The sequence below is a fragment of the Drosophila hydei genome, unplaced genomic scaffold (assembly GCF_003285905.1).
Source record: "Drosophila hydei strain 15085-1641.00,03,60 unplaced genomic scaffold, DhydRS2 tig00000001-arrow-pilon, whole genome shotgun sequence".
Lineage (NCBI taxonomy): Eukaryota > Metazoa > Arthropoda > Insecta > Diptera > Drosophilidae > Drosophila > Drosophila hydei.
Genome location: NW_022045643.1, coordinates 14,594,662 through 15,158,971, shown reverse-complemented (window position 1 = coordinate 15,158,971; position 564,310 = coordinate 14,594,662). Strand labels below are relative to the sequence as shown.

General features: G+C 40.5%; 44 protein-coding genes, 3 long non-coding RNA genes and 1 other non-coding gene across 97 annotated transcripts; 31 read left to right on the top strand and 17 right to left on the bottom strand.

Moving 5' to 3' along the window:
- Positions 1-913: 913 nt before the first annotated feature.
- LOC111604283 (probable helicase with zinc finger domain) lies at positions 914-9,529 on the bottom strand. The gene is made up of 6 exons (XM_023322298.2): positions 9,396-9,529; positions 7,839-8,379; positions 7,176-7,767; positions 3,628-7,121; positions 2,229-3,378; positions 914-2,163 (listed from the first exon to the last, which is right to left on the bottom strand). Exons 2-6 carry the CDS (start codon positions 8,175-8,177, stop codon positions 1,586-1,588), a joined length of 6,153 nt encoding a protein of 2,050 aa, XP_023178066.2. The 5' UTR covers positions 8,178-8,379; positions 9,396-9,529; the 3' UTR covers positions 914-1,585.
- A 633-nt stretch (positions 9,530-10,162) lies between these two features.
- On the bottom strand, positions 10,163-11,055 carry LOC111604324. Of its 2 annotated transcripts, none has more exons than XM_023322380.2 (2): positions 10,911-11,055; positions 10,163-10,779 (listed from the first exon to the last, which is right to left on the bottom strand). In XM_023322380.2, the coding sequence occupies exons 1-2, from the start codon at positions 10,936-10,938 to the stop codon at positions 10,280-10,282; spliced, it is 528 nt and encodes a 175-aa protein (XP_023178148.1). In that variant the 5' UTR covers positions 10,939-11,055; the 3' UTR covers positions 10,163-10,279. The 2 variants fall into 2 exon arrangements, with proteins under 2 accessions (XP_023178148.1, XP_023178146.1); XM_023322378.2 differs by having other exon boundaries at positions 10,163-10,854; positions 10,911-11,053.
- Positions 11,056-13,719: 2,664 nt separating this feature from the next.
- Positions 13,720-58,071, top strand: LOC111604288 (Ig-like and fibronectin type-III domain-containing protein 2). The gene is made up of 17 exons (XM_023322304.2): positions 13,720-14,202; positions 45,598-45,688; positions 45,762-45,932; positions 45,996-46,133; positions 46,185-47,310; positions 47,378-47,591; positions 47,649-47,922; positions 48,786-49,043; positions 49,241-49,569; positions 54,403-54,550; positions 54,742-54,877; positions 54,951-55,143; positions 55,203-55,449; positions 55,510-56,179; positions 56,703-57,022; positions 57,086-57,330; positions 57,504-58,071. Exons 2-17 carry the CDS (start codon positions 45,613-45,615, stop codon positions 57,873-57,875), a joined length of 4,917 nt encoding a protein of 1,638 aa, XP_023178072.2. The 5' UTR covers positions 13,720-14,202; positions 45,598-45,612; the 3' UTR covers positions 57,876-58,071.
- A 2,193-nt stretch (positions 58,072-60,264) lies between these two features.
- Positions 60,265-65,655, top strand: LOC111604331. Its single transcript, XR_003944357.1, has 3 exons — positions 60,265-60,332; positions 64,686-64,711; positions 65,460-65,655. It is a non-coding gene; the product is annotated as an uncharacterized LOC111604331 (long non-coding RNA).
- A 4,945-nt stretch (positions 65,656-70,600) lies between these two features.
- LOC111604329 lies at positions 70,601-71,212 on the bottom strand. The gene is made up of 2 exons (XM_023322391.2): positions 70,959-71,212; positions 70,601-70,904 (listed from the first exon to the last, which is right to left on the bottom strand). The coding sequence occupies exons 1-2, from the start codon at positions 71,174-71,176 to the stop codon at positions 70,727-70,729; spliced, it is 396 nt and encodes a 131-aa protein (XP_023178159.2). The 5' UTR covers positions 71,177-71,212; the 3' UTR covers positions 70,601-70,726.
- A 1,710-nt stretch (positions 71,213-72,922) lies between these two features.
- On the top strand, positions 72,923-116,015 carry LOC111604292 (echinoderm microtubule-associated protein-like CG42247). 5 transcript variants are annotated; one of them, XM_023322315.2, is made up of 12 exons: positions 77,086-78,047; positions 78,779-80,083; positions 103,898-104,092; positions 112,361-112,477; positions 112,619-113,007; positions 113,083-113,232; positions 113,285-113,456; positions 113,521-113,616; positions 113,688-114,086; positions 114,150-114,570; positions 114,633-115,029; positions 115,090-116,015. In XM_023322315.2, the coding sequence occupies exons 2-12, from the start codon at positions 79,109-79,111 to the stop codon at positions 115,241-115,243; spliced, it is 3,465 nt and encodes a 1,154-aa protein (XP_023178083.2). In that variant the 5' UTR covers positions 77,086-78,047; positions 78,779-79,108; the 3' UTR covers positions 115,244-116,015. The 5 variants fall into 5 exon arrangements, with proteins under 5 accessions (XP_023178086.1, XP_023178083.2, XP_023178082.2 ...); XM_023322314.2 differs by having other exon boundaries at positions 113,688-114,570; XM_023322317.2 differs by lacking the exons at positions 77,086-78,047; positions 78,779-80,083 and adding an exon at positions 98,549-99,171.
- Positions 116,016-121,019: 5,004 nt separating this feature from the next.
- LOC115483473 lies at positions 121,020-121,446 on the bottom strand. The gene has a single exon (XM_030225583.1). It carries the CDS (start codon positions 121,390-121,392, stop codon positions 121,156-121,158), a length of 237 nt encoding a protein of 78 aa, XP_030081443.1. The 5' UTR covers positions 121,393-121,446; the 3' UTR covers positions 121,020-121,155.
- Positions 121,447-139,428: 17,982 nt separating this feature from the next.
- On the top strand, positions 139,429-139,962 carry LOC111604316 (enhancer of split malpha protein). The gene has a single exon (XM_023322369.2). It carries the CDS (start codon positions 139,465-139,467, stop codon positions 139,960-139,962), a length of 498 nt encoding a protein of 165 aa, XP_023178137.2. The 5' UTR covers positions 139,429-139,464.
- Positions 139,963-143,812: 3,850 nt separating this feature from the next.
- LOC111604317 (enhancer of split malpha protein) lies at positions 143,813-144,293 on the top strand. The gene has a single exon (XM_023322370.1). It carries the CDS (start codon positions 143,813-143,815, stop codon positions 144,290-144,292), a length of 480 nt encoding a protein of 159 aa, XP_023178138.1. The 3' UTR covers position 144,293.
- Positions 144,294-146,623: 2,330 nt separating this feature from the next.
- LOC111604314 lies at positions 146,624-149,021 on the top strand. Its single transcript, XM_023322366.2, has 2 exons — positions 146,624-146,657; positions 146,720-149,021. The coding sequence occupies exons 1-2, from the start codon at positions 146,655-146,657 to the stop codon at positions 148,991-148,993; spliced, it is 2,277 nt and encodes a 758-aa protein (XP_023178134.2). The 5' UTR covers positions 146,624-146,654; the 3' UTR covers positions 148,994-149,021.
- A 237-nt stretch (positions 149,022-149,258) lies between these two features.
- Positions 149,259-150,963, top strand: LOC111604298 (angio-associated migratory cell protein). Its single transcript, XM_023322327.2, has 3 exons — positions 149,259-150,289; positions 150,363-150,570; positions 150,624-150,963. The coding sequence occupies exons 1-3, from the start codon at positions 149,425-149,427 to the stop codon at positions 150,835-150,837; spliced, it is 1,287 nt and encodes a 428-aa protein (XP_023178095.1). The 5' UTR covers positions 149,259-149,424; the 3' UTR covers positions 150,838-150,963.
- A 4,475-nt stretch (positions 150,964-155,438) lies between these two features.
- On the top strand, positions 155,439-160,462 carry LOC111604297 (Y+L amino acid transporter 2). The gene is made up of 4 exons (XM_023322326.2): positions 155,439-156,663; positions 158,988-159,206; positions 159,269-159,864; positions 159,931-160,462. The coding sequence occupies exons 1-4, from the start codon at positions 156,342-156,344 to the stop codon at positions 160,315-160,317; spliced, it is 1,524 nt and encodes a 507-aa protein (XP_023178094.1). The 5' UTR covers positions 155,439-156,341; the 3' UTR covers positions 160,318-160,462.
- Positions 160,463-161,008: 546 nt separating this feature from the next.
- Positions 161,009-169,605, top strand: LOC111604308 (zinc transporter foi). The gene is made up of 5 exons (XM_023322345.2): positions 161,009-161,322; positions 165,504-165,786; positions 167,563-167,862; positions 167,923-167,961; positions 168,022-169,605. The coding sequence occupies exons 1-5, from the start codon at positions 161,185-161,187 to the stop codon at positions 168,987-168,989; spliced, it is 1,728 nt and encodes a 575-aa protein (XP_023178113.2). The 5' UTR covers positions 161,009-161,184; the 3' UTR covers positions 168,990-169,605.
- Positions 169,606-169,683: 78 nt separating this feature from the next.
- Positions 169,684-171,264, bottom strand: LOC111604309 (39S ribosomal protein L39, mitochondrial). The gene is made up of 5 exons (XM_023322346.2): positions 171,089-171,264; positions 170,571-170,892; positions 170,412-170,512; positions 169,914-170,356; positions 169,684-169,847 (listed from the first exon to the last, which is right to left on the bottom strand). Exons 1-5 carry the CDS (start codon positions 171,159-171,161, stop codon positions 169,788-169,790), a joined length of 999 nt encoding a protein of 332 aa, XP_023178114.2. The 5' UTR covers positions 171,162-171,264; the 3' UTR covers positions 169,684-169,787.
- A 288-nt stretch (positions 171,265-171,552) lies between these two features.
- On the top strand, positions 171,553-172,717 carry LOC111604303 (proteasome subunit beta type-7). Its single transcript, XM_023322334.2, has 3 exons — positions 171,553-171,712; positions 171,774-171,953; positions 172,032-172,717. The coding sequence occupies exons 1-3, from the start codon at positions 171,651-171,653 to the stop codon at positions 172,606-172,608; spliced, it is 819 nt and encodes a 272-aa protein (XP_023178102.1). The 5' UTR covers positions 171,553-171,650; the 3' UTR covers positions 172,609-172,717.
- A 25-nt stretch (positions 172,718-172,742) lies between these two features.
- On the bottom strand, positions 172,743-185,774 carry LOC111604304 (reversion-inducing cysteine-rich protein with Kazal motifs). Of its 4 annotated transcripts, none has more exons than XM_023322335.2 (8): positions 185,505-185,774; positions 183,849-184,513; positions 179,676-179,731; positions 176,680-176,797; positions 176,417-176,628; positions 175,575-175,728; positions 173,889-175,487; positions 172,743-173,828 (listed from the first exon to the last, which is right to left on the bottom strand). In XM_023322335.2, exons 2-8 carry the CDS (start codon positions 184,192-184,194, stop codon positions 173,035-173,037), a joined length of 3,279 nt encoding a protein of 1,092 aa, XP_023178103.2. In that variant the 5' UTR covers positions 184,195-184,513; positions 185,505-185,774; the 3' UTR covers positions 172,743-173,034. The 4 variants fall into 4 exon arrangements, with proteins under 4 accessions (XP_023178103.2, XP_023178104.2, XP_023178105.2 ...); XM_023322336.2 differs by having other exon boundaries at positions 185,575-185,774; XM_023322337.2 differs by having other exon boundaries at positions 185,624-185,774.
- A 1,688-nt stretch (positions 185,775-187,462) lies between these two features.
- LOC111604330 lies at positions 187,463-191,134 on the top strand. The gene is made up of 4 exons (XM_023322392.2): positions 187,463-187,646; positions 187,712-189,684; positions 189,748-190,561; positions 190,624-191,134. Exons 1-4 carry the CDS (start codon positions 187,613-187,615, stop codon positions 190,809-190,811), a joined length of 3,009 nt encoding a protein of 1,002 aa, XP_023178160.2. The 5' UTR covers positions 187,463-187,612; the 3' UTR covers positions 190,812-191,134.
- A 681-nt stretch (positions 191,135-191,815) lies between these two features.
- Positions 191,816-202,841, bottom strand: LOC111604284 (centrosomal protein of 135 kDa). Of its 3 annotated transcripts, none has more exons than XM_023322299.2 (13): positions 200,282-200,439; positions 199,724-200,225; positions 199,532-199,658; positions 199,332-199,481; positions 197,885-199,274; positions 197,613-197,823; positions 197,439-197,554; positions 193,312-193,437; positions 192,984-193,137; positions 192,799-192,923; positions 192,480-192,735; positions 192,093-192,278; positions 191,816-192,025 (listed from the first exon to the last, which is right to left on the bottom strand). In XM_023322299.2, the coding sequence occupies exons 2-13, from the start codon at positions 199,889-199,891 to the stop codon at positions 191,864-191,866; spliced, it is 3,171 nt and encodes a 1,056-aa protein (XP_023178067.2). In that variant the 5' UTR covers positions 199,892-200,225; positions 200,282-200,439; the 3' UTR covers positions 191,816-191,863. The 3 variants fall into 3 exon arrangements, 2 of the variants coding, with proteins under 2 accessions (XP_023178067.2, XP_030078735.1); XM_030222875.1 differs by having other exon boundaries at positions 192,799-192,905; positions 200,282-200,438; XR_003944133.1 differs by lacking the exons at positions 191,816-192,025; positions 192,093-192,278; positions 192,480-192,735; ... (6 more) ...; positions 199,332-199,481; positions 199,532-199,658 and adding exons at positions 201,043-201,149; positions 201,209-201,482; positions 201,546-202,098; positions 202,155-202,309; positions 202,418-202,841 and having other exon boundaries at positions 200,194-200,225; positions 200,282-200,836.
- Positions 194,029-197,406, top strand: LOC111604286. Of its 2 annotated transcripts, XM_023322302.2 has the most exons (4): positions 194,029-194,336; positions 195,400-195,830; positions 195,885-196,222; positions 196,283-197,406. In XM_023322302.2, the coding sequence occupies exons 2-4, from the start codon at positions 195,409-195,411 to the stop codon at positions 197,047-197,049; spliced, it is 1,527 nt and encodes a 508-aa protein (XP_023178070.2). In that variant the 5' UTR covers positions 194,029-194,336; positions 195,400-195,408; the 3' UTR covers positions 197,050-197,406. The 2 variants fall into 2 exon arrangements, with proteins under 2 accessions (XP_023178070.2, XP_030078736.1); XM_030222876.1 differs by lacking the exon at positions 194,029-194,336 and having other exon boundaries at positions 195,366-195,830.
- A 2,057-nt stretch (positions 202,842-204,898) lies between the features above and the next one.
- Positions 204,899-217,948, bottom strand: LOC111604313 (CTP synthase). 4 transcript variants are annotated; one of them, XM_023322363.2, is made up of 4 exons: positions 217,515-217,948; positions 206,619-206,789; positions 206,062-206,563; positions 204,899-206,000 (listed from the first exon to the last, which is right to left on the bottom strand). In XM_023322363.2, exons 1-4 carry the CDS (start codon positions 217,678-217,680, stop codon positions 204,914-204,916), a joined length of 1,926 nt encoding a protein of 641 aa, XP_023178131.1. In that variant the 5' UTR covers positions 217,681-217,948; the 3' UTR covers positions 204,899-204,913. The 4 variants fall into 4 exon arrangements, with proteins under 4 accessions (XP_023178131.1, XP_023178133.1, XP_030079927.1 ...); XM_023322365.2 differs by lacking the exon at positions 217,515-217,948 and adding an exon at positions 208,869-209,064; XM_030224067.1 differs by lacking the exons at positions 204,899-206,000; positions 206,062-206,563; positions 206,619-206,789; positions 217,515-217,948 and adding exons at positions 207,183-208,406; positions 208,474-208,623; positions 208,869-209,092; positions 211,627-211,980.
- A 763-nt stretch (positions 217,949-218,711) lies between these two features.
- LOC111604287 (glycine--tRNA ligase) lies at positions 218,712-221,039 on the bottom strand. The gene has a single exon (XM_023322303.2). It carries the CDS (start codon positions 220,800-220,802, stop codon positions 218,763-218,765), a length of 2,040 nt encoding a protein of 679 aa, XP_023178071.2. The 5' UTR covers positions 220,803-221,039; the 3' UTR covers positions 218,712-218,762.
- A 419-nt stretch (positions 221,040-221,458) lies between these two features.
- On the top strand, positions 221,459-225,002 carry LOC111604311 (dual specificity protein kinase splA). Of its 2 annotated transcripts, none has more exons than XM_023322358.2 (3): positions 221,459-221,690; positions 221,764-221,821; positions 222,355-225,002. In XM_023322358.2, the coding sequence occupies exon 3, from the start codon at positions 222,480-222,482 to the stop codon at positions 224,589-224,591; it is 2,112 nt and encodes a 703-aa protein (XP_023178126.2). In that variant the 5' UTR covers positions 221,459-221,690; positions 221,764-221,821; positions 222,355-222,479; the 3' UTR covers positions 224,592-225,002. The 2 variants fall into 2 exon arrangements, with proteins under 2 accessions (XP_023178126.2, XP_023178125.2); XM_023322357.2 differs by having other exon boundaries at positions 221,760-221,821.
- Positions 225,003-226,542: 1,540 nt separating this feature from the next.
- LOC111604310 (pericentrin) lies at positions 226,543-248,235 on the top strand. 9 transcript variants are annotated; one of them, XM_023322347.2, is made up of 14 exons: positions 226,544-226,993; positions 230,027-232,081; positions 232,143-233,003; positions 233,067-233,207; positions 233,397-233,636; positions 239,045-239,170; positions 239,225-240,400; positions 240,565-240,732; positions 241,374-241,397; positions 241,536-242,213; positions 243,798-244,490; positions 244,545-246,763; positions 246,834-246,944; positions 247,344-248,235. In XM_023322347.2, exons 1-14 carry the CDS (start codon positions 226,967-226,969, stop codon positions 247,681-247,683), a joined length of 8,859 nt encoding a protein of 2,952 aa, XP_023178115.2. In that variant the 5' UTR covers positions 226,544-226,966; the 3' UTR covers positions 247,684-248,235. The 9 variants fall into 9 exon arrangements, with proteins under 9 accessions (XP_023178118.2, XP_023178115.2, XP_023178121.2 ...); XM_023322348.2 differs by lacking the exon at positions 226,544-226,993 and adding an exon at positions 228,736-228,798 and having other exon boundaries at positions 247,344-247,683; XM_023322350.2 differs by lacking the exon at positions 241,374-241,397 and having other exon boundaries at positions 226,543-226,993; positions 247,344-247,683.
- LOC111604282 (putative odorant receptor 71a) lies at positions 236,624-237,986 on the top strand. Its single transcript, XM_023322297.2, has 3 exons — positions 236,624-237,537; positions 237,608-237,874; positions 237,930-237,986. The coding sequence occupies exons 1-3, from the start codon at positions 236,677-236,679 to the stop codon at positions 237,984-237,986; spliced, it is 1,185 nt and encodes a 394-aa protein (XP_023178065.2). The 5' UTR covers positions 236,624-236,676.
- A 457-nt stretch (positions 248,236-248,692) lies between the features above and the next one.
- Positions 248,693-278,729, top strand: LOC111604299 (synaptotagmin-5). Of its 2 annotated transcripts, XM_023322330.2 has the most exons (9): positions 248,693-249,040; positions 254,920-255,090; positions 255,156-255,215; positions 275,598-275,828; positions 275,950-276,481; positions 276,546-276,826; positions 276,885-277,034; positions 277,100-277,240; positions 277,303-278,729. In XM_023322330.2, the coding sequence occupies exons 2-9, from the start codon at positions 254,977-254,979 to the stop codon at positions 277,447-277,449; spliced, it is 1,656 nt and encodes a 551-aa protein (XP_023178098.2). In that variant the 5' UTR covers positions 248,693-249,040; positions 254,920-254,976; the 3' UTR covers positions 277,450-278,729. The 2 variants fall into 2 exon arrangements, with proteins under 2 accessions (XP_023178098.2, XP_023178097.2); XM_023322329.2 differs by lacking the exons at positions 248,693-249,040; positions 254,920-255,090; positions 255,156-255,215 and adding an exon at positions 275,129-275,530.
- Positions 260,735-261,658, top strand: LOC111604315 (homeobox protein Hox-B7-B). Its single transcript, XM_023322367.2, has one exon. The coding sequence runs from the start codon at positions 260,735-260,737 to the stop codon at positions 261,656-261,658; it is 924 nt and encodes a 307-aa protein (XP_023178135.1).
- LOC111604300 (26S proteasome non-ATPase regulatory subunit 8) lies at positions 262,255-263,248 on the top strand. Its single transcript, XM_023322331.2, has one exon. It carries the CDS (start codon positions 262,349-262,351, stop codon positions 263,135-263,137), a length of 789 nt encoding a protein of 262 aa, XP_023178099.1. The 5' UTR covers positions 262,255-262,348; the 3' UTR covers positions 263,138-263,248.
- Positions 278,730-280,478: 1,749 nt separating the features above from the next.
- LOC111604294 lies at positions 280,479-287,094 on the top strand. Of its 2 annotated transcripts, none has more exons than XM_023322323.2 (2): positions 280,479-280,665; positions 284,474-287,094. In XM_023322323.2, the coding sequence occupies exon 2, from the start codon at positions 284,482-284,484 to the stop codon at positions 286,903-286,905; it is 2,424 nt and encodes an 807-aa protein (XP_023178091.2). In that variant the 5' UTR covers positions 280,479-280,665; positions 284,474-284,481; the 3' UTR covers positions 286,906-287,094. The 2 variants fall into 2 exon arrangements, with proteins under 2 accessions (XP_023178091.2, XP_023178089.2); XM_023322321.2 differs by lacking the exon at positions 280,479-280,665 and adding an exon at positions 283,727-284,010.
- A 108-nt stretch (positions 287,095-287,202) lies between these two features.
- LOC111604295 (liprin-beta-2) lies at positions 287,203-290,373 on the bottom strand. Its single transcript, XM_023322324.2, has 3 exons — positions 289,884-290,373; positions 288,815-289,824; positions 287,203-288,572 (listed from the first exon to the last, which is right to left on the bottom strand). The coding sequence occupies exons 1-3, from the start codon at positions 290,100-290,102 to the stop codon at positions 287,672-287,674; spliced, it is 2,130 nt and encodes a 709-aa protein (XP_023178092.2). The 5' UTR covers positions 290,103-290,373; the 3' UTR covers positions 287,203-287,671.
- Positions 290,374-290,610: 237 nt separating this feature from the next.
- Positions 290,611-292,142, top strand: LOC111604301 (vacuolar protein-sorting-associated protein 36). Its single transcript, XM_023322332.2, has 3 exons — positions 290,611-290,804; positions 290,863-291,579; positions 291,643-292,142. Exons 1-3 carry the CDS (start codon positions 290,709-290,711, stop codon positions 292,024-292,026), a joined length of 1,197 nt encoding a protein of 398 aa, XP_023178100.1. The 5' UTR covers positions 290,611-290,708; the 3' UTR covers positions 292,027-292,142.
- A 1,758-nt stretch (positions 292,143-293,900) lies between these two features.
- LOC111604291 lies at positions 293,901-301,382 on the bottom strand. Of its 2 annotated transcripts, XM_023322312.2 has the most exons (7): positions 300,691-301,382; positions 299,518-300,624; positions 297,255-299,453; positions 296,692-296,947; positions 294,993-296,618; positions 294,311-294,538; positions 293,901-294,249 (listed from the first exon to the last, which is right to left on the bottom strand). In XM_023322312.2, the coding sequence occupies exons 1-7, from the start codon at positions 300,724-300,726 to the stop codon at positions 293,927-293,929; spliced, it is 5,775 nt and encodes a 1,924-aa protein (XP_023178080.2). In that variant the 5' UTR covers positions 300,727-301,382; the 3' UTR covers positions 293,901-293,926. The 2 variants fall into 2 exon arrangements, with proteins under 2 accessions (XP_023178080.2, XP_023178081.2); XM_023322313.2 differs by lacking the exons at positions 293,901-294,249; positions 294,311-294,538 and adding an exon at positions 294,552-294,680.
- A 691-nt stretch (positions 301,383-302,073) lies between these two features.
- LOC111604312 (extensin) lies at positions 302,074-317,172 on the bottom strand. Of its 3 annotated transcripts, none has more exons than XM_023322361.2 (4): positions 316,982-317,172; positions 316,344-316,517; positions 302,992-303,360; positions 302,079-302,921 (listed from the first exon to the last, which is right to left on the bottom strand). In XM_023322361.2, the coding sequence occupies exons 2-4, from the start codon at positions 316,402-316,404 to the stop codon at positions 302,188-302,190; spliced, it is 1,164 nt and encodes a 387-aa protein (XP_023178129.2). In that variant the 5' UTR covers positions 316,405-316,517; positions 316,982-317,172; the 3' UTR covers positions 302,079-302,187. The 3 variants fall into 3 exon arrangements, with proteins under 3 accessions (XP_023178128.2, XP_023178129.2, XP_023178130.2); XM_023322362.2 differs by lacking the exon at positions 316,982-317,172 and adding an exon at positions 316,577-316,649; XM_023322360.2 differs by lacking the exons at positions 316,344-316,517; positions 316,982-317,172 and adding an exon at positions 307,334-307,916 and having other exon boundaries at positions 302,074-302,921.
- Positions 317,173-318,401: 1,229 nt separating this feature from the next.
- Positions 318,402-324,842, bottom strand: LOC111604318 (adenylyl cyclase X E-like). The gene is made up of 12 exons (XM_030225123.1): positions 324,697-324,842; positions 324,499-324,639; positions 324,271-324,430; positions 321,830-322,481; positions 321,663-321,763; positions 321,261-321,573; positions 320,748-321,198; positions 320,328-320,689; positions 320,179-320,273; positions 319,959-320,110; positions 319,763-319,904; positions 318,402-319,708 (listed from the first exon to the last, which is right to left on the bottom strand). The coding sequence occupies exons 1-12, from the start codon at positions 324,808-324,810 to the stop codon at positions 319,203-319,205; spliced, it is 3,189 nt and encodes a 1,062-aa protein (XP_030080983.1). The 5' UTR covers positions 324,811-324,842; the 3' UTR covers positions 318,402-319,202.
- A 1,041-nt stretch (positions 324,843-325,883) lies between these two features.
- Positions 325,884-330,201, top strand: LOC111604321 (adenylyl cyclase X E-like). Of its 2 annotated transcripts, XM_023322375.2 has the most exons (12): positions 325,899-326,172; positions 326,230-326,370; positions 326,433-326,592; positions 326,648-327,425; positions 327,492-327,592; positions 327,675-327,990; positions 328,049-328,508; positions 328,568-328,929; positions 328,987-329,081; positions 329,144-329,295; positions 329,349-329,490; positions 329,548-330,201. In XM_023322375.2, the coding sequence occupies exons 1-12, from the start codon at positions 326,116-326,118 to the stop codon at positions 330,042-330,044; spliced, it is 3,261 nt and encodes a 1,086-aa protein (XP_023178143.2). In that variant the 5' UTR covers positions 325,899-326,115; the 3' UTR covers positions 330,045-330,201. The 2 variants fall into 2 exon arrangements, with proteins under 2 accessions (XP_023178144.2, XP_023178143.2); XM_023322376.2 differs by lacking the exons at positions 329,349-329,490; positions 329,548-330,201 and having other exon boundaries at positions 325,884-326,172; positions 328,987-329,077; positions 329,144-329,227.
- A 691-nt stretch (positions 330,202-330,892) lies between these two features.
- On the top strand, positions 330,893-331,002 carry LOC111604333. The gene has a single exon (XR_002751741.1). It is a non-coding gene; the product is annotated as a U5 spliceosomal RNA (small nuclear RNA).
- Positions 331,003-331,962: 960 nt separating this feature from the next.
- LOC111604290 (drebrin-like protein) lies at positions 331,963-334,465 on the top strand. The gene is made up of 5 exons (XM_023322308.2): positions 331,963-332,492; positions 332,561-333,012; positions 333,075-333,251; positions 333,320-333,783; positions 333,855-334,465. The coding sequence occupies exons 1-5, from the start codon at positions 332,238-332,240 to the stop codon at positions 334,085-334,087; spliced, it is 1,581 nt and encodes a 526-aa protein (XP_023178076.1). The 5' UTR covers positions 331,963-332,237; the 3' UTR covers positions 334,088-334,465.
- Positions 334,466-334,996: 531 nt separating this feature from the next.
- On the bottom strand, positions 334,997-341,080 carry LOC111604306 (BAG domain-containing protein Samui). 5 transcript variants are annotated; one of them, XM_023322342.2, is made up of 4 exons: positions 339,982-341,080; positions 336,801-336,909; positions 335,543-336,698; positions 334,998-335,486 (listed from the first exon to the last, which is right to left on the bottom strand). In XM_023322342.2, exons 1-4 carry the CDS (start codon positions 340,282-340,284, stop codon positions 335,162-335,164), a joined length of 1,893 nt encoding a protein of 630 aa, XP_023178110.2. In that variant the 5' UTR covers positions 340,285-341,080; the 3' UTR covers positions 334,998-335,161. The 5 variants fall into 5 exon arrangements, with proteins under 5 accessions (XP_023178107.2, XP_023178108.2, XP_023178111.2 ...); XM_023322339.2 differs by having other exon boundaries at positions 334,997-335,486; positions 335,543-336,909; XM_023322340.2 differs by having other exon boundaries at positions 334,997-335,486; positions 335,543-336,906.
- Positions 341,081-342,946: 1,866 nt separating this feature from the next.
- Positions 342,947-352,822, top strand: LOC111604328 (protein phosphatase Slingshot). 3 transcript variants are annotated; one of them, XM_023322388.2, is made up of 7 exons: positions 342,947-343,356; positions 349,181-349,248; positions 350,638-350,754; positions 350,815-351,265; positions 351,838-352,419; positions 352,477-352,672; positions 352,732-352,819. In XM_023322388.2, the coding sequence occupies exons 2-7, from the start codon at positions 349,228-349,230 to the stop codon at positions 352,760-352,762; spliced, it is 1,398 nt and encodes a 465-aa protein (XP_023178156.1). In that variant the 5' UTR covers positions 342,947-343,356; positions 349,181-349,227; the 3' UTR covers positions 352,763-352,819. The 3 variants fall into 3 exon arrangements, with proteins under 3 accessions (XP_023178156.1, XP_023178158.1, XP_023178155.1); XM_023322390.2 differs by lacking the exons at positions 342,947-343,356; positions 349,181-349,248 and adding an exon at positions 350,271-350,574 and having other exon boundaries at positions 352,732-352,822; XM_023322387.2 differs by lacking the exons at positions 342,947-343,356; positions 349,181-349,248; positions 351,838-352,419; positions 352,477-352,672; positions 352,732-352,819 and adding an exon at positions 350,362-350,574 and having other exon boundaries at positions 350,815-351,805.
- Positions 352,823-354,575: 1,753 nt separating this feature from the next.
- On the bottom strand, positions 354,576-375,564 carry LOC111597460 (guanylate cyclase 32E). 2 transcript variants are annotated; one of them, XM_030224305.1, is made up of 16 exons: positions 375,528-375,564; positions 364,356-365,015; positions 363,967-364,276; positions 363,660-363,910; positions 363,494-363,565; positions 363,279-363,424; positions 363,057-363,216; positions 362,801-362,891; positions 362,554-362,741; positions 356,993-357,172; positions 356,828-356,932; positions 356,701-356,772; positions 356,426-356,600; positions 355,696-356,366; positions 354,987-355,636; positions 354,576-354,923 (listed from the first exon to the last, which is right to left on the bottom strand). In XM_030224305.1, the coding sequence occupies exons 2-16, from the start codon at positions 364,770-364,772 to the stop codon at positions 354,719-354,721; spliced, it is 3,693 nt and encodes a 1,230-aa protein (XP_030080165.1). In that variant the 5' UTR covers positions 364,773-365,015; positions 375,528-375,564; the 3' UTR covers positions 354,576-354,718. The 2 variants fall into 2 exon arrangements, with proteins under 2 accessions (XP_030080165.1, XP_030080171.1); XM_030224311.1 differs by having other exon boundaries at positions 363,279-363,352.
- Positions 368,802-369,866, top strand: LOC111597589 (vitellogenin-2). Its single transcript, XM_023312387.2, has 3 exons — positions 368,802-368,880; positions 368,941-369,058; positions 369,124-369,866. The coding sequence occupies exons 1-3, from the start codon at positions 368,835-368,837 to the stop codon at positions 369,827-369,829; spliced, it is 870 nt and encodes a 289-aa protein (XP_023168155.2). The 5' UTR covers positions 368,802-368,834; the 3' UTR covers positions 369,830-369,866.
- Positions 375,565-375,946: 382 nt separating the features above from the next.
- LOC111597468 (dnaJ homolog subfamily C member 5 homolog) lies at positions 375,947-381,615 on the top strand. Of its 2 annotated transcripts, XM_023312216.2 has the most exons (7): positions 375,947-376,250; positions 377,721-377,859; positions 377,926-378,078; positions 378,157-378,288; positions 379,567-379,629; positions 380,194-380,401; positions 381,489-381,615. In XM_023312216.2, exons 1-7 carry the CDS (start codon positions 376,216-376,218, stop codon positions 381,509-381,511), a joined length of 753 nt encoding a protein of 250 aa, XP_023167984.1. In that variant the 5' UTR covers positions 375,947-376,215; the 3' UTR covers positions 381,512-381,615. The 2 variants fall into 2 exon arrangements, with proteins under 2 accessions (XP_023167984.1, XP_023167985.1); XM_023312217.2 differs by lacking the exon at positions 379,567-379,629.
- Positions 381,616-383,305: 1,690 nt separating this feature from the next.
- LOC111597631 (SRSF protein kinase 3) lies at positions 383,306-394,237 on the top strand. 8 transcript variants are annotated; one of them, XM_023312436.2, is made up of 8 exons: positions 383,306-385,031; positions 388,665-388,886; positions 388,949-389,400; positions 389,465-389,802; positions 390,084-390,212; positions 393,404-393,499; positions 393,577-393,847; positions 393,916-394,237. In XM_023312436.2, the coding sequence occupies exons 1-8, from the start codon at positions 384,091-384,093 to the stop codon at positions 394,110-394,112; spliced, it is 2,646 nt and encodes an 881-aa protein (XP_023168204.2). In that variant the 5' UTR covers positions 383,306-384,090; the 3' UTR covers positions 394,113-394,237. The 8 variants fall into 8 exon arrangements, with proteins under 8 accessions (XP_023168204.2, XP_023168205.2, XP_023168201.2 ...); XM_023312432.2 differs by having other exon boundaries at positions 383,379-385,031; positions 392,879-393,499; positions 393,916-394,236; XM_023312435.2 differs by having other exon boundaries at positions 383,380-385,031; positions 393,392-393,499; positions 393,916-394,236.
- A 1,214-nt stretch (positions 394,238-395,451) lies between these two features.
- LOC111597630 (membrane-associated protein Hem) lies at positions 395,452-399,347 on the bottom strand. Its single transcript, XM_023312431.2, has 2 exons — positions 397,970-399,347; positions 395,452-397,913 (listed from the first exon to the last, which is right to left on the bottom strand). Exons 1-2 carry the CDS (start codon positions 399,147-399,149, stop codon positions 395,713-395,715), a joined length of 3,381 nt encoding a protein of 1,126 aa, XP_023168199.1. The 5' UTR covers positions 399,150-399,347; the 3' UTR covers positions 395,452-395,712.
- A 427-nt stretch (positions 399,348-399,774) lies between these two features.
- On the top strand, positions 399,775-403,980 carry LOC111597552 (isoleucine--tRNA ligase, cytoplasmic). Its single transcript, XM_023312348.2, has 7 exons — positions 399,775-399,854; positions 399,917-400,067; positions 400,124-400,742; positions 400,797-401,429; positions 401,493-402,343; positions 402,401-402,893; positions 402,957-403,980. The coding sequence occupies exons 2-7, from the start codon at positions 399,919-399,921 to the stop codon at positions 403,902-403,904; spliced, it is 3,693 nt and encodes a 1,230-aa protein (XP_023168116.2). The 5' UTR covers positions 399,775-399,854; positions 399,917-399,918; the 3' UTR covers positions 403,905-403,980.
- Positions 403,981-404,351: 371 nt separating this feature from the next.
- Positions 404,352-536,055, bottom strand: LOC111597625 (teneurin-m). Of its 5 annotated transcripts, XM_023312427.2 has the most exons (10): positions 534,939-536,055; positions 454,802-454,999; positions 419,342-419,983; positions 416,582-418,225; positions 415,828-416,111; positions 415,261-415,672; positions 414,619-415,164; positions 414,349-414,556; positions 413,326-413,352; positions 404,352-412,707 (listed from the first exon to the last, which is right to left on the bottom strand). In XM_023312427.2, exons 1-10 carry the CDS (start codon positions 535,240-535,242, stop codon positions 407,088-407,090), a joined length of 9,885 nt encoding a protein of 3,294 aa, XP_023168195.2. In that variant the 5' UTR covers positions 535,243-536,055; the 3' UTR covers positions 404,352-407,087. The 5 variants fall into 5 exon arrangements, with proteins under 5 accessions (XP_023168195.2, XP_023168192.2, XP_023168193.2 ...); XM_023312424.2 differs by lacking the exon at positions 416,582-418,225 and having other exon boundaries at positions 534,939-536,051; XM_023312425.2 differs by lacking the exons at positions 413,326-413,352; positions 416,582-418,225 and having other exon boundaries at positions 534,939-536,051.
- Positions 418,767-442,213, top strand: LOC111597628. The gene is made up of 3 exons (XR_002751338.2): positions 418,767-418,844; positions 432,625-432,959; positions 441,695-442,213. It is a non-coding gene; the product is annotated as an uncharacterized LOC111597628 (long non-coding RNA).
- LOC111597626 lies at positions 442,703-443,572 on the top strand. Of its 2 annotated transcripts, none has more exons than XM_023312429.2 (3): positions 442,703-442,826; positions 442,934-443,128; positions 443,184-443,572. In XM_023312429.2, exons 2-3 carry the CDS (start codon positions 442,997-442,999, stop codon positions 443,532-443,534), a joined length of 483 nt encoding a protein of 160 aa, XP_023168197.1. In that variant the 5' UTR covers positions 442,703-442,826; positions 442,934-442,996; the 3' UTR covers positions 443,535-443,572. The 2 variants fall into 2 exon arrangements, with proteins under 2 accessions (XP_023168197.1, XP_023168196.1); XM_023312428.2 differs by having other exon boundaries at positions 442,711-442,826; positions 442,882-443,128.
- LOC111597629 lies at positions 473,576-474,513 on the top strand. The gene is made up of 3 exons (XR_002751339.2): positions 473,576-473,707; positions 473,766-474,047; positions 474,107-474,513. It is a non-coding gene; the product is annotated as an uncharacterized LOC111597629 (long non-coding RNA).
- Positions 536,056-564,310: the final 28,255 nt, after the last annotated feature.

The window sequence follows — 564,310 nt, the reverse complement described above, 5'->3', positions numbered from 1 at the left end:
TTCCATAATCTATAAAGTTGTGATAGCCATATATTTGCATCAAAGTCACTCGTTCGCTTCCTTTTGACTATTAGCCTGAATCAGAAATTTATATTAAAGTTTAATATAAGGTAGCTAAGATAGGTTTTTTTTCAAAATCGATTATTTGAGTCCAATAGAATTCAATAATATATATAAAATAAAATATTTGATTTAAGATAAACAGAAATAGTTTTGACGCCGTCTTGGAATCTGCAATGTATGTAATTATAATTAGATTAACGAATAAATGCTGTTTTTGGTGTCCCTTAGGGATTTTAAAAATTTTCTCTTTATATATATGTTTTGTATTTTTATAAATGGTTTTACACAGTTTTTCAGTGTAGCTTGGATGTGTTTAGTGTTTTAAATCAGTATTCAAAGTATTGTTTGTGCTTAATAAAATGTGACATAGAACTATATTTTTTATATTTTGCTTTTACTGTTATTTAGTATTAAATATATATATATATACATGTATATATATATATATGTATGTATGTATGTATGTATTTCCTAGTTTTTTATTTATTATATAAATGATTAGATTATATAATTTAATTACATTCATACGCCCATTCATAAGCATTCAAGTCGCTGGCTAAATACATACATATTACCAAAAATCGAACCGGACAAACATTATAAGAATAATTAAATCAATTCGTTTCCAATACGATACTTGAATTCACATTTCCGGGCGGGCAGCGTTTTATACTTATCCAGTTTTACATCCAGACAATGAGAGGGAATGTGTTCATACATAAGTGCTGTATAGGTATGTATGTACATACAATAGTGTCCCATATATGTAGTAGCCAATATATATTAAAAATACAATAATAAAGCATTATATTTGTACGATATAAGTACGTAAATAAATTAAAGATTTGAATAAAGACAGTTAATAATGTATTTGAGTACATGATAAATTTTCAGTTTCTAATTTTTCGAATGGTCAACTGCTGTACAATACTCAAGGTACAATATATATTTATATGTATTTATAACTCAAGCGCACTTAGGCCAAACTGAACATTATTCTCGTAGCATGTAATCTACGACTAATAGAATGATTATAAAATACAAACTTGGTTGAATTACCTTAAGAACTATCTAATTGTTTTTTTTTTGTATTTTTTTATTTCTGTAGTTTTTTTCTGCTTTTTTTTTATTAAGATTATTTTTGTTTTTATTTTTTAGTTTCAAGGGCTGGGTGCTCAGAGCGACCCTGCGACATACGAAATGACAGCGCCAAGGGCGTGCATAGGGCGGAACGGCCTGCTGCGGCATTTGTAACTTCTAATTATATGCATATAATATATAATAATTGTAATAATAATTAAATCTACATATTTAAATTAATTGCGATTAAAAAAGCAAATGGGAGAGCTAAAATTAACAAGCAATTCATTATGTTTTTGAGTTTTTCTAATTTTTCCATTTTTTTTGTTGGTTTTTTTGGTTTTTTTTTTGTTTGTTTCTTCAAGACTCTAAAGTCTTTAAATTATGACGTTGATGCCACATGCAGCAGGCGGCGGCATTCAACGACGTCCATTACACGTGATCACTGAAAGTAGTTGTAAAAGCCAGAAGTAGCCTGTCCCAATTCTCGTATGGCCGCAAATGGATCCTTTTCCATGTCATTCGCTGGTAGGGAGGATTTCGATGGATGCAGAGGCCGTGCCGAGTTCATTGTTGGTTGCTGGTGTGCTGAAGCCGCTTGCGGTCCTTGACTTAGCACAGCCGCATATGTGGTAGCTGAGGACTGCTGATGATTGACGGGGTCGGTAGAGGACTGAGCAGTCTGCTGTGGCACGCTGGAGAACAAGTCTAAGTCATGTCCGCTCTTAATTGCATTGTAGTTATTGTAGAGCAGGCCATGACCGTGATCAGACTTGTTCGAGTGCTCGGTCCCCGCATTATTAGCTTGGAACAAGACCTCAATCAGGTTAGCGCTCGTGTCTAAACCGGCAAAAAGACCGGGCATGTTGTTGTAATTGTTGCCCCCATTGCCCGTCATTGCCTGTCGGCGGTAGAGCGGGACAGAACTGCCATTATTATGAAGACCATTGCTGTTGTGTCCACCATTGTTATGATTATTGAAATTGTTAAACGGCTTGTCATTCAGCAAAGAGTTTCCGGCTAGAGAAAAATAAATAAAAAATGATGCTATTTAACAATAAATAAATAAACTAGATGGAACTTACCATTGTTCATAAAGTTAGAGACTCCAGGGTTGCTGTTAGAGCCTGGGTGGATACCTGCTCCCTGCATCGGTCCAGTCATGTGGTTGGCATACATAGCTAACGGCTGCATTTGACCAGGATTTGGTCCATGTTTTCCCATAGTCAGAGGTGCTTGTTGTGTCTGTTGTTGCCCCTGCATCATATTGAAGAGCCGACTCTGTTGCTGCTGTTGTTGTTGTTGTTGCTGCTGATGCTGTTGCTGCTGTAAGTCTCCGCCATTCATCATACCATTTGACAGCGGCATGACCCCTGTACCCGCTGTCGTTGTTGTTACGCCCACCATGCCAAGTACATCACGTAAAATTGGTTGCGCAATGTCATTGGCTCCATTCATAATCGAATTGAAGACAAGATCTATTTGCTGATTAAAATTGTCCAAGGGAGGCGAAGACTCCACTGACTGTTGATTGAGGTTCTGCGCTTGTGTGGGGTACATCACCGGATACTGTCCTCTCTGGGGCTGTGGTCCCATAACAGCATGCGGATTAGATATCATCGGCGGTCCTGGTACTACCGGTGGCTGGGGCTTGTGTCCCTGCGGATGATGCTGCGGTTGGTGACCCTGTTGCTGCAACGTGGTCATCACTTGGCGAAGCATATCGCCGAACTTGTTGGCTGCCTCTTGACCCGCAGATTCAAGTAGCTTAAGATACCACTTATATTGTTCTTCCTTTGAACTGAACGCCATTTCGTATATGCTCATATTGGGAGGCAGTAGCTCGTGCGCAGACGGAAAGCGCAAGCTGCTGGGCGACGGCTGTTTGCCAGCCGTGTACATATAAGGGGCAGGTGGGGGTTGCTGTGGCGGACCCGCGGACTTTTCGTAGCTGGCATAACCCGCCGCAGTGCCATTATGACGCAGATAAGGTGGTGGGCCATTTTCCATCGGACTCATCGGTCCGTTGGGCACGCTACCCCCACGTTGAATTGGTATTGGTGGCTGTCCATACAGATGATGTTGTGGTGGCAGGGACTGTTGAGGTGGTGGCGCCTGGCCGTGGTTGTAAAGCGTCTTTTTAGCTAAGTAACCCAGTTCGCTTGGATTCCTTAGCAGTTGCGCAGCAGTGGTTGCGTTTGCTGCAGCTGGTGGAACGCTGCCTCCTCGAAGGGCCTTTTAATAAAAATTATTCAAACAATGTTAAGTCTTCTTCCACACATATAACATGCAAACTATTGTAAAAGTTGATCTGTCGATAGTATAAATAGGTCTAATAACTATTCTATGCAATTTGTTCACTTTTATATGGAGCTTCTCGAATATGACGAATTTGATTAATCCCACTCCCCTTAAGAATCTATTTAATTTTTGGCCTAAGTATATTTCGATTCAGTTTAAGTCTTAATTAATATTTTAACTTACTGGTGGAGGTACAGGTCCAGGACCGCGACCAGGAGCATTTGACTGCTGAGGCGGCGGCTGCTTATTCGGCGGTAATACGCTCCAGGGATTTGTTTGCGGTGGTGGACCCCAGAGACTGGCATTGGGATTCTGCTGCTGCTGTTGCGGCTGCTGTGGGGCAACGGGTGGCCGCCAATGTTGCATAGCTGTGTACTGGCCATAAGGCGGGGGCGGAGGTCCTCCACTTCCTGGCTGAGACTGTCGCAAATGTGGCGGTACAGGCGGCGGACCATTAGCCGGCGGCCCGCGCATTCCCATATGACCACGTATATGACCGGCAGGTCCCGGACCTGGTCCTGGCGACGGTCCATTGGAAGACTTACCGCCAGCGGCCACTGCTGCTGCCATCATCGCAGCCATATGAGTGGAATACATATGGTTGGCAGCCATTGCTGCGGCCATTTGATTCATCTGATGCGCGGACGGCCCGGGACCCATGCCAGCGGAGGCAGCATAATGAGGTGGCTGACTGCCAGATGGCGCGTGTGCTGGAGCATTTAGGTACAGAGCTGCTTGCTCGCGTAAGTATGCCTCTGGCTGTAGAGCACGAGGAACAAATTCGGGAGCTAACGGATTGAGGACGTAGCCGCGTTTCATTTCGACGCCATCAAGCTGGGATCGCAAGTTAGACCAAGTCAACCCAAACAGTGACTTGTGCTCATCGCATATTTCAATGAAACGCTCCCAGACCTTGCGACAGCGGCCTATTGAGCAGAGAGCAACCGGATCGCCGACGACAGCAACCAAGGACTGAGCTCGCGTGATCGCAGTATTTAGAAGCTTTGAGTTGCTTAAAAAACCATAATCTGTATCAGCATCACCTATACTGTCTGCAGCAATGGTAGCACCGCCAACACCGGGGCTGCTTCCTTGTGGCAAACATGTGCGTCTTGTTCGCACAGTAGACAGAAAAACAGCACGGAACTGCTTGCCCTGCACATTGAGAACGCGTTCCACGGAGATTCCGCCCATTCGACGTTTCCTCAACTCTGATCTAATGCGAAAAACTTGATCTGCATAAGGCGTCATAATGCCGATGCTTGTATCATTCAGCTTGCCCCAAGCGCTTGGCCAACGTTTACGCAGCTCTGAAACACGTTCAACTACTTCATAGACCTCAGCATTGTTATAGAACGCTGTCGAGTTTTTATCTTGTACATCCTCGCCCCTCGTTGTAAAAAATGTTAGAGGATAAAAACGTTCATGACGTGGCTGCTTGCCAGAGGCAACAAGCTTCTGCTCATAAAATAACTCCGAGGTGAATCGTATAATGGCTTCATGCGCACGATAGTTCTCGCAGAGCAAAATTTTACAGGGAAAGTTTGAAGGGTAGTGGTCGTATAGTCGTTCAAGCAGTGAAATATGCAATTTGCGTTCCTTTGCAAACGCGGAGAAGAGCTCGGGACTCATCTGCATATGGTCTCCAGCCAATACAATTCGAGTGGCATCGTTTGCTAGAGCCAGCGGCATAATCGCCTCACATTCCATTGCCTGCGCTGCCTCATCCAAAAATATATGAGTGAATAAACCTTTGGGCAACCCAAGCGAAGCCAACTCCATGCTGATGCTCAGTGTGACGACTATGATGCGATGACGCATTATGTCTTCAACACTAGGCCGTCGAAAGTTTCCTACACCATCAGTAATGCAATATTTTTGCACCACACTATTCACTGTCGCGGACCAACGCTTATGGTAGTAAACTCGCAGTGGTGTCGCTTCCTCGAGACCTTCTTCTATCCACGGATGCAGGTACTCTTTAATATAAAGGTCTGCCGCTGAATTGGAATGCGTGCAGATGAGTATTTTTGCTTCTGGCTGGGCTAAGAGCTGTTTAATTGCCTGTGCCAGGGTATATGTTTTGCCCGTGCCAAACGGTCCAATAAGTAAAATAGGTGGCAGCTTAATACTTAAAGCTGTTGTGATGGCGTTGACAGCCTCCCTCTGTTTTGCATTCAGTTTGGGCTCGCAGGCATCAGCCCATTGCTTTTTAGGAGTCCATGGTATGGCTGGCTCCAGCTCAGTTGCTGGAAATATCAAACGAAAGTCGGTTATCTTGTCCACAGCATTGTGCCACTCACAGTAGGGCATACGATTAAGTTGGAACTGTATATCTACGTCGAGCTCTGTGTCCGCTTGCAGGCCCATTGCTTCGACGCATTTTGATGACAACTTCAAATATATTACATTCTTGCCCTTGTCCTCAATAAGTGCTTCATACACAGCGCGCTGTTCAGATTTATCGGATTTAGCTGTTGTTTCCTCCGGCGCTGAAATATAGACGCTGATGCAGTTGGATAAAATCAGGCGACCCGGCGAAGTATCCTCTGAAATGTCTTTGCCTAGGCGCATCAATGCGAAAAGTTCACCAGCCAGTGAATACTTGGCCGTACTAGTTGCCATGCCCGCCGGCGTCAATATATAATTGGAGGCTACTGTCAGCCGGGTACGCACGTTATAACGCGCGATTTGCTCGTAGCGAGCAATCTCTTCAACATAAAGTAACTCGTGTATACGTGAACGGTAGTTGTTTTGTGTTAGTCGTTTCTCCACAATAGTCGACTGTGTTAGCGTAAAGGTGGCAGCACGGGGACAAGGGTATCTCTCTAAAAGCTCGCGTTCGTGCTGCAAGTCACTGAGATAGGCTTCTGTTTTCAGATGCGTCCCAATAGTGGTTTCAAAACGAGTCAGCTTGGTGTTAGAAATATCCCACCGTGTAGCCGAGCTATTTATAATGTCACGCTTGATTTCTTCAATTTTTTCGGCATCACTAACAGGTAACACATCAACGCAAAGATGACGTACCAGCAAAGGCTCCTGGCCGATGTCGAAACAGATCGACTGCCGAAACGTGCCGTAAATTTCTGTATGAAATTCAACAGTAATTTCGTGTGCGCTAACGAGTTTAGATGGTGTTGAACCTTCCTGACTTTCAGGCAATGTAGAAGACACCCACTCCTGATCAGACTTTAATTCTACGTTGACCTCCGATTCGGATGTAGATTGGCTCAGCTTAATAGCCTTAATCGCAAAATGATTGCGATGCGCGTCCTGTAGCAGAGCAACCGCTTTCAGTGGTCGCAATGTTTCCAGCTGGAACAGCCACTCACGCTTAGAAGTCTTTGAGCTGATACTGGTAACCAATTGCTGCTCGCATTTCGCTTCCATGTCTGGCACTTTTTCGCACATTATGCGCTCCGGGGCGGTAGCCTGAATCCATCGTTCGAGCACTTGTTCCGTGTATGACTTTCCATACAGTTCCTTCTCACAAGCCTTTTGTACACGCATTCGCCGATACTCGAATCGTTCCTTCCACTCGTTCAGTTCGTCCAACCCATGCGCCTCCACACATTGAGCTCCGTAATGGCATGTCTGCGCTTCCGCGAATGTCTCGCAGACGCTGTAAGTGTCCAGCGTGTAACCCCGAGGTGGGGGGCGCCATTTCCAGTCGCGACCTGCGAAATAAAATACTTAACAGACAAGCAAATAAATCAAAATATTGTACGTACCCTCATCGCTCATTATCACTTTCTGGTGGCTTTCAGTCTGGCAATGTTGCCTCAACTCGTTCCGTGTTTGGAAGTTGATGGCACAATAACTGCATGTTATTGTAGATGTTGAGTGCGCTGCTTGATCTGAGTCAGCTCCCGCATCCACTGATGAATGCTTAACACCAGTTAGTTTGATCGCCGATAGCAATTCAATGTTCTTGGTGTTCAAGCTGGAACTGGACATCGTGCTGCTACTACCAGTACTGCTGCTGCTACTGCTGAAGCTGCCACTACCATTCTGTTGCTGTTGCTGCTGATGTTGCTGTTGCTGTTGCTCGCGTTTCTTTAATCCTTTGTTGCTAAGTAGTTTGCTATACTTGTCCAACGGCAAATTGTTCGTGGCCCAATGATCGAGCTTAGTGTCCAGTATTGCCATCTCATCCTCAAGGCGTGCATGCGGAATTTTTTGCGATTGCGTCTGTAGTTTGTTCTGCCCATTCATAATCATCTGAATGATGGATTTGTATCGCTCTAGAGTCTTCGATATGTCCGAAAAAATTTGCTGGCCACTTAATTCATTTATCCACTTACTCAGAAAGTGTTCTGCATCCTACATATTATTCAAATATACACAACGGTTTGGTAAATAATGAGAAACTGACTTTTAGTCAAGCGACTCACCGAGTACTTGTGCAGCTTAAATAGGGCGTGAACCAGCCAACGACGCGCTCGCGAGACGCTTGCCAAGCACTCCGTCTGCTCTGAAAGCAGTGTCAGCACTTTGTATGCATCTTGCAGACAGCCTTCGTATCTACCTAACTCCAGTAGACACTCGCAGCGACCCAGCAGGCACGCGATTTGCTGATCCTTCTGCGCTCGTGTCGTTCCATTTGACTGCCCTTGTGGTTGTGGCTGCGGAGCTGCACTGGCTGAGAGTATTTGATCGTAGAGTGCCACAGCACGCGCCCAGCTCCGCCTTCGAACCATGTCATGCGCCTGCATCTCCTTTTCAGCGGCCATTGAAGGCAGCTCTTAATTGGCTAAACAACAAGTTGGTACAATTTCGATCAATGCTGTGAGCTGAAAAGAAGTCCTGCTGCCTTTCTTTCTAGCTCTGCCTTAGCACTGTCCTCTTATTTGAAAGTATTCCCAGTATATGTGTATGTGTATACGGGTACTTGCTTAAGCTAACAATTTACACTTATACAACAGTTTCTGCTTACTGAAAAAGAAAATTTAAAAAAGGCATAAGAACTTATTAAATTAATAAGAAATATATAACTATATAAAATAGCACATAGCTATAAGTTCAATTATTGCAAATGTCGTTCGTGGCATTTTTTTCGGGTAAAAAAACGACATTACAGAAATATTATGGTTTTGTATAGTATTTCTCGGCATCTTAGCTTTAGGTATTAATATGAAGGCATTAAAGGATGTGGAATGGAACTTAAAGGCAGCAGATGTAATCAGTCAATTTAACTATGTATCCAATTCAATATTTGTTTTGTAGTTTATTAAGACAGGACATAAGCTGTGTATGTAGTATGTACAACTAGTGCATATGAAATTGTAATGTAGATTTGATATTCTTATCACCCAAATAAATTATTTTTTTTGCAATTTTTGTGTTTTGTATATTCCACATATCAAGGCAGCTTTTATATACAAGAGAGAACGTGTTTCTCATGCAAATATGATATACTACAATTCAAACATTATTTCTACAAAGTGCTCTTTTAATTTACAATTGCATTTGTTTTCGCACAATAAATTCACTTTTCCTGTTAATTTTCGCTTATATGTAGGTTCTGCAACAGTAGACGGTGTTCAACACAAAACGAAATGTCAAATTAGCAGCCTGTGCCTTTTGATACGGCCATACGCAATGATGTTGCCATATAAATGTACATGTACATATGTGCAAATACACATATATAAAAATATATATACATACATGCATATATACATATATATGTATATAAATATATATATAAATCTATATATGCATATATATTAATCAATCGAATATTTTTTTTGAACTACATGCAAGTATATGCATGCATATAAATGCTCTTTGATTTTCGCAATATACTAAAACATTTTCTGTGAACGAAAATATTTGTACTTCTACTAACAGAAAAATGCAAAAGGCGCAGCAGCTGTCATTTGCCAAGCGAAGGTGTTGGTATAAATATTCGGCGGTATTAGAATAATTCACAAGCACATTTTAGTTACCTTTGCACTAACTGTTAATAATGCTACACTAATGTCTAATTTAATTTTACATGGTTAAGCACAAACTTTGATAGAAAATGCACATCTCACGTCGAAAAATGTTAAAAATAAGCTATGTATGTACTAGTGTTGGATCGCTCATGAGTGACTTTTAACAAGTTTATCAACACTAAAACGTGGTGGCCAGCTGATTGTAAATAAAAAAAATTCCGATAGCCTGATTATCGAATTGATATAGGTTTATACGAAATATATTGAAATGTACTATGAGGTTATCATCAATTATTTAATTATTATTCAAAATTGAATCGCACTTTTAAAACTATATACAAAAAAAACTTGGGCTATAAGGGCACAGTTGACAATTTGAAATTAAATCTATAGGAAATGAATATCGGTAATCGAGTTTTGCACTTCTGTATAATTCATTCTATGTATTTGAATTTTCACGTATTATTATATTCATGTATAATTCCAATTTGCCCGTCCATATCTATTTAAGTTATCGATACTTCTCTTGAAATCTTGCTCCGCAAGTGTATGCATATTCAAATATACCAAACAATGGGAATGATAATGAAAATGAATCCATAAAATTACGATTAACACTATTAAGGTATTTATTTAATATAATAATATTAAATATATGAAATTGGATATATATATATATATTCAATCAGTTTTCCAAGGTATAGTATATATATATATATTTACTTTTAATTATGTAATTAATTAATTATATATTAGAATAAAAAATATACATATGATTAAATTTTTGTTTTTTTTATTGTTTCATATATTTAATTAGACAATTTTAAAACGACATACATAGGACAAATATAAAACAGCGTACAATATTGAAAACATTCTAATTGACGACACAATTAAATGAACTTTTTAGCAAATTTGATTAAATCGATAGCCAATTTTAATTCCCGGACGCCACGAACTCCAAGGGATTCCAGTTCCTCGAGTGTCATCTGAACGAGGACTGCCAAGTCGATTTCCTGACGTTTGAACAAATCGATCAGGTGATTGTTACCTGTGCGATTGAGCAGCGAACTAACCCGTGGACTAAGTGCAGGCTGGTTTACTGGCGAGCTTCGCTTGAAATGGCGTTTTTGTGGGGTTCGTTTAGAGACGTCGTCCGTGAGCTGAGTTGATCGGGTATCGCCTTTTGGTTTCGCAAAATTACTTTGATTTGCTGTGCCATGAGCACATGGCGAAAAGACCGATCTAATGCTCATAAAATCCTGCGAGAAATGTCTAGGTGCACGTGAACTGATCAAGCGTCGTGCAGATCCAGCTGCTTGATGAGGTACAGCAAGACTGCTGGGCCTAAGCCCTCGAAAGTTGCGATTCTGCGAGCTGCATGGGGAAGGCGCTGGCGGCGGAATATCATCAAAATTAAATGACCGCGTTGTAAGTGGTGTTATAGGTGTTAGTGGAGATTTGGGATCTGTGCATACATTTTTTTATTAAGAATTTTTTATTTAATTATTTAATTTAGTTTACCTCTCCAAGCACGGTTGTAGCGATCCATCAAACCTTTTTAAAATAATTTTCTTCAAATGTTAATAAGCCTAAGCTGCGAAGAGCTCTTTACAATTCGAACTGTAAATTACATGCATAAGTATATGTATTTACACCTATGTGAGCACATGTATTTGACACACATGCACATATACATAATTACATACATTTATATCCGCGAAGTCATTCAGTCTAGAACCTTTTTTTTGATAGCTGACAACTCTGCACTAGTGTCGAATATAGAGGTGGGTGCTTGTGCAAGCTTTTTAAACTCACTGTACAGTTTCGAAGTCTTGAGCTATTTATAACGGAAGTTTTAATGATTTTATAGAATATAAAACCCGTCCAAATTGACTTGTAAGAAAAGTACAGCAGTTCCAAGTGGTATATGAATGCTTGAAAGTTTTTTCATCAACTTGATCGTAAAATTGTATCGATCTAATAAACCAAAAAGAGTAAATTTAAAGTTCGTTTTAAATAAATTGCTCTTAAATTTCAAAATCGAAGTTCTAAATTTAAAGAGCTCTTTAAGCTTACTAAAGCTTTCAAGAAAAGCGTTTTCGCTCCCTCTTTTGAAAGAAATACGTTCTAAGGCCTATAAAAAGATCAAATCGTTTATAATTGAACAACAGATGGCGCGGTATAGAGTGTACGTGAATTTGTCTGTGGGCTAAGTGCTTATAAGTTTTATGCAGTTGATCACATTACAATATCAAACCTGTTTCTCTAAGTAAATATTATTTAGTACATATATATATAGTATAGGTACATATACGTATATAGAATATTATAGGCAGATAATACTATACTATAATAAAATTGAAAATCAATCGTATTTTGAACCTATTTTTTATAATTGTCAATTAGTGATTACTAAAAGTTGCAAATTAAAGTTCAATAAACTCGAAACAAAACCAAAATTTTAAAATTGTAAATAAAAAGACTTGGCTTTTAAGATCAGGACTTGTGAATATTTAGTATCTAATTAAAGCGAGTTTGACGAGTTTCTTTATTTTTATTTGTTTAATGTCAGTTTAGATACTGCGCATAAAGCTGTTGCGAAAACTGCTCTTACAGATGCTTGACTGCTCAGACAGAAAAAATATATATAAGTGTGTGCATATATAGAATGATGCAGACACATATTTTTCTTGATATGGAAATTAAAGAACAAATCTTCGAATTATTAATGGAACAAGATTTGACTGAGGTTAACCTAGTTTTCGAAGAACTTGGTGAAGGCTTTTGGCTTTTGGCCCCACACGTATCTCAGAGTCTAAATTATGAATTATATGATAATTCAAATGTTGCTCGAGAAATGGCAAAAACCACTATAAATAGTAAACTCTAGAAGATAGTTTGTATCACGCTCGAAACCTGTTCTCCAACATTTTTTTCTGATAAGAACTTTTATTTGGGAACCACGCAAGAAGTCGCCAGATTTACTAGCTCCAAAATGTTCAAATGTTTTAAGAATAATTATTGATTTTTCTTACACATTTCAAATCAAAAGCCAACGAAAATCTCGTTGCAACATTTGCTCCTAAGTTCTGAGGTGATTGTCTGACAATTTTTTGGTTCGGAATATATATTTTACTAAGCACATCAATTATTCACATTTTATTTTTAGACGTTCTTATATGAAGTGACAAGAGACTATAAGTTTTGTGCCTGAAATTTGGAACATATAACAACTATAAATCCACAGAGTTCCATAGGTTTCCAGTTTAAATCACATCTGCTTCGAAATCCGAAAACACTTATTTTAATACATTTAATGAAAAAAATAAATTTATAAATAAAGACGTTTGCTTGATTAATTGATTGTTTTGGGAAATCGACAAAGATTAATTTTATTATTATTTTAGTTTTAGTATATAATATGTCTTATAAGTTACAATTTACATTTTATAAGTTGTAAAATTATTCTATCATTGTATTATTTTGCTCGTGATCGTCGAAGACCTCCATACTTCCATACAAATAAATTAAAATCTAATAACAATATGAATATTGCATTTATTTAAGCTTTTAACACTCTTGTTAGTCTTTTTGTCGCAAGATGCAGCTGGACTTCATTTGAAAAATAAATAATTTTTTAAAAGTTGAATTTTACTTAATTAAAAAGTTCGTTGTCATTTGTCATAAAATTGTTCTTACTCCAAAACTTCGAAAGACATATACAACTTATTAAAAACTGCAAATATATTAAATTAAATTCATAGTTAATTTAGTTAATTTACTCGTTTTATGTATGTCCGTTTATATCTATAAAATATTATTTATATAATGAAGTTTATTTCACCTTTTCGTATTCGCATTCGAATACTAAAACCTTTCTCCGTGAAAGAAATAAATTAAATGAGTTTTGTTCTTCATTCGATTTTTTATTTATGAAGTTTCATGTCAAACCTCAACAAAAGTAAGATATTCAATTTCTTTTTGCAGTTATTTAGTGATTATGTAAACACAAGTTAAACTATGGCTTTATAGTTGTGCTTCAATATTTGCTATGCTCAGCGGACTGGTTGTCCGCCCAACCCATCAGCTATTGAGTTGAGCGTGCAAGTTTCTGCGCTTGTTGTTGCCGGCTTTTTGCTTTTGGCTAACGAAACAGCTGAGAGATCAGAAGCAGCTGCTTTGTGTTTATATTTGTTATTGAGAACACATGCAGCACATGCGCAATGGATGGGACACGAAGCTGAGCTTCGGGTTTGCCATCGGCTGGCCCCCCCACAGGGCGGCTATAAAATTGTGGCTTGGCGCTTTGGCCACTCAGTCGTCTAACGGAGTTCAAACCAGCTGGGCAGAAAAGTTCTGGGGAGCTTTTTGGCAGCAGAGCTGCAGCCGTTTCATTCAGAAAACTTGTAGTTGAAGTGATTGTTTTTAGCGAAATTCGGTCGAGCTAACTCAAAAGATAAACAAGTCCGCTTGTTGTTTCCAAGCCTCTGTTCAAATCCAAATGACGAATATTTCGTGCAGTTATGTTATGCTGAAGTGCACAAAGCGCCATAAATTATAAAATTATTATAGTTCAAGCAAAAAGTAAAATAATAAAAACTATTTCTATATCAGCAGTCAATTGCCATTGATTAACCATTCTAAAAGTTTTCTAAGCCTCTAACAAAAAGAGAAAAAAATCAGTGAAGTGTTAAAAAGCAACAATAAATATTGTAAACACATACATATACATGTGCATGTATGTTTGTACATATATACATACATACAAAGCACTTGCGAAATAAATTAGCTACGCCTGAACAAAAGAACTGAGGTAATTTTTTTCTATTTTTTGTTTGCTTCATTTTATTTATTTGCTCATGCAAATTGAATTAAGCAATTAACCAAAACACAAGCAAAAATATAGTAAGAATACTATTTTTTTTATTTTTGTTAGGTTCGATTTTTCGACATTCATTTTGTCGATTACAAAAAAGAAAAAATCACTTTAACCAATTCTCATTCGCCTAATAATTGTCATTAAACAAACGAACAACTAAGAGAGAATATTAAACTCGGGAGCAAGCGACTGCGTAATACTCCTACTGAATATATATATTCTTATTTTGACATAATTTATAGCACTATCTGTAGATGAAGTTAACAGTGATCTATCTGTGACACCAGCTATGAAACAGTGACTGATACAGGTGTTTCCAATTTCTAGGGATTTGCTATATTTAGATAGAATATTTTTTATTTGGGAGTTATAGCTGTGTTTACAATTCATTTCAAGTATTCAAATAATCTTTACTCTTATAGGCACGACTTTTAAAATAATGGACGTTAAACAAAAGAGACATAAATTGTTCTAAGCAAATATGAAAATTGTTAAGTTTTCTAAAAATTCTATACTAAAGTATATGTGGCAACTTGTAGATGTCTATATATTTCTGAGAGTTAGACACACAATTCCCTATGTCATAAATGTAATTGAATAACAAAAAAAAAGAAAAAAACCCGCGGCAACAATCACAGTTCTATTTTATTTAGGCCTTCAAACGATATACAATGGAGCGTAGATGTAGTTGTAGCTACAGCTATTGCTGTTACTGCAGTCCGGTCTTAGTTCAAGGAAAAATATTAGTGAAATCTCAAAAAAAGCAGACAGATAGAGAGGCAAGTGTGACCACTATTTTGCTTGTACATAGTTGTGTGTACTTCGAAATTGTTTTGTGTATGTTAATTGTTGTGGGCGCACCGACAATTAGATACTCTCGCGAATTAGTTAAGCCAATTGCTGAGGCTGCTGAAATGTGAATCCAAGTGTAGTTAAAATGATATCATACCAAATGTGTTTAGCGCCCTTTGAAAACCTATACATTTTTATTCAATGCATCGGTATAAAAAATTCACAAATGCAAATTCGCCTTAGATCTCTTAAATCTTTTTTAAATAAGCGTGATATGTGTTGGGAAAGCGAAAAGATTCGATTGATTATATTTAATATGCGCTTAACGCCTTTTCTACTATAATCTTTCTACTATATACCATATTTCTAAATACTAAACTTTATATATATATATATATATATATATATATATATATATATATATATATATATATATATATATATATATATATATATATATATATATATATACATATATATATAAAATAAATAAATAGTATTCTGAACTTATGAGATGCTTTATGCAATTTTCATAGCCTGAACCCATTGAAAATGGGAGTGCAGAGTTTAATAGTTTTGTAAAAATATATGCAACAGGCAGAAGGAGGCGTGGCAGACATCATACAGTATACCTATTCTTAATCTGGAGAAGGAGCTGAGTCGTCCGTCTCTCTGTATTAACGCACCGATGTCGTGCACCACAAAAGCTGGAGACTTGAAATTTTAAATATATATTCCAGAATACGCGGTATGAGCAAAATCGCAATAAAACGTATTTGGCAAATACACACATATGAATGCCATTACCAATTTGATTAGGAGAGTTCTCATAGCGAAGCCCACACTGCAGCCTAAGCACTGTCGCTGGGTTAACTGCGCAGTAAGCGGAACGCACGCTTTTGTGAGCGTGTGATGTTTGCTATGTATGCATAAAGGAAAGGAAAGATTAAGATTTTTGATTGAAACGATGCTTTATTAAATAAATATTTAAACGGCATACACAATCTTTCATAATACCCAAAATAAGTTAAAATAAAAAAAAAAGAATTATGTAATGCTTAAATCATTAGTTTCGTATTCAAAAAAATTTGTTTCCGACTTATCTAAAGGGCGGTATTCTGTCTACATGCTGATACAATTATTCGAGCTTTCTTAAAAAATAAATTAAGTATATTTATTTTTAATTTTAGCTCAGAGAGAGTTAACGCTAATTTCATTTTTATTCACAATTATTCACATGGACACAGAACTGATAACTAAATGTGTTAGGATTCGGTTCTGATTGTGAATTGTCACAACCAAAGCAAAAAAGTTGACACAGTCGGGGGTAATTGACTAAAGCTATCTAGCTTAACTACTATTAAGAGTATCTCAAGTTTTTTCTGTAGAGAATTGTTAAGTCGTGGCTGTTGTAAGTTCATCTCTACCTAGTTACTTTTAGGCTGAAATTCTTTAGCCTTGAACCGTCCAACGCCAAAGCAAACCTTGATTGCAGCAATAGCTGAAAATTGTTTGAATCGAAATTTTTGATTAAAGCAACGTGAGATAGCAGTTGATTGGGTCCATGGCTCGGAAATGCACTAAATTTGCAGGAAACATAAAGGATATGACAAATTTAGAATGATGTTTGATTCAGCGAGGCTCGGTCAGTTACACAGAAACTAGAATTCTTTAAGAGAATTGTGAGTATATAGATAACGTCAATGATTTTAATTGAAAGCAAACTCCCATCGTAATGGAATACAAATATGTAGCTATTACGTAAATTTCAAATTTAAAGTCAAGAGGTTTTTAGCTTTAAATTGGACACATACATTAAAGAGTTGCATGCGAAAAACGTTTAAGTGTCTGTTTCTCTGTCACAAATTTAAAATCTCTGCTGTTATTTATGGCAAGCATATTTTCATAGCTGATTACCTTTTGCCTTCTCTCTGCTTTATATAAATTTTGACATTTTTTTGCAAAACTCTGTTCATTTTTCTTTAGACTAAAGGAGTAAAAATATATAACATAATACATATACTATTTTATTGTTAAGAATAGAAAGAGACCAACTTGAAGATGCGGCACCTAATTATTCATCTTTCAAACACATAGCAAATCGATAAATATCGATTTGCGCAGACGGAAATGATAACAATTTTTGTTAATGCTAGCAAGAAGAACCAACAAGACCTAGTTTCAAGAATTTGATTTGGGTTTAATTTAGTTACTGTCTTTTATATCAAGAAATGTATATAGCACCGTTTGTTCTGGAGATCATGATCATAGATAAGTTGAATAGATAAGTCTATTTGAAATAGACTGGCAGTAAAACTCTGTTTTTGTTAAATAGTTCATAAAATTTCATTTCAATGTGTATTTCAAACACAAATTTATCTAATCAGTTCTGGTTCTTAGCATGTAGAGATAGACTTTTTGAATTTAAGCTAATCTATATAGCTATAAAAAATGTGGGACTTTGCTATTTATTGATTGGTGATTGAGCTAGTCACCTGTGATTTATTAATTGATCACTATAAGCCAACTGTTGATTTAATATTTACTATTTCAAAATTATACTCGGTCACGAAGAGAACTCTGTTTAGGACCTTGAAATTTTGAATATAAATTACTGCTTTTAGTCGGTCGCGCTTTCTTTGTCCTTCTGAACACTATTGAAGCCAGATGCTACAAATTTGAAATATGGTCGTGTGCTCCTTTCGAAAGTAACTCGGCAAAAACTATATCCTGCAACATGCTGTCTTGCATGGCACTGCTCCGTGTGCTCTCACATAGGATTTGGTTTGATAAATGTAAATTCTCTCGCGGATCATTAAAAACAATGGGTCATTTCGCGGGGGGAGCAGAAATTAATGGCACGGCCTGAAATGTGGGCTAACAAGTCGGCTTTTGGGGCGTTGAAGTGTTTGCCACAAATGATATTTTTTCGAGCTGCGCTCATCTAATGCATTCTTTGCAGTTACAGTTGCAACTCTTGCCCTGGGGAGTCAGTACCATGTTGCAATTATTATTTCCGGCTCGCAGCGAAACATAAAATGAGCAGGAAGCAACGCGCGCCATGTAAAAAATGAGGCTCGCTAAGGCTCAGCCGAGCCCAACTCTACCAAACCCAACCCAACCTCAACTGAAACCCGGAGCCATCATCTGCACCAAAAAGTGTTTCAGTGCAGCCGGCAGCAGCGTTTCCGCTTTTGTTTGTGCGCGACGCATAATTTGCGGGACAAACATGTAAAAATGCCTGCAGTCAAAGCACACATGTACACATGTACACATGCATGCATGCATACATGCACACATGCATACATTCACACATGCACTGCACATTTATGTAGACACATTGGCGCACAGTCCCTATCCCCTTCAGCAAATGCTGAAGTGTAAAGTGGAGCTGCGGCCAGGAAGGACTCCTATGCGCTTCAAGATGTACAGTTTATCTTGCGCCTGGGCGTCCGGCGTACCCATTGCAACGGAAGAGCAACTACACCGGGACTTTGGGATGGGATTGCACATTGCACATTTGTGTGTTGTCGGTGTGACTGTTTTTTAGGCGTTGCTCCGGCTTGTTTATGATTATAAGTTTATGCTCGAAATGAAATTTTGCAAAAAGCAGTCGCACGACTTTTGGCCACGAATATTTGCATGTAAGTGCAAAAAGCAATGTTGTAGTCCACATCTTCCACACAAGCAGATGATAGTCGGCATTGTAGTGAGAGCACAAAAAGGGAACACCTGTAGTTCTAATCAAAATATGTATTTATTTTAAGGAGTAAAGCTTCTACGCGTTGCATACATAAAGTTTCCATTGGTTTAAATCATATACAGCTGTATGTCGCCTACTACTTCGCAGTTCTAACTTATAAATTCTGGGAATATGGGCCAAATTAATTTGTTTAATGTCATAGGCAGAAATAGGTATGACCAGAAAAATCTATACTCCTGTTGCCAAAACGCAGTAACAGCTTATAATTTTTCCGATAACATATTTCCTGTTTATCGATAAGAATTCGTGTTTTAAGTGCAGCTTAAATTCCGTAAATGCTTCCGTAATGAATACAAAGATTTTGAATATCTCTCTTCAATTACTAGTTATTACTTCAGCAAATATACACATACAAATGTCATTATTACGCTTTGAAAATTTGAGTAATATAGTCTAGATAGACCATCATCAATTGTTTTCTTCTAGTAAGGGCCATGCAGTCTACATCTCAAGCACAACATTAATATCATACATGTATATATAAAATAAATAAATAAAATATAAAATAATATATAAAATAAGTGTGGAATGAATAGCTGGTGATACCAGCTCGCATGGTTCAGGGTATCTCCCAGTCGAGTAGTCTCGACTGGAGCACCCTTACTTGTTTTAAATGAGATATACATGACAACCAATGATTCAATTTCTTGTATATTGCTTGCCATTTTAGACAAATTAACAAAATATCATAAGCAGTGCCAGCTTATCATTTAATTTCCAAACATCGATAATTATATTTAGTTTTTAACCATAACTTAAGCTATCTTATGCATTAGTCTTAAAACTAACGAAAAATATATAAAATAGCTGAAACTTTTGATTTTATCTATTATACACATGGGGATGTCATTATTAATATTTGAAAAATTTCATTTATATGCCACTGCCCCTAGTACCAGGTGTGTTAATACATTTATATGGGTGTATGTGTGAGTATATGCTTTTGTTTAGAAAGTTCATTACACAACAAAGAAGAAGCGTTTCATATGCACAAAATAAAATTTGGTTTGCGTATATTATGTGGATCGAAAAAGCCGTCAGTATTCCGCTTTTCCTCAACAAGCAATAAGAATTGTTTTTATTTTTGTTTTTCATAGTAAATAAATATTATTAATTAAAAATGTTGTATACTGTTTCGGTTTTATGTTGCAGTCATTTACACTTGCCATAACTGATAATTGCAGCAATGTTTAAAATTTGTAGAAAAATACTTAGCGTAAATCATTCAGCTTAGTTTGGAAGCACTAAGTGCTGAAAATTACCATTTGTCACAGATATTGTTAAAATAATTAAGAACGTTGCAATCGTACTCAACCTAATGCGAAATAGTTGAATTTAATGTGAACTTTATTGCATTTTCATTCAAATATCGCTTTTAACAACTTGCAGACGCGCTCGGCAGTCACATATTTGCTCTAACTTTAATGCTGTGGTCGATAGTGCTTTATAATATTTAAATATTTAAAGTAATTATAGTCAATAATTAATAATATTTTAGATACGCTTAAAAAGGAATCGACTTTTATCGATACTAAGGAAATGGATAACGGACGTAGAGATAGACGTGGCTAGATTGACTCAGCTCGTCGTCCTGATCAACAATATATATACATACATTTTCACAAAATTATTACACACTAAATTCTAAATCTAAAGAAATGCACATGACCCTAGATACATGGACAGCCTTACATTGTACATAACTAAATATATAAACCTAAAAACACATAAACATGCATTTAGTTATTTCTATGCTCTTTGGTTTCTATGTGTAAGCGTAACTTGAATACCACAACAGATGAAGCCAGCCAATTTACTGTGGGGTTTCATGTAATGAATACACAAATTTCGCATATTTCGAATTTTGGATACCTCCCCCTTCATCCTCCCCCTCAAATTCTCAAAAAACTTATTTCAAGTACTCAACTTTGCTTTGACAAATACATATACCTGAATTCCATTATTTTGTCCAGAAAGTTTAATTAGGAAAGCACATTTGAAACAAAAGTTATTCAACGATTCATTTCCCCATAGTAAAACCCATAAGCCAGGCCAAGGGCAGACCAAACGCAGCCTCTGCGTAATTTGCGCAGTAAGCAGAGCGAGTGCGTGTGTGTGCATTTAATTATAACAAATCGTAAACAAATAAAAGTCACCACATTTTCATAAATTATTTCCAACCACAGAAAGATTTCACATTGTGGCTCAAATTGAAATCAATAAAAAGGAATGATTCTTAAAGATTGTTTCAAAAGTTAAGTCAGCATCCTTATTATTCCTCTTTATAAGTATATATGTATTAAATATACGATATATATATATATATATATATATATATATGTATATATATATATATATATATAAGTATATAAAAACATTTTAATTAAACCGTGAACTTTTATTAAAAGTTTCAAAGCATTCTAAGCATTACAAAAACGTGAATAGAAAAAATTGAATTTTTACGCTCTATTAAATTTAATTAATTTTCATTTGAGATAAATTTTGCCATTTTTTAAGCTCGTTAAAATTAGTTGGGCGGGTAGAGTTTTAAAGTATTACTATAAGTACTTCAATACGATTTTTGATTTAAATATACATCAAGTTACCAGCATACAACTGTGTTCTTAAAATTAATGTAACAAGTAGAACAAGTTGTGGCAGACCACTTTCAGTATATATATTCTTGATCAGAACGACGAGCAGTCAATTTAGGCATGTCTATCTGTCTATCTAGATCTCTAGAGACTCGAGATATGAATTTTATACGTGCTTAAACCATATATAGTTCGAGCTTTTCATTTATTTTTGCCATTAACTTGCCGATAACTTATCCCATTCCCTCATTATCGATTATCGTAAGAACTGGAGAATTCAGACTTACTCAGTAAGTCCCAGTAAGCTTTAACAGATTTTAGATATCTCTCCCTTTCCCCAAAGTTGCATAAAAACTATTCAAATTCAAACGACTTGTTCTTTGGTAATACACACATTTAGATGCTATCATTTTGCCCATTTCATTAAGAAACTGCATGTAGAACAAAAGTTATTCAACAATTAATTTTCCCTAGTAAAGCTCATAAGCGCAGCCGAAGCGCAGTCGCTGCGTAAAAGAGTGCTCATAAGTGTGTTCGTATGTGTGTGTGCATTAGTTGTTTGTTTTGTAGAAAGCATAGAACTATTGAGTCGGGCAGGTCCGACTGGAACGCTCTTACTTTGTTTTGATATGATATGGGCATATTCTATGCTCAGCCGAAATTATATCAATTCGATCATTTTCGATTTACTGTCATGCAATTTTCCACGAAAGTTTTTCAAGAGGTAACACGGAATATGTGTATTAATAATATTTTATCAATTAAATTCCGTCCATTGCATGTTTAAAATTCAACTAGTATTAGAGGCATAACATGTGTATAAACTCGAGAATATTGAATATATTACTATATTATTGAATATATTACTCACAGCACAGGATATGTTGTACTTAACTAGAGCAGCTTGCCCCAGCTCAAAGGGGCTGGAGGCAATGTAGCTGAGGATAATAAAAGCGCGAGAAACAGCACTGAAAGGGCTTTAGCGTGAGTGCCCTTAGAAAATGAAAGTTAAATAAAGAATTAGGAACTACTTATATCCGTATATAAATTTTATATCCATTTTGCCATTGAAATGTGAAAGGTATCCTCGCTATTAGCTTAATCAATTTATGAGTTCATTTCAATCTATCCATCGTTTCCGCGCGACGGAATTTGAATCGACTTGCAATTTTGTAATTTTGCACTTCATATAAATATTCAGGAAATTAAAAAAATTATTTGCACTGATTATGCTGAGTGTCTGTTGCCTTTTGGCGTTCTTCTCTGATTTTCACTGCTCTTTGATATAATAATAATTTGTTATAATGTTTTAAAAAAATAAAGGACATGAGACACCATGAATAAATTGAGACTAGTTACTTCTCACTAGTTGCTCAGTATTCTTATATAGTAGAGACGAGAGCATGTTTAGTATTGTGTAATAATTTTATTTATACTAGTCGGCATACGTACTTTGAGGAAAATAAATCTTGTTTATTTTTTGTCTAACTTTGAAGTCTCTTTATAAAGAAATATTGTCCATTTTGCAGTGGTGGTTAGTTATATATAAAAATGAACAATTAAGCAATAATTTTTCTTTTCTCAAAGCTTATAACAATAATATAGATGCCATTGCCAACCCGTCAAACGCAACTAATTGTCTTAATTATATTTATAGACTGCAGATTTAAAAATTATAGTTGGATCAATTTTTGCTTTTCCAGAGTATTTTGTAGTTAGTTAAAATCTATTAAAAGATTTTAGCTTGTTAAGACTTGTTGAAATGAATAGCATTCATTTTTGTACTTCTACTTTTTGTGAAATATGTGATGAAGAGATTTTGCATTTAATATATTGGACCACGCTTTTCTTTTGACTAGACAATTTTATTATTTCTAATTACTGTTTTTTTGTATTTCGTCTAAAAAATAAAGTAATAAAGCATTGTTAGCTTTTCTTAAAACTGTAACTTTCACAAAAGGCAGAACAATCAAAATACCTGCTTTTGGCGAATTTAAACCAACATGATGCCCAGTCGATATTCTATTTCACGATGCACAAGAAATGAGCCACTCGACTAAAATGATGCCCCGAAGCGAATTGCATAGGCGTCTCGCTCCTACTTCTCTTCGGTCCCGCTTAGTCAAAGCTTTATCGTGGAGTGAACGAGGCCGTAAACTCCTGGCAACAACGAACAATTTATAGACAAAGTTTAGCCTGTATACAGAGCAGGCTGCTTTGCGAAAACCGTCCTTGAATACACAAATATAATATTCATAAATTTAATACGAGCAAACACTTTTCGCATATTTCGTTCCTCTTAGTTTTCCTATGGCTCGGTTGTTTTTCTCTACTCTGCTGCTATCACGTTTATCGCGGAGGTGACGTCAAGTACGACTCTTGGAAAAAGGTTTGGATTTTTCTTTGGTTTCAGTTTGCATTCTGTTTTCGTTTGTGGTGGCAGAAAGAATAGTAGAATAAATAATACATAATGCAAATAGGCCATAAACAGCGGAATACTAAAGCTAAGGCAACCAGGAAATATTCGTAAACTTTGGCAAACGTAGAACAAGAATAGTAATATCATGAATACACTATATACATATATATTGCAGTTGCTTTTCCTTTGTTTTGTTTGAAAACTGAACAAGTCTGTTCTATCCTATATCAAATGATCAAATTAACTTCTAACTATTACCAAAGAATGCAGGAGAATGATGTCCAGAATAACGGGCTTAAAAAAGCATTAATTAAACTAAGAATATTTATTGCTTAAATCGATAAGCGATGTAAGAGAAAATATTACAAGTTAAATAAATATTTCAACCGACTTAGCTATACAATTGTCATATCATTTTGACCGATTTCTCTCTCATGCTTCAAGTAGGCCTATGTATAAATTTCGTCCATGGCACCAAAACAGCTTCGGTTTCACTTCGTGAAGGAGGAATAAGCGTCTGACTTAATGGACATTTATAGAATACCATAGCGTAATCAGATTATACAATCATATGCATTAAATTTAAACTTTTTAATATATAAATATATGGCATTTATATTATATATTATCTTGTATATGTATATTATTAATTAATGCGAAACCACAGAGTACATTTTGATTGAATTATTATTGGTGTATTACGGTACTCCTATCGCCATACCCATTACGTATGAGTAACTATTAATTAAATCTATATATAACACTTTCATACAAAGGCTTATCTGGTTAACATATTTATCCAGTTTAATGGAGAGGTCTAACCAGACAAGAAGTCGAATGTTTGAATTTATCTTAAAATTATAGCATATATAGAAAATACACGTATTTGACATTATACCCATTTGAAACAGTCAGTTTTAGGGTATTAAAATGGTAAGCTGTTAGTGTGTGGGTCGAAAATAAAATAATCAAAAGTAGTAAAGGAAAGTAGTGGGAAGGGGAATAAGCGTAATCGCTGAACAGCACACAACATGGAAAAAATGCAACCAAATCGGATTAAGAGAGCTCAGGGGTAAAGCAACTGGGCAAAGCGTAAAGCCAACCGCTGAATTGTTCTTCTTTGCACTGTTAAAAGAGATACACATTGCAATAAGACGGTATTTTATAGTTCAACGATGGATTTACGATGTAGCACGACTTTGAACTACATTTGTCGAGGTTGAGTCGACGTCGACCAAAACCCCTGCCTTCGGTTAACTTCCCAGCGCTATATAGCGGCACTCAAAAAAGTATACTTTGTTAACAGCTGTTGTGGGACATGGCATGGGGTGAGGGTGGTTGGTTGGTTGGTTGGTTGGAGCGTTGTTTGCCAGGATGCTGCAGTTGCTTGTGCAATAGACCAATGCGGATACGTCGATAAAGTGTGAATGCAAAGCTGCAATTTGGGCAAGAGTAAGAGGCGAAAACAAAGATGAACTACGGAGTTCCAACGACAGCTTCGGCTGCTGTGCCATCTGCGAGTACTATCAAAAGAGAGCGGCCGTAAAAGAAATGCCGTAACTGCAACAAAATTGCAGCATTCTAAACCGTCCGGCCAAGAAAATTACGGATTCAAATTAGCGGCACTCAATCTCCATCTAAGTCCTACCAACTGTCAGTTTATGCATTTAATGGCAGCCCACTAGACAATTAGGCCCACTTTTATGCAATTTATTCAACTGTTGGCGGGTGAAATGACCAAGGGCTCTTAGACGTTCCTCGATAAAGTGGCCAGCCCCTTCAATATAGAAGCATTACTTAAATTAAATGGATTACTTTTTGCCTGGACTGCATAATATCCTAAATAGTCTTTTTTAATAGGCGGGGCAGTAAAATTTTTTGAAATTTACTTACCTTACCTTACCCTACTTTTTTAAGTATTTCTGACATGATGAATTCCAATCAGAAAATCGTTCACATATCAAATCAGATGTCGATATGTATATTTTAATTAAACTATAAAATTCCTGAATTTCCAAAAATATTTTTTGAGATAAGGAAATGAACTTAAGCTTGTTGTAAATTATTCCTGGGCTTAAAATGTATTGTCAAACAAGTTTTGTATATTCATCTATTATATACACTCGATTAATTGGTTCAAAAAATGCATTTGCACACAACCCATATACAAATATAAACGCACCTATATATGTGTATATATATGTTTATATACACGTAAGTCGGGCATTAAACCGGTTTCCGTCAAGGTTATTACACATTTCTTTCAAGTACACTCAAGTTAGTTTACACCCTTTGCTGCTCAAACCAATATTAGTTGAAAACAAGTTTAAAACTGGCTTGACAGCCAATTGCATATAATTGAATAGAAATAAGTAAGAAAGCTCTAGTCGCGGTGGCCGACTAGGAGATACCCTGTACCCCGTTCAATCTGCATTTTTCCATAGCTTAACAATAAATTTACATAAAGAGAAACCGTCGTGGATGTCGTGTAGAACTTACAACTCCTAGGAGTCACACCAACAATTATTGGCGAATATAAACTAAAGTAGCAACTGACAATTCAAACACACTTGAATCGCAACTGCGATAGAGAAGAATTCATACCTAATACTTAAATTTGGAGAATTTTGGTGTTTGTTCCCTCAATTTAATAAAAAATAAATAATATGAGATATAAGTGCATTTCGATAATGATTTTAAACGATAACAATAAGCCGGAAATAGTTATCGGTTACTTAAAATAAACTTGAATTCTCTAGCTCTTATAGGTGCTGAGATTGACGTGGTCGTACATACGGACAGACGAACATGGCTAAATCAACTAAGTAGTTCGTAGTCCTAATTAAAAATATATATAATTAATACATACATTTTGACAAAACCATTATACCCCGATTTTCAATGAATACTGGGTATAAAAAGTACAGAACAATCACAGCTGTGTAGTATGTACATTGAATTTGCAAGGCGCATCATTTTTCACACCTCACCGAAAATGACCAATGGCTTGACTATAATCAGCTGCCGTAACTCCCTTCCGTCGATCGTACCCCTTGCACGTGGTGTAGAGCTTTAAACAGATACAAGGTCAAGCTCATACAAAGCTATAACAAACCAGTTGGTGAGTGATCCCAGGTACATATGTTAGGTAATGCTATTCGAATGAGTCGAGATAAAAATAATACTCAATCTAGCCGTGCACGACACTTCATAATTCCCATCCGAACAGCTGAACAGCTGTTTGCTATAGACAGATCGACGCGTCGCGACAGTTGAGTGAACCAGCAGCGCCTCAGGCCACAAAATGATTGCAATAGAGCCGCCAAGTGTTCATACAGTCGTATCGGACTTATTTGTTTGAAAACAACAAATTTCGGGAATTTACTAAAATCGACTTGAACGAATGAGATTGAAGTCGATTGCGACAGCCACTGGATGCGATTGTGATTGTCAATTCAAGGCTGCGCTACCTGGGTTCTTGAAGAATGCTGCGTATTTGCTTTGGTTATAGTTTATTACTATTTATATATTTTGTTGATTAAATTGAGAGTTTGAGATCTGTCTAGCGTGTAGAGTGTGTATAATGCAGTCCAAGAAAACTCTGATTATAGAAGTTATTGATTATATTAGATATACCTATATAAGTTTTTGACATTGTTCTTTAGGTCAAAAAGAGTTGATTCTAGTTCGAAAACTATGGAAGATACAATATATTTAAATTTATAAATGATGCATCTGCCCCGTACAAAACTCAGTACAAATCTCTGGCAACAATAGCGCCTTAAATAAGAGCGATTATGTTTTGGTAGAGCTATAATGGTATTTCTCATTATCCCCGCCCCTCGCCAGGTAGCAGCTCGAACATCACACGAGCCTTGTCTTTTCTTTTCAGCAAAGTCTACGACGCAGTCGAAAATATTTATATATGCACAATTATCATAATTGCAATACTTATAAATAAAATTAATGAACTAGAAATCTAGAAGGGTATTTAATATTTTCAGCCTTCAATTGGGCAGTTCTTTCTTTTTTTGTCGTGGAAGGCAAGTTGAACGGTTCGGATTCATAAAGGCCAACATATGCGTGTGAGTGTGTTAGTTATACCAATACATACATATGTATATGCAAACAAGTGGAGCCCACGCTACTTACAAATGTTGCCCATGTGCGTGTACGTGTACGTGTATGCGTTTATGTACTTAGGTGTTTGTGTGGACGTGTGGGGATAGCTGATGTGGACAACGTGTGTATTAGTAATTTATATGCTTCGGCCATGTCGTTGGCAGCATTTAGCTCAAAGCTGTTTATCTCCAAATGACAGTTTAGCTTCATTTTGCAACGGCAGCTAGAATGTACTACACTTCTTAATACATACACCCATACGCACATATATACATGCCATGCATATGTATAAGCTCATGCATGTTCATACTTTTCGTATACAGTGAAAGCTTGGGACGGACATCTCCTTTCAATGGAATGTTCCTTAGACTTAATATATTTCCTTAGTGTCGCCATTTTGACAGGCATTCGATTTTATAGTTGTTGTAGTCGATTTTTAATATTTGTGCATTACTATTTTAGGGAGTGGACAAATACCCGTCTTCAAGCATCCATTTATGTGTTTGTTATAATTCTGAATACGAACGTCTCTCAGTGCGTTCACTGTAAATGCTGTAACTCACAAGGGAATTATTTAGATTTCTCATCCTTAATGCTGTTAATAGCTTACAATCAAGCGCATATTTGTAGTTATAGTTGTTCTCAACAAGTGATATGTTAATGCAATTTGCAAGCGACTGCGGTCCGTTGACACCCTGTTCAGGACAATTACGGCTTATTTCCCCACTGTAGACCAATGGCTTTGCTGTTTGGGTGCTTAAATTCTGCATGCAAAGCCTGTGAATACGAATATGTAGTGCTGATTTGCTATAAAATAGTAAGCTGGCGAGTTACACTAATATGTGGTCTGAATGTTGGCACATAGAGACGAGTGTGGCTGACTAATGTAGAAGGGTCTACCAGTTTACTGCAGAAACTTTTCTAGACGGTTAAGATGATGTTGAATAGGCGATGATGAATAGGACTATGTGAGTTAGCAAAACTATGAGTAAAATATAGGGACAAACTTGGCCATGTTTTCTTTTCTCTTCATTTGTTCATATTTCAATGTGGCCTTCTAAGTCTAGCTAACTTAATCACTTTGAAATTTAAATTAAAAATCTGGGCTCGATCGCCATAGCAGCAAGTACCTTAAAACTGCGTTAAGCCTGATTGTGAATAATTTATCGCATAAAAATAATGATAATATTTATGAAAATAATAATATCAGCAATAATTAAATATATATATATATATATATATATATATATATATATATATATATATATATATATATATATATATATATATATACAACAAACAAATAAATAAATAATCAATAATTTTATTTGTAGCTGAAGCAGAAATTTTTTACATATTTGTTTTTGATTTTACATCTGTCTGAAACGTAAGCGTCTTATTTAAATATCATTGATGTCAATTGCATGCACAAAATAATTAATTTATCGCGAGCAATGCCGGGTAATTTCTTTTCCAGTATTATTTTTACAGATATCCAATCAGAAATATTCACACGATTTATTGTAAAATATGTATTTTAATCGCATAACTTTATATAATATTTTCCCAATTAGTTTTTGTGCTTTGTTAAATAAGACTTCGGCTTTATAATAACAAAATAAAAAACTTTATATTTTGTATGGGATTTTCTAATTAGTTTTGTTAGACGAGCAACTAATGCCTGGAAGTCTAATTGCATCTGCTACTAATTATACGCTTGTTCACTAATTTTGTATATCTGATTGTGTATTCGTCTTGAGTTCATAGAAATCGCAACCGGTTTAAAATACGCCTCTGATCGACCTACAGTGTGACGTAGTGCTTATATATATAAGTAATATAAGTATATAAATATACATGTATAAGTCTCGACTTCTCCCTCAGATTGTATTTTTCTTTGTGCTGAAGCATTAGCTCGTCATTGAAGCAGTATATGTGTACTCATCCAATTAACTTTAAAAGATCTGCTTCTTATACTCGTTCACGAAGAGTTTATTAAATTGCTTTACTGCTGATCTGCCCACATATTCAGCTATTGCAAATATTTACCTTTTATTTCCATTGGATTGGGTATTATTACGAAGAAATAAAGTATTTGAATATGAATATCAATCGTTGGCTCAACTACAGTGGTTATTTAAGTAAGCTAAGTAAGCTGGAGAGTGACCTTGACAGATTTGACCCTGTCACCATGAACCTGGAAGACGAGATACTGTCTACGATAGAGGATTTTGCGGATTTGATTTCGAGCAAGGATTTGAAGTGTCCTAGGCTCTCTGTTCATGATACAGATGAAGCAGTCCATCCGCTCACTGCACACAGTTTGGACGGCCGAAAAGATGTTGAAAGCGGTTGAAATAAGTTCGATATCTTTGCTAACTGTCGACCCTGATGCAGCTCACAGCAGTCTTGGCTGTCCGTAGGAGGTGTTCAACTAAAGCAGTGTCATCTTTACATCTTTACATCTTTACACCAGTGTCATCTTTACATAACAGATACGATTCCTTATAGATTCAGGAGTACTCCAACTCATGCCAATAGTCGATTATTTCCAGTTGGTTTCAGCTAGCCAAACGCCTATCCGGACTTTTGATACCCACAGTCTTCTTTTCATTGTCAGAGAAAATACCGATGTCGGACTCTAGGTTTAATCAAATTCTCATAGATATAGTGACGATGCCGCAGGTAAACGGCTAACGATTATCGACCGGTCTTGTCGATGGCCTGAGGCAGTGCCATTAAAAACTTTGTTGGTACAAGCCGTTTTTGAAGCATTTTACTCCAAGTGGAGAACATGTTTTGGCTGCAACAAAACTATTACTATCGAGTTTGAGTCAGTTTTATTCAACAGCTTAATGATGCTGATTGCCTGCAATGGATGATGATGTGGTAGATCGGCCAATACATCAGGATCGCAGAAGCATTAGTCGCCGTCTCCGTAGGACAGACAACGAAGATGACAATGACCGAAGCGGCTCATCATCGCAACCTCGAAAGTACCAGAAGAGGGTCTCATTCGTGCACCACTTTCAATGTACCCAAAGTTCATTATCTCTTCACACACAAAGTTACTTGATATTCAAACGCAATAGCTATTGTCATGAAGTGGCATCGATAGCGTAGGAAGAGATGTCATTCAATCTTTTTTGTTTGTTTCTCGACTGTCAAATAATATTTAAATAGTAATATTTAATTAGCAATAGCTAAATATAGTAGTTATCAACGTCAATTGGCGCGGTGACAGGTCGGTAATTTTTATATTTTATATTCTAGGCTTTTAAAATTTAAAATTTATATTTTCATAGACAATTCCAATTATAAATGGCAAATTTATATAGTTACTCTAAAAAATACTTTTAATTTTTTTATAATTTTGGCGTTTCCTATCAGATTGACTGAAAATATAAAGTAAAAATTATAAATAACATATAAAATCAATATATGTACTAATTTTCTGGTAGACCATTTCTGATCACACTGAACCCCGAGTGGAATAGCGAATATATTTGGTTTAGAATATATGTTTTATATATGTTATATATATGAATTCAGGGTATATGTCAGATCACATAAAGTATATATATTGTTAATCAGGATGATGAGTTACGTCGAGCCAGTCATGTCCATCTGTCCGATCTCGTAAGCCACAAAAGAGATTGACTTGACTTTAGATGCATATTCGTGAATACTATACTCAATTCGATAACTCATTCCATTTCCCTATTATCAAAAATGTATAATTTGGCCTCGTTTTTTCGGCATAGAATGAATAACGACTTCAGATTTACTGTGTAGGTTCCTGTATTGAAAATAGAGTTTTTGTATATTTTGGACTTCCCCAAATTTGCAAAAATTAATTTCAAATACCAGAGATTGGTGCTTTGTCAAATACTAGCATCTGGGTGCCATAATTATACCTTAAAAATTAAATTAGAAAATCCATCTAAAACAAAGGAAATATCCACACTGCAGTCGGCAGCCCAAGCGCAGCCGCTGCATAAACTGCGCAATAAGCAAAGCTTTGCCATACGTGTATGTATATGTGCATGTGTGGTTTGCAATGTATGTATCTACGCCCATCGGGGTGTGCATATTCTATAGTTTGAGACCTAGAACTTCCAAGTTAATGCTAGGATCCCCCCTTATATTTTGAGCCATTTGGGGCTAGAATCACGAAATTAGGAACAAACCCGCATCTACGTCTATATATTCTCCACTCCAACATGAAAATACCTCTTGGAGCCTAAGCCCAAACATTTTATATTTACGTTGCTGAAGACTCCTACTAAGGATTAGAAAATTGTATGTGCACGTCAGTTGGGTGCGGGGCAAATCGGTAAACAGCGTTTAGACCGTGAATGGGTATTTTACAGTCAAGTGGAGAAACTGCAACATTCTTACTTGCTAATTATATGTTTTTCCATACACAGACACACGCATACTTACATGTGTAGCAATGGATGTACAATAAGCATTATGGTATTTAGACAGGTTCAAACAGAGCGTAACAGACGGGCAGTCAACAAAGTTAACAAATAGTAAACCAATTTAACTTCTCGGCTTTTCGTCTGCTTCACAGCCAGCATCAGGGCTCTGTTGTTGTTGGGCATACGCTCTTACGCCGGCTGCGGCGAAACTGAACATTGAATCCTTTTTCAGTGGTTGGGTTCAGCTGTTTTTTGTGTACTCATTAGAGCGACTTAACATTAACATAAAGTACAAACAATTTCAAACTCTATCTACATTCATCATCTCATTCAAATATATATATATATATATATATATATATATATATATATATATATATATATATGTATATATATATATATATATATATATATATATATATATATGTATATGTGTGTATTTTTTTGTAGGTTATAGCACGAGCATATTAAGTTTGTTTCAAAAATCGATAACTATTCCCGTTTTCTTCTTATCGATTAAAAACATGATCAAAATGCACTTTTTAAATAATATTTCATACGGCTTAAGAGTTAGAAACTCCAAATTTTGTTTATATATAACTATATTTTATACAATTTTGATATTTTTGTTATACCTTGGATCAAAATTTTCACAAATTTTTTAAATTTAAGCTCAGTTGGAGATAAAGCCAACACGTAAAAGAGATTGTATTTTACTAAGCTCCAGTAGAATATGTAGATCATATGCTGAAAATTCATTCATATCCATTAAGTAAAACAAAATAATTACCAAACAAAATAATTACGGTGTCGGTGTTGGTAGAGTTAATTCACATTGTGTAGGCAACGTTGGTTCGAATCTAGGTATCGTAATGTCGGCTTTTTTTTTTTAATTTCTTTCTTACTTGTTTTAAATATATATTTATAGAAATATCACTTTTTCTAGAGAAAAAATATATAACTGTATATAAGTGCCTTGTGTATTATATGTGAACTCAATTTATTTGTTGTTATTATTATTGTTGTATATTATACTCAATAAGTATTTGCCAAATGCAAAGGGAGCTAGTTCGGATATATGGCAGGTGTGTTACTGAAGATTGGATCTATGTTGTCTTACGTAAAGCTAATTAGGTCTTAGAAGGTAGTCGACTACGAACGAATTGAAAGAAAGAAAGCAACGACAAAAACTAAGAATATAGTTTTTTTTTTTATCAAATGGAAAGCATATCTATTATGTATTTAATTTTCTTCAATGAAGTATTTGATTACACCATACTTGATGTTAAAATATAGCTAAGAGATGAAATGCAATTTTAGTTTTTAAATTCAAAGGGCATTCGGAATATGCCATACAGCGATATTGAGAGGGTATCGTCAAGCTTAACACTTCCGTCTCATTTTGGCATATTTTTGGGTTGGTTTTTGCTATTGTGGTACACATGGTGATGTCCGTCCGTTGATTGTTTACAACAAAAACTGCGCAAAATCAAATAAGCAACACCATGCCGACAACTTTTATGCAGTGGAAAAAAGTTAAAGTTGAGCAAAGGAGTTGAGCAAACCGGCAGCCAACAAATACATATTGCTAGCACAAACTGCAAGCCATCAAAAGCCGGAAACTAAATTTTGTGGCAGAAGTTAAGCCAACGCAAAACTTGTCGATTGTGCGTTGGCTGCTGCGGCGGCATCAAAACTTTTTATTTCTTAGATTTTTTATTGCGAAATTTCTGCCAACAACTGATTTGACTGAGGACTTATAGCCCGCCCCGCCACACCTTCCCCCCGATGTCTATGCAGTATTAAAAGGTACAGCAGCCAAAATATATTCCCTGCTTGAGCCAGAATATTGTTTACGGTATGATTATGTTCTTCTTTGCAGAAATTTAGCTTAAGGAAAACATTTTAAATACAATACTGACCGAGACACTGCTTTTGGTTGATATATTGCTTAAATGAGCCTTTTAACGATAATCGGCTTTGAGCTCCAAATATGATTCAACATAAAATTCTATAGTGCTTAAAGTAAAGATCTTGAAAACAAGCTTATTCTATATATTATATATACTTCTATCGATCTAACCTTAATAATAAATTACATATAAGCGAAATAATGTATCTTGAGATTTTTAGTTAATATATCTAGTATCACTATAGGTACCTTGCTATTTTCCAGTTAAATATTTAATAAGAATTGCATACTGGCTCATTTAGTAAGATCTGTACGCTAATCCATTCACGTAATGCGTTTCTGGCTGTTTAAAGTACTTCTGACTTATGTTGGACATTTCGTAAGCGAGCTGCTCTGCCCCGTTTGTTGACGGTAGTTAACAATTTCGTGTTTCAGAAGTTTGCTTATAAATCAACTTTGTGGTACCACAAGCGAACTTTTCCTTTTGAGACACAGAGTGCATATATTTTACCATTATGCTCCGCAGTCCAGTGAGTGTGTCCGAAGCTATTTTCACTGCTGAATAGACAAAGTCCTCTACTATTTACATTCGTGTTCACATTATTGGAATAACAGATTAGACCTCTGGGAGGTGGGAATCGTGGCATTGATGAATTGGTTGCAACTTGTTTTTTGTGACTAATTTTTGGTAATTATTATAGTTTATTTTCACTTTTATGGGAAAATAATGTAGTCATATTATATTTCAATCTTTATGTTAAACAAACACTTTTTTAGTTTTTCAGAAATTAATCAATGAGACTATTTGTTGTGCGCTAAATCCATTGTAAGCTACAAAAGCTAAAGACTTGAAACTTGAAATATATATGTATACCACGTGCAGTACAAGCTTATTGCTATAAGTCGATATTTCGATTTCTTTTTTTTTTAGAGTAGCTTGAAGATCACTAGAGACGAAACGTAGAATTGACTATGTGGGTTTCCGTATGGATAGTTACCTAAGCCTTCCCTGAATTTCGAAAAAATCATATTTCTAATATCTATTATTGTGATGTGATACAGCTGATATGTGTTTATTATATTCAAAAACTTAAATTGGCTTATACAAATTGGGTATATAAAGCAATACGATTTTCCGTAAAAATGAATGAACAATATCATTTTATTTTATAATTGCCATAATAATGGTAACATCAAGGAAAGTGGTATTTCGAGGCATAAAGCTTTTATGCAAATATTCGTAACAGGCAAAAATATTGGTAAGCTTACACAGAAGACGAGCTACTCAATCTACTTATATTCAGGCGGTCGGTATATTCAGTCAGCTGACAGACAAAAACTTGAGACACAACAAAGATAGACATATCAAATAATATCTTTCGTTACTTGTAGAGAATAAATAGATATTGTGTATTTTCTTACAGTTCCCATTTACATATAAATTTAATATTTCTTATAAATTAGATAATCTGACTTTATCCGATAGCTAATTTCTCATAGCGTTGATCAATGAGAAATCAATGTAAGTTTTGTGTTGTAAAAATTTAAATATCTTAAATAATACCTAAAATGCATCAAAAACACGTATTTAAAGATGCTAAAAATTATGGACACAGAAAGTGAAAAATTTGAAGGTTTGTCAGATTTCTCCCTAATTATCGTATGACCTACACATGAATTGAATGGTATAAAGTTTTTCAATGAAATCAAAAAGAGCTCGTTAGTTCGGTGATTTTCCGTCAAGTTTTTTTTCCGACTGGAATTTACCTGAAAGACCACTAAGTTTGGAGTTTATTTGTTTAAAAAATATATATTTAGCTAGTAAGGTACAGTGATTAATCATTTATAATAGTCAACACTTTATTAACTGACGGAAGTTTTAATTCCAAGCCTACGCCAATCAAAATTTATTTGGTTTTTAGCATTTTTATTACGAAGCTTGCGCGGCTCATATGCTTGTATCATATCAGAGCTAATATATAAATAAAGAGAGAACAGTAAATAAATAGATAAGCAGATGTACCGTGCCTGACATGATTGTATAATAATCTACAGCATATGCCAAATGTTTATTATGATATAAGCAAGTTTCCTCAATGAAAATAACTTAGATAATGATTGATTCACACATGTCTTGAATACATATAATGGCTTCAGAATTAATCATTTTAAACACGAAAATTACAACCAACTATGATTAAAGATCATCAAAATTAATTTGATAACGATACTATCAATGTTACGGAAGTGTATAAAAGATCAATCCATCTGATCGTTAAGTTCCAGTTTCGGCCATTTCAATGTCTATTGCTTGCAAATCGGTATATGTTTTATGTTGAAGCGTAAGTCTTAGGTATGTAAATTACCAAGATAAATTTTTTCATAAACAGCAAAAGTAGACGAATTATGATGTAGAACAATGTTAATTACTGTTCAAAATATTTGTATTGCCATCGTTTGTGAGGTGTGTGGAGTGTGCCAAAAATTGGAAGCTGTCTGAGTGTTGCGGTAAAGGGATACTTTTTGGTTTCGAAGACGATAAAACAGCCATTGCTTGCGTGGCAATGTTTGCACCCACGCAGTGACCAACTTTAAAAATCGTTGACATGTGAAATTTTAATTAAAACTCAAAAGAAAATAATGCAAAATTGCCTTTCAGTAGCAGTTAACTTACCCAAAGTGCAGCCAACCTGTTATAGCACCAGCAACAGCAATGGCAGTAGTAGTAGTAGTAGCAGCAGCAGCAGCAGCAGCAACGGAAACAAAAATGTCAAACGAACACGTCAAAAATATCAAGAGCATAAGCGAAGGCTGGCAACGCGTTGGCAGTTTGGCAAAGCATGTGCATGGCACAAAGCCTTTAAGTGCTGCCAACAAGCTGCAAGCGACAGCACAGCATCAGCATCAGCATCAGCATCGAGTGTACAAGCTAGAGTAAAAAGTTGCCAACTGTGTAAAATAGTTGCCAACTTCCATGTGCACCAGCTTCCTGCTCACCCGCATCTGCAACTGTAGCTCATTAGCGCCCACCTACACACTGTGTTTACTTGACTTTACCCCACGTTGCTAGGCGAACTTGCCGCCAATCCTTGTCTATTGATGCGACATTTTGTTGAAATTGAGTTAACCGCAATCCGAAGTTTCCCGTGCCAAGATGCGAATGGCGAATAGCGCATCGCGAATTAAAACAGCAGTTGCTATTCGCGCAAAGTACGATTGCTGCACACTAGAGTATTCAACTTGACATGTTAAGTGGGTGTCAGCTTGTAGCCATTCTTAGATGATCACAGGACTAGTAATGATTTTGGCTCAGGTGCAAACTACCTTAATCTAACCTACCCTAACCCATTTTGAACAACTTTAAACTTTTGACTTGTGCTGTGAAAATGGCCTTCATAAATGTTTTGCAACTTTTAGTGCAGACCTTGTCAAGGGATTAAGTTGTTGTAAAAAAATATGTGCTGAAAAGTAAATACTCTATTGATTACCTCTTGGCGCAGACCTTTGCCCAATTTACCCAATTTGTCCAAAGACCAACAAAACAGTTGCACTTCTTGTCTTCTACCTTTCCGTGCGTCCCGTGAGGACATGTAATAGTACTACTGGGCATACGAGCATAGAGCATAGCGCTCTAGCTAACGGCGTTTGTTTTACTTTTGTAAAAGTTGTTGCCACTTTTTAGGGCTTTCAATGGCTCTTTGCCGCTATGCCGGGAGACTTGTAAATCTAATTTCTAACCGCACAAACTGAGCCCGCGTCAACGGGCTGCTGCATCTGCGGCCATGTAACATCAACTTCTACAACTTCGTCAGCCCGTTAACTGTAGAGTTTTGACGTCGACAGACGTCAGACATCAGACATCAGACATCCGACATCGGGCTTCAGATGTCAGACGTCAGTTGTTGCCACTTTTGAGTTGACTGGCTTTTAAGTTGTTGCCACTGCGCGTACGAGCTGCAGTTAACACATGAATCTACACACATATCTACATGCATATGTGACGTGAGTGTGTGCTTATCAGGATGTGTGTGCGTAAGCCGTAAGTCACTTTAGGGTTGGGCGTGTGTTCGTGTGGGCGTGTCTTGCATGCTTTAGACTGCTTAGAGATATTTTTATATATGTACGTGTACCTACAGCGCAATCATACACACGCACACACGCATGCAGTGTATGTATGGCTGCTGGAAATGCGTGCCACAAATGGGATATGCAACAAAAATGATGCCCCACAAACTGTTCTTGGCATTGGGAAGCATGGAAACGACGGAAGTCAGCAAGCAAAGCGGCGGAAATGTAAAGTCAATGCCGTTGTTTTTGTATTCTTTTCTTTTTTTTTCAATGATTATAACGTTGACTATTGCGTCGGCACTGTATGATAATTCATACTGACTACCCATGGAAAATGAGCAACGAAAAGTGAAAAAGCGTTTTGTGTAAATGCAACATATGTAACTGTTCCGGACCGGCATCGTAGACAGTAGACAGATCGGATCATATCAGAAGAACTAAGCTCTATAAATATATATTTGAAAAGTGTTAATCATATCTGCAACAGAAAAAAACAGAAACATTTGGAACATATACTTGCGTTCGCAGCCCAAGATAAACAAGTAAAAACGTTTCCTAATAATGATATATATGTGTATGGATATGCCTCTTAAGGGAGTGGGAAATCAGAAAAAACCAATCCTTTAGACCTTGAAAGAGTATCATGTAGTCGGTAGCGCTGACTGCAACATTCTTACATTTTATCAATACGTATGTCCATATATACATTGTCTGGCATAAATATGAAACAGCAGCTCGACATGAGCTACGGAATTCTTACTTGTTAGTTAAGCGACTGTTTGAAGATTATAATAAAAAGTTTCGCAGGAAAACAGCTTGGCATACATATGATATAGTCGGTAGTCTTTCGGCATAGACGCATGTATAAAATACATTTAATTGATTACACCTTATTTTTTTATCTCTAAATGTAATGTCTTAAAAGATTTCTCAAGTTATATACTTTGAATGTATATAAGCATGTTGATGTCTTAAATAATATATATGTAAATAATACCAATCATTCTGGATAGATTGACTTGTGCCTGGAAGTGACGGAAGAAGAATTATTGCAGAGATTGCTTAAATGAAAAGAAATAAATATTTTTTTTTAATTTAAATTTTAGAGCCAGAGTATCAAACAGTCTGTCATTCTCCGCTAGACATATAAATATTTTTTGTTATTTTCCATCTGTGGGGCGAATTGGAAGGCATTGTTGTAGGGCATTGTCTGGCGTCTTGGATTCGTGCTCACATATTATCGTTTGCCGGATTTGTGCATCTTTGTTTGCATTATTGTTGTTGCTTTTCTTGTTGTTGCATTGTGCATTTGTGCTTGAACCAAGTTATGAAAAGTGCACAAAAGTTTTGCTGCTTGCCTAGTAAAATGAGCACATGAGCTCAGCACACTCTCAAAATTATATTTATATTTATTTAAACTGCCATATATTCATATGCAATTATGTCGGATTAACTATTGCTTCTGCATTGCAATTGTAAGTAATTTTTATACCCTGAAAACCATTGAAAATGGGAATGCAGTTTATGACGGCTGTGTGAAAGTGTATGTAACAGGCAGAAGGAGGCAGCGCAGACCCGTGAAGGAAATATATTTACGAGACCTCCACAAAAGCTAGGGAATTGAAATTCGAAATGTATACTCATATATACCATACGCAGTACAAGTTTATCTCTTGTTCGGTAACTTATCACATTTCCGCCTTAGCGACAAAAATCGATAATTTGGCCTCGTTTTATAGGCTTAGTCTGAATGCCATAAAAGTTGGTGGCTTCAGATTTACTGTGTAGGTTCCTGTAATGAATACGGAGATCTCATATATATTTTGGATAATTAGGACAATGACCCTGTGCATAAGTAGTTACAGGATAAAATGTACTCTATTTACTCTGTTCAGAATATGAATTACTTGACATCTATTGGCCGTTGCTGGAAGCCTGAAATTCGAGCCTAGATCCTCTTTTCCACCTAAATAACAGAAGTATTTCGACAAATAATCTGCTTAACTTATAAGTTTGTTGAGACGTTTGTGAACTGGTCTAAGGTCAATATGAAAATATCTAAATTAAATTTGAAGTATCTTACCTGAATGAAATCATCCTAGGTCATGGAAGCACGTTGTTCAGACTTTATCAGATTTGATGTAATATATTTCATACCTGATTGATTAAAAGACCTGCACAAAGATTAACTAAAAATTAAATATTTTACTGGGGTGTGACAAATTGGAAAAGTAATATATTTTGCCCAGGTTGAGAGCCAATGTTTGCAAGTGCCTCTGTGTTGACTTCGTCACAGATTTACCTATAAATTGAAAGAATTTATTTCTTTTAATCTTAATGTGCAAGAACTGCATCATAAAAAAGATGACCATTGTCGAATTATTGTTAATATTACTTATCCTTTATTCGGACAACATGATTTAATTGGCTTTAGTTGTTGTCTACTCTCATTTAGTTTAACATTTTTGAATTAATTACCAACTAGTTGTTACTTTTTCGGTACGACTAGAAACGAAAGGAATTAAGTTTAAGTAAATATTTTATTTTTTAATCTTATTCATAGAGCTGCTGGTCGAGTATGGCAGCGACTACTTAATTCCTGAATTCTCCTGTCTTATCTTATCTATCTGTCATAATTGTGAATTCACTCGAAATTCTGGTTTCGCTTATTGGCAGAAATGCCGTCTACACAACGCTATTATCACGGCTTATCATAAAATGTTTAATAAACAACACATTTTGTACACACATCTACCGAAAACTATCGTTTGCAAGGCGCTGACAAAAAGTTTTTAGAGCTTAAGCAGCAAGTTTTCATCTAGATGGTTCTGTACACCATGGCTTAGGGGCTAAGCGGACTGCTTATCGGCTCTGAAAAGTTTCTTAGTCCAATAACTTTGTGGTTCCGGCGTTGTCCAAAAAGTTGTCACGCAATTTTTTATCATTACATTTATTTAAGCAACATATATGAAACAAAGGCCTAAGTATACCCTCACCCGTCTCACATGGGCTGTGCGAATGCTCCGTTGAGGTCGCATACGTGTGTTACAAATGTACGAAGGGCCCTCAGAGTTGGTAAAACACTGTTGCTTACCTTGCACTAAGCTGTAAAAATTTGCTTTGGTTTTTGGCTTAGTGTCGCCAGGTGTTTAGCTACACTCAAACACACAAACACACACGTATTGGCAAGAGCATACGAGTGTTGTCACCGCTGTTAAGTATGCCATACCTTTACTTGCCACACTTTGGTGTGTGTCTGTGTGGAAGGCACAGCCCCACAGATCACAGAAAAGCTGCTTAAAAGCATAAACAAAAACATTCGCAAAAAGTAAAATGCTGTTGTTTTTTTCTGTGCCGTGTCGAAAAATATTTTACACCTTTACACAAGGGTACAATTTACGGAGACTTTTAACTACCGCCCTGACGCAGTTCTTATCAGGGCGCCCAAAAGGGCAAACTCCAACACACAAGCTACAAGGTAAACATTTTAGGTAATTAAGCAAAATTACCTCTTTAAAAAAGGAGAAATATTTTAAATAAAAAACCAAGCAAAAACAAAGGGACAATAGAAGCCATAAAGTAGCTTTAGCCAAATACAGACAAGTCAAAGGACGTTTAAAAGGACGGACACGTCCTGCTAGACCGGCCAAACAGCCATGGCAACAATGTTGTGAATTGACTGCGGGGCTGTGCTGTGCTGTGCCGTGCCGTGCCGTGCTGGGCTTTGCCCACCCAAACTGAGCTCATGGCTAACCGTCTCACACCACTTTCTTGTGGCGAGGCGTTTAAACTTTGAGTTAGCCGGAAAGTGGAAAGCGTTGTCGGTTTGCTTTTAAAATGTTTGCGGTGTATTCCATTTATCAAAAAAGATATCTTGAAGTGCACACCTTATCCAACAACTGTCATTTGTCAGTCCCTCTTCGTCCTAATAGTCCTCGGACCCTGCATGAACATAGCCAAAATATAATAAAGCGTTCTTCAGCTTAGTCCTTTTATTCCTTGATTAACTGTGCCGTTAACTCCTTGCGCTTAGTAAGGTATTGGATCACTATTTGAATAAATACAAAGTTACCCCGATAGTTGCTAGTATAGCAAATAATCAGCGTTCAATAGTCTCAATGCAGCCGACTCAGGGCGATAAATTCGAACTCAAATGAGCTAATCTGATATAAGAATACGATAGAAGCAAGCTTTCGCCACATTTGTATTATTGAAAGTAGTTCAATTATTTTAATGTCACTTAATTTGAAGTAAAGTTATTTAAATACCGTCATGATTACGAACTAATTTATATTTTTTCATTGGGAGTCTTAATCTTTCCTTGGCTTTATTTCCTATTTTGAGCCTCGAGTTTGCTTGGCTGAACTTAACTTGTATAGGAAATAGTTTTTGTTATGCTGGGACTAATTAAATAAAATTTCCAATTATGAAAACCAGATTATGATCTTAGCTAACGAATTTTAACCTAGTTAACAATTACTGAGACTGTAATTTGTTAAACTTATTCTAATGCAATGACTACAAGGCCCGAAGGACAGAGGCGTACAAGATGCCAGAAATCAGCCAGTGCCCCGCACATGTCACGCTCATGAAGCAGAGGAGACAAGACGTTTACCGCTCTTTTGACGCTGTGCTCTTGTGCTAATAAAATCAAAACTGATTACCACATCTTCTTCAGCGGGCATGTCGTTCCATACGACATGCGGAATCGAAGCATGCATATCATATTACTCATACGCCACGTTATACAATTTACTTAGAACGAGCGGAATGAGCTGAAATGTTGACTGCCCCGACATGGGAACGGGCAGATGAAGACAAGTAGATGTCATCCGTGTAAAGCACGTATACGTATAAGAGGGTAGGAGTGTATGAGTGATGGGTTGGGTTGGGTAGGGTTGGGTAGGGTTGCTGTGCATGTCTGTACCTATGTCTGTATGTGTGCTTTTATGGGTGCGCACAATGGCTGTAAAGGCGAAATAACAAGGAAGGCAAAGCAACAGCAGAACAACTAATTGAGTGGCTCTTCGTACGTGTCGCACTATGTCGGAGTGCAACTGCGCCAGCCAGCGAAAGCGAAAGATAAAACGTTTTGCAATAGCGCTATAATTTAATCAAATTTGTCACGCTTGCAATTGAGCGCCTCCCAGGAGCCACAGATACAGGCACGGATATATATACAGACACTGCCACAGGCAGAGTCATCGCCAGCATCGTTCTATTGTGCGGCACGAGAACAGTGCGAGTATACGAGGTAGTTGTCGCAAAGCTTTCGCCTGAACAATTTATGAATGGGCGCTTTGAGTCAAAGATCCAACTACTGCGGCGTCTGAGGTGTGTCAGTCTAGTAAGCAGAAAACGTTCGCGTTCTCCCATGCAAATCAAATTTAAAATGCGTTTAAGGTTCGTAAACTAACTCTGACAATGAGTGAATCAGCCAGCCTGCCTCGGTCAAATCCCCTTCTATCTTGATATTACAACAAAATATGCAAGGCTATTGTTATACTCATCCACGAAGTGAAAGAATATATTAGTTTTGTGAAATGTCCCATAATTCTGATGTCAGAAACTCTATTAGTTAAGTGCTAGAGTTCAAGATCGAAAAGATGTGATGAATATATATATATATGCGCCCAATGGGGCGTGGTAATTCGGATAGAGCTTTATTTTCTACAGTTTTGAACGAGTGTTATGCAGTCGGTAGAGCCTGACTGCAATATTCCTACGTGTGCTTGCATTGTAGTTGTCGACATTGTCATTGGTCAGTGGGCATGAATCGCTATAGACCTTTGATACCCTATAAGTGCCACGAGCAACGTCCACGGACAAACAAACAATGTTCTAGCAGACATCCCCAGTCGAGGCTAAGGGGTGACAATGACGGCGTCATGACTGGGTGGCATGGCCGAGCGTAGTGCCAATAACTAGATGGGGATGATGAAAGTGCTGGTAGCTTAAATGACATTACCGCTTACTGGGCCTGGCTAAGTACATTTTATTAAGGCATAAAAAATTGAAATCGCTTTAATGACCTCTTTAACCACATCATTAATTTAGCCTTCACAATTTTATAAATTATTTCTGTATTTTTATTGTCAGTCCGACATACATAGTTATTTGCCCTGAGCCCATTGAAAATGGGAGCTTCAATATTTTTGGACAAAACATGGAGAACATTTTACTTTTATATCGATTTACATATTATTTCACATATACGACATACAATGCTTCATACTGAGGTATTCAAAATTCACTTCAGCGGATCGTCTACTTTCCTCCATTCGAAAAAGTAAAATATAAGTCCAATCTTATAAGATCTTGTGGAATTGGTTGAAAATATTGATTTATGGAAAGCATGAATGAAAATTCATACAGACTCTTAGAAAAATGTTTCTAATGCTTAATAAATTTTACATACAATAGACTTCGAGAATTTATTACATTTTATAAATTCTCGAAATCTATTTATTTATGCATTGGACCCAGTAAATGTGTGTGACTAATTTTTATACTCGTTCACAATCTGAAGGGGGTATATAAGCTTTATGTAATGTGTGTCTTGCTGTCCGTCCTTCCGTTTTTTTGCGTATTTTGGAAAGTTAATTAGTGGGTAACTGTACCTTTCATAGTTTTCGAGGCAGTTTTTAGCATGTTAGTTATAGATTGTCAACAGATAAAGAAACTCGAATCGGCACTGTATTAGTCCTAGAGACTCGTGCAATTTTGAATATATTAATGAATGTATAGACAGCCCCATATTTCTTTCACAGTATTATAAGTTGAAATATTGGTAATTGAGTTGTGTGTTGATCTTCTCTATATTTTTCACAAGCAAATTTTGTGAACCCATCTTTAGACTGATCAAAAATTATAAAATCACTCTCACTGGATGCGTGGCAAATTGGAACTGTATCTTAGAACTGTATCTTAAAAAGTTTTTATCTAGAAGCTTAAAATTGAACAACTGAGCTACTGTTGACATTTGTAAGTCAGGCAATCCTCACTGCTGTCTATATCAACCATATACTCCATTGGGCAGAGCAGATTGCTTGGTTTGCTTGGAGCAAACCATTAGGAATCTTATTTAATGAGCATATTCACTCTGAATATAAAGAACAATTCTTTTCCAAATTGGTACTATTTGGATTATTAAAACTACTAAAATATTCCAATCAAGTTGCACTTTTCCTTTAAATTAAAAACTTATTTATTTTTAATTTCTTTTTTTCCAGGCAATAAAAGGAATAATGCTCAAGCTGTTCGTGTTGCCAATAATAACGATATGTCTATTATTAACGAACGTTAACTCAGGTGTGCCAATTGGTAAGTCAATTTAATAAATTATAAATTGGGCCAATTGTCCAGCCATGTCAACTTGCAATCAACTATGATTTAGGAACTGGTGGACCATCGCTGATATTCGAAAACAAAGACGCGCTGTTAACCTGCGTGGTCTCTGAAAACTCAGGCAACAATACAGTAATATGGAAGAAGGGTGAGGAGATCTTGACGGCTGGAACGGTGCGTGTTACCAAGGATAATCGTGTTAGAGTTTTACATGATGAGAGTGAGTACAGATGAAATTAAATAAAATGAAATCAATTAGCAGAGCGAAATTCCTTGTACCCAGATCCAAGGGGGAGTGATTCGAACGTGGGCGGGGAAGTTTGGGTGTTACTGATAAAAGGCTTAAAGACAATTGATTCGGGTGCCTACATTTGTGAGTTGAACTCCGATCCCGTATTGCGCAGTATTCACATATTGACAGGTAAGTTGTCTGGGTTATAGAACCACTCAGCCCATACTAATTGGAATTCAGTTAAGGAGCTGTCAACTATACCGGGCTTGCAGGTCAATGTGACAGATCCAGTTGCCTCTGAATCTACTGATGTTTTTCTTTTGCCACCGCCCCTCAACGCGCAGGACAACCGTAGCTTTTGGCGCACAAGTCAATCCCCCCCTCAGCTAACTCATGATTTTACCGAGTGCTGTGAACATGCGAATGTCTCTACTCAGTGTATGGGCTTTTGCAACGTTCACAACATATTGGATGGCACAACAGGCATCGATCCCGAGGCTTGCGAAAAGGACTTTCCGAGCATAGTCAGATGCATGGCCGATGGCCGTAACCATGTGCCATGTTGTGTGGAGAAGCAAATACCGGATCTGTGCCAAGATATGTGTCGTGGTGAATATACACCATTTACAGACAAATTGAAGACACGCGTTTCGTGTGTGCAGCACACCTTGACTGGTCTTCAGTGCATTCTTAAGGGTATTCAGTTGATACCCAGTACACCGACGCTAGTCTCAATAGATAATGTGAGCGAAACAAGTGTAAACATAAGCTGGTCTCCACCACAAAAGCTAAGCGACCAAGTCTCATATTATACTGTGAACCTGACAGTCTTGCATAGCTTCGACGAAGATGAGCTGAGCGGTGAGGTTAAGCATCAAATTAAAGATGCTCCCGATGCGGAGCAGTTGATGTTGTACAATGTCACTGCCAATCAAACATTCCTTTCGCTCGACAAGCTCACCCCCCTCACTATGTATGCTGTTATAGTGACGGCCGTCAACGAGTTTGGCACTAGCTTGCCAAATGAGCGTCTTCGTTTTTTCACACACACCAGCGCATCAGTGGCTGAGTCCCAGGCGGGCAGCCCGGACAAGCAGGTGATGCCCACCTTACCCGACATACGCAGCTGTTGCGAATCGAGCGGGATGACACATCGCTTGTGCATGGACAAGATGTGCGATCCGCAGAAAACGGACTTGGCTACGCTGCCAGACCTAATGGTTTGTGCGCCATGGTCGAACATCACCTTCAGTTGCTTGGCCAACAACATTGATCATACGCCCTGTTGCAGGGCCCGTGGCATACCCGCTGCATGCTTTCCGATATGTGCTGGGAAGCTGACATCGCTGGATTTCAGTTTGTTTAAGTAAGTGAGAAGAAAGTTAGTTTTCTATTGGATTTATGCATATATAATCCGTTTTACTATGGCACAGATGTCTGCGCTTTATGTCTGAGTATAGCAGCTGTCTATATCAAGGCTATGGTGTGCTGGCTGATCCTCCATCTAAGCTGCGTACAGTTGCAAAAACAGATAATTTTGTCATTTTGGATTGGAATAATCCGAAGCGTCTCGGCGACACTGTAAACACTTATCACGTCAAGTTCCGACGTCTCGGCGTTGGCGATGACTATCTGACTGTGGAAAAGGCATGTATAATTGGGGCTACTTGCCGGATTGGTGAACTAATTTAATTAACTTTGCAGCGCCAGCCGCCACTCATTCTTGAAGGCCTGGAGCCCGACATCTATTACGAGTTCTATGTGGTATCAATTAATGCGTACGGAAAAAGCGAGCCCTCTCCACGTCTTATTACTCGGACACTCCCAGCTGAGCTGGTCACAGCTCCTGTTGCCAAATACAACATGTCGACGTGCTGCAAAGCTTCAGGACTACTGCCACAATGTGTCCCTCTTTGTTCGTACAACATACGGCTGTCAGACATTGAAAATCTCGGTCCGGCATGCCGTGCCCAAATGCGTGAGTAGCATCCAAGCCCGCTTTTAATGACGGCCACACATACATATGTAGCTAGCAAACACTAATTAGTGTCAGTCCTGGATCCTGATTAATCAACTCGCAATTGGCTAATCCTCTTAGGATTTCACTGACTTGATTCATTTCAATTGCTTGGTCTTTTTAGTGTCTAATACTGTATATATTGTTTTATTACCATCAACTTTTTTAAGGCGATCATGCTTTATCTGCAATTTGTTTGAGCCTGATTTTAAACATTGTTGAAACCAAATTTATATTTAGGGTCGAACTTGCTTTAATTATTCAGGCAATTCACATCTTGTGAAACGTTGGAAATAAGACTAAATAAAAGTTGAGAGACTCTCAAAACTTGTTTAAATTTTAACCACTTAAAAAAGGTATTGAAATAATGTTATTATATATATATATTCGTATAAATATTTATCATGTATTTATGCATATATTGTTCAATGTGTCGTCCTTAACTAATAATGCTTGAAATTGGAGAAAACCTAACAAGAACTAGAAACGCTGCATAGCAGTGTTAATATAGCAGTAAAGATCTATAGTATTTTTTATCAATGTAAATTAATTGCTACATTTAGGAGAGTCGTATTGAACATTAAACTGAATTAGTTACTGCTCGGTTGGCTGGCTAATAGACCTAAATCGGCAAATAAACAAGACCGGTTGCAATAGCAAATTTCGTCATTCATCGTCGCGTTGTTAAGTATCCAAATTATGCAATTATCAAATTGATAACGCCCTCGCTAAAAGTGCAGCGTTTTAATTACAATATATCAAAGACAAATGCTGCAAACTCATGCAAATGTGGCCCTTATTAGCTTCTCATTGATTATTCGCAGCTATACTGGCACGCTGTGCAGCCGGCGGACGTGACCACAGCCCTTGCTGTAGTAGACGCAGCGTTATAAACGCATGCATGCCACTTTGCCGCGGCGTCATGCCACTGGCGCTGACCACCAAATCGACAACAGGAGCATCAGCATCAGGAGCTGGCGCTGCCATCGGCAGCATGTCCTCGTCAACCTCCTCTACGTGGGCAAGCAATATGCCCGACTGCTTGTCATACGCTGGTAACATTTTGCAATGCTTTGAGGAAGGTGAGTAGAAAGTCCTCGCAGTCAGCTGCGCCCCTGTCATGGCGTGTCGGGGCAGGTTAAGCATTCGCACTGTTGCACACTACTCTGTGTGTGCTAAATTAAGTATTTGATCAATGCGTTGGCTTAACCCCCAAAATGGCAGACAAAACCAATATTGGCCAATTAAATTTGCGTTGAAACAACTGACTGATTTCCAGGCACCAATAACATACCAGGGCCACCAGAAGACGTCCATGCAACATCAATTACCAGCAGAAGCATTAGTATAGCCTGGACTCCACCCAATTTGGACAGAACAACTCCTTATCAAAGCGACACGATAACTGGCGATGAACTAGAAGCTGCCAGCAGCGTTGTGGCTGGTGATGTTACAACAGCTGCTGATACCATGCATTTACAGCAACCATCGAGCTCCACTACTGCGACCGACGCTGCGCACGATGCTAATGATGCCATTGAATTCGTAGTTCAGTATGGCCGAGTCAATAACATGACCATCTACGAGACTGTTGCCAAATTGGAAAATGTGAGTTTAAGTATATAAATAGTAGCTCAAGTTGATCAAACGAGTTTTTATACCCTGATCCCATTAATTTTATCAAGACTGATGTTGTACTGTCTATTAGCTAGTTAGATATACCCTGTGCTCAGTGCTTTTATTTGTTGAGGAATAGAGGAGTTCGAAAAAAGAGAGTCAGACGAAAAATGAATCTTGCTTGACAACATGAATTGACAATTTCTAATAAAGCCAATATCTTAAGTTCTTCCAATGTCTAGCCTGCTCTGGTTATTGAGAACATTTAAATAGACGGACAGACTCAGCTACAGGAAGCGCAACTCCTGCTTTGCTTACACCTTTCATAATACAATTAGCATATAACATTTTTTCATTATCAAAGTAGGAACATTGATGTTGGGTAAGGCCGACTGATTGAGGCTATACCTCGTATTAGAGCAGCTCATCATGGCTTGATTCCAAATTTGATATAATAAATATAATACCCGATTGTCTACGAACTTTGAATCTTAATTACACTCACATTAGCAAAATCAGACTCAAGCCATTATGAAATGCTAAGTTTAATATTGAAAGCGTGTGCTGCGCTTATTTGATCACTTTGTGCTGAATGTATATATAACTATTCGAGAACACCGTTGGCTATCTAGACACTTACAGGCACGTGCTGGGGGATAGTCCGGCCGAAGGGGGAGTTTGGCTCATAACTGTCATATGGATCGGGCACGTGACCATAAACTAGTCAAAATAGTTTCCACCCAGCACTGGCAAGCAAACAATGGAGCCAGAGTTGGCAAAATATACATATAAATTGCCATTGGCATTGTTGCAGCTATTGACTATTGTTGTCACACATCAAAGCTCAGCGGCAGTGCCACCTGCGCCTGCAGCAGCAGCCATGGCCATCAACAGAGTTATTGGCCCCAAAAAACAGCAAATGCTAAAAAATACAAAAACAATTGGCAAATGTTTGTCGCGTGTTGATGATGTTGTTGTTGTTTTTGTTGTTTACGATGTTGTTGTTGTTGTTGTTATAACTGCTGCTGTTGATGCGCGCAAAATGTGTTCAATGTGGGCTGGCCCCAGTGGCGGCCTGTCGACGGCGACCTGCTCAGAATGCAAGCACCCAGCACCCAGCACGCAGCACCAAGCACCAAGCACATTGCACCCAACACCCAGCACACAGCACAGAGCATCACACACCCTCCGAATCGATATTGGAGAAGCTCTTTACAGCGTGCAGCTGCTGTCAGCATTAGTTGTCCGACGTTCCTAACGTATACCCTTGCAGATTGTATTATAATTTTGCCATTAAGTGTGGCACGCACGGAAGTAGATGTACTGTCTGATCCTATGGATATAGCCATATCTGTCTGTTTGTATACAAGGAGTTTCCAATGCACTGGGTTCGACATTAATTTATTATGGAATAATTTGTTTGCATATGATCTTGTATATAAACCAAAATGTACATACTTATCCATCTGAGATATGAAACAACACCTAAGAATCATGTTTACTTAAAATCGAAACCAGCGGGCAACAAATAATTAATGCTTAAATATGTAATTGGCTTTGTTAAACTTATAAGAGCTTGCTTATTGTTGATAAATTTTTCGAGACCCAATACAAATTACTCAACCGTATCATTCTTCAGTTTGGGAACATAATAAGACTTGTTGGAAATATAATTATAACTAAAATATTTGCAAGGGTATTTAGTCTTCAAAGTGCCGAGGTTAAGCGTTTTATCTTGTTTTGCCTTCAGTTCAAAATTCATTCACCTGCTCACTTTGGTTTTGTTAGCTTGGTCGAGAGAACGCAGCTGCTGCGAAGCTGTTGGCTTAGCTTATTTTATTTTTTACTCTGCCCGCCTGATGTCAATTGGCTTAAATGTGCCCCGTGCTTCGAGCTTTCATTATTTCATATGGATATATATTATATATATCTATATATCTATATATATATATATATATATATATATATATATATATATATATATATATATATATATTATATATATATTATATATATATAAATATATATATGTATATACATACATTTATATATATATAGTTATTTGGCTGTTGCATCTGAAACTCATTGTGAGGTCAAGAGTATTTTTGTCACGTGGAGCTGGCATGTGGCCTCGTCTATTGCCATAATAAACTTAATTGATTAAGAATGTGGCTGACATATTGTTAATCACAATAAAAATGTATTAAAATGAGAAAAAAGAGTTCATCAGGATCTGTTGTAGACATAGTATCTATTCTTATAAGCGTATTAACTTCACTCTTTTCCATTTCTTTTTCTAATAAAGAAATTTTATTTTGTTGATATCTGTGAAAGTTTAGACAAGGATAATGCACAATATATTTATTTGAAGTTAAAAGAGTTGTTATAGAAGAACATGGTAGGGCTGCTGACTTTTGATGAATTATTTCTTTAACAATTCGCTACGAAATAGGTTCGTAGTCATTCGAATTTAAATTTGTTGAGCAGCCTTGGGTAGTAAAATTGGACATTTGCAAACTGGAACACAAAGAATTAGTTATCTGGGCTGATGCACCCTAATGGGTAGGTTGATGAACTTGACTTTTGTGAGCGCAACTTTTCCAATGATTTTTACTGCCGCTGTCGACAACATGTCGGTCTGTTTGTTTGTTATCAAAAACACCCTAAATGATGACCATAAAAACTTTTTAGTATGCATGTATAAGGGAAATGATAACATTCCTGCGCAGTCTACAGTTTACCAATTAAAATACATTTAAATTCCTCTATAGTTCTGCACTGACCTAAGAGATGGGAGACGGATTGTGGACGACGGAGCGAGGAAGAAGTAACATCAATTGTGCTTCAAGCTTGCCTCTTTGGAGCAGTCGAAAATGAGCATCTTGGGACGTAGTTTTATGACTAAAAGTTTGTAGTCTCAATGTTCTTTGAATATTTATTTGCCATATCACTTGGTAACTGCTTCATGGAATAGAGTCTTCAAGGGTTTTGTGCCGTTGGCTAATAGCTCACGTACTCGTGTTCACATTAATTATTCACAGGGGCATCGCTCGCTCAACTAACCTAATATTGTCACTTAGGACTCATTTTGATTGTGGGGTCTCACAATCATTGCTCGATAGATATACAATAAGTGTTTTTTAGGGACAACAATTTTATCAGGCGGCGTTTAGCATCATTTCCTTACCTATGGACATTAGGCGGGAATGCAAACAATACAACAAGTTCAAGTGTTTTCAGGCAGCTACATACTTTGTTTTGGTGTTCATAATTACGTTAATCAATTTGCTCTGAATTGTCTCCAAAACTTCTATGGAATTCCCTTATTAAAAATAAGTTCAGGAATTTGAAAGCAACAACAAATGTTAAAAATGAAAATAACAAAGTTTCAACTATTATGAACGTTAAATCTTCAGCTCATGAGACGTTGAATAATACATTCTTTAAGATATAAGGAATGTTATGCATATACTTTGACAACAATAATATGTATATACAAATTAGACAAATAATTTTCTATAAATACAAAAGAGGGGTGCGATATCTGAAACCTAACTGTGACACGTAAAGAGATATCATATGATAAATTATTTGTTAGTCAAGTGCCTGGCATTGGCTTACTTACTGAAATGTCAATGTCTCGTGCGGAGCGAACGTAGATTAAATCGTACAAATGTGTGTAACTTGTAAAATATTAAAGCCAGCGCGTGAGTACAGAATAGCAAAGAAGACGTCACTCACAATACAGAAGAAAGAATTACTATTTGCGAGCTTACCTAAACTAACTTGACTGTACAAAAGTGCATGGAAGACGTGTATTTAATTTTAGTAAATAGTAAATTTATCATAGTTCACTATATTATGGCTGAGTTTGGTGAAAAAGTTTTGAGAAATGAAAAAACCTTGTTCATTCCAACCCTTTGTCCATAAAGCTGCATTTCAACATAGTCCGATGCCGATTAGATTTTGGTAATGTAAATGGCAAATTCTGATCCAAATTTGTAATGCAGAAGTATGTCAGGCTCATGATGATTACCTAGATCAAAGGGACTAGTTCTCACTGGATATTTCGATTTAGCTGCGGTCGATAAACGTTCAAGCTGTAGCCGCAGATTAGCCAACTATTTTGAATGTCAGCCGAATGACAATGCTGGATATCGCATTACATCACACGGAGTTTAGAGTGCCGTAAATATACATGTATACAAACAAGTATGATATAGCTGTCAATTTTGGCGATGGCTTTTGAAACAATCTGACGCCAGATGCAAATGGCCATGGCAATGCCATCGTAACGCGCTGTCAGCTGCGTTGATGTCGGCTGGCGGTGTCATTTTGTGGCTAAATACCGCAATTTGCGCTACTTTGCAGCAATTACAAAAACTGCTAAATACGACAACATGTCTCTGAGCGAGATGAAGCCCAGCCACAGCCACAGCCACAGCCACAGTCACAGTTGTAGTCGTAGGCGCCGTTGTGGCACGGCTGCCATAATACACTGTGCAAATTATGTGTCTCGTTTTTGTGCTGTTTTCGTAAATAGAACAATGATATATGGGCTGTGTTAGAGCCTACGGATGGCAAGCATATCTCTATGTAATTAGACATTTTATCTATAACTCAAATACATAATTCTGACAGTTGTATATGCAACCAGTTGTTGCTTCAGGATGTGTAAATCTATCATGAAAATGAACGCTTCTTATATGTAATTTTTATTTGAGTCAATTGTACAATAGTATAAAGTATTTGTTATTTAAGCAATCTCGACATGCCGTCGTCATTCCATTTTTGAACATGTAAGTGACGTTATTTTACTCTTAGGAATTGACCACCAACGAGACTAGCATAGATCTGACCAACTTGGAAGAAAATGCCTTATACCGCATTATGGTTGTGGCGCGTGGAAAATTTGGTACATCGCTGCCGGCATCGATGCTGCTTATAAATACGACGGCCTCTGGCGAAAAAGGTAAGTGGCTGCGATCTATGCATTCGGGGTCAACTCACACTTGGACTGTCAATGTCGACAGATTTGCTGAGCTGGTTTGGCTTGGTTTGAATAGTTAGTTAGTTAGTTACTGCACGCATATGGCATGTGGCGTATGGCATATTGCAAATTGAATTTACTCCCAATTGATGCATCGGATTGTGTCTTCGTAGCTCTATATCCCAATGATACATGGGGCGCACCATCTCCGCCCCACTCACTGACAGTGCTTACTCACAGCGCGACCTGGATGCAATTAACCTGGCAGCCTTCTGAGTACTCGCATCCACATGAACGCATCACGTACAGGTGAGCTAAAGTCGTGGTGAGGTTATTGACGAGGCGTGTATGCATTATGTGTTACTAAACCCGATTATTGCAGAGTCTACCATAAAACGATGAACTTTGTTGACTTTACCAAAATCGAAACGAAATTGGCCTGGCTGCGAATAACAAATCTAAAGCCAAGCTCCCAACATGTGCTTTATGTGGAGGCGGTGGGCGAGCGGGCTACCTCGCTGCCCTCAGAGACTCTTGTGGCGTGGACAGATCCGGCGCTGCCCGCCTTTGTGGATGTAATTGTTGCGTTGCTTATGCTAAAGACAGCAAAATGACTTCATATCGTTTCCTTTAGCCCCCAACTGTACATCCGGCCGACAACATACCTGAGGGTGGATCGATGACAATTCTCTGTCTGGCTCTGGGTAACCCAGCTCCCACCATATCGCTGTACGTAGGGGGCCACTTAGTGCGTCAAGACACGTCTCGACATATGGTGACAGTCATACATAATGTCTCCGCGGATATGGAACACGTTTCCTGTTACGCGGACAACGGCTATGGTGTGCCCATGCAGGCCACCCGACGCGTTAATATTTGCTGTAAGTTCGAACTTTATATTTGAAATTGATTAAGCTATAATCGAGGTTGGCATTCCGTAGATCCACCCAAGATTCAGGCGGCTGGCATAACTGTCGCTTCTATTGGGGACGAGGTTGAACTGCGTTGCATGGTTGACTCGAAGCCCACGCCCAAGACCATATTCTGGCGCGATCATGACGGCCGCATACCCGTGCCACAGGGTGGAAACTACTTTGTGTCGGTCACAAATGTGTCAACAATTTATACGATGGTACTGCGCATCAGCAAGCTGCAAGCGAACGATGTGGGCGACTATTTCTGCCATGCAGATAATCCATTTGGATCCTCCACAACGCCAGTGTCGGTGCGAATACGCAGTACTCCCAGCCTTAATCGCAACGTGTCACAATGCTGTTCCGAACAAAATGTTTCCTTGCCCTGTCGAGATGCGTGCACCTACTACGTGGACTTTGACGCCATAGCCAACCGACCCGAATGCATCGTCGACTTCGACAAGCTGATGAAGTGTGCGGCCGATGGGTCGGATCACAGATCCTGCTGTGCAGATGAGCAGGTGCCTCGTAAATGTTTGAACTGGTGCCGTGGTGAATCTGTGCGCTCGAAGGAAATCTGCAGTCTACAGTATTCCAGGACCATCATTGGATGCTTTGAAAAGAATCGTGATCGACTACCAGGACCACCAGAGAATATTGTAGTGAGTGTGCTGTCGGACAACGAGGTGAACATTAAGTAAGTGGCTGCCATGAGCGCCAAATGGCAAGTTTCTTCATTTCATTAAAAGCTATCAAATTTAATATCTTAACTATGTCCGGCCAGCAAACCGAAAATACTTTTTCATTGCCTCAGCCGGAAGTGAACTCATCCATTTTGCTCACAAGCCAATACATTCATTACCCTCATGCCCATCTGGCATCTGTGGATGTGAGAGGTCGCAAGTCCGTGCGTGGATGCTGTTGCTTCTGCTGACTGCACTAATAGACCGCAAAATCCATTAAAGCTGAGATTTTTATCTCACTTTAATACACTTAGTCAACGTCAAAGGCTTCGCACACAGTCTGAAGTCGGTTCGTGTGCGCAGCGGTTGGTGGGTGGATGCTTATGGGTGGGCTATGGGCTATGGGCTATGGGCTATGCTCGATGCCAGTCCGCATTAAATTTATTAAAATTCCAGTCAAGTTTTGCGGCTGCAACAATATTACTACTACTCATAATATGGCGCCATGCACACGGTCTGAAAACTATTTCATTACAGATGGGATGCTCCAACAAAGAATCCAAATGCCGTCGACGGCTATAGAATATATTACCATGAGGCCGCCGTGCTGCCGCCATCGTCGGCGGCGCAGCCAAACGAATCTTCGATGGAGCCTGGCCTGGATACAGTAGCCTCCATGAATAATGCAACAAGTTTAGGCAACAGCAATGGCAACAACAACAACTACAACAACAATATGGCAATAGCAGGCGCTGTGGAAATTCAACGCATCGACGTAAAGGACACAACAATAAGCATTAATGGTCTGAAGAAGGACGTGCTCTATGAGCTGGTGGTAAAAGCTGGCAATACATACGGTGGGTGAATCGACTGTTCGCTGTGTATGTGTCTAGGCTTAATTTGCAGACTTGTTTTCCCAGGTGCCAGTGTACTTACCGATCCGATTAGATTCACACTGGGTGAACAGCAGGTGACCTCGGCGACCAGCAGCTACTCGAGCGCCGTGGGCACCATAAGCGGCATTGTAGCAAGCATTTTGGCCATCCTCTTAGCGGTGGCCGCCATTGTGTTCTATCGACGACATCGCGGCCATAATGGCAAGGCAGTCAACGGCAATGTTGCCTTCGAGAATCCCACATACACACGTGGGTTGGAGCAGGTACAGGTGTGTATAAAGCCTATTAACTATACCTATAATCTTATCATAAGCCAGCCGGAAAGACTGTAAATCGGTGTATTGCATATAGTTATACTTATGTTATAACGACAACGTGTCTCTTTCTGCTTTTGTTGTTTTCAATTGCAAACTATACACACGCACACACGCAAATACTAAAGTTACCAACTGTGACGTCGGCCATCACAACAACACAAAATGGAAACAATCACACGCATGGCAGCAACAGCAACAGCAACGGCAACAGCGGCCACTGCAGCACCAGCAGCGGTGTCGGCACAAATAATGGCAATCACAATGGCATTGCAGCCACAATGACGACGTCCACATCCACGGCGCTTGATACGGGGAGCATAGTGAATGGGAGCAGGCAGCAGCAGAAACAGCTGCGAAATGGCCGCAGTGTCACTGATGCGGCCCATCATTTTCACAACCCGCTTAGTAATACGCAGTGCAATGAAGTAAATCCCTCGATTTATGAAGAGCTCAAACTCGGGCAAGAAGGTGCTGGATTTAAGAAACTTGTGTCATAAATGACACAGCACACACTCACATAAATGAGAAGCGCTAACAGCGCCTACAAGATCCGAAACTGAAACACCAACATCTCAAGTTTAGCTAGTTAACTTACATATATGTGCATGTGTATGCGCATGTATCTATGTACCTATCTACTTATGTACATATTCACATTCGTATATACATGCTACAATGTAGTCCGTACAATCGCAAAATGTAGACATAGGCCCGTGTAAACAGCGCGAAGCGCAACCCCAGCGAACACATACACACACAGATACGCACATTGCTTATAGATAGATATACACAAACACACACACACGCACACACACACACACATGCGCACATACTCAAACACACGCTGGCATACTTTCAGTATGCACTGCGAAAGATAAATGGGTAATATTGCGTAAAAATGATTGCTAAGATTTGGTTAGTGTAAAGTAATAAATTTGTAGTATGTAACTGTGATTGAAAATTATGTAAAATAAATTTAATTGGTAACAGAACTAAGCTACTTTTGTAACCTATAAACTGTTTTTGTTTTTGTAACCAATCGTTGCTTGGTAGATAGAAAAAAAGGAAACCCACTTTTGGCACTTCTTTGTTCCATGTAATTTAAAGTGAGCAGCAAGTATTTCTGTATAATAAAAGTATTATAATATCAAAACTGTCTGATGATGCTAAATAAGGGCACTACGTAATACACACTTACAAATGTTTACGTAATACAAATATGTACACATAAATGTATATTCATATCTAAATATATCTAAGTACGTGTATCACCTAGTATCCTGGCTGACATTAGAAAGCATAGCCCTTGCTTCATGTTGAGCTTAGTTATTCAAATATTTGAGTAAAAGATATGATATGCCCTAGGACGCTATGATCCTATGCAGATATGGATCAGGTGCTCATTTTCATACAAGAGCAGGTAAGTGTTACAAGCGACTCCCACAAAGATTATCATAATTGAGTTATGCATACAACACCTTGGCAACACTTTAGTTTTATACACCCTTTTCTTTGCTCTCGTACATAGCTTAAGTGGGCTGTGGGATCCGTCGAAAAAGGAGTACATCCATATTTATATCCAATAGTCTTGTGAAAGCCGCTTGCTTTATACTTTTATGTTATGCTTGGCCTCAATACGCTTCTAACTAGCTGAAGCTGTTTTGGCCGAAGTCCTTAGCCTCATCAAAAGCTGCTCTCTGCTCTTTGCTTCTTGTTTGTTTGTTTGTTTGTGCCCTTTTACACTTCCGTTTCCACCTCTAGAATGCTTACACATGGCAAAAGCTCTGAATAAATGCCGCTTGAATTATGCAAAGCATTTAAGTGCCGGTGAAGGCATTTTTGTATCTCCTGCATGTACTATTTACATTCAAAAAGAGCATATTGCTTTGAAGCTTTTAAGACATTCCACGGTCGATTCCTTTTCTCGTCAGCTTTAAGGCGTTATTGAAACAAGAGACTTGTATTTTGGAAAATACACGTGTGTAGTCAATTGTTTAAAAATATATAGTATGCTTATTTAGAGCTAGAGTCTTAAGGTTTTGAAGTTATGTTACTTACAGTTAAGACCCTCGCTTAGAATTTACCAAAAAAATTCAAAATCGGAAAAGCTATATTTTGTTTCGCAGCCTTAGAGCTAAAATCCGCAAATTTATTCGGGTGGACAACAATAGATCTACAAGTCATATTAACCGCATATTGGAGCTCAATATATCCAAAAACAAATTTAATTGCTGTTGTTCATTATGCTGCTGTTGCTGGATTTAGATGAGCACCTAAACATTTAGGATCAATAATGCCTAATAAATACAACAAGGCTTCAATCGTTTTTAACGAATATAACAAAGTCCAATTCCCTAGTGAAAAAAAAAGCAAAAAACATTTTGTAATCAGTAATAACTATGTTTCTTCATTGATTTAATTTTGATTACCTTTAGCATGTGCTTTTATCTAATTTATGCTAATTAAGCTGCAGTGGTAACTCCCCTAATCAATCGGGATATCATTATTTTTTAATGTGCCATCCAATGGAGTTACAAGTTACACCATTAGAGTGTGAACAACGAGTAAGAGTGCTCTAGTCGAGACTGCTCGACTAGTAGATACCCTGCATCCTCGGAAGAGGTTATACTCCAATCCAATTCTACATGAATAACAAATAACATATATACACAAATATCCAAATGAACGCATAAGCACGCGCTCTGGTTACAGCGCAGTTAACGCAGCGACTGCGCTTGGCCTGCTGTAGGGACTATACTATGGGAATTTGTTTGTTGAATTCCTTTTTGAAGTATGTTTTTTATGAATTTGCTGGACGGGGCGGTATCCCAAATCCAAAATATGCATAATCCTTGTATTCATTCCAGGAACCTACACGCTCAATCTAAAGTCTCCAACATTAAAAAACAAATCCAAATAACCGATTTATATCGATAATACGGATATGGAATCAGGTATAGAAAAAGAGGTAAACTTGTACCGCATATACACAAGTATACAATTCAAATTTCGAGCCGTCGAGTCAAGTCGTCAAGAAGTGAAGTCGTCCTGCTAGCTAACTGGTTTTGTCAATCGGCGAAAGGTTTTGTTTAATAACATTTGTGTTATTTAACGGATTTGAATCAAGTCAGAGAATATGATTTACATATTCTATTTAATATATGGCAATCCAAATTTTGTTTATTTAGAGCCAGTAATAATCATAAACAAAGTAGCTAAGTGCAAAATGAAGTGTCTAAGTTCAAAGATGTACAAAATATAATTTAATAATTGCATTTTGATAACGGTTTTCGATAACATTAATACGAGAATAGTTATTATTTATGTGATCCAAAAAAGTTTTTAAATCTTGTGCGTTATGAGACCGACGCGGACTTTATGAGGTCTGCCACGCCTCTTTTAGCCTATTACACACATTTCAACAAAACCATTGTACCCTGGTCAATCAATGAGTGACTGACAAAAAGGTGAAATATATACATAAAGTAACTGACTGACAAAAAGCTGAAAGCTATGCTTAAAGTGGCTGACTGACAAAAAGCTGAAAGCTATGCTTAAAGTGGCTGACTGACAAAAAGCTGAAAGCTATGCTTAAAGTGGCTGACTGACAAAAAGCTGAAAGCTGTATATAAAGTGACTGACTGACAAAAAGCTGAAAGCTATATATGAATTGACTGACTGACAAAAAGCTGAGAGCTATGCTTAAAGTGGCTGACTGCCATAAGGCTGAAAGCTATGCATAAAGTGACTGACAAAAAGCTGAAAGCGATATATGAAATGACTGACTGACAAAAAGCTGAAAACTGTGTTTAAAATAGCTGACTGACAAAAAGCTGAAAGCTGTACATAAAGTGACTGACTGACAAAAAGCTGAAAGCTATAAATGAAATAACTGACTGACTAAAAGCTGACAGCTATATATGAAATGAATGACTGACAAACAGCTGAAAGCTATGCTTAAAATAGCTGACTGACAAAAAGCTGAGAGCTATGCTTAAAGTGGCTGACTGCCATAAAGCTGAAAGCTATGCATAAAGTGACTGACTGACAATAAGCTGAAAGCTTTATATGAAATGACTGACTGACAAAAAGCTGAAAGCTATGCTTAAAGTGGCTGACTGACAAAAAGCTGAAAGCTATGCTTAAAGTGGCTGACTGACAAAAAGCTGAAAGCTGTATATAAAGTGACTGACTGACAAAAAGCTGAAAGCTATAAATGAAATAGCTGACTGACTAAAAGCTGAGAGCTATGCCTAAAGTGACTGACTGCCATAAAGCTGAAAGCTATGCATAAAGTGACTGACTGACAATAAGCTGAAAGCTATATATGAAATGACTGACTGACAAAAAGCTGAAGGCTATATATGAAATGACTGACTGACAAAAAGCTGAAAGCTATGCTCAAAGTAGCTGACTAACAAAAAGCTGAAAGCTATGCTTAAAGTGGCTGACTGACAAAAAGCTGAGAGCTACGTTTAAAGTGGCTGACTGCCAAAAATCTGAAAGCTATGCATAAAGTGACTGACTGACAATAAGCTGAAAGCTATAAATGAAATAACTGACTGACTAAAAGCTGACAGCTATATATGAAATGAATGACTGACAAACAGCTAAAAGCTATGCTTAAAATAGCTGACTGACAAAAAGCTGAGAGCTATGCTTAAAGTGGCTGACTGACAAAAAGCTGAAAGCTATATATGAAATGACTGACTGACAAAAAGCTGAAAGCTATGCTTAAAATAGCTGACTAACAAAAAGCTGAAAGCTATGCTTAAAGTGGCTGACTGACAAAAAGCTGAGAGCTACGTTTAAAGTGGCTGACTGCCAAAAATCTGAAAGCTATGCATAAAGTGACTGACTGACAATAAGCTGAAAGCTATATATGAAATGACTGACTGACAAAAAGCTGAAGGCTATATATGAAATGACTGACTGACAAAAAGCTGAAAGCTATGCTCAAAGTAGCTGACTGACAAAAAGCTGAAAGCTATGCTTAAAGTAGCTGACTGACAAAAGGCTGAAAGCTATATATGAAATGACTGACTGACAAAAAGCTGAAAGCTATGCTTAAAGTGGCTGACTGACAAAAAGCTGAAAGCTGTACATAAAGTGACTGACTGACAAAAGCTGAAAGCTATGCATAAGGTGACTGACTGACTGAAAGCTATATATGAGGTCACTGACTGACGAATAGCTGAAAGATATATATACAAAGACTGACTAATGAAGGATAGGCTAAGATCTGCAGCTGCTACAGTAGGTTATGAATTTAGAATTCGTTAACTTAAGAAAATCAATATATCAAATCAATATATATATTAATATATTTGGTTAATTAATACTCTTTAAACTTGAAACCTACTTGTGCAAACAGTTGTCGCTTTAGAATATACAAGCTTTCGGAAGGAGGCTTAGTGCACCATATAATAATGTGAGCCATATAATAATGTATGTAAATCAGTCTAGTCCATCTAGTGTTGTCTATTTGTATCAGCAGGTTGGAACGTTTAACTGCTAAAGTCTATCGAAGTTACTTATTTAGCGCGGACTATTTAGTGGACTGAGTTTCTAAGAAATCGGTTACGCATGTGTTTGAATATAGAGTATTACTTTAATTCTTCATTCTTCATTGAAGATGTAATGATTCTGTTAAAATGCACACATTCAAATTGGTTCATTATTTTCTAATCGAAACGTAATGGCGATTGAAATGTGTTTGAAGTTACAGCTACTACTTAAGTTGTAATTTGCAACTTCCTGCACTAGCAGTGCAGCGGCGGTGTTGGCGGCGGGGTTGCTAGATGCCGACAAGTTCTGCGATGTATGCCAGGAGGCGGAGGTAGTGTTGGTTGCCTAGGTAATGTTGGTTCGAATCTTGGTGTCATAATGTCGGCTTTTATTTGTTTTTTATATTTCACACTCGATACAAACAGTTGAAAATATTAAAAAACTCAGAATGAACTGGGATCAGGGTATCTCGTAGTCGGTCACCCTGAATATAACTTTATTACGTGTTTTTTTTGTTGTGTAGTATATTCGAAATTTGAAGTCTTTAGTACCAATAGACTAATTATATTGTAGCAGGATGTATACAGGATTTTAACAGCAAGTGTAACGCCTCAGTAACCGCAGGTATATGTATTTTCAGTAGAGTGTTAACAATACCAGTATTGGTATGGCTTCAGTTCGACAGCAAGACGAACAGTCATCGAAACTATTATACTCTTTTACTTTATGTTTCTCTTGATTGTATATACATAAGTACTAATTTTTTTACCCTCATTGAAAATGGGAATTCCGGGAAAGGTTTTATATTATATAGACTTTTGATCAGAACGAAGAGTTGAGTCTATGTGGCCATGTCCGTATAAACACAATTGACTTGAATTTGAAATATATACTCCTGTATTTTTTATATCGATAACTGATCACATATGCCATTCGATTAAAATCGATCATTTAACTTCGTCTCTTTTGCGTAGCCTGAACACCATAAATTTTGGAGACCCGATTTACCGCGAAAGTTCCTAAAATGAATACAGAGATTTTGGATTTTGGGTACCGTTCCCGTTCTTACCTAATTCAGAAAACCGTAGTTACAGCTCCAGGGGCTTGCCAAGTAAACGCATCTGGGTGTCATGATTGTGATCGAGCATTTCATTAATATATATCAAAAAGTCATTCAAGTTCGCATAGTAAACCCAATAGTATAAGTCCAAGCGCAGCCGCTGCGTAAGCTGCATAGTAAGTGAAGCTGATGCATGCTTATGTGTGTGTATGCACTAAAATGTATTTTAAAAAGAATCATTATTGGATTGGAATATCACCTCTTCGCCGGGCTTAGGTGTTTCCTAGCAGAGCTATCTCAATTAGAGCACTCTTACCTTTTTAATGTATACACGAGTTTACGGTCCAAATACCAAATCTCTAGTGCCGGTAAAAATGAAATTCGATTTGTAGAATATAGTTTATATAACATTATATAGTTCATGGTGACTTCAGCAGTAAATGCTTTATGAGGTAAGGGTAACAGCGACTTCATTTGTAAATCACTAGCTTCGGTATAAGATAGTCAGAGTACGGTTATTACACAAGCCCAACATACTCTCATCGCTTCGTGAATATTTATATAAAATACAAACAAAAATATAGAAAAAAACGATTTATGCTTGTTTTCACAAAAAAGTTGTGTTTTTATTAACAATTTTTTATTGTTATATTTTTATTTCCGGTGACTAATCAATTAAATCAAATGACCTGGAAATGCCTTAATAAAAACAATAATAATAAACGAAAAAATATTGTAGACATGCTACGTGTTAAAGTACAGTGGGTAAGTGCGAATGGTTTTCCGTGATTTGTTGTTAATAAACCTCAATAAAAAACCTTGGTTTTTATAGTAGTAGAAGCTAATAACCTCGATTCCCACCATTTCATGTGCACCCATTGAAAATGGAAATCCAAGGCAGAATGGTTTTGGGAAAATGTATGTAGCAGGCAGAAGTAGGCAGAAGGAGGCAGAAGGAGGCGTGACAGATAACACATTCTTAATTGTCCGTCTGAAATATAGTACCATATACTTGAAACATACTTCCACGCGTAATATGAGCTTATCTTTTTATTTGACAACTCATCCCATTTCCGTATTATCGATACAATCTGTAGTAACTCCAAATTTGCAAAAATCCTATTTCACATAATAGATACTTGGGATTTATTAATTTGAATAGGAAAGACCATCTATCATAAAAGTTATTAAACAATTAGGTATCCATAAAGCCCATGCTTGTGTACATGGTATACATGTGGTCGCTGTAGAGTCTCGCCTACTCGCAGGGCTCAAGGTATCTCCTAGTCGAGCAGTCTCGACTAGACCTTTTTTACTTGTTATTTATGCTTCATATTATTATTACACTTTTAGTTGCTTCACTTAAAAATTGTTTGTGCTCCTTTCTCCGTGCTCCTTGCTCCTGCACCGTAGGCCACTAAAACAAATATCTTTTACGATTTTTCGTTCTTTTATGTCTCTGCCATTTATTTCCGGGGTAAAACTAAACTAAACTCAACATTGTAATCCGCAGGCCTACGAATTTTAATTTTCGACGCGAGACTCGACCATTTGTCGCCTATCCCCATACCAGTTTATTTTTCCGCCTCTTTTCGGCGGAGTCGCGACAACAATTCCGCTGTCTGGCCGCCAGCCAAGTGGAGCGTCAGCGGCAGCACAAAGTCTGGGTCTAAGTCCGATTAATGGCATTGCGTGAAATTTGTGTATTAGACGACGCACATGTGTACATACATACATACGACATCTAAAACAATTTTTGGAATGTTATTCAACTTGTCATATAAGTAATACCAATTAGCTTATTATAGTAATAATAATAAATATTACAAAAACATATGTACGCACTTTCCACTTATGGGGTCATTAATAAAAGAAGCCGGAGTATTCCGATTATTGTTATTATTAATAATACACCTTAATAATACAATTTAAATGAATATAAAAATATAGCAGTTTTAGACGTAGATTATGTACGTGTCCTAATATATTTAATTACTATAATGTTGAAAGTAAAAGGACTATATTGGTTGATGCCATATACGTTGTGCCTTGACACAAACCTTAAAATGCAGAATATATACTCAGTAGGACTATAGTCTTATAAAGTCTTTAGACTTTTCCAACACGCCCACTAGGAGCGAGGGGAATCGCTGCTATTTAAGGTTTGGAGAATGATTATTACATGAATATGACTTGTAAAGTGACGCAATTTTACCCTGATTTTCCATATTCGCTGTGTTCAAGGTATAATTAATATATATAGGTGTACCTATAATCAGGCAAAACTTAGATACAAAAAGTACTTACAGACTCAGCTTGTGCGCAACTTAATAGTGATGAAAAAATAAATAATAAACAGAAAATTCAAATCTGGGTGAGCGAATGCATTATTATATAACAAGGTTCATTAACCGTATCGTAATGTGGGCCATGCGCCTAACCACAACCTTGTTGTCCTAGGTTTGCTGTCATGAATGTATGACACTTACATTTTCGGAAAATATACGACCGTTGTATGCTGTTTGTGTGTGTGCGAAAGTCGTTGTGTATGTAAGTAGTATATTCAGACAACACTCGCTTAAATGTCACCTTTATTTATTAAGACTGCTTATTACATTAACACTTGAGCGCGATTTAACACGATTTTCTCAAGTATTTTTTCGTTTGCCAGCACAGGCCACTGCCAAGGAGTGTCTGTGTCCTGTCGCTATGTGGATGAGAAAGCAGGCGGAACGAGGCAGAGTATCTCTTAGCTACTTCCATCCTTCTTCTACCTATTCAGTTGAAGTGGCGAAATCGTGAACGTGAACTACCCGCCCCGGTGCACTTGTAAGCATTTAACTTACCTACACCAACAGCAGTTTCATCTTTTTCATGTGCGCTGAAGCTCGAGCTGCTTCATCATTTTTAGTCCTTTGGGGCACACTCTGCTCGCTACTTGCCGCGACTGATGCTGCGGCTTATAAGCTGCCGTTAGCTCCTCTTTTTTGTTACTGTTGGTCCTTGCTTATTGCTAAACGCCTGACTGAGGGTTGTAACTTGGCTTAGATGCTTCGCTGACTTGCCTTGCCTTTCCTGCGCGTCCTAACATTTGTCGACATTTGTAGCTTGGCCTGGGACTAGGCTTGCGACTAGAGCTAGAACTTCACCTGGGAGTAAGCCAGAGACAAGGACTGTGGCTCCGGATTTGGTTTGTTTCTGCCCCTAATATTGGATTACCTGTTGTCAACATGCTCAACCTATGTGCTGGCATTTGTAGGTGCTATTGACATGAACTGTGTTGATTTTATACAATTAACTTTTCGCCTGTTTATTTTATGTTTTTCTCATGACACTCGCCTTGAGCCTTTTGTCTATGTTACCTCTGCGCTAATTCCTTGTCAACTCTCAGCAAGGCCAAGAAATTCTTCATGTCATTTAGGGCGGCAAAATCAAAATATTCAAAAATTATATCTAATGGAGTGTGACTTAGTATAAATACATAAATTAATTTGCTTGCTTAAAACAACATTTTAATTTGAGAGTTAATTTTAATTTTATAAGTTGCACCCTAAACTGTTTTTTGTCGTAGCTGTCACCGATGATCGCGTTAAAAGGGTATTCACCCAAGAATCTGCAGTTGTGATACAGTGCGGTAGATCAAATTTTTGGAATCCACATGGCAAGGGAGATTTCCTAAGCAATCAAATAAACTTGTACATTGATAAAAAGCAGTGTATATGGCAAGCTTTTGAAGTGAAACACGTCCAATGGATTATATCTCTAAAAAACGATTAAATACCCTTAAAGATATTAAATAGAATAACCCGAAGCTAATAAATACATTCAGAAAACAAGTGAAAAAGCTCTTGTTGGGGTGTCCGACTAGGAGATACCCTGATCTCAGTCTTATCTGCATTTTTTAATATTTTCAATGGTTTGTATCGCGTATTAGAAAAAAATAAAAATAAAACGCGACATTACGATATCAATACTCGAGCCAACACAGCTACTTTATAATTTAAAAAAAAAAAAAACAAAAGAAAGCGTCCATGCAACACCTTACATCGAACCCTGAGCTTGTGTCAACTCCTCTACCAATGCCGGCATTACAATGCTTATATGTTTCAACTGAAATTATTTGGGGAAACTTATAGCCGGTATCCAAAATGTAATAAAAATTAAAATTTTAGAAAATATACTTTAAACTAAATATAAAATTTGGAGGCTCTTGCTCTTAAGTCGTACGAGAATAGTGATCGATTACTTGAAGCAAAATTGATATGCATGCTGCACAGACCTACAAATGTATAGAATTTCAAGTCAGTAGCTTTTATATATGCTGAGGTCGACGCGATCACACAGACGGTCAAACGGACGGTCTGCCACTCCTCCTTCTGCTTGTTACCTACATTTGCACAGCAGCATTATACCCATATTTCTCATTTTCAATCGGATCAGGGTATAACAAGCCGCAATAATGAGAAATGAAAATGTATGAATGAAAATGTAATGTCACGAATAGAAGGAGTATATTAATTTTGTAAAATAATACGACTTGTTGGGAGTTCACTTCACATAAAGTATTGTGATTCACCAGATAAACCCACAACAGGCGTGTCAAATCAGGAAATACTCTATCTGTTATATCAGAAATACTATTATTTAAAATGCTAGAGAACATCTACTCTCGTTGACAACTCTATCTAAAAGATATACCGAATATATCGTGGCTACTCAACTATTAGAAGCTATGAACCATGGCTCATAGCTCTACATTCACCTTCTTAATAAAATGGCATGTATGTAATATGAAACTTTAAGGGTGCTAATTGAGTATAATTTTACCATGATATTTAATAATTGTCACTGTAATAAAATAATTAAATTACAAATATTGGTTATATTGTTATACATCCTTCCATGGCAGCTGATGTACTTAAGCTAAAGGAAATCATAAAACTTTCGTACTCAATGATCCAAAGAGCTGCTTACTAACATACTTGGATAGTTTTAAGTCAATGTCGCTGACTTTTCAGATGTCATCGCAAAGAGAAGTTCAAAGGAATTGAATTTCCAATTTAGATTCTTTCAACATCTTTTAAAAGTGCTTAAACGTTTTAACTTTAATTAAAATTTCAACATGTTTTACATGCAGACGTTCAAAGACACACACACACACACACACATGTGTGTGTCTAGTCGTTTCCACACCCGCATAAATTAACTTTACGTAGCTCGGCTCCCGTCCCGATCCCCCGTAAACGTTGCTGTAAGTACCTTATCTTAATGCGCGCCATATCTACCCTAATGCAGATAATAGGACAGGCCGCTATTTAAAGTCTAACAACCCTTTTTATATGCAAATTGTTGCTCCACGCGCCACGCCCTAACGCCCATCGCCCATCGCCCCATCGCCCTATCGCCGCGACACCCCAATATCCCGACGCCTTGGTTGCCAACTGAATGACTGCCTGCCAGCCAAGTTGCGCACACAACTTGACATTTTTTTCATAGTTCGCAAAGATATATATATGTTTATATCTAGCAGTACAGCAGAGGTGCGCTCTTTTTTTAATTTCCCCCATTTAAACATGCTGTGAAAAGAAAAAGCAATGTACGGCGTTTATATAGGTATGTACTATGGCTATGTGGGTGCGGGCGTGCGACTCTGCGAAGTTCTGGAATGGGCGTTAACTCTGCTAAGGTTTACTCAGCAATGTGGTCCCTAGTCTATGTGTGTGTGTGTATGTGTGTGTGCGTGCTGTGCTCCTGTGCTTTACATCTACAGCTCTTTATACGTGTTCACGAGGGGAAAAGAGTATATAGCTTTTTGCAATATCAGTCTGCGTCGTTTACAATAAGCAACTTATACTCCTGCTAACAAAAATACATCGTATCTACGGCTTGACAAATCAGATAAAAGTATATATTCCAGCATTTTAAAGCTCAAATCTCAAAATGTTAGAGATGGATTGCCTCATTGCGACGTAGCAAATCGGAGAACCTTAATAAATAAGTAAATTTAACTGTAAATTTAACTGTAATAAATAAGTAAATTTAACTGTAATAGAGTATTATACAGTCGTTCGCATCCGGCTGCAGTAGCCTTACTTGTTTTGCCTGACAGTTCACGCTGGAATTTTTCATACATACATATATACATACATTCAAATATATATATATATAGGCTAGAGTGTGTGTGTGTGTATGGGAAAAACTTTACAATAATTTGCAATTTAAATAGTTTTAATTAACTTTTACTAATTTGTCGACGCTCAACTTGCTCAACTTGGCAAACTAATTTTAAAGTGATTTATTATTTAAACGGCTTGATGATTGACAACGCCCAAAAAGGGGCGCTAAATTGCCTGCGGCCTAATTAGCAAGGTGTGCTTAGCGCACTGTGGTCTCCCATTTGATTGAGTGAAAGCGCTTTCAAAGTGCCCATAAAAGGCCACAGATTTAACAACTAAGAGCGGCAAAACAGTTATGCATGACTCTCACATATTCAAATGCTGCAAAAAGGTTTTAGCTCTAATGAACGCCTCTTTAAAGTAGAATATTTCTGTTTTGCAGGTGACTGGATGTGTAGGTCTGATATGATAATATAGTTCATACTGAATTACAATTTAACATGGTACAATTTAAAAAAAGAAATCTCAATTTGATAAATCAAACCTCATTATTATGGCTGGGTTGAATTATTTTTGAAAAGTTCAATAATGCTTATGTCTTTTAAAAACATATCGAATGAGAAGACGTTAACAGAAAAATATATTTATAACACTTGCTGTTTGTTTAAGCCATTACGACGCAATCATTGTAGGTCCACAACACTCCCGACTTGCAGCCGCCCGACCCATAGATAAACGTGTGATTGTATCGTCGTATCAGCAGCAGGGTCAATCCCGACAATAGAAAGATTCCACCAAAAAATATGCCAATACATAATTCCTTGCTTCTGATAAAGTTAAATCTAAACACTCCTTTAAAGTCAGTTAATTTTATACATTCCACGACACATACTCACCGTTTCTGGCTCTTCAATAGATCAAAGTTGCAACGTCCAATTAAACGTCCACAGTCCCGGCATGTTGATCTGGCAAGTACTTGGCTCGTTTGATCACATAGTTTTTTGTACTTGCTCACAATTTCAGCGATGCTTCTACAGGTTCGCGTTTCCATGCAGCACTTGGGATTCGGGCTTGCCATTTTCAGCTTTTTAAGGCAATGTAATGTGTAATACATATAATGTAAAACATATAATGAAATGATACATAGGCTTTATGAGAACTGTGAAACTTGATTCAACTGCCTGCTGCGGTTAGGCTTTACAGCTATCACTATTCAATTTAAAATATATAAAAATGAAAATACCGTTAGTTGTCCGTATTGTGATGAACATAGAATACCCTTCACAGTTAAACTTTTTATTCCAAGTTTTCTCATGGTAGCAAGCAAAAAGGCGAACTCCTCTTGCAAGCTATTATATGTCGTAGCATAGACGAAGCTATAAATTTTTACACTCTGAACTTTTCCTGAAACTCATGAACTCTCGGTTGCTATTCAACAACATGAGTGATGGACTACAGCCTCATTAAGCTTCTATATTTAATGATTTTAATCAGAGAGTGTGTCATGAAACATTCTCTCATGCAGTAATATGAATTTTTTTAAACAAATAACATGAACGCGTAATATTAAGCTATGAGTTTTCATTAACGTTCGTCGATTGACCACTCTGTCGATGTGGATGTTGATCAGGAATACAGAAATTCGTTGTATCCTTTTTATTGCTTTTACGCATAAAGGGTAAATAATGAAAAATTCGAGAAATTGGTCAATAATCAGGATTCGTAATGAGTTGAACGCAATCGACACCATTATGTATGTTGTTATATGGAAGCTGATTTCAATTAAAGTGGCGCCGGGTCGTTTCATTTCCAGATGACCAATCCGCTGGCATTAATTTTCAATAAAAATTCCATAAAGCAAAAAGTAATTAACAACAAATTACGAAGATGGTGGCAAACAACAGGCGAGCCGCAGACGATACACTTAGGGCTAATTACATTTGCTGCGGCTCTAAAAAGATGGTTGGCATTGAAGGCAATTGCCGCAGAGACGAGAAAATCTCATTTTTAAAGTATTCAGGAAAACTTCTGGTTTCCATTAATGAAAAGAGCTGCGCCAAATTAAATATATCAAATAAATGAATAGTAGCGAACAAACAATTGTAAGCTACATAATTGATTTACCAATGTATTTATTTCTCCATGCTTCTTCATGCTTCTTCATGGACCTAATGAAAAGTTTCCACAGCGGTTGACCGGGTCTTGGAAGCCAAGTACATGGTCTGTAATTAGTAATTGGCCAACTGCAGTCAGCAAAATAATTGACGGCACAGAAAAAATAGGTACACATGCACACATATATACACATTCCAGATACATTCATGGAAACAGCAATTTACAACACCAGCCGCTCGCAAAGTAAAAGCAATGGCTGCGAGCCACAACATTTTTGGCAAGTGATGCGAAACTAATGTGCCCAAAAGTCGACTGTGTTGTTGTAGACACCCGCTGTGTGGCTAGTGTTGACCATTCAACTCTGCGCCGGTCCCTGGCCACCAACTGTTAGCGCAAATTGCAATCATATTAAAATCAGTCGCCAAATGAACGAATTAAAAAACCCCGCAATTAGTTTTCTGACCATAGAATAGAAGTGGGCATCAAAAGGACATGCTAAATTCTGCTTGCCTTGTCAAATCTGTTGAGTCTCCTATCAAAGCTGCAGAATATTAAATCACAGAAATTCAGCAAAAATGATTTTAAATAAGTTCTTTTCACAATAAATATTTAAAACAAGTAAAAGTCAACTAGGATTTTTATGTTTTACAATCGAAAGGTCAAAAGCGTCCATAGTATAACTTTTTTGATTTTATTTATATGGCTTTTTTTTTATAGACAGTACAAACTTATCACTTATTTCTCCATATTTTATATTTAAAATAAAAGGAAATAGTATTATTTCCATGAGAATGAGATTATGGATAGTTTATATTCTCGCTTCATCGCCTTGACCCAGAATATATGATTGAATAACAGCCTTATAGGAGCCTCTTTCCCGAACATCATTAAAATGTTGAATTTTATCAATGTCATAAAAATTACCAAATTCCCAATTCGTGCTTGGTTTGTTTACTTTGCATTGACATTATGGAGACGGCATGAATAATTATGCTCATCGCTGGCAGCATACAATAATGTAATTAATTGTATTCGTACATGCAACAGGAAGAGGCAGGGCAAAAACTTAAGCAGTCACATTCACACATCCTCAGTCGGAGACAATTGAAACTTTTGCCAACAACCGATGACAGCTCAAACAGATTGTCATTTGAGGACACGACTTTCTTTTTGCCAGCCGGCATGCCAGCGACCAAATTATCGCAAGGATGCGAACGACTACACTGAGACTGACTATGTCTAAGGGTCCTGGCTTACCGACTCACATATTTCAACTTACATGTAAGTATGTATGCATTGGTATGCGTATTTATATGCAGTACTTAAGTGTGCGGCTAGAGGGACATACGTAGTTGACCGAGAAATAGTTTGTGGTTGTTTTTATGCCACCCACATTCGATTCGCTTTTCCTTTTTCATATTGTCATTTCGTCATGCGTTTCATTCAGTTGTACAAAGCAGACGCCGGGTGCTTCTCGACTGATGTGGGTCTTCGTGTCTATGGGATTTTGTTCTTTGCTGTCAGAGCAATTGATATTGGGTGTAAATGCAACAGCATCCACATTGTTGGCAAGGGCCGCTGGCACATTCTGAGACGGGCTTGAGCTCATTATTGACATTTTCGATTTGCCAGTTCTTCCATAAAATATTTCGTATTTGTTGTAGTTCATTTTGCCTCACGCTAGTTCCACGTTTCACCAATGTCACCGTCACGTCTCTGCTGCTGCAGTTGCATTCCTTAACATTTCTTTTCCTTTGAGAAATGTGATGGACATTATGCTCGTACAATGTATTGAAATGTTATCTCTCGCGACGTCATCCATGAGGAAGAACGGTGTTGTATATGCTACTGCAATTATACCCAAGCAGCCATTTATGGAGCTAAGCTATAGGCACATAACTCGCGAAGATAAAAATCTGAATACTGAATACAATTCTTTCAGTGTCTTGAACAGGTAAATAGTTTCATAGCCCAGTCATAGATTGGGTCACTTACAAACTGACTCCCAAGTGCTGAGTCGATTTATATGTCTTTATAAAATTGTTTACTGGGTAAGCAGTGAGCTTTTGAACAAGCGTTTACTATAGCTCTGCAACTATTGCTGGCTTTCTATATGTGTATCCATTGTCCTTACAGCTATTGTTTAATGGTCACATTAAAACAGCCCTATTGTTGTCGTTGTCGTTGTCGTTGTCGTTCTCGTTCTCGGTCTTGTTCTCGTTGAAGTTATTCTGCTGGTTGCTGTCGTCGTTGCAGTCATTTGACCACACCCTTCGCATACTTTTTCTAGCGCATTTATTTACAATACTCCAGACGGGAACTATGAATCACGCTCAAAACTATGCAATAAAAATATAGGCTTGTGCCATTGGCCTTTTTAGTGGCTTTTTGGTGCACTACCTCTCATATGTGGTGCTTACTCAAGCGGTATTTGCCCAGTCTGTGCTTGAGTGTCTGTTAACGTATTGAAGTAAGGACTCGAAAATTCTATGACTGTGTATCACAATCGACTGAATGCATAAAGTAATAGATTAGCTAGACCTAGTCCATATTCGATTCTATATCTGGTATATCAGAAGATCTATTATTCAAAGTGTTAGAGACTTGAAAATTTGAACTTTATTCAACTAAACTAATGCTGACCTCCTCAACGTAATTACCAAAAAATATATTTGTATATATAAGAACGTATCTTCCAATGCTTTTGAACTGGCAGCGTTTAGACCGTGAAAGTGTATTATGTAGTCGGTAGCGGCCGACTGCAGTATTTTTACTTGTTTTATGTTTACAGCAGCCTTTGGTCGATGAGTTATCGATCCAGAAAATTATGTGAATGAGTCTCGAATATCCACTTTGGATGGATGCTGCATTGCCTGCAAGCCGAAGGACTCGGTTCTACTATTATTTAAATAGCTAATTATAAATTATAAAATCAGCAGAATACGGGGTTACTAATTAATACAGTCCTACTCTAATCCACATGATAACTAAGGCTAAATGGTCCTATTATGAGTTCCGACTTTCGCATGTATTTATACTCATTCACTAAATGAAAGAGTATATTAGATTAGACCAATGTCCGCAAAGGTTAAAAGATTTAAATTGATATATATATATACGCAACTGCCATTATCTTATATAGAGATAAACTTTACCGATATACCCAGACTCGGCAAATGGGAACTGACTCTACCTGGTAAATTAGAAACGCCGTTATTTAAACGCTAATATCCAATTCAGAATATGTATATATATTTTCCAAAACTTTATAGCTGGAAACTTAATTACTGCTGAATCCTTTTTGATCTCTTTACCAACAAATATTGAACTGTGTCTAAGGTGAATGGGTATTATACAGTCGATAGCGCCCGACTGTCCCATTCTTACTTATTTATTTCATAATTACTTGAAGTTAAATAATATACCCATTTTACTTTGTATTCGCAATGAGTATAAATCACGCACTTTCCGGAAATAATATTAAAATAATACATTAACTTCACCAAACGTTGCATCGCCCACGCGATTGTAAGAACAAAAAATATAATTAATTACACGACGTAACAGTTATCATTGGCAAACCGAATTTAAGATACTCTCACTGAGATATGTGTAATGAAATAATATTTATTTTTCATTATTGTCAAGATATAAAAATATTTAGAAAACATGTAATAAAGCTAAATGTATCTAAAAAAACCAAATATTTTTTGTATGTTGGCGTAGGAAATAAATATGAATATGTGAGCCTAGAAAGTGCTTATAAAATAAAATAACTTAAATGTGCACAATCCGTTGCTCCCGCTATACACTATATGCGATAGAGTATTATATGTCTCGGCAAAATGTCAGAGATTGTCGTGCAGACACTCTACCCAACTAGGACAAGACCATGCGACTCCTAGTGCAAATCACAATTGCTATTTGGAAATATAATGTAATAAAAGGATATTTCCACTAGGGTTTGGCCCAATTTTGATACGACTCATTAAGAGTGGCATAAAGCAAAAGTGCCTTGCCATAATATACCCTATGCTCAACTATAAGCTGACATTTTCAACTATTATTCTTTGAGTATAATTCGATTTCGTTTTTTCCCATAAATTCTATTATTTTATTTGTACACAGCGTTGAGTGCTTACAGGGTATACACATGTACATCAATTCCAATTCTTTCAATCAGTTCTGGTCAAATAGCGTGACCCAAAACTAAAATTGACGGGATTGCACCTCGGGAACCTAGAAGAAGTTGCAAGTAAGAGGGAAATACGCAGCAACAAGAGAGCCATGACATGGTGAAATGTGTTGTCGACGCTGACGTATCCCCGTAGCGTACGACGACACAGCAAATTGGCGACTTCCATTTAACGACAATATAAGCACGTTAGCCTACAGACTCACACATTGTACCCAATAGCTCGGTAAAGAAAAGCAGCTATGAGAATGTTTGTGAGATTTAATAAAAGTGTATAAATAATCATTAAACTTGGTCTTTGACAAATCAAAATTTAGTTTTTCAGCTTACTTTCATTTCTTACATTCATTATAAATAGAATTGCACATCACAATTTAGTTTTCTGGATTACTCTAACTTTTATAAGAAGTATTCCAAATCTAAAATTCTTCTTTATATTCCGCTGTGCTCAAACAGATCTTTCACATATGGAACATCAATAAAATAAATATGTATGACAAGTTCATGTTTTAATTTAATGACCCGATAATCGTAAGATCTTAAGCTATTTTATTCATTAAAAATTAATTAGTTTTAATTTTTTAAAGTTTTTTTTTTCAATATAACAGAAAGCTTAGCTGAACATAAGGTGTACAAGACATGTAGAGATAATACCAAATTAAAGATATTCATAGCTGGGTTTTCCCTAATGTCTCTATTAAATAATTCTCCTATTGTGTTAAAGTGTATGGTATGCCGCTGTATATACGTTTGACCACAAAACGTTTGAGCCATTAAGTAACAAGTGCTAACTTTTGTGATACCTCAAACTGAGCTCGAGCACTTTACTCGTAATGTCGCCGAAGTGGTTAAACCTCCCGCTAGCTTGTTTTTGAGGGGTTTGTATGCCATGAGATTGGGAGGAGGCGGAGGAAGTTGCACAGCAAAATGGTTTAAAGAACGGCAAATGGCACAATGCCCGCCACAGGGACGGGTGACTTATAAGAGGGCACAATTAGGCGAACGGGAGTTAGGAGGTGTGGCAATGCCGGAGAAGTCGCGTGGCAGCATTAGCCCATAAGTCAGGCGCCTGCACCAAAAGCAAAGCAACACAACAACAAAACGTAATTCAATGCCCACGACGTCGTCGTCGACGTCGGAGCCCGAGGCGCGCTCTCTATGAAAATTGGCTACGTGGAGGACTTTAGAGTGGACAAGCACATGAAACACAATTCAAAAACACTTCGACCGGCAAAGTTGCCAGACGGAATTTCTTCTGCAGTGTGCACAACACGGCCAAGAGCTGTCTCAAGGAAGTCCAGCCTGAAAGTTGCGCACTTTGTTTTGATAACTTTCTTGTAAGATATTTTAATAAACTTTTGCTTGACTTCATTAAACCCGATTCAAGTAAATATGTGTGGTTGCCTGCGCGCCGCCTGTTTGCCCCCAATAAGTTGAAACAATCGCGCCTGATTGATAGGCAATTAGAGCAAACGGACGCAACGGAAGCTGCCGAAGCCGAAGAGTCAACAACCCTTTGCACATTAACAGCCAACTTTATCCCAGAGGTCTGTAACGAAAGTGTCATTAAGCTAATTGCCGCAAAAAATAGTGCAGAGGACAACGAACAACCTCAGCCGCAAATGGAAGCAAAGAAGTGCAACGTGTTGCAATAAAAATAATTTACATAAGCCAGGTAAGTCAACGATAAAAAACGTAGAAGCATTCGCCTACTTCCCACTGTCGATTCCACCAACCAACCAAGCATTATTCAAAGTGAAAAACATCGCAATGGTAAATTTCGATGCGGCTGAAATACTTGCATATGAGCCAACCGTCTGTGGGGTCTGTGGGACGGGTCTAACTGAACAGACCCACAATACTTGAAGCAAGTTACGCCCTGCTCTCGGTCACCTCCAGAACGCGGATATACTTGCATATAAGTATAAACCCTCCTCCTGTTTATGTGTACAACAGATGGACTCCGCCAACTGGCCTGGAACTGTGACTTCACCAACACAGGCACAATAATATGTTGAAGAGACTTTAAGGGCGGATACATGAAACAAGACAAATAGTGCGCGATTTTTTCATTCAAGAGCCCAGTACTGGCATCATTGCCCAAGCAAAGTGAGAAGTAGAACAAGTGGGCTCCTTACACTGTTTCACTGTTTACAGACAAAGGAACTGTGAAGTTGTTGGCCCGGCAGTTGTTGAGTTGCGTCTGAAGTGGATCTCAAGAGCTGCCGAAAATGGACATGACATGGACGCATTGCTTTTTGCAAGTATCCCGATAGTGGCTATCGAGTTGAAAGTTCCAAATGGCTCAAAAGAGATTTCTATGCTACCCAAAATTGTGATTTGACCTAAAGGAAATTTCTGAGTAATTCGGCACTCTAACAGTATAAATAATTCTTGCATTTTTAGGACCAGCTACAATTGTGTATTGGGATACAATAACAGAAAAATGTAACTGGCAACCAGAACCTCACAGAACACGAGACTCACGTCGACTACGGGTAATCAAAATCTTATACGTGAACTAATCGAGTAGAAGTAGCTCCTTTGAGTCGTTTTGAGTCGACGCGACATAGACGCTACCGTGGCGACTTTTGACCACAACAACGGAGTCACGCAAGGCAACGTCACGCTGAGATTTGTGTCACACCAGAGAAAGATATAGAGAGAGCGAAGGAAACGGAGACGGAGAGAGACAGAGAGCCAAGGAAAGCAAAGAGAGCTCTGGCTAAACGGATAATGTCCAACGAAGAGAACGACTACGTAGACGCTGTTGCTGGGGCTGGTGCTGGTACAGGTGCTGGTGCTGGTGCTGGTGCTAATGTTGGTCATGGAGATGGTGATGGCGAAGGCGATGGTGATGGCGACGGTGGCCTCGCAGCTGTTAATGGCGAGCCCATTCTAGGTGGCCAAACAATGGCTCAAATTAGTTCGAACTCACAACTCGAAGGAAACGTTTCGCCGACATTCACTCAGACGACAGGCCAGTTTGATGATAACGATAACCACGTGAAAACCAACAACTCACGACTGGGCCGAAACACCGATAGTAACTGCAATAGTCCTTCTAAGAGCCCCACCAGCCGACGTGCCGGCAGCTCAACAAGCTTTCAAATACATCTTCAAAATGCCCAATACAACGAGGATGATGACTTAGCAGGTGGGGACTTGCAGGGTAATAGCAGTGCAGCTCCGACTGTTGGTGGAGGTGGAGCTGCAGTCCGTGCCGCTGGCGGTGGCTCCTCGCACGACTATTGGTCCCAACGTAACGGTAGAGCCAGCGGACCAGCTGTAGGTTCGGGTGCAGGCCCAGGCGCACAGAGCGGCAACCAAAGTCGTACGCTTAGTCCCAGCTATTTGGATAACATGAGCGAGAATTCGGAGCAACCGCCAGTCGTGCCGCTTGTACGCTCAAAATCGAGGCCAGAAATCTCTAGTGCTGCGGCCTCCCGTTACTCGAATCTTTCATATTGGAAGGCTCGTCGCGTTGTGTTCTATCGCAATGGTGACCCCTTCTTTCCGGGCGTTGAGCTGCGCTACCGTCCCGGCCGAGATGTTACCTCGCTGGACAATCTGCTCGACAAGATCTCTCCCAAAATGGATTTGCCGCGTGGTGCACGCTACGTCTTCTCCATGGATGGCGACCGAAAATACCACCTCGATGAGCTGGAGGACGGTGCATTCTATGTGGTCTCCTCATTCAAGGCCTTCAAGGTAAGTTCCTTAGTTTTGTAACTTGTATTATAAGCGACGCGTGTTTAGCTTAAATTTAAATTTTTTTTTTTTTTTTTTTGCCACATTGCATTTTGAAGTTTAAGTGTTGCTTTCCACGTCAACTTTAGTGCAAAATCAATAGAAATTTGAATATTTTGGTATAATTATGCAAATGGAAACAGAATATATATATATATAAATTTATATATACTCACATAAAACTATATACGCTGCTAGTTTTTGCGGTCAGCGTCTCATTCCTCAACTCCAGTCCCAACCCTCAAATCGGGTCACTTGGCCTAAAAACTTAAGAAACTCTCACTTTTGTTTTTCTACAATTTTTGGTTCCGAACCCACATTTTTGCATGCGAACACTTTCGTTTTTATTGACCATTCGTCGTTCTCAGTTCTCAGTTCTCAGCTCTCAGTTCTATGGACTTGTTTTCGATTTGGTCCCACAACCTCTACGCTCTACTATATCTGTACACACATTGTATAGCTGTGTACGTGTGACTCGTCCGTGTGTGTGTGCATGTGTAAGAGCTTGTGTATAGCAATTGAAACTATGTAATACTCTCTTACCAATGTTCTTAGCCTGTTGGGCTATTTGTATTACATTCGTGGGAGTTTCACGTTTTACACGCCACACACGCAAAATATAAATCCGTGAAGTGGGGTTGACTTAGAAATTAGGTCTTGCGTCTAATGTCCCCTTCACATAGCTTCTAAGAGAATTACCCTTGTGAAAGAGAAAAAGAGAGTGGACGTCAGCTACAGCTTTGGCATGGTCTTACCAACGATGGTAGCCGACGCGTCCGTAAGATATTTGCTCAGACAGAACTCAAATTATATCAATTACATTTACAAACACCAAAAAAATCTCAACTCTACTTTACCAGATACAACTTAGAACGAAGATACAAATTGAAATTAAAACAAGCTATTAGAGACAATATTATTTCAAAGGCCTTTGAATTTGAATTGAATACTGAATTCAAATATATTCAGACAAGTTGACTTTTGAAGGGAGTGGAAATTTGAAAACTGAAATCCAAATAGCCAAATAGAATGCAATAATATATAGATATATATATTTATAAGTTAATGTTTATAATTACGTGTTTCTAAATTGATAAATAAGATACTGATCGACACTTTTACCACAACTCGTTTCTTGCCCCGTTTGAAGATTCAAATTAGAATGAGGATGAGGATGTGGTTATCGTGCTTAAGCAACAGCCGTAATTTATGCAATCTAATGCCAATGCCTAGCTCACTTTAAGCGCAATGAAATTCATAAGTTAGATTTTCGATTTGCATGAAGCACAAATTGAAATTTTAGGCAATCATTGAATTACACTTCCTTCACGTCCAACGCCTACAATTGAACGATTTTTACATGCCTTTGCTGAAGTCTGAGCAGTGCTGATAGGAATTCATGCATTCATAATCCGCAAAGACAATGGCATGGCGCGGTCTGCTCTCAGGCTATTTCGCGTATTGGCAACGCTAAGGCTACTTGCAGACTATTCCCTTAATGCACTCAGCTTGGCAAGCGTTCTCTGAGATCGGCCGAGACAAAGGCCAGCTAAAAGCTGTGCAGATGCACCACCGAAGCAACCTCGTGCAATGCCCGTGGCTGGTAAACAAAAGCGCAGCAGGAGACTTCTGCCAAATGAAAACTTATGACGAGGCGCCGGTCGGGCCGCCGGCGCTGCTGTTGCCGCATGGAGTTCCGTGTGGAACAAGAGGCGCACAAAATGCAACAAGGAACAATACCAAAGCATCAGGCATCGGAGCATGGAGTTGAAGCTATGCCCTGCAGATGGTTGAAGTGCATAAAATCCAGTGCTGCTCTCTGTAGCTCTGCGAACCCTCTCTAGACGTTTCCCTCTGAGAAAAGGGCCAATTTGAAAACTTGCGGTGTTTCACTTAGGGAAATTAAAGTGTATGTATGAGAGAGAAAATAGGAAGAAAGAGTGAGAGGAAGAGCTCTTGCTCGAGAAGGCGTTAACTGCATGTGGATTAAGCAAGTGTAATAATAGAAATTAATCTAGCTCCACATTTGATTCAACAGGAGCCAAGCTGCTGGCACGCAATCAAAGGTTAGGCTTACCAAAGCATTTATGATAATTTATTCGTCACGGGACGTGCGTGACCAGTGGGTCGAGCTGATATGATTTTGGGTGCAGCAAATTGCATTTGCCTTGTTAAAATAATTGCTCATATAGCGAAAGGGCCAAGGGCAACGAGGCACACACATAACCAGTGCTAGTCAATTAGTTATTCTACAGTATGTCCTCCCTACATGTGTTGTGACAAAATCGTTTTGAATTCAGACATTGGAAGCTCCTTTAAAGTTATTAGGTGCAGCCAATTGTAAATGATAACCGGCAAAGGCAACCGCGAATCGCATGTGCGAAATTACAAAGACAGAAAGGGTGTCGGTGCTGGGGTATGTGATTATGGGCTTGGGCTTGTGCTTGGGCGGCTGATGGTGTTGGTGCTGAAGGGCTTGTACGCGGTGCTGCGCCCTAAATTGAAAGAAAAATGGACACGAAGGGCTTCTGACTTTCAAAGCAGTCCAAAAGAAATTAAGATTTTTGGCAGAAACGTGCGCGGAAAGCTAAAAGCGAAACCTCTGCATCGCGAATGCAGCACGCAAGGTCAGGAGTCAGCAGCCAGGAGCCAGGAGCCAGGAGCCAAGAGCTAGGAGCCAGGCGCATTGTAATTAACTGCAAAACAGAATCGCACGAGCGAACGGAATTTGACGTCAATGTAAAGTTCTTTCTTCGTTGCGGCGAAAGCAAAGGGCACACAAATTATAACAGCCCTGTATCTGTGTCACACGACAGAGTTTCGCCTGCATCCACTGACAAGTGATGAGTTTTACTGCCATTTATGTGATACATGCGGTTCAGCTGTGGACGCAAATTGCGCGTTAGCATCTGTTAGCAAGGACAATCTCATCTGCAGCCATCTTCGCCGACGGCTATCGCAATGAATTGTTGATGCTCGTCTGCCAATCCAACGGAAGGCTGATTCATTTCTGACTACGTCGACATTGCTTTGCAATGCAGTGAATTGATTCGACAAACAATTGTTGCACGTAACGTCTGCAAGTCGTTTGCTCTTTGGCTTATCGGCAATTTAGCGCGGCGTCAAAGGCTGCAGTAGAAAAGGCAAAACAGATATCTATAGATACATAAATACAATTGTGCGTGTGTGCTTTGCGGCATTTACTATCAGGGCTAAACGACACCCAAGTACTGGCAGCAGCAAAACAAGCTCTGCACATGCCAACGATGCCAACGTAAGCAAAAACTTAACGTCTATTAATATTACGCATACGCCATGTTGCAAATGCATTCAATTGGCAAATGTGACCAGCGTACAGCTGGTGTGTTGGTGTGCTGCTGTTGCTGCTGCTGCATAATCCGTGAACGGATTTTGACCTAGTATTTAAAAGCACTTTAACAAATTACCGCCTGCCAATTACAAGGTATTTCCAAATCAAAACAGACACGTTTGGTGCTATTTAAATGCCATTCAGGCATTTCAAATTTTGTGGTCAAGTGTAAATCCGATGCTTTAATTGAAACGCAGCAGACGTAAAGCGACAAGCGCTGATGAAATAAATATTGCAGCCATATATGAAAATATGTAGGTGTTGAAATTAAAAACACACACGAGAAAAAACAACCCCAACCAACCAGACCAATAATAACAATTATTAAAAGCAATGGAACACAAATTGAAAATAATAAAGCCAACGACTCGCACCAACTTCGGTGCCGTAATAACAAATCGTTGAGTTACAGTGGTGAGATTTGTAAATACTGCAATTAAATATTGAATATATTCAAATATAACGAGGATGTCATATAAACAACATATTCAGACTAACCCTGCCTCACTTTTACTTTAAAAACAAGTAACAATTACCTAGGATGTACCCTGAAGCTAGTCCAAGCTGCAATTTCGAACCTAGAAGCTTTTATTATGCTCACATATATGCTTGTTTTTACCCCTGTAATAGAGTAAGATTGAAATAATGAAAATAGAAAAACGTAAATTTTTCATGCACGACAGATGCTTTTCCGCGTCTACACAATATTTTATTATGTTAGTCAATGCATATACAATTTATTTATTTGAAAATAGGAACTGTGCTCCATCAGGATTAGACACAGACTCAACAGTAACAGGATTATTTTTTAGCTCCCGCCTTTTTTGACCCGACCTACAAATTTAGAGAATTTATACTGCTTAAAGCAATACTGAATTTGTCAGTTCCGATTTGCCACGCTCCTAGTGGGCGTGGACATATATTTATATGGTTCTCTGGTTCTGAACTATAAAAATACAGTATTTACCACGTCCCCCATAACCGTCAAATATTTATTGGTTTATTAACATGTGTATGCATTTCAAAGTCAAGTCGGGGAAGTCTAGGCAAGGGTACTTATGAGTATATATACCAAATTTCAAGTCACTAGACAGATGGACGGACAGACGGATGGACAGTAAGACGGAAAGTACATAAAACCAATATGTCATATATGAAATGAGCCTTTCACTTGGCTGAATGCGAAAAATATAATTATATAATATTTTACACAATATTTAAAATAACTTATTATTTCATATCTAATTGGGTAAATTGTCTCTCTTATGCATTAATATATTTGATATGCTCTGCCTTTGATACATCATTTCCTCAATCATTTTTTTAAATAATATTAATATTATACTGAGATAAGTGAAGTCGGAAAACGGCACAAAAACAAACAAAACAGAATGAACGGCTTCTTTATCACACGGGTCACGCCTACCACCGCCGCTACTTCATTGATTATGCCAGATCCGAAAATAAACTTGCAGCTGACAATTCCATCAGAATTCATCTGCAATCGACGTTTCTCTAATTGAGAAAAATAAATGTATGAGTTTGTGTATACAATTATATAGAGAACTGGCGCTGCTAATCACAAAATTTTGAGAAGTGGCCTCCATTAACACCGCTTAGCGTTTCAAAATTAAAAAGAATTACCAGTTGACAGCTAGAACACATTTTAAGTGCAATTGCGATTCTTAGACTTGGGAAGAATTAATTCATTTGAATGTATGTGTGCACATGTATAGGAAAAAGTAGTGTGCTTGGTGCTGCTTGCCACGTGTCTTTGGTAATTGGCTGATTTCAATTCGCGTTCGATCTATACGTTCCATGGAGTATTTGCCAGCTAAGTAGGAATGCAAACTCCCTCCGGGAAATTTGGAGCTGGTATATAAAATATGATAATAAAATGGTTTAAAATACATAAATTCAATATTTCATACATAAATGATACATAAAATTAAATACAATATTTGGAGTCTCGATTTTATGGCTTAATATAAAAATCGACAATGCTTTCAGTCGATTACACTTGAAATACTTTTCGATCATTATCAGAGCATAATATTTAACAAAAATATTGTTAACTTTTACCCACGCGTTAATACATCAGATAGACAGACAGACGCACAAGGCTAGAGAAAGAATCCCATACGCAGGGCACAGAAAGAATACAGAAATGTGAATGCTTTTGAGTGCGTGTGTATGCTTGATATTCGGTTTGTAGACATGGGGGCGTATTGGGCGCTTCCGATTGCAGCTCTTTGACTCGTGAATTCATCTCCCAGGTATTTCGCCGGAATATTATAAATGTTTTGCCTGATTGAATTCTGTTCTCGACCATTGTTCAACAAACAAAGGTATACCACTCTACCACCCACTCAATGCGAACTGGCCAACTGCCGGGAACAGCTAGAGCGTTCCGGGCGCTCGACACTCGCCGGACATTCCTGTATAAACATGACAATTTAAAACGCATTACAGTGTGGCAATTAATTAAACTGTCATTGGTTGCAGGATTCGGAATTGCTCGCGTGCAAAGAGTCAAAATAAATTGTATGCAAGGCGTATTGGGTTAAAAGTAGCGCCCAGGGTAAATGGACGGCCAGCCCGTCGGACTGTCCACTGGTCATACTGTCAGACAGTCAAATGGCTAGACTGTCAGATGGCAGTAAAGCATTGAATGAATTTATTGAATTGTAAAAAGAACATATATCAGCGTTTTTAATTGCAGCATCAGAAACTGCGACGTAAACACCAACAAGGACTGGTGTTAAACAAATATCAGGGGACAGTTGTAAGTTGCTGCGGTTGCAGCTGCAGAGCTATAAATTGATAGACCGATTGCGTTATACTTCAAGGGCGAGCATTTCGTATCATACTTTTAATGTATAAAGAAGGAATATCTTTAATTTAAATATTATTTATATCTCAAGTTCTTTGAGACTAACGAAATACCTCCTGCTGGGAAGGTCGTCGTCACATTTTAAGCCCTTTTATACATCCCAAGACTTATGCCGTCAATCCCAATGAATTGTTTCAAAACAAAACAAGACGCCAAATAATTGTATTCTGCACAGAGCCGAGCCAAATTGTGCGCGTTCAGACATATCGTAACACAAATTAGCGAAATGTTGGCATCTTCCCTTGCTTCTGAACAGCCGCAAAGCCCAAAACCTAAGCCAGAGCCAAATGACAGTAATTAGAAATTGTAGTCTGTTTTTTTGTATACTTTTCGGGTATGGGAGTCTGTCCCTGGTGCTGGCATGGTTGGCTGCCTGTTCGCTGCCAAGAAATAAGTGGCCAACCAGCAACAGCGGCTGAAACAAATGATCACAAATTTTATACATAAGCCAAAGCACGTTAACTATTTATCCCATTTGGAAAATATACAAAATATATAAATTATTCACAGGCGTCTCCTTGCAGCTGGAATAGCACCAAAGCGACAATGTCCCGACCCCATCATATTTTCATAACTCCTGACCAAGACTTGCCGTCAAGGGATTTGTTTAAACTATGCAAAACAACTCAATTCACTCGGCACGCTGAAAAGTAGGCAACGTCGTCCTGACTCAATGCGCGCAGCAATAAAACACAGACGAAGCGAAATTGGTGTCGCCTGGCTGGGAAATGGGAATAGGAATGGGAACGAGAACGAGAATGGCAAGAAGGCGTCTTCAAGTTGAATTGATGGCTCAGACAACAAATTCGACTTGTGTGTCGTGTTCCATTGTGCGCTAATGGAGAAAGTTGTCAAGCAGCTGAAAAGGGGGCGGAAGAGGCCGAGGCCGTCTCTTGGGCGCTAGGGCACACTTCCGTTATTTTTCCAAGACAGCTTTCGCTGCGCGGACAAGGGATCAATACTAAAAATTGCATAACGAAACCGAGTCCATCTTTTCCTTGGCTTCAACTCTAGTCGATCTGTGCATGTGTACATCCTACAGTTCCCCCAAAGCATAAACGCGCAAAAGCACTTGGGCATTTGCTATCTACTTAGCTGCTTACGAGATTATTTATTTTTACCAGTGACAGTCTCTATTTTGCCCATAGTGTGTGTGTCGCACTGCTACAACGAGGACATATTGAAAAGTTTTAGAATTTGCAAACAGTTGTGCCGCGCTGTCAGCCACAAGATCGTGCACTGTCCAAGCAGCCAGCTGAGCTGGGCATGCCCAAGTTGGTCACGTCGTCGACGACGTTGTCATCGCTATCGTCAACGTCGCGTCGTTGACTAAAACTTATGAGTTTTGAAATGAAAACTGGTACAAGCGGAAATGCAATTGAAACGCCGCCATTGTCGTTCTGCATGTGTGTCGTCGACATCGTTGTTGATGGTTAACGTGTCGCCACAACCAGACCCCATCACCTACCCCATCTCCATCTCCATCTCCATCGCCGACCAGCAACCCCAACCCTACCATCATCACCGTCGTCGCCTTCTTTGGCGGAACCGTTAGCGTAACCGTTTGTGTGTATTGTGTAGGTTTTATATAAAGTTTGTGAGCTATTTGAAAATTCCATTAGACCCTGCTAACACACACACCCAGACACACACCACTCACACACACACATCAGACACACTGGCGCAGCTTTGTCAAGACACTCGGCCTGCCCGCTTCTGTTTCTGGTGAGGTTTTTGTTTGCTTATGTTTATGTATGTACTGCAATATTTACGCCATATTGTCGCCTGTGGTTTGGCGGACTTAGAACTTTTCAGCGGACATAGGCGCAACGAGCCAAATGGCGCAAGCAGTTCGCACAGGCCAAACAGTTGGTATACGGCAGCACGGGTATTGTGGTTGTTCGGGTCCGGGTCCGGGTCAAAACAACACATGAGTACAGCTCCTTAAAAGTTGCGCTCAAATACAATTTGCTAAACGCGGGATAAGTGCGTGTACGATTTTCTCAAGGCATATGATTTATGCTGCAAGTGTAGTGCCAGTGACATTAATTATATTAGCTGTGATAAATGCTTTTTTACACGGTCCATATGGTGTCGTAAGGCCAATTATTCAAATTGCCAGAGCCAGAGCCGCAGCCAGAGCCAGAGCAAGAGCCGAGCAAAACCTTGTCGCATAAATCAGGTCAGGCCATCTGACACGTGCTTTTAATTCATTCATTAGGCGAATCAAGTCAAGGCACACATTATATGCCAAAAATAGCAAATCAAGGCTAACTAATCCGCACAAGAAAAACCAATTACCGACCACATGTACGCCGAGTCGACCACAACGGAGATGACCACCTACCCGACCCGAGAACCACCCGAGAAGTCAACTCTCCGTGATTTTTGGGCGAAAGAGTCCGCTGTAAATGCGTTTCTGCAAACATCGCACGTAAATATCAATTGATTTCAATCTTTCCTTCAAATCTATGCGACACTTCAAATACTTAACTCATTACATACATTCATACATAGATACCCACATATATATGTCTATGTGTATAATACCTATTTCTAAAATATATAAGGTATTCAAATACTCGGGGACTCTCGGCTACTCTTGCCACATTTGCAACGGGCAACACTAATGTTGCACGAAGATTGGGGCTGCGACAGTCATAATTTAGCAGATCTTACAACCTGATGATATTTTGAAAAATGAATTTTCAGCAAGAATATATATAGAAGTTCATAGGGGCCCATATCCCCATTAAGTGAAAGTTAAAGTATTGAAAATATAGGTTGCATAGGTAACATTTTGCATTTTGCATTTTGCATTGCAAAATAAATTCATTGAAAATAGTTGGTTATTTTCACAAGCTTAAACTTATGTTTAATAATCTTTGAATAAGTTATGTACATGTCCGGCCCAGCCTAAATACGTACATAATAGTAAAGTTTTTTCCATAGAAGTCATATAATTTAATTGCCTATCAAAATAATTTGTGAAGCTACAAACTGTTGTTTTTATACCCTAAGCCCATTGAAAATGGGAAATCAGGGTATAATGATTTTGTTACAATGAATGTAACAGACAAAAGCATGAAACTTCTAATCCACCTGCTTTTCATTTGTAGGCCTAAAATGAGGCTAGCTTCAGATTTTCATTTCATGGATGAATCATTGAACTTTCCTTTAGAAATTATTACAAATTGGTGCAACGACCATAATGCTAAAAGGAATGAAAAGCTGATTTTATATTTAATGGGCTTAAGTGAAGTGAAGTTCGGACTTAACAATATTTTAATCCTCAATTCTTTCCTTCAGGATATATCGTACTATGCTCCTTACAGTCCAGTTTGTGTTCTTAATTTTATTGTGTTTTTATCTCATTTCAAAATAGTTTAATATTTTATTTGCTATGTATGTATATTATGATGACTTATGTACATCAAGGTAGACATCAAGGTATCACTACTCAAGACAATATCTATACATGTAGACACCATAGCGAATACAGTCTTATAGACCATCAAGAGTGAATTCCTTAAGGGATAATAAAACCAATTAAAATATTGATCACATAATCCGTTTAGTAATAAATCGGAACAATGCAGGCCAAAGTAGCATTTTGAACGAACACGGAAGTCAAATGATTCAGACACGTATGTCCACGCCACTTTACAATCTACACAAAACGTTGAAAGAAATATGACTCCGTGCGGAATATTTATACAAGCTATGGCACAAGCCCCTCACACACACACACACACAGTCGCATATTCATTTTACAGACTCTAAGTACAATGACGCACTCACATAGTGTTGGCAAGCAGAATATTCGAAACTTTGCATATGCATGAGGGAGCGAGTGGTGAGAGAGGGAGCGAGAGAGGAGCGAGAATTCGGAGTGTGGCGCATTACATTTGTAAAATCTGGCACACGAATGCAATAAATCACAACACAGCACAAAATATACACCCCCTATCCAGCATATGCAAATACACGCACATATCCACCGTCTCCTACAGAGACACACACACACACACACACACACACGCGCGCACACACCCACACCCACTCAGGCGCCGCGTGCATACATTTGTATAATGGTTATTATTAGTAATGCAAGCGCATAGCTTGCCATTGACTCAGGCTCTAAGAACTCTCAAAGTTGTTGGGGTCACATGTGTAAAAGGATATTTCCTTATTAACCAGGCGTCGTAATGTATGTGTGTGTGGGAGCATGTGTCCTTACGTCAGTGTCCATAAATGTATTCTGGTCACAAATTATTATGGTGTCAAATAATGAGGCGGAGACTGTCAAATTTGCATACGCAGTATGCCACAGTAGCAGTTTGTTATTTCCAAGGACTATTCCGCATATATGCATAAATTTAATCACAATGTATGAAAAATGGGAGCGGATCCGTTTTGCAAAACAAAAGATGCCTCTGAGTTCTTATGCTATTCTTTAGACATGCAAGCTCCATACACAACTGTCAACTGGGGTACAACTCTTTGTTTGGAATGTGGATATCTTTAATGCAATACTCTGATGCACAGATGATTCTTCTTAAGATATATGCACATGCACATGTGTATGTGCATGTGTATGTGTGCGGACACATGTGAGCGGAAAAGCGGAAGTAATAACTGTATACTTAGCTATTTGTCTCCTCTGGCAGCATGTGTGGGGACACAGCATTCATTCAAACGCATGCAACAGCCAGCATATACGTAACTACACGCCCCTTGCGAACACCATCGCAATCCCAAATGGGCAGATGAAAAGGACTCCGGACAGTTGGCAAGACTCTGAGGCCGCAATGCGAAAACAGTTGAAGTAACAGTTACGTGTTGTGCCGCTCCTCCACTTGCATGTTGACGGGTCGTCTGTCAGACATGATGAAAATAATGGAGCAGAAAATGTCACTGGGCATGCTAAAGACATATGTATATATGCTGATATATGCTATTATGTAGGTATAGCAGGGTCTTTGTTTTTGTATGTCCATGACAGTCGACACTGATAGCACACAGTAGCCTAGCCCCACTCCCACACAGTGGCTCTCAAACATGGTCTAACATGCCAGAAATGATTTAGTAAAGTTGGCATTGCTGCGCGCTTTGCACCACTCATTAGCCTCCTGCCACAGGCAGGTTCCTGACGAAGTGCAATTAGTTGAGCACGCCCTCAACTCTGCTTTCGACTCTCAACGCCCGATGCCATTGTAAAAGTATAACTAACTTATTCATCAAATTCATCAACAATTTGTCAGCATTATGAAGAATAATGAGTTGCGATATTGATCCAGTAATCTGGCGAGCCTAACTCAAATTTACATAACGTTTATCGGCAAACGGAACAGAGCCCCAATGTCAACGCCACCAAAAAGAGCCTTTGTATCACACTCCTCATTCAAAATATTCTTGAATTAAAATTCGTTTATTTGAATTTCCATAGTCTCGCTCAGCTAAGCTGCTGACGACGTTCTATACGAATTACTCCTTGCATGTCTACAGCCAACATTTTTGCAGAGATATATATTTGGATTGTCGGATGTTTTCAAAACGTTAAAAATTTGAAGGATGCAGAACAGAGTGGGCCAAATGAGGAATGACATAGCTGGGTACTAACTGAAATTACAGTCAGACGTAATACAGGCTTGCTACATATAGTACCCAAAATAAATGATTGCGTATGAAAATATATGGTATCAGCTAGTGAATCATTCCCGATTGGAGCACTCCAATATTTCTTTCTACACCTCCAAACAAACGACAAGAACTTGTGACAATGTTGACCTCCACAGTGGATATTAGGAAAACGGGAGCACTTCACTCGATGGTGATTAAAGGCGCGCATGAAGGAAATAATTAAGACAAAAAATACAGCACACTAAATTTTTTACAAATCATAAAAAAATTATGTGTTATATGCGTGAGTAAAGGAATATATGGAAACTCAGAGGCAATAGAAACAAAAGGCTAGGTCAAAAGTAACCCAAACGAGCGAGTGAGCGGGTCACCGGTTGAACGTACAGAAGTCTTTAGGAATCATTTCTTAGGTTATAAGCACAATAAAAAAGGGTACCCTTCACAATCAGGTCCACGCAAAGGCACAAAAGGACCAAGGCTCTGGGTTTGACTTCGGCTTTAGTTCTGGGTCCGGTGGCAACGCGTTTCATGCATTGGAATAATTAAGCCATAAGCCTCGACCTCTTTCTTGTTCTCGTCGCGAGCTACAACTTTCTTTCTTTCTTTTTCTTCTTATTTTTTTGTTGTACTTGTCCGATTTGTGAGCTTGAAATATTTACACCTAAAACAAATAATAAAGACCGAAATTATTTATACACGCACGCACGCTCAAAGGACGGCGTTCAGAGTAAGAGCTCGGAGCTGACAATAGGCGACGAATGGACGCACGTCTATTGCCGGCAGAATGACGGCGATAAGTCACCAACCATGCCACTTCCGCACGAATGTTGCATAAAAATATTTCAAGCTGGCGCGGGGCGCTGTCAGGCAACACAGCTGAGGGTGGGGCGAAAATATTGTGCCCAGACAGAGTCTTGGTGGTGGCGGAGTGTCCAGCATGTACGTGTTTACTCGTATTTAGTAAGTAAGGAAGCCGAAATAATAATAATAAAACTATCAAGGACACATAAATGAGGCAAAAATATATGCCATTTGAAACTATTTAAATCAAAAGCAGCGCTTGCGAGCAGGGTATCAGGGGATAACAACATCGAATAACCGAAAGGAGTTTTTAAGCCCTGAACCCATTGACAATAAGAATTTAGCATAAGCGTATGCCATACGAGCTTATAACTTTGCCGATAACTCATCCCATTTCATTATTATCGATACAAATTTACTCTGGGATTCCTCTAATAAATACACAGATTTTGTATATATTAAATTTAGATAAATTTTAAATTTTAAATGCGGCAGAAACGGGAACCTTTCCTTGGCAAATACATTCATATGAATGACATTACAACGCTCTGAAAACTCGATAAAGTACATCTAGAAAAAATGTATTAAACAAACAGCTCAAACGCTCCCGCGGCCCCTGAGTGTAGTTGTGTATGTGCATGAGTTGTTGGCTATGCGTAGAATGATTAGAGTATCACCTACTCGTAGGGTTCAGAGTATCTCCTAGTCGAGGAGTCTCGAGTAGAGCACTCTTATTTGTTCTGTTGAGTCTAGCCCAGTTTCACCAGGAAATATCCTCAAGTATACTCGTAGTTCAAATATGCAAAAAGCTTGTGTCGAAAAGTGGGCAAGGCAAAGGAAATTGCGAGTATTGTTATGACTTTTATTAATTTTCCATGGCGTACTGGTTTAATACTCCTCTCTTTCCCTCTCTCTCTCTCTCTTCCTCTCTTGCACTCTCTCTCTCTCTCTTTGTCTCTCTCTCACACACTTTCTCTCCCTGCCTGGTAACCCATAGCTATGCTTGTGGCCCAAAAGGCTTTTGATTTAATTCTACTTTCGGACTCTTTTTTGCCCCCTACGAGAATAATGGCAACGGCTGTGTCCAGTTCAAGTTTTTCACTAAACAACTTTGCACGCACGCGTTGGCCAGCAGCAGCACCAGCAACAGCACCAGCAGCAGAAGCAAAAGCAAAGGCAAAACTGAAGCAGAGCCAGAACCAGAACCTGGAACAGTATAGCCGGTGGACCCTGAGTTGCGGTTTGGCTTTGACTTCGGCTGGGATCTTTGATTTATGTGCGCTAAAAACTTTAAAGTGTGGGCTTTGCAGTAATCATTTCGCCAAAGCATAAAATCGGTAAAGTTTTATTAACAAGTTGTGCGACATCCAACCGAAGCGGCGCCGGTCCGACTCAGACAAAGCGTCCAAGCTGAAGTGTGGGCCATGACAACGACAATAGAAATTGAAAATATGTTCACAAGTTACCACTGCTCACAGAACTATGCAACACAATGCTGACCACTGGCATATTTTAGGCCGACAATGCGAATATTTTGGGCAATTGCGTCGCTTTTATTAAAAAATATTGCAGTTGTGTAGAAACTCGACAAATAACATGGCACACGATTTTCATAGATACGTACGGACAGAGAAAGAAAATACTTCTGCTAGAGTTACTTGAGGGGAGTACGAAAGGAATTTAAAAACTATTTGCGGATACTAAAACTTTTTCTCGATTTAAAAATGAAATACGAAATTTGAAAAAAATGCATTCTAAAAAAATTCCGTTTAAAATTAAAATTAAATATTTGCAAACATATATAACCAACAATATGAATGCGAAGATGTTTCTAAAGATTATTTATACAATTAGATTATAGATAAATAGATAGATAAATACTTTAGTATTATATTAGAGGCAACTAAATTTGCAATTCTATTCACTTGATTTGGGGTAAATTTTATGCTAAATCAGTAATCATTTCTTTGAGAATTTTCTAAGTTGAGTAATTTTAATTTCATCTCAAGGTAAATACTACTTAAGAAAGAATTGAGATATACAAATTTGTATTCCAATTGAAGCGAACAAATTCCTTCTGATAAGGATTTAAATGCTGTAAATGTTAACTTTCTGATCTATGTCTTGATTAATTACGTATAAGTTAGAATTATTAAATTTAAATTCCTATTGGTCAGTATTTATATATTTTTGCTGCTGCAACTAAAACATTTCATTAAATTTCAAGTTAGTTTTATTGCTACCAATTTAAGAATTACCATAAATGGCATTGTGCCCATCGCTTCATTGATAGTAGTACCATTGCACATTGTGCCGCCTGCCGATGTGCTCTCACATATATATTTGAGACAACATTTTCATTGCAATGCAGAGCCAAAAGACACAGAACAATGCTGAACGAATTATTGACTCAAATACGATTAGGACTTCAGCTTTGCAGAATTTGATTGGAAAAAAAGTCAAGAGTAAGGTTGATTTTGACCTATTTGAGTTTTATTTCTGAAGACACGCTGTTGATGTGAAGATTACTATGTCAAAGTTCAATTTACTTTGAAATCAACTTAACTCACTGTGCTTTCAATTTTGAACAGCAACTTACAGAGACTGCCGGAGGTAACTGCTCAAAATTTCAACTCTTCCTTTGTTCGCAATATCAACCTTTTCAAACATTCCAATGAGGTATTCAAAATAATGGGACACGTATGGTGGGGGCTTGTAAAACTTTACTCTCTTTCTAATTAAACAGCTTATTATTTATGCTATTCTGCGCAGATTGCAGCTAATAACATAAATATTAAGTAAACTATGGCAATTATTTTATCGGACAATTGATGATATTTTCCTCTAACTTTTCAGTATAATTTTGGTCGAGGGCTCCAAAGCAATGTATATAGTATAGATCTCCCAACTATATTTATGCTATTTATGCCTTTGTTCAGTTTTTTTTTTAGTGATAAATAATACTTTGATAAATAATAGTATTTTCATTCCTAGCTTGATCCTATTTGTCTCCCAAGCCAGGGCTTAGTTTAAATATTAATCATTAGATTTAATTAATTAATGACTCGAGAGGTAAAATCATGCGAACATCTCAGCTTATATAGAATTCTAATTCATACTAGATTGTTTTTTGAAGGCGCTTTCCGACCTTGCAGCTGCGTTTTGCACCTGTGTGTTTTGACAATTCTTATAATCTTCTTTATATATATATAATCTAATATTCAACACTTCTTAGTTGAACTCTGATTAATTTAGCTGATAGTCGGCTTTAAATATATAGATATATATGTTTGGCACGAAGTTGACAGACCAAGCGCGTATCGAGTTACAGAGTTCAAAAGATTTGTAACGTTCAGACACAAAAGTATGTGATATGCTTCAGTTTATTTCAATTGTTAATAAAAAATGTGTTTTAAATTTAGATATTACAATCAAATTATGCATACGTTGTGGGGTAAACAATAAAAGTTTGGCCGTTGGGCTACAGCTTATTTAGTATATAATTTTTTCTGTACTTGCTCTTTTTTTATCGAAAAAGTCGATTTCTTGTTCTGAATCTAAATCGATTAGACAACAACTTCTACTCTATTATAGTAATCCGTCCGGCAGAGCATATATATAGATATTCTCGTGTAATATAAGACATTACAATTTTTTGGTGGCATGGCAAAGCGGGAATTACTGCTTTTATAATATAATAGCTTTATTGTTGATATTTTGGAATTTTAAATATAAAGTCCTTAAGCTAATATTTCATTTGCAGCAAATCAAGTCGAAATCTACAGTGTATTCCTCTTTACTTATAGCTAAGGAAATACTATGCAATGCTCAGCTTGATTCTTGTTACATTTTAGAACATGGAAAGTGGAGAAATCAAATATTTTTTAAATTGATTCGTATGACACGGGTCATAAATAATAAAATATCCTTTCATACATTACACTTTTAATACCCTAAAATTGGAATTTAGCTTATACTGAAAAGCAGCATATCTAGCTCTGCCGTCGTCAGACTGTATAAAAGTGTCGATCTTTGAACCTATAGGAATAGAGATTTTAAACTTATATCACTTTTTTTCATTTCAATGGAGTCGATTAAAAAGTTATTTTTTCTGGTTTTAATTATTTTATACAAAAGGTGTATGAAACCAAGAAATCTTTCGTTGTGAACACAATAATATGGATTATTTTTAAGCTGCACAGAAATTAAATATTTAAAATTCACATTTTAAGTTGTCTTAAATACAAATATTCATATCATGTCACGTCCAGTCCAGTGTATTCAGAAAAATATAAAATTATTTTCAGTTTTATTGGGAGAGATTTAAGTGATTTAGAGATTTAGAAGATTAAAAACTTCGAGCACAGTCGTGCATGAAGTCATATTAATTAGTATCAGGGCCAAAAAAATAAGTGAAAGTTCTTGGCCACTAGCAGGAGAGTGAGAGCTGATAAGAGTGCGTGCTACTAGTAAATTAAACACATGCACAATCGGCATGGTAATATATATCCACATAAGCCACTTCAAAGTGAAAAGCAATAAGCTAACTTCTACAACAACTGACTGAGAGAAGACGCCAGTTTGAGCAGCAAATGCCGGCGCTAAGGACGCAACTGATGCCATGCATACCAATTGCACCACCTATAGCAATACCATGAAGAAGTCCCAACACTACTGCCATTTCTACACTTTTTCTTCCTTACCTATGTCAATACCAACAACACCCATACCAAAGGCAACTCTAACAGAAGCATGCCAATACCATACCAGCGGCTCGACCAACCAAAGGAGAGCCAAACGCAAAGAGAGAAAGTGGCTAATGTTGATGGTGTGCGTGGGAAAAACCAAGTGAGTTCCTTTTGCCGTTACTGGAAGCTCATGAGCAGCCTACGTTGTCAAGTGGAAGCTGTATCTGCTAACAATAATTAATTTCCTACTACTCAACCAGAGTACATTACAATTAGAAAAAAATGCAGTATATAATATATTATAATAACTTAATGAATATTGCCCATGACTGTAAAATCTGCCGATTTACAGCTGTATACAATATTTTTGGCGCTACTTCTGTACTGTTGACATACTGCATGTGTGCAGAGCGCCACTCAACGTCGAGTGGCGGTACTACGAAAGTGTTGACGAACAAACACCGAAGCAATTTGTACTATTACCAATGCCAATACCAATACTAATACCAACAGCAACACAAATACTAATAGAACCACTACTAAAACAGAAAACCGACACAAAATGGCAGCTAATGCGTGCAGCTAGAGATCGCTGTTTCTGATTTGACTAAACAATAAATGAATACAAGTATACAGTTGTTGGAGTATACACGAGAATATACAATATACAATTGTGGTAGTACACAGAAGTCGTTGTATACAATTGTAGTTGTGTATATTTTGTGTGTTCGTGTGTGAGTGTGCCAACGGAGCTCGCGATGGCATAAGGCTGAGCGTCAAGCTCGTAATTTGAATATGCTTTATGTATACGACACGTTTATTTACCTGCTATACTGCCTTATGCATATATATATATACAATTTATATAAATTTGTATAATATGCACATATATATATATGGTCAGATGATATCAAACAGTATACCGTAACGTAACGTAGTGTGTAGCGTGACGTGGCGTGGCGTGGTGTTCTGAACAAGTGAGCCTTTCGATTTTGAACTTCAGCCACTTAGCTGCAGTCGTTAGGCAGACGCCAAGGAAACCAAAGCTAAATGCGACGCAAGAAACCACTGAGCAAAATATAATTAAAATCGAAGTTAAAGCTTATAAAACACGCGCCGTACTCAACCTGGCGTTCACACAATGTGGCTCGGGCTAGCTCTGACTATGACTTTATGACTATGTCTATAACTATGACTATGGCTATTCGACATGCAGTGTTGCATAAGCGCGACCTGGGCAAGCAATCAACTAATTTAAAGTGCTATTAAGTTAAAATGCTATCAATTAACACGTTTTAAAACGGCATCCAGACAAAGTGAACGTTTAAGCTATACGAACTACGCTTTGGCGGGCGAGAAAACTACGTTTATTTATTATTAACTTAATGCTGTGCGCAGTTCCTATTGTTGCTGTTGTTCCTGTGTTGCTGTTATTGTTATTGTAAAGAAAAACTGCAACTGCAAGTGAATTAAAAGCAAAGAGGCAACTAAAGTAAGCAAACAGCCGCACCCACAGGGCTCACAACGTCCAACACTCAACAGCCAACACGGACTCATCAACGGCCAGTGCAAAACTTTCGCCCAAATGTACATCGACGAGGATAGCGAGGAAAGTTCGCCCTTTGTGATGCTCACATCGCCGACCAAGTCTTGGGTCAGTGTTCAGTGTAAACAATGGGTCCACCCCCACCATCTCGCCAACATCCTGACCATCCCGACCATCCCCACATCCCTACACCCCAACATCCACCGGCACACATCTCTTAATTTCGCATTTTTTCTGCTATTTGCCGTACACACACAGTCGAACTGCAAAAAAAAAAAAAGTTGGTAAAAAGTTTAAATGACTTTTGTTGTTTTTCTAAGTGTTTTTTAATGGTGTACGTGTGCAGCCTGTGCGACTGCCATTTTTTTGATCCACCGTATGCGCATGTTTAAATATTTTGTTTGCTGTCCTCAAAGGAATATACTGCCTTCTGCATGCGGTCCGATAATATGTAAAATCTTCCCAAAATGCAATTTGGATAACTGACAACCTTTTTCAAAAACCTAAACTTTTCCAGCATACATTCAATTATTAATTCATGAATGTTTCTTTTAAAATCAGTTTAAGCCGAATCGACGAAGTTTTTCGACCATTATGCGGCATAGGTAGAGCCGCATAGAAACATTCTTAAGACTGAAGAAGCTACAGTGTTACCCGATTTGCCACGTCCCCAATGCGCGTGGGTCGAAACACTTAATAATTCCCAAAAGTCTGTAGTTACAATAGATGGGCGATTAGCAAGACAGTCATCGCGCAAACCAATATACTCTTTCAGCCGAACATTCCTTAAATAATTTACCACAAACTTTTCGCTCATTCAGAAGAAGTTTTGAAAAACACCGTCGAAATATAAATCATAAATGGCAAATAAATAAAACTGTAGTAGTCTGGAGTGCAAACAATTAATTGCCTTTTAAATATTGAATGCAAAAGTTCAACACTCGAGCAGTAAAAATAAAATGTATTGGCTATGAGAAATCACCTTCACTTCAATTTTAAAAAATTTCAACATTGCCACATTAAAAACTAAATTGCTTAATAACATCTTGACTGATTTCATAGAAATGTGAACATATATTAATTATATGAAACCTTAATATGGGGACCTATATATGTGCAAAGTTTCAAGTCTGTGATTCGTATAGATTCCAAGATCGACGTCACACATAGACAATCAGATGGACTAGCAGACGGATAGGGCTAAATCAGTTATGAGGCCTTTTGCTATCTGTAGCAAGTTAAACCATTATGCCAATAAAACCATTATGCCCCGAAAGGTTTCCAAGCAAAAATTCAGCCAACATGAGACGTGTGCTAAGGTTAGGAGTTTCTCAAAAATGAAGTTTATAATATTCATAGAAGTCGAATTTGTTTTTTTATTTTTATCACCAGATTTCGGCTTAGACAAAACAGAATTCACAACATATTCCAGCAGCATATATTATATAGTATAGAATATAGTATATATATGTATATATATGAATGCATACTTTAATACAGAGTTAGGTTACGTCAATCACATGGAAATCTAAAGCTAACAGGGGGATGTTTCGCATACTCACATCTCAACTATCTGTTCATATTCCAGGCCAAGTGTTGATTTATGTCCTGAATAGCAGAAAACAGTCTAGACTTCTTCTTAAGTATGAGTATTTATGTGTTTACAAGATATTTGCGTAACAATCGTTTTGTTTACGGCAATAAAATTAAATATCCCCAAGCAATAATAGTCACTGCGATCATGGGTAATGTGGAAGAAGTGTGCTTGAGCTGTGACTGCGATTGGGATACCACTTGAAGGACTGAAGGGTTCGTGGTCCTTGTCGATTGCTTCAATGAATTTTCTGCGAGGCTGCACCTCAAACGAAGGGCTTTGAAGTTGCGCTTATTGCGTCTGCCTGCGTACTGCTGCTCGCTTTTCCGAGTTGCTCAAAGTTTAATTGAGCGCGTAATTTCAGCTTTCGCAAAGCTATTTGCTTAGCAGCATAGCTATAAGTGCGTTAGTTAAAGTAGCCCAATAACAAAATCTGTCGAAGGCTCGAATCAACTCGTTTCCCTTAGCTTTTGTACTACATCCATGAAGGTGTGTATAGGTTCACGCATTACGATGTCAGAAACGTATCTTAAATTTAAAATTCATGTATCATCTTGTTAACTTATGTGATCACGTGAATTGGAATAAAGACAAAAAATACAGTCACAAGAAATAGGTCAAAAATGTGTCACTGGAGGCAGAATTTAGACAAGACGAAGGGGGTAATATGATTGATGTTGATAAAAAGGAGACACTTCTGACGCAGCAAGTGGTAGCTGCAGATATGGAGTCTCAATTTGATATTTACAAATTAGATTCGAAAGAAAAATATATATAATATTTAACTCTAGCCCAAAAGATATATGACATATAATTTAATAACTAACTGCCCGTCTATATGTATTTTATGCTAGATACAAGCTATAGAAAATATTCAAAGCGCTGGACAGGGTTCCATGTATTTGCTAGTCGGGCCCTTCCCACCAGAGTTTCCAACTTATTCATAATTTACGTTGAAAGGGTAATTTCACGACTCAAACTCTTATAGGTTTTAAGGTCGACGAGTTCATACATACGGACAGACAGACGCGAAGACCTAAATCAACCCATTGTCTTTCCACACTATTATAACCTGACTTCCCATTTTTAGTGGATACAATAGCAGAAAGAATGCAAAATTGATAATAACCCAGCACTGACGCTGCACATCAAAAACTATGGACAAAATTCACAATATACCGCGGATCAATCTTTATACAACAAAGTAAAGGTTTTTGATTAAATCAACTGACCACAATGGAATGTTTTTTTTTGTATCATCGGCTGTAATTTATATAAAAAATGCAGAAACATTCCGTTCAATCTTATCATAAGACTAATAGAAATATAAATATAACTCATAAATTATTTCTGTTTACTTATAAATCGACAGTTCGTTAATTTAACGTGTTTTTATTTATTAAATTAAAAGGGAGTTCAAAAATACAGTACATTCCCCAGTCAGTCTAATCAGTATTCAAAATAGTTAACTATTGGAATAATTAATTAGAAATATAATTCATTAGAAATAAGTGTTTACCTATAAATCGACAGTTCGTTAAGTTAACGTGTTTTTATTTATTAAATTAAAAGGGAGTTCAAAAATACAGTACATTCCCCAGTCAGTCTAATCAGTATTCAAAATAGTTAACTATTGGAATAATTCATTAGAAATCAATTCAAAGCTTTTATTTGGTGTACGACTTTTGCTCAATGCACAATGGTATGGAAAGCCATTAAATTCATACTTAGTGCCGTTATTTTTTATTGAGATTCATATATTCGACTATGAGATGTCGCATTCGGAAAAAACGGGTTTGCTACAGTGCGTTTTTAACACTCAAAGCCAATGCAGCTTGCCACAGCGATTTTACAGCATTTTGTTGAATTTCAATTAAAAACCTTGATTTTGATTGGGCCCTGTGCGCCTGCTGTGTGAGAGCATATACCTATACACACGTATACCGATTTAATATGTATGCACAACACATATAACATACATAGGCACACATATATACAGCCATATATATGGTTATTTATTTAAAGTATATTTCGACTCGACAGGCCTTGCTGCGTAATTGGGGTCATGCTGTCACAGAGCAATACACAAATGTTGGTTGAAGAATTGTGTTATAAACGAATTTGGATTATTTTCAATTTTAGTTCTTGTATCTACAGCTCCGGTGGCATTTTCCTTAAAATTATATTTGTGTATAGAATTAAATTGAAATGCGTCGACTGCAAGTAAAAATTCAAATGGAATTCTCACCTCTTAAACAGTTCTAGTACAATTTTTTAGCCATTTAAATGAAGCACTTTAGTTTTTCATTTGCCATTAGCACATCTCACACTTTTATTTGCCTTGAACCCATTCAAAATAGGGAAATAAATGTGCCATTGATTGTGAAAGTGTATATATACTCGGGGCATAGAGTGTCTCCTAGTCGGACACGCCCAACTAGAGCTTTCTTAGTTGTTTGTTATAATCGTTCATGAAGCGCAATATCCGAAAGGAGATCATTGAGCTACTGTTTGCCTCCACTATCGATGCATAAAATTAAATATTCTTTGTCTTTGGTGGTGTGGCACATAGAAAATATCTTGTAATTTTCCCAGTTGTGGAGCTTTAGATCGAAGACTTAACAGTTACGTTACTGTAGACTACCAAGCATTGGCCACTACACCTACTGACTGCGTATATCAGGAAAAGCTATATTCTACAATTTTAGATTTCAATATTCGAAATTTAAAGATTTCGTAGCTATTTATTTACAAAAATAGATATATACTAGTCGCTTTAAGGCGTGATAAATCGAAGAAAAACATATCTCTAGCAGCATTCACTATCTATTTTATTTGCGTGGCAAGTTCATATATAGATCTATTTGAATACAAACAATTAATACTCGAGATCGATTTATTGGTACATATATATACACATATACATATATATATTTGTAACATATATATACTGCTATATTTTCACCCGAAGGCGTTAAGGAATCGTCACCAATTTCAACCATGGCTGTTGCGTTCAGCAAAACAATTTCATTAATTTCAGATTTGCGCGAAAATTGCTCACAAAAGACGTCAACTTAACGAAACGAACGCCTACCGACAAACAACAACTATATACACACAAATGCAAACACACACACACACACACGCGTGTGTATATATATGTATTTGTATATGGTCAGTGGTGGACTTTCCAACAATTTACGTATTTTCCTATTTGTTTATTTTCGTTTCCGCGGACAGCCCGCCAGCTACGGTAAAAAGAACGGCATGTGGTACGCTTCGCCCGGAAATCAGGGCTGGGGCTCCAAGCCCGCCAGCCGAAAGCCCTCAATAATGGAAGCGGATTTGGGCACATTATCGACCACATCGGGCTCGATAAAGCGCAGTGCAGGCCGGGTGATACGCATCATCAATAATTTGGATCATTCCGTTCAGGTGAGTGCAGAGGCTCGAGTCTCCCAAATATTTGTCAGCTACATGCATTCCTCTGCAAATGTTTTTATTGTTTCATTCCTCGCAGTTTGTAATACTAAATGCAAATGAAAAAAAAAAACAAAACAAATTTCCATAATATTTGGTTAGCTCTCGATTTTCATATTTGTACAATTGTTTTATTCACTGCGTTTGCATAGAGCCCTAAAGTATGTACATATAATTATATGGCAGCTAAATTACTGTAAATATAAAGGATTAGAAAATTGATAGATAATAATTGAAGAAATCGCTGAACAACAGGCCATTAATGATGTAAATTATATACATAGTTATAGCGAAAACTGTCAACTGTCAACTGTCAATCGATTATTATATATAAATTCCAGTCACTTTTTACTTTTTTATACAAATGTCAATTTATTTTGCGTATGTCGAAAAAACATTGAACATTCAACAGAGGAAATTTGCAAATAATACCATATATGCATTAATCTGTATACAGAACACATGCGTCACACCTGCTGATCACCTGGTCGCGAAGCCCAAATGTATTTTTAGCCAATTTACTTTTCAACTCTGCATGTTTACATTTCAGATATTGAATTCACAAATCTTATTTGTTTGGTTCGTTTGCGTTCGATTGACCACTTAGCAACACACGTTTTCAATAAATAAACTATTGCTTTAATATATTTATTTTATTTGCATGTGCATCACTTTGTTGTAGGTAAACAAATGCAGCAGATATTCACTTTTGTATTTCCTAACTAACTAATAAATATAAAATGACTTTTTGTTCAACGGCGTGTGATAAGTGTTGATTATTGTGTATCATATATCCCATATCAATCACACTAAGCTACTGAGATATGAAATGGTACTACTCTAGGCAAAACTTTTGTAAGAGACTCGCATTTGTTGTAGAACACAGTCTATTTTCCAGACATATAGATCCGGCTGCTCACAGTTACTTATTTTCCATAAGAGCAGAGAGGGGTGACACAAGGGTCAATAACTAGCTGCATTTCACTTTGACATTCAAATGGATATAGAGCGCGCGCATAGGCCAATTAACCTTTGCCTACTTTTCGGCACACACGCGCAAAGGAATGCAGCAATCATATGGAAAATCAATTGTCTGCAATTTGTATTTTATTATATGCATGCAATAAGCGGCGCGAGAACCAAATTGAAGCCATGGCCAATTTTGCTGTTTCCGCTGGAATACAAAAAGCCGGGGCGCCCACACTCTCGCTCTACACAGCACAGCAGGCTAAATATTTGCTGACTTTATAGCAAAAATGGCCCAAAACATGAATAGGTATGGGACTACCACTTTTACCCCACATCTTGGACTATCCACGCTTGGTTGGTCGCAGAGTCGGTTCTAGGTTTGGGTTTGGCTTCTGATAGATTGGTGTAAGGTTCAAGGCAGTAATAATGTTTTATGGTAATTTTACTAAGTGCAACTCAATTTTTAAGCACTCTTTTGGACTCTTCGAGAGGCGTGTGATGTTTTATGAATACAAATACGTTACACAGTGGGCGATCCACGTAGTCTGAGTCTTAGGTAAAAGCATAGTAAGTATGGCATTATTATGACGTGGGTGCATTTGCAGGACGAAGTTTGTGCTGACCTCGCCACGGGTTCCAGTACTTCTCAAGGTTACTTGACTGTACAGCTTTTGGTAAAAGCTTTTTGTCGGTGTCAGCAGGATTCCTTCACCATCCAAATATGAAATAGATGACTCACTGACATTTATGTATGACACAGTGTGGCGCAGTAGTTCCGAGGGAGTTACGTTGTCAAATTATCCTAATCATGATATAGTGTATGTGGTAACTAGCTTTCTGAAATTAGAAATCCGAAATTAGAAATTAAAAACAAGTAAGACTGTCTGACTAAGAGACACCCTAAGCCTTGCAAAGATGCGGTATTGCAATTCTACGCCTCTTTCAGCCGTACGTACATAACAAACAACTCATGCAAGAGAGGAGGTACTCTGTCCATTACCAAAGTAAATTGTTTTTGATATATGATAAAACGAAGAAATTATGGATTTTCATCATTTATAACAAAATGCGATGAATTATATGAAAGAAATTCTTAAGTTGTATTGCGGGTACACAAAAAGAAATAATTACAATTTCAAGGGATTTTGGAGCCTGCGAGATCCCCTCATTCATACGGACTGAAAAGCGGATAGACTGTATGTCCACAAAGCTACATAAACGGACGAAGTGGACAACGCTGAATCGACTCTGCTCATCGTCCTGGTCAAGAATATATATATTTTTTATTAGGTTTGTCAGGCCTCCTTCTACCTGTTGCGTACATTTTCACTAAGCACTTATAACCATAAATCTTAAATTACTATTTTGAAAGGTCCAGAGTATAATAAGCAAAACGTATTAGTTTTGCACAAGCTCTGCGCTTTATTTGAAAATATTGTCTACTAACAGTCGAACTTAATGTTCTTTATAGCCGTAGCCAAATGCCTTTGAGCCATTTCAATCTGTAACAATTATTCAATTGATAATAGCTTCTTCAGTTTGTCAAGCCATCATCAACATTATAATTTGACTGGGCTAAAGTACATCAAACCTAATCTTAAGTCTTTAAAGCTGCAGCCAAATATTGTGCTTACTTCCATGTATAGTTTATCAAATTTGTAAACTCATTTCCAATATGCCTGGCCTTAGCCAGTCTTCTCTAAGGCATAAATAATATGTCCAAACCTTTTAAGGAAGGCAATTGTTTCAAATAATCAAAAAATTTGTTTCATATAATTAACTTAAACATTATCTATATTTTTGCTATTAAATTATATTACGGACGCTTTTGCAACCACTGTCATCCAATTTTGCCATTAGTTTCATGTATATTTTATAATTTTTTTATAATTCTTAAACTTTAAAGTTCAGTTGCGCAAATAGTCGATATTAAATTGGCATATATAGAACAGAACCTGTAGTTCGTATGCTGAAAATTGCATGGCATTTGCATTGAAAACGAGTTTGGTCAGTAGGCAAAGGCAGGTGACAAGTAACACCAATCAAAGGTGTGCACACATTCATTCAAATGCGTGAATTCTTTTCAAATCACAGAATAGCAGCTGCGATGACATTATTAATATATATTTCTTTATATTAAATGGAGTATATTTAAATACGCGAATCGGTCTTTCGTGCTTATTTTTGCATTTATTATTTAACTATGGTGAGGAGTCTCGGGTTCGAATCAGTTTTGGAGTATCTAGTGAGGAACTCACTGAAGAGCGTGATTCCAAGAGAACCCTCTCTCGCTATTTTTCCTGTGAAATAATCGCATTATCTCTGTCAAAATTGCACAGTGCAAACAATTAATTAGTTTTCTTGAATAAAATAAGTTTTGTTTAATAACATGTGACGTACTAATTGCCTTCGGATATATTAATTACATGTGTGTTTTAACTGTCCAGAAGAGATTAAAAGTCGCATTGAATTCAAATAGCTGTCAGACAATAGCCACAGAATCGAGCAACAATTCAAACCTCCCAAGTACATACTTGAAACATAAACAACAATCGTAAAGTCAGCAGCGACAAAATGAATTTGGAAAGGCTTAAAGTTTTGTTTCCAGCAGAGGCGAAACTAGTGCTCCAAACTTGGCCAAACAGGCCAAGGACATGTCCCAGCGACGACAAATGGAACAAGGAATACTGCCAAATATGTTAAAGACCAGCACAATCACACAATCTGAGTATTGCAGAGACATAGAAATACTTCCATTAGCCGATGCCATTACCATTGCCATCGACGGCGACTGCATTTGGCTCTTTTCGTTGTTGCTGCTGCCACAATAAGTGGTTGTGCATAATGGCGTGCTGCAGTTTCGTGGCAGGAGCTAAATAATATTTGGCAACCTAAAGTAGCACGTGCAACGTGCCGCATTCTACTTTGGTTCTTTCAACTTTGTCATGGAAAGTTGCGTGCTGACGTATGATCATCTTTACTTTTCACTTATGGTGTCGGCACATACATGAAAACTTCTCCAGCTTTCCATATGCCCATACCGGCGAGGCTTTAATGTTTCCAACCCGCAGGCGTATTGAATAGTCAACATAGACATGCCAACAAAAATTGATGCAACAACACCTGACATCCATGGACATACGTTAACTGACGGCAAACATAAAAAGTGCTGGGCCCTGAAAAGCATGCAAAAACCCACAAAGAGTGCATTGTCCCGCCCCACTACGAATGCGCTGCAAGTCGAGGCATTTGAGCCTGGCTTCCCCATAAGCTTATGTCATAACAAATAAAAGCTTAGTTACCAAATTTATGCAAAATAATTTAGCTAATAAAAATTTTAACAGACCAAAAAATGGAATAAGTCAGTGTTCGAATATATAAATTTATATATATAATATATAATATCCTGTTTACAGCTTTGACTTGCCCTGTAAATGCGTAGTAATAATACGTAAAATTATTCCAAATTACTTATTTATTTGTACGAAGTATTTTATACTTTATTTTACTTTATTCATTATTTCAAATATTTCATTCATTATTATTCGCCAATTCTTGACAGATAGATATTATTATTTTTTTATTATTTAAATTTTGTATACTATTCAGAAGCCCAAATACTAATTTTATTGTATTCATTTTACTTTATTGTGGGCTATAATTGCCTAAGAAAAACATTGCTTACAGCATTAACTCAGCTTAAATTAATAAAAGTTAGATTCAAAACTAAAAATCATAGCTGGTAATCATAGGTTCAGTGTATTAATTGTCCAGTGTATTGATTATTGGTAATTATATAGCTGTAGACATATTTACAAATGTGAAGGAAATTAACTTAGCACTTTCACAAAAAATAATTCACTTCAACAAAGTTTAAGCTGCAAGCCAACTATGTTTATTTTGCATTTTATTTTTAGAGAATCTCAATATGTAAAATATTTAAAATTATAATAAAATTATTGTATGCACAAAAGTATTAATTTTAAGGTATTCCAAAGTCGGTTGCAACCGACTGCAGCCTTTGTCTTCTGCCTTTCTTCGCTTGCAACAAGGCGGTCGCTTGCTTGTTTAGTGGTCCTCTGCTTTATGCAGATATTTCTGTATTTTATTGAATTCCTGTGTGTCGACTGGATGAAGGAGTCGCAAAAGTTATTTTAAAAAAATGTCAGTGATTGTAAAAACAGAGAAACGAAATCAACCATGAGCTCCAACTCCTGGATTGGGTTATTGGACAAGTGTGGGCGTAGTTCACTTTGGAGCCTTAAAAAATGTTAAAATTTCAGCTCTGCAGCTGTTGCCTGCTGTCTGCTGCGCAGTCCACAAACACAAATACAAAAATACATACACACATGATTGTGTCATGCATCGGACATGGCGTAGTCCATACTTCCTTCTTCCGGCAGCTGTTGCCTGTGAGCCGCCCAGTCCCGCCCTCATCGAAAGTGCACGTAATTGGCTTAACAAATGCCATTTGTTTGGGGTCACCTGATTGGAGTTGCCTGCGTAATGTAATTATTTGCACACATAATTATATTTGTTTATACTGCAACGCCAGGCATCTTGAGTGCAGCTGCTGCTCCTGCCTGCCCCATAGAGTCCCTGTAATTTGGCAGCTTAAACTCTGGCAGACACATACAGACAGCGACAGACAGATAGAGAGAGAGAGAGAGAGAGAACTATATTTGCCATAAGTGCCAATCATGCATAATTTGTGTACAGCTTGCAGATTGTACATATTCAGAAGTTGAAGTTTCGAAGTAAATCTATACCTAATAGTTGACTAGTTTACTATGAATTATTGAATCTTCTTCTCGTTACTGTCAATTCCATCCGCTGAGTGCGACACGTCTCATCGCACCGCTTCATGCTTGATGGTCTGCCGTCGCAAGAGCACACATATCATAGCCAGAGTGCTCACAACAATGTAAGCCTCAGGTGTTTCGTTTTGATAAACAATCAACAAATCGTGATTAATAGTGGCCGACAGTAGCGGCAGTCAGCAAACGCTTATTCCATCCCAGTTTCGCCCCGTCGACGAGCCACCAACGGCCATAAAGCCAGATGCTCCAAATGGGACAGTTTTGAGCGTTTACGCACAACTGTATAAAAATGAAAACCGAACAAAAAACAAAAAGCAAGCGAGAATTCTGCAGTCGGGCGTTATCGACTGCATAATACTTATTCACGGTCTAAACGCTGTCAGCTACAAAACTTTGCTTGGTTGATTTTCCATGGCCTAGGTTTGCCATGCTCCCCGTGCGTGTGGAAGTATAATTCGGTGATGTGTAAAGGATCTTCCCAGTAATTCACGTGCAATTCTGGGGTTATGGCTCTACAGCTGTCGAAGATACTGTTTTACCCGATTTGTCACGCTCCCAATGGGTCTAAGCGTATTCTTATTCCTTTAATATTGGGGTCACCAGAGCATGGTACTAATAGCGTTTCTGACATATCAGATATAGAATTTTTCGATTGTCCACGCCTCAGTGGGCGTATCGGAAAAGTCCTAACACTTTATAAGATTAGGAATACATTCCATATGTCAACTACGGCGTAGGTACTGAGTACATACTTAAAGTTTGATTCAGTTGCCTGAAGAAACTTCTGTTCTATCGGTTACTCTATGCTAACATATAATTAATAATAATACTAGTACCGGGTTAGGAGCTATGCAATCTTTACCTTTTATTCCAGCTTTATGACAATACAAGAAAACCGTTTTACTTCTGAGCTGAACTGCAAGATGCGACAGATGACAATGTACAACGAAGAGTTCATAAAATTTATATACATATATACATACATACATACATATATATACACACATATATATATATATATAGATATATATATATATATATATATATATATATATACATATCAGTGACGTCTGCTGATAGTTCTCATCGATTCCGTTTGTTCAATCAGTTCGCAACTCCATTGATTTTTTGGTTTTGTGGCCAGAAACACAGAGAATGTCTATTAATTCCCAGCCCGTCGATTTAAGTGTTGATTGATATGTTTACAATGGTCTTGAATATAACAAGAATATACATAATTTGATAATCTGATATGCATTAAATAAATAAACTTTATGCAGTTGCTATTTTATGCGCCACACTTTTATAATAGCCCTCTACCTTCATGTTGATGGGCAGTCAAATGTTAAGCCAGCTGCTGAGAGCCAAAAAAACGATAAAGTTTCGCAATCAGTCTAAGCAAAATCAACAGCAGACAGCTCTCAACATGGAAATAAAAGCATTAGCCACTTTTCCAACGAATATTAACTAAATACATAAATTAGATCCAGTTCATGCAAAATGTCAAAGTTCGTCCTGTTGGTCCTGCTGGTCCTGTTGGCAATTGTCAGCAGGACCAGGGCAGATAAAGTTTATGCCAGCTGCTTTAATTTTTTGCGAGACATGGACTCGCGTGACTAACAGATATCACGGTCTGAAGGTCGTTAAAACTCAAGATGCACACTTGACACAAGTACCGAGAGCAGAAGGCAAAAGCAACTAAAGCTACAGCTAAGCAGCCAAATGCAACAATGCGTATCGCTCATCTGGGTTGCGGGTGGATGTTGCGTGTACATCCAATTATGAGCGCAAAAGTTTAAGTGCAACAACAACAACAACAACAACAATAAACAACAAACAACCAGCAACGAGCAATGGCAACCAAAACAGCAAGAAGCAGCACAAGTAGATGGCAAACAATGCTGGAATAGCCCGACGACCCCTAGCAACTACAAATAATACCATTAAGCAGTGAAATAAAACGCAAAGTGGGTCACAGCCTCGGCTTGTGGAGCAGCCAAGACGCATACGAGGATGTTGGTGTCGCCACATGAATATGAATATGAGTATGAATGTGAATATGAATATATATTCCTATATATGTATATACATTAACATTTCTCTGTGAGAGAGTGTGTGTAGGCACGTAATTATAAATATTTGTTGCTGCCAACTTGGCTTACAAACTTGAAGTGTCATGGCCGGGGCAGCGGAAGCGGAAGTGGCGTGTCACGGCTAAGTTCCTGTCGCAGGACGAGTGTTGAAAAGTCAATGCGCGCAGTCAATGCTGAGCTCCACATGTATGCGTTCATACTTTACACAGCCCAATAATTCATATTTTATGGCTCCCTGACTAATTACCCACTCATAAAACGGTCTCTGGTGCCCAGCCCATTAGATTAAGAACGCAACATATTATATATACACATTATACATATACTTCTATGATTTCCAGTGCCGTGTTTTACTTAACCTACGCACCTCGCAACCGTTTGAGGAAGTGCTCGAGGATTTGGGTCAAGTGCTGAAAATTAACGGAGCTAAAAAAATGTACACAGGTACTGGGCAGGAGGTAAGACCACGTGGGGTCTGGGGGGTTCTGTTCGTTTAACTCAATTATCATAAGCTAATATAAGAAGCCAGATATCAAAAACCTTGCTAAATATCACACATTTGCAACATGCTGCTGATTACTCTATGGGCCGGCCAACAGGTTCGCAGTTTCTCGCAGCTACGCAATGAGTTCGCCGACGTAGACACATTCTATTTGGCCACTGGGACGGCCTTGATTGCTGGCTCGCCCATTCGACGTTCGCGTTCACGTCCTTCGGTGGTAGCTGCCGCTCCCATACTCTCCACGGAGGAACTGCCCAAGGTGCCATTGCGTGGCACGCGACCTCGGAGCAAGAGCCGGCCGCGTATTCTCTATGCTCCAGAGAGTGAGATACTTAGACCGAATGGAGAGTACACCATGCTGGACATCATGAAAGAGGAGCCCACAAAAGTGACCATACGGGGCTTAAGGCGTACCTTCTATCCCCCTGTGCATCATGCACCGGCTGAAAATTCGCCCCCAGACAAAAAACTGCAACTCCAGTGGGTGTGAGTATATATTCTAAGAACGTGAATGTGAACACAACATTTTCTCATTAATTATTATTGCTTGGCATTCATTAGACACGGCTATAGAGGAATCGATGCACGGCGCAACCTCTGGGTACTGCCGAGCGGAGAGCTACTCTACTATGTAGCTGCTGTGGCCGTACTATTCGATCGCGACGAGGATGCACAGCGCCACTACATAGGTCATACGGAGGATATCATGTGGTAAGCAAAAGCATTTGAAATATCAATTTTCATGTCTCAAGTTTCTGCTTAGCATGGATGTGCATCCGTCTCGTGAATTGGTGGCGTCGGGTCAGAAGGCTGGACGCGATCGTAAATCACAGGCGCATGTCCGTATTTGGAGTACCGAGTCACTGCAGACACTCTACGTCTTTGGCATGGGCGAATTGGATACAGGAGTTACCGCAGTAGCTTTCTCCCAATTGGTAATTACCGCTTAGTACATTCGCTTAGTATATTCACAATTTCATCTATGTATTTCTCCTTCAGAATGGCGGAAGTTATATCCTGGCCGTGGACAGCGGACGCGAGAGCATCTTATCCGTTTGGCAGTGGCAATGGGGCCACCTGTTGGGCAAAGTGGCTGTAAGTGAGAAGCAAACTTTACCCCATCTAAAGATGTCTATTGATTTTCGATTGCTTTATTCTACTTGCAGACTTTGCAGGAAGGCCTGTCGGGCGCTGCATTCCATCCTCTGGATGATAATCTTATCATCACTCATGGTCGTGGTCATTTAGCCTTCTGGCATCGGCGTAAAGATGGTTTCTTTGAACGCACGGATATTGTGAAGCAGCCGTCGCGCTCTCACGTTACCAGCGTACAATTCGAGCCGGATGGCGATGTGATTACCGCCGATTCCGACGGTTTCATTACCATATACTCCGTGGACTCTGATGGCGCATACTTTGTGCGCACCGAGTTTGAGGCCCACAATAAGGGCATAGGCTGCCTTATTATGCTGGGGGAAGGCACTCTGTTGTCGGGCGGCGAAAAGGATCGCAAAATTGCCGCTTGGGACTCGCTGCAAAATTATAAGAAAATTGCAGACACAAAGGTAGGAAGTGTCCTCTATAATCGTAAGAAACATATATATACATTAATCGATGTGATGCCTCAGCTACCCGAAGCGGCCGGTGGCGTGCGGACAATTTATCCACAGAGACCAGGTCGAAATGATGGTAACATCTACGTGGGGACGACAAGAAATAACATCTTGGAGGGCTCGCTGCAACGGCGCTTCACACAGGTTGTCTTCGGCCACGGCAGACAGCTGTGGGGCCTCGCCGCCCATCCCGAGGACGAACTTTATGCCACGGCCGGCCATGACAAACACGTGGCACTGTGGCGCAAGAACAAGCTCATTTGGACCATACAAACGGGCTACGAGTGCGTGGCACTGGCCTTCCATCCGTTTGGCACGGCATTAGCTGCTGGCAGCACCGAAGGCCACCTGCTGGTCATCAACTGTGACAACGGAGCAGTTATGTTAACACTTCGTGTATGTGGCTCACCTTTGAACTGCGTATCATTTAATCAGGGTGAGTATATATGAGCAGATATCCTTACTATACCTATAATATCCACTGAATCTGTGAAACAGTTGGTGATATGATTGCAATGGGCTCGCAAAATGGCAGCATTTACCTTTTCCGTGTCTCGCGCGATGGTTTTTCCTACAAGAAAGTCAACAAGATACGCGGCTCTCAGCCGCTTACGCATCTGGATTGGAGCATGGACGGAAACTTTGTGCAGACAGTGACCATTGACTTTGACCTCTTGTTTTGGGACGCAAAGTCTCTCTCTCCGGAGCGCAGTCCCATTGCCATGAAAGACGTTAAATGGCTGAGCAACAACTGCACAGTGGGCTTCTTGGTGGCTGGCCAATGGAGTAATCGCTACTACAGCAATGCAAACACTATCATAGCCACCTGCAGTCGCTCTGCGGCACACGATATGCTCGCATCAGGTGATGCAGACGGATATCTACGTTTGTTCAGGTTAGAGATGATGCGCGCCGTTTAGCGATGTGTTAATCTGAAAGCAATTATTATTAACAGATATCCGTGCATCTCATCGCGCGCCGAGTTCCACGAGTCCAAGGTTTACTCCGGCATGTTGGCCTGTGTGCGCTTCTTGTGCGGGGATCATACGCTCATCACTGTGGGGGGAACAGACGCTTCACTCATGGTATGGGACATTGTTGAGGAATAGCTGAAATGGCCACCGTGGCGCTCTGCTGCACAACACGAATCGCGGTATCAGGACTACTGGCATCGACGCATCTCGGAAGTGTCCTCGACGTTTCTGGACAGTGACTCCGTCGACTATCAGTAGCATGAATTGAGATTGTGCAGATTCGCTTGCTTTTTAATACGAAAGATAACAATTGGTCAGTATCCCATTGGCTTACTATATTAGATAAATCGAATATTGAATAACGAGAAAATAAGAAAACAAAAACCATATTTACGTTTCCAAGGCAACTTAAACTAAATTTTAGATCGAAAATTATGATCCATTGATTATTATATGGGGTTTCTCCTATGGGCAGTTCCAATGCACCCTAAATTTGGCTTCCACTACAAAATCTTCCTTTGAGATAGCTTCCCACATTTGTCCTCCGTTTACAAATATCTTTTATTGATCTTATGTTCGAAACTTGAAACAGACTTAAACGCCACTGGTGGATATTGTAACTATACTATATGAACTCATCTATATCTATTACGATATTTGTATCTCCTATGCAGACCTACGACATATCATCATCAGATTTTTCTCTCATTACTATAACATCTTTTTTTAAAGAAACGCTGTAACAGACAGGACCTTGGATACCCACACAACACACACACATAATGAAAACTAAGTGCACTTAAACATATATTGAATGAAAAGATTACTTATAAATAATTATATTCAATATATATTGTTAATGCAAATTTTGAATATAAGCGTTGAAATAAATATACCGTTTTACCAGAACCAATCCACTTTGTGTATCATTTCCACTTACAGTTAAATGTATCAGTTTCACTTTTCCTTGTGGCTATTTGCAGCTGCTGTTTTCAGTTTTGACTTTTTAATCTATGAGCTATTCATATGTTTTAAATTATAGTATGAAACTTACAAAATGTTTGCCTAAAAACCATGCGCCCTGCAGCATACTAACGGGCACCTTCACAATCAAATAGTATGTTTGGCAAAAGAGAAAGTAAGCCCACCATGACCACAACTTGAGCCCCCAGGCGCAACGGACCACCAACACTGCCAACCCTCTACAGACAACTCACAATTAAAACACTATTCAATCGCAATTGCGATTCATGTAGAAGCCTGCGTACGCTTGGCGCTGTTTGTCGCCTTCATGTGACTGACCAAACATTTTATTTAATATGTCATGTTTTTAGCATCTAATTAAGTTATTCTATTGCATATGCTGCAATTTATTTATAAAATGCTTTCTGCAGAATATTGAACAATATTTTCATCTGAACTTTAAGTCCACGATTTTGTTTAATCCGATATCCATAATAAAAAATATCAAATATTATATATACATGAAACTAGTTGCCAAATGTAGAGACTAGCTCATAAGAGGTGCGCAATAAAAGTCCATACCTGAAAGGAATGAAAGGAATTTTTAAAACTAACCCGGGCTCCTGCTATTGGGCACCTACAGAAAAATCTCTAGCATGTATATTTTGAGATCCAGGCTTTCATACATATGGACAGACGGACAGGTATACCCCTTCATGCCTTTTTCATACATTTTAATACTAATTATATAAAAATGTAAATACCATTAAACTTTCAATTCACATTGTCTATGGGTCTACTTAAAACAAACCCTACATTTTGTGGTTTTTCTTTTAAACTTACAGTTTGGCGGTAAATTTCTAGATATATTTAACGTAAGTTGGCAGCACGAAATAGGCATTGAACTATCGATTACACAACAATTTAAATTGGCTTGCCGATAGTGCGCGTGAGGACATTCAGTGTGCCCAAATCATGTTTAAAATTAATTTGGTAATTCAAATTGTATTGGGCGCGCCTTTTTAATATGCTTTATTTGATGGCGTGATTTCGTTGCAATATATATGTATATAAATAAATGAATTTTAAGAAACTCCCAATTCCACAGGACCAAAACGCTATAATTATGAACAACATAAAAACAATGTTTTCAATGAATCATTTTTATACTACTTAAAAACTGAAACTGTATATTGGTTTTGTTCAATGTTGTCTGCGTTTATGTACGCATGTAAGGCTCGCAAAAGTCTACTAAATGTTTAGGTTAGAAACTAACAAAATACGATTATTCAGTGACTGTTAAACTTCTCTATTGATGATCCTTGGAGGCGTTGCAAATCGAAAATATTCTGAAATTGCCACAGTTTGGGAGCCATAGCCCTCAAATATGAAAGTTACTGTAGACTCCTTTTAAGGATTTGACGACAATAATTGGCAAGTTGAAAAAGAAGCATTATCTACAGTTTTGCAGTTAGAAACTCAAAATTTAAATACTTAGTAATTGTTGCCCCTTTTTGATTTAACAAAATGATATCTAATCATGTAAATATTCATCATGTGTGCGTCGATCAGAGCCTATCACAGCCAGAGCCATGCAACTTATTGTATGTCCCTAAATAGCACAGATCTAGTCTTTTTTAAATAATCTATAACTATTCCTGTTTTTATGTTTTTGACTAAAACCTTTATCGAAATTCAGTTAATAAATTGCTTGTTTGAAACTAGAGTCTCCAAATTTTGCAATTAGATTCATGCTTAGTTTACACAATTTAAGGTTTGCTATATTTTTGATTTGGGAAATTTGGAGCCAGTCTGTACAAAATATACATCAGACTCGAACTCAAAATATGTAACAGACATTATTTAATTACTTATGTTTAATAACTTTTTAATTGTTGTAGCTAAAATATGAATAATCTAACTCATAATTTCCCAGATCAACGATTTCACATAGACCCTGAATTCTCATTTTGTTATCGGACTTACAAGTATTGGTGTAGCTGATATGATATGTTTGCTAAAAATATGATTGCACAAGATAAAGTTATGACAATACGTCATCTTTGTAGATACATATGAAGTTTGCCCCAAATTTCAAAATATATCAATTTTAATTACAAAAAGACCAAAAAATCTTTTTTATTCAGTTTCATTTTATTTATTCAAATAAACATTTAAGCAATTACTTTAAAGCTACGGAAGACAATGATCAATGAGCCCTTAATCAAGATTTTAGCATTTGCAATTGTATAAATGGCAAGAGGCGTGATCTTGAAGTGCTCTCGAGGCGTGTACATATCTATGTTCATCAGTCTCGTACTCTCGCTATCACAGAATGAATTTAAAGCCATTTGCCGACATTGGAATCGTGCCGGAGCACAAGTCCTATCACAGATCGTCAGGAGTTCCAGCAGAATTCTGTTACAGCGCCTCCTTTTTGGCTTCGATTTGTTCATTAAGCCAGTTTTGAAGCTCCTCCTCTGTAGGAGCACTTGTCAAAATCGGTTCAGAGAAGTGCTCTTCCAATGCTGGCCTCGATGTTTCGAAAATTCGTTTTACTGTTTTCATTAGTTTTTTCAGGTTTACGACAGCACCAGTAAACGATCTCTTCGCTGGCTTCGGGATGGTGTTGCCATGTGGAATGTTCTCGGCAATCATTTTAAAGCAAAATATCAAAACTGATCCGGTCGATATAAGAGCTGGAGTAAGAATGATGATTCTGTTCTGCAGTGTCTGCCTTTTATACCACTTTTGCTGCCCGAAAACAACCACTAAAAACTACGATGTACGCAATAACAGTCAGGTAGTACTATCTACCTGGCAACGTATGTATAAAAGAATTGTAGAATGATGAAAATATCACTTCACATGCTTCAGACGAATAGCGTTCCCAATGATATACATCTATATATATGTAATGCTATACGCAAGAAAATAAATAATATTTAATAATACATTTGATAGGTACATATATTTTACTTTTTTATAGCTAGCTGTGTAGTGTTTACTTAATAGCAGATAAGAAAGTTCGAGTCAAGACTGCTCGATTAGGGGACACCCTGTATCCCACAAAGAAATGGTATTCCAATCAAATCTTTGAACCTTCTATGGCAGACTTAAAAGCGCACTGAAATCGGAAATTGTTTTTGCACTTGAGAAAATTAGTTTGTATTTTTTAACTGAGATTCTAGCATCTATATAGATCAAAAAAATTGATGGCCCAAAAGAATATAGTAAATTTGTCATTGCATTGCGAATTAAAAAATCGGTTTTCCCAATATCAGAAACTTTTAGTCTAATTTAAAAAAATGGCGAATAACCTTTGGTATGGCTGAATGGATGAATTCCAGGACGAAGCTGGTATTTATACCTCAACCAGAAGCACTGACGGATATTTATACTTTTAATAGGGCTTATAATTTTTTTAACACCGGCTTTTGGGAATATTTTGTTATTGTTTAGAAATACTAAAATCTTGGCTTCCGAAATATCTCACTGAATACATAATCATTTATTCTGGATGTTCTGATATATTGAATGTATGGGGAAGCGATTCGTTAGTGAAAAAGGCAAATAGACTCAATTTGTTCTTTTTGCTGACATTTTGCTGGCGATTTGCTAAAACAAAAATATGCTACATACTTCGTTCAGCAGATGTATCTCAGGTTACGAGATATTTGATTCAGTTGACTCATATTTCTCCAAATGGTAGATTTTAATTTACCCAAAGGAGATGAAAGCTATATTCTTTACACCTCACAGTCGATGTCAGTTTAGTCACGAAGTAGGAAGGAAATGTTAAGTACTTGAGCATCAGACAGGACAGAGAGAAATTACACAAACAAAAACTTAAAAACCATTCGCAAAATCATACTGTTTTTGTTCAGATTTATTTTTCATTCAGTGTGTTTTCGCGGTGCACTAGTATGATCATATATTGATAAAAATCAGATAAATTAGTCAAAATAAAGTCTTCAAACTCATCTATAGTAACCCAACTACTCTACGACTGACCTACATTGTCGAGCCTACTGTCAAAATATCTTTATATAAATGATCTTTCCTTATATTTTCTTCCCAAAGCCATTACTTATTTTAAAAATCCCTATACTGTAATTGTTAAAAGAAAATGTTTATGTTTTCATATACTGTTCTTTTATTGTAATCTAGAATTAAACCCATGTTCTTCTTTTCTTCGAATTTAGTTACAACGTACTATTATGAATAGCGAAAAAATAGATTGAATTGAATTGAAATCAGTACTCCATACTTGTTCTTTTTTCTTTTCTTTTGCCTTTTCAAGCATCTAACTTGATTTTGGCTTAGCCCGCACAGGTGAATTGATCGTGGAACGTGAACAGTTTATTAGTTAAGCTCACCCTTATGAAACATAGGATATTGATAAAATGTTGATTTAACTTCAATTTTTTGAATAATAATGATTATTAATTACTAAACTAAGTTGATTTTAATTAGAATTTGCATGTATTTAGGAGGCAGATTGTCAGGAGGTCGTTTGCTAGTCTTGAAGTTTGGTAGATTAATATAATTCATCTGTTTTGTTCGGATGCTTGGATCTACATCTATTATATCTAGAGGTGGCATATTTAGTGTTTGCAGATAAGTTCTTTAACACGCCGTTGGTCCTTACTTTGACAAAGATTACAAACCTCATGTCGTAGCTGGATTCCAATGATGTTGGCAATTTGCTGGGGTCAACGCAATGTGCAACTTTACCCTTAAGTTCGGTTTGTGTGACCTTGCCTCTTTTTTATTTCCTAGTAATTTACTCTATATAACGTAATACAAGAACACTTAAGAATTGTTTTTTCTTGGTTTTATTTTATTTATCCAAATAAACATTAAAACAATTACTTAAAGCTAACGGAAGACAATGATCAAGTACAGTTGTATAAGTGGCAAGAGCCGTGATCTTGAAGTGTTCTCGAGGCGTGTACATATCTATGTTCATCAGTCTCGTACTCTCGCTATCACAGAATGAATTTAAAGCCATTTGCCGACATTGGAATCGTGCCGGAGCACAAGTCCTATCACAGGTCGTCAGGAGTTCCAGCAGAATTCTGTTACAGCGCCTCCTTTTTGGCTTCGATTTGTTCATTAAGCCAGTTTTGAAGCTCCTCCTCTGTAGGAGCACTTGTCAAAATCGGTTCAGAGAAGTGCTCTTCCAATGCTGGCCTCGATGTTTCGAAAATTCGTTTTACTGTTTTCATTAGTTTTTTCAGGTTTACGACAGCACCAGTAAACGATCTCTTCGCTGGCTTCGGGATGGTGTTGCCATGTGGAATGTTCTCGGCAATCATTTTAAAGCAAAATATCAAAACTGATCCGGTCGATATAAGAGCTGGAGTAAGAATGATGATTCTGTTCTGCAGTGTCTGCCTTTTGTACCACTTTTGCTGCCCGAAAACAACCACTAAAAACTACGATGTACGCAATAACAGTCAGGTAGTACTATCTACCTGGTTAAGGGTCTTAGACATATATATATATGTTTTTGTAAGTTGTAGATCTGTTTCATTTTTAACATATATGTTCACAAGTAAATGTGTAATTGACTAGAAGCAATCGGTTTATAAATATTTCATGAATCTGATCCCGTGTACAATTATTGTATATATTCATTAAATGCTCGATCGATATAAATTATTATCTTATTATTATTTTCGGAAGCAAACAAATACAGATTAACAAACATATTTGTCTATTATATAAATTCCCGTTAACATATATACATACAGTTAGAAAATGTTGTTAGAAACATCATACAATTTATGTCTGTACTTATCACGTATTGAATACAGACCGCTTGTGTGAATAAAAGCAATTCCCCGCTGTTAAAGAGACCAGAAATCCATATACACGCTATATGTCTTTCATCTTTTATTTAAAACGAAACACTTGAAATTTTGTATCATCCATTTGCCGTAGCACATTTGTCACATATAACATCCAAAGATCCTGGAATCACATTTTCTGCTTCTACCACATACCAAGCTCAACTCAATAGCAAGAATCCAAGTTAAAGTAATTAAGAAAGATATATTCGAACATGACTGAATGTATAACACTCGTTCTTGGTCCAAAATCAGCTCACTTTGTATACCCTGATCCGAGAGTAAAATGGTTTTGTGAAAATGTAATAGGCAGAAGGAGGCGTGGCAGCCATAAAGTGTATATATCCTTGATCAGGACGACAATCCGAGTCGATTGAGCCCTGACGTCTGTCTGTCTGTCTGTATGTCCGTCTGTCCGTATGTGTGAACGCGTCGATCTCTGCATCTTCTGAGCTAAAGACTTGACATTTTTTTGTATGTCCGTCTACGGCACACGCATATCAAGTTTCAAGTTTCAAATAATCAATAACTACGTTCATTTCCACTAGTTCTTTGAATAAGTTTATTTAAAAAAGTTCATTTAAAAAAGTTTATTTGAAAAAGTTCATTTGAACTAGGTCACTTTAACAATTTCATTTGAACTAGTTCATTTGAATTGGTTCATTTCATTAGTGCTCGTCAAACAACTTCATTTATTGAGAAACTATTTCCGTATCTGTTAATATCTCTGGATGTTGTTTGCCTTTTTGAGAGCTTTTAATATAAATCTTAATTCTTAATTAGAAATCAATTATTTTTTATGTACCTCTGTGGGAACAGGCACTCAATATTTGCGTTTTATATATGCACACATGGTATGTGACAAACTATGGGTGTATATTTACAGTTGTTAATCCCATTCGTAAGATAAATCCATAAAAGCAAAAAACAGATAATATAGGTGCGTAATTATATATTTATATTTTGAGTAAATTGGGCAATTGAAGTATAAGAGAAAATTAAAATGATCGTGTAAATTGCGATTTCTCGGTATCATTTTGAACACGCTTATAGATAAGTTAGATTCATTTGAAAACTCCATTTGAGGCAAGTAATGCGAGCGTAAAACACAAAATTGTTCGTGTCGAACAGCTGAAACGAAACGGGCCTTCCAATTGAATTTCAACGAGTTGGAACAAATTGATTTAACATAGGCTTATTTCTAAGAAATAAAAGGAAAAACAGTCAAGAAGTCCAGTCATCAAACCCAAGCATTGACAAGTTGCACCCACACCTTAAGCAACTGAATCTACGCACAGGAATCACAAATGCTCGGGTGGCCATTGTATTTAGTATGAAAGGAGACACCATTGCTAGTTTCTACCAGTGACAACTGGTATGTTTTCTTTCAGTTTCCAATTTGCAACGCATGAGCCTTCGTATTCTTAATTATAGTAAAAAGATCACGTTCCTCAAAACTCTACACAATATCTGCTCTGCTGGATCGACTTTGTCGCCCGTTAAGGAAAATCAATTTGTTCCAAATGGGTGACGATGTATTGCTTCGATCCAGTAATATTGTATTTCACTTATTATGCCGACGGCCCTTTCTAGTTTAAGGTCCAATGGTAACCAAAGATAAATGCTTCAAAGTCCAACCATAGTAAATGGCACATGGAACGACAGAAGTACGCACTGTGCAAATTTTAATTTAAACGCTAATTTTAATTTGTCATCAAATTCCAATGTAAATGTCTACAGCAAAATTACAAGCCTAATTATTTGATACTTCGAACAGTTCATTCCGTGTGTATGACAAATATCCCACAGCTTAAACTTATTAATTAGATGCAATATATTTTTAAAGTATGTTTTTAACTTACTGCAAGAGTTGTTGATTTCTTATTAAGTTTATGAGACGATTAGACTTTATACTTAAAAAGATGGAACTCAATCGAGGTATTTACTAGTCGGACATCTGCGACTAAAGTTTTCTTTTTTTATTTAGAATTTTGGAATTTGATATACATTTATATATTTAATATATTTCACCAACGGGCTTTATTCTATATATTTTTTTTGAGAGTTGAAAAACTCATCCCGCGGGAGTTACCGAGACTGGAGTGCATTAATCAACTTACACTGACGTTGATCTTTGCAGGAAGAATTTCGTTAACTCCGTAATTGTCAATTGGGAATGCACGATCATGACGTGAGCATAAGAAAGGTGCGGCATCTTTAGGTTAGTGGGACCAGCATACGCTCTCTGTATAGTAAGGGCATTTGGACGAGAAGTTTCGTTTTCATTGGATAGCGTACACAAAAGGGTTTTGGAGCACTTCAAAAACGAATTAGGTCACCGGCCTATAGCACCTAATATTTTATTTTTATTTGCGAGCAGAGCAGTTTTCATTAAAAGGTAATTTATTATTATCATTTTTTACAACCTCTCCAAATCAAATTCTATTTACTCATTTCATTGAGCCTAAAAGTCGTATGCAAAACTTATGGGTTTCTATGTAAGAGAGTAACCTGATGTTGGAAGATTTTACAAGTTTGTTAATTAACTTGCAATCTATGAATTCTATAAACAAACGAACTCTTCCATTATTGAGTAAGATTGGATGACAGAAGAAAACTATAAGCAGAAAAATGAATTTCTCACTCAAATACCTGGAACATTGGCGAGTCAAACAAACCAAATGGCAAGGATCTGGTTCGTTATAGAATCTTAGCCAAGTGAAACGAATTAATTCGCACGTGAAGTGCAGTCAAGGTAAATTCCTTTAGAAAACCAATCAACCGTTTCCATGGCATCCATCTGTATTTATGTACATACACCCACACAGTTTAAAAAAGTAGCAGGAACATTTACAAAATGTGTATTAAGCGAATCCAGAAGGACTATGCTTAGTTTTTAATCAGAAAATTATGTTTAAATAGTGAAAAAAAAATATATAAAATATATTTTGAAGTAACAGAAGCCTGTCAAAGTGTGTTTGGTCTGGTGTGTCTTGAGTGCCTCTTCTGAGCCTCTAATTATGATTATTATAATTATAATTATGATTATTAACTTTGTGTACCCATTCAAGAAGCGAAAAAACATATTGGTCGTTTTTTTTGTGCGCAAACCATTTCAGCTCTATTGAACCTAGAGACTTCAAATTTGGAATATATAGTGAAAATATCTATGCCGGGCATGGCACATCGGGTAAAACGTATCTTCTAAAGTTAAACAGCTAAATACTGTAGACATCCTCCATGGATATACAAAAATTATAAATCTATTTTTCACCTTGTGGGTGAAGTTTTGGAAACTATCTCCAAGGCCCGACAGCTTACTTGCAGAATTCTTCATGAATATTTTACCAAAAAAACTTAATTGTTATTTGGCCGTGAATAAGTATTATGCAGTCGGTAGCGCCTCACCTTGTTTGTTTATAGGATTGTAAAAAGTAAAATTTATTCCTTCCGACTTGACAGAAATTTCTTATAAAGCAAAGCATTTATTTATCCTCTCCTATGGTAATTCAATTACATTAATATTGATATTTACATAATAATTAAAATTAATAATTGTGTATAATAAAGTTAACTAATAATTATTTCAGTGTGTTGTTGTGCCAAAGTTCTTCAGTAGAGCCATCGGTGTAGGTATCAAATATTAGGCTATGGCGTTACTGGTGGTCTGTGCTCTACTAAATTCGACGGCATTTTAAAAGTAAATCAGAGACCGCCCTGTTCTGCCCATCAAAAACACGCTCACTGCACGAGCAGCAAAAATCACAAAGGCAAGCGGAGGAAGGGAACTGTTACTTTTCTCACAATGTTTGGCGTACGAAACAAGACACCTCAAAACTATTCTCTTGTCATTTCGGGTACGCCGCCGTTCCATTATTTTGTGTCAAGCCGACGCATCCAGCACCTGGTGCGATTAGCAACTACAATGAGGGTCCTCGATACGGCGGGATCAAAGTGGAAAATTCATTTGGCTTGGTGGTCTTAGCCATGGTTTCTTTGATGTCCGCACAAATTACCGTTTGCAAAGGAAAAATTAACAGTGTAAATAGGCAATTGAAAGGCCTATTTTATTACAAATACATATTCATCGACAGAGTCTAACGAGATTGTTCCGACTGACTGAGCTATGAGGTGATGGTTCCAACATGGAACCTGAAATCGCTTTGGAAACTGCAAATTTTGTATTAAAGCTTTCTTATAGATCTGATGAAGCGTCTCACTGTCAGCTTATGGGATCACCATCTAATTATTGTATGATTGATTGAATTATTATTATAATAACGATGGCGAATAATTAATTCATAATTAGAGCAAGTTGAGAATTCAGAATAGAATGGTTTTGTTAGAATATATATGACAGGTAGAAGGAAGCATCATTATTTGGTAAATGAGTTGTATCTGCAAGATTTTCGAGCTGGATGCTATAGCTATCAATGCTTTTTAAAATAAAAGGATGGAAAACTTGAAACTATATCATATTCGAGTTGTAATAATTATAATGATAAATTTGATTAAACACTAAAATAATGTTGTGAGATTTTAATAAATTTCAGAATGCAATATTTTTATATTTATTCTGAATATATTTTTAATTAAGATAATAATCTAACATTTATAAAACAATTAAGAATACCGGCTGAATAATACTCATTAATGGTCTAAAAGCTGCTAAACTCCAAAAATATGTTTTCCCGATTTATGTCCTCAAGAGGCTAATATATATATACATTTTTGTGGTTAAATTTGAGTAATGATACTGACAGTAATTTCACCCCGAAACCAATTTATCAATCAAGTCATAATTTCAATATCAAAAGGCAAGAAAAAACGTGTTTTTCGCAATAGATTTCAGTTTTTAATAATCCATTTTTAACATAAGTTATAACAATAAGCAGCCTACGAATATCTTTAACTTATGCATTAACGTATGTGTTATGTATTACTGGGGATAACTTATGAAAGATAATACTACTTTCGCAGTTACATCACTTTATTAGACTTGTAGAAAGAAAACTTAAACGACGTTTTCATTTAAAATAGTTGGATTAAATCTGTATCTTTAAACATATTTGATAGTTACAATATTTATGTTTCGATTACAGCCTGATATTTATTGTACTCAATCTTTACTTTACTTATCGGTGCATGATTAATAATATATCCAAATATTTATAAAATATACATATGGTTGGGGTTGATTCTTCAGTTTGCTTTCTATTATTTAATCACGTTAAGAACGCAGCGAATAGTAATTAACAATTGTCTCTTTCCTTTTCATAAGTCAGAGCCTCGTACCGCCTTTGTGAAACGTTCGGTTTCTTTCGACATTTACAGCACACGTGGTCAGAGAGACTGTCTCGCTGGCAAACCTCGTCACGTGCAAGAATTTCACAACTAACGGTCAGATAGAGGCGTGCTAGGCGCCATAAAGTATACATATTCGTGAACAGGACGACTAGTTCAGTCCAATATATTGATGTATATTCGATAACTATTCCCATTTTAGTATTATCGATTAGGAACATGACGAAAATGCAGTTATTAAATTATATCTTATACGGGTTAAGAGCTAGAAACGTTCATTGTATTTAATTGTATGTATGTATGTATGTATAAAATTTTGATTCTTTTTATTTTGGGTACCGGCTTCAGTTTCCTCAAAATCTTATAATTTAAGTACAGTTTGAAATAACGTTATTATTGCGTGTACTTTTTTCTATTCGAAGAATCGAAATTGCGATTGAATTGTGCTTGAATTGTTAGCTGCTACTTAAGTTGAGATTTGCAACTCCTGGATCAAGCGGTGCAATGTGGGTCTTGGTAAAGGCGATGCTTGTAAACGGCAACTCCCGGGTTCGAGCCAGGCGGCGAACGGTCGATTTTTCGTCTTTATTTTTATTTCTTTATTATGATGTAGCGGTGTTGGTAGAGTGAACCTTGGTGTCAAAATGTCAGATATTATATGTTTTTTAATAGCCGATGCAACGTACTGAAAATAGTAAAAAACGCGGATAGGACTGGGATCAGGGTATCTCCTAGCCGACGATCACGACTAGAGCTTTACTACTTATTTTCTATAATTTTGATTTTTGTTATGTTTTTGATACAAGCATGTCTCTTAAAAATCGCCAAATTTGCGCAGAGCTAGAGGTAAGAGTTGATAGTTGTTGATTCATGTCCTGGTGTCCTAATGTAGATTTTTCTTTTCTTTCCAATATGATATTTGATTGTGTAAATAAATACAAATACATAATGTGTTTTTGTAATATAGTGCGGGGTTCTGGGTATTTCCAAGTCCGTTGGACATTTGCTTCCCTAAAGATATTTGACTTTACTGGCATATTTTTATTTAAATAAATTAAATATATATGATGTGTAAAGAGCGTGTTTCAGAGGTTAAGTATTTTATTTGATAACTCATTTAACAGCCGATAATTGTTAGTAGATCAAATTAGTCGTGCACTTAATAAAGTCCATTTAGTTTGAATGGTTGAGCAGAATTGTGGCATCTGAAGTAAATATAATCAACAAGCTTATATAAAAATCTATATGTTCTAGTTTATATCTTTGTGGTACCGAGATCGTTGACTTTTTACGCATGAAGTACTTATAAATGGCTAGACGGCTAGACAACTGCACATGGATTTATCGACTTGGATTCTCGTCGTTGTTGAAAATATATAGACTTTAGGTTCAATAGGTATAAAAGTACACAGAGCAGTAAAATATTATTTTGTATAGTAACAGATAAATCGGCTACATTGTGGAACAGTTCAATTTATAGCTGATTAAGTATTTCTATTATTATTAATTTTTAGTATTAACTTAACGCTCTAAATGAAGTCGATATTCATATCAGTATCTAACACTGAACTGAAATTTAAATCTATATTCTCATTGTTTCATAGACGATAACAATCTATGATTGGCAAATAATGTTATACTTACACTGTGGTAAAGAAAGTAAAGAAATTATAATATAAATATAAACAACAAATGTATACAAATATATATATATATAAATATATATTATAAATATATTTATAATATATATATATATATATATATATATATATATATATATATATATATATATATATATATATATATATATATATATATATTTATATATATATATATGCAGTTGCAAATGTATACCTATTTGACAAATTGTTTGTTTCTTTCCCTATAGTCTTTTTATGTATATGTATATCCATTGTCTGATTTTAGTTAAAGGACAATCCAAAGCATGTGTAAACCCGCTGACCATTGAAGGTTTGCTTTGAGAATTGGTGTCATTGACGCTTCTTGAAAAACTGGACATTCGTTGCGCATGTGCAGATAAGTTTCTTTTGTCTACACAACTGAATGGATGGCCTACTCTATAAACAATGGCTACACTCTTCAGTCGAGTGTGAATGCCTGCAGGGCCCTAGTAGAAGTAAATCTTGCAATTTCGTTTATTGATAGGCATTCGTGCATAGCTCCGCAGGACTTTTTCACAATACGTTGCATTTTAAATGCCAATTGAAAATTTCGAACGGAAGTGACTGAACAATCGCTTATATGAGAATGCTCTAATGGCATTTCGTGCTATGCTCTTTTGCCAATTGCCTTGACCAATTGAAGTTCTCAACTGTGCGGGCTCTAGTACGCAGAATTATACAAAATGGTTTTTAGATGCATTCTAAGCATTTGCACTAAAATTGATTGTGTTAAGTAAGAACGCTCTAGATGAGGTACTTGCATCATCATGCATCAGGGAATAAAAAGGCTAATAACAAAGTATTAAGCTATAATTGTTAACGCACCATTTAAGATCTTACTTTTTGAACGTGAATATAATAATATATAATAAACTGATTACTTCGTTCGGATGAATTAGATAAAACTATTCTACTTCCTTACCGTAAACTACATAGATCCCTGATATTTAATTTCAATTTATGTGAATATTCACTGCTCAAAAGACTTTTTATCATATTTTTAAGAGCAGTCTTAGACCCCAATTATCGTAAATTTTATTAACTGATAATTACGACAGCTGAAGTTTTTGAAATGGTGTAAAATTGTAGAAGAGATCACAATCAAATGCCAATTAAAATTATATATTTTTATCTTAAGATGCTGCACACGTTGATATATTATTTTTTTAAATATTACAATTTCCAGCTTTAATAGCAGCAAATTGGCTTGCAGACGGCTGGACAGACTAAATAATACAGACAGACTAAATAATATAAATATAAATATTACAAGCTTCTGGGCTTTTTCGGAAACAGATTCCAAACATTAACGAAGGTGGAATACAATGCTTTAGTTAAACAACAAACAAATCAAATAATTCATCTAAGCACTCGCAAACGTCAATTAATATACATAAATAAATATATAAATATATATATATATATATTAGCTGTACCTTACCTCGTTTGTCTATATATAAATATGTTTATCAATAAAAACAAAAGAAAACCATAAATGTACCATTTGGTTGCAAAACTAGGCAGAAATTGGATAGGGAGAGTTTAATTTCCTAATGTTCGATAAGAAATGCTTCGACACATACATTATCCTATTGACAGCATAACTTTTGCAAATGGTGCCAAATGCCAAATATTTGCACATTTGTCAAGTGATCAAATGCAGAATATAGTTCCTTGTAAATTACGCATGGGACTGTTATTATTATATATTTTATTTAAACATATTCGAACCAAATATATGGCAATCATACAAAATCGTTCATCATAATGCATTCAGCAAGTAAGTACAAATCAACACAGAAAATATGCATATGCTTAAGTATACTAATATAACAAAATGCAATATTATTCTTGTCCGCTGTGATCAGCGTATTACATAGATATGAGATATTATTATTACTTAATCTGGAGTGCAGACTTTTTACTTGCTTGAAATATTTTAATATTGGTTAATTGGGAATGAAATCAGCTTTACAACTCAAACCAAATTGTTCAATATTTTCCAAATATATCTAAGCTACTCAGTCAGTACGAATTCTTAACAAAATATATAAATTAATGTATGAAGTTGAAGTTCATTCTGTTGTAGCTTTGACCACGAAATAATCTATTAGTCTGGCCTTTGCAATGGCTACGGCTCATTTACAGAAACACAATCAGCAAAAAAATGTTAATGGTCGAAATGTTTATTAAGACAACACATATACAATCGGTAGCATGTTATTTGATCCCGCGTCTGTTGTTTGCCTTATCTCGGCAAACATATCTTTAAGAAAATATGAAAAACTCCAAAAATATTTATGCTCTTAGACGAACACAAAATAAATTCTCGTCTTGCTTCAACTCGTCTCGTTTCGTCTGGCCGCATCTGGTTGGTGATAATCCGGGCACTTAGGTCCCAACAATGCGAGTGCTCGGTGTTAGCTGCGAATTAGGAGATTGCACATCAGAGATAACAACTTTGGAAGTATCAGAGTTCAGGATTCAGAATGTGATGCACATGTAGCTGTTATACATATGCTTAAGTAAAGTTGATATCCCTTACGATAGCAACTGTTAGTAGGTTGCGCCCTGAAACTGCTGCTTTACTATCTCTGCTTTGCCAAATGATTATCAGAGGTGTTTTTCTAACCAAATTGGTAAACCTTCAAATCTTCATTTAGTTCGATTTTATCAAATAATCTCAGTTGCTACATATGTGCCTAGATTAAAAATTAAATTAAACTGATATCTGTAGCCTAATTTGACCTAATTGACTGGCTTTTCTGCTCAATCTCAAAATAGCTACAATTATCGAATAATAAATAATCAAAATAAACTCATTCTCTAGAAATATAACAAAGTGCAAAATCAAATGCACACTTTTATATAGCAAAGTTGTCAATTTTAAATGAAATATAGTAGGAATACATAGATGTCATGTGCCTGGACAGAGTAAATGCCAATAAGTTCAGAGACTATAAACAAACATGGCTGAGATGCCAATGGTATTGGGTAATCCCAAGAGTATCCCACATAACGACCGTCGACAATCAGGCTTCAGTGGTAAGCCGAAGCAGTGGTTGCCCATTGAAATTGAAGGTTTACCTTCCAATTGTTAATATGTGGCATTCTTTGGCTGCTTCCCATTGTTAGTGCCTTGTTTGTAGAAATCTTTCAACCAGCTTCAGAGGAAAAGGAAATCCACCCTAACAATAACATTTTATTATATTGAGTTCCTTTTTATTTTTCGTTATCGGCATACCGAATCTATCGAGATGAGCAGCAATGTATTATTGCAAGGCTACTTAAAATAACAGATACACTCGTTCTTACAAATACAATTCTATGGAAATTATATAGACACAAAAAAGGTTCAGTAAATATGGTAAAGAAGACATATATAAATAATATATATACACAAATCTGTGGAAGAAATATATATTCGGCTTATATGTTAAGAGGACAATCACAGGGATTTGTCATTAAAAGCTACATCGAATCCTTATTAAATAATTGTTGCGCGAGTATTCCAAAATTATTTCACGAGTAAATGCATATATCATGCGACTTGAAAAATGGAATATTGTTATATATTTGAGATGCTAAGACTGATTAGATACCTGCATGGACAAATCCTATTTAAAACTTGAGACTTCGAATTCGAAATATGTACTTGTGTTGAAAGCCTTTGACCTAAAATATAAAGTACATATATCTGCTACAACTAGAGCTATTAAAAATAGGAAACAAATTTTGAAACTTGAATTACGGCTTAAATTCTCATCTAGTAAAGGCGTCGCCATGGACAAATCCGAATTAACTAAGCTAATTCTGATCTAATTTTCTAATTTGAATTTCTTTTTCTTTTAAAATCTCTGAGATTGTTTTGGGTGGACCCCGCTACTAAACCAAAATAAAAATTAAAGAAATTAACGTATTAAAATTGAAAAGTATCAACAAGACTCCGCAAAAGAGAAATCAAAATCAACATAAGACATCAGTTGATGGTTCAGAAAGTCAATCATTGAAACAAAAGTTGTAAGGTCCTTTGTTTATCTCGTTTCGAAAATATTTGTAAACACATTGTTTTCTATCCGAGGGTTCGTTGGAGGCAGGTACGGCAGACATAGTGAGACGTCATGGAGTTTCACGTGTTGTCACCCAGAAAACTGGCAGCAAAAACCAGTAGATATTGTTGAAACGTGATCCGTTCAAACCAGACAATACAGATTACTACAGCCAACGGGGCCGAATAGAAAAAGTGTGCCTTTTAACGAGCTCTAATTTGCTGCTGCTGCAGAGTTTTGTATAGGAGGGAGATATTCTCTAGAATCTCTGCTCTGTTGAAATGAAGGCCTACTCAACCGAACACGAATGGTAGGATAAAGGATATCTACAGATACAAGAAAGATAGCCAAACAAAGTCCTATTCCATTCCAAATGCCATTTTTCTAAGGTAATAATCTCGTAAGTTGTCCCCAATGTTGATCTCTCCTTAGAAAAAGGAAAATAAGATCTTGTTACTGGTTACGCTTTGACCATAAGTGTATGTAATTTTTCCAGATATGGAGTAACCAATCTCTACTGTCGTACAACATTCTTAAAAGTAGTGAATATTGTCAACCATTCCTTTAATTTTAACGAGCAATCTTAGCCATCCACTCACGCACTCACTGCAAGCCCCGTTTTTAGCCAGTTTAACACCATAACTCAGCAATTCTTATATACTTACACACAACAGTACGAAATGTATGTCGAACTTCTCTTAAGCGATTTGGTTTTATAAATGATCTAAGTTATCTAAATTAGTTGTTTTACGGCCATGAACAACTATATAATATTAAAATAAAATATACTCATAGAATGAACCACAATTTTTTAATAATATTAAAACGAAATGCTGCTATATATATATATATATATATATATATATCTTATATCACTAGACCCCGTTCAGAAACAAATTAGGCCTCAATGCATATACAAAAAAATGACCAATAGCAAATACACATACATATAGACATTTTCTATGAGCGTAAGTATATTTTTAGGTCTTATATAGCACAAATGCATGTAGAGCACTAGGAACCCACACACACACACACACACAATTTGACAACAGCGAACTGTCCGAAATTTTTCGGTTAACAATAAGAAACCCAAATCAATAAAACTCAGCACCGCAGGGGGCATAGCTAAGGATTAGACAAAAAGGAAAACTGGCAAGCCGTTGCACACGTGTTCACAAAGGAAAGTGGCCGACGTATATATAGGGATGTTTTATTCGAAAAAAAGGAACGCCATCGAACAATTTATTTAAAATTTGTTTCTGTTTTTTTTCTTCTCAAAAACTGTTTTGGTGGTTTACAACTCTGTGCTGGGTGATCTAATATTTCTATTTATTACTATAATACCCTAATGTCCTCAAATATATTTAAGGGAGGGCATATTTTAACATAATAAAATGTTTACTTTCTAATAAGATGAAACTGTATTCGAAAAACTGTGGAAGCCGACTTAAACCCTTTTCGAAAGCTTCTACCTTGGTGAACTTTAGCATGAATTAAGTCGAGTCAACACACAAATATATATCATAAATATTTTATAGAGTATTGCAAGAAATTTGATACTAAAATACCATTACGTAAATAAGGATAATGGATGAACGGGTAGCTTAGGAACTTAATATAGGGTATCTCCTGGTCGACGTTATAGAATTGAAAAGTCATGTTTTATATTAACAAATGGCTACTAAGTATACGACTTCGAATTTTTATAAATCGCATGCATAACAGAACTCCGAAGATTGTCATTATCAACAGCAACGTAATTTGATCTCAGCACCAATCTAGAGTAGCACTTGACATTGTGGATTGGGGTTGTTCGTTAAGAAATGTTCATTCGTAAATATCACTTTGCATTAGGACAACAATAGTTGATGTCTGGTGTACCGAGCGCTGTTATATTTAACAAGAGGCGTCTCAGCTCTGATCTCATGACACAAATTTCAACAACCCTTGTCGAGGAATGCCGCTACATTTTCCACAAATTAAGTGCCGCTAAATGGAAAGTGAAGAATATTTGGTAGCGTGGTGGTATTCATTAACTATCGGTTTTACAACTCAAGCGTTTCAAGGACCTACCTCTTGAATGTCACAGAATAGGTCCCAATAATCTGTACTAATCAGCAATGAAAGCTACTTCATAAACTGATTTACGCAGCGCAAGAGTAAATTAGAACTTGCTGTCTGTCCGTCCATATGAACACAAATCATTGAAACCTTGATAAAGTGTTTTGAGGCGCGTCAAATCAGCAATTACTATATATAGCAGAAACGCTATTAGTTAAACTGTTAGATACATTTTGAACTTATACTCAGGCTACCAAACCAAAATCAAGAATATATATATCAACGTCTATTGGCCATCGGGAAGAACTGTATCTTCTAAGAAATTCAATAAACTGAATTGAAATTATATAAATCGATTAAGAGTGGTTCGTAAAATACTTATATACCTATTGAAGCTAAAGAGAATCTACATGTGGAATACATAAATTATGCTAGAGGCGCATATGATAACTAACAGGTCTTAAAAGTGTTGATCGAGTCGAGGAAAAGATCAACACAATTCTGCTTTTAGGGCGCACCCGATAGAAACAAAACGACTTAGAGGCAGGCAAGGCATTTTATTTATCTCTCTGTAGACAGCTACCCTGGAAAAGGTTTTGGACTGAGTTGTGACAATTACTCTTTTTGCCAAAGGTACATTTAATTTATTTAGCAGGTCACGCACGTACATAGCAGAGTCTTACAGACGTTTGGGTAAAATAAGCAGCAGGACACCGGCGCCAGTAGAATTTTCTTTTAATTTTATTCTCATTGTTGAAGGTTCTTGGAAAAGGAAGAAGTGTTTCGGCATTTTAAAGATTGGTGCAACTTGTGACACTTGTTCAGCAATGAGCGGTTGACGGCCCTGTTGGCTGTAGCCATTTGCCAAGCAGTAAACCTATTTCACTCAAGTAACCAACCGATACCACCAGGCTCTAGGAGCTATAACAACTATAAATATATACACATATAAATCAAATTCAAGCATTTCACTGGAAACAAATTGGTATCAATCCTAATTATTATTAATCTTAGCCATTTTAAATATGACAAAAATACTTATGATAAAATATTTTAATATCTATAAAACATTAGTTTAACGTACTATACGTTTCATATAGAGACAAGCAGTAAAATAACTCTTAGCATTATATCTATAAATTTTAAGAATAGCAATTTCTCTTGTTCTGTTTATTATTTTATAAATGCGACATCTTGCATAATCCTTGTTCACGGTCACAAACATTAAATTTATTCAAAAATAAATTATACGGTTCAAACAAATTAAAGTTATATATAAGGTCTTATTAAGCCATCTATGGAAGACTCCAATGGATTGCGTACACGGTTATAGGATCCAAATTCAAAATCTTTTAATTTGATATATAAGTAATTAAATTTTATATTCATATAACTCGTTAAGTCCCGTCAGTCAAGAAATCATTACTGTTCCTACAATGTCGTTCTCAGACACAAGCAAATCAGTTAAATGTACAAATGCTGAAAACATTAACAGTCTAAGCCAGGACAGAGAGAATATAATAACTATAGGGAACTTATATTTTAATCCGTTTCCGGGAGACTACCATTACGCTACATTGCATTCCCGAAACGATAGGGTATATTGGTTTTGTGCAATGTCCGTTCGTCTGTCCGCATGATCGCAAGCCATTTCGCAGTTATTGAAGCCAGAGAATTGAAATTTGGAATGGCGTTTATTGGACACCAAGAGTTAAACTGCTATAAACATTAAATTTGGAGTATATATTCGCGTAGATAGTGGATATATAACTTTGTTAGATTCCTTCGTTTCTACGCCAACTAGTGGCGTGGCAAAAGTAAACAAATGAATATTCTACAGTTTCATAGTTAACCTCATCTACTGATAAGCCCAAAATTTGATACACATATATGACACTTAAATACGCAAAGCTTATTAACTGCCAGCTTTCAGACTGTGACTGAGTATCGTGCAGTCGGTAGCACCCGACTTCTACATTCTTACTTGTTTTTTTTCTGTTGAATTGACCTTTTCTAATACATTCGAGCTATTGAATTTCGATTGTGTGTTGTTAGGCTTGCACACGTGCAAGGGTCAGATCGAGACTCGAGTCAGGTAAAAACACTAAATGCATAAAAGGTAAAGAGGCGATAATGGAACAAACCCTAAAATGACCCCAAAACGAATTACAGTGCATTTCTTCATGAGATGCCACGTACATGATTATAGACGGGCGAAATTAAACACGATAGAAAGTTACACTTAAACAATACAATAGGAAAATCTCCATTTTAATCGTAAATTCAGGGAGTCACCAATTAGGGGTATCAGTAATCAACTACCCTACGCTCTAAGAATAATCTATTCACTATATTCTGTAATAAGTTTTCAAATGAAATACAGTTTTAAGAATTTGTATCGCTTTCATATGTGGGCAAGCTGTGCAATACATATAAATACTGTTTCTCTGGGCCCATTGAAAACTTACTTGTCAAGGTTTAATTTGAAGTATTTATGCTCATTGATAAAGTGAAAAACTATACTGGTATATATTACCGCTTTGCTGTTCGTCCGTCCGTCTGTCCGAATGCAAATCATTGAAGCTATAGGATTGAAATGTGGAATATATATGAGTGGGTACCCTTCTCTGATAAAGTGGCAAGATTTTCCCGATACTCCACTAGGGGCGTGGCAAATCGGCAAGAAATTTATATCTGGCCTTTCAGAATCCCACAACGAAAACCTACTATATGTGTTTGGCGTGGCAAATCGGCTCTGACTTTATACTGTTTTGTACAAAATCAGTTATATTTTGATTTATATTGGTGCCAGAGACTTGAAACTTGGAATATATACTCGTGAGTATCTAATAAATATAGCTTAGAATTTGTATTTTATTTATTTATTTATTTATTACTGATGTAACAAAATAATTTGCACCCATTTTGAGTTGTGTCATATCGAAAATAATCTGTATTTTCTACAGTGTTTTATCCGCTATATTGTACAGCTACGTTACTCTAGAGGCCTTTTAGGGATTGGCCCAAAAATTATATATCCTCGCCTGTTGTGCGTGGCAGATCGGGAAAATCTTTATGTTCTTCAATTTAAAAGCTCAGAGCTTAACGACTTATTTACTCTATGTGAATCGAAAGAAAACCCAAGTCTTAAGGCTGGTGCAGTGAATGAATGATTTTGTGCAGTCGAGAGTGCTAAGCTGCTAGACTCTTACTTGTTTATTCTATTAAATAGAAATTGCAAATATCAAGTATCTTAGGTTGATGCTGGTATCTTTATGGAACAACAATTGATTATATAGACTATAATAAGTTGAAGGATGCATGGTAGCTTGTAAGTCATAAGTGACTCAAAAAAAATAAAAATAAAAAACTCCCAATATCAAACAAAATCCAATTTGACTAGGCGGTTGTTAAGTATTGAGATCTTCAGCTAATGATTCCTTGTAATTAACAAGAATATTCTAATGTACACACATAGCATGCATATACACTGAACAAAAAATGTATATGTATACCCTTTCTTAAGGATGCTTGGCGTAAAACCGTTAAAAATAAAAACGAACGTTACGTTTCAAATGTAACGTTCAAATAACAATCGGAAGGCACATAAATAATTTGCCGACAAAATTCTAGAAAAATTTGAAGGATGCATCACCCGCGGGGTAAATTATTTACGGACCCACACAGAGATCCTAAAAACAACAATGACAAGCCAATGTGTGTGCAAACGGTTGTCTGTACCCACTACCTGCCACTCCGGGACGTTTTAACTCCCAAATAGCGCGTTAATTCGTTTTGACTAACCTTCAAAACTCAAACAAAATCCGGTACACCAAAAAAAGGAAAAATACGTTACTTTCTACAGACAGGTCACAGTGCTCGGCGCGGCATTGGAATTTACGTGTTGTGTCAATGAAATGGCCAGCAAGTAGGTTTTTCCGAGCGAGATTGCTTTAGAGATATGAGTGCAGACTATTGTTATCCTCGCTCCTACCCTGCCCTTTTCGGATAGCGTGTCCAATTTTAAAATCCTCAACACTTAGGGATGGCATTTACGGACTTGTTACGACTTGTCCGATCATGTCGGGGCAAAGGACTTTGGAATGTGATTTGGGAACATCATGCTGAGCAGGTAGCGGGTGTGCGAGCGAGAAGCAAGAAAGTACATTTTGTGCAACCCGAAAATGCCAACCAAAAATCCACTTTAAAAAATCTGGAATGTCAATCTCTCCCTTTCTTTCACTCGTTCGCTCAGTTCATGCGCAAACAACCACCTGCCTCAACAAAGCATTTTCATTGGCTGCCCGAGCGGTGAGCATTGCGAGAGCGCAGAGGCGCAACTGAGTGCTGATCGTATAAAAGCAGACCCTCCACTATCCCGAACAGCAAAACAGTACCGACCAGCAACGAGGCAACAGCTTCAACTCAAGTCGCTCTCAATGTCTTTCATCACACGGGAATACAAGTTCGAAACGAGCCTCATGATGCAACAAAAATCAGATCAACATACAATGGCAATGCTTAGCCTGAAGAAACTTGTCAAACCACTGCTAAGGCTGATTAAGAAGAAACAGCTAATACGGAAGACCCTGGCCGAGGTGCAATCGCAGAACGAGATAAACTCATCTTTGGAGGACATGCGCAAAAATTCAGTGGCCAGCTGTGACAACACGGCAAATGAGCTGCTCGAACAGAGACTCTACAACGATCTACGCGACTGTCCCAACAATGCGGCTATCATCGTTCAGCATGACAAAAAGCACAGCATTGTTCCGGTGCATCCTGATCAGACCTTCATCCCGGTCCACTTTGCCCGTACGAGCAGCGGAACGTTCTTCTGGACTTCACTTGATACAGCGTGCCAGCAGCAGCAGCAACAACAACAACAACAGGAGAACGAAATGCGAACTAAGTACGATCGCTGGGTTCAGGCCTAACTCTCGTTCGACTCGACGACAACATTGATGTCAGCTTTAAAGCCAAGCTTCTCGATGAGCTTGGTACGATCACAATTTGAAGGTGATATTAGCATTAGTATGCTTCCAATTGGTTTAAGAGAAAAACCAATCTTCAATCAATATAAATATTTGTAAATTATTGTGATTTTATAATAGCTTTGTTTCATAGTTGTAAGAAAATCATTGTCTTCCATGTTTGTTTGTTAGGGTACGTGTAGGCTAAGAATCATTGTCTTCCATGTAAAATATATATTAGTTTTAAGAAAATAAATAAATAGACTAACTAAGAAAACAAAAACCTGTTTGCTTTTTGCTATTTCATATACAAAAACTTATCAATTTTTTGATAAAATCAAAATACAAGTGAATTCATCTCCCCAGTTGGGATCCATTTGTGCGGTCCTAAGCAACCTGTCAACAAACTTACCTTGCTGCACTGAAGATGAAAGACCGGAGTGTTGATGTAGTGTACCCATAATGATTTGCAGCTCTTATTAATTCTAAAAATAAAAAGTCATTTAGCTCTAATAGGACTCAATCGTTATTTCTCCATTATAATACAAAATATTTGAATCTAATTGGATTACTTCGGCGTTTGAAACGTGTGCAACGTGCTCAAATAACTAATAAATTTTATTTATTCCGTCATAGGCTGAAGTAGTCGATTAATTGAAGCAAACTTTATTATCCTCTGCATGTGTACACAGCCATGTACAAAGAATTTTACATAACTGATAAGAGTGAACTCTCTTCTTCTTTAATGTGTTCAAAATGCGGGGACTATGATACCTAGAAAAGGAAATAAAGGGATAAGAAATACTGAATATTTAAGCTATTTTACAGCGCATTGGCATTTGATCCATTGACAATGAATATTTCATATAAATTTTATATAAATCGCTCGAAATACAAAAGGAAAATGAAATTCTTATACGAAGATACTAAAATCAAAAACTAATTTAAATCTTCTTAAAAGTCGTCAACCTAATCAAAAGACTCTAAAACGAACATATAATTTATTGATATTATATCATGCAGACTGTGTAATTGGACCATCCATGAAACAGATAATATTTTCTAACGACTCCGACTAAGCTAATATCCATGACCAATTGATTAATTAAAAAAACTTGTCATTATCGAATAGATGCAAGCCACGTAAATATCTTCTGACGACATATGTTTAACGAGGGTTTCAGACCGTTGTCTCGCAGTCTTTCTAGCCACGAATAGCTAATAATTAATAAAGGCAAAGAAATAACGACAAGTAAACCATTAAAAAAACAAAGTAAAAGGCAATACAAATATTCAACAGAAATTTGGAGAAGGGACGAGACGAACGAGCCAGACACACGTGCAGACAAAATTGCATTGGCTACCTGCCTGCAGTGTACTCTAAGGGAAAGGAATGTGTGTAGCCTATGTCTACGCATGTTTATATATCCACAGATCACCTGATTGCTAAATCAACTATTCACAAGGGGTGATTCTTATAGCTGGTATTTACGAGGTAATCATTAAAGCAAATTTATAGTCTGATTAGTTTCATTTGTATTTATAAGAAGCACAAGTGTGCTATCTTCAAAACTATAGAAAATGCATTTAAAGTTGCCTGCAAACCTTTTCAGTTGGCTCCAATAAAGTTGAGCTTGAGCCGTGATCAAGGATTCGATATTGTGAAATCTGATCTATGCTCTGTATAACACGTCAGTTTAAATTCTAAGTATTAGAATTATATGTAATTCGAGCATTAAGAAAAGGATTACTTTGAAAAATATGCAAGTAAATATACAGATTTTAGAAAATTTACTTGTGCCTGTATACACGACAAGAAATAAAAATAAGAAAACAAAAATAAAAAGACCCAACAAATTTGATATCAGAATAACAAATAGAACCGAAACCTTTTCTCGACTACCTGTTCTTGCGCCCTTGAGTTGGAAACCTGTTCTGAATCGAAAACACGTTACTGCCCGTGCAGCGTCAACGGTTGTTTTGCTTTCTTTGATCGTTCTTAAGCAGTGCCAGAAAAATCTCATATTTCATTGAAACAGGTAGGGACTACACATAAGAAAGAAACCCTAACCCTACCCACCTTTCAAGTCGGGATCGAGTTGTCTTATATCACATGCGAGATCCCTATGTTGTTGTCTCCCATTCGCGCTACTTATTCCTTCTGATCCCAGATTTTTTGGTAAAAGTTCTTCGATGCCACACCTCTAACTAGCAACAATCAATAATAACAGTAACTATATATTTATATAGTTCCAATGTCCAGATTTAAAAGTTAAAATGAAAACTAAGATTTTGTGGACCAAAGTAATTCGAATTCAGGATGCGACGCAGATTTACATCAAATTGTAGTTGTGCATTACTGTACATATATGTATGTTATTTACAGGAAAAATAAAGATCATTATGAGGTCGCTAATTATGTTTTTGCGACCCGATATGACCCAGCAAAATTTAGACTGACTCTGACCGTTGGTTGTCGAGTAAGTTAAAGTCTTCAAGTTGTTTTTAAGTTTTTACATGGTACATCTTTGACCACTCAAAATGTATGGACTCAATTACTATTGTCCTCCTCTCTTGATTTTCCAATAATTTTAAATATTTTTCTTGGCCCGTGATACATTGAAAAAACTATAGTTATCGAAACTTTAATGGTCCAACTTAAAAGTTTGATGGTTAAGTTCCTGCTGAGTTCTTTTAAGGTTATAAAAATACTGTAAAATACAAAACTGTAAAATATATATTTTTTTTGTTTTGGTAAATCATCAAAGTAGGTAAGCAGTGCCTTATTCGTTGAATTTTGAGAGACTAACTTTCAAACTGTGACGGCAGGTGTTGAGGTATCATTTCAAGCCAGCCCTTAGAAGGAGCTTACAGCAAAGTCTCTCTTGGCTTTCTTTCCCGTGACCCTTTACATTTTTATTCTTCTACATATTGAAATAATTTTCATTCTATACAATAAAGAAACACCTTTCTTTCTTCATTTTAATAATCTGATTAAGCTTATGGACGCCATCAAATTAATTACAAGTAAGAAAGTTCCAGTCGGGTTCTAGTTCTAGTCACCCCTGATTATCAGAAATTAAAGAAGAAGCTGACAACACGAACACAATTCAATCGCAATTGTAACGCTTTTCATTGTTAAGAATTGACGCATATGAATAAACGGGAATTTTTTATATTTTGGCTATATTTTCAAGTGAATTAACCAAGGAGAAGAATTTTGGGCGGACACAGGGATATGGCTATATCGGCTCAGATCGCCATCCTGATCAAGAATATATATGCCTCATGAAGTCTGTCACGCCTCGTTCTGTTATTTAAACAAAGCTATGTGACCCTGAGTTCCCATTGACGAAAGATTCAAGATATAACAACGATTCTCAAAATATATATTATTGAGCAGCAAAACAGTAGAAAATAGTCAAAAATCAATTCAATTCAATCAATAATTTTGTGGCAATGGAATTTAATTGAACAATGTGAGTTATTTAGTTCTCACGCCGAAGGTGGCAGGATAACGACCTTGAAAGATGCACATGAAGCATTGTTTCCCACGCTTCTCGTCCTTTTCGGGACTAATACCTGCAAGTGTTAGGTATTTCTCTGCACTGACCAAACGTGAGAAACTTCTGATCTACCACCTAGGGCATCTCAGAATCTGTGATTGGCTGAGATGCAGACTCTCAGACTTGCCTCTGCGAGAGCGAGTTTACGTTATAAATAGGGTAGGCCTGTTAGAGAGAGCATCAGACACAGTTTGACTCCCGCACCAGCAACACACGCAACACTTACTCAAGACACTGCAATGTCGAAGATGTCAGCTAAAAATAAACAACAACTCGACTTCAACAACTATAAGAAAAAGTCTATGGCTTATTCCCACAAGTCAAAAGTCTCGCCTACTCGACGACTCACAAATATTGTCAAGCCCTTGCTTAGACACTTCTTTACATTAAAGGCAGAGCAGCCAAAGCGAAGCTCTTATATTGCATCAGATGAAAAGGAGACGGAGTTCGACTGGCTAAACAACGACATGGATAATATGTCAAACGAGCATCTGGAAGATCGACTTATCGAGGAGATCAGACAATGCGCCAAGGAGGACGCGATTATAGTCTATAACGAAAACGGATCCGGCGAACTACACACGTTCGATCAAGAGGACTACTATGTGCCCGTACACTTTGCACGCACCAATGGCGGTACCTTCTTCTGGACTTCATTTCAACGCGCCCCACAGGCGAATCCCTACGATATTGAGTGGAACTTTAACGATCGCTGGGCACAGGCATGAAGGACACCATCAAGCAACATCTGGGATTTAGCTATTTCAAGTCTGGGCACGACTTTAGTGGGTTGGACTAACAAGACTTCGTCTGTCTTCGAAACCAAATTAGGGGCACTTCGACCTTGGACGTATTAGGAGCTCATCGCAGCAGACAGACAGATCCGCAGCTTAATCGAAATGTTTTGCATTCTAAATAATATTTAAAATGTTTAAAGCACCATAAAAAGCATTCACTCTCTGACTGACACTCTTAAAACAGTTTGTGCTTTTACCAAGAGTAAAAGCATATAATTTGGATGGGGTTAAAAAAAGATTATGAATTGTTAGCTTAAAGAAGACAAATAAAATGCATAATTGAAAGCATAAACAAAAACTTTTGTTTTCTATCATTTTTTTTGCAGCTATTAAAATAATAAAAATCTTCTGAAATTACTAAAAATGTGTATAACATTAATTCGATATTTTATATGTAATTAAAATGAAAATTCAGCAACGAATGTCTCTTTGCTGATAAACTAACAACAAACAATTGTTGCTTATCGAAATGTTACAATATATTTGAATCCTTTTTCAATTCTTAAGAATTTTATCACCGAAGTGACAAATTGATAAATCGTTCCTCTTGGCCCTTTTAGATAAATATATTTTAAAAGTATCTCAAAACAAAAGAGACGCGTATATTCCAATCTTGATTTCAACTTTTTAAGCATTTTATTTGTTTAACTGCAAAAATATTACTGGAATTAATTGTAAACAATATAAATATTTGGAAGCCTCGATTTCAATACTAATATTTTTATTTTTGTAACAGTAACGAACAAATTACACAAAATTCAATGGAAGACATGGAAGATATTGCTGTTTCTTATTGACTCTGGTAAGTTATTTCACAGAAGTCTATAAAATAAATACTATTAGATAACTTATTCGTGAAATGTGAGTTTATTCTACTATAGTTTAACTACTTATTGCATAACTCTATGTTTATACACTCGGCATTGTGTCACTTAAACTATATTGCCACTGCCCATCCACATTCCAGTTATCAGCTGTCTTCTGCATAGGTTATTCAGCATGGCTTAAAGCTGTGCACCAACCAAAGAAGCATCCTTGAGACTGCGCTCTAAGCGCCTTGAAGGTACAGCCTATGCTTCTCACAGTTCCGAGACAGTCCAGACTTCAGCACATCACAAATATAATTTTATGAAGTTTATTCTTTATTCTTGAAGACATGTTGCCGTTGTCGATCGACGCTGAGTACTAACTTCTTCGTCACAATGACGTCGACTTTATATACAAGCCTCTATGACAGAGCTCTCCAGCGAAGAACAATCAGCTCAGATTGAGATAGGCAGTACACAAAACAAACCTTATGTATAATGTACCCACGTATATACATAATACGTTCATGTGTTAAACAAGTTTTCTTATCAAGTAAAATGTGTACATAGACGAACAGCAGAATGTGCCCGTACGAACGACGTCACTGTTTCAGCAGATACCTACACACGCACTCGCACACATTTGAGCAGTTCTTATCATAGAACTGTTGACGGTGAAGAAGCGTAGCAGACCTGATCTGGGGCAACGCCCGAGTCGATTTGGTCTATATAAGAGTTAGAGACTTGAAATGTTTTATAAAGGCTCTTATAAAGGGTATAGCAGTAAATAAATTAACTTTTAACACATAAGCGCTTCAATTTGATTGAAAATTTAGAGAACTTACTCAGACAACTCCCGACCAAAAAGATATAGTTGAAAGCGTGGTAAAACTGCGTCTTATGCTCTTCTTATGCTGTGGAAGTAGAGCCCCAACACAAAACAAATAATATGCCCGGACTCACTAGACGACATAAATCGCGAATGACTATACTCAAAACTTGATAATTAAGTTACTGTTGACTTTTTCTATTCTTAAAAGCCTTCTTGACAAATCTTCCATAATTTTTCAGCTTTCGCTTACTTATAAACAAGGAAAATTATTAATTATTTGGGATATTCCGAATATACAAAAATAAATTGCTTTCGGTGTTAGCTTTTATATGTTTAAGTACATACAAATATATGTGTTTTTAAATATATATATAGATTGTTACAAGATATTTATACAAGTCTGTTTACTAACGATAACCGACAGTGGTTCAGGTATCTTCTAGTTAGGCACTCCCAACAAGAGCTTTTACTGTACTCTGCACTTTATTGAAAAAGCATAATTTGTACGCCCTGATTATTTCTGCTTGTTTTTAGTAATCAATTATAAAAAATTCAATATGTTCTATAAGTGAAGAAGTAAACTGCATTCAGTGTTCAGTACAAAAGGAAAGTTGCAGTTGCAGTTGCTTTGGAAATACGACGTCGGAGACCGAATATGGTAAATGAGAATGGAATCTATCAAATACTGCTTGTGTTTATAACCCAATTCTGAAATTATAGGCGAATGTATTTCAAATGCTCCTGATTTTAGCAGAAATGCAATATGTTTCTCAATCAAACTATTTTTTATATGACAATTTAACTCAAACGAGAAACGTGTCGTTGTCTTATTCAACGAGATACGAGTATTGCGTTAAAATCGTCTTGATCTGTTATAGTGTTTATGATAATCCAGCTGATTATACCGATCTGGACGACGAGCAACATGCAAATTATGATCCCTACCTGCGGAATAACGGTTGCATCCGAACTGATCTAACTGGACAAGAAAATGCTACATTTTGGGCAAATGTTAGCAAATGGCAACGCGATGTTGAGGATACCCTGTTGGACCTAAATATTTTTACAATTGCCAGTGAATATGATAATGGCAATTGCCTCAAAATTGATTTGACTTTATATTTTAAAATACCTCGAGTTATTATATGCGATCGCAAGCAAATGTACGATTCTTACATAGAAACAACAACAATATCGACTACTACTACAACAACTACAACTGAAGAGCCCACAACAGATCCAATTGAGCATGGACCACGATGTAATGAGAGTGACGAAAAGGGAATATGGATAACTGAACAGGTGAACTTAGGAAATAAATTGACCGGATTAGTCTCAAGACTTCCGAATTTCATAACAAAATTGAATATACTATTGAATCGAAATTGTTGTCCATATCCCATTATTCGAGATAGAATTGAGATAATTAATGATATCGTCGATTTTCTAATAGAATTAAATTGTGTTCCCTTTTCTGAACGTGCGAAACACACGGGCTACGCTCTATTGGATATACAGAATTTTATGACAAGACTAAGCGCACTAAATCACCAAGCACTTCAAGTCAACCAATCCACTTGCAGTTGCTGCAGCAATTGGCAAATTAATGTGAAAGGTGTTATCCGCAGATTTAAGAACGCACTAAGCTTCATAGCCCCAAGCTATATTTCAATAATTTCGATACTTAATTCACTTATTGCCAATGAATATAATCTAATGCAAAATGCCAACAAAGCGGAAGATCGTCTCTCGACACTTGCAACAACAATTGAACATGATGCCCAAAAGGACAAATGCTGTAAGATCACAAATAATAATGTTATACTGATCGATGAAATAGAATTCACCGATTTCAATAATATTTCAAGTCAGGAACTAAACGAAAGTTTTACGAACTTAGAAGGGGCTCTAGAAAACGTAGACAACGCCTTGCATGATGGGGAATCTAAAATTAATGAATTTATTGCGTTTTGTGAGTCAATGCGTTTAGAAAACGAAGGCAGAAAACTTAAATTCAATATCTCAAAATCAAAACTTGATCAATTACAACTGAAAATTCGGAACCTAACACTTTATTTGAAAAATTCTTTCGATAAACTTGAGAAAGTAGATTCGCTAAAGCTTTATGAATCTATTTACCAGGGGCAGAAAATTGTGAAGAGCTCTAAAGCAAAGCTATATAGTTTATTGAATGAAATGGAGCAAAATAAAATTAATTTAAATGAAGCTCACGAAAATAGAACACAATTTAATTTGAAGACAAAAAACTTTCTCGCTGACAGTTTAACAAAAATAAACAATTTTGATAACTTGAGTCCACAGTCCAGAGCCTTAAGCCAGAGCTCCCTTACATACAAACATTCGACGATCAAATTAAGAATATTGAAAACTCAACTAAGCGAGAAATTTAAAATGCTAAAGGATATAATGAATGGAAATATTAGAGCACAGGCACGTATCATTGAAAATGGAAACAATGAATTTACAGTCATTATTAATTCTATGCAAAATGAGTTAACGGAAATATACCAGCAAATTAAAAATGTCAGCGACTCAGAAGATGCAGAGTCTTCGGAGATTAACAACCTTTCGATTCAGATGGAGGAAATGCTTGCAAAGGAGTGGAATAGCATGGAAAAGGGTGATGTTCTCCATGCTAAAATAAAAAAGTTTATTGAACAAAAACTACACGATCTCGAGAAAAAATTGAATGCATCATCCGACGGAGCATTCGTAGAACTATCGAATAGGCTGGACTATTTAGAAACTAACTTCAGTCAAATCAGAAACAAAACCCAATTTTTGGAAAATGTCATGTTGAAGAAAATTATATATATACAGAATATTTTCAAGGAGCTTTACGACAAGCTAAATAATGCTGAGATAGCAGCCAATGATTGCTTGTCGTCATGTGATTGGGGGGAATTGCCAACTTTTGATGAATTGGAGGGTCGTATAGAGACATTGGAAACACTGTTACATAATAAAAATTGAACTGCAATTTAAAATAAATAAAATTAGAAACCAAATAATAAACAGATGATATTTGTTTAATTTTTTCCAATAAGGATTTTAATTATGGAGAAGTAGAAAAGTATATCCGAACTATCAAAAGCAAGAAAATCCTATATAAAATAATAAACTTACTTAAAACATAAAAAATCAAACAAATGCTCTTCATATTTTATATAAACTTTGTTTGCTTATTTTACTATAACTTACTTATATTTTTGTTTATAACACACACCATTTCAAAAGGACCGCCAAGCTCAAACGCAGTTTGTCGTTTTTCATTTCGCACAAGTTGGCAGGGCTATTGAAAAACAGCTGAGCGAGCCAACACGTGTATTGTTGTGCACGACTTGTATATAGCTTCATTTGTTGAAACGTTAAACGTCTAAAGTTAAGAAAATAAATCATACAGAATGCGTCAAAATACGCCGCCACATCGTCCCGACTTCGATTACGAAAATGACGAGTTTCTGGAGGAGATCGAGCTTGATGGTGATCCACCGGTAGATGATGACGAATTGGAAATGGAGGAGGTGACTTTATCGCAGTTGGAAGCTCGTTTGGGGCTCGGCAACGATTCTGACGACGCAATGGATGAAAACGACGAAGAGGAAGAGGAAGATCGTCGACGTATTGCAGCCATTAAGGATGACGCAGTTATCACGTTTCGCAAGCACACATCTCCTGTCTTTGGTTGCCATCTGCATCCGAGGCTCAATTGGGCTGTGACAGGCAGCGAGGATGATCGCGCCTATGTGTGGGACACCAATAACGGCGAGGTGTTGTTCGAAATTACTGAACATAAGGACACGGTAACTGAAACGCATTTCAGCCACGACGGTTGCTACTTGGCCACCGGCGATATATCCGGTGAGCTCTTTGTGTTCAAAGTGAACGAATTACAAGACGGTAGGCCCATTCTAAACAAAGTTTGGGAGTACTCCATGCTGGATATGGCTTGGATGTTTTGGCACCGTGCCGCTAACGTCCTCCTAGCCGGCGGTGATAGCGGCGAGGTTTATGTTTGGCGTATTCCCAGCGGCGAATGCAAAATACTGCCTGGACACTCGGCACGCTGCGAAACTGGCGAGCTAAGTGGCGATGGCAAGAAACTACTCACTGCATACACAAATGGCGTAGTCAAGCTCTGGGATCTAAAAACTTGTCAGGTGCTGATGGAAGTGAACGATCAACACCCACTTGGCTTTGGAGAAGTTAACCATATTGTGGTCGCATGTGAACATGATTCGCCATTTTATGTATGCGCTGAAGGCGGTGGTTAGTAACTGAAGTTCTTAACTCCTTAGAAAGTACTTAGTTAATAAAATCAGTAATATCCACAATTTTAAAGGCAAATTACTATTCTGCACCAACAATGGACCGGTAAATGTTATACAGTCCGAGCATGGAATCGAATGCATTGCATTTGCTCCTGCGACAGCAGATCTTAAGCTATTAGCGTGTGGCTCGCTGGACGGCCAGATTTCCATTTGGGAATATTCCAAATACGCCCTTCGCGCGGTCTGCGAAAGTCCTGTGCCATGTGATGGGGTTCTTCGGTAAATGTTTAAAAAAATACATATATTTGTTAATGAAACTTAAATTATTTCAGACTCAAATGGCTAAATGATTACACTTTGCTGGCGGCCACCGCACAAGGAAATCTGAATGCTTTTGATGCACGCACTGGAATTCTTAAATTTACACTAACTGGACACTTCTATCACATATATGAATATGCTTTTAAATTTGAGGACAATTCTTTATTGACCGTTTCGGAGGATAATACAGCAAAAATTTTTAAGCTACCACTTCTGGCTGATTAGATATCAGTTTTAAGCTAAAACTACATTAGGTATCTATTTCATAAGATTTTCTGTATATACATGCATGTGTACGAAAATGTGCTCCGAGTGGAGCAGTCACAGAATTACAAATGAATCGCTTTGAGATTTCAAATGTAGTGAGGTTATAGTTTACTTAGATTCCAGATAAGAATTGTGCAACTTTATAGGGTTTTATGGAAATATGATTTCTATGTATACGACTATATGACTATAGATGCATATTATGAAGCGCAACTTTTAGGTGAGTTTTTCTCTCTAGCTATGCACATGCGTGCAAAAGTTTAGAGAGCGGCTTGCTCTAGAGAGAGTGCATCAGAGTGCATCCAGAGGTAGCTGTATGAAACGGTAATATGTGTTGAAAAGAGCTTATCTGAATGTATGCATGTATGCATACAGTTCCTGCTCCGCACACATCACAATAAACGAACATAAATCCACCCGCACAATTGTATACAATTGTCTAACATTTTGTGGATTATTATTTTTTTTATTATTTTATTAAAGCTTTTCGTATTTTATTCTCCCAGTGCAGTGTTTGTGACATTGTGCATCCAACGAAAAAAATCACTTTCAGTTCCATTCAGAATTTCGAACCGTGCGTTACGCTTGTCCAAACGGAGTGGCACACGAATTCATGTGTATTATAGGTGTGTATATTAACCTATAATACACATGGTAAGCGTTCGCTCGTGATAAGAGTTACTGACTAGCAGAGCTATCATAGAACAAGGACTTATCTAGAGTTGAGCGCATATCTGAAAATATAAACGGGAAAAATTCTATTAAAGTAATTCAGAATAACAAAATTTACTATTGACGAAAATATCTAACATAAAATGAGATATTAATGAAAATTGCATATGGAAGTAATCCATCACATTTTTTGGTTATGAGAGTAGGGCGCGAAACTAAAAACATGAATAACAGACAATAAAAGTCGAAACCACAGTTAATCAACGACAAAAACAACCCACAGTGTGCACACACACACCGTTGGCAGACTGTTCCTGTGTGGCATGCGTGTGTCTCATTGACGACGCTTACAATTAGATTACCAGTCCAAAAACAACAACAACCAGCGTCGCCATCTATAACATTATAGTTGGCAATCAAAATCGCAGGCACACTATGAAAAGGCAGGCGCTACGATTTGTGCAGCTCAGCTTAGACAGTGGCTCAAAAATATATGTATACGCCTCAAAGAATTATTTGGTCTATTGAACATTTTCTTGCCAAATACAATAATAAATATAAATTGCATATAATTATTGTAATGTATGTATGTACCGTTATATCTGTTTTTCAGTCCAATAATGTTTCTTGTCGTTTCGCAAACGACCCCACTTAAGCGGTGGAGGAATTTTAGCTACTAATCATAAGGATGAATAAATATAAATACATATTAATTAGTAACAGCTAAAGTAATAAAGTAAGCTCAAAAGAGATTCCATTTACAAAATTTAATGTCAAATACCTAAGCAAACGGGAAAAATGACAAATAAGGTATAAATAATACTAATACCGAAAATATGAATATGATATTACTAAGTTTAATTAAAGTGTTAAAGATTTGCAAATGTTAGAGGATACACATATTTCTCAACTACTGTATACAAATCCACATATATACGTACGTATAACAGTCGGCACTAAAAGTTCATTGAGATTACGATCAGAGCAAAATTGAATTATCACAGTTTGAAATGTCATATACACGCGCCTAGTGATCCCCACCATCAACATAACAGCATGAATATATAAACATACAATTTATGTGTTTTTGTTGATAATAAAACCCCCACATATACCCACATGCATATACTACATAGAACAAAGTATGAGTATATATATATATATATATATATATATATATATATATATATTTATATATATATATATATATATATATATATATATATATTTAATCGACTAAAAATAAAAATCACTCATCATATATAAAAGCATATTTTGTCAAGTTATTTCTAAGCTCGACTGGTAAAATCTTGCTGATAAAGTCATGTAAATTTCCATTTTCGTGAGGCCCCATGGTATAAGTTTTTATGAAAATCATTAAACTATACATCATATACTGAATATAAAAATTGAACACGTGCAACTGCGAATCCTGATCCTATAATTGTCATGAAACGCAGGACAAGATCCATGAAAATATCTACAAAATTATATTATAAGTTCAGTTATACGCAATGCATATGGAGAGTATTTGTAAGCCCAAAATACATTTCGAAGGGGTAAAACCAATAAGGGTTGTTTTTGTATTAAAGTATTTTAAGGGCAGAATGATGTGACCCCATAAAGCATACGTATTCTTGCTCATTGCGACTAGCTCACTCGGTCTGTCCGTCCGTATAAGCGCAACAATTTTGTAAGCTCAAGGATAAAAAATGAATACCGTATTATAAAGAAATTTACAATTATATTTCTCTTTCATGTCAACATCGATGAAAATCTATATTTTAATTATTTTTTGAGTAAACCCCAGAGACTTGATGAACTTGACTAAGTTCCCGTAGTAAATTTGAACATTTTTATTTCGAAATTTCGAAAAATAAAACTTATTTAATTTCATGTGGTAAGTTAGATAACTTAGGTTTTGCGGTTAAAACAGCAGAGAATAGATTGTTTATCAATGGAAAAGTCTACGTAATACTCTTTCGACCAAAAGCCTTTTGATATCTCCCGCTATGTAGATCATTAAGATTGACCACCAGCGATCTGTCTTCAAATCTCATAATTTATAAATCGATAGATATATGCTGTGAGAGCTATAGAATGAATGAATATGTGAATATACATATACATACACATAAATAAAGCATTCAATTATATTTAAATATCTGTCCCGTTAGTAGTCCAACAGAGACCCCAGTTTAAGAGTTGAACAATTTTGAAAGATCATACAATTAGTATCAAAGTTATTCCGCTTCATCGTGACAACTTTCGGACCTTATACCAAGACAAACAAACTATTATAATTTATTTCAGCTTTGTCACGGTCTTATCAATTTGGCTAGTTTGAACTAGCTTTATGAAAATCGATGATCAGTCGAAAGTAATTGACACTTAATTAGCTCCTAAGATAGTTAAATTAATTTTAAAAAAGTGTGAACAATCTGTGAAGAGGAGTCGACTAGAAGACTGTAAAAAACTAAAATTCATAATTGATTGTTATTTAATATAAATAAACAAATAACTAACCCACGTTTATTGCTTATTTGTGCAAATGTATGTAGCAGGCAGATTAACTTTGACTTGCATACAAGAAAATATATTTTTAATTTGAAGACTGGTCGGACGGACAGATGTCTTGATTAAGAAAATAAATACCTTATAGGTACTGTCACGCTTCCTGTCTGTTACAGACCCAAAACAAAACACTGCGAACTGTCATTTTCATTGGACTAAATCAGTAATAATCAATAATTGGAATTTAGTGCCTTTAATCAAAATATTATAATAAAATTACGTCATTTATAAGTATCAATTTACATAAGTCTACTTACAAAGTATCAATATATATATATATATATATGTATATATATATATATGTATATATATATATGTATATGCAAATATATTTATATGTCTCATCTATTTCATGGAAAATAATCAACTGAAAATCGTAAGAACTTGCCCAACGAATTATAGAATAGATATTGACAAGAATCAGCTGCACTGTCTAAAAATTGAATCGACATACAATTTTCTATGTATATAAATGTGTGAATATGGGTATGAATTCATAAAATCATTCAGCTGAAATGTTCATACCGTTTAATAAACAGGTCTTCACTATTCCAATCGTAGAAGTTAACAATTCAAGCTCCATTGACCATATAATGTGATCGACCTGTGATATATATACATTCATATGTAATGTTGATAAGCGCACACACATGCTTACGTACATACACACATATTTATACAAAAATATACAATCCAATCATTCATACAATACTACGTAATATGTACTTACATACATATGTCTGTCTATATAGCTAAGCGGTCATACAACAGAAGTATGTCAACCTGCATATGTAGAAATCATCAATATAAATACAAGAAGTTTCTATATTTTTATAATTATTAGCAAAACGAACTGAAAGTTCAGAGAAAATATTATTTGAAAATAGTTAGAAACTGGCAAAGGAAGCAATTTGCACGACCTAAGCCTTTGGCAGTTGAAGTTTTTTACATATGTATATGTATACAAGTCTGTAGGCATATCTTCACACGCACATTTATATATACATATATACATATATGTGACACATATACACTGTGAATATGTTTTTGTGTGTGTAGCAAACAAAAACACACATGCTTACGTATATTGAGAGATATAAAGAAGTTAACGAACTGCTGAAAGTAAATGCTGCAGAAATTTATCCGATTCTTGCATCATGCTAACCACAAATAAAACATAACTAATGCGTGCGACGTATTTGGGCTAGGAACACATTAAGAAAACCAGTGAGATAGAACTTAAGAGAGGGAAAGTGTGAAATAGGGGAGGGATGAGGTGCATGAGGTAGTAATGTCTAGTTCTATCATTACAGGTTCTCAGGTAACGGTTCATAAGACTAAATGCATTAAGAGCGAATGCGTAGTGAACTAAATAAGAGAGAGAGAAAGAGAGCGAGAGAAAACTTACATATAACAAACACAGCTGTCGTTGTCGTTGTTGTTTCGCGTTTGCCGCGGTGACTACCTCATGAAACAAGCAAATGCAAAGCCAAAGCCAAAGTTAAGCGTTCAGCAAGCAAAAGCAAAAGCAGCCGCGCAGCGCCGCGCCACATCGCATAAAAGGGAAGTGTGTATTTATATTTCAAACTTAGTTTGGACTCGGAGCGCGTAAAGTGTGGTCGATCGGGCAGCGCAGCGCTATACGAAGTTTGCTCTTCAAAGTTTACTAGTGAACAGGAATAGAAACCGAAACCAAACCTCAAACTAAAATTGAACGTGAACAATCTTCAGATAACAAAAAAAACGATGCTGTTCCTAACACAGCGAACTCTTCTCAATATAACAGTTTAAGAGCGAGTGTCGGACCACGTGTGCTCTATGCTATTTAGTGTGCAGCCAAATGAGCGTGCATGCGTGCACTTACATACGTACACACACACATACGCACATGCACATCCGAACGTACAACAAGCAAAGTGAAATATAAAAAAAAATAAAGCATGTGGCCGCAAAGTAAAACACAAAATTGTGCTTGAAACTTTTTAACAAGATCCACGCTGGCAGTGCGAGTGCGGAGAGCGCAGACTGATAAAGAATTCAAATAACCCAAAAAGAAAACCGATAAAATTAATGAGTAGACACAAGCGTTTCATAAATATATTTGCATAACACTTTACTCTTAAGGGTATTCAACAAAAGGACCAATTTGTAACAAACTCAAATACTCGAAAACTAAGTAATTCGCCAAATATCTCATTGCATTCGTGTCTAAAAATATGGCACGCATTCAAGCTAGCGATACGCTGATACCGCGTCAGGTATTCGAGGTGCCAGTCGAAACGGGGAGTGATAAAAAAGCACGTGCACAGAGCAACTCCTCCACAGACACCTCCAGCCAGAGTTCAGGAGTAAAGCTAAAAAAACAAATTGGGCTGCTCGATGGCGTGGCTATCATCGTGGGTGTCATCGTGGGCGCCGGCATATTCGTTAGCCCCAAAGGTGTACTCATGTTCTCCGGTTCGATTGGACAGTCGCTAATCGTGTGGGTGCTCTGTGGAGTACTCAGCATGGTTGGTGCCCTTTGCTACGCCGAATTGGGTGAGTAAACAATTAAAGTAAATTCTTGTACGAACCTGCTGATGTCAGCTTTGCCCTTTATGTGCTGACTATGTGCTATGTATGAAACACCTGTAACACCTTTGCCTAAAGTGGCGCACGACCTTATTAATACTTGCTGAATATGCCATGCCAGACATGTCAGCCATGTCAGCCATGTCAGGTGGTACAATTAGGGTCACATCAAGACAACAATATACAGTTCAATTAAACTCATATTTTGCCTATTTTTTGGAACTGTACCAAAGTGGGGAAACTGCTCAAACTGCGGAATACTTCAGATCCAAAACTTTACTATCGCACACATTAGTATTAAAAAGAACCAATTGAGGTCATTGAGGTCTGCATATAGGACAACGTGATAGTAGTGTATGGAGGTGTATAGAAATCGGTAACAATGGTATAATATACATAGTTATATTCCATGTTGAAGTTAATTATTTCGCTTATAATTGAATAAATAAAGGAAAAAAGAAGAATAAATCAATTTAGAAAATGAGTGTTTCTTTAAATGCCTTTAACAAGAATACTAAAAAGCATCTTCTTCTGCTTCTCAATTGTTATTTTTTGTAGTCGCACGTTTTGAATCAGAGACAAAACGTGTTTCATTTTCGACAAACTTGATTTGCCAGACAGTTATTTGCATATAGACTTACAGCTGTTCGGTCAGTCCAATATACATACGTACAATATGTGTAAAGAAACAGATTTATATAATAAAAAAAGAAATATAAAAATAGATATTTATATCGCTCATTTTGAAGTCGATAATGCACCTACTGTTATGGAATATTATATATATATATATATATAAACTCGATAAATAGAATAGCTGATAAGACCAGAGTCTGAGCTAAGAGAAAGGCAAGAGCTGTCCACACTGGAAAGGCATATGACAGAAGTATAAAGATAGTTCAATCACTTTTTGATTTAAAATAAGCAGACCATCTAATTTGTGGGTCTATCAATTGCCTCTAAAACTGAAACATACAATTTCAGATTTTTTTGTATTTATGCAATATTCTCAACTAATTAGAAATATATGAAATATATTTCATATATTGTTGGAAGATCTAATGAATCTAATCTAACTATGTGTACATGTGAATGCTTTGAAATCTCTGAAAGCTCTGCTGAGGGCTCAGGTTATCTTCATATTTTTAATTCACTTATATATGTGAGAAGCTTAACTTGAGCAAGCATCAATTTCCTCTAAGTTCTCTACTCTATTTATACTCTAAAAGTATCTACTAATTAGCTAAGAAAACAACAAGCTTGATAAGATGAAAGCAGTATTTATAACAAGTACAGTAGCTGTATACACATGTCTTTTTTTTGTATTTTCGTAGTTCAACCAAAGATATTTTTTTGGCTTTTCAAAGCAGTAAAGTCTAATTACCCAGTCTATAACTCGTAAGTAAATATTAAGGCAAGCTTCTATTATTGGATTGTCAAAAAAAGGTGGGATGTTTAAAGTTCAATTTGGCAATTGCTTCAAAGTTATACAATAAAAGAATATAATAACCTAGTTATGTAGGAGCAATAGAGCCAATACTTTTTGCTTCAGATATAATTTATTTTACTCCTCTTTTGGGCGAGGCAAGTCAAAAATACCTTGTAAATTTCACAATATTTAAGTTCTACCCCAAAAAGAAATTAAATAAATACGTTTTTGTACACTTCAAAGGATTGGTCACATTATTTAATGTTAACGCCTACTTGGGGCGTGGTAAATCGGCATAACCTGTATATCCAACATTTTCACAGTTACAGATTTAATTTAACGTCTAAATTACCGTTGACCTCCTTTATTGATTTCCCAAAAATTAGATATTTATTGCCACTGGAGTGCGTGGCAAATCAGAAAACTCCATAACTTTCAAAGGTGGCAGCATTTAGACCGTGAGTATTAAGCAGTCATTAGCACCCGACTGCTACATTCTGAACTGAACTGTGCTTAGATTTGGTGGGAATATTTAGGTAACAAAATAAGCAAGAACTTTGCAGTGGCAGCTGCAACTCACGGATGTTTTATACGGCCTTAAATTTTATTTTGAATATTGTTTTTAGCTTCGATAGCACCCAAAATAATCACATTTATGTAGTTGAGACTCTCGCTAGACTGCCAGCTAGACTGCATTGGTACACCCAATATATTTCCCGCTTTTAGGAAACTAGTAGCAAAATATTCGCCAAAATTAATTGTTAAAAGGAAACAAGATTTTTGAACAAACATTTGCTATATACTAAAAAATACTAGTATTTGGACTGACTCTTCTTATAACTAAATCGTTTTTGTTTTCCAGGTACCATGATACCAAAGTCAGGGGGTGACTACGCCTATATCGGCACCGCGTTTGGCCCTTTGCCTGCGTTTCTATATCTTTGGGTGGCGCTGCTCATACTGGTGCCTACAGGCAATGCCATCACAGCGCTTACATTCGCTCAGTATCTGCTGAAACCATTTTGGCCCTCATGCGAAGCGCCCATAGAAGCTGTTCAGCTCTTGGCCGCTGCCATGATATGTAAGTAGTGAAATGTCTATAAGGTATCGTTTAGCACATTTATTGAATTCGATATTGCACAGGTGTCCTGACTGTCATCAACTGCTACAACGTTAAATGGGTCACTCGGGTAACGGACATATTCACGGGCACAAAGGTGGTCGCGCTGATGGTAATTGTAGGAGCCGGCGTCTGGTACTTGGCGGATGGCAATACAGACTACTGGGATCAACCGTTTAGCGGAGGGCACAAAGAGCCTGGATTCATAGCACTGGCCTTCTACAGCGGACTATTTTCCTACTCGGGCTGGAACTATTTGAATTTCGTGACGGAGGAGTTGAAAGATCCATACCGTAATTTGCCGCGTGCCATTTGCATTTCGATGCCGGTGGTCACGATCATTTATATGGTGACAAATGTAGCATACTTTTCGGTGCTCTCCACTGATGAAATACTTACATCAGATGCCGTAGCCGTAACCTTCGGTGACAAGATGCTGGGCTTCCTGTCATGGATAATGCCCTTTGCTGTGGCATGCTCGACGTTTGGCTCATTGAACGGTGCCATCTTCGCATCATCTCGCTTGTTTTTTGTGGGAGCACGCAATGGCCACCTGCCAGCTGCGATATCGCTAATCAACATTAATTGCCTAACGCCGGTGCCATCATTAATATTTCTGGTAAGATTCTCTTCTGTTGTGAGCCAGCAAGATAACTTAGTTAACATAAATTTTTTCTTTTCACAGTGTATAATTACATTGCTCTTGCTGTTCATAAAGGACACATATGTGCTCATTAACTATGTTAGCTATGTGGAAGCACTCTTCACGCTCGTCTCTGTGTCCGGCTTACTCTGGCTTCGCTACAAGCAACCCAAGACCGAACGACCCATTCGGGTCAATCTATCACTACCCATCATTTATCTTATTGTCTGTCTGTTCCTGGTCATCGCATCCTGTACGCAGTCACCCATGGAGGTGGGCGTAGGCACCGTAATCATACTTTCCGGCATTCCCGTATACTATTTGACCATACATAATCCGGTTCAATGGCTGGCCGACACCTCTCAGACCATAAACTTGTGGTGCTCCAAATTCTTCATTTGTATGCCAAATCAGGATAAGTTCGACTAAGATTCAATTACTCATTAATAAGGCGAATCAAGTGCCTTCAATGTAAGAATCAATGATCAATTAATAATTCGTATGCTAAGCAATTATGTAAGGATAGGTACTACGCACAACAGGCTTTTCCAAATACCATTTTTGTTTTTAGTGTAAATATCTTCATATTTCTCAAAGAAGTCTATAGTTTGTATATCTAATTATGTTGTATTGTGATTATGTATGAGTAAATGCATATATACATATATATATATATACATATATATATATATACATATATATATATTATCAGAGTTTAAGCACAAAATAAAAAAGTATAGAAAAAGACAAGCCCAAACCCCAAACCCAAAACAACAATACATTAAAATTTTCCGATAATTTACACATAAGATTGTTATACAAACAAAATAAGTATAATATTGATACAATTTTGTACTTGCGTGAATCGAATCATATTGTATAGAGTTTAATAAAATATATATAAAAGACCAAAATAGTGTAGCACTAAATCATATAGCTTTTATCTTCATTTAAAAGCCCAAGGTAAATATCGGTAAGCACCAGCAAAAGCTCTCGGTATCTCGAAAGCTTGGCAAACAACTGACAACAGTTATAGAAACGACGTGTGCGACGAGTGCGTCGTGCGCTGAGAAGCGAGTAGATTGCGATTCGTTGAGATCAGTACAAAAGCGGTGCGCAGACAAGAGGGTCGCTCAATAGACCGCCAAACGGGATCAGTGACAGTTGCGTCCCGACTCTGACATTTAAATTGAAATTACCTTTGAAATGATCAGAGCGACGTAATAATTGTTCAGCACAAATCGTGAAAATAGAAAAAGTGTTCCTTAAAGTGCGACAGTTTTGTAACTTTTTGCAATGGCGCTGAAATCAATCGCTCTATACCTGCTAGTAGGGCTGTCTTGGGGTACCACAATTCATGCATCATCCGAGTATAATCGTTATGTGACGCAGCTATTTCAAAAGTACGGCAGTGGCAACACCATTAGCTTTGAGGTAAACCCAAGTAAAGTCCACTCACTAAAGTACTTGTCCACATCTTTTTGTTCGGAAATCAGACACCAAGTCAAATTTAAATTAGTACTAATTCATAAGTCCGTGATCGTATGTATATATATGTCTATATGCTTATATATATCTGACGAATCTTTGTAAGTTGTGCAGGCTTTAAGTCTTGTCTTTGTTGAACCTTCCACTGCTGATTGCCAAGTTGTATTCATTTGGGAATTGTATGATTGTGGCTTTCACAAAGAGAGCCAAGGTCTGTGTAGCCTGCGGCCAGTTTTTGCATGTTTACCTAATAGCAAACAAACTGTAAAATGGCACAGTATATATATATAAAGTATAACCATCAAAAGAGACAATCAGCTAAGTGTTTCTCTCAGTTTTGTAACAGTCAGATCGAAAAAGACTTCGATGGCAACTCTTTATTGGCAATGACAAGATCATCTATTAAAAGTAGATTTCATGTCCTGCTGGACAACTAATATTGCTTAAATATTAATTAACTTATACTGGAGTTAAATTGTTAATAGAAAGTATCTCTGAAAGTATATATTTTGAATTAGTCTGAGCTGATCTAAATCACATCTCTTAAAGAGTATTTACTCTTCGGCGTGTCAAAGATAATCATTAATTCTTGTATTTTCAATGTTTATCACATTGGTTGGCGATTTCAAAAACGGTAAAAGGTCTTCAGTGACTAGCATTGATTAGTAGTGAAATCTGAAGCCTTGTCTCGAATATCCCAATGCATTATTTGTGTGGTTGTTAGTTATATAAACATGTGCCAGTTTAAAGGCAGAACTAGATATTAAATACTAGACCAGGGCTTAAGCAATCATAATAATAGTAATCTTTATACTCATTCTTAGATACGCAGAACATTTTATTGCAGACAACGAACGTCGAACCGTAGCCAGACGCCGTTCCTATTCATGTGCTCTTAGCATTAACAGTATCGTAAATTTAATCAAAATCTTGACGTATTCTTATCACTCAGCTAGTCTACACATATACAGATACACAGACAAAAAGATATATATATATATATTTATGTAGAGTCAGTCGCCCATTCACAAAGATATGCACAAATATCAGAACAATAATCATAGACTCATCATAGTCTCCCAGAGACAGATCATTTCTGTATGTTCCGGCGCAATGGCTTTATGCTGTGTGTGATGTGATGCAAAGCTTGCGACACGAAATAGTTGATATTATCAAAATAATAAAGAACAAATAAGAGCATAGAGTCAAATAGCAGATAACCTCTTTTTCCTGTAAAGTAGTTAGTTTATGTTGATATTCTCCATTCTCAAAGCAAATGACTCGGAATTAAAGAATTATTTCAATTGATAATTTACATGCGTAATCAAATTATCTCAATTGGTTTTTAGTTAAATTGGTTAATTATAAAAAATATATGAAGAAATAAATTTTTGATATTTATCAAATAAGTTTTTAGCCCTAATCAAGTTCGGTTTCATATAGCTTCGAAGTGTTTTTCACACATTCTTCTTCAGAGTACGCAAAATCACATTACTTAATTTTATTTTACTTTCTTACATTTTTAATAATTTCACATCGTAATATTGGCCGAGATAACATAGACATACATATTTTTAAACAAAACATGCCAAATGTTAAAACTTATTTGGAATTTTTTAGAAAGAGTAGCTTTGGACTATTTTGCAAAAAAAAATAATTATTCAAATTAATGATCTAAATAATGTGGATGGATGAATCCACATTATTCCAAATAATTTGAAAATAATTATTTTTACCTATTTTTTCATAAGCATATAATGAATGTGCCGTAAAAATGAGGCAATGGACATTGACCATATTATATCCATGTTGATAATACTTGGATATTGCGAAGTCTATGTAGTGGGGCTATATGTATTGCTGCATTGGGTATATGCTTTATGGCAATGCTAACACCGGCCATAAGCTATTCAGCCAGTTCAAATCAATTGGCATTACTCATGCGTAGACGTCGCCGGCGACACTACGCAATACCTCTATGCACTTAAATGAAAGCCTCGTTACGTATGCGGCATGCTAACTAAGCAACCACAAGCACAAATATCAGTTGGTATAGCGCGTGTCCCAGCGACAATAGTTAACGAGCTAGAATTTGCTGAATGAAAGTAAAACGGCGGTGGCCTTAGTGGTCTACTAATATCGGCAACGATGTGAAATGTTATTACATTGCCTATACCCTGTAAACAGTTCACTTTTATCACAGTTTAATGAATATGTTTATATAATAGTCAAATACATTGAAAATGGATAAAAACGTTTGAAAACTATTCATTATCCGCAGACTATATATAAATCTATAAATAAATATATATATATATATATATATATATATATACTTATATTTTATTTATTTATATATACACAAATGTATCTCTATATTATTCAGATTAAGTATATAGATATTCATAAAGAATGTATTCTACCAGGTTCACCGATTTTCAACAAAACTTATATCAAATTATATATTGAATTAAGATATATAACACATAATTTTATTGTAAACAACGAATTTCTTCTTGACATGATTTATAAAGGCAGATTTGAATGCATTTACAGGGTATATGTCCGTGTAACATTATAAAATATAGTGAACCAACTTTTTAAACCCACAATCCATAGGAAATAGGAAATCAGCGTACAGTGAACAGGCAGAACCAATATTTTTGTATATTAAATTTTTTTGTAGGTCCCTAAAAAGAAACTTGAAGCTTAAGTCTCCAAATTTCGATTACAAAATATACATTACAGTATATTTTATACTAGTTTGATTTTTATTCTACTTTGAGCGACGGCTCAAAACTTGCCCAAATTCTTTAAGTTTAATTTGAGTTCAAGTTTAAATTCGTGCGACAGACGCAATGAAACAAAATGTTTGGCCATTTAGCAAACACTAATGGCAAGCAACAATAAGCATGTATTTCATACACATGTCTATATTCTATCTAAGCTTATCTATTCGAATCGAAAATGGCGAATTGCGACTTTACACTTCGTGAAAGGAAGTGGCGGTGTCGGCAGAGGCGACACGCTATGCCGGAGAGGATATTGGTTGATGTCAGCTTCCTTTTTCTTTTAGGCTGAACACAAGCCATGGAAAGTATTTGATCGGACGGGAGTCAGGGTATCTCCTAGTTGGGCACCCCCGACTAGAGCTTTCTTACTTGCTTTGTATTGTTTTTGTTATGGCTTCAGCGCGTGTTTGTTTAATTTGGCTGACAGACTTTACATACAAAACAACTGATTGAAAAACCCGTCAGCTGTGGATTGCTGCCAAAAGAAAAAATTTAACGTTCCGAAACTAAATTATTAAATAACAGCTGAGCTGGCTAACTCAGCTGCTAATGGGCAGAGCACACGCCCAAGCCAAGAGCTGTCGAGTCAATTAGATACGCTCCCAGACGCATTCAGCTTTCCATCATTAATATGTAAGTGGAGACTTGTATAGGAATGTAAATATATAATTGCTTTTCTTGGTGACAAGTGAATCAAGTAATTATTTCTATTTTTGTGAGATTCTCGTGTATTGAAGTTGAACACATGAGGCCGCATCAGCAAATATTTCTCTAGTGAATAGAATTCGGATCACAATACGATTTTAATGTGTCAAATGGATTTGAGTGCGAATTGAATTCTTTGTCGAATTTATGACTATTCTAAATAGTCCATTAGACAAGCATCGTTAGTAACCAGAAAGACTCTCAAGTAAACAGCTAAGCTAGCTTCGGAAATACTAATGGTGTTCAAAATACTTATACTTAACTTTAAATAGATGTATTCGACAGCCTTAAATGCAGCTGGACATAATTCTTGAATGTGCATAGACTGAGATGTATGATATATGTGGATTGATGATAAGCTAACTGATCCTAACCTAATGAAGCTTATCAGTTGAATCATGACTTGATTGAAGTAAAACGATTTAAATATGGGACAACTTCATTATTTATATGTGGATCTTTTTGGTTACAGTTTATCATATGAAAGTTAGGTCTCAAGTACCAGTCATAAAATCACACTTAACAGATTCTTTCAATATTTATGACACAGTATTTGAGAAAATATTGATGTTTCTCTAAAATATTAAAATATTTTAGCCAAGGCACTAATGTTAACGTACCCATACATAGGGCTTGGAGCACTTGATGTACAGCCTAGGCCTTGGATACATTGAATTTGAGCCCACCCATACGATAGAAGAGCATCGGCCGGAGGGTTACAACAACAGCAAGCTTAAGGTGAACACCACCTATTCTAGCACTGACGACGCCTCCAACGATGTGCTGCTGTCCTTCAATCAGCTCCAACAAAAGAAGGACGACAATAGCCAAACGAACTCCATTGACGATGCCCATCCGATTGAGTTTCGAGAAATGCACGATCCCAAGCATCGGCATCCCAGGGAAAGCAGTGGTAAGCAGCTATATCTACATATTTGTAGGTATTAAGATGAACTCTATTTAACTAGTACTGAAGTAAATGCAATTTGACTAAGACTTATTGTAGCACTGTGGGGGAGTCTCTACAATCTTAAGCTTGTTTTTTAGTTTACCCAGATACATGCACACAAGATATACGCATACGTAGAGCGAGTATACGGCAAATATTCCCACCATAATCGAGTGGGGCGGTTGACAATGGAAAAGTGCAAAGTACCCACGACAATGAGCAAACAATGCGATTAGTGACAAATTAAACGACAATTATAAACTGGCGTGTTCTTTATTACAAAGTAAATATGCGAACTATTTTTTTAAGTGTATGCTGGATTTATAGATGATAGCGGAAGAGAAAACTGTACTGAACTTGGGAACATCCGCCTGCACGTCGATCTGTCAATCTGTCAATCCACTCTTATAAGACTAAGGTTACATATCTTTACATATTCCAAAATACATCCAAAAGCTACCTCTCCCTTCCCCCTTGCCCCATTTAAGGATGGGATATTGAATAAGCTTTTTGGTCATACTTATCCCAAGATCATTTCAATAATCGCCATCAATCAACAGTTTGCAAATGCACATTCTTTAATGTGTTGTCTTACTATTATTTAAATAGAATATGGATGCTAAGCAAGGTCTAATTTTACCTCCAATTATCATATTTAAGTACAAGGCGCACACAGCCATGTAAGAGTGCTCTAGTCGAGACTGATTGACTAGCTCTCTGATACTCTAAGCCCAGAATTTCCATAGTATAAAAACAAGCTAATTTACTGTCTTCTTTGTCCTCTTGTCTTCTTGTCAAATGCGACGTTTAGTTTTACACCAGAGCTAAACACCGGCAATCAGATCATAAGTGGGGCTGCGTGCATTGTTTCCTTACACTTAAAGCTTAATTCTAGATAAATACAGATAATTTATATCTACGAAACATATACGCTTCTGTAAATAAACAGTTTTGCGCTAACTTACATACATGAGTGCTGCACATGAGTGTGTGTCAACCATATCTCTGAACGCGTTAAAATAATGTCAACAAACAGTCAGTGAGGCGATATCCATGATGGCAGGCAAATCACCCGCAACTATAATGGCTTAGCTATAATATATGTATGACAGATGAACTAAGGAAATGAAAAGCGCTGTTACCGTTCATTTCAAATTACACCTGCCCATTTGTACTCGACCTTTAACTGAACAAAGCTGACAAGCGGAAACACTTTTAATTCCCTGTTGCCGTCTGGATCTGTTTCATAAAGCTTTCCTTAAATGTATCGCTTATTACATTACTAGAAATATATATTTATTTCAACGTGAATCCATATTTTTAAAAAAATTAAATAGATATTGTTCACTGCTTGAAACGAGATTGATTTTTGATGATGTAAATATGTAAATAAGTAGCAACAAGTTAATTAATAACTTAGGAAGTTCACGCCCATAATGTTAGTATGCTATGAAATAAGTATAGGTTGATTGATTCAGGGTATCTTCTGGTCTGCTACTCCCGACATTTCGACACTTCGATAAAAAGGTACATTTTTCGAGTTTTAGAGACTTGAGAGTCGAGCTTCAACTCCAAAATGTGACCAAAACCAAATTTTGGTTGTATACGTAGATTTAAATATTCCAGGGGATGGGAATCAGATGACAATCCTTCGGTACATAAAATGGTACTTGGCATTATTAATTAGGATGGCAGAGATCTCTGGTTAATATGTTAGCACTAACTGTTTTGCGTCTACAGTTAGCGCCGATGGAGCACCATTCCCTGAGGCCGCGTGCCTATCGCCAAAGTCGCTTCTGTCGCTGATTGTGGATCACAACGATCTTCACCGCGGTCCAATGTACAGGCAGATAGTACAGACGGAAGAGCACAATTGGGAGGAGGAGTACAATGAGTTCATCAACAACGTTCGAATCACGCCTGGCGCCTTCATGAAGCTCTGCCCGGCACTGCTCGCACAGATCGATAATGGAGTTTGTGTTCAGCCGGCGCCCCATCCCAGGCATCTAGAAACCGAAAGAGGGAAACGGATTTGGAACGGTAAGTTTGTAGAAGAAGTCTTTAAATAATATTTTAATATTTTAATTTTACTATTTTAAGCTTGGATATACGCAAGCATCTCCATGTTTGTGCTCTCAGGTAAATATCGCATTAAAGTCTCAAATCTCTCAAATCACTAAGCAAAAAATCACTTTGAAGCTTGCGGACTTTTGGGTATTTTGCTCGTGCCCCTGATGAAGACGATCGCTTATCAGAAAATACTAAAGTTCCTTGTCGCGATAGCCGTGGGCACCCTTGCAGGAGACGCCTTTATGCACTTGCTGCCACATGCTCTCTTCAAGGAAGAGAAACACGAGCAGGCATTGGGGCCTCTTCGCTTGAAAGACAAGGAGCAGGGCCACAAGCACAGCGCGGAGGCGGCCTTGCTTTGTGGCAGTGCGTTTCTTGCGGCATTGTTCATGTATGTGCTGGAAAACATAATTCCGATCATAAAAGGCGATAAGGCTGGCCATGGGCACAGTCATGGACATGGACACGGTCACCCACACACTCAGATGCACGGCTCGCAGGATGTGGATAAAGTGCACGCAAAACTAGAAGCACCGGCACCTCGTGAACTGAATGTCATGCTGCACGAGACAAAGGAAGATCAGAAGTCCCCAAATCGTCCACTAACGCCCGTGGCATTCATGGTCATTATTGGGGACGGACTTCACAATCTCACCGATGGTCTGGCAATAGGAGCCGCCTTTGCCAGTGATCCCGTTACAGGGCTAGCCACTGCCTTTGCCGTCCTGTGCCACGAACTGCCCCATGAGCTAGGTGACTTTGCTTTGCTTTTACAAACTGGCGTATCTATACGTCGCGCCGTCTATATGAACATTGTTAGTTCGGTGCTGAGTTTTGTGGGCATGTCCATTGGTCTGCTACTTGTTGGCATAGGCAATGACATGACGCAGTGGATCTATGCGGCAACTGCGGGCTCGTTCTTATATATAGCCTTTGCCGATCTGGTGCCTACGATGAGTGTGGCTCACGATCCAAATCAGGCTAACGATGTAAAAGGCATTCTCATTCAGATATTAGGCATCTTCTTGGGTGGAGCTATAATGTTAATCATAGCAGTCAACGAGCAAGATTTGGAGGGCTTATTTCAAAGTTTTTAAGTTGCTCACTGTCTCCGTCTCACTGTGTTAGAATCTCAATCAAAAAACTAGAACAGCGCTTGCATCACCTTCCAGACTGTTAATTAATCATTTTTATCTGTAATCAGTTTAAAAGATCAACTGTGCCTAACTTTAAATCGCTCTTAAGCAACACAAAAAACCATTGAAAATATTATTGGTTGTTTAGTTAAGTCACATTAAATATTTGTTTGACAAACTTATGTAAATATTGTCTCTTGTCTCTTCGTGTTCCGTTGACTGTAAATGGCGTGAGAAATAAAGTTGATAGATTCCTTTTTGCTGTCACCATAGTAGACTTATAGTTAAAATTACCTAAATGAAAATCAAATGACTTAAAAAAACTGTAAAAAAGCATAAATATAAACAAATAAGACGTCATATTTGGTTGTGTGTAGTTGCCGAGGAGTTAAAACCCAGATATCGAGCCATATTCTTAACTATTTCGCATAAATATTCCTGCTTCTATGTATACGAGTAAATATGCAATTTTACTGTCTATGTTTTAATAAACAATAATAATCTGTATAAAATACCAATACTGCACAATAGATAAACCCAATTTTAAAGTTTTATATGTATCTATACGACTATTAAAAGGTATTTTTATATATCGTTCAGATATAATTGCCGAATTTATAACAAAAAATGTAAAAAAAAATATATTTTTACTATTAAGTTCTTTATAACGATGTTTAATGTATGTTGTAACCATATTTATAGACTATAGTTTTAAGTATTAAAGAACCTCTTGCAAATATACAAAGCTTTTATTTTAATTTAAGATAATTGCATTTGTCGTTGTTCCTCGAAGGGTTCAGTGGGTAAACGAGCGGAGTTCTGCAAATAATAAAAAAATGAATTAATCGATATAAAGAGCTGACTTTAATTAGTATTCAGACTAACCAGCTTCTGAGCGCGTTGTTCCAGCAAGCCGTATGCAAAGTGATTCAGAGCAAAGCCTGTGGGCAAGGCCACGCCCTGTACTCGGTAAAAAGCGTTTGATGCACCTTCGTTGGCCAACTTGTGTGCCGCTACCACAGTGCATTTACCCAGGAAACGGGTGGAGCCTACCATCGGACCACGCGAAATATCAATATGTTCGCCAAGCCGATAAAGCGTTACGCGACTCTGATGCTGTTGGGCAATACTTGGTAACTGTTCGCTTTTAAAGCGTAAATCTGAGAACATTTCCTTTGCTAAATCCAGATCCACCTCCAAGCGCTCGATGCGTAAGTCCTGCGCCGCCAATTTAACCATTTCTGCTGAAATGGCTCGCATTTCAGCTTTGGTCGGCTCCCAGTTTTGCACGCCAAGCACGATGTCGTGCACAAAGCTTCCTGATTTAACTGAAAATGGTCGTGGGTTAATTATTGTTCAACGATAGCTGAGAGTAAAACTCACTATTTGGTCCCGGAAAACTGTGCAACTGTAGATTAGCTTCCTGCTTAAAAGCTCGTTGCAAGGCAGCACCTAGCATGAAGCTACATGTGCGCCAAAAGGCTCTATAATGATGAATTAACATTAGTCTACCGTCACTATAACCGTGTTCTTTTCACTCACTTGTTAACTATGTGTGGATCAGATACATTAAAGTTAAGCAGTTGCAGCGTACAGGATTCCTGCAGAGGTCTGTGCATATCCCATGGAACACTTCCATCTATCAACGCTAACGCACTCCGTTTGCAGTGGCCTTCGCTCAAATGTTGCGCGCAATTATATGGAGTCGAAATGTTATTGTTCATGACCAGTGTCACGTCCTCGGGTAGACCCAAATAACGCACTTCGATCTTTTCAACTCGGCCAATCGCATCCTGCTGACGGCGCTGCTCTAGATTGAAAAGTTCATTCCGCTGTGCACTTGAGGCACTCGTCGGTAGCTTTGCTAAAATTTATGAAATAAGTAAGTATTAATGTTTTTATATGGTTATAAATATGGTTAATAAAAACTAGTTCCAACTTATACTTACAAAAACTAGTAAATAACTTAATCTAACACAGCAAAAGAATACAAAAGCCGCCGACATTACATAAAGGTTCCACATGCGGCATTCAAAACATTTCTGTGTGTTGTGACTTACCAATGCTTCGATATTGCTGTATTTGCGTAAGGGCGCCCAATGATTTCCTGAACAGTTTTGTGGTCGCAGCCATCGAATTTCTGTCAATAATATAATTATTATTTTAATACACAAGTCAGTAAAGCATTAACATCTGTTAAGGTCTGGAACATAACACGATTAAACAATACTGAGTATATTAACAGTGACATGCTGTTACTATTTGTTTCAACAATTCCTAAGCACTATTGTGACCTAAGTAAAAGTAGCACTTACATAAACTGATATAAAAATTCATGGATAGGCACTATTTCATGGTAATATTACAGAAATGGCAAGATCATCATAATGCAACTTTAGTTTAATTTAATATTAACAGTATAGATCACACACATCTATTCAAATACATATAAAATGTTACATTTTAGTCACAGTGATGCATTAATCGCAACATACCGATAGATTTCTATCGATATTCAAACTCAGAGTTTGCAAACCTTTGTCGATTAAAAAACAATTTGTGCCTGTCATTTGCACTGTCATTCTCCTTATAATTTTTGAAGAAATATAATATTAATTCAACATGACTTTGGATAGTGCTCCAGACGTGCCCCGTGCTGGCTTCAACTTTGATAATTGCCGGCGGTAAAATTAATATTTGTTGGCGTTTACTTTTACGAATTCACATACATTTTTATAATTTCAGCAATGCTGCCCTCTTACAAGGCGGTTTCAAGCCACCGACAACAACAAAAACGGGCACCACAATTGTTGGTATCATTTACAAGGATGGTGTTATATTGGGTGCTGACACTCGTGCCACTGAAGGACCCATTGTATCTGATAAAAACTGCGCCAAGATCCATTATTTGGCCAAAAACATTTAGTAAGTAGGAAAATACTAACTATATATTCTATATATATATATATATATATATATAAATATATCTATGTATTGGTTTAGCTGCTGTGGTGCCGGTACTGCCGCCGATACGGAGATGACCACGGACTTAATCTCATCCCAGCTGGAGCTCCATCGGCTCAATACGGAGCGACAGGTGCCTGTTGTATGTGCTAACAACATACTCAAGCAAATGCTATTTCGTTACCAGGGCCACATTAGCGCCGCGTTGGTCTTGGGAGGTGTCGATAAGAACGGACCGCATATATATTCCATTCATCCCCACGGTAGCTCCGATAAATTACCCTACGCAACCATGGGATCAGGCTGCTTAGCAGCTATGACCGTTTTCGAGAGTCGTTGGAAGCCTGACTTATCGGAGGAGGAAGGCAAACTTTTGGTGCGTGATGCTATTGCATCTGGCATCTTTAATGATCTTGGATCTGGATCAAATGTGGATCTATGCGTGATTCGCAAAGACAGCACTGAGTATTTGCGGAACTATGAGTTAGCCAACAAGAAAGGCGAACGCCAGATAGACTACAGATTCAAAAAGGGCACTTCAGCCACTCTACACACAACTATTAAGGATTTGTTGATCACCGAAAAAGTGCAGGTTGTTCCAATGGAAGTCTCTTAAGGCATGCGTTTATGATTTAAGTAATATTAAACACAACGTATCAATGCCTTCAATATGTATGAAGTTCAAAGGGAAATAAAGAACTTTTTATATTAAAGAAAAACTAAAACGGGAGCGCGATTTCTATTTGGTGTGCTTTATAAAACGTGTTTATTTTAGTATATTACATTACATTAGACTAGTTGTAAGCATAGGTAAATAACGCTGCTTTGGTCGGTATATTTGAAACTTAGAAGTATCTACTATTTAGTCATTATATTCGTATCCATGTCTTTAATGTGAGTTGCCATACATTTCAACAAGTAATTTTGCTAATATCACATTATACAGAGGGTCAATCCCTACCTGCTAAAGGCACGATGGGGTTGCTAACTTAACTGTTAAATGTTTGGCACCAAGAATTCACTTGATTTTTAAATTACACTCTTAAATAACTAAAGTGCGGCCGATCAAAAGTCCAATTACCAAAATACCAATCCCCTGGGATGGCATTAATACGCCGGCATTAACTGTGGGCTCCAGCATATGGGAAACGGTCAGGCTGGAAAGCGCCAGATTGGTAGTAATCCGTGGTGATTGCGAGGTTATCAGGGCTGAAATTTTCTCTGCTTCTATCGCGCAGACCTTCAGCTGCAGTGAATTTGGCCGATCACGAGGCACAAGCGCCACAAAGATGCCCACCTCCATGGTGAGAAAGCCGGTCAGCTGGCAGTCGCTGACTTGAACCAGGTGATCTAGCTCCTGCAGAATGCCATGTAGAGTCAACAAAGAGCTGTGCTGACCGTGCAGTGCATAATAAGCTCTGTCTAGTTGTTTGCGGGAGTATATGATTCGAAATGCGGCCCCTCCGCAAATGGGGCAGCAAGCCCCAGGCGGCACAATCTGTAGACAAAGCTTTGAGGGAAGGCTCGGACAGTTCACCGTTCTACAGCGACGTCCCATATCGTTGACCAGCAGTCCGACCTCGCGACATCGGCCTACATAGTCGACAGTCACATAATCGGCCAATGCAGCAAGGCTATTCCGATAAGTTACTCCATTAATGCCACAGACTAGCTCGGACAACTCATTGTTCACTTCGTACTCCGGCCGACATGCTCCCCAATAGGCTAATTGAAAATTACCCTGCAGTAGAGAGCAGGCATTAGGATGCGTCTTGCCCTCCGTATCGCACAGCTCCTTCGCATGGTGAATGCCACAGCCAGAAGAGGACACATTCACTGCAATAGTAACACTGCAATAGTAACGCAATCTAGTCCAACCAACAGCGTTTTACTTACCACAAATGTATTGTGGACATGGTCTTTGCATGCTGGAAAGACACACTTGTCGCTTTTCCAGACACTGAGTGCCAGATGGACAGCTAGCAGAGCCTGCCTGGCATGCATTGCGAGCATTACATGCTCCATACACAAAACTGTTCTCGGGCAAGCCCAGGCACTTAGCCACACAAGCGGATGGATAAGTGTTGCCATTGACCCCACAGACCGGCACGTAGTGGGCAGGACAATTGCAGGGTAAGCTGGTATAGCTTACATCCACATAGCCCGGAAGACGGCACTGCTGCTTCGTGCAGGTTATTTCACCGGCAAAGCAACTGCACAGATTACATTCGAGGTAAAATGATGAGCCGTGACGAAAGCTCCGTCCACCCGGCAGCACGCAGTGCGCATGGGTGTAGCTGGGGAGCGGCTGACACTGATCCACAATGCCACGCATACCACAACGGCAGACCACGTACTCCGCACTCAGCAGCTGGCTACTCGCAAGGCCAATACCACTGCTTGGGCTAATCATTTTGCCCACCCGAACATATGCCCCAAAGGGCACATTCAACGCAGAGGCCTGGCCCAAGCTACAGCCCGGAATACAGGAGTAGCCTTGGTTACCGTTACGCTGTGGCACACACACCTCACTGGCATTACAAGGCTTGGAGGCACAGGGTGAGTTAATTGTCAAGCCCGTCTTGGCTTCTCCCTCGCTCCACCCTTCAGCTGGATCGCTGTCTTTTAGATAGGTGCGTATTGATATGCACGGTTTTGGTTCTTCGTCCTCTGTCGCTGCTGGCGGTTGCAGTCGCTCGCAGATCGCCTGTGGTCGCTGTGGGTGTCTAGTCCAATCCAGGCACTCGTCCAATAGTTCAGTGCAATCCTCTCTACAAATCCCATTGTACAGACCCACTCGGGTACACGGCTGCAGCTGTAAGGCGCAGACAAGAGCTTGCCATTTGTCGGGAGCACAGCGTGTCGTGTTTTTTATGTAAAGCTCCTGGCCCAAAACGCGTATAAAACCGCGCTGCTGCAATAGCATAAAATCTTCGCGGGCCGCCGCATCATGTGCGGGCGTACAACTGCGGAATAGTTGAGTTGGGCGATTGTTGAAGTTGCTGCAAAAGCTCAATCCCTGACAGCCCAGTTCGCAGGGCGCGTCTACACTCTCAATGCAACGCCTTAGATCCAGCTCAGCCGGCTGCTCCAAGCACTCGGTATCAAAGCTGGCACGGGTCTCCCACCAGTCGTTGGTAAATATTTGGGTGCACAGCCGGCGACACTTGTGGCTGCTGGCATGCTCGCAGCACTGGCGCTTGGCTGCATCGATGCCCAGTTTATTGGGCTCGTCGCTGTCGGCTCCGTTGGAGAACAGTTTGGGACGCCATTGCGTCACCTGTCCACCTTGTGAAGGCACATACAACTTGCGAGTGACCGTCAGAAAGCACTGCCAAAAGGGAAGATGAGGTAACGGTATTCCGCAACCTGCCTCAAGACGCGCAAAGAGTACGTCACTACGTTCGACACTCTGTTGCAACTTGGATGCATGCAGCACTGTGTTGCACGTATGATGACACTTCTCATCGCGGCTATACTCACAGCATGGCAAGTCTATTGGAGAGAATTTAAATTAATCATAGATCATATAGATTTATATATATATATATATATTTAGATGCCTGCATACTAGCACCTTACATTTCTCAATGTCCAGCGGAGGAGTCATGTGCGTGTGATTATGAATGCATTGTAGCACATCGGCATTCCGTGCCCCACAGGTCTCATCTACCAGCTGGCTATTGGTATTGGAGGATCCCGTTTCATTTGGGGGCTCAAAGACTTCGCGACAAGCCTTTTAATAATTAATAATAAATAATAAATAATAATTAATAATACATATATTATGTTAATTATGTATATTCACAGAATCAAACAAGTACAAATATTCCAGTCGGGTCATACCAACTGTCCGTTTCGCCACGTCCTCAAGGGGTAAATATACATATATTAAATACATATATAATACTTGAAATGCTGTATTATTAATATATTAGTCACGACCTGCGTAGGCATGAGCAAGTATTTTTTGACCAATCCATAACTGTTTACTTTCCTAAGCTGTGGAAAATACAGGGTATACAGGGTATGCCCTCAATAGAGGAGCTCAATAATACATCAATAATCTAATCTTTCAGTTTATAGTTTTAAAACTGTAGAAAACCATTTCATTTGAGTTGGGTCTACAAGCTACACAGCTCTCGGGTGCCAACTGAATTTGATTATTTTATGAGCGATCCTAGGCGAATAGAAATTTGAAATAGGTTTGATTTAAATATTGCGATATACTTTCTAGGCTTTATAGTTCCTTGGACAAAGTGTCTCGAGTCTAGTTTCTTCGCCAAGAATCTGTCATTTCTATAGACGATCAGCTCTGAAGGTAGGGGAATGTTCGATCAAAACTATTTGTCCATCTCAACGAAGTTATACTGTACTTATTATAAAGTGTATGCAGCGTGCATTATTTATTGCATATTGTTTACCTGAAGGCACTCCGAGGTGCGCGCCTTGCCACAGCAACTGTCCGCTGCTTCCTGGTGCTCAAAGCAATCGTAGAGCACTTGCTCATCGCTGCGCCGGCAGACTTCAGTCAGCTCGTGGCTGGCAGCTGCCGTTGCGCAGGAATTTTTGCACTTCGGCAGAACGGCCACTTTGCAGCATCGACGGCCAGACCAAGATTTACCTCTGTCAACCGCTGGAAATGCCATTAAGGAACAACTTTTTGTGCACTGCTAATCGCACTTACCTTCAAGAGTGCGATTCATACAGCTCCAAAACTCCAGTTGATGCAGCTGGCAGTATTTTCTCAATTCTGTTTGAGACTCCTCACGTCCGTTTCCAGAGTCCAATTGAACTAACGATATCTGAAAGAAAATGGTATTATTATTATTAAATACGAGTGCATATTCTATAGACCTCTATGTATTTTCGACTTCGTTAGGTTGCGCTGGTATTCAAGATTTCATAAAGACGTTTCTCATTATTTGACGAAGGTAATTCTAAAAGTAATTCTTTTGATGTATTGGATTTCCTTCAATTGATTATCAGTTTATTAATCAATTTCAAACATTTTTTGATAGTTTTGGAATGTATCATCTAACTTATATATAACTTATACCCGTCAGTGATCCTCCGAGGAACATGCCGTTCCCATCGATACCTTCCCCTACCAAACAGCTCTGTTTTCAAAAGTTTTTTCACTATTTCGTTGACCTACTTTTACAGTTTCTGAGTTATATGTAATTTTCTTCTTATACGTACTTCCATATTATTGTTTTATTCGTATTGGCAATGAAAGTAACAAATACTTTTTCCACTCTTATTGATTCTACTCCACTGTTTTAATTGTTTTGCATTCTCTTAATAGGACTAGAATTTTCATGACCTCCTCTTCGTCAGCTATGCTGTAGATGAAGTCCATCTATCATAGCTAACTTAGTACCTAATATTATATGCAGTGCCAATTGTTAAATATATAGAGCTTGAGAACATGTTTCATTTTAGAGTTTTTGTCTTAACAGTTGAGAATGATTCCAGGCTGAAATTGCAGTTGTTGCTCTGCTCGAATAGTTTAGGCTGTTCTATACGATCGACATCATGGAGTATTCAACACTTCCAAAACGCCTCGGTATACCCTGCACTTCGTTTTATCGTTTCCATTGTCTCTAACATAGCACGTGTATTATGTTACATTTGAGATGTTGTTCGTTGCTGAGGGCAAGCGAGTGTCTCATAAATAAGGCGAGAATACTTCAATAACGAAGCAACAAATTTTTCGGCCCGCTTATCTTCCGCAGTAATCTGAGTCTGTCGATGTCTACTAAAGATACAATACGCCTCTCCTGTCTTTCAGTCGTCGCACTGTTCACAATTTACATACATCGCATCCATTGGACAACTTCCTTTGGGCAGAGGAAGTGCCATGGCTTTTTACGGATAGGCGTGCTTCGAGACTACCTATCATAATATATTCATAACATAATGAGTGATCGGAATACTAAAGGTTCACTATTTCATTGGACACTTCTGCTACATCTTCTAGGGCTGTCTGCCATCTAGATAGTCGCACTTGCAACGATTATTGTCTCGCCACGCCTGCAACAGACTGGAAGAGGGGGATTTTGGCAGTAACAACAATAAAAATGTGTGCGGAAAATATGTGAAATTATCAGCCAGAGGGAATCAGGTTCGACTTTTCACACGTTTTTGGGTAGATTTGATTGCTCTTTTCGGTTTCTATTGGGGTTTCTGGTTTCCATCTGATGCCTTGCTGCTGCTGCACCCAGTGCACTAAACCGGTCTGGAAGCAGATATTATCCTTTAGTTGTCGTTTTGTCGGATTCAATTTCAGCAAAGATTTAATGCCTTCATTTGCATTTATAAATGAAAAACTCAACCCGTTTTCTGCTGCAACAAACGAGAAACTGTTGCAGCAACTAATTGGTTTTAGAAATTGTTATGATTACAAATTTAAATGATGTCAGTGATTTGATTGCGGGTCGACTAGTGAGGGGTTGGGCTGAGAGCAACGGCACTAGCATCGCACCGGCACCGGCAATGGCAACAGCACTGGTAACTGGCCTCTGTATGTATACCCTTATAAAAAGTCTATCAAATTCTATTTATATCAAGTATATGTATATTTGTGTAACAACTGAATGAGTTTGACAACAATAATAGAGACGTATTGAAGGCAATCTAGACAAGGATCTTAGCGGCTAGAGCAAATTAAGCATTGAAATGCTTCAAGTTTAAGCTAACTACTGCACCTCTATACACAATTATTAATTAATAAATGACATTTAAAATCCAGATATGAAATATAAGAATATATTTCAATGTATTGAACTTTTAATATAAGCGTTATATATTAGTCCAGCCTTACTCCGCTTAACGGCCGATTGGTTTCGTTTTATATAATGGCCAATGACATCTCGAATAGATATAATCTTTTTGGCAGAGGTATTTTGCATTTATCACATTTATCTTTCTATTATCAATACTAAAAATTTAAAAGCTGACGTAACTAGAGGCAATTATAGTTTGAAGTCGCCACTTGAAAATCCTTCGGGAGAACTGCTGATCCTAGTTGCTCTTTGATCTTCTGCTGCCATTGCATTAAAAATAATCCAAATTATAGTTTTTGTAGAGTATTAAGAAGTCCACTAGCTTGGCTAATCGCTGCTTCTTGTTTTCACTCCAATGCTTAAACTTATGAATGACTTTTAGTGGCAAACAGGTTGGGTTGGTCGTTGGTTGGTCTTGTTGCAATTACCTGTTTGTGGTTGATGCTAATTAACAATGTAATTGCTCGAATTTCAGCTATATGTGCAATATTAGCTAGTTATTCGCGCCTGGACTTCGTTGCGGGACAAGGCAGCAGTATCAACAACAATAACAACAACGGATGTTGCTGTCAAAGTTCTTTCTTCGCAACATGACTTGGCTGTCATATTAATTTTCTGAGCCCAACGCGTACAATGCATTCTAATAACTTTTTTACAACACGCTGGCGCTTGGTTTAGTATGCAGCTCATTCCGATAGGCATTAAATACCAGGAAATGTTCGGACACAGTAGTCTCTCGCCTTATCATCTGATCAAAATAGTCGTTGACCGCACTGTGTGTGTGTGTGTGTGTGTGTGTGTGTGTGTGTGTATTATAATGTATTCTACCTATGTCCCAAGACTTTCATGTAAGAACTAGGCATTCGTTGAACCTTTATCGATCTCAGCTACTTACGTTCTCGCATGCTGTGCGACATGAGCCAAAGACCTGGTTGCAACATGTGAAGACATCTGCAAATATAAAATTAAAATACAAATCAGTCCATTTGTTGCAAGCTGCAAGTTACCCTTTTGTGTCCACATGAACCCAAACTGATTTAATGTGTGATCAAATGCATTTCTAGCTGCTGTAGTTTAGTTTTATTTGGTTTTTTATACCCTGATCACATCGAAAACGGGATTCAGTTTAATGGGTATAACGGGAATGGGTATAATGGTTATAAGAAAATGTATGTAACAGGCAAAAGGCGACATAACAAGTTCCAGAAAGTATATATATTCTTGATCAGAACGATGATGACCGTCTGTTCGTCTGAGTGCCTGTCCGTCTGCCTGTAGAGGCTTTTAAATGAATACTAGTTTATACCATATGCAATACAATTTTACCTTTTTTTTTAAACTGATTCCATTACCTTAATAGCGATAAAACTCGATTAAGCTTAAATACCGTTAAAATTGGAAAATTCAGATTTACTTTGTGGGTTCTTGCAATGAATATAGATATTTTGGACAACTCCGCCTTGTGCTTTGGCATAGAAGCATCTGGATGATATAATTATGCTCATCTCAACAATTGAGTTCCTATAGTAAAGTTCAGACTGCGCAGTTGGCAGAGAGTGTATTGGGTGTCCTCCTGGTTAGGGTATCTACTAGTCGAGCCCTCTCGCCTAGTGCACTCTTAACTGCTTCTATTTGTATACCTTTATGAGCAAGTTATCTGTGTAGCTTTTTGCGAACCTCCCGATTTTATCTCCATTAAACTTCGCTATCAACTACTGGTTCGTCAGCTATTAAAGCGTCCTATTAAAGCTACACCAATGAAATGTCAAATATAATCCCATTTTTTCAGACACTGATCGAGAAAAACATTGCAAGATAAAGATAATTGTTTTCAGATATATAGAAGAAATTAAGTAATCCTTTAGTCTAGTGCTCCAACTCGAATCAGCTAGTTGTACGCATTAAACAAAGAGAAGAGAAACAAAGAGACTGAAGCTTTTTTATTCACTTCATATCGTGTCTTCTTAGCAATATAAATTTAGTATTTTATGCAAGACTCACACTGCCTCGGCTGGCAAAATGCAATTTCGAGCTCATTAAAATGCCTGTCAAAAAGTGGCAGAGCTTGCAAAAATGCCTGATTTGCAGCCGCAGCTTTTGCCACATTTCTGACATGTGAGGCACAAGGCATACATCACACATGCAGCACAGAATCGGTGTCGTTGTCGTTGGATGACTTCAACGATCCCTGGGCACAATTAGTTCGATTCACACCGATTGCCATCTTATCTACTCAAGTACTCGGAGGTGCTCAGTGGGCACTTGTGTGTGTGTTAATGCGTATTGTGCCTAAGCAGTCTGAGTGATCACTTATTAAGTAGTTGCCGTTTAGATTGCCCTGGCTGGCATCATTTAGTGATTTCTCATTGGGTGTAGAACTTTGACGCTGCACGCAACTAACGTGCAACATGTGCGCCACATGCCTCACCCTAGCCAACAGCCCAGCCCAACAGTGACAGTTGCACTTGCAGTGGGTCTGGAGCGGGTTCAAAGAGTTTCGTTGAGTGCGTGAAAAATGTCGCTTTTGTCACATCTTGTGCGGCGGGCAACTGGCGGAAGGGGAGCTCGACTCAGACTCGGCAGGGATGTTGCCAGCTGCGTAAGTTCCCAAAACATCAAAAGCACAACTCATTAATTAAGTGTGTGCATTGGCTGTGGGCCAGGCAGCGCGGGCACAAGTGCGTGTTTCCCCATGTTGACCGCCTCTTCCACAACCTCCCATATTTTTGGCGTGCCCGTCTATTTCGCCAGTCGAGTGCGACAGTTTTTGGTTTATGACTAATTTTAGAGCATTTACTTTGAAGTCTTGAGAAATCATTTTTGATTTCCACGCGCTGTTTCCCCATTGAATCTTTATTTGAATTAAAAAACTATTTTTCAACAATTAAAGTGTGTAAGAACAAGTGTGCGAACAAGTTTCTTCTGCGGGGCAATACTCCCTGTTTATTTATAAGACTATCATGTACCTATGCCCAGTACTTCAGGAGCTGACATCTATAGATAAATACACATTTGCATATGTATCTGTCTGGAAAAGATAGAAAACATTTCTAAGCAACAGCTTTCCCTACAGGGTATTCGTTAGTCGCTTTCAGTTCGGCTTGTTTTTATTTTGCCCTCGTCAAGTGCTATTTTTATTACAGTTGCAAAGTTGCGCAGTCTTTGCGCGGCGTCGGTTATTGTATGGCCAATGATCTTAGTAGCTGTCAACACAGGCCGAAGCACCCAGCAGCCAAGCAGCAGCAGCCAAGCAGCCAGCAGCCAAGCACTAAGCACTGAGGCAGATGTAGCCTATAAATAAAGGAAACGTCTCAATAGCAGCTACTTTGGGCGATTTTTGTATTTCTTGGGACACAAGCTTGTCAAATGCCGCCGCTAATTTATAGAGCTCAGATTTGCCACAGACTGCGTGAAGAATCAAGCTGCCACATTGAGGCATGGCCACCGTAGAGGCTAGCTAATCTTTTATTCCCAATTCATTCATAAATAATCATTTTATTATCATTTGTTATGCACAAGTCAAAACAAGTAAACAATAAATGTGAACAACTCGTCGGCATTCAGAATTTGTTAGTATGCAAAGCATTTCTAATGATGGCCAATGAATTGATAATGCCGACGCACAACGGCATTGGCATGCGAGGCATCACTCGTCGCAAATCTAGCCATGGTCAGAGCCCTTTTTGCAACTTTCCAACTGCAAGCGATAGCGAGTTAAGCACCGCCAACGACAAATATGTGCAGCCCATAAAATCGCATTTCATTGGAAATCTAACAAATTTATCATACGCTCGCCATTATTCACTTCAGCGCGTAAATTAAGTGGTCGCTGCGAGTGTTGGTATTGATGGCATGTGGTTTGCTCAGGCCGACGCCTTGTTCAGCTGCGACTGTAGCTGAAGCAGAAGCTCGGGATGATGCTGCATATATGTGGAATATGCTGGCGCCAGCAGCCAGCAGCGTAAACAGCCGCTCGTCGTGTAGCTTAAATAGGGCTTTGGCACAGTTTCAATTTAGATTCATACACGACACTCAGATACATGCGCTTGTGGCATATAGGATGTGGGATGTGGCATTTGGCATTTGGCATTTGGCATTTGGCATGTAGACAGTGGCGCCTACCCGGTTAACATGAACCTAGAATAGTACGCAACCATAAAACCCTTTTTATAGGATCTTCAAAATTCAAAGACAGTCAAAAGGAAAAAGACGCCCATAGAAAATGATAGTTACGTTTTGGAATCTCAAATCTCTGTAGGAATATTGATTGTGATATATATTCTTATGTTCTATTGAAATAATTAAATACAAGTTGCGTTTTCTCACATCTTGATGAGTAAACAGAGTTTGGGGCATGCAACAAAAAGGAATCTAGATAGTACCCTTCCACGGAAACTGTGGCATACGCCACTGCTCTTTGGTATATGTATGTATATATCTGTATACATACTCGCATGCAAGCCTATAGCTACTCATCATCGGGCACTTTCAATTAAAACATTTCATTCTCTCTTGTATATTGCCTTTGATTAAGCTAGCGGATGAGCAACATTGCCATGGCATATTTAAATAGAGATATATATGCACACATATCATTCCAATATGTTCGTGTGTCTTGATTAATAAAATTTCGGTGACATTGGACGGCAAAAGTTTTAAACAATTTTCAATGAGTTTTTTGGAATACCAAAGTATTTAAGCATTGCATGAAACTGTTGGATAAGTATCCAGGGCTCTATCAAACGAAGCTATATTTTAACAGTAACAGAACAGTTATTGCTATAAGAGTTATATAAATTAAAAGCATTTTCTAAATAAAAATTCACTTGAATGGGATTTTCGGTTTACCGAATTGATACTGAGTTGGTTAATAGATGCTTCACTGTATTATTGTTTGCCTCTGTGGATGCTACAGCAATATGCCATCAGCCAGACTTGAGTCAGTGCAAACTTAAGCAGCTGATAAGCGGTTTCGTTTGAAGTTCCGAGCGGCAAAGCGGGGTCATCGGGTAACCATTCATATAGTAGTTGAGCTGATAAGGCGCTTTTGCTGTTGCTGTTGACTTACCATGGGGAGCAGTGCTCGCTGTGGCAGGCTTGGACTGGTCATCTGCATCGCTGATATCCACATCGATCCAGTCATAGCCCTCCTCCTCGTCCGTCTCCGCCTCTTCCTCCTGCTTCCGGCTATTGAAAGGTCGACTATTTTTGCCCCTTCGCAGCTGTGGCCGAACTCTGGAGTCTGTGACTTTATTACGTCGATGCGGATGGAGAGCCGTGTGCAAGTGGCCGTCCGATCTACTGTGACCTACCTCCTTCTGCTGCTGCTGCTGCTGCTGCTGCTGCTCCAGTTTTAGGGCACCGACACTAAGCGTTATAAGTGCAATGGCGAGCAACAGCCAAGAGACCCGCATTTTTTATTCACTTGATTTGGAGTTTCGTTTCTTGTATTTCTGTTGCTGATAAGAGAGTTTGTGGTTGCTCTTAACGCCCTTGTCGTAAGTGCATTTTGCGAGCATTAGCTTATCGGCGAAAGGAAACGGAAATAGTTCACGTGCCAGCGTCCATTTAATGGCATTCAACACAGATGTCCGGCTGGGCAGCGTGTCCGTTTAAGTAAATGTGCAGGAGATACGTAATACTTTCGAACTGAACGCCGATATTTCGATATAGATACACATTCTGATGATGGACCCACTCAATGGGGTTGCTGTCTGAAGTGATGTTCTGTTTCTAGATAGTGGAAAATGTGTCTATTAAATATAATGCGAAGGCAAAGCTCAGCACAGCATTCGAAAAACAAATTGTATAAGTTTGTTGGACTGGTCTGTGATCTCAAAAGAATACGAAGACCTCTAAAAATACACCACATCGCCCACATCTCCCACATGCCCTTCCCCTCTCCTCTTGCCCTGTCACACAGTAATTAAGCCAATTGACCTCGTGTTTGGCCGTTTGCAAGTGCTATAAAGCAATAAAGTCAGAGCATAAAGCGGCTTGACGGGACGCGGGAAGCGAACAGCGTCGACAGTGTCGCCGGCCACATTTATCAAAAGTGAACAGAAAATAAAACAAAATTTATAAGAATATATATAAATGATGTGAAAACACAGCCGACTTCTGGCATGCCTTTAAAGCGACTGCCACACTGACAGACTGCATACTTAGTATGTACACACGGCTGCGCACTAATGATACCAAGTCTTGGTGCTTCACTGCTGGCGGTGTAATGCTTTGATGTCCTTCTAATTGCATATTTTACGGCGCACTGGAACCGCCCACTTACTAGATGCACAAACACTCACTCACACACGCCAGCTCGAATATCGCATGCAAGTGCATTATATCCTGCTAAAGGGTTCCACTCGGCGTGGGTGTGTAAGTGGAGCTATTTGTTGCAAGTCCCGCACAAAGGCGGCAGGATGCTGGCGATGAGTCGCTGACAAAGCACAAAGATCTCAAAAGTCAAAAGACAAAAGGGAAACGCACACAAAACTAGACAAATATTAACTCATATGCTGTCAGCATACAGTGAAATGTCATAAAGCCGACTGCTGGGTGGGTCCCAGCGGGCTCCAGCTTTGATTTGGGTATACACATGCACATGCACCTATATGTGGAAAGGAACAATGCACCCCAGCCAACTGTCACTACAAATGGCGCTACTTTTCGAAAGCTCACGCGAGGATGCACAACCAAAGCAGAGGCACTTCACCAGGCGCACATTTTTAACAAGCAGCCGCAAAGTCACAACACTTCGAGCCACTTGCCCTTTGGTTTTTTCCTTCACTAACACTAGTACTTGCTTATAGCACATATTTCCACAATTTTAAGGCCGTTTACCGATATTGAAAATTGATATTTTCGAATTCTCCATAGCAAAACTTTGCCACATTCGCGTTGCGTACAATCTTTACTTTCCGAGTGGCGAAGAGCCGAGAGCGCACAACACCCGCGAGCGCGTTAGCTGACAGTCGGCAACTGAATGAATTGGCTCTTAATCTTCATGCGTGCGGCAAGCGCAGAGTAAATAGCCCGTGCACAGTGGTGCAGCCACTGGTAAGAACGTTAACAGAATTCGATTGACAAATTCAATTCAATTTAATATTTCTATAGTTGATCTGACGAATAAAACAAGAAGACATTAAAAAGAAAATTACTTTTTTTATCCCCTCTATATTTGATAAAATTAAGCAAAACTAAATCTACTAACAAATCATGTTTCAATTATTATTCCGTACCATCTGCTCATTTAGTTTAAATAGCTCTACTTCTTGTCTCAATTTTAGCAATTGAACAATGATTAATATAAATAATAGCTTTTGTGAATATTGTAAAATCTCGTCATCCCATTTTTCTAGAAAACAATTTGTGTTGATTTAGCCTTTATATATATATTTGCAAATATATTTGACATATTTTTCTAAAATATATTAATACATTCTGTGTGAAAGTATCAGTTCAATGCGGCTTATCAGTTAATTACTATAAAAACTTATTTATTGGGATTAGAAAAAATTGTTGAATCAAATGTTATCAATAACTATTTGGCGTCAACATATTAATGAATCGTTAATAACGTTCTACTACTACAGATTTTATTATTTAGTTTCAACTATGGGACAGATATTTCAAGATAGGTACAATGTATAAAGGTACATTTAGTACACTGAACGCTGCATCCATTGGGATGTTCGAAAAACTACCTCAAGCAGTGCAATAATGCATGTAGACAGCCACCAATTATTTCTCGTGTGCAAAGCGCCATCTATTGTATTTCGCATAAAACAAGAAAGCAGTGCACGTTAGTTAACATGTTTCCATCTTTTCGTCAAGACGGGGTTTCGTTCACAATTGACACCATAACAAATTAAATTAAACCAAAGTGAACTGGGTATATCTTTCCTCCAAACATCTGTTACTCGTCATACTAATTCGAACACTAATAAGATTTAAATTACTTTTATTCATAAATTAATTATTATTTTATATTATTTCTCAAAGTTCGTGTATTAAATATGCTGTTATGTGATACACATACTAATAACCGAGCTGAAAGCTTTCATTAAAGAAGTTTCGGTATTGTGGCCACCTTTCTTTTACCCAGCCGTTATTTCTCATTCAGCGGGATAACTAAGTAAACTATTAAAGACATATGTCGATCCGACAAAGCATGCTTAAAAAGGTTAGAGCTTTTGATGTAAATATTTTATTTCGAAAGTCACATTATTTAGCTAGATGAAACATCGTTAGATTCATATATGTGACAGATGTTTCACGATAGGTACAATGTATATAGGTACATTTTGTACACTGAACGGTGCATACATTGGGATGTTCGAAAAACTACGTCAAGCAGTGTAATAACGCATATAACCAGACACCAGTCATTTCACAAGTGCAAAGCACCATCTATGGTATACCACATAAAACAATAAAGCAGTGCTCATTAGGCAGCAAGTTTCCGTCTCTGTGTCGAGACGTGGTTTCGTTCACAATTGACACCTTAAAAATTAAATAAAACCAAAGTGAACTGTGTATCTCTGTTTTTATTATATTAATTATTATTTTATATTATATCTCAACCGAGCTGAAAGCTTTAATTAAAGAGTCTCGGTATTGTGGTCAACTTTCATTTATCAAGCCTTTGTTTCTGATTCAGCGGGATAACTAAGTAAACTATTAAGGACATGGGTCGATCTGACAAAGCATGCTTTAAAAGGTTAGACCCTTTGATGTAAATAATTTCGAAATAGAGTCACATTTTATCACCATTGTATTTTACAAGTTTAAAAACAAACAAAAATTATATTTATATCTCTAAAACCGGTCATGGACTTAAAAAAGGACAAACAGAATGGATTGGGTATGTTCTAAGATCAAGGTACACAAACTACACTTTCTAACTAAATATCAATCTTAAATGAATAGCTAAAGGTCTCTTACTAGAGAGAAAACAGCGCATATCTATTAAAGGTCATGGCGATATGTATATTAAGAACACTCAAACCCAGGTTCATGAGCTCTATGGATGGGGGCGCAAAGAGAAATCTCGAAAGAATACCTCCTCTTGCAAGGAGGCCGAGTTACTAACGACCAGTGGGCAGGTGGATGCCTTGCACAAAAAGATTGAAAATGAAATAGGAAAATTGAAGAATTTCCGTAGGTCGTTTTTGAAAGGGGCTATGGGCCATCCTGAAAACCTAATGCAAACATTCAATTTGGACAATAGTTCAATGGCACCCAATTGGGAGGAGGTGCTAGACTTGGAAATCGGATCACCGAAGACTCGAAATAGGAAACCGAAATTTCGCACCATGTGCGTGATGTCCTCGCCACGATCGAACAGCAGCATTGAGCTATATTCCAAGCCAGTGTCAGCTGGCACTGATAGTCAACGAATCAACTCATGCAATCAGCCGATACCACGAATGTGCGGTGGTTGCAACAATGGGTGCTGCGATGAAAAAACGATGGCATACTCAGTCTATCAGAGAGACTTCTGTAATATGGGTGCTGCATCTGAATGTCGCATGGCGGACTGCTATCAGCATTGTTATCCCAGCAATTCTAGTTATATAAGTTGTAATATGCCGACAGCCTTACCCGGACCCGTGCCGTGTTCACCCAACTGTCAATGTCCTGTAGGGTCAGTTTGCCAACAGGTGGACATGTTAATGCCCCAAGGGAGCGCCTGCGAGGTATGCAACTCCCGATGTAATAGAAAGCGTACAACAGACTTGCATACGGCGGACTTCTGTTGCAACTGGTATCCAGAACCGGCAGCAGCTTTGAAGCGTAGTTTAAAATCTAAAAGAGAAACGCTGCCCAAATACTACATTGCGCCACAACAGCCAAAGCTGGGAAGTAGTAAAGAAAAGGGGAAAATCCAAAACCCCCCTAAAAGCGTAGACAAAATAATTAAGATTTCTTTTAGGAAGCAGAAAACTCAAATAAACGATACTAAAAAAATAGACAAAGAAAAAATGATCATTAAAAAATACGTGCCAGTAAAAAAGCAACCAGAGAACATGGACGAGATTCACATGCACCGCAAATATATGGAGATGTATAATACAGAAAATAATAAAACTGCCATCAAGGATTCAAGCCAAAACGAATCGGAGATTAATGTTTCTCAGACTTATACAAATCTGCCTGTACAGATGGTCAACAGGACTGAATTGGCTACATCCTATAATCAAGGACTTCATCGCTCTTTAAATCGAAACCCGATTACCGCTACTACTAGGAACTCTCGGCAGGGACCTGTAGAACGTGTGAGACAACTCAGATCAGTAGATCAAATAAAGGTGACGGGGTCAAATAAAGGTGCGCAAAGTACAACTTGTAAGCGTAAGACTCTGTGCATTAAGCGTAATGATCAGGTGGAAAGTGTTTCACGAATAAAACAGGATTCGGATAATATTATCGTTCATTTCAATCGACAACCAATTGTGCCGGAAAATCAAGTGCCACCTGTTCAGCCGGTCTCGAGCCACAGACCCCCAAGAGCTCAAACGGATGACGGATTGAATCGACCACAAATAAAGCACTTAGTGAATAACCAATTCTGTCAAACGCCTAAAAATCTAATGCCATCGGGTAGCGAAAACTCGAGCCACAGATCCAAAATCCAAGAAACCCAAACGGATATCCAATTAACTCATCCACGTATAATAAGTAACCAGTCCAGTCAAACGTCACCTAGAAATCGAATGCCATATTTGCTAATGACTTCGGGCTATAGCACACAACCATCCCATGTACAACAAACCCAAACCAACATTCGAGACGATGAGGAGGAGCGGCGGGAAGGACAAACAAAAACACCAAGCCTTAACTTGAACTCGAAAAAAGCATCAACTTTTCGTGAGCAAACGGCTTTCACTGAAACTGATAGGGTAAGTGCTTTAATAAACCCTCTAAAGAAGGGCCTTCATATATTTATAAGCTGTATCAAACAGAGAACTCTTGGAACTGAACAAGAAAATGGTCCTTATGTTGGTTCAGCAAGAAATGCATCGAAGTTTGACAACAACCCAACAACCAGTAGATCTGTCAAATCGCAGATAACCCAGACAACAAGCTCTGCTAGAATTTGTATTCCTTGGAACTCACTGAGTAGCAAAGGGGGAAGCCAAAGAAAGATCAAATATTATAAACCAGGGATTCGACACAAACTAATTCAAATTTCAAATTCCACGTCCACTTGTAAACTGTCCAAAGCACATAACACCACAACCCCTAACCATAGTGATAGCAAGTACGAAGACTTTGGAGGCCAGACCAGCTTACCGGTTATCCCAGCTAATACAAAATACAAGTGTTGCCTAGAGGAACGTGCTGAAATAAATAATCAGGCCACTCAGGCCACAGCTTTTCGAAGTACTAAAAATGTTATCAGCTCTGATGGCTCCGTAGAAAATAAAGCTCTGTCAGTCCATACTGGATTGCCAGATTCAAACCATTCAAACTCTGAGCTCTGCGATGAGCCGGTCACCTTTGAAAATAAGCCCAGCACTTCGACGAGCCATCAGAAACCGATAATTCATCAAATCAGTTGCACAGTACAAGGGGTTCGGGAAAAGCGTAGGCGTTCAGTCACATTCCAAGATGAAAGGGAACTTAGCAACCGCAGCGTCGTTTATTGGGAGCAATTGTCCACACAATCCATGGAACAAAAGCGAGAACGAGAACCAGAGCAAGACCCTGCCTTTACTGAAGAGCGACTTTATGATAATGGCTGTAACCTTGACCTTGACCTATTAGATTCTTACAGTAAGTACGAAATTTGCCTAAGTCAGCATTTAAATTGAATCTCTTCTTTTGGCATTCTTCAGGATCAAGTAGCACGGCAAACACTGAGTTTACGTGCAATGAATCCAACTATGAGGACGAGTATTCAACCTGTAATGAAAGCCGAAGCCATCGCGATTATATACCGCCCTTTACTGGATGTCCCTGTATGTACAAAGCGTACCTGCGGCTGATTGCTAAGTGTACGCCGTTGGATGACTCCTTTAAATGAGATCCCGTTAATTGCAATTCATGCACTTAATACTTAATTAAGTGAAAACTGATTTATTTATTTTCAATTTTACAAGTACACTTTCTATAATCAAATCTCTAATATAAATATATTTCCATAAATACTATATACGAAAAAGACTTGCCAGACTTCAGTTACAGTCATAACAAGTAAGAAAACTCTAGTTGGAAAACTCTAGTTGAATCCTATTCCTGTGTTTTTTTTATATTTTCAATAGTTTGTATCGAGTATTAAAAACAAATAAAAATCGACATTACGACACCAAAAATACAACCAACGCAATGCGCATCAATTGTACCAACACCGCCTATTAATAATTTAATTAAAAAAAAAAAAAAACAAAAAACGTTTAATAATTTCTGTTTTACTTAATGGATTTTAATGAAATTTTCAGCATATGATATTGTAGTTAAGTAATAATGCAAACCCATTTACATATTGGCCATATTTCCAACTGAACTTAAATTTAAAGAAGAGGAAATTTGGAGCCAATATCCAAAGTATAATAAAAATAAAAATGACAGAAAATACAAATAAAACTAAATACAAAATCTGGAGGCTCTAGCTCTTAAGTCTTACGAGATATAATTTAACTGCACTTCGATCATGTTTTTAATCGCTAACAATAAAACGAAAAAAAACTACTGAACTTATCGTCCTGATCACAAATATGGGGTCTGCCATGCTTCCTTCTGCCTGTTACATACATTTGCACAAAACCCTGATTTCCCATTTTAATGCGATCAGAATATAAAAATAGAATATAAAAACCTTAAAGATACATATAAACTTAAACTTAAACCATCTGATATTAAATAAGCATTTTTTTGTATTTAAATGTTTTGTTAAAAATTAATCTAATGACATAAATAAACATGAGCATGAAGAATCAGATAACTCTATAATGTAAGTTACAAATATGTATGTCGCAACACCTATATAAAAAATGTAATACAAAATACAAATGCAAATACAAACAGAAATAAAAAACGAAACATGTTTCGGAATACATCATATTCACTTCAACAATTTTACAGTGTTTGTTGTTGGACCCTTGGGCTGACTTCCCTTGTGCGCGCCTGGCAAAAGCGATCCTCTGCTAAATTTCTGCGTAATTCCCGAGCCTGCTGCTCGTACTCATTGGCAAGACGTTCCTGCTCATTACAACGCTCCCGCTCTTCTTGGAGCTCCGTCTGTTTTCAATGAATCAAATGAAATGTTTGTTTGAATTGTTAACATGCTTTTTGATTAAATAAATACCAATGTCTTTTCATGTAGTTGCCGCAGTCGCTCCATTTCGCGCTTCGCGGTTAGCTCTGCGTTATCTTGGCGCTGCTGTTCGCCGCGGATGCGCTCCAACAGTTGCTCCGTAGTCTCAGTGGTGATCTCATTTAATGCAGACTTTTGCTGTGATTCGGCACGTAATTGTTTGCATTCTTTTTCCAGCTGTAATTTAATTATTTTGGATGGTACAATGACAGGTTAAACACGGACCATAATTTTTACACGCAACTTAAAGCGAACAATTACATTTTTATAATATTTTTTAAGGTAAATATGACGAGGATGATTATGATTTATATGTACTGTAGCATACCTCCATTACCGTCCATTGCAAAGATACACACTACATTCATATACGCTCACCTTTTTGCGAATTTCATTTAGTTCGTTTAGCTCAGCGTTTAGCCTCTCTTTTTCTACATCCAATTTTTCACAAAGCTCCTTTCGCACATCCAGCTCTATTTTCTGCTCACGCGCGTTCTCCAGCTCCCTTTCCAAGCACCTCATAGAGGCACGAGCAGCTGTCAACTGCATCTCGAGCTCGTCAATTTTGCACTGGCGGCAATGGAGCTGATCCTTGAGCGAAAGCACTTCACACTGTAGTTCGCAAATTTGCTGCCTTTTATACATTTAATTAGATTGTAGTTAATTTAATAATACTTAATATTTGTCAGCTACTCACTTGAACTCACTCGCCTCAACCTCCAGGCTTTGATTGTTGCCTTCCAAAACGACTTGGTCGTGTGTCAAATTGCGATAGCAGTCTAGCAATTCCTCACGCTCCTTTTCCTTTAAGACAAAGTATACCTAGCACATTAACCCGAAATGCCTTATGAACTAATTACAAACTATTCTTGAGCGACATACCTTTTCCATAAGCAAATCTTCGGCCCTTTTCACCTCTTGGACATACTTGTGCAGCTTCTGTTTCATGTTAGCCACCTGTTGTTCCGAGTCCTTGAGCTTATTTTGCAGCGTATTCGATTCTCCTTGCGCATTGCTCAATTTGTCCGTGAGACGTCTGTCGAGTCACAAAAAAATCACATGTAAAATAATGATAACAGTCACAAAAAGCCAGCTAATGATCGGGCAAAACAAAACTTAAGAAAAGAGTTGTTAATTATATGGATACGGACCGGTCAGACTAATGTGTGATGAAGCATAATGTTGCCCAATATTATTTATTTATACGTACCCGTTTTCCGCAATTGCTTCATCGCGGCTGAGTTGTAGTGCCGCAATTTGCTGCCGCAATGTCTTGCCTTCGGCTGACGTGCTATTCAACTCCGATTCTCGTTGTCGTGTTCTTGTGGTCAGGTTGCTGCAATCAGATTTCAGTTTCAATATTGGCTGCAAAGACTACTTCTTTTTGTGTCCTCACATGCACTTGGCTTAGGCCAGTGCAACAAACACAAACACATTCAGTTAACGGCATTTAGTTGGGCCTCTGCCGTCACGGGGTCAAATTGAAATAATTAAACAACGAGCTATGAGTAACCGCAGTAGAACCCGATTATTAGTTTATGTTATGTGCACGCTCTTTGATAACCATTCAAAGAGCGGACTCTGCATTCACAAGCTAGGCACGTCCGCACATATCCGCAATTCGAATTCAAACTCAAGAACAAAGCGCGACCCTGTAAACAGTCAGACACACACAGACCCGGTTTGCTTCTGACGAGGCGACGCCAAAGACAAGTCTGACGGTCATCGATGTCAATCAGTATTGCCTGGCAGGTGTCACTCATATAAATAACTTGAACTAAAACTTAATTATGCTCGAAGAACCTTTAAGGCTGAGCTCACACGGTGGCAAATATAAGAAACATTGAAAAAAGAAACATTTTACTGAATCTTGTTTATTTAAGAGAGAAGTTTATGGTAAATAGAAGAGCAACATTGCCAAGAGTAACAATGCAAAGAGAGTGTGATAGGAAGAGAGAAACGCATTGTGTTACCTGGCTCGGTCTGTGCGCTGGTCCCATCGTATAGCCGCTCAAACGTCTGTTACCTGCGCAAGCGAATGGTCGGTTTAAGTGGTCGAGTCTCGTGTTGTGCACCGTTCTGCTACATGTGTGAACTGGCATTGGGCTTGAAGTCAAAATCGGAGTCAAATCAGACATAGCCGCTGCTGATTGTGTCTCGACTGTGATCTCGTGCGATTCTCGTGATTGGGGGCGTATCAAAGCTCAACATAAAACATCAAAACCTCGCCGCGAGGTGAGCATGCATATTAGGAAACACGGCTAACCCTTGCTAAAAATTAGCACGAAGTACTCTTGAGCTTAAACCTCAGCAATCCGTCTTGGATACATACACAAACAAACAGATCATGGCTCGAGATCCATACCAAAAAATTGATGAGGCTGAAATGGCTTTTGTTTAGCAACTGTGTTCTTTTTGACCAAACAAAAGAGAATACTCTGCTTTGCGGCATTAGGAAACCCGTCGCTGTTAGTTGTTACGACAGCCGAAGCCAGCGACTTCAACAAGAAACCCAAAACAAGTCAAAGCAGCGTAAGCTGCGGTTAGCCTAATGCATTATTTATAGCTCAGGCAGCAGCTGTTGGCTGTTGACTGTTGCCTACTCCACTGCCTGTTCGTTTTTAGCTGTTGCTTGTTGGTTATCCGAGGCAAAGCCCAAGCCCGGGGCATACCGCGGTTGGAAAAAATTGGGGAATTAGTGCAGTGTTGCAGGTTTTTACGGCACAGCATGGCTGGCTGATGTCTGCTGTCTGCTGTTTGTTCGCTGCTTCTGCCACTTGTTTCGTCACTAACCACATGGAAGTTTTCAAAGCACAGCGATTATGTAAATGTGACTTCGATTTTAGGCACTCGTTGACCAAGAGAATTTTTCTTCGAGGCAACTTCCGCAAGGGCAGGGAAATGAAAGAAAGAAGTCAAGATAAATGCGCATTTAGGTCATGGTTAACAGCGCACGACCACATACTGGTTTTTAAATTACCGTGTTTTTTTTGTGTTTGTTATTTTTGTAAGTCGCGGAATCAGCAAAATTGCTACACAACACATCGACCTGCAAGTTGGCTAATTTAATTTGGACCTGCTTTAAGCTCACAATCAAAGAAATATTTAGCCTATTACTTTTAGGAGGATCGCATCTCGAGGCGTTAAGTCTTCTGTCCATGCTTCAAAGCTGAGTAAAAATCAATGAATTAATTAATTAATTAATGGCCATAAGCCATTGACCAAGTCACACAATAGAAAATACGTCAAAGCCGTATTGGCAAAATTTAATCCAGTCCACAATTATCCGTACTTGCAGCCGCTAACGATGCGAATGAAGCGCCGGAAGCTGCTGGTCTACTGGGCGGCCCTGCAGGCCAGTAGCAGCATATTCACCTACTTGTTGCTTTTGCTGACACAACATCAAGCTTTGGGTGGCATTGTGCCGCCGCCCTGGAGTGACCCGGCAAAAAACCCGTGTGCCAGCATGACCGGCGGCTGGCAGCTGCTCTACTGGGCACCGCTAAAGAAATGCTTTAAGATCTTCACACTTGGCTATCCTTGTCCCGACACTATGGAACTGAGTCCAACACCAACAAGCGCTAAGAGGAAAGATGTTTCCATGGCGGAGTGTCGCTGCCCACCAGGTACCGCGCTCAGTGCGGTCACGAATGCTTGCCACAAACTTTACGAACGCGGACCCTGTCAGCACGGCGAGTACTTCCAGCCCATACCAGAGCAGCTTAAAAGGTAGGCACTTGTAATTCTGAGTTGTTGGCACAGCCATACATTATGCTATTTCAGAGCTGACAATCGGTGGGGCAGCTGTAAACGCCCACTTCACTGCAACGATGGAATGCTTTTCTGGCCAAAAGACGGCAAGTGTTACCCCAAATACTCGAAGGGTCCCTGCATTCGAGGCAAGCTGCTTGCACGGAACGAAGACGGTTTGGCCGAGTGCCGCTGTGAGCAACAAGGAGAGTTGCGACCATACTACTATGTAGTAGAGGAATCGTGCTACGAGCACTACACTATAGGACCCTGCTCAACACCGGGTCACATATTTCTACCCGGTGGCCGCTGTGATTGCCAGCGACATTTGCCTCACTACCACGCACCACACCAGATGTGCTACGAGCTTGGTAGGTCTAAAGCACAACAAATTTAAAGAGATCCAAATTGAATATCAGTATTTATTGTAGACACTCCAGGCCCTTGTCTACCTGGTCATATCTTTCGTGTACCCGATGATATTGAGGTAGGTCAAGAGGACATGCAGATCGTGTCACATGCCAAGTGCATGTGTAAGGAGGGATATGTACCGTGGGCCGACGGTCTTTGTTATCGCCTCTATACCCGTGGACCTTGTGCAGCTAACGAGTTTTTGATCAATCAAACCTCGTGTGTACGGAATTTCTGTGGCAAAAATCGGCTCTATTTCCCTGCCGAGGACTCATGCTACAGAATCGGTTCACAGGGACCGTGCTCTCTGCACCAAGTAGTGGTCTTTGATTTTACGGCAAGACCATCTCTCGACGGAATTTCCTACAACGGCATATGCGGCTGTGCGGGCGTCATTACAAACTTGGACCAGCAGTGTTCAACCAGCAGCGACCAGGAGAAGAGCATTTGTGAGGCTACGCCCGGAATGGTTGAAATGAATGGCCAGTGCCATAAGCTTTACACGCGAGGACCTTGCGGTGCCGGTCAATGGCTGGAGCCGCTGAAAACGCAAACAACTAATAGCACTACACTCTTGGGATTTGCCAGCAAAGCCAAATGTGTGTGCCGGCCAGGTTACACGCCAGCCGAGAGAGAACACGGCGGAACGCACAGCTGCAGCGCACCCAGCGTAAGCCTGGCGAGGTATTTAACCATCGAGCGTCGTAACTCGAATTTCCTCACTAAACAACCCACTTCCGACCCCAGCAATAGTGTTGCCTTGTTCTATCCTTTGACGAGCTTTTAAATCGAAAATGGATTTGCGCTGATTCCATACTATTTGTTATCCAATTGTCAGCGCATGTCTGTTCTACTTAATTATCTATGATTTTCCTAATCTGTGAACCGAAGTTCTGGAAGACCTACGATTGTATATAAGATCTATCGATTTAATCGTTTCATTTCCTTTTAGGTGGTTCTTAGATATATTTGGCTAACGTTCGCAGCCAAAGTTTGGCTTTAAAAGGCGCCAGGGTGGGAGATTGTGCCATGAATGTATTACTCCAGCAACTGTATAAATGTTTAAGTAAACTGTAGATAATATAAATAAATATTTTTATGTAAGTCATCTTCGTATGACATGACCGTCGACTCTACTTGACTTCAGTTCTAATTAATGTGTAATTGATTACTTACTTAACTTGTAACTCCAGTTCTTTAACCGTTTGCTCGAGTGCCTTTCGTTTATCTTCACAGTCTTTGATCTCATATTCCAATTTAAAAAGCCTCGTAGTTTTTTTATCCAATTGATTCTATGGTTAGTCGGTAAATGAAATAAAGAAATATAGAAATAAGCAGATCCCGAATTACCACTAGTGAATCCTTTTCATGCTCCAAGGCAATATAAGTCTGCCGAAGTGACCCGAGTTCAGTACGCAATTGATTAACCTCATTGCGATTCGTTTCGCGACTGGAATCCAGTGTGCTGGCACGAACATCAGCCTTATGTACCTGACGCTCCGCTACTATAAGCTTACTTTGATAATCGGCTATAAGGCGTTCATATTGTTCGTTAATCAATCTATTAAAGATACAATTAGTGAACTTTGCAGAGCCTAATACAATACAGTATAAGCACTTACGTTAATTGTCCATTCTCAGTTCTCAAGTTCTCTATATCGGTTTGCAGCACCGATAAACGTTGTTTCAACTCAGATACATCTTCCTTCAAGAGAGCATTGTGTGTTTCAGTGGGAACGCGGGCTGAATTCAACTCACGGTAATCGCGCTCTAGTTGGCGTATACGATCCTGCAAGTCCGTATTGCGCATGCGCAGCGTTTGCAATTCCTCAGCGTGCAGTTGCAAACTGCTTATTTGTTTTTCCCGCAGTGTGTCCCGCTCACAACGCATACGTTCGAGCTCAACACGTGCACAATCGCGTTCGCGCTCAATCCGAGCAATGGCAGCCTGGACACAGTCACTACGATTAGCAGAGCTATACGTACTGCTAACGGTGGGTGGCGATAAGTTGTCACTCTTTCGGGGCGACTGCTGGAGCTTTGTTGTGGACATCATGCATAACTCCGACCGCAAAACATGTAACTCATCATCCTTTGATTTGATTTGGGCGTGTAGAAATGCTATCTCGGAATCCGAACCGGCTTTGCTCATGAGACGTAGATACTCCTTTTGGAAGAAGTCGCGCTCGGACTTAAGTCGAATTTTTTCCTCATCCAGTGTAACACTTCTTTGTTGCACTTGTTCTTGCAACGCTTTTTGCACCGCTGACATTTTAGTATCCATTTTGAGCAGCTTCTTTTTAAGCTTTTCATTCATTATTTGTAACTCCTCTTCACGGCAAGTCAGCACATTGATTCTTTCGTTAAGCACACGTTTGTCATCATGGAGTGCAGATTTCTCACATCCGGCAGTCTGGCGTCCCTTGGAGCTCTGATCGATGCGCTGGTGCAATTGCTTTACCTCAATTTGAAGTTGTCGCAGCTCCGATTCTTTCGAATCTATTTCAGAATTGGCTTGTTGCTCCACTTGTAAAGCAGCTTCCTTTAGCTCGTACAGATGCGTTTGCAATCTTTGTTTTTCTTCCTCTAGACGCAACGCCCGCTGCATGGCATCGTGCATCTTGTCTTGATACTCGGTAACCTGCGTCGCCAAGTCGCTTTTTTCTCGCTGTAGCAGCTCAACATCTTGTGAGAGAGCGGCCACTTCCGTGTAGCAGCATTCCTTTGCTAAGGCTGCGGGAGGTCGGCCACCTGAGAGCATATCGTTTAATCTTCTAATCTCACGGTTCCGCGATTCCACTTTCCGTTTATAAAATTCCAGCTGCTCGCCAGCAGTCTTGAGTTCATTTTGTAGTTTGTCAATCTCTTCTGATGTGACGGTCTCGCCATCCTTACTTGCAGTTGTAGTCTTTTGAATCACTCCAACATTACACTTTGTGCATTTCAATGAAGGAGTGTATGAAGGGGGCAGCACTTCTCCAGAGCGTACGGTAGTAATAAAAGGTTTTTTAGCTATACATGGATTGAATGGTATTTAGTTAAAAGTATGCTTTGTTCTGTATTACATACTCTTCGTTAACGCAGTGAACGTTTTTTTGGCAGATGTTGCATTGATTAGTTGCTTTGATAAAAACGTATCCAGTTGAGCTTGGAGTTGGACATTATGGTTCTGCAAATGCTCACTGTCAGTCTGCAGATTGCGTATTCGGCGTTCCGCCTCTACGGGGACATTTTTTATTTACGCAAAATAATGGTAACTCAATACATACCACAAAGCCGAAGCTCATAGCCTTCTCGTTCCTGAAGAGTTTTCAGGTGCAGCTCATTACACTCGGCCAGTAAACGCGAATTGTCACATTTATAGGGCTCAACTCCCAACTCCCAGCACGCTTTTTCCTAAAATAATTTTTCAAGTAAACTTTTCTAGCTATATTAAACGATATTAGCTCTTGTAAACTTACTTCTAATAACTCAACAACTTGCTTCTTTGTATCACGGAGGCATTCCGTTGTTTTTATTAGATCGCCAAAGATGGCTCCAACCAGCGGAATTGCTAGCACTGGTAACGTCTGGTTGAAGCCCATTACATCGAGCTTAGCACGAAGCTCCTTAAAATCACAATCGCTCATATTTACGTTTAAAATTGTACTTTTATTTACTATAATTGCGCGTTGTCTTCCTCTTACACTTTTTTACAATCCGATACGTTTTCGATAGGTTTTCGTGATCACACGACTGTCAGTGGTGGTATGCCGATTTCAGATAATTGCCAAGACTTTATTAATTTAAAATGTGGTGAGTAACTTAGGTAAAACGGTAAAAATTTAAATGCCTTGTTTTCAACATAAACGAAACTAAAACTTTATTAAACATGAGTTCTTCGATTATTCATATATATTAAAAATGCCGGCGAAGCAATTTCGTAATTTTTTATAGATTTTTAAAACTATTCGACCGGGAGAGCTAGAACACAAGATTGCTTTTAGATATAACTCTAAAAGAAAATGAATAAAGTTTACCAATCGTTTTTAAATTCCCATGCACCAAAAATCGCAGTTTTCTAGCAATCGTAAATGTAAACAAAAAAATTTTTTCGTTTTCAACACGTTTGACAAACTCATATAAAATTTGGAAAAATGTCAACGTAAAATTAAATCAAGGATGTTTCACCTAATAGAATCCAACACCATTTATAAGATTTGATTTTAAAAATACAAAAACAAATATACAATGATTTCTTTTATTCAGATAGATAATCAACATGGGTTACAGACGAACCTATTCAACAACGAAACATTGATAATTCTTGAACATGAATGGTGCTTCATCGTCTGATATAAAATTACGTTCTGGTTTTTCCGATCCAAACGGATTCGTAGTCGGCGGTAGCACCACAGTTAAATGACGGTTGGATTGATTTAGAAATTGACTTAAATCCAGTGGGGCTTCGTATTTAGTATATGATGTAACAACAATGGGGCATTTTAGGTTCAATGTTGCCCGAATAGTCTCCGGCCAGCTGTCCTCCAAGGCATAGCCTGTAGCCCGATACAAGCCCGAGTTGAAAAAGCAGACTGTAAATTGGAAAAAGAAATAATATTGGTTGTGATAAACATACATTTTAATAATTATTGTTATTATTATCTTAGTTCTAAATAACATTTACCCGTTGACTTAGAATACTAAAAAAAATACAAAGTTCAAAGTAAAAATAAAGAATATTGAAGTTTAAATATAGTAATAAAGAAGGGTCTTTGTATTTACATTGAGAAGCAATTACCTAAATCGGGCTTTTGAAAATCTGGATCCAAGTAATAGTTGTGATAAAGACGGTTCTCAAAATTATATTGTACTGTTCGTTGTGTTTTCCGACAGAGGCGACAGCACCTAAAAAAGCGAGAATGGTGATAAACACATTTGCTGAAATTCTAAGGAAATGCACTCACTTAATTGTTGATAGTTGATCGAACGATATATTATTGGGATTAAGCTCCGGTCCAACAAAAACGATATTCAAGTTTGCGACTGACGGCAATATGTGTAGCAAGAAAATCTCCCATTTTTGAAATACATCCACTTCGAACTCCATTTCCGCACCGATCAAATGAATTGTAAGCTGCTTAGCTGCCAGACGTCCACAAAGCTTAAGAGCGAAAAACGCTGTCAGCGGTCCGGTGGCTACTTGCGTCAACGCCGCAAATTCGCATCCCTCAGCCACATCTGCGAAATGCAAGATTGAATTTCAAGAAGTAGAGCAGGCAATGCAGAAACACAATCACTTACTGAAATTTAGCTTTTTCAATATTTGCCTGGTATTGGAGCAGGACATGGGCGTATCTCGTAACACCTTGTCGGGCAGCGGAGGTTCCACACGTCCAAACTTCGCCTGGAACATCACAATTGCCTTGAACAGCTTGTAGGTGCTGCACCATTCGGCATGACTGGCGCTTAGATGTTCCTGCTTATCCTTGCAGAACGCAACCTCGCCACAATTAACACATGCCTTTAGTTTTTTGAATTTGTGCTCCCGGCACTTTGCATAGCCACATATGAACGGAAAGAGCAATACTTCCTGTTCGGTGGCCGTTAGTGATCGATTGATCGCCTGCTCCACTTGACGTATGCTCACGATGCGGTAGGATCGGAACTGCTCGGCACTAAAATCTCCACTCTTATAGAAGATGTCGTGGCCATGTTGCTCTTCCAGTTGCCGCAGGCCGTAGCATAACTGGCGATGCCCCTGATCGTCCCGCATGTGCAGGACGGTGCAGTAGTAAACCATTCCACAGCTTTTACAAGGAATCATCTGACGGCCGCACAGATCCAATTTGCAATGCTGTGAAGACCGATGATTATATATGAATCGCCCAAGAAGCTGCTTGTAGCACTTACGTTACACAACGATGTCATGAAATATTGTCGTGGCTTATATATGTACTCCACGTACTCGGCCTCCTCATCGGATGACTCGGCATCAGGTAAGGGCGCTGTGCTAAACATTTCGCCCAGTTGGCTAAGAAGGGCTCCCTTGGTCAACTCATTCGAGCCTAGAGAGAGTTACATAAGGGTTTTTATTCACTATAAACGCTTTACTAAATTCATTCTTTACACCAAATATCCATTTGGTATAGATACAATGATGGCTGAATATGAACCTTTTTGCAACTTCGTTCCAATGCATTTTAGAAAATCATTTATTTCATCACTTTTGTTGCCCAGTGGGCCAACTTTGGGCACTGGAGAAGGGACTTTTGAATGTTCAACATTTGATGGCTTTGAAAGATTTGGCGACGCTGAGCTATTCGCTTTGGACAGTAGTTTCTTGCGAAGAATCTTTTGTATTAGGGAAATGGCAGAGGTGTCCGTTTCAACTTTAGGAGGTTCCGGCTGGATCTGCTCCAGGTCGGAATCAGCTGCAACACAAATCTGTGTTTCATCGATCTCTGACTTGATTTGATTGCATTTGTTTCTGGGTCGATTACGTGCTCGCGTTTTCTTCTTGGCGTGCATGGCGGATCGAATCTCTTTACGCTTTATTCTCGATGATTAATTCGCGTCTTCTCGCAGAGAATGCACAGAACGTACTCAACGGAATGAACAATGAACATACATGAACGGCCAAGCAGAAGACCCAAGATAATTAGCTAGTACATTTGTACACGGCCGGAGCCATACAGCCGTATAGCCATACAGCTTAGCAGGCATACGCTCGTCTATTTGCGGACCTGGCTGGTACAGGCAGCGGCAGTCGTCATGGCTTCGTTAAGCATTATCATGAGCATTTGATAAATTTCTGCGACGGACCAGAAAAAGAGCAACATTTTTATTTTCTTTTTGTTTTTTTTTTTGCTGAGTACACAGTATAAGACCACAATATGTACGATTGTACGTTTATACATAAGTCTATATCTAAATATATATACATATTACACAAGTACATGCTGCTTGATATACTACTTGACGCGTTGTATATAAGCCTCTACCCTACTCTATTCAAAGTGCTATCCCAAAATAAACTACTTTTGGCAACATCATATTGGATGTCAACGTATTGTTTGAAATTATGTAAAGCCTACACCTGTTCGACAGCAATTAAAAGTGGACAGCAATGGGGAGTTCAGGTTATAACGGTTACGACGATCTAAGTCGATCTCAGCGATTCCGTAACGCCTTAATGTATATAGACATCAATTTAATTTTTATCATACGCCATATGAGAGTATTTTTATATTTCTATAACTCATTCCATTTTTTCATCGTTAAAAATTTATAGTTTTCGTTTTTTAAGCGTAGACTAATTGGAATATCAGCTTTTCGCAGGGTTCAGGGTAACTAAAGAACTCTTGTTTGTTTAAATTTTGTTATCCCAACTCGAAAATATTTGATAATATAATTTTATTAATCCTTGTTCATTTGTACAGAATAAAAATATTATTATCTGAAAATACTCTACTTTCTCTACTCTACATTCAATTTCTAATATCAAGTCACGCTGCAAAACTAAAATTCATCGCAGATTTGATACGCATATCGAAATATAAAAATATTTCCAATTTCAAGCTTCGATCGGCAATACGTACTGCACAATCTTTCCCAAAACAAAGATACTCATTTTACTGTGCTAGCAACCTTATTTGGGCTTCTGGTGAATATACTGCTTTGTATTTAAAAAAGCATATCTAATTGACAAACGACATAATTAACCATATCATGAGACCATGTTGATCCTCAGACATCCTTGCAATACATAATACATAAAACTAATTCATATCAATTATATTTGCCCAAAACAAAAAGGAAATTAATTTAAATGTATTTTCCTCTCGAAATTTAAAAAGCTGATCTTAATTTCTTCACACTTAGAACTGCACAGTAACCTCATTTTACCATAAGTATAATTAACATTTGCCAAGATATTATTGAAGCTTCACTATTTAAACTCTAACAATATACATATATGAAATTAATGTAACTATGTTGCCTATGGTAAAAAATCATAAATCATGAAAACTCTGTTTAATGTGTTTTCAACATCGATTAGACTGTAAACAAAAGTTTTAAAATAATACCTAATAAAAACAATTTCAACTATAGTTGATAATACCCGACTTGTAGTTATCCTGATTAACTTTTATACAAACACACATATATAAATAACAACGGCCCTCATTCGCAAATTAAGCTCAAAGCTCTAAAACAATGAGAAAACCTCATCTAAATCAAGTAAACTACATTGCAATGGATTGGTCAAAGCTAAGCATTTTATTGATGTAGTGGATCTATAAAATAAATGTAGTGTCTAGCTACAACTCAATAAAATAAAGTTATTATAAGAACATCAATCTCTTTCATATCTTGTTCATCATATCTTAATATTTCCTTACATATATTTAATTTTTGCCTTTAAGGTTTAATATATTAATGAAAATATCTTAACACTTTATATTCAAATAGTTCTCAACGAAAAGGAGATTTCGAGACAAATTCAATCATCCGATCACTTTAAAAGTGTGGACAACCTTTTTACATTTAAAGCAAAATGATAATAGATTCTACACAGTTCAATAAATGAAACATATTTATTTAAGAACTTTATCCAAGTAAAATAACTATATGCTAATAGGAAAAATATGAAGTGAAAGCAATTGAGCTCAATCAGATATTCTTGATTCACCACAAGCACCGCTTTCCTCATCGTCAAAGGTGTGATTTAATCCATTTCCATTTCCATTCATTAAGCCATTTAGGGGTTCACATTGATTATCTGTGCTGGTGCAGGTGCTTGTAGTGGTGCTCTTTTTGTGTCCTGGAAATTTAAGGGCTTCAAAGTTGTGTGCTACACCATTGACCGTTTCGTCCTCATCTGAAGACGCATCAGAGAGTTGACGCGGTGACAAGCGGCAACCACGTTCGATATAGGACGTAAGCCTATCTTCTGCTGCTAAAATTAGACCAAGGAACGGAGGTGAGGGCTTTAGTGGCCTCGACAAATATTCCGGATGGTATTGGGTAGCCACAAAGTAGGGATGACACCGCAACTCGATAATCTCCATTCGTTTCTTATCCACGTCTGTGCCCACGAAGTTCATGCCATGGCTTTCTAATTGCGATACATACTGAGGATTCACTTCGTATCGATGTCTGTGTCGCTCGTCCACTGTCTCAGGATTACCATATAGCTGTCGAATCGTGCTCGGCTTATCGGCAAATATTGTTGTTCGCTTGCCTAAGCGCATAGTGCCACCCATTTGTCCTATATGATGCTCCGGCATATCGATGACCAAAGGATGTTCCGTATCTGGATTTATCTCAGTACTATTAGCATCTTTAAGGTTTACAACGTTTCGAGCAAACTCTATAACAGCCGCTTGCAAACCCAGACAAATTCCTAAAAACGGTCTTTTATTTTCGCGTGCCCATTGGCACGCGCGTATTTTGCCCTCCATGCCGCGTGCTCCAAAGCCACCAGGCACGAGTATGCCGTTGCTTTCGCACAACTTTTGCCACTCTTTGTGATATTTGGAAGGCTCCCTTTGCAGAGTTTCCTGCTCCAGTAAGCATGATTCAATAAAAACCAAATTTGCTTTGCGATTCACTGCTAATGCAGCATGTTGGACCGCCTTTACCACGGATGCATACGAGTCCGCAAACTTGGTATACTTTCCTACAATAGCTATGTTGACCTCACGACGAACAGTTTCAGTGCGTCGTGCTAGATCCCTCCAATGTTGCAAGCATCTGGAAGTGCAATGAAAAAAGCTATTAACATCTTACTGATTTTTAGCTAAAGCTCACTTACTTGGCCCGCTTACTCATGTCGATGTTCAGTTTAAGTCGCTCATTTAAGAACTCGATGACGCCATTCTGTTCCATCAAGATTGGCACATGGTATATGGAGTTCAGGTCATGTATACAAATGACTTGATCCGGATCAACATGGCAGAAATTACTAATCTTCTCCTTTACTTCTAGCCCGATCGGCTTTTCAGAACGACATACAATCAAATCCGGGCTTAAGCCGCATCCTCGAAGCTCCCTCACAGAACTCTGTGTGGGCTTTGTCTTAGGCTCGCCGGTGGCTTTGGGCAACGGCACCAACGAAACGTGAGCTAAGCAAAAATTTTCGCGTTTTACGCGAAACTGAAATTGTCTAAAGGCCTCAACGAAGGGCATGCCCTCAATGTCACCAATAGTGCCGCCAAGCTCGACGATACACACCCGCGGCTTGGAAGAACCCTGAACAGGTCTTTGGGCGATTTTCTCCACCCACTCTTGTATGGCATCTGTGATATGCGGTACAACTGTAATACAAAATCATTAGCAGCATTCTATATAAAGTAGTCTTATACAACTTACCCTGTACTGTCTTGCCCAGGTAGTCTCCTTTACGCTCCTTCTCGATGACCAGCTTGTAAATTTTGCCCGTTGTTATGTTATTGTCCCGGTGCAATGTAATATCAAGGAAGCGCTCGTAATTACCCAGATCTAAGTCGACCTCCGCTCCATCATCAAGTACATAGACCTCACCTGCGAAATAGATTGGCACATAAGTAAAACGATAACAAAATATCCAACTGCGACAATATCGATAAGTTTGGGCTTTACGTGTAACACGAGAGCTCGACCAATTCAATGTCTCTGCAGTTAGTGTTTTCCATTAACCAATATTAAATTAATATGTACTATTTTAACTGCAACTATACAGCTGGTTTGACGCCAAATAAACACGTCGTGGTTTAAGAATTTACAAACCAAATTAATGGTTAATGTTCCCAAATCATCAAATAATTTTAATCTTTGTCAGACCCACCATATTTTCAGCGTGTTCGTGATGAGTTTGTGTGGACACAAGCTCTAAAGAATGTTAAACCAATTGCCTCCATGAATAAATTTCAATTTGTAAATAAACATTTACGGTTTTTATTTCTAAATCTTTGAGCTTACGCTAAATGGCGCGCACCACCGCGCAACCCATTTCAGTAGTTGGGATGGTCACAACGCTCAACTAGAAAATAGCATGGCATAGATAACTATGGATTATTATTAATCCTTACAAACTAGGTATTCAATACGGGGTTATTAATATGTACAGTCTTAATAATCATGGAAATTGAGAACGGGGCGTCTACTTGGACTCTTCGAGATCCTCTTTGTACAGCTCTTTGAATATGAGCTTCTGTATCTTTGTGCGAATTCGCAGCTTCTGCGCAGCCGTCAGCTGCTTCATGTACGGATGCAGGCTGAGTAAATAGTGATAATCATCATCATCAGGCACCAGCGGTACGTCCATTGTTGAGGAACCATTGAAATTGCTGTCTTCTGAGAGGCGCGGCCGCTTCAGCTTCAGAGCCGGTATTAGACCATTGGCGTACGAGTGTTGAGTGAAGTTCAGGTGTTCGTTACCCGCGCTGACGGCACCTCCACCAAAGTCTTCCTTCGATCCGACCGTATGATGTCCTACAGAAAGTGTGGGCAGTGGATGATGTGCCTTGTTATAAAGCGGAGGCGGTGATACCGAGCGCTTTCCGCCCACCGCTCCCGCATTTCCTGTTGGATTGGAGGTGGTAGTGGCTGCAGCTAGGACTGTGCCTGCCAACTGCGTTGCCGTGGCAACAGCACTATGCGTAGTGGTGGTGGTCACCACCGGCGGAGGGGAACAATGTGCAGATGCAGCAAGTATCTCCTGATTCGAAAGTGTTGCCATCGCTGTAGGAACAGTCGGCGTCGGAGATCGAGTTGGAGATGATTTCTTGCTCAAGTCTTGTGCTTCCCTTTCCAATTCCAGTTCCATTAGCTGAGCGCGCAACATTCCCGCCTTTAGGAGTGCATGCTGATGGGAAGCGGCAAACGCCTCCTCCTGCGCTCTGAGAGCTCCCGTGGCTAAAGGCGTCGTACTAATTTGAGTTTGCTGATGCGCCGCTGGCGGAGTGGGCAGACCATCCAGGCTGCCGTCACTACCTTCGCCACCTCCTTCACCATCCATTTCGTCTTCATCGTAATCCTCATCGCTATCCGGCAGGCGACGTATTAGGCCATTGGTGAGGTCTGGTTCGACTACGGTCTTCTCGCAGTCCTGGCTCTGCTGGTTGAAGTAATATGATTGATCCTGTTCGTTTTTCGGCAGACGATGGCGCATATGGTCCGCTGCATAAAATACGGATGCAAAAGTCAACAAAATTGCTAATGTGCGCAGTTTCCTCACGCTACTCACTTAGGAAGAGTAGGGCGTAATAGTGCAACCACTTGGACTCGAATGTGGCGGGGTCCACTATAAAATCTCCATTGTCGGCACGTGGAATGCGTTTGTACTCGACTCGGAAGTTGTCCCGCAGGCCCTTCCACTTTGCTTTGAGCACAATTTCTGGCAGAGAAACAGCAAAATATAATCAATCACGCACACGTTTGCTAATAGAACAAGTTACTCCAAAGGCACAACATTTTGCTCTTTTCATTAGTTCCTTTTTCATTATCTTAGTTGTGCGGGCATCGTTGCCGTTGCCTTCCGATGCCGTTCTCTCGTTTCAGTCTCGCACTTAATTCGCCGCAAAGTTGTGCCTCGAGAATTACTTCGTTCGTGTGGCTCCATGCCGTTATTCTCGTACTTACTTGGTAGCTTGTGTGTGCTGCTTAGCTCGTCCCACATTTGCTCGAGGAAGGCCTTGTTGCAGTGGAAATTGCGGTTCCATATTGCCGGCCTCTCCTCAATGTCGTGAATGAACTGCTCCACATTTAAGACAATTGTTGATTTTTTTGGCGCCATTTTTGCGGGCCTCTGTTCCTACGTTCTGTATTTACGTTTTTTATCACACACGCCTGCTGCCTACTACTGCCTGTCAACAACGAATGGAATTCTAAATTCAATACACAGCATACCATTACACATATCCATATACATATGTAGAGTGGTCAGAGTGTGACTTATACACTCTATACAAGCACACATACACACAAACACACATATACATATACAATGATTTCGTTTGGAGAGTGCAAGAAGGAAAATGCGAAGGAGAGGAATGCGAACTGAACTGAATGCTGAATAGACAATGTAATCTTATACTTAATTTGTTAATTCCTAAATGTTTCTCAATAAGTTAACTGATAAATAATTATTTACAATTGTCATGGTCATGTTAATAAAAGACTGAAATCCAAAACTCATACAACCTACATTTTTTTCATACACTGCTGCATATAGTGAGAGCGTACATTACACGTGCTCTGATCACCGTAATTGACGCAACGTTGAATCAAAAAAGTAGCAAATTGTCTTCGCTTACTCTAGCCTGTTCGTGAATAAAGTAAATAAAGAAATGCATTTGAACAGTTCTACAAATATCTTAGTCTGTGACTGCCGAACTTTCCTTAGACCTCTACTTGTTAACATACATTACATATCGAAACGGGTCTTATCAACATCTAGTATGTGCATATGTACTTTTAGCATGCTTACAAATTGCATGCTTCAAAATTCTAGATATTGTAAATGCCTTGTAAGCCCTGCCCAGAACTTTAAACTCAAATTATTAGGTAATTGATTAGGTCGCGGCATTAAGAAGCAGATTCAGGGGAACAAGTAAAGAGTGCCAATAAGGTGCAAATTATAGATGTCAATTGGATAGTCAATGGCTAACTGCTCTGGCAACTTTTTCCCAATGTAACAAGACGTGCCACAGCCTTCATTCACAGCAACATATATACGCCGAAAAGTTTATATATAAATACATATAGAAATATATGTATGTGCGTCTATATTGTGTCGTATGCACTTGTGTGTGTGTGTCTACATATGTAAATGGCACAGCAACACCAACGAAGAGCTGGGCAGGCAGCAGAAACGGCGAACTCAACACAACACAATAACTTCATTAAGATTCCGTGGCCTGCGACGTTGCCTTTGCTGCAGCCTGTTTCAGTTGCTGCTGCTGCTGCTGTTGCTTTGGCGTGCCAACGAATTTGCAGCTGACGGCGAACCCCCTTTGCCGACCAAGCATGCACGAGCCCCCTCTCGTTCAGTCATCCTCGTAGGCCTAGCAACTACAGGAAATGCTGGTCCGTCGCTCTCGCGCAACGAAGCGGAGAAAGAAAGAAGCAAAATCAAATTATAAACATACGCCAGGCTGCGACAGCCATGCAGCGAGCGCCGCCTCTGTCTCTCTCTCTCTCTCTTCTCCTCTACCCATTCGGCGCTCTCCTCTCTGTCCCATTCAAACAAAACACAAGCTGCCGCAACTGTCGGTATATGTGTGTGAGTGACTCAGACTCAGCCGCAGCCAGTCAGTTAGTCATGCAAAAATGCTTGAAGCCGCTGCCATCGCAGTTGCCGCCGCTGCCGCCGCCGCCACCTCGTGCACAGAGTGCGAAATACTAAAACAGCAGCAGCAGCGCTCAAACGCAGTTAGCGGGTAGCGGGTGGAAGGGAAGAGGCAGAGAGGGAGACAGTTGGTGAAGTTCCTTCCAGCCAGCCAGCCAGCCAGCCAGCCAGCCAGCCAGCCAACAAGCAAGCAAAAGCAATTTCTGGCGGCGCGAGTCTGCGGCAAGCTTGCTGCAGGCTGAACTGCTAAAAGGCAGGCCAGACGCCCATCAGGCCAGGGCACCGTCAAGCAGCGAGTGGCGGCAAAAGCAACGGCTACGGCAATGGCGACGCAGACAAATAATGCGTCACGTTGCGCAGTCGTTAAATTTTCATTTTCGTTGTTGCTGTTTTTATGTGCGACAGCAGCTTGCTGTACGCGAGCAGGGGCCTGGAAAGGGGCTGAGGATATTAGCTTTAGAATAAGCTGAGGCCAGCTGCTGCCGTTGCTGCTGCTGTTGTGCCAACGTGCTAGCTGCTTGCTTGCTTGCTTTTGCTTTTGCTTGATGCCAAGAAACTCGCAAGTTTGGCTGCCGACGCCAATAAAGTTGTGAGCCAAGCGAGTGACAGACACAGTGAGGCTTCATTCGAACGGCCAAATGACCACAAAAAACTGAATGAGGTTGCGCATAGTACTTCAAATCTGTCCGCCGTATCGATTGAATTTTAACTCCTGAAATATTCTATCTAACTTATATCTAAATAATGGGGTAATGAAAGCTAGACTGTTATAGTCCCTCGATACTACCTTTACATATCTTAAAATATTTATCCAATTTAAAAAAAAAAACACACAAATCAGTCGTATTTAACTTGAGATCGCATGTGAGATCGGAAAAGGGATTTCAGGATATATATATACATATATATATATATATGTTTAGAGGTGTATGTATGTGCATAGTGAGTATTGGTCATTACTATTGAAGACAGGGGGAATGTGGAGTGTCAACTACAGTTTGAACAGTTGTCGCCGAGTTTGTAGCTCTACAAAATCAATAAAACACGCACCGTACGAGTGTATGTGTTCATGTAGGTCCCCGCCTCCCTACCTCCCTCCCTGCCCTAAATGTTACACACATGCAAAAATTGCGCGCGGGCCACGAAATGCACGGAACTTGCGTGCGAGATGGTGGGTGGTTGTTGGCGGTGAGCGTCGTGTTTATAATATTTCGCTTTATGATGACCTCGACCACAGTGGGACCATCCGACCGGCCGACTGTCTGCTGGCCGCAGCACTCGAAAATCGGCAGTAAGCACAAACTCAATCCGAGCCGAATCAAATCGAATCAAATAGAAACGGACCGAGCCCAAGCGAAACGGAACGAAACGAGACGAAACGAAACGAAACGAAACAAGGCGAACCAGTGCTGATTGCAGTCAGCTTACAACTGAAATTGAAAATTCAGCAGAGCAAAGTGCGAAGCGCCGCCACCGCCGCCGCCGTGGCCGGCGCAGCGCGAGCGTGGCGACCGCGACAGGCTGCAGTCAAAGCCAAAGCAGACAGAGCTGACAGAGCTGCCATAGCCCAAGCCTAAAAGCAAGCGAGCCAACAAAACGTGCCAACTAACATAGCGGCAGCGCCAGCAGCAGCAGCGGCGGCAGGCAAAAAACAGAAACGCAAAAAACGCCAAGCAGGCAGGCAGGCAGAGCAGAGCCATAGCTGTAGCTGTAGCTGTAGCTATAGCTATAGCTATAGCCAGTGCCAGTGCCAAAGCCACGCCACAAGCTTTTGCGACGACGACGACATGCGGAGGACATACATACAAGCACTTGTGCATGTGTGCAAAAGTAGGTGTGTGTATATGCCTGTTTATGTGTGTGTATGTGTGTGCATGTTGATGTGTTTTGGGGGGCGCGTACAAACGCTAAAAACAGCCGCCGCCGCCGCCGTCACCATCATCACCATCGCCTGTATCAGCCCCCCGTTGCTGGCAGCCTGCTGTTGCCAGTTGCCTCTGCCGCCGTTGCTGCTGCTGCTGCTGCTGCTTTTGGGCATTTATTGCGCCCGGCATTTGCCGGCTAGTCAGGCACGCGCACACACACACATATATATATATATATATATATATGTACATATATACATATGGTGTCGCAATGTGTATGTGTGTGTGTGCATAAATGTGTGAGAGGCGGGTGTACGGTGCCGGTAGCCTGGTCTGCTGCTGTCGACGTCGTCGCTTGCGCATGCAGCAGCAGCAGCAACAACGACAATCAACGCGCGGAAACGAGCGAAAAGCATAAACCATGGAGATGGGAGGATTGTTAAAATCACGCGACAGGAGGCAAGCAGTCAGCCAGCCAGTCAAAGCCAGCTCACAACGCTAAAATGAATCGCCGGCTGCCGTTGACGTTGGCGAATGGTTTCGGGCCTGTCGTTTGCACGCAGCAGTTTTTAGGGACCGAGCTGTAGAAGGGGGAGCACATTTTTGTTAGCTGGTAGGCTTGTTGGCTGGCTGGCTGGCTGGCTGGCTGGCCGACTCGCTGGCTGGTATTGGATGTTGCAAGCGTCAGGCGTTAATTGCTGTTCCCCGAAGAGGAAGTGGAAATTGTAGAAATGTGCAAGCCAGGGGCAAATGAAAGGAACCGCAACATTAGAAGAGCCCTATTCTACTCAGATTTGGATTTAGATCTGGTTTAACCATTATATATCATTTCAAATTGGCTTATAGAACGAACTGCTTTGCCAATGCCTTCAGACATTGGGTCCTTATAACATCCTGCTGCCGCCGACACAGTGCACAGCACAACAAGCTTCAGCAACAATAGCAATTACAGAATGCACAAAATTGTATTTTCCATTTAACTTTTTGCAAATTGTCGTTGCCGTCGCCGTCGCCGCCGCCGTTGGAAAACGTGTGTAAACGGAATGCGCAAGCAAAAAAAGCAACAAGCCATATGCTATGGCCAATGGGGGACGGAGAGAAAGCAACAGCTGCTAACAATGTTGACGCGTCGCTGATGGCGGGCCAAAACGAAAGACGCAAGAAGCAGTGAGCCGGGCTCTTAAGACGCTACAGGGACGAACTGATAAGCGCAAAGCGCAAAAGGTAAAACATAAAAGCATAAAACAAAACGCACAAAATCGTCGGCCAAGGCTAGCTGACAAAGTTGATAATGATGATTATGATGATGATGCTGATGATAAAACATATTAAGCAATCCAATTCGATTATATTCCTGAGGGCTGTCAGGTTCGGTGGACAATATGGCGTCCTGCAAGCCACAACCACTGTCCCAGCCCACTGGCCACATGCGACCCACTCTCGAAATTAACGCCAAACAAATGAAGCACAAAGCGCGCACACGCATGTGCCGCATGCGGCACACTGCCGATGCTGGCGTCAACGTCTGCGTCGCAGTCAACGTCGACGCCATTGTAACCCTTAGCCTCAACCTCACGCCCCACTGCTGCAGGAGCAAAGCTTGCACAATAAATGAGCAAAAGCTGCACCAAATGCAACGCAAACGACCCCCAAAACCGAAGCGAGCCGCTTCCCAATGTGAAAAATGGAAATAACAGCCAGTAGACAGTAATTCGTGGTGGACATCCCCGTGTGAGTTCGGGGACGGGCAGTAGACTGCAGACTGCAGACTGCAGCCGGCGGCACAACGTAACGTAAGCAACTTAACCATCCACAAGCAAGTCCAAGTCTCAAAAGGCAATATATGTAAAATGTTTCCCTCTCCCACTATTGGCGATAACCTATCCATAGCATAGTAAACATCTTATACTATGTATACGCTTTCAACATGCTTTGCTCTCAATGTTCTCCATGTCTAGTATAAGCCCGCAGCTCAGGTTTAACTTATACAATATTCATAGGCATAGTTTATGTTAGTGTTGACATTTTTATACCCTGATCCCATTAAAAATGGGAAATCAGGGTATAATGGTTTTGTGCAAATGTATGTAATAGGCAGAAAGAGGCGTGGCAGACCCCATAAAGTATATATATTCTTGATCAGGATGACAAGCCGAGTCGATTGAGCCCTGTCCGTCTGTCTGTCCGTCCGTATGTGTGAACGCGTGGATCTCAGCATCTATAAGAGCTAGAGACTTGAAATTTTTTTGTAGGTCCGTGTATAGCACGCGCAGGTCAAGTTTGTTTCAAATATTCGATAACTATTCGCATTTAATTGTTATCGAATAAAAACATTATTGAAATGCAGTAAATAAATTATATCTGGAACATCTTAACAGCTAGAGCCTCCAAATTTTGTATTTAGTCTTATGTATATTGGATTTTGGATGCCGGCTCCAAATTCCCCCAAATTCTTAAAATTTAAATGTAGTTGGAACTAGGGCCATTATGTGAAGGCGTTTGCATCTCAACTAAGCCAATAGGATATGTAGATCATATGCTGAAAATTTCATTAAAATCCATTAAGTAAAACAGAAGTTATTAAAGAAAACGTTTGGCCAAATTGCAAAAGCACATGTCAGCAGCGCCACGCGCACGGATTTTTCCTATGCATGTGCACACATACATTCAAATGCGTGTATTCTTTTCTATTCCAAGAATTGAAATTGCGATTGAATTGTGCTGAATATTAGCTGCTACTTATGTTCAAATTTGCAGCAGCTCGTGTAAGAAGGGCAGTGGCTGCGTTGGTGGAGGCGCCGCTCGCATGTAGCTTGGTCCGGGTTCGAGACCAGTGGGAGATGAAATGTTTTTTATTGTTTTATTTTTTTTTTAGTTATGAAGTGGCGGTGTTGGTAGAGTTTGTGCACGTTGCGCAAATAATCCGGGTTCGAATCCTGGTCTCGCAATGTCGATTTTTATTTGTTTTCTTCTTTTTTTTAATACTCGATGCAAACTACGGAAAATATTAAAAAAAAAACTCAAAGGACTGGGATCAGGGTATCTCCTAGTCGGGCACCCCGACTAGAGCTTTCTTACTTGTTTTGTAAGGATTGGCTTTTTAATGCCATTATAAAATATTTGAGATTTCTTCGTTCAGCACACATCTTTTAAGTATATCTATATATATATATATATATATATATTATAGATGTTATATATATTTTATATATATATTTTAATGGTTGTAATTGTTGATGCAGCTATTCTATGCAATCCCTTTTTCTGAGCTCTATTTCTATGGCGTATTGTATATATCCTATTCACAGCATAAAGTAGGGTGTATTGGCTTGTCCTGCTCTCGATTTAAATAATGCGAATGCTTTCACAGTTTAACTGTGGAACTGCATAGTTATACGCCTTATCATAATACTTTTCAACTAGAGTGGAAAAAAATAAATTATTTTCGTCACAAATTAACAGAGTATTGGACAGTACGCCACAGTCGACTAGCACGTGGTTACTTGTGATTTATCCAATTAATCTTATTTACTAATGTATATTCACACTTTAAAGAGAACGAGCGTAAACTAGTTGTTTAGAACAGTGTATATGGTTTTACAAATAACTAACCCGACAGCTTGCAAATTGAGTAGCAGAGACAGCTGTTGGCATAACCCACTCAACACGCACAGCGAAACCAAGCGAGTGCAAGAAAAGGCGCATCGAAACGAAAAGTTGAAAGAAAAAACTGTTGTGTTCAATGTCAAGCACAAAAAAAAAAATAAAATAAAAGGAATGCATCGACAATTTCAGTGTCATTGTGTTCGCCGCCTTAATACATATACACACATAGATAACTACTTATTCGTATATTATTCGTAATTGTACGTATTTAGACTTAAAGATTTAAAGTCTGTTACATCTGTGGACTCATTGTTTGATTAATTACAGCTGTACTATATGTGAATGTTATATACTTATATGTTGACAGATTTGTACCCATGTTAATCAAAATTGTATTAAGAATAGTGAAAATATCTTGTACTTCTATATTTTATATATTTTAATTAAGCTTAAGAAAGCTTATTGCTAAGTTTGGCTTAACCTATCATTATTTTTTAAATCAGCATCCCCTTCTATACGCTATAAACGAAATAGCATGTCTAGAAACGTGGTATATTGTTTGCGAATATTTATGCATTTGTGTATCTATATATATACTACATTCATTTAAATCTTTGTATATATACATGCACAAATACGCTGTCTTTGCAACGTGCTGGCTGTGATGCCAAATTGACTACTTTCCCGCCAGTTCCGGCGTTTTACAAACATAGAACGCATGAAAAATTGAGATATAGTAGCTAGCCGGAATTATAGGTATATTAAATTAATTTGTATTACTAACAATAGCACAATAACAATAACAATTATACCGAAAAATGCCAAATTTGCATGATTTTTAATCAATAGTTTTCAAACATCTATGTAGCTCGACCATCTCGAGTCATAATGTCTCATCTCAAGTAAAATATTTTAAACAACGTTGCCGGTAATAATAAGGTGCCGGTAATAATAAAGTATCCGAAATGCTTAGAATCCAGTCTTGTAATGCAAAGGGAAAATAAACTTTTATTGAACTGGACAATTATGCATTACTTGCTTAGTATTAAAAATCATCTTAAAATCAAAACATGCAAAATTTTAATATTTTTATTGGTATTTGTGGGAAACGCAAGACGCGTTGATGAGCATCAAATATACTTTTTCACACACACGGTCCCTTGTTCACATGTATGAGCATTTATGTGTCTGTATGTCTGTACAGTTAGAAATTCCTACTATAGAGAAAGGCGACAAACCATTCGCGTGATATATATACACGTGTACACACACAGTCGTATACGGATGTATATGCCAATACATTGTACATAAGTTCATTTACTTATACATATGTGCATACATTCTAAAATGTGCAAAACAATTCGGATGGCACTTGAAAATGCTTTTGCGCCACTTTATTGTTGTATTGTATACATGTACAAATATGTAACACTTATACGATATTAAATTAATATTAAATAAACTCACCATGCTCGTATGGCGAAAATGTGCCTGCGTCGATATTAATGTATGGATCAATTTTAATAGAAGTGACATCTAGGTTGCAGGACTTAAGGAGTGTCCCAAAAGAAGACGCAATGACACCCTTGCCAACTCCACTTATAACACCTCCGGTGACCAAAATGTATTTCATTTTGTTTAAAACCACCTATTTTATTTTAAAATCCCGCGTGACTGACCACGTTTTTTATTTACTTTATACGCAATTAAAAATTCATTTACTTGAGCAATGCTCAACAGTTTCCGATAGTTTGTCACTTTTAGTTTCTTATTGATAACTGATCACGTCTAGTTGACACACGTAAATGTAAATATTATTTTACATATTTAGTTATACTTTTTAACAATAACGCTCTACTTTATCTTCCCTTCTGCCACATGTGTAAGCAATCACAACATCGATAATGTATGAAATCGATATAGACTATCGAATATCAAATGGAAATAGTTAAAATCCTAGCGATGTAACTTACTTACTATCGATTGCGTTCAATGTACATTTGGCGCATTATTTTTGTATTTCACTATTTTTCAAGCACTCAAAAAACAATTGAAGACTAAAATCTAGAGATCCCTGATTTATAACTAGATTCATGTGATTAATCGACAAGAATAAATATTTCTGATTTTAGATACTTCCAGATTTCAATAACGTGGCTTTTCCTTTAAATAGTAGGTTCTTGGGTGTTTTTTAATTTCTGAATATTGCAAAAAAAATTATTCAATAACAAATTTGCCGACAAGCGGCTGTAGTTCAGCCGTTTGTTTAGTAACAACATCAATGCCTGTGCGTTTCCTGTCTGCCTTATATGTTTGAGTGTGCATGTGCTTTTCAGGTTATTTTTTAATCGGCCATTCCCGCTAGCAGATACATACTTCGTTTTCAGATCCAGGTAGATTATAATCTGTGTGGCAAATAAAACAGAACAGACAAAAGCTGTTGTAGGATACCTAATGACATTCTAGAAACTTTCATTTGATTTCAAAATACGTACGATATTACTATTTAAGTATTACATGAACATTTAAATTCTATCGAAATCATTTGCACTTGGCAAAATGAATTGTCGAATTAATAATGAAACGCATATGCTAAAGCATTCTTTATTATTTATATTTAAGAATTTTCCAAAACAAGCATTTTAAATGCATTTATAAATACACGATCGTATTACATTTATAGCGTACAAAGCAATTGTTGGTTTAAAATATGGTTCATTTCGTAGCTTCCTGCTGCTCAAAGATTGGGTATTGCTCTAAGACCTGGGCCCAGGTGAGCTTTGTCGTTGCCAAATCTTTGACTACACCGACAACAACATCGAGCCCAATGCGAACCTGTTTCATGGTGTTTCGGTCACGTAACGTCACTGTGTGAGGCTCCTTTAAGGTATCGAAGTCCACAGTGATGCCATAGGGAATGGCAATCTCGTCTGTTCGTGCATAGCGACGTCCTATGGAGCCACTTGAATCGTCCACTTTGTGCGACAGTTCCGCTTTCGTCAACAAGGTGGACAGCTGTTGAGTGTACGGCTGGAACTCGGCGTTGTTCGAAAGAGGCAATATGGAGCACTTGTAGGGTGCTACAAGAGGAGGCAATGTGAAGTAGCAGCGCTGCTCATCACCCTCACGGCATTGAAAACTATGCTCGAGCAGGGCATACATGATGCGCCCTATGCCAAAAGATGGCTCTACCACGCTTGGTATGAACTCCTCGACGTGTACTGTTTTGGTGGCATGCTTCACAGTGATGCTTTCTGCACCGAGCTCGTGAGTGGCGCCATCAGAGAGGGTCAGCTTATACAGGCCACCGGCCGATAGCTGTGTCTCTACCTGCTTAATATCATCCAGCGACAACTTGGCCAGCGCATCCGTTATGGACTTGGCTTCCTTTTTGAATGCTTTGCCCAGCGCCTGCTTGTTGGGCACAATCTCACTTACTTCCACGGTCTTTGGAGCTGGCAAACGCTTCTCGGCCACTAGACGTACGCCGGTGGCAGCTGTGTGCTGGCTCAGATCGTAAGCTGATCGATCGGCACAGCCAACGCACTCCACCCAGCCATATGAGGTGAGAATCTCTGCGTCCCAACAATCGCAGGCATAGTGCGCCATTTCATTACCCATGTGCTGACGGAAGCGCAAGCACTCAGGCTTGATACCAATCGCATGAAGGAACTGCTGAATCCGAGCCATATAGTAGCCCAATGTCTCGTTGGCCACCAGTTTGCTGGCTACGGCCTCGCCAATGGTTGATGGCTGTGCTGATTTTCCATCCATCTGGTTGCAAGCTGAATATAGTGTTAGCTTCTCGTTGGCCACCCGGCTAAATTTGGGATGATCCTTTTGCACAGGATCACAGAAGTGCTCAATCTCTGCCATGGTGAACTCACGTACCCGTATCAGACCAGATCGCGGCGAAATCTCATTGCGGAAAGAGTTTCCGATTTGGGCCACAGCAAAGGGAAGCTTTCCTTGGTTAAACTCCAGGAGACGCTTGAAGTTTACAAATATGCCTTGGGCGGTCTCTGGGCGCAAGAATCCTTTCACCAGACCAGTGGGTCCAATTTGAGTTGCAAACATTAGATTGAATTCAATCGGTTCTGTCAGATCGTTGCCAGTCAATGGTGACTTTATATTGTATTTAGCTAACACATCCGCGAGCTCCTGTTTGTTTAGGCCATCCAGCTTAATAATGATGTCCTCACATTCAGCCCGTAGCGCTGGGGTTGCATCCTTCGCTGTGCATAATTTTTCGAGTGCTTGTTTGATTAGATGGTCCAGTCGGAAGCACTCGCCGGTCTTGACGTCTTTCACCATCAGATCGGCAAATCGTTCCACATGACCTGACGCCTTGAGGACTGGCTCGGGTGTCAATATGGAGCAGTCCACTTCTAGCATTTGCTCCTCCAAACTAAAGAACTGCCGCCACAAAGCTAATATGTTGGACTTAAGCGCACAACCCATTGGTCCAAAGTCGTATTGGCCGGTGATGCCGCCGTATATGGCAAAGGATTGGTCGTAGAAGAAGCGTCGCTTCAAGAGATCCTCCATTTTCGCGCGATCAAAGCTGACTACGCTTGGCGTTAGCGCCAATTCCTTTTCTTCGAGAACTTTCTTACGAACCTTTAGCTCGGCCACGGCCTTCTTAACATCCAATTCGGGTGCTCCCTTTGCCTTTAGTTCGCGGACCAAGTTGCCTTGCTCCTGCACTCGCTCCCGTAGAGGTGCCAGCTGCGTTTCTATCTCAGGATTCGACATGATAAAATCTGTTGCTGCTCGTAATTGAACACTTCGCTTCTGTTTCTTGCTGCCCCACGACTGTACTGAGTAGTTGGAGGAACTAGTGCAAAAAAATGCCTTTACTTGTGCTTTGTTGGCAAAGGTCTCTCGCTCACTCTTGCTTTCACGCCAGTTCCACGTTTTTACGCACGGTCTGCTTCGTTGAAAATTGGATAAAACTCCACTGGCGCTGCGCAAGTATGTGTGCGCTTTTAAAAACTGTAATGACATATGTTATTTTTTATGCGCTCAACACATGAATTTATATAATTTTTATTCACGGTTTTGAAATTATTTTATACCTTCAGGTGCCTCTCGGGTGATTCACAATAGAAATGATTGTGATGTGCAACACTGCAACAAAAAGATGCTCAAGACCGGTTGTTTGCAACGTGTGTGAGCCACAAGAATGACGTGAATTTCTTCATACCATTTAGTTTTTTATTAGCTCTGCATTGAATGTTATTATTTTTAATAGCAACATTCATTTAATAATACAGTATTTTAGCACTTTTTGTAACACTTTTACGGGTTTTAATCGATAAGTGCTGTGTGCAGCTGTTGGCATATCGATATATCGATAAGCAATCTACAATTCATTTTGTTTTTTACCACTCGGAAGCATTTTTCTTTCATGTTTATTTTTTAAGGTATAATTTTGCGGAATTCGATTTTTTAAAACAAAATAAGCAAGGTTTAAATTTAATTTCATTTACATTGCCGGAAAGTATTTAATATTTAGCCGACCTTCGAGTTACTCAGTTTGCAGCGTTTGTGATCAATGAATGGTGACGACGCCACCGCATTTCTTCGTAGCATAAAAACAAAAGAAGGGCAGCATTCCTTGCAACACAGAGTTCTTCTGAGGTAACTGTTATTTAGTTTTTACGTCAATTTATATTGTTGGCTTTGATGTAATGTGTGTTCTTATTGCAGACAGACGTTTTGTTTGTTTGATAAACAGCATCAAATTAGGCCAAACCAACTGCAGCGCATAGGTGAGTGCACACACATACAAATACATACATACATACATACATATGAACGCTTTGCATGTTATTTTTTGAATTGAATTGTTTTTGGCTTTTTAATTGTATGAAATAATATCAAATGAAGTTCTTGTCAAATACGCTTAACGTTCGCCTTGTCGTCTTGTACAGTTGTCATTTCTTGCTTGAATAAGCCCCATTATTTCGAAATTAATGAGCCTTTCATATGCACATCAATATTACAATGTGCACAGGTGTTTAAAGTAACATTAGACTTTTTGACATACATACATTTGTACATACATACACATACACACATGTCTTCTGTGGTGGTTGTGGTGCTGCGGTGGTGTGGTGTGGTGTTAGCAGGCAGTTGTGCGTTCTACTCTCGTACAAAGTCTAATAAGCTAGTGCACGTCTCTAACAAACAAGCAAACGAAAACCCCCAGAAAAATCCATTGCTAACCCTCAACTAAAACCAAATATAAAAAGAGGCTTAAATCTGGCGAATCAATCATTGAAGACTGTTTATGTCTTTCTAGGATATATCATATGCACCGCTCACCGCAACCACTGCCAGTTCAAATAAACAAACATAAACAAAACTGCAAATGAAAGCAGAGCTCAACAGCAACAACAACCAGAACAAAAACAGCAACAACTGGCGATGCAATTAAAAGCGCCAAAGAGCAGGAATATGGCTAGTGTTAATGATGATGAACCAGCAACCAACAACCGGCGAAACAACAACAATAGCAACAGCAACAACAACAATAACAACATCAACAACAACAACAATAGTACGAGCAGCAATCCAAGCCCTAGCATCAATAACAATAACAATAATAATAACGAGGATGCGGCAAGCAAACGGGAGTCATTGGAGGCACGCAAGCAGAGCTTGGAGCAGCGCTTAAACGAGAAGAGCTGGCTGTTGCACCAAATACAAAAACAGGAGACAGCTATTATGCATGGCAATTACGAACACTTGACCATCAATGAATTCTTTGCCCAGCTAGCGCAGCAGTATAAACATGAACAACAATTGCAGGCACTGTCTAAGGACAGCGGCGCTTTGCTGCGACGTAAGCAGAGCACAAGTAACCGGATGGATGCTCAACCAGGTGGCAGTCAAACTTATAGTACTAACATCAACAACAATCGCCACTCGGAGACACATTCAAATCGCAGCTCAGAGTATGATAACTATCAGCCAGCTGGCTCAAATGGTGATATACTGGTCATAGGCGTTGCTCAGCAACAATTACAACAACATCCGCACGTAAAAAGTGCACTGAAGAAACGTCCTACACCCACGCCTACTGCTCAGATACAAATGCAATATATAGCACAACGCCAGCAGCAACAGCAACAACAACAACAACAACAACAACAACAACAACAACAACAACAACAAGTACCACAACAGATGCACCACCACATGGATGTATATTCGCAGCAGCATGTGAACTATCTGCAGCAGCAACAACAACAGCAGCAGCAGCCAAAGCAACGTGTCCAGGGTCAAAAGGATGTTATCTCAATGTACTCGGCTAACTCGTCTAATGTGGCCACGTTGCGCCAGCAACATGTGGCGCCGCAGCAACAACCCATTATCGTGCAGTGCGACAAGTATTATCTGTCGCCCACGCATCAGAGCTATAGTGAAGGCGGCTTCATTAAGTCGAGTCAAAACATAAAGAAGTATGTGTCGCCGCTCGCTTCGCCGAGTGCCGTTAGCTACGAGCAGAGCTCGTTGCATCATCATCGTCACCTTGATGCCATTTCCTTGGCGCCCAGCTACATGTCTGTTGAAGTGGAGACTGTGGAGAGGGTGCAGCAGCAGTATCGCTGGCGCTCACAATCCCATATAGCAGCATTGACACCGCCTCATCCACATCCGAATCAGAGCATGACTGCTGCCTTAGCTGCCGAGCCAAAGTCGCATTCCAGCGATATGTTAGCAGCGCCGCTGCCGCGCTATGCTAGCAAACCCAAGCCCTTGGATGAGATATCACTGTGCTCAACGTCTGCCAGTGCGACGACCATTGAAAAGAAGGCCAAGCCCAAGCAGTGGCTGGAATCATCGCTCGATGGGCCCGCAGTTGTGCGTCAAATCGAGTCCACATCGCACAGTCCCGTTAGCAGTAGTGGCAGTGGCGCCGCTGCCGCTGCCGCTGCTGTCACTAAGCCCCGGACAAAATTGTCCTCACAGTCCATGTCGGTGTCCGGTCGGCACTATTCCATGTCTGCTCAGCGCAATGCCAACAACTATGCTCCTAATAACTATCCGGTTGCTGGTAGCTCTAAGGCTCTGCAGCATGTGGATGAAAGATTTGCAAAGCTGAGTCAGTCCACTTCCTACCTGAATGCCATGGAGCAGACGGTGGGCATATCCGCATCTTATACACTGGAACCACTTGAAATACCGCCATTTAGGCATCTGCCGCCCAAGCCAAATCAAAATCAACCGCAATCGCCGCCGCCCAGGCCACCGCCAGTTGGCAACAGTAACAACAACAACAATAACAACAATAATAGTACCAACAGTGGAAATGCACTGCAGAATGCTCTGGTATCACCGCCCCTGGCTGTGGCCACGGCCACAGTAGCACCTAGTTTGTCCCCTGAGATTCGTATCGAATCACCCAAAAATATGACTGTGGTGCAGCAGGCCACCTTTCAGCCGTACAAGGAGGTGATCAAACCCTTCGAAATGTCCGATTTTTACAAATACTCGACGAAGTTTAAGCAGAAAGATGCCGGGCGACCGGAATGAGAAGAACTTAGCCCTGGAAGCCCTGGAAGTTTCAGTTATTTAATTAGGATATACTTATAGTTATTGTTATCATCTAAACATATTTGATATTTGTTTGACTGACCAAGCGCGAAGTACCAATAGGAATTTCAGACTTTCTCGCATTTTTAAGCGGTTAGCGCAAATTTTAAGAATTACAATTTTGACTGCAACGTAAACATTCGAATACTAATCGAAATGCTGAATATGATTGAGATGACTGCTACAAAATGGATGGAAAGGGTATCCATATTAAAACCCAATTGACAATATGAAACAAACAAAATTGTACATTGACTCAACATTTTTACTCTATATACTATATTTACTGAAATTGTATTTACAACGGAACTGGTTTGATATATTTATATAAATACTGATAGCAATTGTTACAAATTTATTATACAAAATTATTTGTATACTGACTTGAATATACAATAATCTTTATGTATACATATACATATAAGTTTGTTTTTTCTACATAGTAAACTCAATTTATCTAATATTAATTGGTCTTGACTGATTTTTCACAAAAAGTTATATATATGAAATATAATATTTGAATCAAAAAATCGAATTCAAATAAAGATCGAATTTAAAACTAAAAACAACTTTAAATATAGGCAGTTGGGAAGTGATACTTTCTTCATTCAACCTTCTTTGACTGTTTTGATTGAATGATTACATGTTTACGTAGTTTCAAGAGTATATTGGTATTATCCATTGCCCGGTTAGCGGTCCCTGTCAGTAGAGGCCAGCAGTGGGCATGTGGATGTGGCTATATATTAAGCAACTTTATCTTCAGCTGTCTTATATAGCTGATTGCATAATGAAATTGAAAAACAAATTAGACTATTCTAGTCGGGAGTGCTCGAGCAAGAGATACACTGAACCCTTTACTCCTTTTACTCGTTTTTTCTTCTTCTTTTAATCAATCGACAGCTGCACACAGAAGCAGTTTATGAAGCGGCTGCGTTTATGGGCTTCAGAGTTATTTGTTGTTTGTTTGTTAGGTACTTGATATGAGATATTTCCGTCATGCCCACTAGAGGCGTAGCAAATCGAATCAGACTATATAGTCTTTTGCACAGATTCTGTTATATTTTGAACACTAGAAACTTGAAATTTGGATTATATATTCGTGTAGACTTTTACAGCTTACAGTTAGAAGCCTACGGCTAGCTACCACGGCTGTTGATTTATCGTAAATTACATATATAAGCTAATTGAGGGCGTGACAAATGTAAAAAAAATGTAGCAGCTGGCAGTGCCTTGACCGCTTTCATAAAAAGTCTCAAATATTGGAAATTGGATTTTTTATTTTGCCAATTTGGGAAAAGAGGGAGACAGGGAGGTATCGATCCACACCGCCTTCTTCTGGATGCCACATACATTTTAAACGATACTCTTGATTTCAATATGAAACAATAATATTTTTATAAAAATCTTTTGAATATCGTTCAAATGTTTTACTGATTTCCCTAAGTGCTCTAAATTTCTAGTGGAAGTTCTTCAAAGATCCACGCGCATCTGGATAGTTTTAGTAAACTTAATAATAGATTTGACATTTATTGATGCTATAAAATATTTCTTAAGTATTCAATTTCATCGACTTTATAACTTAACTATCTCTTTAATTATCGAACACATACAGACTGTAAAATTGGATTTTGTATTCAGTTTGTACATATATATGAACGTATGTGGGCTGAGGTGTACGCACACATATGTTGTGTGAGTGCTTGTATATACGAAAGATACTTGGCTCTGGTTGAGTGAGCATTGTTTTGGGTTCGCCTCTCTTTCGAAACATCAAAAACCAAAAATAAAAGAATCATTCTCTTGGCATGGACCAGATCGGTTCAGTTGCATTGGATGCGCCGTGTTACGTGCTCCTGTGTTGATCGGCTGCACTTTGCTTTCGTGCACTTCTGGTGCTGGAGCACTTATTATTTCAGAGGAGCCGGAAGAGCCACGCGAATATGAACTAACGTATCGCGTCTTCAGTTGTCGTCGTCGTCGTCATCTTTGTCGTCTGTGTTCTAGCTTCATAGTTCAGTTGAAAGTCAATTGTCAAATCGCATCGTGTTCAACATTTTACGTAAATCTGTCTCCTACATAACCTCGCTGTGTTTAAAGTGCAGTGCAATAAACCAGAAATAGACAAACCGAACGCGGTACGCAATCGAGTCTATTTTATTTCAAAATCAAGCTCCAATAAGTACAAGAGCCGTAACCAGGCGGCCTCTACTTCACGATTCTCTAGTGGCAGAATAAATATCCAAAGCCGTCCAATTTCGGCGTCCAACTGTGGATTGTGATCATGAATGTGACCAAATAACTCAAACTCGGGCAATATGAATCTATATACCATATATGATTGGGTATGATCATTTAATAGTGCATGCGCCGCTAACTAACTCTGATATCAATTATTAACTAACTGTGAACCAAATCTTTAAAGGGCCAAACTAGAAACTGAGTGTAATGGGTTTGTGTGACTGTTTGTAACAGTCAGACGTGGGCGGCGCGGTCCCCATAAAGTATATATACTCTTGATCAGTCGATCTATTAAACACAAATCTCATTAAATACAAAACTATGATACTCGCAATTTAAAATATATTTCTTTATACCATATGCAGTACGAGCTTATTATTTATTTTGATAACTTATCCACTTATATATCAATATTACTATTATTTCATATGTATGTGTAAAAGAAGCGCAGAATGATTGCAATGTCAGCTCTTGGCAGGGTTCAGGGTATTTCCTAGTCGGTAACTCCCGAATAGAGATTTCTGCTTCCTTTCTGAACATTCTATTATTTTATATTATCTCTAGTATTGTTAAAAATTTTAAAAATTTAAATTTCATATACACATAGTCACATAAAAAACATATATTTTTCCATGATAATTTAAAAAAGATCGTAAATCTAGAGCCAAAGCTATTCCATTAAAATTGTTTTTCGGAACATATGCATATATATAAAAAAATTTCAGTAAAACTATAAGTGTAGTTGTTCCCAGATTAAATGTTTAAATGAGTTGAACCTCAAATATCATATGACCCACAATCTCTGGATAAGTCAAGTTTGATAACATTTGTTTAAACGTTGAAATAAGGGATAATATAAAAGGTTCGTAAATTCAAGTTTTGCTCAGAATAATTTAAATGATCTTTTAATAGCATATTGTAATTAAGCAATATGTTAGTAAAATGGGAAAACTAATAAACAGACTTGAAAATCTGACTTTCAAAAAGTTCTTTAATAATGCTCCAATAAATATATTTCGCTTTTTGATTTAAAAACTATTTGGCTGAGGAATATATCTGCTTAATGGAGCTGCTCTTTCGGAATTCACTGTAAATATTCTGGTGCTGGAGGATTCAGAAATTTGAAGATTGGTACTATAAAACTAAATAGATAATTAATTTAATTGATCTATAGCATTTTGATTAAAGGCAGTATCTGGATTCTTAGAAGTTGCTAAATGAACTCGACTAAAGAGAAACGTTCAACTACACTTTCTACACGTGCTTACAGAAATCGTAATAAACAATTGAACTCTTTGACCTTTCACTCCAAAAACTAAGCAGCTCAAGGCTCCCAAATAAACATTTGAATTTAGCGCGTTATCAACTGGCAGCTGCGTTACAGATAGCTGACAGCATGCGGTCTCTTTCCTTCTCGCTCTCGCTCTCGCTCTTGCTCTTGCTCTTGCTCTTGCTCTTGGCGTGGCTTGCCCGCCAACATGTTGCCCACAGAGAGACGACTTACGTTCCACATTTTTGTTTATAAATAAAAGAAATGGGAGCGCCTTTCGAACCGTTGCAAATTTTGTTGGCGCTCCCTCGTGTCTACCTTCTGTAGCTGGGCTCTCTGACTCTTGTGATTTCTTTGGATTGACTGCCTCTGTTAGAGTGCCTGATTTGAGTTGGGAATCGAGCGGACGCCGTCGTCGTAGTATTTTTATTTATAAAAGAACTTGCATTGCAGGCGGTCGTCGCAGTCGGTAGTTTGCGTCGTCGAACGTATCGAAAGATAAAAAGACGAGTGTACGCGAAGTTGTAATAAAACAAAACTGGATACATTGTATTTATATATAATAGCTGCAAAGTGACAATAAAGTTAAATTACATTCACTTGAACACTTCCAGCAATGCGACCATGAGTAAAATACATGTGAGTAGAGTTAGCTTGGAACCTTGCTGCTCTTAGCAGCTTATAGGAAAATCAGATCTGTTTATTGGGAGTGGAATAATATTATTATGTTTGTGCTGAAACCTCAACCAATATCCATTTGAGCCTAATGTGTGTCACGCCCCAATAGCTGATATTTAAAGCCGTCGCATTGACTACTGCAATTTGGCCCAATTTGGCCCGTCTCAAAATCGCGTAGGAGCAGGACAAAATTGGGTACGACACGCACGTATAAGAAAAAGAAAAGTTTTTATCGGGAACTAATGTAACCATGGTGATGACGAAACTGTTATCCCGATACGGTTAAGGGAGCCAAATTAATTTGCATAAAATTGACAAGTTCAAGGACGTCCAAGTTAACTTTTGCGGCAAGGAGCTTGCCGTTGTTAAAAGCTGTTGTAAAATTTGACCGAATGGGTCGCAGTTGGGAATTTTCAGACAGTTAGCAAAGCTATAAGAGCGACGATCTGAATTCATTTCGAATATTCCAATTGGATCTCCAGCAATAGAATTCATATTGCTGATTACCTCACCTACATCTATGAAGTGGACAGCGCTTTAATTAGTGCCCACATATGCCAATGCTTAAAAATAACTTTAATAAGGTGCAGGCGATAGGTCGTCGAGTTTATTACAAAATTTAGAAAACGCCTCAGATGTATGTTGATTCTAATTATAAAAGGGCGATCGGCAGCCAGGCGGGCAGGCAACCTGATGCGATGTGATGCGATGGCCACTGGCACAGCTGCAATCCATCAACTAGCGCCTGAGTCAGCCACACCAATTGGCATTTGCCATTTGCCAGGGCATAATATCCACTTGAGCTGAACGGCGTTTGGTGTCAGAGATGCAGGTCAATTGGCTGAGTGACTATTGCCTAATCAATGTTTTCAAGAACTGATCATTCTTTCTTATTGTGTGCATTAGACTAAAAATCGTTTCGTAGTCCCATAATCCCAGCAAAGCGTCTGCCGTTGTTGTGTTCTGAAATGAGGTGACATCTTTACGAAAATGAAAATGAAAATGAAAATGAAAACGAAAATCGAAATGAGTTTATTGTGCCGTCGGACCAAAAATGTCACTGGCAACTGGGCCAAGAAGAAATCTGTGAATTAAGCGATTTTACGTATACATAGATATATTTATATACATATTTAATTTTGTTTAGTATTGTAAATGTAGTACGAGTAAACAAATGTCTTCATTACAGATCACATCGCTGCTCCGCACGGGCAGCGGCAGCGCCTTCTACAAGGCAATCGAGGCACCGGAGCAGGCAGCGGCACCATCCACAGCTATCAATCTACAACAACAATCACATATACAGCCGGCAGCCAATTGCAACTACGCCGTACAGAATGTGGATGTTGAGTTTATACCGACATTGAATTTTTTGTTTCAAGCTTCAACCTCAGCCAGCAACAAGCCACCAGGCAGAGAACAAAAGCACGGGCGTCAGCAACATGTTGCTTCGGATTGTTCCGGCGGAAAATCTGAGGATGATAATGAATCGACGCATACATATATAATCTCCAGAAGCAGCTTTACGGAAATCACGAGCTCAAGCAGCACACCTTACGCGGTCACATCTACAGACACTGCCGAACTACTGAGGCAGCAAAACAATCTAAGTCTTACCGAGGACGACCAGACGGTTTCTTCATTCAGTATTGAACCGCCTACGAGTTCCATGTCTATTGAAATGGCCGATCAACAGAGGTGCGCCACGACAACGACAACGACGACAGCGACAACAGCAAAAAGCTCTGCAACAAATAGCGGCTTGATGGCTCTAAGAGGAGCCACACAAACCACCGCCACAACTACAACTAGCAGCAGCATAGAAGAAGATATTGAGGAAGCGATTGAGATTAGCGAGGTAGAAGAACAATTACATTCGAACATCGAGTCGCTGTCCGAGGTATCTGAAAAGAACCCAGCAAAGCTTAAGCAGCCAACATCACAGCAGACTTCGAAGTCTGAAAGTAGCGAAGAAGCTGCACAGTTCCGCATTGATGATGTTCAACTGTCTGGTGGCCAATTGGCCCAGCATTTTCTGGCCGATGAAGAAAGTGATGACGATGATCATCATGAACCACCAAATAGTCACAAGGATCAAGCAACAGCGACCGACGAGGACCATGACGATGATGATGACGGTGACGATGACGATGACTTTGATATTAGCCTCCCACTGGATGGGCGTAAGCCATTGCACTCCCGTCATGAAGATCTTGTAGACCAGTCTCTCCATAGACACGATGAGGGCGAAAGTCTTAGCAATCAAAGCACCACAGATGATGTGTCTGATTTCGTAGATGAGCTGCATCAGACCACGGAATCGGCAATGGAACCCCAAAATGCACAATCGGGTAGTATTGCAGCTAGTACAATGGCATCGGTCCTTTCGGAGGCAGCCGAACCCGAGTCAAAGCTGATGGAGAGTGAATTAGAAATAGACGTTGACCCACGCAGCGAGCAGGATCATTCTATGGAAGAAATTGTTGCTACCAATGAGTCCATAGAAATATCCTACAATGCAGAAGAGGGACCCCCTACCAACTCGCTGTTAAGTTCGCCGCAGAAATTAAAAGTTTCAGATATGGCAGAGCCAGCAGAAACACATTCTGTGAAACAATTAAAGCTACCAGAAATGCAGAAACCTCAAGTAGTCGACCACAAAACTGAAAATGTTAGGGAAACACTTCGTCTACAACCAGAGCCACTAGATAAGACTATTCTGGACTTTGAGGACGATGACGATGAGGATGATGAATGCTCTATGAAACTATTAAAGCTGCGCTTAATGGCCATGAATCAACAGACCCAATTGGATACCGGTGCCAAAGGCTCACCTACGGAGTCACCAGTAACACAAGAAGCTGGAAATATGGAGCTTAAGCAAATGGAACGCGTTCCGCTGACGGAGTTCAGCAAAGACGTACTGGAGGATATTACAGAAGAGAGTGAACGCCTTTTATCAATGAGTACCGTGGCTGAAGATCCGAAATCTCTGTCCATGGAAGAGTCAAAAACCTTACAAGAAAGCAAGGTCGGAAGTAATTCAAGTTTGGTGAGCTTAAACATGCTGAAACAGCCGGAGACCAAGGCTCAGGATCCACACTCACAGCTGGCTTCACTGAATCTGCAACTCGAAGCTGCTTGTCACGAGTCCAGCGCGGGCCCGGCATCTGCGAGGGACAGCAGCTCATTAGTGACTAACTCCACAGAGTATCGCACCTTCATAGAGGAGTTTGGTGCGCCGGTAAGAAATTATAACGTCTTAGCTGTCAGCTCAACTAATTACGTTTAATCCTTATCCATAGACACTCGACATCTATGTGGAATTAAAGCGTCGCGACGACATAATTGCAAAGCTCACGAACTCACTGCAGCATTCGTTAAACGTACGTGGCCAACTACAATCGGACTCTGAGAGGTTGGGGGACGAGGTGCAATCGTTACGCAAACAGCTTCACGAGGCCATCGATGCAGTCAAGCGTGTCGGAGGCTGGCCTGATCAACAGGTCAATATTGGACAGCGCATCTCTGAGATATCCATGGACCTGATTAGCGAAAGTGACGACGATCTGGAACGCAACTTTCTTACCGACCATGAAGGGGATCGGGTATCTCGCAGCTCACGTGAGCGTCAACTTTCGGTACCGACTGACGACTTGGGCGTGGAACCTTTACCTCCCGAATGGCCGCCCGCTTTCAGCAAACAAATCGAACAGTTCCAAAAATGTTTACTGCCTGGCGAGCTGCGCCCGTTTCTATTGGTGCAACGTAAGTTTGACGACTATCTGTCGCAGAAGCTGGCGGAGTGCCGGGACCAGTGTGCGCAAGAGCTCAAGATCAGTCGAGATCAATGGGAGAGTGAGAAATTGGCTAACGAGCAGGCGCAGCATGTGGCACATACTAAGCAAATGGAGGAGCTACGCAAATACTTTGAACATCGGTGCGCCGATCTAGAGAAACAGTTTTCCGACGACGTTATCTCGCATAGGTCTCAGCATCAGGCCGGGGACAGTTCCTCCGAGTGCTCGGAGGTTGATCAACTGCCGGACGAGATGGCTTCAAAGGATTCATCTCCACGCAAGCGCAAGCGCGCTGAACTGCTTCTCAGTCCCAGCCATCGTCAAATAACACCCAGTGGCATTGATTCCAAGGAAACTAAAGAGAATGTGAGTAAGCAGTCAGTAAAAGGCAGAAAGGCAGAACATATTTATGTTGTAAATGCATTTTAGATTTCGCAGGAAATGGCGGATCTTAAAATATTCTATCAATCACATATTGATGAACTAAAGCGGTCCCATAAAGAAAAGATTTGCAAACTGACGGAACGTTTAAAATTCTACGAGCGACACCAATCAGAGGATGATTATTTGGTAAGTTGTCTAGGAATATACTGCACGTCCGAATACATATAAATAACAAAAATGTTGTATGTGTTCGAATAACCCATGTTTTGATTACCTGATCAATTGCTAACTGCATGTTTCGTCATGATCGCTTACTTTTATAACCCAATAAACAATTTACTACCTGACAACTGCCGCAATAACTAATCTGCACAGCCCACACAATGCAAATCGCCTACTACCTGCCAAAAAGTTCATCAAGATATATTGGAGGTCGAGCCAGCTGCTGCACAGAATGCGAGCAATTCTCTAATTATCATTGATGAGGATGAGTTGAACTTGAACAACGAATCACAGGTGATTCAACGCATCATCGAGGAGTATGAGCGACGCCTGCAGGAGCAGTTGACGCTGGCTCGCCAAGACATTGCCACCGAGCTCGAAAAACAGATACAGGTAAGGTATGGGCGAATGCATGCATGCATGGAACGCTCTTTGATCATTTTACTTCCTTAAATATATTCTGCATGCTGTGTGATTCACCAAGCTTCGTCTGTAATTCTCAAAACTAAAATTGTTTCTCAATGGAAATTTCGGCCTACCTCTCCGTTCGCTGCTTCTGCGACGCATACCGCACGCAAAATCTACAAAATGTTGTCAGGACGCCAATAACGAAAAAGCATGCGAGCGTGCTCTAGTTATGAGTAGCCGACTCGTACATACCCATTGCTGTGCCTCAGTTGTAAACGTAGCTTAATATATTAGGTTCTTTTTTACAAAAGGGAAAATATGCTGCATTCTGAGTGTTCAGTTCTTTTGTTCTTTGACCGTACGATGAAATGAAGTAACCGAGAATCAATTTCAATTTTATCGAATGTTGCTGACTGACTTGAAGTTGGGTACATAGTAAAGGAAGGATTTTACCCAAATTTTTGGTGACATTAGTCACAATTTCATTTGTCACTAAGATATGTTAAATTTACTACCCTAAAGACCCCTTTTACTCAATTGATGTTAGATTATATATGTGAAGATCATTCGCAGTTAGCTGACACAAATTAGGTATTGGAACATGAATTTTCCCGATTTCCTTCACTCTTCATTCAATTGGCATGCCATTAAAGTAAATATGTTCTTGAAGTATCTATTTTTAATACCAATGTCAACAAATCCAGTCGAATGCGAACATCTGTCCCTTCCCTGCGGTTGCTTCCAGGCTCTACTATCAACACATGCAAAAAGCTGATGAACGTGAAATAATTGATAAAAACAATTGTATAATAAACAAGTTTTTCATTTTAAAAGTAAGTCGATAATGCACTACAACTAAATCTGTGTCACAATTGGGCATGTTCTCAAAAATATATTTTCTTCTAGATTGAGCACATACATACATAAGTACATCATGCGTATGCATGCATGCAAATGTGGTCTTTGTTTGTTTGTCAACAGAATTTAGCAGACGTTTATTCTTCATTTTTTGGCTGTAAGATATACGTATATGTATATATATATATGCTGCCTTGTATCGTTGTTCGAGTACTCAGCATTTGTTGATACATACAAATTTATAGCAGAGACCAAACTCATAAATAAAAGTGGAGAATACATCCATTTCATCCAATAAAGTCCGGCCGGAAGTACTGAGGGTGGACCGGCTTAGAGTTAATTAACTCCGTTGAGTTGGTATATTTGAAAGTGTGGAAAACATGTAAAATTACATGCATATGTCACACACACAAGCACACTTATCATTATATAATTCGCGTAAAACTGAGTGAAATAATATTGAGGCTGTTCAAAATTAACGAACATAAATTTATATTAATGCAGCACAAATACAAATGCAAGCACATAAGAGGGAAAGCAAGCAGAACACCGCGCACTGCTTTGTTGACATATGCTCTCTCTCGCTGGCTTTCTCTCTCACTCTCTTTTTACTCCCTCTCGATCATGCCGAAGCATCGTCGGTGACGATCTTTAATAAATAGCCTGTTGCTTGAGTCGCCTGCTCAGTCTTTTCCGTTACTTCAAGGCGGACGTGTGTGTTTCGTCGGTTGGTATACAAGGTGCCGAATTATAAATATATAACCAATACATATATGAACATACACAAGCATATATTCAAACAGTAGTGCTCATATTTATGCATACACGCGTGTCTATAAGTGAATTAACATAAAAACATGTGCGTTCAAGAGATGATGAAGTATTTTGAATAAGTAAATTTGAAAAAAAAAAAACGTTAAATCAACAGAAGCGCAAAAACATATACATACGCAACACATGTATATATGCATGTATGAACAAATTGAGTTGTTATTGTGATCAAGTGCTATACATCTGAATTAGTGTGCGTAAAGTCTACAAATAAATATACACACATGCATATACATAGGAACATGCAAACACTCATTAATTAAATCTTATGTGTGTGCGAACTCACCCAAATCAGTTACGATTCAAATTTAACGCCTTTATGGTTGGCGTCTTTCTAAAAAAATAGTAGCATACATACATGCACACAGGAAGATTTTTTGGATTGGAGAGAGCTTAAAAAAAGTAAGAATATTTTAAAACGAGTTTAATTTAAGAACGTTGCTACCACTATTGCTAGCCCACTGAAAGGGACTGGAAGCGTGGCCACTCGAAAATTATAGTACTTACAAATCGTATTATTCCATGTTCTAGATTGCAGCACCGAATTGAGTAGAGTCATCTCTGCTCACTTCCTATATCGATCAGCTCTGGGGACATGATAATTCCGTAATTTGTATGTCTCCCAGTTTAAGAGACATATAGAGACCATATTTCTAAAATTGGCCATCTTTAAAATTGATTCCAATGCCCGCAGCCCCATCCAGCAAAACTCAGTCAACTCTATTCTGAGTTTAAGTGTAAATCTTTATCAGTAGGTGTATGCATTTACTTAGCCTATATATATGATTGCGCGTATTGTGACTGCCCACAAAATTCTTAGGAATAGGTTTAATCATACAAATCTCTGATACATACGCTGATAGATTGATATGTAAATACTTTGATGTTTTGACGTAAAACGAGTCGTTGCCCTTTTCCAAAAACCATAAACACTTTTTTCTGGCTGGTCGCAGTCGTGGCATGAGATGTTATTTTTGTGTAAGGCGCAAATATTTTGGTTGCTTTGGTTGGTTTGGTTGGTGCCTATTTTGGAAACTTGTTCTATTTTTAATACGACACTCGGCTCGGATACTCATTCCTAATTTTCCAATGTGCATTGAAATCTTTCTCTTTGGGAAACGGAATGCATTCGTGCTAACCCAACCCTCTAATGCTGATACTGATACTGATATCGATTTTTATATTAACCAAAATTTCTAATTGATTTTTAATTGAAATGGTTGGACGCCCATCAAATTAAGCAATTTGTGAGTCGATTGGGATTGGGCCCGGCTGGTCTCCTCTATATAAAGCCAACTAATCGGGTTTGCCAATCAAAGTAAACCGAACAACGGTCATGGGCTTAGACAATATAAAGGGTTCGCGAGTTTTGGTGCGAAATCTTAAGTTTTGCAGGCTGTGGCCCGATCCCAGGTCAACTCCAACCACGGCCACGTCTACGTCCGCACCATGGGGCAGATTTTTCCGATTGCTTCAGTCATTTGCTATACATTTCTTTGTGACCTTTACGTTCACGGCTATGATGTGGATGGAGGCCTTAAGCAGCGACGATTTCGAGCACTGCACAGATGTTCTTTTTATCACTCTGACGATGACGAGTCTGGTGGCCAAGATTTTCAACAACTGGCGTCATGCTAAAATTGCTCGCGATCTACTTGAGGAGTGGAGCGTCAGTCCGCAGTTTAAAGTTCGCTCTGGTGCGGAGCGTGAAATGTGGGAGCGGGAACAGCTTCGGTTTTCACGCGTCTCCCTCCTGTACAGTTTCTGCAGTTTGGGCGTGGTGCCATGCATCTTCATATCCTCGGCATACAACTATCCAAATGAATTGCCATTTTTGGTATGGGTTCCCTTCGACTGGCAGAGGCCTGGTACATTCTGGTCTTTATTCGCTTATCAACTATTTGCGGTGCCTTTTACTTGTCTATCCAACTTAACTTCGGACTTGCTTAACTGCTACCTAATGCTGTATGTTTCGCTCTGCCTTAAGATGCTGGGCATGCGCCTGGCTGCACTTGCTACAGCAGAGCAACGCGACTCGGAGCTTCAACTGCGTGTTCAGTTGTTGGAGCTTATTGCGCTTCATAGGCGCATCAAGGTGCAGGCCAACATGATTCAGACTTTCATCTCAAAGAGCACGCTTATTCAGATCTTACTGAGCGCCATAATATTGTGTCTCTCCATCTACCGATTGCAGATGGTAAGTGCATACTCTCCTGTCACGTCTCCTGTGACATTGTGTATCATAGAACCTAATTGTTGCTCGCTAGCTCAACGTATTCCAGGCACCGAGCATCTTTGTAGCTATGGCCCAGTATCTGTTCGCGATGACCATGCAAATCTTCTTGCCTAGTATTTATGGGAACGAAATTACCCATAACGCCGATCGGCTGCCAACTGCACTGTACAGTTGTAATTGGCCAGATATGTCCTGGCAAATGCGTCGTTTGATACTGTCTTTCATGATATACCTAAACCGTCCTATGGTACTTCGAGCCGGTGGCTTCTTTGAAGTGGGCCTTCCACTGTTCACCAAGGTACAAATAGCTTTCCTACATCAGATATTCGATCTATCCTTATTTTTTATTCTAGACCATGAACCAAGCTTACAGTCTCTTGGCCTTGCTCCTAAACGTAAACAGCAAATAAGAAGGAGCGGAGATAAATCTGCATGAAATTAATAATTCAAATAACTTTGTAGTTTCAACTAAACCAATAAAAGTAGATTGCGTTCTTTGTGTTTTTTAAATGTTTTAATATATATATATTACATAACATATAAAATAATATATAATAGTACGTTATGCGACTTTGACTGGAGTTCAATTTACTAGAGTAGGGTGTGTATGGAGTAAGGACTGCAATGCCCGACCGTCTGCCCTTGTCCTTGGCGGAGACTCGAGGGACCCGTCTCTAGCCATGTATTTTAGATAAGGACTCCACATTTTAATTACTTCTGCGTACTATGCAATGTGACTCTCACTTTTTCCCGCTCTTTCTTTCTCCCATTAAACCTTTTGAAGAGGTTATGCCGCTATATATATGTTGAATATTCAATATTCAATATTCAATACTAAATATTCAATATATATTCAAACATTTCTAAAAAGTTTTGCTCTTCAGAAAGTTTAGTTTGTTATATAGGGTATATGTTAAGTTGAAGAGATTAAAAATGCAAGAAAATCGAAATAAATAAACAAATTAATCAGAGTCTTAATACTCTAGAAATTATTAATCAGTAAGGAGCATAACCTCAGTGCCAGAGATAACGAATAGAGATTCTGATCGACTTGTAATTTAAATTATATGTATATATATTAAATACACATTTATGTAAGTAAAAGAAACCAGATTCGAACATTCCTTTGCCATAATTGTGATATGTTTATTAAGATTTATGTGGCACCCTTGCCCCTTCAACAATCAAACCGGCTTGTCGATGGCGTTAAACAATAAACAGCATCAGACACCCGCACAGTTTGTTTTCCTCTCCGATGTAGGATGTAAATAAAGAGTGAAAACTTTTACATGCAATTGAAAGGCATTTCTCTGCAGCGATCATGTAAATTGTTTGCTTTCATATGACTCTAATGAATAAATATTGGCAGACTATGCCAGCTATGATGTTTAGCCTTTACGTATATGCAATATGTCTGCAACTGTTCTTTGTTTACAATATTGATGTCCTCTATAAATTGGTTTTTTAGAGTTTGTTGTCGGAGTGCGCAGTCGACGATCAGCACTGGCCCAAGGAACTGATACTGTTGCGAGAGAAGTTTACGGCCAAGAGTCAATTGGAAATAACCCAGCTGAATATAAAACATGCCGAAGAGGTAAGTTACTGAAATTGGCCTTTGCAATGTCTCTTACAGCTGTAATCCTAATAGATGTCACGAATGAAACTGGAATATGAGAAACAGCTCAACCGCAGGAATAAGCGGCACTTGACGTTCGATGCGGGACGCAACTTGGAGCACATAATAAGCGAGCGAGATGGCTTACGGCAACTATCGAAAAGTTTCCGCAGCGTGCTCTGTCGCTTGGCCAAGTGTGTGGCAAACTGCGAGGGCGACCTCAGTGCCACGCTATCGGAGGAAATGCAACGCATACTAGTTCAGAGTCGCAGTCAGGAAGGTGGCGAGGATGTGGATCACACGTTGAGTAGCTCCTTGCTGCAGGGCTCGTTCAACAGCACGAAGCACTTGCGTCTGGTCCCAGATGTGCACAGTCTATTGGAAGTGGTTGAGGATCCATATCTTGTGCAATTTATAGACAGCAAAAACAACGATGATCAAAACGATTACTTTGATCTGGGGGACTGCCTTAAGCGTCTCAAATCAGAAGCCGCCTACCTGCTGCAGCTATCTGAGGATCTGGAGAGGCAGCGTGCCAATGAATCTGTGGAACGGCAGGACGAGCCAGAGAAACAGGAGCTAGAACTGTGCTGTGAAGCCGAGGATGGGCTAAAGACAACAGCCCCATTGCCGCCTACTAAACAACAGTTGCTCCATGAATTGCTGCGTACTAACTCGCTAAACGACCAGAATCTCGGCGTGGCACATCAGCGGAAGTCTAGCAATGGTGCACAGATGACCAAGACGCACAGTTCGCTGCCGATTGATTTGCAACAACAGTCGGGCAACGCTTCGGAACTGAGTTTTCAGCTAGTAGAGCTAAACAACCGATTGATCAAATCGGAAGCAGATCGACAGAATTTGCAGCAACAGCTGACGCACACCATCGACCGCAATGCGGAGCTAGGCCAGGAGCTACAGGCATTGCGCGATCAGTTGTCGCAGTTGAACTCGCTAAATCATACAGATTATGCCGAAGGTTACGGTCTTGGGGACATGAAGAGTGCGCAGATTCTGGATCAGTCGGCGGCCAGCTTCGTACAACTCCAAGAGAGGGCACGCCATTTGTTGACATCGCCCACTCAACAGCAGTCCCAGGAGCCGGGTAATACAACGGTTGTATTACTCCAGATGATAGAGGACTTCTGCCGCGAGGGTGATAAGGTGGTAGAATCCGGCAAGAAGGATCGCGAGGATCTTCAGTCACAGGTAAGCTATTCTTAAGATAATATCCCATATGTGCCATAAATATATCAATAGATATGTCGAGTGTCTAACGCATGATCAGTAGAAACTCGCTGAACGCGTCTAGAGTAAGCAAAGTATAAGTCTAGGTTCTATTACCTCCCATCCATGCTATACCACAACCATAGATCGATACCGCCGACAAGCAGCTGAAGGCGACCCGCCAGTTCCTGGAAGAACAGGCCGCTGAACGCGAACAGGAACGCGATGAGTTTCATCGTGAGATCGAACGGTTAAAAGTGCAGCTACGTGAAAAGGAAAAGGAACGCAGCTCTTTCGCCAATGCCTCTGAGGAGGTGAGTGCCCTGTCCTGTCAAGGGTCTTTCCGTCACATATATATATATACATATATATTTTATGCCTATGATTTGGAATTGGTTAAATGTTCATTTTTATTTATTTTCTGTTTGGTTTGATAATGGGTTTCTTCTTCTGGACTATTTGCTGATTTTATTTTGGTGTCTTTGTAATCTTACGAATCTAGTCTCTAGAGATCAGGTCACTTTCTACTTAATTGCACTGGTTCTTAACTACATTATTTCATATTATTATACACACACGTGCACACAAACTAATTTGTTTGCTTGACTTATTTTCGAATAGAAAACTTACTTTTATGCCATATTCAAAATACAACCTAATAATAAGCATTCGGCCACCCCCTGGTGTCATTTTGTATTTAATATCGAAGTCAAGGGCAGCACGATTGTCTGCTTTATGTATATTTCGTAAGCATGCGGTAATGTATTTATAGATACTACGGAAAATGATCATTTCTTTTCGAAATTGTTTACCTTGAATATCCCTGAATGCCTAACTCTAATTTAAGCCCTTAGCATGCACTAACATTAATAATAACAATCTAATATATTCCCAATGTACCTAAACAACAATAACTCTGCACCTGAAATCAATTGCACCACGAAAACAATTTAAGTTACGGCGAGTGAAGGAGGCGCATGTAAGTTGTTAACTAACTACAGTTACGTGTTACAACACGGAACGAGATCCACGCACCACATTTAGTTAGCTAGATACAAAAAAGATTTTCAGTTAGATCTGCAAATTAATGGAATGTCTGTGTGATCCCTTTTAATAGTACGCCATTCTGGAGACGCAACTTCGTGAGGTAAACCAGCAGCTGGGTGACTCCAATGGCAAACGGGATAAATTGGAGACGGAGCTGAAGGCGTCCATCGATAAGATCTTTGTGCTGCGCGAGATTATTTCGGAGCTGGAAACGCAGGTGCAGACTAAGGCGCTCAATGAGCAGGTGCTGGACGAGAAAGCCAAGCAGCTGGAGGATTATATACAAATACAATTGCGCTCTAACGATGCGCTCACGCAGGAGGTGCACAGTCTAAAGACTGACATAGGCGAGGGTTACCAGACGCGCATTCGCCAACTAGAGGACAAGCTACAGCAGGGGCTGCCCTCAGCCGAAGCAACCTTGGTATTTAATCAGATGGCCGAGCAACTGCTTCTGATTGAAACCACTCTGGATCAGAAAACCAAAACACTGGAATCCCTTCACAACTCCAACACAGCCTCCAATTCGTGCAGTCTTAGCGCCACAGAGGATGTGTCCGCCCACGGTTACAACAGGCAGCCAACGGACGCACACACAGCTGATGGTTCACCCAAACACTCACTGACAGTGGAGGGAGTGCAGCGCGTGGTCGAGAAACTGGATAAGCATACGCGGGTGGAGGAAGCCGCAATCAAGCGTATACGTGATCTGGAAATGCAAGTCAGCCAAATGCGTAGTGGATGTGTGGTGAGTACAGACAAACCTATAGAGCTTTTGTGGTGAATAATCGGTATAGGTTATTGTCTTCGCTTACACTTATTAAAAATATGTACCCAAGGTGTAATCATTTTCAATACATTTTCTGAGTTGTCATAGCGCGACCTAATCATTCAATTTCCATAAATTTGATAATTTGATATTAATGATTGTATGTATCATTGTATCATAGTTACCACAGTTTTCGAAGCACTGTGCTGTATTGTGAGTTTTTGTGGCTTATTAAATTCGGACAGTTCTAGATGGACTGTACTATAATTTCGTTTGAATGTGTGCTACTCTACCAATATAAATTTCTTTTAATAATCAGATATATGTTTAGTTCAGTGTTTTATATAGTTACCAAAGTTTTGAGGCACTGTACTTTAATGTGTACCTTTTGTGTACCTTTACACACAGTTTTAGATGCACTGTGCTATAATTCGGTTAAGCGGTGGTACAATCGAAAAGTTTTCGATGAGCCATGTTAATGGTTTTGTCATTACAGATTGGTTTTAGATGCACTGTGCTATAATTTCGGTTGAGTGCTATGGTAAAATCGAAAAGTTTTAGATGTGCCCTGCTAATGGTAACAGTTTGACGCATTGTAGAATCATTCCAAGAGCTTAAATTTGAATGCCAGCGTTCTTCAGCTCTCAGTTTGTCAGTTGCCAACAGAGTGTCTTCCGCTGCGTACATTGAGATAATTGAGTTCGGTTGACTAGTACAAAAATAAACACAATTTATTTAAAATTTTAAATTAATAAAAATGACAAATTGAAATGTTGTTGCGCTCAAAAGATGTGCCCAACTTCACCATGGTGCCGCCCATTCGAGTGAGTTTCTAAATCAGTTGGAATGCGTAGTCTGGTTTTTATACTTCCAAACCAGCGTAGACAAGTGGTGCACAATTGAAACTCAATTGGTACAAATACATAAACAAATTCATATGAATATGTATGTGACATATGTGGCTGTATATGTGAAATATAACGTTTAACAAGGTTAGCTAGGTACACAGGCAAATGCATATACACCTGATACAATTTCCTACCTATTTATAGGGAATGTTCGAAAAATGGAACAGGCTGATCCACATATTTTCCCAGTTTGTGCCATTTTTGTAGCACCTAAATGCTCACTGCTTCAAAATAAATCTTTCGAGGGCTCATTTGACACACCTCGGGTCTGCGGCTGTCAGTTGAGTATTCCCGGTTAACTATTCCTTCACTGTGTTTACATTATGCTGCAAGACAAGACAAGACAAGAGCCTCGTCGAAAGATGAGATGGCGCTCGTAGAGGACAGAGACGGTTTCAATAAACTTCTTTGTTGCCAGCAGTGGGTAGCCGCTTTAAATAATACAAATACAAATACAAATGCAAATAAAGACCCAGAGTAGAGTGGAGATGTGTATTTCAGCATCATTGTGCTGCATCATTTGAAAATTGTTCAATTTATCTTAATTGAAGTTGGCAAGGGTTGGGACGCGTAGATGAGATCAGTGGATCGGTCGTTGACTGCTGCTACCCAGCGTATGATTTAAAAAAGCTGACCTGATCTTTTGCATTTGCAGGAGTTGCAGCACGAGCGTGACTCGTTGCAGGGTCGCATTGATGAGCAGACACATCGTATTTCAACGCTGCAGAAGCGTCTGGAAGAGCAGCGACAGCGTGCCGAGGAGCTTCATCGCGCGGGCACGTCTGATCTCAATACACGTATTCACGAGCTTCAGAATGATGTACGCAATCTTAGCGAGCAGCTGTCCGCTCGCGATAAACAAATGGCCACAATGCAGCAGCAATTGCAGCGCAGCAAAGACGAGATAGTGCGCCTTGAAACCGACCTTGCAACGCGCCCACAGCCAGATCGCAGTCTAGTTGAACGTTTGGAAGCAGAGATGCTGCAGAAGGGCAACGAGTTGCAAAAGCTCAGGGAGACAATGCGCACGGAGATGATCAACCGCTTAGCATTGCCTGATCTAATGGAAACTATGCTGGCCGATAAGAACGACGAAATTGACCATTTGCAGGAGCAATTGCAGGCGAAAGAGCGTGAGTTACAGGCGGCCAAGGACCTCAGCCAGGCTTCCTCTCCAGCTGCTGGCAAACAGGATGCGAGTACTAAGCACAGCGCTCGAACACTTAGCGATATTGGCTCGATCACAGAGTTCCCTGAACCGGATGTCGACCGACGGGCAATGTGTCGCAGTCTCAATGCTCCACTTCAACTGCCTGAAGCTGCGGGCGGAGTCTTCCAGCAGACAATGGTGAGTGAAGTCTTAAGGGTTGTTGATTGTTTAATAACAATCGATTTCGTGCAGGATATTTCAAAGGTCGCTGCCGCGAATCTCACGTACAACCGCACAGACGACTTAACTGAATTTGTGGTGGCCCATCCCGTCAATACTTTTGAGCACCCGCACTACTTTCAGGATCAAAAGGCGACCGGCTTGACCACTGCAATCAGCGGGGACCTTACACCGGGCTTGGTGCCGCGACAAATTAATTTCTCGAATCTAACAGAGGACTCCAAGCTGAAGACGCCAAGCATGTTAATGCAGACACCTGAGCTGCCCAAGGCAATGCCGTCGCCAGAGCTGCAACAGCTGAAGCAGAAGCTTTCAGCCCTAGAAGAGGAGAAACATAAACAAAGAATCGAAATGGAGGAAAATATTTTACAGCTGCAAGAGCAACTCTCGCGTGAGAAGAACCAGGTGGAGAGGCAACAAAAGCTACTTCAGGACCACGAGGAAAGTGAGCAGAAATATAAGATTCGTGTAGACTCGCTCGAGAATAAGATTCTGGAGACTGCCGCCCAGGAGGCTGCTGATCGAGAGACTTTGCGAAAAGAGCTAAACTTAGTAGGCGCAGCGCATGCGCAATGCGAGCAACAATATAAGGCAGCGAGCGCGGCTCGAAAGCGAGAGGTTGAGAGTCTTAATGCAGAAATAAGAGATAAGACTGTGCGCAATCGCGAACTGGCTGACCGGCTGCAGTTGGCACAGCAGCAATGTGAGGAGCTACAGCTACAGGTGAACGCATTGGAGCGTAATCTGGAGCGACTAAGGAACAGCGAGCAGAGCTCCAAGCAGTATTCAGTTGATGAAATCGCCCAGCAAGTGGAAAAAGAGCTTAACTACTCTGCCCAACTGGACTCGAATATACTCAAAGCTATTGAAAGTGAAGAGGAAAATAATTTGGACAAGCTTCACCACCAAAAGGAAGTGCAGACTGATGCTGATCCTTCACCTGGGAATGGGAATGGCAACGGACACGGCACCGACGACGAGAACTTTACTGGTGAACGTGATCTGCTAAACCAACTAGAGGCCGCTAGAGCTCAACTAACCGTAGAGCGGGAACAAACTGAGACGTTGAGCAAAGAGCTGCTTGTTGAGAAGCAGCATTCACAGGAAATCCAGGAACAGGATGTCCTCATCATCGAGGCAATGCGCAAGCGCCTAGAAGCTGTACTGGAGGCTGAAGATGAGCTACACAAGCAATTGGACATGGAGCGTGAGCGTTGCGATAGGTTACAAACGCAGCTTACTTCGCTGCAGCGTGCAGAGAGCCGGCGAAGCAGCGTACTCTTGAAGTCGCCCACAGACTCGCCCCGCAAATCTCCTCGGGCTGATTTCGAGTCTGAGCTGTGCGACAGATTGCGCAGTGAACTGAAACTGCTGACTGCCCAAAATGAGCGGGAAAGAGAACGATCGGCGGATGCTCAACGCAGCAGCGAGCGGGAGCGTCAACGGTACGAAAAAGAGCTCCAGGAGCGTGTCTCATATTGTGAGCGTCTTAAGCAGGAGATGGAGAAGTTGGCTCGCGACAAGGAATCGGCCGAAATGGAGCTGGAGCATTTCAACGAACGCTTGACTATGCAAGCCAACGAAATTGAGAGCTTGGAGGCGCGTATGGTTACGCTACAAGAATCAGAGACGCGTCGCGCCAACACGCGAGCTCGCCACCATCAAGAGGAGGCCAAACTGCAGGCTGAAATTCACGAGTTAAAAGCAAAGCTGTTGACTGCTGAGTCCGAAAAGAACAATCTGGAGCTCAAGGTTAACCAACTGCGCTTCGATGTGGCCCGCTCAGCACAGCGGGAGTCCAAGTTATCGGAAGCTCTGGCGCAGGCCAACGAACGCTTGGTCCATAGCATAGAGGATACAGTGCCCGCACAATTCCTGCAAAAAATGAAGGAAATCAACACATTGCTGGCGGAGAACACCCAGGAGAATAAACAGATGGCCGAAACAGTGCAGTATCTAGTTGGTGAACGAATCGCGCTGCAAAAGAAGTGCGAGGAGCTTGGCGGCAATGGAGGTGCGCATGTCAGCGAACTCGAGGAACGATGTCGGCAGCTGCTTGGCCGCTATCTGCGCGTCGAGAGTCATCGCAAAGCACTGGTCTATCAGAAACGCTACCTGAAGCTCACTCTGGAGGGTTATCAGGCAAGCGAGCAACTGGCTCTACAAAACATTGCCGTCGGAACTGGGTTGAAAGTAAACCAGCCAAAGCCCACTAAAAAGAAACTATTCAAGTGAGTTGCTCTTCGTTATACTTTTCTTGTTAGCTTCCTAATTAACACAATTCGTATTGATATCTTTCAGGACTGTCGCTCTGGCCATCATTGCCATACAACGCATCAAGTACATTGGGCGCATCTGGCACACTGGCAAACGGATTGTGAGCAAATCGATATTTACAATAACTCAGCAAAGGTGAGCAGAATTTTTGAATGGAGAACTTAAAGCGCGTATCTCTCTCAAACATATGCCGTGCATAACTACTCTCATTTCTTTACCCCGTGCAGCACTAAACTGCCTCTAGTGACAGTCAATATGAGAGTCAAATTAAGCAAAGGCGATTCCGCCCATAAGTAGATACTCATGAGGTCTGGTGCCAAAAGGTCTGCTACATTACCTTGACAGCACTCAGTTTCATTTACCACAAGCAAATTTGTTTTATTGTACGAACAAAAAGTTGCAAAATTATGAAGTACCCGTTTAGAATCTTTTTATACTGATCCTCAGTTTTGTAGTTTGATTCCACTTTGATTGGCTCTTTTATCTACTGGCACTACTTACTATGTATGCTTATTAATGGCTTTTTTCTTGCAGAGTCGGGCCGTGTCTCAATCTAAATGAGGCTCCGTCTTTACCCGTGGGCCAACAGAATGCTAGCCTCAACAGCAATTTGCCCACCAATTCTCACAATAGAGCACGTATGAGCTACGCACCAGACACACCGTCCCTCGCACCGGCCGTGAACTTTAGCACCTTACAGCCCATTGTTCTAGCTCACGACTACGCCTTGCAGACGTCGGCGGCTTTCAGCAACAACAACAACAACAATAATAACAACAACCACAAGAAAATTGAAGCGGCGCTGCCGTCGCTAACAACTCTGGACTGGACGACAACACAAAAGGCGAAAAGAGTACATTCACGGCATCATTAGGAACACATAGGAAAGCTAGAAAACATGCTCAATATATGCCATTTAGATATATCCTTCCCCTTACCCTTACAGCCATAAATAATATATGATATGTAAAGCAGTTGCCCGCGTGGCTGCTAATTGTACGTTTTAAAAATGTTGTGTAGTTATGAATTACTTGTAAGTACCTAGTTTAGAGCCAAAAATCGTCAACAAACCCAGCATCGAACATGAGTGTTAATATACCTAAAATGTACCAATTAATTATTATTTACATTTTAATAACATTATTCTAGAGTTAGTTTTACCCACTCCCAGTATTTCGTTAAATTAATTACCTAAGACATATCCACTTAAATTACCTTAATTTCGTTTAATTTGTACACCTGTAGACCTGAGTGACTGTCCTTATTGTTTTTAGGCTGATTAAAGCTAACTTATTCACATAATAAAGTGTCATTATTTTATCATTTGAATTTGTCACGTCCGGCAGCAAGAGAATGAAGCATACTTCGCATGTGCCTTAGTTGTGTGAGAAGGGCTAATGAAGCATTTAATGTAAAACTTGTAAAAATAACTCAAAAGAAGTTTTAATAAAAATATCGCTGAAAGGTAAACAAGATTACCCGATAGATTCATGAACACGTTTAGTATTCTATTATTGAGAAGCACCTGCAACAGGTTGGGAAGCAGAAGTTATTAAAGCACAGTTTTTTGAGCTGGCTCTAAATTCAAGCGGCAAACCGAAAAATCCGCAGGGATGGCTGTCAGTGCAAATTAACTCGCTAACACTGATTGCTGCACAGACAGTCGAGACAATTACGTTTCAACCTCGTTATCAAAACATCAACAGCCCAAAGCATCCGCCGGCCGTGCCCGTAATCTATGACTGATAACAGGCGAAAGCTTTTCGCCAAGCGAAGGCTAAAGGCCCCAAGGAGCTTTTTGCGAGCAACACGACTACGCTACTGGTGCCAGCATTTCTAGCATATGGCAGTAATCTATTCCGCAGCGTCTACCATTAGGCATCCTGCCGTTGTGAGAAACAGTTGGCATCTGGCAAGGCGAGAAAGGCGTTAGCTCCGGCTTCTACCATTTCATATGTGCATCGACCAAATCCAACTAAACATAAGATACAATTTAAAACAACTTACCAAGACTTAAAGTTGCCATTTTAAATGTGTTTCCATCGCAAGCTTTATCAATAAATAAAATTGACAATTATGTGACGCGTAACGTATATTTCAAACAGTTGTCATAATATGTTTTTGTAACAGCCGATGAAACTATAAAATAAAAAAAATCATTAAATCACCAAGTGTTTGTAATTTGACATTCATTTCAAGCCGAAACATCGTACTGCATTGCATATTCCCGGGTAAGTTGCAGATTATCATTACTGAAAAAGAAAGTAACTAAATACGATTAATGCATGGTGTTTTCTCAATAGAATGTAAGCTAAACTATTACATCTAATGCATATTTAATGCTTCCTTGAGAAAAGGAGAGCAAAAAATGTAATCGAGCTGCTCTGATTGCTGAATGAGACTCGACCAAAATAAAAGCAAGCAACTTGTGTAAGGTTACCTCCAGGCCAGTCGCACACTTCGCTCTGCATTCTCCGTGACACCAAACTGCCTCTTGGCTTGGCTATGCACGGAATTGTGCACTCACATAAATCCTTGATAAGATAGTCACGTTATCATCACGCATTGCGTATACAACGTTTCTATAATTTGTTTGACAATATTCGTTACGCCATGCAGATCATTTTGCTACTATATATGTATATATGTATATATATACATACGCTTTTATGACGTCAATAGGCATTTACATCTATACCATGCCGATATGTATACATATGATTTTTGCCCTAGTTATCTTTCGCTGAAGCTGACTCAGATAATCAAAGTAAACAAATTAATTGAAGTTTATTAATTAGTTTGTCATGGCTGTGCGCACTGGTACATGATTTATTTTAGTTTCCTGATTTTTTGTGTACGTGGCGTTTTCTCGCTTCTCCCCAGACTAAAAGGGGTATAAAAGCGTTGTGTAATGATTTACTTCAATCGTCCGATAAATAGTCATAACTAAAATATATATGTAGTATTCTAATATACATCTTTTATAATTGCAAAATGAAGAACACGTAATTGAGATAACATTAATCCCTACTCTGAAGATCGATCAGAAAGAGTTACTGGCAAACTTTACAAAATATATTGGATACGCTTAGACGGATCCTTGGTTGATAAATTTAATAGTAATAGTAATAAGTAATAGTAATAGTAATAAATAATAGTAATAAATAATAGTAATAGTAATAAATAATAGTAATAGTAACAAATAATAGTAATAAATAGTTTGTTAACCTGAAGCGTTAATGGTAGCAAGTTGAATCATAACTCTTGGATGTTTCATTGTAAGCAATGTCAAACACAGTCGCCAGCAGTAGGCGGATTACAAACATTATATAGAATTTATATATATATAACTCACAAAAAGTACATTTAATATACGATTGTTTCACTGTTTTCAACGTTTCAATTGGAGTCAATTAGAATACATAAGTGGACACGAAAACATTAGTTTTATTTGCACAAGTTTTTTATTTGGGAAAGTGCAGACTTGTTTTTAGATTCTTTCACGTCTATACAATGAAACACTTGTTCTAATGACAACCTATCGAAGTCGTTATTAACTTTCCTCAAGCTAAGTAAATACAGCAGAAGCTTGACGCTCGAAATTCGTACATTGTGCACGTTTCAATTATAACAATTGCTAGGGTTCAGCCAAGTTAGTTGAATCAATATCTAAGGCAAAAGTGACAAGCTCGTTTTGTGATAAAAGCAGCCAACACTGCGAATCGAAATCAGTTGAAGACAGGACTCGAAATCAAAAATGCTCTGGCTTAAATCGTTTGTATTCTTCACCTTGATGGCGTTGGTGGTGTCAGAGACACCAAATATCATTGTACGTGCACCACTTTTGCGCCAGCCTCTAATCAAGCTGGCCGTTGAACCGCCGATTGTCAGTGAACCTGTTGCCGTAGCAGCAGTGGAGGAAAATCCAGAGGAAGTGGCACCCGCAGTAGCTGGTCGTCGCATTCTGCCCTTTGTTGAGCCCCAGTACTGGCAACAGTTCGGTGCCCAGAACTATAACCCGTATAGCCCATACGGCTATAACCCATACTGGGGCGGATATGGACAGGTTAGACCCAGACGCTGGGGTCCCAGCTATTGGGGTCCTCGTGTGATGGTCACTGCCAGCCCAGTTGCACCTGTCACAGATGTCAAACAAGTTTCCAATACAAATGTCGAGGCTGTGGACTCAGCTCCGCAGGTAAACTAAGGGCTTTCCGACGACTTGTCTACCTTTTACCATGTGGAATCTTGATTTCAATAAACTACACTGTAAATGCAGCAAAGCTTTGATCAACTCAGTTCAGCCTAGAGGTTGCTAGACTCTTTGCTTTAACAATAAAAATTGTTTATCTTATCGAACAATTTGTAAATGGTCTTGCTGTCCTTGTTGAAATATCAAAAAAAGAACGTAAACAGTGCGCACCAGTCAGCCATCAAAGTCAACTGCAGAGCTTCTAACTCTGCCATATGGCGCAATATTGGAAAATCCAATCAAAATGTTAATTCGACGACAGGCCGGGCACGCTTTATGCTAAGCCCGCGAAAAAACCTGTTGGCATTGTTATGTAAAGCTCGATGGCTATGCGCCCAAACAGCGCTAGCTGGGCAAGCAGTTCCCTGTTCTTATATTCATTCACGAAGTGAATGTCTAGGGCGGGGGTACCTACAAGTAAAGGCTCCAAGTTTCACGTCTTCCCCTTCATTAATGGCGTAATGGTTTGCCTTCATACGGACAAAGGCACGAACCAATCAAATCATTCACTTCGTGAATAAGTATAAATTTTGATACATGGTAGACGATAATGATACTTATCGTTGAAAGCTCGAAGATGTACAAGCGCCTAATGACTAATGACTAATGACTAATGACTAATGACTAATGACTAATGACTAATGACTAATGACTAATGACTAATGACTAATGACTAATGACTAATGACTAATGACTAATGACTAATGACTAATGACTAATGACTAATGACTAATGACTAATGACTAATGACTAATGACTAATGACTAATGACTAATGACTAATGACTAATGACTAATGACTAATGACTAATGACTAATGACTAATGACTAATGACTAATGACTAATGACTAATGACTAATGACTAATGACTAATGACTAATGACTAATGACTAATGACTAATGACTAATGACTAATGACTAATGACTAATGACTAATGACTAATGACTAATGACTAATGACTAATGACTAATGACTAATGACTAATGACTAATGACTAATGACTAATGACTAATGACTAATGACTAATGACTAATGACTAATGACTAATGACTAATGACTAATGACTAATGACTAATGACTAATGACTAATGACTAATGACTAATGACTAATGACTAATGACTAATGACTAATGACTAATGACTAATGACTAATGACTAATGACTAATGACTAATGACTAATGACTAATGACTAATGACTAATGACTAATGACTAATGACTTATGAAAAGCAACAGTAAACAAACGCCAAAGAAACAGGGAAAATTCTTTATGCCTATAGTTGAGTGAAAGCCTGTTGAACAATTGCGGCGACAGATTGCACAGTCGCAGCTTGTATGAAGGCCGTGTGACAGACTCTGCGAAGCAGATTGGCAACAATGCGGATACCTGCCACATTTATGTGTGTGAGTGTATATGCATTTTTACGTAGCCTAGCTGAGGATCGTAGAATGTGGAATAGTGTTTTTTCAGTCTTTCAAATTTCAGCTTAAAAATTCATGATTTTGCATTACTTTTCCCTAACGAAGAAAAAGACATAAATATGCTAGCTTTGAGAGCGCAGACTTCATATGAGAACCAACAATTTCCACCAATGTAGTGCCTTTCTCTGTTGCAGTTTGTTCGTATGCCTGATTAAAAAATACAGTACATTTATGTGCCCACTTTGGAGGCGATTAACAGTCTCAATTTTTGTTAAAATTGTAACTATTGTTATAAAGCCCCACAATTGTTGAACAATAGCCCCAACATTAGACAATCATCGTCATCCTTAGACTTAGAGCTAAAATCGACCACATTTTCCAGAGGATGGCAGTGGACGTTACCATTTGGGACGCAGCAAATCGGACTATATTGATTTTGATAAATTTTTATATGACCGGGAACATCGCTTAAATGTATGCTATGAGACAACCGGATAAAAATTGCATTTTGTAGGTTGGAATCGTTGATCTCTATTTTAAATTGATTGAAAACCAAGAAACACAGCGACGAGGAATATCAGAAAAGTATAAAACTAATAAATCGCTAAGTCGTGCAGTTGGATCACCACTGCTCATCTTAACGCATGGACTATACATGATATGGTCCGCTCATTGAGGTGTGTCAAATCCGAGAATATCGATTCATGACTACATGAACGGGATTAATTCAATTGGTTTCGCTGAGCGTAAGCGTAAGCGTTGCTTCTGGCCACAAGGCAGCCAGCACAGTGATAAAGACTTGCTATTGTAGTCTGCTTAAAAGGTTAGCACCATTTATTTGCTTCTCATTTAAAAACTTTGTTTATGTGTGAGAATATAACAAATATTTTGAACAAGACTCAACCTATCACCAATTGTGCAAACTTTTTCAAGTTCTTAGGAAAATGATATATTTTTGAAATATGCCAAACCCCGAATGTAAAGTCACAGTCAGCAAATATTTATCAAACCTCGAATATTTGTGTCCGACTTGACTCCAATCAAGAAGCCAGCTGTTATTAAACAAACAATAACAACTAAATGTAATAAGATATGGCCCGTGACAGGTATTTCGATTTGTACGTATAAAAACTTGCCAAGCAGAGCTTGAGAGATCAGTTCACTAAGAAACCAATCGACATGCGTACCATTTTGCTGCTTGCCCTTTTCGGCTTCGTGCTCCTCTCCACAGTATCCGCAAGTGAAGAAGCTGAGAAGGTGGAAGACGTAGATGACGATGAAGTCGAGTATGAGGAAATCAAAGATTATGAGGACGACAAAGACGATGAGGAGGATAAAGACGACGATTCCGACAAAGACGAGGAGTCCGACAAAGACGACGAGTCCGACAGTGACGATGAGGATGTCAAAGACGAAACTGATTCTGCTGATGAAGTAGTAGAGGAGATAGAAGCAGAAGATGCTGAATAAAGCAAGGACTTTCCTTATTAAATAATAATCTATCTGTCCTATTTTACTACACTGCTCAACCTAAAGGAGCAATCAAATCACAACAAATTCAACAGGAAAAGAAAAATAAAATACGCTAATTTCACGCACATTTAATATCGAAATCAAATCTTTTTGGTGATTGCCTGGTAAAAATTTGTTTTTCAACAACATATTCCAAATTGTTAATTCCTTTTGAGGGTTACATTCCTTGGCTTTTCCTACAATAATTGTATCATTCCTAAAATCAGGTTGGGGAGAATTTCTCTATTATCAAAACAATTCTGACTTTTGTTAACAGATTATTGATTCATGAAAGGACTTATTAGAGAAAGTACTTGCGTTTAAAGACTACAGATAGTTCAACATAAGTTTTAGCATAAATAACGTTACGTGTCTAATTGACGTGTTTTTCCATACGTCAAATGTCAATTGACTTAGCATTTAGCTCAGACGTAAGGCCCAATTTTAGGAGTGTGCACAGTTGTTCCTAAGTAAATAATCGCGACACGCAGTTATAGAATGTGCCTCTATATACAAATATATATATATACAAGTATATATATGAACATATACAATGCAGCTCATTTGAATAGGTGTGCGTTTTGAAAAGATATTAACTATGATTTTAACTATGATTTAAATGAAATAAACTTTGTTATATAAAACATTAGATTATTATGAAAGTTTCTGCCCTGTAAATTTTCATATTATATAATTTTTAAGAATTTTTTGAGGAATCTATTGTAAAATTAGTTTTTATATTTTGCTCATCTGAATAGGCTTGAAGGTTTCAGTTTTAATTTGTGATCAATTGCATAATTACAAAACGTTAACTTTTTTCTAGTAGTTTCGAGAGAATCTTGTTGCAGCCCTCGACATATAAAGGGTCCTGCCCCTTTGTAAGTCTAAATTCAATAACCTAAAATTAAACTCTTTCTTTTTAAGAACTGACAAACTTATCCGAAGTGAAGAACACGCCATAGGAACATCGTTCTCTTTAAAATGGTTATGGTAAGTTCAGCAGTATTGGGTGCCGCGGCTGGCACTGGGCTGGCGCTTCTGCTGGCCGTAACAATCGTTATGTATCGTTATTATCTACTGCGTCGGCGAGGCAAGGTGAGTATTTTAACTTTCATATATTAATTTTATATTCACTTTTTCGTATTACGTGCCTAAATCAGGAGTGGGATGAGCTGGATCGCTGGGAAGAAACACGCATCATGCGTAAATTACAGATGAAGGTAAGCTTCTTTTACATTGAAACGTCAACTTAAATAACATATAAAATATAACATATAACATATACATTTATTATTAGTATATTAAGAAATGTCATTCATATAAGATACTTGTTGGATTTACTACAGTTTTGCATTCACTGATGCTACAATTTGAGTTTCGCATCCCTGAATTGGTTTGCGACTTGGCTAATTCCTTGTAGACTAATGAAACGAAAAATTTACGGTCATTAAAAATGTTTCTAATGAAATCTGTCATGTGAATATGAGGTTGAACTATATTTGTTTCAATATATTTGTAATACATATATTATAATTTGTTAGTCCATTTGTACATTCATATATTATGATGTCAATAATTTCTGCAATACAGAAAGTATTACACATGTCTTTTTCTCTTTTACTCTTATATGTATATACATATATATATACATACATATATATATATATATATATATATATTTAAATTATATATTATATATTATTGAGACTACAAATCTCAATTATTTTGTTATAGATATATAGTTTTAATTGACATTTGAGTTAATGCAATATACGAATTTGACATGAAAGATGAGTGCAACTTAAGTCTATATCTTTCATACTCAAACAGCTAACGTTATAATCAATAAGCAAGAAAGCTCTAGTCTCTTATCCCAGTCCGTTGTGCATTTTTAATATTTTCCATAGCTTGTATCGAGTATTAAATGAAAGAATTAAATAAATACATAAAGTAACTAGTAGCTAAAGTCGAATACTACTCAATCGCAATTTCGGTTTTTGGAGTAGAAAAGAATGCACTTATTTGAATGTATGTGTGCAATGAGTACGCTTGACGTGCGCTTTGTTTAATAACTACTGTTTTCTTAATGGATTTTAATGAAATATTAAGCATATGATCTGCATATTCTAATGCAGTAATTGCCAGCTTAGTAAATATGTAAAATCCTTCACATCTTGGCTCTATTTTCAATTGAACTTAATTTTTAATTTTGAGCCAAAATATAACAAAAATCGAATTTGTATAAAATATACTTAAAATTAAATACAAAATTTAGAGGCGATAACAAGCCGTACGAGATATAATTTAATAATTGCATTTGAATCAAGTTCTTAATCGATAACAATAAATCGGAAATAGTTATGCGAGTGTTATACACAGACCAACAAAAGTACAAAATTTCTAGTCTCTAGCTCTTATAGATTCTGAGATCTGCGCGATAGACGGACAGGGCTCCATCGACTCGGCTTGTTGTCCTGATCAACAATATATATACTTTCTGAGGTCTGCCACGTATCCATCTGCCTGTTACATACATTTTTACAAAACTATTATACCTCGATTTCCCAATTTTAATGGGATTAGGGTATACAAAATATTTTAAGACGCAGATAGGCCTGGGCTGAGTGTATCTCCTAGTCGGGCATCCCGCCTAGAGCTTTCTTACTTGCTTCAAAATGTGGTTAAGCGCACTCCAAAATGGCCAAAATGTCCCGTCTATCGCTATAAGTCTAAATCTAAACTCTTGAATTGAGTTCCTTGCGATCACAAACTTTGTACATTTCTTCTGTTCTCGATAAAATGGGTAAACATGTTCGCTTTCGGCAGCCATGTTTGTCAATTTAGCAATCATAAACTGCGATAAGGGCCACAAAGAGATACGAATGTAACAACTGCCACGAATCCCAAAAGGGTGCTCTGTCTATTAATTGATAATGCAGCCGCGTGCATTATATATTACATTTATTCATTTGAGTCAATCTGAGGGTTGTTTCGATATTATCATGAACACACGCCGCAGTAGAGCGTGCCGCCTATTGCGCAGAATCCAACGACTGTCAAAGAGAATGCGCGCGCTTCTCCATTTCCCTTATGCAGGATATGGAAACATTTATTTATTTTATTTTTTTATTTTAAATATGGTTTTTATTGACTGGCTGTGGCAATTGACTTGGCGAAGTGGTGGAAAGGGATGCTAAGTAGATCCATGTTACTTGTGTTTGTTGTTTACTGTTTATTTGTATGTATAATTTGATTAGTTGTTAAATATACGAGTCGCGGTCCATTGTGAGGGCTGAATGCATGCTCGGAATGTTAGCTGACTAGGCTTACAATTGTTTGGACACATACTCCCTGTTGGCCTCTTCGAAAAGCCACAACATTGACCACAACAAAGCACTTCTGATTAATTGCAGTGGCCGTCGAATCGGCCTTGACCACGATGGTCGCTAAAAAATGTTCAACTAAACTAGCTGCTCTTCATAGAAGGTTGACTGTCCACTTTTACCTGGCCTAGCAGCACACAAAGGACACTAGGTACATGAATGGCGAGGCTTGCACGAAGACATCTGCAGATCACTGCAAGTGTTCGCAGCTCTCAGTTCGAAAAGCAATACAATAGTTTCATTATTTCGGACCTTTGTGCTGCACTGACTTTCATTCATAAATGAATCATGGAGCTGGCGCATTGTTGTCCTAGGCCTTTGGTCGCATCAAATGTTAAACGGTCGGTAAAGGACTTTGAAATATATTTCTATAGCTAATAGTATTGACGCGAACTCATAGAAGAATCGTAGAGTCCCTCAGCAATTTGGTACAAAACGACATTCCAAACAAACAGACCGCACGCACTCATCCATTGCCGGAGGTTTGATGACTGAGCAACACGCAACGTCCCCACCCCAATTATTCAGTGGTGCAAAGCTCTTTTATAATTTATTCATAAGCGCACTATAATATGAGGCTACTTGAACGGTAATGAAGTCATATTTGTTAAGCCAACATGCCATACATAAAAGTGTTTCTCTCCACTTTCTGTTCATCAAGAGCCCCTAAGCTAAGTAAACCCTCAGAAGTAAATGAGAGTAGAGTCGATGACTGTGTTTGGCAAAGTAGCAACAATGGCAACTACAACAATCAGTCAAATGCAAATGTCACAACCAATTAATGTCAAGAAGCGATATGCTATACAATGAAAGCAACTGAAGTCTCATAAGCCAAGCGGGGTGCAGTTGATCCCATCTTGTTGGTGCTGCTGGTGGTGGTTCGTACCGTACGCCCGTTGGCTGGTGTATCCAGTTTGCCACAGACTCGTATCTCTCTCTATCTCACTATTTCTCACTCTCTCTCTCTTTTGATCTCCCTGCTCTTTCTGCTTTGCTTATAAAAAATAAACAAAGTTTTACCGCTTTCATTAGTTTGGCGTTTACCCGAGTTTTGTTCACAATTAAAATGATTTTGTGGTGTGATTTTCACCTATTCCAAGCGGAGGTTCTTTAAGCTCTTCTCCTACTTGTTTGTGATCTTAAACAAACTTGCTTGTAGGTTTGAAACATTCTCTACGCATAACTTCGGCACATGTGTCGAATAGAAATGATCTTAGCTTCGAGTTTCCTCTTCCTAGAAAACAGACGGCCATAATACCACGTTCTCTTCGATCAACAATACTCGAAATAAATCGAGCGTATAAACGGAGCATATACAAAAAGCGGATGTGGTCAAAGGTGAGCAGCTCGAAGTGCTCAAGAGGCCCTTCAAGAATAACAATAGCTAATAACAAAAACTGGTCCAGATTCTGAGCACGAGACCGGCGCAACGCCTACACAACGCATTGCCAAAAAAATAATGATTCGGTGCTGCAGCTGCGTCATAGAGTGCAAAGAATTTTTGCATGGCCTCACTATAAGGAAAGTACGCCAATTAAGCAGAAGCCAAAACTAACAACAATACCCCCAAAAAGAAAAAACAAACGATATCTCGGACTCGGACCCTAAAGCTATGCAACTGCAGTTAACAATGCAATTTGAAATGTACCGTCAGATTGGGACAACAATTAACGTTCGTAATTGTGTGGAGTTTTATAGCCACTTAACATATGATAAAATATCATTGAAGCAACACAGAAGGAAAAGAACAACACAAAGCAGCACCCAGACAGACACCTAAGCATTACACACATCGTAGGACAATGGCGTGAAAAGGACAATTATAGAAAATCCTTAAAGTCAGTTAACAAATGATAAAACTGCCGCCAAATATTTCTCTGTAATGTAGCTCTTAAACTAGACCCTCCTGCTCACGCTCTCGCCCGTGCTCTCGCTCTCTCTTTCTAAGGCGACGCACCGTCTGGCCGAGCACAAAGACACACTGGGCATCGGGTCTAGGGTCCAGGTCCTGAATGAATGCCACGGCTCAACCTGAATGAGCCAAGTTTGCATGCGTATGTGTCTATGTGTATGTGTAGTACGACCATTGAAGGACATTGTTAACCGATTTGCCAGTCGCATACAAACATAATGCTTCCATAAATACATGTTAAGGCTATCAGAGTGCAGTCGACAAAACGTCACAGACAAATTGTCATGCAAAAGTATGGCATTTCTAGATTTCAAGTTTCTATGCGATCAGATGAATGAAAAAGTTATAGGTATATTTGAAAGGAGTCTACAGTCTACTGTAAAATCTGGGAACTCAGGCGAAAAACTGTGCAAATTACAGATATTTTCAATATACCGCATTTCCAGTAGGCTTATCGGGAAAATATTAATACTATTCAAGTAATCTAGCTTTAATAACGGCGAAAATGCTTGCATTAATACGGACATATAGACAGACGGACGTAACACAAAGCCCAAAACCACTTGGCTGGACTATGAAATCCTTATAATGTTATTTTCAATAATATATATACACATATATTTAATAAATCAAGTCAAGTAAAAGGCTATCAACTGTGTCTTCGTTAATAGTTATTCAGGGAGTCTCAGAAAAGAATATTATTAATTATTGTGACTTAATGCAAATGTAAATGCGAATGCGATGAGTTAATTAGTGAGTTAACAAGTCGTAATGCAATCAACAGTAACAGTAAAAATATATAATTTGGGTTTTCGGATGTGGAAATGTTTGTTCACAAGCTAAACGTTATCAGACAGATTCTTGATAGACAGAAAAAGTTCTACAAAACAGTCATATATGTCCACATGTATGGCAGTTGAATATTTGAATCAGAATATGTAGGCCATACCACATCGAATTCAAATCGCATCTAGCAGTGATCCAAATCGTAAGATCGTAATTTAAAACGTTTACTCTAAGACATTAGTTGATGGTATACCACGCGTTAATAGAATATGCACTTATAGTTGTAATCACATTCAGCCATACACACAGCCGCACACACAGATGCGCATCATTGAGGATATACCTGCCATTGTGAACGATCTGTGTGTGTCAGGGGCGGAGCTTCAATGGCTACAGTTTCTGTGTTTAGAGGAAGACAAGCTGTAATGGTGGCTTAATGGTCAGAAAAAAGCAAACAACCCTCGAAGAAGTCAACAACAATGAAAAGGCAGCTCAGGCCAGAGCCAAGGGTGTGCAAAAACAACCCCTCAACCACCGCTGTCTATATAAAGGGAAGAACACGGCCAGAGAGCTAACCAGTAACGCTCACACAGCGATCGTGCTAGGATCTCGCACTGAATAGAGCAGCAGCATTAACGACTTACAACTTTTAGCAAATATGTCGCGCTCCTTTCTAATGGACTCGCTGCTCAGCGATATCCCACCGCTCAACAAGAACAAGGAACCTCTTGACTCACCCACTGCCAATGCAACGGCTGCTGCTGTGGCTGCCTCAGCTGCTGCAGCCGCAATGCTGCCGGGGATACCCATGCTGCCTTATCCAGCAAGCTATGTTGGCAGCTACCTCTTCTCACTTGGCATCCAGCAGCAGCAGCAGCAACAACAACAGCAACAACAACAGCAGCAGAAGCATCAAGCATCAGTTGCAGCGGCTGCGGTTCACGCCTCTCTGTATCATCCGTATGCGCAGCTTTTTGCCTCCAAGCGGAAGTCGAATGGGTTCGGAAGCTATGATGACTGCTATCCATCTCCTCCGCTGTCGGCCAATGCCGTTGCACACGGCTCGAATGCTCAATTTGGTCTCCCATTAATTCCGCCGACGGGAGTCTACGGTCAAAGCCTTCACGAAGTTGGTGCCTTCTGTACTTCGCCATCGGCATCCTCGACAACTTCGTTGGATTACGGGAATCCCGATGAGCAGTTAACGAAACGTTTCAAGCGTGAGTCTTCTTGTTCGCCTGCCAGCTCTCCCGTTAAGTCCCAACAAGCAGTTTCCAGTGGCGGCTTGGAGATCACGCCATTGATCAACGACTATGCCGACTCCAGCAAACGCATCCGCACTGCCTTTACCAGCACCCAGTTGCTCGAGCTGGAAAGAGAGTTCTCCCATAATGCCTACTTGTCACGCCTACGACGCATCGAGATTGCCAACCGCCTTCGGCTATCAGAGAAACAGGTGAAGATATGGTTCCAGAATCGCCGCGTAAAGCAGAAGAAGGGCGGCTCCGAAAGCCCCACCTTTAATTCATCAGTCAACTCGAGTAGCCCCCAGGCGTCACCCATAGCCAAGTGCTGTGCGTAACTTATATTGTTGACTCGATTTCTGTACAAAAAGCAACTAATTCGTTTTCATCTTAAGATAGTCATTAGTGTGTATATGTTGAATAGTATAAAATAAAAACCCATTCATAAAAATGTACAGACTTTTTATTTTTACACTGAAGTCATTGAAAATGGGAAGTAAAGAATCAGTATATGCAACTGAACAGCTGTTGCTGTTCCCATACAGTATTCTTGATCGAAATGAACAGCACAGCTGATCGAGCTTTGTCAGTCCCAGAAGGACTGGAGACATACGTCCTCTATAGCATGCTCATCATCACGTATATTGATTACTATTTGCCAAATAAGCCCCTTCAGACATTAATGCATTTTATATAATTTTAATCTCTTGTCAGTCTGAATTAAAGGCATTAAGTGTTCTTGATCGGAGTTGACTGCCAATCGATCTAGATTTCTTTTGAATTTACAATAACTCTTTGCATTTCCATAAAATTGATTACAATTTGTAGGTAGATAATTCTGTGTATCGTGTACTATCGCGTCCTCCTAGTCAGCCACTTCAGTCTAGAGTGATCCTACTTGTTTAGAATGTATAGTAGGCCTAAGAGCATCATTTGCCAGCAGCTGTAACCGAAAACAACAACTTCAACAACAAATCAGCAGATGTGAAATACTAACGTATATCTTAAAAATTCATCGTTCTATTGTGATGTCGAACTTTTACAAGGAGCTGAAAGCAGAATGGTTGAATGCCTCGCCAGATTTGTCGCGCTGCGGCCAGCTCCTGAACTCACTTAAATTGGAGATGGTTCGTGTCGGTTACGTGGAAGATGAGGGTGAAGTGAATCCGCAACAGAAACAGGAGTTGCAGAGGTCACGGGATATACTGGAAATCGCTATCGAACACAGCATCAAGGTCAAAGATAATGCAGCATTTGAGCGATATATGACACAGCTTAAGATGTACTACTTCGACTACAACAAGCATCTTGACTCCTCGGAGCAGATGCACAAATTCATGGGCCTTCACTTGCTCTATTTGCTGGCCACCAATCGCATCGCCGACTTTCACATTGAGCTGGAACGTTTGCCGTCGGCTCTGCTGCTGCAAAACCCTTTCATTTCGCCGGTGCTGGCGCTGGAGAACTACTTCATGGAGGGACGGTACAATAAGATCTTGCAGGCAAAAAAGTCGATGCCATCAGGGCTATATGCTGATTTTATGGATCTACTGGTGGGTACTGCCCGGGAGGAAATAGCCTCATGCATGGAGAAGTCGTACGGAAAGATCGCACAAAAGCAGGCTGCATTACGCTTGGGTCTCAAGCCCGACAGCCGTGAGATGCAGGCTTTGGTCGCCAAACGGAACTGGACCCTTGATAAGGATGGCAACTTTAACTATGCCGAGCTACACCGGAGGCAAAAGGAGAAAGTGCCGGCCAAAGATATCGCAGTCCACACATTAACATACGCGCAGGAACTAGAGAAAATTGTTTGAAGTTATAACAAATGAAGCGTTTTACGTTAATCCAATCAGCTAGAAAATGATTGCCTGAAATAGAGTTGCTTTCTTCCGAAATTTGTCAGATTAAATTTGCACAGAACTCAACTTAGAGAGTTTTCGTTAGTTTCGTCTAAAAACTGGGTACATCCTGCCTGTAAGTCGACAGGCGGGACAAATCGTGGACAAAGCCGCCGTTAGGGTAGGCTATTCGAATTTGAATTTCAGTGTATCTTTCATAGGATTGATATTAGAATAACTTAGATTGCAATTGCAGATATGATATCCTTAAGTATCGATAATGCCTCATTCGTTTGGCTACTTCATCTACCCAATTGCGTGGTCTGCGGGTCAGACCGCAATGCTGACGATAAAGAAACTTGCATTTTCATTGCACCACAATTAATCTCGTCAGATATTGCAACATCGTGATCCTATTTTAGAAAGATACTTGACAATTCCGAGTCCTGCGATTTAATTGAGCGCAATTGCCAATCAAAGAGGTTTTGCGCATGCAACATTTTAGCACAACTATGAGGCACAAGTGCGTTAACTCAGATGCGTATCGTCGTCGGGTAAAAAATTATCAAATTAAATTTACTGAGGAGTGCCGGCCAAAACGAATCAGGCGCAACAAACCTACTTCGGGCCTTCAGTCGCTTAGCTGATTCAGACAAAGTCAACAACAATTGTCATCGATCCTTCAATGAGTACGGCAAACGTATTCTACTCTTCATTCCAAAATTCAATGGGAGAAAGAATGAGGGGTGCGGTGCTAATAAACGCAATTGCACCTACGCCCCTACGGGGCAGCAGTTGTCGGGCAGAATGGCCCAGTCGGTGGCTTTAAACGGAATTCTGAATTCCATTCATTGTGCACATTCTTCAAAATTCGTCTCAGGTAGTATTCCTCTATTGCACGATCGTTATCAGTGACGTATATAAAAGTCTTGCCTTACTGTTTTTCAAGTGTGCGCCCACTTGAGTTGAAGATCGAACTCTTGAGACTGAAGTGCTCAGGTAGGTGGTGCCAACTCCTGTAGTGTAAGCATTTTCGTTTGTTTTTGCAAATTCATTGAATGTAGTGCTCTGTAAATAGTAGTACTCCATAGAAATGGAGTGAGACTAGAATTGATCTAAATTGAATAAATATTCTAAAAACGACCCCAACAAATACAATTGATAAAGAAACTATACATATAGATACAGATTAACCCATTTTAGATGTGAATTGGGAAGCTGAGCTTAATTATACATCAAATTAAATACTAATTGTACTCAGTCTAACATAGTATGTATATATATAAAAAATATGGTTCACGAATTCCGCTAACCTGATCTAACTTAGACTAGAGTTAACTAGATAACCTGGGCAATACGAAAAGCACGCACAATTCATGAATGAATTGAGACTCAACTGTGAAGTCCTTTACTCTCAAGTGTTTCTGGCCATTCTCAAGATGTTTTTCAATTTCTAGCACATTTCATGAATGAAACCTACCCCGAGAGTTAGAGACTATTTAGCTACGCTGCCTGCTTGACTCGCAGTTCTTGAGAGCTGGGAAATTCCGATATCTTGTTAAAATATCATTAGCCGACGCGTTGCAGCTAACAATTCTTTTGAAAACTTGTGGGTCAAGTGAGGCTGAGAGCTCTACCTGTGCGTAGACCGTTATACATGTGCCAGGTGCATAGACTACACTTGTCTAGACTCTAGACTGTTTGTCGCCAGGGAATTCACAGTCGAGTGTCCAGCAGCGCGACGGCTGTGGTCTCAAGTGCCACATTTTTAGTGTTTACATCGATCTCTAGCTATTTATGTTTTCCCATATACTCGACCTTGATATTATCTGGGGACTAACTAAATTATAATAACTTTATATTTGAGGTATACAAACTGTTTGCAGTTGGAGCTGGTTTTTATGGTGCGTAGTTCAAATTTAAGCTCTCTAGCTCCAATAAAAGAATTGAAATATATCAGAGTGTGTCAGATCCGACTTTATTCATTATGTAGAGGATCGTCTCAATAGAGTAAAAATAGACGCAATCAAAAGACAATTGTTTAAAATATCATTAAAATATAATTACATTTTTCATACTCATGCTGAGCCACATTTGACTACTTGTTAACAAAGTATTTGGATTGGAATGCTTCATACGTAAATAACTTTCTGACAATTTTATGCCATTTTTATTCTCACTTTACTAATGAACTCATTTGATGGCCCCTTCATAAGCACTTTGTCTACAGTGGATGACTACCACAAGGCATCTCCAACAGTCACAGACATATACTCATTTTCGTGGCGCCTTCGGAAGGATTGGCGCCTTTTTACCGATTCATTGTGTACATATATAGTAGATATATAATTAATGGCTGTTTCTATGAAAGCTTGTGTTGGCATTCACAGAGCTGTGTTCAAGTCGATCTAATTACGATTATTCAGTTCAAGCATATAGTGTTCTAACAACTTGACGTTGTTGGACGCGTGTTTAAGTGGCGAATGCTCATCTTAAGATAAAAATAAGCCATATTCACATATGCGTTATACATATGCACACCACTTGCTTGTCATTCAGTAAGGAGTCCTGTGAGTGCCATGTATCTCATCATTTGAAACATTCGTTTCGAACAGTCCGCTATAAATTACACCGTAATTTCCACATCACAGCATTTTGGGTTTGTGCTTCGTTCAGTTTTATAACAGGAGCCCATTATAACAATAGTCAAATAAAAGAGTATTATGTAGTCGGTTGCTCTAGACGACAATTTTATTTAGTTTCCATGTGCATTAAAAAGTTCATATTCAGTTCATATGTATGTTATATAACAACCAAATTCAGAAATCTGAATACGGCTACTAATATTTAGACAAACTCGAAGATACCCTGTACCGCGATCAGCTACATTTATCGTACTTTGTACACTTTTGTTTTTAACACTGAACAGCAAAAATTGATTCATTCATTTATATTTATTTTCTGAACTATGCATATGAGTCAAGCAATAATATAACAAATACTTTAATTTAAACATTTGTTCTTGCATTGACCGTCAATACTGTTTCTAAATTGCATACACTCGTACTCTACCTACAGAGAAAGTGTGCAATAAATATGTTTGTGTGTGTGTGCGTGGTATCCATGTATACAATTTATTATTGAGTGGCGACGCAAACACAGACAGGTTACATTAGCTGCGTATATCACATATGTATTGGTACTTCCATTTACATACATATATAGATATGTATAAATTATTTTTGTGTATCTATGTATGTATATAAGTTTGCATTAAAGTGAAGTTGTACGCAGGCAGACGAAAGCGCTTTCATCAGTATCGAAGCTTTCGCAGCTTTTTCGAACATCGGCCATTTTAATTTGTTGCCACTAAACGCAAACAATAAGAAAACAAAATAAGAAAAGAGCAAACTTCAGCATGGAAAAGTAGCTGTGCATTGAGCTGTTGTAGGCTTTACATAATGAAAATATTGACAATTATTTTACAAGTTGCTGGCAAACACAATATATGAAATATATAATTAAAAATTCGTTTTAATTTCATATGGCATTGCGCAAAAGTCCTTTTGTAAGACGGATGTACATACATTTGAGTATTAAACTGAGTAGAGCAAGTGCAACAGCTGATTGGGCAACAAGTTGCGAAAAAGCTTTCGAAGCTGTCAACTCGTAGTTCAATGCCACGAAAATTGTGCCGAACAATCTCGTCGTGTTTAGTCGGCCTCGTAATTTTCGACCTCGACCAACTCGAATTTTGCAACTTGTTGTGCGTGTGGCCACGTCCTCGTCCTTGTCGTGGCTAAGAAGGCAGAAAATCAAAGTCAGTTGTACGCGCACAGCTCTTATGTGTGGTACGTTGAAATTTTGTGTCCCGAGTTCGTATCTGCATCTAAATCCGAATCCCGAGTGAAATTAATGAAAATTAAACGCAGTAAAATAATTAACGGTTGTTCATTCAGAATGTTTTGTGATTTGTTTATTTCGATCAATTATACATTTGCTTGAACTGATGTGCTTACATGTTTGCCCCATAGATAATCTGTATCAGATATTAAAATTTGGTAAAAAGACAGCGCCCAAGTAGGTACCAAAAGTTTTGTCAGCCAGTGAGCCAGTCAGAAAGGTGTTTTTTATGGATTTTCCTGCGTCGTTTTTGTGGCTGCGTCGAAACTGTTGCTTTGTTGTTTTCCATTACTGAAGCAGGTGGCTTTTAGGTGTACACAACGTAGACCTGAGCTGTACGTGAAGCATAACTGAGAGTACCTAAGCATTTCTTATGTACAAATTGATAAAGCTATCACTCGAAAGGGAAAGTTCATAATATTAAGTTACATATGTACATACATATGCATATGCTTGATTATGCCTTATATTCAATATGTATGTTGCATAACGGAAGGTGTTAAGTGACAATTTGTGTGTCCATATTGTGACACATATATCAAAGAAATGATGAGATTGAGATATTGCTATTATATTATATATAAACTAAAAGTAATTTATTGCTGTAGCAATGACGCTTTAAGCATGCATAAGTCTTAGATCATTGGAATTTCGATGAAATTGTTTGGTGTCAGCGTTTCATCAAACGATTCAGCGACACATTCAAAGAAGTGTAAGTCTTTAGGCCACTCGCGTTATTCCCTGAAAGCTCATCTTCTTTGGCGAAGGAAGTCTTGTTAAAAATGTATTATCATCATAAATTTGTACTACATTAGGCATGCTCTTAAAAGAATTTAAAACAGCAGTAAAACTGACTGCTAGCTATCTTCGTTGAAACCCCATACGGGTGCTTACATTCAACCAGCCAGGCAACAAGAGGCAAGCCAAGCTACCAAAAAGCAAAGTTAATATAATTATTTTTAGATAACAAACCAGGCGAGTGCACAATTTTGCGCAGGCCTCCTTCAATATTGACAATGCTGTTGCTGGCGTAGTTGTTGCTGCCTACGAAGTCGCAAAAGTGCGTGAAGCACAGGGCGAGGAGTGTCCAGGGCCTGCCTGAAAATGGGGCGGATTGGGCTTTGAGTGTGTTCAATGTTCTTCACACGTTAAGTTGGATTCAACGTTACGTTAAAGCCAACTAAGAAAGGATTTCCACTGTGCTCCAATTCTTAAACTAAGCTCTGAAAACAAATGCGTGAATTATGACAGTAAGTTATTGTTATTCCACATTTATTATGGCAGTGAGTTATTACTATTCCACATTTATATATCATTTATGTACCGAGAAACCAATCAACATTCGAAAACTGTATAACCTGTTTGCTGTTTGGCTTGCTCCCACAACCTGGCTAGAATTAAAGTGACACGTTTCACGTTTTTCTCGTTCAGGATATCGTGTACAAACATGCCCTGTACCAAATGGCTGCCAGATATGTCCAGTTCTGGGCTTCACAAGCGAAGACTTACCAAGTGTAGTTAGACTCAGAACATACGTAATGGATATCTTCTAGTCAGACTAGTCAATTAAGTTTTTCAGCGCTTGCCTTTGCAATCCTCTCGTAAATTTCAATTTGCCAAGTAAGAGCGCAATGGACACGAACACAAATGCACAAATACGTATATAATCTCGGATTCGTTTGTATCTACACATGTGATTTGTATCTGACAGATACATATATACAGTTACCAAATGTATGTAGTATGCAGCATTGACTCTGCCTCTCGAACGTGAGCTGCATTCTGTTATTGTATGTGGTTAGCGAATACATTTCCGTTCACCGCTCGAAATATCATCATTTGTTTCAATTATTTATTTGATGCTGTAAATATTTATTAGTTGGTTGTTTTGTTACAGATTTCAGTCAGTTGATTTTACTTCGCAACCAGTGCTGGGATGATTAGTACACCTCACATGAGAGTTGGTTTAACTCCACACGTTCCCTCTTTCTCTCATATCGAATACACAGCCTTCTGTTAATTTATATAACCATGTCACTGTCAGATGACTTGACAATGAAATAATTAAAAAAAATCATTAGTCAATATGCAAATGTAATTAAAAGCTGTGGAGAGAAATACAAGGAAGCCAAACATGGAGGCAACATCAAAGCTGAAATCAAAGTAAAAACTCTACTTTTTATAAACCAAAGATAATAATATATAAGTATGTAAGGTTTTAGTACTTAGGAGCTTCAGCCGATACTTTAAAAAATAGAATTCGAATCAAATTCTGCGTCTTAATGTTATACAAAAATGACATTGATATATAATATCATATATGCATAACTAATCTATTTTCATTTAATAAACATAATTTCCATTTCAGAAATTTGTTTGTTCTATCAGTTAGATTAGTACAACAAAAAATAAGTAACATTGTTGCAGTTGGTTGCCAACGACTGATACTACTGGTTCACAGATGAGGTCAACCGTTGTTAGCTTTAAAGTTGTACAACTATGGCAGATGCAATCTTACCACGTACTCAATGGCGAGGGCACTTTAAGTAATAGCTTCGCTGTGATACCAGAAATAGTATTTTGAATGGAAATAGTTTCTTCTGAAAATGTGCTATAATCTTGAACAGCAGACCAATTGCAAAATTGACAAAATGAAATGAAGGTTACGAGCAGATTGCTAGCAAATAATAAAATAAGAATCCATAATCTGAGTTACTATTTGTTAAGATCTTTTTTATTGCTAACAAGATTGACGCATGGCTAGACAAATGCATCAAATCAATATTTTGTGAACTCGATTGTATGTGTGCACAACAACAACAACAATAAGAAGACAATGAAATAGGAAATCGGATAATGGCAAAACATCAGTGCAAAATATACGCGTTTTACCAGTAGATACAATAGCATTTATTTGTGAAATGGGAAAGGGTTAGGATAGCCGAAAGTATCGAAGTCGCTAGGCTTTGATGTAGACCTTCTCGATGCATTTGATATTCCATTTTATTTGCCTGTTACTTATTTCTTTATTCGCACTAATGCAGAATCTGATTTGTTTTGATCTAGACCGCAAGTCTGACAGTCCCCTGAAAACAGTTATTCAGCTGCGAAGGGAAATTAGGTTTTGACTGATATAAAAATATTTTTTGTGTCTAAACGTGTCTTAAAAGTCATATATATGTATAGAAAGACAAACTAAAAGAGATAGAGCAAACTTCTAGAACATAGACATTAGACAAAATAGTAAATTTCTTGATTGCAACTCCAAAGACGTGTTAGACATGGTTTTCAGCAAATGATCTGGCTTAAAGATATGTTTTAATATCGAGAAATGCTAATGATTGTTTTAAATAAGTGCGATCTGTACGTGTGTGGTGGGCCTTCGTACATAATGTTAAGCCTCTACCCTTTATCGGTTCCGCGATCGATGCGTTCATACATCCAATGGGTTCAGGGCATAAGAACGTTGGTAAAACACAAACTGGTATTAAACACATTCCAGCAAATCCCTTGCTTGATGTGTGCGTATGGGAATGTGTGTGGCCTCGGGGTTATATAACAAATTGATATAGAACTAGGAGCAACTGGACACAATGAAAAGCTAACACTGCTACCGAATGGCATTCTAGCAGCCGCACAATTTCCATTGTATTGTTGATTAATTTCTAGCCGCCGGCTCGCGCTGTCTGGCTGAACTACAGCTTGATGCTTTGTAAACATGTTGACAGACAGACAGACAGACAGACAGGCAGACAACCAGACGAGCTCTATTGACGTTTCATGAGCGGATTATCGGCGAATGCTTCCCATGTGCAAGAACACGGCCAACAAGTGTTTCAGCCCTTTCTCACCATTTGCTCTATTACTGGTTGCAATTGCGCAATACAAGCTTCAATCCAAGATCAATAATGTTCTGTTTACATTGAAAATGCCTAAACAATGGAAAGCGGGAATCCAATAAATTATATTTTGACTAGCTGCATCAGTCCAGAGCTTGGAGTCTCTACTTTAGAAGCAATTTTTATTCTGAGCCCTTTTTATGATTATGAGCCGATGCCTAATTGCTCTTTTAAGCAGATGTTAAGGAAAGTTGAAGGATACCTATTTAATCTCTTCCTATTTGAAGGTCTTTGATAGTTAGCAATTGTTTAGGTTTTTCGAGACTTCGAACACAATTTTTTTCATTTAGAATCTAGTAATGGAACCCGAATATTTATAATTTAATATTTATAATTTTTAGATATATTATTATTTTATACACATAAAACATTGAATAATTTAATGAGTGACATCGAGACCTAATTTCTTTACAATCGATAAATAATTGGGTTTCAACTTATTGTAAGAGACTAGCAATATAATAAATTTGTATACAGTGAAATCTTTATTTAACAAGCACCTCGCTCAGAATTTTGATAACATTTTGAAAATAAAATTCAACCCATCCAAGAGAACATACGTTGCCGCTAGCTAGCTAAATCTCAAATATATATCCTCAGTTGCAGGTATACCTAGGCACAATGCGTGTGTGTGTGCGTGCGCATGTGTGTGTGTAGGCAAGCGTATAATGAGCTTCTGTTCTTGTGTATTAATTTCCGGCCACACTTTCGTGTCTGTTAGGAAATGCATTCGCATTTTCCATATTTTACACCGCATTGTGCTATTGTAGTAAAATCGTTTGTGGCACAATTATTTAAATGAGTTAACATAGACTTACAGAACGGAAATACCCGATTAGTATTATGTGTGGAGCTGGACCAGTTTGTTGGCTTGATGCCATTTGCTCTTTTCCTTGCAACCTGCTCCTTGTATGCCCCGGTGTCAACTGCTTTCGAGCCAATTTCCCTTCTTTAGCGTATTATTATTATTGGTTAATTGTTTTGTCCATTTGAAAGGCGAATAATCCGTGGGATTATGCATATATGCGAACAGCTTATAGTAGCTAATATGACAGCTCGCTGTTTGTCAGCCTGCCCGTATGAACACAAGCTAATTTATCTCTGCCAATTGATAAACATTGCATAAGGTTAGACTTAGACTCAGCTAAATAGATATTTAATAGCTTTAGACCTTGAGCTATATTTTAAACAATGTTCAGTCTCTCTTCGATTCTTGATTTTGATTCATCTAAATTAAAAAAAAATTGTTTTTAAGGACATTGCAAATCTTTAATCCAATTTCAAAGTTACCAAAATATTAAAACCTACGAAATATAGTTGGGGCCAACTGGATTCTCCCTTGACTTATTTGGCACTAGACTTTTAGTGTATTTATAAATTTATAGTAGAAAAATTAATTCATCAAAAACAATATGCATAATAGGCAAACTAAACTAAAAATTTTAAATTCCTACAACTTTTCATCAGCTTCCCTCGGCTCATAAGTGTATGTATTTGTATCTACTTCTAATTTTTGGATATTAGTTTTCTGGACTCAGCATCTGGTATTTATTAGCATATGTACTATTAAAACAGCCTTGAAAGAATTGACTATCTCCTTGGCACCCTTCATTTTTTAATCTCGCATCAGAATATATTGGATCAGCAATCCAACCCAATTAGGAAACTAAATCGATGGTTATCTGATTGTGAACTATCTCACAGGAGATTATCGAAATAAACTGAAAAAATATAGAAATATAGTTTCCAAGATGGGAAACAACTGATTGGTGCTCTCCTGTGATATCAAATATAAATATAATATATATATATACTATTACAATTATAACTCATACATTTTTTTACTAATTGTTTTTTCTAATATGCTTTGTAATGCTAGCGCGTGTACCAATTTTATTGTATTCGTTGAAGTATTCCTATTTAAAATCAAATACGCTAGGCTTTTCCATTTTAATATAATTGGTTCTGATCTCTAATGATGCTAGAGTTTTAAAGTTTATATTATATCCTCGTTTGTATATCTACGCCTATTGGGCGTGTTGGCGAATCTAGTAAAACGGCCTTAGAGCTAGAACGCTCCAATTAGACATGTCAGTTATTATTACTATTGCTATTTATGCAGATCTAGAGTGCCAATTGCTGCACGGCGAATCGTTTTTTATATCGAGATTTTTATAAATGAAGCGGGTTTTCGATCGTGATAGGGTGACGCAGACGAGTGCGACTGTTTTCAATTGTTCAGACAAATTTCAAGATGATAAGGCTAATGTTACAGGACTACAAAAGACTTCAGTTGGGAGCTATGAAAATGCCATTAATCAAGGCCTAACAAATTAAACTAAGTGGAAAATTTTAATTTGATATTACGCTTGAACTCGTATACGTAGGCGAATCCTTACCTCGAAGCATCAACAACCCTCGGGTTTATTTCGGGGTTGACATTTATAACCGAATGATAACTGCAAAATGCGAAACTATTAAAATGCCTTTTCTATGCAATTTTACGCCATGATATGGATACGTAGAGTGAGTCCACTTTTCTTTTTTTTTTTTGGTTGTTTTTCCACATTTTTCTGCAGCAAATTTACTGGGACTTTTAGCCACCACCATAATGGCATATGAACATATGTCTGTGTGTGTGGCTGGGTGTGTGGCGAGGTGTCATCGTTCCTCGATAGCGTTGAAAAATGGGCTTGGCCGCCGTCCCTTTGATTATAGTTTAGGTGTCAATTAGCAACGGTGCGGTTGGGTGCCTCTCAATGATACGAATTATATATATTAATAGGAAGAGCTCATAATCCGGGATTTCATGAGACAGCACATGTTGGCGAACGCGAATACTGACAATAGCTGATCACAATTGTGGGGGTAACTTCGCTTTTTTGAAAAGATCATGACAGTTCCTTGGAGAATGCGATATGCATAGATCGGGATATCTCCTATCCATATTTGTATAATTATGCACTCGTATAAGAGAACACACGAGGCAAACTGTAATATTCAGGATTCTGGACATCTGCGCATCATATACATCTTATATATACATATATATATAGTCATACATATATATATACATATATATCTTGCTAAGGATTCGCTATTTATGTATGTGTAAAAATGTTCACACAGAGAATGTATTTTTATGATCCCGAACTAATGTGGGGGTTGGTCTCTGTTTCTTGCTCGCTCCCTCTCTCGCCACTCTCTCTCTCCCTCTCTCTCAGTCCGTGTGTTTTGGTGTCATTTGCTACACGTGCTTAAATTCATTTAATTTATTTAACACTTGAAAATACATTTATTGTTTACATTTGTATTGCGCAAGAAATATACCCTCTTCACCCGAAATAATTGTCAACCCTCCAGCTTGTCATTGAGGAAACTACATGAACTTGGTATTGGGTGTGACTGCAAATGAATTCCTATTGCGTGTTCGATACGCTGCGAGTAGGCCCTGGCATCACCGCTTGGGGATTGATTACGATTCATTTGCTGATGATTTCGAACGGCCTTGCAAAGCAGAACTAGGACTGGAAGAGATTCGTACAATAAGCATTTACAACATGTACGCAACAATGTTCAATGGCATCTGCATATTTACGATCATGGGCTATAATGTGGCTCAAGGTTGCAAAGCTGGTTAGTGGCTCTGGCTGATTGGTGGACACGTCTACTTGAAGCACACTTTTAGTGCGGCTTCCATGGTTACCTGCTAGCAGCTGATACACAGTCATAATTAATACCAAGGTAACAAGGCTTACCCAGATATGGATGTCCATTATGATTGCGGTATCAGCATGTACCATGTACCGTGTTTCATGCACACGCTTACCTATTGGTGTACTTGTGCATGGGAGTGAGTGGCAACCAGATCTAAGGGATTAATGTTCGATGCACAATGCCAGTGTGTGGTCGGCACGATTTATTATCACAGTCTAGTCAATGAAGCAGAGAGGGTGAACAAACAGCAATATGACCAAGCTATTCCTCCCAAAAGTAAGACTTCTGAGTTTCTAAAAAGCAAACTAGTTATACCAATAGAGGTTCCAATGCAACAGTTGCGACTTAGCTAAGTAGGGATATCAACAATACCTAACTGAAGGCTTCCAGGTATCTAACACGTGAACTTTTCCTGCTCCATTTATCTTAAAAGTAAGACTTCCGACTATCGAGCACGTAAGCCCACAGTTAACTGAAAAGAAAAATAAGTTTAGCGTAAAATCAAAGTTCACACTTAAATATGAGTGGCTTGGGTCCGGCAGCCTGTTGGCTGGCACACAAGCGCATCGAGTCGTGGTCCCGCATGGCCAAGGAGCGCGTTGGTGCCGTTCGCCGTGTTACACTTGACCGCAACTCGGGCGACGAAAGCACTTGCAGTAGCACAGGCGGCAGTAATGGTTGCATCCAAGTGCTGCCAGGAAGCGAGGGTGCGGCATCCACGACGCCGCCACCACTGCAGCCGATGACGCCGCCGCCATCGGCCTCATCGGTGACCTCGACAACGAGCGGCATTGGCAGTGTGTCGGCCGGTAGTGGCAGCGATAGTTGTGATTTGCCGACGGATTCAGAGGTGCTTTGCCAAAAATCACCTTCGCCCTCATCACAAATTTAAATATTCGAAATTGTTCCTTTTACAGGAAGTCAATATTTCGAAGGAGTCTCACACAATTCAACCGGCCTCGCAGCTTCATGGCATTCCCTGTGTACCAAACCATCCGATTCCAGCTGACATTTTACGTGGTCCTGCCGAGGTCTTTCACAGCCCGTTGCACTTGCACCATCAGAGCCGTTCCTTTCCACCGCGTCTTCAGCGCACACCTTCAATTTCCAGTCAGAGCAGTATGGACAGCGCTCCATCCAGGCAGTCGGTGAGTTCACTCTTCCAAAGCTCCCTCCTTCAATCTCTGTCTATGATTCTTTATCTTTCTATCTCTATCACTATCTCTCTATCTCTTCCTTTTACTCTAATGACCCGATATCACATATTAGGGACATCGAGGCTCTTCACCCCAAATAAGGACATTTGGACCCGACGGACGTAGTTCACTTCCGAGTGAGGGAGCGTTTCCCCACCATTTGGCCCGTTCGCCCAGTCCCATGCGGACGATTTCTCTGGACGCTCGTTGCGGTAGCCCGGCTTCAGCTGATGTAAGTGTTTTGCGGACGCCCAGCCCCTCCCAGAGTAGCCTGGCCTCTTTATCGGGTGGGGTCGGTGTTGGATCTGCGCCGAATATGGCTATGACTGGTGCTGTTGGATCTGTTGTTGGCAAGGGCATGGGCGTGAGCGTGACCAGCGGCCGTTGTCTGTCCCCATTGCTGATACCTCCACGTCCTCAGCCCGGCGTCGACCCAACTGTGGGCCCTGCTTCGCCACTTGGTGCTCTGCAACCGGATCTATATCGAATGCCCGATGGACCGATCTATCTGACGGCCCCCGAAACTAGCCATGCCGTGGGTCGCTTGCACTTGCGGATTAAATATGACTACCACCTATTCGACTTAACGGTTCACTTAATTGAAGGTGAGTGCGTTAACTCTGGCTGGATATCTTGGGACCCAACACATAATTTTGAGCTCCATTGCAGCACACAATTTAAGTCCCATTGAGGAGGGCGGCTTTCGGGACCCCTACGTGCGTCTGATGCTTCAGCCAGATGTGGATAATCGAAAACGGCAAACACATATACACCGCGGCGAATCGAATCCGTACTTTGATCAGCATTTCAAGTTTCCGGTTTCACGTGATCAATTGCAGGGCAAGGAGCTGGTCCTTCAGGTTCTCGATTATGATAGATACTCGCACAATGACATTATTGGTGAAGTGCGTATTTTGGTTGGCGGCCTAGATCTATCAAAGTCCGTTGAGGTAAGCATTGGTCGTTACAATTATCGTGCAATGATCTATTTACTTTTATTTGACTTAGATTTGGGGCGACTTGCTGCGTACCAAGAAGCCCAAAGAGGATCGACCGGAACTGCTGTGCTCCTTAAACTTCCTTCCACAGGCTGAACGTTTGACCATTGTAATAATGAAAGCCAGAAATTTGGATACGGTTCAAGAGCCGTACGTCAAGGTAGACAATTTGAGTACAACTGACTATACATTTCTCTTTTCTCAATGGGCCGACTTTAATTACAGATATATATGATACAAAACGGCAAGCGCATAAAGAAGAAAAAGACAAGCATTACAAAATCTGATGACCTAAGCAATCCTATATGGAACGAGGCATTTACATTCAATCTACAATCGAATTATTTACATAATGCCGCCATTGAGGTGAGTTTTCCTTGGTGAATATTGTCAATATTGTCAGCTAAATCTTGCTTTAATATTTTCAGATCTATGTGGTCGGTGCGGGTAGCGAAGCAACAGAAATCGGCTGCTTCGGACTAGGGCCACAGGAAAGTGGAACTGGCTGTCAGCATTGGCACGATATGATTAACAATGCACGCAAGCCCACAGCCATGTGGCATTACATTCGTTAAAGATGTCATAGAGATGAGCTTCAGTGTCGAAAACAAAAACAAAAACAAACTAAAATATTCCTCATGCTGTTTTCAAAGTACAAAACTTCCCTGAAACCTTGATCCGAAAGCCAAGCTGTTGCGTTAGGCACAGCAACTTCTGAATTGTGGCATTATTTGCTATGAAATACAATATTTTAGGCTTTTTTCTATGGTGTTCAAAACTTAAACCTATATTCCCTTAACTACTCTTATATACTATATTCTACGTTTACTGAACAAGAAGTACACAAGCTCAACCAATAAGTTCCTATGTTGCACGAACGAAACGAGCAACCTTCATTCAATCTACGTTCCGGACGCAATTTAAAGAAAAGGATACGAAAAAGGACCCGATCTGAGTGATGGGGGAATGTCGACGGAGTTGTTGACATTTTAGTTCGCTTTGACGAAGAGTATTCAAGTGTGCATTTCTTTAATAATTATGAATATGAAAACATTTCAACGGCATTTCGTTAGGTCTCAAACGGTCGTCAATCACCGCCCCTTGCAATTTGCTTAGACCACAGCAGCAAGACTGACGGACTCTTTTGTATCAGCGACAGTTGACAAATTGCTCCTGTTGTCCTTTTCGAAACGTCAGTATGAGTTGCATACCATTGTGTGTGTACGTCATTGAGTGAGTGCCAATAGTTGACGGCTTAGAGTGCAAGTAGGCAATCTATGTACTATAACTAAACATACAACACAAACACACAAAGGAAAGTTTCTCAAACCCAAACCGCAGCAACTTCGTTTTATTAGCTCGTCCGCAACCTGACAGCCAAATGTATATGAAACAGAAGTGCGATCGCGTGAGCCATTACTCTCCCTAGGCTCTCGAAAGTTTGTACAGATGTATTATAGGAAGATATGCCCGGACAGCAATCAAGCTTACTGGGAGAGCAACAAGCTCAGCAAAAGTAGAACACCATTTGCCAAGCTCGTTACAAATGTTTATCTTTTCATTGTCGTTTAGACTCGATTGTGTGCGTATTAGCATTTATATACATATATGAATTTACTTTCTGCTGGATGTTCAGTCTGCTGGATTAATCCATCTATGTATGTATGTGGCATGTGGTTAGCATTACTTTGCAATAAATTAACGCCAATCACTTAATGCAAATTGTTTATTTAACGAATGTTCCTTTCATTGCAAATAGCAACCATTCGGCAATTATTACGAATATACCATATACAACGATAACAACGTAAATCCTATATATGTCGATGTTAACTACATACATATATACACACATGCATACATGCATGCTTGCATACATACAAATAGGCGTGCCTGTACATATATGTATGCATGCATGTATGTGAGTGTAGTTTGTAAGAAGATAATTGAATTATTTTCTCTATTCTTCAGCAAGGTTATTACTCTATTTTTGATGTTGTATTACATATGTATGTGTGCAGGGCAAGCTTACTGTAAAATATATACTACATATAAGCTATAAATATATATGAATAAATGTTATATAAATATATTAAATATGCAACACTTATTATCTTACTGCAACAGCTGTTAATACAACAAAAACTAATTTATATTTAAAAGACTTGGAGCGAGTGTACGTCCTAAAATATATAAATATACTTATAATCGTATAAAATATTGTAATCTAATATTTTCTAATGTCATTTTAAATATCTATTTGTAAAATTAAATGTTTAATTTCTCAATTTTCCTATGTAAATATACATATATATATATATATATATATATATATATATATATATATATATATATATATATATATATATATATGTGTATATGTATATATATATATTATATATATGTATATATTAAATAACATATGCACACATACATAAATATTACATAGATCGTGACATAAAAAGAAATACTACAGATTTACTTAGTTCACTGGAAACTGTTTACGCAGGAGTGCACTATCGTCCTCAGCCAATCTCTACATATTCAACAATATTTAGCTATTCACATATTGATGTGGGATAAAATTAATGTGAACAATGTATTTATTAATTATTGAGTGAATAAATACAAACACACAAAATTACAATTTTTTCTTAGTCAAATTGCAATTAGTGTTCATTGCTTTCCTACATATTGAACTTTATGTAAGTATCAAAATATTCAGAAAATTTCATACAAATAAAGAATGAATAAACATACATTCTGTTATTGTCTGTATTTTGTCTATCACATAAACTGCTTGCTGATTAAAAAGTGCACTGCTTGTGCACACTAAATTTCATGTGCACAGTTCGTCTAAAACTGTAGAGCGTACGAAAACAGCAGTATATCATCTGTTCAGTGGTCCCACAATTTGTGGACTGTAATTTATGTTCTACACAACACACAACTACAAGTATAAATATATGATATTTATAAAAAATAATAACATTGTAGTATAAAATAAACGTGTATTAACATAATTTGAATTCGATCTTTGCTGTGGTTTGCATGAGACACATGGGCAGCACTGACCGTACGAATCAGCTGATGTACGCATGCGAATTTAAGTTCGTTAAGCGTTTTGCTAGCGTATAGTAGTGATTCAGTACACAGTGATTGTCAAACTACGGTATGCGACAGTGGCCAGGTTGTGCTCATTCATATTGTAAATCAGTTTGGAGATATGAAGTATCTCTATACACAGAACAATACCTCCATAAGCCGTAAATAATAAAAACACATTTTCATTGTCATATTTAAATGTAATATTGGATAAGCGTCTATTCGATTCGAATTCAATTCGTTCTCTGTTTCGACTGCAGCAAATCCTGCCAGTCTGGCAGCCCTGTTTCGCCCAATCAGCTGCTGTGCGCATGTGAACTTACGTCCGTTAAAGTCTTGCAAGCGCAGTCGCAATGCCGCCACTGCTAATGGATCAACGATAGCGCGCGTATTTTATGATTTGTTAGTGATGACAGTTTCGAATTGTTAAACAATTTTAATATATTATCAGCTTGATATCAAGCAATGCGAAGTGCACCTCCTGAAGCAAATTGTGCAAAATAAAAGATATTGATGAGAAAGCCAATCGATGATTCGCTATATACGCGTATCATGCTGTCATGCATGTGGCGCTCTCCTCTCGCCGCTGAGGTTCTTCCCGTTCTGCGGCTTTGTTGTTGTTCTTTGAGCGAACGACGCAGCGCGTAGGCGGCCAAAGTGGCAGTTATGGCCATAAATACAAATATGTACGTACGCGCCAGCAGGTATTGAATAAAAAAAACTAATGAATGGTATTGAATGCCATTTATATAAATATTATCAGAAACTGTGGCAGTCGCAGCACCAGATAGATGTGCAATACATACGGCTTACCAAAGTTCTCTCCAACCTACAGACTGCAAGCCACCGCCGGCCAAGTACTGCCGACGGTGATGTAAGCACCACTGCCATCCAAATTCGAGAATGTAAATAGTAGCTGGGTAGCTGATTCCAATAGTCAACTACGGACCAAATGACAGCATACTTTTAAACTCGCCCACCTACTATCAATAATACACTTTTCTACTTTATTCACCTAAAAATGCAAACTAATACACTCGCACAAACTGCATCATACACTCATTGCCAAATGGAGTACAACTATAGATGATGTCTAGACATTGTGTGCCTGTGTAATAAATATACTCAAAACAAGATTTTTTCCACTTTATGGCAATTATTACTCCTACAATCAAAATGGTGATAAGAATTAGCAACTAATTGAGCTACGCTTATAGTATACCCTTTGCATTCCACAATGTATATAAACTGTAAATAAATTTTAAAAAATCCTGTTTCTATAAATCAGGGTCATCCTGATCCAGAATAGTTATCCTTTACGGGAGCTGCCACGCCTCCTTCTACATCTTACATAGATACCCTGAAAAGCCATATATTGATTTTACGATACAATAATTAACCGGTCTCTTTAAACTCCCTAAAGAACAATCGAACTAACTATTTATACTTGTCTACGAAGTAATTTGTAATATATACTGGCGTGGCGCCTCGTCTTACCAAACGTTAAGTTTCCGATACGACAACTAGAGGCGTGACAAATTGGCAAATAGTATATTATTTGACACATAAATTCAAATATTTGCTGCGCTGTTGAAGCTAAAATATATATTGCGTAAAAATAAATAAAACACTATCGATTACATTTTAGGATCTCGAAGCCCATAATTTCATAACTGGGTTACTGTTGAGCTTCTCACTTGGTTTACTTGAAATGCAATATGTTTGACCTTTGGGGATATAAAAGATATATAAGAAATCCTATCAGATGTGCTATGTCTTTCAACGTCTTGAAGCCCCAAGCTTTGGATATAGTTTACTGTTAGCTACTCTACATATTGAACAAACATTATAGTATTATTGGGCGTTAGCAAATAAGTGAAAACTATACATTGCACTCGTTTACAGCTAAAAATAAAAAATAAATTAGGAAATTTATATATTTCACAGTTTTGGAACTAGAAGAAAAATTTCCACTTAAAACTCTGTCAATTTCATCACTACAAATATACCTATAATTCAAAAAGAACGCTTATAGTTAAGTGGCAAATCCGAAAATATCGATCAACCTTCGTTCCTGTATATCTAGTAAGAATAAGATAATACAGGATTATACGATTTGTAAAAAATTTTTGTTTTCGGCAGAATCAGAACTTGGTTAATTTAAAGCGAATAAACTTTTATTTAGGTCGAACTTGACTTAACTTTGTGCTTTATGATTTTTATTTTTAAATTATACTCATTCACATTTTACAATGGCTCATTGTTGCCTACTTCTGCAGATACCCTATAAACTATATGGTCCACACCTATGTATATTTTACAATCCTAATGTAAATATATATATAAATATTTTGGAGTCGGTCAAATGACTTCAATTATTTCCAATTTAATCAAATTAATCCTTGATATGGCTAATAATAAATCTAAATACTGGTCATCAAACATGATGTGGCTTAGACTGTAAACTCAATATATCAAAATGCGAGTGCACTGTATAAGGAAAACAGAACAGAGTATCGTCTTACTGAAGATAATGATTTGTTCTGTTTTGCATAACTATAAAATAAAAGTAAAATATTGAAAGAAACCTACATATTCAGGTCGTTCAATAAGAAAAATTGTTAAGAATATTTATTAAAATGGCCGAATTTCGAAACGTCTATATAAATTAGGATCTCTTCGAAATATATTTCATATAATCTGTATGTGAATGACAACTTATAGCCTGATTGATGTTTAACCCAGGCAAAGGTGATACTTTATTATTTGTACACGCAATAGATCTTAGGAATGTGATATGAAATTCAGCTGCCCAATATTAAGTATACGACTCTGTATTTTCGTATTGAATGAAACCACTATGACCCATATTTTCACACACAACCAAACACGCACATATGTAGCTAGAGCCATAAAAATGTGTGTTTATAAATATATATATCTATATATATATACATCCCGAAATAAACGCACAGAGCCATTTATTTTGAGGGTATTTTTCCTTTTCGGAAAATAATAAGCCGCCATACACACGTACACTAATACACCAATACATTGATATACCAATACACCTACGCTAGACGCAAGGTAAAATACAGATGCCCTAACTTGAAGTCTCGCATATCTATTAATAATCGCGATATCCACTGAGCGAATACCTCTGCGAAGAATCAAGAACTTTGGGATGCTGCTCGCACACACCTTGAATGATGCAGCTGCCATGGTTGAGATTAAACTTGAAAGTTGATCGAATATGTGATGCCCTATAAGAGACGAGCATATCGAATTATATTCAGCTCAGCTCCTTTGCAAAATCTCAGTTGCAGCTCTTTCCATTCTGATAATAGAACCAATCTGTTGGTCTAGGCCTGTAAACAGAATCAGAACCAAATAGTTTATGAATGAATTCTGAAAATTGAGCCAAAATTAATATTGTACAAAATTGTATTCGGTTTGTCCGGCGTGCTTTTATCGTGTTTGGCTGGTTTATGACCGCAAAGCAACGCGCTACGCGCTACGCGCAACGCGCAACGCGGCAACAAGTTGAATTTTTCTAAAAATGAATACACGAAATATCTTCGTGTTTGGCGTTAAATACAGACAAGCACGACAACGCACCGCGGCCACGAATGATAAATACAAAAAAGAGCGAAGCAGAAGAATTTAATTTGATTTTCATTTGGCCTGCTCAGCGGTTTTTCTTCGTCTATTGTGTGGCGGGGCGTGCTTGCTCTCTCCTACTTCGGCATCACCTCTGCCTGCGTCTACGTCTGCGTCTCGGGCTACGGTCCATCTAAGGAGCATATTTTCAAAATGATGCCTTTCGTGACTTTCCCGCAACTAGTTGAGTTTTGGATGTCAACACGAGGTACACGCGCGCGATGGCGATGCAGCAAACCAATCCAGTGCGATAGACAACGCGTGATAACTCGGCTATTCCTTCCACAGGAATTAGACTTGATACTCAGGCCGGCCATCAATCCGCCTGACTCAATGATAAACTAGTCTTGCAATAACTAAAAAGGAGAAAGGTAAAATATACAACTTGAACATAAGCACAGTCATTGTTACGGATGCAGTAATAAGAGCAATACTCGAAGCGTCAGACATGACCATTGCCACACAGTTCTGTGTTTGCCTGTGTTTAAGCCTTTTATGGTCATATATTTTCGCCTAGGGAATCGGATTTCATCTACAAAAACAAATTTCTACGTTCTCTCAAATAAGCATGTGTATGCATGTGTGTGTGTTTGTGTGTGAGAGAGATACAGCGCTACTCGCCAGTTCGCAGAGCATTTAAATAGAATTCCCGTGTTGTCACCGTCACCGCCACCACCGATAGAGACGGATGCGGATACGATCGGACGATGACGATGACCGGCATGTGAAAAATGTGAATTGTGAATTGTGAAGTGTGTCTCGATAAAGCATAATTATAGTTATTCCATATTGCGACGACACTAAATGTAACATGTTTTTACTATTTCGTTATAGAGCGTAACATGGAGGATCTCACGCGGGAGAACGCCATGGCCTATAATGCCTGTGAACACAACAACCACGTACAGAACAACAAATCACAAATGTGCTCGATAAAATCACACAAGTTGCATCAGCTGCCGCCAAACGGCTTGCTCTCTACAAATATACCCTGCATAAAGATAGATCCGGATGGAGGTCAGATTATTGAAACGGAGCGCTGGCAGAACACGTCAGTGACTGATCACATGCGCTTGGATCCGTTGAATACCAACAAGCTGCTGCTACAAGGCTCTGATGATCCTTTGATCTCGCACGGAGCCAGCAATGATCCACATGATGAAGATCAGGACTATCCCTTCAAGACGTTGTTGGCTCGCAGAACGGAGGAGCAGCAAACAATGCAGAATAGGGCATGCAGCACGCTCACAAAGCAGCAGCTGAAAGCTAATCTGATGAATGCTAGGAAAGAGCATAGACAACCGGTGCCGGAATTATCCGTACCAACACAAAGAATATCGCGACAGAGCAAATCAAAGAAACGCTCAACCTCCAACACAGGAGCAGTAAAATTGCGCTTCCATCATCAGGCCTTGCCCGCAGAGTATGCTGCCCACTATGAGGCAACGCAGAGGCGCCATTTGTCGAGCACTCGAACAGCTCTAGCTGCAGCCCCCGCCGTGAAGGCCACACATCCGCCTCAGAACCAGTCGCACGAGAACGTGCGCAGCTGGCTCAAAAAGATAGCCGACATCCAGAGAAGTGCAGAGCGGCAGCAACAAGAACAGGAACTATGTAAGGATCCTCGATCAGAGGTACCATCTGAGTCGATACCAGCAGCTACAACCCAAGCGCTACAGCCCGTTATAGAGGTATCGAGCCCAAAGCGCGGCAACACTATCAAATATGCCGACCTGCCTTACATGGGCGAAATCACGTTGGATAACTATAAGCCCCGACGCGGACGGAAGCCAAAGAAGGCGGACATTTGTCATTTGATCTACAAGAACTATGGCACCATCGTCCCAACCAACGTTCCGACGTCTGCTGGGCACGGTCCACTGGTTGAATCCAAGCTTCCAGGTACTGCGTCAGCGCTCCCACACCGGATTGTGGGCAGCTCATCCGCAACTGGCGTTCCGCTAGAAGAGCCCCTGAATCTCTGCTTGCGGGATCAATCCAGTGACCGTTACTCAATATCAAGCGGCGACAGTGACAAGCCGTCGACAGTTACAAATACCGCCACGTCCACCACAGAGGGCGGAAGTTACTCGCAGCGTGCAACACCATTGACAGATCATACAGGATCTATGAAGCCTATATCAATTAACTTTGCTACAGAAAAGGAGACCAGGATATCTAAGAAGTTATTGTTACAGCCTGTGGGACTATACCACCAAAAGTTCATGGGAAACTGCCGCGTGCAAGTTGAGACCATTGAAAAAGACAATCAACTATCATTAAAGATACCCATACCAAGTGGGTTCTTTGACACCATAACCACCATCACCACCTCACCTAACAAGCGAGACCCGTTGGAGCTATCGATCGATACCGTCACACCGTCTGCCATGCACAAACGTAAGCGATCGGCGATTTTTATACCACCCATACCGGCCGAGCACAGCTCCAGCCCCTCCACCGAGGTCAGCATTTGCAAGTTTAAGTTTACGGGCGGAGCTAAGCCTATGCTAGAGGAGAAGAAGATGTTGTCGGTAGATGCCGAAGGCAACTACCGATATTACAATGGCACTGGCGACAGGACCCTGCGTGGCTACGAGTTCATATCACGAGAGCAGCAACAGCAGCAGCATCAGCAGCACACATCAGTTTCATCCACCACCAGCAATGATAAACTATATATCGATATACCACCGCCCTCGACGGATCTCAGCCTGGAACTGTTGCACATACCACCCGAATCCCCAACATCATCTATTTTGTTGCCGAGCAGCCTGGTGCCAGTCGCATCGCAAAGTCCGTCCAATTACTCCAACTGCCATAGCCCCATGCGACACACAACGCTACAGCCCGAAGATAGCAGTAAGCAGTTGGATCCCCCTGAACAGCTACATAGATCACTAGCGAGTCCAAGGCCTGTGACGACGCCAACAGGAAAGAGGGGACGCTCATCGCGCCGCTCCAAACAGCGTGAGAAACTTGAAAAGACATTTAAAGAAAAAGGATTTTTAATACAAACGCAACAACTGCAGTCAGCCGAGGGCGCTACGTATTGCAAATTTAGACAACTGAAGAAATTTACGCGCTACCTCTTCCGCAACTGGAAGGATCATATACCCGAAAGTGATATCTGCAAGCATCATCATGGCAAGGATACTGTTTCTCGCGATCAACACAACGTGCTCGAGAGTATACTGGCCGGGCAAATTGGTCTAGGTGTAGATAATTTGGCTACAGTGCATGCCGCAGCAAATCACGCCACGTAGTGGGTCCCGTATGAGCTTTACATAAATTACTGCGATTATGAATAAACACACTGCCAAAGATTGATAGATTTAAGAAAGAATTGTCGAGGGAAATGTCATGTTTTCGCTAGACAGCAATTATCTACATACAATGTTGATTCCGTCCAAGCTGGCTAATTTCTAATTCATAGCCACGCCTCAAGTCGTTCAGCAATTTAAGCAATGTTATTGTTAACAATTTAATTAAATTCTAACAGTCATATTTTGTCGAATCCGACATCGAAATAGCCTACAGTAAGCGAATCGGAAAAAATGTGACTTCTGTAAAAAACGGTTTTATTATTTTAATATTTAATTATGGAGATAACACACAAAATAATGTTAGTAAAAATAAACTCGGCTATTCTCCGTTATGCCAGACTTTGGATTGCTTTCCAGGTTAATAATATGTATGCTTTTTAAATACCTAATTCTTTTTTTGGAAGACTTCAATACTTAAGTCCTTGTATAAAAATAAAGTGCGAAATTCAAATATAGGTATGTATTAGTGTTATTTGTGCGTTTAGCAGCCTGCTTTGTTAATACGTTATTGTTTGGTCGTTTGGTAATTACCATAAATTGCTTGAAGGTTGGCTAAAATAGTTGCCAAGTTAAATTCTTGCAAATGCATCTCATTGCATTTGACTTTCGCTAGATCGAAAAAATTTCGGTTTCAGGGTCAGTTTAAAAACTAAATTAACAATACATTGCTCGTAAGTATACTTTTTTCTATAGTCCTGGGGATCGTTTAATTAGAGCTCAAGGAGCCGTCGTGATCTTTGATCGCATCTGCGTTGAAGGACAGTGCAGGGACTGTCATATTCATCGGGCATACTAGATCTGTCCAATCGACCTCAGTTTGTCCTTTTGCGCTCTTGCGACGTTTAAGTGTAAATTGTGAGCGCTTTGGTGGCTTCAGTTTTGCCGTGATCGTTAGTGGTAGATAGCCAGGTGCAGCTTCGGCATCGCGTTTACAATGTATTATGGAACGTCCAACCAATTCCTTAAAGTGCATTGCCAAGTGGCGTCGTAGCAGAGATTTACTCGGCGGTATTGAAAGTAAATCAGCTAGTAAGTCGGCATTGAATCGTTCCTCATACAGCATCAATGCTCCGTGCACCCCAGCTCCGCGTAGATTCGGAGCATATTCGGACAAGTCTATGGTTTTTAACCATTCCATTACTCGGTGTGCCGTCCACAAATCGACACTTTCCTTATCTGCACTAATGGTTTCGTCGTTCGGTTCAGTAACTTTGGTTGAACGCCGAATCAAACCTTCGGCGTCCCAGCGCAAGCGGCGCATGCACAGAATACCACATCGCACAGATGCAATGTGCAGGCATGAGTTCACGTGTAATTGGAAAAGATCCTCAAGAGTTAAACGGTGCAACATGCGACCGTCGACCTTCGCCTGCAAAAAGTAATCCTTGTACTGTGGCAAACCAATGTCATCCAACCAACGCAGCACCCAGCCCACATCCAATTTGGCTGCCTTTATTGTCAGCTCATCAAGCTCCCTTTTTGTTATGTCATCAATGGCCAACATGATTTTCTTTCGATGCAGAACTGATTTCAAATGAAGCTCACGTTCGATATCGATCGGTGAAGCGGTAAAGAAACAAACTGTGGGATCGGCTTTCAACCATTTTCTGTGAAAAGTAGATAGATATGAGAAAGTGGAAAATTATGATTGTTTTTTGTTTAGTGAAATCTAACGCTCTATTCTTAAAAAATTAATAACAATTAACAATTAATATAGATAGATAGATAATTGGTGATTTCTATTCAAATGGATTTGGGAGTACATTTACTGTGTTTAAATTAAGAATCGATCGATCTCATTCGTTCAATATGGTGCTGTATAGACATTTGATTGAAACGATTTACTCACCTACAGTTGTCCTGATAACATCCAAGACCCATGTGCGACAGCCAGTTGCATACTTCCTGTGCGTTCCAGCTGCTGTAATGTTTTTCTGCATCGGTGAACATTGGAGTCTGACCACTCCATTCAATGCGGCCGCCGGCAGTTGCACGCGAGCCACCTCGACGAAATTCATCGGGTTCAGCCTGCTCCAAGGCAGTCAGTTCACAGTTGCTGCTGTTGCTGCGCCGCAATTTACCTAAAATGCTACGCAATCCGCGCACGGACCGCTCGTGTAGCTTTGGCGAGGGCGTGCATTGCGTTTGGGATCGAAAACTTGAATACATAGACATTGCGTCTTCAGTTGGGCTAGCGCCATCGTTCAGCAAATTGTCGTCAATTAGAATTTGTTCGTTAGAGGCAAACGCCACATTGCGCTGTTTCCCACTGCTGTTCGCATTGACATCTAGGGTATGGTTATTGTTATTATTGGTGTTCGATTGCGGACGCTGCACCTGTTTTGTGGCACCACCATGCGATCGCGGCAAGCTGTGAAATTGTGGCTTAATCTGGTGCCGCAATGCTGACGGTGGAGTTTTGGGTGCTAGACGTCCATCAGGCGTGGTCTTTTGATTTAGATTACCCATGCTGCCATAAGGCACACTACTATTGGTGGCATTCAGTTCGTTTTCGCACTCAAGTGCCGTACGATGCAGTTTTAACTCGCTTAAGGCAGTCATTAATTCAAGTTGTTGTGTTTCTAGCGCAGATTGGGAAATTACTTGGCGCTGCAGTTGCTCTTCTTTGCTGCAAAGCTGCTGCGACTTCTCCGTTAAGAGACCTTCCAATTCAATTATTCTGTCCGCTTGCTCAGAAACGCGTTCCGCCAACATTTGGTATTGTAGGGCCAATCCCTCCTTGTCGCGCTGCAATCGACGCATTCGTTCATCAGAGTCTTGGCGCGGTATATGCGTTTCCAGCCAATCACTTATAATTGCTGCGGTAACAGGATCTGGAGCGGGCGCTGCTAAGCCAACCTACAAAAAAGATTTAATTTGATTTATGGCTTCCAATATTAACACAACTTTTGACTCACCTGTTGCAGTGCCAAAGCCAGGGTCTTCGCCGTTGATAACACATTAGTAGCCGAAATTAAATTACGCTCACAGAAGCTTGTCAACGAAGCCGTAGTTGCAGTTCCTGGCTGAGTCTGCGATTGACTGCTGACAGCCGCAGTCGCTGAGTTTGATATTATGCCATCCATCTGTTGCAATGCTGCCTCAAGCATTTTACTCGCCTCTGTTGCTGTTGTCATGATACATACAATTATTTGTGCGCAAAGCCTGACAGTAATCCGTACGCGGTGATCGATATGCACGTAGTTTTTTTATTTCGTGGGTTCGTGCATTGTTACATAAGCACCTTCAATTAAAGTATGACAATTCGCATATTTTTATTCTTTAAATATGTATTTAGAATAGTAATAATACCACAAAAAAAAAACTAAAACAGAAAAAACAACAAATTAAACTTCTTCCTATTGGAGGCACATGCTAATAGTACTATTAGGCCTATCGATATTACGAGCTCTTGGCTATCGATAGTCCTGGCCTACCATGACGAATAAAACAGTAATTAACGCCTTATCCCATTTACATAAATTTTTGAATTTGTTTTGATAAGAACTCAATAAATCAATAATTGTCGAATCATTAATTGTAAAAAACAGAAATTTACGATACATCAGTTGTTAGTATTTTTATGACAATAAGTGAGAATTAAATGACATGAGTGGTATTTTTTCCAGCTCGATATATATCAATATATCGTAACGCTGTCATTCAGTGTTCATATCTAGTTATATTAAAAGTCACAACAATTGTAAAAGAAATATTTAATAATTAAATAGCAATAAGCAACAATGAATCGCTTTGCATATGAAGAGGCCCGCTTAACCGAAAGCGAGTCGTTCGTAAGCCGCGATCGCAATGTCAAAATCTACGATGGAGACCAAAAGGTAGATCACATCACAATAAATGTTAGCTTTACTATATTCGGCTACGCCTCTTTTTTAGACGGAATTTGAAGATGGAGAAGTGGTGCTTACAACTCATAGATTATTTTGGGGCCGTCCTGGGGAAATCGCACGAGCAGCCGTCACTCTTTGTTTGCCACTTAGCTATGTTATCTCTCTCAGTGAGGAAACAACAGCTTCGAATTTTTTTGGGCGAAAAACTCGGATAATAATGCACTTGCGTCCGCCCAATATAAATAAAGCTCCAGGCCCACTTGACACAAGTCGAGCTACACACATAAAGCTCTCCGGTAAAAACGGACTAAGTGTGGAATTTCACAGCGCGCTGCGAGAAACTTTAAATGCGCGTGTCTGGGAAATCGCCTTGACGAGTGAGACCATTGTGAAAGGAGTAGAGTCGATGTCAAGTGTAGGTGATAAGTTAGCTAGGATTCAGAAACGTACGGGAATAGGTGGAATAGAACGGCATCTAGAAGCGAAAGCCAAGGAAACGGACGAGAATATAGCACTTGCTTTCCAAGATCTAAGTGTTCTTATGGCAATGGCAAAGGATATGGTAGGCTTATCCAAAAATATAAGCGGCAAAATACGTGAGCAAAGAGGTGAAATATCCGAAGATGAAACAGTTCGCTTCAAATCTTATCTGCTCAGCTTGGGCATAGATGATCCGGTGACACGCGACAATTTTAGCAGCAATACGGCTTATTTCAATAGTTTGGCTCAGCAAGTATGCCAAATGCTACTCGATCCAATTGAAGTGAGTGTAAATTATTTATTCGAAAGATGAATTTGCTTTATATGTTGTATTTGTTGTTGTTAGGAACATGGAGGCATGATGTCCCTGGCTGATGTATATTGTCGTGTGAATCGCGCTCGTGGTCTGGAACTTCTTTCACCTGAAGATTTGTTGCATGCATGCGAACGCCTTAGTGGGCCCATTAAATTACGTCGATTCCCCAGTGGAGCTATGGTTCTACAGCTCGAATCTCATGATGATGAGGTAATTTCGATTGACACGCTGCAGAAAGTGCGAGATGCGGAATCTTTGGCAGTGGAGGAACTGGCTAAACAGCTTCGTATATCGCTTTTGTTAGCTAAGGAGCGGCTACTGGTGGCTGAGAGAATGGGAAAAGTTTGTCGAGATGAATCCGTGGAGGGACTACGCTTTTATCCCAATCTATTGCTTTCTTGTGATAATGACTAACTATATGTAATATATAAAAATAAAAAATTAGTAAATGGAATGTATCCCATTCAAATGTTACAAGAGTATTATGTAAAATTCTAAAATTGAGATAAACACAGAAAATTTGTACATTCACACAACAAGACTGTTTTATATTTGATTTATCAGAAGTCTTTCTTAGATGTATTGTTTATTATCCACATTTGTGAGTGGCTTTTCTGCGATTAGGTTCAGTTCTCCCGAAAGTCTTTAAACATCATCAGTTTTATGTTTACGTTAAATGAAAAGATTCGACGTCAGGTATTTAGATAAGCAGTTATTGAGTTGAAATTACATTTATGTTATTAGATATATTTAATAGCTTATGATGAATTTTTAGATTGCTCTCGAACTACTTTAATTTTTAATTATTACTTAAATTTTGCTCTGAAGACACGGACTCGTGCGCGTTTTCGACTTTCACTACCTGTTTTATTGTAACATTTAAAATTTTTTTAGGTAGTACCATGTTTGCATTCTTAAATCACATTTATTATAACATTGAGTAAATTATTTTTGAGTGTATGTGTGTGTATTATTGGGTAACTCTGGTTTTTGTTTTAAATAATTTGTTAGAGTAATTTGTATTTTATAGGCATTTTTGTTTTGTTTTGTTTTTGTTGTACAGAAAAGCATACTATGCCAAACATTTACAATTACAGCAAGAGATGTAACAAAATTAAAAAGAAATAATTAAATAAATAATTTCATGCTACAAAATCCAATTCCTTAATATACAGCGATAATTTATTAGCTCGGAACTACTGCTCAGTTTTTATCGGTCTGCATATATAAGATTGTACACTAATGGTCGCATTTTCCAATCGGTTAATATTACTCTATTATAAATACATTTTGTTTAATTACGTTTTGCTTGACTTTTAGGTATCTTCATTTTTTGTTTGTTGTTCTTGTTGTAAATTGTGTGTTGCAATTGGAAGTACGAGTACTAATTTGTTTTTTTTTTGTTTTTGTTTTTTTCAATACAAACTAAATATGTTTATTTTTAATAAAATTAGGTTAAGCATTTAAATAATTAGCAATAATAATAATTACAATAATATAATTAATAATAGTACAATATGCATAAGTATATTTCTAACATGTTTCATATGAACCATTATAACTGTTCATACCGTTTTCTTCGTAACTAATTCAAATCGTAATTGTTAGCCATACATTATTCTGTTTTTATCAATTTTACATTTTACATTGTTTTTCTTCTTACTATTGCTTTTTGTTTTGTTTTCATTTGCATATGCATTTCGTGGGGAGGAGACGTTTTTGCTTTACTGCTAATGCTTAAAGTTACCACGCACGCTTACGTAGTTAGTCTTAGAGTGTAACCAATTGGAATTGGAGAGCCAAACTAATAGACATTCTTGAAATGGCTTTTTGGAGCACGTATTGAATATGAAATAATTAATATGTACAATATATATATATATATATATATATATATATATATATACTAGTAAGAGCTTTACACTTAATTCATTTGTATTTGAACAGAAATTACTGCAAGGGGCACGCAACAAACACAACGCAGGCATCCTCGCCATCGCTTTGATAGCGAACATCACCTTCATGCACAGTTGCAGTCGCAGTATATATCCAAACTTGGTTAGACTCTTGGTTTGATTTGATCTCATATGGCTCAAGCAGCCAACACAACTTACACTTACAGTTATACACATCAAAATATATACCAATATATAGGTATATAATGTATAAAATGTAGTGATATTTAAGTTGTTAGCAAACTATAATATCCTGCAAATGTATAACGCATAGCCTTTTTACGTGTCTCCTCTCCTGAATTCAGAATACTACTCCAGTAGCAAGTACTCTATGTTCATTGCTTAAAAAAGTAGCTCTTTTACTTGGTTGCATCGGTGGTGGACCGCCGTCGATTAACGGCTGCCTGTTGCTGCTGCTGCTTGGCCGCTGCTAGAGCTGTCAGGGTGCGCTGACTCATTACGCTGGTATTTGTTGGCGCCGTACGTCCAGTGATTTGTATGTGCTGCAGTTGTTGATGTTGCACTTGACTGGGACTAGGCAGGGTTTGGGAACCTGCGGTGGTGCCCTGATTGAGTACTCGGTGCTGCTGTGTCGGCGTTTTCACTGTCTTCAGTTGCATTTTCTGCGCAGACATCACAATCGGCCCGGTACTTATATTAGTGCTATTTGTAACGGCGTTGCCTATAAAGAAAGAGAGTGTAATTATTCATCTACTTGATTAGTTGCTTAACAGCCGACTTACTATTGACAGCCGTTGTCGCAATCTTTAGCGTTGAGCTACCAATCTGACGCTGTGCGGTCAGCAGCTGTCGACTACTGGCCAGCTGCTTAGTCCCCACGACCTGGACGTTGCGTGTTCTGGGCTGCATAGCTCCGGTTGTTGCTGTCGTTACAACACCTACACCACCACCACTTGAGGTACGTATTGTTTGAGGATTTAGTTTCTGTACTCCGGCACCGACTAGTTGAGCTGTAAGCAGAGAGCAGAACGGGCGTGCGGGGATATTTTTTTGTTGTTGTTTTAGGTTACAATGAATCTGTTGGTCAGATAAGATAACTAGCCGCCCCAAAGGCCGGGTTAAGGACCAGAGTTAGCTGGTGCATGTGTTAAACTGATGGCGGTGGTTAAACACAAAACACATAAACAGTTTAGTTGCATGAGTATCGGAACGAGTTGTTAAGAGGTTTATGTGTGAACAAGAAACGAAACGAAAGTAGAAACAGGAATAGAAACAGAAAAGAACAAAATTAAGCATGTTCAATAAATAAATATATCAATTATATATAAAAAGAAAACTTATTACATAATGTACGAGGATCAATTACAGTCATAACAAGTGTACAAGCAAGCTGCTTCGCGAGTTATCATCCAAAGACAGATCTTAAAGCAATTCTCATGTGTTGCTGCTAGTTGGTTCACTTACCAATGGGAAGCGTGAGCATAGCTGTAGTTCCTGTTCCACTTCCGTTACCACCGCCTCCAGTGGTACTTCCACTGCTCGCTGCATTGCTTGTAATGACTACAGTTTGGGTGCCACCCACCGACGAGGGCAGGCTGACTATGGTCCCTGTAGGCGGCGCATGTTGTTGCTGTTGAGGCGATGATTGCGTCGTCTGCAATGTAATCGAGTGCGACAGTTGTTGTTGCTGCGTCGATACAGGCACCGAGACCAACACGCTGCGCTGTTGCGTCTGCGCCGGCGCCAATGATCCACTCGCTGTGCCGCCACATGCCGTGCTCTGTTGCTGCGTTTGTTGCTGTTGTACCTGCACTGGTGTCTGCAAACTGTTGCCGGAGAATTGCAATGAAATGGGCTGCGTAAAGCCTGGAATCTGAACCTGTACATTCTGAAGGCCCGCAAAGTTCGCCATGGCGCCCTGCAGCTGGGACAGATTGATGCCCTGTAGATTTAGCGTCGCTGTTGTCTGCTGTTGCTGTTGGGGGGAGGCAGACGGCTGTGGATGCGGACTAGACATTGGCGAGTGTATGGATGATGTGGCGGGCGAGTGCACAAGTGTCTTGGTGATGAACTGCTGTTGTTGGTTCGACTGTGCCGAAGTTGGTTGTTGTGGCGACATGTGCGGCATAGCCACCGCTGACACGGCTGAAACATTTGAAGTCACGTTGCTGAGTCTTTCAAGTAACACCTGATTCGGGTGCGTTTGAGACGATTGTGAATGATCTGAGCCAGACGGCGAGGGCGTGGCAGCATTTGTGAGTAATGCGTTGAGAGCACCGCTGCCTCCGCTTGATGCAGACGATAAGTTAGTCGGTACTGCAAAGCCACTTGCATTTGAAGCATTGGAATCGCTGCCAGGTGAAGGTGCTGCCATGCCTACCACAATGGCATTTGGTGGCGCAGTAGTGCTATCCCTTCGCAATGAGCTTAGTATGCGCTGCTGCTGCTGTTGGCCTGTATTGAGTATTTTAAGGCTGCCGCAAACGCCGCCTGTGCTGACGGTGTAAGCGCCATACCCAGTGGGGGGATTAGTCATCACTGCCGGAGGCGATGCCAGCTGGGACGCAAGCGCAGACATGGACACACGCACTGCCTGACTGCCATCACCCCCCTGCTGTGCCCCTTGACCTTGCGCCTGATTAAGATTGACGGCTATAAGATTACCCGCTGAGTTAGTTCGAAACGTTGTTCCACTACTCGCACCAACTATGTTAATTTTACGGTTCGAATTCAAAAGGCTCTGCAAAACCTCACTTGATGGTTGTTTGCGTTGAGCATTCATAAGCGTGGGTGTTCCGCGAGTCGTCTGCACATAGGTGGCTGTTGTTGCATCCACACTGGCGGGAACCGATTGCTGTTGTTGTTGCTGATGCTGCACCAATGTCAACGTTTGCTGCTGACCCGTCGACGACGTAGTGAACGTGCCACTAGCCACTGGAGTGCTGGTCATAGCCGCTGGAGCACTATTGAGCAAATTTAGTATAGATGCATTGCTCGAGTTCTTTAAAGGCGTTGCAGGACTTGTGCTACTGTTGCTACTTATGTTCATGATTGGGGCAGAGTTGCTGTTGGTAGTGGGCGTGCCGCTGGCTAAAGGTTACAAATAGAACAAAATATATAAATATATTTTATTTGTTTATTTTATTGCAACTGAATGACTCACAGTGCTGTTGCTGTTCTTGTTGTTGATGGTGTTGCTGCTGCTGCTGTTGGTATTGGTTAGCAGAGTTCATGATGCTGGTGACTATGGCATTTATCGCAGGATTTGGATGCATGGCCGTGTTGTTGTTATTATTGTTGTTGTTGATTGTATTGTTGTTTGTGGCAGTTATTTGTTGTTGTTGTTGCTGCTGCTGGTGCTGTTGCTTCTGTAGCAGTTGATGTGTGGTAACAATCGACGAAGCCTTCAGCTGCGATTGCTAAAAGCAATAATAATAAAATTGTTAAAAAGATTTAAATATGAAGCTTGTTGGAAATTGGAATTGGGGAATTGGAATTGGAATTAAAGGTAGACTAATTTATATTAATATGATTAGTATGAAACTCAAATCATTTATACACTCTCTATTGCAGATCAAGTAAAATATGTATACATTTATGTATTTATGTGAAATGTATTTATGAATTTCATATCTTTGAAGATTTGGTGTTATGAATCACTATTAGCTGACAACAGTTGAACCAACTTAGCAAAAGTTTTTCAATCTTCACTCCTTATATACTTACGAGAATTGGCACGTTGGAGTTGAGCTGAGCACGTAATGCGGAATTGGCACCTGTTGCCGTGTTCAACTGAGCTGGAGTCGTCTTTTGATGTTGCATGTTAGCTGGATGAATAGTGATGCCTGAGTGCTGCATTGTGGTATTTAACTGTTGCTGCTGATGCGGCTGTTGTTGTTGTAGCAGCACCAGCGACCCGTTACCCAGGCTCACTTGATGTGTAGTACTGCTGGATGCGTTGCCGCTAGTTGTAAGAAGCTGTATATGCGGGTGTTGCTGTTGCTGTTGCTGCTGTTGCGTTGGCTGCTGTAAAATGCTGTTGTTACCACTGCCAAGTTGAGTCTGCTGCTGCTGCTGCTGCTGATGGATTTGCAATGTTCCATCTACATTAAATTGAGTAGTGGCAAGCGCGTGCTGTTGCTGCCGAACAGTTTGTTGCAGACTCGACACCTTCGTAACAATTGCTGGTTGCCGAGAGAGAGTAACGCTTGGATGTGCTTGTGCTACATGATGCACCGTAGCGGGTAGCTGTTGCGGTTGCTGAGTAAACTGTCGTTGCTGTTGTTGTTGTTGCTGCTGCTGCTGCTGTTGTTGTTGCTGCTGCTGCTGCTGCTGCTGCTGTTGTTGTTGTTGTTGTTGCTGTTGTTGCAATAGCAATCGCTGTTCATTTGTAAGTCCAGTGTGGGTAACAATTGGCACATGTCCAGGTATCAGGTGCGTGATCTTAACAGCCTTGCGTCCCTCTTCAGTAAATATCTCCCGGAATTGTTGAATATACCGATTCGCATGGACACGAGTACCCAAAGCAAATCGACACGATTCTCCATTGCGCTCACCGTCGCGGTAGTCACGGTCCACGTACAACTCACCGAGATATTCTGCATCGGAGGGACGCTGGAAAATAGAGAGTTTGATGTGGTACAGAGCACGCCGGCCCTCACTCGCTTCGCGTTCCGTCTCCAGCACATATTCCTCAATGAGCTGTGGCTGAAAGTTGTGTCGGCAGTTGGCCTGACATCCTTCCTTGCAAGCATCGCTGAATTCATTTAGTGGCTCGAAAGTCTTAGCATACTTCTCCACACTTATCACGTGTTCGGGCACCTTTAGCTTGGCCGGGTAGTCGAGGGTGGGTGGTCTTATAGGTCTGATGACTTCATGCGGTCGCCGGGGCACCTTTGAGGTGAATGAAGAGAGCATAGCACCCACCAACGGATTGTTACTGGGAGCTGTCGCGGGGGTTGCGTTCGCTGTGCTGTTGCTAGAGGTACGCGGACGCTGACGCAGGCGTGTGAGATAGTCACAGAGCTCGAGGCCTTGATGATGCGTGAACTGATCTAGCTTGCGCTTGCGATTGATGGCCACCTGGGTAAACTTTTTCATCTGGCGGCGCATTTCGTGCGAGTTGAAGCGCTGACGCTCATGCTGCGCATTGATGGACTGTCGACCTATACTTGGGTCTGGCTCCAGACACAGTGGCTCGGCCGTGGCCAGCACCAGTTGGCTTTCGATCGTTAGTCGGTCTTCCGGCGTTGAGCCGGCCCAGCCCAACGAACTGCCCAGTTGTTGCACGTCCGCAAACAGAGTCGCATTGCTGGGCCGCAGCAGTATGTGCTTCATATCACAGATATTTGTTGAGGTGGCAAACGTTTGACGGAAATCGCGTATTTGCGCAATAACGCAGCCAGCATAAAAGACGCTAGGCTTGGCATACACGCGCGACCCCTCGCTTCCATCTTGTGGGGAGCTCAGGCTGACTGTTTCGGCGCTCAGCAGATCCATGAGGAATTCAGGCAGGAGTTCGCGATCAATGCACTGCAGCAGCAAATCGTTTTCATAGGGCCAGCGCAGAACCTCAACCAGGCCATAGCCAGATGATACAGGCGCTGATGCTGTGTCTCCTGAAGATGCATCGCTTTCGGTCAGTCTCGACTTCATCCTGAAAAGGTTGCTTGTAGCGTCGCTATCGGCGTGAGCTTTGTTCCGACTAGCGGTGCTAGCCGAATTCTCGTTACTGTGGTTTCCATGGATGGGAGAGGGATCCGCGACGATCCATTCATTTGTAAGCGGATTAAGCATTACTTGCTCATCGTAGTGAAGTGCCAGGGAGTAGCCTTTATTACCCGGATACAAATTGACAACAATGGTGTTTAACCGCTCGCACTCCACAAGTCGATCCAGAATGAAGGAGCGACTGCGCTGCTTCAGCTGCACATGATAAATAACATAAGTGAATGAATTAAATGTTGCAATTAGTTGAGTGTAATCTTACCCCAGTTTCCGTAAAATGGTTTAAATCGTTACTTAGCAATTGCAGATACAGCTCCTTGATTTTGTCGTGGATATTAAAGAACTTCGGGGTCGTTTCTCGTTTGTTGTTCAGTGAACTAGATGAGAAGGTGCTACTGGCATTGTTATTAGTATTAGAGTTGAAGCCAGTTCCGGCGCCAGCACGGGGCGATGCAGACGTCAGAGCTGTGCTGCGACTAGAGTAACTGCAATCCTTGCTATTACTGTTGGTGCTACTGCTGCTTTTCGATCGTTTACTAGGCGACGATGTGGGCGATGACGGTACATTTTGGTGGTTGTGCGATTGAGACTGATGGATGTGCAGGTGATGATGATGGTGTTGATTATGACTGCTGGTAATGCCAGAAGCATTTGAGATGCTTTGGGCGGGCCGTTTATCAACTTTCTTGACGTTGCTATAAGATTGATGTTGCTGTTGTTGCTGTTGCAGGTGCTGAAAAATATGTGACGTTGTGGCGGTGGTATTATTGCTATTTAAGCTGGAATTGACACCCGGTGGCGTGGATAACAACAGGTCAGGAACTACCGGTGAAGGCGATGTGATCGAATTCAAATTGGACAGCGTTGTTGTTGATGAGGAGCACGAAGAAGGAGAAGGCGCTATCGCAATCCCAGTACAAGGCAGCCCTGTCGCTGATGTAGTTGAAGCAGATGGCTGCTCCGTGAGTATGACAATGTTGCCACTAGCCGGGAGCTCAGTAGGCGATTCGTCGTCATCGAATATGCAGATTGGCGGTTGCGCAGGTATTTGAGGTATCGCCTGTAGCAAGGATCGTACGCTGACAGTGACAGGAGCAGCTGGCAATTGTTGTTGTTGTTGTTGCTGCTGCTGGCTGTTGTTGATGGCAAGCGTGGGTGAGCATGTGGCCTGCAGCACCGTATGCAGCTGATGGTATGGCTGCGGCTGATGTTGCTGATTCTGTGGCTGTGGCGAGCCTTGTGAGTTCTGCGACGCTTGGTAGACAAATTGCTGTTGAACAGCAGAGCCAACGGCATGCGGCAGGCCCTGAGAGCTCGCATTCAGTGGGTTATCGCCTTTTAGCTTCTTAAGCGTGTCATTTATAATAAACTGCATATTATAAAAAGAATTTGAGATATATTTTTATCATTCGAAATTATGATTATTGATACTCACATCTGCTTCTTGGCATGAGGAGTCCAAGCTTTGCATTGTGCCAGTGAGGAGTGCAAGTCGTTGTTGCAGTCCCAGTCCCAGTTTTAGTTCCAGTTCCAGTAGCACAGCCGAGTTTCAATTCAATTACCAACGACGACGACATTCAAATCAAGGAGCAAGAACTGTACGAGAACAGTAATTAGGCGCCTCCCCAGGACCAGTTCAGTTGTTTTCATCGCTCCTCCTTGCGCTCGCAGGTGTCTGCCAGTCGAGTAACAAATACTGAACAACAACAACAACAACTCGTTATTTTATATTTCGATTCCTTTTTCACAACAATTTCTTTTGCGAGGGAAGCATTGCCATTGGAAATGGCGCCTTTTTGTACAGTAGTCTTTGAATATTGTTGTTATTAAGTTTTAATACTCTTTTCCTTCCCCCAAATGTAATTTCTTCACTCTTTTTCTGTGGCTGCTGCTTTGCGTGACATTTTCTCTTCGTCTTCGCCCCTCTTTCGCCTTAGGTCTTTTGGCTTTTTACACACACACAACACACAAGCTGCAAGCTTTTAACGTAAGGTAAGCACACGTTTCTTGTTTAAACTCTTCGTTAAGTGCCTTAATTGTAATGTTTCTCATTTGTTTAATGTTTTTTTTAATGCTTTATGCAGAAAGTTTAGTTTTGCAATGGTACGTTCTCGCCGAATACGCGTACACACTGGCAGCCAATAGTTGTGTTATCGATATCGATAAATGCACAATTTAGGCTTAGAATGATGACACTAATTTTGAATTAAAATTGAAAAAAGACTAACCTAACAAATTTTTTAATTGCTTAATTATCTATAAATTATACTAATGCAATAATAAAAATAATTATTCTTATTAATACTTATCAATCTTGCAACATAATTTTTATTGTTTATCTTTTAGGTTGAGTAACACTGGCAAGCAATTATTTGATACGATAGTTGAGTAGGTCGTTATGTACGCGCCAGGGTTGCCAGAAAGTACGAAATGGCAAACAATTTAGAAAGCATGCAAGCGGGATTTGTAATTTCAAAAAAGTAAAATCAATATATAACACAAATTACTTTTTTTTAATGTTTATTGTAAAAGTCACTTAAACAATAAATAGAGTGCTTATATAGAGTACTGTGTATTTGCCACTCGATTGATTTAAGTTGTATAGGATTCATTTGGATAAATATAAACTTACAATAACTTCATAATTTAGAATTATGAAATAAACATACATTCGTAAATAGTATGATTATATGTATGCACAAATTTTAATACATATTAAGGATTAGTCTATCTATGCAACTCTGTATGTATTAAGAATACCAATTTTGTCACATGTACGTATACGCTTTTCCATATCTATATATATTCAATAATAAAATCATAATAAGAAACTTGTAATACACTCGCATTTGAAAAATTTTCACATCGTCGTCATGAGATCTTTAAAAATCAACTGTGTAGTTTATAGTAAGAACAGCATTTGAGATGGTCTTCACTCCTTGTGGGCCTGCAACTTTTTCCAAGTGTCGCCCAGTGCCTTAGCAAAGTGATCGTCCACAGAGGCCTCAGTCTTGGTGAATATCGAAATGTTTGTGGATGAGGTAGGAGAAGCGGGTGGCGTATGCGTCGATGAAGCAGCGGCTAATCCCGGTTCGGCTTTCACACGTATTATAGCTGGCATTGTGGGCGTCGATACCATTACGCTGGCATATGCTGGCGGAGGTGTATTACATCTGGGTGGAGTATGATGAGGTGTGTCTAAAGCTTTTTCTCTCTTGGTTACCGGCGCATCTAATATTTGGCTGACGCCAACCAGCGGTGGCGGTGAGCACGACAAAGCGGAAGCACTTCGAACGGGTGGCGGCGACAGGGACAATGGTTCTTTCTGGGGCGGCGGCAATTCGTGCTGTGGCGATATCGGTGCCGACTGCAACGTGGGTGAGTGCACGATGGGCAGGCCCAGCTTAGACAGCGGCAGTGACAGCGGCAATTGCGACTGATTTTCGTAAGTTGTTGTTGTTGGTTGTTGCCGATAGGCTTGTGGCGAGACCTGCTGCATTGATGTTCCGTTCCCAACCACCGACTGCAACTGAGTCTGCGCCTGTGCTTGTTGTGGCTGTGGCGACGGTGTAGGCGAGCTGGAAGTCGGCGATTTCAACAGCGCTGCATACCCCGGTCCCAAAGAACGCCGGAAATGCTCGTCGATGTCACAAATAGAATCGGACTCTGCAAAAACGATCATGAAACGTACATTAAATATAAAATCACAACGGAATCAGAATCGTTTGCAATCTACCTCTACTGCGATGGTCATGCTCGTGATTGGAGTGCGAGTGATGGTGGTGGTGCTGGCTGTGGTGCGCATGCTTCGGCTGCTCCCGCTTAGGCGGTGCTTGGGTGATAACGCTCGGCCGGCTAGCTGCGTAACAGTGGCTGTTTACACCACCACCCAGTGGCTCACGGTACGGCGGAGGTGGTGAAGCCCGTTGATGCTTCACAGTGTTCGACGTCACGGACATATCAATGGGGCTGTCCATGTCAGGTTCCCTCTCCCTTTCTCTGTCACTGTTTGAATCATGAACTTGATATTCGGCGGCAGCGGCTCGTTGGCGACGCTCGCGACGCCACTTGTTGGTTGGAAGCTCTTTTGATGTCAGTCGTGTGTCTGTAACAATTAAGAAACAGGAATAAGAATAATATTGGCATAGATTCTTCGTCAGGCAAATGAATATAGCTAATTTTACATGAATATCTGCGGATCTTGCTCTGATCCTTTGTTTTGGTTAATTGGGGGCTTTCGGATCTCTGTTTTGCTGTCTTGAATTTTGAATTTGATGTGGGTGTAATGAATCACATGGAGTTGGTTCTGCCGGCTTTGCAGTTTGCAGTTTGTTGCCTAAGTCTTTCATTTGGTTTTTTTTCAATGAGTTTTCGCTCAAAACCCGAACAGAGCTTTCGAGTGCCCATACAGCTTAAGCTTAAGCAATAGACTCTGACTCGATTTCAAGCCCGCTCAGGAGGTGAGCACAACAAAAGTTATGCATAAAAGCCAAACCTCAACAACAACAACAACAACAACAACAATAGCGAATACAACACAAAACAGAAATAAAAAAATCGAAACTCCGAGTCACAAAAGTTGGTTAACAAAACTAGTTTTTCTACGATCACGGGGAACGTGTCAGTGTATGCGACTGTAAAGCGCTTACACTGAACAAGACGCTTGGTCTCCGCGTCTGGACAAACGTGGTTAGCATCCCAAATGGATACTGTTCGAGTTTTTGCGTGGGAAGGTGGTGCGTGGGCATCGACCAGATTGGCACAACTACCGAAAACTAGATACCCTCACCTTACCGTACGTACTTCATCCAAATGACATACAATGAAATTTCTGTTCCTGATGTGCTTGCTGTTTCTCAGTAAACCAAAGTAAAAGAAATAAGTTAAAAAGCTTCGTACAACAGGCGACTCGAAGGCGCACCTTAAATCCCAAAAAATAAGGGGCAGGCGAACCCGTCCGACGACTTCTGCATGTTCCGAGCAGAGGTGCCTGCCTTGCGCTCTCCTCTTGGCCCAGGCATCGAGCGCATGAATGAATGTATGAATGAAGGAGTTTGTGGCGTTGGTGGAGGCGGCTGTGGCTGTGGCTGTGGAAGTGGATGTGGATTTCGTTCTGACTGTTGCTGTGGCGGAACCAGTTGTTGTGGTCCTTTTTTTGGCAACGTCACCACTGGCTGCAATTTATTATTATTTTCTGTGCCTGCGTCACTAAAGGTACCACAAACTGGTTGCTCTCCGGAGCTTCATGGAGTGGACCGAAAACAAAACATACAAAAACTCAGACGGACAAGAATAACAACACCAACAACAAAAGCAGTGAGACTTGCTTCTGGTTGCAGAGGAAGATGATGGGGATGTTGATAATAAAGAAACATTCAAATTTTATTGCACATTTCCGGTCGTCGCTCAAAGACAACTTTGTCCGGTTTTTACAGTGGGGAATCATCATTTGGGTCTGTTGTTTCTTTTAGTATTCTGTGTGCAGCAGTATTTGTTGTTGCATGTTGCACTTGCAAACATGATGTTGTAGCTGTTGTTTCTCTGTTTGTTTGTCAGTTCGTGTTGCTGTTTATATTGAATAAAACACAATACACAGAAGCAAAATAAATACGTCGACCCTAGCTATAGCTAATTGGAAGACAGAGAAGTGCCCGATACAAACTGAAACTCTCATGGCTAAACTTCTGCTTAATCACCCAAACAATCCGCACGCTGAGCACATCCTATCGAGAATCGCAACCAGTCGAAAAGTCGTTGTGGTCTACTCTCGCACTCCAAACAGCAAATAGAAAAATAACATTTGTGGCTTATGCAAACACGTTTTTGTAATTGTTGTTGCTGCATTTGTTATTGCTGTTGCTGTTGCTGTTGTTGTCGTTGTCGCCGTCGCCGTCGCTGTCGCCGTCGGTGTCGTCGTCGCAGGCGTTTCTTATTATTTTTATTATTTTTTCGCCGGCTTGTGAGTCATGCTCGTGCCCGACTTGATTGTAAATCTGGTTTTAATATGTCAACAAATTAAAAAAAAAAACAAGAACGTGCATCTTTCGCTCGCCGAATATCAAATACCCTTCCCATTCATAAATGGCTAAAAAGTATTTGTCCATGTGCTTTAGAAAATCATCAAGGCAAGAACGTTTGTTCCTATAGTTAGTTTTTAGCGATCTACCACAGTCATATATAGATATATATAAAGTTAAATGATATGTTGATGACATCGCGTTCAGACTTATCTCTTACAAGCTTAACTTAGTAAAGTTCTTAAATAATATTTTTAGTAAAGACCTTTTCAGAGACAATACAATTTTTACACGGGTTTACTAAGCGAGAAAATCATTTTCGGTTTCTGCAATGCTCGTCTTACTAAATGTCCGTTTGTCGACGATTTCACGGTTAAAACGTTATGAATGCTTGAACCTTTAAATATCAAATATATACATATATAGACAATCTCGTAAACTAAACTATATAGTTATATATTAACACCCAAAGCAGGTATGCTGTATCTTCAAAAGGCTAGGGCTAGGACCCCAAAGCTAGGCAAGTGATGTTACTGTAGAGATCCTTTAAAGAGCGATAAAAATTGATGTCTTACCCGACTAGGGATGTGGCAAATCTTGACTTGGAGTTTAGAATATATACTCATGTTAACAACCACTAAACTAAGTACATACGTTTATGTACAGTACATATCCATATATAGTATATATGCCAATTGGAAGAAACTATTACTTCAAAAGATTTTTAGGTAGAGCTTCAAAATTTGACATTTATGTTACTGTAAATCTCTGATTGAGATTTAGACACGCATAATGGGGCATGGCAAATCGAAAAAATAAAGCTATATATTCTTGAAGAAAATCTTAAAATTTGTCCAAGAGTCACCTCAACCACAGATAGATCTACCTAGGATAAATGTAGGAATCCTACTTATCTTTTATGCAAGTAAAGAGAGTATATAAGAGTCCTACTTATATTTTATGCAAGAAAAGAGAGTATACAAAATCCGAACTCGCCGCCATTGCCTCACATACTGTATTCCAGAAAGAGAACTTGAATTTTAATTTGATTGTACAAATGCAGATGAACACAACTATATCAACAACGTGTTGTACGATCGCAAGCCCTTACACTCGACTTGTGTGCATTGCACAATGTGTGACACAATTTAGAAATGCCTTCTAAAGCATTTTAAAACTAAAGGAAAACAGAATTGGGTAAATCCACTGCTGCCACAGTTGGGTCGTATTTAACGTTGACTTTCTGTTTGTCCAGGCGGTCGTGAGCGCCGCATTCGTTGTAGCAATTGTGTTTGTTAGTAATTGAAAGCATTTGTGTGATTTGTGCAATGTGAGCAATTAAGTGCAGTGCAGTTCAGTGCAGCGCAGCGCATGGCGGAGCCGGGGACGATGACGCCGACGACGTCGACGTCGACGACACAAGCACACTGCACAACAGAGCCAATCGAACGGGCCAGCGCCCAATGTCAGTCTTAGCAAGTGTAGTAAAACTGTTTCCAATTTCATTACCAATTTCGCGCTAATGAAATGGCCCGCAGCAACGTCATCAGTGTTTGCGCAACTGACACATTTTTACATCGTCACCAAAGAAATGATTTGACACACAAGAAACACGTCCTATCCACGCTTGACTCGCAGCCGATTAAAAAACTATATATATATATATCTATAGATATATATGTATATACCCAATATCCCATTCATTAAAATTGGCACGTAGCCGAAATCTTTGAATGACAGCCCGATCTCAACGTGAACGAGTGTGCTGTCTTCACGTGAGGAGCTCGTGGAAAGGGCGAGTCACCAGTAGCAACAGCGATATCCGAGTTCTACCTTGGTTCGTGCTTTATGTTTAGATTTTTTATGCTACTCACTATTTCTTCTGTTTCTCTCACTCTCTTTCTGTCAGTCTTCCTTGCCCCTGTGTCTCGTATTTCAAGAGAAACTTGTATGTGACAAATTCGGTTTTAAGCAAACGTTGCTGGAGGTCATCTCGGTTATATTTTTCGTATTCTTTAATTTCAAAATTTCTTATTCAATATTTCCCCATGAAACACGAACCTTTGAACAACTGTTGTTGCTGTTGCTGCTGCTGTTTGTAGAGCTGGTGATGCATGGCGGCTGCTTGCTGCAGATCCCGCCACGGTTGCCACAACAGGCTGTTGGCCATGTTGGAATTGTTCTGATGTAGCTGCTGCAGGCCGACGCCCGTTCCCGACTGTTGCTGATGAGCAGCTCCTGGCAGCTGATGTTGATTTATAAACATCGGCGACTGCGCCGGCAACTCCGCCTGGCCCTGCTGATAGGCAGCCGCAGTAATTCTCTGTTGCAGCTGCTGTTGCGTGGCCGCAAGCGCTGCTACGTGCGCCAACGAGGCCGGAAAGTGCCGTGTCGATGAGAAGGCAGAGGTAACGGCAGCCGGTGGTTCCTTGCTCACAGCTCTGGGCGAGCTGGCCGTGGAGCTGGCCGCAGATGTGGACGAAGCACTGGCCGACGCCGAGGCGCCACCTAAGGAAGGCTGTTGCGACACAGCGGCAGCAGCTGCCAGCCGTCCGATTTCCTTGATATGATTGAACAATGATGAGTCCTGCTCAAACGCGTTCCATATACAAAGATATTCCATAGTTATCGGTTAGTATATATTTATATATTTATATTTATCTATATATTTAAATACATATACACACACATATATATATATAAATATATAAAAAAAATATATCTATATATAATCACACTTCGAAATTCTGTATCGAGATCTTTTTCAGTTTCACTTGATGTCCTGCCCACTGTCTCAACAATAACAGTAATCACAATGCCAATGGATATTTCACCCACAACCGAACAGGCAGCAGCTGGAGTTATATATAATATTGCTAACGAGCGAACGTTTATCTGCTGTCGATTGCCGATTGTCGATCGATGGAAAGCACAGTGATTTTTTTCTTTCTTTCTTTCTTTATTTTCTTTTGATTTTTGTAAGTGACTTTTAGCTTACTTTTTCCGTTTACGTTTTCGCTCGCTTTATTGTTGCTTTAGTTTATGATTACTTTTTGCGCTCAGTCGCTACAGATACACAGATACCCAAACACACACACACTGACACATACAGAAACAGTTACTGTCGCTGCTATAGATACAGATACGATCTGCGTTTGTCGTGTTGCGCGACTTGACGAGTTGGTCTCGGGTTACAATCCAGGTCTACGTTCACGTTCCCGTTCCCGTTCCAATCTGCGTTTTCGTCACAGTCTCTGCCACTGCTGCAGCAACGGCAATGGCAACGGCAACGGCAACGGCGGCGCTTCAAGTCGACATTTGCGAAATATAAATAGCACGCTTTTTATATGTGTTCTGAGAAATAATTTGCATAGAAATCGACAGAGGCGACGACAGCGAAGGCGGCGACGACGTCGATTCGCTCGCTGAACTTGAGCGCCAGTTTCGCTTTCAGCTCTGGCTACCGATACGACGACCGAGGACGACAGACTATACGACGAGTACGACGATTGTAGCTTTAGTTCTATTGGTATTGCAGCTCTTGCTTCTGCTTCATATTCAGTTTTTTTAGTTGTACTCGAGCTTTGTCTCTGTCTCTGTCGCTGTCTCTGCCCGCGCCTTTTGTTCTGCACTTCATAGCTCGACGGACAAACTTGAACTGATCGTCGAGCAGCCAACGACGAGTGTGTTTGCGAGTGCGACTTGAAGACGGCGAGCTTTTGGGTTCGGAAAGCTTTGCTGTCGTTCGACTCACTTAGAGTTACTTACTGAACGTTCTTCTTGTTGTTTTTGTAATCTGTGACTACGAACTTCGTTCAATTCGTCTACCGCTCAAGCCCTCTCCCATAACACTCTCGATCTCGCTCTCTAGTCTCGGCCCGTCGCAGTCCCTCTGCAGTCTTCTCTGGCCAGAAAAGCCATTTGCACTTGCGACAGTTGGCACTCATATTGTTTTTGTTATTGTTTTTCTTGTTGTTGTTGTTTACGTTTACGTTTACGTTGTACTTCTTTTATTTTGCCTTTTGCCTATTTCCGTTTTGGTTATTGACGTTTTCTTACTAGCTGTACAGAATTAACGTTAGTTATCCGATATCAGGATACCAAACGGTTTACCCCACAGCTTGCAGCTTGCAACAATTTGCCCTTTTACACAGTCGTCATCGTTGGGCAACGCTGAATCAACGCTTTGCGTGGGCGATTTTTAGGCTCGATTTCGGTTTATTATAAAGCTTTCACACACACGCATCAATTCGTTTGCCAAATAAAAAGGAGTTGGCTTGTAGAGACCATATAGAGACTACAAATTGCATTTGACATTAACAACAAAAGAAAAAACATTTGCTTTCGCATATTAAATTACAAGTAAGAGTTAGATATATTTGGCAATATATCATATATATTATATACCACAAATTTGCGATTCAAACTGTTTCATCTTATTACTTTGTTTCAGCAGACTTCTATTGCTATATGTATATTCATCTTTCTATCTGGCTATATGAATGGTTTGAGTGTGGTGTTGGGGTGTTCCGTATGGCATCGTAAGCCGAATTTTTTAAGTTGGTATTCACCTAAATATGTGAGTATCAACGCATACACATACGTAGATTAATACATATATGCATTTATATTAATGTATTTGCACGGACTGCAAACTCGCTTGCGAAAATGACAACAAAATGAAACAAACAATAGCTCGGCTGTACGACCACAATAACGACAACAGCAACAGCAACAGCAACAGCAATCGCAGCTATACAACTAAAAAGTGACTGTTGTCTGTTGGATATGTATTCGTTTGTTATGTTGTTATTGCTGCGGCACGTTGTGCTGGGGCTTGGCGCTGTCTGCGTTTAAAGGCGGCCATTACTGCAACAGCAGCAACAGTAACAACAACATGAAGCAAACTCGTTTTTAATTCAATAGCAGGCCCATGAAATTTTACGTCCGATTTGTAGCACAACTACTACGGTTGCCCCAGCGCCGCCAACAATAATAACAACAACAACAACAACAACAACAACAACAACGGTAGCTGCAACAGAAATTGAAGCACTTCAATACGTGTATTTCTATACAGATTCGATTCTGGCTAATAGTGCACGCTCAGCTGATGGCCCGATGATCGACTTTTGCAATCTGTATGGATTTATCAATTTCTTGATATTTTTTAATCGTTAAATGGGTTAGGAGCTATTTGTCAATATGCTTGAACAAAAGCGAATAAAGTGCAATTTGCTGTTGCGTAGCGCGTTAAATCACAATTAAGTAAAAATCAAAGCCAAATTATTATTGACAGATGGATCCGACAGACGCCAGACGAGAGACGAACGACGAACGACGAAAGACTACGATGAACGACTAGCTGCCGCCTATGTGATTGACTTGGCTAACAATCGGCTTAGAGACATTTTGCCTGTTGCTTACTCATCAACGGCACGATTTTTTGCCTCCTTTTCTGCTTCTTCTTTTTGATTTTTTTTTTTTTTGTGGAAAAGTTTTAGTGTAGCGTGAAACATGCGCACGCATGCGCAACGAGGTCAATCGAATGGCAATCAAGCCAGCAACAGCAACAGCAACAGCTCCAGCAGACGCACAGCATGGCAAAACAGCGATCGAAATAGTAGAAAACAAAAACAGAAACAGTTTCAATTTTAGTTGTTGCTGCTATCTGACATTTAAAGGATTTAGGCACGCAAATTTGTTTTTGCGATTAGCACACCTCAAGCTGCCTGCGCTGAAAGTCAAATTAGTCTTTCTTCAATAAAAGTTAATAGAATTTCCCACAAGAATAAGTGATGGTTCGGCTCTTAACATTACAGAAAATAATCATAACTAGTTTTAAAGAATTTAACAAAATTAATTTACTTTAGTTTTTGCGACAATTGATTGCAATCATATATCATTTAACAGAGTATAAAAAGTAATGTGTTGTGCCACCTTGATTATGTATGACCTCGTACATTCCTATTGGCTACAAATTAGGTAATATTTTTATGTAATTAACTGAATAGTCTTCTAGGTACTTTTTAAGTTCCAATTCATTAGTCTATTGCCTTCCGGATTCACACGCTTTGCGTGCCAGCCATCGCCACGCATTTTCTTTAATATTAAGATAATAAAAACAAGTAAGAAAGCTCTACTCGGGGTGCCCGACTAGGAGATACCCTGATCCTAGTCCTTTGAGTTTTGTAATATTTTCCGTAGTTTGTATCGAGAATTAAAAAAAAAAGAAAACAAATAAAAATCGACATTGCGAGACCAGGATTCGAACCCGGATTATTTGCGCAACGTGCACAAACTCTACCAACACCGCCACTTCATAACTAAAAAAAAAAAATAAAACAATAAAAAACATTTCATCTCCTCTGGTCTCGAACCCGGACCAAGCTGCATACGAGCGGCGCCTATACCAACGCAGCCACTGCCCTTCTTTCGCGAGTTGTTGCAAATTTGAACATAAGTAGCAGCTAATAATTCAGCACAATTCAATCGCAATTTCAATTCTTGGAATAGAAAAGAATGCACGCATTTGAATGTATGTGTGCACACGCATAGGAAAAATGCGTGCGCGTGGCGCTGCTGACATGTGCTTTTGCAAATTGGCCAAACGTTTTGTTTAATAACTTCTGTTTTACTTAATGGATTTTAATGAAACTTTCAGCATATGATCTACATATCCTATTGGCTTGGTTGAGATGCAAACGCCTTCACATAATGGCCCTAGCTCCAACTAAACTTAAATTCTAAGAATTTGGGGGAATTTGGAGCCGGTATCCAAAATCCAACAAAAATCAAAATTGCATAAAATATACATAAGACTAAATACAAAATTTGGAGGCTCTAGCTCTTAAGACTTTCGAGATATAATTTATTTACTGCATTTCAATAATGTTTTTATTCGATAACAATTAAATGCGAATAGTTATCGAATATTTGAAACAAACTTGACCTGCGCGTGCTATACACGGACCTACAAAAAAAATTTCAAGTCTCTAGCTCTTATAGATGCTGAGATCCACGCGTTCACACATACGGACAGACGGACAGACGGACAGACGGACAGACGGACGGACAGACAGACGGACAGGGCTCAATCGACTCGGCTTGTCGTCCTGATCAAGAATATATATACTTTATGGGGTCTGCCACGCCTCCTTCTGCCTGTTACATACATTTGCACAAAACCATTATACCCTGATTTCCCATTTTTAATGGGATCAGGGTATAATAAGTTCGTTATCCTACTGGCATTTTCATTCCGGTTTTAACACCTCGTATTATTGCAGTATTCATAGTATGAAATTACGCTTCACACCGGACTGAACTACAGCCTGGCACTCCTTAGTCCAGGTCTTATTCGATCGGTAGAAACACAACCGTTGCAGCATCCTAAGCCACCGTGGAGTTGCATCAGAAATAACACGTTGCACAGTTCTTTTCCCCAGTAAAAGTGTACACAAAACACTGTTACAAATATCAGCTCAAGATGACACCGAATGAGATAGCTACAAAAAGCGTTAACTTTTTTGTGGCAGATAAATTGTATTATTTGTATAACTACGAAACAAGTATTATAGACTTTTTTGCTATTAATATTCACTATTTGATAAGCCTCTATTTAACGTCTACTTTCCTACAACTTAAAAATAATTTGTCTTGGATTCTGCTCTACGAAGAATTGATTAATCGATTTAGCCAATTATTTCCATCAAATTATCTTTCTGAATAAGTAAGACTATAGCTACATCCAATAATGATATTTAAGCCGCAGGGGGATGTTTGGAACATATACTTGGGTTCTCACAGCTCTAGAGCTAATCATAACACTGTTCTATACATTTTAGATTAGCATTGATAAGCAAATTGTTTTCACTTTACAGCGGAACTTAAGACAGATGCAAATATTCCTGTAGGAATTTAATCAAACGCATATCGTACGCAGATTTAATTTATATTAAATAAAATTCATTTAAATTATACGGAATCAATCATTTTTTATCGGAGGAGAGGCTAGAAAAGATCAATACTCTACAGAAACTGCATGGGCTTTGACTCTATAATTATTTTGCTCGAAGTAATTTGATCTTGCGCCATAACTGAATTAGCATTTGGTGCAGCAAACCCGGAAAATATGGTGTTGCTTGTTGGCTGATGATGTATGCAGTATTTCATTTAGAAATTAGTGTAGAAATCTGAGAAGCTCCAACGAGAGCAATGCAAAATAATAATAATAACAACAACAACAACAATAACAATATCCGCAACTCGCCCAGCAAATGGGTCAAATAGTTAAAGTTGAGGCCACGGAAACTGAATAAAAGTTCTCATTGAGTCACAAGCGAATATTAAGCTGACAGCAAATTTCTAGATCAAGGCAAATGAAACGGTAAAGAATATCTTATCTTATTCTTCTAAATTCAAAAGGTTGCCTACAAATATTTATATGTTTGTATGTACATAAATTCGCCACTCTGAAACATAGGCTTCGATTTAAAAGGTGATTTCCGGCGAGCCTATGTCTACTTTCGGGTTGCTTGGGATGTATAGAAGGTTCTTTAGATCTGCGGAAGCCTGGAGATCAATGCATTCGCACAACCAAAGTTCAATATAAATATTAATACTTTGTGAAATATTCTCATATCTGGAAGTTCTAATTTCTTTGCTTCTGCTGTATTAGCAGAAAAGCAATATAAATCAGGAGAAACGAGTTCAAAATTTAAATAAAGCGCGAGAGTGCGCGCAGTTTAAAAACCTGTTTGGCTATTGGCTCAAATCAACAACAGAACAGACATGCCAACAGCAAAAAAAAAAAAAACAAAAAGAAACATAAATATAGTTGTCATTCGAAAATATCATCCGGCATTAAATCTAGCGTGAGAAAATGGCAATACGATTCTGACCAAACTTGTGGAGATACACGGCAAATAATGTCGAATTACGAAAATTAGCTTAAGCTTGATCTGACTAAATAAAGTTTATAGTAGCAGTTATCAAGACCAACTCGAAATTGGTGGTCCAATGCTAAAACATAAATAGCAACAGGATCGAGAGCAAAAAGAAAGGCGGACGGTCATCTGGCCGACTGGGAACTGTGCACCGATTAGAGACCTGTTTCTTATGGTCGAGAAGCACGGCGAGTTTGCGTGCCGCTTGCTAGTAAAAGGAAGAGAGTGTTTGGCAACTGGCAATGGAAAATTGAAAGGCCATGTAAATTACTTGATGAGCTCCAGCTATACAGCTATCTAGCTATCTAGCTATCTAGCTATCGAGCTATCCAGCTGTGCCTGGTGAGCGCTCGTCTTAGAGAGCTCCCTCAATTCTGTTTTTTGCTTGTTTGAACTGCACAATTGCTGTGGCGACTATTTGTTTATTAATTATGGGCACACATAGTGCATACATCAGCTGACAGCAGCTGTCTAGTGCTTTATTCAGAAATCACAGCCATAAGTGCCGCCAGCTTAATTAACGACTTGGCCATAAACATAATCGACCCGCTTTTCTTGGTTACCATAGGGCAGCCAGGCACAGTCACGTGTGATTTATTAAAGAACTCAAATGCGTATTTCGATTATGACAAATTCATTAATCATAGCCAGGTTAACGACATTTTGTATTTCCAATTTGGCTGATCAATCAAACTGTGTGACGACACAGACACAGCCACAGACACCGCCAAAAGCTAAAGGGCCCGCTTATACGTATGAACCAGGGGCAACACAATTGCTGACATGTGACGAAGCTTGGCGTATTACCCAATTGTTTTGAAAAGTTTACACTTTTTATTTCAGAATTGTTATTGCGAGCTTCTATATACACTCATGTACACAAAATATATGTGTATAACGCATATATTTAATAAATAAATTCCGTTCGTTAACAGCCGGAACGTATGTATATGTTTGGGCAGGAATTTGTCAAATATATATGGATATGTTGATAAAGAAAACACGAATGGACAAATACAAACAGGCATATGTATATAAATAAGTCGCGGAGGCACTTCATCACAATATTTCTGCTTTTCGGGGAAGCTGTGGGAAGCCTACGCAAACTAACCCTAATCAGAAATACAGAAAAGAATGGAATGACAAGCAAACAGCAATTGTTTAGCTTACATACTATATCTGTGTCTCTGTCTATGATTTATTACATATAACCAATTGGTTGGCGCGCGTATTACTGTGGCATGTCACGCATTTGATGGGGGGAGGCGCGGATAATACAAGTTGAAATGGCAAATACGTACAAACATATGCAAGCTATGTGTATGTGGCCAATACAAAAATTTGCAATACTTAAACAGACATATATATAAATATTCATGTATATACATATAGCTACATACATAAAACGTCCGATTCGTGCTCGTCTGGTCGTCAACTATTGATAACGCCCGCACGCGGGGCACAGAGAGTTTGCCTCGTCGTCGACGTCGTTTTCAAAAATGCGGCATTTGACACATTTATGAAAATCGGAATCGGAATGCGCCACCAACTCATTTTATTGGAATGTTTTATTTTCAGTTTGGTCGTGATACGCAATAAATGTGCGTGTGCATTTGCTTATGTGTATGCACATACAAATACATAAACATATACGGCAGAGTAAAGAAATATCTTGGGAGCTTGGGTTGCAACATATTCACTTCAGGTGCAAATTTCTTAGGCTATGATTCATTCTGTAGGAGGAAAGAGCAATGTCGAGCGATGTAACTACAACTTGAACATAGAAACTTAAAGAGAACTGCCTACACTACATACATATACACACACATACATATACATATTCACTGAAGTGTCAGAGAACACATTGCTTTATAAATTCTTTCAAGCTTATAGGACGCGAGTGGAAAGGTGAAACCCATTAGATATGAGGAGGCGCACAGACGAGACCAAAATTATATAAAACAAGACCCGGTGTCAGTCGGTGTCACGACCATTAAAGTAACATCGTCAAAAAGTAAGCCTGGTTGCCACTGTTTATACGGAATTGGTTAATGGGAGGCAGGTTTAGATATTAGCTATAACTAACTGAACAACAGTCGACCAAATGTCGGTCGGGCACTCACCGCTTGAATTGTTTTGTACCATGGTGGCCGCTCGGGATAAAACGTCCAGAGCAGATTCCATTTTATATATACAAATATTTTTGGATAGCACAAAATTGCCAGCGCGCGGAGTCTCTAGCTATGGCCGTGGATGTGGACTGCGGTGTCTTCGATTTGCACCGCATGAATTTCACTCTGTAAATACAAGAGAAAAACAAAATTGACCAAGGCACAAAGTGGATATATGTACATACATAGAAATTGCAAAACCATATCGAAGACTGCTTGCATGCGCATGCATGTACTTATGTATGTAAACGGAACGCAATACGTAACAAAGAGTGATGTTGTGGCCGCAGACTGGCTGAAAAAAACAAGGCGAAATCCTGCTGCTGTTGCTGCTGGCTGCAAGTAGTTTTCAGTTTTCATTGCTAGGGCGATGGACACGGGTTAGGGGTGGGAAGGCCGCAAGCACGATGCAGTTGGGACAGGTTTGAAGACGGCAGAAACAGCATGAGCCATCGCAGCCGAAAATTTGGCGCTGACCAAGTACAGCAGCAGAGCGCGATCACAGCACACGTAACCGAAACGGATTTACCAAAATGCCACATTGTTGCCAAGCATGTCAGCAGCTGAAGATTTTTTTGTTTCACATTTACCTTTGCTTGGATGGCTTGAAATTTTGTTATCGCCGTCGAATAAGAGTTGATTTTAATGTTTATACGTAATGCGTTTCAATGTTCCCCTGATAGTAGACGAAATTTCAAATATATTGTATATATTTTTGAGATCTATGTTAGCCAAAAAGCATCCAAACGCTTTACTAAATGCTGTTTAAATCCACTATGAAATGAACGAAAAACAACACACTGCAGTGCTGGAAAGCATTACTTATATGCATTGTGTGCTCATTTTTGCGTCAGTCCACTCTATTTGCGTTACGTACGCGTTTGTGCGTTAAAGGTACTCATTTCTGCGTTTTTGACGGTGGCTTTGCGCTTACGTGACCGTACTTTCGACTTAACACTTCGCGCTCAACTTCGAAATCCACTATTTTACTTCCAGCTGAAATAATAAACAGCAAGAATGATACATTTGCAAGAATAACTGTACGTAATTGTTTACCGAACATAAAATTCAAGCATTTATTCATGAAGTGAAAGAGTAACTTAGCGAAAATCAGATAAATCTATCTATCTTCCGCAGCTTTAGAGCTACATACCTAAAAATCAAGACTTAAGATCCTCTGCAAATCGGCGAATAATTATATTATATATCGTATCTGACCGTGTAGAGTTCTGTACAAATTCAGGTTTATTTCGAACAGCATTGTATTGAACTCTCTTTTGGGATAATGGCACATTATTGTCCTATCAAGGGCTTACCATGTTTATTCAAACTCAAACTCTGAAAGCGCTGCTGTGTGTCAAAAATACTTTTTATGCTAGCTTCTGATGTTCTAAGGCCTACAATTTGCAGTTGTTCGATCTTGTGGTCTACACATTGGTTGTATTGTGGTGTCTCGCGATAGAGTTGTTTGTTAATTTTCTTCGGTTTCAATTGAAGAGTGACTGTTAAATAATTTTTCACACAGTAAACTCTGTGGGTTTAGAGTATCACATAATCGGGCAGTCCTGACTAAAGCACTCTTGTTTACTGCTTAATAACGAAGTATCGAGAAAGACGACTCCATTGACCTGTAACTCATTTTCCTTACCCAAGTCGGACTCGAAAACTCCGCGTAACTTTCCCTTAGATCACTTGCAAACTACATGGTTCCCGCTTTCTAATAGTTTCTCCTTTTGGGTCGCCACTGGAATGGTTTGCCTTCTGCATGTTGTAAGCCGCTTTTCGCACTTTCAACTGAATCTACGCTTCAGTAACGAGCATTACATTTATTTATAAATTTATATTAAAGTAAGGGCTATACAGTAGCATTTCATAAGATCCAGAGCTGCTTCAATCATTGGTGATTGGACACCGAAGGAGAATTTTCGATGCCAATGAAAAAGGATGCTTGATAAAGTCATTGGGTAATACTGCAATAGCTGCATGTAGAAAAATTAAATTAAATGGGCGATCCCGATTTATTTGCTAAAAATTTGATGTAGATGTTCACTCTTTTATTACAACAAATTTGCTTATTTAAATCATGGTTTATACTAGAGTCGGCTGTTTTCTGTGTGCCGGAATGAAGGACAACAGACTAGCTGTCTTACAGCAAAGACAAAATGATACTTATGACAAGCGTAGCACATCCGTCATCTATAGCAGTTCAAGTAAAACTATTAATGTCTTCAATTGTTGCTCTTAAAAGAGCTTACTCATGTCTGTAGATGCAAGGAATAAGTTGAGGAACTTGGGCTAATTATATCTGTATTAAGAATATCTGGGATTCGTTCGATGGGTCACACCTTAGCTAAAGCGAACAGTGAACAATGTTATTTCATGTTATCCGTTTCCAAGATGCCAGATAACCATCTACCACAATCGATCAATTTCCCATTAAATAATAATTAAATAAATGGGCTCCCATTCGCCCGCTCCTGTGGGTTTCATTCTAATCCTTATTTATGATTCAATTTATGCAATCGTTCGACAGTTTTTTCATTTCTTGTAGTGTATTTATCTCTAATACATAACGCCGTAGCCGTAGCCATCAACTTAGTAAACAACTTAATGATTTAAGAACTTGATGGCGACAGCAGGTACGTCAAATTTGGAGTCATTAGTTTCGAGACAGGTGCGCTGCTTTAAACACTCTACAATTTGAATTAGAAATCTATATATACAAACATTGGACGCCTGCTGGAACTTATATTGACTGCTAGCTTAGACGACAATACTTTAGTACTTGATTTTCCCTATCTGATAACACTACTAAACATCACTAACGTTTGACTCTGAACTAAACGTTGCCGCAATCCTATCCTTTAAGTACAGGAATTCGAAGTGATTGCTGATGCCTACGAAATAGGTCGGCAGATTGCCTCGGCCCTTGACGAAGGTCATGCCGCGGTAATTACATTCTATCCCATATTTGAATAGTATAAGGGCCGTTTCTTTGGTTACTTGTATTTCTCCAGCGACGCCGGTGGAGTCCATTCGCGAGGCCAAGTTCACAGCGTTGCCCCAAATATCGTAGTGTACCTGCGAGGCGCCCACCACCCCGGCCATCACCTCTCCACTGGATATTCCAATGCTCATGTCGGCATTAAATACACCATGATCGATTGAAACGTTCTGGTAATTATTGTTGCACACCCAAAGCGTTCTCATTAGGTCCAATGCAAATGTGGTTAGCACCAAGACCACCTCCTCCCTTTTCTCGGCAATTGAATAATTACCCTTTCTGTACGTTTCCAACGAGCGACGTGCCTTCATGACTGTAATACAAAAATATGTATATTATTAATAGACCTATTAGCCTAGCCACTTACGCTCTCGGATAACAGAATCGTACGTCTCAGAGTGTACATTGATGAGCGAGGAATTCTGTACATTCAACCCGCAGGCTGCCATATATGTGCTGCCAACAATTTTGATCTTTTCAACTATATTATCATCTCTATAATAGGACAACTACAGTAGGAAAATAAGATCTTGAGGATTAGAAAGGCATTTTACTGCTCTTACGATTTGGTCAAATTCGAAGACAATCTCGTTGAGAACACCCAAATTGGACAACGTCAACTCAAAGTTTTTAAGCGATGCGAACATGACCGCCACCATTTCGTAGTTTTCATAGTAGAGCTCGTGCTTGGCTACCGATGTCAGATAGACGTTGACTGCATAAACCAATAGAGATAATGCTCTTAAGTATTATTATTGCATATCAAGTAATCAACACGCCTACCAACATGGGCCGGTAAAATGTTATGTAGCAGAATAGTTATAGACTGATTGGTTATGCGGGCTTCATCCTGTTTTCTTTTCAGCTCTTCACTCCATCTAAATAAAACATTTTCAAAAGGCGGCCGGTTTTCCGATTTGATTCCTACTCACCTGTAATTGATTTTGTTATTAAACTCAGCCTGCCGCTCCTTGGCATACATAATAAGCAAAGTTGTTACAATCAAAATGAAGTGTCCGTATTTGGTTGGAAAAAACGGATTGGTTGGCGTGCTAGCAAGGAATACGCTGTCATATTGATAAAAGGAGACGCTCAAATAGCTGACGGTTACTAATAAGCTAACAATGATTTTCATAACGAAAGGAATGCGCGTAAATATAATACTCAGGATCAGGATGAGGCACACCATAGTGGAGAGTTGCCACGGATGGAAGCATAGGTTATTATTCACCTCATATCGGTACAGTAAACTCTCTATAAGCGCTAATTGGTACATGTCCTGATCACAATCATTCTACAAAGAAAAGCGATAGTAGTCCACTGTTATCCAGCCAGGATCGATAGTTACCCACCAGTATAGCAGCTACAATAAGAATGTACGTCAATAAGAAGTACATATAGACACAGATTCTCATGATGAGATTGTGCTGTAAAAAGTCTGCTATTTGAAATAGGGAGCAACTGAGATTGGAGTAAAGGTGAGATTCCTTAGAATAACGCCAGAAGCAGATCTTCTTATACCAAGTTAAAAAGAGTAGCATTGATAAGGTAAATATCGTGACTATCTCGAAAATACGCGAATTGTTGCGGCTCCATTTGTTATTTGCAAGTTGCATATATACCAGGCTCACTGCGCAGAACCAACCTAGGAGTACACTGTACTTCAGCATATAATCAGGTTGGTTTAAATATTTATATTCCAGCGGAGGATCACGAAAATGTAAGAGAAAAGCTCCGATTTCTGAATGCTTCGGTTCTTTATAAGTTCCTAAGCTAACAATTTTCTTAAATAAAGTTGAGATTCTGTTTGGGTACACAGAAAAAAGATTATTTCGTAATACAGTTAACCAAATAATACCTCTTACCCTGAGGGACCAAGCGGAATTTTTGCTAATTCTTCATTTACTGATAGCTCAGGATCATCATTATTTCGGCTTGTCACAGATAATGAATCTTTGGATACTTCTTTCAAGTCACTGTAATTTTCTGTCTCATTCATTTTACTTATGATGTGAGTGATAATATTGTACTTCAGAAAATAAGGATCTTTACGGGCGACTTCAGTTCCCGGAGATACTTCATACGAATCTCCAATCATTTTGAGAGTTCTTTCGCTAACATGAATTTGACCAGGCATTCCGGTCGCCTCCAACCGGTTCGCTATTAATACATCAGTACCTAATAGTGAAGAATAAAATATGAATAAAATAAAAAAGAATAAAATATGAACCAAATGCAACGAGTGATCGATCTCAATTTCTGCTTACCCCAAATGTCATATTGCAGTTTCGCTGCCCCAAGAACTCCCGCAAACACACATCCCGAATGCACTCCAACACGTATGTCTATGTCAATCTTTACCACGGCTCTAAATGAAGGTAAAGTAGATAGATAGCTGCAAACTGAATGGGTTGAAATTATGCTCAGTACCTACCGCATTTCGCGAATAATGTCGATCATACAGAGTCCCAGGTTGACGCAGCATTTGGCATGAAAGGGATCTGGTTTTGTCAAGCCCGCCACACAGTAGTAGCAGTCGCCCAAGAACTTGATTCGTTGCACCGAATAGCGAAAGGCAGCATTGTCAAATCTGGCATACAACTCGTGCAACAGAGTGACCAGCTTCTTAACTGATAGAGTTGTGGTCAAGTGGGTGTAGTTAACAATATCTGCATACAGAATACTGACATCGGGATGCATTTGAATGGCGATAATCCGATTTCTTTTATTGGGAATGGGCTTATTGTGATGCTTCTGAGAGAACTTTATCCGGTTTCGAATATCATCTTGAATAGGCCGAGCTATTTGGCGTGGTAATATGCTATGAAGTAATACCCTTTCCCTCGCACGAGCCCTCCTTAGCGCAATATCCTCCATCACGTATTGATGTCGATCAAGGAACGAGGCGCGGACAACAATCTCGCGCATTACCAGAAAAATGGTGCACATCATATTTAGGGAAATATAATAGAATAAAAGTTGGATAACTTCGTAAAATCGAACGTTATCACCCATATTCAACGTGCCTAAATATAATACATTATACATAATGTATACTAATGAGAGAAAAGATGCCAACCCCAGCGCTAGTGAGATAGAGGTAACAGGGAAAAACATATAGATCATTAGTACTATGTAGGTGTCATAGAATGATCCCAATATCCAATTATTCACAACAACATGATAATAATTAAGCAACATATCTGTAAAAATATAATTTATATATTTATAGAATATGCATTATGTATTTTGTAAAATATATATTTATATATATAAATAAAAATTAAAATAAACAAGTAAGAAAACTCTAGTCGGGGTGCCTGACTAGAAGATACCCTGATCCCAGTCCTATCTTCGTTTTTTAATATTTGCCGTACAACAAATAAAATAAATACAAATAAAAACTGGCATTACCACACCAAGATTCGAACACAAACTTTTTACGCAACGCGCAACAGCTCCACCAACACATTTAAAAAAATAAAATATATCAATAAAAAGTGCCTCATTGCCGCGAGACTTGAACCAGAGACCAACCGCTAACGGACGCCGTCTCTACCCACGCAGACACTGCATTGCTTACTTTGAAGTTGCAGTTGCAGAAGCAGTTGCAAATTTGAAGTTAAGTATCAGCTACGAATTCAGCACAATTCAAGTGAAATTTCGATTCTTCGCATAGAAAGGAATACACACATTTGTACGTATGTGTGCACACGCATAGGAAAAAGGTGTGCGCGTGGCGCTGCTGACATGTGCTTTTGCAAATTGGCTAAACGTTTTGTTTAATAACTTCTGTTTTACTTAATGAATTTTAATGAAATTTTCAGCATATGATCTACATATTCTATTGGCTTGGAAGAGATGCAAACGCCGTCACATAATGGCCATATTTCCAACTAAACTTAAATTTTAAGTATTTGGGGAAATTTGGAGCCGGTATCCAAAATCCAAAAAAAATCAAAATGGCATAAAATATAAAATAAAACTAAATACAAGCTAGCTCTTAAGACGTCCGAGATATAATTTAATAACTGCATTTTAATTCGATAATAATTAAATGCGAATAGTTATCGAATATTTGAAACAAACTCGATATGCGCGTGCTATACACGGACCTACAAAAATTTAAAAATATAAAAAAATTTCAAGTCTCTAGCTCATACAGATGCAGAGATCCACGCATTCACACATACGGACAGACGGACAGGGCTCCATCGACTCGGCTTGTCGTCCTGATCAAGAATATATATAATTTATGGGGTCTGCCACGCCTCCTTCTGGCTGTTACATACATTTGCACAAAACCGTTATACCCTGATTTCCCATTTTCAATGGGATCAGGATATAAAAACTAAATAAACAAATTATCCGATTTTCTTTTGTCAAAATTTGTTCTCGATCCGAATGTATGAAAGCGCTATCTCTGAATCTACAACAGCTAGAAACTTGCGACACATATTTGATCCTTAAAACGTCATTGAGATCCTTAACGACTAAATTACGTTTGTCCTCTATTGATATACCTCACATTATATATAGCAACATCGCAGGTCTCTAGTATTTCAAATAAGTTAATTTTTTTAAGTATCCAAAATTGGATATTTTCCATTTCGTGGTATGAAATCTACGCTTAAAAACCAAATCAGATTCTCTATTTGTATAGATAATGAAGCAAAGGGATGAGTTATCGGAAAACAATTATAGTCTCGTGATAAGTACGGTATACAGGGTAAGGGGCTATCGAGATCGCCCCGTTCACACGGATGACGGACAGATGGACATGCTTCGATCAACTTAATTCCACGTCCTGAGCTCAATTTTTAAGTGGATTCAGGGTATACGACTGATCCAATGAAAAGCAACGAGAACACTTACCTACGGAAGCAATAATCAACGCAGCAGTCGTGGACGTCATGACAGGCAACCACTTATATTTCATCATATATTTCACCTTTATATTGGGCCACATTACTGCAATAACGAGAACAGCTGATGTCGTATAGCAGCCGACATCAATGTATATTAAACTCAGGTGCTGTGTGGGCAAGCAAAATAACTGTAGCTTTAGTAATTCATTCTATAAATTCATGTGCCTCAACTCACCATGCACTTGGTCAGCAGCAGACTGCAGTGTAAAAGTGTGGAAAAAATATGCAGCACATGAAACACGACCACATAGTTGGACCGTAGACGCAACTGGTGCTCAATGAATTGTTCTTCTATGCCCACCTCCTTACACTTTTTCTGAAAAAGTTCGAATTAGTCATAGCTACTGATAGACTTGCGGCCATCCTCCGATACCTTCAAAAACTGGTAGTCCCATTTTAGTTCGTTGGCGTATTTTAATTTGCATTTCATGTTTTTAGCCTGCGTACATAAATAAGATATATTCTGAAACAATGGCACAATTATCATGGAGTAGATGATGCAGAAGTTGCGACCAAGTTGACAATTGAGTCTTTGATGTGCTCCTGAGTTTTATGTTTATTCAGTACATTTCTTAGGTTTCGTAGCGCTGAGGCTAGTAAGAACGTCGCGGTCGGGCGCTATACCTAGGGCATAGGCACACTCATTCTCGGAACAAACACAGCCTGATATCTGGTGTTTTCTGATTTGCCACGACTCCAGTGGACGTGGACACATCATTGTTGATCAACGCCTAGACAGAGCCTACAGTAATGTTCCAAAACTCTGGAAATTTCAGGCTATTTTCGATATGACCATATGCCCGATATGCCCCAAGGCGCATCTATATAGTAATAGTAATTCCGTATGTGCATAGATATGTATATAATCTGCATCTTTTACTGGCGGGTTGCCCGCAAAAGTAAGTATTTAAAATTTCAAGTCTCTTGCACTTTCATTAATAGTATTTCCCGATTTGCCACGCCCCCTATATGCGTATCAGGAAAATTTGAACACCTTATTCGAAGCTGGTCCACACGAGTATATGTTGAATACATGAGTATGAGTACATGTATTACTGCTCAGGTCTGGTGGGTCCGACTTGAAGATACCCCGAGTCCTGCGCCGAGCTGCATTTTGGTGAGGTGTAATTAACACAGGCAGTACAAGAGTAACAGTAACAGTTATCTACGCCTTCACACATCCCCGTTAGAATCTCCCATCACAAGCTTTAAACTCAATGGGCTTCTATGTCCATATTTAACTGAAATTGTGGCTTCTCGTTTCATATCTGACAAATGGGTAGCTGGATTTTTGGCACTTCTCTCACGGCAGTCACAACTTCGTGTCCTTTTCTACAAAAATCGTCACTTCAGAACGCTTTGCAATCCCCTATGTCGCTTAAGCTTATGCTATCAGTATTGTAACTTTTATTAATCAGATACAAAAAAATATAAGGATAAAGTTGGGAAGTTTTCATTTTTTTGGCTAATTCGAAGAGCATTACAAATTGTAGGAGTTCAAAATTCATTTAGACATGTGAGATAGATTGTTAGATGACTGGCTGAGTGCCATGAGACTGGCAACTGGTTCCTTTAAAGATGAAGTTTACTGTGGAGCACATCAAAGAAGCATTTGATTCTGGTGATGTTGGAGAACAATGACAAACCAAGTATTTGCTTGAAAGCTATAAAGTAAATGTGCCAGTTAACGACCGAGTCAAGAAGTCAAAATCAGTCAGTTTTTGATAACAATTCCTTTCTTGATTGTGAAGAGTTTTCATAACAGTATTTCATATGTAGGCAGCTTTGAAACATGACATACAAATTAAATTATACGAACGAATTGAAATGGAACTACGATTTTCTAAGGGTATCGTGCCATCGTATCTATCTATCTGCGGAATACTATTAATTCTAAGCTTTTCAGGAGAAGTGTAAAGAGGTGGGCATAGAAGAAGAATTCGATGAGCACCAGTTCCGTATTTCCGTCAACTACATAAGCGTGTTTCAGGTGTTGCATTTGTTTTTCATGATACTTCATTGCAGTCTCTTGTTGGCAACATGCGCGGTGAATATGAATTGTTGAACTACTTAAAAGCATCGCTATAGCTGATCTATCGGCCTACACAGCAGCTGGACCTAATATACATTGATGTCAGCTGCTATACGTTATCGACTGTGGTCGCTATTGCAGTAATGTGGACCAATGTGAAGGTAAAAAGTATAGCCACACTTAAGTGGTTGACGTACGTAACATCGGGGATTGTCGCAATGATGATAGTTTTCGTTGGTAGGAAGTATTCGCTCCATGCTTTTATTATCATATAATATATATTTCTTTGCAGATCTAATGATTAATTATTACCATTTGCATGCCCATCAATGGGTTTTGACGCCCGTGTATGACATATATGTTATACTTATGATCTATATTTTCTTTCCTATTCCTTACCTATTTCCTGCGATGGGGCTAGCAGTTCTTGTGTCTTCGATGTACGCTGGCTACTTTGTGTTCTATCTAGATACTAAGTATCATTACCGATTAGGCAATGTGACACATTTTACCCAAGCTATTGTAGTTTTGAGCAATTATATTGGATTGAATGTGATCGGTACCGGATTTCGATTAATGCGCGAGATTGTTGGCCGCGCCTCGTTCCTCGATCGACATCAATACGTGATGGAGGATATTGCGCTAAGGAGCGCTCGTGCGAAGGAAAGGATTTTACTTCATAGCATATTACCGCCTCAAATTGCTCAGCCTATTCAAGAGGAAATTCGAAATCGGATCAAGCTCTCGCAGAAGCATCACGATATCCTCGATTGCAATAGAAGAGGTTTTATTATAGCCATTCAAATGCATCCCGATGTCAGTATTCTGTATGCAGATATTGTTAACTACACCCACTTGACCACAACTCTATCAGTTAAGAAGCTGGTCACTCTGTTGCACGAGTTGTATGCCAGATTTGACAATGCTGCCTTTCGCTATTCGGTGCAACGAATCAAGTTCTTGGGCGACTGCTACTACTGTGTGGCGGGCTTGACAAAACCAGATCCCTTTCATGCCAAATGCTGCGTCAACCTGGGACTCTGTATGATCGACATTATTCGCGAAATGCGGTAGGTACTGAGCATAATTTCAACCCATTCAGTATGCAGCTATCTATCTACTTTACCTTCATTTAGAGCCGTGGTAAAGATTGACATAGACATACGTGTTGGAGTGCATTCGGGATGTGTGTTTGCGGGAGTTCTTGGGGCAGCGAAACTGCAATATGACATTTGGGGTAAGCAGAAATTGGGATCGATCACTCGTTGTATTTGGTTCATATTTTATATTTTATTCTTTTTTATTATCATCACTATTAGGTACTGATGTATTAATAGCGAACCGGTTGGAGGCGACCGGAATGCCTGGTCAAATTCATGTTAGCGAAAGAACTCTCGAAATGACGAACAATCGGTATCAAGCATATCCTGGAACGAAGGCTGCGCGTGATGATGCCTATCTTCAAAGGTGCAACATTATCACATTCCTTATAGTGGATATTGAAAACAATAACCAATTCGAATTGGATAAACGCGAATCCTTGGTTTCGGTCTCCACAACAGAAGAGATTCGCGAAGGTACTGCTGAACTATTGTTACATGAGGAGTTGCAAAAAATGCCGCTTGGTCCCAAAGGGTAAGGGTTTATTTTGGTTAGCTGTGTTACGAACTGATTTTCCTGTATACCCGAACAGTATTAAAGACGCCATCCTTGAAATGTTTAGTGCTAACAAGCACAGAGAATCGCCAAGTTCCATCAATCTAGAAATTGAAACGCTACTCTTACATTTTCGCGATCCTCGGCTAGAATATAAGTACATACATCAGCCCGACTACATGTTGAAGTTCAGTGTACTTCAAGCCTGGTGTTGCTTTATGGGCCTCTCCTACCTGCAACTTGTCTATGACCATGACGAGGTTGAGATGTCTTATTTTATAAATATTCCTGTGATGTTAGCGTTATCCCTGCTATTGATTTTAACTTGGTACAAGAGGATCTGCATTTGGTGGAACTCCAGCACCAACCAAAAACCCTCCAATTTCAGCAACGCTGTAATTAAAATCGGAGAAAATATGCAGCGTAGTCTCATTCAACGCATATGCATCTATATGTTAATCATGGCAGGGTACTGCTGTATTATATCTATTATACTGGTGGGTAGCAACAGATGGCGCTCGCTTGATATTGATAACTATATATTTATTTCGTTTAGAGTGATTGCAACAAAGAAGAATTCCAACTGGCGCACATTGATAGCATGCTGTACCATTATGAGGTGGAGAATTTAATGTGTTTCTCTCCGTGGTCAGTCACCTATATGGTGTGCCTTATAATAACCAATAGCATAATATTTACACGCATTCCGTTCGTTTTGAGAATTATAGTTAGCGTTCTGGTGTGCATTACCTATTTAAGCGTTATGATTCATCATTTTGAGTACTTAGTTCACATTAGCTTGACAACCAATCCTTATTTGAAACCTGAAATCGCTCACTGCCTCATGATCCTATCGACTATGTTTACGGTATATTTCAAAGAACGACAGGCTGAGTTTAATAACAAAATCAATTACAAGTGAGTAAAAGCCCAGAAGTGCGAAACCCTGAAGCCTATTGAGAATGCTTTCTTTAGATGGAGAGAAGAACTGCTAAAGAAGCAGGAAGATGCCCGCTTAGCCGATCAGTCTATAATTATTCTACTGCATAACATTTTACCGGCTCATGTTGGTAGGAGTGTTGTTTATTTGTTTACTTATGCTTATCAACTTGTTCCCTATTGGCTTATGCAGCAAACGTCTATCTGACCCGAATATCCAAAGACGAGCTTTACTATGAGGACTATAAAATGGTGGGCGTCATGTTCGCTTCCCTACAAGACTTTGAGTTGACCTTGCCTAACTTACGTATTCTCAATGAAATTATTTCCGAATTTGACCGAATCGTAAGATCTTAAAGCATCTATCGAATTTTCCAAGTGTTCATGTTTTGGTTTAGTTGAATTTTTATAGAAACGATAGTCTAGTAGAAAAGATCAAAATTGTGGGCTGCACATATATGGCAGCCTGTGGGTTGGACATACGCTTCTCGTCGCTCATAAGTGAAAACCACCATAGGAGCGACTCTATTGTCCAGGAGGGTGAGTCACTACGCTATAAGGCTTATTATATGTTTCTATATGTCTGTTCTATTGCAGTGCTCCGCGCACGTCGCTCGCTGGCGTCCTTCGAAAAGAATAATGCCCAAAGCGAGAATAATGATGAGGTGGTATTTGTGATAACTACCTTTGCATTAGACCTGATGCGAACGCTGTGGGTATGCAACAATGATTATAAGAACTTCCCAATTGATCGTGTGATATTTAACGCCAATATGAGCGTTGGGATATCTAGTGGAGAGGTGATGGCTGGGGTGGTGGGCGCCTCGCAGGTACACTACGATATTTGGGGAAATGCTGTTAATGTAGCCTCTCGGATGGACTCCACTGGCGTCCCTGGGGAAATACAAGTGACCGAGGAGACGGCCAATATACTGCGCAAATTTGGTCTGTTGTGTAACTACCGCGGGTTGACATTTGTCAAGGGGATCGGCATGCTGCCGACCTATTTTGTAGCCATCGACAGTAACTACGAATTCAAATATATCCAGGAGAATGCTTCGGAACATTCTGCGTCAACCACCTCCGTAGATTAATCAAATCTGTTTGATATAGGAAGCTGCCCAGATGTTTCAACAACTCCAGTATTGTTATACCCTGAACCCATTGAAAATTAGATATTAGGATATAATTCCGTTGTCCGAAGACGCATCGATCTCAGCTCCTCAAAGAGCTAGATTTCAATTATTTATCGTTCCATCTATAAGTATTACCATTTTATAACTATCGATTAAAATATCGAAGTTAATTTTTAAAATTATATGTCGTACGGTTTAAGATCTAAAGTCCAAATTTTGTATTTTTAAAGTATATGTCGTACAGTTTAAGATCTAAAGTCCAAATTTGTATTTTTAAAGCATATGTCGTACGGTTTAAGATCTCAACACCAAGTTTTGTACTTAGTTTTATAGATATTTTATACAATTGTGATTTTTGATATATTTGGGATACAGTTTGCAAATTTCCCCATATTTTGTAAATTTTGGTTCAATATAGGAAGCATATTTTTGAAAGAGTTTTTATTTTTACTAAGCTGATAAATATTCCAATAGAATCGGCAGATCAACGGAGCACGTGGTGAAGTGGCGGTGTTAGTAGGGGTGGTCTGCTCTCATTATCTTCTCAGTTTTGCTTTCTTTATGCTAGATACAAGCTAGATGAAAATATTTTAAAACACAAATCGAACGGGGTTAAGGTATCAGCTAGTCGAGCCCATCCGACTAGAGCTTTCTTATTAGTTTCAAATAAATTAATCATCAAGACTTTAATTTATTAAATAATTTATTTGCAATTAAGTAGTAATAATGGGTGCCGTGGAGTTCAGATCGTTATTCACAACGAAAATGGTGAACAATTTCTTGGAGATACTCTTGAAGCCTGCACAGAGCGTGCTTCTCTTCATTTGCCGAATAAGTCTTTCGCCTCTTACTAAAGATTTCCGTAAAGAGGGGCACTCTAATGTTATCTTATTTTTTATATACATACATAGGAATCAACACAAACATCCATGCGCTCGCATATGCACAATTTGCAGTGGTCGAGTTTGGTCTGCATTAAGCATAACCTTCAAGCCAAATAAAATGATCGATAATGTAGTATTATCGATAGTAGACAAATGGAATGAGATATTGTAAAAATTATATTATATCCTATGGCGTATGGCATACAATATATATTAAAAATCGATTGTTTAACATGCAAATGCAAAATTTGAAGACTAACTAAATGTCGAGGTTAATACGTCAATAGTTATTGATTATTTAAAACATACAAAATAACAAATATTGATCGCTAGTTCTTATAGGGCGAAGACGACGCGTTCGGCAGGCCGGCGGACGAACACACAGGCAGACAAACAGGCGGAAATGGCTAGATTAACTAAGCTCGTTGTCGTGATCAGGAAAACAATTTATGGCGTCTCCCTCGCCACCTTGTTACCTGATTTCCTCTTTGAATACACGTCTTTGCAGTTCTTTGGGTCATCATTCGCGATCTTTATTCGCTTGGTGTTGATTTATTCTCCACGGCTTTGCAAAATACACTTACTAGAAAACGGCTATGCAATCACGCAAGCTAAAAAGCTGTAATAACCTTTCGCACAATGCAACAGTAAGAAAATAAAGTATTACATTTAATATTAAATTTGAATAGCAACTGTTGCGATAATTATGAGTGCAAGTATTTTTTAAGTAACGATATTTTCTAGTATTTTTGCCATTCACATGGAATGACTCTTCTGGAGGCATATTAAATAATAAGTGGATTATTTCTTCTCATTATTTTGTTTTTACTGTTAAACAATAAATCTGGTGAAAAGATTTAAACTACCACTTAAAACATTACAAAAATTCCCTTTTAATAATTAATTAAAGTCGCCATAAACTAATCGGAAAATGAGTTATAAATCGGTACATAATTATCGCAAAGCACAACAGTTGCCATAATCGATAATACATCAACAAACCTATGCAAAAGTATTTGTGAATTCTGCATTCTATCTGCAATTAATTAAAATTATTTAAGTGAAAAATACAAATTTTGAGGTTTTGGCATTTACCAAGCTTTCGGTGATAGTAACAAGAAATCTATACGCGAGCAAAGCTGCCAGGATATTTGAACCTAACATTTTATCAGATTTTGCGGCTTTGTTCAAGGTCGTTGGCACTATTTCGCCGACGAGGGAACGAAGACTTACGCACATTAATTACCGCTAAGAGACGCACAGAAAAATGGCCATTAGTTTTGAGAAGCATCGTGCTGAAATTGTCGATGCCTGGAAAGATGTGCTTAGCGCCAAGAGCAACACCAATTGGGCACTATTTGGCTATGAAGCCCAAACGAACGAACTGAAGGTAGTTGGAAAAGGAGAAGGAGGCGTGGAGGAGTTAACCGAAGACCTAAATAGCGGTAAAATAATGTACGCATTCTTGCAAATCGAAGATCCGAAGACTGGCCTCAATAAATACCTGTTAATCAACTGGCAGGTGAGTCATTGTGTTCGGTATCCGTTTTTACTTGCTATCTTATCTAACTTCGCCGTCTTTTTCTATAGGGTGAAGGTGCTCCAGTGATACGTAAGGGCACATGTGCCAACCATATTCATGACGTTGGAAAATTTCTATCTGGTGCTCATTTAACAATTAATGCGCGTAACGAGGATGACATTGATCTAGACCGTTTGCTTAAAAAGTTAAGTACGGTTAGCTCGGCTTACAGCTTTAAAGAGCCGCGCGGCGTAGTGGAAGAGCAAAAAGCGCCCGTGGGCACAAACTATACGCGTGTCATTCCCACTAAGGAGCTGAATGCTACCGTAATGCAGGACTTCTGGAAAAAAGAGGAAGCAGAGGAGAAGAATCGCATTGGGGCTGAAAGGGAAGCAAAGCGATTAGACCTTCTAAAGCTCGAGCAAGAGCAACGCGCTCGTGAAGAAAAAGAGCATAATGAACGCGAGAAGCTTGTCATAAGCACGACGAAACTCCAGCCAGCGCACGTGCCCATAAAAACGTAAATATCCATTCATAAATGCATATCCGTTCAGGCTAATTAGCAATTTAAATAATATTTAGCTCTCCACAACCATTGAGTCCGGAGAAAACCAGTGCAAGTTTTGCAAATAACTTAAGCGATGCAGAACGTATGCGTCAGGCTCGAAATCAGGAGGCACGTGAGTTAATTGGCTCCCGAGTGGGTGCTGCCAAGGCCATGTTCACCAAGCACACTAGTGAGGGTCAGCTGCAGTCTAAGTAAGTTACCAGAATTCAACTGTACTGCATAGCATTGAATTGTCGTTAAAACCAATTTTATATTGAAGACTAAACACACAACCGCCGGCGAAGCCTGCTCGTAATTCTATTGCACAACGTATAAATGTGTTTAATCACAACCAGCCGCAGGATACAGCGATCCCTTTACCTCAACAGTCTGCAGCACCGCCTAAAATGCAAGTTGCCATTGAACCTGCAGCTGCTGTCATGGCCGAAGTGCCAGTTGTGGCCGAAGTGAATTCTATTGCATCTATTACTGAGGAGGAGGTACAGCAACCTGAGGACCTACCATTAGCTCATGAGAGTGAACAGTTTTCGACCATCAAACGGTCGCCTCACAGTAAAACAAACTCGGTGCAATCACAGTCGCCAGACGAAACAACATCGTCGAATGAGACTGACACGACCGTTTTTAAGGAGGAGGAAGAGGTGCGCACCAAAGTTTCTGTTACAGTGCAGCAGTCGCAGTCGGTTAAAACTTCTGGTTTAAGCACGCTGGAGCGCAATACACGTAAGTATTTTGAGCTATGTTTAATACGATGCAGTTACTCTATTTCCTTCTTGGTATTGGTTAACTATAAGTTACCGATCTGGTCAACGAGGACGACTTCATATGCCAGGAGACCTTGGGTGACTTAGGACTCCGCGCGCGGGCTTTGTATGACTATCAAGCAGCTGATGAGTCAGAAATAACATTTGATCCTGGCGATGTTATAACTCACATTGATCAGATCGACGAGGGATGGTGGCAAGGCTTGGGCCCCGATGGAACCTATGGACTGTTTCCGGCAAACTATGTCGAGATTATTAACTAAAAAGAACATTTTAGCAATAGCAATTCTACCCAAATTCGTATCTAATATGGCAGCTGCACAGCAGCTACGTCAGTTAATCTAAACAGCCATGCCTGTAATTTATAAATCAAACATTTATATCTGAATTAGTCACACGTCAAGCACGGCTGCCCAGTATATATATCTTGAACAATAATGCAGTACTATACTATACCTAATGAGATTTTAAATTGCCTATAAACGACTATAACACGGTTTAGAACGTACGTCGCACGCACCATGTTTTTACAGGTGCCTTCCATTTTTATGTATACATTTCATATCTGATTGTTAACCTTAAGATTTCGAAACAAAGTTGCGTCCTTTTTTTAATTTTTGTTTATGCACATGAGTATTTGTATTATCATATATATGTATCAAATATATGTTTTGTATGTACATGTATTATATGATGATCAATATCTACATTTATTTTATTAATTAGCAACCTGAAAATTAATGCATTCAAAAGCTCCTTGTTTAACAATTTAATAATGTTGCAAGCACCTCATTCCAATGAGATCATACTCCGTTTAGGTGGATGATTGCTGTTGCGTACATGGATCTGTGCTATTATTTATAAATATCTTGTGATATAAACTACATAATCAGCTTCTATTTTTTTTAATTGTAACATTCTCAACAATAATTTTCAATTCTAAGCAGGCACTTTGTCATGTATATATCATATTAACTTAAGCCTAGTTTACATACGTGTGTATGTAATTGCGCATATAAATGATGTATGCATGTATGCATATATGCATAAATATATATATATATGCATATATATATATATATATATGTATATCTATAGATATATAATTATACATATATATAAATTTATATATATATAGATATACATATATCAGCAAAGAGTTATATATGCCTCACCAGCACCCATCCAGATGTTTACAAACCATTCTTTAATCCAAAATGTATCGCTTGCCTCCGATATATTAAAAAAAATCATTTTTAGATCCCCCATTATTTTGATTTGATTTTGGTTAATTTGTATAGCTGCTTCGAAGCGGATCTGTACAGGTCCTTTGATAATCATTCGGATGACGTTGTTAGCGCTGTGCTCTCGGCCTTGGGTGTTTCCATTGAGTTGTTTGACGCAGCTTGTGATTCTTCTGTCGGGTTGTCAGCAGCTTCCTCTGCGGTACTTTGCGGCGGCGGTAGTGGTATAGGATCTTGAATTTTGGTTGCATCCAAAGGCTGTGGCGTAGCAGGCTCAGAATCCGCGGAAGGCTTTGCCTCTTCTGGAAGTGTTGAATCTGCTGTTTCAGCACTGACCGCATTTTCCTCAATTCCAGATGCTCGTCTGCCGTTTTCCTCGGCTTTAGCATCCAGCACATTGACCGATGCCTGTATGCACCTGTAACATATGATTATGATTATGATTTAGGCCGATAAAGTACTAGTTTATCTTACTTGATAGCTTCTTTACGGGCTAGCCGAATGCTATCCTTGCCGTTTGTGTCGATCGTGTCTAGCTTAAGAAGGTTTCGTGTAAGCATCTCGTCCAGGTATACGTATTCCTTGTCTTGACGAGTGCCTTTGAACTGCTCCACTTTGGCCATTAGGTCAAGAACATCGCGTTGTATATCCTGAATCTTCTTGATTGAGTCTAGCGTATGTGGGGTCTGTGGCGGCATGCCGACACCAGCGTCCGTCTGCAATTGATGATCGCCTTGCGGCTGTTGAGTATTAAGTGGAGCAGGGCGGTGCTGTTGATTTGCCGGCGTTGATGCATATGCCTGGGACCAGGCCTGTGCCTGAGCCTGAGCTGGACCTACACCTGAATCACTTTGAGTTGGTATCTCCTTATGAGCATTGATAACGGGATCGGCCCGACCCTCCACGAAAATTGGTATGGTGCGCACATTGCTGCCGCCGGGCGTTTGAGGTGGCGGCGGCGTCTGCTGCTTCTGCTGGGGATGCGATTGCTGCTGTGGCGCATAGTAAGTCTTATGAAATTGCGGCTGACCCGTCCCTAAGTTTGGCTGTACTTGTGGACTAGTCTGCGTGCCAAATTGTGGTGGCGGCGTAGGCCGTTGATTTGTTTGCTGCTGCGGTTGATGCTGCTGCTGCTGTTGCTGCTGTTGATGTTGCTGGTACTGCTGATTTAGTTTCTGTTGCTCTGGGGGCGGCGCTGAATGCGAACGCGGCCCTTGCTCTTGTTCAGCGATGCTCTTCACGCCCATATCCATAGTATTGCGCAGTCCATGCTGGTTTAGGTTTACAGTGGGTGCGCAATCAACCTCCGAGCGGCCAGCGGGGTCATCCGTTTGGATGGCAGCATCGCAAAGCCGCTTCGAGGGTGATTGCGGTCCCTTCGGTTGTGCCGTCGGTCCCGGCTGTTGGGGCACACCAAACTCTTGTTGGTAGTACTGCGGTGCCTGCTGTGGACGCTGCTGAGAAGGGACGCTGCCTACAGTTCGACGGCTACTAAACCCCTCTGGTATGTATTGTCGGAACTCCGATGGCAGTCTGTGAAAAAAATCATCGTCGGGTTCTATATTGCTATTGGCGCCACCGGCTACGCGACCTCGCCGGCCAAGTGTTGAAAATTGCGGGAATCCAAAGTCTGCAGCATCGTCAAAATAATGAGAAAAGTCATCGTCAGCGTGCATTGAGTGTGCCTGGGGATGGGTAGGGATTTGGGGATCGTGCAAACTATTCCGCTTACGTGTGCCTCCAAAGCCAGCGAAAGGATCATTGTTTAGACGTCCCAGCCGCGACCGTCCGAACATATTTTCCATATCCATATCCATGTCCGGTTCAAATCCAAAGGGCTGCTGCAAAGTAGCAAAAAACAATCAATTCCTCATTGCTGTAGAGAGCCAAAGGTCGCACCAAAGCACAAAACTTTTGTGTACATATGTATATATATGTGTGTATGTTCATAAATAAGCGTATGATTCATGTTCAAGCGCAAAGTCGCTAACAAGTGCGTCTGTGTGTGTGTCTGTGTGTGTGGGCTTATGACAAATAATAAGAAATTGGAGCTGTAGTAAAAACAAGTGACGTCAACGTGTAAATAAACGCTTTGATGTCCCATTGAGCGTAACAACACAATGCACGCACACACGCACACACATGCACACGCACACACACACACACACATGCATAGTTGCAAAAACAAACTTTTATTTCTGTATACGTGTATGTGTGTGTGTGCTTGTTTGAGTGCATGTGTGTATGCATGTACACCTGCCAATCCTTCATGTATGTGTTCCATCTCTAGCCATTACCTATTTGAAGTTAATTGTTTGCTTTATCAGTAAATAGCGTTTCGTAATTTTCCTGAGCACTTTTATGTTCTCTATTCGCTTTCCTTAGCGCTTAACGTGACGCGATGACGTGCTTGTCACTTAACTGTTTTCTTGTGAATGAGCTCGCCAGCAGCTGCCAACAGGCTTTTATAGAATTCCTCGGACGCCCACTATACCTCAAGTTGTTGCTCGATTTTTCTCGAAACTTCAGCCAGAGTGGAAGCCGCTCTCACGAACTAGCCTCACGAACTAAGCTCACAGCAGCAATATCATAAGCATTGGCACGTATATATAATACAAATATATATATATATATATATATATATATATATATATATATATATTACTTATGAAATCCTTTATGCAAAGCGATTCAGTTTTTAAATACAAAGCAAAAACTAGTAAGAATGGAACTTTTAGAGTTTTCCGATTTGTTACGCCCCCAAGCGGCATTCATAGCGGATGTCGATTATATAGAGCCTCTAACTGTAGAACTGTAAAAGAAATAGCTCTTCTCCATTTGACATTCCCCTAGTAGCCGTAGATATATAATATTTGGACAATCTTTAAAGTCCTTCGAAGCAGTCTGCAGTAACGTAACTGCCAAATTTTGTAACTGTGCATATGAATTGGGTGTAACACAATAACAATAACTGAATAATCTAATTTTTCAGTACCAAGCTCCAAGGCAGTAAAAGATATACATAGATATATATGTATATCATCAGTATATAATAAAAATGTTAATTATTTATGTATAAACAATATATATATAATCTATATAATCACAAGTTTATATTCCAAATAAAAATTTGTCTACCATCAATAGTATTCGAAATATAACAGAGTTTGTGCATAACACTATATAGGCTGATTGCGCAATTAACGTTGATATATATGTTGTATATGTTGGGTCTTGTGTTGAGAAATTGATGCAAATCTCAAGTTTCTAGCACGTTAAATAATAAATCGTACCTGAACACTTATCGGGAGAGCCTTTACGCTTTATAAAATGATAGTGCTTCCGAGTATATATTCAAAATGTTTAGTCCCTAGCTTCAATAGTGACGAACTGATTTGCGCTGATACGAACAGAACTATTTAAAATGTCATCAACAAACGAACCATAGGCGGGAATATATCAAACATATATCAAACAATTACGAGTGCTCTAGTCGGAACTGAATAGTATAATAGTTTTTGAGCCAAGCCACTATCGTGGGATATATCTAGGGCTAACTATTCAGTTAAGATACAATAAAAAGAAAATACTTTTTTTTAAATATTTGTTGGATTCGTAAACTACAAATATTTGGATGGAAGCAGAATAAAAATTTCTTTTTATAATTTTTGGATTTTGGTTAGTCACTCTTAGACTACAAATCTTCTATATCCAATAAATAAGCAATGTATTTATTTTATATGATTTCAGCTGTTAGAAGTATATAAATAACAGATTTTAAATTTCTAATTAATAAAATGCAATCAAATACTGGATTTACCCCAATTTACTAGCCATTCCTAATGGGAGTAAAAAGCAATATAAAAACTCAGCTGTTTTGTAATTTACAATTTTGTATAAGTACGAGTGTGTGCACATACATATTTGTATTTCCATAAGTATATCAATAAACTAAGTCACTCTCCAATCAGATAATTATGACGACGATCGTCTCGGCCCCTTTGTCTTGGCCAACTAGTTAATTCTTTTATTTCGTGAGCTGTCGTCGCCTACGCAGCGTATTGTGTATACGTTCAATCATTTGTACATATATGCACATATATATATATATATAGATATACCCACCCACATGCACACATTCATAAATACGTATATGTGAGGTGTTTCTGCCTGTAAGTATGTAAGCAAGTTAGTGCACAGCCACAGCCACAGCCACAGCCACAGCCACAGCCACAGCTGCGATAGAGCGAAATCTCTCTCTTTGTGTCTCTCTCTGCTTTTCTCTCTGTGTGTCTCTCCTTGTGGCCACAACATTTGCGTTTGTCTATCATAGTGTACCTTCTAGAAATCAATGCGTGTGTGTATATTTAACGATAGAGCGTCTATTCTTCTCGTTCGAAACACTTTTGAACACTTTTGTGTGTGGCGAGAAATTTGATTAGATAGCAACAGTCCAAGATCACTCTAAGTGAAACCACTGCTGTCACGTTGTTGTTCTATGCTAAAGTTTCATATTGCTCATACGCAGCGTTAACTGTAACCAACCACAATCAGTACACCAATCTATGAGGGCCCTTATGTGCACACATTTGCATGAAGACTAAGCCAATTGGGCCAATAGTATAACCATAATCGCTTGACACACTTCTTACTTCTCAGCTTATACATACATACACGTATATATCTGTCTGTCTGTATATTCTCCAAGTGAGTATTTTGTGCATTCTGTGAGAACGAGCTAATTAAATTTCCATCGCCAAATACAACGGCAACAGCGACATCAACAATACAAAGGCGACCTTGTCGGGCGCCAAATTACAAGTCAACATACAAATGCACATATGTACATATAAGCAAGCGGGCAAAGAGACGACCTTGGGGCTGGCGCCGTCGATTTTTAGCCAGTCACTCACCTGAAAATGTTGCTGCTGCTGATTTGGAGGAACCTGCTGCTGCCGAGGTGATCCATACGCTGTCTGACTGTTGTAGAACTGCGGCGGCAGACGCTGCTGTGCATAATGCTGCTGATGATGCTGCTGGGGTGAGGCGTTGTGCTCTCCTCCGATCCCCATATACTCACGGCTGATGGGTATGTTGACGCCGGCTCCTGCGGACGTTACGTTGCCGTTGCCGTTGCCGTTGCTGCTATTGCTGGTGCTACCACCAGCACCGCTGGCTGCGCTAGCTTGACTTGCAGCTATCACAGTTGGCTTCATATTGGGTGCCACAAGCGACTCCTTTTGTCACTTTCTGTTTCCGTTTTTCGACGCGTCTCGAAACGCTGCGACTAATTTCGAAATAAATAGCTTTGAGTTTTTTTGCTACTGCTGCTACTGCTGCTTCTGCTGCCACTGTCGCTGCCGCTGCCGCTGCTTGTATGCTCACAGGCAGGTTCACCTTGAGAGCGACAATGTGTTTGTCCGTTGATTCTCGTACGTTCTGCAGCCGGCTGTCGTCTTGTTTCGGCTGACTAGTACTGTCCCGCTCAGATTCGATTTTTAAATTGATACAATTGGTACATACAATTAGTTGTACGGATCTTCGACAGTTCCAGTTGCCGTTGGGATTAGCGCTGTGATTTTGCACAATATTAAAACAGATTGCTAATTGCTAATTGCTACGTATCCCAGTCGCAGTCGTATCCGTAACGGCTGACGTGATGTCACTCTTTGGCTACACTTTCTAACAGCCACGGCAGCTGTTCAGCACACGCACACAAATGCAATCTCGATGCTTTTAGCTTTTACGTACTTCCGTTGGCCACTTGAAGTTCTCTCTACGTTATCACGCTCTCTTCTCTATCTATTTCTCTTTCTCTAATTGTCTCTCTGTAGCAATATGTTATGTATGCTCAGAATGATGCTTTATATTTATATATTCAATTTAAATATACAACACCTATAGATAAAAATATTTTTGCACATTGCTGCGAACGCACACACACGCACAAACCACGTAAGTCCACTTTTCCGTTAGCCTGCAAACACACGCTTATGACCACTGCTCGCAGCAAATGTTGCTCGTCGACTGAACACAATATTTTCGTTCGTTCGTTCGTTCGTTTTGCAACTGCCTTGATGCTACCTTTGGCAACGACAGTCTGTCCCACTCGCTCTCTCTCTCCCTCTCACATTAAGTACGCTCTCTCGTGTTGACTCAATGAATAAGTTGAGCTAGCACGCGACTTGTTAACTTTGCTTGTGCCGCTTTATCGGATAGCAGTTAGGCCCTAAAATGGTAAATACACTGTGCCTACAAATTGTAAGCGACAGTTTTTTTTCATATTTTACATTCTCTCCGTCTTTCTCTCTCCATCACTTTCTCAATTTTTGTCTAACGAAGTCACCGTTCATTTGCTCTCTCTGTTCCGATCGTGGGCTATTCGAGTGCTCAAGATTCACACACATCAGATTTATTAATAGCCAGTGCCACCAATACCTACTACAACAATAATCATCAGCTGAGTATCTAAAAGCTGCTCGAGAGAGCAAATTCCGTTGGCTGAAACTGAGCAGCGCCGACAGTCGCATGGCTTCCGAACCAGCTCAGAACATACGAAATAATATATGTATGAACATATGTATGTATATGTAGAGTACATATACACTATATGTGTGTATGTACAATGCTTTACATTTCAAGCTATACTTTGAAGGCTTAGACATATCTGCTAATGCGATTGTTTGGTGATTTAAATTGCTGCATACGTAAACGGAAGAGATTAATCGATCAATCGACCCGCCCGTTTACCGATAGTAGGTAATGGTATGTATATAATTACTTAATTATCATTGAAATGAATTTTGACCAGCTGTTTACAGTTTAGTTCTGGGCTACGATGATGCGTCAGAGATTGTCGCATATTATGAGTTTGTATAAGATCTATATGTAAGAATATAGTATTGGAATATATGTACATACACATACATACATATTGCCTGGTCACTAGCGCGCCCACACAAAATCGTGCCTCGCCATACCGCGTTGCCGCGTTGCCGCTATTTGCGTTCGATGTATTTTCCAAATAAATTCAGGCGTGGGCAACAGCTACAACACTGAGATCCACACCAGAGGCAGCTGAGCATATAAAAGTGAAATAATTCATATTTAAATATTGCACACTTCTAAATACATACTGAATGATGTAGCCATACATATGTACATACATATACAGACGTACATATACAGACATGAAATATATAAATCCAATTATATATTTAATTGGAATTGCAATCTCAGATATACACGCATATGTACATATGCGGGCATAGCCTTGCGTTCCTTTTTTAGCTAACCGAATGCTTAAAAACAAACTCCTTAAATCAGGTAGCGATGAGTCGTCAACTGTAACTGTAACTGTGCATCATGATTGCACATTAAGCGGCACCTTCGATTGACCAAACGAATGCTTTCACTCAACCGCTCTCTTTCGCGCGCTCTCGCTCGCTCTCTCATTCTCTTTGTCTTTCTGTTTCTTCTGCTCTATCGTTTCCTCCTTCTAGTCCTTGGTTGGTGATTATATAACCTTGTAAGAGAGCAATTGTGAGTTGAGTGAGAACTGTGTCGAGTGCTTTTAGTTGGCGCGCTTCTGTTTTGCTGCGCACTGCGCATGTCCAGAGTCTAGTGCTTCATTCATGGCTCTCGGCTCCGACATTTCACTCGTTTCGCCTAGAGTCCAGCTCTTAGTTGGGTTAAGACTTTGTCTCAGTCCGCGAGCAGCGTCTGAGGTGCTTTAACGCTTCGGCTAATTGGGCACTCGGCACTTTTTTAAGATTCATTCGCGCGCCGTTCTTGCGGCTGGACTTTGTTATTTTGTTGTGGCTTTTTGCTGGTTCGTTGGCTCGTTGGTATTTTTGCTGCCATTCGGTGCGTTTCGATACACACTATTTTTCCATCTGCAAAAATGAGACATGTTAAATGAAGCAAATAACTTAAAAAAAACAGTTATCAAAGTTGCCAGTTTGGTTCTACTCGGGGCAGCACGGCACAATTTAACAGCAAAACTACACAAAAACAACAACAAAATTGAATTCAAAATCAAACTCTGCTCGGTGGCCACGGCTGCAGACAGCTTCAGAGTCGTTATAGTCGCTGCCATTGGCGTCCTCTTGCCTTTTCTTGCCCCGTGCGCCGTGTGTGATATAACAGCCGTGAAGGAGTGTCCATCTTAGCCTCTTCCCGCGTGTGCGTGTGTCCGTATGTGCCCATGAAGTAGTATTGAAGTGACTGCGACTTGACGTGGATACCAGGAACTGACGCCACACCAGTAGCATAAGTCGCAAAGAAAGGTAAGTGTTGAGTGTTACTCATGGAAACTTATAATACCTATATTATTGTCGCGTCCCCGGGGACTTCCCGTTTCCGCTCTTGCTCAACATTTGGGAAATTAATGCAAATGCAAATAGTTAGAAAATTACAATGCAGGATGGCGTAATTTGCAGTTAGCTGGCTTTTCAGCTGATTTTTTTACTGGTCCTACGCAAAATGTCTGCACGCAACATGGAAATTAACGTAGCCTAGACTATCCTTTATAGCAACGCAATTAGCTGTGCCACAAGTCGTATGAGTAATATTTAGGGCCGTGTCACAGCCCTATTATCCAGAGTGCTTTTCGCTTGTGGCTTGCTGCGGCTCTAAATTGGTGTGCAAATTGTACTTTTTCGACAACAGCAACACTTGCAGGACACTTGGGCACCCCAAAAGACGCTGAGGCGTTCTCCATGCGCTTTCACAGCTGAGTGCGGCATTCATTTTAGATGACGATGATGGTCGATGGGGATTGCCGATTGCCGATTGCCGATTGCTGATTGCTGATGAAGCACGATGTAGATGTAGATGTAGTTGTAGACGGAATGTTTGATGACTCTTAATTCGCACACAGGCACACTCCCAAACGGGTAGAAATTGGTAGTGGCATTTTCTCAAATATATCTCGCACCTGAATTATATTTACTCAATATATCAATGAACATATAAAATTCGCATTTCTATAGTATTCGAGAGGTCTGCCTAATTGCAGAGTATTCATATTTATAGGTTTGACATCTATTCAGAATTATAGAACTTCATTTGTCATTTGAACTTTAATTCAGAAAAAAGTCAAATTAGACAAATAAAAAAATCTTGCTTTAATGTTACCTCAATATTTTTAGCCGCTGTGACATATGCAGAAATATTAGCCTTAAATAGTTTTTTTTTAAACATGTTAACCCTTTGTGAAATGCCATAATTTATGCATTCTGCGATAAATAAATTGAAGAGCTAGAAACAATATTTTCTTTTAAGTTTTTGAGCTGACAAACTTTAACACTCAACCATCCATAATCCTCATCGTTAGCCTGGTCAGTTGGTTGGTCAGATTTTGAGCCAGCTTTCACTAGCTCAACGCCCATTAAAGCGCATCAGATCAGAAAATATTAATTGCATTGTGAGGTCATTCTGTTTAATACTTGCCTCTGCTTTTATTTGATAGTCCGAAGTATTAAGTAGAGATTTAACTTGTCTTCAAATTGCTCGAAGATTGCAACTGTTTCAGTTCTTATACCTAATTCAGAATGATCCTTTTTCCCGGAATATATATGAATAACTAAAACTAATTAGAGTTTCGTATGATTTCCCTTGCGCAACATTTGAAATTTGAATTTGTCAACGTGAATTTCATAAGCAGGGCTCGACTCACAAACCATTTCTGAAAATGAATTATTTAAATTAACTGGAACGTGCAAAGCTTCCACATTTTTGGACTTGGCTTGACTGCATGAGTGCTAAGGCGCCCTTCCGTTTAGAAGCGGGTCTTTGCATTCGCCGTCGACCTCGAGCCTTTGTTTGCGTATGCATGTGGGCTATAAGCGCCTCCAAGCCAACAACAAGCATAATTAGCCGGGATGAATGGCAGTTACTTAGCTGGCGGAATTTATCCCACATATCCAAGGTAGTGGCTGAACAGCTGCCCGGACTCTGCCTTGGCTGCTGCTTATCAGCATTCAAGAATTTGTTTGGTTAGGAGCTCATATTGTTTACATAACTCTGACCGGCAGCCATTGGCAATGTAATAAATCCCCTGCAATGGAACAGGATCCCTCAAAGCCACATGATATCAGCACTTTTCGCTTCTCCTGCTGTCCTGATTTGTTAGCGTCTGATTGCTGTTTGCTTGAATGCTAATAAACCTTTTTATGACGGCATGTGGAGCATGTTTTTTGCATACACTTTTTAATTGGGTTTGTTTTATTAAGTGAATACATCGTGCCTGGTACCATAAGCTATATAACTGAACTGACCAAGTGATAAATCTAAATCCTATATTTCTCACGAATTACTACTACTTAAGCCAACAACTACATTTTGCATTCGTTTACACCATATCTATATAACTCTTGGCCCACATTTGGTTGTATTCTTCAGAGGCTTAACTTAGTCGGTCACAGTCGACTATAGTTAGCAGTGTCTATTGTTTATCGCTCTTCAGGCCATTGACTTATCTTGACATTTGCTAAACATCAGACAAGGCGGCGCTAGTTGCCTTGCTTCCCCCTTAGCTAGGCTCTGCTTTGCTCTGCTTTGCTTTGCTTCATTGGTTAATGCTTTATTGAGTTTCACTCCAACTTCCCACTGGCAGCAAAAAACCAAAATTTGATCGCATTCATTTACATTTGGGTGTGTGTGTGTTCTGTTTATGGTTCATAGGGCCAAGGCGCTGAAGTTTATTACAACAGTTCGCACAGTTCGTTGAGCCTCGGGCAAGCCATTGGAATTTACTGCTCAGAGGCGAAGTCCCGTAGGTGCCCCTGTCGCCTGTTGTTTTTTAGGCAGTCAAATAAATTGTCGGAGCTGCGCCCTGCGTGAGTACAGTGCTTGCATATATTTATTTTATTGCTAATGTAAAATGTGTAAACGGTATAATTGACTGCCCGTTAGGCTCTGACAGTGGGGGACAGTTGAGTCCATGCCAATGTCAAAGCCCGGGTCCGTAGCCTCGCGACACGCCACGCGACATGCTTGGCTCATGTTTTCCACATTTATTGAGCGGGCGCAAGGTCGCAATCTCTGCTAATTTATGCAGACTAGTCATTAGACAACGTATAGCAGAAATAAAAAGAACTATTTAATAACTATATCAGAACCAAAGTTAGCTTCGACTGGCCTGCAAATAAATTTAATTCCTGCAAAGTCCTCTGCCAATTAGCAAAGTGAAAAAATTGGCAGCAAACTTGAGAACAATGGGAAACAACACAGATCTCAGGGATTAACTGGTGCACCTCGAGATACCCTGAGCTGCCCTCCACTATCATGTAACGACTGGACACAAAAATAGTTGTCAAAAATAAAAAAATCTGTGCCAAAGTCAAGATACATGTGCCTATCAAACAGTAGCCTCACCAAGTATTTTAATATATTATAGATATATTATATATTTATTATTATTATTATAGATAGCTGTAAAGTTACATATTTGTTTTAGCATATACATATTAAAATATTAAATTATAAATCTGTCAAGTTTGAAATAATAGGAGAATATAGATATTGGAATACCATATACATAAAAGCAAGTAAAGAAGAAAAAACTAGAAAAAAGAAATATTTGGGAGAAAAATTCGATTATTCTGAGCAAATATGTTCATCCATAAGATTGGAGTATTACTATTTCTATAAATATAATTATTTTCGTTTACTTTTTACGAGTGAACGCATCATACCCTCTTTCCATTCGCAATGCTCGAAGAGTATACAGAAGCGGCCAAACGTAGTTTACCTTGCTTAAATGCAGCGCTCGTTGCCAAATGTTTTTGTATAATTGAAGCTAACCGTAAATTTGAATAGTATTTCCGTTGCGCCTAAAGGTACACGCCACTTTTTTATTGTTGCCTCAATTTTAGGTAGCCAAATACGTTCACTAGTTGCAGTTATTGATTTATTTCGTGGACGCAAAGGTATGAAAAGTTAGAAAACAATTTGCAGATCAAGTGGCTCGTAACATGCAGACGAAATACTGGCTTAAATACAAGATAATAGATACTGGATACTAGATACTAGATACTAGATATTAGATATTAGATACTACATACTAGATATTAGATATTAGATATTAGATATTAGATACTAGATACTAGATACTAGATACTAGATATTAGATATTAAATACTAGATACTAGATACTAGATACTAGATACTAGATACTAGATACTAGATACTAGATACTAGATACTATATACTGTATACTAGTTACTGGATACTAGATGCCAAATTCCACAATTTAAATACTTAATACTAAATACTAGATACTAGATGCTAAATTTTAAATACTATATACTAAATACTAGATTATTATCTAGTATATACCTCGGCAATTGACAAACTTTTACTGTCATACCAAGTGCTCGACAAATACAGTCAAGTAGATTTCTGCACAATTTCATTGAAAGCTCTTTGAGCAAATGCGATGTGACGAAATGTGAAGGTTCTGAAATTGTTTGGTCAATGGATGAGCCTAGGCATAAGCTGACAGACACACCTGGAGCTACACACACAAACGTACAGCAATTGAATTGAATGAGGCTTGGTGTGGTTGCAACTTGCAACCACCCACAGGGCATTGGGTGTCTACTATTTTCAGCAGATGCTTAATTTGATCTGATCGATACCCACGCCCCAGTCCATGTCAGCGCTGCCTCACAGAAGCTAAGCACTCGTTTGTGTGATCAATTACCTGCTATGGCACTGACACAAGAGCTAACTGCACCAATTTACATACCCTGTAATCTAAGAAAATTGGCTAGACGGTCGCTTGCTGCTTAAGGTTGGTCGGTTCAGGCAGTTTTCCGCTAAGCGCTAGGCTTATAGGTTCCAAAGACGTTTCTTAAAATTTGTAACTGTTTAATGACCCTTTTTTCCTGTATCTATAAGAATTTTTGTTGTTTCTTTTTGTTTTATTTTTCCGTCTAGGATGCTTGGCTTAATTTGTCTTTTCACTATTGAAGATGAAGCGACTGTAATTGATAATTATTATTTGTTGCTCTGAAGATTTGCATAATAACTCTTTCGATTCCTTTTCTTACTTCGAGATAAGGTAACTTTTTGGGATGCATTACTCGTCAAACATGGCTGCAGTATTTTCTTATACAGCACAGGGCATCTCTCAGTCGGGCACTCTCGACTGCAGCAGTTAAATTTAATTGTAGTTTTTATGATACGGCCTTCAGCTGGCAAAGGAAGGGGATGCGCATTCGTTTGTTTGGTTGGCTGTGTTAAATGGCTGCTGTTACGACAAGAAACGTGCCACACGTGCTCTATCGTGGGACCATCTTTTTGTCAGTCACTCAGTCGCTTAGACGGTAAGGTGACATGTTGCCAGGTATGAAATTTAACAAAGCTTCACTTGCACTCATTGCGTTTACTTGTGATATATGTAAATGTGGCTAATTCCAAAAGTACCCACAAAGAGGGCTGTGCATAATGAATTTTAGGCTGCCTGGCTGGCGCCTACTTGAGCAGCGTCTGCTTTGTCTTACATAAGTCAAAGCTTGCCAGGCCAAGCAGCGTCATGACTTGGTGGACGTTGAGCTAGTTTTTGTTTTCAGTCGCGGCCTCAGAACCTACCACCTGTTGGTTTTGGGCCATAATCCTTGTCTACTTTGGAGGGCATCGCGGCTTATTCAGTTGCTCATGCGACCCTTGGCATTCAGACTCAATTGTAATAAGTTGCACAGCCCCAGTTGCAATTCTCCGCCGATCCCAGGTAAATGTGCTTCGACTGTCTGTCAGCGTGTCTCTCCCACTAATGAGTTGCAACAAAAGCAGCTACGTCAAGGATTGTTTACTTCCGCAACGGATGCATTGCCTCTGTTGTCGAGGCCACGATTGTCTGTCTGTGGAGGCAACTTGTGCCTACTTCTGCTGCTGCCTTGCCTGCCTCGGGTAGGCATTGTGCTTGACAGTCGCCACAGCTGCCACACTTTTATCATGGGCGGCCACAAACAATACGCAGACATATGAACAACCGACTGATTGATGTGCGGTCGCCTTCGCATTTCCTTCGCTTCCACTTCCACATTCCATATTCTCCATGAACTTGTCAAATAATTTTTTCTTTCACTTTTATTGTACTTTAAGGCCTTGACCATTGACGGAAGGTGTTCGCGACATTTAAATGAAGAAACATGGGGAATGGTATGAACAAGGTAAGAGCTCACACATAAATGTTGTCAACTTAATTAAGAAACGAATATCAGCCAATCAGTACCAATTGATAATATATATATACACTGAATTCATCTAAAATGAGAGAGGGCTTTTAAAAATGCTTGTAACAGGCAGAAGTAGGCGTGGCAGACCCCTTAAAGTATATATATTGTGGATCACGACGACAGAGTCGAGTCGATCAAGCCATGTCCTTCTGTTCGTCCGCATGAACGCAGCGATCTCAAAAACCAAAACAGCTAGAGCCTTAAAATATTACTTGTGTATACTATACGACTATTAGCTTTTTATTTTTTCTTTCAATAAATCATCACATTTTATTGTTATGCTAAAGTTACTTAGTTTTTTTAAGCGCAGCTTGAATACCACAAGAAAATTTAACTATTTTACTTACTGTGGTGTTTGCTGTACGAAATACAGATCTTTTATTGGGCATTTTGCATTTTGTATATTGTATTTTAGATTTTAAATACATGCCAACTTCCCTAGATTCACGAAATACATGTTTCAAGTACTTGCGCTTTGCCACATACTCACAAGTGAATGTCATAAACAGATTCTGAAAGTTTGATTCAGATAGTTATTCAATTGAGTTAATATAGTAAAGTCCAGCCCAATTAACCGGCTAACCACGTGCTAATGAGTGTGAGCTGTTTGTATATGGATATGTTTAAGAGAAACGTATAATGATTGGAATATCACTAGTTCTCAGATTTCAGGGCATCTCTTACTGGTTCAACATGCTATAAGAGTTAGAGCACAAGCAAATTAATTGGAACACTCCAACTTAAAATGTGAGAAATTAGTTTCTCATTAAATCCAACACAGCTGTTGGTAAATGGAAATTTATAGAGCTTAGAAATATTTAAGTATGGCCAAGTAAATATATAATAAGCAGATATTAGGAGGATGACAATTTAGTGTTTGTTGTTTTTAAGCTAAGCATTAAGCAAAAGCCTCTCATTTCCTCTCACTCTCTCTCTCTCTCTCTCACTCTCTCAGTAGTCTCATAAACTTCCTTTCGTACACCGAGCCTAGCTCAGTAGTTTATATTTCAAACTCGTTTTAAATTTGCATTGAACTTGCTACTCCTCAGTTATTTGATATTAACATATATTTTTACTGTGTGCCTGAAAAGTCGACCCTGAGAGATAGTTGTCAACGGCAGTTGCCTGTAGCAACAATAAACAGACAACAAACAGGCTTTTGTATTTTCAAACAAACAAATCCAATTGTATGTATCAAATATTAATGTTGTAGACGATTTAATTGTATCGGATATCAAGATGGAGTGGCATATGGGAAATGTAATATATATTTCCATGAGCTGAATTTTAATAATTGAAAGTTCTTCTCCTATATTTTGGCAGGTCTTGCCGGGACTATATGTGGGCAACTACCGCGACTCCAAAGACTATCAGCAGCTGGAGAAGTTCAAAATCTCTCATATTATTGCTATACATGACAGTCCGAGGCGCCTCTTGCCGGTAGGTCCATCCCCTTCCTCTGCAGGCCACAGAAACTAACAGCATCTGAACTCTCTTTAGGACAAGCACTATTTGTGTGTCATGGCTTCTGATACTCCGGATCAAAATTTGTCGCAATACTTTTCCGTGTGCAACGACTTTATTCACGCAGCCCGGCTAAGGGAGGGCAATGTGCTGATCCACTGTCTGGCTGGGATGTCCCGCTCAGTGACCGTCGCTGTTGCCTACATTATGACTGCAACGCATTTGAACTGGAAGGAGGCTTTGAAGGTGGTGCGCGCTGGTCGCGCAGTAGCCAATCCCAACACGGGCTTTCAAAATCAGCTGCTGGAGTTCGAGCAATACAAATTATCCGAGGAGCGTCGACGTCTGAGGGAGCGTTTCCCGTCGTCGGCGCTGGAGCAACTAGATCGGGTGAAGTGCGCAATGGCCCTAGATAGCTACCAAGAGCTGTTGCAGAACAAAGACATATGCGAAGGAAACTGCTCTCGCGGCGAAAAATGCCCCACAGGTGCGATCACACCCTTTTACACAATTGACGGCCGTGCTTTTGGTGGTTCAGAGGGTACCCGCTCCACAGTTGGACGAAACGTTGCCTATACTCTAAAGTTTATCGTTAACAAATGGAAGGACAGAACCTTTCAGCAGGCGCGCACCTCTGACTCTTCACGGTATGAGTTCGAGAGTGAACTGGAGATGGGAAGCGAGAATAACTTGGACGATTCTACTGAAGTGTCCAGCACCAGCTCTGGCGAGGAGCTTATGCCCAATGTAATCTACTACAATGCAGACGCGAACGCTGGGCGCTTTGTCAATAATCTGGACGATGAGGCTGAGGAAGATGAGCGTCACAGCTCTTATACTGCCCACATGAAAAGGCTGGCTAAAAAGTTTGAGGCAGACCAAGAAAAAGCCGTTTCCGGAAAACAGAAAGCCCGTTCAACCGCTGGCAAGCGACTGCCCAAAAAGCAAAAGGCCAAGCGCTAGTCTTTCGATATTATATATCTAGAATAATTAAATGATTCATTCAACCTAGAATTTGTTGCTCAAATCATAAAATTTTGTTTTTGTTGTTTTTATTAGGCGTCTGTAACATGGACCCCACCAAGGGACTTTTCCGACGTCGTCCGTCGAGTGCCTCCAGCACGCAATCGAGGGTGCGCGCTCTGTCCTCTAATACCAACGCCAATAGCAATAGCAGTAACAACTCATCCTCAAGCTCCTTAAGCGTCAGCAGCTCTGCCAAAGGTCTAGTCGTCGTAGCCCAGTCCTGCCCCACATCGCCAAAGCATTCCCCTTTGCAGCGTCGCTCAGTGGGCAACGAGCGTATACCCGAGGATGAGATTGCCCATCAGCAGCTACCAGCCACCTCCAGCGAAGCTGCCGAATATGCAGCAGCTATTGAGGATGCTCGTCGAGAGCAGCGACAGCAGCACCTTCAACTTCAACGTTCTCCGTCACGCCACAGCTACAAGTCAGACGGTCGAGTCAATTCCGTAGCCACCAGCGGAGCAGCGCGTGTTAGTAGCGCTGGCAGTGCCAGAGAGCAGCCGGCAGCTGTGGAGAGCAATGGAAGTGGAGCTCAGCTGCAGCGCAGCGCCAGCACAGTCAGCGGCTTTGGTGTGCGTCCACGCAGCAGTCCCGCGGGTCTGCATGCCTACACGGGTAAATAGCTCGTTTAGTAGCTCGACGAGGTGTTAATATGGGTTTTTACATTTTTAGGTTCGGTGCCATCATCTGTCCACGGATCGCGGGTCGATCTTCGCGAGGTTGACAAGGGTTCGGCTATCTATTTAGGCTGTTCAGCTCCTCGTACGTCAAGTTTATCGATAGCATCGTCACGTGGTTCATCAGGCGGTTCGGCTCCGCCATCACCATGTCACACCCCTCCTTCTAGCCCACGACATGGTATTAGGAGGTGGGACTGACATAAATTATGGCCATAACCAAATAATGTACTTACCCTCTGCTTCACAGATCGACTAGCTTAGCGAAAAAGCCTAGGTGAAGGCCTCTACTCTCAAGGACTTCTGCCCACGACTATTTTTATACCGCAGGACATGCACACATCTTTGTAATCTATGCGCGCTAGCTTCAGCGAAACCTATTAAGGATCACTTCCTACAATTATCACATAGACTAGGGTCTACAGCGGATGGACGCAGATCTCTTGCCGTTATTCTTTGTTACAGTTGTGCCCTGTTACAATGGTGCCCTATACCTTTTAGTAGGCTTAAAATAACAATTGGATTAACTCGGAAGCAGCTTTAATTTTTGCAGAGTTCAAATATTCGATAATAATACTTTCCTTATAAACCCTCAGCAGATGTTAAAGAATCTAAAACGAACACCTTAGATTACACTTAATTTGAATGGCAATTTCAGGAAGCCACATATATACATTAGCATATTAGATTTAACTTTCATTAGGATGAATGGCAATCGAAGGGCTCCAAGGAGCTACTGTCTAATTAATAAGAATGAAGGTCAAATGTAATATGCTTTCCCTTTGGAATTTTTATGAGGTATTTCATAGGGTACTTCTATCGTCCATGAATAATTAGCAAACTATTGGAAACTTAAAAATCGCTTAAGCTTAGAATTGTTGAGATATGATCAAAACTCGGAGACAGAGGAAACCTTAAATATTAATAAAATTGTTGACACTATTTTTTCAGAGACGCATTTAACAAATATATATATATATTTACTGATATATATATATGCGGATTAACGTTATATGTATATATATTTATAAACAAATTTGTTAACAGTGCTCAAAAGGAAGAGGTAGGCACTGGTCCATTTGTTAGTTTTGTACCGAATCGAAATGTTTCTGGCAGTCGAACAATAATCGAGAAGAACATTATTATATGAACATATTTATATATATTACATATACATATACATATTTGAAAATCTTTAATGCATATTTTGAGTAGATTTGTTGTTGCAAGCATTTTTATAGGAAACCCAAAGAAAAGCCGATTATATATATATACAAATGCGATTCAAGCGTAGAGTGAATCGTAGAGATTGTTATTTAGTAACTTGTTGAATTGTGTTTTATTAAAAGACCACCTAAAAACAGAGCACACATACTCATACAACACATTTGTGACATTAAGCAAAACAAATTACAAAGTTAAATGTTACGCATTGAAGTGCGCTTTAAAGCTTGTGGCTTATCAAATTAATAAATATAAAAAATTAAGGTACACAAATACATATTAATACGCGTATATAAATATAAATCTAGCAAAATTAAGTTCAAACAAAAGCAATCAAATTGAAATTGAAATTCCCTAATAGAGTTTATGTATCGTATTTATATATATGTACGTATATATAGTACGTAATTATTTACAAGCAATTTGAAGTATTTGCAAGCTGGCTTTCGCAAGACTTTAGAGTTACAAGAGAGGTGAGAATTACGTATATGTTAAGGATGTTCCAAAAGAAATGCACAAATTGGTTTTAAACTCGAATATAAAACGTTAAGTTTGAAAAAATTATAAATATACTACACCTAATATACATACAACAATAGTGAACGTGTCTTGAAGACAGCAAACAATTTTAAATAAAAACACAATTACGGAAAAAAGACGACAAATCTTCACATATATAAGCGTATCATATGCATATATTTTACTACTATTAATTCTTTAAGTTTAACTCTACGCTATTGGCTAAACTAATGTATTCATTTTGTATACAACGACTAGATTTTTAATCACTCTCACAATATGCTGATACTATTACACATATATAGCAAAGAACTACACACACTTAGCCTCGGTTTGCGACATGGACACGTATTATAGAAATATGTATATGTAATTATAGAAGTGGGATCTTATGCACCCTCTGACAACACTTAAAGCAAATGACATGAGCTGCACACCACTATAATACTTCTCAGATCTTACAATTCTATTGAATGGGCTTCTTTCATTCTAATTTAAACCTCAACATGATTCATCAGCAGTGGTGTATTAACCGTTGGGTAGGACAATGGCCTCCGCTTTTGCTGCTGCTGCTGCTCCGTTTCAAGGTGTTCAATACTTTGGCAGGATAGTGTCGACTCCTCGTAGCGTGAGTGTGTGGAGCCGCCGGATGAACGCCGCAACCCAGTGTAGGAGTCTACCTCCAGTAAGGCCTCATCACTGAAAAGATGAAGAGTTCGGTTTATTACGCTCTGCCTTAATAAAACAAAAATCAAATCAAACCTATGATAGCGATGATGCTCCAACATATTGCCAGCTGCAAAGCGCAGCTTCTTAGGCGACTCGAGACTGGAGGATCTAGTAAGTGAGTTTCGAGGCAGATTCTTCTGTTTCAAAGAAGAGCGTATGCCGCAATCATTGGACTGCTCTTGGACCTGTTTGATGGTACCTTGGATGAACTTGTTAAGTGCCCGCGAACCACGCCGTTGAGATCGCTCATAAGTGCGACGCACGCGCGCCTCTTCATCCTCGCCCATTAGCCAGTAGGTACGCTGGTCTCCCTTGCCTTTCATTGAGATGATGCCACGCTCTTGGTAATAGTAGCCACCCAATCGGTCCAACAGTTGCCGACACTGATAGCTGCAGTGAATTTTCAGCGGCACTCCGCTTGATTCCATGCGTGACGCCGTATTGACCGTGTCGCCAAACAGGCAATACCGTGGCATCTTAAGGCCTACAACGCCGGCGCATACGGGACCTGAGTGTATGCCGATGCGGAGTAATAGTCTATTGGTGGGTCGATGACGAATCTTAAACTCGGACACGGCGCTGAGCAGGTGCAGGGACATTGTGGCGATCTCTGCGGCGTGCAAATCACCGTTACGCAGAGGCAAGCCAGACACGACCATGTAGGCATCGCCAATGGTTTCCACCTGTTACCGAAATTGCAATTATAAAATATTTACATTTTCCGTGATACAACACAACTCACTTTGTAGACATCGTAATGCCCAATGATGGAGTCGAAACAAGTGTAAAGATCATTAAGGAAATCCACTACTTGTAGCGGTGAGCTTTCCGCCGACATGGCCGTGAATCCGACAATATCGCTGAAATAGATGGTAACTTGTTCATAGTGTTCGGGGTCCACTTTGTGACCTTTCTTTAGCTGGTCGGCCACGCAGCGCGGCAGCATCTCATGCAATAGTGCATCAGTCTTCTTCTTTTCCTCTTGCAGCTGGTCCGTGCGATCGTCCACGAGTGCCTCTAAATTGTTGGCATACTTTTCCATCATGGCCATCATATTATCAAAGATGTTCGGTCTCATTCCCTTGCGCAGGGGCCTTAGTTTAGTGCGTATTGCCTTGAACTCGGGTCGATCTTCTGGCCGCTCAGCCCAGCACTCCCGCAAACACTCGCTCACGCAATCGAAGGCGGTTTCGAGTGGTTGTAGCGATGGTCGATAAGGATGGATTTGATCCTGTGGCTGCATAACTTTCTGCAGGCACTGCATAGCTGTTAAGCCTGTCTCCCCAAACGGGCCGCGCCGCACATGCATCTCGTACAACAATATGGCAAACGAATATGCATCTCCACGTTGTGTACCCATAACCATCGATGAGGGACCCTGTCTTAAAAGCTCTGGTGCTCGGTAGAGAAGCTCTAAAAGACAATTCGTAACTACATCATCGAATTTATTAAAACACTTTTATCTTACTCACTGAGGCACTTAGTCGACATATGCTGCATATCCGTGGAACTGTCTTCCATACCCTGCTTGAAAGCAAACAAGCCAAAATCCGTCAACTTGACCACCCAACGCGAGTCGACCAGGCAATTGGACGTGCACAGTGAGCCGTGGAAGCGGATGGGCGATTCGTGTAAGTAGATGACGCCCTGCGGAAGTCAGAATGCTGGGGTCAGATACGAACATATACATACACAAGAACCAACGGGAGGAGATGCCATTAGTATAAAGTTACACAGCAGCACTCACGCGTATAATGTCCGCCACCATGGAGGCAATGAACATGTTGTCCAATTTCACGTCCTCGTTCTCCAGAATATCCTATAAAAATTAAGGTTAGTTAGTCTCGACCGTCGCAACAGATGGAATGACCGACCTTAAGACTGCCACGAGTGCAATATTCGCTGATGATGCAGATGTTAGGAGGTTCCGTACAGGCACCGATAAAAGCACATATATTGTCGTGACGGGCGTCCCTCAGCTATTTACGAATTTTAAAGTCGTTAGGTCTGTTATAATTAAATAAGACTCATTTGCTTACAAGCTTCAATTCCATCTTCATTTCCCGTGTGATGTCTACACTTTTCTTGCGTACTTTTTTGATAGAATAGAGCTGTCCTTTATATAGTCCAATCGGCGTGAAGATAGTCGTATACCGAAAGTCAGCATCGGGGTTAGAGCTTAGACTAACCTGGCTAGTGCGGATAAGTGGGTGGGTTGACTGCGGAGAAAAACGACGAGGCAATTGGTTTTTGAGATTCTGTCAGACACGAAATGGCAGGATATCGCTTAAACAGTGAATTCCATCGGAATAACATATTTTAGTTTAAATCATCTTATTTTTCACATTTCAAATCGGGTGCGTCCGACTTGGAAATACCCTGAACCATGTTCTATCTACTCCATAACTTGCAAAGAAGAAACAAGTAAGAATACTGCAGTCGGGCGCTACCGAAAATATGATACTCATTCACAGTCAAAAGATATGGTTTATTCCGATTTGGAACAATATATAACTTTAATTTCGTAACATTTTGAGTATCTAATTAAAATTGTAGAATATTCAGTTTTTCCTGATTTGCCACGTGGGTATATAATTTTTGGCCAATTTTTAGAATCTATTGAAGGAGTCTACACAGACGTAACTCTTAATTTTGGGCTACAAAAATGTGCAAATTGCAAGATATTTTCGATATGTATCCCGGCCTCGATACTCGATATTCGATTCTCGATACTGGAAACTCGGTATCGATACTTAGTATCGAGTATCAAGTATCGAGTATCGAGGCCGGGCTACACCTAACTAAGTATCGATACCAAGTATCGATACCAAGTATCGATACCAAGTATCGATGCCAAGTATCGATACCAAGTATCGATACCAAGTATCGATACCAAGTATCGATACCAAGTATCGATACCAAATATCGATACCAAGTATCAATACCAAGTATCGAGACCAAGTATCGATACCAAGTATCGAGACCAAGTATCGATACCAAGTATCGAGACCAAGTATCGATACCAAGTATCGAGACCAAGTATCGATACCAAGTATCGATACCAAGTATCGATACCAAGTATCGATACCACGTATCGATACCAAGTATCGATACCAAGCATCGATACCAAGTATCGATACCAAGTATCGATACAAAATATCGATACCAAGTATCGACACCAGATATCGATACCAAGTATCGATACCAAGTGTCGATACCAAGTATCGATACCAAGTATCGATACCAAGTACCAATACCAAGTATCGATACCAAGTATCGATACCAAGTATCGATATCAAGTATCGATACCAAGTATCGATACCAAGTATCGATACCAAGTATCGATTCCAAGTATCGATACCAAGTATCGATACCAAGTATCGATACCAAGTATCGATACCAAGTATCGATACCAAGTATCGATACCAAGTATCGATACCAAGTATCGATACCAAGTATCGATACAAAGTATCGATACCAAGTATCGATACCACGTATCGATACCAAGCATCGATACCAAGTATCGATACCAAGTATCGATACCAAGTATCGATACCAAGTATCGATACCAAGTATCGACACCAAGTATCGATATCAAGTATCGATACCACGATTCGACATCAAGTATCGATACCAAGTATCGATACCAAGTATCGATACCAAGTATCGATACCAAGTATCGATACCAAGTATCGATATCAAGTATCGATACCACGATTCGACATCAAGTATCGATACCAAGTATCGATATTAAGTATCGATGCCAATTATCGATACCAAGTATTGAGACCAAGTATCGATGCCAATTATCGATACCAAGTATCGAGACCAAGTATCGAGACCAAGTATCGACACCAAGTATCGATACCAAGTATCGATACCAAGTATCGATACCAAGTATCGATACCAAGTATCGATACAAAGTATCGATACCAAGTATCGATACCACGTATCGATACCAAGCATCGATACCAAGTATCGATACCAAGTATCGATACCAAGTATCGATACCAAGTATCGATACCAAGTATCGATACCAAGTATCGATACCAAGTATCGATACCAAGTATCGATACCAAGTATCGACACCAGATATCGATACCAAGTATCGACACCAGATATCGATACCAAGTATCGATACAAAGTATCGATACCAAGTATCGATACCAAGTGTCGATACCAAGTATCGATATCAAGTATCGATACCAAGTATCGATACCAAGTATCGATACCAAGTATCGACACCAAGTATCGATATCAAGTATCGATACCACGATTCGACATCAAGTATCGATACCAAGTATCGATACCAAGTATCGATACCAAGTATCGATACCAAGTATCGATACCAAGTATCGATACCAAGTATCGATATCAAGTATCGATACCACGATTCGACATCAAGTATCGATACCAAGTATCGATATTAAGTATCGATGCCAATTATCGATACCAAGTATCGAGACCAAGTATCGAGACCAAGTATCGACACCAAGTATCGATACCAAGTATCGATACCAAGTATCGATTCCAAGTATCGATACCAAGTATCGATTCCAAGTATCGATACCAAGTATGGATACAGAGTATCGATACCAAGTATCGATACCAAGTATCGATACCAAGTATCGATACCAAGTATCGATACCACGATTCGACATCAAGTATCGATACCAAGTATGGATACCAAGTATCGATACCAAGTATCAATACCAAGTATCGATACCAAGTATCGATACCAAGTATCGATATCAAGTATCGATACCACAATTCGACATCAAGTATCGATACCAAGTATCGATACCAAGTATTGACACCCAGTATCGACACCAAGTATCGATACCAAGTATTGATACCAAGTATCGATACCAAGTATCGATACCAAGTATCGATACCAAGTATCGATACCAAGTATCGATACCAAGTATCGATACCAAGTATCGATATCAAGTATCGATACCACGATTCGACATCAATTATCGATACCAAGTATCGATATTAAGTATCGATGCCAATTATCGATACCAAGTATTGAGACCAAGTATCGATGCCAATTATCGATACCAAGTATCGAGACCAAGTATCGAGACCAAGTATCGACACCAAGTATCGATACCAAGTATCGATACCAAGTATCGATTCCAAGTATCGAGACCAAGTATCGAGACCAAGTATCGACACCAAGTATCGATACCAAGTATCGATACCAAGTATCGATTCCAAGTATCGATACCAAGTATCGATTCCAAGTATCGATACCAAGTATGGATACCAAGTATCAATACCAAGTATCGATACCAAGTATCGATACCAAGTATCGATAGCAAGTATCGATACCACAATTCGACATCAAGTATCGACACCAAGTATCGATACCAAGTATCGACACCAAGTATCGACACCAAGTATCGATACCAAGTATTGATACCAAGTATCGATACCAAGTATCGACACCAAGTATTGATACCAAGTATCAATACCAAGTATCGATACCAAGTATCGATACCAAGTATCGATATCAAGTATCGATACCACAATTCGACATCAGGTATCGATACCAAGTATCGATACCAAGTATCGACACCAAGTATCGACACCAAGTATCGATACCAAGTATTGATACCAAGTATCGATACCAAGTATCGATACCAAGTATTGATACCAAGTATTGATACCAAGTATAGATACCAAGTATCGTTACCAAGTATCGATACCAAGTATCGATACCAAGTATCGATGCCAATTATCGATACCAAGTATCGAGACCAAGTATCGAGACCAAGTATCGACACCAAGTATCGATACCAAGTATCGATACCAAGTATCGATTCCAAGTATCGATACCAAGTATGGATACCAAGTATCGATACCAAGTATCAATACCAAGTATCGATACCAAGTATCGATACCAAGTATTGATACAAAGTATCGGTACCGAGTATCAACACCAAGTATCGATACTCTACTCTCTACTCTCTACTCTCTAGTCTCTACTCTCTATTCTCTACTCACTACTCTCTACTCTCTAGTCTCTACTCTCTACTCTCTACTCTCTACTCTCTACTCTCTACTCTCTACTCTCTACTCTCTACTCTCTACTCTCTACTCTCTACTCTCTACTCTCTACTCTCTACTCTCTACTCTCTACTCTCTACTCTCTACTCTCTACTCTCTACTCTCTACTCTCTACTCTCTACTCTCTACTCTCTACTCTCTACTCTCTACTCTCTACTCTCTACTCTCTACTCTCTACTCTCTACTCTCTACTCTCTACTCTCTACTCTCTACTCTCTACTCTCTACTCTCTACTCTCTACTCTCTACTCTCTACTCTCTACTCTCTACTCTCTACTCTCTACTCTCTACTCTCTACTCTGTACTTTGTACTCTCTACTCTCTACTCTCTAATCTCTACTCTCTACTCTCTAATCTCTACGCTCTACACGCCGACGTTTTTCGTGTCGAAACTGTTCTTCGGGTCATACTTAGTATCGATACTCGATACTTGATATTCGACACTTAGTATCGACACTCGGTACTCGATATTCGATACTTAGTATCAATACTTGATACTCCATACTAAGCATCGATACTCCATACTAAGCATCGATACTCGATACTTAGTATCGATAGTTAGTACTCAATATTCGATACTCAATACTTGATATTGAGTAGCGATACTTATTTCTCGATACTTGATACTCGTATACTTAGCATCGAGTATCGAGTATCGAGTATCGAATATTGAGTATCGAGTAATGATACTTAGTATCAATACTTCGATATTAGTTTGGTGTGTAGACAGAAATTGCATTTTTAAGTTTCTAGCTATGATACTTTGCAGGATATTAAGCTAGTCTCTAATTTTTGCTCGTAATTTCATGTATATTTTATACAATTTGGTTTTTTGTTAAATTGTCTCAAAATCTCTCAAAATTCATTAAATTTAATTTTAGCTGCAAATATGTGAGTTGGCATTTTTACTAAACTTACAAGTATATCAATTGACTATGTAGACCATATGCTCAAAATTTCATTGAAATCCGTCAAGTAACTCAGCAGTCATTACCCAAATCGTTTGACCAATTTGCAAAAGCACGTGGCAATCAGCGTCAAGCGTACGCATTCCTATTTCCTATGCATGCGCACACACAATTAAATGCTTGCATTATTTTCTATTCAAAGAAACGAAATTGCGATTGAGTTGTATTTGAATTGCCAGGTGATATTTTAATTTAGATTTGCAACTTTTCGTTCAAGCAGTGAACTGAAGCCGAGAAGTTCTGTGAAGTAGCGGCATTAGTAATGTATGTTGATTCGAGTCATGGTATCCTAATGTCGGATTTTCTTTTTTAATGATAAATATATGCTAGCTAAATTATTTAAAAACGCTGATAAGACAGGGTTCAGGGTATCTTCTAGTCGAGCACCCCAACTAGAGCTTTCTTGTTTGTTATTTTTTAATGATGTGTATTTCATTGCATTCGTACTTAGCTATTTGTCATATTCTTTAAAATTGCTGTCTGCATAATTTACTAGAATGTAAATGTCGTCCTCTGAGTGTCGATATGCATGAAATTAGAAATCCAATCCCAACTTACTCGAGTAGCCTTTTGGGTCTGTTGCTCGCGCTCGTTGTCATGGACCTGAACCTCGCGAAAATCTATTTTCCAGAGCAGGCTGTCCAGTTCCTGTTCGTAACGCCAGTTGCGATAGAGAACCAACGAGACAACACCCAACAGTAGAAGAACGCCTCCAGCGATGCCTGCCGATATTTCGCCAGTATAACCTAAAATTTAAGAAAAATGTGGAATAACTAATGGTCGACATGAAATGTAAGCAACTTACTAACGCACTTCTCGCCTCCGAAGCCACAACGAGGTGCAGCTGCAGGACGCATTCCACCCACCCAATCGATGTTGCGATACAAGTTTAAATCCTGCAGTGTTATAAAGAGAGTATCATTAGCCTTAGAAAAGGAACTTGCAATTTCATGTGTCATTTGCCATGCCAAAAGCGCTTACCTGCTCCTGTAGCGCAAGCATAAAAAGGCAACAGTAACTTTTATAAGAAATGCGGCAAGATATCTTGTAGGATTACTTACTGGCAAAGCCTCACTGCTTCTGTTATTAGTCTTATGGCTAAATGTGCCCACGGGAAGAAGACCCAACACCGTCTCGTTGTGATTGTTGCGGTGTGTTCCTCTGGCTATTACAGTATAGTTGCCAGCGGCGTCTCCGTTTTCGTCAATGTACACATGATAGCTATGCATAGTATGTAAAGAGCATCAGAGGAGATTCGTAGTTGTGCTAACTGGAATACTCACCCCATTGCGCTTAGATAGCGCGAGCCTTTGATGGCCGATACAATGAGACTGCCATTCCTAGGTCTGCCACCAAGCTTTAAGACAGATATTAATGCATTAGCGTAGAGATGAACGGCATCGTAAAGATAGGCTGCCTCAGCATTTATCTTGGGTGGAATTCAAATAATAGTTCGTAAAAAGGCATTGAGGCAACGAAAGGGAAGATTGAGACTAACCTGTTTCGCCCCACCGAAAAGACCCAACGGGTTTGGGAAATTGAATGGTGGTCGCTCCATGTATTTGTTGACCTTCACGGAACAAGCAAAAAAAAAGAGAAAAACATTTGATAGTTTTCAGAGAAATGGCAAATCAGTAGGAAAAGTGCCTGCCCGAGGAGCTTACCTCATTGGCGAATGTCGCAAAGGAAACAGGCGCTGTGGGTACTATCCCGAGATAGGACTGAAATGCTTGGGCCGCCAGCGGCTCCACTTTTTCCATCAGTAGGCCTCTCAGATACTTTTCTGGCTTAGCTGGGTCATACTGCTCAATATCAATGCCAACCACAAAATAGTCTCCACCAGAAAGTAGACCTCTCTGCTGAAGACTGACCATGAGGCCCACGTGTTCATAGTAATGCCCAAGAACTAGGTAGACTGTGAGATAGATCTATCAGCATTTCTTATCACAATCCATAAATACAAATACTTACTACGAGTATTCGCATGGGTCTCGTCCACCAGCTTATCAAACGGATTTGCCATAAAGCCATGATGGTAAATGGTGTTCCACGTACGAATATCCCGTACACTTACACCTGCGCCGCTCAGGGTGCCAAGTATAGTTTCCGCCACGGGCTGATACTGACTGCTGGCATCGTCGAGATAGAGGAAACTCACCTGTGTCCAGTTAAAGGCTAACAGCAGAGCTACCACCGATTTCGAGATCTGTGTGTCCGGCGGCCGTGTTCTTGCGAACGTAGGAAAATCCAACTTGTTGGACGGATCTCTATGTGTGCAGTACTGTCATTATGTGAGTAGGAAATAAATAAATAAATAATCAATAGATAAGACACGTTGTGAACTTCAGATTGGTTCCTACATATGATATCATTGGCAGATTGAAGGCGGCTGCCATGCGGCCCTCATGCACGCAAGTCTCCTGTGGCCCAATATAAGCAGCCACCTGCTGCGTCCATAAGGCCGCCGTTTGTCGTATGCTGGCGACCTCGTCCCCATAGGTTTCCGCCACAACGAACTCGAGCGAGTGGCCCAGGTCGCCCAATTTACCGGCATTGACCTGCTCCACAGCGAGCGATATGGCGCCCGAAATTGTGATACCTGGCCGTTGATAGTCAAGGTTCCCCGGTCGACGTTGGGAGCCCGTAAGATAGCCCAAAGTGAAGACCTCCCCATAGCAAGTGCTGCACTGGCACAAGCAGAGCAGGAGGAACAGCAGCCCACGATTGCGTAGAAGATATTGACTGGCTGGAGGGCAACCGATGCGGGGTGTACTCATTACGTGCCACGAGGGTTGTGTGAGGTTGAATTAGTCAGTTCTCGAGAATGTTGTCGCTTCGTTTAATTTAATTGTACTTGGGCAGCACAAGTTCTGTTGCTGACAGTGTTATATTAAGCTTTAGTCCTTTGGCGTGCTGCAACATTTTTGCGGAATTTACAGCTGCGGCAACAGTTCCGTCGCCCACTAGTTGTCAATCACATTCACTCGATGGCCGTCGCTCTGCTCCTCCTAACGTGGTTTCTGTGTGTGACATTAAGGTTCTTAGTTCATGTATCGGGCAGCATCTTATTTAACTTCGCTCACAAAGTTAAGGACACACGCACACTAAAATTGTCTCATACCGCTGCATATTTTGTAGTCGTGATGTTAATGCTGGATTTTCAAGAATGTTTTTATGTGGGACCCATTAAAAATGATAATTTAAGTGGAATAGTTTGGTTACAATGTGTGTAACAGGCTTTGCTCAGTCCTTTTGCCACTCGTCTGTCTGGGATTTGTCGTCATTAGCTCTGTTATTGTTCCCGATATGCTTGAAGAAGGACGTGTTTACACGCATTCATGAAGTGAATAGCCATTCAATCAGATCTGACATTAGCATTTTCTACAAATTCTGTTTCAATTTGAACACTATTTTAGTTGCAAATAATAATTAAAATTTCAATTATGGAATATATACTCGTGAATGCAACACACATTTATGACAACAATTATGCGATAGACATTATTGATGTGATTTCATTAACTTATACTGGAGTAATTTGAACTTCTCAAAATTACTATGGACACGTCCCCTATAATCTATCATATTTATTGACTGATATATACGATAAAATCAAGGCTTCCATTTATGTTGGCTGAAGTATAAATTGCCAACTCGAATTTCCTCCCCAACTCTAGCAGTTGTCCATCATCCTTCAACTTCTGTTGCATCAAAATCGTTTTCTATTTCATAACTAAACAAGTATGAAGTCTCTAGTCGGAAGTACTCGACTACGAGATACCCTGAACCCCATACTATCTGCGTTTTTTAATATACTCCACAGTTTGGCCATGTTTGCAAAATAAATTAAAAAATATTTTTTAAAAATAATATAAAAGAATTTGGCGGTTCTACCTCCAGAGACGTACGAGATATAACATATAGATAAAATATATTAATAATTTAGTTTTGATAATGTTTTCAATCGAAACCATTAAAACGGGACTAGTTATTGATTATTTGAAACAAACTTGATCTGCGCGTGCTTCATAGGGACCTACCAAAAATATTTAAGTCTCTTGCTCTTATCTGATTATGGTTAAATTGACTCAGCTTGTCTTCCTGATCAAGAACATATATACTATACTGGATCTGCAACACCCCCTTCTGCCTGTTAAATACATTTTAACTAAGCCACATATACCCGAAACTCCCATTTTCATGCTCAGCCTAAAAAGAGGAGTATGAAAATCAATGATGACCATCCCCAACCTACAGAATGTCTATGTTTGGGTTTTGCTTGAATCTGGAATTTTTTTATTGCTTCCTTCGCAAGCTTTCGCTCTTTTGTTTTTGTTTTGCGTTTACTGCCGTTGACTAGGCTGCGCTGCGTATGTGTGATATTTGCCTCCAGCTATCGTAGTTCTCAGCATAATTTATTATATTAAATCGCTTTCAAACACTTCAAGGTTTGCACATGCGGGACATTCGATCACGCTTCTGTTCCCGTTCTAAGAGCCCTGATTGTCTGCATCAGCCAATAGAGTGTGCTACACGTCTTTTACTTGGCTTATTACAATTCCACTTTATCATAACACAATTACATAGACGCGTCATGCACATCACATTCAGCGTGTGAATGTTCGCCATCGTTGATTAATAGAGCCCCATTGACACAACTTACAAAGTAGGTGGCAAAACGCATTTACACATCAATTTAAATAGATTTCTAATCAAATTCTATACAACGTAATGGACCAAATTTAAAAGACAACGTCTCGGTGCTTTGTAAGCATAGGATAAAGGATTTGTACAAAAAAATCAAATAATGCCTCTCTCTATGTAGGTATAATGTATACATATTTTATGAATAACAGATTGAGGTAATTTATAAAAAATGTTAAGAGTGGTCTTGTAAGGAGTATACGAATAAGACATACCCTAGAACCTGCGCTGCTGTTTCAATTATTGTAGAACAAGCTCATGACACACAGAAACTCACGTACAGAATAAGTTTATGTTTCGAATGACATCTTAAGAACGTAAAAGCAGAAGTTTCTAGTCTTTTCAATTTTGGATTGAATGGGAAATCTATCAATCTGACTCTGGATCTGTATGCATCTGAGTAGTCTAGACACTGTATTTGAAATCTCCCGCTTCTGTGCTATTTAAGTTACGCTTAAAGAGTGAAATCAAACTATCGATTTTTATCGATATTCAATAATATACATTTAAAATATAAGGCTTTAGTTTTTGTATTTAACGAGATAACTACGTTCATACGGACATATTTTCAATGATCATGACTCATGATATTAAAAGCAAGAAAAGTGTTCAAGAAGATACGAGGAATGTATTAAAGTTCTAAAGTAGTAGTAGGAGTCTCCAAGAGTCTCATTACTTTGTAAAAAGCTATTTGAAATCTCAATGTTCATAGCTTCGTACAAAAATATATATAAACTATATAGGAGTCCCCTTCCCACTTTTAGGGTACAATTTTTTGTAAAAAATTATGTGACTGGCTGAAGTAAGTGAAACCCGTAAAGTAAATACATATTCTTGATTATAGCGTCGATCTAAATCGATGTAGCTATGTCTGACTCTGAATGTGGCGATCTTGTAAGCCATAAAAGCATAGACTTGAAATGTAAAATATCTATTCCCGTATACCAAACATCACTTGTTTTTCGATCTCACTTAATTTTTTTATGATAGATAATTAGATTTCATTTTTTAAGCCCTCTTAAATACTACAAAATATGAAATACTAGAGGCTTGTGCTTTTTAAGTACACATATATATGTATTATCCCCTCTAAAAATGCCAAAAAGAAGGTAACAATTAAGTTCGTAAGCTGCGCTGAGCTTGTGTATAAAAGAAGATTAGAATGATTGGAATATGAGTCCTACGCAGGGTTCAGAGTATATCCTACTTGGGCTTTCTGGTTACTGATATGTATAATGCGTGTAGGATGTACTCCCTCGTCAAGCGTTGTGCTCAGCGTTAAGTCTGGTTATAAATGGGGCGGTGTTATTTCATAACAGACGCTTGTCCATAAATCTAGCGTGTGCTTCCAGCGCTTGACGTGCTCACTGAGCCGGCAAGAAGAGCGCTTGGAGCTTAGTTAGTAAATGGGCGTTGGATCCATGGCATCTGGTTAATTGCTGCCGCGTGCACTTGACAGACAATTTCGCAAGCAATTTATCTGCTCTGTTAACGCTGGTTCGAGTGCTATGAAAACACGTTGTTTCCCAACACGGAGCACTAAGTCTATGAGCGATAGATGAATTTTTAAGCACACAGAGCTTAGCTATTGAGGCTAATAATGAGAATTGGCCATCAAATGGGGTCAACAACTTTAATAGGTCACGTGGGAGTGTCCCTTGCTGTTCTGGCTTTGGGCCTGCCAGAGGCAGCTCAATGCGTCTCCGGCTGACATTCATGCAATGGCAAGAAGTAGCTGCACTAGCAATGTATCGGCTCTACCGAGTGCAGGTAGGGGGCCACCTCGAGCTGTCAGCTATTAACGAGTAAGCCGCTTTATAGTCAAGTAGCAGCTGACTTCGACAGGGTTTGAACTTGATCTGTCATGCAATTAAATGCAATTTGTTTGCAAGCTCAGGAGACTGACTAATTCGACTCAGCTGCGTTTAGAGTCAAACAGAACAATTAATTTACTACAAATGAATGTAAATACAGCTGGCGGAGCGCAGTCTATCATGCATCGTATAATGGTATCATAGTGAAGTTATTTTGATTAGGCGCGCTTATCGATAATCTTATCTAATCAGCAGTTGCTATCAGCAGTCAATAAAACACGGAGTGCCAAGGGCTTAGTTTAAGCTTCAGTCGATTAGAAAATGTTGTTCATTGAGGTAATGCTTAGCTGCCTTCTATTGGCTGCAGGTAAGTAAAGCTGCTGCAGTCGCCCAATAGAGCAATTTTGGCAACAATCAAGTTTTACAGTTAGTGCAGCGCCAGAATATTTACTCTACACACGTCGCAATGTCAACACACCAGAGCACATCAAGCCGGAGGTAGAATCGCTGCTTCGCTCATCGTTCTATGCCCTGGAACGAATTGTGTAAGTCATGCGTGATCCATAAAATTTAATCAACAATCCTATCTGACAGACCATTCCGTCAACAGAGTGTCCGTACGTTCGACATCGGTCAATAGTTCAGAGCACTTAATACTTGTTACTGCTCTCCTTGAACGAGAGCCTTGCAATGTCTTCGTTGTGGACCTGGCTGAGGTGCAAAACGAGTCAGATATTGTGGACAGTGTGAGTAGCTTGTTGATTCTGTTGCACCGCCAGTTCGATGTTCCGCTAAAGCAGCAGCAACTGGTGGGGATTGGGGCGGGTGCGCATTTGGCTGGAGCCGCAGCTGCACAAGTGCAGCAGCAGCTCGGCGACCCTTTGCCGCACATCACAGCACTCGATCCAAGCGGAAGCAGAGATACGCTGAAGCATCGGCTGTCAGTGCAGGACGCAGTGTACGTGGAGGTCATACACACCAATGGCCAAGGACTGGGTACAATGGCGCGACTGGGTGATGTGGACTACTATCCCAATGGTGGGCAGCAGCAACCTGGCTGCAATGTTACGGCAGATCCGGATACCTGCTCGCACGAACGAGCCCTCGAGCTGGCCGCCGAAATGTGGTCGTCAGCGAACAACTTCCTCTGCGCCCAATGCGTGTCAGCGGAGCAAATGAGTGCGAGCAGCTGCCACTGGTCTTTGCATCGCATGGGCGATGGCGCAGCAGTTGACAATGCCTCAGGCATTTATTATCTGGAGACACAAAGCCACGCGCCTTTTGGCAAAGGCGCCTACTACATAGCATTCTTGTAGGGCACATAACAATAAAGAGGACCCAATATAGTATAAATGAGTGAAAGACTTGGTCATTAATCACAGGCTTCAGGGGGTTCTGCTTCCCAGCCAACCAACTGGCATCTGCATCGAAGAGCTCCCTGCGCCCCACACATCCATTACTTCAAAATCAATTGTAAGGCCTCCGGCTCAAAGTTTGATGTACGTGACACACATATTGCATACACCCAACTTTTGTCCGTATGTATATTCCCAAAGTTGTCAGGCTTGGGTTTGTTGAAGTACGCTAGAAAATATACTTTTTCTTTGCAGATGACTTCAGTCTAATGAGCACTTCGATGCTCCAATCGGCGTCCTTGAAAGTCCTTCATAAGTAAAATTTCTTTAAATTTGAACTGAGCCGAGTTGGAAAGATTTATGGACTTCTAAGACAAGTAATAAACTTTGTTTTATTATTGCCCCTTTGTTATTCACGTTCACGAAACAAAAACGGGTATATCAGTTTTCTGCAATGTCCGTCTGGCTTAACTCCCTTTGTCTGTATGAACGCAAGGCTAGAGACCTGAACTTTGCATCGTATAGTCGTTGCCACCGATTTATTGGATACATTTACCGTTAACGATTTTTATACAGTCGGTCGCACCCGACACATTGTTTTGACTTATTGTTGTAGCTATGGTGCATTTTTGTGATATATTAAAATGGAATTCCATTGTGCAGCCATTTCTTCAGTTATTCTGACTTGTCGTGGAATGTCCTTGGTCCTTTGAGCTCTGCGAGCAGATGCCAACAGCCACACCCACATTATCGCCAACTGCGTGCGTGTCAGCTGAAAGTCAAGCTCAAGCAAAACTGTCACAAATTGCATTTAAAGTGCGCTGCACATGAGCTTATCTCGGATGTCTCAGCCGGCGGAAGCGCGCGTAGGGCGAAGTGTTTTATAGCTAAATCAATTGTCGGAAATACCTTATGGCATTCTATAAACATGGAAGACCTCGATTATTTTATACATGATAGAAAGACCAAAAGGCATTATTCTAACGCCGTTTCGGACAATATATAATGTTGGATAAACGATACTCAATGATTGATAAGCGAATGCCGATAACCGAAAGCTGTCAGAGCTTTTATAAAGATTCAGCTCCATAAGCATAGCTCCAAACCTTAATATGGTTGGGTTTGGGGTTGGAACCAATCTGCATTCAAACAGGGTTGTTTTGTCCGCCGAGTTTTTTACATTTTGATCCCTGATTCTTCTACTCATTCAAAGTGATAGTTAGCGATATAATACCACAAGTTTGTTGTACATAACAGGCAGAGGGCGATGTGGCGTGGCTCCATTGAGTATATATGTACATTCTAAAACAGGATGACGAACTGAGTCAATACAGAAACAAGGAATCGTCATTGCGATTGCAACAAAAAGCAGTTAATAGAGGCGATTCAAGTTGCCGAGGAGTTGTAGGTTCGACAAAACGTGCATCGGTGGAGATTAAGGGCATCTCAGAGTTCGAAATTCCCGACTAGTTCTTCATAGCTTGTTCAACAAAATAAAGCTCGCAGAATAATTAACTTTAAAACACCAAAATTAGTAAATACACACAAGATACATACATTTATAAGATACAATAATATTATATATTTATTGAAAAAATGTATGAAATCCAACTAGATAATGTCAGAAGTTTACACACAACTTTATATAGCAACTTTTATAGTTTACTTGAATAGAATCGGAAGAATATATATATGTATATATATACATATATATATATATATATATAAATATTTATTCTTTTACAATGTTTCAAATATATATCCTAGCTGATTGGTGATCTATTGTGTAAGTTGACAAAAATTATATAAATGCGATACGATTTTAGGATTGAAAGAAATACTCCAAAGGTATTTTATATGGATTTTATGGTTTGGATTTGAGTATTTATCTTAATAAGTTGAGTGCAAGGGAAATGCTAATCTCTTGCTTGTCGAATTTTGTTTGACTTGGCTTTGGTTAAGTTCAGAGTACATTCATTTAATATTCGAGACTAAAGGGACATTTGCAAAAGACGAAACTGAACGGACGAGAGAACGTATCGAGCTATAAAATGAATTGTTTTGCGCGAAAACTTTCCTTTAACCGTTAATTGTAGTTTTCCTTACGCTTACTGTGGCCGCCACATAGCACAATCAACGGCATCGACATTCGTTCACTTCCCCTCACACAGATACACATTACATACATTTGTGTGTGTACGTGGTGTGTGTGTGTGTGTGAACTCACTTGCTAAAGACTTAAAGATGAAACTGAATCGGGCCAAGCAGGCATTAAATACACAGCGAGGTGCTCGACTGAGTTGTTAGCCTTAGGCTTAACGTCTTCATTTGACTATTTGGCTGCAGTTGGGACAAGGCATCGCCTTAAAATCTCAGTGTTAGTAAGAGGTCCATAAAATAGAAGCACCCAACCCCACAGCACGATGAGCCAATCAGTGCTCGTTGGGTGGCCCATTAGATGCCGCAGAGCTACCCCCCACACAGAATCCGAATCCCTGGTAATTTTTGCCATTTGGCCCATTGTTTTCCCGTTTTTTTCTTTTGCGTCCCCATAAAATATTACCATTACACACACACACGCACACTCCTACTCACCCTCCTACTTCTCCCAATAAGAAACGATTCGTTAGCTTAACTTTTTGAATGTTAATTATCGCCAAAGCTCAAACTTAGGAGGATAAGAAACAAAAATTTGGTCAACCAATGAAGTCATTTAGCGACGCCTCTATTAAATTTCCTGTCTATTGTATTACAATACATTTATTAACTGTATCCATTTACCACAGATATAGACATAAATGATGTTAAATGAAATATTAAGAATATTTTAGGTGCGATATTATAGCTGAGAAATATATATATTTTGTATTTTTACAGTCTAAAGGTAAATTGAACTAAATCTTTTTGCTGCAAATACCATAGCTGTTAATTGAAAACTTTATATATTTTTAATTACCATCCATCGGCGATTCAAGCTGACTGTTCGTGATTATCTGTTCATCAATGAATGTCTGAGTTTTTGCTTGGCTCTATTTTTTCTTATTCCTAGGTCTGTCTGCCCATAAACTTCGTGTGCAAAATCGACCATTGGTGATTTTAGGTTGTCGACAAATCATATTTTTCGGTGTTGCAGACTAAAGTTAAGGAATAATTTCGCTTTTTACACATATATTCAGAACACTTTTCACATATTTCCCTCGTTTCCTGTTGAACGAAGCAAACAAACAGAAAAGTTAATGCGAAATTCATTTTCCATTCCATGTAAAAGCAACGGCAACTCGAATGGGACGCACCTCTGTAGACAGGGCATTGGTTAGTCCAGCGCATGTTTCATTGTTAGTTTGTGAATTTACTTTTATGACTATGCTAATTTGTTGTCAACATTTTTATGGGATGCGTCCGTTTCAAGTTAAGCACCTACAGCCTAAAACTGTGCCAATGGGCGGGCCATTCTGGTTGTTTTGTTAACGTCTGATAGGCGGTGGCAAAGCCAATGCAAGTCGTGTCAAGTCTGCTGTGCGAAATGTTTTACATACACAACTACACTCGTAACCACAGGGCACATGCAACATGCAACATGCAACATGCAACATGCAACATGTCACATGCCACAGACCACATGTCAAGCAGCAGCAAGAGGGCTTCAGATAGTGTCCGGGTCTGTTTTGCATTTAGCTACTGATAAGAGGGACATGTAAAAGATTGAAAATACATCTACATACGGAATTTAATTAAATGTACATGCGGCCACGTCAACGTGCGATAAAAGGTACTCTACTCGTGGGTGGTTGGCCTGGCGCTGCGGGCGGCTCCAAAAGCGATTTGCGGGTAATTTGTGGACAATTTTAATGCTGCTCACGGGTGAGCATGCAAAACCGCTTAATCAGCATAATCTCTTAACCTACATTCGCTAATCTGCATTATTAATTCATATAAACATTAGAATTTATTTAGATGAGACATGAGTCTGAGATGTGATAAGGATATGTCACTAACGTCTGTCACTTATCGGGCACGCATCAAATTGCGCAATAAGCTTTCCAGACCATCTGTCGGTTGGCTCGCTTTGGCTAACGACTGTTCCCATTCATCATATTCGCAAAGCTTTGATAACAAAAACAACAGTAATGCACAACATAACAGCACAGCTGCCAATATATACCGTTGACTGTGGTCAGTGACAGGGACGCCGACGCCGACGCCGACACCGATGTTGACGTTGACGTCGACGTCGATGCCACTATGAATTCAAAACGCACGCTTGCATATTGTCAACAACAACAGAAACAAAACGGGTCTGACTGTGGCCTCCCTCGCACTGCAGCACCCACCCTTCCCGCTCGCACGTTCTATGATCACAATTTAAGAAATGCCGTCAGTCGCATATGCTTATGACGCTGACGTCGCAGCAAAAGTCGCGTCGCTGCCCGCGTCATTACCACCGGCAATATACACGCAGGCATGCCTCGCCGCCACACGCCTTTTGCTATTGAGACTGACTCATTTTGGGGCTCACGCAAAATTAATTTAAAAGCGAACAAAAAATTGAAATTGCATTGCATTGTATTTGTGAGTTTTGCTTTTGTTGTTTAGCTGTTGCCTCGGCAACAGCAGCTGTTGACATTGTTATTGTTGTTTTTATGACGCTTATCAATTATTTTCTCGTTGCATGAAAAATTTATGTAAATTAAATTCGAGTGCGGTGCTGCTTTGGCTACGTGCAATTGTATGAGGATTGTCAATAGGAAATTGGAATAGGGGGCTTGGAATTTTCAGGGGACAAAAGATACGACTTTGCGGCCGACATGTAATTGCATTTACTATAGCTATTGGCATACATTTATAGATTTACACAAGTTACATATGTTTGAATGTATGCGTGTAAAGTAGCATATGTGCCCATACACACATGCACGCACACACATTCGCACAGCAATACAGCCACGCAGTAAAAGAGACATCTTACTAACGGTACTTCAAACGGGCCATAAACATGGCTGCTAAGTTAATTGTAAACTTTTTCTTATTCATTTTATGCACATGTCCGCCCACATATTCGCATACTTACGTGCAAATACAACATATAAACATACTTATGTATGCTTGCACTAATTGTAGCTGTTGATCTGTTGTTTAACAAATTTTGTCACGTTCTGTGTGGCAAAGCAAAGCGATTTCGATAAAAATTGCACGCACTCAAACGTACGCATAAAATTAAAAACTAGATATTCTCATTTTCATTATTATTTGCAGCGAAACATTTCGAGATGGTGCGATAATTTATTGGTGCCAACTTTTTACACATCGTGTACGAAGAGAAGAGATCTATGCACTAACACCAATCGTTTTATAAACACATTTTTCCATTACACCTCGATCACGCAGACAAAAATGAAGAAAGAAAACAGATTGCGATTCGGGTAATTTACTGACACCTGTTGCTAAAAGAAACGAACCGCCAATATTTGCGACAGATGTTGAGCATGCAAAAGAGATTGGATATTCGGTTCAAATTTTGCGAATGGTGATGAAATTTGTTGAATTATGGAAACATGACACGCACGAAATTAGTTTTTGTGTGTAAAATTCAAATGTGTAACAGTTTGCAGTTATCCATGGATTTGGGGCTTTGACATTGGCTGCAATGCGAAACACTTACACGCACTCCACACAACCGACAAATTCAACCGTCAAATCCGCACTGAGCAGAGCGGCACATTCTAATGCGACAGTTTAAGATCTATGGTCACACTCGCATCGGTTAAAAGAAATCATGTAGCGATTATCAAAGCGAAAATTGCTTATCGAATGTGATAACAAAAAAAATACTATTCAATCTTTTTAAAAGTCAGCATGCAGCCTTTATTTGAAAATGCAATGGGAAATTTATTAATGTTAATTGTCACATTCTGAAGATACGGTTGAAATTTGTACATATTTTTTATATTTTGTGTAGATGACAACACATGTTGCGATTACGCTTCGATGACACTTTACAGAAGTCATCAATATATATTGAGTAAGCCTTGAATTTATTGTGTTGCACTTTAAGTTTACTGTTTTTTGTTCTTTTGTTGAATTATTTTGTGATCTATTTTTTATAAAACAATTTTGTTTATCGATTACGACACACGTCGTGAATCCCAGACAGTGGACGTGCACATCACTAGTCAGAATCGATAACGATAGCCGTAGTAGCCGTAGTCATTTACAATTTTCGTGACAAATATAACAAATGTGTTGTTTCCCGACTGTGTGAGTGCGTGCAAAAAGCTGGTGTTAATTATTAATTGTTAACTATAGTGTGACATATAATCGAAGAAAGGCGCGCCAACAATAACAGCAAAATGAGTGGCGGTGGCATGGATAAAAGAAAATTGTCGTAAGTAGAATTTTACAAATGCTTTTCTTCATATTACCATTTTTTCTGCGCACACATACATACACACAGTCTGCAGACGGCAGATGCGCATTGCTAACGCCAGCGGCAGTGGCAGCTCAGTCGACTGTCAATTGATTTTCCGCACGCCAGTAACAACAACAGCAGAGGTAACAGTCCGCAGCTGCTGTAACGGCTGAATTAGGTTCCATTCTTTTTCATTCACTTGAAGATAAACAAGAGCGAAATCCTAAAAAGCAAAGAAACGGCAGCTGCTGCTTAGCTGCATTTCTGCGAGTCTGCATTGTCCTTAAGAATGTGCGTGTGTGCATGTGTATTTGAGCAGTTATTTCCAACTATGTAGCAAATAATGTGCTTGTGAATTTAATGAGTACGTTAATGTGTACCGGGTATTATCCGCGACTAACGTTACACAAGCTACTAAAGCTAATGAATTTTGATAACAACAAGTGCTTCACCTACTCTCTCTCTATCTCTCTTACTCACTACATTACTCTCTGACACACACACACACAGGAAGGTCTTTATGTATGTTATCCATAACTGCTTCAGGTAAAAGCGTTAGAGGGGCTAAACAATTTTTGGCAGCTTGTGCTCCCATTCTTTAAACACATGTACGGGTCAGTACAAGTATGTATGAGGTGTATTGTTGTACTAAAACAATTATATATTGCGATGAGTAATGCTCAAGCGGCATTTCGTTGGCCCCATTTCGTTTGCTTTTCCACTGAGGCCAAGCTCTGCTCTGTTAAATAGTTTTTTTTTGTTTCGTGCGTCCTTGGCCTTGGTTTGGCTTGGCTTGCATTTGCACCACCCTTTTGCGCAAATAATGCCACTTTGCTTTGAGAGATGTCCTCAAAGCATCACAATTATTTCAGCTCGTTGTTCTTATCAGCACGTTCTACTACATTAAGGCCAAGCAGCTCAGCAAAGCCTTGCCAAAAATAAAGATACAAAAATAAAGAAATGGAACATAACACGGAGTGGGCGTAAATCGCATCTTGATTCGCATTTCGCATCAATGACATACATACATATAAGTATATATATATACCATATGTCAGTAACTACTGAGAGAAGAGTACATACACAAACTTAAGTCTAGCTATCGCGTGTTGCATTGCCCTTAACTGTTGCTGTTGGAATGCCCAGCGCTTAGTCATCGTCATCACACCAGCCCAACGAGACTTGCGAGTTGCATGTGGACTGCGAGTTAGATTAGGTAAATAGTTGCCTTCTGGGACTTAAGAACAAATAAAAGGAATACAGATACGACAGGTATTCCGCTGGTCGGGCTGTGTGTATGCTTGTTGCACCTATAATAACTCGATTGGAAATATATGAGTATATCTTTTCCATTTGTAATATTTTATTGGTGTTATTCGTGTGAAAATGACTTGTTCTTTAATAAAAATGTAATAATTGTAATTGCGATTGATTGGCTTATTTCAGCACATCGGGCGATTCGCTCTACGAAATCTTGGGACTTCCTAAAACAGCAACGGCTGACGATATCAAGAAGACTTATAGAAAACTTGCACTTAAATACCATCCAGATAAAAATCCAGACAACGCAGATGCTGCCGATAAGGTGAAGTGGCCAACATAAATATAAGAAAAAATGAGAACTTCATTAATATTTGCTTTACACAAACAGTTCAAGGAGGTCAATCGGGCGCATTCGATACTGAGCGATCAGACGAAACGCAATATTTATGACAATTATGGCTCGCTGGGTCTGTACATTGCCGAGCAATTTGGCGAGGAGAATGTGAATGCCTACTTTGTGGTCACATCTCCGGCTGTGAAGGTGAGTCGAGTGTAATTTGTGGTCCTTGTTCTGAGCATTTTGCTAATTTATTCTGATTCACGTCTTCTTTTTCTGTAGGCCTTGGTCATTTGCTGCACATTGCTCACAGGATGCTGTTGTTGTTGCTGCTGCTGCTGTTGTTGCAACTTCTGTTGCGGCAAGTTTAAACCACCGGTGAACGAGTCGCACGACCAGTATTCACATTTGAATGTGAGTGATGTTTGATTTGGTTATTGGTTATTGATTGCGTCCCTGCCCACATACTAACCATTAAAAAACAAAGGAATAAAAAGAAAGTCAACAAAAAAACAAGAGAAACAATCGATTTCAATATGAACATTTCGACACTACACATAATGAATGCTATCGTATAAACATTTGCAACATATCACATACACACAACCCCACACTCACATAGCTTGTTTATGTATATAAATGCGGCACAACACTTGTCCCGAAGCGCCCGTTAGATTGTATTTTGATACAACACTGGACACGTTTTGATGATTTTTGTGGGGCGATTGTTTAGTCAATAGTAGTTTTCTAGCTAAAAAGTAAAAAACAACTAAAGCATATAAATCTTAACCAGCATTTCGCTACTGATTAATAAATGCTTGATTTAATTATGAATTAAATCAGAACTTTTGTTATAATTTGCTTGAATTGGTGCACTTGAACGAGCTTTTTATGATTTTGAGTTTTGAATTTCATTTCTACTCTACTTAATAACTATCTCATATTTTGTTTCTTATGTTGAGGTAAGTAAGTATGTAGCTTAAGTTCTCCACAAAAGGCAAAGGTATATACGACACGACTTACAACACCCCGCAAATGTTTCATCGCCATTTTTAACATTTGTCTCCTCATTCCTGTTTTTTATTATTTATTTTGCTTTGAATGCGGATTCCACGAAAATCATCAAATGCTTTGAAGGTTCTACTAATACATAAATAAACTCTCGAATTTCGATTCAATGATAAATGAAAGTCAAACCAACACAACTTTGCTGTAAACATATTTTTCTTTAAAAGGCAAAAAATGTTGATAAATTATTAGTTTCGAGCTGACAAATGATATTCGACGCTTCCTTTTTTCGTCTAAAGTTTTTGCCTTTGTCTACATAATGAGATTGATTGCGCTTGTTTTCTTGTCTTTGTATATATAAATATATATGAGAATATATATATATATTATTGAATTCCATTTTCTTTTGTATGTACTACTTATGTGTATAATTGTATGTATGTGATGGAAAAAAAGACAACAAATTTACATTTCTAATTTTGTTTATTTTTTTCTCAAAACCACCTTTCGATCGACTCATCATACCCACCTACAACCTCACACACAATTGCGCCTGCGCGCGGCTCATACTAAATTTATATCGCAAATATATATACACATCTACTATATATGTCCGATTTGATCCGATCCGTTTCGATTCGTACATATGTATGTGATATGTTTTGCCATATATAAACAACCCAGCGCTCTGATGGCAATCGAGAGGCCAGCGAGCTGCCACCGCATTTGGGACAGCAGCCACGTCTTGTAAGTATAGCAATAGAAAACGACTCCGGCATGACTTCCGCATGACAAAAGGCGTAAATATATATATCCACGGTACAACTATCCCCACCTATCTATCTAACCCAACCATCGTAACAAGCCAAATTTAAACGTTATATCAAATTAAAATTGAGTCCATATTCAGTGGCAATAAAAGAAGTGGAGCATTTTCTAAATATGTCCGAAGCTTGGTCTTCTCTATTAGGCCTCCGCTGGGTAAATGAACTCTCTCATAAATTAATTTTCATCTAATAGAAATTGTACTGTGAAATCACGTAATCGCGTAATTGTAATATGTAATGTAATATGTAATATGTAGTTTTAGTATATTTTTGGTTTTGTATGTGACTTTTTAATTTGCTAAGGCTAACTAACAAAACACATTGTAAAATATTTGTATATAAATAATAAACGGCTTTAATCTACTAACCAGAAAACTCCTTGACTAAACAATGCAGACGAAATATACAGCTCTACAGATCTTTAGATCTTAAGTTGAGTGAATTGCTCCTTAATTGAACTTTTTTCTGCTCTTTGTTTATATAGGAGGACGTTGATCTCGACGATGTTAACCTGGGTGCTGGCGGCGCACCTGTTACGACACAGCCCAGGGAGCAGGCGGGTGGGCAACCCATTTTTGCCATGCCGCCTCCAAGTGGCGCTGGAGTTGGAGTCAATCCCTTCACTGGAGCTCCCGTGGCTGCAAATGAGAACACTTCGCTGAACACAACAGAACAGACCACATACACACCAGGTATATAAACAAGTTGGGTCAGTTAAGGAATCGAGAATGTTATTCTTCACCTGAATTAGAAAACATACATTCAAGAACTTTTATCAGCAGTACAATAACAATCTTGACTCTAACAAAGCGTCTTTGACCATCGAACTTGTTGTTAAATCTGCAAAAATACTTGAAATACGAAATCCCAAATATTGTAAACCACAGTAACCTTTTGAATGAATGTATAAATATATATATATATGCATATATATATATATATCTATATATTAGAATAGTTTCATGCAGAAGTCACTCTTAACAACTTCTTGTGCAGCCTCCAACACTTGTTTTTGGGAGCCGAGTAATACACACAATATTTAATAAATAATATTTAAACGATTATAAACAATTAATATCCAATTTAATAGCCATATAAGCTCTCATGTACACACACATAAACAAACTTGCATTCTTATATCATAACATATGCAGCCCAGTTATAGGACCTGAACGTATATTTTTCGACACTCATTTTCACATCGAGAAGAGCGTAGGCATATGTGTGTCTGTATATACTTAAATCTATAAATAAATGTATTATGTATATGCAATGTATGTATGTATGTCAATGATCCCCGCTCCAGAGTTAATTCGTTTTCATTTCACTGGCCAGATTTTATTTAACAAATGTCATCCAATCACCATTCATCATATTCAGAGATCGTCCATTAACCGGAACTAAAACTAATGTCGGGCATTTCCGAAACACTGCCCAACAGCTATACTCGTGTATTCATCTGGCACTCGAATCTATTCATATTTGCTTATTGCTCGAATTAAAAATCAATGGAAATGTTAATGAAATTACAGCATACTGTAAATACACTTTATATACTTTATTGTGAATGCAACTCTGTATTTGTCTGTTTTGTACTGTCATCTGGCTGAGAGCTGCTCAACAATTGATCATCACACTGCCAACTTGCACCTTAGATTTGTTTGGTAATTGGTCTTAGCTTAAGCATAATTGACTATAATTCTTATTCATATTTTATTTTGCCTTTTATTTCATTGAACTATTTTATTCTTTTTTCTCTTTCTCTTTCTTTGCATCTAGATATGGTTAAGCAAAAATATTAGATTCATGCTTCAAGCGAGAGAAACCAATTAATGAGAGCGTTTTGAACAGCCATACATATTTTTATTCCTTTTAATTGTTAAAAATTTGGTATGTTCAATAAATCGGAAACATATATATAAATATATATATATATACATACATACTTATATATTTATCATAAGCTTTAGAAATTAATTCTAATTTATAATATGAATTGTAAAGTGCACGTTTTAATCAATCCGATAGAAATTACTTCAAATTATATTCTTGTTGCAATTTCCTCTGCAAAAATACCGTAACGAAGTGGACAATGCAAATCGAATTGAACTGCACATTCAGTTATACATTATATATGTATATATATATATATAGTCCTTGAACTGAACTTGGTTAAACTACTTAACAAATATGCCTATATATACCCAAAATTTGAACCTTATGTCACCAGGATCGTTAACTTTCATGTCTATGTATGCGACCGCCACATATACCACATATACCACATATTAGATTTACTTTGCATTTGTGTGTGTGCGTACCCTATAGAAATTTGCCTGTTAGCTAAGAATATAATATTTGTTGTTGCAACCTGGTGTCCAATTTTTAAAATTAGCTTACACTAAATTGTTAAAATATGTTCATATATGTAAAGAATCCAATAAACTGTTCTGTGCTCTTGCTGAATGATGGGTCAATTTTGGTTGGGTAAACGTGTATATGGAGACCGCATCCAACCAAAGAAATTGGTCCGCTCGATAAGTTGCAAATGTATATAAATAAGTCAAGTTAAACAGTCTAGAATCGCACTCAATATAACCATAACGTTTAAACAGCAACATCAAGAACAACATTTAATCCCCTATCTATTCTAAATTTACGTAAATATATAGTATCAAAACTTCCTTCAAAAGTATTCGTATCCAAATTATATTCAATAATTGTTCGCCCACAAAATATTGGTAATTAAATTTATCCTCAAATTGTATTATTTATATATTAAATTATTTAAAATTGTTTGGTTTTTGTTTCATATTTAATGTAATGTTTTGCAATTAGACAAAATATTTTATAATATCCTAAATGTATATCATCTGTATCAATTACAAAGAATTAGCACATGTATACACACATACAATTCAATAAAAACATATATAAATATACATATATATAAATATGTATGTATATATATTATATACAATTAAAATTATGATAGTACCATTTTAAAGTTTTGTGTGTGTATTTACGAGTAAACAAAATAAAAACATTTCCAAATATTTAAATTACAATTAACAATTGTTTTCAAATTTAAATTTTTCTGATACAAAATGAAACCGAAATCAATAAAATAACTATATAAATGAATACAATTTGTGCATATTATTGAAAGAACTTATTTGAAAAGGGGGGGCGCATCTACCTGCAATACTCTCACAAAAAGCGCCCGGCGAAAGCTTAAAAATAACTGAAACGCCATTTTTACGACTTTTTCTGCTGATGTGCATTGGTAAACAAATACGGCATTGTCTATCGTGTTGTTGGTGCGGCTGAGCTTTTGACAGCTGACTCTAGCAGTGAGCTTTTCAGCCTCTCTAAGCTGCTCTCGTTCTCTTTTGGTTTGTTTTGTTTTGGTGCTTTGTGGGAATGCTTTTGCAGTAACGGCGGAGCCGGCACATGCGCTCTGCCAGTAAAAGCGAGCGATAGCGAGAGAGAGAGAACGGTCTGAGGCTGGGCAGTAAGTAGAGACGGCTCGGCGCAACTTCGCTGCAGGGTTTGTACGGGTCAGAAACCGATAGACAGTCGGAGAGTACGTGTGCGAGGCACTGCAGAGTTAAAACTGGATAATCAAAGGTGTAATCCAGAAATACATTTTAATTTTTCCTGCTGCTGGGCCAAAATCGGGAATCTAGAAATGTTAAGTGATACCTCAATTGGGGACAGAAGTTAAATGAATTCGCTTCGAATTAATCGCATTATAACGGTAAAACGAATGAATCAAAAGTAAACCAAAGTCAATACCGAAGTGGAGGAAAAATTAGCCGCGTTTGTATCTGTGTGTGCGTGTACATAGTTTACGTTCATGTATGTGTTAATTTTTCATGCGCAATTTGGGCTATAAAGCAGAGCGAGTGGCGAAAAGCGAAAAACGAAAACCGAAAACCGAAAAACGGGTATTAAAATGCATTAAAATGCTTTAGACAGGGAAGGCCTTCATTGATTTTCCTACGCACAGAAGTATGCTACACAAAGTAAAGTAATTGGGGAGGCGATGGCTTCGACTGCGAGTGCAAATGAGCCTGGAAACTCTCTGGCTGCATTGGGAGCATAAGCGCCCCTGCAACAAGAACAAGGAAGTCTGCATAGAGGAACAAAGGACAATCAGGATGTGGACGACGGCTAGGACATCGGCGCCATGTAGCTGCTAACCAAGGCGAATACCTTCAGAAAACAGCAGCAGCAGCAGCAAACCAAGAAGTGCTAACACAGAAAAAGGAGTCGACGCCAGCGAGACCTGAAAAAGGACTCTCTCTGAGTATCGTTCACACTGCAGGCGCATTGCGGGCATATTGCCAAGCTGGCTCCCGTTCTGCCCAGTAGCGGCATGGCCGGCCTTGTGAGCGGCGGTGGCATCAGCGGGGGGAGCAGTGGCAGCACGGGCAGCAGCTACAAGCACCAGCATCAGCATCAGCATCATCTCATTTCGCCCACCCACACATCGTTGGGCCACACACACACACTGACACACACACTGCCGGCCGGCATTTGCAGCAGTGACAGCGGCATCTCCACGCTAAGTGCCATCTCGCCGCCGCTCTCGGCGGGCAACTCGGTGTGCGGCAACACGGCGGCCAACACGGCCGGTGGCAGTCCTCAGCTGCGCACCTCGCCGGCGCTTAGCATGCTGGGCAGCGGCACGGCTACGGCTAGCGGCAAGGCGCAGACTCAAACACAAACGCTGAGCCCCGCGGGCAGCGGTTCGCCAAACTATCTGAGCACCATGAAGCTGCTCGGTCCAGCTGCCAGCATTGACTTGGGCAGCTCGCCGTTGTCGCATCGCAACTACAGCAACTCGCTGAAGGGTTTTAGCTTTAGGCGCAGCTTCGACGACAAAATCATTGCGCCGCCTTTCTTGTCCCACGCCCACGGACTGGGCTACGGTGGAGCCAATGCACCAACAGCTGCGCCCGCGCCCGTGCCTATACCGTACCCACATTTCCATCCGACGACTCACCATCATGTGAATATGGCTGCTCCGGTGGTGGCATCCGCCCATCATCTGCATTTGCACCACCATGGCACGGGAGTGGCACATCAGCCACTGTCGCTAGGCACGCTGACGTCTTCGCAGTCGACCACGAAGCTCTCTTACCGGGATGACTTTCTTCAGCAGATTGGATACTTGCCAACGACACGCATCTACAGCACCCCGACGAGCATCGTTGATGAGGACAAGGCTCAGCAGGATTTTCTCTCTCTATCACTCTCACCGCCACTCAATCGGCGACGCGATATGCCGGCCCTCCGAGGACCCTTCGTCAGCCTGTGAGTAGTCATCTCTCGCCTCCACTCAGTCATAGACTCTTTTATCGAACCTATTTTATACAACCCAGCGTGGGGCACTATTAAATTCATCACGACAACGAGCACCTCTCAATTTCTGTGTTGGCAGGTCAGCCAACTGCCTGAGTTCCCACCCTAAGTGCACAGTGGGCTCGACTTCCCAAAAAGGGAAATGTATTTCAATACTCTAATAGATCGTTGCAAGAAAAACTGACAATGGATCGTTTCATAAATCGAAGCCAAAGCTTATGAGTTCAATGCAATTAGAGTTGGTTTCTTTGCTTTAGATTTAACAATCGGATCACACCACAGTAGAACTCTCATTTACGGCCTAACACTATTAGGGTGTGCCAAGAATTCTTGGAGTCTACTAGCTATCCAAGCCAAGCGACGCAGCATTAAGTTTTATGTCTTTACTGTAGCTTGACCGAGGAGCGTTTAGATATAACTTTAAATCAATCAGTAGAAGGCGTGGAATATAATCGATAACACACCTCCAATCCTTCCATTCTAACGGTCAAGTTTACGGGCATAGAATATATAATAAATTACGGGCATATATGATTTGCTTTCATACGGATAACAAGATGACTGTTGCCCAAACCTGATATATCCTGTTCGCTGCCTGAACGTATATCTAATATATCTTTTTGTAACTGGTGGAAGCTGCGTTTAATCATGTCTTTAATGCATAGTATTGCTTATTATCTGGACAACTATTTCGGTCCAAGTTTTGGTTTGAGGAGCCACAAATATCATTATGGGGGCAATGGTTATGTGCAACAAAAATGGGCAGTTGTTAGCTCCTTCTAAATTGTAAGAATATATATATATATATGTATATGCTCAGCATCAAGATGCCAGCCAATGCAGATGATTTCGTATTTCAAAATGAGATTTACAAATATTAAAAGCAGACCTTGTCCTGTCACTCGAATCTGGACTGCTCTGTAAATCAATAATCTTGTGCTAACCCAATTCTTTAGGGCGAATCAAATTGAAAGTCGGCACAGGGTATTTTCTAGTTGGGCACTCTTCTCTAGAGGACCTTTTTTTGTAAAGACTTCCACATGAGATTGGATACAGACAGTCTCGGAATATATGAATTTAATGTGTATTGGGCATCAATATAAATATGATAATTTAACTCAATTTAATAAGATATGCAGTTAAATCATGAGAACGAAACAATGCTTGTTGTTACTACCAGCAGAATCAGCGGCTTTTGCACCAATGTGCAGTCAGTGCCAATAGCACAACAATTTGATCACTATTTACTATGTTCGCGCTTCACGGCGAACTTTCTATTCGCCTACGCATAAACATGTTCTTAGATAAGCTCACGTACTGACCAATCCAATGGTGGTTTGGGCTTGTTTACGTTTTTCATTTGCGTTCAGTTGCTGGTGACGCAGTTACACACAGACACACGCATGCACACACACACACGCATGCACAGACTTCCCTATTTATGCTGCACTTGAAAAAAAACGATGACGTACGCCGTATGCCGTATGCAATTATTTGCATTTATTTTTACAGCAATTTTTTGTGTTTACTCACACACACATACACACGTACAAATATATGTATGTTTGTGTGCATGGCGCGTCTATAAATAATAATACTGAAGAAGCAGCCGCCACGGAGAATTTTTAGTTTAGTTTTCTGAGCGGCGAGGCAACAAAGCAAGCGATGTAAGGTGCGTGTTTCTCTTTGTGCATTAGGGTGAGTCATGCAAGGAACAAGTGTTTTCACAAAGGGGCCTCGAATTGGAGGATAAATCAATACTCACAGACGAGCTTACTCACTTTTGAACTTTAAGTGCATATTGTGTGGCTCCAATAGAGCTCGAAGCTATATTTAAAATTTATTTATATTGTTTCAAAGTAAGCATCCAGTTTTGCACAGTGCTCAACTAACTTTTATTGTCACAATAATGATGAGAATAATAATGATGCTCTTCGATGCTCGCAGCTTTTGCTATTCGAATTCCATGACCGGCACCTGCCGCTGCCTTGGCAGAGCCGCGTGCTACGACGAGTTGGTGAGGAAAATTGGATAATTACGCCAAAATATATGTATAGAAATACATATATATTTATATATATATATATATATTGGATTCTTATATATATATATATATTTTTTTTTTTTTTTAAGTATATGTTGCTGTGGGTCTCTTTAGCTGCACAGTTTCTATACATGCAGACGAAAAGTCGATGTATTTTGTATTTCTTTGTGATAAAAACAACAGCAAATATACAAATACACAAATATACTCGCTATTGGATTCTTTGACTTTGGCTCTCTCTACAAAAACACTGATGTTTCAGCATTCTCGCAGATGCCAGCGAGCCGTACGGTTGTCGAGTCAAAAAGAAACACATGCTTTTCATATTTTAAAATATTCTGCGTTGTGAGATTTATTTATTTACCTTCGCGTCCTCAGCGCGCGCGTTATGTAAGCCGTCTTTGGAAGTGAAGAGTGCAAACGGTTTGCGAGTGTACAAAAACAATGTTAACTGCGAAGCTGGCCGCCAACGCATAGGAAAGTCAAGGTCGCCAGCCCCCTCTGCATCTGCCCACTCCGTCCCTTGGGGAACGTACTCTCATTGTTGCGCCTATGTGCAATGTAGTGCAGTGCGAAAATCGAATAGTCGAACAAACTCGCAGCCGAACTTGTGATGGAGAACTGGTGGATGCACTCCCCGGAGCTGGGGCCCATTTGCCCGAAGGAGTCCAATGCGACATTGCTGAGTGGTTGGGTGTGGCTGGACTGGAATTTGAGTGGATCTCTGATCAAGCAGTACTACGTACACTACACTCATCTGCTGGCACTCTTTGCCAGTGTGTTCCGGCAATATCTCGGCCAAGTTATCAACACACTTTGGCATGATGAAATATTCGTTTATGGATTGAAGGTGTGCTTGCTGCTTCTCTTTCTCTATCTCATGCACCTGCTGCGGCCTCGAAGCACTGAGAGTTTGATCTCTGAACCAACGACTACAACGCCTTCGCTGGCCAAGGAGCTGAGCTGCGACTTCAACTTTGTCTCCGAGCAGGAGAAGAGAGCCGCCCAGGAGGCGGCCACCGAAGCAATGCTGGAGGTGGAGGAAAAGAAGCGTCGCAAGCGCTTTACCAAGAAGCGTAAATGCGTCTCTGCTGGACCAATACTTATTCCACTACGCCACCAATCGCAACGACCCAAGAGCCACAGGAATTCCGGCCTCAGCTTCGAGCCACTGTCGCCGAGAGATCAAATACTGGAGAATGTTCTGGTGCTGAGAGAGAAACCCTTGACGCTAAAGCTGCCAACGAGCATTGTTGATGCACAGTCAACGGTTGTGCCAACCACCAGAGTGGAGACAGAGGCTGAAGATTTGGTTGCACTCATGTGCGTGGGTTCATGCTTAACTATTGCTCATATTCCATAAGAAGTCTGTTCTGTCTTAGACTCATTCATTAATTTTAAGTGAGATGATGATTCAGTAGATGAGTTGAACAGCTCTTAAATGCCATTGTTCAGTTGGCTTATAGCTACTTAGTAACAACTGAATAATCCTAATATTATTGAGCTTAATTTGTTGTCTTTGGCTTTTGCTCTACTTTCAGCTCGGAGCCTCGCGGCACATTGAGCACCACAGATGAAGTTTACCCAGACTCACCGGATAGCAGTCTCTACGGCTCCGATGAGGAGCAGGAAGATGCCTCACAGTATTGCCGTGGCGGCTACCATCCGGTTGTCATAGGCGACATATTCGACAATCGGTTTCGGGTTGTGCGCAAGCTGGGCTGGGGTCACTTTTCTACTGTGTGGCTCTGTCGGGATCTCAAGTAAGTAGAGGTAACATTCGACGGACAATACATTTTGGACAGCTGTCTGCTCTCGCCAACAGAGACGAGAAGTATGTAGCTCTTAAGGTGGTTAAGAGTGCTCCCCATTACATAGAGACTGCAGCTGATGAGATTCGATTGCTGGAGGCCATACGCGATGCAGATCCCCTCGACGTGAAGAGAGAGAGGATTGTCCGACTCATGAATCACTTCACGGTGCGTGGTGTGAACGGCGTGCACACCTGCCTGGTGTTCGAGGCGCTGGGCTGCAGCCTGTACAAGCTGATCGTGAAGAACAACTACCAGGGATTGGCCATTGCACAGGTGCGCAACATAATCAAGCAGGTGTTGGAGGGATTGGACTATTTGCACAGCAAGTGCAGCATTATTCACACAGACATTAAGCCCGAGAACATTCTACTTGTGATCGACAATGCGGCGGCCATGAATCAGCAGATCGATGATGAGATCAACAGCCTCCGCGTCAAAGGCGTCGACTTTCCTGATTCGTATAGTAAGTGCAACCTGTCCCAACGCCTTTGGAGTTGGTTTTCATTCGGTCTTCTTACCACCTGCAGTCAGTTCGATTGAGAAACAAACGAAAACAAGGGCCAAGTGGCCGCTGATCGAACCAAATGGCTCAACGAACACGAGCAACAGCACGGCGAACAACTCGACTTCGTCGACGCCGCTGGCCGCTGTGGTCATGTCCTCGTTGGACAAGGACGACACCACCACCTCGTCTACGCTCAACTCCAACACCACATCCTCGCTGGCGTCCAAATTTTCTAGCCTCTTGGGCGACAGCGAGTGCAACGGCGTCGGCCTGGCCAGCGTCTGCGGCGTCGATAGCCCGATCGGAGGTACTACGAATTTAAGCAATCGCTACCGTGCTGAGAAGAAAATCACTGCCAAGGTGAGTGTCCCCCAGCGCCCTTCCGCCTGTACAAGCACAGTTTTCAGCTCATCCGCGTCGAAGATATTTTGCACTCAAGTCCAAACACAAATGTAATAAAGATCAACTAACTATGTTTACCCAAGCAATGTATGTATGTATGTACGTAAACGTATGTATGTATGTATGTCTGTTATTTATGTGCAGCACACATGGCAGTTTATTCATAATTTGATTTGATTTGATTTGATTTGATTTCCCTTCCATATTGATTTTGTTTCAAACATTCTTCATTTTGTTAGTCTTCTATTGACCACGATGAGGACACAGACACCGACACCGTCGGTGACAATAGCACCATTGCCAGCGACACGCCTACCGATCAAGACGTTAGTCTTACCAAAAATATCGTTACCGTTAATTCAGATAAGGTAAAGTGCACATTAAGTTCCTCCTAACCCCCGGAAGTTGGCTCGCTAGTTCCCTCGTTCGCTCGTTCCCTCGTTCGCTCGTTCGTTTGTTCAGTAATTGTGTTTGATGCTTTGCTATCTTCTCGAGTTCGGGAAGCTTAGACCCATTGCGAAAGGCGTCTGCATAGTTCACAGTGCGTTCGTTACTAATCCAGCATCAACGATTTAATTCTAAACTCTAGGACATTATCATTTACGATGTTCAATGTAGCCTCTAGCCCAAGGCCCTTACCAATCCAAAATCTGGCTTTTCTTTGTTTTTATTTAATCAGACGCTTTTATGCTTATGAACATGCTCCAATCTTCAGTTGCTTACTTCTATATATACATGTTACACCCCACCAATACCGCTATGCTAACTGTGAATCCAAGCTATATATAAATGTGCCCAATTATGTTATTTAACTATATATGAAATGCTTAACTCTTTACATACCTCACCTGATACAGCTGGCTTAAGCTTTAGATGTTTTTATGCTTAACCCTTTATCCACTCAAAGCTATTATAAACAAGTAAGAAAGCTCTACTCGGGGTGCCCGACTAGGAGATACCCTGATCCTAGTCCTTTGAGTTTTGTAATATTTTCCGTAGTTTGTATCGAGAATTAAAAAAAAAAGAAAACAAATAAAAATCGACATTGCGAGACCAGGATTCGAACCCGGATTATTTGCGCAACGTGCACAAACTCTACCAACACCGCCACTTCATAACTAAAAAAAAAAAATAAAACAATAAAAAACATTTCATCTCCTCTGGTCTCGAACCCGGACCAAGCTGCATACGAGCGGCGCCTATACCAACGCAGCCACTGCCCTTCTTTCGCGAGTTGTTGCAAATTTGAACATAAGTAGCAGCTAATAATTCAGCACAATTCAATCGCAATTTCAATTCTTGGAATAGAAAAGAATGCACGCATTTGAATGTATGTGTGCACACGCATAGGAAAAATGCGTGCGCGTGGCGCTGCTGACATGTGCTTTTGCAAATTGGCCAAACGTTTTGTTTAATAACTTCTGTTTTACTTAATGGATTTTAATGAAACTTTCAGCATATGATCTACATATCCTATTGGCTTGGTTGAGATGCAAACGCCTTCACATAATGGCCCTAGCTCCAACTAAACTTAAATTCTAAGAATTTGGGGGAATTTGGAGCCGGTATCCAAAATCCAACAAAAATCAAAATTGCATAAAATATACATAAGACTAAATACAAAATTTGGAGGCTCTAGCTCTTAAGACTTTCGAGATATAATTTATTTACTGCATTTCAATAATGTTTTTATTCGATAACAATTAAATGCGAATAGTTATCGAATATTTGAAACAAACTTGACCTGCGCGTGCTATACACGGACCTACAAAAAAAATTTCAAGTCTCTAGCTCTTATAGATGCTGAGATCCACGCGTTCACACATACGGACAGACGGACAGACGGACAGACGGACAGACGGACAGACGGACGGACAGACAGACGGACAGGGCTCAATCGACTCGGCTTGTCGTCCTGATCAAGAATATATATACTTTATGGGGTCTGCCACGCCTCCTTCTGCCTGTTACATACATTTGCACAAAACCATTATACCCTGATTTCCCATTTTTAATGGGATCAGGGTATAACAAATAAGAATGCTGCAGTCGGGTGCTACCGACTGCATAATACTCATTCACGGTCCAAAACTTTGGAATATATATATTACTGAATTACCCTGCTCCCAATAGGACGAGGTTACCAATAATTTAGTCGTTCAATTTTGAGCTTATAATTGCAAAAGTTTAGAAGGGTTGATCTTGGGTTTCTTATATACTAAGGGGAAAATTTGATAACTTTACAAGACTAGGGTACGCACGATAATCTATATTTGACGGACAAACGAAAACCAATATACTCTTTTACTTCGTGAGTGAGTATAAATATCGTTTAAATCCACATATCATATATCAACTTTGCAAACCAAAGCAACTAAACTGCCCAATGAAATAGCTGAACTAAAATAGTGTCAATAGTTTTTCATATGCTCAACCATTGAAAGAAAGCCAAACTTTTGAATATGGCTTACAAATTCAAATTACAAATATAAATCTAAGAGTTTCACATTTCTTATGTACAGATTCTATGACTATATTCAGCTATCACAGAAGACTAAGAAGCAGAATTGTTCTCTAACTTTGAACTATTTGGTTGTTCTCTTTGCCAGCTTGATATATGTATTTACATAAATGTCCGTATTGTTTTGATTGCTTTGAGCCAAGTTACTATAAGACGTGCTATATTGTTCATTGCTGTTAAAATATTGTGCTGTTCCCGCTGCGCTTTACTCAGTACTCAATGTCAGGCAAAGGAAGCGCGCAATAAAGACTTCTAAGTAATCTTATCCCTAATACTGTGGAACGAGAGTTTGATATTGAGCACTGAAGCAAAGCTGCAATCTATGATATCCTAGAACGTTTAAGTTTTTAACTGATGTTAACAGCTGGGCCAAGCCACTGTGCGATTCCAGCTGTTAAGATCTGATAAATGTTTTTGCATTGCACCAAAAAAAAAAATATGTGTTTTCTTCTTCTTTTCTTTCCTTGTGTGAACCGAAAACAATATATAAAAATAATCACGTATGCAAAGCAGCTGCCTAATACCTCCACAGTCAGCAACTCCTGCTCCACCTACACCACTGTTAACTCCAATACTCAAAGCACGTGCACGTCCACGACACAACAGAACAACAGTAACAACACCTCTGCGGCAACAGACAACAGCAACAACAGCCCCAATACGAACACGTTAACTGCAAGCTCCACAACAACCACATCAAACCCTGCCAATGCACCACCTTCAGCTTCCAGCAGCACCAACACCAACTCCACCACCACCACCACCACCACCACCACCAACAACAGCACGTGCACGTACTCCTTCACGCATCTCGTACCAACAGCAACTGCTGCAGCTGCAACAACAACAGCAACTATCACAGATCTGTATCATAGTAGCAACATTGGCGGTTGTGATAGCAAATCGACAGCAGTAACAACAACCACAACTGGCCATGCGACTTCCATCAAAGCAACCGCAACCACAACCACAACCACAACAACAACAGCTAAATTAAATGTCAATGCCAATGCCATTCCTTCGCAGAACCAGAGCCAGACCCAGAGCCAATCCTATACGCACACGATACAATCGCTGATCAACAACAGCAATGTGAGGGTGAAGATCGCCGACCTGGGCAATGCCTGCTATGACGTGAGTAAACCTTGGTTCAGCATCGCAAGCTTATTCAAATTGTCTGATGTCTCTTTCGTTCTGTGTGCGCTCTGTAGTACCATCATTTCACCGAGGACATACAGACGCGCCAGTACCGCTCGATCGAGGTGCTGCTGGGTGCGCCCTACAACTATACCGCTGATATCTGGAGCACCGCGTGCCTTGCCTTCGAGTTGGCCACAGGCGATTACCTCTTCGATCCGCATGCGGGTGAGTCTTACAGTCGGGACGAGGATCATCTGGCGCACATTGTGGAGCTGCTGGGATCGATACCGCAGTCGGTGATCCTACGTGGCAAACACGGGCTCAAGTACTTCACAAGCTATGGTAAGTGAGCACCACAGAACTGGTTGAGCTGTTGACCTAACAGTGTTGGCGGACTTCATCATTCGCAGGGAGCTTACGGAACATTACCAAGCTGAAGCCCTGGAGTCTGTTGAACGTGCTTGTGGAGAAGTATGACTGGGATCCCATAGAAGCCAAGAAGTTCTCAGACTTTTTGCTGCCTATGCTCGAGTACAATCCAGTTATACGGGCCTCTGCGGCGGAGTGCCTGCAGCATCCCTGGCTGGAGCAGGAGGAGTTCGTCTAGCTCACCTTGGGATCAGGGATGCAGGATGAAGGATCTGGGATCAAGCAACACTGAACAACGGACAGAACATATTTTAATCTCGAACTCATATTTGTAGGATTTTATATGCCAACAAGATTGTCATAGTGGAATTAATATTATGAATTATATATATATACATATATATATATATATACTTAAGCGCGAAAGCTGAACAGAAAACCAGATACCATTTCAGATCGTAGGGCAAAGAGTTTTCGAAACTTTTTTAAATTAACACGATTTTGTACTCGAGAGCTTTAAAAGAGCAGTTTAGCAAAACACTGCAGTTTTATTTATTATCAAAGGGAGGCAGGAACAGCAAAACGAACTAATTTCACTTTTTTAATTTCGTATTTTTCTCTTGTTTCTTTTGTATTAAAAAAGACAGTGGCGACAATTTGTAAGTCAACAGATGCCTAAACTGAATGACTGATTGCAACAAAAATAAAAATGAAAACAAAAAACAAAAAACAAAAAAATAAATAAAATAAAAATAAAAAAATATAATCTTTTCGAGCAAAACTGAAACTAAAGATTTAATAAGAATTAGTCAAATATTGAGAAGAGCGTTTGATAATAGTATGCTGTATATGTATGTGTTTGTATAATTAAGGACATATTTAAATATAGATACTAACTAGCATTGTTACGACTACGATAACGATAGCGATAACGGCAAAAGAAACATATACAGCCCGCTTTATAGCAACAAGTAGTGATTATGGTATAGTTAACCAAAATATTGTAGAACTTCAGCAGAATAAACCTGTCTATAATTTCTGAATTGGTTTCACGTTGTTAAGAGCCTGAGCTGAAGCATCACTTAGTTTATATAATTTATTACTCTACATAAGAGTTACACTTTTGTTTTTGCCCAGATACGGCTGCTGCGAGATTTCAAGAGAGGTCATCGCAGACACAAGTCAAATCCAAATGCACAATTGTATAATTCAGAACGTAAACTCTACAGAATCAATATGGTATTAAAGTAAATCACAAGTGAAATCTTGTATTGGAATTGAGAATTCTCTAATGAAATTTAAACTAAATCACTTTGCATTATACTTGGACGAGAATTAAACATATTTTATTACTTACCTACAACAAGTTTTGTACACCAGCCTAAGAAACGTAACATTAAACATGACCAAATAATATAATATTGTGGACGATTTTTCGATCAACACGCAAACAAAATAATACATAAATAACACACATTTAATATACACATGGGTAATAAAGTACAATAATAATAACGCAATCACCATGTAGACGGCGTATTTCCTGGAAGCGGGCTCCAAATGCTGAGGCAATTATAATACTCTTATCTTATGATTTGGTTTGCATATGCACTTTATTTATACAAATAATGTATCAAAATGCGGAATACTTTTGCCTTATATGCGCAGTAGTAGGGGTATTATCATTATATATTAGATATAATTATTAGGGTCTAACAATAGAATAATGTATACTCATTACTCGTAAGCATAATGCACAATGATCGATTATCAAAAACTATATACTAAATACTCGGATAATAATGCGAGACTTTTACTCTTTTACTTTTCTATGACCTCTATAGACCCAGGCCCATTATTTGCTCTTGTTTGTAGACGCCATGATAGGCGTTGCGGATAAGAACGTATGGGAAACAGGACTCCAGAAGGTCCATAGTGAGGAATGGTGACTGCTTAACTATCTCGTCCAGCAGCAAGTAAATTGATTCTCGATTGCGTGTGGCCTCCTTGTCGGACTCTTGACCCAAGCGGAGGAGAGAAGAACTGGCTAGAGCTAAAAATTCCTTCATACGATCCTCCATGTCGTTCTGTCCACAGATGGTGAACAGGGCTCCGAAGATGTTATTTATTGCAGCAGCCATACAGTGGGTGTTATTCGAATGACCATCAATGGTAGCTCTGTAGAAGGAATGCTCATTGCGAGCCAACTTTGGTATGGACACGGCCACAAATACCATCAGTAAGCAGGCTGTCAGGTGTTCGCCTTCGTCAAACTCAGGTTTTTTTGATTTTAATGTAGTAGCCAACGTAGGGTCCACCTTGCATATGAGACCCGCCGCTGACGCCATTTCGGATGCGACCCGTATCTGGTCCCCACCTGGCAAGTGCTCCTGAAAATCTTTGACCGAGCTAAGCAGGAAAGGAATTCGTTTGTCCAGTACATCCACCAATGCCTCATGTACGAGATTACGAAAACAGATAATCACTCCAATTATGGTCATACGCTGCAGTACCCGATCCACGTCCTGCAGCCGTTTGAACTGCTCTTTCATTACCTCCGGCTTGTCGAAACTAGTGCGCAAGGTGATGAGCACCTCCTTGTTGGTGCCCACTAACGACTTTAGTTCCTGCACCTGGTTGGCAATATGCCACATGAGGGTCTCATTTAGAGTCTTGATTCCATATGGACCGACTAGCTCGGCCAAGGCGCGCAGTTCGTTTAGATCGGAAAACTCCTGCGGATTAAAAGGTACCCAGCCCTCTGGCGAAATAGGCACAAATGCTTTCTGATTAATAGAGAACACAATATTGCCGGCAGAAACCCGGCGCAGCAGCACCTCGCTATACCAGGTATTGTACAAGGCTGCAATCGTTTTCTCTCCGTGTGAGTCCAGAGCCTGCGTCTGTTGCAACAGGCAATTGTTGAATACACGCGTAATGTCAATGTGCACGTAGTTCTCCACTGTCTGTAGTACGTTCATGTAGGCTCGTACGCTGGCTAGCAGCTCCGATGGTTTGGCAATTTCCATGGTTTCCTGGTTAAACATCACCATGCCGACCAAGTCGCGTGAAAAGCGATGCTCCAGATTCTGGCAGAGATACTCGCGCGGCGCAAAGGCAAACTCCCAAACGTTCACAGTGGGGCAGTAGTTAATGGCATAGCATAGCTCAGTTAAAGCCATGTGCAATTTATCCATGGTGGTCAGATCCTCGCGTGTCTTGCGGTACGACTCATCGCCTGGTTTGCGTATATCGTCAAAGTGTTTCGATTTCGATTTGTCCTTCTTTTTGCGAGCCGATTGAACAGATAGAATCTTGGCGCAGTGTTTGGGAAGCAGAGCATCTGCCATTGTGCACTGCTCGTCACAAATTGTCGTTATTATGTTTTTGGCCTCCTTGGCCATTTCCTCCAAAAAAATGTTCACCACACTTAGCGAACGCTCACGTATGTGGTGCCGCTCCTCTGGACACATTTCGTGAGTGCAATTCTGAAAATGGCTACAAATCAATGGAAACGCGATGATATAGCGATTCTGAGCCGGAAATTCCAAGCACATGTGAAACTGATCGTCAAACATTTTGTTATAAAAGCAAAATATGCTTAGATCCGAAGTCTCCACGAGTATCTCGTCCAGATTGTCCACAACACGCGTATGAAACACCATCGAATCGAGCAAGCGTGCCAGCTCCATATGTTCTGTGATGCGCAGCGATGCCTTGCCGACGCTCATGTATGTTTGCAGGCGGAACCAATCTAATCGGAAAGGTCTAAAGTAGAATAGCTCGTTGTCCTCCACTTGCTTGACAGTTAGGCCAGCAGCAGTGTTATATAACGAACTTAAGATGATGCTTTCGTCCTCTGGACACATCTGCAGGCTTTGCATGCGTATGTTCAGATCTGTGGCATCGAACCCAGACAAGTATTGCACGTAGTAGCGCTGCATTACCTGGCTATATTTACGCACTAGCGCGCGCAGCTCCTCCATGTGGAACAACAGTTCCGGAAGCTGTCGATCTACCAAGTCTTCATTACTCTTGCCTACAAGTAAACCTCAAAGTTTAATATGCAGTGGACTAATGAAGAAAGGTACTTACCTTTGTTCTTTATCAGCGGCGGATTGTCATTATGGCGGAGCAGCCAAAGAATCTCGTCACGCGCCAAACAAAGTCCAATAAATATAAATATTGCCTTAGGCCCCAATAGACCCGGCTGATCGGTCATAATAAGCGCCAATTCCTTCAGCGCAGTCCGCAGAAACTTGCGTCTTTCTCGATGCATCAATGCAGCTTTCTGAACGGCCATGTTGTACGCCTCCTTTACCTCGCCGATTCGCTTGCTATAGCCTTTGATTCCGTCGAATGTGGACTGAATGTACTGGTGAATCTGCAGCACTTCATCCCTGAAGAGAGCTACTACCCAACTGCTTTCCAAAGCGGATAGCCATATTTTATTAACCTCCGGATATTGACCTAGCATTTGGTGATTCAGCAACAGCCCGAATATGATCCAGCGATCCATAGCCTCCAACGAAATGTACTCACACGACATTGTGTCTGTACGCACAGCCTTCAGAAGTATGGCCGGGTTGCCCACAAGGCTGAGTTTCTGCATCTCGCGCCACTTGTCTGCGGGCAGATTGCGTAAAGCATATATTGAGGTCAGCGAGCGCAATGCGTTAGTGAGCAGACGCTGGTGAGGTATGAATTCTTCAGCCAGCTTCTTCAGCGGCACCTCGTAGTCAAGGATCATCTGGCCCAAGCGGGGAAATCCGGTGTCCGCCTGATTGTTCTGCAACTCAAAGGCCGCATTGTAGAGACCCAACACTGCCTTCCGATCCTCGACACGGGAGAGAACAATCATCAAGGAAACGTAGGTAACTACTAGGTCCAAGTAGTTTTTGGTCAGCTCGAAGTTGAGTGTTATGTCCAGGTGGATCTGGCAAGCATCCATAGTGGTCAGTAACTCGCAAACATTGTCCTTAAAGTCCAGCAGGTCGACGAAGGTGTGGTAGTAGAGCGAAAGAGATTTGATTATCTCTGCTTTGATGTTCACAATTGCATTCAGGCCTTTGACGTCGATGTTGGGGAAGCGCTTAACAATGAATTTAATTGACGACTCCAGAGACTTTTCAGACAGGAAGCCTGGCTTGGACTTGGTATCCCCACATGCTTTTTTTATGTTGTAAATTCGTGTTAGAATTCCGAGACCTCGGTCGTTTAAAATTATCAGCTTTTCAGCAATTTTTTGCTGATTGGGAAAAATTGGGCGTGCCATTGTCTTTGATTGCAAGTGTATCTTAAACGGAAATTATATTTTCATATACCGGTTTTACAAGTATTGAATAGTGTCCGACACATCAACTTGTTGCGATTCACGTATTTCTATAAATATAAGAATTGAAACGATGCTAATACTTCCATTTATTGCTTATTACTTTGCTGATCAAATACGGCTACGCTAAATGTACACATTTTATACAATGTGCCCAAATCTTGAAGTAACAAAAATACTGTATAGCACAAGAAGTCGTATTTTGTTTTAATAAACAGTATATAAACAGATCAAATATATTATATTTTAATTATATATTATTATATATTTTTTATTGTTATTTGATTTTAAATTATTTAATTTTATATTTTACAAATTTTATAAAAAGTTAATCGTTTATTAGTCTAAATTTAACAATAATATTTATACAATATAGACATTTATATGTCACGAATACCAGCATAACACAGAAATTATCATTGTAAGATTCTTAGACGACATGAAAATGAGTATATACCTTAAAACCTATATGCATTAATATTTAATAAAAATAAATTTATTTTAAAATTATTATGCAGTACCACTAATGTAAAATTTCGATTTATCGAAATCCGATAATTCACAACGAGAATTGAGAGCGGTGCATTCGATAAGCACATGTTGTTGCCATCACATCAATTTCGCACTTTCAACTCTTATTGAAGATAGGTAAGTTATTCATAAACATTAATTAGAGGTAAAAAGTGCAATTCACTAATTGTTCCTGACAGAAATGAGCAATCCGGAAAAACTTAAACGCATCGACGTTTGTCGCGTTCCTGAAAATATAAACTTTCCGGCTGAGGAAGAAAATGTGCTGAAGCAATGGAAAGCTGAAAAAATTTTCGAAAAGTGTAGCCAGCTGTCGAAAGGAAAGCCCAAGTAAAAACCACAATTGATTGCATCATCCAAAAGTGTAAAACTGATATCATTCTTAGGTACACCTTTTACGATGGACCACCCTTTGCAACTGGCTTGCCTCACTATGGACACATCCTGGCTGGCACCATTAAGGACATCGTCACACGATATGCCTATCAACAGGGCTACCATGTGGATCGGCGTTTTGGCTGGGATTGTCACGGACTACCCGTGGAGTTTGAAATCGACAAGCTGCTTAATATAAAGGGCCCAGAAGACGTGGCAAAGATGGGCATAAAGGCGTACAACGCCGAGTGCAGGAAGATTGTCATGCGCTACGCAGACGAGTGGGAGACCATTGTGACACGTGTGGGCCGATGGATTGATTTTAAGAATGACTATAAGACTCTATACCCATGGTACATGGAGTCGATATGGTGGATATTCAAGCAGCTTTTCGACAAAGGTCTGGTATATCAGGGTGTGAAGGTTATGCCCTATTCCACTGCCTGTACGACTTCGTTGTCCAATTTCGAGGCGAACCAAAACTACAAAGAGGTCGTAGATCCTTGTGTAGTTGTTGCACTCGAAGCCACATCGCTGCCCAACACTTATTTTCTGGTGTGGACCACAACACCTTGGACACTGCCTTCTAATTTTGCCTGTTGTGTTCATCCGACGATGACTTATGTCAAGGTAGATAAATGTATATTATTTTTTGGCAATTCATTATCAATTACCTTCGTATAGGTGCGCGATGTAAAAAGTGATCGGCTCTTTATTTTGGCTGAGTCGCGATTGTCTTACGTATTTAAAACTGAAGCGGAGTACGAGCTAAAGGAAAAGTTTGCCGGACAAACGCTTAAGGGTCAGCATTACAAGCCGGTATTTCCCTACTTTGCCAAGCGTGGCGCCGAAGTAAAGGCCCACCGTGTGCTGGTAGATGACTATGTTACGGAGGACTCTGGTACTGGAATTGTGCATAATGCGCCCTACTTTGGCGAGGACGATTATCGCGTCTGCCTGGCGGCTGGCATTATCAGCAAGTCAAGCGCAGTGATTTGCCCTGTTGACGATTCCGGTCGTTTTACAGCAGAGGTCACAGACTTTGCTGGCCAGTTTGTCAAGGATGCAGATAAGCATATAATAGCTAAGTTAAAGGAGAGTGGAAATTTAGTTTCCAGTGGCCAGGTCAAGCATAGTTACCCCTTCTGTTGGCGGTCGGACACCCCTTTGATATACAAGGCAGTGCCTTCATGGTTTGTGCGTGTCGAACATATGTCCAAAAACCTGTTAGCCAGCAGCGCTCAGACTTACTGGGTTCCGGACTTTGTTAAGGAGAAGCGTTTTGGCAATTGGCTTAAGGATGCCAGGGACTGGGCAGTAAGTTTTATTACCTTGCTGACATGTCTTGACTCTGATTTACATTTAAAAATATATTTGTAGATTTCCCGCAACCGCTATTGGGGCACTCCTATACCCATCTGGCGCTCTCCAAATGGTGATGAAACAATTGTCATAGGCAGCATTAAGCAGTTGGCCGAGTTATCCGGTGTTCAAGTAAATGATCTGCATCGTGAGACTATTGATGAAATTGAAATTCCATCGGCTATTCCTGGAAATCCGCCGTTGCGTCGAATTGCGCCCGTGTTTGACTGTTGGTTCGAGTCCGGGTCAATGCCATTTGCGCAGCAGCATTTCCCCTTCGAGAATGAAAAAGATTTCATGAACAATTTCCCAGCTGACTTTATTGCTGAGGGCATTGATCAGACACGCGGCTGGTTTTATACGCTCTTAGTGATCTCAACGGCATTGTTTAATAAGGCTCCATTTAAAAACCTGATTGCGAGTGGCTTGGTGCTGGCTGCCGATGGGCAGAAAATGTCGAAGCGCAAGAAAAACTATCCGGATCCAATGGAGGTTGTTCATAAGTATGGTGCGGACGCGCTTCGTCTGTATCTTATCAATTCGCCAGTGGTGCGCGCAGAAAGTCTGCGTTTCAAGGAGGAAGGAGTACGCGATATAATCAAGGATGTATTCCTGCCGTGGTACAATGCTTATCGCTTTCTTCTGCAAAATATTGTGCGGTACGAGAAAGAGGAGTTGGGAGGCAAGGCCCAGTATACCTATGAGCGTTCGAGACATCTACAAAACATGGAACATGCCTCTGTCATTGACGTGTGGATCCTGTCCTTCAAGGAGTCCCTATTGGAGTTCTTCGCGACAGAGATGAAAATGTATCGCCTTTATACGGTCGTGCCAAGACTTACTAAATTTATTGATCAACTAACTAACTGGTAACAGATATTCACATATTTTTAGCTCATATATATATAGCTTTCATTTTCATCCAGGTACGTGAGATTGAATCGCCGTCGCATTAAGGGCGAGATGGGCGCTGAACAATGCATACAATCGCTAGATACTCTTTATGATGTCTTGTATACAATGGTCAAGATGATGGCACCCTTCACTCCGTACTTAACCGAATACATTTTTCAACGACTTGTATTGTTCCAGCCAAAAGGTAGCTTAGAGCACGTTGACTCTGTGCACTATCAAATGATGCCTGTTAGCCAGCGCAAGTTTATCCGTAGAGACATTGAGCGATCCGTGGCGCTAATGCAGTCGGTAGTTGAGCTTGGTCGTGTTATGCGTGACCGTCGTACACTGCCTGTAAAGTATCCCATTTCGGAAATTATTGTTATTCACAAAGATAAGCAAACTTTGAAGGAGATTGAAAGCTTGAAAGATTTCATACTCAGCGAGCTGAATGTGCGGAAACTGACGCTAAGCTCGGAAAAGGAAAAGTACGGAGTGACACTACGTGCCGAGCCTGACCATAAAGTAAGTATTTAATGCTAGTGATACACGACTGTAATTCTTATTAGCATTTTAACTTTGATGTAGGTGCTCGGACAGCGTTTGAAGGGAAATTTCAAGGCAGTTATGGCAGCCATCAAAGCGCTCAAGGATGAGGAGATTCAAAAGCATGTGGCCCAGGGTTACTTTGATGTTTTGGGCCAAAGGATTGAGCTGGAGGAAGTGCGCATCATTTACTGCACCTCTGAGAAGGTTGGCGGAAACTTTGAGGCACACAGTGATAATGAAGTCCTCGTTTTAATGGACATGACGCCAAATGAAGAACTGCTCCAAGAAGGCTTAGCGCGTGAAGCTATTAATCGTGTGCAAAAGCTGAAAAAAAAGGCACAGCTTATACCAACTGACCCCGTACTCATATTTTATGACTTGAAGAGTAATGGTAGCAACAAAGAAGTTCAGGAAGCGAAGTCACAGCTGCAAAAGGTTCTGGTCAACTATTCGTCCATGATAAAGGGGGCAGTCAAATCGGAGTTCCTTCCATTTGATCAAAAGCAGGTCGAATCAAAGAGGCAGATTATCAGTGAAGCTTGCGACCTCAAGGGAATCCAACTCAACTTGACAATTTGTTCCACTGAGGAGCTGCAGCTGCCAAAGCTTGCGTGGTTAAACGTAACCCTAGATGGCGAACTGCAACCTCGATTCTCCAATAGCAACAAGGCCTCCATTTTTCTTCAGGATGGTATTAACAATCAGTACATCACATTGGACAAATTGCGAAGTGAATTGGATGTGCTTTTCGGACTCTATGGCATCAGTTACAACATTTATGTGGTGGATAACCAAAAGAAACTGAGTGAACTTAAGGTTGTTGACAAGAGTCTAAATGGAAAGCTTCTTGTTTTAACTCGCAGCACGAATGCACTAAGTCAAGAAGCCAACTTTGAAGTGGTCCCGGTTCCTTATTCAAATTTTGTTAATCAGCCGTCTGGAGGCACAATCTTTACTGAGAACCCCAAGGGTCGCAGTCTATTGTAAGTGCTGAATTTCAAAGAAATGTCAAGTTGATTGGTATTTATTGCAAATGTATCACGATATAAGAAATACATGTATGAAAACATTTCATTTAAACTTTGTTTCAAAACTATTAATGTTTAAACGGATATGGGGTCTGAAGGTAAATAGGCAGAATGAGGTCGAACCTTTTAGACGTTGTGGACGTAAGCAAATACTCAAAATTTTAAATAAAATTTCAATTTATTTCGTTAATGCAATGGGACAGCAAGAGAGCCGAATAATATGAACCAAATAAATACGATTTACAAACTGAAACATGGTTACTTAACCGTTATTTGATAATAGCTCATTAGAAAACCTCAAAGCTGCAAATATAATAAATTGAAAAGGTGATAACTTTTCCAACCCAGTTAAAAAATAGAAAACAAATAGTTTTTTTTGTAATTTTTTATTTTTATTGAAATCGCTTTTTATTCATTATACTATTAGATATATATGGTTGTATCATATATGCCGGGTTGCCATAAATGTGTGTTTGTTATGTGTTATGTTGATATCTGCTTTGCTTACGAGTATCTTTACTTCAATTTGCATGACAATTCACCGCAAGAGCGGCGCAACGTTAGTTGGAGACAATTTCGTACATTTAATACAAGTTTTCTTCATAATTTATTTATTATCAAAGGGTTATCATTCTGCTCTATCAACGTTTCTCTGCTCTATAAGTTGTGTCCATGCCAATACATAAACATGAGCTCAACGAATTGTAATACATATTTATGTAATGTTGCCTCTTTGTTTCGTATTTTCGGAAAATTTACAACTCCTTGTGATGAACAAAAGATACTAAGTAGATTTAAGCACAATTGAGTAGACGACGTAGATAGTTTTATTCCTTCTCAGTCACAATATATTTTTAGCTGATTTCAATAATTTTCATTTGGTTTTTGGTTAATATAATGCTGCTTAATTTAACTACATATACATTTATATAAGTTTTGCTGCATTTCTTTATTATACAATTCGTTTTGTGTAAAATAGTGTTTGTTTTTGTTTTTGTTTTCGTTTTTATTTTTGTTTTTGTTATTTTTGGAAAACTTGAAAATATAGTTTTCCTCACACACAACATTTCATTTCGCATGAGACAATGATGCGAACTTATCTTAACATAATATAACTATATTTGAGTTTCGATTTCTTTTTATTGTTGTTATAATATTTTTGATGCTTACACTTACATGTTCCTTTTTTCGTTATGTGTTCTGCATTCTAAATATATAATTTTATTTAATAAAATTACTAACACTTTAACTAATTCCTACGTTTTATTACGATTAACTCCTTGCTGTCACTTTTACATTATGTATATTTAGTGCTATATTTCGTTCATCTTTAGCCTAATCCTTAGTCAACGATGTGTAGTTGAGTGTATGTTTGTGTGTGTGTGTGTGTATGAGTGTCTGTGTCTGTGTGTGTCTGCGTGTGTGTGTATGTGTGTATATATTACAATGTGTATTTCATATATGTGGATGAGTATTAAGATTAAGTATCCTTTCTTACTTTTATTGCTAGATTATTTATACCTCAATAGTCAATAGTTTAGTTTCAGATATAAATAGTTTAATAATCTGAATAATAATAATTATAAAAAAAAGCACTTAGCAAAGCAACAGTTGAAAGACAGAAATTATTGGTGTTTTATAGATTATGGTTTAAAAAAAATGCATAAAAGGATACGAATCCCCAGGATTGTTCTTAAACTAGCATTGGATTATAGGCATTATGAACTGCATCGCTTCTACAAATTCTACAAATTAACATGGCAAAACGTTTTAAATTAAATATTGCATTTTAAAAAACTAAAATCTTAATAGACTATGTAAAAAACACGAATGAGTAAAGTACTTTGCTGTTTTAAACGTTCGGCTTCATTTGCAACATTTCAAGTTGTGAAACGAAATGTTAAGAAATATATCACAATTTGTAAAAAGTTTTTTTTTAATGCATTTTGCCTTCGAAATGAGTTTAAACAGTGAAAAGGAGATTATACATATTATATGTGTGTAGGAATTCGAGTGTGTCAGTATTTTATTTCATTGGTTAGGCGGGACCCGAAGAGGCAGGCCCGAAAATTAGTTTTTGATTTTTGGCTGTCAAACTTAAGTTTATGCGTTTGAGTAAATTCGAGCACTTGCTTAACTCATGAGTCAAAGGGACTACGTAAGCTGGTGTTACGCAGGTCTAAAATAGGGTTATACAAATAATCAAAATGGCGCGCTGAGTGTTAAAGCATATTTAAGTATTATAGTAGTTTATATATAATGTATGTGTATGTACAATATACAAAGCAGTTTATGGAAACGAAGCGGCTTTTAGGTTCGTCTTACCATATACAAGTAGTACGGGGATAGGGCTAGGGAGTATTGCAGTTTTATCTGTATTTGTTTATGTTATCCCCTTTCCTCTTTGATCGGGGGCGCTTAACTTTTTACATATATATTATTACTTATTCGAGTATGCATAATTTGTTTCGTTTTCGGTCGTGTAATACTTGTCTGATATCGAATGCAACTGGCTAATTAGACTTCTGTAGACTGAACAAAAAAGCTGGCTTTACCTGGGCCTTAATACGTTACCAAGCAAAACGTCTTTCATCAAGGAATCCTACAGTGTGATTTCGCTTCACGTTTCTTTATACAAATCTATATTTCCGAAGCGGAATTCTGATCGCTTTTCACGCGAGCATCAGTTACCAATAAAGTATAGTACATAGAATGTTGCACGTGGACTAAACACATATTATCCCTATTTATGTTATCTTAAACTCAACATCAACATACATACATTTATAAAGATTTACGTGGATTGCTGGTTTATCTGTTCTATACTTCGGGCTCGCCTGGCTAATAATATTTTCAATTTTAAACTCGATTAGAGTCTGTATTAATGAGTTAAATTGTATTGTGTCATGTTTTTGTTGTGTATTGTGCTTAATGGTTATCGTTTATCGCTTAACGTTTATCGCTTATCGCTTATATTTCTTATCGCTGTTGCATTTCACCTAGGTAATTACAAAAACTGCTCAACGGCTGGATCCGTCTTCGTCTTATGGGTGGCTTTGCCCACAGCTATCAAATAGTCCTCTGGCCCGTCGTACTCCTCTATGGCTTCATCGCTCGCTTCGTTCTCTGGGTCCTCCTCCACTCACGCGGTCAGTTCCCCATATTTCTGCTGTCGTCGATTGGAGCTGGCGTGATGGCTGCTGCCAGTCTTGCGTCGTTTGCGCTTGGCATCGCGTTGGAAGGCTACATTGCCAGGATCATCTGCCAGTTGTGGGTACTTGTGTATGCTATGAATATCAATGCCGATCCAGCCGTCGACGTCTCCATGCTGTATAAGTTCCTCTTTCTCCTCCTCTGTCCAGTCGCCACGGCCCTGAAAACCAGCTGCTACCAGTTGCTTTTCCAACTCCCAGGCACGCTCTACTGCTCGCTTGTGGGCATGCTTGAGTATGCGATGTCGTTCTTGCTCGGGATCCACACCATACTTGATTATAACGACAGCTTCGGGTCCATGAAGTCGCAACTCCTTTGCAGCGCTGCCACCATGATCGCTAATTTCGTGCGTTGATATGTTGAACATGCCGCCAAGGCGACGCAGCTCTTCGTTGTCGTCCCGCAGCTTCAGAACGTTGTCCTTGACAAAGTAGAAGACATCTTGGTCGTGTATGCTGAAGTGCAGATCCAAGAAGTAGGAGTTGTTAAATACGGAGCTAACCACATCCTGAACGACGCTATTGGAGCCGTCCACCACGCTGACCAGGGCACGTCCTGCGATTCTGGATAGAAGAACTCCTTCGCCGAAGACGGCTCGGCGATAGCTCACACGGGGCAGCAGATTTCGCATCTTGGGCTCCATCTTGAGCAGCGGCTTGGGCGCAAAGTCAAAGTCGCTGAACTTTTCGTTGGTCTTCTCGACGATGCACTCCAAGCCGGAGATAACACCAAAGTCTGGTGCAAGGGTATTCGACTTAATCGTCGCTTGCGGGATATATTGCGACAGCTTGGTGTATCTGTTGCTCTGCATGTTGTTGAGTTCGTAGCCGAACAGTTGCAGCCAGGCGTCTAGATCAATCATGTAGTTCTGTGGCTTGTTACGGTTGATGGGGTCGTTGTTGTGGTAACGATAGATGAACACATCAGTGGGGTTTGACATTTCGGTGGCCAGCGTCTCCCAGAGTGGTGTCATCCATTGACCCACCGTTGGATCGTATTGTCGCTGTTCAGTGTAGATCAGTTTGGTGTGCGGATCAATGAGTCCACCATGGAAATCAATGGGCACAAAGAAGTCGGGCTTGGTGTCCTTAATAGTGCGACCAAATGGCGTGCGCTTCACCTCCTTCACAATGCCTCCGTTCATATCGAAGAAGGCCAGGGGCGAACCATTTTGATCAGTTGCCACATAGTAACGCAGTTCGGCATTCTCCAGTGCAATCAGCATATCGCGATCGTCGTAATAGAACTTCATGGTCTTTCCCAGTTTGGGGAAATGCACGTGAGTGACCAGCTTCGGTGTCTTGGGGTTCGCATAGTAGTACTGCGTCACGTTGCCCTTGCTGTCATGCCAAGCTACAAGGCGACTGCGGTCATCGTAGTAATACCAGCTCTGAAAACGGTCGCGTTCGAAAGCGTGGATCAGTTGACCTCGGTTATTGTATCTATATTTCTGCTCGCCTCGTCGAACCACAAAGCCCCTTGCGTCGTAGTTGTTGAACTCGACGTCTCCCACCTTAATGACTCTGTCGCCGATATCGTAGCCAAGGTTTATTTTCTCGCCCTGATCGACAATGCCCACGGTGTTGCCATTCTCATCGTACAGATACTTCCAGTTGTTGGTGCCTAGAACTTCAATGACATGTCCATCCGCATTGTAGTTAATCTTGTCAAAGGCCGTTGACCTGCCGAAGGTTGTCTTTTGAGACTTAATACGATTGCGCAGATCGTAGTCGAGCTCCAAGCGGAATACGTCGAAGCTTTTGATGTTCATTAAAACGCTCTTAACACGCCCATGTTGATCGTAGTCAACTATGGTAAAGAATTGTTTGGCTGAGTCTTGAATTACGGTTCGATTAAAGGCGTTGCGGGTAATCTTCAGATCCTGCACTACTTCAAGCTGGCCCAGATTCTGGCTGTACTTGTAGCGAGTGGTAGGTAGCTCCTTGTCATCAATTGCCATCTCAATACCGCTCAGCCGAGCATTGCCATCATAGGCGTACTTGTAGTGGGCCGGTGCCAGTGAGTTCTTTGATCCAAATCTCAACTTTTCATCCTTGAGAATGCCTGCGTGATACTTTAGTTCGCGGCGCAGCTCGAAGCCGGGTTCCTGCACTTCAATGGACTTCACCAGACTTGTCGCCTCCTGATAAGTGTAATGGGTGCTCGAAAGCCCAGCCAAAATGGTTTCCAGTCGTCCTGCAGCGTCATGTACAAATGCCACTTTGCCAGACTGATGGGGATGTATTTTGGCCAGAATCTGTCCTTCATCATTATAAAGGATTTCAAATGGATGTCGATTGATAGGCGAATAGTACTGATACTTAAAGAAGCCAAGTGACGTCTGCAGCGAGAAGGAGTGGATATGACCTCTTGGAGTTGTCAAACTTTGTAGAGCGCCAGCATCATCATATTGCAGAAGGTAATCTGATCGTCGGGGCGTGGTCACCTTAAGCGGCAGTGAACCAAACATGTCCTTAAAAGTGTAAACCATCGATGACCCATCGCCATACTTGATCTCATTCAAGCGCCCGTTGCGGTCGAAGGTATAGGCTTCTTGTAATACTCCCCACTTCCAACTGACCAAGCGTCCAAACCGATCGTACTCCAGATCAACATCGGCATAGTCACCCGACTGCGGGCGGAAGCTAACAGGACGCGAGGTGCGATCGTAAGTTACATTGAGAAGCTCCTGCTTGTCATCAACCATGACCACCACCGATTGTGTCTCACGATCGTATTCCAGCGTGAGCACGTTGTCCCCATTGACGCGCAGCTTGCGTCCAACTTCAGTGACTGGACGAGGGGTGCCCTTATTTTGCTTACCCTGTTGTAAAGGCTGTTGACGTCGCACGAAGTAGCGCCATTCGAAGCGATTGGCAAGATCTCCGGCAATTTCTGTGCGCTGTCTGGCTGGCACTGGGTAACTTTCGCCTAATAGTGGACTCTGTTCGGCCAAAATTGTATAGGGAACAACTTCCATTTGTAGATTGTGTCCCCACGGCGTGATGCTCGTCGTCGAACCATCCATCTCTACCGTCGTACGTGACTCTGTAGCTCCATTCTTAACGATAACAGTGGTTCCTTGTATTAACATCGATATCTCCTTCTGTGCATTCTCCGAGACTTTCACTTGGGCTCCCTTCACGCTCAAATCGAAGTTCAGTTCAATGACTCTACCAGTCGGTGTTACGGCAGAAGTCAGACGTCCAAACTCATCATAGTTATAGACATAAGAGCGTCCTGTCGAGTCAAGCTTTGTTTTCAACAATCCCGTAGGTCCGTGGTACTCGTAGGTGACGTTGTAGTTGTCCGGAGTGCTCAGTTCGTGCAGCATTTTCATGCGAGTCATGCGGAGGCGGCATTTCTGACCCTTGGTATTTTCAATCGAATTCACTTGGGAAGTGTAGTCACGCAAGAGGAAGACCTTGTTGCCAGCTGCATCCGTTACGGTACTCAGCTTTCCATTCGACGTGTTGACATTGTAGGTGAATACGTAAGTGGTTTCTCCAGTTAAAATGTTACGAGTGGAGACGTGCTGACCAAATCGGTTAAAGATGTATATCTCCTGCATATCTGGCGCATAAATCTCGTACTCTCGGGATGGACTCGCCTCAGGAATGCTTGACATTACGGAGCGTATTCGGTAGTTAGCCTGATCGGCAATGTGCACGTGTCCGTCGGGGGTAACCGATAAGGCTGCGATGGTGTTAAACTTAGCACTGGTGGCCAGATAGTGATCCGCCTCGAAGCAATCGCAGCCACGCTCTAGGCAATTGCACTTGGACTCAGCTCCCGCAAACGATGAGATACGACCATCCGTGCCAATAACGCGCACGCGATTAATGCGCTGGGAGTCGCTTTCTGCAACAAACAGTTCGCCCAGTGGTGCAAAGGCAATGGATTGCGGCATAACCAAAGTAGCATGCGTGGCCAGGTCGGTATCGTATGCTGTGGTGGCTGTAGCGCAATGCAGAGGACGTCCCGATATAACACGCACACGTCCGTCCGGTGTCATCCGTAGAATCATGTGGTCGTCAATGATATGTAGCGTGTTGTCCATTGGCGACACAGCGAGCTCAGTTGGCCAGCGCAAGTGCATTTCTTCCAGTTTCAGGGTGCCCTCACACGGAATCGGTTTCCAGTGGGACTTGTGCATGTGGTTGCCGATCAGTGTGCTTACGATGCCATCCCGATCCACCATGCGGATGTTGGTGCCGTCCGCAAAGTAAAGGATATTGTCACTGGAGATGGCAATGCCTTTGGGATAGGCCAGTTTTGCGTCTTTGGCGAGAGCGCCGTCTCCGCAGTGCGCCTCATCACCGGGTAAGCAGCGTTCCCCAGAACCCACAACCGCTTCCCAGTTCTGTTCCGGCTGTGAATAGTCACTGATGTCGCGCACTCGTATAATTTGATGGGACTCTGGATCGGACACGTAAAGTGTGCCATCAAGCGGACTGAGGGCCATGTGATAACGATATGAGACGCGTGTGGCGTTCAGCTTAACAACTGTGCGAATGCTACCGTCGGTCATTATTCGGCGAATATAGTTGAAATCTCCAACAAAGAGACTTCCATCTGGAGCGGCAGCTAAGGCAACTGGAGCAAGCAGGCGCTGCTTCATAGCCAAGCCATCGCAGTCCTGGCACTCGAGGGGTCGCTGATGGCCATCGCCCATTGTAGTGAGAATAATACGAGGCTTGTTGCGCAGATAGATGTTGGAGCCATCGCCCTTCTGAAGAATTCCTTCGTGGAAGTTGTAACGATGGTGGATGTCCAGATTCCAGCCGCCCACCTCTGAGATGGACATGTCATGCCCACTCAGTTTGGTGGTCTGTATATCCCATACGATGTCCTTGCAGTCGGTATATTGGTAACCCACTTTGACCACGGCTGTCGTGACACCATACACACGCTGCCTATATATGTTTAGGCGGTTCCAGGCGTACGTGAACTTGATGCCCGGGTCAGCCTCAAAAACGCGCTCGAACAGAATTCCCTCAATAGTAATGCGCAAGTGAATGAGATGCAGCGAAGCTGGTATCGTGTCGGGCGTCAGTTGGAGTTTAATAGTCGATAAATAGCCCGCAGCGCGAGAGGAGTGATAAACTAGATTGAGGCCCGTGCCAGGTATTTGCAAGGATTCCTGAATGACCTGCGACTCGGCCAGTATGGCACTGCGATCTGGACAGGCGCCCTGGAAGCCGTGCTTCCATGAGGCCAGAACCACCGGCTTCATTTGATCATAGTCGTGTGAGAAGCAAGTGTGCGTCGTTGCCATTGCCACACCCTTCTCCTCGGACATGCTCATCACCATCACGTCGATAATGACGACCTCGTTCCATGGAACCTGCACAATGCGTGACTGTGGCCGGAACGGAGCGCGTCCGAACTGCAAAGTCACGGCGCCTCCACCATTGACCATTAGATCAAACCATCCATCATCGCGAGTGAGTGTAAAACCTTCCAATAGTGTAGTTGTGGACACGCGCACGCCCACCAGCCCCATGCCCAGGGAGGTGACAACTCGTCCACGGATTACTGCTGAACGGCTGTTGGGGAAGTAACGAAATGAAACCGTTAGTCGGGCCTTAAATTGTTAAGCTCGGGTTCAACTACAAATACATCTGGCTAACAAGCATATCGAACGTATGATTCGCAACTACTTTGGAAAAGAAATGATGCGATAAGTACAAATGATAAAAGTTCACACGCACATAACATAAGACTCGTATCAACACATACAAAGGTTTACAATTTGAACAAATAGTATTTATATATGTATATTTTTTGTTGGTATATAGCTTTGTGTATGACCTAGCAGTGACCTAAGTACAACAGCTTATATAGCTTATACGTATGTTAAATTAAAATTCAAATATTTGATTGGTTGTCTGGCGAGTCAAGTAACGAGTGAGTCATATAGGACCCCACAATATGTTTAATTAAAATCAAAAATGAAAAAAAAAACAACTACAAAATCAGCTTAGAAAATTATTTAAACTACGCTATAAAATAAGAGTAAAATGTTTTTCTTTTTACTTAAATTAAAAGCAAGGGAAATCATAAGAATTGTATAACTGAAATGAAATGAGTGTACCAAACAACCATCGAGAATTAGTATTTGTAGTATTTTTAGTATTATTTAATACCGGTTTTCGCTTGCTTACCTTGCATTGAAATAATTCCAAAAAATGCTGTTAGTATATGATTTTGATTTATAGCGAGAGCAACAAGTAGCGAATGGAATTCGTTAGTTAGAATACAAAGCATTTGGAATTCGGTTGCGCAAATGTTGGTTTGAGTGTTTATGTTTATTTTTATGGGAATTAGTATCGAGTAGTGGTAGTAGTATTAGGAGGAGCGAGTAGTAGTGACAGTTATAAGGTATTGATTCAACATTTTTTCGAATTTAGGGCACGCGTGATGAGAAGAAAAAGAGAGCAGAGAGAAAAATATTTGAATTAGCATGGTTGTCGTTGTCTTAGTCTTATCTTTTTGTTGTTTTTACTAGAATTGATAGTGTTATGAAACCCGAAACAAAGTTAGATCTTTGCTTTCGATGATACCGAAATTTTGCCGAACCCTTCACAAGAAGCCTTGACTTAATTAGCTAAACATCAATTGAGCATCGGAAGAGTGGGTCTGGAACCAGTACTGTGTAACGAGGGTGAGGTGATTATGATATCAACTCCTTGTGAAAGGTGTACTTAAGAGCTAATCTAAGTTATTCATATACCTGAGATTCTTAATGGTTTAACATAAGCTTATTTGTATACCTTAAATTTGCGTCGATTACAAAGATTTCATTTGATTTGGTTTGTTTAGTTTTACGGTTTAGTATAGAACAAAGGACATGTGGGGATTTATTTACAAGGGTTTCACTGGGAATTGGGAATTTTGTGTATAGCATTGTCTTGCCTTTTTATAGGGATTTGTTTTAGACGAGGGCACGATAACGAAAAACATAAATATTTAAACACATAAAAATATTAATTATGCAAACTATTTTGATTAATATTTGATTGGTAGTACATATGAAATTCAGCTAAATGTTTTGTAATATACAGGAAATATGGCGCCTCTTCGGGCCTCTTGCCAATTCTGAAAACTATACACTTTAACTTTCCCAACAATTTGTCGAATTAAACTAAAAACGATGGGCAGCAAATTGGCTACAAGGAAGCACCTACCTCTCATTGAATGTCTCCAGCTTGGCATAATTCTGCAGGCTGCTTTCGTCGATCAGGAACTTCATGCGTTCAAAGAATGAGGCTGTAATTGCCGGCGGTTGTTTCCTCAGGAGAACATCGATGGGCTTCGGTGCCGATACACAGAGCTGGGATGTCTTACACACGTGGCTCGCGCAGCACTCCGGATCTTCGCAGTCAACCAGGCCATCTATTGGGTAAAGTATGGTTTGAAATGGATTCCTTTACATCATTCGAACATCAAATACATACCCTTATCATTGTCCTTGCTATCGCCGCAGTTGAGCTCCAGTGCTATACCACAGTCTGGTCCGTCCCAGCCTTCGTAGCAGCGGCATTCCCACTGACCCTCGCCGCTCACCCGACACTGGCCATGGCCTGCACAGCTGTTGGGACAGCCCTCGATGGTGCAGTGTTTGCCATTCCAGCCAGTTACGCACAGGCACGTTCCGTTCTTGCACTGACCATGCTCGTTGCAGCGACTATCGCACAGCTTCGTGTTGCAGTAATCGCCGCCCCATTCCGGATCGCAGGCGCAGGCGTCGCCCTCGCAACGACCGTGCTGGCCACAGTCGAGGTCGCACAGCTCCTTGGAGCAGTCGTCGCCACTCCACTTGGTCTCGCATGTACAGGTTTGGGTGTCCAGATCAAAGTTACCATGACCCGAGCAGTCGGGCAGGCATTGCAGTGCGTCTTGGTCCATGGTGGCACAGTCAGTGCCCTTCCAGCCTTTTTTGCAGATGCAGGTGCCGTCAGCGCAGAAGCCGTGTCCTGAGCAGTTGGGATGTGGGCAGTCCACTGAGGAGAGAAAAGAACAAGTATTAGGCGCAATTGGATTTGATGCGGTTGAGGGTGGAGGAATGTCTTGGGTTTAGCTGAACTACTGAGTTCTACCTTCTTCGCAAAATTTGCCCTTGTAGCCGCGCATGCACTGGCATTTGCCACTAACGCAATGCCCATGCCCATTGCAGTCGGCCACCTCGCACTCGTCGTGGCGCAGCGAGCACTCCTTGCCCTTCCAGCCCGGATTGCAAATGCATTCGCCATTGATGTACTCGCCATGCTGCGAGCACAGCACAGGGCAGACGCTCTCACTGCAATCGTCGCCTCCGAAGCCAGGATTGCATTGGCAATGTCCCAGTAGGCATTGCCCATTTCCGGAGCACCCGTTCGGGCAGTTCTGCGTCATGTCTTCTGCTATGGCTGCATAGAAAGTCAACTCCTGTACATCCCCGTCGTCGTTGTAGAGCGAGACGAACCAGTGCCCTGGCTCCATATAACGTGTCACCTCCCGAGTTATGGAAAGCTGGCGGTGGCAAGCAAGCAAGGGAGCGGTCCGCAGAAGGTTATTATGTGGTGTGTATGTGACATATGACAATTAGGTGGTTCATGAAAAGCACATAAAGTGAAATTAGTTAGTTAAAGTGTTAGTGGACATAGACCCGGGTAGTTATTACTTACATGTGCTGCCCTGGAGGTGCGTGTACTGGCGCTAAAGCCACTAAGAACCTCTTTGAAATGGTACTGAGTGTGCGTGGGTAGCGCGTTACGACGCCCGTAAACCCCGATGGATGCACCCCTTGGAATGGTGTAGTCGAATTTAACGTAAGCCGGCTCTGATTGATAAAATTGCATATTCCAATAGCTGTACGGTTGGATTTCCTTTGTTAGCTTTTGACCCAACGTTATTTGGCCAAAGGTAGTGCCATCTGGCGGAAAGCTTCGCGCCGGGAACGTGCGAGCACCTGGCGAAGCGCGTGCAGCATTTGTGAGGAGTGAATCGATGATGAAAACAAACACAAAAACAATTCACATTTGGGTTAATTGATTTAAATTCAAGATTTAAATATGGAATGCTTATATATTCGATGTGGTATATATATATAAGGACTTATATGACATGATGATGCGAGATCATTAAGTGAGGCTGATTAAGTTTTGTATATCACACATATAGAGTTGCTTAGATGTCGAGTTTCTCGTTAGTAGATGAAGCTGTTCGTTCTACAGCCAGCCAGATGTTGGTGCCAGAAGTTCATGCTTGAAGGTTTTTTGTACAGATGCGGGAGTAATTAGGGATTAGAATGTGATTATGATTCTTATGGTTAGAGTATTCTAATCAGCTATGGGCTGCATGTATGGCTACTTCATTAATTGATGGGTTAGTTGAAGCACTTAAAGTGAGGTTAGCATCGAAAGCAGAGAGTACAATCACCTTCCAGTATGAGTATAGGCATAACATCGGGGCATGCAAACTTTTCACCTTCACGAACATCGGAACTAGTTTCAGAAGCGGCAATGCTGTTATTGGTGTCAGTGGTAGGAGGGTTAGTAACGGTGAGGTCAGACAGATATTCCTTCTCGCTATCACTCGACTCATTGAGATGGCTTAAGATAGTAGCTTCCTCTGCATGCGGTGTCGGTGTCGGTGTCGGTGTCGTTGGGATGGCAGAGTCAATGTCAACCGGGTTCTCGTCGTTGTCCGCGAAAATTAGTGGCTCAGGGGGCAGGCAACTGCAGGGGCAATCGGGCATACGTGGCGGCGGCTCAAACACACAGGAGCCCCCATGGTCCATATTATTGTTATTCCCGCCAGCCAATTTTTCGTGGGTCAGTACCTGCTCCACGTTCTGGGGCCCGTCGCCGGTCGGCACAGCCACATGAAGCGTATAGACGGAAGAGCTGTCGCCATCTGTGGCGATAGTCAGATTTACCAAAATACGCTTGCTGGGCCGATCAATGCGCTCACTGACATACGGCTTCAGTGGTGTTAATCGTGCCGGTAAAACATTGTCTTGATCTTTGAATACCTCATTTTCACTCGCTGGCGGAGGCTGCGGCGGGCTTTGTCTGGGTTGCTCAGCCGTCTTGTAAAGGTTAACTTCATTGGAGGCGGGCGTTTCGTCTAATTTGACTATATCGATATCGTCATTATCTAAAAGTGCTGCATCGCTCAGCATTACATCGGACACCGTTTGATTTATACTTTGTGGGGGTGGCTGCCCCGTATTGCTGTTCTCCTCGTAGTTATCCAGTAAATCACGCTCATTATTGTTATCGTTAACATCAGATTTCTGCTTCGCTTCAACTTCAGCTGCAGCTTGTGGTTCTGTATTATGTTTGATTTGAAAATCATTTTCAATAATGTAGACGGCTGAGGACATCCTCTCCTTCTTTTCGGTGGTGTCGATTTCAACAACGTCATCGTTGTCACTTACTGACGTCGTTGTCAGCGCTGAGCCCTCCGTGCTTCTGCTGATGGTGCTGTCAGTTTGATTATAGTCATCAATAACAGAAGCAACACTGCTTCCCTCAGTATCTGACTCGATGTCGATGGTATCGGCAGTCTCAGCAAGCTGAAACTTCCGTTGGGGTTTGGCAAGTGTTTTACCTGCTTTACGCAAATCGCCGTTTAATGATTTGCTAAATCGTTGCCTAGTCTTAGGCACTGGCCGCACTGTTGTCTCCTTCTTGGGCTCATCTTCGCTTTCATCTTCATACTCATAGTCGCTGATGTCGTCGTCTACAAAGGCATCACCTTGGCTCTGCTCAAGTTTCAATATTTTATCGGTTTTGTGCAAAGTTTTATCGTAATTGCTTTGCTGGGCATCCAAAGCGATGACAGTTGGCTCCCCGGGCCGCTGCATGCTGGAATATTGCGATGCTGGCATCGCTGTCAAAGCCAAATACTTTTGTGCCTGAACTCCAGTTGCTCTTGTAATTAAGTCGCTAAAAGTTTCTGCAGCTAAATCATCATCATCATTCCGCACCCCCTGCCACTCCATTAAGCTTCTTTCATTGCGGTGTCGTTTGTTTCCAGCCTTATTGACAGACAGCCGTGTTGACACTGCTCCCGTGCCTCCTTTACTTGCTATGGTTATTTGGATGAGTGGTTGAGAGTTAGAGTATTACCTTGTCCCACTGTGGTTAGCTTCTATATTTTAAAATGAACCCCGCGCCGGGCAACTCAACTACATTTGCTTAATTTAGGCATATCATTTATTTTTAAATCATTTCCAACCAGGCAGATTGTCAGAAAAAATGTGTGGGACAATCTGACAGGTTTTTAGCCCACCACCAACTACCACGCTGCGTCGATTAGAACGCGGGTATATATATAGAGAGAGAGCGAGGAAGACAGCAAGAGAAAAAACGGCAGAGACCTACAAAGTAATACAATACGGGGGCACGTCAACATTTGACAGCTTAATTGCCAAATGTGAAGTGTCATGTGTGCACTCTGACCTAAAAATACATAGCCCAAAATCTGAAAATCAAATCCACTTTCGCTGGCTAAGCAATAAATTATGTCCTGCGGAACAAACCAGAGCGCTTTAAATTTGCTGACATTTTGACAACACATTGAGAACGGGCAAAATATGGAGCCACTATGGAAGGCTTGTGGATGTATATATTGACATGAATTGAAGATTAAGACCCATGTTGGAGTATGTGCAAGTGTGACGTCTGTGATATGGGTAAGTGCTCAACTACAATTAACTATTTCATCACACATTCCAAACTATACGCACTGAGAGATTGCTTAAGAAACTAGTTTTAAAAGACTCAGCGCTGAAATTCGATAGATGCAGCATCACTGAGCTAATTAGGCCAGAAAATAAAAATATTTGAATTAACTCGATCAACTTGTTTGTTGATAATAAGACTTAGACGAGTGAATTCTCCTTGGCAAGGAGGGATAATGGAAGCGGCATTGGCCATCAATATTTGAACGGCTTGATTTAAGACGATTCTGTCAAACGCAAAGAAAGAAAAACTTGCGGCTCAGGATCTAAAATAAATAAATAAAGTTTTGACCGCGTGCTAAGCGCCTCCCGTAAGCGCTTAATACATCTCTCGGTCTCTTGCCTAGCATTCTCCCTCTCGCTTTTATTTCGTTTAACTTCCTTACCTTAAGTTTCGCAAAAACTTGCGGAAACTCATTTAAAAATAATTAAAACTTGTGCATAATTACCTCCATTATTGGCATTTGCCAAGGATGAGGATAGGGAAGTCGAAGGCGTAAGCGACGAAGACGAGGAGGACGTTGCAGTGGCCGCCGCTGCCGAAGAGGTGGCCTCTGCCGAGGTGGATGTCGACTGTAATCCTTGAGCAGTCCCGCTATTCGATGTGGCCGCTGTGACGGTCGCCGTTGCACTTCCCCCTCCAGCCTGTCCCTGTACGATTCCTATGCCTTGACCATTTTTCGCGCGTACCGATGCATTGTGCAGCTTGGATAAATCAGTGTTGGTGCTCTTGGCAGCCGTCACCTCAGAGACCTCGTTGCCGACTAGAACTGGGCATGGCGCCGACGGCGACCAGCGCAGAGTACCGGAGCACGTTAGCCCGACTATCAAGAGAACAATTACACCCAGGACCGCTAACGCGACGATGCTAGCCCAGTTGCATTGGGCTGAGCAGCGCTCGGCCAGATCCTTGCGATAGTTCATCGGCGCCGAATAATGGTGCGTAGGCATCCCGTTCATGCTCCTTGGCGGCAGCACCGGGCCCATGCAGCCTTGCGTGCTGCGCTCGTAGCCGCCCTTCAGCGTGTCTTTTGTGGGTGTGGAACAGGCTGATCCGCTTTTGTAGTCGATGGGTGAGCCCTTGTTGATATCTGTAGTCAAAAATATAGAGAAGGAAATGGCGTTAGTCTAGTATTATAACTCGGAGCATCTCGCTGCCAAATCAACTTTAAACATAACTGTATTTTGCCTATCGTTCTTTGGTCCAAATTTCATTTGTGTAAAAGGATTTGTGCAAGGATAACAAACTGACATTGAACAGAGCCTCAAATAAACGAAAAAGAATGAAAAAAATGGAAATGGAATGGGAAATGGGAAATCCAATTCAGTGAATGTGATAGAAGGGAAAGTGTCCAATACAGAAACCGTAAAAAATTAATGAATGAAGATTAAAAGAAATTGAGTTCGATGGATACTACGTAATTTTCGATATTTTATCGATTAACTCTTGCTGGTTAAGAATCAGATTTTTAACGAATGTGGAGAAGTACTTGGTCTTACTTAGGAAAATGCTAATACTTAATTTATTTTCTCATGTCAATCAGGATTGACCCTCGGAAAAAAAGTAAGAAGAGTATAACCCACTTAGTACGATCGGAAATATTTGCTTTGCTACACAATGTGCCATAAATGATATTAATCTGCTTGTATCATATCAATATAAATAGGTGTGGGCTATAAAGAAGCAGTAAACAAAAGCGATGAATACTGAGGTGATGCCAAGAATAGGACTGGCTAGAACTACAGTACATACAGTACGTAGTGTCTGGTAAATAGAAATCACTTGTTGACGACTTGATGATGATTCGATTATGCCTAAACAAATCCCAAGGAACAGCCAGTGAAAAAAGAATGTGTACATGTGACCATGTGACCATGTGACCATGTGACCGTGTGACCGTGTGACCATGTGTGTGTATGGACAGGAGATTTGCTTATACAATGCGAGTTGATATTTAAAATTTTAAGGGCTGCGCGCCAAAGACTTATCTTGGTCATAGCAACATAGCAAATCACTAGAAAATATTACTTTACTATACAGCTTTAAGCTTGGAACTGCAAGCAACAAGAGAACAGAGAACCCTAATGATTTTATTGGTATCCCTGACTGATCACCCACAGTTAAGCTCATGTGCTATTAATGCCAGTGCGTACGTATTTATGGTCATGTGAAGGTGGATTCCATCTTTGTTCGCTAACTGAGCAGACGAACTAATGAAACTCCTAGCTAAGCGTCCTCATGCCGCTGAAATTTCCATTTGTTTGTGGATGTGTTTGGATATATGAGTTAAAGCGACTGCGACAAATCCAGGCGAGCATAGTTCGGGTGGCCAGCCTGAAATGAATATAGCCAAAGCATTTCCAAAATGGTCGGGTCGCCTCATACTTTCTCCTCCCTACCCAACCGTTTGGCTTCCACGCTACTCGGTCCGACTGTCTGTCTGTCTGCCCTGCTGCGTGCAATGATAGCGTGAATAATGTCTGCGTCATTTTTTACACATGTGTGTGTGGGTGGGTGGTTGGTTTGGCTGGTTGGTTGGTTGTCTGTGTGTATTAAAGATGCCCACTATAAGCTTTTATACGCTCTATGCTAGATTTATTTAATGTCAAGATTTCCTGCATATGGGCTAGGGTGAGTTTTGGGAGTGTTGATGAAGGAATGCATAAATATCCATAGATCTGCGGAGGCAGTTGTGTTAGGGAGCGAAGGTTAAGCGATTTGGCTCTTTTCAGGCTAGACGCCCACGTTAGGGGCGTGTCATTTATAGGGGGCTACTTTTATGACCGAAACGTGCTGCGATTCGAGCTCTGCGTGTGTGTGTGTGTGTGTGTGAATAATTAACGAACGCATAATAGCAGTCGGTAGTCGGCGCTGGCAATTGCTGAAATAAATTCCCTCAAGTTAATGGGTATTGGGTACTTTTAAAAAACGGGATACTAAAGTGGGAGCGAATAGATGGCTCTTTGGATGAAACTGCTACTTGCAGCTGGCTCATTAAATAAATGGCCGGTGCGATAAAGCTTACCCTCCATTTATCGATTGAATGGGTCAAAAGCGGTTAAATTCTTGTTATTGTGGAGTGTCGAAGGATGCAGAGAGATATTTATACCAGAGAGAGAGAGGGAGTGAGAGAGCTTTATGAATTAAATCATTATCTATTTATTTAATTGCATTTATAATTTCATAAAAAATATGCATATACAACTTGACTGGAGAACATGCTGACGTTTGGCTCGTTAAGCCTGTGGCTATTTTATGAACCCAAAGCAAATCGCTTAAATTAAAGCAACACATAAAGAGGGCACAATAAAAATAGTGTGGCAAACGCAGCTGCCAGTAATGGTTATTGTATAATGCGCACAATATGTGTGTGTGTGTGTATGTGTGTGTGTGTGTGTGTGTGTGTGTGTGTGTGTGTGTGTGTGTGTGTGTGTGTGTGTGTGTGTGTGTGTGTGTGTGTGTGTGTGTGTCTCTGTGTCTGGGTGTGTTTGCGTGTGTGCAAGAGTGTAAGTGTTTGTCGCAACCCCTGGGCCACAATGAAGCCAACAAGCTGTCGCATTTATGCCATCGTCCTCCAACCAACCACCCAACCCCACATTCCTCATGCCGCATCCCTCAAGAGTTGCCCACAAGCCAAAATGAGATTTATGCTGCGTGCAATTTAACATTTTTAATAATATTAAAATTACAAATTTATATTTTATGCGTGTGCCACTTGCCGAGGTGTTGCTCTAGTCTAATAAACACTATGCTGCATCCAGTCGCCGTGGGGATGGACTTAATTTTAATTTGTTGTCCTTCCTTTTAGCCTTGCTTGCTTCGATGTTCTCTAAGTGAATGGATATCATATCACAGAGAGACAGAGACTGGGAGGGCATGGATTTTTATGATTGCTCCGAGCTGCGCACCTTGTTCGGCGTTGACTTCAATTAAACGCACTATCGTTGGGCAGTTAAAAAACCTTTCCGCTCTGCAATTGTGTGTTAAGTACTTTTGAGTAATTGCAATACTCGCTCAGTGCTTAAAGTGAGCCTGACTAACGCCAATTTGAATAGTCGTTAATGAACATTTGCTAATATTTTAAGCACTAAAAGAGGGCTATAAATTACCCCCGCCCCCGCCCCCGCCTAGCAGGCCGCTCTGCGAAGCGTCGAAGCGTGCGACAATCAAATAAAAGTACATGAAAAACACATAAAGGGGTTCTTGGATAGGTTTTTTTTCGCTTTTAATGGTAAAACGCGACGATTCTTCGAAACAAACAGGTGAATGTGTGGCGAGGTGGGAGCATGAAGGGGCATATTTCGAGGCAGAAGGAAGTTCCCGCCATGTTGGTAATGGAGTTTGCAAACAAACATGGCCGCCGGGGAAAAATCACATAATTTACACGTTTGCATTTAAGTATTAAGTGGGCAGAGCGCGTGGTAGGGGATGTGCCAGACAGAGGGGCCTTGGAGGGGTGTGGAAATCAGGCGAATGGTAAAGTGTTTCGTTAACTTTTGCTGTGTTTGTGCGCAAAGCTCAGTAATTGTGTATGTATATATGTGTTCGGGTGTGTTTGGTGTTGTGTAAAGGAATTTAGGCATGTAGGACGATTTTGGGGCTCGCCATGTTGTTGGATTTTATGTGCGGAGGAAGCAATTTCGGATCGACTTTATTGCCCCTGTCGTCGCAGAGCTGATGTTGATTTTAAAGCGTTTAATGGCCGCGTTTTATGTTGTGGAAATTGAAAAAGAAAACAGAGACAGACATTGAAGATACAAATTTACTTTATGTACAAAGTGTTTGCAGCTTAAGAGATTTACACAAGTGTGGAAAAGGGTTTGAATCAGCAGCAGCAGGAGACGAAAACCTTGGCATAAGAGCTTCTGATGAATTGGTAACAGAAAGCGTCAGCAGCTGGGCACATTTCTTAGTTTGGGTAAATCAAGGCGTATGCACAAAGACTCATCAACTTGGGCAAAGGCAGTCGCTTTCAGTAGATCGAATAATCCGTCTTTTGTAATTACGATGCTTTATATGGCATTTTCTGAAAGGTCGAGGAATCCAACGAACACCGCCTTTGGCATAATCAAATATTCCATTATAAACTTTAAACTCATTACGGAATGTTTAATGTGCACTCAGTTTGCACTGTGCCCATTGTTGTTTTTGTACAATAAATCAACAACAATACAAAAAGGAACCAACAAAAAATTGCAATTTGTTAGGCCGGAATAGACAAGAAGAAAAACAATAACAACGACAAGGACAATGACAAGGAGGCAGGTATGGAGCTCGCAGCGCCTTTAAGGTACTACAACCTGTCGACATCGACGCGCGTGAGTCGCAGTCCCAAAAGGGTCGTAGGCCTCGCTTTTCGCTTTTCTCGTTGCTCGCGGTGCTCAGCTCTCGCCATATTGTTTTAAACAGGCTGCGCACAACAGGAGGCGCACTAATCAAGTGAGTGTGTGTGTGAGGGCGTGTGGGTGGGTGGGTTGTATTAGCCTTTAAGCGCAGAATACTTTAAGGCAGACACTGGATTTTTTATTGGACTGGGGCTAAAAAGTTTGAGCACGATTTGCATGTAAATTAATTGCCTTTGCCTCGAACTGTCGCCGTGTGCGCCTTTAGCTCTGCCATACGATTTTTTGTCGAGTATTTTACGAGTCTAAAGCCACCCTCGAGGCGAAGACGAAGACGCCAGCGCCCACAAGATAAGTCGTATAAATTATAGCAATTTAATAAGTTTTAAATATACGCATCCGGCTGGCTGGCTGGCTGCTTGAATGTCTGCACGTTTGCATGTCCTTCGAATGCCTCTCCTCTCTATGCTGCTGGCTGCGTTGCCTTATTTCTCCGAAAACTTGAAAATCTTTGCAGCAAAGTTTTCGCGACCTCGTCCAAGGGTGCGACTTGCCGTTTCGTTTCGCTTCGTTTCGTTTCCAGCCATAACTCAAGACAAAAATTGTTGCCGATTAAAATTGTCGGTTGGGCATTAATTTTATGTCACGATGCTTTCTCTCTGTCTCTTTCTCTCTCTCTCTCTCTTTGGCAATGCCGCCAACGTACCGTGTGATAAGGTAGCAAGGCGATAAGGCAAGGGGCATGGGGTACGGGGCAAGGGCAAGGGGCGAGCTGGCTAGGTGGAGAGTTGGGGCTTCTTGCGCCCTTTGTGCAGACAATTTTCAGTTTGCTCTCGCACTAAATGAGTTTATGCAAGTGTGAAAATAAGTCTTTTAATGGCCAGCAGCGGCACGAGCTGGCAGCACTTCCCTCTCGGTTAATGAGTTAAAAGTAGAAGGCACGTGGATTACTCGCCGCCTTTGTATTGCTGCTGGCTGACTAGCAGTGCTGTTGTGTGTTCCAGGTGTTGTTTTGGACGAAAACAAAACTTAATTTGTTGCTGCAGGTGAGACGAATAAATTATTTGATAACAGTTTCAAGTCTTCTGAGCGGGCAGACAACGCAAGGTGTGCGCATAAATAAGTTTTCAGCTCTGTCCGTTGCTGTTTTTGTTTGCCAAGTTGGGACCGTCAGGTTTTGTGGGTGGTGTTTACCGTTAGCCGCTTAATTCCAGGATTATCAGTGTAAAGCTTAGGTTTAGTTTATGTATTTTGATTGCCTGCTGTGGACAAATATTATTTTGAGCTGGAGTTTAATTAAAATTCTGCGACAGCTTTTAGTGATATCCCAAAAGCTGAATCTAACAATTGTAATTGTGCCCGTGCGACGACCTGGCTCCAGCTCTGAGCACGTACTCAACATTCTCCAGCAATATTTAGCATCTTCGACGTTCCGATGGACGACGCGTTGGGACATTTGAACATTCCCCTTTGTATCGTTGCTAGCAATAAAATTGTATTTTAATTTTAATTTTCTCATTTCTCATCTTTAGTGTGTGGCTGGTGCATGTAATTACAAAGCAAAACTTTTCCATATTGTTCCTTTTTTTTATTTTTCAAATCTCCAAACTTTTTTAATAACAAAATTAAAAAAATATATATATATAAATATAAATATGCAAGAGAAACAGAACAGAAAGCAATGCCACAGATGAACAGTTATCTTTTGTTGGCCGAACACCAAATACATTGCAGATGTATAGAGCCGACAACTCAATACCCTATATGAGCACTGGGACATTAATTGATAAAGATATGTATATTCATATATAATACTTTAGTTGGATCAGTTCAACAACTATATATATATATATATATATATATATATATATATATATATAAACACATGCTGTGTGTTACATACTATGGATACATGTTATGATACCCTCTTTCAGGCAATGAAAAAGGAAATGTAAAAAGTTTGAAATAAAAAGCGCCAATGGCTAAAAGGGACCAGAGGACAATCCTAGACACCTACAGTTATCCACAAACACACACACACACGAGTAGTCATGGCCATCTAAGGAGGGCGTAGTTGTTACGTGCACTGCCTGAGTAATGGAAAATTTTTAATAAACTTTTTCAAATAAAAATTTATTTACGTTGACGTTCAATTTTTGGACCAATTAAATCGCCGCACATGCAAAGCGCAGCCAAGAAGTAGACAAAACAATAGCAGCGAGAGCGAGACAGAGGGAGGGAGAGACAGACATGTGTGTACGATAGTGTTGCTCCTCCCTCTTCCCTCTTCCTTTTGGGCACGCAGCATACTTTAGCGCGCTTGCAGCTACAAGAACAGTTTTATTACAGATTGGTTGTTGTTGTTGTTGCTGTTGTTTTTTGCAGCAGCATTTGTGGAACACTTGGCATTTCCGCTCTTAAATTTAATTAGCTTGAAATACTGCATAATTCTGCGGCATCGTTTGTCAAACTAATGACAATAATTGCGATAAAGCCAGCATTAAATACACTCTGCTATACGCATTTACATATGTATGAGTGAGTATTTTAAAAACGAATTGAAATGAAATGTTTGTTCGTATGTGTGTCCGTTTGTTTGCCGGTTTGCTTGTTTGTTTGTTTGCCTGTTTGTGCTTGCTGAATTTAACAGGTAAAATAAATGCAGGCAGTCGCCTTTTGTTTTCGATTTAATGAACTGTAAAGTGCTGCCATATTTATTGCAATTGTATTTTTTGCCGCTTCAATTTTTCCTGTTTTTATTATTATAATTATTGTTTATATTGATGTTGTTGTTGTTGCTGTTGCTGTTGCTGTTGCTCTGCCCACTTTTTTGTCGCTCATAAATATATTTTTTGTTGCATTTTATACAAATTTTAATGCATTTAATTTAAATTACGGCAACGTCGATTTTGATCATCGTTATAAACATTATTTTTTGCCATTCTGCTGGTCATTTGCATTGCGGTTATGGCCATAATGGGTCGACTCCAATTCTCTTTCTCTCGCTCGCACCTCTCTTCCTCTGCCCTTCATAATGACGTCTGCTTATTTTATAGTCAATAAACATTGTTAGCCTTATCGCAATTAATTGAAATTAATGCACACTCTTTGTAATAGGTCATTTGTGGTCGAATCGCTGCTGCTTGCCTATTGCCGGCTGCCATTTGCAGAGCTAAACTTATTTAAGTCTTAATTATGTGTACTTATACCACATTCCAAAAGAACGGATTTTTAAGCCGAATTAAACTCTTAAACACTACTAGCTACAAAACGGAAGAGCTTCTCTGAATTCGTAAAACTTTTAGATTTGGAGCAGCCGTAGCTGCCTGTTTTTTAATAAACTTATGTTAATTAACGGGTCAGGGCATACACACTCACACACCCTCACACACCCTCACACACCCTCACACACCTGCGCTTGTTGTTGCGCTTGCAAAATTTAAATTCAATTGCATACTTTCGAGCTGGACGGCGCTACAGGGCGCATACTTAACGAACCACGGAACTCGACCATTGCATATTTTAAACAAATAATTTCATTATTATTGCTGCAAATATGAGGTATAACATGCATGCCATTAATTCAAGTACGTACACGTTGAAATTTAAGGTCCTGTGAGATCAAAAGAAACGGCCATCCAACTCTCCAACTCTATCAGCTCTATATATAAATTTAGTCTTTTTTTTGGTTAAATTCTGTTAAATTTACTGTCATTTACTCTACTTTACTACCCTAAATCTGGGGGTTGCCTCTCGTCTGGCAATCTGATTGCGCTCAATTAAAATATATAATTATAAAATATATAATATATTCTGTATCATACACACGAGTCCTTCAAACTCATGTGACTGTGTGAACCAATTCTATATTTAAAAGTAGCTACAATAAAAGCTGAATTAGAATTATTTCTATTTGTGTTCTATTCAACTGGGCACAGGTACCTTGGGGTTACGCAATTGCGTTCTATTTCTGGTTGTTTGTACTGATAATTATATTTAATATGTTTGGCGTTTCAATGTTATTAACTGTATTTATGAATACATTACAATTTAGTTGCATTTGTTGCTTCCTGAAAAGAGTATTGAAAAGTCGGTTGCGATCGCCGCATGAAGTTTTGCTATTTCAGAACAAAAATTGTCATAATTTATTTGGGATATTTGTCATATTTAGTGGAACGCGTTTCGGGAGCGCCAAATCATGCCATTATTTATGAATTATTATGCACTTTGCTATTTTTATGACATTTAATTGTTTTAATTGTATGCATCCGAGCCCATTAAACATGCGCAACACAACGACAATTATAATGAAAAAAGGTTTGACATTATGAAAATAATGAAATTAATATTTGTGATGCAATTACGCATTTTTAGAGCACAATATTTAAGCATTCAAAATTGAATTAAATTTAAATGCATTATTTGGTGTCCATCTATCTATCTATAGCTCAGATTGGCATAGTTTGAAATTAATTGCTTTTAATGCATGGACTTCCATGGGCGTCGCTGGCAGTAAATGTATAAATTAATGTAATATTATTAACCAATAAAAGCATGCGCCATTCGATGGCCAAACAATTAGAAGTTTATGATAATTGTGGCCAACAAAATGTTTATATGGATGACGCTACGCAAAGTGTCGGCATATATGAATATTGATGGCAGCGGAATGCATTTAATTATGGCATTACATGCTGATTAGCTATTGGGGTTTAGAAGACGTCCGAGCGGAACTATTACAATAAGTTGTATATCATTTAAAGTACACATTTGTGTGCTAACACTTCGAGTTCTTTTCAAACAAAAGCTTCTCTTTTGCCCCTGTTGCATTGCACTTTAAGTGCCATTAAAATGGTAAATAGGCTGCAAGAGGCGCCCACGATCCGAACTGCCTCCGTTTTTGGGAAGCTGCACTGAGTGGTGGGTGCGGGAGTCTTTTAATTTCATCAGAGCTACTGGCAATGGAGTTGCACCCTAGCAGCATGCAATGCTCTGGGATACAGACCCGGACCTGGTCCTAGAGCGAGCTTTGGCTGGTTTCTGTTTTTGTGGCCGATGCGCTGAAAAATATTTGCAAAATGAATGCCAAAGAGGGCAGTGCGGTGGGCGTGGTTTCTATATGTATGTATACGGCCAGCCATGCAGACCAAGGGCTGGGCTCGGCTGGGCTGCCGCTGACCGAATGGGAGCCACTGCCGACTGGCTACAATTTATTATATTAAGTATTAATGTTGGCTACCCCGGACTGCCAGTGCAATACATTTTGCTACTGTCTGTCTATCTGTGCGTACGTGTGTGCTTGTGTGTGGGAATGTTGGTATATATGCATAATCCGAAAGCCAAAAGTAATTATATTAAGTAATTGATGAATTTGCCTTTTTCCGCGGCGGCCCTCATCAGACGACGAACACTTTTTGCCAAAGGCTACGAGTGTATCACGCCCACTCTACAATACCCAAAGGCGCAATTGTAGCTATCACACACACACACACACACAGACAGACGCAGTTACTGACGGAAAGGAAGGGAAGTTGTGTCATATGGCCAATGCCAGACAAATGCCAGACGGCCAGTGTCATCTATATAGACGACAGTCTATGTTCCGTGGACTATCGTCGGCTGTAGTTTGGGGAGAATAAAATTTAATAAAGCGCCAAATAAAAATTTATTGTGTGCCATTTTAGGCGCAGTGCGACAATGACCGACAATTTTGATTTGCGCACTGATAGGCGTCAATTTCCGGGAGCTCTAAGAGCTATAAGGGATACACACACACGAACACGCGCGCACACACACACACACACACATCGATACACACACAGTTCGTATGACGTGAAGATTTATTTGCTGCTTTAAATTTAAGTGATATAAATTGCATTCGCAAGCCTTCGTCGTCGGCCTGGTGGGGCATACCCAGTGACGGGGTTGGCTGCTCTCTGAGTTGCATATCTCGATGACTGATTGGCCATAAGATGTAAAATCGGGCTCAGCCTGGGGGGTCTCGCCTGCAGAGTTCTTATAAATGCGAGCTGTAAAAGTTGTGCAGTTTAAATGCTCTGCAACGCTCATACCATTGGAACAGCGATTGAGACTCATTAATAAGCCGAAAGAGTAGTAAAAATTTGGTAATGGCTCCTTTTATGGGCTCTTATCGAAGGCGTCGAAAATAAGAAATGTTGGCTGAGCAGCGTCCAGCGGGCAGAGTACTCTCGACTAGTTATCTGGGCAATTGCCCTGTCTCATTATGGAAGCCGATGTTGAATAGAATGGCAAAGTAGAAGAAAGAAAGAAACTTTCAATTTATTGTAGCCGCCATTTGCTGTTGGATAGAACTTGCTCTCGCTGGCCAACTTGGCGAATCGCAAAAACGAAACGATGCCAAAGTTTATTACTCAATTACAAAGCCATCAAAATAAAAAGGGAAACGCTGGCAGTGAGTGGCCAAGAAATCCAAAAGATAAATGAAATTGATAAGCGCGTAATTTATGTTTGGATTTCGTTTTATTCTGTCATTAACGCACATTTGCTATTTGCCACGCCTCTTTGGCGAAGCCGAGTCCCAAATGCCCATTTTTTGGAAATAATTTCTTCAGCCGCAAAGCGAATGCGAGAAAATGTTTTCACTTGCGAAGGTTTCATCAATTCACTTAGGTCGAGTGACGACGATAGTCGAAAATGTCCAGCTAATGATGTGGACGGGATAGTTTTTACCCGCGCTCCTTGCCTAATTCCCAGACAAGCTGTGTGTCTGTCTGTGTGTGTGTGTGTGTGAGTGCGCACAGTCTAACCTTTTCACCCACACCTTGGCATAACATCGATCAAAGCGAGCTATTCCCAACGTAAATGACATGCCCCTCACCCTTATGGCATATAAAATGCCAAGGCTTTTTGCCAGCTGTTTGGGGCTGGGCGGATTGGATATGGGAGCAGGGTCTCTGATTGTGCCACGCCCACTTCGCCAGCATTATGCATAACTAATTTTTGCAGCAGAACCAACAATGGATTTGCCTGCTGCATGCACTGAAATATTGAAACATGAAAATTGTCAAAAACAGCGACAAGAGCTCCAAATCCCAAAGAATTGAAAGGAGGCAAGGAGAGAGGAGTGCGATGCCATGAACATTACCTGTCAGGCCTGCGCGGAAATGAAATTTTGCAATGATACCAAAGAGGTGCGACGAAGGGGGCGCCATGAGCTATGCGTGCACATTTCCTCCTGACTGACAATTTTGACAATGTTGACAATTTTTGTTATGCAATAAAAATGATGTGCGTGGTGCGTGATATGTGGTGCGTGGTGCATGGGGCGTGGCTTAGCCGTGTGTTATACAAACTGTTATTCTGCGGCTTTGCTAATTGTTTAATGCATTTCAATGCATTTTGCCCTGTTTGCCTAAACGCATTATTTTTTATCGTTGCCTTCGATAGGCGATTTATTAATATTGATAATCGGCAGCGCATAGATAGCGACTAACTGACTGAAATAAAGACAAGGCCTATGATGGATAAAAGCACCCAAATGAAATTGCCTTTGACGGTTCTGCATAGGGAAAACATTGAATGTTTCGTTATCTTACCATTAACATCGACGCTGCTGCTTCAGCCACACATTTATCTGGCTCCAAGTAGAAATTCATTAGCGTCACGTTCCGGCCGTTTACACCTGTACATATACTTGTGTGTGGCTGCGGTGCTGACCAGACACTTCACATGATGGCAGCACCCACGAAAATCCACTAAACCAATTCAATTCAATTACAAAACGTGGCTCGTCCCAGCTCCCGCAGCCCGCCCTTCGCCTGTCAATTAGCGGGCTGTCTAAGCTGATACGCATTTTATATAGCATACCTTTGTGCGGGACGCTGAAATGTTGGCCTTTAATCAACGCCAAGTCGAGCAGGCCGACGACTTAGCGGCTGATTGGATTGCGGCTGCCGCAGCTCACAGGGGAGGCTGTTAAGAAGCCCATGATAGCAGGAGCCTTAAAAAAGGTAGCCGAAGCCGGAGTGAGCTGCGTTTTTATAATTAAGCGCAGTCAAGGCAACAACAAATCAAATCAACGACAGGAGAATTCAGTGCACAGGGAAGGCAAGCAGGAGGATAGGTGTGCTCTCGTTCAGAATTAGCCGAGCTTTAAGAAGTCGTCATTTGCGGTAATAAATCTTCACCCAGTTACTCACACCCTGTCTAATCATTTTCCATTTTCCATTTTCCTTCCATCTTCCATCTTCCATTCTCCATACTTCACTTTACTTTTTTATTTCACGCTTTAAGTAATTTCAATTTCGTTTTCATTTCTCACACAGACAAAAGTAATTAGAGGCCCTGTCGTTTTTTACGTGCCGAATTAATTAAAATTATTTCCATTTCTTTTCTTATTTCTCTTAAGTCAGTTATTTCCGCTGAACACGATTTGTGCTTGGCCCTCGGTGTGATGCGGTAATTAAAACGACATTATTCAATATTACAAATGCGAAAATAGCCAAGGCAAAAAGGCTTTGGAAAAGAAGGTCGGGTGAGGGACGACGCGTCGTCTTCAACAGGCGTTTATTGCTCCTTGGACGAAAGTAGACTATCTAGATGGGAGCAAGAAAGAAGTCATAATGGATAGAAAAGCCACCGGTAATGGGAACGGGCTCGAGCTCGTAAAACCCTTTTTCCTGCCCACGTTTCCTGCCCTTGTGGCACAGGCCAACACAATGAGGGCGAAGCCTTTGTGGCAAGGTAAGAAATCAAAAAACGATTAGTCCAAGATTTTTTTCTGGCTTTTTTAGTCCTTCTGGGTGCGCCTTATGTGATGAGTGGCGCGTGTTAGGCGTGGCTGGCTGCTTGCGCCCACTGGCAAGTACTTTCAATAAAGCTGCCCTACCGAATGACCAAAGCAGACAAATTTAATCGATCTCCTCTGTCTGCAACTACAGTTCATTGTCGATATTGTAGCTATTGGCGTTGGTGTTGATGTTGATGTTGATGTTGACGTTGATGTTGTTGTTGCCATTGTCAGCATGCAGTTCAATAAACTTTTGTCTAGCCTAGAAATCCATTAACGCACCATCGCCTTGATCGATTTTCAGTAGGTTCAAAGCAAAAACAAAAACAAAAACGTCGCTCGAATCGTCGCTTGCTAAATCACAAAAAAGTATGGTAGAAAAAAGTGCACGCTGCAGTGCAGAGCGACTCTGACTATTTTTAATCACTTCAACAGTTTTATTGTCTGCTGCCTACGAGCGAACAAACGCACTCACGAATTTAATAGATTGCCGAGCGGGCAGCAGCGGCAGTGGCAGCGGCAGCAGCAGCGGGCTGTCTGCCATGGGAAGCGACCGGCAGCAAAACAAGCAAAAACGCATGAGCTAAAATGTAAACATAAGCGCAAAAAAGGGAAGAAAAACGACGCCGTAAAAGTAGAAAGAGCTGCAATTTAAATACGGGCAACAAGGGGTTAACTGTGCGAGTCAGCTACCGCCTATTCACAGCAGCAATGAATGAGTCGTCGGCGCCCAGGGGTAGGCAATGGACTTATGAAGATATTCCTCCTGCTGCTGCTGCTGCTGCTGCTGCCGCCGCTGTAAATGATTTTGTCGATAAGCATGAAAGACGCTAAGTCGGTAAATCTAGCAGCAATCTCCCCATCCCACATCCGCCCACATCCGCCCGACAGATGCATATCAATGAAGTCCACGTGGGGCTAAATCAGCCAGGGGAGTTTTAACAAATGCCATTGCATGCCATTCAGGCGCCCTCCTGAAGTTTCAGGACATTCTTACACTGGCGTGCGTCATCGTCCTCGAGCACAACCTGACACGAATCTCCGTGGCACGGCTGCGTGCCTTCAAGTGTTACACATTTGCATTTTGGCTACAAGCGCATAGAACACAACACACAACACCGAACACAGAGCAGAGAACTTAGAGCCTGCCAGAGCCGTCATAGTTGGCGCAAAAAGTAGTTTGCCCTTTAGTTATGAAAATCGCGAGTTGCTTTTGTTTTGCGAGCCATTTTTAGACGCTTATAATTGCTCCATTAAAATTTGTTTATGGCCAAAGTTTATACTTGACAAGCAGGTCGTGTTGAGCTCTGCTGCCAGCCAGTAATTAGAATGTCACAACTTTTTCTCCTGCTGGCGACTGGGTGCTATTTTTGGGTTCCCTAGAGGATTATTATAGCGAACATGCTCTGTGCCTCTGTGTCACGATATGGAAAAAAGTTAGTTAGTTCCAACAAAAGATTTGTTCTCAGTGGGGATTTCACGAACTAAACGTAGAGTTCGGAAGAAATCTAAAGTCATTTAATCAGTTCCCCAAACTATTTCATTTCTGATCCGTGTCAGCTAAGCATAGTTGAGATGCATAACGAACTTGCTGTGGTCGAATTTGGCTTTCATAGGCTTGGAGTCAGGTGGACAATGTCATTAGCCCACATACAGACTCACGCACACACACACACACACACACGCACACTCTTCCACATCTTCGCACTTTGTAATTGGCAATGATTGAAAGCTTCAACCCGGAAACCATAGCGTTGCTCATCGCATCATTTGTTAGATGACACATGCAAAAAGTTGTTACCTACCATCAATTACCAGAAGGTTAGACAAGGTCGGGCATCCTGATGGGGCTTTTATTTTTAATCTATGCTGTTGGGGTTGCTGCTCCTTCTGCTCCTGCTCCTGCTACGCCCAGCTACGATCCAACTAACTCTTTCGCTCGGGAAATTTAATATCATCGCACCCAGAGTTTCTACTGGCGTTACACTAAAAGGTTTTCACGACGCTTTTAATTACACGTTAAACAAAAGCTGAACACACACACACACACACACCCATAACACAGACAGAGCAAGGCCCGCCCACCAAGGCCAACCAATTTTTGTTGCTGGCCCGGTTCGGCTTGCAAATTGCGGGAGTTTGCGATTTGCGCTTGATTAAATTCTAATTATAAAGCGTGCGTATTTCCAGTAGCCGCCTCCATTTTCTCCATTCCCCATTTCCACTGATTTTTACGACTTTTTAATGATTTTGACTGCCAGTCACTCATTTCGCCACGTTTGCTGTTGCTGTTGGTAGCTCGCTCCAAATAGGAGCTATGCGTGTTGGCCTTCTTCTTATTCGTTTTGTTCTGTTTTAGCTTTCCCTTTCGCCAACAGTTTTCCAATTTTCTTTGGCATTTCGTTTACGTTTCGATAATTCTTGGGTCCTTATTGGATAGCTCGGCTGTCGTTGGCCTTGCGTGCAATTTGCACTGCCTCCAGCGCCACCACCTGCCGCCTCCCGCCTGCCGCTCGCCGCTCCCATTTTGTATAATGCGACTTTTAACGCTGATTAATGTTTCCTCGTACTGCTTGTCCCTTTACCTTTGCCTTTTGGTTTCTGTTTCGGTTCTGGTTTCCATTTGGCATTCTTTTTACTGCGCTTTCACGGCTTGCATGTCAAATGGGTTTTTTTCTTTATTTTTTATTTTTTGATATTACGAGATTTACGCGAATCGTTTCGGGCGGGAGGTGCGTTTATTAAATTCATTAAAAATATACATTTCGACCGCAGCGAAGCCTACAAAACCAATAACAGTAACAACAACAGCAACGACATTTAAACATTTGCCAACTGGCAAGTTATTTGCTGGCTGTCACATGTCAATAAAATTAACACTTGAATGGCAAAGCCAACAGCGGACAGACAGGCGGACAGATGGACATATGGACAGACAGAGCTGCTACAGAAATAATATATGTATGTGTGTGTATATATAGGTGTGTCTGTGCTGTGTCTGTGTCTGTGAGTATTTTTTTAATTAAAACAACAACAATCAAGGCCTAAAGGACAACGAGCTAAGCTGCCTGCAATAATTTGCTCGACAGCTGCAAATGCAAATTTCAGCATGAACTGAATTGAAATTTATACAGAAATATGTGTAGACAGAGAATGCTGATGTAGGGGACAATGGGGCGTTGACAAACACACACACACACTTACTGGTTGTGAATAGCATTGAAATGCAAATTGCATTAAGTGCTCGCTGCAATCGAGTTGCAGTCGAGGCAGTCCTGGCAACCAAAACAACAGCCACAACATTTTCTGATATTAGGACAATTTTAACTAAAATCAAAGCGAATTACATTCAATTGCAATCATTTCATATTTCCGGACCGTTAACTGCGCTGGCTCCTAAAAGGCTGTCGCTTTAAGCTGCTCTTGCCATTTGGCTGGCGCTCTTATGACTTCAGTAATAATAGATTATCTATCTAAGAGAGCCAAATAAAATATTTTATCCATTTGGCCTGTACCTTAAATCAAAGTTGAAAATATAGAGAGCAAAGAAAATAAAATAATATATATTCTTTAAGTCAGATAATAAGATTCAGTGATTGCAATCACATTTAATGATTCATGGAAAATTGCATAGTAGTTTTATTTTAATATTTTGTCTAGTGATATATATATATATATAAGATATATATATATATATATTTTTTTATTATATGTATTCATTCTGCATAATTATTCTACGAAACTCAATCAGTTGATTGCATTTGGAATGCTAGATGGGATGCCCAAGCTTCGCGTTAAGGGTGCGAAATAGCTGGTGGAAATAAATGTGAATTATTTCATATGGAAATTGTGGGTAAATAAACATATATAAATAAATTTTTATTTATAAATAACTTTATCTTACTTTTGTTTATTACAAGTGCAGCGCAATATTAAATACTTGTTGTATGCGAAACATGTCATACTCTCTGAGTTTTAAAGTATTCAAAGCGAGGAATTTGTTGCCTGATCTACTGCATTTTGGTCAAGCGCCAAGTATGCAATATTGCAATGCATACAATGCCACAAGTTCACTGCCAACACATGCTCACATACATATGTGCATATATATTTATAGGGAGAGAGAGAGGGAGAGAGGAAAGCAGCTTATAGTTGACATAATTGTTTGTGTGAAGCTTTTGAGCATTTTGAAGCAGCATCGGTCGAGGGGTCATTGCATTGCAGTTGTCCGATGTCTGTCGTGGCTTTGTCCGAGCCAAGCCAATAAAATATGAATTTATGGCCTATTTGCATGGCTTTTGCGCAAAGACAAGTGCTCTTTGCACAGAGACAATGCAACAATATTGTGGCACATTGGCCAAACAAGTCTGTGATTCGAAAACAAGCAACTAAGTCAGCTGCAAAGCCAAATTAAGGCACAAAACTTCCCAGCTTAATGAGCTTACGTATACACAAAATTTGAGAATGCCAATACGACTGTGCTACATACAGTAACAGTGGTACGAGCATATATAAACTGTGCGGAGCGAGCTCTAAAAATTGCATAAAAAGCTAAAAGCATCCGAGCCAACAAATTGTGCTGTATCATTGAAAGCCTTGTAAGCATGACACCCTACCATAAAACGGCTTGGGGCCTTAACTCAGCTTTGGTAATGGATTCGGGATGGACCAACAGTTTTGTGGATGAAACACTGTGTGCCGTCGTTGGCAGGCTCTTGGGGTCATGCGTTGCTTCAGCGGGCTGAAATGCTGACAACTGGGAACCTCAATTTGCATTGCGCAGTGCCCGCAACGAGCCCTAAACGCTTTGCGAGCAGCAACAGCATTTCAAGAGCATATTGACTGTACGAACTATACGAAAATTTCTAATTGACTAACTCAATTTGAAGGCAACTGTACGGCAAGTTGATGATGACGATGCTTTTCTTGGTCGTCCTAGACAAACAGAAACGGAAAGTTCCTTTGCAGCTTACCCACTCCCCAAGCATTGCCAGAGTTCCCTAGTTATGCCCTTTGTAGAAAGTTTAGTGTCAAATGGATAAATTTGATTATGATTCTTAGTTGGGTTATGGTAATCGAGTTGGAAATACTTCAAAGTTTCGTTGATGGCTGTGCTCAGTGTTCAGCGCTTGCACGCCATGTTTTCGCGACTCAGCCAAATGCTTTAAGTTCCGCGCTCATTTACGCATTCAAAACAGTTTTTAGTCTGAGCAAATTAATTAGTCGACCAATTTAATGCATGGCACAATTCAAAGGAAGAACCCTCCCATCCAAAAGTGTGCTCATGAAGTATGCATTAAATCGCATCTAGGCAAGATTATGCTGACAAGTTCTAGTGGAATCTGGAGTTCACAATGCCCGTTAGGATAGAAATTAGGTAACTTAACAGTATTAAATGAACAAAAAATAACTGATTTGAAATCAAAATAAGCACGTTGCAATCAATCTAAAGGGGATTTAGACAGATCGGATATGGCTTTGGTAAATTCGTAAGTCAAAAAGTAAAACTAGTAAGCCATAAGCCTCACTGGCCTGCGCGTCTTAATAATCTGCACTAAACACATTGCTGTATTGATAAATTACACACTGAAAAATGTTTGCCACATAGCTTAATTATTGATAATATTCACTATAAAACTATCATAATGGACAGTCATATGAATGAGTGTGTTTATGAATATTAATTAGGCTGGCGCCCGTTTAAAGGATGGACATAGGCAGAGCCATAACTCTCGCTATTATATTTGTAAACACTTCAATCAATTAGTTTTAGGGCCAAGCACACACACACACACACACATGCACACGCACAAAATTAAATGCAATTTTTAGATATCCACATAAACTGACCACAAAATAACCAAATAACTTGTGCAAATTGTTCGCATTAGATTTGAAAATAATATGCATGATTCAGGCAACAAAAAATGCAATCTAAATTAAATATAAAATGCGCAAGCGGGCAACAATGGATCCACATGTGTGTGCGAGTGTGTGTGGCTAATGAAGCACGCAATTCACACACATTCACACCTGCAATTAGCTACCCACTGCCCACAGGAGTGGCGTGGCCGCTGTCTGTCAGCCAGTTGGAGTTGCATTCGCAATTGCAGTCGCTCTGCTGCAGCTGTCCAAAATGTAATATTTAACGTCATTTTATGCAAATTGAAATTATGTTAATGGCCAACCAAACAGTAACAGCAGCAACAACAATAACAACCTTGGCAAATATTATGCGAAAAGTGAAGCATTGAGTATGCAGACTGCTGCCAAACAATGTCGATTGTTGACTCTATTTACCTGACGCATATTATACAGGGGAAGAGAAAGAAGCAGAGAGAGAGCATGTGTGGAGCAGATGATGAAATTGTACATGTCTTCGGTGGCAATTGAATTGACAGTCAGTCACCCAGTTGGGCTGGGCTTCGTTCATTCAATCTCATTCATTTCGAATTCAGTTCACAATTCGCTTAAAGCATTTTGCATGTTTAACCGCCGCTCAGCTTCTGTTTTCTGTCATATTAATAATAATGAAAGCCTGCAACTGCAACAGCAATGGCATCTGTAGCTGGCAACTGGCAACGGGCAACTTTGCTTCATTTGCATTTTCATAATAATCATAATAATGTACAACACAATCACTTCAATGCAGCTGCAGCGGCAGCGGCAGCGGCAGCCGCAGCAACAGTTACAAAACCAAAAACCGATAACTGTCAGTAATCATAATAAGCATGTGAAATCATTTTGTTGCATGCCACTGCCTGCGGCATTTATCCTGATGATTGCGAGAGAGATCGAGCCTGACGACCCGTTAAGCTGTCGCTGCTGTGCTATGAGCCACGCTATATCCTAAGAAGCTGAGCTCGTGGGCATGGCCTACATTCAACATATTCCTAGATTTTCCATGTTTCTTCTGCTTCGATCTTAGTATTACTTATTAAGATTTTCCCGACTGCGCACAGGAAAAAACATATCGGCAATGCCCGACTGCAACATTCTTACTTGTTGCTATTAAATTGTAATTGTACGTACCTAAAACGAAAAGAACAAAATTTTGTTAATTAGTAAAGAATCAATTTATTTGTCAAATAGGCTGAGAAATAAATGAGTTAAGGTGTGCTACTTGAAAGTTAAACGAGTGGATGACACATGGTTTCTGCAGACAAGACAATACAGACAACTTTTGAATAAGTGACAGAATAAAACATCACTCAACTAGGGCTAACTAGATTTCAGTCTCGGCTAAAGTCAGACAGGACTATTAGTAGAAAGTTTGTCCATACGTTTAAAGAGGTTCCCACATACACACACAGCCATAGACAGATATATATAAAGAGTTAGACTTCAGTGAAAAAGGAACTAAAGCAATTTCAAATTGAAAACTGCTACGAATTAATCAAATGCTTTTGCCAACAAGTCTAGCCATTAGAAGGACGGACAAAAAAACTACGGCCAAAGAGAAATCTCGTAAACAACATGAAAATGTCAGTCAGTCAGAAAGCCAGAAGCCAGCGATAAAGCCAACGCCACAGCTCAAGGCAATGGCAAAGGCAAAGGCAAAGGCAAAGGGAAATTGAAGCAGGGCACAGAGCCAACCCTTTCGGCAATGCGTATTTGCTCCTGATATTTTGTGTGTGTAAAATGGATACCCCTATTCATGTATATATATATATATATATCTGCGTGCATGTATATAGTGTAACGCATTAAATCGATAACACGATTTTTCAGCACGAACACACAGTGCGAGTTAAATTGTCAGTTTCATTACATGGCAGGGTTTTTTTTGCTTTCTTTCTATTAAAGCCAAATCACTTCGTCTGCGGCTGAGCTGGATGCACGTCCTTCCTTCCTTCGGTAGTAGTTCCTCTTTCGGCGCTTGGCGTTCGGTTTTGGGTTGCCTTTGGCTCTGGCGCTTCCATTTCTCACAGTGCGACAAACGATTTTTCAACTTGGCGCTTCATCGAGCGTCGCTCCCTGTTTGGCCACAGTGCCACCATTTGATTTTGTTGCTTTTAAGTTCTTTTATTTCGTGGTTGGCGCGAGCCAACTCAATGCTACTCAATTTTTGCGAAGGCGTGTCAGAGAGGCATCGGGTGGCTAAAACAAAGGAGAACTGAAAACGCATAGAGAACTTGGCTTTTTGCCCCTTAGAGACACGAGACGCGAGACTCGAGACGCGAGACTCGAGTGCTTTGGCTGGCATTGGCGAGTTCCACAAACATTTAACTGATTGCCTGGGCGTGCGTGTGCCTTGCCGTGCCTTGCCGAGCCCTGCCTCGGGTTGCCTGATTTTTTGATTTGAAATACACCTGGGATTCAGCAGTCCTCGTCCTGCCTTGAGACGCGTGTTATTGCAGGCCAAAACGTTAGAGCTCGAAAATAAATTGTCTGTGCGTGCAGTAATTGCAAATTACGTTATGGGACTCAGCTAGATTTTCAGTATATGCCTCTGTGGACTGCTGTTGCCGGCCAAGGAATCAGTAATCAGTTATCTAGCCAAGTTACTGACACCTCTCGATGTACCATATGAATTTCTGATTAACACTTATAGCGAGCCAACGACTCATATTGCATTCCAATATCTAGCCCACATGCGAGATATGACCAGCTATTTCTGGGGAATGTGCTACCCAACATTGGAACTACAATACTATACAATAAGTAAACTATGCAATCATTTCTGCAGAGCATCTCAGTGACACGAAGCTGACGCTGGAATAACTCAAACTATGCACCTTGGCCCCGAGCAGCGACTGATAGAGCGTGCAAAATCAATAACCATCAGCCGAAACTCTTATGCCCATAACGGAATTATATGAAAGTACGCCACATGCTTGGGGAAATCACTAAATTCAGCCCAGTTCGAGCCTCGACTTCGTGTCTCGCCTAGTTCAGCGGTGGCAGCTGACTAACCACGCTGTCTCATCTTTTATGCATACGCACACAGATGTTCGCCCACTGATAACTGAGACTGCTTATCTCGTTGCCCGCTGCCCCTCTCAGGCTGCACGCCCGCCTGTTCGGCTTCAGGAGTCAACTGCATGTGACATTTGCATGCTTACTTAAACAGCAAAAGGCAGAAAGAGGCTCTGCGTCTACGTCTGGCACGTCTGGGTCGTCAGCTATGCCATACATTTTGGTGGCACGTCTGCAGGAGAATTGCTCAATGTCTCGGCACTACAGCTGGAGAGAGAGAGACAGAGAGAGAGGGCGCAGCTAGTCGCTGTCAGAACTTTGGGTTAGTTTCCCAGCTAGTGCTCTGTTGGCAGTAGGCAGCCGGCAGCCGGCAGCCGGCATCCTGTTGACGTCACATCCCACACGTGTGTAGTAAAAATCAGACGTGTACCAGGCACAGACCTAGACGAAGCTGCGCCTTCATATACTTTGATTGCTTGCACGTTACCGTACAATTTTCGGTATGATGGTGGCAACATTTCATGATTTCTTGTACGTGTTTCTGGCTAAGAGCACGCGCACTGGGCCAAGTTAGTTGGCAGCGGCTGCGCCGCATAAGCTACAAGTTTCACCATGGCGTCCTCATGCAGGCAGCACTCTCTTTTATATGACTCCGCGGCTCAGCGAGGTCTGGTTTTGTTTGCTGACTGATGATGGTTTGGTTTTGCATTTGATTTTGGTGTGTGCTGCAGGCCCATGCCTAGTCCTTTACGATGAATCAAGGACCTGCTCTATGGGTTTACACAAGTAGGCAAGGAGTTATCAATCAATTCCGTTCGGAGACTGAGCCAGTATTGGGATCGCATTAGTACACAACACTTTCACATCGAATGATAGCAGCATAGGCCCTGACAAGACACAAGGTAAGCACTGCATTGGGGCGAGGTTAACTAAACGTAATATGGCTTTATTAACTAGAATGTTTATCGATACTTTGCGCTTTTTGGACACTCCAAAACCCTTCCCGAAGACCAAAATTGGCAATTTTACATATAAGTTCTTGCGTTTTCTTTATCCCCCCTTTGGAAAAGACATGCCGTTGGTCACATACGACGTGGTTATACCGCACCCTGATAAAACTAGCTTGATAGCAGGCGCAACATGCTTCTCGATCTTGCTACTGGCCCTTCTGAGCATCAACATCTATAGGCGATCCCACGTAAAGGTGAGCGGGCATATTCTAAGATTTATTTGTGATATTTATATTATTTTCTATTCAGATCAGTTTGCCTGAAAAGTGCTTAGAGCAGGACCCAGATGTGGCAGATCTTGAAAATAAAGACAGTTTAGCTGACGCGAACAGCAGCGAGTGGATAAGCGACTCCACAATTTCCGAATCCATCGAGAATAATTTGCAGCCCAAAGAAGTGCAGCTGGATGTGAAATTGGAAATGGAAACCGAAACGGAAACCGAAAAAACCGGCGGCATCATAAATAATTGCAATAGCTATATCAAAGAGATTAAGCAGCTGCCCAACCAAGACATCGGTGACAGAAGTAACCTAATGAATGTTAAAATAGTTATTGGGAAGCCGCCTATATACCCCAGGCGCTCACATACAAATAAATAGACATTTATACTTAAGGTTTGGAATATATCGCGCAGTGATTCGGCTAAGCTCATTCAATTTTCATTTGAAATTTGGCGTTTTCTCTGCCCTTAATAAGTGTCAGCTTTGCCGTTCTCTGTTATAAAGTGAAGTGACTTTCAGTTTTATATACATGGAAGACACTGCACATGGGATTAGTGCTCCGCTGGCTGGGCTTCTGAAGCTCCAACCCAGAAGCTGGCTTGCAGCCAGTGGCATGGGCATAGCCAGGGGCCGATCAGGGAAGGGGCCTGGGTCTGGGCCAGGGGAAACCGGCTAGTGCGGAGTAGCGGGCGCCAGAGTATCGTTAAGGCAATCATTTGGCAGCGCATGTGTCAGATTACTTTCGTTGTTGGTTTCGTTTTATTTAAATTTCGTTGCTGGCTCTTTTTCGGTGGTTGTTTGTGTCCCTTAAATCTGACAGCAGCCGAAACTGTATGCTAAGCTTTTCTTTCTTTGTCTTCTTTTTGTTGCCAAACAAATTAATGATTGCCTTCAAGCAAATAAATCAAAAGCTTCAAGGATTTCAACTCTGGAACAGCTTTAAGCTGGGCGCCCACTTCTTGCTCGACAGCCTTTTTTCCACTCAACCAAGCGCGCTTGCATCCATCAATGATATATGTCCTCATATATATATATATGTTTGCATACACATAAAACTAGCTACTTGTGTGTGCGTGTGCCAAAGCCACAGCCACAGCCATTCGCATAAAGCAACTACCCGTGCGAGCCTGTTATAAATTATAATCATTGCGCTGCCTGGAACATCAACTACAGCTACTACTTGGGCTCTGAATGCGCCAATATTTGGCTGGCATTTCTACTTAAGCACTGTTTACAGATTGCGAACGCCTTTATCAAACTTGTAAAAAGAAATATCGACAGCTAGCGAGCAGTAGGCCCAGCTCACGATGAACTGCTTGTGCTTAGAGTATCTCTCGGCTGGTTGCATCCGATTGCAGTCTTCTTTCCAGTTCAAGGAGTGTCTAAGTTAAACTCCTTGTTTATATTGGCTCTGTACTGCAGGTCGACTGCACAAATATTTTGTTGACAGTTTTTATGGCCAGCAACGCCAACTGCTACCATATTGACAGTATGAGGCCAAAAGATTTTTTTTATTCTCTAACATTGAACATCAAATTTAAAGAAATAACTAGATTCGACTCAGAATTTTCATTTAGACAAGAGTTTCTTAAACACTTTAGCAACTGTCATTAAATTTGCGGAACGCACTTAAATCTGCTCAACTGGAATGGAAACATTTAAAAATAGCTTTCTGAAACTCTATTAGCATGACACATAAATTGCAAATAAATTATTGAAAAACTGAAAGCTATTCCTATATGGCCAACAACCTACAACAAAATTGCGAGAGAGCTTTGTTTCCGACTGTCAAAATGTACTGAATTTAAGCTTTTTAAATTATGGCAAATAGCAAATAGCAACACAGAATTAAAATAAAATTAAAAAATAGCCATTTAATGTTTGAGAATTCAGTGAAAATATTACACACATTGTCACATACAAATGCTGGTCGGGCTTAGCTGACTACAAAATACTCGCTGCCCAGTCGAACCAACAGTAAAACTATGAAGAAATCTTTATGTTTTGCTACGTCCCTAGAGGACAGTTGAGTAGATCAATAATTATCAGTTATATTTTTGGTGATGTGAGTTGGAACTCATTTGCCAAAGCAGCTTATATTATAACACATTACTTCCAGCCAATATACTCGTTTAACTTCTCGAACGAGTGTAATTGGGTGTTCCGGGGGTTGAATTGAATATTTGAATTATTTATAATGAATCGCTTAATATATTTGTCAGATGCACACATAGAACACTCATCTGATTACTAAGCCAGCCGACAGCCCAAATACCCACAGCCCCAATTCCCAAAGAGAATGCTAAACAAAAGCCATGAACAGAATGTGGTACGAGAAGGGATTTTCAAACCTATTTGCTAAAAATTGCATGGTTGAATCGTGTTTGGCCAACAAAAGAAGCCGTTTTTAATCCAACTAAATAAAATAGAACTCAACTAACGAAAATGTTTGCAATTAATTAGAATAAACCTTAATGCGACTGACTGTGTAATACACTCCACAAATATGCCTTATCTAAAACCCCTAAAACCCAGTGATAATGGGAATCGAGCTGTTTGCACTAGGCATTCTCACATGCTTTTAATTCAGTTTTTGATATACTAAAGCAAGATTTTTGACTATATAAGCCCACTTATTAAGTGCTTTAGTGCCATTTTCTGGGGCTGCTTCTTCATTCTAAAGGCATTGGTAAAACTTAAAATCACGATCGATTATACGACAGCAGAATCTCATCTGCATATCTCACAGCCCTTAGGAACGAAAGGGAAAGCCTTTTTAGGTATGACAGATTTCTCTTAGTGTCAGTCACTATAGAGTCTGTATAGTGCGTTGTTGGGGCTTTTCGATGCCTAAGCAGTTGCAGATGCAGATGCTTGCAGCCTATTGAATGTGTCATTAGAGTTGACAAATTATAAAGCCACGTGTGAGCCTGGCATCTCTGCTTTCAAAGACGTTAATCTGCCAGTGAGAGGCGGCGGGGAAGCCCTACCCAATTTGGCTTACATAATTCAGGCGTGCCAGCATGCTGGCCAAACTAGAATTACGTCAACTAACTAATTGCATGCCATTGCCACTTGACTTTAAATTAATGCTGGTAATTGCTGTCACGATGTCGTTAGTGATTATCTGAATGCCTAATGCCTGATTCGGCTCGTTAGGGTTGCATTCAATCGGGCGCTAAAAGGTAAATATCATTTATCAATCAGCTTGGGCAGCTTGCGTAACTCAGTGGGAATATTAGATAATTTGCCAAAGGAGCATTAATAATGCTATTGAGATGTGTGCGAAGAGCCTTGACATTCGTCTGCTCCTTGAACCACTATAACTTGTAGAAGGACCCAAATAAATACAAAATAGAAAGAAAATGCGACGTCCTAAGCGAAAAGTTTAAAACTTTTGGCCAACCAGGCACACGGCAACATATTTTCGTACTCCATAAATTATGCGCATAACCAAGGAGCAGCAACTGAGACTGAGTTCAACCAAAATCAAGAGCAAAGAGCGGATTATATGTAAAACGACTACACAGAGATGCCTCTGTGTGGCAGAAGAAGAAATCAACTAACCAAGCAGAACTATTACAATGGCAAAAAGTTTAACGAGTCATGTGAAAGTCTGTGGGGATTTCTGATAGCCACCCCTGGCCAAAATCTGAGGCAAGCAGCAGCCGTTGGGTGCGAAATTTACTTTTATTGCCCTATGTCGTCTCTGTAGCTGGTGCGATGTACATATGTAATATGCCTAGGCTTAACCACAGCATTTGATAAGGCAGCAGCAAGACGACAGACTTGATCCTGTTGCTGTTTGCAAGGTAACCAGATAGCCTGCCTTTGGGAGATGCTCTGCTTGGCTGCTTTGTTTGTTAGTTATGGGCCTTAAAACTTGTCACACTTGTCAAACAAACTTGCAAAATGTCTGCTACTTTAGAGCGTTGCAACTCTCTGAGAAAAGAAACCACAAAATAGCTCATGCAACTCGGAGACTGTGTTGGGAGTGCTCCACTTGCTGATACCCCATGCTCATGTATAATTATATAATGCAACCCCAAGATAGATAATATTAAGTATCATGATATATGTGTACCATCAATCAAATTACTTTACTTTTGAATGTCGATAAGGCAAACAGATAGACATATATACTTTTGGTCCATTATATATATGAGAAATTCATCTGTGCTAAAAAGTTCTTTACGCCACTTTCTGTCGTTGTCCCTGCTGCATATTTTTCTCTTTAGGCCCAGTAAAAGGTCACGCAGTCACATGCTAATGAGCAGCCTTACATAGGTGGCCGCTAGGCTGCCCTCTTCCAGTTTTAGTGAAATTGGCGCGTTGGAGTGCAGCCACAACACGAACTCCTCTCGCAGGCAACTCTACTTTATGACATGAATTCGGAAACCGCTTTTTGTGCCTGCTTTGCAAGCTAGCTTCCCCAGGTTTTGTAAACGAATGTGTGAAGGACTAAAAAAGGGATCCAAGCAAGGTTTTTGCTGTGGGCGCTCAGTTGTTGCAGCAAGCATTTTGAGTAAAAAATGCGGGCAGAGAAAAAAAGCGAAATAGGAAAAAACATTTTGTTAGTTGCATAAATTTGGTTACTGTTGTTATCCTTTTTTTGTTGTACCCGCTTGTTTCGTAGTCCTTGATAACAGACAGCGTCCGCTAAGCGTCGTCGTGGGAGCAACTTATGTGAAACGGCGCCAGTTTAGATACATCTGAAAGCTGGGGCCAGATAAATCTGTAGCTGGTTTTAGGGAAGCTGGCGAGCCAATAACTGTTAAGGGCCAAAGCATAACTAAAGTTTACTTTAAGTCTCGTTCAGTTCAATGGCCTTCGCAGGCATGAATCACTCTGAGTCCCTACCTTACGACGGAGCACTCAGAACTTAATCGCAATCTTTGAAGCACATAACTTGAATACAGGCTCATAATGTGGCAAGGATACACACCCACCCACCCACAGAGCCGTGCACAGACACACAGACACAGAACCTTCTTACATTGCACACCCATTTATATCTCTATTTACAATTTATGCGCCACGTGAAGGTAAATAAAGTTGCAACAAGCGCTGCACACGCGACGACCGTAGTGTCTATCTGGCTCTGGTGCACTCGTTGGCTGGTTGGTTGGTTGCTTGGTTTGCCATACAAATCCCAAAACCATTTCACTAATTGAAATGAATTTTCATATACGACGACGAGAAAATGTCGAGAAGCGCAACGTTGACGTACGTGAGTGAGTGTGAGCGAGTGTGTGCGCGAGTGTGTATGCAATCGTGTGTGGGTGTTTGTTTACGAGACACTTTCGTGTCGCAGTACAAAATTGCAGTGACCTAAGGCAACTGGAAAATCGTTGGGCGCAAGCCAAATGAAAGCGACGCAGTTGAATGACTTTCCTTTCCAAATGACTCTTTAAGTCTTAAAGAGCTCAAACACTAGGAAGAGTAAATTCAAAAATATTTCCAATTATAGCTGATGACTATTCATATTTGGATAAAGAGATTTCCTTCAGCAATACACTACATCATTGTCTCCAGACGGCAGGAAACTTTTCTGCAAAAGAACAACAAAACAAATAACTCACTCGACATGTCTCAAGTTGGAGAAAGTCTTTAGAGTTGGGGAAATGCAGCGGAATTTCCACATTCAACATATTCTTTATTTTTGTTTCCTTTTTTTTTATAATTAATATACAATTATGCAACCTGCTTGGCTAGAGACTGCGGAGTGGTCGGGCCGAGTGCCCGGTTCCCAAGAAGATTTTCAAGTTCATAATTATGTGGGGCCCGCTTGGCAGGTCCTAAATGCACTTCTCACGTCGACAGTTTTAATATATATGTGCTATGTATATTTATATATATTCTTCTTTTATTTATTCTCAATGTGAAAGTCACATCAGAGAAAGTACAAAAGATGGCAGCTCAGTTAGGGAGAGGCAGGGCGGCTCCTGTCCGCATTTCCCACAACGGAAGTCATCATACTTGCGCTTGTTTACATTCTGCTTCGGGTTTTGCTGCTGCTCCTGCTACAAGCTACGCTGCGTATACGTAATATGTAATGAGGCTGCCTGGCTGGCTGGCTGGCTGGCTGGTTGGTTGGCTGGCAATGTTGCCTTTTGAAAGGCGTTGAGCGTGGCGTGTAAACGCAAAATGGTGACAAAGCGCGCCTGCAGGGGACTGCGCTGAATACGTGTGTGTGCGTGTGTGTGTGTGAAGCTATTCTAAGGCATTTGCTTGGCTTTTTTTCTTTGTCGGCGGCGCTGGGGTAACATTATTTTAATTAACATATTTATATGTGGAAGGGCTCAGGGCAACAAAAGCGACAGCCGCATCACTCGAGCTGATATGGCTGTGCATGTGTGTGTGCGTGTGTATGTCTCCGGTGTGTTCGTGTGTGTGTGGGTGCTTGTTTGTGTGTGCGTTGCAATTTTAATTACATAGACGCGACGACTTAAACAACAGGCAACATATAGAATGCATTATGTTGCCATATGAAATCATTAAAAACTGTTTGCAAAGCCAAAGCGAAATCATTAAAAGCATATAAATTATGCACGCAGATAGCGAGCGCCAGCTGCCACTCCCACGCTCACGTTCATAATACTAAAATGATGAAATGCCAGTCCACATAATTATGAAGCAGAAAAATGCCACAACTGCAGCGACGATGACGGCAACAAAAATTGTTCTGCTAATGCTTAGCGTGCCTGTGCCGCCGTTTGTTACATACTTTTCCCGGGTGGCGTTTCAATGCGATGCGGATGAAAAGGGTTCAAGAAAAGACTGCGCCAGCAATGAAGACGGGGGCAGTTATTTCATATGCGCCACCTAAAAGTATGCCTTAAGAAATTGCTTGCTTGAAACTTGTCTCGCCTAATGAAGAGCCGTCTGCTCTTGCCGCAGTACATTTCATCCAGGTATTTTTGGCTAAAAATGCTCAAGTGAAAGAGGAATGCGAGCGGCTTCCTTTGCAAATTGTTGAGTGCGTGGAAAGGCAGAGCGCTTTGTTTTGCAGTAGTTAGCACCGAGCTCCTCTCTTATATATATTTTCCCCTCCGGGCACGCACACATACATACAGGTGCATTCATAGAGCGACCGCACTCGATGCCAATAAATCCTCGGCAATCGCACTCAAAAATCAAAAGATACAAGCCGGATAGGGAGACAGGCGAACATAAAATGCCAATTTCTAGTTGCCAAATGGTTATTGCCACAACAGCAGCAACTGCGAGAGCAGAGGCTACAAAAGTAACAAATTTACCACACACCGATACATGCAGAAAACGGCCAATGCATTACGTATATCCATATCAACACACACACACACACACACACATGCACACTAGTGCCTTACCCGCGGTCGCTGCAGTAGGTAAAGTTAAGTGGAGCAACAGCGAGCACAGAAAATAAAAACGCCAAACAGAAGGCAATTTGCAGCGCCAGCACAGGTAAGAGAGTGAATGACTTCGAGATACCCTATAGCACAATATGAGTTCCTAGTTAGATCATCCTGCCTGCTCAGAGGCCGAATACACTCAAAGAAAATGAGCTGCGCTGCTGGGGCAAATGTTTATTGTTCGGCTTTGCCTTGCACAGTCTTTAGCACTACATGAAATTAATAATTGTGCGTGGCATGCGACTGGGCGAGTGCATAATGCAGAGCAGCAAGCAGATATTTATTCGTTGCAGTCCGTCTGATAGAGGCTGGGCAAGACGGGTAGCAGCGCAGCACTTAGAAGGCATAAAATTTATAAATTACTATGCTGCACCATAATAAATTTCAGTTTGCGTAAAAACGCAAAATTTATATACACCATGCAGCCTAGTGTGGGGAGGGGCTCAACTGGACTGTGAGTGGACTGAAAAACCCATTATGAATGAATTTAGTAGCAGCAGCAGCAGCAGCAGCAGCAGCACAAAAACCAAAACGTGCTAGCACATTTCGTCGTATTTATACAAATTTAAAGCATTCACCCAACATGCGGCGGGTGGGCGAGTACTCAAAATTTACGAGTATTTCCATGGCTGCCAGCGACGATAAACCAAACCAGTCGAAAGCAATAACGACGAGCCAATGCCAATAGACAGCGGACGGCGGGCCAGGACGATCGCAAAGGACTAAACATGACTAGACTACTTGTGCACTATAGCATCGGCTGGAAGTTAGTTGAAGGACACACACAACCGGATGCCGCTTGCCCAGTCGCTAGACAAAGGGGCGTGTCGGGCATAGGCAATGTGGCAGTCCGGCAGTCCAGTTGGCAGTTGGCAGTTGGCAGTTGCTAGTCGTCGGTCGTCGGTGTCTGGCCTTTGGCCGCTTCTGCTGCTTGGTCTCTGTCCCGGCCGGTCAATGACAGCTAAAGTTTTTCAAACTAACCTCGAAACGATAAAAAATTAAAGCAACAGTAAATGAGAGACGTACAAGCAGACAGATAGACAAACGGACAGAGAGACGGACAGACGAGACAGAGGAGGAGGCAAGAGTATTTACTGCATCAAAATGCCGCAATGGGCTGTTATTATAATGAAAACGAAACAGAGAACCTGGCGCAGTAAAACCGGCAATAAGTAGTTGCCTTTGTGGCGGACGGAGTGCCCCTAACGGTTGCATAACCAACGTCAAGTTGCCATTAATTTTCAAGTGCAATGTCTGTATTCATATCCCTCGTCCCTAGGGCTCTGGCTTTCAATATGCAAGCCGCACACAAAAGTATGCTACGAAATTAGTTGATTTACAGAAAGCAGTTCTACACAATTCTGCGTTTCTCTTCCCTTATGCTGTGATATGAACAACTTTTAATATAGACCAGAAACAAGATTTAAGCTAGAAGTAAGTGACGTTCCTTTATTTAACCCAAGCTGTCTCATCTTAGGGCAATTTTAAAGCTTTAAGCGGCTCTCCTGAGCTCACTCAGCGTGTTCAAGACTGTAAAACACATTTGAAACTGGGTGAATCACGGTGAAGGGGCCAATGGGCCAGCATCACCCTATCAATATGTCGACTTTTGTTCAACTGTTTTATTTAATTTCATTGTTTTTTGTTTCTGTTTTTGTTTTTTGCTTTTTGGGCGAAAACTCGACCGTGCGCTACAGCAATTTATGCAATTTTCCTTGCATATATGCACATTTATATATTTATGTGTGTATATATGTATGAGTATATATATATATGATACAAATATATTTTTTAACTCTTGCCCCAGAGTTATATGTCGTTCTTTGCTACCGCGTCTGTGTGTGTGTGTGTGTAGTACCAATCGGGCTGAATACCTTTTTTTGTATTTGCAAATGGTGCATAAGCATTTTTTCATGTACGGCCAAATAAAAAATTGAGAAGGCAAATAAAAGCAGCTGGAGCCCGAAAAAATTTGAAACTATAGCAATATATGGACGAACTTTTTTCAGGGTATATTATTTGTATTCCAGATATCCTATATTCAAGGCAAAGTACTTAGAGTATATCAACTCAAGAATGGGTAGCTTCATCTTCGTCTTGCAACCAAACTAGATGATTGATAACTGAATGAACTTACTCATTTTATGCTTACGCTGATTGATTAGCTCGAATGTAATACTTTCTTTTTATAGGGTATCTGCTCGTCGAGCATTCAAGCCAAATGCTTTTCTTGTGTTTATTTTTGCATGCATATGAAGTGAGGGAAAATATTTTATGGCCGTTCACTTAGCCTCTCCAGCACTCCCGAACAGTCATCGAATTCGGATTCAACTTTTGCTCTGTGCTTGGGCTCTTTTCTCCGAATGGGTGCCAAAAGTCAACAAATAATATTTTTGCATAAAAATCGTCACTGAAATGAAAATATTCGGCTGCAGCCATGCACGTGGCATGGGCAGTCGCCGGACACTACGGAAGGGTAGGCTTAAAAGCCCGACAAAGCAAACAGGCGTTACATGTGTGCGTGTGTGTTGTCTGTGTGTGTGTCTGTGTGTGTGTGTGTGTGGCAAAGAGAAATCTCAATTTGCACAAAATTTAATCAATATATGCTTTACGACTATAGCTATTCCAGCTTCACCCCCTGCGCCGAGTTCATTGTTGGCCCAGTCTTCGGCTGCTTATAAATTTATGCATATATGCAAATAGAATTGCCAAAATTGTCATTTAATTGCACTTTAGACAGCACCAAAGGCCGCAAAATGATATGCAAAATGCAAACGGCGCTTCAGTCTGTTCAATATTAATGTCATTCATTCATGAGATCTTCAGCATCCTTGACTTGCCAGAGATCGGGTTGGAATTGTGCAATACTCTTTAAAGGCTTTAACTAGTTCAGCGTCCGGCTTAAGTTTTACGTGATAATTATGAAAGCTGTGGCATGAGCTGTGGCAGTGTGAAATAAGCTTTGTTTGGATAAAAATGAAAAGAGGAATCAACGGAAAAAGAAAATTTAATGGAACGCAGCGAATTCTAGACAAAACTTGGCACATATACAACACCCGAGAGAGAGAGAGGAAGAGGGAGGGGAGGGAGGTCGTGGCACGTACATGTGTATTTGCACAATGTGAAAGAGTAAACAAAAGGCGGCATGCAACCAATACACAAATACACGCACGCGTAAGCAAACTGCCCAACAGCCAGAAAGTATGGTTTACAAATGTGTAACAGAAACATCAACACATCCACAACAATACACACACACACTCGCACAAGAGTGGAGTGGCTGCTGTTCTGTGCTTCGTCTTGCTTGTTACTTTTACTCGCATTTCTCGCAGCGCGCACAAATCTACGCAGGAGACATTACGAGTGCGCCTGCATTTGAGACGAACAATTGGTGAATTCTCTCGCACTCTCTCTCCTCCTACTCCTGCTGTGTGCTTATCACAATTTATTATCACATATTTTCGAAAACGTTTAACCATTATCAAACCCTTGCCTAAACGACAACAGTTAAATGCAGCGCAGTTTAAGCCACTTTATCTCCAGCCCCAGCCTCGCCTTCGAATTTCGCCCTTCTAGCCTAATGTGTATCTGTGTTGGTGTGTGTTGATGTGTGTGTGTACATAAATGTGCGCCAAAAAGGCAGTCGCATTTATTTGCTAGATTTTGGATTTATTTTTTCCATTTCTGTTCTTCTTTTTTCTTTTTTCCGTAGGCCCCTGCGGCCGTTTGGCATCTCTTTTTTGTGTTAGTTTGCTTAGTGCAGGGCACTTGTTGTTGCTCTTGTTGTTGTCGACTATTTTCACTCCACTTTCGAATGTTTTTATCCCTAAAGTCTGCTTGCGGATATGCACACATACGCACTCCAATCCACACACACACACACACACACTCCCATACACACACGAATATTGAGAAAAAAGATTGTTGGAAAAACAATAAATGGCAAATGTATTGCGGCATTTTAGGCGCATGGCGTAAAACAAAAGACCTGCAAATTTTGCAAAATGCTGTTGGCCTCTGCCTATTTTCTCCCTCTCTCTGTGTGTGTGTGCTTTCAGTTTTTAGTTTTCATGCTTTGCATTTTTAGAGCAATATGGCAAATGGAATTTTTCGTGCACGTCGCGCGCTAAGCATTTAAGTGAGCCAAGTGGCTTTTTGCAAGTGGGGGCGACGATTTGCATATGGCTTTCGGTTGGAAATGGCCCGAATATACATATAAATTGTAGCGGAGTGCATCTGTAAAATACTCACTTAGATTTCCACTAGGAATGTAAACGTTGCCCGATGGCGTCCGCACCAAACACGATGGCTCAAAGTCAACGTTCAGATCATTGGGATTGTTAGCAACAGCGCCGGCAATTAAACGAGTATTATTCATACGACTCATTGTCGGATTACGTGGCGGAACATCCGGTGGTGCTGTGGGCGTGACTCCCTCCAGGAGAAAGCCTGCAAATAGTGACAGAGAAGGGCATATGTGGAGTGAGTGGCTGTGAATCGTAACTGGTGACTGTAAAAGCATTTTGATTTCTTTACGCTCTCAATCCATAAAATATTTATTGGAAGCCGAAACACGCGCAAATAAAAGGGAAATCCATAATAAATATATTTTTATTTTATATATCCTGCACAAGAAGCAAGCGACTCTGCCAGATGTGATCTAAAGCCCAGTGAGGACCCTGTGGAACAGGGTATGCTGCGAGCTGAGCAACTTCGATTAGAGTTGGTTTTTTTTATATTAAAGTTAAGTAAATTTTTAAACAATTGCAAATGGAAATTGTGGTGGGTTGCCTTCCTGCTGCCTGGCTGGCTGGCTGGCTGGCTGGCCGCCTCTTCTGCCGGGGCGTGCAATCAGTGAGCATTGAGAGCCGAAAATCAGGCAGAAATAAAAATGAAATTATTTAGCAGCATTGAAAATTCAATTTGTTGCTGGGCGGTGCCAGACAAACAGCGCCCGAGCACACACACACACACACACACACACAAATGTATACACATGGATATATAGAAATGTGTCTTCGAAATAGAGCGAATTGCCTAGCGAAAGGCAATTTGAGAATCAAAAGCAGGCCACCGCCGCCTCCCCAAGCAGGGCGCAAGAAATCGAAATAAAATTCAATTTGCCGCGCTGAAAAATTTGAATGTCGCCGACAACAACTTCCAGGAGGCAGCATCAAATGCCTTTGATAAGCACATACACATACTTAAAAACACGCACACACACAAACACAAATACGCCCCCCCTCCCACACACACACAAATATATACATTAATAAGAAGGTATTCAGCTGAGTGTGTGCGCGGTAACACTCTGTGAGGAGGCTGTGGAGTAGAGCGCGCGCCAGGATCCGTATAATAAATTTCAAAAGCATTCGCATTCAGTCGCATAGAAAATTTTAAGCTCATTTATAGGCTTAAAATGCGCGGCAATGGCAGTGAGGCGCGGCTGCGGGGTACGTAGTGTGCTAAGCAGGATTCTCGACAAATTTAAATGCCAAAAGCAAAAACAACAAAATCATAAAAAGCAAACGGCAAACGGAAGTGCCTCAGGCCAATGGTAGAAATTTCAAAATTGTTGAGATTTGCTTAGCGCGAAAATTATATCCTGCCTAGACCCAACCCCCAGTCCAGTGCCTCGCAGCTGGCGAGGCTGGGACACCATCAAGGACTGTTGACAGTGTGCCTAGTTTTCCGAGTGCCAGCATCCTTCAGCAGGACGCAGTATTGCGTTAGGCTTAGGCGATTTCGCTGCTCTCTCTGCTGCCGACAAATGACTGGAAGACCAGGCAAGTGACCAGCTCTCTGAGGCAGTGGGAAATTTAAGCTGCGGAAAATATGACACCAGCCTGGGCCGCTGCATGAATGTCCGTGGGGCTTGCGCATTATCATTCTAATGAAACGCGTCCGACTGGTCGCTCGGTCGGTCGGTCGGTCGGTCTGGCTGCGACCTCAATCGCAGGAGCTGGCGGAATACTGCCTGACTGCTGCCAGCAAAGATTATTTCACGCGGTTAAACACAGTAGCAAAGTTGGCCACAAATTTTTCAACGGCAGCCGAACAAATTCGAAATTGGCATGACTGGGAGGAGTACTCGGGCAGGTCCCATCGTCGGTCAGGGCTTTGTCGGTCAGTTGTGATTGAAGGAGGCGCGCCGAGTGGAGAGGCGGTTGGCTAAAAATATTTGAGGGCTTTTGTCTTTGGCTTGTGTGTAATTAGATTTGAGATTTAAGGCGCTTAACACTGATGAGCAGCAAATTGAAATTGCCAGCAGCTGCCAGCCGCCAGCCGCCAGCCGCGCATGGGGCGTATACGCAATGTCACAAGCACAATGCATTAAAACTAAAAAGTGTAGAAAGTTTTGGGCGCTCGGCTCGATAAAGACGGCGCTTTAATGGCAGCTGCTGTGTCAACATAATCCTAAAAAGCTGAGCATCCTGCCCCACCGCCGGGCCACAGCGATAGAATTGCATTTCAGACAAATTATTTTGCCATCAAGCGTAAAAGTTAAGCTTCACTCTTAGCATTTGCATACACAGACGATAACGTTATTTAAATACACATCCCAGAGTGGGGATCGAGCGCAGGGGTGAGTAGATTGTGGCTGCTACATGCACATTAGTTTAATATTAAACACCGAGTGGCAAAATGTCAATTGTGCTTGCTCCCTTAACTTCTGTCAGGGCTCTTGCTAGCGGTTTAGCAAAGCGGCCAAAGGGCCAGAAAAAAGAAAAAACTGATGAAGACAAAAAGAACAGCAAGCGGCAACAATGGCAACTCTGGCGGCCAAACAAAAGTTGCTGCAATGGTCGCCGCTCGCTCTGGCCGTTAGCATCCGCAGCCAGACAGGCGTAAGAGCAGCCAGGAGGAGTGAACGTGAATGCCAAGCGCTCGACTAAAGCGCATCCAGCAACGGGAACGGCAACGGCAACAACAACAGAAACAGACCAGGCAATGGCGCTGATAAGCAGCTTATCTTCATTTCTACAACCTCCAGCGTTTATTTTTGTGTGGGCGTTGTTTGTTTGTTTGTTTGTTGTTATTGCTGCTGCTGTTGTTGCCATTGTCGTTGTCATTTTGAATGCGAATTGTCGTCGTTGTCGTCATCTATGCTGTTGTTGCTGCTGCTGCTGCTGTTGTTGCTTTCTGGGTACGCAAAATGTGTAATGGCATTTCGTCAGGCGAAGCATGAAAAAGCGACAACGCACACACATACACAAGCACTCTACAAATGCCGATGTGCGGGTGTGTGTGTGTTTGTGTGTGGCAAAACAAATTTACCCCACCGCGTCTTTTTGGCTCTGTGCTGTTCCTGGAGTCGTCTCAACTGCTTGCTCTGCAGCGCTGATGGCCTTTGTGCTGGTGCAGCTTAATGCTTTTATAATGCATTCAACAACAAATGAAAATGAGCACAGCAAATGGCAAAAGTATTTACATTTGCAGCTCCTCAATACGGAGCCCCAACTCCAGTGAAGTTGGCCTCGTAGCCGCACTGCAGTTGCAAAGTCTTGAACAGCGTTTAAGGCAGCTTCGCGCCCAAAACTATATTGCGGTAATTCAATTAAGAGCATCCGAGGCTGTTCTCGCAACGCCAACCAGCCTGTGGCAGGTTAGCAACGAAAAACGACACCAGCTGCTTGCGGCATGCCAGGAATGAACAATGCAAGAGGGCGGGCCGGACATACCGATGTTTCTGCCAAGGTGCCAACAGCAAGCCAGCAAGAATAACAAAAACAATAACAACGTCATCAGCATTTTGCAGTCCGCCTTCATCTTTGCTGGCTTCATCCGTGCGTCCTGACGTGGAGAGAAATGTAAAACACTTTTGGTATGACAGCTGAAATGTCAGTTAAGCATGAATTGCCTCAGTCTCCCAGCTCTGAAGCAGCCGTAATCAAATTGTCTCTGCGCTTTTCTGTTTTCAACTGGCTTCAGGTGTGCCAGCTGGGCCTGGGCCTGGTGGGTCAGGCGAGCACCCGCTGAGCTCTTGTTGCCGACAGTTTCTTTACTTTATTTACACTTGTTGCCACGGCGGGTTAACTGCGGATTAAGTGAACCAGTTGCCGGTGTCGAGTTTATGAATGTCGACTGCAACTTGGCAATATATTTAAGTAGATGTTACGATCGAGCATGTCTATGGTCCAACTCCAAATCGACAGAAACTATGTTGGCTAAATGAAGTCGACGGGCAACACTGCGTATACGCAATGTAGCCGAGTAACTGCTGTATTTTTGCTTTGTTAGTGGCAGCTGTTGCTGATGCTGCCATTTTGTTGATAAGCAGATGTTGCAGAAATCCAAACACACACACACACACACTAATCCACCTACACACACACAATGCCAAATAAAAGCAGCCCAAGTTGACAATTATTTAGCTGCGTGTGCGTCTATGTATCCCAGTGTTTGCCTATGGTTGTTTATGTGCCATCAGTTGAATGCACCTAGTTAGAGACAGCTCTTCGCTTCGCCATCTCCCTGTGCTATGGGATCCACTATAATGCGGGCCATCTATATGCGTGCAAACGTTTGCCGTTCGCCTCTGTTTATATTTGCATACATTTGCAGCGATGCATGAGCGTTCGATTGGGTGTGAGAGGCAGTCTCCTGCTCCTGACATCACCAGCGTTGTCGAAGTCAAGCTATAGGCTAGAACCAAATGACCTGAATCTAGGTCCAAAATAATGGTTCAGCAGACCTAGATTTTGCATATACTAATATATAGTCGCATATGAAGCTGACGCCTTTAGCTTGGCAAGTTTGTGTAGTTTATTAAATGTGGTAAATGCTACTTGGCAGGCCTCTTTAATGTAGGGTCTATCCAACTATTTATGTCGCTTGTCATGTTGCTGACTCCCACAACTCATGCTCGCACCTTCAGGCGTGCGCCCTGTCCCCGTACCGTCCCCGTCCCCTTTCTCCGTCCCATTCCCATTCTCCTGCACCAGCTAATGCGGCTGTTGTTTGTCAAACTTTTGCGCTAGCCCCTCCCCCCTCGGGCGTGGAGATTTATTTAGTCCGAGTGTATGGCCACAAAACTTGGATTTACTTCGACACAATTGTCAGCTTAGTCACGTTTCGTGTTTCTCTCCTGGCGCGCGTGTGTGTATATGTCTGGGATTTGCACAAGGCGCAAGGCACACATATACACACACACACACACACACGCATAGTGAGGGTAAGTACGTTAATACTAAACACAACATATAAAGGTAAAAAGCCAAAGGCACGCGATGCGCATATTTTAGGTAAAAGTTGGTTTTTTGTTTTCTGTTTGCCTTGCTAGGGTTTTGTATGCTAGTTAGTTTCTAACTGTTATGCAAGGACTAAAGCGTATTAGTCCTTTTTGCTGCCGGCGAGCAACAAACTTTGATTCAAGCCAGTTTACATGTTGATACGTTGATGCGGCCCTAAGCCAATGCCCTACAACCCTTAAAGACTAGTTCCAGCTCCAGTTGCTCACCTTTCCTGCCGAGCTGATTAAATTTCTTCGATGCATACTTTGTGGTGCAGTTAATCAAATTTAAGCAGCGACCCAGTTGGCGGCGCCCCTTTTAAGGAACGGAGGCCCAGCGACTCGGCCCGACTGGATCTATCCAGCAAATGCTGCGGCTTGCAAACCGACTTTGACAGATTTTGATAGTTTTTGCCGAGCGTCAAGCGCCGCGAGACGCGACGTCGCTTAATTGATTTTGCGGTATGCAAAGTTGAGCAGACGGCGGCATTGACACAGCGGCAACAACGGTACAAAAACCGCAGGCCAGCCGTTTGCAACGATTTAAGTTCGTCTCATTTTTTGCATGGTCGCTCCCAGCCGACTCACCTACTTAGGGGAAGTGCAGCGCAGCTGTAATCCAATTAGACTAGAGGCATCGTGTAGCTGTAGGTAGCATCGTGTGTGGAGTTATTTTAAGGCTTCAAGTAGCGGCCTAATTGAGAGTGACAAGTGGCACAAAGGGCTAGTGCTCCGCTTACTTGGCATGTAATAAATGTCACTATTTTGAACTATTTCCAAAAGGCAATTGTGTCAAGGAAAGAGAATAGGATGAGGGATGTCAGATGTCAGCTGCTTCACAGGCAGCAAAACTTTTTCGGGTGTCATAGGGATGGGAGCAGTGAAATCTAATTCCAAGCTAAATTTGACACATTTCCCGCACTGCGTGTGGCAAGTGGAAGTGCTAGAAGTCAGCGCGCAACTTTCAACTTACAACTTGCAACTTGCAACTAGGTCGGTCGGCAACGCCCACTGTCACTCATTTATCGTTGAATAACATAAATTAATGCGAACCACCATGAAAATGGCAGGCAGCTAACGTTCAGGAAATGCAGCAAAACTTTCGAGTAACGCCCAAATATGAAGGCCAGACATAACTGACTCTTGCCTACGGCTCATTAAATTTTCAAAGTGCCAAGTGGCAGCCAAGGGGCCAGCAAATCTCTGGCCCAATTCATTTCGCAAGACATACCGAAAATCATAGTGTTGCAACAGCTGTGAGCAGCCGTGTTGGGCGAGCTTTGGCTGGTGCTTAACCTGCTTTGACGACATTGTTGTCTGTAGTGTTGTTGCTGGGACGCAATGTTTCGAGGTGCTTGACATTTTGCTAGCGCCTAACGCTATGCAACACAATTGCCTAACGCTTCAGCCGCAAATGCCGCAAGTACCACAAGAGCCGAACCTCCAGCGTGGCTCCATTGTCTGTGCCTACAAAGCCTACAAACTTGCTGCGCTTGACAAGCAAATTAAGCGCACAAAAGCAGAAAATAAAGCAACTCAAATGCATGTGTGTGTGCCTGTGAGTGTGTGGGTGTGGGTGTGAAAGAAAGTGTAAAGCAAATCGTAAAAAATAGTCGTAGTTTCCTTCTAGCTGTGGGTGTTGCTAAAAGTACAGCAGTTAAGCACTTTTGTCTCAATGAGTGTCAACAAGCACCCCCAAGTCTCTGCCGACACACACACACACACTCAAGTCTAGTGTGACTGCTTGTGTGGAAAATAGAGAAAAATAATCGCACTATTAATGAGCCTTAGGCCAAGTGCAACAAGCTGACAGACAACATGACCTGACCCAACCTAACCCAGCTCCAGATTTAACGTGCGCCTCGGCTATTTAGTTCATGTTCATGTGCAATCACCCGAGGCATGTGTGAAGCCAAGTGTTGTTTGCTTTATTGCCACTATTGGCAATAAGAGGGCCTTAGAATGCTTAGAAGAATATACATATATTTTTAGTGGCATCAACTCTCCTATTACTGCTTGCCGCTATAAGGATTAGAGTGTGATATAAGACAGTAAGGTTTTTCTGTGATTTTACTATTTCATTTCAGTCACCACAAAAATGTATAAAATATTAATTTAAATATTTGTATTCATATTTCAACTTAGCCACATTGAGCTTAACCAATTATCATTATATATAATTAAACAGAATTCGATTTATGTAGCTCAAAGATAATTCAAAATTAAGATTATTATTTTCTTTCTAGCTAAAAGTAACGTCTGCTAAGCAATAGGATGAGCATCATAGCAAAGTCTTCTCGTCATTCTCTACTATTGCTTTAGTTCTTCAGCCAGAATTACTGCAAACTCAATCGATCTTTAAATTTTCTGAAGCATAAAGTTCGCATTTGCATGTATTTGTTAGTCGAACCTAATTGGATTTCATATTTGGCCACATTCCATTGTAGATTGCTATTGCCAAGCAGCGTGTTTGACAAAAGTTGCCATGCAAACGTCGTCAACAACAACAACAACAACAACGACGAGGACAAAAACGCAATTGAAACTCTGAAAATGAGCAGTCCTCCTAATGTTCCGCACTGAAGAGAAGAAACCAAAGGCAGCCACGTGAGTAAATATACATAATACAAGAATAACACAACAACGACAACGACAACAACGACAACAACGGCAACAAGAACAACTTTCTTTAAATAGGAATTTCGCTGATGTCCGCCGATGCCAATGCTGCGTATACATTTCGAGTTTCGAATTACGAGAGCACACGGGAACAGGGGGCAGGTGGTAACAACTTTAATTGGAAGGACATGAAAGAGAATTTCCGGCTGCTGCAAGTCGAGTACTGCTTTAAGCAATTCCATCAGGTCAGCTGTGACGGTTTCTTTGGCTTGGTTGGATTATATATCATTTGGTTGCACTAATGGTCGAGCCAAATGGCAAGTGGAACAATTGCTCTTACCACACAATCCACATGCCACATTCACATTCCCTCAATTTGTGTTAATATAATTTTAAAATTTCTCTGCTCATTTTTTGGCTGCTTCTCCTGCTGCTGCTTCTCCTGCTACTGCTGCTCCTGCTGCTTTTAGTGTACATTGGAGAGTCGTAAAAGTTGGATGCTCTGCTTTGGCTGGTGCTCTTAATTTTTATTTGCCATTTCGAGGGTTGCACGCTGACCCTGCCACAGCAGTCACTCCGCTGATTTGTGGAGTTTTATTCAGTTTTTTTTTTTGGGGCTCTCGAGTGTTCGCTTTTGAAGTTCACACACACACATACACAGGCAACACACACAAAATTGAAAAGTAGCGAAAGTTTTGAGGGTTAGTTGGTCCACTTGCACTTGGTGGAAAGGGGCCACTTGCAGTTTCTTTTTACGAATGTTGCTGCCATCACAATTTAAGCAACAACTAGAAGCAACTTTCCTTATGTACATACAACATTTTTTAAGCCTAGTTATTGCTGCAAAGTTTGTTTTCTGTAATTATGCTCCGCCGCATGCACAAAACTTTCCATCCATCCTCTCTAGGGTGCAAAGAAGCATGCAAATTATGATGACGATGCTGGAGAGAACTCAGAGCAGTCTACACGGCTGGCAGCAGCTTTGATCAATGATTTTCTTCTGCTGCTTCTGCAACACAATTTACTACATATTGAACATTCTAGCTTGACTTTTTTCCTTAAATTTATGTCTGTGTATTACAGAATTGCTTCATTTAATTAAAAAGTTTGTGTTTCTTTGATTTCTACTTGTATTCGCCGCTGGCTGCAAAGTTAATTTCCCAATTAAAGTCGGTTAATTGCAGTGCGCTAGGCAACCAGCTAAAGCTCCTCGCCGACTGTGCAGATATGGCCAACATGCATTTCAAATCTGTGTGCTTATGTGTGTGTGTTGTGCAATGTTTCAGGGCCTACGCACAGGCGCAGCAGCAACAATTAAAAATAATGGAAAAACATTGCGGCACCAACCACAACAACAACACAGCACAGCACAACACAACACAACAACAAAGCCGAGGCAACTAGCAACATTACAAGCAAGCGCTGGCATTATGTAAAGCAATTAAAATGTAACAGCAGCAGCAGCAACCGTAGCAGTAGCAGCAGCAGCAACAGCAAAAAAACCCATAGTATAACTTGAGCTTTACACACACACGCACACAGACATATATAACAAACAAACCGCTGACTTTTAATGGCATGCAAAATGTGTGCCAACCAGCTAGAATCAGCTGAGCCGAGTGGGACAGCGGCAAAGACAGAGTGGGGGAGCGAGGGAGAAGGAGAGCGAGAGCACTGCGCATTAAGCGAGGCCCGCCAAAAAGTATGCTACGAAAAAAAGGAGAAGCAGCTGCTGGCATGTTACTTGCAACTTGAAGCTAACCCATGATTAAATAAATTGTTGAGATATGTTCAACAAGCCAGCAGCGCCTGCTGCATACTCTGCTGCCGCACCTACATACCGTTGACCTGCTAAAAATCTATAAAATGCTGCACGGCTGGGGAGCTGGGGCTGCGCCTGCTGTTAGGCAACATATTGCAGTCAAGGCCTCGCTGCGTGCATTTTTTAAATGCTCTCCGCTTCCTTTTCGTGTTGCTGCTGCTGCTGCTTGTCGTTGCCGCATCGCGGCATGTGGCACAAACGGAAGCTTCTGTTTGGCTCACATAAATAATAACAATAGTGGGTTGTGGGGAATGGCAAATGTAGTATGTGCCAGGCATGGCCATGTTTGCAGTCTCTCTTTGTCTGTGCAACTGTATGTGTGTGTGTGTGTGTGTGCTTGTGGGGGCGTGGCTAGGCAGCAACACGTGTAACAATCTTGTTACAGCTCCCCAGCTTCCCCTTTCCTCTTGTTGTAGTCCCTTATTGAAACTATTTACGCTGGGCTTACCACTCTGTGTGGGTGTGCGTAGTTCGTATCTATTGTGTTAGCTATACACATGTAGCTACGCACCTTTGAATCTGTATAGCTGCCCGTTCCTGATCTTGCTTAAAAAATACTAAATCCGCTTTAGTTTTCATAGCTTGCAGGCCTTCAAGTGAAGGTAAACCTAACAACAAATTAGTTTAAAGTTGTTTTTCTCTTACAGCGGTTAATTAAATGAAACAATATTTGCTTACAGCTCGTCATAATAGTAAATACCAGCTGGGCAGAGCAGCTGGGTTGAGTGTTTTGCTATCTGTCAATAAACATTATTGTTGTCAAAGCTCTAAATATGCCAATTGCCTCATGTCTGCAACAATTAAAGCTGGAGTCTTTTGCTAATAAATCTTTAGATGCATTTCATTTAATTGGAACTGCACTTGGTCAATGTTCTGTCAACAGATTTATATATATTTTATTGCGTTTCTTAAGGGGCAACACAGGAGCTGGAAGTCTAGGACTAGTTTGGCTACTCTAACTAGCTGTTCCTCTGATATGCATTTGAGAAATATTTAAAGCTGGGCGGGTCGATACACATTGAAGAAGTAGCGTCCCGGAACGTGTTTTATGATTTGTGAGCTAGAAAACTTACGCAAACCTCGCATTGAGTCAGTATAATTAGGTTCATTCAGACGCATACCTGCAACAGAGAAGAGAGAAAGAGAGAGTGTAATTAGTGGCAGTTGCAGTTGCAGCATGGAGCGGACTTAATTCAACTGAAATCAAATTGCGCTTTTAAAATTTCATATTCGAGATTTTTACTTATTTAAATTTCATTATGCAATAAACTCATATGTTTCATTTTTATTTATTTCATTTTTTTGGTTTCAGCTTTTGCAATAATTTAATTTACTGCATTTTGCGGCTGACCACATCGCATTTTTGTTGTTGCATTGCAGTTGCTGCTGCAACTGTATTGTGTGTATTTGTTATTATTTTTTATTCTTATTTGTATTTGTATTTGTATTTATTTATTTGGCTTATTTATTTTCTGATACTACACATTATAATTATTTATTTTGCAACCGCGTTGGGGCTTTGTTTGTGTCACTCGCAGCAATTACCGCCTCCGATTTTCCTTTACAATTTTGCATATTCAGGTGCAATTTTTTTTAGCTTGAGTTCATTTAGTGTGAAATGTGAAATGTGAAATGCGTTTGCCATCGAGTGAAATAGCTGAAATTAATGCTGTCATAAGAGGAAACCCGATTGAATCTCATTTAAATTATTTAACTTTCGCCCATCTCCACGAAGAGGCGTGAACTCTCAATAAAAGCTGAAAAATTAATTTAAACGTCTTCTTAATGAATGTTTACAACGCTCATATTTTCTATATGGAATATAAATAAGCCTCATTCCACTGCCTATTGCCCATTTGCATCTGTTGTCATGCTAATCATGGAAAATGCAAATGGATATCAAACATCTTGCATCAGTGACAAAAAATTAGCCGCAGTAACCCGATACCGAGCTCCGATCCCCGATGCCCGATTCCCACCCCCCGATCTCTGATTTCAGATCTTCGATCTCTGACTTCAGCTGACTATGAAAGAGTTCCAGATGTGACAAGAGAATGCGATACGAGATTCAATTTTCGATGCGCCGTCTGTCATCTGCATATTAACGGCATAAAATATCAACTGCCATGTCGCATGACACTTTTTTGTCCACTAATACACACACACACACACGCACACACATACATAGGGCAGACTGCGTATGCTTTGCTTACTCTTATCTGAATGTCGCTTGTATGGAGCTGTGAAATGATTTGGAACTGATATGCAAATCTGCGTCGCCAGGCCGTGGTTAGTAATTGAGAGAAATTTTTGGGCTGCCAGCTGAAATCGGCTTTTGATTAATGGGCGACAATTTAAAATGCATTTCGTGTGTATTGCCGCAGCAGGCAGGGCTGCGCAATTGCATAAGCCAGGCAATGCCGCGTTGCCTAATGCCTACTCCTCAACTTTTCATTTGTGCGTAGGCTGCTCTAAGGCGCATCTTCTCTGGCTGTCAGCAGCAATGTAAGCAGTAACCAGATGCACCGTCTTCGACAAGCGCACAGTCAGTTGTTCGTGCCGCACACAGTAGCCACAAGCACATATCCAAAAATTCAACTTGCAACGGCAACTGGCAACTGGCAACTGGCAAGTGAAGAGCCAACGAGGATGCAGCTTGGGCAGCGAATGGACAAAAGTTAATGACTTCGGCACAAACAATGTGACGCGAATTTCCTTTTTTGTGTGCCTAAGCCATGGCAATAAAAGGCAGGCTGTGCGCGCCAGCCCAGAAGGGCGACAAGCGAAAAGGCAGATAGAGACACAGAGGCAGATTTTGAGAGAAAGAGAAAGAGAGAGAGGGAAGAGGGAGGAAGCAAGTCAATGCTTAACTGCGCAGGCGCAGCAACCCTGTCGTTGTTCGAGGCAGCAAATGCATTCGAACAATGAGCATCTGAGAAATTTGAATGAACGTGTTCCTGGCTCGGGCTGCCTGTGTGTGGGTTCGACGCGGGCTTCATTTGAATGCGCAACATCTTGTTGTGGCATGTAACGACCGGTGCCGGTCAGATCCGCCTTCATGCAGAGTCCGTTGCTTGTGCGAGCATCAGCTACTCCTACGGCTTCATTTGCCATTATCTTCCAGTTGGTTAGTTAGAGCGCCTTAATTTATCGCTGCAAATACTTCGCTCGCAACGTCTGTGATATAAGCTGACTGCGCTCACAGTACACCTACTCCTATATATGCATGTGGCTACCTCCGACAATGCCACGAGGCAAGTCAATTGTCCATTTCATTTCTTGTTGTTCAACAGTTTCCGTATCGCTCTCATAAATTTCTGCTATTGTTGTTCTGCGTCTTTCAGAGTGCATGCAAATATGAGACAGGCTCCTTCTCGAGCTCAACTCTTTGGCTCTTGGCTCCCTGCATGGCTGGGGCTGCCCGGCTACTTATTTGCTTATTGAGTTTATTATTATTGTCGTTATCTGAGCTGCCGCTATTGTTGTTGTTGTTGTTGTTGCTGCTGTTGCTGTCGTTGATTGTGGTCATTGCTGCTGGTTATCGTTATGTTTATTATTCCACTCTTACAACCTCCAGCTCCACATGCGCCTGATGCACCTCATTTTGTGCTAATATTAAATTATCTCATTGTAGCTCGTGTTAGCTGCTATCATTGTGTTTAATGAGCAGCTTAAATAAGCTATGGTAGACTATAAAAATTGTATGCCACAGTCTAAAACAAACCCCTTTAAACTTCCCTTCAGAGATATGATAAAATTATTTGATAGCTGAGCCGGGTAAAGGTCTAAGGAGTAGATGGCAGTCCTTATAGTTTTTTGACTTGAGCTACCATGCCCCACTTTTGCTTCCTTCCTGTTGAATTGCTTGTATTCGGAGTCCATGTTTTCTTATCGATTCGAAGGCTCATTTATAGTGCGCAGCTTGACAAATACAAATGCTTCGAGTGGCATGCGCTCCTGTTTGGATTCGGACTCTGCTGAGCAGTTCATCAAGCGGGCTGGCCTTCATCAGTGGCAGCAAACACGCCCATACTGATTGTGGATGTTCATTGTTGCCAGCTTTTTAGCATTTACCATTTACCATTTACCATTTACGACGTTCGAGCTCTTCCACTTCCGGGCAATGCACTTAAGCGTTTCCATGCGTAGGTAGCTGAGGATTTGTGCTATACAGTTAGACCCGGCTCGAGCTCATAATCTTACCACTCAAATCGGTAAGCAGCTTGGCTATGCCAGCTGGAGCGGCTTCCCTTCCTTAGAGCTGCACTTAATTTACCCTTAATTAATTGACCTGCAGTCCAGTTAAGTCCACACTCCACTCTCACCAAGCCCCCATTCCCGGACGCCGCTTGTTGCTCTACTTAGTTGCGGCGTTTGCCATTTTTGCAAATGTTTTGTGTGCATGCAAATGGTTCGTTCAGTCGTTCATTCGCTCATTCAACCAGTTAGTCATGCAGGCAGTCAGCCAGCCAGCCAGCCAGCCAGCCAGCCAGCCAGCCAGCCAGCCAGCCAGTCCGTGGTCAATTCCATTCATTTCCATGGCTTGTTCAAGTGGCGCTGCGGCCACTCGAGTGGCCTGCCCACTTGAGAGAACCAAGCCCCTTACTGACATGGCCCGACCTGAATTGCCCCAAAGCTCATTTAATTTAAATTTGAATTTGAATTTTATATTCATTTATTCGTGTACGACTAGTCTGTGCCCAGTGACCGAATACCCTGTAAGAACAAACAGCAAGACTCATCGACTCACCATCCAAGCTCAATTCGATCAGCAGTTTTCTGGGATGATGTGTAGGGCAGCTGACATTCGCATTGCTTTGTGACTCTTGAAATTCAATTAAAAGTTAATAAGCTACTGGCTCTGCAGCAAACTGTCCTACAGCAGCTCCGATTAGTGTTTAACTGTTTTGATTTGTTGTTTATCGGTTCTATTTGCCACACAATTAATTATTTGACTGCATTCGCACGAAATTTAAAAGCCTGCGGTCAGTTCGAGTCATGTTTAATTAACAGACGAGCCAAGTCGGTGTGTGTGAAATTGGGTCATACACTGCCCAGCTCGAGTGCTCTAGATGCTGCCATATTATGGCAACTAATTAAGGCAAGTCTATGCTAAAAACTAGCTGCTACGTACACACACGCAGGCACACACAGCTCGAAGAGTCTGCTTTGTTTTATAGTGCAGAGTGTCGGATGTCTCACAGCAGTTAAACTCATTCGCAGAACACTTAATGCGCACTAATGAAATGTCAGCTTAAGTCATAACTCAACTGCAGCAGCCACAGCCATTGCCAGAGCCACAGCCACAGCTACATCCACAAACAACAAAAGCTAAGTCCGAGCATCAACAAATGAGATTGGTAGTCAAGTCCAAGTTCCAGTCGAAGCTCAAGCTCAAACCCAAGCAGCAGGAACTGAACAACTACTTATGACAAAAATCTATGACAAAGCCAAGGGCGAAACTTTTGTGGGGCTTTTCGCTTGGCTTTTAAATATGACTTGCATTTATGAGATTTATGTGTGTGCATGTGTGTGCATGTGTGTGTGCTGCTAAACAAAATGGCGGCTATTGTAATTGATAAGTTTCGCTGTGTGTGAGTGTGTGCTTCCTTTATTGTCCTGCCAATGTCCGCCATTTTGCTTACACGCTAAAAGAGATTGATGATGCCTTGAAAGACTCGCCACTCAGACTTGGCCTTAAGAATCCAAACTTGCGTAATTGTAGCGGCAAAATTAAATGATGAAAAGTTTTTTTTGGCATCAACATCCACTCAAACCACCCAACCAGTCATTGCCATAACCATTGCCCGGAGAACGTCGTCCATTTGATTGATGAAATGATAAATATCTGGCTCTGTCTTTTGCCATCGCCCACAAAAATTGTAACAAGCTGTGAGCTGAGGGTTGTGGGTATTATTACTGCGTTATTATTAAAGCGTTTTTAATGCTAAATGTCAAATGCAGGACAGATAAGCAGCCCCAGCTGTCAATGCAGCGACTGAACAAACAGCAGACCGAAAGACCGAATGGACTAGCGGATATTCGTTGAGCACGAAAGACGCTCAAGTGGCTGCCAAAAGGAGAGTCGATCCAGTGGCATCATTACTAAATGAGCATGTTATGGGCTTCAATAGATAGCTGGCTGTCTGTCTGACTGTCTGTCTGTCTGGCTGACTAGTAGTAGATGCCTCTTCGGACTCCGCTGTCTGCTGCCGACTGAGCTGCAAATCCCACTTAAAATCCGCTTCGTTTACGAAAATGTAATGATGATTAATTACAGACGCAGAGTGTGGCAGTAGCGGCATGCTGGTTGAGGTTTTTCGGGCTGTCTTTTTTTCCATCTTCCGGGAAAGTGCTAAGTACGCAGCGCAGCGCTATATTTTGGGCTGGGAGGCCTTTCACTCCCGCTGGCCTGCCACGGGTCATTAACGGAAGGGGCCAGAGCAGCTCGAAGCTTCTCTAATAGTTCTACTTCTGACCCACAGCCAAAGAAGCCGCCTCCTCCAAAAGGAAAAACAAAAGTAATTAATATGCCAAAGTTTGCTTCGCTGTTGTTGTCAGCTAAGCCGAAGATATCTCCCGGATGGGTTCATTAAAGCCAAGGTTAAACCAATGTGAAGCGATGTGAAGTTCGCCTTCGAAATTCGAATTTCATAAATATCACAAATATGCAAAGCTTTGGCTGCAAATATTCAAATCAAATTGTTGTTCTGTTCGGCTTGCGGCACATTTGGTTTGGGTCGTATGGTCATCAGCGGCTTGTTATCTGGGCCCATCAGATGCTGGTTGGAAACTAACTAGCTAGCCGTCTCTCTGTCTCTCTCTCTCTCTCTCTCTGGGACCACATTACGGGTCAATTATAAACTATTTGCATGCTAATTGCGCTGCAACTCGCCAATTTATTGAATTTATTATGATAAAAGCTGAACAAAATGGATAAATCAGACACGCGATGCTTCGCTACAGGCAACTCGACACTTGCCACTCGCCGCTCACAACTCGGAATGGCAATGCATTTAAAAACACATTTACACGGCGTCACCAACGCCCCCAACTATGCGTGTCCCATGTCTCGGGCTAGGTAGACTACAGCTAAGCCCAACAAAACGCTAATTTGTTTTTAATATGCGGCGTAGACTGGCTGTGGATATGGCAAGAGCAGGCGCTGCCTTGAAGCTTGATTATCTGCTGAGAAATTCAAAAGCCGAAAAGTGTTTCGTCGTTAACACCCCGAGCGAATTACCGACTGAATCAGTCTCGAATTTCGGATGCTTCAGCCCCTTCGACCAGTTCATCTGGGCCAAATCCTAGACGCACTGTGGCTTAACAATGTTATTAAAATTAATATAAATGACTTCAGAGCCGCATGGACATTAGCACCGACGCAGCTCTGGTGCCTGGTTATGTATGTGTTCGTGTGTATTCACAGTACAAACACACACACACAGACACACATGTCTGGGCTTGGTCGATAGGCTCTTAACCTGGCGGCGGCTTTGGCAGTTATTGTTTTTGTAATTAGCGCTTTGGACTATGGTAGAAAACAAAAACAAAAAAACTGAATGGCGGCCGTTCAATGGTTTCTTTTTCTTTCGGTTTCTGCGTTCTCTTTCTGATTTTTTTCCAGTTTATTCATTTTGGACAATTTTTACGCTTCTTCAGTTGCGTCTCCGCTGGAAGTTTGTAACGCCTGTCCATATAATTAATTGTGTTCTTTATGCTCCATGCTGAGTCTCGCAGGGCACTGCATATTTAAATTTGGGAAAATAAGAAACTTCAATTTTTGTATACCCTAAATTCATAATCTGCAATTTTTGTATAGCCTTCCCACAGCTAGGCATATGTAAACGTATTTATATTAGAGGGACTCTCCTGCAATGGTGTGTACAGAATGTTCTACAAGTTATAAGAAGGATAAGCTATTTGAAGCCAATCTGGACTTACTTCTTGAGAATACACATATTGACTTTTGGCTTGTTACAAAGAGTTAACTGTTCAAGCTATAAGAGCTTTAAGCATTTCAGAACAAACTTTATGTGGGTCTTAGCCAAATGAAATGTATTTTGAGGAACTGTAGTATAGAGTATAAAGTTGGAGTATTCCCGCACCTCTCTCCACACCTACCCGTTGGAGCTGGTTTTGGCCGTAATTTTGGCTTTTTGTTCTCTAATGAAAGTTGATTGCTGTGAAGCGTGGAGAAGTCGCTGGTAACGAGTTATATTAATTAATGCATATGAAGCTCTTCTGCGCGGTGTACATGGCATAGCATGAGCTAAGCTGATTATAGAGCTTTTGTCTCTTTGAGCTCAGCTGAAACGATTGCAGACCGTGTTAATTTCATCAATTCAGCAAGCCCTTCACAGGTGTACGCCTATCAGCAAAATTAATGAGCCGTTTTGTGAATTAATAAAAAGTTCTATTCTCAAATTATTATCATTATCTATTTGGCAATCAATGAACTTCGTAAGCGACTTTCAGTTCCACGCAATTTGCTGGCAATAGTTGTCTCAATGAAAGTTTTCATGCAATTGATTTACCTTTCCATTCACTTTAATTGGCTTAGAGTCGCACGAGCCAAATGAAAATGGGGTGGATTCCCAATCTCCAAGGACTCACATGGAAGCAAAGAGACTACCACAGTTTGTTGTGAATAATACTCGCTGGAAATTGACGACGAAAAGCATTCAAAATGCAGGCACTCGGCTATTAATAGAAATAAATTGAACATGGCCAAAATGTGTATGGCATATTTGCCAACTTACATATTCATGTGCGATCTAATAATGCCAACAAAGCTGGCTGAACGACCGACAGACAGACAGGCCGACAGACAGACAGAGAGTCGCTATACATGCAAGATGTATGAAAGGAACTTCTTATGCAAAGCCACTTAACAAATGGCAATTTATTTGCACATAATTTGTGAGCGCCACAGGATATTTGCTGAGGCACGAATCCTGGCTGTGCAGACGGTGACAGCGCCAACTTACTAAAATTACAAATTAATTTTGCGAAAATTTGCGCAAAAACTGAGGATGGACGCAGAAAATCTGTTACGTCGAACATGCTATTGAAGACAGCAGCATCCAGGCACATCCAGCACGCTCCCTTGCCTACACATACATTGTGTATATGTATATAGTATATACAGAGATACACAGAGATTGGCGAGTAAATGAAATGTATTGAATTGACATAAAAGTCGCTCAAGTTAATTCCCTGGCAATGAAATTGGTGGGCTTGCCGCCCGCCCCGTGCCTCCATCCCGACATCCCACAGCAAGATGTTGAGATGCTCACATGATTACAGGGTTGTTTGGAAAAGAAAATCCGAGCATAAAGGAAAATCTATACAACATTTCGGACAATGTCAATTTGTTAGCATTTATTGAATTGTGAATTATTAAAGCGCACAAATTGAAAACGCAACTGTATGAGAGCCGGGACAGAAGTTGCAGAGTCCCCGTACCTACATATGTGGCTATGTATGTATATAAATATATACACATGTTCATATATATGTGTATGTTCTTGTATCTGTAGCTTACAGAAATACCATATTGTATACAGAGCACAAAGCGCACAAAGGCAGAGTCGATTTAGCAAAATAAGAAAAGAAGCCAACGAAATCGAAGGTGAATCTCATCTGGAAACGCTTCAAGCGAGACCCATAATCTTGGGTAACATAAGTCCGAAGAATACATATGTAGAATATTTATTTTAAAACTTATATGTACAAGGATACTCGTCCATGCGAGTTCCTAATGAGTTGAGACCCGAAAGCGGGGATTTTGAAGCTAGTATAAAGTAATCATATAGATTTATGTATGTATTAAATATTTATTTCAATGTATTACTACTATTTGTGTTCTCTATCAAAGCAGGCCTATGCGCGAATATACTCTGTTCCGGATAAGTCGAGCTGGCTTGGGGCACCTTCATAAAAGTCCAATCAGACCACAACCAGAAACACCACAAACTTCACTTATGGGAGGGTTTCTGGTCGTGGGCATTGAGTGCCAAAATAAATGCCAATGAAAGCGGGAAATAAATGCAAACACACGCACACACTCCCTCGGCCTCACACACACGCTCGCACAGAGCCATTCACATACACAATATTCGAATAGATTGAAAGGAAATACTACAAAATGTATTAGTTGAGAGGGAGAAGGAGAATGCGGTTTGTGGCTTGAGTTCTTGTTATCCTTGCTAGTTGCGTATGAATTCAACAAATTTAATAAGCAAATAGAGCGAAAAGTGCAGAGACTGCGAAATAAGCCGTCATTGAAACGCAATTGCTGAATTTTTTGTTTATTCTGTTTATTTGTTGTTGCGAGGCATGGCAAATCGATAGCACGCGTCAATTGCTGCTCAAGTGGTCCTGGTTCTGCGCCCTGGGTCCTGTATCCTGTGTCCTGGCATTTATATATACGACTATGTTGGACCGAGCCAACCCTCGCTGACATTAACAGCTCTCGGTTTATGTGCAATTTTTCAAATATTTGTCTTGGCTTTCTTCGTACGCTTCACTTTGCAAACCAAAGCAAATGCCAACTAATGCGAAGAAGTGTGCTCAAGGACCAGCTTCACATTTGTCACGCGCCCAACCACGACGAGACGCAGCCACAACCAACCCACAATCAGCTGGAATAGTTCCATTATCAAATCGTTGACATTTATGCCAGAGGCTTGCAAAATTGGCAGCACTTGATTATTATGAAACAAGCGACGTGCCTCGTAGTTTGGTCCAAGCTGAAGCATCGGCATCAGCAGCAGCCTCAGCCTCCGCCTCAGTCTCAGCTTCAGCTCTGAATCTGCTCATCTCTCGTACGTGCTAAATTATCACTTGAAGACGGCTCCTTTCATGCTGTGCAATGGCCCGCGGCTTTGCTTAGTTTATAAGTTCGTTAGTTAGTTGTTGTCTGTCTGTGTGTGTGTGTGTGGCCAGTGAAGTTGAAGCGCCCGATAGCCACAATGTCTAATTAAGAAAGCAGCTTAAAACAATTGAAGCTATTTGCTTTGAGCCATGGCCTTGTTATATTCGTAGCCAACAGCCAATAGCGAACGGCCAGGCGCAACCTAGGCGTTTTGTGTGCGCCCGGTCAAGCGGGCACTTGGGCGCTTTTGGAGATAAGCCCCCACAGGGGCAGCCTCGGAGTATCACCCCCACTGGGGCAGGGCAATTAGCTCGGCGGTACAAATTGGAATGCGATTAGTCAAGCATAGGCCAGCCACACTTATGGTTTACCATTTCGAGCTGAAGGACTGCAGCCTCTGCGCTGTCTTCATCAACATGCTTTATCAACAGTCGCTTTTTTGAAAGGACGCCAAATGTGTCGAGGAAATGCGACAAAGGCGATTTTTCAGGCAATCATGTTTATGGTGCCAAAGGCAATAAAATAAGCAAGCGCATAAAATGTTTGCCGCATTCTAGGCGCAGGCGCTTCTCCCTTTCAAATGGCATGTGCGAGCTCGCTGCCAAAAGCTGAGTCGCCAAGCCAAAACAACGAAGAATTACATAAATTATCGCAAAAGTGTCAGGTCGAAGCAGTTTTTCCCCCAGTTATCCCCAGTTTTCCTTCCACTGCATTTGTCGAGCATGTAATAGCAGACCATAATAATCACACTGCGAAACAGGAAAGCCATGCACTCGATATGGAGGATGAGTTATGTAAATGAACACAGATTTTCCGTAGAGCTAAGAGCCACGACTGACTGACTGACTGACCGTCCGACTGAGTGACTGACTTGCAGGGTTCGCTGACCTCTCCAGTGGGTTTAAAGATTTTTGTCTGCTAGTGGAATATTTTGCCAACTGCAGTTGAGCTTCAAGAGTTCTTTCAGTCGTATTTACAAAGGAATGACAAAGGAAAACGATATGGCCGAGCTTTTTTCTAGCAATCATTTTTCTATCTACTGCGACTGTCCTTGCCATTGTGACAAGTGAAGTGGGCAGCATTTGCTCCTTTGCGAGCTGGCATTAAAAAATGAAAAGCTGCAGTCGTCATTTTCTTGCCAATCGTTTCTTACAGTTCGAATGTCGGAATGGAGGGCAGAATAGTGGACAGTGCACGGTGGACAGAGGACAGGGGACAGGGGACAGGGATGCGCTGCCAGAAAACGCTGTCCAAATATTTTTCTTACATTTCCGTAATGGGCGCTGGAACTGTGCGCCGCGAGATGCAACTAGATGAGAGCATTTTGAACAATCGACCATTTCCATTTTTAATCAACGACGGCGAATCGATATCGTTTCGATTGCTCTATAAATACTTGTCATGGCAAATTTATGACTTCAGAGCAACGGAAAAAATAAACCTCTTAATGTATACATATTATTTCAAATTTAACGCCGATCAATTCTATTGTGCTGAAACGGGGCCAGCAGCATCTTGCCCGGCTTTTTGTCAGGCTTGTATCTGGTCGGGGCATCCATCAATTTTTATGACGCCCCAGCGAGTGTGGTTCTAAAAAATAAAACTGAATCGCTGCAGCATGCCAAATGCCAAAGCACACAGCTCTCCATAGCTGCCAAAAAGTACAATATGTATTTGGATTGCAGTTGCAAAGCAAACAATAACCAGCCATAAAGCTGGCCCCGTGGCTCTGTGGCCAGACGAGATCCTGGATAGATTGCGGCGCCCAGTTAGCACCAATTTGATGGCTTTTGCATTGTTATTGCTGCTCCAGTTAATTTGTATTGTGCATAGAGTTCGCAAATCGCCAGATATTGTTTTTCGGCCGTCAATCACGCTGAGGACTCACCATTCAATTTGAATGTGGGCGAGCCAACCGGCCAACCGACACACGCACAGGCAGTGCACCTGCTTGTCAGACGGCCCCACACAGCTGCACAGTAATTGCAAGCACTTAACGCCCCCTAAATGCCACGCCCACACTCAACACACATTTGCTTGTAATGAAATTATTTAACTTGTACGCATCCGCGTCTTCAGCTTGGCTCAGACACTGGAAGCGCAGCTGCCATGGAAGCCAAACTCAATTAAAACGTCAGCGCCGCTGTTGCTGCTGATGTTGCCTGTTAGTTATTTGCAACAGCAACAGCAACAACAGTAGCAAGCAACAGCAGCCACATCTACAACTTGCCGCACATGCCAACTGATAATTAACTTGAAAATCAACTTTTAGCAGTTAGCTCGCTCAATTCGGTAGCCGCACCCACTGAAAAGGCTTTAACACAATTTCCAACCCGCGAAACCTGAGATGTGTTTCAGAAAATAAACCTATGAGCACTAAGTGATGTTAAAGTCTTCCTACAGCTATTGATGTTGCCTTAATTTTTAGCTGAATTCCGTTTATTAGTTTTGGGAACGCATCAAACTTGAGACATTTTTGTGTAGTAAATGGAAACATATATTGAATATACCTAAATTAAATCTGCTCATCATAAAATTTGAGGCTTTTCTTAGATATATATATATTCTTGATCAGACTCAACAGCAGAGTCGATCTAGCCCTGTGCATCTCCGAGACTTGGAGACTGAGAAACTTGACACTTGAAACTTTTACACATTTTTTGACTAAATGAACAAAGTTCTTTATCTACACATACATTCAAATACAAGAATACTGTTTTGATAGGCCGAACTTCAGGGTGTATCCTAGTCGAGCATTCCCGACTGGAGATTTTTTAACATTTTTTTAAACTATGTTTTCGAATAATTTTTTCGCATTGTTTTGAACTCATTTATTATGTATTTCAAAGAAGATTGAGTATTAATGTGACCTTAATAAATATTTTTAATAAATGTTAAATTGATGCTGTGTGACATAAGGTTTCGCTGGAAGTTAACCTACGTATTTAACATTATTATTTACCACTATAACTTTTTTCTGCTTCTTCCATGTGTCCCTTATATGTAAATTATGTCTTTGTTTTTATGGCTTTTACTTTTCCTTTTTTTGTTTGCTGAAGAGCAAATAGCGTGAAGACAAAAACTAATGAAGCGTCAATTTTATTTAATGCTGCTGCTGCTGCTGCTGCCGCCGCGAGTCTGTGCGTCTTTTTCTCACCGATTTCAATTTGCGTAGCTGGCGCTGTTACCTGTCTCTTGCTCTTGGCACGCCCAGTTCTTGGGTTGGTTCCACAACGCTTCAGTTGGCAACGCAGCGGCATTTGATATAACCCGTTTTTGGTTTTGTTTATTACGGTCATTCATTGGGCCAGGCAATTAATTGTCATTTGTCAGCTTTTGGAGTTGTTGGACTTATCGATTTTGTGTTTGCGTGAGAAATGCGTAAATCAAAATCATTCTCAATGCAGTTTTTTCGCATCAGAGCTGTCCAAGCTCGGCCCATTGATACTTTAATAATGCCTCCATTTGCGTAATTGAAAATTGCATTTGAAGAGCGTAAAAGGGGTCAACAGAAAGTTTGCAGCATACTTTTTAGAAGCGTTCGCTGAGCCAGCAAAAGTTAAATGCACGCATCGCAGAGCACAAACGGTCAAAGAACGACAGAGATAAAGAGCACAAATAGAAAGAGCCAGCAGCAAATAGCGCAAAAGGGCCACAAGGACGTCGCTGACGTTGGCGTCATTTTCAAAAATTTATATCAAAAATAACTGGCAGCAAATGAAATGAAAATCGAAGTAATGTAAAATTTAGCACACGCACACAGACACTCATGCAGACAAAGTTTTTGAGAAGGGGATGAAGAGAGGGGGATAGGGAGATTGCGGGAAGGGGTGGGGGGATTGAGATGGGGAGGCTGCACACAGCTGCAAAAATTCGTTTGGTTCGTTATTGTTGCCGCACTGCAACAGCTGCTGGCAACGGCATCCAAAAATGTTGCATAAAACTTGGCGTTCCATAAGCATGAGCCCCCCTCACAAACACACAAACACACAGAGACTCAGTGATACGCGTGTGTGTCTGTGTATGTGTGTGTGTGTGTAAGTACCGTGCCAAATGGGCTGCCTGCATTTTGTGTTCGCCTTTTCGTTGGCATAAAATTTTGCAAATAATTAGAAAATTGTGGCAGTTTCTTCGCTCAAGTGCTAGAGACGTCCTCCTCAACAGATGTTGCAGCAGCAGCAGTAGCAGCAACTGCTTCTGCATCATTGTTGTTGCTGCTGCTGCTGCACAAATCTATGTCAGCTGCTGTGAGCGAGATGGCTCTGAGGAGCGAGTCAGCCATATAGACAGCAGCAGCCAGGCTGCCACATCAATTAGTGCCGCAGAAAGCCACACTGGGGAGAGCTCCCAGTGCCCGCTTCTGCCTCTCGGTCTGCGACTACCAAAATTTTCCATTGCCAACTCGTCCCATCTCGGCTCTTTGCATGTCATTTCAAGTGTAAACTGTGCGAGGTGTCGTCATCGTCGTCGTCATCGTTGGCTCCCTTTGTGCCGCCTCTTGACTTGCAACGCTTGTAATTGCTTGAGGTTTAATTAAAAAATATTTGTCTGTCTATTTAGCTCCATGACGACGAGCAAAACATGTCTGCCTCAATATGTGTGCATCTAATCATGCAAAACTGCAAAATTTCAGGCAAGTTTCGCTCTTTTAATAGTCCGCACTCAATTCGAAGTTAAGTTTCGGAACACATTCGGATGTCACTGTAAATGCTAATCAATTAATTAAGACCGAACAAGAACGACAGAAACTTTCTGTACAGTGAAACAACTTGCACACAACAATTAGACTGCTTGAATTTCAAAACAAAATAGCACAAAAAATGTCGAGCGGGAGAGACAGAGAGACAGAAAAGAGAAGTTAAAAAATAAGTTTATCTATTGCCCAGTTGGGACTCTCAGAGAAAAATGTGGTGCAAATTTATGCACCAAAACTTTAAATTGATTTCGGCGTTTTTTTAAGGGAGATACAGAGCTACGTATAGATTTGGCGAGCAGGCGAGCAGTTTTTGTTTTTAGTCCAATGTGACTTTCGATAGAGATGCCCAAAAAGGGATTTGGCTGAACTGGACTCGACCCGACTGAAGCGCTGGGACAGACAGTGGCATCCAAATGATAACGTAACTTTTTGTGCGATATGCAAATGAAGGCAAAACTTTGATATCGGCAGGCGAAGTCACAGCTGAAAGCCATAGCCATAGCCATAGCCAAAGTCAAAGCTGAACAGTAAGCCAAAGCCAAAGCCAAAGCCAACGCCAACGCCGAGCCAAATTCCGCAATTGCAATTTAAAAAGTGCAGCAGGCATCCCATGATTAATGTTTGGTTTCGCTCTCCCCACCTAGGGAGGTTCAGTAACTTTTCTATAGTCCCTCACCCACCTAATGACCAACTAATCGTGGAAAGTTTTGGCTGAATTTTAAGCTTCTGCTGTGTGGAAAGTACGTGAAAATTGAAAAACTTGCATTCCCACTAAGCATCTCTGCACACATGTGCGGGCGTACGTGTAACTTTTTAATGCCCTTAATTTGCTGGCTGGCTTAAAAAGTTGCGCTACGTGGACTCGAAGTCAATTTCCATGCCCTGTCCGTGGCCCAAATCGACGGCAACTGTAAAAACAATCCGCACAAACGCCGAAAACTGTCCCCCAACGACACAAACAAAACATAAACAATGCAAGCTGTAAAAACAATGTGTTTGAACACTCCAATTGACGATCGATCCCAAAGGGATCCCAACTTTCAAGCCCAACTGCTGCCATATACATTTAATGCCACTCAAATACACGACCCTCTGGATGATCCCACATTCCCAAAAACTCCCCACACTCTCTATACACATAAGCCTTATGTTGAGTGCGAAAGCTAATGACATGTTGCTCTGTTCTGCTCGGCTCGGCTCTGCTCTGTTGTGCTGTGTGTGTTGTTTTGACAATTGGTTTTTGGGTTGCTTTGTTGCGCGTAATTGTTGTCTTTCGTGTTGCTGATGCTGCAGCGGCAACTGCATTAGGTGTCATTAATGCTTATAAATAAATACAACATTCAACGACACAAAAAGTTGGATAAAATTCAAGAATTCAGGCTAGAAATGTCGTCGAAAACGTGGGAATTACGCGAGTGAGATTAAAAGCAGATTATGCTGCCAGCTAGAAAATAGTGCAATGAAGAAGATGAGCGTGTATTTTAGCCGGGAGTGCACGACTAGGCGGTACCATTACCCCAGCACAGAGCGGCTGCTGCATTCATGCTGTGCTTCTTCATAAACAAATGAACAACCCCAACTATGGGTTCTTCGGACACACGGACAGGCAGACAGGCAGGATATGGCACATCGATTCAAGACGTTATTCCGATCAAAAATACATATATTTGATAGGGCTCGTCGTGTCTCCTTCTCGCTTTCCAGAACTATCAAATGCTAAATTATAATTTTCAATATATTCAGGGTTTAATTAACGCTAGCTCCTTTGACGATTGAAGTTGCAGCTGTTTGGGTTAAAATTACATTTATATTTTACATTTCTATATTTTGGTCATTGTTTCTTAAGTTGTTGATGGCTGGGAACTTTGGAGCCAGGTCTGCTTAGTTGGTTTAGCCCATTCCTCTAAAGACCCACCCACATGAAAGTCATTTGAAAGTCAGCATGCGCCTGCGAGCAGTAGTTAGAAACCCTTTGGTGGTGCCACCCCAGAAGCGGAGCCAATTACACAACTGACAACACTACTAATATGTGGCACGACAGTTACGGGTTACAGTTGTACGGTTGTTGTCACTACTAATTATATTAAATGCACACACGCAACAATTTGTTAACAACACACATAGTGGAGTTTCGTTATTATTGGGAATCGCTGGATAACGCCCCCATTTACGGGGCTCAAACGAGACGCATGAAAAATGCATGACCGGAAACTGAAAACTCAAACACCCACACACGTGTCTCTTCAAAGTGGGCAATCGACCCGCAGGCATTGGCCGCGGCCATCGGTTCCCATCCATTCGGACAGCCTGACCGAGTTTGAGTTTGAGTTTGAGTTTGATTTCGAGTCGGATTGCAGGCGCGACTTTATAGTATAATCTATGCCCGGTTCCTGCTTGAACTAGGCTCAATGATGTGTGCAGCCGACGACAACATGCGAGGTATTCAATTACCGCCAATTCAGTCAGCCAGCCCCACACGTAGCCTGTCACTTCCTATCTCCGTGTGTGTGTTGTCTGTTTATTATCTTTTGGCTAGTAACTTATATTTGTGGCTGCCATAACTACGACTAATTACGACGACCATTTCACCCCAGCGGAATCCATTCACTACTCAACCGCCGGTTTGCTTAGGCATGAATAATTTCATCAGACCCGACGACGTGTAGCGGCGATAGCCATCGCCTGGAATATCATATTACGGCTTTATTAATATGCCATTATGGCGGCCAGCAGCAACATCAACTCTCTGCAGCAGTTCACATGTGCACTTCTAATTGTGCTGACAGGCGAAGAGTCGCGGCATTTAACGCCCGGCTCAGCAACGGCATTGATTCTCAACCTCATGTTGAAAGTAGCTCATTGTTGCCTCTCTCCCGTGGCCTCCTGCCTACGCTTGTTTGTGTGTTTGTCTTTTGTTGTGCTCTTTGCTCAGTTGCTGGTTGCAAACAAATGCGGAAAAAAATCAAAAACAATAACAGAATAGAAAAGAAAAAGTGCCGCAGGACACGAGTGGGACTGTGTGGATCCAATAGTCCGCTAGATTTACCATTCTTGCAAATACAATACGAAGGCACATTTCATTCAAAGTCAGGCACATAGCAAATACTGTATAGTCCTGTAACAGGTATATTTTCGACTCTTTAAGAGCAGTGAGAACTCTGGATCTAATGTTAATATTTTCTGATCTCGTCAAGCTGTCGCAAGTCTTAAAGTAATCTTGAACGAGCAGAGTACTCAAGTGTGTAGCATGCTAATATTATTGAGATATGTAAATATTGTGGACTGATTGGAGCAGAAAATTGCCGTCTGCTGCGATAACAGCAAGTCATGTCGCTCATTAATTTGGGTCCTCGTCTTTTGTGTTTTCTTTGTTTGTTACGCCTCTGTTCTCCGCCCATGGATCACTTGATAGTTGCATGTGATAAAATTAGAGCAGTTCCATAAAACGTGGCTATATTTAAACCACAACAAAAACACAGGCGACAATTGGGCTATGTGTGGAGACTCTCGGTGCCTCCTCCACATGTTCCGCACCTCGCTCGGTAGGTGGGCTCCCGGTATTTGTAGTCGTAGTTGTGTTTTTATTCGTATTTGTATTTGAATAGCATGCTTCGCTGAGCTTCACTTAACTCTTGACCTCACGCAATAAGCCCAACATAGCGAGCACTCACCTAAACCATTTTTACTACTTTACGGCTAATAAAGCAAGCCAAGCCGAAAGAGCGCTGTGACAAAGCAATCCAATAAATAAATAAATAAACAAACTCTGGCTGACTTTGTTGACGAATTGTCCAATTGGCTCTCTGACTTGCCCGACTTTATCTCTCTCATTCTCTCTCACGTCCAGTCTGCCAGTTTCTTTTTATGTAACCTATAATTTTCTTAAGTAACCGGAAAAACGTTTTACGCTCATCGTTCGGCTTCCGTTGCACCCCTTATGTTGGCCTGCTGCCCTCGCTTTCTTTGTTTTGCTGTTCCTTTCCTCTCGTCCAAGCCCAATTCTACAGATCTGATATATATTAGCTCTTTAGCTGACTGAATCTTTGCCGTTTGGCGCCCAGTCTTTGGAGTTTTTAATTGATGCTTTGGCATAACCAATTATCTGACCCAATGTCTTGGCCTCTCTCAAGAATACCTCTGTCTGCGGCTTCGACCTCAAGTCGCTACTTTTTATGCCCTGTCACGCTTTGGTAACCCGCCGTATTTTCTCGTATGTCTATGAGGGGTTTTTAGCTCTTTGTAGCTATTTATTATTTAACATTCAGCTAGGGACTACCTCTGTAGGTGTAGATGTGTATATATGTGTGTGTGTGTGTTGGCGTGTGTTGGCGTGTGTAAGTCTTGTAAATCGTTTGCTTTCAACACTGAACCAATACACTAAGCAGTTGACTTCTTTTTGCCTGATCATCGCATTTAAAAGTATTTTCGCCCGCGCTTAAACTTCTCTAAATGCGATTCATGTCCGTCTCGGTATATCGCATGTTCTGGCTGTTGATTTATTTTTAGTTTCTTTTGTTAACTAGCTTTTCTATAATATATGTCGGCATTAGTCACGCCCATTTCGTGGTGGTTGTTAGTCAAATTTTGTTTAATCTACAGGCGCAGGGGCTATAATTAATTGAATGCCTAAACATATGTGTCCGATACATACGTTTCAGCTTCTGCTCTACTTAAAATCGCTGCTCGATTGGGGCCAACTATATAAATAATTAGCTGTGCTGAAATGGGGCTCTATGATTTGTGGCTGGCCCCGATTCCTAATCAACGACGACACTGATCTTTTTGATCCCGATCTAAATACATGTCCGAATCAAAGAAGCCGCGAGCTCAGAAAATAAAACTAGATTTGCCCGTAAAATCTGGGAGATGAGCTCAGCATTGAATTGCTCATGCATTGATAAGTTGAGGAGGAGCTATTTGGTCCGTCCTGATATGAGTGGCTCGCCCCCAAATCTGGGCGCTACCGAAATCGGGCGTTCCATTTAAGTGCTGCGCAATTGAAACAATCGAAACGGAAACAAGTCAATGAAATATGTAACGAAAATACTTTGAAATGCCTGCATTTGTGGTGCATGTGGCCAGCAGCTGCTTGTTGGCCAACTAACTAATTAAACCTCAAATAAAATATGTTGGCCAAGTAATTTGTAAAGCGCTTTCCACAACTACACTAACTGCTGTGTACACTCGATACACACGCACACACACACACACACACACATATAAAAACATATATTTGAATCTGCTGAAAATCAATTTGGAAACGCGCACGTTTTTCTCGCCCTCTATAACGCTCGTTTCCATGTATTTTATATGCCAGTGAAAATTTACAGCGTTTGCCACACTTTCCAAACATCGGATTCTCTCTGTGCTTTTGCTGCTCTCTGCTTCTTGCCCGTGGAAAATGCATGCTAAATAAATTTGCAGCCACAAGTATAAATGCCACACGTTTATTTGCTTTCACCTGGGCGGGCTGCTGAAGGTGCCCCAGGATCCATGAAATGGCAACTGCCACCTGTTCTTGCTGCTGTTGTTGTTGTTGTTCTTTTGGCCACCTTCGTTTGACCTTCAGCGAGTGTCCTTTGGTTTAGTTCAACTGGCAGTTGCTTGTTTGTTTGGGCTTTGGGGTTTCGCCAAAAAACTTTACCTTGTTTGTTTTCAATGCATTTTAAGTTTGCCTTGCTGTGTTCTTATAGAAATAGATTCCTACTTGCGAAGTGGAGCACAAGCTGGCCACTCGAATTGCATTCAATTAATTAAACTGTTTCGAAACATACCTGCAAAGAGAAAGAGAACAATGTGAACGTCAGTACAAAACCTCAAACTGTATAATTTGTAATTTATAATTTATATATATCTATGAAGGAAGCTTGACTTGTGACGACCCCAGCACTTTGCTCCCTCGCATTGCGTTCGCACTTAGATAACCTCGATACTGGTCTCAGTCCCTGTGCGTTGCCCAACTCTGCACGCTCTCTGCTCTATCAGTCATCTTTTTTGTCACACATCAGTAACATTAGTTACCCTATATACACTCCTTCCCCTTGGCGTCGTCCTCACTCTACAGGCCACTCAATTCCTCAGACTCGCAGATGTAATCAATACCTCTTTGTCACCACTGACAAGAAACTGACTTTGTCGCCTACAAGCAAACACAAAAAAATAACAAGAGTGGCCTTTGGTCAGATGTGAACGACGAGTGGATACCCTGCCCAGTTAATATTGCGAATAAAGCAAAGTTCAAAGAAAACTTTTAAAATGTGAGCTTAAATTAAAATGGAATATTTGTAACTATAGTTTCCACTATGATGCAGTCGGTATTTCTAATATGCATGTCCTTTACAAATTTCATATATTTTCCGTATAAATCAGAGAGATAAATGTGATATGACAGCTTGTTCAGCTGATCAAGAACAAAGCTAAGTTATGAAGTCTCTAAGTTTGTCATACTAATTACACGCATAGATTAGCTACATATACACAAACTGTGTATACCCTGCTTACACTTCAATGACTATAGGGTATCAAAAAAAAAACGACAGAAATAGTTTCAGCAACTGCGTAATGTGGGTGAAGTACGGCGCTCTCTGGTTTCTTGATTGTTGTCCGCTGCATTTGAAGTCGACGTCTATTCTTACAGGAAGTCAATGCACTAGCGATTGTTGTGTGTGTACGTGTGTATGTGTGTGTGTGTTTTGTAATAAAATATATTTTCGATATATGTGTTTTGAGAGTAGCTTTCTAAAACGCATTCCTACACCATGCGCCAGAGCATCCGCCCTTTCGCTCATAATTGTTGTTGCTATGAGGCAGCTTCCGTTGTTTCATGATAAAAAATAAAAAAAAAACAGCTTTGCAGCAGCGCCTGCGTGTGTGTGGTTAAATTTGTTGAATTTCTATCGATTATGCAAATTGCGGCTGCAGCCTGTGCCTCAAATTGGCTGAGTTCATTTCAATTTATGCCAAAAACGCATCCACATTGAATCCAGCGCGGCCATGTCGAGTCGAGCCGCGCCGCGCCGAGACGTCATCAGCTCAGCTTATGAGCTATGCAATTTCCTATTGCTGTCTTCGTTTGTGGCTTGTCGCTAAGCCAGATGTAGATTACGCAGAATTTTATATATTCGTATATAAGAAGTTGCTGCTCTCTGTTTTGCTCGAGAGTTCATAATACGCAAATACGCTGAGGGCACTCAAAGTCAACTGCGAGCAGTCGCGTACAGTCCACCGTCCACCGTCCACCGTCCCCAGTCCCCAGTCTTCAGTCTCCAGTCTCCAGTCAGATTGCCTGATTGTCTTTTCAGCTGAGTTATATTCAGTTCAGTCTTGTTTTTCTCTTCTGCTGCGATGTCAGCTGATTATTTTTGCATTTGTGATGCGCTTCTTTGAAAATGTTTCGTTGCCACTTGAGCAACGGGCCAGGGCAGGGGCTGGGTCCAAATAGTTTTGGATGCTGCTGCTGTGATAGAGCACATATTTTATTTATAGACTTGACTTTACGATTTGTACATGTCACACAAGTCAGTCCGACTCCAAACACATCCATCTTTATCATCGTCATATTATCTTTCCCTCTCTCTCTGTCTCTCTCTTTTTCTCCCTCGTTGCTCTGCTGCTTTTACGATTTTACTGGCGGCCATGTTAATGAGCCTAATATTGAAATTAATATAAATTTTTATGGCGCAATTTGAGTGTGAAAATGCACTAAAAACAATGCCAGCTGCTGGATGCTGCGAGCTTGTCTCTCGCAACTCCCAACTGAATTGGGTCAGAGCGTAAAGTGCCCAATGTAGTGGAGGAGAAGCAGGAGGAGGAGTGGGCGGGGCGGACAGCAGGCGGGCAGGCAGGCATTCAGATCTTCTCCTCCACAATAATGGACTAATTGATATTTGATGTAATTTCGTGTGGGCACATACAAGACTCCACTTGCTCGGGGCAAAATGAAATGAAAAATGTCTTCTATTAGTGGAAGACGTTATAAATAAATGAAATAAAATAAATGTGTGCATTAACTGCCACTAAAATGCGCATTTTTCTCATCAAGATTCCCCGTCAGCAGGCTGCTGCTCCTTCCGGATGCCGCTCCTGCTTTCCCGCTCGTCTCAGAGCGCTCCAACTGATTAAAGCATAATTCGTCGAGATATTTTTTATACTCGCTGTCAGTTCATATTGCTCCGCTTCTAATATGATTTCTATGTCTTGCATGTTTAAGTGTCAATAAAAATTCACTGCCATGCAAATAATGTTGTAACATTTCTCATTGAGGCATACATGCGAATGTCTTATAAATTGATTGGGCAACAATTTGGAACGGGACAGTGGGCAGTGGCTGTAGTCAGAGCTAAAGTTGAGGCATTAATTGGGCGCATTAACAACAAACTGAATAAACTAATTCATCTAAACTGTCATCATCATTTCGAGCAACTGTCAGCCATTAGAAGGCTGACGACATTGTCGACATTGACGAAAAACTTCTGGCATTACCCAACCTTGCGCCCAAGTACCGGGTTAGGGGCTAAGCTGGGCAGCCGGGCAACCGGACAGCCTAACAGGCAGGCAGGCTGGCTGGCTGGCTGGCTGGCTGGTTGCTTGGAAAAGTCACTTTTAATTATGCCGCAGAAGCTGGCACTAGCTTTGCCAGCTAAATATTAATGAGACCTGGCACGCACTCGCCTCTCCGACTGTCCGTTGGCCAATGGTCGGGCAACCCTTATGAATATTGCATGGCCAGAATTGGTATTCGCGTTTTGCTGTAAGCTAATCAATCAATTGTAGCCGGGGCAATTGCTAAAACTAGTGCGCTGCAGAGCTACAGCCAGAAATACATTATCTTCATCCTCATCATCATCACCAACATCGTCGTCATCATCATCATCATCATGACTATTAGCAGCATGTTTAATATCATCATGATTGGCAGCAGCAACAGAGGCGAGCTCGAGCGTGGCACAATTGTTTTAAAGCTATTCTCGGCAAATACTTTGATTGAGTGGCATATGACCCATGCCCCCTGGCCGAGATTGGATACTGCAAGGCAGCAAATTTGATGTATGACAAAGATTTGACAGCTCTAATTCAAATCTTGTGTACATTCATATGCAAAAACACAGAGCAACTTGGAAGAACTAATGAACTACATATGTCAGCAGATGGAAAATTACAAAATCTTGTTGCTGGTTGCTGGTTGCTGGTTGCTGGTTGCTTGTTGCTTCAACTTGTGCCTCTTTAAAGACAGCCCAGTGGAGTGCTCCCCTACTTGGACTCGTCAACCGCAGTAGTCGCGCAACTTCAATAAACAAAATAGACGGCAGCTCGGACTGGGATCAAGACTAGGGCACAAGTGTAAGGCGTTAGCTTCTTCGTCTTCTGTTGACTTAGCATGCGGAAGCGTCTGGAGCACTCAGCGACGGAGCGGGGGCGGGCACTAGCTGCAAATGCGGAAGTGCCTGGCGTCGTTTTAGTCGTACTCGCATTGTTTGCCACAAAATGAAATATTTATAAACAAAACTGAATGTGGCACACATATAAAGATAACAATAGCTCCGGGCAACGAAACTGAAACAAAGGCCGTTCCATCTCTTGTTATTTATGAATGTTTGGTGTTGTTGCTGTTGCTGTTGCTGTGGCATGTTACATGCTGAATGGAATTGTGGGCGAATCTGCACATGCATCTGACTGCAGTTTTGCCTAATTCACAGAAACTTAAGCCCTCCTCCGTCCTTTTTTCCTGCTTGCAATGGCAACGCGCTATAAGCCAAGTTAAGTCCCAGAGGAAATCGGAGACGCCTTGAACGCAATAATTAATGCAATCAAATTTCTATTATCGAAGATTTGACAGTCCATTGTCAGACGGCAGATTCAAAATGCAAATCACAGCCATCGTTGCTATAAATAACAAAAACAGGCAGCCCACTGCAGATAAGCATTTGACAGATTTCGCTTGGGGCATAGAATATTAAATGTGCAAATACGTAAATACGTAAATACGCAAATATATGTTAAAGCTGTTTCCTCATGAATAAAGTGGATATACATAGATGCGAACATACATATTTACATGCGGCAGCTGCTCAATGAATATGCATTAAGCATTTTTAATCGCAGCTTAACAACTTCATTTCATCAATTCTTCATTTTACTCGGCTATGTATAGAGAATTTATAGCTTAATTGCAGCTGAAAATTGAGCAGTATCGTGACAGCATCTATCCTCGAAGATATTCAGCATTCTAAAGGACGTTGCAGTTGCAGTTGATCCTCAGGTACACGCCTCTCACTGCTTGGGCTAGTTGAATCTGCTGCCTGTCGCTCGGGAGGCTTAAATATTTACAGTGGCTGCTAAAGTCAACGCCCGCGCGTGGAAAAGTAGCCGCAAATAATAGAAAATGGCGCAGCTGGCGGACAAAGAGCCCGGCTGCCTCCTGGCGAGGTGCATTCACCTACATTTTCCGCACCCGCGCATTGCAAAATGGCGTTGCGCGAATTTGTGCGGCACGTTGGAAACTGGAGGGCTCAAGCTGCAGGGACTGGCAGCTGGCAACTGGCAACTGGCAACTGGCAACTGGCAACTGGCAACTGGCAACTGGCAACTGGCAGCCAAGCGTAAGGAAACGAAAACGACAAAAGTCGACAAGCTGGCGAAACACTTAAAAGTGCAGCAAGTGTCCGGCAGGCAGAGTAGTTGATGATTGCCGAGTGCTCGACATTGGTTGGGGTATTTCAAGTTTGCACGGCAAAGCGGTTATTAAAATTAATATTTGATGCAAGATGCAGACAAACGGGCAACAATTGCCCTTATTTACTGTCACATAATAGTCGTGCGTATTAAGTGCAAGACGTGGCCATAAATATTTTGCCGGAGCTTATCTAACATATTCAATTAAAACTTTGCTGGCAGCCGAGCCGAAAGAGCGACTACTCGAAAATTGGAAAGTCGGCACTTAACTGGACCTCAATGCTGCCCCATTGCCTAGCACATTATTGTGCTGCTTTGCGGCTTTTGCTGCCCTAAGATACTTTTGCTGTCCTTTGCATTTGCTGCTTTTTATGTGGGAATTGCAAGTTCTGAGCTCCGAGCTCCGAGCTCTGCATTGCCAACAGCCACCAAACTCTTTAGCAATTTTGTAATTTAATTAAAAAATATTTTTTCAAGTGGTTTGCACTGTAAATACAACAAACTATCCGCCAACACCACCCACCCACCAAGCCAGACCCACCATCAATGGGCTGGCTCTATTTTCCACTTAGACTTTTTCGCCCGAACTACTTTGCCTTACTTTTCATGCAGTTTGCTGCATTTCAAAGTCCCCTACTTCATCTCCAGTCTCCACACATACACACACACACTCGCACAAACACACTTGCAGACAAGAGTGTGCTTGTGTGTGTATGCAAGAATTTTAAAACTCCATTTTGGCAGCTGCTACTGCTGCAAGTTTCGAGTGCTGGGCGTGTGTGTAAATATTTTTTTGCAATTAATTTTGAGCGGCTTATAATTTACTAATTTAGTTTTTTGTGAGCTGCAGCACTGAAAAGTTTGTGCCACAAAAATTTTACGGCTTGGCAAAGAACACAGAGCAAGCCCAGCGAAGGGTCTAGCTGGGAGTTGCCAAAGTAAAAACAGAAAAAAAAAACAACTATTTTCTGTAAAATGAGTGAAACTTTACGTGCAAATGTGCAAAACTCTCTGCACTTATGGCCCTATCTCTGTTTCAGCCCTTACCACTACTAACGCTTAACCAAAGCAAAGCACTAAGTGCCTAAAACCAGTTGAGAATCGCTGCCATATAGAGGAGAGCTGAAATATCGCTCTGGTAGGACACGAAATGTAATTAAATTAATCAAAGCACACATGCACATATTATATGGAAACTAGATGTGAGGAGATGGCTCAAGAGCTAACCACAGATCCCCACAAACACACATCGGCGAGCACAACAAAGGAGCGCACACTCAAATTTACTAAATGTGGTAAAAGTATTTCAAGTCGGGCTCTGTTGCTGTTTTGCCATTTATACATATCACTCATATGAATTACAATTTTCTTTTTATGCCCTGTACGCATTGAAATAGAGGGATATTCGCTTTGCGAAATCTCCGAGCATATGCAATTAGGCAACTAGATCCACAAAGATCCGTCTTGTCATCTCCTTTTCCAAGGGAAATAGCTAAAATATTTGCCTCGAATTTGAAGGCAAAATGTCTGCAGCATCTCCACCTGGTTGCAGGGTATCTATAGCACGCGCATTGCCAGTGACGTCCTCTCGTGTGTTATATTTTTGTTTTCGGTCCCAAACACTAAAACTAATTTGAAAAACTAGTACGCATGTGCTTTCTGTGTGATTTTTGCTCATTTTTAGCGGCGGTGCCTTTTGCTTTTTTGTGTGTGCGGATGCGTGTGCTTGTATTTCCAGGCATGTAAATACATGAGAGCACAAAGCTAGAGCACACAAATACCAGCACAAGCACAAGCACACACACATATGCCCAGAACCACTTTAGTGGGTGTTTCGTTCGTTGGTTTAGTTGTGAGCTTGACAGCATTTCAATAGAATTAACACATAAGCATATACAAACACACCACATATAAAGGCAGTGAATGGGTGAAGGAGCCTGGGCAAAAGGACCTCAGCGATGGAAAGAAAATTAAATAAAATTATAAATAAAATAGTGAAAACGAAAAGAGACTTTACAAAAAGCTCCATAACGAAAGGTTCCCATGAAAAATGCGCATTTATAGTGCCAGCCCCGGTACACGAGGCGTATACGCAATATGGCAGGAAAATTTCAAGTGGGTCGAATGTGTGTGTGTTTGTGAGGGTTTGTTTGTATTACATATTTTTTAAGGGGTTTTTATAACTCTTAATGCGTGTGTGCATGTGCGTGTGTGTGCGTTTGGTGGCACTTGACAAATTCTTGCAGTTTTGCGCGCAACGTGTGCTCCACACGCTTCCACGATTTCAGTTTGCGCCTGACGAAAGCAACGAGAGCTCTTCTCACACTTGGCTGAAACCTAATTAAACTGTTCATCGGGTCTCTTCCAGCTTTCAGAGTGGAAATGCATACGACGCCCACCCGTCCGACTGCTGCTGCTGCTTCTTCCATGAAAGCTGTGTCAGTCTTGCGATCTCTCAGCTTATCGTCATAAAAAGAGGGTTACATCGCCTTTTTATCAGTTGTATTACCTTTTTCAATGATCCTGAATATCCCGACTGAGCTCAACGATTTAATAAGGAATTGACGAGTGAAGCGGGCAAGCAAATGGGCGAATTTCATACAAGGCTTTAAATAAATTGCTGCCAAATGCAAGAGAGGCAGTGGCAGCGGCAGCAGACACAGCTGCAGAACGTTGCCCAGGCAACCAGAGCCAGGCACACAGTCCTTTAGCGGCTTCGCAACAAGCCAATGACTGACTGACAATCACTTAAGTAGAAACCGATAAAAATCTAGAATCCAACAGACGAAGACGGCACTGAAGCTCCCAACTGGAAAACTGGACACAGACCAAGCTAAACAGAACAACAAAGCAGAAAGGCAGTCAAAATGAGAGATTGAGAGATTGAAAGCATGAAGCAATGCCAAGCAACCGGCCAAAGTCATGACCAACAACAACAGCAACAGCAACAACCCATTGGACATTTATGGATATTGAAGCTTGAGACAGGCGGACAGACGCAAGGGGGGCACACATACAAAATAGTCGGCCATTGTTGCAACGAAGAAGAAACTGGTTTCGTTTGCGTCGGTTGGGTTTGCGGCCAAGCGCTGGGGAAAAATGAGAAAAATATGCATAACATATTTCTTATGGAAAACTGCGGTCGTAACTGCGCCTCAGCACTGGTCAAGAGGTCAGCTGCAGCTGCAGCGGCAGGCAGTAAAAGAAGTCTTCTGGCATGCCACCTAAAGTTCGTTGACGAAAGATCGTTTGAAATTTACATTTATTTACGAACACATTTTTAATTAAATATATTTCGTGTGCGTTGGGGGAAGAGAAATATATATTTATGTATATTTTTGTGAGTGGGCCACTAACAAGACCTCGACTTGCGAAGAGGTCATATTTTGATGGAATACGTTCCGGAATATAATATAATTATATATATTATATATATATATAATATATATATTATATATATATATATATAATATATATAGTAATATATATAATTATATTACTAGACCACATATAATATAATACGGAATTGATAGAATGCGTGAAGTACCAGGCATACCTCTCAGATGACTCGGATTCGCTAAGTGTAGTTTTTTTCATTCTAAAAATGATTTAGTTTAAAAAGAAATTGCTATTTGAATTAAGAGAATCATGAACATTACACATCTTTTTTAAATCGTAAGCTTTGACAGTTATTTGAAAGTAATATAGTCGCACACCTCTCATCTCAAGCTTCATACTGTCAGCTGACTATGGAATCCAACTCGCAGCAATATCAGCTTCAAAGGCTGCGGCTGGTAACTGGAATGATTATATGCATATATTAATACACAATATTATAATACGTACACTATTATAAATCACATAAATACATGTTGGTATGGCATTGAAACATATGCAACGCCCAGCTTTGACCTGTTCATAAAGCAGTCACAGAGGTGCGCATGGAATTCCTTTGCCCGTGTTAGCAATAATACCTTCAGACGGAGCACATCCTTTACTGATGCTTTTTTTCGTGCTGCTTGTATTGTGTTTAGCACAAAAAGCACTATATTGATGTGGAACAGTTGTTGGGTCTATATTTATGCCAAGAACTTTATATTTGAACTGCGCCACGTTGCCCCCTCGAGTGCTGCTGCGTACAACAATCGCGTGTTTTATCGCCTTTGACTTTGGAGCTATTGTGGGGCAACGCCATTTGTAGCTCGACTGAGCTACGTATTACATATATTGCACAATTATTTGTAGTCGACGCAGTGGCTTATCTTGGGCAGTCTTTAAGGAGTGTTGCTGCCGCTGTAAAATCTCGCACGGTGTCTAGGAACTGAGAAATTGCAGCGAAATACACTTAGGAATTCGACAGGCCAATAGAAAAATTACAAATAACAAATGTGGCTGTGTCATAAACTGGTCAACAGTTCCGCAGCCAAGTCGAACAAATTGTGGCAAAGCATCTGCAAAAATGCATGGCCCAGGCCCCGCCAGGGAATTGATGTCAATTCGAATGTAGAATTCCTGCTAGAACATGTGTCCAGCCCGTGTACGTGCCGCTTGTGCAACTGCCGCGACTCAGGACCGAGAACTAAGAACTACGGGCAACAAATAAAAACTAAATAATTTATTGACATAATATTAAGGCTGACTCGGGACTCTGTCGGAGCAGAGCGAAAGCGAGAGCGAGAGCGAGACATGAGATGGGAGGAGACGAGATGACTTGGGTTGATGTCGGTTATGAGCGGAGTCGTAATTGATTTTCAAAGGGCTATTAGAGAGACAAAAGCAGAGGCGAAATCGTGTCTCTTGTGTCAACTCGGGCAAATAAAATATAATTGTAATTGCAAAAGACAAAAGATCAAAAGGATAGAAAGCCAGACACACAGACAGACGGACAGACTGACTGACTGTCTGTCTGTACTATACCGTGGCAGAGGCTGGTGTCTATTCCCAGACTAAGGTTGAGAATCGACAAATATAAAACAATAATCATAATATTGACGATAATAATGATGCTGCCATTCGAGCAACTGCAGATACAATTGTATCTGTATCTGTATCTGTTATTTCTGTCGCTGTTTCTACTCCAGCTTCATCCCGTTCTCGTTCTCCTTCTCGCTCTCGGTGTCGCAGTGCTCGAGTGCAGAAGACACTCGTTAAATGTGCCAAAGTAAGAGATGTTCCTCCTGCATTTAACTGCCGCATTCGCATTGATTTCAACTTCGCTAAGGGTTTTGTGTCTATGTCGCTTGCCTGTCCCATTCCACGCCTCGCACACCTTGCGCCCGTCAACGCGGCTAAGCCTGGAGCTGGGGCTGGACTCTAGGCTCTTCGCTTGTCGTTTCACTGTTGTCAACTATTTATGCTAAGAGCTGTCAAACAAGTTGTAGTTACATTGATTACAAGCGCGACTGCAATCTGCCGCAGACTCTCTTTGTGCCCATGTAGCAGAATCTTTTTAATGTGATTGCATTACTTAGTTGGGCGCTGGCTGTTGGGCAGCTGCTGATTGCATCTGGGCATTGCCAATGCGAACCAGCACGCCCCCTGGGACTCAATAAAGCTGCCTAATAGCAACTCTTTCCGCTTCATATTGCTAAAGCAGCTGCAATAAGCTCTTTAAGATTATCATTTCACGTACCTGCAAAGATAAGAAATTAAAAAATAAATGTTAGCAATATGCGCATAAAATATATATAATAATAATTTGATTTTAAAATATTTTAAGACTAACAAATACTGTGTTGTGTATGTATCTGATGGCAGGCGCCAATGCACTTTATCATGAATTATAAACTAATTCAGAAATTCATTTTGAAATGAAATGTTTAAGCTTTAACTTCAATAGAAATGTTTTCAGGCTTCTACTTTGGCTACAAGTGTCAAGTTCTCCAGTAATGGCTTGGGCCTATCTCCTTTAATGCATTGTCAACTACTTCCTTTTATATTACTCCTGATTGTAAATAATGCAATAAAACTAGACTAGATACACAATGAGGTTTGGTATACAAATTCTATATAGGATTCTGGAATTATACTAGAAAAATTAAATAAGCTACAAGACAGCCAACTAAAGAGCTGGCCTGGTGCAAGACTTTCAATTGAGCGTCAATTATTTGCCATCAGTTTACACTGAGAACGAATCCCAAGTGCAGAATATGTGAGAAATTTCATTCCAGATACTAAGCGCCCATTAGAATACATTTTTCGTAAAAAGTCTGGCACGACGACTGCTCGGGCTCGACATCATTACACAAAAAAAATAAACTAAAAAATGAAACGTAGTAAGTGGAGAGGCAACTAGATAATACGCGGCGATACACAGTCGATACTAAAAGTAGCCCAAGCAGTGGCTCTTTCCTATAGCCACAGCTGTAACAGTTGTAGCCCTCGTTTTCACCAATTTCCAATAGGAAAAGCCACGCAATTTTCGCCTCGGCACAACGCACGAAACGAAAAGCGCGCTGGCTTCTTTGCTCTGGCTCCGATAATGGGACGAGGCGACGTTGCTCTTGGTCGAGGCGGGCGCAGTGGGAGATGGAGGTGCTTGGTACGCGTTGTCGCTGCGAACCGAACGAGGCATCTAAAGCTATTATATAGGGTTTTCGGGTTTCTATTTTTCCTGCTTTTGTTTCTTTCTACGATGTCGACGCTGGCGCTCTTTTGGCACACACGGCAATTTGGTTATCAACAACAACAACTGCAGCAGCAGCAGCAACAATGGTCACAAGAGACAACGCTGGCAACTTGGAGGCCACAAAAATTCTTTGCACACAACACGCACATCTCTGATGAGCGCTCTACAACCCCGGCCAGGCCTAGCAACACCCACATGACTCGTTATCTATCCGGCAGCACATAATGGGTACGCATATGAGAAAGTAGGATATGAGAGCCAAAGCCGTAAGGAAAGGCACACGCAATGGGCTTGGTTAGTAAGGCAACAAAATATAGTCAATAAATTGTGCCAAAGGCATTATGGAAAATGTTTTTCCATATGGATGACTATGCAGAATGCGAGGGTGCCAAAAGCAAGGATTGCCAGAGCCACAGCTGGAACTAGAGGCAGTGGCCAGCCCAGTATCAGTCCCAGATCAGTTTCTCAATTCGAATTTGAAATGTAGTTCGCTTGCCAAGGACTGCCAAAACAATATATCACGGCCAAGATATTGCTATGAACTCTGTCAAACCTAATGCATGTGTGCCGTTCTGGGTTTTCCACTTTCCACTTTCCAATTGGACTTTATGTGCGGCTTCTTGGGGCCAGATAACCATGTAAGTGACTTGTCATTAAAATTAAGACGTCAGGTCATTTTATGGCCCTGTGTACAAGCTTGTTGAGCCCATAAAAAGCCAGAGTCGACTCAACGCATAGATAAACATGAATGAAGCCAAACGCGCTAAGCATTCCGGCCTCATCAGCCTCTGCCTCAGCCTCAGCCTTTCCAGGCACGTACCACAAAAAATAAAACAAAGCGTATATACATATGTATGTATATAAAATATATGACTAAACTCAAGCAAAGTTGAACGACATTAAAACGCAGCGCGGGGAAAATTAAATTCTTTTTGTGCCGCTCAACGCGCTGAACGCACATAAAATTTAAAATAAATACAGCACTTAGAGCAGAAGGTGTATGCGGCGGAGAATTGGGGGAGGGGGGTGGAAAATGTAAAAGCCCGTAAAAAGTATAAAACACGGAAGCGAAGGCCAATGCAAGCCAGTGGAATGCTTGTGCGCCGCCCGCCTCTGGCCACTATTAACGTCTCCTACAAGGCGTCACGTAGGTGGAAAACTAAAAAGCGAACAGGCTGTGCGAATAATATGAGCAAGAATTATGAGACAGGCCGAATGGCGACAGCCAAATGACAGCTAAATTGGATAAAGATTTCAATAGAAGGGAGTCCACTTGAGACGGGCGAACACTTGGTAAATTGCAGATGCGGCGGCGGCGGTTTTGTTTATAATAAATTAAGCAAAATCTATTACAATTTTCTCTAATATGTGATGCGCGTGGGCCGGCTAACGGACTGGCCCCAACAGTCGATTACAATCTGCTTGCTTGTTAAATCGCAAGACTGGCAAGAATGGAGCGCAGCCCAGCCAGGGGAGCCCAGCGAGCAACCCGTTCGCGAGTTGGCTTTGCCAATTTTGCTGTTTGGCATTTGCCGTTTGGCTCGTACGTGGAAAGGCCTTGTTTGGCTCAGCTCTAACCAAAGGCTGTCTCAGTTAAAGCCAGGCTAGATAGGCAGCAGCCACAAATGAACAAAAAACGGAGAGAGAACTGTAGACTCATCGGCCAACGCGCCCAATGCGGCCAATGTGGCCAATAAGCCGACGCTTGCTGGCAAACAAAAAATATTCGTTGGATTTCCTTGGCATCGCTTTTGGGGAAATTGCGTTTCTTGTTTTCCCCTTCTTGGCCCACTACAGCGTGCTTCGTCTCTGCCATCGCACTGTGTAGTTGCCTTAAGCTGCACAGTTCTCTTTGATTATGGCGTTGGCTCACTCTTCATTTGATGGCCGAAGCCCCATACAAAAGGGTCGAGCGATTGTGTGTGTGTGTGGGTTGGGCTGGTTGCATTGTGCGCGTTACGACTTGGCCAAATGACTTTTTGGCTGGCAAATTGCGTTGCTTGGCATAAAGAACAATGGCTACGCACTCCACATAGCGAAACCCTTTCGGAGTTATGTGCCGTTGCGATTTCATCATAAGCACTGGCAGCGGCTCAAAGGCCTCTGGGCCTTTATATATCCCTGTATCTGTCCTTATGCAACAGCTAACACATATAACATCTCTTGCCGCAGGTATCTCTCTCACACCATCTACCCGGACTCTACCGAGCTCATTAAAAGTCTGTAAGTTTTTCGCCAGTTTTGTTTTCTTTTCGATAAAAACGCAGCCCACGTCACAGAGCCATTGCATGTGCCGGTGCAGATCCGCTCTCCTCTGCCGCTTCGCTGGCTAATGAAGTGTTATTTCATTTTACTTAGTTTTTTCTTTCTATTTTTTGTGATATTTTGTCTTGCCTCAATGCCTTTCGGGCAGCCAAGAGCTTGGGCTCTGCTCTTTCCCATATAAATTGCTCAATTCCAAGGCAAACACCGCACCTCAAGCGAGGAGATGCTGCTTCTGCCTTGAACTGGTTGTTGCCGGCTGCTGGGTGCAGCACACGCAAGCGAATGATCGTCTGAGCGGCGACACCTACGCAGCTAACGTAAATTACAACAAACTCTGTGTGGGTCCCCTCTGCTTACCGCCTGGTTTCTAAGCATGTGTGGCAGCTGCAATTAAAGTAAATAAGCTCGCTCAATCTGGGAACTCGTAGAAACCCTTGCCAGCTCGTTCTCTCTCCAACAAGCTATTTTCGCTCATCAGCAACAAAAGCGCCAACGCCCACGCCAATGCGCAAAAAAGGAATAAAAGAAAAAGTGGCCAACATGACATAGTTGACATGCGACATTAAAAGCCAAGACCCAGAGGAGGACGGGGGTTCGATTCGATCCTTGGGTCCATTGCGTGCCTATCGCGCCTGGACGCGGACCCGGAGCTGGCTGGCCGCGGCTCTCGAGAAATGTCTGCAGCACACGCAAAAAATCGCAGCGCATTAAAATCACGGCATGTGCGTGCAGCTGGACAGAACGCAAAGGCATGTTATCAAATAGTGTTGCAAATGCTGCGTTGCCGCCACAAATTGCCAAGCGTCCCTGAAAGTCGCGCCGGCCAATCTAAATAAATAATTAATTCGCCTCAATTAAGCCCAGGGCAAGGGCAGTGTGTCGCTTGGTCATTTGCTTGTGCAGACTCAAGACGAGACTGGAACAAAGGTCTGGCTTGCTTAGAGATTAGTTGCTGAACAGCTAATGCGATTTTCAGCTATTCGCAAAAGATTAAACCGAAATGAACAGGGTATAGGATGTGTCCGTCTTGCTCGTTGCTCACTTAGTTTAATTCTCCTTTCAGTGCGCAAATCTTTATGCACAGCACAATTCTGGCGGCTGCTTAGGTTTGGAGTCTCTGAGATTTGTCTGCACCGCAGAGACGCAGAGATTTGTTTGAAGGCGACGCTTGTCAGAAGAACGTTGGCGTCCACGTCCACGTCTGCCGACGTCTGTCTTGCATTCCGCGGAGTCCTCCTCTTCCTTCTGCTACTCGACAGCTAATTTTATATTCAATGCACGCAACAGTCGCCGTCGCCGTCGCCGTCGCCGCCGCCGCTTAGTTTACTTACTTTTTTACCCGAGCGTCGCGGAGTCTTTGCCTTTTGTTAAACTTTTTCTTTTCGCTGTCCCTCGTTTTTTCTCAGTTTTGTACATTTGCCTCTGCTGGTTGCTTTTTATGTCAGAAACTCTATAAATTCTCCAAAAACTATTTATGTTGCACATAGTTTTTGCATAGCTCGGACTAATTATGCAGCTGGATTTCAATTCAGTCCCCGATCTCAAACCCATTCGCAGTCGCAGTCGCAGCCCAGTTCCTGTGCAGGGCTAATATATGCGTGGGTGGCGCCACAGCCGGTCGGGCTTTCAGGCAACCTCATAGCCGTCGGCCATAATTCATGGGACTCGAGCAACGGCGTCTGTTTTGAAATTGAAAGAAAATAATTATGAGGCAGCGGAAATTGAATTTCTTATTACAGCCAGCCGAAAGGGACTAGGCCAAGCAACGCCCGCCCCTGAAGCAGCGGCTTGGGCCAGCTCGAGCAGCAACTGAAGCAGCTCTGGCGTGGAAGCGCTTGCAAATTAATTAAAATCCATAAAGTCGATGGCATTCCCATAGCTCTGGGGCGAAATTTCACAGCCAGTGCAGCACAACTGTTCCAATCTCAATGCCAATTTCAATCTCAATTCATATTCGAATTCAACTGTTTCAGCTTCGCCTCGCTTCGCCTCGTCCATGGGTCAAGCCTCTCCCAGCTCCCGCTGCTACTGCAAGCCTGGTTACTGTGCTTTGTTTAACATGTATATTGTATTCTGATTTATCGAGGGGCGCGCCACTTTTGGGAGTCATGCATATTTCATTGGCCGCCTTCGCATTTGAATTTTTGGACAGCTAGCGGCATTCATCGGATGCGTGGCTTGAGGCTTAGCCTAAGTGAATTGTGCTTTAATCATATTTGATGCCAACTACATATTTTAACAGCCAAGTGCTCAGCGGACCAGCCTCCACTCTTCGTGTGGCTGCACTCCCGAGCTGCATGAGCCAGAGCCTGTGTTCTGCGCTGCACATGCCGCACGCTCCTCAATTTTCAAATTGAGATCCTCGAACAAATCCAGGAATAGTTGCTCGATCCATTTAGAGTCTTCCTTTATTCCAACTGCTTTTATATTGTGCATTACTAAATTAGTGTTTTCAATTTTACTTACTGCAACTTCAAATAGCGCCCTTCACACCTAGCCGACGCGGGTGCTCCCGACGCTGCCACAGCCACAAATTACAAATTGAAAGTAGTTTGTATCTGGCGACTGCTCCCGCAGGCAGTAAAAAATTTAAGTGCATAAGCAAAGTAGCTGCGGCAGTCGCGGTGACTGCGGCAGGGGCTACGCTGCCTTTGCCCCGGGGCTGGGCGCAATTTGGGGTTACGTTTGAGATGAGCGTATAAAGCAAGAAGCGGGGGGAAATGTAGGGAGCATGTTATGCACTTTTCCTGCGGCTACCGAAAAATGTACACACACACACACACACACACACACAACAACAAGAAGAGTGGAACGGGCAAACTTCTAAGTGGCCGTGGCCGAAGGAGCCGAGCAGCCAACTGGGCACTTGAAGTGCAGACCCCGTTTCAACTTCCAGCCACACTGACCTGCCGTCCCTCGGTCCTCGTGTCTTTGTCTTCGTCTTGGCTATTGTTTCATTCATGAATGCTGCTGCCTGGGATGCTGCCCCTTCAGTTTTGTTTTTTTGGCTGCCTGCCCAGAAAGATTTCGTGTCTCTGCTGTACTGCCTGGAGCGTGGCAAGGGCAGGCAGCCGAAGCTCAGAAGCCTGAGTCTAACACTAACCCATAATTTGAGTTAGCTCGAGAAACGAGCAAGCGAGCAGAGCAGAGCAGGCAGCTGTGAGCATGCAAAGCGCTTTCGACAACAAGTGATTATCATTTTGGTGTTCAGTTTTCGAAAGGTAACAGGCGACCGAGTAGGCCTAGACGTAGAGTAGACCCTCAATGCAATGTCGTCTTGGCTTATCTCTGGACGACTTAAGTTGTGGCCCGTCGCAGAATAAATGCCGCTGGATTGGCTTTCTTAATTGCTGCTAGTTTGTTCGCCCAGACGACTTCCGTCTTAGGGCACCGCAACTGCAATATTTTTTGTATAAATTTGGGTAATTTATTTGGCCCCAGCCAGTGCTTGCGCTCATCAGTTTAGCCCAAGATACATTTGTATCTTGAGCTAATCCTTTTGGTCTAAATACGGCATTAGCACACACACATACACACAGTGGGAAATAGAGTTGTAGCCAACGCCCATATATCACAGAGCAAACCTCAAGCAGCTGCGATGACAACGACCGCCGTCCGCCGTCCGCCGTCCGACTTGCCCGCTTTCTGGTCGCATCGGTCCCGGGGATTAGTAGCCGCTGTCTGGTGGCTTTGGCAGCTTTCTTGGCTGACTGACAACAGCAAAAGTTGCCGTTGCTGCTGCTGCTGCTGCTGCGGTTGTATCTCTAAATGATTATTAATTATAGCGCTTAAATTTATGCTCATGAGCAGCAATTCCTTACCCCTTGCCCCAGCCCTAAGCAAACGTCTAACGGTTTGCTCAGCGTTGGGTATTAGTATTATTGAAGTGTCAGTTGTGACCCCACGCATGCAGCCCTCTCTCGACGCCTCGGCTACGTGCTATAAATGACTAATTCATCGCGCCCACTGCCTCTCCATGGCCGCAGACCCCGAGCAACTCACATGCCCGACCCGATGCCATTGTCTATTTTTAGTAGCCGCCACTTTTGTCTACACTTCTATTCATTTTATCATTTTGTCAATTCATTCACTTCAATCGTTCCTTCGACAATGGCTCACCGAGATAATATCTAAAGATAAGCATTGCCTTGGCTTGCTACCTGAATCAGGTTCTGAATGCCCAGACGATTTCTGAATAAATATTTTACAAATTTATTGCCATTTGTTTGGAAATATTTTGAAATGTATTTTTGAAATTCTTTTTTGGATTCTGAAAACATATTTATTACCATGTATAAAATATCTGATTTGGAAATAAGTTTTGGAAAGTCTTGTGCACTTCACATACTTACTAGGCGAAGTCAAACTTCTAAGACGTGTTTACGTACCTGCAAGTAAAAGAGGTTAAGAATTATGATTAGCTTTTGCTTACAGTTATTTGAAATGGCTTAGAATTAAAGATTTCATTAGCTTCAGCTCTCGCACTTTAGCCTGGATAATGGTTAAATTTGAGATGGGAAATTACCTCAACAACTGTCATTTCGACAGCCCCAACTGAGAACAAAAGTTTCTCAGTTTCTTTGAAAAGTAAAAACAATAACAACAACATCGAACAGAGTGAACAACAGCGACGACAATAGAAAAAGTAACGACCTTTTTGTTAAATTAAAAGTTTATGAGGCATTAAATGGTCAACAACAAAGCAAAATTGCCAAAAAGAACGAGAAGAAGAGGAGAGAAAAAATAATATAATAATAATAATAACAGAGAATAGAGGGAAGATGATGTGCGTTCAATAGCAGCCAAGTAAAAAGTCATTAAGCCCGCCAGCAACAACAGCAACAACAGCAACAACAACAACAACAGGCAATGTCTGTCTCGCTCGCTCTTGATAACTCTGTCTCTTTCTGTCCTGCTGCTGCTGTTCTTGCTGGCAGTGGCACAGGTCATTAGACTCACGGCATCTAAATTGCATTATCAACGCCAATAACGGGACATCGCGACTAGCCGTTGTTGTTGTTGTTGTTGTTGTTGTTGTAGTTGCAGCTTGGTAGCCAACCCTCAGAAAAATCCCTCTGGCAGAAAGTTATAAAAATGACATTATTTGTCAACGCCATAAACATATCGAGTTTATATCGCGATGCCCTTTTTCTGCTGTTGTTGTTGTTGTTGTTGTTGTTGTATTGCAGTAGGGTGGCAACTCTGTAATGCCGCTGCATTCACAGGGTGTTGACCATATGGCCAGCTCCTCTCGCAGTATCCATGTGCCAAAAACTGCAATTAATTATTTTTTATTGAGTGTTCGGTGCACTGCGTGCAGTGTGGGGTGGACCAACATGGCAGCATTAGGGTGGGGTGGCCTGCAGAGGGGTGGTCCTAATCGCTAAATTTGTAAAGTATTAACGACAACGCTGGCGCCGTTGCCACTGCACATTTAATTATGAAGACATGTGGCGACGACTGTGCTGACAGTTGTGGCTAATGACATTAGGCCCGGCCAAGGCTTACAGGTCGTAGACGCAGTGCCGGAGAGCGACAAGCCAACTTAATCCGCAGCATTTGCGGCCGAGTGCTAGGCATTAGGCTGGGCATTTTAATTTTGAAAATTGTTTACGTGCAACTCTTCCGTCAGCTTCTCTTTTTGCAACCCCTTTCTTCGGCGCAGGGGGTTGCGGTTTGCTCTGGAAATTCGGCATTGTCCAGAGCGCATGGAAATATGCAAAATATTACAAACATTTTTAGCCAGCCCGGAGAGATAACTTTAAAGCAGGACTGTTGAAAAGCCGCGTGTGTGCGGGATATTTGTGTTAATTTTTAAAGCGAAAAGTGGTCGATGAGGGGGAGGGGTGAAAAGGTGGAAAGTTATTTTGCCATATTCCATTGTGTCAGTTGTTCACTTGCTGCGCAACAGACGAGCGACAACAATGGCAACATGCTGATTCGAGTTCGTTTGGTTGCTTGGCTTTGCTCGTTTTCCAACACTTTTTCTTGACAGCAGCTGCCACAGAAGATTCGTTTGCTCTCGGCTCATTGACGCAATGTAAGTCCTTGGCATTTCGTAAAGCACAACCCACAGCTGACAGCCAAACAAAGACTTAAATAAATGTTCCATATTTATATACATACACGAGAATATATATAAATTTACATATGCATGCCCTGAGCCCCAATTGTCTAGCCTACATAATGATATTTTGTGAGCTGACCCAGTTAGATGGAAGGAAATCCAAAAACTGTTCGTCTTGTGTCACGAATGCCAGCACTCATACATGAACTCCTACATTTATGTATCTGGCAGGCGGCGGCACTTGGAATGGGCTGCGAATGTATCTGACAATAAAAAATTGGTTTTCACTTTCGGCACGCGGCGCGCTGAAATTGAAAGGAACCTGCCCCTGCTTAGAGGCAGTACCTCGAGACACTGACAAGCCGTGGCCAATGCACTCGGCTCAAGAAATTTTATTTGGGGTCGGGACTCGAAAACGAATATGAATATGACTGATTAAGCAATACGAATCGATTGTCTACACTCTGCACTCTGCTCGCTTGGGATGCGATTATCCTTCGCTTTGCTGCTGAGGCTGGCTGCTGGGTGCTAGCTGTTGGCTCTTTCGAAACGTGAATTCCTCGATTTTCGTTGCCTTTTTTGTGGCTGCTGTCAGAACTGACAAACGCAAATGATTAATGTGTGTTTGCATGCGTGTAAATGTCACTAGGTGCGGGTGGCTGAGCAGTAGTCGTAGGCAGCAGTGGGTCATGGCAGATAGAGGCGAGTTTTGGGAGCTGCGGCGTTGCATCGATTTGCTGTCTTTGACTTTCCACTGCAAAGCTGCTGACATTTGTAGTTGCCCCTCCCGCGTGGCTCCTACTGGCTGCCACGACACGCACGACATGCCACAACAACATCAACTATCGACCAGATTTGACATTAAATAATGAGTTATACTGCTGACGGCTGAGAATTTGCAACATGTGCCGCCATCCCACTCCTGCCCTGCCCCAAAGGCTCCCTATGCTCCCTATGCTCCACTCGCACTCTCCAGCCTTGGCGTCTTTGCGGCGTCTGCTGAGTGGGCGTTTTGCGTGGCTCGGCATGGGAATTAGTCATCACTAGATTTTTGCTCTGTTAATATAAACTTTGTTCGGCCTGTTCATTTACCCATTTGCCATTTACAGTTGCGGCCTGCCTAATCCCAGCTCCTTCCACCTTCAACTTTGCCAATTCATCATCTGTTTTGACTTTGCATCTGTTTTCCTCCGTTGCTGCTGCTGTTTCCACTTGGCTGCGTTGGCTCAACACACGCACACATTGAGCATCGAGCATCGAGCATCGCGCAGCCTGCCTCTGCATTCGCCTATATGTGACGAGTGGCTGCCTCGTCCGTCCAGACTGGCGGCTTCTTCATCAACAACTGTCAGTCGTCTGTCAGTCAGTTAAACGTTTTGCACATTTATTCTGCGCAGTTCCGCAAGCAAATTTACATTCATTTCGCTCGCATGTGTGGCGCCTGCGCAGAGCTCTCCAAACTGCACCTGAGCTGAATGCCTAATTAAGTTGCTGCTTGTTGTTGCTGCAATTGCGATTGTCTAAGCTCTGCCGCGCAGTCGCAGTAGCATTTGCCTATTTCCCAGATCTAAACTCTACAAATGCTGCTCGAGCAGCTACTGGAGTTTCGTGTTGCTGTCTCGTAGCAACAGTTGCTGCTGTTGTTGTCAGGGGGTCGCGCCGGCTTCATGCTCGTGTTGACAATGTGGCATATATATTTTGCAGCTGTTGTTGTTGTCGTTATGTTGTTCTGCTGTTTTGGGTGCAGGCTACATTGCCTGGCCCGTTCCGAGCTGCTTCGAGGTTTAGTTGATTTTGCCAAAAACGTTTGTGGAATTCAGCGGCAGCTGCGTCTAATTGCCTGTGGTAGCGTGCCACAGTGTTCGCGTTGTTGTGTTTATCAACAGTGGCACAGATAGTTCAGATGACACAGCTAACGCAACTGAGCTCTTTCCAATGTATCTGTCTGTTAAACATCATTCTGAGTTGGCTTTGGGCTATAAATGAAAAGCTCTCAACTAAAGTTGTGTTTGTTCTCGTATCTTTATATTCCATCTATCTAGTTCTAGTCTAGCTATTAATATATCTGTCTGTTTACTCATACCAAGAAATACCAAGCTGGAATCAGTCGAAGCATTGGACGGTTATTTGAAAGGGAAAAAGTCATTAGGAGACTCGTTTATGTGGTCAGTCAGTTTGCATCATTCGCTCATTTGCATTGTCAAAGGGAATTAACTTCCAATTTACTTGAGCTCGACCCCCTAGTTGCTCATTAGTTATACATTTAGCAATTACACGATAATTTACGGCACAATGTATTTCATATTAGTGGAGCAGAGCTGTTGTTGTTGTCAGCTTAATGTCCTTTACACAAGCGCACGCTTGTCGCGTTCATATCCTTTTTATTTGCCTTAACACATTTAATTAACAAAGCAATTAAGCAGAGAGAAATGCCAAACCAAGAGAAGAACCAGAAAAGAAAAGCATTTTTAATTTAATTTATATCGTTGTGTTTCTGTGTGTGTGTGTGTGTGTGTGTGTGTGACGTCCTTTATTTCAATATATGTGTGTGGCCTTAGCGGGTTTGCTTTCATCTGTTCTGCTCTGTTGTTATTGTAAAATAATGCGTTAAAATAGTATGATGTTATTTATGTGTGTGTGTGTGTGTGTGTGTGTGTGAGTGAAGTGCGAATGAGATGCAAAATGGACGCAGCAGTCAGCAGTGCGCATTACCATGATGACGTTTTTATTGCTCGCTACAAACAATAACATCGTCTATCTGCGTCTCTTTTATATTGTGTGCTGCGTCCCTGTCGGGCGCTGCCTCCACAGCTCGCTCACTCCTGCATGGACAACAAAAGGCAAATTTATGCAAAGCAAAGAATTTTTAATTAAATTTCACACACAAACGCACAAGAAGTGGCTAGAGAGAGCGAGAGGGCACTAACTTATTTTTGGGAAGGCATTCGCAAAACTTTTCACCAAAGCAATCAGGCAACTCATCTCAAAGTCAGCCCGAGGTCTGTCAAAAAGAGAGACGTCAACCATTTTAAAGACTTCATCGCATTACAAAAGAGGCCGCCAACGCCGTCGCGCCGATTGGGCAACGCCTTACAAAGCGATCTGTCATCTCTGACAGCTTACAATGCGACCGCGCAGATCGTCTCCCTCGTGCGATGGGTGTTAATAAACGTCCCTCGCACGCATAATATAAATCAAAAGCTATGCAGACTTTTTGGCATTCCCTACACTCGCATTGCTGCATTCAGGTTCATGCTGCTCGCTTGATCGCAACTCAGGCGCAAATTCAAGCTTATGGCATACAAAGTGCAGCATCATTTTCTCAAAAACAACATCGATCAAGTTGAAAAGCTATGAGACACACACATGTGTTACGGCCTGTCACTTTTACAGCAATTATAATGCCAGCTTCTCATATGCAAGAACCCAACCCTGAATTAATAATAATTCTCTTTGACATTGCACCACCCGGCGCACCACCGCACAGCTGAGAGCCATGTGTAACTGTTTAACCCTATGCTGCCCACTCCCTCAACGGGCCCGTCTCTTCCTCTGCCTCTCCCTCAACTCCCTTGTTTAAGTTGCTCTTTAAGCAACGATCAATCATAACATGGAAAACACAATTCATGTACTTTGCAGATTAAACATATATTTCATGTTGCTCGCATCCCACATCTCTGGGCTGACATTTTAAATACTGCTGGAGAATAATGTTTAATATAAATCGTTATTCGTGCTGATGAAGAATTCGAGTTTCAGTTTTAGGAAAAATTTTATTTCTTTTGGCGTGTGCAAAAACAAACTGAACGCAACAATTAATTATTTTAACTATGGCACCTAATAATTAATGGTGTTGAAATAGCTTCAGGAATAGTCTAAAATATATAAACATTTTAATAGGGGTATAATCTCGATTCCGCTTCATCAACATGCCCGAGGGCCATTTGAGTTTTTCTGAATGAAACTGGCCTTCCTTTGTTGGATCATCTCGTTTTTGGCTCTTATACGATATTCAAATATATATTATACGATATTCAAATGAGATGTGTTTGTTTTTCGGGGGAATCAACTGAGCTGATTCGCAGTCAGCTGGCAAGAAATCCTCAATGAAAATATTATTTTCCCACATCATAGAGAAGCGCGCGACTTTGATGCCTGACAAAGGAGCTGGGGCAGGGGCAGCGGCTTGTGCAAGAAAGACTGTATTTATAGGTGCTACTAGCCCCACAAACGTGGCAGGCTTTGCAATCAAGTGAAATTTGCGTTGGCCTATGTGAAAAGGGGGTACAGAGATTATAAGTGAATTAAAGCGCAACACGATGCAGACGAGGCCTCCAGACAGGTATAAAGACAGAGAGCTATGCGAGAGTACAGTTACTTTGGTCGTGTGGAGTCGTCAGTTCAAGCTTTAAGGTCAATCAACAGACCGAGCGAGACCAAGGGGCGAGCTGTCTGAGGCGAGGCATGTTGGAAATTCTATTTGCCGCACAGCGGCAATTTTGCAGCTTATGGCAAACTTAGCCGTGGAGCCGGGGAGAACAGGGCCAACAGCTTGGCACGCTGATGTTGATGCACTGGCACTGGCGCTGGGACTGCTGCACAGCAAGACTAACTGGTGGGTAATCACATGCGGCGTTGCTTAAGCGTTGCCAAGGCAGCCACAAAACCCAGCTCAGTTGCAACTGCAACAGCAGCTGCCATCGCGTCGACAACGTGTGCCATCAATGGAGTCTGAATACTCAAGCAGAGTGACCTCCCTGCTCTTCCGCCCGCTAATACTCGTGATGCTCACTCCCACCAGCACCAGCAGCAGCAGCAGCAGCAACTGCACAGTCAAACAAAAGTCTGATGTATGACTTGAGATAAACTGCCAGCGTTCCAGACTTATTTTTGCTGGCTGCCATACCCTACGCTCGGCTCTGAACTCTGACACGGACTGTGAGTTGAATGCTCACAGTTGGAGAGAATTGAGACTCGGCTTAAGCTTAAACTAAGCTAGATTCCTACACGATTTTAATCAACTCTCGTGCCTAGCCGTGCTCTCTAAGCCTGCCACTTCATTTCTATATATCTACATCTGAAAGTGTTCATTCGCATTTATCTAATTATAATTTGAATTTATATTTTTTTGAAAGTTTTCTACTGGGGTTCTGGTTCACCTAAACACTAAACACAACTGTATTGGAAGCACTTCATCGTGAAAAGCCATCAAATCGTCGCTGTAGCGCATCATTTCTGCCATTTCTGTGCCTTCCTCGACACGTAATGCCAGCACATGTGTCTGTTCCACATTATTTTCTTTTTGGCCAAGTCTCTCTATTTGTAACTTTTTATCCACATTTTTTCTTTGCTTCCTCGCTATGCAGTTGCCGTGCGTCGCATATATCACAAAACTGCAGGAAACCAGGGAGAACTACTCCATAGTTTGGTATCGCTTGAGCTTGCGGTTTTCGCGAGCTGCATGAGGATGAGACTGAGGCTGACGATGATGATGATCCCATGTGCAGGGGCTTGTGCCTGTGTGTGTGTGCCAAGAGCATGAAGGTTAATAGCTAGAAGAGTGCGCAGTTTAGTTACAGGCGAGCAGCTGAATGCTGCAGCTCCTGCTAGGAAATGTACACCGCTTTACCGTTTTGCTAAACATTTAAGCAGCTCATTTCCTAGGAAATCAACGAAATGGGCACAGAGGGGGCATCCTCAAGAGTCAGCCAGCGACGACGATGACTATTTTTGGGCTAATGATGTGCTTTGGCCGGCCATCAACAGCGAGAGCTCGAAGCAGGGTATCAAGCATCGACATTGGCTTCAGCTTCAGCTTCAGCTGTGGCATCAACAGCAACACCGGCATCGGCACCGGCATCGGCACCGGCAACGGCAGCAGCAACGGCACCAGAAACCACTCGATGTCCATCATTCATTTAGTCCCATGTACGAGCCATGTTTATGTTTATTGACTGTTATGGACATGAGTCACAGTTACACGACAATGACGATGCCATTGCCGATGCCGATGCCGCTGCCAATGCCGACGACGACGACGACGGCGACGCGACTTTAACGGAAGTGTTACAATGAGACATTACGGGAGAGGCCCTCGATAGCTTCTCAACTGTCCCTCGGCTGTGCCCTGACTGGCTCCCTCGGCTGCCAGTTATGCCTGTCCATGTCCAGGGCCCATTACCAGGGCTTGTCAGTGTCAGTTGGAGTGCGTTGTCTCTCGGCTCTTCCTCCGCTGCCTCCTCTCGCTATCTCTTTCAATATGTAGCGTATGTGTGTGTGTGTGTGGGGATTCGGTCTCTGGTTATTTGCTTAAGTGCAAATATGAGCAACTATTTGCTAAATGACAGTTATTGCTGATTAGCTGTCAGACATTTTGACAGCATGAAGAATGATTCGCAATTTTCGCAGAAGGAACCTGACGACGGACTTGCTGCTTTGGCTTTGGCTTTGGGTTTGGCTTTGGCTTTGGCGTTGTATTTTGAACTTGAAATGGGACCGGGTTAGGGTTCCGCCTACAGTTAATGATGTAGCATATGGTTAATTAGAACATTAGTCTCCAACTTGGCAGCTTCCAGTTGCTATTTGCTATTTGCCATTTGCCATTTGCTAGTTGCTAGTCGGCAGTCGGTAGTAAAAGCAACTTTAAATCATTAGGCGAGCAAGCTAAGCGGGCTGGCTGCTGTCAAACCCACAGAAGTTGTGAAGCTTTTGTGCAGCGCACCAGTCGCAGGCTCCAACTGGCTGTGATGTATGGGCTTCTGCTGAGGGTTAAGTGCTTTTTCGAATAGGTTAGTATGAGTTAATGAACAGTGCCCGAAAGTAGTGAAAACTGCGATAGAATCGAGTAGTTGATGAACGACTAGAAAGGCTTGCATTGAACTGAGTGAGCCCCCGTAGGATTTGAGGTGTATAGATGTGAGCTGAACGAGTCTCAAATGAGCCAGATAATAAGCTCTGGCATTAATATTCTTGGTACTCTTCGTGTAGAACAGCTAGCACGATCGGGCCATAAAACACCCATCCCCCGACATTCAGACACATAAATTTCGACTCGTCCCAAATAGGGTCTAGGCCATAACAATGCAACAACAAGCAGTCCAAAAACAGGGTCGAAATTACGCATGCCTAAACGGTCAACACAAATTATGAGCCAGCTAGAAACGACGACAACAACAAGAGCAACAATCGCAATAAAAAGCAATCACTTTGCAACCAAAAGCGTTCGGACTCAAGGCGCAAAGAAGCGACCAGGTCCGGTTCGTGTGTACCTGTGCCGATCCCCGATTCGTTGGGGTTCTATAAAAATTGAATATGGCCAAAAGCGGCTAACAAACGGGGCTATGGCAGGTAGAGTGGGTCGGCTGCAGCGAGAGAAGTTGCTACAAGTCGAGGCCTGCTCTTTAGCTATTTCGCCTTATAAGGTCGCGCACATAAATAAACACAGCAAATACATATTTTGCCAGTTGGTCCCACCAGCAGCAATAGGAGAGAAATGCGGCGTCTTGCAAGGCAGCTGCTGTGGGCAAGGAGCACAATCACACAATTTTAACAATCAACTGATGAGAAAAGGAAATGAAAAGTCAACATAGGCCACAGCCGGCTCAAAGCAGGAGGCTAGAACGAAGCTGATCTGCAACCGAACCGGACAACAGCCGCGGAAAAGCGGCCATCAGACCCAGCGGTGGGGCCAACAGATATTGGCTGACCGCAGAGGCCTCAACGTCTGCCCAACTTTCCTATTGAGGCGGCAGTTGAAATGAAAATTGCTTGGGTCAAATAGCAGAGGGAGAAGCAAGTTGGAGAGCTCAGTTAATGGTCGTCGAGTTGGAGTTAAAGACTGAAAGATAAATAAGGCACTAAAAACGATTTGTGCAAAGGCTTTTATAATTAGATTTCGTATGGCACAAACATCATTAATTCAAAGCCCGAAGCATCTGCACCTTAGACTGATCTTATCCAAAGCAGTTACATTCGAGTCTGGAGTCTGTAGTCTGTAGTCTTGGTCTGTTGTGATGGCTTCTCTCTCTCTCTCTCGCAACTTGGCTCATTGATTCCTCAAGTCTCATTCCACGATCAACGATCGAAGAGCGACGATCGTTCGATTTTGTGGCGCGCTATTAAATTGTAAATTGGTTGAGCAGCGCTGCCGATGCGGCAAACGTGTCTGAATGCCGCATTGTCCAGCCGCTCCTCTCGCTGCCCCTGCTCAGTCTGCGCTTGCCACAGCCAACGCATCGTGAATCGTGTGCAATTTGCTGGCCCATCCCCAGACGTCGCCTCGACTCGACTATGGCCAGGTCTGTTCGGTTCGCTTGCAACTCCGGATTGACCACTTTTGCTGCTCAGCGCGCGGTTCAGTTTGGTTTTCGTGGTTTTCTACCAGCAACTGGGCCCCTGAGTCTGCCTCTGTGGCACCGGCTAATCAATTTTTGCCTCTCTCTCTCTCTCTCGTAGCTCGACTGCTTCTACTCTACTCCTGCGGTTTATCAGCGCTTTATTACACTGACGTTTTGTCAATTTGATTGCTTTTGTTTGGATGCTGTTTTTGTTTTGTTCGCCTCGCGCATTGACAGCTCTTCGAACATTTCAGGCGTTTAATGCATTTCCATTGGCAAGACCTTGAAATGCTTCTCTGACTGTTTGCCGTAGTTAATGGCTGGCTTTTAATTGCTTCGCTGTAACAGTTTGCGTTTGATTTGCTGCCTCACCTTAAATGCTGTACACAGAAACTGGCGGGAGGCACTTTCAGTTTTTTCCTGTTCATTTTGGATCAATTTTTTGCACTCGTTCATACAGTCCGTCACTTTTTATAACACTCGGTGTCACAGTTGTTGCATTGCCACTTGATTTTTATGCAATCAACCCGTTGGCCATTGTTGTTAGTGCAAATCAAGAGTTTGATTTTATTATATCGTCGTTTTGAGCACTCCGATTTTTCATATTTTTTCATATTTTCATGGCGTGCCAATGTTTTTTCGAATGGCTGGACGCATTTTTTCCACTGCTGCTGCAGGTGAAATGTAATTGAAATCTAGTTCAACAACGAAACTATGCAGGGGTGGAGTCCGAATCGCACTGTTTGCCAGTTCCTGGTTCAAGCTCTGTTCACACGTCCTACTTAGTGTCTGCAGATATGCAAATTAGCTGGCAATCTGACTTTATTTAATGGCCTTCGTAGTGTGTCATATATCACTCGCAACCAAAATTTATCTGAGCCCTTGTCATATCGTAGCTCCATCGAAACCGTGTCAAACTACCTGGCTATCACTCGCTCGGGCTATTGCCACTCTGTCCGCAGTGCCTTTCACTCTGGCTCCAGCAAATTGACAACTTCATTGCCCCTAAATATGGTTAATGACCAAACGCCGCAGCAAAATTCTTGTCAACAGACAGTACAACAACACGCACATCTGAGAGCATTAACAAAATAATGTCAAATGGTTTTAATTGTTTCCAAGTGGTGCCCCACGTAAACTGAAATCCCAGCGACTTCGAGAGCTGCGTGGGCTGAGCCAGAGCAAACGCCTCTTTTGATTTCTTTGTCTAGCCGGGCAGGGGTCTGCGGGCAGTGGTCTGGAGCAGAGTGGACGCTTTGATATGTGCCGCCAACAAAAAGTTTACTTTGGCATGGCCAACGCTCGACAGTTGCCACATGTGTGTTGGCCGCCCCTCCGCCTGCTGCCCCTCAGCTGCTGCTGCTGCTGCTGCTGCTTCTACTCGACTGTGGCGCTGATTAATATCTCACAAATTTTTGGCTCTGTGATGAATTATTTCTTAGATCTCGCACTTCTCAGCTGCGATTTGTTCTGGTTTGCCGCAGAGCAGCAGCAGCAGCAGCGGCAGCAGCAGCCGTAAGAAAATAAATAAATAAATTTTAGCAACATTTTGTTGTTGGTGCTTTGTTTATTTTGCGTTTGTGGTTGCTCGATTTTATGGCTTGTTTAAATGTTTTTGTTTATGCTTTTCGGTTCTTTATGGCACTCGAAGTTATAAGCGAGGCGATTGATTGAGTTACTCAGGGGCTCTTGATACTCTTTCTTGGCCAATCAACGGAGCAAACTAGCTTTAATTTATCCGAATTAGGGCCACGTCTGTCTGCTGCTGCCTAAACACATTACGAGCTGAGCTAAACTGCAAATGCATTACGCTGGGCAGACGATAATCGTGTTATCTGCGTCTTTTGCTCATTTTCATTAAATTCGATTCGATTCGATTCGATTAGAGGCGCACACATGGCCCTCCATCGGCGCGCTCCATGACCCCACTTGATCCATTTGTGAGCATAACGACTCAAGTGCCGCAAATTTGCCCGACACTCGGCTAGGAAACGGGTCTGCGCTATCGTTAAGTGCAGCTCGAAGACGCCCCCAATGCAGTTTCCGAGCAATTTAATTTCCATTTAGAGGGCCAGTCGATAGACCCTCTACCCCGAACCCATCTTCCAGTTAGAGCCATTTCGCACAACCTCGCCAAAATGATTAATTAGTCTTTGGCCGGGTCTCTCTCCAGCTCATGTTGTTGATTTTGCGGCTCGCATCTATCTGATGGTTTAATAATCAGACAAAATTGTCCATTGTGAGCGCCGACTGTCGACTGTTTTCGCTGACCTAAGCCATGGCAGGGAATGAGTGCAAGAGGCAACTACTAAATCATATTTCGTTGGGCCATTTGTTCCCTTTGACTGGCGGCTGAATGAGAAAATGCTAATTGTTTGTCTTTTGTTCGACATTTGGCGTTCAACGTTCGCTTTCTACAATTAAACCTACGCTGCGCATCTTCATGGGGCCACGATTTCTTTCTCTAATTGTCTTGGCTGGGGAAGCTATGTTGATGGGGCTCAACTGTGCCCATTGTGAAGCAATTCCTCATCGAGATTACAGAGAGTAAAAGTTTCGATTTGGTGTTCGATAAAGACTTACGTGAAGTGACTTGCTCTAAGTATTTGCTGAGTGAAGATTACGTACCTGCAAGTAGAAGAAGAAGAAGGAGAAATAAAATGTGAGTTAAACTCGATGGTTAAATGGAAACACTTTAAGGCTGGCTGACCTATTGCCCCGTTGTATGTTGACCCAACATTTACTCAAGCATTTAGCATGCCACAATTAGAGTGTCACAGCGCCCCTCTACCCACCCCCCACAGCTCACACCCCACACAGCTTATTTAGGGTTGCCAATATTATTTAATTTTCACAGCTCTCGCACTTCACTTTGAAAGTGTCGAGCGACGTCAAACAGTTGCGCAAAATTGTCGAAAAAACAAATATTGACATTGCGTTGTAATAACGCTGCATTAACGGTGCTGCCGAGTGCCGTTATCGCGGCAGCCGCACAAATGAGGGAAACCCAAAATGGCGATTGGCGACTGACGACGGAAATGAAAAGCAAAGCCCCCGCCACACAGCCAGCCCAATTCAGTGCGGCCAGCGAAAGCTTAATAATGTAAATTTTGCTCTAAGCTATTGCCAAGGACTAATGGTGCGTTTAGTCAGCAACCCCTAAAAGCCGACTACATCAAGCGAAGCAGCAAAATCAAAAAAAAAAAAATGAAAAGGAAAGAAAAAACAAACTTGCCCGCACACGTCACAAGGTACACTAAAGCAAGCAGAAGTCGGAGCAGGAGCTGGAGCAGGAGCAGGAGCTGGAGCCAGGGCTAAAGAAATCATCACGAGCCGTAAGTTTGCGTGTGACGCGAATGTCGCCAGCTGAAATGTCGTTCGCCCGTTTTGGTGAAACATTATTAAGCGCCAAAGATTATGCAAAGAAAAACAAGTGGGAGCAAGCGAAAACCAATATGGCCGCCCACAGAAAGAGCTGGGCGTGTCTCGCTTCCTCATTATACGCTTGTGCAAACAGCAGGATTCGGCTGTATGTGTGCGTAGTGGCATAGAGCATATTTTGATACTAGCAATGTGGGCAAAACACGTGGAAAAGGCAGGACACGTTTGTTGTTGTTGTTGTTGTTGTTGTGGCGCATAAATTTCATTGCAGTCAACATCTTCAATTGTTGGGGTTGTTATCGGCCTGACTCGCATATCAACACAGAGCCGATCGCAGGCATCTGATTGCTGTGAAAACTGCTGCTCCCACTCCAGCTAATCGCCTTCGCTTTGCCTGGCTTTTCCTGCTTTCCTGCTGCCCTGCCCCGGCGTACCGCCCTCTGTGCACTTGTCGTCAGCACCACTTGGGAGGGAGTATCCCGGGCGTATTCTGCACTGTGTCAACAGATGTACGCCGGCACTTCCTGGCCCGAGTCCCTGCACTGTCTGAAGCTTGCTTCTGTTTTTTTATTATTATTAAGAATAAAAACAATAACGACGCTCGCACGCCTCCTCCTGGCATAACATATATGCAGCCCTTTTCAAGCTTTCATCTTTATGTCACCGCATCGATTTTTGTTTGCCTTCCTCAGCTGCTGCTGCTGCTGCTGCTTTCCGCTGGCTGTCTTCATCAGACTGCCACTTAAGAGCCAGCCCAGCCCTCCATTTATACCCTTGGCTAAAATTGTTTGTTTGGGGATTTGCATGTTTTTTGCACACGCTCCACCTCGGCTTACTCCTCGCGCCGGGGCATTGTCTCTATTAGAAGTTAACGCATATTTATTGTCGGTTTTTGCACCTTGAGCCCGCTTTAGATCTGTTTTGGTATTGTTATTTTTACGCCCCACTTTGGCTTTTTTTGCTCGAATGGAATTGTTAATAAGCTTGCCGTTTGCTCTTCTACCATGTGCTGCAGAGAATGGCAAATCTCTTAGCCTGCAGAAGCCTTCAGCGCCTAAAATTAGACTTCCATTTGGGGCAGCAGAGTGTGCCCGCTTGACAACTCAATCAGCTTGATTAACATTTTACTTTCCTTCACCGTCTGGCTCGTAGCCGTGCCATTTGCTTAAGCGTTAACCGCCCGACGACGTCTCAAGTGTTTCAGGAGACGCGACAGAGAGAGAGAGAGAGACAGAGAGAGAGAGTGAGTGAGAGCGAGCGAGAAATGGCTATGAAGTGGCTTTCGAGAGAGCCGAGCCTGATTTCACTTTGGCCACAATGGATTTATTGTTTGCACTCACAGCCGAGCTCTGCTAAAAGCCTCTCCAGAGCAATTGGCGAGCGGGGGTAATCCAGCTCCGATGCTAGGCAGGTGATGGGGTATTAGCAAGCATTTAGTGGGCAATGAATAAAGTGCGTACACACAAATTAAGTGCCAAAGTAGCTGTACGTGATATGGTTAGAACCGAGAGATCTGACTTCCATTGGATTCCGATTCCCTTCGACGGCAACATGAGCTCAATGCTGCGCCAGGTCAGGGTCCAAATTCGAAAACAAACCATAAAAGTGAATTCGAACGAGTCCAAGGTCCACTTTAGAGATGATGTCATAGCTGGATATCGGCACTCACCTAAATGGAAAGACTCGTGCAATTTTCCAGCAATTTTCACAACTTTCCCTCCTCAACGTTCACCAGTATCGAGTGCTTCTTCTAGAGTTAATCGCAATTCTTATGAAGAATATAACTTTGCACATAAAGCGTCTATTTTTGCTAAGCATGATATTGTAAACTGACTTGGGTTTGCGACTACAAACCTTTGCCCTCTCGCTCTGAACACAAACTGAAGTTTGACTTCGGGAATATGGATTACAAATTTGGAGCTTCAGAACAGCTTCCACTGGGCGTTTGAGAGTGGATTGCAAGCTCTTTTCGCGATCTTCCCTTGCTGTTTGTTTATTAAAAAACACGGAGAGTGCAATTAAGATAAAACTTTCTCAGTTTCAAATCGATTTATTTTACAAATTGATTCTCACGAGCAATTTACTTAATATTACGAAAAGGCCTTTCGGCCACGATGGACTCGTATTTAAATTTCATTCTCGATGCCAAAAAACAAAAAAAAAAAACAAAATAATAATAAATATGCAGACGGCTTTTACCGTTAGTCGCCAAACTGTGCAACCGGCCAGAATTAACAACAGGAACACAAGCTCACGCGGCTCCACTTCCTTCTCCTACTCTACCTTTCCACAATAGCGCCCTTTCCCCTGCTTCGGGGTCCTCTTTCACGTGTGCTGAAATTTTAAGTGAGTTTTTCACTGAGTCGACGTTTGGCTTTTAATGACGTCGACGACGACGACGACTCTGGGGCATTCTTATGCAGCAACACACGAGCAAACACACTCAACGAGGCGAGCGTGTGTGCGTGAACATATTTATACAGAAATTTAAATTTTAAAATAACAGCTCGATTCAGTTGCTGCTGCTTTTTTTCCTTCATTTCCAGTTGTTTCATTACCTAAGCCCGAAGCGCAAGTTGAGGCTGAGGTTGAACTTGAGCCAAGCAAACGACCAACTCCAGCCAGCGAGTAGCCTGCGACACAGAGCGACAGAGCTGAGTGAGGTGTGCTGGCAACGGGCTGCTCTTGAGTGGGTGAGTGGAGCATGGACTGTGCTCCTTAAGCAACACAGCAACACGGCAACAAGGAGCAAAATGTCACTTTGTCACGAAGCAAACGCTACTTCATCATCGTCATGCTACGCTCTCTGATCATTATGTTTATCAAGCTGCCACACACACACACACACTCACACACACAGAGTGTGCTGACATGTCTCGGATTTTCATTTTGCTGCAAAATGTTGTTGTTCTGGCTTTCGGCTTTTCCTTAACCAACATGTCTTACAGTGAAAGTCACTGCTAACTGACTCACTTCCCATTTTCATTCGTTCTTCGGCTACTCCCAGCAATTGGCTTCAAAGCGCTTCAGTCTGCTCTCATTTTCAGCGCCAATTTGCATATTCTGAAAGACACACTCACCCAGCCAGCTAGCCGCACACACGCCCAGCATGTCAAACAGGTGTATGGCCTCAGGTGTACAAGCAGAGACACAATTAATGCCCAGCCGAGAAGCCAGCTCGTCTGCCCACTTCCTAAACCAGTCAAATCGTATTTAGATTTGTTGACTTCTGTCGTTAGACTTTGCAAAGGCAACAACGCAGCAGAGTTCGTATGTTTTTTACACTTTTCAATAAATTTTACATTTTCATTTTTCACGCCTCATAAACCGAAACTGAAAAGCCAGATCAGCCAAAGGTCTAAACATGTCAAGCAAGGCATAATTTGCATGTCTCATAATTTCATAGCTCTGGTCTCCAAACACCCTACAAAATGCTCGACACACACACACACACACGCACACTCAGAGAAGACAAGACACAAAATATGAAAGAAGAAAATCAAATAAAATGTCAAAGAAAATGCTGCAAAAACAAAAAGAAAATTCTGTCGTCTTCGTTGTTTCATTTCATTTCATTTTATTTGATTCCCGTTGTATTTTATTTATTCATGTGTGTGTCTGTGGGTGTGTGCGGGGGTGTGTGCAGGGGGTGTGTGTGTATTTGCAATCATCCAACCACTGACAGTGTTGTCTATGTTAATTTTTATTTATTTTATTTATGTATGACACACACACACCCACACACACCCACACCCACACACATTCACATATATCTTTTTCCTTTATTCCGCTGCGAAGTTTCATAATTTTGCTGAGATTCTCGCCAGGCTTGTTTGACAATGAAAATATGTGTTTATGGTTAAGCGGAGCAAACTAAGGAGAGGAGTTTGCAGAGTTTGCGCCATTCGCTGCTGCTTGGCCGCAAATTTCAATAAGCTTCATCTGCATTTTTGGAATATTAATTGATGTGTCAATATCTAAGCATTCATAAGTCGCCAAACAAGGCTGGCGCACATACATTAATTATTTGGCATGCCTCAATGGACGTGAGCTGACCACGAACCATCCACTCCATGGCAGACTTCTGCGTCCGCCAGTTCCATTCAATTAACACTTACAGCTCACAGCGGAAAGCTGCCAGACGCTAATTATAGACACACACACACACACTCTTGTACGGCGGGTGTGGGGGAGGGCACACGCAAGCGACAAGTACCCCTGGACACACAGTTTCGTTTCATTTGTTCGCGTAAATTGTATAATTAAGTTGAAGTTGTTTAACAAATTTGTACAACAATAAATTTATTAGCATTCGAAACTGTCCCGCGCTGAGCTACTGCTGGGCTCCTTCTCCGCCCCCTCGACTGTTGCAAAGTTGCATGTCAGAGTTAATTGTTGACTTAGGTCGCTGCTGCAGGTGTGCAGGTGGTAAACTGTCAACTGCGGAGCCATAGAGTCGCTAGTCCGCCCACAGCAGCGTGGGTTCGCTGTTTGTTCCACGAATCCAGGCCACGTGCCCGATGAAGGATAGCGAGTGCTGCTTATGATTTATGGAGTTTGGCAAGTCTTCAGCATTTTGGTATATTCGTTCGTCCATTAAATGGAATCTATAATTTGTTATGTTGTGAAAGCCAAATGTTAAAGCTTGCGCTGAAGCCCGTTCATTGGCGGCTCATCAAATGCAGAGTCCAGCAAATGTCACGCTTTGGCTGGGCTCCGCCTGCAATCCAATATCAGCCAAGTGGAAAGCTGTAAAATTTGTTGCCCATATATTCAATACGCGGACTCGATATTTCGAAATTGTGGAGAGCATCGCAGTTAGGTGCTGCTTGGCTCTGACTGCCTCAACTTTATGGCTGCACGTCGGCGAATTGTCGCAGGACCTGCCTGCCCGCTGCCCTACCGCAAGGCTTGTCGCCTTTTCACACGTAATAAACGAAGCTGTAAAACGACGTGGCCGACGAAACAACACCGCCGAATCCACATGCCATGGCCCAGTGTAAAAGTTGTGCACTGCTTGCCACGTCTAATGCCTCCTCCTCCTCCTCCTGCTTCCCGCTGTCTCCCGCAACCTCGATTTGTCTTGGCTTTCTTCTGCTGTACGCACGATTTGTAGTCGTTCGTGCTGCGCCAAAGTTTTCTTTTCGCCATCCCATGAAATATAAATAACATTTTCAAGCGTTGAAAAATTTATGAAATACGCCGCCCCATCAGAATAAACCCGCAGTCAGTCCAGTCAAGTCGCGCAGCCGTCCGGCAATCTGCTTGGGGCAATCTCACGTATCGATTTTCAGGATAAACTTAAGGCCAAGTTGGCATGGCATGGCATAGCCTGGCTCTGGCTCTGGCTCTGGATCGGAGTCTGAGTCTGAGTCCGAGTCTGGGCTTTCCATTCTTGTTCTTCCTCTTGTTATGCTGTTCTGCCACATTTTCACACTTTATTAAAGCGCCAAAGTAAAAGTCGAAAGTTAGTTGTGTAGTTTATAGTTTGCGACAGCGAGGCAACTTTCTGCGCCTGGACAAATTTAAGGCTTGGCTGCTTATGAAAATACATGGCAACATTGGCAACTATGAGCCCGATGTCCTGCGGTTATCCTTGGCCCATTAGGCAAATAAAACCGGGCCTCGCTTGCCATTGTTATAATGAAAGCGTAGGCGTGCGTATTATTCACGATTAGATTTCTAGCTGCTGTTGTTTACTCTTTGCTGATTTATGAACATCATTAAAACTTTTTATATCGTGATAAACTTTACGCTCAAGGACGTCGCCGGACGACAGTTGGTCTATGGCAAAATATACATTGGAATGTTGGCCTGTTGTTTTCTCTTCAAGCTTGCCACCAACCCCTGCCCGCCTGACCGCCTGCCCGCCTGCCTGCCTCGCAGCCATTTCCAATTTTCATTTGCCAGTCTGAATCACATAACAAATGCAATTGTTTAGTTCGTTGCGTTTCCTTCTGTTTCATTCAATTCTACAGCTGAAGCTGCTGCTTTTATTTATTTATTTTTTTTTTTGTTATTTTTTTGTACTTTGTTGCCGCAAAATGAAATTGGGGAATTTACTTTAATTTGTTTTTCGTGCCGCCGCAGCAGGCAACCCCTAACCGCGTTAGCTCTCAGCTCTCAGCTCCCAGCTTCAGCTCCTATTGTATTGCTCTGCTACCCCCAAATTTTCCGAGCGAGAGCTGCTCAGCTTGCTTTTTAAAATCAATTTCGTCTACTTTTGTGGCTCTGCGCCCTTTCGCCCGGCCCCTCCTATTGTTTTGTAGTTTCGTTCAAATTGAATTTGGCATAGAACTTCCTTGCTGAACGGCTTGGGTCGAGGCTGCCTTCCCGACCAGAAAGAAAGAGGTGAAAGGCTGTTCGGATGTTTCTACCACTGCAATACGTTTGACTTAACCACATGCTGTTCCTGGCTTGTTTGCTCGCCAGGCTATTCGCATTCAGTTCTTACCACAGTTCCCCATGCAAAACTCTATTAACTTACATTATTGGCCGAACACATGTGAAAAGAGGGAGCAATCTTCGATTTACTTAAAGTCGGCACAGCTTTCGACAATATTGTATCTCCTTATCCCAAGCAGCATGTTCCCTTGAACTGCTCTCCTTCCTCGTCGCGATTCGTCTTTTATAGGTGCGTGAAGTATACCTGCCAACGCCATCGCTTCTAGGTGCGAACAAACGCATCTGACACAGCCAGGCGCGGCGAGGCGACTCAAAATGGTTCACCTGTGTCTGGTCGGCATGCCTGTGGACCCCGTCGCTCCGTGCGTCTGTCTGGCTGTCCGCTCGCTCGTTGCCGGAAGTGGCGTCCGGCTGTGTCTGTCGCCCAGCCTCGTCCGGTGCGTGCTTTGTTAGCGAAAGCAACGCAACTAAAAATTGCTCTCAAGGCGCCAGTAGAGCGCTCCCAGCTCCCAGCTCCCAGCTCCCAGCTCCCAGCTCCGAGCTAAACTTTGCTCTGGCCGCTTCTAGCAACACGCTAGGTGCGTGTTCGGCGCGGGTGGGAGGGAGGCTAGCTTACACGAGAGGTGTTTGGAATTTCATTAATATTTTATTACTTTTTTTCGCTGACTCCTGCATTGCTGTTGGGGACGACTCTGCTGTTTTTCTTGAATTTATTAAAAGTGTCGGCTGCCGCTTGTGAAATATGTTACTTTGAATTCATCACGGGAGCCGTGGTGAAATATGGCCAGACAACTATCAGAGCATCTTCGTGTACATACGCACTTACATATCTGTAGCTGATCAGTTGGACAACAGAGCCCACAGAGAGAGAGTGAGGGGCGACTACTAATGAAGTCTTTGTGCCATTAACCATAGAGAGATGGCATAAACCAGTTTCGAGTGCCGTTCATGTCAAAGTCAGAGATAGAGCGAGCTTCATGCTCCATTGTCCATTGTCTATTGTCCATTGGCCCAAGTTTATGCCAACAAAACATGATTGAACATGATTACTGTCACACATGCCAAGCAGAAACTGACAGCAAGATGTCAGAGCGTAGTCCGGTCGGGACTAGCAGCTGCAGGACCAATAGTCTGGCCAGCCGACTGATGACAAGCGTGGAGCACAAAGCAAACAAACCTCGTGCTTGCTCTGAAGTTATTATATTTCCACTTATTGACGGCCAAAATGAAATGAAAACAATCAAATGACCTTCGACTTTTATTTGCTTACTCTTCTTATCCCCTCTTGCGGTAGAGCCGAAACTTTCCAGAGGCCTCAGCAAGCGTTTTTTGTTCCAGCTTTCGGTTACCTTAAGAGTTTTTCTCTGCGTTTCTCGACGCACACACGCTTACACTCAGAATCTGAGCCGAATACGTGGCGTATGCGTAATTTGGGTGGCAGCACATCAAATAAATTGCAGTGCAATAAACCACAGAAGACAAAGAGAAAGAAGGGAGCGGAGAGCAGAGAAGAGAGAGAGGCAGAAGGACTGTGGAAACGTGTACAACAAAACAATACGAGCATTTTCGTGGGTAGAGCAATAAGTGCAAACATTTCACTTTCGAGTCGAGCCTTTTCTTTGCATCTCCGCATCGGGGCTGACACAATTAAGCCGTGCCTTCCATTGGCTGTGGCGTGCTCAGCCCACAGCCTCTTGGTCATGTAACACTGTGTGAGTTTTTCACTTTCATTCAGACTGGGCTAATGTAAATTGTGGATGCTGTCAGCTGCAGAAGGCTCGCCAATGCGTAAGTGATGTAATCCATTCCCCTTTTTCCTTTTGAATGGTACTTCTTATGTGCCCTAAGCGGTCTTATATAAGGAACGCATATGTAAATATATCCAGAATGCAAGCTACAAAACCCAACGGAAACGGAGACGAAGCTCAGGCAATATGTTCCTTATAATATAATTAAGTCATATAGAAATGTGGTTTAAGTTGGCACTAAAATCTAGTTCGAACTCTTCTCAATAATTGAAATCAATTCAAGATCTTTTACACTTGCTTTATTCACTTAAGCCTCTGCTAACTGAAAAATGGATTGTTTTTTTATTGGATTAATATTAATTTTTGCAGGAGATAACATTATTCTTTTTTATAAAAATTCTCTAAATAAAATTTAAATAAAAAATTGTTTTTTCACGTGCTTCTCGGAGCGACTCACTTATTTGCACAGGTATGCCCACCTGTGAAACTCTATCAGGTTAAGTCAATGTGTTATCAAGCTACAGAGACAAATAATGTTACTAAATAAACATTTGTTGACTTGTGAATGAACTTCCACTGCGAAATATATTATATTTATTTGAGGAAGAGAGCGAAAACATCAAAGTGATTTCGATATAGAAAAAAAGAAGAAAAAATCGTTTTCTCAAGAATGCAAATCACAAACAAATTACCCGCTGTCCAGACTTGCGAGCCGGGCTTTAGAAATGAAATTCCAACGCTCAACATTATTTCCACGAAATTAAAAAATTTACGCGCACACAATTAATCTTGGCGCAGCAAAAGGCAGCAGCAGCTCAGCGAAGAGGAAATCTCGCCAGATAGATGAACAGGCCAGAAGACAAATTCCGGGGAAAATGCACAAGATTTTCTGTTCGCCTTATTTTCTTCTTCTTCTTCTTTTTCGTTGGTCCCAAATAAGACGAGAAACAAATGCGGCACGTAGCGAACGCTAATCAAATAAAAACATTAGGTAACATTTACACTTTGATAGCCCAAGCAGCAGGGAGAGACAGAGAGAGAGAGAGACAGAGAGAGAGAGAGACAGAGAGAGAGAGAATGGTGTGGCTTAATTTAAGACCTGTTTTTCTTTATGCGTGTGTTTTCGTTCTCTCTCTTTCTTCGGCCTTTTTTGAGACACTATTATTATTTTACGACTCTCAAATGCCTGCTCCCGCATTTTTCAGCCGGACGCAGGACACTAACGGCCTTTCATTAGGCAGCGACGAGGGTGGGCGAAAGATGCCCGAAGCAGGTTATACGACATACGATATGCATAAAAACAGAGACAGAGGCAGGTAGTGTCTGAGCGGGCGTCTGAGGGAGCGAGACAGAATGCGACAGGCAGGCGGCGCAAGTGACGAACAGCCGGGTCCAAGTAACCTGATGCCTCGTCCTGCGTGTCGCGTCCATTGTAAGTTGATATGCCGAAAATGTGCTAAAAATGTGGTTGTTGCTGTTGGCTCAACACTCCCCGCTTGCAGCGTGTAAATGTATCTGGTATCTATATCCATGCAAGCGCCTAATGTACACACAAAAAGCGAGAGCCTTCATAAAAATTGATGTTGCATTGTTCCAACTATCGTAAAAGTTCCATTAGTCGAACGCAATTCGTGTAGCCGTCAAATGTATCTTAAAGATACAAATGTCTGCTAATCAGAGCGCAGCTCGAGCTATACCATATGATGCCTATGACTGAGAAATATAGACTCGCTACAATCCTGTTCATTATTTCGTAGTATCAGTCGCCTTATCGCTGGATCACGGCGTAGTCACAACTTTCAGCTGTCTCAAGTGGCCGTATAAAGCATTTTCCCCTATATTCGCCTCGTATAACTGAACATGAAAACTACTTTAAGTGTCCTCTGCCGTGGTTGAAAACCCATGAGCCGAGGCAAGTTATTCACACACACACACACACACACACACACACACACATGCTGCGAGTCTATCGTCCATCCCGCTCGCTCGGCTCATCCTGCCGTACAGCTGCGACATTGTTGTTTCTACTTAATGCTGCTTCAACAGCAGCAGCAGCTACAAACAAGCCAACAACATTTTCCATTTTCCTGCCCGCTCTATCCCACTCCTCTCCGCCGTCCGTCTTCTCCCTTTGCTAGTTTGCTGCCTATTTGTTTTGGTCTCAAATGTATCTTAAATTTTATTTTATTGTTTTGTTTCGTTTCGTTGCGCTTTGTCTTTCGTTTCGTCGTTGCTACACATCGTCTTCTATCTCTCTGCTGTTATTCCATAAAAATGAAAATGATTTTCACTGATTTTCTAACTCTCTCTCGCTGTCTCGCTCTCTCTTGCTCTCTCTGTTCGTCTATTTTTCTCTGCCTTCTTCACACTCTTTCATCTGGTATTTGTCAACGTGGCTGTGCTGTGCTGGATTTTCCATCCGATAAGCCGTAGAAGTTTTCTTTTCTCTTTCTTATCTGCTCTCTCTTTCTCTGGCTGTCTCCGTGTGTTGCTATTTTTATCGTTCGCCTCTGAAGACGAAATGTCCACGTTGTGGGCGCAGGGCTGTGGCGGGGATCTCTGCTTTGTTTATCCAAAGAATGCGCAGCGCCAAATTTTATTAGTGACCGCATTTTGTTTGCCTTTTTAGTGGACCAACAGCTGGCGTCCAGCTCTGTCCAGTCTGTCCTCTGTCCTACTCTTATCTGTTGTCTAATTTCGTCCTCTAAGCCGATTTAAGGTGCCCAGAGTAGGCGCATTACAGCTGTGTGTGTGTGTGTGTGTGTGTCCGAGTTGTTTTTTTTCCTCTGTTCAGTCTCTGTTTTTATTACTTGTTGGATTTATTACAGCGCCAGCAGCTCACAGCCTTTACAAACAAACATATACTCAAGTATATATCGGTCAAAAGTTTGATTCCCTCTCTCCAGCTCCAGCTACTGCTCTCGCTCCCACTCTCGCTCTCTTTCTCTCTCGCACTTGCTGTTGCCTTGGGAGCTTCCGGGCAGCGCTGATAAATGAAATCTTTGGGAACCACAGCCTGCAGTTGGTATGAGCTCCATTCAAGTGGCATATATTCGAGTATTTATAGCGACTCAGATATATTTTATTAGTGATAGCTGGCAGCTGGCAGCTGGCAGCTGCTGAGAGGAAGTGACGTGGGCGTGGCTGCGAAGGCGGCAATTGGCAAGTGCATTCTCACAGCTAGAAAGAGCGAGTGGCCCCCAGCATCGCATCAGAGGCAGAGGCAGCCATCATCATCGAGCTTCAATGTAAAACCCATTCGTGCTGCACTAAAATTTGTCATTTCATACAGTTTTTAACAACTTCTGAAAACTCGAGAGCAAACATAATTTTTTATGGGCTGCCTAGAAAAGAAGTCTTTGTCTCAGCTTCAAGTGCAGCTTCAGTGGGATTTAGCCAATGCTTAATGCAATTAAAATAAGAAATGCTGAGCGCTCGTAAAAGCCATGCCCAGCCAAGCCAAGCCAAGCCGAGCCAAGCCAGGCAGCAACTCAAACAAATTTGCATTCAGTTGTGAAACATTCTATAAAAAATAATAAATTTAATGTTCGACAATAAAAAGGCAAAACACTCGCATATTTTTATGAGTTTTGCGTGCTTCGGGCCGAGTCCTTGGGGCAACCTAGGGAGGGAATTCGCAGCAGTTGCTGCTGCAATTACTGTAAACAATCATCAGTCAGGCATTCAGTCAGTCAGCCACTAAGTCCAGACAATGTGTTCAGCTCATAAAATGCTATACATTGTGCGTGGCATGTGGTGACTAATGCCTCAGATTGTGGCAAGCAGAGGCTGTCACAACTTTTGGAGCAATCGAAAAACTATGAAGCCAGCCGCATCCGCTGGCTGCTATTTCCCCAGCTCGTATCAGCAGGCACCCAGCACAAATTCAATTCCAAACAAATATCGAAACCTGGGACTAATAATATTAGAGTCGGCCTAAGCCGCTTAGGCCCGACAATCCAAAGATCAAATTATAATATGAACGGGTGAGCATCGTTCTCGTTCCCTTTATCCTTTTCACTGCTCGGCAGCAGGAAATGTGTGGCAATGAGGCGTGGCATACAAAGCGAAACGCGATGAATAGGGCTGCAGCATAATGCTGCAGACTAATCTCGAGATGACAAAGCGACATTAACGACCTTTCGGCTGGTGGTGCAACTGCAACTAGAGAGCAGTTGGAGAGGAGTGCCGAGCACGTAGCCAACACCTCGCAGCAGGTCAAGGCGGGTTTTCACCTTTCACATACCTAACGAATTGTCGGTGCTAATTTATCTCTCAGCCAGGGCTTGCCTGCTCGAATATTGCTCATTTGCGGTTGTCCTGCGCATCATTAAAGTCCGAATGCCTCTAAGACCTGGCCCCTCAGGGTCGAGTGCATGGGTTTTAGGTCCTGTTGAGTGTGCGCCTATACATATATTTATATGTATATATCTATATATAAACACGTATGCCTGTGTGTGCATGTTTGTCCTTGTAGTCCTTTTGTGTGTTGCGAAAAAATTGCTGCAGACAAAGAGGCCGCTTGGTTTGGCCTCCTGCTGTTTACGTGTAATTTTCCCAACATTTTTCTTCTCAGCCGGACGGACGTTTTCCCTCTCTGCTTCTGCTCTGCTCTGCCTTTGTGTCGTCTGCTCTGACATTTTGAATTTCCCGACTCTGGCGCTCTGTCAATTTTTTGTCGCATCCATTTTCTACTCCTTTTTGCTTTCCATTTTGGGCTGCTACAAATCGCTTTGATTTACATAATTCTGCGCACAATTCGACGCATAGTTTTGCATATTACTTATTTTTGTTGTTGTTGTCGTTGTTGTTGTTGGCTGTTTGCAAATTTTTTGACAGCTGTCAGGAAGTAACAAGTTGGAATTTCACTCGCCGGCGCCTATTCAGCTGCTGTCATTGACAGTTTCCGCAGATCTCCTTTGGAAAAAGGATGCAAAACTCGCTGCTGCAGAAATTTTACATTTGTAGCTGCCACGGCCATGCCTCAGGCAAGGCTGTAGCTGCGCAGATTGACAATTTTGATATCTTTTACTGCCCCGCAGCAGGTCCTAATATGACAGCTGTGCTTAGGCCATCATTAAGGCACACGAGGTTGATTTTAAGGATAAACCGCTAAGCAGCTTATCGGCAAGTGAGGATTAGGCGCCCAGCCATCAGCTCTAATCTGCACTTAGACCAAACACCCAGCCAGATAGAGCTGAAACTATACACTCGGAACTGCAATTCCTATGTTGCTATATATTGTAGAAGGTCCTTTATACTCCCTCGCATATTTAAGCACTTGACTTTGCCTGAAGCTATAAATATTTCATATAAATTATTAGGGTTTCAGTTGCTAGTGATGATTATAGATTATGCCTGGGAATTCCTTACAGATAAATCTTAATTTGTATGTGAAATACTCAAACTATGCAAGGAGTCGAAAGGATTCTAAGGACTTTTCTTTTATTCCAGTGCACATTTTACTGTAGATGAACAGCTTTAGAAGAGAGAGACATTTGGAAATGAATTCAATTTCAATAGGAAACAAATAAAAGCAACCTGCTCAATATCCAAGCCATGAATGGTTTCCGATGTGCGATATTCGGACTTGAGTTTGGCAACAATTGTAATTGACGCCTATGACGCACACTCGAAAGCAACCGACTTCGAAGGCCCTCCAAAAATAGACTGCACCTAGTGGAGTGCAAATCTATTGAAATATGCGTTGCCAAGAAGCAGCAGCAAGCCAAGTAACGACCGCACCCGTCAGCAATAATTGCCGCACAAATCTAAACAACAACAGAACGAGCTGTGTTTGTTCAGGAGCGCGACAGGTGAGGGTCGACTAGAGATACCCTATAGACTGAGTCACACAGCTTCAATTACACTTACAGCTTTAAATTCATTGCATCTTGATGTATGCAAGCAATCACAATTAAAGTAGGCTATAGTAACGCAACTAAGGGATACCCTGTAGTAATTAATTCAGTCGAATCTGTTACCTGATTCAATTACAGTCACTTACATTTACCTACAAGATACCCTATATGATGTAGGGTATATTGAGTCAGTCTACAGACTGTCTAAATGAGACTGTCTAAATGCAGGGTATACCAAATCTGCCTACTTCAAAATTCACTTAAGACAATTGATCTTAGTAAACTACGGATATTGCATGGATTTGGAGCTTTTCTTTCATAATATCTCTGTACAGGGTATACGAAATTGAACCCAATTTGCAAATCAACCAAATTACATAAAGCTAGTCTTAAAGACGATATCAGTTAAGGAGCCTATCAGGCAGTAAGAAATTCTCAACTCATTAAACACTTTACGAATTCGACTAGTTCAGCATGCCCCATCGGTGTGGCACATTGTATAGACAACTGAAATCAACTTAATCCAAATAGTAAAACGCATTAAAATGCTATGGAATACCAGAAAACATAAAGAATTTCGCAAAATAAAACCCGAAAACCAAACCGAACAAAAATAAACAAGTCTAGTGCTCGAAGGGGCCAAGTGGATACTCAGCAGTCGCAGCTGGGGCCAAAGGTGGCAACACGACCACGAATATGGGAGTGCGGCCTCATTAGGTGTGGCGTGGGGGCAGGGCAGGGCGGGGCGGGGCGGGTATCATAAACTAATCAGGCGCAACATAAACAAATATTTTTTTCTTTCGTTTTTTTTTTGCGCTGCTGGAAAAATCAGTGTGAGAAATTTGAAATCGATGTGTTTCCACTTTTAGTTTCCACTCTGAATGCGACCTTGTTGAATTTTAATTTCGAAATGCGTTGCGTGCTGATCTAAGCCGAAAGTCGCTCAGCTAATTTGGCTAATTGGCGCTGGCCAAAATAAAAATGTAGTCATTGATGCAAATCGGAAGCCATAAATAAACATATATACAAAATTTCTAATATTCGCGGCAATTGATGTTTTATTTTTTGCTTTGGCTTTGGCTTTGGATTTGGCTGCCTTTTTGTACTTTTTTGCAATATTTTCACACATCAACAGCTGCCAGGCGAGAGGAGAATTTTTCTCATTTTCTATTCTCTGCGCATTTTTATGCTACCATAAAAAAAAAACACAGAAACGAAACGCAACCAAAAGAAGGCGCAACATTTTCGCTCAGAATTTTTATGGCACGCTGAGCGGGCGGAAGAGGAAGCAGGGTGAGTGGGTGGAGTGGGTTGAGGAGAGTCAAAGTTAGGGAAGCACTGTCTATTGGTAGGAGCTGAGTTGCCTTTACCAGCTGCCCGCTGAAGTGGTTCACAATTTACGAGCCGCGTCCCCGCCTCCCACCTCCTGGCTGCCATTCGGCAAGCCAACATTTTATTGAATTTTATTTCATTCGCCAAAAGTGAAGTGCCGAAAGTCGCCTTTGCTGTTGTTGTTGTTGTTGCTGCTGCTGCTGGTGCTGGTGCTGTAGCAGTAGCCGTTTTGCAATTTATTGCTTGCAGTTACGAAATTTATTTCTGTGTTTTTGCTGTAAATTTACAATTTTGTTTTGCGGGATTCTTCACTCAAGTCTGCAGGTAGTCAAGTCGTCCGCCCGCCTTCGCTCTTTCTTTCACTCTCACTCGTAATCTCTCTCTCCCTCTCGCTCTCACGCTGTCAACACCTTGTATGCAGCATAGAAACGTTTCTGCTTGCCTTCAACTCTCTTTCTTACTCATTTGCTCTGTTATATTCTCTACCTTTTTGCGTTCGCTTCTGTTTTCTGTGTGTGTGTGTGTGTGTGATTCGCTTTGACTTCAATTGTTCGGCAATTGTTTTTATAGCGCCAACAACCGAAAGAGATGAAGCAAAAGAGGAAATGCCAGAAATAAACTTATGTAAATTACATGCGTGTGTGAAAGAGAAGGAGGACAGTCGGAAATAATAAAATTGATCTAGGACTTGGCACTCATATGTGCGGCTGGCTCGGGCATTCCAATCCCTTCTTATCAAAGAAATTTAACTCAACTATTTATTAGAGAATGTATAATGAGAAATGAGCGCAACTTGCATTAATCATTTGCTTATCGCATTTAATTATGATTCAATAGAAATAATCTAAAATTTAAGCATATATCAGGAAGTTTTTCAGAAATGGAAAATAGTTGCTGGGATTTTATGGAAAATATAACAGCTTAAATTAAATTTGCCAAAGCAACAAACGACGGGAAATCACAGTGAAAAGCGGCAAAAGCAAACGAACGGAGAGGCAGGCAGGCAGACGGCGTACCTACTGCGAGATGCAGGCAAAAGACAACAGGCAGAATGGACAAAGAGGACACAGGTCTGAGAGGACTGAGGCTCGCAATTGTAACCAAACTCCACTCGAAACCCTAACTCGAGGGTTTTTCGAGGTTTTTCCCTCATCTAACAGACGCCGCAGCCACAGGCGTCGCACTCGGAATTCTTAAACATGGAAATGGGAACGGGAATGGGAATGGAAATTGTGATAGGGTGGCAACAGTGGAATGGAACTGTGGCCCGCTGCACCATTTGCTAGCTAAATTTTTTTTATTGTTTATTAATATGAAAAAACCCACTCAGCCGGAAAAATCAGAAAAGTCATGTTCCAGGTCCAATCTCAAATATCGAATTCACTTTTCCGGCTCAACGTGGCTTTTGTCTAATTTGTTTAATTTATGCAAAATGTTCGCAGCGATAAGCGCCGTTAATTTTTCGGTTAAACTTGGCGCAAGTTTTCGTCCTGCCGAATTTTATGAAAATGAACTGAAACTGAAACTGAAAATGAAAATGAAAAGGAAACTGTGCTTCGACATTTTAATTTGTCGGCTGGCTGCCTTCCAGAGCTTCCCCTGGGCACAGGGCTTAACGGACTAAGCTCTGAGTTGGCTTAGTCCACATAATTATTGAGCTTCATCGAATGCAGGGAGCAATAAGTTTGCCACTAATGAGCCAAACGGTTTCAATTCCAGTTAATTCCCATTGAACTGCTGGATCAGAAGCTAAGCCAACGTCCATTATAAACTGCGCTTTCCCAATTTTCAATTTCCCTAATGATGCTTAAATCACTTACGTTCTATCAGCTGAACTGGATTAGATTAATATTTTATTCAATTTCTTGAGCATTTAAATATTCAAATAGAAAAGTTCAATTTAATTTCAATTTAAGTAAATTATGCCAAATTCCAATATTTTTGAATCACGCAAGGAATTCCAAGTATTTGGATCATTTACATTTTTTCAAAAATATAATTTGTAAAATATAAAATTTTTTTGTTGTTATTACTCGATGATCATTTATAGAAATATATTTTTTTTTCACTAGGAAAATATCGAGTACAAATTTCAATTTAATTTATATATATTTTTATAACTTTTGACAGTCTGGTAATTTCCTTAAATATTATATATCATCAGGTAGAATAAGCATAGAGTCAACTAGGAATTCTCTAATATGATATTTATTATAATAAGATATCATAAATAAAACAGAAATAAACTTGAAAAATATTTGAGTTAGTACATTTTAAACTAATATAGCTACCGCTACATCCACCAACAGATATCACATATAAGAAATTAGATAAATTGCCCGCATTTTGTATCTTGGAAAAGTATTTAAAGTTGTGTCGTCGCTGTATCGAAACTGCTGTAGCTAAGGTTGTTGCTTCAGGTGCGGATTCAGGTAGAGTTACTCACCTTGTCTGCCGTGTGTGCGCTGTGCCGTGGAGTTGGCTGTGGTATCCGGTGGACGATGCGGCAAATGTTGATACTCGTAGTCGTAGTGCGAGGACTGCTGAGCGGCTGCAGCGGCGGCGGCGGCTGCTGCGGCTGCGGCTTGTAAATTCTGTTGGTTTTGCTGCTGCTGGTGCTGGAGCGTTTGGCTGTGCACAGGTGCGCCACCGGAGGGGGCGTGACGTCCGGTCATGGGCAGGGTGCCGGGGCAGGGTCCGCCGCCCGTGTCGCGACAGTCGAGCGTTGACTCAAACTCGTAGGGATTCATAGTGGTCGACTCCAAAGGACATTCGTCGTCGTCGGTGTCGGTGCCACCGTCGTAGAGGCTGTCCGTGTGCCGGTATGCGTGGAGCTGGCTCTGCTTTGAGAACTTAATTTTGGCGGCTTTTGGTGGGGCCCGGAAAGCCGACACTCGCAAACAGAGACAGAGACGAAATAGACGAGACGAGAGGTGAGAGGAGGACCGAAAAGAGGAGCGAGAAGAGGGAGCAGAAGGTAGTCAGCTCCTTCAGAGGAGCCCTTGTCGTGGTTCAATAGCAACTCTTTCAGCACTTTTCCACTGCACTTTCAACTGGGCTGAGCGCCAACATTTTATCAGAATTTCTTCTTTCGATTGCTTCTTTTTGAATATTTTTGATTTCTTTGTTATGCTTTTGCTATTCGTAGCACATTTTCGATGTCTAAACACTTTCGGCACTTGTCTTATGCCTGCTTGTGCCGCTTTTGCCGCTTCTGTAAACAATGCAATTTCACAATATTTAAAATTGATTTTGGTTTGCAATTTGTGTGGCGAAATTTCTTGTTGCACGAATTCAATTGAAAGACACACGCGATGGACGCGACAACACAAAAATGACAGGACACAAGAACAACAAGCGAAGAACTTCGACACACAGGTGCGAGGCAAGCGGTAAATTTTCTTTTTATTTTTGTGTGTAATTTTCGTTTGCGTTTTGCTTCAACTTCAACTTGAACGTCGAGCTCGAGTTCGACGGTCGTTGGTCGTTAGTTGCGCGACGGCCGCGTGGCGTGCGGGTCGGCTTGGATGCGAAGTGAATTCAGCGAGCGACGATTTCAAACTGACGCGCTCGCACGAAATTGTTCTGAATGCTGGCACATACGCGAACGATGGAAAGAGAGGATGAACGCGCGTGCACGAGTGCAAGAGAGCGAGCACGTCTGCCGATGTTGTAGCAGTCTTCGTTCAGTTTTTCGGCCGCTCAGAGAACTGGCCCAGGGAGAGCAACGCAGAGCGCGCAAGTGTCGTGGGAGGGCTCTGATGCTGCAGTCATTGTTGTTGCCTTACTCGTTTGACTGGTCTCTGCCGACGCAGCGAATGCTCTGCGCATGACGACGCTGCCGCCAGCGCGGTTGGCAGCGCTGCCGACGACCCCAATCTGCAAAGCGCTTAACGAAACGCTGCTGATTAATTTTGAAGGTTAAAAAAGTGCGTTGAAGTTTTTTTTGGCAAAGCTTGCAGCGCCCGTGTAGGGGAAATGTATTTACAGCGATGCGATTAGGGGTGGTTACAGTCGTCGCTGCGCATCTAACAGTTTCGTTCAGTTTTATCTGCTGTTAATGGGCACTTAACAGCGACAGGACATAGCGCCAAAATAACAGACGTTGCGACACGTCGCTTGCGGCCATTTACATTTACACTGCTATTTGCTTAAATTATGTTATTTTTAACAGCTTCTGTTTGTTTCTAACATACTCCGTTTCTTTGATAGGTATTTGAAAGCTATGTTACTTGCATCAAATGTGTATTTATAGTGATTTAGTTTGATATTTATTCAAAAGTATTTTAAAACAATTGCAGTACTATAAGCCAATTTGTTTTGAAACATTTAACTTTTATTTTTTAATTGTCTTAAGATAAATTTTTTAACATTTTAAGTCAACTTTAAACACAATGAATAAAAAATAAAATATGTAAGATATGCAAATTTCAGTCGGGCGTTACTAACTGCACACTACACGTTAACAGCTTAAGCTTAGAGAAAGACAAAGGCTTTACCGCGTAGCCACGATCTCAGTCGATGGGGATATATGGGGAAGTGCTTTACAAGCGACATGGCTAAAGCCCATATATATGTATTTATAAGAGTATAGAAATGAAAACAACAAAACCAAAAACGAAACAAAAAATTCTTCAACTTCATTAACGCTGCAGTAAAGTTCTGGTCGACAATGCAGCGAGAGGAACAACCGAAAAACTTTTCTTAGTTGCCGAAAAATGGACAACGCAGATTCGCAAGCGAGAAAGAGTCAGAGACAAAGAGAGAGAGAGAGAGAGGGAGTAAGAGAGGAAAAGTTTAAAATGCTGACAGTGAAGTTGTCATTTAGCACCAAGAGCCGGGGCAGGCACAGTGTGTCAAAAACTCTGGCTAACGAAGCAACGGAGAATGTGGGAAAAAATGGAAAATAAAACCGAAAGAAGCAGAAAATTGCGTTATAAGCAAAGTAAAGGACATTTCGCTAATGGCTTTACTTTTGAGCAGGTTTTTGGCGGCCAATACTCATCCGCAGCCGCAGCCGCAGCCGCAGCCGTAGCCACGCGCTCGTGTAGCGGAAGTTGTTGCTGAAGCTTTTTTGACAGCTTTGACGCAAGACGAAGTAAAGCAAAAATACGAAGAAGCACAAGCAGAAGAAGAAGAAGAAGAAGAAGACGCACGTTCTTTTCAAGGAATGTGGCAACACCGCATGACGCGCGCCGAGCCTGAAAATGAAATTATTTGCATAGGATTTTCCAAGTGCTTCTTCTTCCTCCACTTTTTATTCTCTTCAGACTGCTCCGCCGCATTCCTCGTCTTTCTCCGGCTCTGTGCTGTCGATGAGAAGTCAATTTCCTGTTGTGCACAAAATGTCATACATTCAGAGGACAACGAGTAGCAGCGGAGCTCAAGAGGCAAGACGCAAGATGCGGTGCAGCGCAACGCATCGGGCGCTTCCCTTGCAACTGACATTTTGCAAACTTTTTTCTCCAAATACTAAACGTTTAAGGATGAGGGAATTAATAGAGTTCTCATTGAGTGAAGCCAAGTTGGGAATTAAAAAAAAAAAAAAGAAATATAAAAAATAAAAAATAAAAAAAAAAATATAATGACTTAAGATAAATTTAAGTCGATCACAAATTTTTCTTTAATTGAATGAGAATTTCTTAACGTTTTCATCGTCTTTGTGTTTGGCATATTTCAATATGGAGAACTGATAAAATGGATCTGCAAATATGTAAAATGACTAATGGGCATATTACGTAGACAAATTCCAATGATTCATGGATTTCTTAAATTCTGAACTCTTTCTTTGTCTAGCCCCATCAATCCTTATTAAATAGCACTCAAATCTCTTTATTAGTTCTTTATGCCAATGCAGACATTGATCCAACCAAAAAGCTTCGCATCCGAAATTGTAGTCTTCCAATATTCAAATAAACTATTGAATCATTGTTATAAAATTATTTAAAAATTCCTCAAAAATTTAAAACGAATTTAAATTAAATATTTAATTTTTTTTTTCAAATACTTCAAATATATTTTGTAATAAGATTAAAAAGAATAAGTTATAAAAGGGCTACTTTCAAGTTCTTTCTCTTTGTATAATTTGAAAGTAATTTTTTCTCAGCTCAAGATCAAATAACAATATTTTTGGTTAGTTTTTTCTGAGCTCTGTTGCAGTTGCAACATAAAAAGTTAGTTTCAAAATCGAGTTCCCGTTGAGACAGAGCTCAAATTTCCATTGAAAAAAGACTTCCTCTGCTGCATCCAACTTTATTCCTATCGAGCATGCATTTTGGCTTAATTTAGCAATTACTGCGTCTCTTTCGCACGGTGTCTCCATCTCTCTCTCTCTCTCTCTTTCTGTCTCTCTATGTAAAGTTACTTCCTCTCTCTGGTATCCTGCTTAAGCGCAACATAAAGGAGCACCGCACTTAGAGTCTCAGTCACGAAATTTGATCAGCTCTTTAAATCAGCGAGAGACAGAGAAAGATAGAGAAAGGCAGAGAGAAAGGGCTTCGATTTTGCTGCAACAACAAGTGTTCTAAATAACAGTTGTTCTTGTTGACCCGAAATATTGAGCTTCGACGCGACTTGCAGCGGGGGCAGCAGAAGCCGCAGCAACAACCAAGCGTTGCGGCATTTCCTGCGTCAATTCCCACAAAATAAGGAACACAAACAACAAGCAACAGCAGCAACAACAAACAAACAACAACAACAACAACAGCAATGTAGGAAAATGGCTGAGAGGTAATGTCATCCAATGGAATGCAGGTCACTTTGGGCGCCTTTCGAGCAGGCCTTACAACTGTTGCTGTTGTTGCAAGCTGATGTGGCATATACACATGTGTATGCATGCATCGATCAAAGAATACGCAAAAATTGTTCGCATGGCATTTAAAAAAATGGAGAAAAAATCGAACAGGACACGCACAAAAGGACACAACGCGCGCAAGATGGCAAGAGCTGACAATGAGTGGCAGGCACTTTGTGCCACGCCGGCAGACCGACTGACCTCCTCCTTTGGTCCTGCGCCAGTAAGAGAAATAAAATTACGCGAGATATTGAATTACGCTTTTTAAATTAAAAAATATTTTCGCGATTGCATTAAACGAAAGGCAAACTAATTAAAGGGGATTTCTCCATCCATCCAGCCGGCGTCCATTGTCGCCGAATGCAATTTGTGAGCTGCAAATGAAGTTGAAGTCCAGGACCAAAGTGCACACAGCACAACGCAGCTGTAAAGCAGCGAAATACAGATTTATATTGCTGCATTGCTGGCTGGCCTAGGCCATTAACCTGAGTCTCTAGCGAGCGCACTCTCTCTCTCTCTCTCTCTCTCGAATTGAGCAGTGCAAATCGAAGCCTCAGCTAATTGCTAGACAAATAGATACAGTAAACCCTGACGATCATGGCAATTGGCGCGATTGTTGAGAACTAGTTCATGAGTTTCACTTTGAGCTTTTAACTCAGTTATCCAAAGGGACTCGAAACTAAAGCTGATTTACTAAATGAAATATGATTGAAATAGAGCACTGCGTGAGTAACTGAAATCCTGAATAAAATGAGCTATAAATATATATTTATATATCTATTTATATAGCTCGTGAATCATACATAAAGTGAACTAGCTCGCAGCTAGAATTAACTATTTCCACATCTCATTTCTCACATCAGATTTTCGAGTAGTCTGCGATCGTTCGGAATGAGTTCATTCAAATGAACTACTCAACTTAAATCTAGTTCATAAATGAGCGATTGCTCAACAATTTCAAGCAGAATTCTTAACATTGAACGGCTCATCCTAAAATATTGATCTAGTGAACTCAGCATTAAGTTCATTTTAATTAAACCAAGAATTAATTCTTTCATATCTCCCTTTCATTTCGAGCAGTGTCATATAAGTTCCATTAAGTATTGAGCTAACTTTTAATGGTAGTTGCAGTTTCCATTAACTGAACTGGATCACCCAACTGAACTGTAACTCTGAGCTCCACTGAGTGACACTTTGCATATCGCATTTCAAATTTATAATTTCTGAACTCTGATCTCTGATTTCCCGTTTTCATTTCGAACTGATGGGCATCCAGCAGCAGTCAACAGCTGCCACTTAGACCAAGGACGATGCAGCATTGAAAGAATTATTGAGGCACTTGACGTTGCCCACAGCCCACAGTCACAACGCAGCAGCCGCGAAGTCTGCGGGCCAAGCAAACAATGTATCAATCAATAAAGATTTCCGCACCTAATAAGCCGCAGTCAAGCGCCGCCGCAAGCGCTAAGCGGGTGGCAGCTGCTGCTGCTGCTGCTGCTGGTGCTGCCTCGACTGCTGCCTGTGCCATCATTGACGCTGGCAAGCAATTAAACGCCAAGAGTCGCCGCCAACGCCTCCGAGCAAGGTGTTAATCGAATTACAGCCTTGCGCCTCGCTCCTCATTGCGAGCCAAGGGAAGTGAGCTGCAGTTGGGAGCAGCTGCCTCCGCCACGTCGGTTTCGTTGCATTTCCATATTTTCAAATTTGAATTTTCTATTTCCACAGAGCTGTCCTCTGGCAGGACTCGTGTGCGCCCGCCGACATTCTGTGGCCAGCCCATTCAACTTCTGGCTAACCAATGCTTCGCTTCGCCTCGGTGATGCGCTCGTAAAGCAAATTACACACATGTGTGGCCTATTCACTGGGTGGGCGGGCTCCTGTCTGCAACCTGAAGCGGCAACTACAGCCTCGAGACACGAACACGAGCTGCAAGCAACTTCAGCTAGGCAGCCGCAGCAGCAGCAGCTAGTGCAGCTTGAAAGGTATCTCATTTCCTTTCGTGACACGACACGGCATAACTTCTCATCAGCTCTCACGAGCTTTAAGCTGGAGATCAACAATATTTCACAGTATTATACTCTGCTATACTTGGCTTTATCTTACTTACATTCAGGTAGTTAAAGAAGTCGCAGTTACTAAAATCGCTTTGCACATTTAAAAGTGTTTTACGTAGAGTTTTCCCAAGGAGAAAATTTGGTAAATCGGAATAAATATATTCACATATAGGAAAAAGTGAGATCACGTGGTGCGTGCTCGTGTCGACTGCTGCGTTTGAGGCGCAGGACATGCGCCCTACTCGGGCAGGAATGTGAGGCATGCTTATGGCTGGCTGCATCTGAGTCATTTTGTGGCACAAACCAGTTGCAAGTACTTTAAAAGTGCCTGGCTGTAAGCAGCATGCGAGCGCAAACGTTTCTCATTTTTGACAGCTAATTGTCACACGACTGCAGCGTATCAAAATTATTTATTGCATATCTGTAACCTCAGACACTGAGAAGTGAGCTCTATCAGCTAAGGGGAAAGTGCCTGGGCAGCACTTCATCTTTGGCTGTTGCCGACAAGGACCTCCGACGCTGTCACCATGTGGGCACTGTCAACATTGCAATTACGAAACAATTTCGACAGCATGTTCTAAAATTGGAGAGCCGCAGGCCCTGTGTCGGCAATGATCGTCATCGAGAGGCGTTGGCTGTCAGCGAAAGATGAAGAAAGGCAGCAGAATAAAAGTTGAAATGGCTGGCATAAAATTATGCAGATGCAGATGCAGACGGAGATGGAGATGGAGATGGAGGCGACTTTAACAAATTCAATGCCACAGAATAGCGACCCTAGCCAAGCAGACTCTGCTGCACACACACATTTGGCAGCCGTTTTCAACACCTTTCGAAAACTCACGCTTCATTTGCATGTTGCCATGACACGACAGACACACATGGAGCATAGACCGCACGACCACCGACGCCGACGCAGACGCAGACGCAGATGTAGAGACCAAAGTCGGTTGGACTGACGCCGAGTCCTGGGGCTGTTGATGGGTTAGGAAAGGGTGCTCCTCGTGGCGACAGCGCAACCGAGTGACAGCCGCAAAGTAAGACCGCATATATCAGAAATAATAATAACGCAGAGAGCCAAAACCCAATTGGAGCTTGCCTTTGCCTGACAATCGAATCGTTGCAAGTATATTTGTGGCAGCCGAGGGGAGGTCACCTCGCCCTCCGTCGCTAACGACGCAGCTGCATATTTTGTCAACTACATATACATATGCTAAAATGCCAAAAGGGTTTTCCCGACAAAGACAGTGACTGAGTCGTCGCAGAGAAGTCGAGGTTATCCACGAACTTTAACGAATGTGTCGTCGTCGCATCGAATGATGATGTCTGTCAGGCCAAAAGGTGATAAGCAATTCGATGCTCCGACCCACAGCAGTCGCAGTCCCAATGCCAACTGTGAACCCTTTGCCAGCTCGCACTTGGCTTGACATCCTTGGCCCGAATGCTATACGCAGGGCTGTTCCCGAATAATTTGTAATTGTTATATGAGACATCAAACGGCACTTGAGGATGAGCTCGCCTAAACAAAATTGCTGTGCTCCACAGTTTAACTGCTTGTGTTACCAACAACAGAGTTAAGCGTGCGCGCGAAGGAGTTTCTTAATCTTTTACTTATTTAAATGATGCTCCAATCAGGCCAGACTTATATTTGAAATTGTTATTAGAAGTGGAGCATATACTTGATGTTGTTTAAGGCTCCACTGTGGCTTCAAGGCCAGCAAAAATACATTTGCTTGCCTAAGTTGGTTCTTTTTCTAGCTTTGTCCACAGTTGTCTCAAAAGTATTTCATCTGAATGTGCTCCGATAAGGATATGTGCCCAAGCGCTAACTAAGTCTTCTCCACTTTTTGATATAGGAAGTCGGCAAAGCTGATGCATGTTGTTCAATAGCATCCAACCCCATAGGAAAGCCAATCAAATCTTATCAATGGCGATTTATTTATAATTTATTTATAAATATTTTTGATATATACACATATTCGTTTAGCTCAAGTCAAATCATTTTCAGAACATTTTGCAGTGGGTCACCATCAAATTTCGCGCTTTTTTGCGCTTATTTTTTGTATTTAGGATAATTGCAATTTAGTTTGATTATTTTGCGGCTTGTCACTTTGTCTCCTGCGCTAAATACTAAAAGGGCGTGACAGACTTTTGTGAAAGATATTTATGGAAATTCGTGGAAATGGCTGGACTCTGCGAGGCGAGCAACTCGTCAGCTGTCAGTTGATTGGCCAGCCAATTAGGGTCCCTAAAAAATTAGAAGCTGTGCTAATGTTATTTCTCTCCCGCTCTCTCTATCACACACTCTCAGTCTCTATTATCAATCAGAAGCACTTGCAGCTGCAGTTTTTCGAGCTGGTGTTCATCAAAAGCAAAGAAGAAAAACTCTCGACAAAACGCAGTGGGACAAACGAGTAACGGCAGCAAATGCAACAACTATCATCAACAAGTTCATCAACAGGACGACAGCCAGGAGCAGTAGCAGTAGCAGTAGCAGTGGCAGTGGCAGTGGCAGGAGCAAGAACTGTGGCATCCATAAACGCTTGTTGATTACCCGCAGCCTTGCCACAGTTTCGCATGCGGCGCCGTGGAGCAAAAATAAAAAACTGCAAGTTATTTGCATTTGCCGCTGGATCTGTTTCACTCGAAGAGTCCGCGAAGAGAACAGGCCACATCTAGTGCTTTTTTTGTTCCTTTTCGCTTGCGGCTAAAGAGGAAAGTGTTTCGGCAAAAAGCGCAGGGCGAACGAGCCAAATGCCATCGGCCACCAGCCACCAGCCACCAGCCACCAGCCACCTGCCCCACTGCCTCACTGGCATCAGCTGACGTGCATTAAATCCACACCTGGCTAGCTGCCTGGCATCATCAGCTTCCATGCCGCGCCATCTAAGAGGGGATAAAATGGAATAGAATTGCAGATTCATTTCACTTAGCGACGAAAGACGACCGAGAAATATGATGTCCTGCAGCACACCTGCTTTGAAGGTAACCTTTACGCGAGTTTTTTTCCTTTGATTCTCTTGCTTGTTTTTGGACAGATAACATAAAAGTCGTCACAAAGCTAGCGTGATAATGCCAAAGGTCGTATCTAAGCACATCTAAATGAAACTACCTAGGGCATGTCCAGAATTCCATGAAATATTTAGAGTTGGAGATGAGAGAGAAAGCTAATGTCCTGGAATAATTTATATAATGATGGAGCCTTTCTTATAAGCCTGTTCTCAGAGTAACCTGTACAGGGTACACCATTAAAGCATAAAATATATCTGGGGCTGTCTTTGATACGTATCTTCCTCGATTGGAATAGTCAAATCATAGATCGAAGATCAAGAGAGTGTTTCAGATTTATGGTATTTTCTTTACCATTAATACTTGAATTAAAAGTTAATTAGGCTATATTTTTGATCGAAACGAACCAAGGAGACATTATCTTCAGACTTGCCTCAGAGAGAAAATTCAACATTCTGCGGCGCTCAGTAGAGCAGCTCGTGCTGAGTATAGAAGATTTATTTTAGATTTATGTTGTGCTGGGACTAGGCCAAAAATACTTGAATGCCCTTTGAGCCCAGAATTGTTTCTGGCTTCACTATGGGAAATGCCATGCAGCATTGGCAAATCACTTCTATTTGTATCTAGGAAATCTGTGTATACGAAATCTGTGTTTTCATCACACAGATGCAAGAAACTTGAAGTTTTTAGCTCTTATGGCTACGCTTACTATCGACAAAAATGACTTGGAGTAAGTTAGAAGTTTAAGGGAAGAAAGTTATAAGTGGGAAGTAAAGAAAACAAAAAATTTGTTTTATTAGCTGAGCCCTTCTTAAGCAAGTAAGCCAGCTCTAGTCATGGGGCTATTTTTAAATACACTCCACAGCTTGTGCATAGGTATATAAAACACCCACAGGTACACCTGCACACACACACGTTTATTTATGTATGTCTTAAAGCCGAATAAAGTTAAAGCAATTTGAATTTCAATTTCCAACTAAAAGCGTGATCCACGCATCATGAACTCACAGATTCTCCCGCCACTAGCTATCTAAACTAAAGTCGCAGCTGATAGTTCAAACACAATTATAGCTCAATTCTGCTCCTTTGAATGTGTGCCCAGGTATAGATGCAAGGTAGCTTGGCGCTGCTGGCACCTATTTTTGCCAAATGACCAAAATTCTTATTTGAAATTTTTAGCATATGATTTATATATTTTATTGAAATTATCGATTATTTGAAGCAAACGAAATAATATATATAATATGAGATCGATGTGTTTAGAAATACGGACAGACACATAATCAAGAATATATATCATATATATAATCAAGAATATATATATCAAGAATATATATCAAGAATATATATATTTTGTGCTGTACGCAATGCCTGCTTCTGCCTGTTACATAAAGGTTCAGCAAATCATTATACCCCGATTTTCCATTTTCAATAAGCGGAACCAAATATATAAAAATATTCTTCTTTAATGCATTTTAAGCTGATCTTTTTAATCTCTACTCAAAATTATCCTCGTGCTGAAATGCAAATCTGTTACACAGTTATAAAAATCATTAAAGTCATAAAGTTATAATCTGGGGCAGAGATAAAGCCAAGTTCTTGATGAGATATTTTGAAAAGCTCAGCTTAAGCACAGCCAAGTCTGTAGTGCAGCTGATGTAGATGAGATGAGAAGCGTTTCTTTTGGGGTTTCAGAAGCTTCACAAACATTTAAATGCTTATTCTGAATATGCATACATTAACCAGGGTATTCTTAAGTCAAGCACTCCTTCGCTGAGCACCTATCCAGCTTGCAATATGTAGCGAGCATCTTTTGTTTCCGCTTTCAGATGGCACATGTTGTTTCTTAGCAAATAGAAATTCGATTTGTGCTAAGATTTTGCCCGACTGCCTGCCCCGGCGTCGAAGAGGCCTGGCAAGTTTTCCATCATCCTGTGGGCCCGGGCACCCGCCTTCATTCGATTGGCCCGCAAGCAAACTACTTTATCGACAATGGCTTTTCTTACACAATTCTTTTTGCCGTATTTCATTCACGCTGCCTTGCGGCAAAGCTTGTCGCGTCACTTGGCCCGTCTGTCTTAGTCTTAGCAGCTGCGTCCTGCGTCCTGGCTCCTGCCAAGACGACAGAGCGCGCCCTGTGCGACTGCTGCTGGCTCACAATAAGCCACTTATTCAGCTACTAGTTTCCTTTTTGTTTCTCGTTTCGTTATTCGCCAGCCAAATTGAATTAAAATTTACATTTTTAATCATTTGTGTGTTGCATGCAACTCTGCTTTAATTTCTCGCCCAGCCACGCCCACGTTCCCGCCGCCCGCGGCTCACTCGCCGTCTTGGCGGCAAGTCGCTGTCGCAGTGCAATTCATTTTGCCCGTTGTCAGCTCGTCTCATTCGCTTCGCATTCGCATTTAATTAGTGTGAAAAGCGCAAATTGTTTGTCTCGTTTATGCGTCGCCTTTCAGGCGACTGCTGCAACCTAATTGGCTTTAAATTAATAATAATTATTATATCTACTTATGTTCGTATTATCATCATTATGCCTGCCATATACGCCCTGCTGATTGCTGCCACACGCCTTCAAGTTTTCTTGCATGATGAAATAAAAGCTAAATTTGCATTATCCCCAGCTCTGGCCAGCCCTTTAATATTTTATTTCACATATCAAGTCAGTCGCGAATGGCAGCTAGACATCACGGTCTACTAGCTAAGCCTTCTCAGAGAGCTATATTTTTGTACTTTGGCTGCTACAGGTAAGTCGCAAATCAATCATGGCTTAAAGAACTATTTGTTGTTACAGTTTTTTAATAATTCTATTTATTTGATCGTGGCTTCCTTTGGGAAAGACTTCCTTGGTGAACGCAGCTAAAGACTGCATACACTTAATGTAATCAGCAGCATAGTCCCTATAGCCACCTACGTCTGGGCCTCTGCAGAAAGCATCGGCTTCATTTTCTAGATCTTGTGACTTAATTTCTTTTGCGCTGCTGCTTGCCAAATATTATATGAAATGTGTGCATTTTTATAAGCTGATATTTGAAACATTTCAGTTTGTGGAACAACATGATTATTTATATATTCGTGCTTACATAATATGTGCTTTTTTATTTCGAATATTTATTATATTTATTTGCATGTTCTTAATATATTGGCAATGGTAAAACAGGCTCAGATAAATGTATATATATATAAATATATATATATATATATTTATATGTGTGTGTGATGTTATTTATTCCTAATAACTATAAACTTCATACGTCTGTCCTAGTGAAAAATATGAACTTTGCTCACTCACGCACTATTTCAGTTTCAAGAAATTCGATTGAAATGGAATTCCTACTATAATTTCCACGAAAGTCCCTCCTCCTGTGTTTTCCTTTGATGAGACTCAATATTACAAATATTATTTAGCACAAGTAAACAATTACTTTCGTCTGCTTCAGTCATTGTTAGATGTAAGACTCAACAATATTATTTTGCATGCTTTGAGTCACGCTCTTGCCCTTAGTGTAACAGACAAAGGTCTGAATTGAACACTTCGAATTTGAATTGAGTCTTGTGTCATCTGCATGCATTAAATATTTGAATGAATTGATATTAATTGCATATTTATGCATTATGTTTGCATGCACTTAATACATCTTAGCCAACTTGTTAGCAGATGCTTCCTTCTTCCTGCTGGCTGCTCGGCAAAGTGCGTCTCAGATGGAGCCATCTCGGTGCCCTTTTTGCATTAACAATTTGGCAATATTGCGGAATTGTAGAGCTTGCATTGGAGTTGCTGCTGCTGATGCTGCTGCTTATTTTATTCCGCATAAGTGAACTTAGTTAATAAATTGAATGCTGACGAGCAGCAGCAAGCAGCGTTGCCCGTGGAGGCAGGGCAGAAGCTATCTGAAGCTGCTTGCCACAGAGTTTAACTGACGAATTGACCCATTGACGAATTGACGCATTGACGCAACCCAACTAGAAGTTGTTGCTGCTGTTGTTGTTGTAATTGTGTCTCGTGAGCACAAATTAAATGCAAATTCAATTAATTTGAAGCAAACAATTTGCTTAAATTAATTAATTAAATGCGAATCTAAAGTGTTTCCAATTTAACGCTGAAGAGCTCGCCCAGACGCAGGGGGCTGTTGCTCGAATCACTGAGCGTGTGTGTGGGTGTGGCATTTATCGAAAATTATTGGCATGAATGTTTTTGGGCAATACATGAAGCGTGTTTAATGAGAGTGAGAGGGTAAGGGGCGGTCGTTCTCGGTTCGATGCACGGCTTACCGCAAGCTCTGGCAACTCTGGCGTATGCGTAATTTGCATTTGCTTTGCATTGCAACGCGCTGCATTTCGATGCGTGGCGTGCATTAAGTAAACTGTTCACTTGAAAATCAACTCTAAAATAAACACTAGCAACCAATATGCACACACAAATGCAAATACTGTGTGTAGGCGTGTGTGTGTGGGCGTCTGTGTGTGTGGGCGTGGCAGCCACAGCGCCAAATTTTCGGGGCCCGCTATGAAAATGGCTCTTCAATGGTTAACCGACAATATAGCAACAACTGCTGCAAATTCAATGGCTAACGGCCATTACAGCTAACCCCCAACTCTCCCACGCCCACTCTGCCTGCACCCTGCTCCCTACACCCACCCTCTCACTCTCTCTCTCACCCTCTCATCAATCGAGCAAAACTTTGGCACAATTCCACAGCCAATTTTGTTTGCATTTTATATTTGCCAAGTTTTTATCGCTAGTTATTCACATTCGCCCACCAGAGAGCAGCAAATTATGCGCTTGATTAATATGCGTTCAATGTAACCAGCCACCCACCCACCCACTGGCTGCTGCAATGCTGTTTATTTTGATAGTATATGCATGTGTGTGGTTGTTTTTATTTTGCCGTTGCTGCTGCTGCTGCTGCTGTTGTTGTTGTTTTATTTGTTGTTTTTGTAATTGGCGAAAGCAGCGCCCGAAATGGCAAACTGCAAATTTGCGCACGGCAAATGCAACGAATTGTAAATTATTGTAACTTTTATGAATTTACGCAATTTGAAGCGGCCAGAAACAACAAACAATATCAATGAGCCCTTCGGCATATATTGAACCCACACAAGCACTATGAAAATAATGCAATGCCATCAAATACACAGAGAGAACAGCGGCAAGACTTAACTCATTTCATTGCCAAAAATGTCAAGAACAGCCAAAAATGTTTTAGCCAAAGTCAGCTTAAGCCGCAAGTGATCTGCGTAAAAGGGAAAAACTGTTTGAAAAAGAAACATTTACCTTCCAACTTACGCACAAATTGTGGTTGGTTCCACAGCAGAGGTTTTCCCTTCAGTTCGTCAAGTGTCAGGTGTGAGCAGCCTCCCACACTGACTTGAAATAAGTACAAAAGGTCTGAAATGAATGCTTGGGTATATCGAGAAATCTTCTGCCTCAGAGCAGCTTCGACTAAAAAAAGTATTTATCAAAAGTGTTTTACAGTCTGATTGGAATAAAAATTCACTCGGAATATGTGAATTGATTTAATACTTGAATTGAGTAAAATATAATATAAAGTGAAAAAAAAAAAATAAAAATTATATAATTTGAATCAAATAAGTAACAAATGTTTACTAATATTTGTTTCTAATTTAATGTTAAGAATTTACATATTTATTTTGATTTAAATTTAAAAGTATTTAAATCTAGAGTTTAAAGAGTTTCTCTCCCTCTCCATCTATAAGTCTCTCTTTCTCTCTCTCTCTCTCTCTCTCTTTCCCTTTCTTCTAAAAATATGTAAGCTTGTAAATTTTACTGACTTCGTCCTTTCATTTACATGGTTTAAAGATAAGTCTAAACGACAATGCTCAACTCTTGTATCGAACTGCGTTTCACTCTGTTCGGGTTTCTCTGTATTGGAGTCCGTTATAAAAATGCGAAAGTTTACATTTTCACAGTTGCAACGATTAATCATGATGTTAAATACAAATAAAACTCGACTACGACACGTCACAGAAGTCAGCTCAATATTTTCACTTTCGTTTATGCAAAATTGAAACTAAAGTTAAACAATAGAAGAAGTGTTTTATGTGTGTGTGTCTTTGGCAACTCGAGTGCGATAATAAATTTCAAGTCATTTGTCATGCAACGCATTTCGGTAACGAGCACCTCTACCAGCTGTGGCAGGAGGAGGAGGTGGAGCATTGCAGCATTCGTCTACAAAGGCCAAAAGGCGCTGAGACCCCAGAGAAAACAATGGACTGCCGATAAACATCATTCGTTCGGCTGGAGGTATGCCAGAGGGGCATCAGCGCCTAAGCATCGTTTGTTGGGTCAGTTTTTTGGGACAAATATCTCTGGTTGCGCCGTAATTGCCACACAACCAATGCCCCAACTCAAGATCAAACTCGAACCCAAGCCCAAGCCCCCATACAAAGTTTTCTTGGTTTTCTTTATTGCTTATAGATTATCACTTATTGAATTATATATACAACATACAACTGTGTTATGGTTCGTCATTTGTGGTTTATTTATTTTTCTTTTTCGTTTAGTTAAGGCGGCTCACAAAACACAGATCGAAGATCTTTACATGAATAACGAGCAGAAAATTATGTAGAGAAATACTTTTCAGCAACAACAATCTAAGAGCAATGAGCAATAAAAGTCTTTATCAATTTTCGAATATTAATAAACATAAAACGCTTTTTATAGAGTAGCTGACCAGCCACAGACTCTTACTGGTAGTCTCATTGTTGCTCTCATGTGATTATTTTGACGATTTATTTTACTTTGTGCCATATACAATATACTTAAAGCTGATAGTAAGAAATGAAACAGGAAAAAGAGCAAAAGAGTTTTCATTCCACAAGCCGAATTGAAAATACTCTTAACTAAGAGCTGAGCATATAAATGTGAGTGTAAATCAATCGGATGAGGTAGGTGTATATGAATAATGCTCAGAATAGTAATTATTCTATTAAATGTAAATATCTTTATACATACATCTTTATCCAGAATAGCCATAGCTGCCTGAGGGGTAGTAGAGCTTCAAGCAATTTAAAGGCAATCTTGAATAGAAATTGAGTTTAGGCACGTGCAGTGAGTCTCTCTCAAGTAAAGTTTTATCTTTAGAGCTTAGTAATTTAGAGCTGCTCAATTCTTGTGTTACACATTGTCTGACAAAGTAAGTGGACAATACCCATGGCAAGAGTATAAAGTACTGAGCTCCCTTGTTGCTCGTAAATATTTTTCCACTTGCAAAGAAGTAAGCACTGACATTTATATAAGGCGGCATTGTGAACTGAAAGTATTTAGTTGAAGTCTTTACGATGACGATATTGTTATCGCTTCGCCTACACAGCTGAGCATTCTTATTTGGGGGACAGGAAGCGTGCATTACTGTAGCCAAATACTCTTGAATCTAAACAATTTTAAAATAACTTTTTGTACTTACGCAGCTGGAAATAGTCAGTAAACTTAATATGATATATTATATATTAAGAATGGGCATTGTAATATACAGTAAACATTGAGAAAGAGCCATTCTTACCGTGCCACAGAGTATTGAAAAGGAATTGTTGAATAGAAACACGCATCGAACTTACCTGGAAGTAAAAAATTGTATTGTAATGTAATAGAAACACTTAATCAGCGTGAAATGGATAAGTTAAGTCAAGTATGAGTATTGATTGGTATTATTTGAATCATATAAGCAATAAGCAGGCAACAACTTCTCGCCTCTATCATAGACAGTCTTTGCTATCGACTCCTGCTCGCTCTCATATGAAAAATTGTACTATTTAAGATTACATTTCGATTGCCTTTAACAACAACAAATTTAATGAAATGAATGTATATAATATTAATATTTATATATTAAAATATCTTTAGATTATAATAACAATAAAAATATATAATAAATTATAAAAACATATTTATATACTTTTTTTTTTATATTATTTTTTTTTATATTTTTATTTTATTTTTTTTTTAAATTATAAAAACATATTTATATACTATTCCCATACCTAAAGCCTGCATAACTTAAGAGAGTGACATATTACCAATTACAATTTACAAAACGGAGAGGAATCTGAATTGATTTGATTTTAAATAAAAATGTTTTAACTCTTCTGCATATACCCACAATCTGCATATACAAATATTTAGCTCTGTTTATTTGCTGAGGTACGACGCTCTCACACTTTACCGCAGCATGCCAGGCCTTCACGCGTTCTTGCTCTCTGTGCACAGGCTGCAGCCACAGAGTTCTGAAATGGTCTAGAGCAAAGAAAGAGTTGCGTAGCTATGTCTGTATATGATATAGCCAAGAGATGCCTGAAACACCTATATATAGTTTTTCAGATTTCATTTTTTTGAAGTCTTACTAATTTATTAATTAGTAAAAAGCAATACGTACGTGACCCAAAGCCCCCGAAATGTAGAAACTTCAATATGCACTATATGTATGAGATAAGTTCAAGAGACACAAATCTTTCAAGTTTTGTTTTTGTTGTTTTTACTTAGTTTTCCCAGTAAGATGTAATTTAATGCTGGCTATATTGTAAAGGAACTGCAAATATCTAATATGATATTAAATGAGTCTCAATATATCCCTCCGCACAAGGTCTCTCGCAGTTAAAAATGAAAATAAATCATTGATTCGCTGCATGAAACGCGAAATACGAATGCCAAGACTCAAAATTTTGACAGTGATTTCTCATAAATGAATACTTTTTCCAAATATTAGATATCTGTTTGATGTGATTGTAGCTTAACTTAATTATATTATATTTTTATTTGAAGCAACTATTTCAACAACTGGTTTGAGCTGACTGACTGACACAAGGGGTAAATTGCTTATTTAACCAGACATCATTATTTAAGGCAGATAAAAAAGAAATTAATATAAATAAAATGAAATATTTCTGGACCCACAATCTACAATAATTCGATTTTATGTCTCTCTCTCTCTCCTTCTTTTTCTCTCTTCAATGTCCAAATGTTGAGCAACGTGACGTGAGTTGCGCAATTCAAGCAGTCGCAGTTGCAGAGGAGACTCCGCTGTTGGCCAATTAATGTTACGCACAAACTGGTAGCAGTTTAAGCCAAGCGAATCAGCGAATATGTTGCCTTTTATGCCACACAGGCGACAAATATGGCCAAAATTCCAAAGCCAACAGCTGACTCCTCCGGCCATGGAGCTATGAGGCTCATTACGCGCACGCTGATGAGACCGCATCTGTTTTGGGAGTCAGACTCGCGGTTGGAGTCGCTGTTTGGACTGTCTTTATGGCGACTGATCATATCGCAGCTGTGAATCGCAGTCGGGCAGCCGGGCAGCCGGGCAGCCGGGCTCGACTTGCCTTTTGAAGCACTGCTAATGTGCGCTTGAGCAGCGCTCAGAGAAGATTGCCAAGATACGGCTACGACGAGTGGCCGGCCATTGGTCAGCTTGGCAAATAGGAGTTCGATTTCGGGGCTAGGTTGCAATTAACGAGAGAACCGCAAGCCTCACACTCGACTCGACCCTTGGTGCTGGTCATAGGTCTCGACCATGCGAGAGTTCCTCTAAAGCCTCAAGCACCTTCTAATGTTGCCAATAGCCAAGCCAAGATTTGAGCCACGCGATTGTGTCCCAGCGGGGGCTGCTCTTGCCCCACATGCAATGTCCCGCGGCAGCTGTTGAACATCGGCTATCGCATTGGAACCGCGGCTAGTTTCCGATTGAAGTGGGTATATTGGCTTCCAAATTAACAGAAGAGCCAGCTCATAGGCCAGATCGAAAGTTGAAGTAATAATCAAATCCTTTCGATGCTGATGATTCTTTAGTTCTGCAAACGCTTTTTGCGGCTGCACTTGCCTGCGATCGAGCATTATACAGTCGCTTACAGCCGACTAGGAAATTCTAACTCGTTTTCGCATTGAGCTCAACGCTAGAGTTTTACTTTGTGTAGCTGGGTAATTGGTATATCAATTGTTTGCCGCATTGTTGGCTGCCTGCTCGCAAAATTTATGTCCATTTGGAAATTTACCTTATATGTCGGTGGCTGCTTTGCACAAGAAATTTGCCTTGGCTCAGTTGTAGTCATTGCTGGCGAGCAAATTAAATTTGCAATGCAAATAAATTGTCATACGAACGCCCTCAGTAGCAATGGCTGCATTTGACTCAGATCTGCAAACAATGACGATTTATATGGGCAGGAAATGCAGCAAGACCCGGACTAGATTTAAGCACATAAAAAGAGACAGAGAGAGAGAGAGAGAGAGAGAGAGAGAGAGAGAGAGGGGGGGGGGGGGGGGGGGGCTGAGCTGAACCAGCTTTTATAGCACATGAAGCGATGAATGCTTGAAATCAAATCGATTAATACCAAAGACCGCCTGCGAACAAAGCGCGGGCCATAAATGACGCCAACTTGAGCCGGCTAAGGGCCATATCAATTTGTAAGCCACGTTAATAGCTCTCCGACTAAGCTAAGCAGCGAATAGAATAATGGTTCCTAATAGAATTTATCACTATTTGAATGCATTTAAAAACGAGAACCACTTTGCCTTTGGGGCTTTTACGAGCTCCACTAAAAACTGTAATGCCCTGCGAACTATGAACAGAAATCATAAAAACTATAACCAGAGTGGAGTAATCAGCAGTTGGGAAGGAGGGGCAGGAGGGGCCCAGCAATGCAAAGGTTATCTCCATACAAGGCGACTCCACACAAACTTGTCGCCGTTGTTGTCGTCTGCTTCCACTGGAGGTTATCAATTTGATGGCAGGTCAGCCGCAGCCGCAGCCACAGCCACAGCCTCTGTCTCAGTCTCAGTCTCTTTCTCAGTTTCGGTTGCAGTCGCAGTTTCAGTGGTTTCCTCTGTGCAATTGGAATACTTATGACTAAGCTGGCAAGTTTTCGCTTGACCCCGGAGCAGACACTGGCACAACCGCAACCACAGAAACAACAGCAATCGCCTCATGCGATTCAATTTGTGTTTTTTTCTTCATTTTGCTTTATGTGTGTTTACTCATTTTTATTTTCATTTTCGAATTCAATGCACGTTCTACAAATTTGAATATGAATTCAACATCTTTATACCCTTGCATCGAGTACATCGCAAGCAAAAGACATTTAGCCATTAATGATCAGTCGAAGCAGTTAACTAGACAGATGGACTGATAACGATTTCCGAGTTGTCATCAATGCAAACTAGTTTCCAAGCTGTTAGGACTTTTCAGATACTCTAATCATCTTCTAATCATCTTCTCATATGACTGAAAAATTAACTAACGATACAGATAATGTACTAAGAGCTATAATCCCTGCTCACTAATATCATAATGTGCATGGAATCTGTATCCATATCTCATCAAAAAAACCATTGATCCATATGCAAGAATTAAGAATCTGTATCCATATCTCATCTACAATACTCTGATCTATATGCAAGAATTAATCGTATGAGATATATGTTTAACTATATCAAAAGATTCTAACTTAATTTTGTATTTAATCCAAACTCAATCAGGATCTCATCCAGGCAGTCTGAAGTAAGCTTGTTCACAATATTTATAAAGAATATATTCATAAAGAACTTAATAATATGCTAAAAGAAAACGGCTAAAAGGTATTGGGATTATGAGAAACAGATAGCAATAAGCTCTCCCATAATTAAAAAAAAATATGTAGAAATAACAATATGTCTTAAGAGAAACTTTGAATTGTCTCCGCATCTGTTTAACGAATCACACAAATTTGCTTGTAGTCTCAGGGCAGAGTATCTGCTATTCGGCTTTCCACATTTGCCTGCTCTTCTAGTTTTGTTGTGTTTTCCGTTGCTGCCTCAATCGAACAGCAGCTGTGAGCCGAATGAGTCAGTTGCGAGGCGTTGAAAGATTTAATCGTACCGCCGAGGCTGTGCCCCTTAAGCCCACTCTGCACAAATGAATGCCCCTCGCAGCGGGCGGGGGACCGCGGCTCAGCTGATGTAAGTCCAGTTTTTGGGTCTGGCATGCCAGGCATGTTTTGTAACTGGCCATAACTGTATCTGTATGCATGTATTTCTACTCTCCGGGCCTCTCCCAGGTGCAGTTTATTTGTTTGGCGGGTCTCGGCTTATCGCGTTTGCCTCTTTTCTTATAGCGTTTAGTTAGCAAAAAGATCATAGTCTTGTGTATTTATAGACGATTTAATATCCCCCATTGACGTAGACTCGCAATTGTTGTTTAGATAAATAAATTGGCAGCGGAATAATGATATTTTTGCCTTGTCGAATGAGAGCTGCACCTGATTTTCCAAGAAATGGAAATATATTTATAATACATTTAGTTTCGTCTTAGCCACAGACGCTAAGTGATTCACAAAATGTGGGCAAAGTACTTAATATAGCAGCCAGGGTAAACGCAGCAAGTCCATCAAGAAGCAACAGCACACGATGATAGCTGGAAGTAGAGATTGCGATGACCTCATCAGCAGTCCCAGAGCTGCTTCTTAGCTCGTGGACCGCTCGCTGTCAAGCACAAATAAAAATGTGAAATATGAAAAACTAAATAATGAAAAGTGTTTTCAGCAGCAGCGGCAGCAGCAGCAGCAAAAGCAGAAGTCAAAAGCAAAATAAAAATATTATGGCTGGCTAAAGAAAATCTACAAGCAGCTGCAGGGCGGAGCAGCCCGACAAGGTGACATTAAACTGTAACACACAACTAGCAGAAGACGCAGCTCCCAGTTGCAGCTCCCTTGCGCGCAGAAGATGGCTTACTTGGCTGCCACATGCTCTCCAAGTGCTCTAAAGCCAAGCTGGCAAATGTCAACACAAACAATGCTATTGGGCTGGCTTGTGGTTGCCGTCGAGACGGAGATGAAGGTGGAAAAAGAGTAGGAGCTGCAGCTGGAGTTGCAGCTGGAGGAGAGTGGGAGCATTTGGGGACCCGCTGTTAGCGGGATGTGTTGGTGTGCTAACCCTTTAGTCTGTTCGGCGCTTAGCAAGCCCTGCAGATGGGCAGCGGCAATTGCAGGTGCAGCAGCAGCAGCAGCAGCAGCAGCAGCGTGCGAGTGCAGCCAGCCAAATAGTCAGCCAGTCAGTGAGCCAGTCAGCAGCCGACCAGTGTGTCCTGGCGCATCCTGTGTCCCTTTGACGCCGCCAAGCGCCGCCGCATGGAATTTTGCAATTTCTTTGGGATTTCGAAATTGCTTTTTCTACTTCTGCAGCGCGCGAGCGTCGCGCCATCTTTTCGCTCTAGCCACCAAAGCAAACCACCCGAACGCCATCAAACTTTAGCGCCGTTTTACCCAGGTGGTTTTTTTTGCCGACTCCCACTTCTCGTTGTCCTTATCCTTCACTTCGCATTGTTGGTCTGCGTTTCTTTTGAGGTCAGCGACAGTGGGAGTTGGAGGCAGAGCAGGAGAGTAAAAGGAAAAAAATCGATCAAGAAAAATGACTTTTGTGGGTTTTCGTAATTTTCATTGCACGCGTAATTGAAATTTTCAAATTCCTGCTTGCATTTTTCTTTGCCCATCTCCTGGCGGGCTCCCGGGCACCCGGGTCCCCGGGATCCGGCTTCCCGGTTTCCTTATCCATCCATTTTTATCAGCGCGGCGGCAGCAACAGCGGAATTTATATGATGATAAAGGAAAACAGTCTCTTCCCCTCCTGGCGTGGTGCCCTGCTGTGGCTCCTGTCGCAGAACTCACTGCTGCTTGTGGCTGGCTTTCATTATGCTTTCATTATTTGTCGAAATTGTGTTAATCTTTGAACTTTTCAGTTTTAGAAAAAGTTGCACAAAGCGTTCAATGTCGGCGCTGATAAATTGATGGCAACTTAACCGACTGCAGTCACGTATTGAGAACAAGCGAGTGGAGGAGCTCGAAGTGCAGAGCGAGTTTTGTATTCGCTTATTGAATTTGGAAAATATATATTTGACGTACCTATTTGGTCGGATGCGTCAGCTGCAAGCAAAGCTGATCAAAAAGGCAACTAGTTATGAACCATAATGGCAAATGGATTGGCAGGCACTCAGCTTAGGCAACAGGCACTTACTCAGGCCAGGTCCTCAAGGATGGCGCAGGCTCTATTGGCTGCACAGGCACACGGGCGACGTACGGCACTCGCAACAACAACTGGAGCATTGTAAATTCCAGCTAATAATTTTGTAACCTTATCTGGCTGTCGCTGTCACAACAGCCCGGCAAAGGAGGCCGCAGCAGCACACGCCAGGCGGAGGCTGGGCGGGGTTCAAGGGAAAGCGCATATCCCACAACGATAATGAAAATGTCACACGAGCCTCGCATTTTCTCATCACCAGCGGACGACAACGCAGGTGAGGAGGGGCGGCCCAGCTGAAGTCTCGCTCACCTCCTCCTTCTCGGCGGCGTCCCAAACTGATGTGCGAGTGCAGTTGGCAAAAGGAGCTAACAAGAACAGCGCTGACAACAACATAAAGGTAAATCCTAAATAATGCGCTGCGCTCACTTCAGAACAGTGCACGGCGTAGTCGCCGCCGTGCTGTGGGAATTGACCCGTAGGAGGGAATCCAACTCAAAAGAGCAAACACACACATCCAGCGATTGGGACAGGAAAAACCAGAGTACTGACATCGCCTGCCAGGCAGGAGCAACTTATGCCCTATGACTCGCCGAGTTTAATGAAAATTGGATCACATACAAAGGGAGGTAGGAAATGATTAGGTGGAGACTACAGGCCTTGACGTCGATCAGCCAAAAGAGAGACAACAAAATCCGCAACGCTTGATCTCTGCGTCCTAAGCAGGTGCTAAGACTCCTCCGAGAACACTCTGCGGTCGGCTTCCAGTTGCTGGCTCTGCGAGTAGCCCTGTCCGGGCAAGGCGATTATAGTTCTGCCGCTGCTGCTGCGGACAGACTTAGTGGCTGTCGTAAGTTCTAATTTCTTATTATTAGGCGGGGCCCAGTGGTGCAAGTGCAGCCGCACAAGTTTGCTGCTGCGGCATAAAATTATGGCCCAACTACTGCCGCTGCATATGAAAATGGCGGCTGGAATAGTTTGAGAAAACTATTTCTTTGCCTTGCTTCAGACTTCGTTGTTGTTGATGCTGATGGCGGTGGTGATGGTGGTGGTGGTGGTGGCGGGTTGCTGTGGTTGACTTTGTTATAGAGCTTCGGTTTTGCTTTTATGTCTTATGGCTTGTTCGTTGGTCGCCGAGCAGATTGCCATTTGCAGAGCCTACTCTGTGGGGCCAGTGCTTAAAAGTTTTGCCTTGCAGCTCAAGTGATTTAATTAAAGCAGCTAATGCCTGCCATCGGAATCTGGCGTGCTAACCAAGCCAGCCAGGTTAACAGCAAAGGTTCTTCACTCAATGAAAGTCAATTCATCTGTCAAATTAAACAATTGCACACTGCTGCAAATGAAGCATGAGGCAAGTGGGGCAAATAAAAACCTAAGCACCAAACAATGACGCATGGCCAGAGAAAAGTGCAAACTGAAAATTGCAGAGCAATAAACCAACACAATCCAAATAAAAAACCAAAAACAAAAAGAAGGAATGAAATCAGACAAAGGAATGCCAAGGAAACTCGGAAAAAACTAACGAACGGCTTCAGCTGGCGAGGATATGGATGCGAACCAGAATGAAAATGACGATGCGAAAGAGAAAAAACTTGAAAATAAGGATGAGAATGGGGATGAGAATGGGTTAGTCGTTGGGGCAAGCCAAAGCCCAAGCCCAAGCCCAAGCCCATTATTGTTTCCATTTAACTTACAACATTTTGCACTTTGGCCAGCCATTGGAAATCAGCGTCAGGAAGACATACGACGGCCCAAATAGATCAAGGAGCGGCAACTCACAAAAAAATGGCCAAGAAAATTCTGTGTGAAAATGAAAATGAAACTGATTGAGAGCTGAGCTGAGCACAGGCGGAATGAAATTGATGCAGCTAAGCAAACACACGGAGGTGAAGCTTGTTGATGCGAGCTGCAAGCGGATACTGAAACCTGCTTAATCGAGCATTCACCAGAGTGTACAATTATTTACGTCTTCTTCTTCTTCTTTTCTGCTTCTTCTTCTATATAGTTTCGCTTTAAGTTGGCTCGCCTCTAGCTCCAGTTGCATGAACATTATTATCAGAACGTCTGTGCCTGCAATGCGTCTGCGTTTCTGTCTGATGTCGCGACGCGTCGCTCGGGGCTCATGAATCCTTGCTCCTGTTGCCTCAGCACAAAAAAGTTTGCACCGCTTTCATGACAATGATGACGGCGTCTGTTTCCGCTTTTGAGCGGCGACGCCGCCGCCATTTTAGGCGCTCTCTGTGTAGTCAGTCTGCCGCATTCCCGATTTCCCAAACCCTTTTTCCTTACTTTTTTCTTTCAGTTTGGCCTGCAGCATTTGTCTCGGTCCGAGCCTATGTTTTTGCTGCTTTGCAACTACTATGTTATATTTTCTGTTTGTTGCTTTAACAACAACAACGATAACAGCAGGAGCAGCAGCAGCAACAACAATTACAACTTTAACAGCTACAAGTTTACAACAGACAAACGTTGCGCAAACGTTGTGCAAACTTTTCCACTTCATTGGATGATTGCAATTTTTACGCAAAACAATTTTATTTGTTTGATTTCGTTTTGTTGTTTGCATGAGACTGCTTCACTGTGCCACACTGATTGTCACAAAGATTGGAAAGAGTTGCCCGTATTTGTGCAGGGACGAGACACGAGACACATCGAGATTTCCATTTAATAAAAAGTTCAATTTTAGTTATATTTAATGCTCGATTCTAATACGCTGTAACGTTGCATTAGTATTGAGTATTAGAATTGAAATAAAGCTGTGCTGTTTCTATATTTATATACTCATTGCAAATCAGTCTCAGCCAGTGAATGGCAGTTCAAGTGCCTTTTACATCCACACTTTCCTTATCAAAACCTATTGAAAATAGGAAATCGTGGTATAATGATTGCTTAATATTGGTTGGTGGTAGGCAACAGGCAGAAGGAGGCGTGGCAGACTCCATAAAGTCGACTAAAGTCCAGGGACAGGTCTCGTCTGTCCGTATGTGTGAACATGTCGATCTCAGCACCTATAAGAGCTAGAGGCTTGCATTTTTGTAGGTCTGTCTATGGCACTCGCATATCAAGTTTGTTTCAAATAATCGATAAGTTATCGATTAAAAGCATATAAAACTGCTGTTATTAAATTATCGTTGCTTTGTCTTTGGCTTTTTATGGTCGATACTTGTAGCTATGAAAAAAATTAAAATAAGTAATTGGGACGGGCTAAGAGTTTCTCCTAGGAGTTTCTCCTTCTAAGACTAGAGTTTTCTCCTATGTGAGACTTGGCCCTGGAGCTTGATCAATGATATTCTCTGGTCATAAGTTTTAACTCTCAAATTGTGCAGACTTAGAACTGTCTGCATTGAACACTGAAGAAGACTCATTGGAGAAATTTCATATGGAGTTGGAGCTGGAGTAGAGTGGATAGAACTTAATGTCTAGCTCAGCACATTTCTCGTGTATTTTACAAAAATTCTTTGCTGGGATATATGAACAGAGGATGTCTGGTAATCTAACACTCTCGCCGCGTCTATTTCGGCGTGCTTTTAATAAGTTTATTCTTATTTTCTTTCTTCTTTTTGTTTTGGGGTTTTCGTCTAGCCTTTGGGTCCTCCACGGACTCACACCTAGCAAATCCTTTATTCATTACGAGGCTTTTATGTTCTTCAATGATTTTGTACGGCTTTACACTTCCACTTTGCATGGGAAGGAGATGAAAATGTTTTCCTTTTTTATATTTTTCTCAATTTGCATTTTCTCGTTTTCATTTGGACCTTTTATTCATTGTTTATTTAATTATCTTTTGTATTGTCAAGTGCCTGAATTTTTTGTAAGGTTTTCGTCCAAAGGCCTGTGTGGTCTGGTAATGGGGAGGTATTTCGGTTGCCTTTTGGGCCATTGTGCAATTGAGGTCCCATCCCCGCCGTTTCGAAACAGAGTTTATGGCTATTCAGATTTGTAATGCACGTGCGAGTGTAGTAGGGTCTCGAATGGGCTCAACCCAAAATTATTGCCAGAAAAAGTCTTTGATACTTAATTAATTAATCCTTAGAAATGTTTATTGGATATAAGCGAAGGTCTTCAATGTAACGTTAAGCGTTGGTAAGCCTCTGGAATTTGCTGTGGAGTTTCTCTTTAATCAGTTCACAATTCGGATACAAACTATGTGTAGTAGCTAAGCAAATGGAAGAACAACTAAAACTCGACGGGAAACTAAAAGGAAAATAAATTGTATAAAATGGAAAACAAGAAAAATAAAGCACTGCAAAAGCACACAAAAGCAATTTAAAGCAGGAAAATTACATACACAAAAAATGCATACTAGGAAAATCATTAAAACGTCTGAAGGATGACGTCAACTATGAAGACGCTCACAACGTGCGAGGAGAAACGGGCAAAGGGGTGGAGAAAGGGAGGCGAAAGGGTGGCCAAAAGCTGCCCGGAAATGCGGCAACAATTGTAAATTGGACTGCGAAACAGCAACAGCCGGATCTCCGCCCTTCGTCCTGCAAAGGATGCAATTTAGACTGAAAGAGCATAAAAGTGAATGGTAACACTCGCCGAGAATAAGGAAATTAAAACAGGCTCAGGTCTCGAAGAATGTGGGTCAATAGGCAAGTGGCAAGTGGCAATGGCCATTGCTATGGCTATGGCGATGGCGATGGCGATGGCAGGTGGGCTCACAGTCACCTTGGCGCGAATCCATTTGGGAAAGTTCTCTCAAGTTTCGTGCCTTGTTTTCCGGTGCGGCACAGGCCAAATTAAATTTTGAGCAAACCCTTAAAGGGTTCAGCCCGCTGACGCCCATGCTCAGGATAGGACTTCGCCTCGCCATTGCATTGCCTTTTTACGCTTCAAAACTTTTTAACAAACATATTCGATATACTGGCCTGGAAAAAGGGCGGGGCAGTGGGTCCTTTTTGCTGCTATTCTCTATTTATCGAAAACCACTTGATTATGCAGGCTTACGCCAGGCCCCTTTGCCGACGCTGATGTTCCTTTGCCCTGTCCCAATTTTTTGTTTTTTCCTTTTCTGTTTTTGTTTTTTTGTCTATAATATTTTCCTTTGGCTGCCACACTTATGAAGGTCTGACCGCCCCGCAGTGGGCGGAGGAGCTTTAGTTTTAACTGAAGCGTGAAAATTCGTTGGCAAATCCTTTCTCTTTTTTCGGCTTGTGTAATATTTATGATTTGCTGTCGATATATTTGCTAGGCTTTGCTTCATGGATGGACTTTTGTTTGATTTCGGTAGGGCTAATTTATAAATTGTATTTTCTTGTTAGCTCGAAATTGTTTTTGACTTTGTTTTGCTGGGACGCTTCAATTTATATTCGAATCATATTACGCTCTTGCCTCAAATCGATTTCCAGTAAAGGCTCCCAATTATGCTAATTTGATGAATCGGCTGGCTGTACGGCGCTTCGAAACATCTAAACGAAGTTCCTAACGCTATTTGGCCTATATGCACAGCTATTTGAGGAGATCCAATTATTTAATAGCTAACTTAATAATTTAACCAATTCATCCCTTCGCCTCGCCTCTCTGATCTGATCCCGACACACAATAAACTTGTTTAAGTGCCAAACATAATGCAATAAATTGTATTTTCTTTGTCAGCAGTTCACACACAATTTATTTGTGAATTATTGTTGCTGGCATGTGGGAGCCGACAAAGCAAGTTCGGGCTGTAAATTAAATTGAATTTATTGTAACTGCACTGTGTAAGCTTTTTGATTTACTCCTGCGCCCATGTATTATAATTCCATTTCGCATGGTGGTAATTCGCAATTAACAGCCTCGAGCACACTTCAATGTTCCAGGAATTAAATCGCAATATTGAAGTTTTCCCAATTCAGTGCATCAAAATTGTGCTTATAGCTGATGGTGAGTCAACAGTTTTCGCCTATATTCAACTGAACGAGTTGTCACTTTACTGGCAACTAGCAAATCGCTTTGAACATGGCCATAAAGCCGTGTTACCAGCT

What these genes read in the sequence shown, in the direction of transcription:
- LOC111604283 (XM_023322298.2), bottom strand. Translation starts at nt 8,177, where the DNA reads ATGGCCGCTGAAAAGGAGATGCAGGCGCATGACATGGTTCGAAGGCGG. An exon ending in TTAAGCTGCACAAGTACTCG is followed by an intron (nt 7,768 to 7,838) that starts GTGAGTCGCTTG and finishes AATAATATGTAG; the next exon opens with GATGCAGAACACTTTCTGAG. An exon ending in CTGGACCTGTACCTCCACCA is followed by an intron (nt 3,379 to 3,627) that starts GTAAGTTAAAAT and finishes TTTTATTAAAAG; the next exon opens with GCCCTTCGAGGAGGCAGCGT.
- LOC111604324 (XM_023322378.2), bottom strand. Translation starts at nt 10,938, where the DNA reads ATGGATCGCTACAACCGTGCTTGGAGAG. An exon ending in CTACAACCGTGCTTGGAGAG is followed by an intron (nt 10,855 to 10,910) that starts GTAAACTAAATT and finishes ATGTATGCACAG; the next exon opens with ATCCCAAATCTCCACTAACA.
- LOC111604288 (XM_023322304.2), top strand. Translation starts at nt 45,613, where the DNA reads ATGCTCAAGCTGTTCGTGTTGCCAATAATAACGATATGTCTATTATTA. An exon ending in TAGAGTTTTACATGATGAGA is followed by an intron (nt 45,933 to 45,995) that starts GTGAGTACAGAT and finishes CCTTGTACCCAG; the next exon opens with ATCCAAGGGGGAGTGATTCG. An exon ending in AAAAGCTGGCAATACATACG is followed by an intron (nt 57,023 to 57,085) that starts GTGGGTGAATCG and finishes TTGTTTTCCCAG; the next exon opens with GTGCCAGTGTACTTACCGAT.
- LOC111604329 (XM_023322391.2), bottom strand. Translation starts at nt 71,176, where the DNA reads ATGTATTACACATTACATTGCCTTAAAAAGCTGAAAATGGCAAGCCCG. An exon ending in CTATTGAAGAGCCAGAAACG is followed by an intron (nt 70,905 to 70,958) that starts GTGAGTATGTGT and finishes AGGAGTGTTTAG; the next exon opens with ATTTAACTTTATCAGAAGCA.
- LOC111604292 (XM_023322314.2), top strand. Translation starts at nt 79,109, where the DNA reads ATGTCCAACGAAGAGAACGACTACGTAGACGCTGTTGCTGGGGCTGGT. An exon ending in AAACTGCAACTCCAGTGGGT is followed by an intron (nt 113,008 to 113,082) that starts GTGAGTATATAT and finishes GGCATTCATTAG; the next exon opens with ACACGGCTATAGAGGAATCG. An exon ending in ACCTGTTGGGCAAAGTGGCT is followed by an intron (nt 113,617 to 113,687) that starts GTAAGTGAGAAG and finishes TTCTACTTGCAG; the next exon opens with ACTTTGCAGGAAGGCCTGTC.
- LOC115483473 (XM_030225583.1), bottom strand. Translation starts at nt 121,392, where the DNA reads ATGATTGCCGAGAACATTCCACATGGCAACACCATCCCGAAGCCAGCG.
- LOC111604316 (XM_023322369.2), top strand. Translation starts at nt 139,465, where the DNA reads ATGTCTTTCATCACACGGGAATACAAGTTCGAAACGAGCCTCATGATG.
- LOC111604317 (XM_023322370.1), top strand. Translation starts at nt 143,813, where the DNA reads ATGTCAGCTAAAAATAAACAACAACTCGACTTCAACAACTATAAGAAA.
- LOC111604298 (XM_023322327.2), top strand. Translation starts at nt 149,425, where the DNA reads ATGCGTCAAAATACGCCGCCACATCGTCCCGACTTCGATTACGAAAAT. An exon ending in TGTATGCGCTGAAGGCGGTG is followed by an intron (nt 150,290 to 150,362) that starts GTTAGTAACTGA and finishes ACAATTTTAAAG; the next exon opens with GCAAATTACTATTCTGCACC. An exon ending in CCATGTGATGGGGTTCTTCG is followed by an intron (nt 150,571 to 150,623) that starts GTAAATGTTTAA and finishes AAATTATTTCAG; the next exon opens with ACTCAAATGGCTAAATGATT.
- LOC111604297 (XM_023322326.2), top strand. Translation starts at nt 156,342, where the DNA reads ATGGCACGCATTCAAGCTAGCGATACGCTGATACCGCGTCAGGTATTC. An exon ending in CTTGGCCGCTGCCATGATAT is followed by an intron (nt 159,207 to 159,268) that starts GTAAGTAGTGAA and finishes GATATTGCACAG; the next exon opens with GTGTCCTGACTGTCATCAAC. An exon ending in TGCCATCATTAATATTTCTG is followed by an intron (nt 159,865 to 159,930) that starts GTAAGATTCTCT and finishes TTCTTTTCACAG; the next exon opens with TGTATAATTACATTGCTCTT.
- LOC111604308 (XM_023322345.2), top strand. Translation starts at nt 161,185, where the DNA reads ATGGCGCTGAAATCAATCGCTCTATACCTGCTAGTAGGGCTGTCTTGG. An exon ending in GCAACACCATTAGCTTTGAG is followed by an intron (nt 161,323 to 165,503) that starts GTAAACCCAAGT and finishes ACCCATACATAG; the next exon opens with GGCTTGGAGCACTTGATGTA. An exon ending in AGGGAAACGGATTTGGAACG is followed by an intron (nt 167,863 to 167,922) that starts GTAAGTTTGTAG and finishes TACTATTTTAAG; the next exon opens with CTTGGATATACGCAAGCATC.
- LOC111604309 (XM_023322346.2), bottom strand. Translation starts at nt 171,161, where the DNA reads ATGGCTGCGACCACAAAACTGTTCAGGAAATCATTGGGCGCCCTTACG. An exon ending in ACAGCAATATCGAAGCATTG is followed by an intron (nt 170,893 to 171,088) that starts GTAAGTCACAAC and finishes CATAAATTTTAG; the next exon opens with CAAAGCTACCGACGAGTGCC. An exon ending in GATCCACACATAGTTAACAA is followed by an intron (nt 170,513 to 170,570) that starts GTGAGTGAAAAG and finishes TCATCATTATAG; the next exon opens with AGCCTTTTGGCGCACATGTA.
- LOC111604303 (XM_023322334.2), top strand. Translation starts at nt 171,651, where the DNA reads ATGACTTTGGATAGTGCTCCAGACGTGCCCCGTGCTGGCTTCAACTTT. An exon ending in AACTTTGATAATTGCCGGCG is followed by an intron (nt 171,713 to 171,773) that starts GTAAAATTAATA and finishes TTATAATTTCAG; the next exon opens with CAATGCTGCCCTCTTACAAG. An exon ending in TATTTGGCCAAAAACATTTA is followed by an intron (nt 171,954 to 172,031) that starts GTAAGTAGGAAA and finishes GTATTGGTTTAG; the next exon opens with CTGCTGTGGTGCCGGTACTG.
- LOC111604304 (XM_023322335.2), bottom strand. Translation starts at nt 184,194, where the DNA reads ATGCGGGTCTCTTGGCTGTTGCTCGCCATTGCACTTATAACGCTTAGT. An exon ending in TATGAATCGCACTCTTGAAG is followed by an intron (nt 176,629 to 176,679) that starts GTAAGTGCGATT and finishes TGGCATTTCCAG; the next exon opens with CGGTTGACAGAGGTAAATCT. An exon ending in GCACCTCGGAGTGCCTTCAG is followed by an intron (nt 175,729 to 176,416) that starts GTAAACAATATG and finishes AATTATTAAAAG; the next exon opens with GCTTGTCGCGAAGTCTTTGA.
- LOC111604330 (XM_023322392.2), top strand. Translation starts at nt 187,613, where the DNA reads ATGGACTTAAAAAAGGACAAACAGAATGGATTGG. An exon ending in GGACAAACAGAATGGATTGG is followed by an intron (nt 187,647 to 187,711) that starts GTATGTTCTAAG and finishes TTAAATGAATAG; the next exon opens with CTAAAGGTCTCTTACTAGAG. An exon ending in TGACCTATTAGATTCTTACA is followed by an intron (nt 190,562 to 190,623) that starts GTAAGTACGAAA and finishes GGCATTCTTCAG; the next exon opens with GATCAAGTAGCACGGCAAAC.
- LOC111604286 (XM_023322302.2), top strand. Translation starts at nt 195,409, where the DNA reads ATGCGAATGAAGCGCCGGAAGCTGCTGGTCTACTGGGCGGCCCTGCAG. An exon ending in ATACCAGAGCAGCTTAAAAG is followed by an intron (nt 195,831 to 195,884) that starts GTAGGCACTTGT and finishes ATGCTATTTCAG; the next exon opens with AGCTGACAATCGGTGGGGCA. An exon ending in CCAGATGTGCTACGAGCTTG is followed by an intron (nt 196,223 to 196,282) that starts GTAGGTCTAAAG and finishes TATTTATTGTAG; the next exon opens with ACACTCCAGGCCCTTGTCTA.
- LOC111604284 (XM_023322299.2), bottom strand. Translation starts at nt 199,891, where the DNA reads ATGAGCGATTGTGATTTTAAGGAGCTTCGTGCTAAGCTCGATGTAATG. An exon ending in GTTCACTGCGTTAACGAAGA is followed by an intron (nt 199,275 to 199,331) that starts GTATGTAATACA and finishes ATCCATGTATAG; the next exon opens with CTAAAAAACCTTTTATTACT. An exon ending in ACTGAGAATGGACAATTAAC is followed by an intron (nt 197,824 to 197,884) that starts GTAAGTGCTTAT and finishes TATCTTTAATAG; the next exon opens with ATTGATTAACGAACAATATG.
- LOC111604313 (XM_023322363.2), bottom strand. Translation starts at nt 217,680, where the DNA reads ATGAAATACATTTTGGTCACCGGAGGTGTTATAAGTGGAGTTGGCAAG. An exon ending in CCTGGGCAAGACAGTACAGG is followed by an intron (nt 206,564 to 206,618) that starts GTAAGTTGTATA and finishes TTTGTATTACAG; the next exon opens with TTGTACCGCATATCACAGAT. An exon ending in GACATGAGTAAGCGGGCCAA is followed by an intron (nt 206,001 to 206,061) that starts GTAAGTGAGCTT and finishes TTGCACTTCCAG; the next exon opens with ATGCTTGCAACATTGGAGGG.
- LOC111604287 (XM_023322303.2), bottom strand. Translation starts at nt 220,802, where the DNA reads ATGTCGAATCCTGAGATAGAAACGCAGCTGGCACCTCTACGGGAGCGA.
- LOC111604311 (XM_023322358.2), top strand. Translation starts at nt 222,480, where the DNA reads ATGCAATTAAAAGCGCCAAAGAGCAGGAATATGGCTAGTGTTAATGAT.
- LOC111604310 (XM_023322347.2), top strand. Translation starts at nt 226,967, where the DNA reads ATGAATCTATATACCATATATGATTGG. An exon ending in TATATACCATATATGATTGG is followed by an intron (nt 226,994 to 230,026) that starts GTATGATCATTT and finishes TCTTCATTACAG; the next exon opens with ATCACATCGCTGCTCCGCAC. An exon ending in GCGAGGATCTTCAGTCACAG is followed by an intron (nt 240,401 to 240,564) that starts GTAAGCTATTCT and finishes CCACAACCATAG; the next exon opens with ATCGATACCGCCGACAAGCA.
- LOC111604282 (XM_023322297.2), top strand. Translation starts at nt 236,677, where the DNA reads ATGGGCTTAGACAATATAAAGGGTTCGCGAGTTTTGGTGCGAAATCTT. An exon ending in CCATCTACCGATTGCAGATG is followed by an intron (nt 237,538 to 237,607) that starts GTAAGTGCATAC and finishes GTTGCTCGCTAG; the next exon opens with CTCAACGTATTCCAGGCACC. An exon ending in GCCTTCCACTGTTCACCAAG is followed by an intron (nt 237,875 to 237,929) that starts GTACAAATAGCT and finishes TTTTTATTCTAG; the next exon opens with ACCATGAACCAAGCTTACAG.
- LOC111604315 (XM_023322367.2), top strand. Translation starts at nt 260,735, where the DNA reads ATGTCGCGCTCCTTTCTAATGGACTCGCTGCTCAGCGATATCCCACCG.
- LOC111604300 (XM_023322331.2), top strand. Translation starts at nt 262,349, where the DNA reads ATGTCGAACTTTTACAAGGAGCTGAAAGCAGAATGGTTGAATGCCTCG.
- LOC111604299 (XM_023322329.2), top strand. Translation starts at nt 275,201, where the DNA reads ATGAGTGGCTTGGGTCCGGCAGCCTGTTGGCTGGCACACAAGCGCATC. An exon ending in GCGCTCCATCCAGGCAGTCG is followed by an intron (nt 275,829 to 275,949) that starts GTGAGTTCACTC and finishes ATCACATATTAG; the next exon opens with GGACATCGAGGCTCTTCACC. An exon ending in TTCAAGAGCCGTACGTCAAG is followed by an intron (nt 277,035 to 277,099) that starts GTAGACAATTTG and finishes CTTTAATTACAG; the next exon opens with ATATATATGATACAAAACGG.
- LOC111604294 (XM_023322323.2), top strand. Translation starts at nt 284,482, where the DNA reads ATGGAGGATCTCACGCGGGAGAACGCCATGGCCTATAATGCCTGTGAA.
- LOC111604295 (XM_023322324.2), bottom strand. Translation starts at nt 290,102, where the DNA reads ATGACAACAGCAACAGAGGCGAGTAAAATGCTTGAGGCAGCATTGCAA. An exon ending in TGGCTTTGGCACTGCAACAG is followed by an intron (nt 289,825 to 289,883) that starts GTGAGTCAAAAG and finishes TCTTTTTTGTAG; the next exon opens with GTTGGCTTAGCAGCGCCCGC. An exon ending in TGTTATCAGGACAACTGTAG is followed by an intron (nt 288,573 to 288,814) that starts GTGAGTAAATCG and finishes TACTTTTCACAG; the next exon opens with AAAATGGTTGAAAGCCGATC.
- LOC111604301 (XM_023322332.2), top strand. Translation starts at nt 290,709, where the DNA reads ATGAATCGCTTTGCATATGAAGAGGCCCGCTTAACCGAAAGCGAGTCG. An exon ending in TCTACGATGGAGACCAAAAG is followed by an intron (nt 290,805 to 290,862) that starts GTAGATCACATC and finishes CCTCTTTTTTAG; the next exon opens with ACGGAATTTGAAGATGGAGA. An exon ending in TGCTACTCGATCCAATTGAA is followed by an intron (nt 291,580 to 291,642) that starts GTGAGTGTAAAT and finishes TGTTGTTGTTAG; the next exon opens with GAACATGGAGGCATGATGTC.
- LOC111604291 (XM_023322312.2), bottom strand. Translation starts at nt 300,726, where the DNA reads ATGCAAAGCTTGGACTCCTCATGCCAAGAAGCAGAT. An exon ending in ACCATTTTACGGAAACTGGG is followed by an intron (nt 299,454 to 299,517) that starts GTAAGATTACAC and finishes TATCATGTGCAG; the next exon opens with CTGAAGCAGCGCAGTCGCTC. An exon ending in TGCGACAACGGCTGTCAATA is followed by an intron (nt 294,250 to 294,310) that starts GTAAGTCGGCTG and finishes CTTTCTTTATAG; the next exon opens with GCAACGCCGTTACAAATAGC.
- LOC111604312 (XM_023322360.2), bottom strand. Translation starts at nt 307,895, where the DNA reads ATGGAATATCTTTGTATATGGAACGCGTTTGAGCAGGACTCATCATTG. An exon ending in GCAACAACAGTTGTTCAAAG is followed by an intron (nt 303,361 to 307,333) that starts GTTCGTGTTTCA and finishes TAATTGTTACAG; the next exon opens with ACACACGACTGACATCAAAA. An exon ending in GCATGACCATCGCAGTAGAG is followed by an intron (nt 302,922 to 302,991) that starts GTAGATTGCAAA and finishes TCGTTTTTGCAG; the next exon opens with AGTCCGATTCTATTTGTGAC.
- LOC111604318 (XM_030225123.1), bottom strand. Translation starts at nt 324,810, where the DNA reads ATGATAATTGTGCCATTGTTTCAGAATATATCTTATTTATGTACGCAG. An exon ending in AATAACAAAATCAATTACAG is followed by an intron (nt 320,274 to 320,327) that starts GTGAGTAGGAAT and finishes TGTTTTATTTAG; the next exon opens with ATGGAGTGAAGAGCTGAAAA. An exon ending in CATTTTACCGGCCCATGTTG is followed by an intron (nt 320,111 to 320,178) that starts GTAGGCGTGTTG and finishes TGGTTTATGCAG; the next exon opens with TCAACGTCTATCTGACATCG.
- LOC111604321 (XM_023322375.2), top strand. Translation starts at nt 326,116, where the DNA reads ATGACATACAAATTAAATTATACGAACGAATTGAAATGGAACTACGAT. An exon ending in GACATTATTCGCGAAATGCG is followed by an intron (nt 327,426 to 327,491) that starts GTAGGTACTGAG and finishes ACCTTCATTTAG; the next exon opens with AGCCGTGGTAAAGATTGACA. An exon ending in ATGCCGCTTGGTCCCAAAGG is followed by an intron (nt 327,991 to 328,048) that starts GTAAGGGTTTAT and finishes ATACCCGAACAG; the next exon opens with TATTAAAGACGCCATCCTTG.
- LOC111604290 (XM_023322308.2), top strand. Translation starts at nt 332,238, where the DNA reads ATGGCCATTAGTTTTGAGAAGCATCGTGCTGAAATTGTCGATGCCTGG. An exon ending in GCGCACGTGCCCATAAAAAC is followed by an intron (nt 333,013 to 333,074) that starts GTAAATATCCAT and finishes AATAATATTTAG; the next exon opens with CTCTCCACAACCATTGAGTC. An exon ending in GAGGGTCAGCTGCAGTCTAA is followed by an intron (nt 333,252 to 333,319) that starts GTAAGTTACCAG and finishes TTTATATTGAAG; the next exon opens with ACTAAACACACAACCGCCGG.
- LOC111604306 (XM_023322339.2), bottom strand. Translation starts at nt 340,284, where the DNA reads ATGAAGCCAACTGTGATAGCTGCAAGTCAAGCTAGCGCAGCCAGCGGT. An exon ending in AGCAGCAGCAACATTTTCAG is followed by an intron (nt 336,910 to 339,981) that starts GTGAGTGACTGG and finishes GCTACTTTGCAG; the next exon opens with CAGCCCTTTGGATTTGAACC. An exon ending in GCCCGTAAAGAAGCTATCAA is followed by an intron (nt 335,487 to 335,542) that starts GTAAGATAAACT and finishes CATATGTTACAG; the next exon opens with GTGCATACAGGCATCGGTCA.
- LOC111604328 (XM_023322390.2), top strand. Translation starts at nt 350,554, where the DNA reads ATGGAGTGGCATATGGGAAAT. An exon ending in GTCCGAGGCGCCTCTTGCCG is followed by an intron (nt 350,755 to 350,814) that starts GTAGGTCCATCC and finishes AACTCTCTTTAG; the next exon opens with GACAAGCACTATTTGTGTGT. An exon ending in CCACGACATGGTATTAGGAG is followed by an intron (nt 352,673 to 352,731) that starts GTGGGACTGACA and finishes TCTGCTTCACAG; the next exon opens with ATCGACTAGCTTAGCGAAAA.
- LOC111597460 (XM_030224305.1), bottom strand. Translation starts at nt 364,772, where the DNA reads ATGAGTACACCCCGCATCGGTTGCCCTCCAGCCAGTCAATATCTTCTA. An exon ending in ATCTGCCAATGATATCATAT is followed by an intron (nt 364,277 to 364,355) that starts GTAGGAACCAAT and finishes ACATAATGACAG; the next exon opens with TACTGCACACATAGAGATCC. An exon ending in TTGCGACATTCGCCAATGAG is followed by an intron (nt 363,566 to 363,659) that starts GTAAGCTCCTCG and finishes TGTTCCGTGAAG; the next exon opens with GTCAACAAATACATGGAGCG.
- LOC111597589 (XM_023312387.2), top strand. Translation starts at nt 368,835, where the DNA reads ATGTTGTTCATTGAGGTAATGCTTAGCTGCCTTCTATTGGCTGCAG. An exon ending in CTGCCTTCTATTGGCTGCAG is followed by an intron (nt 368,881 to 368,940) that starts GTAAGTAAAGCT and finishes CAAGTTTTACAG; the next exon opens with TTAGTGCAGCGCCAGAATAT. An exon ending in TATGCCCTGGAACGAATTGT is followed by an intron (nt 369,059 to 369,123) that starts GTAAGTCATGCG and finishes TTCCGTCAACAG; the next exon opens with AGTGTCCGTACGTTCGACAT.
- LOC111597468 (XM_023312216.2), top strand. Translation starts at nt 376,216, where the DNA reads ATGAGTGGCGGTGGCATGGATAAAAGAAAATTGTC. An exon ending in TGGGACAGCAGCCACGTCTT is followed by an intron (nt 379,630 to 380,193) that starts GTAAGTATAGCA and finishes TTGTTTATATAG; the next exon opens with GAGGACGTTGATCTCGACGA. An exon ending in ACAGACCACATACACACCAG is followed by an intron (nt 380,402 to 381,488) that starts GTATATAAACAA and finishes CTTTGCATCTAG; the next exon opens with ATATGGTTAAGCAAAAATAT.
- LOC111597631 (XM_023312432.2), top strand. Translation starts at nt 384,091, where the DNA reads ATGGCCGGCCTTGTGAGCGGCGGTGGCATCAGCGGGGGGAGCAGTGGC. An exon ending in TTACCGTTAATTCAGATAAG is followed by an intron (nt 390,213 to 392,878) that starts GTAAAGTGCACA and finishes TATGCAAAGCAG; the next exon opens with CTGCCTAATACCTCCACAGT. An exon ending in CAAGTACTTCACAAGCTATG is followed by an intron (nt 393,848 to 393,915) that starts GTAAGTGAGCAC and finishes CATCATTCGCAG; the next exon opens with GGAGCTTACGGAACATTACC.
- LOC111597630 (XM_023312431.2), bottom strand. Translation starts at nt 399,149, where the DNA reads ATGGCACGCCCAATTTTTCCCAATCAGCAAAAAATTGCTGAAAAGCTG. An exon ending in GCCGCTGATAAAGAACAAAG is followed by an intron (nt 397,914 to 397,969) that starts GTAAGTACCTTT and finishes GTTTACTTGTAG; the next exon opens with GCAAGAGTAATGAAGACTTG.
- LOC111597552 (XM_023312348.2), top strand. Translation starts at nt 399,919, where the DNA reads ATGAGCAATCCGGAAAAACTTAAACGCATCGACGTTTGTCGCGTTCCT. An exon ending in CTGTCGAAAGGAAAGCCCAA is followed by an intron (nt 400,068 to 400,123) that starts GTAAAAACCACA and finishes TATCATTCTTAG; the next exon opens with GTACACCTTTTACGATGGAC. An exon ending in CGACGATGACTTATGTCAAG is followed by an intron (nt 400,743 to 400,796) that starts GTAGATAAATGT and finishes ACCTTCGTATAG; the next exon opens with GTGCGCGATGTAAAAAGTGA.
- LOC111597626 (XM_023312428.2), top strand. Translation starts at nt 442,883, where the DNA reads ATGTTTATCGATACTTTGCGCTTTTTGGACACTCCAAAACCCTTCCCG. An exon ending in ATAGGCGATCCCACGTAAAG is followed by an intron (nt 443,129 to 443,183) that starts GTGAGCGGGCAT and finishes TTTTCTATTCAG; the next exon opens with ATCAGTTTGCCTGAAAAGTG.
- LOC111597625 (XM_023312427.2), bottom strand. Translation starts at nt 535,242, where the DNA reads ATGAATCCCTACGAGTTTGAGTCAACGCTCGACTGTCGCGACACGGGC. An exon ending in CATTCCTAGTGGAAATCTAA is followed by an intron (nt 419,984 to 454,801) that starts GTGAGTATTTTA and finishes TTTTGACTACAG; the next exon opens with ATATCAACAAGGGCTCACCC. An exon ending in TAGCAAGGACAATGATAAGG is followed by an intron (nt 414,557 to 414,618) that starts GTATGTATTTGA and finishes TTTACCCAATAG; the next exon opens with ATGGCCTGGTTGACTGCGAA.